The following is a 576,716-nucleotide window of genomic DNA, read 5'->3' on the forward strand; positions in this document are numbered from 1 at the left end:
TTCCAGCCACGTCTACGTGCATAATAGGATCATCTGGGAAGACGCTGACAGCAGAAACAGCTGATCAGTCATGTAAGGTACATAGGGGTTTGCTATGGCAGAACTGAAAAAGTGTTTCCATCTCCTGTTTTGCCATTTACTCTTTTTGTAAAAGCAACAAAACCACCGCAAGGGAGTGTAAAAACTTATTTGCAACTTTGAGGGAGTTTCTTTCAAATTTTGCCATCAGGTTTCTCTGATGCCATTCCTTATAATGCGTATTAGAAAGCTGATGCAAACACACCTCATAATACAAATTATAACAATAGAACTGGGAAACTTCTCATAGCATTTTTGCAAGGAATGGTCATTAAGTTGCAGAGGGGAAGTAATAGTCTTTTAACAATATTTTTATAACTCAGAGATTTAATCACGGTAACCAATGTGCTGAAGAATATTTTCAATATATTTCATTAGAGGGGTTGATAACTCAAAATGATAACAGAGCCAGAACCATTTGTCTCATTATCTGCTGAAGACATACTTTCTCTCATTGTTTTGCAGCCTGAATAAACTGCTGAATTGACCTGACAGTTTTTACTGTTTAATGTTGTCTCTTTAAATAGCTTTTTACATTCTGTCAGTATATATGTAGCTGAACTGAAACACTAAATTCCTTTAAATCAAGGCTTAGGACCCACCTGTTCAGAGCTGTCTTTGATTAGTAGTCTGCAAACAAATTCAGGTAAAAATGGCTCTAAACAAAATATCTTATCACACATTGACCTTCTCCCTATGATTGCCATGTGTATCTGCTTAATGATTATGATCTTGTTTGATGATTGGGATGTTTTGATGATTTGCTGTGTACTTAATTGAAGCTTGTAATGATTTCACTGCACATTTGTGCTGATGTTTTTATGACATAAAGCATCGCTAAAAGGTGCTACACACATAAATGTTTACCTGCTTCCCTTCTTTATTACATAACTGATACAGAAACTAACCTCTACAACGAAAAGATAACATGCCATGTTGAAAGATAATAGATTCAATAGTGAACTGTTGTATCTTTACAGAGTAAAATGGGAATGTTCAAGGTATGGTGGAACTTTGTCAGAAATATAAAATTACAGGATGATAAATGGTAATATTGCAAACAGCACCTTAAAATGGAACCTCAAACTCAGCCCTTAATTTTAGATTTATATTCACTGTGAAGAAAAAACTATTCAAATTAAGAATTATCTGTGTCATACACTCTTTCATCCCCTTTTATAAATCCTTTGAAAAGAGTTTAACTTGAAACTTTTAACTTTAAACTCCTTATAAGTGTCCCAATAATCCTGCAAGGATTATATATTATCATAAAGTTTTTTGGAAGTTTTCATTAATCATCTACAACTTCCTGTTTCTTAAGATGACTTAATGTTTATGTTTGCACTGCTCACATTTAGGATACTGGCAAATGGACGTATAATATCTCTAAAGCTCACTGTTAGACAAATGCCACAAAGAGTATTATTGGCTTTAGACGTCTCCAAATAAGTCAGAAACCATCCATATATTAAGAATTTGTGAGAGTTCATCCAAGGAAAAAAGAATAATAATTAACTACATTGCATCCATATGTGACATTTACTTACATCTGCTAGAATATGGTGCTTTGGTCAGATATGACAACAAACAAGTCCTTCAGCATCTAATACTATAGGTTGAACTTGCATAAATAATTAATTAATATATGCAACCATACTGTACCCCATGTTGGCTGATATGCATGGAGCAGGATCTTTGATGCTTTGGGCCCATTTTTCATCCAAATGTGGAATCTTCGCAGAAATTACCAACTAGAAATAAAATCAACCTTTTTGCATGACTATCTTAGGTCCTAGCTCTAAATCCAATTGTAGAGAACCCGGAAATGTAGAGAGGTAAAAAATAGTCAAAGATCCCTCCTATTATGGTATAAGCATTTTCAATTATAAACTAAAGGGATTTTGTCAAGAACCATGGCTTGGGATTTTTTCCCCTCACATTCACTGGAAAGTATGTTTTTTAATCAAAATTTTCTTCAATAACAAAATCACTTAAAGGCTTTAAACCAAATTGTAATTGGTGCTCTAAAAAGTTTTTACAAATTGATGATTTCAAACCGTCCAAGCAGCATGATGTCTCTGTTACTCACATGTTCACACACACACAGCTGTTTGCACCGCTCTAAGCGGATGCAGGCTTTGAAGCCAGCAGACCATGTACTCTCTTATTAAAAGCTTAGTGACCTCCATCTAAACATGCCCAAATCTGTATTATATTGCTGATGAGAAAACACTCATCCTTCACCGTGTGGCTGTCACCTCATTAACAGGAAGAGAACCCAATCAGCTCCTCTTGTCATTTCTAAAGCGCCATGTAGCTCTACTTGTCGAACATTGTGTTTTAAATGTCAGGGGACTCTGAAAATGAGTGCAGTGGGGCCTAACTTGAATTGTAAAAAAAAAAAAAAGGGAAAAGATTATAAATAAGAAAAACTAATATTGGTATTTCTATGCAGTGCTTCTCCACATTTATTCTTATTCGTTGCTTTTTTAACCTAAACCTTGATGTAGGCAACTATAAGATTGAGGCCTGAGAAGTTATTTTGTAATGTGTTATGAGATAAATATATGAAAACAAAATAAAGCAAATGGGAAATAAGTATTATTTTGGGGAAAAAAAATTACTTGTTTTGATAAAAGACGGCATTTATGTATTAACACCTTTACTAATATTTTAATGAAAAAATTAGAAGAGACTCAATTTCTATTATTGCATCATGTTTCCACTGGTGTTTTGACTGTTTATCTTTGAATTGTGAGGATTTTAGATTGCAAATCCTCCATGCTAGCAGTCTAATCTTAAGCTTCCTGCAGCAGATTCTAGCTCAGTTTCTGAGAGACTCTTAAGTGTTGATATTACTTCCAGTTGGAGGAAATTTAAAAGTAACAAATTGTCAATATTTCTGGATCTTGATAAGAGTCTTTAAAACCGTTTTGAATACAAGTCGGCACTCTAATTCTGTGTATTGTCCACAGCGAACACACAGTTTTGCATAGAGAAATGTATCCATTTTGGCTTCATGAATTTGTCACAAAGTCTCAACGGTCATGAATATCACTTATTTTTTTTATTGACTCAACCAGAAACAATCCCATAATATTTTTATCTCTAAAAAGTCACCAGGCTAAAAAAAATGGTTAAATACAAATCAGAAGGGAAGTATCCAACTGCATGCTCTGAGCTGTCATTATTTATATAACAAGAACTAAGAAGTAAAGAACTGTGCCTCTGTATTCGGCCTCGGATGTATTTTTTGTTAAATGTCAAACTATTTCTTCGGTGTGTTGCCTTAAGGTTAACAGCCTTTTTGCAAAAGCAGCCTTAAAAAGAAACAGGACTCTATAGATTTCCACTCAACCTTTAGCAAACTTGCTCCTAAAGGAGATTCTGATCCACTCTCTAAACTTTTTCCTTCTTTTAGACATTTAATCCACTTTCCTTTTATACATGCAAATGCATACATTAAACCCATCCTGTGCTTTCAGCTCACAGGATTCCCCTCATCTAAGTTTATGTATGGTTCAGAGGACTCATGTAATGGCTGCCCTCCCTAACATGCTTCTGTTATCTTTTCCTGTTGATCTATGTAACTTTCTGTCTCTTTCTCTCTTTGGTCTTATTTGGTTTTCATCAGGTTTTAATCTAAGCTGGAGCTTCAGTGTGTCATCTAGTACTCATTTAGTAGGGTCGATGTGTCACTATTGTATCTCCCTGCTGACCCTTATCAGATCAGACAAACATATATATATATATATTTTTTTTTTTATTTTATTTTTTTTTTTTTTTTATTTCTTACTTTCTGGTTCATGGTGAAACCTACCAAGTTCAAAATATGTTTCCAGTGAATATTTTACAAAAGTCCTGAGTTGTGCTCAAAATACAGATGAATGATTCAAACCCTAATCCTTTCTCATTCATTTGGTGAGCCTTTTGACAGTTTAGTAAGATGATGCTTGTTAACTTGGAAGGCCTGACAGATTCTTTTGCGACTTTATTCATTCTGGTGATGTGTGGTATCCTTCCTCTCTGTTCCTCCCTACGGTATCCAGTCATTAGTGCACGTTCAAAAATCATGATGCTTCCTAAAACTGTTTCTCCCTATTTTCTAGAGATGGGTAGATTAACATTATGGATTTTAAATGCAGTGATTACTGGATATAGTGAAATAATGTTGCTTTCCTTTATTTTAGATTGTAGATATTATAGCATAAGACCTGCTGCTTATTCCGTGGTATTCTGACCATACCAAAAGGGTATGTGATCGAGTTATGTGCGTCATTCTGTTATTAGTTTTTATCCATTTTTTTATGTATAGTATTCAGAAATCAAATATCAGCTGACTAAATAGTTCCTGTAAAGAGACCTACTGACCATCTTCTAACTGTAAAGGTCAAAATACAGTAGAAGCAACATGGTGATTACACATAAAAAAAAAAAAAATGATATCCTTCAAACAATACCAATTTTAAGCTTCAACCTTTTTGTTTTAGGTTGCTGTGGCATAATCCCAGACCTCCTAACAACACTAAGATAGTGGTTAAAAAAATTAGACAAGTAGCACATATAAAGTTCCTATGGGTTTCTCCTTTAAGTCTTGTTCCTGCATGATTTTTATTGTGCTGACTTCTGCAGAATCAACCAGTGCGCCTGCTCTGCTACTCTGAGGTGGTGATCAGTCAAGGTCAGCATTGTTGGTCCCCTACCTCTGCTGCATGACTAAACACCTAGACGCTCCATGTTTGGCTCATATTTGTCCCCTGTGTCTTCAAAATCCAATTATCCCTACCCTTGATGAATGACTGTATGACTTTGGGACTGGGGATCCTCCCCAAATTTAAATTCAGTGACACTAAAACTCTGTTTATGCGCATCATATTTCTTTCTTAAGAATATATTATAATACTTGAATTATAGTCAATGGCTCTGTCGAAGAGAATGTTAATGGGTAAAAGAGCAAAATGGGAAAAAAGGCAATTTTTAATTTCATTTTAACAGTCACTTTGTTTTAGATATTTTGTTTTCGTTCTTATTTCAATAATTTTGTAATGTTTGCTTCACTCACTAAATTAAATAATTGACTAGATCTGTTTAATCTTTTCCCCTCAAAAAAACGTTCAATACAAATATCTTCTCTATTTTAAAGTTTGGTATAACTCTCTTCTCTTTAAAGCTTCCCTGTTTGAGTTTAGTTGATCACTAATCATTGAATGATTCCTGTTTTAGAAAATGTCTGCTGAACAACAGATATGAAAGAAATCAAAAAGATGTATACCAATGAAATAAATGGTGTGTTGGCTGCAAATACACCTGTCAGATTCTCGGGCTTCTAGCAGCATATGACTCCAGTATATTTTGACTGAAAACTTCCATAAGGAAATTAATGTAGACATTGCAAATAAACCTTGTTTGATATAGAAAGATGTGAAAATTTTATTTGGGAGGGATGTCAAATATGGTCCTTGTCTACTGTCTATACTTGTAATCATCTATAACAAATATATTCTCTAAGACTTTTAATTACAAATTAAATTAATATCCAAGTTTAAAGAGTTTGAATCAATAATCCCAAACCATTTCATTAGTGAGATTACAATCTAATTATATCGTCAAACTTTGTGTATTATGCCCAAAAAATTGCATGAATTTGATAAAACTGCAGAGATTTTGTGTAAGCTTTTGGGGAAGTTAAACAACTTTTTGAGCAGAAAAAATGAGTACCTTGAATAATGCTGGGCAATTAATTGCATTTGCAGTAAATCGCAAATAAAAACAACAATTTTCAAAATGCTGAGGTGCTAATTTTTTATTACACTACATTTAACAAGATTAAGACACTAATTCTCTCCCTCCAGCCCTTTAGGTGGTGGTAAAACACTTTAAGTGGGTTTGTTGCCACACAGAAAAGTAGAGAGAGCTGCAGCTAGCCCACAGATCCATGCATGCAAGCTGAAGTAAGCTCTTTTTCACAGAATGATTACAGTAAAGTCCTGTATAAATGTAGCACTGTACAAATGATGTGAAAAAAAAGATCGGTCTTAGATTTTCCTAAGGAAAATGGAGACTAAATTATGTAGTCAATGCTGTTTATCTAGCTCATAATTATGCTAATGCTGCCAGGACATTTTCATAAAATTTGACTGACATTGGAGGCATGAAAAAAATAAGAACCCATTAAATGCATTGGCCACTTACTTACAGAATATTAAATATGCCCCAGTCATGCATAACAATGTGACCTCAGGCAGGTAGACGGGTAGAGTGGTGTCCGAATAAAAGGTTAATTTGACAATTATTGGCTTTATCTACCTAAAGATAAGTTTTTACTATAATGGAGTTCAATGCCCTTGTAATAGAAATATTTATTTCAGGTATAATAAACAAAACAAAATATATTTTGTGTTCTTCTGCCTCTTTTTGAAAAAAGATTGTTCTTTTTCAGTGGTTTTTCCTTTTGTTTATCCATTGTTATTGTTTTTTTATCGTTGTATTATGTTGAAATAAAAACTATGTAAAAAAAAAAAAAAACTTTTTTGACTTCTAACAACACTTTATTTTTTATTCAAACAATAGAATCAAGTATTGATGTAAAGCCAGTGTCAGTTTAAAATCACTATTAAGGTAAAACGAGTGTCAGCTAGAAATCATTTTATAAGGAGCTTGTTATATTTTAATTCTCCATCATCTGACACAGTACATAAAATTTTGTTAAAAGTCCACAGCTGAATAAAATCCTCCATGTTCTTGTGGCTTTATGGAAGTGAAACCCCAGCCTTATTCTGGCTTTAACGTTGCACTTCTACAGAGTCACGGCATCAAGGTGATGCCTGCAGTCTGTCTCTGCGGGACAGGTAAATGGTCATCTTTGCTTCACTGATTAAAAAATTCAGGCCTTTGGCTTGTTTTTTTCTATTCTAGCAAACTCCTATAAATAGAACATTTGTAAAAACCGTCCTAAAAGGACTAAATACACTAACTAAAAGGCTGAAAATTGTCTTTAGTCTTGTGCATTCAACAAAAAAAGAGAAACACTATTTCAGACAGACTGCAGAAAGGACACTAGTTTAAAACAACCTGATTAATAACGGATAAAAACGAGTTTGTGGCAATTGCACCATGTAATGTCCTCTACTGTACCAGTTGGTTTTTATTTGGAGGCTTGTATAAAGTCCTCCACTGGGGTGCTTTTCTCTCAAGTTTTCTGAAGGTGTCTTTGGTTGATAATTTTTGTGCAGCTATGATAAAACTGTAGGTCTGTGGGAAGAAAAAACAAATAATGAAAATGAGTCTGTAGAGGCCAACTGAACTTCAGCCCCAACAGTTTTCAATATTAGGGTATTCTAATGGAATATGAGGGAAGAATAGATTCCAACATATTTATCATGTAAACATTACAGGTGTTTTCAGATCAGCTTTACTTGAGTTTCTTGTCATTTAAAAAATAATATTTTTAAAAGCAGCAGATATTTTTGCAATTTGCTGGATTTCATTGTGGAACCTGAAGATAAGAGATACTGAAAGTAAGCTGGTAAAGAAGATCATTGGACATAGAGAACGACTGAAGGAGAGGCAAAGTTACAAAGTATGTCTAAAAAAATAAGACAAGCAGGAAATGAAGTAGTGAATACAAGAAGAAAAAAACTGACACAGAGAATGAAAAAACAAAAGAAGCAAAAAACAAATTGTTGGAAATGAAGGACACATTAGGTAAGCCAAACTGAATTAAAATGGGATCAAAGCATGTAAGGCAGAATAAAAAGGAAGGACACGAGGCAGGAAGGAAAGAAAGAACCAAGAAATGAAGAATCGGACCAAAATGATGAAAAGGAAGGAAGAACTAAAGAATGGCCAAAAGAAAGAAGGGGCACAAGGATATGAGGAGGAAGACAGGAAGGACACAAGGAATAAATGAAGGACACCAAAAAGGAAGGAATGTTTAGATATAGGGATGGTGGTAAGGTTGGGGAAAAAATGTCCATACTCTTCTTATATTTTCTTCTTTTACTTAACCTGGAAAATACTAACATTTATTTTATTTTATTATTTTTTTTTATAAAAAAAAAATACAAAAATTAATTTCTATACTTTTACAGCCTGTGTTGAAACCCCACTTACAGATTGTGGAGGTATTTGAGGTTTAAACCGGGAGACTAGAAATTTATTCTTTAAAAGCGTTGCAGAAGGCAATAGAGTTCATTGTTCTGAAGAAAAGATGTTATGGGCTGCAATCAAGACTTAAGAATTAAGTTTTTTAAATCATTTTCATAGCAGGATGTTTAAATTAAAACAACATAGCCAAACATGTAAAATCATAGAAAAAAAAAAAAAAAAGAGGAGGTTGTGACATAACAAACCACAAAGCTTAAACACCGCATTCTATAAGGCCACCCTTCTATAGTCTTGTCTCTAAAACTACATGCGTCAATTTTTTTTCTGCCTTTAATTGAAGCAAAGTCTCACAGATTGTTGAAACATGACAGTGCAGTAAATACTATCCTCTGAATGAGTTACTCAAGAGTGCCCTTATCTGTGGCCTTATCGGCAACAATTATTTTACTTCTCATAATTTTATTCCTCTCTCCACCTGTGGTTTGACTCTGTCACTATCTGGTAATCAATGTGTACGCAAGCCACATATTAGAGCTATAGTTCTTAAAAAATGTATAGTCATTTAAAACCTGTTTCTTGTTCTTATACTTGTAAGGGGTAAAAGTTTTATTGTTAAACAATTTCTGCCTTAAATTATCTCAATTTCTATAATAATATGACTTTGTCAATTCTCAGTCATCTAGGTCAAGGCACCACCAGCACGCTTAAATTGGAATTAATTTTTAATGTCAAACTGATTCTAAAAAAAAAAGCAGCTCGTACCACATTACACATATAGGTATAAATCTAGGTAATGGGTATGAAAATTAGATGAACTTTACAAAGTACCAGAAGCTGCTTTCAAAATGATATTTTGGTTTCTGGGTAGCCTTGACCGACTGGTTATAAGGAGGATTTTAAGATGCACTTTGAAATAGCCTAATTAGCTAAACCTTTTTTTTTTTTTTTTCTTTTTTCTTTTTCTTTTTTTTTTTTTACATTAATCAGTTATTACTGGTAGCTAACTGGTGACAAATTCAGAAACCTGTAATCCCCCTCTAAGTAGACCAAGAACATTCCCTCTTGGTCTGAGCAAATTACATTAGTACATTTTCTTGAAAAGTTGATATGAGTCATGTTCAGCATTAGTTGAAATTAGATGAAATAAGCTATTTATTTTTAAAAAGAAAGAGGCTGGATGAGAGAGCAATACTTCTTGGAGATAACAGGAAGGTCAGCAAAGATTTTCCACTTTATCTATATGCTTTAAGTTATGATAAATGCTGGATTTGTACATTTTAAGAACCTTTTAGAATATCCAAGATTAAGATAAAAGTCTGTTTAGTTATGGTCCTAGAAACTAATGTTTTTATACTGTTAGCCAAAATAATTGTGATGATTGCTACTTTTTGATGCTAAAGCCAGAGTCATGGGATCAACCTTTGCTTTAAATGCAAATAATATCATAGGTCATGTCAGAAAGGAAAGGAAGAAAGTATGTTCTTATGTCACATTGGAGAAACTACATTTAGATTTCAAAGATTTTCAAAGGAGGGAAATTATCTATTATCAGTTTATGCCTTGGTGGATCCAAGTCTTTTTTTGATATACCTCGAGGAAGGCATAACAGACTAAATATTTATACACGTCTACCATATTGTTCAAATATGTAGGCATATCTGCAGTATACCAAAAATTATTAAAACTGTCAAATATTTTTCTTTGTGAAGAATTTAGTTGGTGTGCTAGAAACCTGGGTGAAAATGTGTCTATAATTTGGCAATGGGAACAAACAGGAAAACTTGTTTGCATTTAGTTTGAGAATCTACTTCTCCAAGGACACTATACTGACTGATTTTTATTTCTAGAATCTTTAAATAATTGTGTTTGATAAAGCTGGGTGGTAAAACCTCAGGATGGTTGACTAAAAGAGATGGTAAGTAATGCAGGTCATTGTCACCTCTTCCTTCTCTGAAATGTTATTCTCCTTTCCTCGACCCAGTTATGTGAGTGCAGTCTGACATAATGACTTATCACCAATCATGTAGTGAGGGAGGATCTATGAGCACAGAAGGGTGAGAGAGAACAGGCATGAAATAATGATGAGCTGTAAATGATCTCAATCGTACATATAGGTTGCTTGTTTGTCTTTTTACCCCCCCTCCCACTTTATTATTTCTTTGTGTCTGCAGACTCAGGGGGGAGGGGATTGACTTGATTTGGTTTATGAAATGTAACACCTCTGTAAAGTCAGTGCAAGTGGAATTATAGAAGCTGTCTTTCCTCCTTATCTGATGTGAGAGCTCAGCTCATGCTTTGTCTTAACCCTCCTGTGAGTCTGTTTGCAGTTTCTGCCCTCCAGGCTTTGTGGGGCACATCTGTGTCTCCTCCTCTCCTTCTTCACCTTCATCGTTTTTCCACTTCTTTTCTTTCTTAACCCAATTTTCTAAAATGTTCTTTCTGTGTTCTACAGTTTGATTTATGAAGTACATGGCAATAGATTAAACTGAATTAATGGGCAACTTAAAATGAATATTTTATTTATGCAAGTTGACCAAAGTGATGCAGGTCGTCACTTTGTTGAATGATTTACCTCATGCTAGAATTGGTTTGTTTTTGTTTTGCTTTCAAAAGCTATTTTGATATCCATATTGTTCTTGTATAATGCCCTGTTGAAATCTGATGAGATATACTGTATTAAACCAATGACATTAAATCAGTCTAAATATTTGTCTGTACCAAATGACAGAAAAATAACGTAGGGGTTTTCTTTAATGTTCTTTACTTTTTTGGGATGTACAATATAAGTTCACAAAAGGTTTTTTTTATACTTCGGTAAAGTTTTTGACACTTTCCTGTTTGGACTGTTGGTCTAGTGGTTAGAGCAGTGCTATTGTGCTCTGTGAAGGTTGTAAGTACCCTGTTCACTTCCCACAGCCTGCACTTTGGGACCCTGAGCAAGACCTTTAACCCCACACTGCTCACCAGGGGTGCATAATGGCAGTCTACTGCTCCCCAAGGAGATGGGTTAAATGCAGAGGTAAATGTCTCCAGTATGAGATCAATAATTTTCAATTATTCTATTATTCTTATACTAACAGAACTGGTGTAACTGAATCAAGTTTCTTGGCAGCCTGGACTTCAAACACTAGTTTTTAAGCTTTAATTTTTGGCTATAAGACTCCTGCCTTTTATAAAATATAGAATAGAATAGAATAGAATAGAAGAAAATCCCGTTATTGTCCCACAATGGGTACATATTGGTGAGACAGCAGCAAAGCAGCAAACTCTTCACAAAGACTTTGTTGCTGCGTTAGCAATGTCTACGGAGAATTGACTAAATTCTTCTTTTTGGATTTAACCAAGTTAAAAGTTGGTTGACTCTTTCAGTTTTCATATTGTCCAGCTGTCTATTTTAAATTATTTTGAATTCCAAAAACTTTATTTAAAGTAATTAACTAATTAATTACTTAAATGGACCCATCAAACATAAAATATTAATTTACAAAAAAAAAAAAAAAAAAAAAAACATTCTTGACTATCCTTGTTGATGCCAAGGGTGGAGCCAGCCTCTAAAGCATGCAGAGCAGACAACTTTTATCGATTCAAAAGGTATTATGGCTTCAGGTTTATTAGCTGCATGGAAAGACTTGTTCAATTCACTGTGTGGTTGTCATATGATGACCGTTATATTACACACTCACATAATATCTGGGGTTGTAAAGTGGAATTGTTTGCAAAGCCAGCTTCTTCCTACCCACTGGCAGTGTCTGGACATTTTGGGGAGAACATCAATGTGTTTATAGATATGACAAGTGTGCCCCTGGCCGCTTAATAGCAGCACTTATTGGTTGCTGAACATTACAACCTCTGAGAAATGGCTCTTTAGAAACGTGTTAAAGAGACCTGTCGGTCTAAGATGGTGCTGGGTGAGATGGAGCTGTAATAATGATGAACGATGCACCTTAAACTGGTCTTTCAGTCTCTATTATAGCACCCACCCAACAGCGTCTGGGTACTTCAACATGCGAATGTCACTTGGCCCCTGTTGCTTGATGTGATGATATTCAGGGTGTCAGTTCACACTCATCCATGCATGAATTCATTTATTTGCAGAGGGTCTGTGTTAAAACATTAGCATAAGCTGGTGTTGGGCTGAAACTGACATTTGTCAAATTTCACATTGAGTCTGAAACTATTTTTTTGATTGAGAGGAGGGGGAAAAATATGCCCTTAAAAGCAGAAATATATTTCAAACTTTAATGATATGCATATGGGTTTAAACAAATGGACTGATTGAAAACTTTTCAGCTGATTTTGTTTCTTAACTATAAAACTTTGAATGTATTTCATCCCACAACATAAACCCGAACCAAGATTTGGATCTAAAAAATATAAAATAAACATTTATAACACATTTATAACACCCACATACATTTTCTTTAGTTTAATGGTTATAAAGGTGTATTACCTATATTATACAATGGTGAATGCATGTGGTTTAAAGTGGTTTATCAAGATCGAGATTTCCAAACCACTTCAGTCGTTCATACACATATTCACATGCTGATTGGTGGTAATGTATATGTTGTAGACAGCTGCAGACTGACAGAGGCAGGGCTGCCATACAATATGCACCACTGTGCCATCAGCATTTGAGTGCAGAGTCTCACCCAAAGACACAGCACCTGTGGAAAAAGCCTGTAGACAATCTATATAAATAAAATGTTTTAAATAACTATAGTGTGAAATGCAATCCAAAAACTGTGTAGTTTGAGCTGAACATAAAGTATCCTCCTTTAAATCTGGCTACTTGGAAAGCTTCATAAAAAAAACCCGGATAAGCTACGTTTTTAAGGTTTTGAAAAGGATTGTATAATTACGACTTGTTGGCTGATAGAGATAGGCAAAGAAAATCAAACCCAAATCTAAATATTACTCGATAGACCTATTTAAAAGATCAGAAGGTTCTAACATCATAGAGCTCACCCAGGAACTCAAATAAAAGTTTTAGCTGCTTGATCCAGGGCTTCTGTGTCCTCACTAAAATTAAAAGTGGAGCACATCACCAAAGTTCTTGCTTAGACTGGCAATAAGTGAAAACACATTCTATTTTGTTATTAAATGTTTAAACTCTGCTAATCTTCGCAAACTCATTTGATATGTGGTTGGGGCTTTTGTTGCTCAATGTGATTAATTGGAACAAACCCATGATTTCATATGAATCAGTAAAAATATTATCTTTTGATTTCTTAAGAAATATTGCTGGTGTTTTGAAAAAGTAACATGCAAAAATCTTTGCATAGAAATGTGTTTAGTTATTGTGTTTTTGTTGAATTGGTACAGGTTTGTGGAGAAACTGATCGATTCTCATGTTTTGTGTTTTATACCTTACCAGGCTCTTGTCATCCAATTGAAACCAATTTACAGGTATTATGCCAGTTCTCAATTTAATATCTAGAAAATAAGTAAAGCATAAAAAGGTAACACACTAATTACGGTAGGCTAGGCTTAAGGTTTTTTCTTTTCTGCCTTTTTGCTCTCAGTGTGTGGGGGACCATCTGACAGCGAAAAATTCCCAACCTGTCTTTACCATTTGGGCTTTGGTACACCTCTTATGTTCCTGAGAAATCTCAAGATTGCAGCGCTCTGACTGTCAGGCTCTTTTCTCCTTGATGGGAGTTGATGAAATTATAATTTCATCTCCCACCTACACACCTCAGCCTGATCCCCTTTTCTGGCAGGAATGCTGAGTCACATATTTCTTGTTTCATTTCAGATTTTTTTCACATTATACATTTTCATTTTGTCTTCTTCTTCCTCTGCTTATGAGGGGAATGTCTTAATTTCTTTAACTGATATTAGAATAATTCTCTTAAAATACTAGTTAAAAAATGTGTTTTAGCTGTTTTATTGCTGATGAAAATTCCCAGTCATCAAGGTCATAGTCATTCCAAAAGAGCTGTTTTATTATTTAACATGTCTTAAAAAGTTATTTTTTCCCCTGAGTCACTTTCCCAGGCCTTAGAGGACATGATTTGTAAACAGCTTAAAGGAATAGTACACCCAAAACATGATTAGCCTTAATTTTCTACTCACTCCCATGCTGAACAACACTCTGGAGTACTTTTTTGATATCTCAAATGCATGTGGAGATCTGGGAGGCTTCTTGCTGTCTGCTGATATTCAAATAATGGAGGTCTATGGCGCCTGAGGCAGAAAGGTCCATAAAAGTCCACAAAAAACGTGTCAATATTCCTCCATACTGCTCGTCCAATGTATTCCAAGTGTCCTGAGTGGGTAGCGTCCATAATTTACTCGAAACGAAGTCATTTACAATGTTTTTAGAGCATAAACAGTAGTGTATAGGATTTCCTAAAAGCGCGTTCACGAGTCTACGGAAACCGCGGCAGACCAAACCAGATGAAAGTGCGCATTCAGCGTCTGCTCTGCCGATAATGCAAGCGTAGAAGAAGAAATGTGCTGTTTACCTGTTCAAAGAAAGAAACAATGAAAGAAAAATGTCTGAGGACTTCAGTGTTGAGGAAGAGCATGAGTTCTTTGCCAAGCTGAATGCGCACTTTCATCTGGTTTGGTCTGCCGCGGTTTCCGTAGACTCGTATAGGATAGTCAAGCCTCTGTGGAGTTTAAAGATGCGAACTGCTTTGGGAAAAAATTGAAATAGAAATAGCTGTCAATAATTGATGCTATTAGCAACATTACATACTTTAAATCCAAATTTGTTACTAGACAGGAATAAACTTTGAGAGATTAACAGAGAAAGCCTTTCAAGAAACTGCAGCGACCCTTTTAAATGTTTCTGATTTATAGCTTAAATAAGGTGGAGAAAAGATGCTGTAGAGTGATAAAATTGTAGCTGGTGTAGCAGAAAAGACTCCCCTTCTGCAGAGGTTACTCATAGATTCAACTATGTAGGCTTACAAATACAGTAGCTTCCCAGTTCCTCTTTATTTTGAGAGAATAAAAACTTAAAGTTTGGAAATATTTTTGTTGTAAGGCAAGACATTTTATGGCTCTTGTGGTCTACCCTTCAGGCTATATACTGTATGCTCATGTTCCTAACAATACCTAGTCCTAGTGTTTCTCTTTAATGAAAGGCCAAACACAGCCTATTAAAGAAGTGGGCTGTTCCTGCAGATATGATCTGAGTCCCTTTAAGACTATAGGCTGTGAAGAGCTCTTACTGTATAGTTAGTCACAGTAAAACCTGTTTTAATAGCTATGTTATTGATGGAGACAAGGTTCCCTACCAAAAGACAGGGCCAAGTGTATTATCTATTAAAGAAGAGGTTGCTCATAGCACAAGCCCAGCTGATGCCTCACTGCAGGACGGCATCACAGCATGAGCACTGCAATTTAGAGATGAAATGGTACAAAGGTGCCACTGCCGAGAATGTATCTGACTGCTTGGATGCACTCATAGAGTGGGGGAAAGCATTGTGCCTCCAGTCCAATACGGTCAGTCCATTACTCTGCATTACACCTTTCAACTCATTCATTACACAAAACTTAGAGGCATCTAAAGCCCATACTAAATAGGTATGACAGGACTCATTATTTAACAAAATTACTTGTTTTACCTTTGAGATTTCTTTTTAATGTAAAGCAAGCAGTCTGAATGTTGAAATATGTCATGTTGTTACAGTGTCTTGGAATTCATGAAAGGAAATGTTTGTTATAGTGGAGATGAATATCTGCATTGCTATAGTTCCTGGTTTACTCTACATGTTGAGAACAATTGAGGTATAAACATGACTTGGCTAAGGCGTTTAACCTTTATTCAAGAAATTAATTATGTCTAAGGCTACAAGGCTTTAGGAAAGCTTGGAAATGCCTATAAATACATGTCTTTGTGATTTATAAAAACTTTTAAGTAATAAACAAACTATTCAGTGCTTTGGGTTTACAGTAGATGTTAATCACTCCTCCTCGTAAGGAAAAAAAAAATTAATTTGGTGGATGCATAAAACTTTAATTGGCCAGGGTCTTCTTTTTGTTACCAATGAAACAAACCTAGTTAGAATTTGCCAAATGACTTATGAAAATGTTATGCTGCCTTAAAGAAGTGTCATCAAACATCTTGCAGTTATTTGGAACCTGAATAAATATTGTATTCCAGTCAAGGCAGTTCTTTAAAAGAATGCATATTGTGTTCAGTAATACCATAATTTTTATATTTGTCATGTATTTTGCAGCCTTAATCCAAATCCAAGCAGACGGTAATTTGTTTCTGTTTTGGAGCTTACTCAGTCTCCCATTGGCAGTCTTTCAGTCGGAGAGCAGCTTAGCCACAGAAGAACACAAAATACATTTCTTAAAAATCTGCATAAAGATTTAGATCTGAGAGGTGAAAAGTTGAAGTAGTGAATTTAAATGTTTTCCCCAAAGTAACATTTTTGACAAAGCGAATGAGAGTTTATGCTTTTTCTTCAGCAGACAAGTTCAAAGGTTACTTTCCTGCAAACCTGTAAACAAGTCTTCCTTCAACCTCCACTCAGTCTACGTGTCTAACCTACAGTAACATTAAGTACTATAAGACTTTTGTGTAGGCATTTTCTTCTTTTATAACATTATAAAAGAAGAAAATGCAGCTAATATAAAAGTATTATATTAGCCTACATACTATATATACGCCAGTAATGTAACTCTTTTCTGTCGGAAGGGCTTATCACTGCTTTAGCTGGTTTTGTCTTATATTTCCTTCTAATGAAAACAGGCTTATGGAATCTCAGCCTCAACTCAGAGGCATGTAACTGAAAGCCAGTTAGACAAGGAGCTGAGCCTGAAGATTCACAGAAACAAGTCTCAGAACAATAACAAAAGCAGCCTTGCATTGATTTATCAATTTGGAATTGGTCTTACCTTTAACACTTGCTTGCACTGCCTGGCAAAATAAGTGACTTTTTAAGGTTAAGCTGATTAGAAGACCAACCAATCAACACACTTTATTTATCACAACTACACACAACACTCATGAAAGTTACTATAAAACAAATTCCAGGTAAATACATTATTGATGACATTTAATGATGCAGAATTATTACACGGGAGAGACTTGTGGTATGCCTTGCATAACATCTGGATATTTTTTGCCAGGCTCTCCCTGTTGTATTGAGAAATGTGTTTATGTCCTCTCATTTCCACTAGAGTAAAGTAAAGTGCCCTCAGGCAGAGTCTGAGAGAATGTTCTCACTCAGATATGCAGCGAGTGTGTTCATTATGAGAGGTCATGCATATCGGTTTTGGATTTCTTACATCTCAGTAGGTTTATATAGGTTACAGTGTATTTTATTATGTTTTTTTTAGGTGTCTTAATTTAGTAATGGTGTATTCCATATTTCTTACATTTTGATGTACACATATAAAGCATTTTTACTGACTGAGGTTTAGGGTTTTATGTAGTTCTATGTGTTTTTTTTTTTGTTTGTTTTTTTTTCTAAATTATTTCTAAAATGTTATATAAGGAGATTTTCATACGTTTATACAGGAATCTGTTTTAGGCATACTTGTTCGTCTTCCAGAGGCTTTTATTTTGTTTATGCCAATATCAAATTATATTGTATCAGTTGAAATTAAGAAATGTATTATGATAATAATTTTGGCCATACAGCCATACAGTGCAGCCGAAGTTACAATTAACAGTGTTGACTTTGTTCCAGGCATAAGGATGTTTCTTTGCAAATAGTGATAATGATAACTGATGTAAACGTTGCTCTATCTTAGGAATATGATGAAGCATGTTTGTGGTTTCCAATCTACTAAAGTCAAACTACATTTTATTTTTTCATGCTGGCACGAAATCTTGAATGTGGCAATGTTTGCTACAGTCTTCCTGCAGAGTATTTTTGCTTCAGCCCTTTTATTTCAACTCTCACTGAGGCTTTTATTGCCTTCCAAGTCTGACACGTTTTACTGTTATTAGCTGCAATGTTGCCAGAGAAATCAGAGGAGAGGAGATCAGAGCCATCTTGTTTTTGGGTGCTCATCTTTTGTTCTCTGTGCCTGATTTTGTAAAGGAGAGACTCAAACATTGAGGTTTGCAGTCCAAATCTGGCAGGAGGGGAAATGAGGAGACGTTATCTTTCCTCATACATTACAGATCAGTTTTGCAAGGTTACTTGCAACAACACAGCTTGTTTCTCGTCCCTTCTCCCCACAATGCTTCACAATCACCTTTTGGGTTGCATCTTTCCTTCATTCCTCCTTTCTTACACTTTCATTTACCTTCTTCTTCTATTTCTCAGTTTCACAGTAAAACAACCATAAGCTGAGATTATACAGTGTATTGCTGTTACTGCTAATTTATCTAGCCAACGATGAAACCCCACCTTGACTTACTGCAAATATTTGGATTAGATGAGACACAATAATAATGCAAGAGAAGGAGCTGCGGGGTGTTTTTGTATGGTTTCTGTTACTGAATGTTTTTTGATAAAGATTTTATAATGTCCATTTAGGTTGAGGAAATCGTATAATTGTCCAAATTAAAAGCAAAGAATGTGTTAAATTATCCAATATCTATGTTGTTTTTGATGTAAATGCTAATGACGGCAATGAATTGTCTCAGTACCACAGAGCGGAATGAATAGTTTGATACCTGTTTATGCCTCCTGAGATCTGTTCCTGTAACATTTTGCTGCAAATTGATTTTCTGTTTAAATGCCATTGCCAAAGGGAAAAACACAAACCTCATTTCTCAGTTTTAGCAACATGATTATGTAGTTTTAAGTGAGGTAGGACATTTTGTCTTAAACAATTAATCGAGTTAAATGAAAAAGGGAAGCTTTCAAGTAGGTGGACAGAAGTACATTTATATTGAGCAGCTGTAAAATAATAGGAACTCTATGAGGTAGAAAAACGACAATTTCCGAGCTATGATTTTTTGCAAAAGTTTTATAAAAAAAAAAAAAAAAAAGTATTTCTACAAGGGGCATATCCAAGTCACTTTTATCCTATAAAAGACTATACACTAACAGCAATACAAAATGGGGGATTTAAAAGAGTCTCTAATTTGATTGTATACATGCAATTCTGCTTTTTAAATTCCGAGTTATTTTTCTTAAAGGTATAGTGGAGGATGTTCTTTTTCCGAGTGCATCATCAAAACAAGTGGCCCTCCTAATTGTCAATCATTCTGGTGATATGTTTACATAAGGCCGTCCTACATGGCCATCCCCATTTTCACTTACCGGTGTTGCGTCTGACTTAGTGGAAAAACTGCAATTCTTCTTTTGGAAAGTAAGCTTGTATGAGTGATGCAAACAGCAACTTTTAAACAGAGCGTGGACGAGTAGATATGGGCTCCTGCATGCTCTCGCATACATTTAATAGGTTTGCAAAATGTTAGCAAAAATCCTCCATTATACCTTTAAGAAATATTGAAACATAAAAAATCAGACAGAGGCACTGTTGCATACTTTAATTGTATTTTTTAGAAGCACAGATCCAGAGAACACTGTAGCTCAAATTGTAGGTATAGGGGAGGATTTTCCTGATTTTTGGAGAAAAAAAAAACCGCCTCTCCACTTAAAAAAAAATGCACATATTTAACCATGTACCTGCTCCACGCCTAATAAACGTGTGCGAGAGCATGCACAAGCCCATTTCTCCTTGTTTTACCTGTCCTTTCAGTGTAAAGAATCTCCCCAAAAATACTCTGGTCTTGTTTCTCTCTTCTGAGGCCTTTCTCTACTTCTCATACACTTCATACTGTAGACACTTTTTCTCTTATGACCCTTGGCCATTTTCAAAGAACCGCGGTCAGAAATGTGAGCTTCAATGGATGGCTGAAATCGTAGCTCACCACAAATATACGCCTGAAAGTGTGCATATACAGAAACATGTCACCAGAATGACTGACTATTATGAGAACCACTTATTTTGATGATCCATCAGGAAAAAGAACATCATCCACTATACCTTTAACAACAACGACTGATTACTATGCTGAAGTAGATGATGTCCTCAGAACTTAAACCGGTGAAAATTTTTGTATGGTACTCTTTAAAACTTTCTATTGGAGTCCCAATTTCTCTCAACTAATTCATTTTGCTGGGATTACCTCAACTATTTATCTGATATTCTTGTACAGCACCCACAGAAATAAAATAAACATAGTAAAAATCTCATGTTGTATCTTATAACATTTAACATGATCTCGTAACATATGCATATGTGAATCTATTGTTTAAGCTGCTCACCTTGGATCATGTTTCAGGTGGTTTTTAAGGGGGCATAACTGTTTTGACTGGATCCATGCAAATAGGTCTACATGGCAATCATTTCCTTTATTAAACTTGTAATGCTTCATTTGTGGCCATTTTTAAAGTTATTTGGCAGTGTTCTTGCATAAAGCTTAGACTCTTTTGCTGCAGCTACAAACAACACTGAAGAACAAATTAACAACAGCTTTGAACAAAACTTCGGAAAACCAACACCTTAAATGGATGCCTTCTGTAATGACTAAGAATGACAAAGGATAAATTTGGGAGTTGGGATGTTATACATTTTAACCAGCTGAATTTAAATTTACAGCAAAACTACACAAATGAAAACGGTCTGTATGGTTTGTCGGAGGATTCGTTGCTGTTTAGCTTTTTTGAACTTCCTAATATGTTTGTTTTCATGACTCATTATTCATTGTACACCTACATTAGGCACTAACAGTGGATTATTTCAGATAACACAAGTCCTTAAAGTAATTTATAAAAAAGAGTGCCTCCAAGGTTTAGCTGAAAAAAAAATTAGCTCAGTGGTTGAGCTCTGCATGCTGTAAAAACAGCCATTACAGTTGGAGCTTTTTAAAATTTCTCTGTGTCATTCTCGAGTTATCAGAAAATATTTAATGTTTAGCATTTTTACATATCAATTTTTGATTAAGATGCTTTCCTCTGCAGGTCTCACTAATTCGTTATTTTGTCTAATTGTCATTTTTTGTAGGGCTTCCCAAACTTGGGTTTACAAGATGGTTTTTACTGACACCATGATGTGATCCCTGAGCAATGTAGATGGCTCAAATACATAATTAAATAAACATATGTAGCATTAAATAAGTAGATGTAATACTTATATATTTGTCTTCTACATTTAAATATTAAATACACCACTAAATTACAAAATTAAATAAGAAATGCCCCATTAAATAATTAAAATTACATTTAAATGTATGATTGAAATAATTGAATTTATTTAATAAGTTTAAAAAAGAAAAAAAACAATACTTCGCTCTGCATTTATAGATAAATATTGAGTAAAATAGCAATATTTACTTTTAGGAGTCCCCAGTCTGTATCACTAATATTTTTAGATTAATAGGAGGACATTTTTGGGAACCTCTGATATATTGCATGGTCAGTTAAAGTTTAGTCAGAATTAATATACAAGTGAGCATCTTGGTTCAGTCTCTTTTTTGCAGGAAAAATTCAAATTCAAAAGGCATTTATCATGCCTAAAAGATCTCTTGTTGGAATATTTCCCAGTTAGTTACCTTTTGTAGGCATGCAAGAAAATAATGCCATATATTCGTGTTGGCTAACAACAAATTTGGAGGTTAACATCCTAATTTGTAGATTCACATTTGGAGTTCAGGATTTAGAACACTTATTAACCTGAAATTAATCTCTTTACTCTTTCATTCTTTTAAATGTCAATTGTAATTTTTCTACCCTTTGTTCTGCATTTAGACTCGAAGAAAGGATACATTTATTCTTTTCTGAGAATTCAACAAAACATTTTTTTAATTCCTTATCTGCCAGATTAAAGAGATATTTGACTGTTTTTTATTAATTCAGTCTGAAATGCATTTGAACTATGTCTAACAAAAAAGATGCTCAAAAATCAGGGGAAGATGGCAATCTTGTGGGAACTCATCGAATACATTGAATTGGATGAAAATGAACCAAAAATGACCTCAAGGTACATTTTGTTCCACAAACTTCTGAACATCTATCTGGGATTGACACTAAGTTCAATTAAATAATGTTTAGATACAAGCTTAAGAAACATGTGATGTGCTTATGAGTACTACTATTTATGTAGTACTCATAACACAAAACTATGACTACTGTGTGTTGGAAATATTTAATTAAACTCAGACACTTTAAAATTGTGACTTTTTTCTGCAGGGCTAATTCATTCTAGGCTTATAGCATTTATTATTGTTATTGCATTTTTGCCTTTTGAAATGTCTTAAATTTATAATCAATTACTTTCAATTGGCAGCAAAGAAACTTTTAACTTTCCTCAAAGATACAACTCCTCCTCCTCCTGGTAAATATAGTCATAATTTGAATGAGAAATTTGCTTTACTCCATCTGTTGTATTATATTGTGTTCTTTGTGTTTTTTCTGAATCCAATATAAATTATTATTTTTAATAATAGTTTCCATTCTATTTTTATTAGCTATAAAAATCTAAACTAAAAAAGCTCAGCAGAAATTTGGACATTTCTAGGTTTTTCTCATTCTCTAGAAATTTCATGAGCAGGAAATACAAAAAAACAAACAAAAAACGAACAAAACCCAAACATATCAGTTAGTTTAATAGACAATGTGCTATATGGAACTGTGTTGTATTTATTAACTATGTGTAAACCATTGGCTAGTGCTGAAAAATCTTTCAACAATAAATATTGCTTGGGGACACACCTACACAATCACAAACCCACCGTTTGAGAATTATATAGTGACAGTGATATCTGCTGGCAGATACCTCCATGCCAAGGCAAGGTCGGTGCAGCTGGGTGTCCTGCTGTCGCGTCCTGGGCATGCAGAGTTCAAAAGCCTCTCAAACCGTGTCTTTCATTTGTTCATTCTAATCTATATCTACCTCTCTTTTGATTATTTTCTAACATTGCTGTATATATTACCTGATAATACCAAGCTTTTTTGTGTTTAACCAAAATATTACTTAAACTGATTTTGCACTCCATACCAGGCTACTGTAACTTCATTTCAATTTTAATCTGTTTTTATTACTGTAATGGAAGAATGACTCAAACTGGACCGGAGGGACTTACTGGCCTACTAATTGCTGCCTACGCACACATATATTGAGATACTTGTTTATCCAGACACAGGCATACATTTAAAAAGAGAGAAAAAATATCAGACTGACACACTAATGTATCAAACTGTTCTGACCTTAATCTGGGCTTCTGCTGGCTGCCTAATGACGGAACACTTTGTGCTGTGTATACAGCTATATGACAACTGTTTGAATGTGCCTGCTGTGATAAGCCCTGTGAGACTATGCATCACTTTTCTCACATGGAAATGTAGAACCTGGCACATTACCGTAGGTGTTTCTTAAAACTGATGCCGTTAGGATTCAGTGCACTTAGAGGTAAACTATTCAGAACGTCTGAAATCATTTTCTTTGATTCGCTCTTAGAATCTTATGAGACAAACTGTGCTGTGGTCTTCTGGGTTTTGTCTGATGGAAGATTAATTTCACTGCCACATTCATGAGAATAAAATAAGATTTATTTATAATGTATCCTGTTTGAAATAGATAATGTTCTGCAAAAAATGTCTCTTCACATCAGAAATTCAAAAAGTCGTACAGTGTATGCCCCCCGTAAAATGTGCAGGACAGAAGGTCCTAGAGAAGGAGTTTGAGAACCACCATCCAAAAGTCCCGATACACAGCAGCTCCCTCCCCCTCATTTTGGGGGATCCTGTGGTGCCAAGAGACCAGAAAAAGACTAACAGATCCTAGCAGTTTTGTTCGTGCTCCAGAATTCATGATTTTGTGAGGTGCTCAGAAAACAGAAAAAAAGGTAGCAGGCTAGTACTCTGTTTAAAAGCATAGCTGCAATAATGATTATGAAAATGGTTTAGGTCTGTATGATATCAGAAAGTCATAGATTAATGCTGCTGAATATGGAAATGAGTAAATAATTTGTGTTAATCAGGAATGTTGTCCTGCTGCCCCAGATAGCATTACAAAGACACAAAAAACCTTTTGACATTTGTGTTGAAATTTTTTCATCCCTAAAGATTGTGTTTTTGAAACGTTCACATTGCGTTGGCTGACATTTCAATGATGGTTTATTGCAATATATTGTCAGTTCCTAACTATACTAGTCCTGCAACTAACGATTATTTTAAAAATCGATGAATCGGCCGATTATTTTTTCGATTAATCGATTAATCGGACAAAAAATATTTTTTATATTAACCTCTTTATTCCAAAATAAACATTTTAGACAGAACAAACAAGCACACAAGTACAGGTTGCTCATCAACTGTACTGGTGCAATGTGAAAAATAAATGTTTGTGTTAAAACTACGCAAACTTACATGAGAAATGTGGCTGTACATCCACAAAATATAGGGTACTTTGTTTCATAAAGTGAAAAAAAAGACATTTTTGTTTTTTCAAAGCCCCTAAGGGGTTCAAACAATAGGTCCCCCATTTCAACAAATGAGGTTTTTTTTAGACTAGAAGACTTCTGCCTTTTAAGACAGGAAAGTATAGCAGTTAAAGTTGCTACTTGAGAAAATACTGAACCATAGAGATAAAAATAGTAGCCCTGTGATTCAAATTATAAATTGTAATTGGAATAAAAATGAGAGAACTAGGGGTGCTAAAAAACACATCCTCCAAAGACAGATATTTACATGGGAATGTGGCATATAATTAATTGACATATTACTGATCTTGCTGGATTTTATTCTGCTTTACTTCCATAAATTGCAGGATCTTCTTTACTTTATCTTTGCCAGAGGATTTAAACTTTAAAAGCCTTGCCTTCATAATTTGCAAGTAAATTTATTTATAAAGTAAATATAAACGCTGCTTAAGCTAATTCAAATTAAATTAAAAGTAAAATAAGTAGCCAACCTTATCACTGTCTGTAACCTAATAACACGGTAAGGAAAGCGTCAGATGAGCTAACTGAGAAACTAACGTTACGTTTCCCCACTTTATAACGAAACAAACAGGGTGGTTCCGTGCCATGTTAATTTGTTTTGACAAAAGTTGCATGTTATGACTTTTTTCACTTTACAAAGCACAGGCTATTTTAATTATTGTGATCAATTTGCGCCGTCAATCCCAGCGCATGCAGTCCTGCGGCTCTGACTGAAGCGCTGAGAGGGACTCATGCGGGAGCCGGAGAAAGGAGTTGGGATGGGGGAGGCGCCCCACGGCAGAGTAGGAACAATACATGCTTTCACGTAAGAGTCTCCAAAAGCCGCCAGTGACACTGTAAAAAGTCGCCAGATTTGTCGCTAGTCGCTTTCTTGAAAAATAGTCGCTGGAGGGGTCTGAAAAGTCGCTGAGTTGGCAACACTGCACCTGCGGCGCAAGCTCGCTCTGCCGTATTTTTTTTTCTTCCCCGTTTCAGTCAAGTGGATGTGATGACGGCGGCGGATGACGCATTAATCGCGCGACACAACTAATCGATGATGAAATTCGTTGTCAACGCTTTTAAAAGTCGATTTTTATCGATTTTATCGATTCGTTGTTGCTTTAAGTCCTCTGAACCGGCCGTTCTGTGAAAACTGCAAAAATACAGCTTAACATCCCTTGTATTTGGGACTTTATTGTGAACAAAGGTGACATGCCGGGCTTTCTGATTGATCAGAGATAGTATCTGGATTTCTTCCCCTCTGTGGTCAAAACAGTGAAAAGGTCACCCAACATCTTTGTAGAAAATTGCTTTATGCTTTTTAAAAATTGTTTCTAAACTTTTCATAAAGCATTTTAGGTGTATGCAGTCTTGGTGCATACACCTAAACAACAAAGAATGTATTCCTTTTTTGTCCATCTATGGACTTTTCATCTAGTTCTGTCCCTTTGGGATCAAATAAAATATTTTTGAATCGATTTAATATTTGCTAAAAAAAAAAAAAAAAGATAACCAAGCTTTAGAAATACAGATACATGCATTAATAGCCCTTCATTATATCTAAAGTTGGTGTCAGAATGTTCAAACAATCCAGATGTTTTTATTATGCTCTTATGTCATCAGACATGATAGAAATGTATTATTTTACATTTGCTGGAGTAAAGAAATAAATAAAATGTATTATGATGATTAGTTTTACTGTGCTGTGCTTTTTTTTTTATCTAATTTTTTTCAAGACAAATATCATTATGAAGTATCGCTACCAATATTTCTGGTTACTCTACATTACATGATTGATTTTATTGAAGAAACACACTTTTTTTTTTTTTTTTTTTACTAAAATGTGCCATACAGTAGAGACACATAGCTACAGATTATGTTATATACATAGATTGTGAAATGCCATGTGAAAAGATAAGGATTTAGATAACTTTTTCTTACACTCAAATTTTCTATTTTTTGATCATATTATATTTCATGATTTTTTTTTCTTTAGTCTTTGAAGTACCTGTATTTTACATAATATTATATCTTTGTCTAATTAGTCAATTTTTTAATTTTAAATTGGCTTTATGAATGTCACTTAGTATGTAAGTAGTTTTCGTATTGAATACTTTTACAGTTTATTTAGAAAATCCCTGCTTTGCCACTTTTTCTGCGTGAGTAAAAATATTAATAAACTCTCTACACCTCTGCTTGTGATTGACCACTGCACACTAATAAATAGTGGTAAATAATGCCTCTAAGTAAAATACTATCCAGAGACGTTAAATTAATATAACGCTATACATAACAGAAAACACAACAATAAAACATAGTAGTGGTTGCATTATGGTGAAGGGATGCTTTTCTTCAGCATGCAAGGGGAAGGTTGTCTTCCAAAGATCAAAGATTTATGGAGCTAATATAGTGTAACTAACTGGCCAGGGCTGCATTAGATTAGATCAAAGCATGTTCTTTTGTTAGGCTGCCCCAGTTAAATTCCAGTTTAATTCGATTGCAGGATTTGAATATTAATGTTTAAAGACACTTTATCTATATGACCTCTTTTGCTAAGAGGGTTTTTTCTCCAGTCTTTAGATGTTAAAAGCAGGTAGAAACTTAGCCAAGAAAAGGTTTTAAAAGCTATAAAAGGAGTTAGTGGACAAAGTACTGTCTCACTGGTGCCGAATACAAATGAACACCATTTATGAAAAAAAAGTGAAAACCATCTATCATGGTTTTTCTATTTCAACATAATGCTCTGCTGTGTGATAGTCTGTCAGATAGAATTTCAAACAGATTTTATAGTGTGTGGTTTTTATCCATGACCTCTAAAGCCCTGGTTTAGTTTCTCATAAGACTGCTTGATTTTGTATATTAAATAATAAGCAATCAGTACTAAGCCACACAACAGAGGCAAATGCAGGGGCTCATTATGTGGTATGGTGGGCTTCTATTCATCCCCTGCCCAATGCTGGCAAGAACAGAAGGTCCTGCACACTTTAACATCTCTCTGTCTCAAAGACACAAACGTGCGCACACACACACAAATCCAGGCATGCCTCTTAATAACCCCGCCATTCAGTGAATCTGCTCCCACGTCTGGGTTCTGGCTTCAGTCACAGTGAAAATTGAACCCTTCAGGTATCCTGTAGCTACTTGCCAAAGGGAACTGGGCACAGATGGTGCCTGAGAAGAAGTGTACCTATGTCTTGGAGATTGTCCTATTAGCTATGTATTTTTGATACTGAATTACTACGCTAACCGTTTAAAATTTTTGCTTTTCTTTATATTACTTGGATACTGTGTAGTCTCATTATGCTGAATTGTTTGCTGCTTTAAAAAGGTAGAACTGAACAAACTAAAGTATCACTTATTAATTAAGATTGTTAGGTTATCAACGTCTTACATCATGGGGAGCATGTATAGAACACTTAATGCAGGCTATTAAACCACTGGGGATAATACATTATTACTGCAATGTTCTACTGCTAATGTGCCCTGATATGACCATAATCATTCACTAACAATGATTAACCAAGCTTTGTTGGTCCTTGCAAGATGGAGCAGAAAGAGTGACTTCTTAGCCTGAGTGATTTAATCTCTCTATGCTTCATCCATGTGGATGCAGGCGGTTTTTAGAGAAGAAAAGCTGGTTGAATCGCTGCTCTAATCAATAAGCCTTTAGCTACCAAAGAAGCAGCTGTCGTCAACGTTTGTCCTGGAGACCTTGCTTTCACCCTGGCTGTCTGGTTTTCCCATCGTTGACTCTCACATCTCCTGCAGTTGTGTCATCGGCTCAGACAGGTGGACTTTTGCACACAGAGCCTGCTCAGAGCTTTGTTAAGTTTGTTCCTCCACAGATGCATTTTGCAAACATGGCAGTGAGTCGTGAAATGAGATTTCTCTGCTATCATTACTGGACCGAGAAAGAAAGTCACATCTCAGTCTGTGGGAATGCCTCAGTGCTTCTCCACTGCTTGCTGCTTCTCAGTACAGGGATGTCTAACCATCACTAAGACAGGTCGATAGGACTGAGCTCTGTAAGCTGCCTGCCGCCTCTACAGGAAATATTGTATGCTGTAATGAGATGTAGATATTAAGCTGTTAACGAGGATGGGTTTAGGATAAGCAGTGCTAGGACGTGATTAGTGTAATAATCATAAAGAAAAAGCTTTGTTTGCATTAATTTTACAGCAAGACAGTCTTTGATCTGGTTAAAAGGCTGCTAGGCAGCAAAAAGTCATCAGAGAGCACAATTCCCTCCGCTGTAATGTCTTCTGAACAGTGCCACCAGATTTCTGCTGATCTGCAATGAGTGGCATATTGAGCTGGACTGCATTTTAACATTAACTTCAGACTCAATGATCTTAGGTCGCTGGCTATAAGGTTGCTAAAGCCAGAGGGAAAACTGTCAGACAACATGTTTTTTTTTTCCATTTCGCCTTTCTGCCTTATCCTTGGAAAACAGTTTAGGTATGCATGTTCATTTGATGTTTTATTAAAGTTACATTAAATTGTTCATCCCATTTTAAGCATCTTAATTCTATGTGTTAATGTTTGTTGTGTTTAATCCTGTCATTTCTTATGCTTTATTTTGTTTACTATTTAACAAGGAATAAATACCACACTACAAATAATGAGTTGTATTCCAGACCTAGTATCTGATGGACTACTGTATATAGTACACAGACTGTTTCTTTGATATGAAAATACAGTTTTTGTGTCAAATATTGTAGATATGTGACCACTTCAGTTCAGTGTCTGTCTCAGTAAGACTAAAAAACTTTTACTGAAGGATTATGAAACAAAAACATAAAAAAAAAATTTCATGCCATGGATACAACCAATGCACAAAAAATGGAATAAACAGCCTTATCACTTAACAAACCTGTTATAAGTGTGTCTCCAAGGTACTGCGCTGATTGGAAAGTTCTTCTAACATATTTTTTTTTCATTCAATTCAATTCAATTCAGTTTATTTATATAGCGCCAAATTCACAACACATGTCATCTCAAGGCACTTTACAGTTCAACCAGATCATACAGTCAAATTGATACAAAGTTTTCTATCTAAGGAAAACCAGTTGATTGCATTGACTCATTGACTCAAATACAATCCCCCACACTAAGCATGCTTGTAGCGACAGTGGAGAGGAAAAACTCCCTTTTAACAGGAAGAAACCTCCAGCAGAACCAGGCTCAGTGTGAGCGGCCATCTGCCGAGGCCGACTGGGGTTCAAGGAGACAGAAGCAGAGATACAAAAAGCCGCTGTAAAAGGCGGCCCCGTCCAGGAAACACACAGCCAGGCAGACGAGCTCCAAGGCAGCTCCCATGCCAGAGGACGAAGAGAGCACATCCACTCAGTCACGGTCAGAGAAACAGGACCACACTGGAAAACAGGCCGATCTCCAACATCTATAAACAAGCCAAACAGGAACAGACGAGGCAAAGCTACTCTGAGGAAAAGCAGAGAGAGCAGAAGGTTAGAGATTGAACTAACAGATTCTGCAGAATAGGAGAACAGAGAGAGAATGAAGCAGAATGATGAAATAGGGGTCCCTATGTCCTCCAAAAGTCTAAGCCTATAGCAGCATAACTATAGAGATAGCTCAGGATAACCTGAGCCACTCTAACTATAAGCTTTATCAAAAAGGAAAGTTTTAAGCCTAGCCTTAAAAGTAGACAGGGTGTCTGCCTCACGGACTAAAACTGGTAGTTGGTTCCACAGGAGAGGAGCCTGATAACTAAAAGATCTGCCTCCCATTCTACTTTTAGAAATTCTAGGAACCACTAGTAAACCTGCAGATTGAGAGCGAAGTGCTCTGTTAGGAACATAAGGACCTATCATATCTCTGATATATCATTGAATATAATGGCAAATAAATCTAGACTTTATACACCCAGATTTGTGATTGATAAATTCCATTCCATTTTCTCCTGCTTTATGCGGGGCCAGGTTGCAGAAGCAGTAGTCTAAGCAGGGATGCCGAGACTTCCCGATCCACACACACCTCCCCCAGCTGCTCTGGGGGGATCCCAAGGCTACCCCAGGCCAGCTCAGAGACATAGTCCCTCCACTATGTCCTGGGCCTTCCATGAGGCCTCCTCCCAATAGGACATGCCTGGAACACCTCCCGAGGGAGGCGACCAAAAGGCATCCAGAACAGATGCCCAAGCCACCTCAGCTAGCTACTTTCGACATGGAGGAGCAACGACTCTATTCCGAGCTCTTCCCAAGTAACTGAGCTTCTCACCTGACATCAAAGGGTGGGCCCAGCCACCCTGCGAAGGAAACTCATTTAGGCCGCTTGTATTCATGATCTTGTCCTTTCGATCATTACCCAGATCTCATGACCATAGGTGAGGGTGGGAACATAGATCTACAGTATTGTTAAATCGAGATCTTTGCCTCTGACCGCAGCGACCGCATCACTGCCAACGGCACACAGATCCGTCTATCAATCTCACGCTCCATCCGTCCCTCACTCATGAACAACCGAGATACTTGAACTCCTCCACTTTAGACAAGGACTCCCCACTGACTTGAAGATGGCAGTCCACCTTTCTCAGGTAGAGAACCATGGCCTCAGATTTGGAGGTGCTGATCCTCATCTCAGCCGCTTCACACTTGGCTGCAAACCACCCCAGTGCACTCAAGTTCCTGGATGATGAGGCCAACAGGACAACATTACCTGAAAACAGCAGAGATGAGATCCTGTGCTTCCCAAACCGCAAGCCCTCCGGTCCCTGGCTGCGCCTAGATTTCTGTCCACAAATGTAATGAACACAACTGGTGACAAAGCGCAGCCCTGGTGGAGATCAAAATGCACCAGGAACAGGTCTAAGTTATTGTCAGCAATGCGAACCAAGCTCCTGCTGCGGTCATACAGAGAACAGGACACCCCTTAAAAGAGGGCCCTGGACCCCATTACTCCCTGTGCACCCCCCACAGGGCCCCCCGAGGGACACGGTCAAACGCCTTCTCCAGATCCCCAAAACACATGTCTATTGCTTGGGCAAACAAGCCTGAGCACCCGATGAAGGGTATAGAGCTGGTCCAGTGTGCTGCGACTGTTAATAAATTGTTTTCACTAACCCTGGATGTTGTTCAAACATTGATTCCAAAATTCTAGATGCAAAACCATCCCTTTTTTAACATTAATCATTTGCATTAAGGCTGCCTCTTCCTTTCTTGTTTTTCTTTTCAACGTTTTGCTTTTAAATCTTTATTTTTTTCACAAAGGTAGCCATTGTTTATTTTTAATATCCATTTTCAGAGAATGCCAAAGGGGAATGTTTGACATTGTTTGATATAGTTTTCTGAAGGACCCTATTGGACTTTTTTTTTTTTTTTAAACTAAAGTTACTCATCTTCCAATGTCAGAAGTAGATCTTTGATCTGTCCAATCACACCTTTGTTGTCTTTTTAGAGCAGGATGAAAGAAAAAAAAACAACATAAATTTTGGATATTTTAGCAGGGTTTCCCATATACGAATATATTTGCCAGAGGGCATGTTTTGAGATCAAAGGCCCAGCTGTCAGCCTTGAAGGCTTTACAGTGATGGCAGATGATGATGGATTGAATGACTCCCAAAATCTGATCAAAGGTTGAGCCTCAATATTCATGATTTGTTGTTTTTTTTTTTTTTATTTGAAGTTTATTAAAGCTCTCAGTCTGTTTTTGAGATGAATGTCTGTTTAAATCAGTAAAAAAGTAGAGTCAGTTTGTGAAATAGCAATCTCAATCAACTTGAAATTTTCAGTTTTTCTGAGTAATTGTTTAAATGCTTTGGAAATATTCATGTTTGCCGCAATATTGCTGTATGGGCCTGCTGTAAAGGTCAGAGAGAGCATTGTCCAGGTGGTGCCAGTTGCTTCCTGTTGTTCCTTGTGGAATAGCAGGATGTGGTGCCATGCCAGCCATGCTGTTTGCCTTGAACTGGTACATTCTCCTATAAACCCCCCAGTGTTTCTGCATGAGAAAGACAATCTATATTGGAAAAGTCTACGTCCCAAAGCAAGCAGCTTTGGAGCTTTTGGGGAAATTTTCAGTTGTGCAATTGAAATGTTTTCTTTCCTGGTTTTTAAATCCTTCATTAATTAATTACATTACATTATTGGCAACGTTTTGCTATCTTAAATGATACCTTAAAACCTAAAATAAAATTTGAAAGATTCCTTTAACGCTTAGTGAGAGGTTGCATTGCAACAAAATCTAAACATTCTAATCATCACTAAACATATGGACATAACAGTTATAAGAAATACATACAGAATGCACCACATTAAGCCAACTCACCCTTTCCAGTGTATTAAGCCCATTTCATTTTGTATTACAGGTTAAAATATTATTAAATATATTGTTATAGCCTCTTCGTTATTAGCATTTTTTAATGGAATTTGCTTCTTCACTATGAGTTTTAGTCTTAATGTGGAAGAGGAAATGCCACTTTGAGTTTTAATCAGGCAACGTTGTTTAATCTCTCTGTAATAACTGCAGTAGATTGCAGTCCGGATATAATACTGAGGTCAGAAATTGGCACAATTTGAGCCAAAAAATTAATATCAGGATTATTGGTCTGCATGTAAAATCTCCAATATAAGCAAGCTGACATAAACACCCCATTTCTGTTTAAAGTTTTTCTTAATAACCATTGGTTTAGTTGTTCTCATTCGCATTATTGTTGACTATTAATCTCAGTTTCACAAATATTACTTGATCAAACCTTTACTAGTATTATACACAACTAAATAAGTAAGAAAAGTGTGTGCTGATACTGTATCAGGTTAAAATTGATATCTGTCAATACTTAACACTTATATATATGTATTATATCAGATATTAAAACAAAACATACCATAGGTTACAGCTAGATTTGATTGGTTTGTCAGTTGGTACAAAATAAAACATAGCGATCAAAAGTATTTAAGCTATTCGGATATGGTGAAATGATGAGATAATTCTACTTAGCTTTTTGATTGAATCCATAAAGCACACATATAATCACTTCATTCCTTGTTTTAACCATTTTTTGAGGGGCAGCATAATGGGTTAATAGATATAAGAGCACAATGTCAGATAAATTATTCCTTTTTTTTCTCCAAAATTATTTTTTTGTTTCTTAAGTATTTTATAGAAAGATCAGGTAGTTTTTTCTCTTGATTTATTTGTTCTATTTTACGCTTTTGCTTTGAATGCTCTTTGAAGTATATCTTCCTGGCTTTTCCAGATAGCCTGCTCCTTTGTTTCCATCAGGAATAATGAGTCAATTTGTTTCAATGGGCTGTGTAAGAGCAGAATGTATCTCTGCGTTTGCTAATAAAGGTGCTTATTACTCCAAGACCAGCCAACTATCATTAATACCTGTCACACAACTACGTTACCAATTTACCTCCTAACCTTTTTTTCACCTATTTCTCTGTACTGTTCTGCCCAAAAAACGTTTCACAATCCTGGCTACCTTTTCTTCGTCCTCATTTGTATTTTTCCCAAATTTGCTTGGAGGGAGCTTTCAGAAAATGCTGGACTTCAGAGCCATAAATTGCTCTCCCTCCTGTGGTGTTTGGAACTGATCTACTTCAGTAACTGTCTTGGATTTTTCTTCCTCCATTCCTTTAACTTTCATCCTTTTTCTTCTTGTCCAGTGGTTGACATCAGCAAAAAGAGAAGAAAAGCCCCTGCAAGGATGGGGAGATTCATTATCTTCTCCTCCCGCTGTGCAAATTGGGCTGTCACTGTCTACGTCGTATCACTTGATAATTGCATAGTTCTTTAACTAATGTATATTCTAACCTTTTCATACTGAACTTTTTAATTTTCTATGTTTTTTGTTTTGTTTTTTTTTGCTTGAATCATCAATTCTGCAAAGATCTGTAATCTATTTTATTATCATAACTTATTCAAAGTTGACAAAAAAATGCGACTGCCCCATACATGTTTTGCTGCCTTCTTTAGTTTCACTTTGGTTTTTGTAGTCCTTTTATAGCTTACCCCGTATTTGAAGCTACATTCCATACGAACTGATTGCGCTCGCCTGCCAAAGTGAGGCTGGGTGATGTGTCTGGTTAAATGATGGGGAGGAGGCCTTTATAAAAACCCTTGGCCCACATTGGGGACAGAATGGGGGACAGAACGGAGGACAGCATTAATCTTCAGGGTTCAAGCCTATAGTTGTCACCCTGTGCAGGTTTGAAGGGGGTCGAGGAGAGCTAAGACTGACTAAAGACCTCCCTTCTGAACAAAGGCACCCTGTGTGTTTGAAGCAGAAAAGGCAAGGATTCCACTATTCAGCCCTACGCTTTACTTCTGATAACTCATCTGTTTTTGCAGAAGTAATTATTTTTAAAAATTTGAATTTTTTATTAAATAGTCATTTAAATAATAGTAGGGAAATGGTCAACAGGGACACAAAAGGATGTTTTCAATGTCAAGAGTTTATAGTTTATGTCAGTTTATATCAGCAACTTTTGCTTTACCACTCATGTTTAAGTGGCGGTCACAGCATGTTCAGAACAAAACAGATTAACAGTGACAATATCTGAGGATGTCCCGAACTCTGAAACATCAACATTTGATTCAGAATAAAAGATGGCATTTTTCATTGAACAGTTATTTAATCCCAAACTGTGAGAGAAAAAAAATAAAATTGACCAGCTTTTATCCATCAGCTCCAACAAGTGATTTGTTGTTGAAAAGCGGAATTTATTTTTTTTTAATTCTTAATGAATTCATCCATAGTTTTCACTTTTTTTTTTTAATACACCAAATGATAGTATGGGCTTTGAAGCATTACTTTTTGATTTTATAAACAATATCAGTTAAAGATATTTGTTATGCTTTACTGTGTAACCCGGGGTAATCTTCTAATTTCTGCAACTGGTGTTAAACCATAATCAAAATGTCATTGTCCAAAGAGCTTTAGTGTTAATATTAAGAGAACAAAACAATTTAAAGAATAGAATGATCTATTGTGTTCAGGGATTAAATGATTTGATAAAAATGAATCATGAGCTGACAAAATTATTCAAAGTACACTATTTTACTAATCAAATGGATTATTAGATTCAATTGTATTTAATTTAAATCTAATTCTATTAAGAATATTTGTTTACATAGTAAAAGTTCCATTCAACAATGGTAATTTTATCATATTATTTCTGTAAAATCAAAATGACATTGTTAGACGTCATTAAACAAGCAACATTGAGGCTTATGGGAAACCAAGTCTGGTTAAGAAGTGAATATTATATGTGTAAAAGCAGAATGAGGGATCAACTCCAGACTGTCAGTGAAAGGATTATTTTCCTTTTCCCTAAATCAAATTCCATTTCTGTTCCGCCTCCATTTGGTTTGGACGCTCCCTATGGCCTCTCAAACCTCCCACTAATGCAATTAAGATCTATAAGCTTTTCCCAGGAATAAAAGGGGCTGAAGACGGATTCCTCCATGCTTCACTGAAGTTGGGGTAATCTGTGTGTTTGTGAGGGAAGATGGATTGATGGAGGGGTGGAGCAAAGGAAGCTAATAACAGGCATCCCCCTGCCCCCTCTCCATGGAAACCATTTCTCACAAACTAACATAAAGAAAGCGTTTTAGTTGTGTTTTACCCCCCTGATAGACATTTAGCTGCCACGGAAATGCCTTTGTTGAAAACAGAATGAAGTCAGATTATTTGGGCCCAATAATAGCTTTTAGGCTTTCACTTTAAACCTTCTTAAAATCACAGAGCTGTCACTGGCGCACAATTAGTTTTACTTTTCTGAACTAAAGCTTCATTTGCTAAAGCAAATCTGTCACAACTGTTTTCATGCTGTTTCACTTTCTTCACTCCAGTTTCATTTTTATTCAAAGCCTTGTGTTCCGTCAGAGGCTCAGATGACTGATGCCTTGGTAATTGAAGGTGAATATAGAGGAAACGAGGTCTAATGAGCTACTTTCCCTCAGATCCAGAATTGCAGAGGAACCAGGTGGTGCTGTATCATCTGCTGTAGATACTCACCTGTTATATTTACACGAACCGTGACAAAGTAAAACAATTTTAAGCTTTTTAGGACTTTTTTTTTTCTTGAGAAATTGTTTGGATCCATTTTTTGTTGGGAGGTTTTAATAGAGGGGCTATTTCTCAGAGTTATTATATGATTCTTCATAACAGTTCAGCAGTAGTCTTGCTGTCTTTGTCTATCTCTGTGTGTCTGTCTGTCTGTCGATATTCATATCTATTAATTTACAATGTGCACGGCTTATGATAATGATTCCTTCTTGTTAATTTTTTGTAGTTTTTTTTTCTGCTCGATGAGCTGTCCCAGTTTTGTTAGAACCATAGCTGTTGGTTGTTGTTTTTCTCATTCTGCTATGGTGTGAGCAGTGTCTGAGTAATGTTGTGGGCTCCAACTGGGAGCATAATTTGCTTTTCATAGATGCAGTTTTATACAGATACAACCGAACAATCGCACACCATAAAGGTTAGTGATATCTGCAGTTCCTTACAAATGAGGAGGGGATTGTATGATTGCATTGGGCTTGGAATGTGTGTCGTTGTGGCTTAGAGGTATAGATCTTTATTTTTCTAGTATATTAAGAAGAAATAATATTATTAATGATATAGAATATTGCTAATACTAGACAAAGCTAACCTCGACTTCTCTTCTAGCTTCAGCAAATTCTAAACTGGAGAGTTTTGTTAGCTTAATATGTCAGCTTTTGCATAAAGTGTGACTATAATGTATACAGAATCATTTCTGATGAGTTTATCGCCACTCAGTTGCATCACTGAACGTTTTTCTGGTTCCAGTCACCAGACAACCTTCTATCTCTTCCGTCTTCTCTAATCTATAATGACATTGGTTGAAAAAAGCTTCTCCAAAGTCTGATTCTGCACAAATGCTTCTTTGTGATCGATATTCTTTAATTAGGTAAAAATTTAATTTAAATCTATAATTACTCAGAGTACTTCTTTTTTTAATTGAGCGTTTCTGTTGGAGATTTGGTGTTGATGTCTTTTTGTAGCATTTAACTGCATTTCAACGACGAAAGTAAAGTGCTGTTAATGACACATTTGATACAGATTTATCGTGTCTGAAACATGATCACTATGGTTAAAAAAAAAAGATAATGTCTATCTTAGCTTTAACTACGTTAAATGCAAGGTTCTAACACTGATATTGGTACAAACAATGTGTTCAAGCATCTGCTTATATTCCCCTTGAGTTTATTTTATTATGTTTGGACAAAGTATAAAGCTTGAAATAAATACTAAAGGTAAAAGTTGTCAACCAAATATATAATCAATGTCTGATAAAGAATAAGCTCAAAACCAAAATTATAAGACATAAGCATCAACAAACCCTGTTTCTGAATTGAAATTTGCTTTTTTTTTTCTTCCCTATATGACAATTGTTCAATAATTCAAACCTTTCCCTCCCCTCTTTTCTGCTCCTCTGCTTGTTTCTGTTTGATTTGAGGATGCTATGCTCATCTCCTGCTGGCAAGCTATAGTTCCACTGCCTCTGTTTAGAGTGTCTTTGGTAGTAGTGGGGAAAATGAGCTGTAGCATAGCAGTAATTGTTCCTCTGGAGGCCTAAAGAGGTGCTGCCTATCCCTCACTTTCATTCACCACACCTTTATGAAGGCCCAGTTGGCTCCTCTGGGCCCCTTATCTACCAGGCCTTTAAGGCCCTGGTCAGGCAATATCAAAGACATACACCACAAAAACAGTATTTAGTGTGCTGGGAGAGAAAGAAGCTGGACGGATGAGAAAAGGGAACAAAGAAACAAGAAGAGACCTGCAAAATGAAGCAGAGACAGGAGGAAGTTCCAAATTCCCATCAAAAGCTACACATCTATATGTGCAAAATGCATATACGTATGAATTCAGTAGCATCCTTTTGCATGAAAAGATCAGTGTAACTGTCACAGGAAAATAAAACTAGAACCCCTAATTATATTTCTTTTCACTGAATTTATATATGTGGATTCATTTTATTCATGTTTAAGAATAACATTAGTCAGTGTCTGGCTTTATTAACCACAATAGTTTAATGTTATGAAACAAATAATTTATTGCTTGAATAACATCAATAAAATGAACATTAGAGACTTTTCTGGAAATCATTTTGCCCTGTTATCATATATTTTTTTTTTTTTATGTTATTATTTCTTTGAACATTAATAATAAGCAGCAGTCTCTGAAAAAATTATACTCAATCATTATAGAAGAAAAATACTTTTTGTCTGTTGCATATGTTGTAATTTTGTCAGATCTTTAAATTGTAATTCAGACGTAATTTCAAGTATGTTGATGTTGAAATGTGGCTTATGTTTCTGATTGCAGGGATTTTTGTGTCTCTTTTCTTTGGTCTTTGAAAATACTCTCGGTTGTGACCTCCAATGCTTTTGTCCTTTCATCAGAACAGTTCACTTCATGATTTATTTCAAAGGTAATATTTTGCAGCCTTCTTCCTCTTCCATGAAAAGTAACAGCATAAAAAAGACCTTCATAACCCTCAACTGTTCCTGAAAGCATTTAAAAAGGATGGTGTGCACCTTAGAGGAAGTGGAGAGGCCATCTCTTTGCCTCGGCTTCCCTTCGTTGCTTAAAAACTGTGCAGCATTGTAAGTGGAGTCTTTAAAGCTTTGTTTACATGTTAGACAGGACTTAGCTGTCTCGTCCCCCTCACCCTCATTGCTTCCCTGCTTGAAAGAGGACTTCCTTGCATTTTGATTAAAGGCCTGTCTACTCAGACTGACTCTAAAGAATACTAATCAGAAAGTCCTCTGCCACATGCAGTCCTTTCTGTTGAATATATAAAATAAAATGAGACATCTCAAATTGAAAATTTTCAAAAATTGCAGATTAATTCGTCAAAAAGATATGAAAATGTGCAACCCATTTTATTAACACAGAATACTCACCTTTTGAAGAACTCCTTCAGCACAGTAATTTAAATATTACTTTTAAAACTAGGAATATGTGAAGTGATCAACCAATTATGTTATAAGAATGTGTTTTTTCTCAGAATCAAAACCATACAATATTCAAAAATATTTGTATCCTTACTGATATTTGAAATAATTAATTATCAAGATTTAAGTGGGTGAATACAGCAAAAGTGAGTTCCCTGGACTCCCATTGCATCAATGGATTTCCGTCCATTTCCATTTTGGTTTCTGTGGAACAAGAGATTAGCTTTATTCATGTGCAGCAAACATATGTCAGAGTAATATGATGGCATCGTTTCAATGGGGAGCAACAATTTAAGGGAAAATTTTCAGCACCTTTTTTTATCAATTCTATGAAGAATAAAGGTGGATTTAAAAAGCATAGGTGAGTTTTAACCAGTAGAGAAAAAGTTTACCTAATAAAGTGCCATTGAGAGTACAAGAAAGTTTGGTTAGTTGTTTTTTTTTAACCTTCCATCAGCTTAGCAGCTACCCAGGCCTTTGTGTGGTCAAACGCGTTCAAAAGGCCACTCTGGTGCTTGGCACAAGCTGTACAGAACACAGATATTCAGTCCTGTTCATACTGAAGCAGCAAAACCTGAGGGGTAGTCGCTTCCTTAAGTGGTGCTTTTCAGACAATATTATTTTGTAAAATGTGTCTGTATTTTTTCTTTAAAAAAATGTTCCACTGCATTCAGTAGAATGCACTATAAAAGTCATTTTGCTGGCTTTAATGTGTGTTTTAGACTATTGATGTTTTAGGGCTGAGGACATCAACAAAAGGAAAAGGATATATGAAGAAAAGTATAAAATAAGGACAGCTCTACTTGAAATATTAAAGGCATCTCTTGTAAATATGCAGCGTTTACCAGAGGCTCTGCAAACACTCTCTTGTTATCTCCCTTTCCCACACAGACACACCCCTCATCCTCACCTGTAGGAGCCTCAGGGGTGAGACTGATGAGGTCTAAATACCCCTCTGGCAGGGATGTCTTTGATGGTTGTTGTCCAGGCTACTTTGCGCAGGGCTCATGGCAAGCTTCCCTCTGGGTTGCCCAATCCAAAAAAACAGCTAGGGGATAGAAAGCTACAGTCTGAGCGGTGTGGGTGTATAAGCTATTTTGGATGCTCAGTTTGTGTGTAAAGAAACTGTAAGGTTTGAGTGTGTATGTGTTCTTATCGTGCTGTTAATCTAAAATGTGCCAGTTACTCTGGTGAAATGGGACAGGGGATGTGAGTTTTACTGGCAGTTCCCGCCAAACAGGCTGGGTTTTCATTTTGTTCACTGGAAGCCAAGTGTGAAAGTTTGATGAAGAGCAATTTGCATCTCTGGATGACTATGAAGAGGTCCGCTTTGTTCTGTGCCAACGTAAAAGCCATGCTTGCACACTGCTGGCCCCAAAAACCTGCCCACCCCATCACCAAGTGGCACCCACGCTTTGCTCCTCTGTTTCTGCCCTCCTGGCAGCACTCTATTTCCACTTTGGCCAGTGGCTAGTCTGGTATTGTGCTGTGAGGCCAAGAGCACCTGCTAGGAGTTTCTTCATTCAGCCCCCATTTGGTTTTGAAAGCAACCCAGAACCTCAGTGCAGAAGTTAGATTTATCGGTAAAGATATAGATGCCAGTTTAAAAGTATTTAAAAAATACTAAAAAATAATGTTCCACCACACTGGATAAATGCGCAAAAATGCTTAAGTTAACTTTCCTTTGATAGCATAAACATACATAAATTACCTCTGGGGGAATATTGTCTATTATGTTACCATCAAACAGTTGTCTGTTACCATCTTATATCCAAAAAAAGAGGAAAGAACAAAAAACTCTTAATGATCAGGGAAGGCATTAGATTTGGTCCCCAGGGAAAAGGACAGGGTATTTTGGACTTGAATGTGTGCGTGTATGTGTATGGTAATGGGCTTAGAAGCAAGTGTCTGTTTTTTATTTGTATTCTGGTGGCCAGGGGTATCCGTGGATACACCTAGGTAACTGGGAAGCATGCAGAAGGAAGAAGCTAGAGAGCAGTTATTTCTTCACCATGTCCCTGATACCCACGATGATTAAAAGAGCCTCCGTTTTAGGTAACTTTAGGTCAATTCTGCTGGGAGTATACTTGTTCATAGCTGCATCCTTTTGGCTTGGCATGTTGTACCGGTACATAAGGATTACTCAAAAATGCATATGCAATGTACAACTTAAATTGTGACATTTTTATATCGTTTTAAGGTCCTATATTGTTATTTCTTTGAAAATTTAAAATATTAACAATTAGGCCCCCAGAGCATGTTTTTTTTTTTTTTTTTTTTTTTTTTTTTTTTTTTTTGGGGGGGGGGGGGGGGGGAGCGGAATTCATTTTAGATTAGGCAGACAGCATTTACCTTGAATGTAATTCAGCCCTCCTCTTGACGAGCCGTTTGGCTTCCCCTGTACCTATCCTCCCAAAGGCCGCATCCCCATAACCCACAATCATGACAGCCAGTCTAAGTTTGTAAAGATAGCCTAGGAGCGTGGAATAATACATATGATCAAGGCTTGAACTTGACCAATTGGCTGCTACAAACCACTCAGAACAGCCTATTTCCCCTTATGACATCATAAAGGGAATACTTTTCAAACCAACCATTTTGAGCACACATTAGCTAAAAGGTGGAGAATAGGGTGAAAGTTTTTTTTTTAATTCCGTGAATCTCATACACAGATATCTGGACACAGTTATAAAAGGTTTATAAAGTGAATTTTCCATAACATCGGATTTTAAATCAAAGTTGTAAAGTGAAACTGTATTATAGTCTTTCGAAAGAAAAAATAATAATGTAGACCAATATTGAAAAGGAGTATTATGTCCTTTTTTAACAGCAAGTCAATTACCTCCTTATTAGGGAGAGTAAAAAAAACACAAAAGGGCCTTTTTAAAGGAGTTTTTTTGTTGGTTTTTAAAGTGTTTTATCCAATCATCATATGTGGAAGAAAAACATTTACAGTGCTGAATCAAGGGTCCTTCATATTTAGATTGTTTTCTTTGTGCTTTAGGTCTGGAAAGTTAGGTAGCTAATCAGGCAGGACTACCCATTATTTAACCAGGTATCTGTGCTGTGTAACCATGATCTTTCATTGCTCTTATATATTCTTTAGATTCTCAGAATTTGTAAGCCATTCACCCCCTCTTTCTTTAATCACTACAAAACAGGTTTCAGTTTTTATTCAATTAGAAGGAAAAAAATTGACAAACTGCAATAGATGCTCAATATATCATAGTGTTAATCCTGTAAGAGGATCTTTCATTATTAATTCTCACATCTGCATTTGGTATTACTGCCTACGTTTTGTTTAAACTTTGTGTGTACAGCCTTGAGGGAAAAAATTATTTTCAGAATTAAAGTGACCACTGAAAAGATGTAGATTATTGATCTAATTATGCTCCCCAGAAATTATAAACTTAAACTGATTCAATGTTTGAAAATGCCTAAGGATAAATAGCAAATAGAATACTAGGTTTTTGTATGCACATCCAAGGTGATGAATCCATACAATTATTTAATCTTAGGATCTGCCGATCAACCTTGTATGAAACTCAAAATAAGTAGATTTGTGAAACCCATGATATATTTCCTCTCCTTTAAGTGACAGCTCAATAAATGTATGATCTTTTTTATTTTTTTTTATGAAAATATTCTAGCAGAAAAATGAGGGTATGACCAAGGACAGGTAGAAGGCAGAAGAAAATGGTGAAAGGAGAAGAGAAAAAAAGGATATAAAGAAGCATGATATGACAAACAAAGAGATGACCGCGTGTGCCATCCTGTTTATTTTTCACACAGAGTAACACAAGACACAGAGAGGGGTGGAGTCAACCTCAGACAAAAAACAAGATGATAGCCGCCTTCTGCCATCACTTCTGGGGGCTCAAAGCAATGAAAAGCAGCACATTTGAACCTTTTATTCTATATCTTTTTTGAGTGTGAAATAAACAGCAATATAGAACCTTATTGGGATTTTGCAAGTAAATAAATACACAAACACAAACAGATGCTCTCAGTGACCTTTGTGCATCTCTTTGTTGCTTCCAAGCCAAAGGTATTTGGAATTTTAAATTGCTTTTCTTGTAAAAGATCAACATAGGGAATTTGTCCCTCTCTTTTGTCCCTGGATGCTCAGCAGGCTTCATTGGAATCCCCTCTTCCTTCCTCCCCTCCTTGTCCCCAGCCACTCCCTCTGGCAAGTGCTGATTTTTGATAATAAGCCCAGTAGTAACTGTCACGTGTCCCGACCAGCAGTGCACGGCATGTGTGCTGGTTAGGGACTTGAATGGCGATGGAGGAAGCACAGGGCTGTACAAGAAGGGAATTAGAAGACCAACAGTGAGCTCTGATTCATACAGCCAGCGGGAATGTTGTTTGCTGGTACAAGGCTTTCTTTTATGTTTTATAAAGGCGACGCTTGAAACATCGCCTATTTCCGCTTGTCAGTCACTAGAACAGTAATTACAATCAGATTTTTCAAATTTGAAGGTGCAGTGACACACTGAGCAGTTTGTATATTGCATGCAGAATTGTAACATGTTTGTATTTGTATATTTTAATGATTATTGATGAAGGCTGATAAATCATTTAGCACATCTTCATTCCCTCAAAGAGGAACAGTTTGCCATTTAACATGTAGAAGCTGTAGGTTGTCTTTATGTCTTCATGTTGTATTTTGTGTGCATCTTTCTTCACGGGTGTGCATTTAAATTTTCACAAAGGATTGTACAACCTGAGGTCATACATGGCTCTATGCGCCCCCTCCCCCAGGTTACACAAAGGTTTTATAGACCCAGTGGGACAGTTTGCATTATGAACTGCCTATATTTTTGTGTAAGTATCCTAAACCAGTATATGCGTCTTTACAAATATCTTCACATACTAAATAATAACAGAAAACACATTTTCTAAATTCAATTTGGGGATAAAAAAAAAAAAGCTGTTTAAATCAATCTGATATTGTGTAAAAAAAAGTGACTTCAATTAGTCTGATTTTATGAAAAGCTGAGTTCAATTTCAATAGCCACAAATATGCCTTATTACTATCAGTCAATCTGAAGGAGGGTCAAAACATCCTAAATTGGATCAATTCATGCCCACACCAAACCTAAGTTTCTGGAGTGGATCACACTAGTGAGAATCCAAGACCCAGACATGGACCACAGAACTTTACAATTGATGGACTTGCATAGATGTGTCATAACTTGGAGATTATGCATTGTTATGCCAGACCAGCTTACCAAAAGCAGGAAGAGAGGATCTGACATAAGAGCAGCCCATTTAAGTATAGTAAGAAGAAACTGGGAGAAAAAAAACATGACAGCATAAATCCAAAGACCGAGAGTCTAGATTATGGAACTGCATATAGGGAATATATGAAGATGCACAGCTACAGTGAAACATCAAAGTATGTAGCAACAGACAACACAATGAGACTGACGTTCTTCTTTGTGCTTGTTTTCCTTCTCGGTCAGTGTAACACTGGAGCATTACTACCCTAAAACAATCCATGTCAACTGGATGACATTGGTTGCCTTGTTCTGAAAATCTTTGTCTTCTACTGTTGTGAGAAAATTCAGGGCCGGTCCTTGGATTAGACCTGTGTGAATGCTCCCTTAAAGAACATCAAGGACACATGAAAAACAAAGTCATTGACATATTTTAGTCTGTAGATGACTTTAGTCCCGTAGTGAAAAACTTTTCCCTCCTTCACTTTGGAATTGCACTTCAATTCTGATCCTAAGTCTGATTAAGATGTCACATGACTTAAAACAGGCTGTTCATATTTGAAATCCCACTCATGTGGGTCATTCTGCCAAGGATACAATGATGTAATAAGCTCAGCGTTCATTTTCATTTCTTTCTTTTTTTATTTATAGGAAAATCTTGTTTTATATAGCTTTTTTCCTTCTTATTTATAGATGGCCCCTTTTTACCCTGGTTATCCTTATCTGAGTTTTTTTTGTTTTCTTGTTTTTAAAAGAAACTTCTATATTCTATATAACACAGACAAAAAACAAATGGGAATTGTTTAGAAAACAAATATTGTTTCACAGTAATGTTCGTCTGTTTTCGCTGTTCAGGAAAATTATTTGATTCCCTATTATTGACTTGGATGCTTTAGTCAATTTCAGCATCACAAATACCTTATAAGACAAAGAGGTAGCATTTTTTTTTTCCGTTTTGTTTTACCAGCCGGCAGTCAACCAATCCCGTCTTTTCAGTGGAGACAAAAGACTTGCAGAAAAGCTACTCTGACAAATCTGTATTGAATTTAAAGCCTGCACTGTAGATTTTATAGGGTTGAAAGAAGCTGGCTAGGAGGGTTCATATCTGATATCATTAAAGCGATGACCCTGCCTAGGAAGGAGACCGTCTGATGCTGGGTGAGACTGGACTACTGGGGTATGAGATGGGGGAGGGGATCATGTGGGTGTGTGCTTGGTGAGTGCAGGTATGGGTGTGAGTAACAGGGTGGCTATCAATGCCTGAGTGTTTAATAAATCAATGCAGGTCTAGTCTGAGAGTGCCCTGTCACATAAATGGTCTGTTGTTAGCGGGGATTTGTAGAGTGAGAGTGTTGTGGGTGTAGTGGTTGAACAGTACAGGAACAATGATATCTGACTGTGCATATTTCATTTCTAATAAGCGGTACACTAGCTGAAAGAAATTACCTCATCTCTACTCGCCTTTGAGTACAACTCGTCCTAGCTTCGTTTACTCCTCTTTCTTCTTGTGAAAAGAGTTCGTAAAATCCCAAATGTGAGTTCAAGAGCAGTTAAAAGATCCGGTCTGACAAACCATTTAAAACAACTAAAATGATGAAAAAAAAAAAAAAAGGGACTGGCTCTGCTTGTTTGTTCCTCACCACATGCTCCCTTGATGGGTCCTTTTGTGCTGTGACTTAATTAGCAGTCTCAGAAGCTACACCAGTGCAGCACACAGGGGTTCTGGTCTCAGATCTCTGCACTCATAGCGGTTTGTCTTAGAGAAAAGTTAAGTGTTACATCCAAGGAAATTTGAAAATTAAGATAGAAACTGAATGAAGAGAAAAAGGGAAGCAAAGACATCTCAGCTAAAAAGGAAATAAATGTATTTACTGTATCTGGAGGTTCACTATATACTGAATATGTTAAATATGTGATATTAAGGTTTTTGTTGAATTGAATTACTTTAATTTAGGGAGTCAGAGGTTTACAATTTTTGCAATTGAATAAATCCTTCCTTAAAAACAAAATCATTAACTTTGATTTTTTTTTCATGCTCAATCACATTATAGTCCCAAACTTTTGATTTTATGTGCTGGGACAATATAAAGTAGTGCATGATTGCTGAAGTGCAAGAAAAATTCGACAATTGTGGCTTACATTTCTTTTCATTCCTGTCTTTGATACCGGCAGGTTAAAGTGAAGCTAACTATCTGTCATATTAATCCTAAAAAAATTCTACCTTTTTGCGATTTAATCTGAGGTTTGTAGAGTTTAACACCAAACAATTCAACATTTGAAATTGGAAAGGAATGAGTACAGCAAGCCTGCACAGCAATTGAATATAGGATAATTCCTTTTTTCCAGTTGCATTGACTCTAACCTCCTTAAATGCCCAAAACCAGATATATTTATTTCATAGCTGAGATGCTTTTGGTGTGGCAGGGACGATATGGAATACTATTGAAAGAAAAGTATTTTGAAACTGCAAGTTAATCTTAATTAATCACAATTTCAGGCAGTGGTATTGCAATCTGTGTTTATTGCTGGCAGCTTTTCTATTTTTAATCATAGCCTTAGCCTTCAGGATGAAAAAAGCTGATTAGGTTTAATCACAATTTAGGTATTTTATATGCGAAATTTTAGTTAACTTTTAGACAATGAACTAGACTTGAAAAGAATTAGGCTGGTCTAGTGTGTATTTTCTATTTGTCAATACAAATCAGTTAAATGTATCATCTTAAAAAGGACATAAACATAATTTATTAAGATTGTTATCATGTTTGTAAATGCATTAAATTGACAAAAACGTTTTTTTTAATTATTTGACTAGTTCCCTCAGCTGATGAAATGTCAAAACATGCAAATGAAAACATCTTTTTTTACTTAGAACTACTGTACAAGCTGATACAGCACAAGAAATGCACATTTAATCAGTTGATCATCTCTTCCTACTTATCATTCTCCATTCATGCAGCTCTGCCTCACTCAGTTTACCTCTTACTGACTGCTTTATTTTCAGGAGGAACTCCCAATACATTAACCAATACAAAGAAATGTGTAAATAGATCCACGTATCCCCCCACGCACATGCAAGCACACACTCACACACCTTATCACAGGACAGCTCACCATAGGGAATAACACCAAACTCATGCTCTGCTCTTCTATTTATGTTACAGCTACTGGTGTTGTGCAGCATGTTAAACCCAACTACCATAATAGTCAACACACAAAACGTTATGAAACCTTAAAATCAGGGATGGCTTTAGCCAGGGACTAGTAATATGGGACTGGCCACCATATTCAAATGGGTTTTATCCTAGGCTACCAAATTATGTTTTATAACGAATCACATATAACCAAATCTCCTAAAGACATCATAATGTGTGAATAGAACACAAACAAGGAGATTCTTTGTTGAACAGTACTCTGGAAGTGCATCCACTAACCCCTGCATTTTGCACTATGACAAACAGAACTAAGGAACCAACCAAATTTTACCCTGAAGTAAAGATTTTTCTTTTTTTTTTTTTTTTCCAACTTTCTTTATTGAATTTTACAACTTGACACACAACAAACAATGAAAACACAGTAGTTTTCAAAGAAGTACAAGCTAATTTCTCCCAGAACCCAATCCACCCCAAACCCACCCTGTCCAGGTCCAAGCACAGGCCAGACTGCTGGGATCCAGTCCCTATAGCAGTTTCTAGCAACACAACTTACACACACATCCATCCACACATATTCGAAAGGAGACAGGAAAAGAGATTTAAAAAAAAAAAAAAAAAAAATTATAATACTGATACTAACTAAATAAATAAATATGTACTTAAGCGTGCAAATTATTAAGTTAAACAAGTATATAAATAAATTACAAATGAAAAAAATAAATAAATAAATAAATAAAAAAAAAATAAATAAAAAAATAAATAAATAAATAAATAAATAAATAAATTATAGGACGAAGAGTATATATCGGTTAAAAAGAAAAGAAATGGGTTGGATATCAATGAGAAGGCCTATAGATAATTTAATTCTCTTCTGAATCAGGTAGCAAGGTCATGTTACCCACAATAGATAGGAAAGGTCTCCAAGTCTCCATAAATTTACTGGAGGAACCCTTAAGTGAAAATCTGAGTTTTTCCAGCTTCAGGTTGTAAAGAACCTCTCTGACCCAATAGTCATGAGACGGGGGGACGTTTAGTTTCCAGGTAAAATAAGTCTTCGAGCCAAAAGGGAAGTGAAGGCTAGGGCTCGTTTCAAAGAACGCGAAAGGCCCGGGTCTGGAGGGATGCCAAATATAGCCGATAACGGATTGGGGAGAATTGTCTGATTATATGCTTGGCTTAGTGTTTTAAAAATGTTACCCCAATATCCGGTTAGCTTTGGGCACGCCCAAAACATGTGGGTATGGTTAGCTGGTGACTGTCCGCACCTATTGCAAATGTCGCTGACTGATGGGTAAATCTTTGCTAATTTTGAGTTTGTGTAATGCGCTTTATAGAATATTTTGCACTGTATTAAAACATGCCGGGCACAGATCGAGGACTTATGAATTAAATTCTTAGCAGCCTCCCACTGCTCCTCATCTATCCCAGTACCCAACTCCCCCTCCCATGCTGTTTTAACAAAGGCTGCAGGTCTTGAGGTGTTATTATTATTGATAGAATTATATACAAATGACCAAACCAGCGCATTCAGCTCGGCAAAGAACTCATGCTCTTCCTCAACACTGAAGTCCTCAGACATTTTTCTTTCGTTGTTTCTTTCTTTGCACAGGTAAACAGCACATTTCTTCTTCTACGCTTGCATTATTGGCAGAGCAGACGCTGAATGCGCACTTTCATCTGGCTTGGTCTGCCGGCTTCCGTAGCGTTGTGAGCGCGCATGTGCGCGCTTTCAGGAAATCCTATACACTACTGTTTATGCTCTAAAAACATTCTAAATGACTTCGTTTCGAGTAAATTCTGGATGCCACCCACTCAGGACACTTGGAATACATTGGACGAGCAGTATGGAGGAATATTGACACGTTTTTTGTGGACTTTTATGGACCATTCTGTCTCGGTCACCATAGACCTCCATTATTTGAATGTCAGCAGACAGCAAGAAGCCTCCCAGATCTCCAGATGCATTTGAGATATCAAAAAAGTACTCCAGGGTGTTGTTCAGCATGGGGGTGAGTAGAAAATGAAGGCTAATCATGTTTTGGGTGTACTATTCCTTTAAAGTATATCCAAAGGTCATTTGATGGTGTCCAACCAGTCAGGTCAAGTCTTTGTAGATTCTTTAGCTTATGACTGACAGATTATCAGAAATATAATTGACTTTTATTGTCAAAGAACCATCCAGCAACATTTCGTCTTAGCAATGAAAATTCATGCACTTTTCAGCATGCTGTAGTCATCAAAAAATCATTTTAATGCTCTCTCCAGGAAAAAAAACATTATCAGCTCTGTCCGTCATCGTCATCTTTACATAAAACAGCACTTATTGCATTTTTTTGTAATCATGCATCCCTAAAACGAACTGTGACTTGTCTGTCCACTTCGTACGTCAAGTCAACTAAGGCAAATGTTAAGCAAAGCATCAGCCAAAACATCCATGTTGACTCTGGAGGAGCTACAGTGCAACACAGCTCTGGAGGGAGCATTCATCAATATTCCTAAACCTCAAAGCAAAAAGCTTTTTCCTTTATAAAAGATCTGCCTAAAGATACAGCTCAATCTACAAAAAATTCTTTGGATCAGAAGATCTTTAATGTTGTTTGAGAAATTTGGACATTTTTAAATCCATGTTCACAGACCTCATTAGGGCTGCAACTAACGATTATTTTACAAATCGATTAATCTGTGAATAATTTTTTCATTAAATCAATTAATAATCAGATAGCAAAAGGTTCATTGAAGACAATTTTTTATTTTATTTTAAACCAGCTGAAAATAAAAAACATTTCCTCTTAAGGAGTTCTACATGGAGAATATTGACAGATGAAAATCCCCCTTTTTTTCAGTCTTAAATGCAAAATGTCTCTATACTCCAGTAAACAACTTATCAATCAATAAATTAGTTGACAATTATTTCAATAACTGATTAATCATGATGAATCTGAATAATTGTTTCAGGCCTCTCCTGCAAAACTGGTAAAGATAGTGTAACCCAAAAGATATTTTTTACCATAGTTAAACTGAAAAATGGCTTAACATTGGTATCATCTAAGGGTACAGGCTTAAAGACAAAAAAAATAAACTTTCAAGACTTTCCTTTTAAAAAGAATGAGAAATAAATAAATAAAATGAACTCTCCCTTTAAATTCCCAAATATTTAGTATTTTGCTTCAATCTTTTAAATAAAGTCAACATATTTTACAGAGACTTTTCTGGTTGTACCGGTAGTTAAAAAAATCATGTCCTCTTTCTCCTGTTTCACTCTACTTCAAACATAATGTATAGATATCCAACGTGGTATGAAAGAGGGAGAGATTATAAGGGGGCAAACATAGACCTCAACTTGGAAGGTCTTTGTTGTTTTGGTAGGATCTCAGAGGGAATGGATATGGGAATAACATTCTGCAAGATTGGCTAAGGAAATGGAACGCAATTTTTTTTACTGAGAAAAGAGACTAAAGCAAAACTAATAAAAACATAAAACAATCTTCCCATTTTGTCATCTAAATAGAGATGAAAATTTTTCTTTTAACGAAGGGGAAAAAATCTATGGTGGAATTATTTGAAGGTGGAATTTTGTGGGATATATTTGTTAGGTTAAGTTGTGACTAAGAAGAGGACTGCTCCTTGGCTTTACAGAGACATCAGGCTTTAGTTTCTTAATAAAACCCCTTAAACCTTCCCCCCTGACTTTTTGGTGAATGTCCTAATGTATATATAGTTATATGTGTATATATGTACACAGCAGGATGTTTAGTGTTGACTATTTCTGTCAAACCTGTTGCAGAAGAAGGAAATATCTGGTTAAGTGCTGGGAAATAGGCTGTCAGTTGAAAGTGCTAATATTTGATGAAGGTATCAGCCAATGCTAATAAGATTTATTTTTTTTTTTCATTTGAACAGAGATGAGGAAACAAGGCAAACAAAGATGATGCAAGTTTGTGTTTAAATTAAGCATTTATTGTTTGCTATTAGGTTCCTCTGTGGTAAAATGTGTATAAATGTTTAACAAAACAGTTAAGAGAGATTTAACCGCAAGCAGTTAACATATTATCTATTCATTCAGATTATCTCTGTGACCATTTAATCCTTCCTTCCTTCCTTCCTTCCTTCCTTCCTTCCTTCCTTCCTTCCTTCCTTCCTTCCTTCCTTCCTTCCTTCCTTCCTTCCTTCCTTCCTTCCTTCCTTCCTTCCTTCCTTCCTTCCTTCCTTCCTTCCTTCCTTCCTTCCTTCCTTCCTTCCTTCCGCTTATTATTGTTATTCCTTCCTGCTTAAAAAGTATTAAGTCTGATTTCTCTCAAATGGTTTCTATCTGATCATAAAATTGTGATTTGTTTAGGAAGAATGTTGCATAAGCTACAAAAATAAGCCAAATTATTCAGGTAAATATTTACTAGATTAATTGATTAATACATTGATTGATAACTTCAGCCCTTGTTAACGAGTTCATGAGAAACTGATCAAACCAAAATAACCAACCTATGTCCTCCTGGTAAATATGCTTGTTCTATAAGTTTCTAAAACTCTGCATTATAGAAACTGTTTTAATCTCAGAGGTGGAAAATCCAGGTCCAGAAAGTAATAAAGTCTTGTACCTTTGTCTTTTTAGTATTTGTTCAATGAATTTCCATGTGCTCCTTTACCCTTCATCAGGTGATTGTTGATGAAGTGATCAACAGGACTACAGGTGATTGCCAGCACAGTTCCATGCTTACCTTTAAATTGTGGCTGCAGGCATATAGACTTAAACCTCCCCGACTCTTTTGCTTATTACCATAATTGTGATACTTGTTTTGATATCTTCTGATTGTTTGAGTTTCACGCATGCATGCTGATTTATCAAGATAAAAGTCTCACAAATCTAAATAGAGATTAACTAAACTTTAGTATAGAAATGTTTCCTCATGTTATAAATGAGAAATTCAAGAATATGAACTCACTATGAAAAGTCCATCGATCCAGCCTCTTTGAAGTGAATTTTGACCTTTTTTTCCCACTTCTTTTATCTTGCCCCCCGCCGGTCTGTAGGGTAAATCTTTACCCAGTTATTACCCCAGGTGCTCCGGGTCCTGCCCGGTCTTACTTACTTCTGGTGAACAACATAAATTATTCTATTGTGTATTTTTGCTTTAAAAGTTATTGGCCTGGTTCTCTTGATTCTAAGAAGGGTATCATGAAAAGGTAACAAGCTTCTTTGAACCTGTAGGTGGTGTTTGATGCTCAGAGAGCAGCATAGTGTACTGTGTGTTTGATCTGACCACTGCCTGGATTGCAGGTCTGGGGGTTTACATCACATTGCCAGTCTTTGTAGTGCATGTATTACAGTCTACAAACAGACTCCTGCATGTATGCTAATTTACTCTGTTTGATAATTAAATGTAATTCATTTCCATGTCTTTTTATGATTAATTTAACTTTACAAATTTAGACTTTTACATATTACGCTAATTATAAAGGTATATTTGAAACAAATGTGCTTTCAAGGGTTTTAGAACCTTTAAGTTTTCATTTTTGTTGCACTTTTATTTTTAAAAAGTTAGTGAGGGAACAGCACACCTTATATGTATTTTTTCACTCTTTATTTGTTTTATTTAAGTTGTGATTAGAATTACTTTGATTTTGAAGGTAAAGTTCTTATTTATTAAGCAAAGTCTGAAATCAGTCTCTTCTTGCATTCTGTCATCATGTTGTTTTTTTTCTGAAAGAAATTACTTTTCTGCTCTTTACTTCATAGTGTCTTTGGCACCAACTAATTATTGGGAAATCGAACAAGCCTTTAATCTCATCAAAAGACCAACATTATTCTTGTCTACTTGAGTGTATCACATTTTATGTTCTCCACTCCCCCATGTTTGTGTGCTAACCCCAGCCCACTGATGAACAGTCTCTTTCCTTCTCCTGACACACTCTGTTTCTCAGCTCTTTAACCGATCACAACAATATAGAGGGCCATCTATTTCTTCTGCCGTCTCTCCACCATTCACAGCACACTTCTCTCTTGTTCGCTGTGTTTTCTCCTCATTCTTATTCATTTGCTCTTCTGACTTTCTTGCTTTTGAAGGGTTCTCTTCTCCATAGAGAACAGAATGAATTTCTATGTGTAGCAGTTGTCTTACATGCAGTGTTTTTACAGAAAGATTTTACACTTGATCTATAGGGACTACAGGTTGTGCCTTTTATATTTTATTGAAGGAAGCATGAATAAATGCTTTTTTATACATCTTATAGACTTTATAAACTTTGAGCTGTATAGTGCAACAACAACATACACTCATCGGCCACTTTATTAGGTACCCCATGCTAGTAACGGGTTGGACCCCCTTTTGCCTTCAGAACTGCCTCAATTCTTCGTGGCATAGATTCAACAAGGTGCTGGATTCTCAGGGATTTTGGTCCATATTGACATGATGGCATCACACAGTTGCCGCAGATTTGTCGGCTGCACATCCATGATGCGAATCTCCCGTTCCACCACGTCCCAAAGATGCTCTATTGGATTGAGATCTGGTGACTGTGGAGGCCATTTGAGTACAGTGAACTCATTGTCATGTTCAAGAAACCAGTTCCAGACGATTCCAGCTTGATGACATGGCGCATTATCCTGCTGAAAGTAGCCATCAGAAGTTGGGTACATTGTGGGCATAAAGGGATGGACATGGTCAGCAACAATACTCAGGTAGGCTGTGGCGTTGCAACGATGCTCAATTGGTACCAAGGGGCCCAAAGAGTGCCAAGAAAATATTCCCTACACCATGACACCACCACCACCAGCCTGAACCGTTGAAACAAGGCAGGATGGATCCATGCTTTCATGTTGTAGACGCCAAATTCTGACCCTACCATCCGAATGTTGCAACAGAAATCGAGACTCATCAGACCAGGCAACGTTTTTCCAATCTTCTATTGTCCAATTTCGATGAGCTTGTGCAAATTGTAGCCTCAGTTTCCTGTTCTTAGCTGAAAGGAGTGGCACCCGGTGTGGTCTTCTGCTGCTGTAGCCCATCTGCCTCAAAGTTCGACGTACTGTGCGTTCAGAGATGCTCTTCTGCCCACCTTGGTTGTAACGGGTGGTTATTTGAGTCACTGTTGCCCTTCTATCAGCTGGAACCAGTCTGGCCATTCTCCTCTGACCTCTGGCATCAACAAGGCATTTCCGCCCACAGAACTGCCGCTCACTGGATGTTTTTTCTTTTTCGGACCATTCTCTGTAAACCCTAGAGATGGTTGTGCGTGAAAATCCCAGTAGATCAGCAGTTTCTGAAATACTGAAGACCAGCCCTTCTGGCACCAACAATCATGCCACGTTCAAAGTCACTCAAATCACATATCTACCCCATACTGCTGCTCGGTTTGAACTGCAGGACATTGTCTTGACCATTTCTACATGCCTAAATGCACTGAGTTGCTGCCATGTGATTCACTGCTTAGAAATTAAGTGTTAACGAGCAGTTGGACAGGTGTACCTAATAAAGTGGCCAGTGGGTGTATATAACCTATGACTGAAAAAGGCAAGAGAATGTATTAATTTTTTTCTTCCAGGTTAACAAACCCTCCTGTAAGTCTTACATCTGAACCCCACTCTACCAGGGCCTGCAATGAATAAATATATATATATATATCAAAAGGACAATCTATGCATTCATATCAAGTCCAATACCAAAGCTGTCTCCAACGAGAATCAATGATGAAGTGATCTACAAAAAAAAGAAATTCCATTTGAGCTCTTCCTCCTGCTGTCTTGTTTTACCAACAGCTTTCCCATGTCAGCAGGTAACCTTGAATTAATATCTATATTTCAGACAATTTGAAATCTGATCTCTTTTAGGGCTCCTAAAATGCTACTGTCTTAATAAACAACAACAAAAGTTACCCTAACTATGCAGATGACACACAGCTATACCTTACTACGTCATCAGGTGACTTTGAATCCATTCTAGAGCTGGGTAAATGTAAAGAAGAAATCAATACATAATAATTTGTGTAGGAATAATTTTTGGACCAAAAGGACCAAAGGAAAAACATTCAAAAGTTACAGCCAAAAGCCTCCAATCAGGCTCCAATTCCAGGTATGGTGATTGACTCAGACTTAACCCTTCAGAGGCACTTAAAGGCAGTAACAAAGTCACCCCTCTATCACCTTAAACCTTCTTCAGGATCAAAGGACTAAAGTCTCAGCAGGGCTTAAAAACGTATTCATGGGTTCATTTTTACTAAAACTGATTACTGCAACAGTGTCTCTCTGTCCAGCTCCTCATTAAAAATAAGAAAGTAGAGCACATGACCCCAGTTTTAAAGTCCTTCCCCTGCCTCCCCGTATCTCAAAGAATAAACTTAAAAATACTTGTTATTCAATAAATCACTGGATGGCTTAGCATCAAAATACATCACAGACTTGTATTTGTATCAACCACCTGGACTTAGTTCTCAGGTCTTCTGGATATAATATACTCTGAATACCCAGAACCAGGACCAAACATGAAGAAGCAGCTTTTAGTTCTTTTGTTTTACTAATCTTCAATAACCTCCCAGAAAACCTTAAAAGCACTAAAACCTTGAGCTGCTTTAAATCAAGATAAAAAAACAGATTTCTTAAGACTAGCCTTTAAAAGTGTTATTCAGGCATACAGTAAGTTTTCAGTCCAAATTTCCTTTATTTTTTCAATCTTTTGTTTAAAGTGATCTTTTATTCATTATTTTCACTACAGTAGGTATTCTTTTTACTTTAATGCCACTGCAGTGAGCTTAGTGAAGTTTTATGTTGCAAGCAGTCATCACCTAAATCTGTAGATACTTCTGCCTTTATTAGGGAATCAATGTAATTTGTAGTGAAATGTATATATAAGCAGTAACCAATTCATGGCTTATCAATAGATGATATAATCTAGCTTGTGAAGCACTTTTATGTACATTTTCCAAAGTTTTTATATTGCATTAAAGCAATTGCATTTTCCATCTATGCACTTAAACATTTTTTTGGTTCATAAATGCTATACAGCTTAAGTATAAAAAAAAATCCCTATAAATCTATTTCATAGTTTGTTGATGACTTACGTTTTTCGATATTTTGCAGTCCAATCATTAGTTAATACGATATGAGGTTCACAATATTTACTCTGAACTACTAAAGATTATATTTTTGTTTAGTTGGTTTTACTTCTACAGTAAGCGGTTTTCATGTTAATAGTGGCAATTCCTCATGTTGGGCTCTGAAGTCAGTAGATCCTGATTACACGTGACACTGTTTTCCTTTAATTATTCATGTTTTGGACAGAGTTTCCATATTCCTGCTACTCTGTGTTTACTGGAATGGAAAATTAAATGATTTTAAGGGAACGGGATGACCTTTACCTGATCTCGTCTTTAACCGGTGTTCCTAAACATGGCAGTAATATGTAGTGGAGAGTCATAACAAGCTGCAAGCTTTGCACTATTAATATACTTGACATGAACATCAGTAAGTCAACTTAGTTGTTTATTGATCCCTGGGGTTTTCAGATGGACCGTTGCTTAATGTCAGCAGAACATAAACACAGTGGCTTGTATTTAAAAGATAGACAGGTGAAATGTGTCCTTAACATGCTAATCTACCTAATTCCTCCTCTCTCTAATGCATCAGTAAGGCTGCCAATATTTCAATTAGTTTTCAAAGTATGTCCCGTTTAAGTTGTAGCGATAAGTGTTTCAACATCAAAGTAGGACTTTTGTTACAATTGTTAAAAAATTTGTTATTATCATACTTCATTTTAAAAGTCATTATATGACTCAAGCAAAACATGTCATTTAATTTTTGACAAGATATTGTGGTAATTTGAAATTTCCACTTTGTCCATGTTTTATAACTATATGAGGTTTTCTGAGCACTAAAGAGTATTTCTATTTTCTGTATTCTACAGAATGTGAAATGAATAAATTATGTCCAAAATGCTTTGATTAAGATGCAGAGCTTTGATAAAATATTACAGATTTACATTATATTGAATTAAATGATCCCAAAAGGATGCTATGATCTGAATGAATTTTCAATTACTTAAGAGTAGGGATGCAGCTTTGACTGTTGAACAGATACGACATTGGCATGATTCAAAAAGACTTCCAAAACTCAATTTTTAGAGTAGAATTTTTAAACTAGGCTTGAGCAAATGATATTACTCAGACAGAGAGCAATAATCAACAGCTGGTATGATAACAGCTGACCCATTTATTATTAAGCAATGGCTTACAGAAACTTTAAACACACATATTTCTAGTACTTCTAGATGCCTACTAATATATTCTGATGTTTGTATTTGATATCAGACTGATTTCCAATGTCTACATTGGATTGAGACATCCCTACTGTAGAGTATATGTTTCTTCATTTCCAATAATGGTTATTAACTTTGACTGGAATCAGTGTGCTGGGCTTTCTTGTATTATGCATCATTCAGCGAAAGTTTCCAAAGTTATGTCTTAATGATCGCTTGTAGTGGAAAAATCATGTATAGGTAATTACTGTTTTTAGAACTCAATTATCTAGGTAGATTGATTTGTTTTTTCTTCTTCTTTTTTTTTCTTTTTAGAAAAAACAGCTTATGCTCAGCCTTATGCCGTGTTTTGATCAAAGACAGTGCTTAGAGGTAAAGAAAAAAATATATACTTTCTGAATTTGTACCTAAAGCTGCCTTTCCTTCTTTTAAATAAACCATTCAGTCCCTGTGAACCAGCATTCATACTATCAGGAAACAAAGTGAATGATCATAAGTTAAAAAAGGCGTTATGCAATAGTCACGAAGTGAACGGGACAATTGTGTGCAAAACATAAGTATGAGAAATACTTGAGTGAATTGCAAGTGAAGTGGGATGATGAGGCAGATTGAGCATTTGATGGTGCAATTTAAATGTGAGCAAAGTTATTGATGGCTCAATAATGTCGATAAAATCTTCCAGGAGCTACAACCGTGAGTCTGTTTCTCGCATAAATATTCATCACATTTCCCATCATGAGACAGGGGACTAAAATAAAACGTTGTGTCTCTGCTTTAGCTTAAAGGGTGGAAGGTAGGTTGGGTGTTTTTATATGTGCGTCCACACGTATAAGTGCCTAAAGTGCTTATACATCCTCTATTTTTCCGCAGTCACTCTCACATCTAATAAGCTAGATACAGACTGTTCCATATGGATGGCAACTGGATATGATGGTTCTCCGCCTATCAGAATTCAAATATAGGCAGCTGTTTGCTGGTACATCCACAACTTTTGAGAAGCATAGAAAGAAAGATTTGTACAGATATGCACAGACTAGCTATACCACTCTATTGTTATTCTTTAATTTTAGGATTAATGATCTTGTTATGCACATAATTTCCACAAGTGAGTCTCTCATATGAATCTCCTAACTCATCTAATGAAGAGAAATTTGTTTGTCTTTACTCTTGGTTAAAAAATAAAATTAAATTTTTTTTGTTGCTAAATAAAACGGTGCAATATTGATCTGTAGATGTTTGTTGTGAAAACAGGATTTTCTGCAGCATTTAAAAAGTTAAATGACCTTTTTAGACATTTTAAACAACAGTCGTGTAACTATTAGATTTACTGAACATCGTTTCAAAAATATATGACAGCAAAGTTACGTTTAATTGTTTGCAGTAATTACTATATTACATTTTTACCCATGATTATTCTAGATTGCCTAACTCGAGCAACCTTTTAAGGTGAAATAGCGTTTTACACAACATAATCATTTGATGCATGGCAAATCTTTTATTAAAACACAGAGGGAAAGAAAGTGTACCCAAACATACAAACCCCGGGTTTTAGCTAATAGTTAGTTTAGAAAAGTTGAAGCTCAACAAAGCAGAATGACATAGACATGATGTATGTTTTACCTTATGTGAAACATTTTTAGAAAGTTGCATGTATTTGGTAATTTTCTAGATTTATAGACATCTTTTTAGCCAAATGTAAAATTTGGCTGTGCTTGTTGTTCCCATAAACAAACCTTGTTGTATGTATCAGATGGATATATGGTTCTTTTTAATACATATTTTGAATATATATCTATTTGTGCTTTTTATAGTCATGGAAAACTTAACAGATCACCTCATCATTATTTTTCTTATTTTCTATATGTTGTTTATTTTAATTTTCAAGTAACATTTCTTTAGATCCAGAAATTGAGGAAAGCATGTGTGATCTCATACCATTTTGCATGATGGTATCTTCAACAAAGGTTAATTACTATTATACTTGGCAGACAAGTTTTCAGTGCCATTCGTTTTCAAATTAGGGAGGAAATTGAGCGGGATTTTATTTTCATCCTTTTGTCATGGGAAGAGGAAATGGATTTAAAGAGAGGGTTTTTGAAAACTGAGAGGATTATATTTAAAAGCTTCTATATTTTAATGAGTCTTTTGTGTGTCTAAACCTTATGTTGTACTTCTGTTTTTCACTTTGCACTTTTGCGTGACTCTGATGTTCTTAACCTGTTTTCAAAGATTAAAGTGACCCACAAATGCTGATATCATCTTAATTTGAGGGGAAATCCTATATTTTTTATTGATATTTCATTTGAGGTTTAATGTGATTTACCGTCCTAATGGTTTTTTTCTTTACTTCCACGAATGCTCCGCAAATCTCAGTTATCGGGGTGTAAGCAGAGATTTAGTGAAAGATGGAGATAAAAAAAAAAGCAGGTCGGAAGAGATGGGATTTATGCTAACATGCCGGTGAGACTGAAAGGGATTTATATGCGTCTTTGTGATGACTGATGCCATTACATGAGACCCTGCATTGACAGCACATTTCCTTCACATCCTTTGCTTCTGTACCCCTGTTTTCTCTGTCCTGCTCTTTCTATTTACTTTTGGCTGAAGCTCAGACTACTCTGTAAATCCGCTGGGAAATGCTGCTGATTTATTCTAGGCCTATAGCTTCTTCTGTTCTATCTCTTTAGTGTCGTCAACCCCCAGCACCCCTTCTTTTTTTCTCTTTCAAAAAATCAATAGTGTGCTCTGGTAAGCGTGTGCACATTTAATTTATTTCTTGCCCTACATTGTAAGTAAAACTTCATATACATATAGAAAGCATCTGCCCCACTGCTGCGATGGTGTCAGTTTTCCTTGCTTGTACTTCATTATTATTGCTCCCAGTTGTGTTGTTAGTCACACCAACACCATTGGACATCATACTATACACATGGACTTCAAGCTAATAAGGGTCCCCTCTGTCCCAACAATAGAATATACTGGCAGGGCTGCACCAAATCATTACGTCATTCATTATCAGTCAGCACTGAAATGTACTGTAAACAGGTGAAGGGATTCCAGGATTTAGAGTGCCTATAGTTTAGAGGAAATATCCAAGCTCACTATCAAGGTGTTAAAAAAAAAACACAAACAAAAAAACATGTGCACCATTGTGAAAGTGGTGAGGAATGGGATCAGAGAAAAAGCAGAATCAAATAAAAACCAGTTGAAAAACAGACACCAATATATACAAGTAAACAAGTTAAGGTCCGACCTACTCAGATTATATGTGGGGTTCCTCAAGGTTCAATATCAGGCCCAAAGCTATTAATTCTTTATATTATAAATATGATAATGGTGCAGCTTTGTAGCATACTTCAAAGATTTAATCATATATTTAAAATAGTATTATGAACATAAATGTAAAAAAAAAAAATGCTTATAATGACTGCTATGAGTCAACTTGTAAACAAGTAGTCTACTACAATTTTTTTTTATATTCATATATATATATTTTTTTTTTTGGAAATGTTGTTTTGGTCAGTAATATCACAAATACAACCAGTGACAAATGTTTAGGCTCATGCCTAAGCTTATATTTCCTATAATTCTTACAAAATTTGAATTATAAATTCACATAAACTACTCAAAGGAAAACAAAAGAGAAAATAAATGGAAATAAAAAGAATGAACGATAACACAAACAGTAGAGTATTCTTGTTTATCCTTTTTTTATATCAATCTAGCACAACTTTACTAAAGTTGAAAAGGTCGCACAGATTTATTGATTAACATGAAAGCTACTCTAGAACATATCCAACTATTCCACACAAAAAAAATGTATTTTCTGATTTAAAATTCAAACATGCTAAAAGGAAAACAATATAATGGGTTATTATGCAGGTTGGATTTAAACTGCAAGGAGAGACATGCAGAAGTTGCAGTTTGCCTACAAAATGCATTTTGGACATCTGGGTCTTTTCCAGTTGAAAACAAAGAAAGGCCCAAACTACAGGCATAGTTGGAAATCTTAGCATGAGTTTTTAACCAAAGAAATATTTCCGACTCACAGAGTCAGCTGGAAACACAAGACTTTGTCAAAGAATAGTTTCTCAAACCCCCACCCCCCCCCCACCCCATGTGAAAATTTTACACCAAAACAATATTTGCTCACAGTTTTTTATAAAGGAAGCTCATAAACTATATTTGAGTTTGGTTAAACTTGAAGTAACCTGCTTTTGCCACATGTGCAGTATAGAAATCTTGTTTAGTTTTTGTCCTGTTTATCTTGTTTAATATCTTGTTTAACATGTGCATTTACAATGACCAGTTACACATTAACTGCTGTTTACTTTTAAGAATGCCCAAATAAGACCCATAGCGTTATGCATTGTGTTGGTTTATAACAGCAAATATTTCTTCTCTTTCCACAGCAAAGAAGACATGTGCAACCACAGACTTTGCCTGTAAGAATGGACAGTGCCTGCCTGCAAGGTGGCGGTGCGATGGAGAATCAGAGTGTGCAGACGGATCAGATGAGGCCGATGAAATCTGCAGTAAGTTGCAAAGCCGACCAATTGCATGTTAAATAGAACATAACTACATATGTTGATAAGCAGTGCTATAAAAGTAAACACAAATCTAAAAACAGATGGAAGAAATCAGTCGGGGTCATTTAGCATCCACTCTCACATCTGTTAACGTATGTTTTGTGAGTATATGTGTATCCATGTGTTAAACAGAAATCCACGTTTTTTGTTTCTTAAACACATAAAACATCTACTTATCATCCTTAATTTTAGTCTCTCATGGTGTTAGTTGCAAATGTTATTGTTTAACTTTGGTTAACACTTTCATAATATTGAAGGATGTCCATTTCTTGCGTTTGCAGCATTCTATAACCTTTTATTTCTTGTACACTGCATCATCAACTTGCTTTTAACTTGACAGTCATACAGGTCTTTTTATGACCAAAGATATCAGAAAATTTTATAGATTTCTGCTTCTGTTGCATCATGTTAGCACACTGAACATGGAAATCGAAAAGAAGACATTTCTGAGCTGTGAATAAAAGCTTTTAAATGTCAGCTTTTAGGTAGGTTTGCTAAACTACTTTTACTGGGCAAAGGAGCATTGCACAAGTTTCAAAGTTGTTGTTTTTTTGCTTTTTGCCCATACATGCCCTAATAATTGCCTATGTATAGGCAATTATACCAGAGTTGTCTCTATAGGCTCAATTGGTCAGTTAATGACAGAGGGGTTCAGGTCGGGTTCTCTGAGAGTACAAATGGCTGTGATGCACTGTGTGTTCTTAAACACCTACTTTGTTGAGTCTGTACTGCAATTTATGCGTTAGCAAAATAACTTCAATATTTATAACATTTCTGTTGGCAGTCGCACCTGCAGCAGCCGTGTGGGATGCTTTTTCTCCTTTCCCATTTTGACACCTTTTTTTTTTCCCAACTTCTTACTGGTAGGGCAAACTTTAAAGAACAACTCTGGTGCACCATGCTCCTTTAAAGGATATTACAACTCAAGAAGTTCCAGATTATTGCAAAGTGTCAGTTAATTAACATTTTCCTTTAAAAAAAAGTGTAAAGTTTCAGTGAAATGGTGTTTAATATTTTTGGGGAAAACATGAACAGCATTTAGTATCTTTGACTATTCTTGCAAGACATCATAGACCATCGTCTCACTCCTCAGAAAAAGAAGTCTGGTGGGACACTGTTGTACTCCTTAGTACACGTCCAAACTTAGAATTGTAGTTGTACCTTAAACACATTTGCGATTGGAGTGTATATTTTTATTACACTCTGTTTTAACATTTTCCTTTCCCTACAAAGATATGTCCTGATAGGAGTCAGAAATCTGTCTCTCCTCTTTAGTCTTCAAAGCTACATCTCATAGTTCCATTATCCATAACTTATTCCCAAAGAGGTGATCAAAGGGTTGCTTTGAGGATCATTGATGATAAATCTGATTGGCATAGGCTAAGAACATGTGTGGGTTCGCACACGAGCACGTCTTTCATAAAAGCTCAGTGTGCACACTAGCATAAGTGTGGGTGAAACTGTAGTGTACACTTGTAGTTAGTATTCATTGCATGGTTAAAATCTAATTCATTTATCAGACTAGTAGACTTGTGGTTAGGTCTAATTATAACTAATCAAGGTCAACTTCTCTAACTTTTTCCAGACAGTTTGATCATCACAGATTCAGCACTGCATTCTACGTGCATTCATTGGTTAAAACATTTTATTCAATCTAATCATTCAAATTTCGGATACATAAGTTGCTCAGTTTTTCTCAGGATGAAAATTGTAATGAAATCTATTAAAATTTATATTGAAAGCTATGGAAAACACTGAAAACACTTAGTGAAAATATCGCAATGCATCGCAATATTTCAAGTATCATGATGCATCGTGATAGAATCGCATTGTGGCATGTGAATCGTGATTCGAATCAAATCATGACTTTTTTGCCAATACCCATCCCTAGGTGTCATATTACTACAGTACATCACTTTTAGTGATGTTTAAGTTTGCTCAAGTTAGATGGTGCTTTAATGTCAGAACAGACATACCTGATAAAGGGCCCCTCTTGATATCCATCCTATTTCCATCCAAGGATGAGGTTGGTATTCTACTCTCAACTGGCATAAGGTGGAAATGCCATGCCTGTGCATGGCAATCTTGATTCTGTCACTTTGTGTGCCGTTTGTCATCCACTTTCTGATCTAAGTTCAGTTTAAGTAATGCTTTTGATAGAATTGATTGCCCTGGGAGAGAAATCAATGGGCTGATCCCTGAGACTTTTGCTCGATTGCTGATTAACTATGGACCTCCAATGACGACTTTGAACTTCACATGTGCAGATGTAAACCCATCTACACACAAACATGCAAATCTCTCTCTAGCTGTCTGTAAACACACATAGGAACATCTGGGCCTGTAGGGAGTTCTGGAAATAATGATCAATAGGACAAGCAACTGTTGATGCAGGAAAAACTGATCTTTAAACTTTTTTTTTGCAATCACTTAAGGAATTTGGGTGGGCGTTTGTATAAAAAACAAATTTGTCACTGCTCAATATGCTAACAGAAATATTAGATCTGAACTGTTTCATATAAGAACTCATATTCAACATGTTTTCTTGATAATGGCCAAAATTAGATTTATGCTTGATTGTATAACCACTGGTTTTAAAACAAAACCATAATCTAATATGGCTGTGATGATGGATGGGGTTTTAGAATAGAATGGAATAGAACAGAATATAATAGAAAAGTGTTAGTGTATATATATATATATATATATATATATATATATATATATATATATATATATATATATATATATATATATATCAGTGACGTGCGGTGAGGTTCATAGCTGGTGAGGCACTGACGTCATCAGAATCAGATTTGCAAATAGATGCATAGATTGACAGCAGTTTACAGGTTATGTTTCACTTCTGCATCCTTACACATACAAACTGTAGCTCACAAAACACACATTTCCTTAAAAAACAAAACAAAATAAATGTTATTACTGTCTTACTTTTACTTATAAATGAATAGAAGTCCTCCGTATCTTCCTTCAGTTTTAAAAGTCTCTCTGTCTCAATGCAGATCACTGCCAGGGAAGAAAGCCTTCCTTGATCCGTCCTGTTCCTGCTGTATGTTTTCAGTCTCTTGAGCACCCCCTGCCATGAGGCAAGAGAACTGCCTGCCTCACCTCGAACCTGTTCTCTGACGTTTATAATCGCTCATTACACGAAACACGTTACACAAAAACAGTTGGTGACAAAAAGCTCTGTACATTATATACATAAGCTAAATTATTAGAAATAAGTTCACATATTACATTTGTTTAAACCATTTTATTGACGCCGTACAGCAACATGCTCTCTCCGCTTTGCAGCCAGCGCAGAGCCAGGGGTTGCGCAATCCAAGATGAGGCAGAGCTCGCTGCTGCCTCACCGGCATCGCTTCCAAGCATTTGAATGGGAAAATAAGAAAATTCAGCGATTTTGAACAAATAAAAATCGAAATTGGTGAAGCTACATAAAATATGAATATTTTTTAGTACAAACCACTGGATGAATATAACAATTTAAATTACTTTATGATTATATATTTTCTTTCTTTCCATGATGGCTGGTGAGGCACTGCCTCACCTGCCTCCCCTGACCGCACGTCACTGATATATATATATATATATATGAAATTCATAGTGAAATGGACAGTACCTAAGGTAAAAACTGTCAAGTTAAAAAAATATAATAATAAGATTAAATGAAAAAAGTAACAGAAAGACATTAATAGAAAGCAATTAAAGGACAGCTGAAAACTGTCCAAAAAGCAGGTAGAATTGAAATGTTATTTCCCATTCTTCATATTACTGCAATGATTTTCTAGTCAAATTTCGGATATATTCGGCCGTAAAACCTGATATTTACTCAGTAAAGGAACAAGAAGGAGGATGAGTAAACCAGACTCACAAGTGACACGACTGCCGCTGTGGGTAACTGCAGCCACCAGCCAAGCCGACATAGGAGCGCACAGAAACGCTTCACGGAGAGGGTGTTTACAGCACTGCACAGGTGATGCTGTTATGCTCTTTACTACATCAATTTTTAGTTGGCTTTAAGTAGATGTTGGTAATTTGCTGCATGCAGAAGAATCCTAAAAATGTCTACAACAACCTTTTGCTTTTTTATTTTTCAACTACTGAAACGGCCACAAATTTATGGATGAAAGCTGTGTGGGTGTTGAATGCAGCATAAATTGCTTTACATCTGTAGGACTGTCCTGGAAGATTCGGCCCCTGTATCACAGCGTATTATTTAGGGTGGGACCATTGGTTTGGGTTTTTAACGCTTCAAGACACATTAAGGTAAAAAAAAATAAAAATAAAAAAAGTTTAAAAACATTGACAGTGGTGACTTTTTAATCTACCTATAGTTAGAAAAGGGTATAATTAAATTAGTTTTATTGCTACTTCTAGATGCATAAAAGCTGGTGAATCTGAAACAGATCTAACATAGAATTTGTAAACCTTTGTTGATGTGGAGGATATTTTATATTCATGACATAAAGGCCTTGTATCATCTCAGTGAGTTATCTATTCCAGGTCTACTCAAGCATCTCACACTTGGAGGCATGCTGATAAAGGCTGTCTTGAAAAGTCTTTAAACCCATTATGAAAGAAAAAGGGAGGAAAGTATACTAGCGCAAATGAGAATTTTGATGAGTATAGAAGTCAAGTAATCTCAAGTCATTGTTCACGGTTGAGAAGCATCGTCGGATAAAATTGAGAGAACAACAGAATACGCATCCCCTTCGGCTCTGCCATTATGATATGAAAGGAGCTGCATTTTATTTGAGAAAACTGGGGATTTTAAAACATTTAGTTTTTTTGTTTTTTTTTTAATGCATCAAACTAAACTCTGTTTCAAGAACTTGAATTTAACATAATTTGCAATGGAAATGTTACACTCCAACTTGTAATTAAATAGTGTGAATATAATTTACATCTTGATGTGCCCTGATATGTTTTGCACATATTGATCATCTCATATTTTTAGTCTGCTTTACTCAAAACCTCAGGGTTTGTTTTGTTTTTTTTCTTCCAATCCAACTGATGAAATCCATTCATCTAAAGAAACAAACTGTCAAAGCGGCACCTCTCATCACAGCAAGACTTCTCACCCACTTGTGCAGGGCATGATTTATAGAGCACATATCCACTCATTTTCACTGCCTTCATCAAATTATTTTCCATATGGTAATCCTAGCTTTGCTGAGGAAAGATTTAAGAAAACTTTTAGATAAGAGGACAGTTGAAAAAGAGTGATTTAAAGAAGTTTATGCAGTTTGATTTCCCTCAAAGTCGTCTTGAAAGGTGGGCAGTTTACTTTTAATTAGTAAGACCTAGATAGGTGTGCAAAAAAGAAACTAATTTATAGAAAATATTTTATTTCTTCTACCTTTTTCCCTACTTTTATCATTTAAAGGAAAAAAACACAATGCAAAATTATTTTTCAATATATGTTTTACATAAAAAGTTGGATTTTTCTCATCATCCCTTGAATGCCAACAAGATTTTTTTAATTTAATTATTCTTTATTTTTTAATCAACCATAGAATTTAGGTTCAACTGGATCTATACATCTTTGCTATGTCATGTTTAAATCTGAAGCAAAGCTCTACAATAGATATTTCTCAACAAATTCTATTGGGCAGAAAATTTCATGAAACCACAAATGATGTTATGTATTCTAGTCTTTCTCTGATAAGACTAAGAGTTGGATTTACAGTAGTATTAGGGGTTTTCTAATTAAGTTTAAATGTCTAAAAATACGTTAAATTCGCAGGTAAATGCTTACTTCGTAAGTATTGAGAAAGGTATGAAAAGTGAAGGATATTTAAAAATGTGAAATCTTAAGATAGAGGCTGTTTGGGAAACAGGAAAGATGGAATCCTGGACTCTGTTAGTTGTTACTGCAGATGTTATTAGCAGCAGATACCAATAATGGGATGCTGGCTGTTGAATATGATAATCATGATATTTACCAAAGCAATTGCAGTGGGATTTGGATATAAGGCAAAGCTGTTATAGAGCTATTCTGCATTGCTCTATTACAGCTTTGTATAAGGCGTAACATTGAGATTACTGCAAAATGAATGCTTCCAGCATTTAGCCTTGTAAACAACAGGGGGTAGTTGCATTATGGCCATTATTGTTGCATTTGTGTAGGAGGGATATAGTTTTTGTCCAGCTTCTAATAAAGCACACGCTGCTGTTTTAGCAATACTGTTATTTCAGAGCTCTGCAGTAAGTAGCCTGGCTCAAGTAGTCTGAGAACATTTTAGCAATTGCAATTTTTTTACCCATAAAACTTTACATTTCCAGTTATGATAAAGCTTTTGTAATTTCAGTCAATAAGGGTTAACAGAAACTATTAAAATATATATAAAAAAGTGTATCAGTTTTCCTGCATAGAGGCCCACAACCATTGAATAGATTTTCATCTGATTCTGTTAGTAATGTTTGGATATCTACCAATGCCAACATCTACATAACTCACAAATACAATCCACATTGTGTTTGCAGTTTTGTACAAGATAAAATAATTAAACCAGACTAGTTATATTGTACAGCTGCATAGTTTTATCCGCTCAAGTCGTGTTGCTGGTATTAGGTCCAATCCTACTAATTGGTTTAATTGTTTCTATCTCTATTAATACCTTTCATGATGGCACAGTGATCAACTGAACTTAGGCTAAAGAGGAGAAGGAAGCTATGTTGGTTTGCACTTGAAAAATCAGATCACTAAACAGGAGCAGGATGTATTGAAGTGAATTCTTGATCAGAGAAGGTGGCTGCTTCCTGCTATGGTGGAAACACTTTCCTCTCAGTGTGGCTCTAGCACTTCCTTGGATCAGGTTACCACTGCAGAAGTGTTTATAAGGCTTTATATGTTCTACCTGAGATAGCCTTTGTGAATTGTTGCAAATGTAGCACTCTCACTCTTGATATACATTCACACAGACTATTTATATTTTATATATTTATTATGCCTAAATGACATTGACATGTTGCATCTTGTACAATGGCAGCAGAGTTTCCTCTTCTAGTTTTTGTTTAGTCGTGTAGAATTTTGTCCACAGAAAAAAAACTGTCTTTTTTGCAGCAACTTAGACAAACTGAGACATATAATAAAACACCTCGACGAGCGACGACTTGACCATCACCAAGTACCATTTTATGAGATTTAACAACAATCAAACATGCACACCATGTATTTATAAATAATAACTTAAGCCAGTTCACTAGTTATTTAGTGAAAAGTTTTCCAAGTAATTTCAGACAAACATGTATCACTCCTTATGTGAAAGAATGATCTCAGTCGCAGAGGAATATGGGGGAAGCATTTACAAATGTCTCTTGATGCTCAGCAGTCAACTTAGCCTATTATGGTGTTTGACTGCAAAGTCAGCTTTACTGTAACTTCAGTGCTGAAACTTGAACCTGCATCCCTCCCACTTCATCTCCTCTACTTCCTCTCCACCTGCTCCAGTCTAGTAGGTGTGGGTTTGCCCGGGTGTTCTGAGACTATAAGCAGGTCAGTGTATTGCAGCAGGGTGGCAGGAGGTTGTGCTAGTTTATTATTCTGGAATACGAGCTGGAAGGTTTCACTGAGTCGCATTGTCGTACGGCTTCAATTTCATGCTTGAGGCGGCCGCAGACTCGGCCATAATTTCCCTGGTGGCCTGTCTCTTGTTCTCCCTACCTGTATACCTCCTCCTTGCACTTTCATCCTGGAAGAAAGTCAGTGACCTTGGCATCATAGGACACCATAATAAATACAAATACAGACACAGAAATGTATACAAAAGACACAAGGTCCAATATCAATGGTGTCCAATATAAAGTTTCTAACCTCTTGCTGTGGGCTATGTTTATTAAAATGCCTTTGTAGCACATTGCTTATTTATTTTTACATAAGTCACACTACACAACTGGTAATATGTTATTATAACAGCATTACTTTGATGGGATATTCATATTTATCTACAGTAGATAGGTTGAATTGATATATAAAAATTGCTAAATGTATGTAATCCTCTAATGAAATAGAGATGGTTTCCTTGTGGCCTAGCTGTTTGGTCACTGCTCAGACTGTCTGCAGAAGTCATGGCATAAACTTTCTGTGTCCTCTTTTTTTCAGCTTAAGTGCCCAACTTAAATCTAAGTCCACTGGTTTCATAATCATAGAAAAAATATTTTGTTAAGTAAATGTCTTGGGCGATAACCATAGACTGTAAAAGGCAGCTAAATAATTCTGTAATATACGTAATACCATCATTACCATCCCTGAAAGATTCCTATCTCTTCTGGTGGATCTGCCTTATAAGGCCTTTTGAGGATTTGCGACACATTTTTGTTTAATGGTTTAAGGGTTGTTTGTTTTTCTGGCTATTTAATATTATGCTATATGCTCATTATTTTATGTTTGAATGTATAAATGTATAGATGTATATATAGACATGTTCAAATTTGTTTGCACCCCTTGCTCTTTTGATAACAATAATTACTTGAAATTTACAAAGTTAACAATTATTAAAAAATAAGATAAGACACTACTTTGCAATCATGATCTAACAGGATGATTAAAAAATACAGTACCAGCCATTCAAAATGGCCCTTCCCAACCAAACACCAGCCCACATCCCTCCAACTTCCAGCCACAGGAGTGATGCCCTCCTTCTCCTGGGCGTGCATATTTTTTTACTCTGACTCCACCCTTTCACTAATTTACAGGGTCTGGCCAGGAGGTGGGGCTTCTTTTTAGATCTTAATGTCCACAAATCATGGCAGAAAGAATATTTTTGTATAAATATTGATGTTTAAAAAGGAATTGTAGGGGACCAGACAAGGGCCAATCAAGGAAAGTGGGGACATTTTGAATGGCTACTACTGTATGAACCAGCCTTGGACAAAAAGTAGGGTACCCCTAGAAAACACTGAAAATAATGTGGATATGGGATATGGTAAATAAAGGTGTGTCCAATAATTAGTATCATAGGTTTTTATAATATTGTACTCAGTCAGTGGGCCTATATATAGGGCTACAGGTAGGTATTGTGCTGTTTGGTGACATGGTGTGTACCACACTCAACATGGACCAGAAGAAGTGAAGGAAATAGTTGTCGAGGAGGTCAGAAAGAAGATCAAAAGACAAGCATGTTAAAAGTGACGGCTATAGGGATATTGCCAAACAGATTGATGTTTTTGTGACCACAGTAGCTCATATGTTTTTTAATTGAAGGTCAGTTTTAGCCAACCTCTCTGGGTGTGGTCATAGGAGGAAAAAATTGATAACAGATCAAACAGATGGATTATCAAATGGTAATGTCACTACCAGATCCGTACTGGTAGCATGATTTGTACCATCAGCTCATTTGCACATATGCAATCAGAATACATCTGGGTTGCCATCAATTACTTTTGGTGAAAAAAGATAGAAATGTACTTTTTCTCTCTAATTCTAAAAAACTTTACTAAACTACTATGCATAAAAGGATAACAATGACTTTTCTTGGAGAATGAATGTGTTTAAATCTCTTCTATAATGTAATTCAGCTGTACCCGATCTGTCCTGGAAATGGGATACTACAAATTTTCTAGCAGATTTTTTTTCCCAGCTTTGGATTTTTAAATAATTGTAGGAAATTGGAGTTTTTTAATTGCATTGTGTTGTTTGTTTATATTATACTGTATAATGCATAATTTAAGAGCATTTTGCTGGTCTGCTCTAAGACTGTCAAAAAACGGCAGACAAGCAATATAACAGAGAGAGTGTGAAATGTAGGGCTTGATCTAACAATTATGTTGCAAATCAAATTATCCATTGATTTTTTTTTTGTTTGATCAATTAATAATCAGATAGCGAAAGGTAAATTAAAGAATACTTTTTATGAAATCAAACCACATAAAACTAAAACTTTTCCACTTGAGTAGTTCTGAATAGAGCATATTGATGGACAAAAAAGTTTTTTTTATCATAAATGCAAAATGTATACAATTTTTTTTTTTTTTACAATTTTGGTATAATTGCTGCTCAAGGTGGCTTTCTCGGTCAGCTAAAGACAAGTTTTAGAGTTCCTACACTCCAGCTAAAGATTTATTGATTACGAAATTAGTTGACGATTATTTAAATAATCGATTAATCGCGATTCATCTGATTAATTGATTCAGCCCTAATGAACTGAATCCAATTCTCTCAGAAGTCATTAATATTTTTTATGTATGTAGTAGTTTTACAATCTCCTATTAATTAAGGATAGAAATAAGTACTTTCAACACCGCAATTACATTATGTATAGTGACCTGAATGAATATCTGGTTAGGGACCCACCTTTTAAAGATACGAACGAGGTGGTAAGAGGTCCAGAAAGGAAACAGACATATTCCTGTCCAGCAGGAATTTCTCTCTCCAGGTGATTCTAAGGGATTCCAAGGTGTTGGCAGGCCTTAAGAGATAAATAGGTCTTCCAATAGTGGATCACAAATTTTATAAAACACGCAGAAACCTTTCCAAGTAGTTATGAACTGTGATATGCGTTACATGCCTTTTATTGTTCTGTGGACCATATATCCACATGCCCAAGGTAAAAAAAAAAGCCCAGAAGCAATAATGTTAGATTTTCCCAAACCAGTCAATACTAATCAATTTAGGGACCATGACCTGGGAGAAATAAATTATTGATGGTTGAAGTATAAGGTCAAATATTTACTTTAATATTTTAAACAAACAACTGTTCAGATTTTTTTTTGTTGGGTTTTGGTCCAGGCCTCAGTTTTTTAGCAAATGAATGTAGTTAGGTTGAAATTATTTGTTAAAAATCTTTTGCACAATTTACAGAGCATTTTTTGTGACAATCTGCACAAGCTCTCATTTTCATTTTATCCAGTAACTCCCAACAGATTCTGCAGTCTTGTTTTACTAGACGGGGTTTTTTTGTATCACCATATTCTTTTTCTTTTTTTTTTAGGTGACCATATCTGATCGAACCTATTAAAGTATACAATATATGCTAGTTTAGAGACTTTAAACAGACATCGATCCATTTTATGGTTTCTGCGTAAACCCTTTAGGCCTGTGTTTGAATAAAGTGCTTGTAAGGATGCAATTAAAAGTAAAATTTGCATGCAAAGAGAAGTGTGACATCTTTTTGTTCATGTTCTTTTCTACTAATCATCCGTTTACAGTTATATTGGGGGGGGGACTGGCAATTTCTTAAGGGAGTGCTAGTGTCACACTGTATTTCTTACCAAGTGGCACTGCCAGACAAGAAGTCTAGACATTGCTAATAGTTCAGAACTCATTCTGTCTGCACACAATATAAGGATTAGACTAAATTGCAAGAGGAGGGCAACTTCATAATTTTTTTGGCAGCATCTATGAAAAGAGGATGCATTTGCAAAATCATAAGACCCTTAAAACAGTTTTATTCTATTTATTTTTAGACACAATAATTTGAATGTCATGTTAACATTGTGCTTTGGAGGTTTTTGAAAATCGGAAGCTGTTTTTTGCTTTCTTGTAGGGCTTGATATTTTTGATGACTGCTTCGTTTGTGTTCTAGTAAACAAAGCTTCCATGTTTTGCTGCCGTTGAGTGCTTTTTGCTTCCTCACTGTGCTCTCAAAAAAAGGAGAAAGAAAAAAAAAATAGTTACCGTTCTCTGGTGGTTGGATATCACATTGCACTCTTGTTGCAGTTGATTCTTTTAAACTTTCTTGGTTACTTTTTCGTCTTTTGTTTTTATTTTACAACTCTTCACTTTATTTTCCTTTTTCCTTTTATTTGACTATGGCCTTTCTCTTAAAAGAAACTTAGCATCTCCTTAACTCAGGGCGCCTATAATCAGGGATCAGCCTTCTCATCATAGCCTATGATCAACTCTTAAATGTATTGGGGAGGATTTTCCAGAATTTGTTAGAAGACCAACCCTGTCCACATAAAAAAAAAATGCACATGCACAACCCTGTATCCGCTCCACAGAGGGAACGCCTATTAAACCTGTGAGAGCATGAACAAACCCATTTCTCCCCATTTTACTAGCGGTGATGTGAAACGGATTTCTCCAGATAGCGTGCCAAACTTTGCCTTTCGAGTAGAAACTTTGCAACCAAGGCATCAGTGGGAACCCCGACCCGTGCTTTCCGTGTACGCCATCCTGTGAAAGAATCTCCCAAAAAACATTCTGGTCTGGTTTCCTTCTTCTGATGCTTTTCTCTTCCTCTCATACACGTTGTAGACACTTTTACTCTTATGACTCTTGGCCATTTTCAAAGAACCGTGGTGAGAAAGGTGAGCTTCAATGACCGGCTAAAACCATAGCTCACCACACATATACACCTGAAAGCGTGCATGAGGAGAATCATATTACCAGAGTGATTGACAATTGATTGACAAGAACTACTTATTTTGATGATCAATACAGGAAAGAAAACCCTCCCCTATACCTTGATTAAAACATCCAGATTGCTTCTGTCTTAATAGTACATATTCCTACAGTATTTAAAGCTAAAAAACTAACAATTTAGACTAAACCCAAGTTACGTCTACTTCCTATGACTAACTTCTGTGTCAATGAAGGGTATGCTCCAGTTGGTGTGCACTATAAGGATCTGTGAACTAATGTGTTTGAACATAAACGTGCCACTTTTTTAAACTCCCCCCCCCCCCCAACATCTGCCCAAAAAACTTGCTCATGCATAAAAAAAGGCATGTAACTATTGTAACACTTACAGTTCTTTGAACACATTTCAACCCATGCATACACTAATTAGGCAACTGGATGTGGAAACCCACACATGCTCACAGCAACTCGGTCACCTATTTACTCATGTGAGGAAATCATGTCAATGAAGTACGCTTGGTAGAGCATGATTTTTCCTTTTAGGCTGAACTAACACAGTGAACTGTCACTGAACCTCCAGTGAGATATCATTCTGGTAGATTAACTTGTTTTATTTATGTCACTGAGCCTTGCGATGTGCTATATTTAGGGTTGAGAAGAGGGGAATGGGCATTATAGAATCTTTCAGGTGGAGAAAACAGGCTTTTTACATTTTTCTTTATTTACCGGTATTTTAAAATGGAAATGTCTGATTAGCCGTGTAACATAGTATATCCAAGGAGCACAAGCTTTCAAAAATCCTACATTCTAATGGATTCAAGGACAATCATTGTTATTGGTCCTTGATAATATACACCTCTGTGTTTAACCTGTAGCTACTCAGCAGTAGGGAGCTTGGAGGGCCCGCAGTAGGACCCAGAGTGGCCCACTGTGACGTTTGAACCGAGTATTTGCAGGTTTCTCAAAGCGCAAGCATACTGTTATATTAATTGTTGAATACTAATTGTTGAAAACAGACATTTTATCGTGGCATCTGGCGAGAATAGATCATAGAAAAAAATGTGCAGTGATTTAAAGCTCATAAATAACTGAAAAGGATCAAGTTAACTCATGCAGATATGTGGAAACATTAGATAATACATTTATATTTGCAAAACCAGCAATAGAAAACCACATTTCCCCATGTACTCTGCAGCTGTGCTTGGCATTCTGTTAGAATTCCCTTTTTCAAAAGAGTTACACGTTCACCAATGAATATATTTGATAAAGTGCTGAAGTGCATTGATTCATTGCTCTGTAAACCGGCCACTATCAAGTCCTTTATGACCATTTATTGACCTCTCAGTCTTTACTCTATTTTGCCCATCTTGAATGGACACCAAAAAAAACTGCTCGTAGAGTGTATAACTAAAATTGCAATTTTCATTTTCCTTTACACTACCAGAACAATATTTCGCTCCAAGGTTTCAAATTTTTTATTACCTTGAAAGCTTGCTTGTCCAGAGTCTATTGCTGCAGGACTTACTGTTGTTTGGGAAAGTGCTTACTTCTACTATGTTTCTAAACACATATATTTATATAAATAAAAAAAAAAAAATATATATATATATATATATGTATATATATATGTGTATATGTATATATATATATATATATATATATATATATATATATATATATATATATATATATATATATATATATATATATATATATATATGCATGGCGGTAACTCTGGTAAAATCTATATCTGACCTATACTGAACGCCTTTTTTTTTTTATAAGATGCAAAAATTTTAGATTATATTGCAAATACAATCGATTGCTGGGCACTAGTTTAGCGTGAGAGCCTTTTTAATTATGAAATGTATTTATTTATTTATTTGTTTATTCTTTGAAAAAGGACAGCTCTGTCCAATGTACCTGTAGGGAAAAAATCGCTTAAATTTGTTCATGTTGCAGATCTATATGTTTTAAATCTTGAAGTAGCCCTGTGTTCCTAGTGAGTTTGAATCTTGGCGTTCTGTTTTTGCTCCACATTTAAACAAATCTTTCTCCAGATTCAAGGAAAGATGTTTTAATTGCTCTGTAAATTGTTATTTAAAAAAGATTGTAACTGTTCACTTTGAACGCCTTTTGTGACTGAAACTGCAAATCCCAGAATATGTGACTCCCTCAGCTTTTCTTAATAGATTGTAGTATATTTTGCACTTCTCTGATTAGGGTGGAGTGTTACACTTTTCTATCAATTGTTTATTAACTAGAATAGCTACCTGAAAGTTCCCAGTATTAAATTTTTTTATCTGGTCCTGCTGAAATAAAAGGTCTTGTTTGACCAGAATCCAACCCAATAACCTGCGATTCATCTCATTAGCTTGTCCTGTTTAACATATTCACCGCTGTTTGACCGGCCAAACCCCTTCTTTATCCTAAATTGCTTTCCATGGACTTTTTTAACAGTTGCTACTAAAGTTTACAATCCTACTATAAGTCCGATAGAATCTGAATCTTAAGGTACTGCTAGTAATGCAAAACAATCAATTTAAAAAATCAGTAAACGCTAGTTTGCCAATCTCCAACCCATTAATTCACTATGATACTCTGTTTTAATTTATAATCATACATTGCAATACATTAGAGCTCAATTGAGTGTTAAAAAATAAAAATAATTAGGACGAGGCAAGACAATAATGCTTTGCACCTGATTAAAAATATTTAAATTTGTGTAAAAAAAAATTAGAAGGACTTTTTTCCCCGGAAACATTGAGACTATGTCGTATTATAGATGGTTATCAGCCTGTGCTTACCTCAGCAGAAAGTATATAACTTTTCTAATTTTCTAGATTATGACCTATGCAAGGCACTTTTTAAGATATAAAATTGAAAATCTGTAAATTATAATCCTATAACATTCACTTGGTCAGATATGAATATTACATGTTTTGAGAGTCATGTTTTGGAACAAACTAAAAATACTAAAATTATATGAAATGGCTTTCATAACAGTTGTAGGTGGACACTTAACACTAAACCACTTAATGATCAGTGCTGCTGTGTTCTGTCAACCAACATGTCATAGCATACTAGCTGATCTACTTCTATGTGAATTAAACTTTGCTAACTGATTGAGCTTCTAATAACTTTGTCTTTATTTTACGGTATTCACTCCTATAATGCTTCAAAATAGTGGGAGGTTAACTCTCAATGAAACACATTGATTTCACAAACATTTAAAACAATATCGAAGTAGTTTATCTAAAACCTCCATCTAATCCAAGCAGATCAAATGATGCTCTTACATTTCACAAACGCTTTAACTCTGTTTGAATCAAGGATTCTTTGAATTTCCCCTTCCTGTCTGCCACCATCTTTATAAAAGCTTCACAGATTTATCCAGGGTGCAGGAATAAGCATAAGCTTTTGTAAATATGGAGTGATGTCAAGCAGTAATATTAAGTTATGTTAATGTTACTAACATAGCCTAAATCTAAGAATAACAACTTACATCCCCTTTACTTATACCTGACTGAGCACATATGAAGGCTGAGTACATATCTGCTCACAGTCAAGCTAAGCTTCTGCCCTATTTTTATGGCACAACCATAAAAACGTATTGTTCTCAAGCAGCCACTTACCAATTTTTAGAGCCACCTCTAAACTGAAAATTCTTCTTAATTATCCCATTTCACACACGATCAGCTCTTATGAATCCCCTGTAAGTCATAATTAATTGATGATCTGTCAAACTCCAGCAAGCGATAACGGCATTTTCACTCCTTTGAAACATTTTAAAATATGCGGTTAAAACAGGCTCTTTCTTGTGTCAATATAATTCTATTTAGAATTTTCCAGATTTTTATTCTATATGTATATTTAAACTAGTTTTAACAATAGAAAGAAAAGTATTTTTCTTGTTACTAATGGACTGTGGATACTTCCTGATGACTCACATTCTCCTTTAAATTGTTTGCCAATTGAAATTCACAGCATTGAACAGTATTTGAGAATTCTTAATGTTTCACCAACACAGTGAGAAAGTTAGTAGGTATTTGCATAAAAAGACATTAAAGAAGGGAACCCCATCAATCACTGTAATGCTGTGAGCAACGCAGGAGGAAATTCCTTATATCTTTAGAAATAACAGTACAGTGAGTTCTCCACCTAAAAATCCCGTATGTAAAATGCATGGTTCATTTATGGGACATTGCTGCAAATGAATCGTATATTACCAATGATCTTTATTGGCGATGGAGGCTATCTGCTCTCCACATTCATCATCTGCCATGTTGTCACTTACCCTCCCTTCTGTTTTTGTTTTGATGTTGTGTTTTGGTGACTTAGAGCCGATTTGGGTTCATAGACAACCTCATGATTAATAAATTATCTTAGCATTAGCATCCAGGGCTTTAAACCCTCCTAATCAATCACATGGGAGTTTAGCTCGATGTTAGCCAAGCAGTGTGTTAGAGAATGCAGTTGTGTGCTTCATTCCCTCCCTTGTTTTGAAGGAAATTTAAGAAAGTAGTTAATCAAAGGTTCATTAGCATACAGCACCTTGCTCAGTCCACCCTTATACCCCGCTCATAATAGACACTTAGGCAGCCTGTGTGAGGGGAATATTAAGTGTGCTTCCATTTGCACTTGTTTTTGTTGAACAGAATGAAAATCCCTCATCCTAAAACAACTGTACAAAGTTTTTGTTTTCTTTTTACCTTAAATGATTCCATTAACAGTTTAGATTCAAGTTTATATAAAAGAGCATGTCATATAGAGGTTTTGGAAAATGGAAGGATAATAGATATTACGTTGTTTTTCAGTGTTGCATGGAAATATTTCTAACTATACAAGTTGGTCTTAAAACAAAAAAAAGCTTATAATTTTTATTTTCATTTTTTAGATTTTCTTTGAACATATCTGAGATTTGATTACTTTGAATGTTTCAGGTTTTTAGTTGAACATAAGAAATGCTGTTATTAATCAGCGATCAGATATCCTTCACTATGACTTTGATTCTTGTTCAGTCTTTAACATCTTGTCCCATGTTATCACTAGTTTTTACAAATAAAAACCTTTCTATATTTCTTTAAGCTTTAATGCTTCTGATATTATTTCTTTGGTTATTATCCCAGTTGCCTGACATAAGCAAAGTGACCCAGGGTCCTGGATTCAAACTGTACTGTTCTTTATATTAATACAGGCTCTTGAAGGAGTGACATTGGTACTTTCTTAATAAAAAAGCAAGCATTTTAATTAGTAATTTAGAATAATATAGAATAGAAAATCCCTTTATTGTCCCACAATGGGGAAATTGTGGCAATTTATTTTTATTACGATGAGATGTATTATTAATGCCCCCCACTATTAGTAGATTTAACAGAAAGATTAGATTATTATCCATTATAGACAAAATGTATAAAAAATTGTCTAATATTATAAGTCATCATTAATATTAGCAAATTCCTTTGTTGTTTATACTCCTCTATGTTCGGCTGTTTAATATACAGTTCTACTACAACCGTCCTTTCCAGACGCCAAGGGGCCTTAAATGGCTAGTCAGACAAATTGCATCCTTTTAACTCAGCTGTCAGTCAGATATACACTATATTGCCAAAAGTATTTGCTCACCCATCCAAATTATTGGAATCAGGTGTTCCAATCACTTCCATGGCCACAGGTGTATAAATTCAAGCACCTAGGCATGCAGACTGTTTTTACAAACATTTGTGAAAGAATGGGTCGCTCTCAGGAGCTCAGTGAATTCCAGCGTGGAACTGTGATAGGATGCCACCTGTGCAACAAATCCAGTCGTGAAATTTCCTCGCTCCTAAATATTCCACAGTCAACTGTCAGCTGTATTATTAGAAAATGGAAGTGTTTGGGAACGACAGCAACTCAGCCACGAAGTGGTAGGCCACGTAAACTGACGGAGCGGGGTCAGCGGATGCTGGAGCGCATAGTGCGAAGAGGTCGCCAACTTTCTGCAGAGTCAATCACTACAGACCTCCAAACTTCATGTGGCCTTCAGATTAGCTCAAGAACAGTGCGCAGAGAGCTTCATGGAATGGGTTTCCATGGTCGAGCAGCTGCATCCAAGCCATACATCACCAAGTGCAATGCAAAGCGTCGGATGCGGTGGTGTAAAGCACGCCGCCACTGGACTCTAGAGCAGTGGAGACGCGTTCTCTGGAGTGACGAATCGCGCTTCTCCATCTGGCAATCTGATGGACGGGTCTGGGTTTGGCGGTTGCCAGGAGAACGGTACTTGTCTGACTGCATTGTGCCAAGTGTAAAGTTTGGTGGAGGGGGGATTATGGTGTGGGGTTGTTTTTCAGGAGCTGGGCTTGGCCCCTTAGTTCCAGTGAAAGGAACTCTGAATGCTTCAGCATACCAAGACATTTTGGACAATTCCATGCTCCCAACTTTGTGGGAACAGTTTGGAGCTGGCCCCTTCCTCTTCCAACATGACTGTGCACCAGTGCACAAAGCAAGGTCCATAAAGACATGGATGACAGAGTCTGGTGTGGATGAACTTGACTGGCCTGCACAGAGTCCTGACCTCAACCCGATAGAACACCTTTGGGATGAATTAGAGCGGAGACTGAGAGCCAGGCCTTCTCGTCCAACATCAGTGTGCGACCTCACAAATGCGCTTCTGGAAGAATGGTCAAAAATTCCCATAAACACACTCCTAAACCTTGTGGACAGCCTTCCCAGAAGAGTTGAAGCTGTTCTAGCTGCAAAGGGTGGACCGACGTCATATTGAACCCTATGGATTAGGAACGGGATGTCACTTAAGCTCATATGTGAGTCAAGGCAGGTGAGCAAATACTTTTGGCAATATAGTGTATATAGCGGATTTCCCCATAGGGAAATTTTTTACTGGTGATGGCTTGTAAAAGACTAACACAGTATTGCATTAATGGTGTTTGGCTTCACTGTACTAAATAAACACTTATGATCAGACATAGAATAATTCTATAACAGTTTCAGTCAAGCAACTGATGGATTCTATGGAGCTTAAGGTTTAATAGAAACAGAGTAATAAGAAATTGAATGTGTTTAAAATCAAATTTTTTTGGAATATTAGGAAATGACATCCAAACAGTAAGAGGTGCTTTCCTTCTGCATGTGACCAGCAGCTTTTTAGGTCAAATGTAAATTGTGAGATTTAGTTTTGGGTGATTTAAACCATGAAAAAAATATATTTTTAAATTGTATTAGGTTTTTCTATGACCATATTTCATGATTGCTCTTATTGTAAGTGATTAGTCTCTTATGTCTGGTTCTCATTTTAATCACCTACTGATAACGATTATGTAAATTTGTGCAGATAGCTGTGCACAAATATACAGGGAACTACTTATACTTGGGTAAAAGTTTCTTTCCCTTACATTGTGGCAGGATTTTCTCTGCTTTTCTAAAAACTTTCATGTTCATATGTATTTTAATTATAAACTTTGTCTCTTCAAAGTTTGCAATGATAAAAAGTTAACATAAACATGAACAACGGTAACAGGACGCTAATTTAGATCTGTTTTGACTTGAAAACTGTTAAATTAAACTAAAATTTACAAAAGTTCATAAGGAGAAACCAAATGCTCCAAGGAGAGAAGCGTAGCAGTCAAATGAGGCATATTTTTTGATATTTGGCCACAATTGCAGAAAGATCCTTGAAGGAATCAAAGTCAGGCTTTGAAGCAAAAATTATACAAAAATTGAGTTGTTCGTTTAATGTTAGGTTGCTTTTCTCTGTTTAGTGGTTTCATTATATGGGTACGGTATTATTTATGAAAAGAATGGCTTTAACATGGATGTTTTCGCCAAGCAGGTAATGGCTAAAGGCCAAACTCAAGGCTTCAAAACAGCCATAACTAACTAGTGATTTTTTATTTTATTTACTCTCTGGTATAAGGTGGTCGCTTACTCTTTGGTCTTTAGATTTGTACCTTCTCAGTGGGGTGTTGCATTGCATTACCTGATGTATAAATTAATCCACATTCAAATTTATGCAGTCACTGTGATAAGCATAATCACTGTACTGTATGACATATATATTTATATGTACATTTTAGACAGGGATTGTTGACAATGTTTTATTTTTTAAAGGCCAGATGAAGCCGTTTTTAAGGAAGAAATGTTTTGAAATAAAAAAGCTCAAACAGGAATCTGTATTGATCATAAGTGGGAAAAGAAGAGGAAATTGGAAACTGTAAATAACATCAGCTAAATAAGAAATGAAGACTAGAAGTAAGCCCCCAAATCAAAATTGTTGAACTTAAAGGTCACACAGCTAAAGAAAAAAAAACAACGTATAGCAGCAAGGCCCAAATCTCTTGCTTCCATCATAACAAGTAACATATAAATAGTGTGAGATGGTAAAGTGCTGGTGAAAATCAAAATGAAAAAGAAGAAATATGAGATGAATTAAAAAAGAATGAGTCTGGAATGGGCAAATCCCAGAGGTACTATTGATCTGTGCCTGCAACACACAAACATAGCTGTGCTGCCAGGTCAAATATGTATAATTGATGGAGTTGGGCTTGACACAGGCATGTAATGTGATCTGGGGCTGGAGTCTCATTGGTATTAGAATAGTATGTGGGTGTGTTTTTATGTGTGGGGCAAGTGTGCACACTGGTTTAAGAGGAAAAGGACGGGGATTTGGTCTGGTGACTCAGTGTAAATTTGATGTATAAGAATGCTGTATTTTTCATTTTTACAAGTCCCCATGGAGGAACACCAAAAGGAACAATGGCCTGGCTGTAATGGTCTTTCATCTAAGGGGACTTTGTTCTGAGTCCAATACAAGATGTTGTTCAGGAGACTTGATGAAAGTCTGTGAAATGTACCTTCCCTCTTGACTTAATTTCACCTGCTTTAGAAAAGAGAATAAAGAAATGCAGAAATTTAGCCATCATGGCACTTTAATTTGTTCTACATTTATTATATCTCTATTTATTTTGGATAATTTTCAGGCTGAATTTCAGCAGAATATAAAAGAAAAAAAAATGCTTTGTGGTCGAGAAAGCTTTACCATTTTATTCACAGTCACATTTACACAGACGGCCGTGCTTGTTTTTCTGCTGTTTTCCAGTGTTTCTTTATAACGTTTGTATAAATGTGTGTGTATTTCTCCAGGTTTTTGTCTGCCCTGACAGCGTTCTTTGTTCCACTGTTGCTGTGTGTCTAGTTAAATAGCAGGCCTTTGAGAAGAAATCGATTTTGGCAACAAGATAACTAAGTTATCAAACTGTTTCATTGACTGACTGTTCTTTCTCTCCATTTCTTGTCCCATTTTTGCTATTCCATCTCCTTTCTTTCTTCCCATTTCCCCCCTCTCTTCTCTCATGTTTCCCTTTTCTGTCATTCCCTCTGCGTTTTCCTCGTTTGCTTTCCCGCCCCCTCTCACAACAGGCCGACAGACTTGTCCACCAGATAAGTTTGATTGTGGAGGAGTTGCCAGCAAATGTGTTTCGTTATCATGGCGATGTGACGGAGAGAGGGACTGTGAAAACGGGGCAGATGAGGAGGAGTGTGCTGCAGGTAAGCCTTTAGTTTGGTTATTTTGAATATAGGAAACCCCCCAAAAATGTTGAGCATTCTAAAATGCATATCACATTTCCAACTTTCAGAGTGTATATTAATATATTTAGAGTCAAGCAATATGTAAGTGAATTATTACAAATATTTACACACTCAACAATATTGTCACCTTTTAAATGTTTCAACAGGATGGGCATAAAAGATTGACTAAAATGCATCATTTAAATCACTATAATTATTCGAATCTGTTTTCCAGCATAAAGCTCCAATTTAATGAGAGATTTGCCAGATGTAAATACCTTGAGTAAAAATAGCCACATGTTCCAATATTTACAGGTATAATGGAAGATTAGTTGCTAATTTTTGAAAAGACCCATCCTCTCCTCTTAAAAAAAAAAAAGGAAATGCATATGCACAACGCTGTATCCACTCCAGGGGGTAAAGTGTAATAAATGTGTGCAAGAGCTTGCACAAGCCCATTTCTCCTCGTGCACGTTCTGTCTAAAAGTCGCTGTTTATAAGCTTACTTTCCAGAAGAAGTTTTGCAAGTATTCCACGACTCACCACCAGTAAGTGAAAACGTGTACGAGCACGTAGGACGGTAAACTTATCACCACACATCCTCCCCTTTACCCCCAAAGATACTTTAAATACCTTCTTTGATATTGTTAAATGCATTTCACTTATTTCAAGTTTTATTTATTTGTTACTAAATTTGACTGTAGTCTTCAGATGCTAATTCCAGAACACTTGATACATTTTATTTTATTATTTTTTTAGACTGCATAGAGGTACACAGAGAATATTAGCTGCATTAGCTGGATACAGTAGTAGCCATTCAACAGAGATGGGAAGTAAAGAAGTACAAATACTTCGTTACTGTACTCAAGTAGATTTTTCTGATATTTTTACTTTACTTTACTACTTATTTTTATGGCGACTTTTTACTTCTACTCCTTACATTTTTACACAAATATCTGTACTTTCTACTCCTTACATTTTTAAAAATTGTCTCGTTACTTTAGTTTTGAATCATTTCAATGGAGTTACCGTTATTATTTTTCACGTCATCGATACTGTGAAAACGGAGCCGTTTTCCCCCTCTGTTCCCAAAGTATAGCCGCCGCCGTCTATCACACACAGCGTCACATCCTTCTCTACATTTCCCAGCATGCACCACAGACCGGCCGTCATGGCGGCGGCAGTTCCAAACAATTCACCCGGTAATTTACACTAGTTCTGAAATTACAACGTCACCTTTCATTCAAAACTTTACTTACTCACCAGCGTAGCGAACTCTCAAGGTATCCACTGCGACAGCTTCAGTAAACATTCCGTATTCGGCAATAAAACTTCCCAGTCAGTATGCTGCATTTGACGCACCACTACAAGATGAATCGACAGATTCGGCGGTATTCATTGGCGGCAAATCATTGCAGCTTGGTGGCGGTGGCGTTAGCATAGTAGCATGGAGGACGAGATGATTGAAAATGAACACAACGGAGATCTGGTCCTATTGGCAGACATCCATTTAAAATGTAGGCAACGGCATGAAAAAAGTGGTTTCTACTTTTACTTTTATACTTTAAGTAAATTTACAAGCCTGTACTTTGTTGCTTTTACTTGAGTAAAGAAGTTTAATCAGTACTTCCACTTTTACCAGAGTATTTTTTAACACAAGTATCTGTACTTTTACTCAAGTATGGAAAGTGAGTACTTTTGCCATCTCTGCCATTCAACATTTCCCCACATTCCTTGATGGGCCCTTGGCTGGTCCCCTACAATTCCTTTTTAAACATCAATATTTGCACTAAAATATTCTTTCTGTGATGATTTGTGGACATGAAGATCTAAAGGGAAGCACCATCTCCTGGTCAGACCCTGTAATTCAGTGAAAGGGTGGAGTCAGAGTAAAAAAACAATTGCACGCCCAGGAGAAGGCCAGTGGCTGGAAGTTAGATGGGATTTTGCCAGGAGCTGCAGGGAAATGGGCTGCCATTCTGCTGGTGTTTGACTGGAAAGGGCCATTTTGAATGGCTGTTACTGCTATGCTTGGATATCTAGCCTGAAGCAAAGTGTAGTTTCCCAAAGGAAGAATTAAACGTTACATGAATATAAGGGATAAGCAACTCTCCTAGAGATTGTTTTTTTGAGCAGTGCGTTGCTAAACAAAAGTATAATTTCTTTCTTGTAAACAAGGAAAACCTGCTGGAATCAATATCCTGCCGGCTGTGCAGAGAAACAGGTCAGGGAGGCAGTTTATACAGGTGCTGGTCATAAAATTAGAATATCATGAAAAAGTAGATTGATTTCAGTAATTCCATTTAAAAAGTGAAACTTGTATATTATATTTATACATTACATACAAACTCATATATTTCAGATGTTTATTTTGTTTAATTTTGATGATTACAAATGACAACAAAGGAAAATCTCAAATTCATCATATCAGAAAATTAGAATATTACTGAAGACCAATAAAAACAAAGGATTTATAGAAATGTTGGCCAACTGAAAAGTATGAACATGAAAAGTATGAGCATGTACAGCACTCAGTATTTAGTTGGGCCTCCTTTGGCCTGTATTACTGCAGCAATGCGGCGTGGCATGGAGTCGATCAGTCTGTGGCACTGCTCAGGTGTTATGATAGCCCAGGTTGCTCTAATAGTGGCTTTTAGCTCTTCTGAATTGTTGGGTCTGGTGTATTGCATCTTCTTCTTCACAATACCCCATAGATTTTCTATGGGGTTAAGGTCAGGAGAGTTTGCTGGCCAATTAAGAACAGGGATACCATGGTCCTTCAACCAGGTACTGGTAGCTTTGGCACTGTGTGCAGGTGCCAAGTCCTGTTGGAAAATGAAATCTGCATCTCCAAAAAGTTGGTCAGCTGCAGGAAGCATGAAGTGCTCTAAAACTTCCTGGTATGTGGCTGCGTTGACCCTGGACCTCAGAAAACACAATGGACCAACACCAGCAGATGACATGGCACCCCAAACCATCACTGACTGTGGAAACTTTACACTGGACTTCAAGCAACGTGGATGAAGTGCCTCTCTTCTTTTCCTTCAGACTCTAGGACCTTGATTTCCAAAGGAAATGCAAAATTTACTTTCATCAGAGAACATGACTTTGGACCACTCACCAGCAGTCCAGTCCTGTTTCTCTTTAGCCCAGGCAAGACGCTTCTGACGCTGTCTGTGGTTCAAGAGTGGCTTGACACAAGGAATGCGACAGCAGAAACCCATGTCTTTCATACGTCTGTGTGTGGTGGTTCTTGAAGCACTCACTCCAGCTGCAGTCCACTCTTTGTGAATCTCCCCCACATTTTTGAATGGGTTTTGTTTCACAATCCTCTCCAGGGTGCGGTTATCTCTCTTGCTTGTACACTTTTTTCGACCACATCTTTTCCTTCCCTTCGCCTCTCTATTAATGTGCTTGGACACTGAGCTCTGTGAACAGCCAGCCTCTTTAGCGATGACCTTTTGTGTCTTGCCCTCCTTGTGCAAGGTGTCGATGGTCGTCTTTTGGACAACTGTCAAGTCAGCAGTCTTCCCCATGATTGTGTAGCCTATAGAACTAGACTGAAAGACCATTTAAAGGCTTTTGCAGGTGGTTTGAGTTAATTAGCTGATTAGAGTGTGGCACCAGGGGCCATCAATTTTGAACCTTTTCACAATATTCTAATTTTCTGATATGATGAATTTGAGATTTTCATTTGTTGTCATTTGTAATCATCAAAATGAAACAAAATAAACATCTGAAATATATGAGTTTGTATGTAATGTATGAATATAATATACAAGTTTCACTTTTTAAATGGAATTACTGAAATCAATCTACTTTTTCATGATATTCTAATTTTATGACCAGCACCTGTAGAGCTTTGCGGATCGTAAAGAATGATAGAAAGTTACATCCTCTTGAACTTTCTCTGGCATCTCATAATTAGCCCTTCTAGCATTTTTTTTAAACTGTGTTATTTAAAATCCTTGCTATACAAAGGTAGGTAGAATTTGTGGCAGCTCTAGTATGCCTCTGACTCATTAGGCATAGGGTGGCCACATACTCCTATTAGCTGTCTAGTTTGAGGGCAAGACTGCTTCATGGGTCGATAGGGTGATGTGTTGATATTGCATGGCTTGTGCAACTTGACAGCTGCAGATTGTAAAGGAATAATGAAGACAGATGTCAATTTTCAGATGGGATATACAGCTCAAATCTGAAGCATTTGCTTGGTCACCAACTGGATGGTTGCCCTGAGTTGTCCATCATTATTTTGAAATGGTTTATGCGGAAACTTTTATGAACAGAGGTTATGTTTTCCTCTCATTCTAAATTTCTGGTGTTAATTTTAAAAACTCACTGTCCATAAAGCATGGTTAAATTTTTCTTTAATTTGTTTAAAGCACAATATTTTATTATTTAGTATTAATACCATTATTTTTTGAATTCTTATTATAAATACCTCCGATTACACGGCATAGAAACTTCTATTTCTTTTACGGCCACTATTAAACTGCTAAAAGAACATGCAATATTGTGAGTAACAAGACAGAACGGTTGTGCAGTTTGTTTTGCAATCTTTGCACGGACAAAATAATTATTGCTTGTTCAATTTAGCGCTCCTTATTTGGAATCTTTGAAGATCAGGCCCGTTGAGCTTTTGTGATTTCCAAACCTGAAACAAACAGAAACATGGAAGTATATCATTTTTCAATAAATGGGTTGAATCACAGAAAATGTTCCTTAAACTCGATATAGGTATGCATATTTCTACAGGATGGATTTGTTTAGATCAATCTGCTCTTTCTGTTATAACTGTTAATTCTCCATTTGTAAAGACCAGCTGTTATCTTCATCTGACACATTGACATTTGTCTTAAAGATAATCAACCAAATACTTTGTGGAATTTTATAAACTCATAATGAATCATGAGAAGAAAAACTTGTGTAGTTGATGTGTGAGCAATCTTAGCAGCTTTAATCCTTACCGAGTAGTAGAAAATGTAAAAAAAAGAAATCTGATTATAATTGCTAACAGATCTAGAGAAAATGTCTAACCTTTCGTGAAATAATTGTAGCCAAGACTGCTTTTTATCTTCCTTTGTGGCCTTAAAATAAGAAGTGCAAGATTTTGGGCTCCTTCTAAGGTCCTTAATAATTTAGACCCCCCCTGGCTAGTATCAAAGCAGTTAAATGTGCTCTGGTTCTTTAATCTCCTGCTCCTCAACCTCTCAAAGCAATTGGTTGTTAAATTGAGGTGCTTTCGAGAATGTAAAGCTGTTTGTTCAGCAACTAGCAAGAGATTACATACAATAAACCGTTAGTTTGAATGTCTTCTTTCTATTAATTTCAGCTGACTTTGCCTCACCTGTCAGGTACACCGAATACCAGAATATTTGGATCTGTTGACAAAGGTTCTACATTTACCAGCTTTTTCTACATTCGACTTTTCTAACTCTGTTGGACCAGTTAATCAAATACAGCGAATACAGAAATAGACATTCAACCCAGACTGATGATGCTATTTTACATACCCGCTTTGTTTCTCTCATGTCCAATTTATTAAAAAAATAACAAAATTTCTATGTTAACTTTCTATTTTCTCTGCACCAGTGCTTGATTTCTTTTAATTATCTGACATGAAGGCCAAACATAGATCATATATTCTTTTTAATGCCTTTCATCTTTCTGACCTGTGTAAGCTTCTGTCTATTATTGTATGTGGTTAATAAAGCTGCTTAAAATTTCATGGGATTTTCAATGATAATTGATTTTGAGCCTCATGTGGTTTGACTGTGTCTGAGGTGTTATGGCAGGCCTGCTGGTTTAATAACCTGCCGACATCATCTTTTGATCTATCATTTAGAGATATAGGAATGAATATTAATATTAATGTGGCATCCGTAGAACGGCGTTTGTTAACTGAGATCTCTCATAAATGTTGACTCCAGTAGACGCACAGAACTAAATGGGGCTGTGGAGAGTTTTGGTTAATCAGCTGAAAGGCTAAATGGCCTGGGTAGGCCAAACCATATCTGCATATGTTCTTGTTAGAAAGAACAGAAATTGTCTTCAATGTGTTGCAAATGTATCATTATCAGAATATCCAGGTATGCAATAGGCATTACCTAAAGAAATGTTTGGTCTGTAACAAATGTCAGGTAATTTTTTAACAACCATGAATAAAGGAACTCAGTTTCTGTCATGTATTCACTGAAACTTGGTGAATGCAAAAGGTATTGTGGGGGTAAGGTGGTGAAGTCATTAAGACATGAAAACTATAGCTTGCTTCATTGATAAACACCAAATGAAGGGCAGAATATTTTTTTCTGGGAAAAAAACTAAAAAAAAATAATCTGTTGAGATGTATAAAACACATCTCAACAGCTTTATTTTACATTATTACAAAACTTATCGATTTGTTCTTATGTTGCACAGCAATAGTTGTACAGTATTTTTTTATGATTAGATCTGAATAATGTATTACTGAAACAGAGCACACTTTCTTTATACTATGACTTTAGGTGAACTTCATGCACAGCTTATTTGGTTGTGAACCTAAAAATTGTTTCTGTTTGAGTTTGGAGGGATTTGACATTGTTCTTTTTGCAAGTGGTATGTAGTCTGTAACAAAACATGTGTGACGATAGTTTATCCAGTTGGACAAAATTGAGTAGGTTAAGGTGGAGCATGAAAACAGAAATCCAGTAAAACTCTCAGGGACCGTCTGAGTGCAGAATTTATACATATATATATATAAATCTATTTAATACATGTATTTATATATATTTATATATATATATATATATATATATGCACAGTGTGAAGAGGAACCAACCTAGCATACATCACTGGATGTGTGATGTGTGTTGGATCTTTTTTTTATATATAATATACTTTAGCTAGTGCAGTTGTAAAATAGCCACTGGGGAATGATTGTGTTGAGGATTGAACCAATTAGCATCTTAAAATATTTTTTTAATTTTAGAGGCTTTAAAGCTCACTATCCATAGACTAAACTCTGAAGCAAGCACAAAGTTTAGTCATCCAAAGTTAGTTTAAATCTGGCTTATGAACACAGATTTCCAAGGCTTTCATCCAGCCATTAATCCTCACAACCGTTCACATTCACCTCTGATGTTCTCTCCTATGCTCCCTCCTTTAACAGCAATAGTTGGAGGACAGCTAATGTTGATTAGGGGTTCCTAATTGAGCATATCCAAATGTTGAATAAAACATGAATCCAGGAGGAGAGGTTCTTTAATAAATTTAGTTAGAGGAGGCCTCTTAAGAAAGTTTGTGTCTTTAATTTATGTTAATGTGAAATTGCCTTCGTTTAGGGACACAGTAGATATCTGTGTTAATCTGCTTCAGGGTGTGTGGGGGGGATTATTAATTTATATTTATGGTGGGGGTTTGTTTCAAAGGGGAGAAGATTTTTTTTTTTTTTATATATTTTTCTGTTTGTTTTTTAAGAGATACCGTAAAACATATTTTTGTCATATTGTTGTTGTTTTTTTTTTAAACTTTATAAAACCATCAAATGAAAAACCGTAAAAGTTTAGACTGTAGACATATTCTCTCTCAGCTATTAGAAACCTTTCTTATATTTCTACTGGATCTGTTAACTTTCTATTAATTTCATCCACTAGATCCTGGAAGTAATTTCTTCCACCCTCCAAATGTATTTGCAACCATAACAAAATTTTCCTTTTATTACAGTGGGATAGTTTAAAAAACGTTTAAGTCTTAAAAAACTAAACTCACTAAAGAAAATTTATTCAGATTATAATATCATGAAGTAAAATTTATATTTTTTCTTATTCACCAAATCATGTGCGTACAGGGTGTGGCCATTCACAATATTGTAATTAATTATATTAATTCAATTATATATTTTTCTCAATTGCCTTTATTTTTTAAACTGATCAGCTTTGTTTCATACATTTGGAAATAGAAAGAAGTGACTTTGTTCTTCTTTAAAATACAATTCTGCCCATGGGACAATATAACCCTGCCCCCAGACTATCACTCCTTTGACTGCAAATGAGCAAGTCCTGACTGGTAGCTGTTTGTCTTTAACTTATTCTGACTTGAACTATGTAGATCAAAAGAGATCTGGCTTATCTCATGATGTACTGTATGTCTTTCCTAATTGGAAGAGAAATATGACTTCGATATAATTCTAGGCATAATTCTTGCACTGCTTAAGATGGCTACAAGTTGGAGTAGCTATAATGGATATGGCGTTTAAAAGAAGTTTAATTAATCTGCTTGTGGATCAGAGTTCAACAAGCTCAGCATCTTTCTCTCCTGCTACAATTAAACAGACATCCAACCCTCCTTTGACCCAAGACTTTCCTCTTTTACCTTAAATGTTTGATCTTCCATCTCTGGCACTGACCCTCCTGCTTCTATGTGCTTTTTTTTCTCCAACCAAATCAGAAGATGTTGCTGCTCCCTTTCCCTCCCACCTGTCTTTCTGTGTCAAATAAAAAGGCAACTGGAGACCCTGAATCACATTAAGACACCAGGTCAAGGACCCTCCGGGCTCTGGGCCAGACACCAGAGAATGCTACGGAGCAGAGCTGCTTCGTGGGATTCTACAGCACCTCTTAGACCCAGAAAGCTTCCTTCCTTGTTCCAGTACCAGAGAAAACTCAGCCAACAGTCTTTAATGACCATAGACCCTTTGTCTTGACATCCCACGTCAAGAAGGTCCTACAAAGAGACTCGTTTGTTCATCTGAGCAGACAAACAGGCAGCTATCAGAGCCCCCTGCAGTTTGCTTATCCCCGTGGAGTTGGAGTTGATAATGCCATCATACACCTGCTTCACCAAACCCACTGTCATTTAGATAAGGCAGACAGGCACTGTGAGGATCACGTTCTTTGATTTCTCCAGTGCATTCAACACAATTAAGCCTTACTTATTTTGTCAGAAACTCCATAAGACCAAGCTGGAGGACATCAACAATTGCCTGGATCAAAGACTATCTGACAAACAGACCACAGGTTGTTAGACTGAAGAGCCAGATGTATAATCAACTAGTCAGCAGTACAGGAGCACATCGGACAGTACTTTAACCATTTCTTTTTATCTGTACACCTCTGACTTCCAGAACCAGAGTTGTGTCATCTTCAGAAATGCTCCAATGACTCTGCAGTCGTTTGGTCCAGATACGCCACTGTGAAGCCATCTACAAGGAGGGACAGAGCAGGCTGTACTTCTTAAGGAAAACTTAGGCCCTTCGGCGTTTGCAACAAGACACTGCATATCTTCTATAAGTGTGTTTTGGAGAGTTTGAACTTATTCTCCAATTATTGCTGGGGTAACAGAATCATAGCAAATGACTTAAAAAACCTCAACAGGCTGATAAAGAAGGTTCTGTTCTAGGAACTCCTCTGGTTAACCTGACAACAGCCAGATGCATGTCTCACTCCGCCTAGCTCCACTCACATACATCTGGGAACCCGCTCATTGAAAGTGATTTCCCCAACCGAATTTATGGTCTGTCCAATCAGGACGCAGGGTGGGTGTGTCCTGGAGTGGAGAAGCGACCGTGAGATTCCAACAACAATGGCGGCTCGCATTGAGGAAGCAAGCGTTAGCATTGATGCTGCTATTTCTTCTGTGTTGTCCAATCTATCTGATATTGTTTCATCAAAAGAACATCAGAGTACGGCTTTGAAGGCTTTTGTCGGTGGAAACGATGTTTTCGCCCTTCTCCCGACCGGATTTGGCAAGAGCTTGATCTACTAAATGGCTCCTCCTCTCACAGCGTCACGGGTTAGCTTCGGTATGAGTGGTTGAAATAGCACGTCAATAAAAATGACAGACAAGTGGCTTATCCAATCATATGCAAGGAGTTTTGATAAGGCCCAGCCTTCAGTAAAGGCAATTCCTATGGCGGGTTCCCAGATGTATGTGAGTGGAGCTGGGCGGAGCGAGACATGCATCTGGCTGTTGTCAGGTTATCCTCTGGTACCTCTGGAGATGATTTTACAAAAAATAAATCTTTAAAGTGAAGAACAATATGGACAACAGTGAGCATCATCTTCAGAAGATTGTTAAACAACAACATAGTGTCTTCAGTAAGAGGCTTCTACAGATCTGGGGCAAAACAGACCACTATATCCACAACAACTCGGAAAAAGTTGAAAAAAAAATTGAGTTACAACATTTAATCTCTCTTTGGGATCATTGAAGTATTTCTGAATTGAACTGAATCATTTACAAATCCAGGTTTCTTAGCTCCAGTGTGTTCTGTCTGCAAGAGTTACTGCTTGCTTTGCATTTTATGCACTCTGTTGAGAGCAACTAAAAGGGTCAACAGAAAGAGCGAATTGTCAGAGGAGCTTCATCCAGGCCCCGGGGGAACTTTTGATCTTTTCGTATCACCCTGTGCTGCTGACTTGCATTAGGGCGTTCTGTGGCTGAATCGATGCCCTCCAGGGATGTTTTAGCTGGTGTTTTATCACAGGATATAGAAGGGCAGAAGAAAAGGATTACATTATATCTGTGATCTTTGTGTGCATGTGTGTTGAAGGAGGAAATTCACAAACACGGAATACAATCTGATGCCAACTCAGGTTGTTGATTCTTCTTTAACATATAAGCAGTACAGCATATCTAATGAAACTCGCTTGTTTAAACTTTCATTTTAATTTCTGAAGAAAAAAATCAAAAAAGAAATTAATAGTAAAATTTTTGTTTTGTTTTTCTTGCTTTACCCACATTTCTATTAAAATATTTTACTCCAAAGAACTGCAGTTCTTGCCTGTTTCATCTTAGGTTTCTCCCCACCACCCCTTCTTTCATTTATAATCCTGCGCCTGCTCTCACTGTGTGCGTAGGTGTAATGTATTGGAGCCCCGCACACAAACCGGCTCTCTGGGAACCCAGACGCAGTTGCACTTTAGATGCAAGCAGGCTGGTTTCTAAAAAAGAGGGCTTTAATATTATTACCTTTCTCTATTTCAGGTGCATTGCCGTCCACTTCCATTCACTCAAATATACAGCACACATTTTTTAAAGTATCATCAGAGATGAAAGCAAATACTTCTTGTGCTGAAAAAAAACAACCAAGGTAGCACACAGCTTGGCTCCTGTCCAGCAGGGTAGCAATATACAGCAAAATATTAATAAATTCAGTTTATTTATAAAGCGGCAATTCACAACACATGTCATCTCAAGGCACTTTACAATTCAACTAGATCAAACAGTCCAATTGGAATCAAAGAGGAAAATCCTTTATTTCCCCCTTTTTTCAGCTTCATTGGCCAATATGTCCATATAATACAAAGTATTTTCTCCCCATTACTACCTTACTGCCCGTCAATAAACTTTAACTGGGAATAATTTAATTTAACCGGTATTTTCAACTCTGCAAGCTCCACCACATAATTACTAGTTTCACATTATTAAAGTTGCACAACAGTTGCCTAAGTATTTCAAGACAGAGCCACATGTCTGGGCATTTGTATGGGTACATTTTAAAGTTTGTAACTATGAGTCCTTGTTCTTTTTTCCCCCTCCAATTATTCTTTTATTTTTTGCTAACAATTACAATGTAAAGTCCAAAATAGGGCTACTTATGCTCTTCCCACAGCAGCAGTGCCTGCTATCTCTGTAGGCTGTAATCATGGAGCGTGCAGATATGTACCTGAATCCCACCAACCACCAGTTATCAATGTGCAGTGTGGTGTAGTATCAGCTCTTGTATGATCAGTGTAAAGGAGGGAACAATAATGGAAATGGCAAAAATTATCTTTCCTTATTCTGCATTGTTTAACAGCAATGCAGGACAACTTCATCCACAGCAGTGCTGGGGTTTCTTTCTGAGAGAGTGTGTCATCACAAATGTTCTCCAGTCTCACTTTGATGGGGTCTAAAACTTTCTTCTAAATTTAAAAGGTAACCCTATCACCAGTAAGGGCGTATACAGCCAGGAGACAAGGTGAGCGGAGTTGCGCTAATTGGGAGTGGGTATGGTCTGCACAGGTGGAAATAAAGAGCACTCAGCTCGCCAGTGGGGATGAGAGCAGAATGTAAACATCAGTAAACAGTCAGGCCAGAATCATAACAACCTCTCTTAGGGCATTTATTTCTTTGGTGAATTTCTACCAAGGGTTTCTCTGTAGGTATTGCATGTTTATTTATTGAGAGGATGAGGTGGCAAATAGAGGTTAAAGTCAACTAACCTTTCGAAATCCAACTAAGGAAATATAACCCCATTATAAGAAATTTAGGAACAAGTTAACAAGCTTTAAGAGTAGAGTCCTGCGATCGAACATCAAGGCTTTGATGTTTCAAAAGCCAATGTAGTGCTACCAGTTAATTATTAAATTTAAAAGGACTTTATCTAAGTTTATAAAAAAAAATATATTTAAATAACATTGTATTTGCAGATGCATCCAAACTACTGTTCCTCCACTGTTCAGCGGGTGTAACAAATGCATCCAATGCTGAATAGGTCCAATGTATCAAACAACCAAAGCGTTATATTAAAGATGGATTTTTGGATATTCAGATGTGACCAACATCCAGTTCGACTAAAACAGCAATGGCAACTCCACGTAAGATTAAAATGGTTAAAATCTTGCTAAATACAAGAACGAGTAAAAGAAGGCCGCAATTCTGTATTTTGAGCACAGGTGGCAGTATCATTAAATAACACTATAATCAGTGTTGTGCCTGAACGCGTTCATTGAATGAAAGTTCATGAACTCGTTCATATTTTGGGCGAACGTGAACTGAACGTACTGCATTACTGCCTGATGAACGTTATTGTGAACTCGTTCATTCTGGTGTCTGTGAACGGCACGCTCTCTCAGTTCAGCTCCGTTCAATAGGTTGGCAGATTTCTATAGAGTCCTCCAGGCGAAACCCCGGCTAAATCAAACCGTAAACAGGCCTTAATATGTAGCGGGAAAAACACCCAATCTGGCAACACCAGCTACGTAACCTTAAATTCCTACCTCCTACCTCAGCCTGGTCCCTCAGTTTGTGTTAGTAAAATCTTCTTGAGCGGAGATCTTCAACAGGGGATCCGCGACCCCTAGGGGGTCTACGGAGGTACTGCATGAGGGTCTGCATGGTTAGTTGATATTTTTATATTCCCCCCTGCAATTTTTTCCCCCACTAATTGAAATGTCTTTAAATACTCATTAACATGAAATCAACACACTGTAGTAAACAGATAAATGGAGACAAAAGATGTCTTTCAGTCATCAATGCACACATTCAGCGACACACAGGAGCTCTTTCAAGCTGGGCACCGTTTCCTTCACAACAACCAGGAATCAGAATCAGAAAAACTTTAATAATCCCAGGGAGAAATTTATTTCTTTACATTACTCCATCTGTAATAGAGTGACTATAGGACACAATTTCATACAATATATATAGTTAGGGGGTCCCCGCTCCATCTCGCCATCAGTTTGGGGGTCCTTGGTCTGGAAAAGAAGACCCCTGTTCTTGAGGGTTTTACTATCCATGTAACTTGTTTGTTAAACCTGCCTGGTATAATTTTCCAGGATTCCAGTATTCCTTTTTAGTATGTATTGAAATGGAATTTCAAATGGAAAAAATTATTAAAATAAAAAAAAACATTTGCACCTTAAAGACTACTTTCCTATTTTTCTTTTAATAATTACTCATAAAAAAGACCATTCAAGCAGCACATTTTTCCTGATGTTTTTGAGAATATACTGTAGGGGTGAAAGCTGCAGCTGCTACTAGTGTGAAGTGAATGGACAGCAACAAAGCGTTAAAGCAACAATGGGGAAATCTGTCCCCTCAATGCTAATGTAAACCCTGGTTGGATAAGGATTCAAAACTGGATATGAAGATGAAATCTGACGCACAGTTTAAGAGTTACAACTGATAAAATAATTGCTGTCTGTGGTTCTACAGTAGGCTATGTGTAATTGAGCAATATATGAAAAAAAAAAGAACTATGAACTAGTTCATTTTTTGGTTTTGAATTATGAACTATGAACTGAACTAGTTCATTTTAAAATGTGTGAACTGAACTTTGAACTAGTTCACTGACTATAATCCCTCTTTAGGGCAAAAACTGTGGCTTGTTGTAGTGAAATAAAAAGGGAGACCTTTTTGTTTTATTATTATTATTCATGCTCCCAGTGTTTATTTTGCGAAATAGGAGAATTCTGACACACACATTATGCATAGCACTATTTATTTACTTTGCTTCTGTATTTCTGCAATCCGGACTTTAGGTATGGAGGGTCAGTTATGTCCAGAATTACTAGTGATTTGTAAATGAGCAGACTCAGCATAAAATGTGACTTTTTTTGCAGCCAAATGGCAGTACAGTTTTTTATGGCATCTGTCCACGTTTGAGGATTTCTATTTGGTTTGTTAATTTCCTAAATGATGTTTATCAGTCATGGAATGGTATTTTGTTCCTTCTGACATTCTAAGAATATGAATTTCACTTTATAAGAAATTATACACATTATCGGCTGTCCTGCTATTGATAATGGTATATTGAAAAAGTTAAATATTTTTTTGTTTGCTATTTGTTTTTGTTTTTTTCCAGCTACATGAAATTTTCTCAGTTTGGGATAAAGCCTTTTTTTTAATCATTTATGTTGCTTTCAAATCCCTTTCTTTGAAAATGATTACAGATTGAAAGATTGTTTCAAACATGGTTTAAACCACTGAGCTGAAAGAAAAGAATCCCCTTCTCCCCGATCCAAAGACTTAATCAATTTAGATTTAACTCTTCCACTTTACTTTTTCTCTCATTTAGATTATCTTATAATCAACACATTTTGCACAGGCACTGGTCTGGCTGGTGAACTTAGCTTGACGTCTTCATTAGGTTCTAAAATGTTGTTACTTTCTTTGTAAATATAGAAACTCATTTTTTTTTAAGCTGTGCAGAAATTAAACATAACATTAAAATATAGAAACCACAAAAAATTCATGTATCAAGAGTTTGTTAAATATTAATCCCATAAATAATATTTGGAAAAAAAGATTTTAGAAGGGAAAGCAAAAACATTTCTGCAGCTGTGAGTGTTTTCAGAGAGGAAACAAATACTGATAAGAGTTCAAAAAATCCAATGAGAAGGGTGATGGTGGAGTCGCATCCTACATTTAACAGACTAAATCTTTAGATCATTGAAATGTTGCCCATAATACTTACTTTCCCTCTACTTCCATATCCTTGCTAGATAATCCATCACACTCCTTTACCCAAAAAACTAAACCACTGGGGTGGCTTGTAAAGCTTTTTATATTCAGGCCTAAACTGCTGTCAGATGGCATTTTGATTGAGCTGTCAAAAAATGCATGGCACAGTCCCCACAGTACTCTATTGTCATGCATGTGGTTAAAATGTGATTTTCCCTCAGGAAAACCAGTCTGGTAACAAAGGGTTTCAATCTCAATGAATTTGGTCGTGAATTTCTCTTTATCTTTGCTATTTCTCTTGGATTCCCCCGACTCTACTGCCATAGTACATCAAGACATTGTCATGATGCTTTTTACTCTAAATTTGACATTTATACATTACAGCCTAACCAGTGTGGGGGGAAAAATTATCTCTATTTGGAAATGTGCTGTTGAAATTATACAATTATGTTAGAAAGTCTACTTTACAGGAATAATTAATTTATTGAAGTTGCAGTGTTCCCATTATAGGCATACTGTTTACTATATATTGTGCTTGTTACTGTAAGATACCAACATTTAAGACCAGTATACCCAGACTGTGGAAAATCTGGATCTTAAAATAAATGCACTTTAAATTGGTTTTTGTTTTGTTGTCACAAAAAAGTAGCATATAACCCCATTATTATTTTCTCTCTGTGTAATGTTTTTCCATATTTTTATACGAGGGAAATACATCATTTGTGCTTTGAAAAATTAGGCATAAAATTACTTTGCTCTTTGAACAATGTTAAGATTAGGCATCAGTGTAGCTACATAAGTATTAAAAATAAAACTCATGGTAACAATATCAGGTGTACAGTTGCACAGGTTTTAAATCCAGATTCTCTGCCATTTCCTGTTCAGGTACAATAAAAGAACACCATTAAATCACCTTTAGTTACCTGACTGCAAAAATAATTGAGTTCTATGACAATGACCACTTTATTCTGTGCAGGATTTTGTATTATTTATCTTTCTAGTTTATGTGTGTCTAACTGTGATGTAAGGCTGAACAATTTTGCCAAAAATCAACACTGCAATTTTTTCATCCAATACTGCGATCGAGATTTTGTTGGATGTTCTGCTGCACTAACCACAAACAGCTTTACCTTTAAGGTTTTATTGTCTTCATGACTTTGAAAACTTGCTTCTCCAGATTCTGCTGTTGCAGGACTTCACCGTTTTACTGTGTGGAAAAGTTCTTACTATTCCCACCTGTGTGGCCCAAACCTCCTTTAAGCATATTACTGCTACCTGAAGGGCTGGAGTGAGAAAGTCTGTTTTACTTTTTTTAATTGCTTCTGCAATCTTGGAAATTGCATTTTGTTAAAATGTGATTAATTGTACCGACCCTACTGTGATGCTTTGCTTTGTTGATGTGTGCATTGGGAAGCCTCTGCATGCTTACATGTACTCACAGCTCATTGCCTGACATGTTAGACCATAATCTTATTGGATTTCTCTCACTACAGAAACCTTAAAACTACTGAATTGTAGAGTCCATATTTGTTTTTATTCTGTGTAGAAATGCATTAAATACATGACAATATAACTGAAAAGTTTATTTCTTTAATTCAGTTCACCACTTAAAAACAAATATGATTAATTAAACACAGACTGTTGTTTTCAAGCCTTTATTTTGTGAACTTAGTATGTAGTATAAATAAGCATTTTCCACTCATAGCTAATGAAACCACAACAATTAGAATTTGAATATTACATTATACCAATAAAAAAAAAAAATCAAAAATACTTTAATGTTGTCTTTTTTTCAAAAGGTACTTTTAATGAAACAGACTAGCCCTAACATAAAGCACATTCTAATTCACTGAATGGTTTAGAAGGGTGCATCGTTTGTCCTTGACGAATGTATGCATAACAATTGTGCTGTGTTGTTCATACTGGACATGAGTTCAATAATCTTCCTTCAAAGGGTGAGTGAGCATTTGCAATCTATTAGCTATCTATATGTGTCTCTGGGCAAGCATTGATAGAGAACTGTGATCCCAAATTAAACTGAAACACCTAAGAGGAAAGGTTAAAGTCCAGATGTAATCAGGTCAAGATTACTTACTATTTAATATTGGAATAAATTAAATTAGCCATGTCCTTCATTACTAGTCAGGAGCAGTGCTCTAAATCAATGTGTAAGTCCTCTGACATTTGTTTCTTTAACGGTATTACAGAAAAGGAATATGACTTTTGAACATTTTATTTTCTTTGAAATTATTTAACATGCACAAATTAATTATGAGGAATATAAACAGAATGAATGTTTTTATGTTCAGCTCAGATACATATTTAGCTCACCACAATCTCTCTAGTTGAAATGCTTTTTTCCCCCCATGTCTGTACTGCCTGTCAAATCATTTTACTGATCTGTGGATCAGGTCTCTTGTGATAGGAAATACACATTAGTACATCTGCTGATGAATCTTCCACCGGCTATATCCTCTGGGTACCTGCAGGCAAAACCTATTTATTGATCAAGGACAAAAGTAAAGAATTTAAGTACCACTGGGTTATTGACATTTCATTTTCACTTTGCATCGTTGCTGCAGAAAAATACCACCTGAAAGTTTGCATGCTATAGAACTTGCTGTTCCAATGTTTAAAACTAGGAGACTAGGCTATTTTGGGTATTTTCAATTAGTTTTCATTCCAGGTGGTAAAAGTAAAAGCAACCTTTTAGCTAAGAAGCTATTTCAAAGGCATTTTTAATGGTTTGTGTTTGGATTTAAAATGCATCAGTATTTCCTTTTGTGTACTTTTTATAGCTCGGATATTTCAACCATAGTTCCTTAAATTATTTTATGCCTCTATTTTTGGTTGTAAGTCGGCTCTATGCATAACTTCACTACTTCCGGAACTGAAGACAACTTTCTATTGGATGAACTGATGGTGTCTTACCTCACTAACCATGGCCAGATACACCTGGATTAATCAGTTCATCTGTAAGTCTGCCTCGGCAGATGGCCGACACACTGAGCCACGGTTGGTTCTTCCTAATAAAAGGGAGTTTTTCCTCTCCACTGTTGCTACATGCATGCTTAGTGTAAGGGATTGCCTTTGAGTCGATGTAGTCAACTGATTTTCCTTAGATAGAAAACTTTGAACCAGTCTGACTGTATGATCTGGTTGATTTGTCTCTGTAAAGTGCCTTAAGAAGGCATGTGTTGTGAATTTGTGCTATATAGATAAACGGAATTGCAATTGAACTGAATAACGGTAGACTTTAAGTTATGAAGTTTTACAAATAACATCTACTGAAAACAGATTAGTACTTACATCTTCGAGTGAACAAAATGTAACACTTTGCATCTAACTCATGAAATTGGACTGCTTAATAAACGTAATGAAATTTTGTTTTAATCCAGTCTTATATATGTGTATATGTATATATGTGTGTGTGTATATATATATATATATATATATATATATATATATATATATATATATATATATAATTAAATATAGGTGTGTGTATATATATATATATATATATTAAATATAGGTGTGTGTATATATATATATATATTTTATTTTTTTTATTTTTTTTATATATTTATATATTTATATATAAATTATATAATATATATATATATATATATATATATATATATATATATATAAATTTATATATTTTTAAATTTATGTTGTAAGAATGTTAGCAAAAGGGTTTTTTTGTAAGCATGTTACTTAATTGTATTTTTTTGTAATTTATTTAATTACTTTAAAATACCAACTTTGCACACAAGTGCCTGTCTAATTACATTGTTTTAAAATTTTTATCTGATATTAAAATACAACAATTAATCAATTCTTGACTGATTTTCTTTGCAATGAACAAACAGATTCTTGTCTCTTGTAATTATGTTTCCCAGTGAAAACCAAACTGTTAAGCTTCTTGTCCATGCTTTAGAATTTTATGGCAAAAACTGGAATAAACCCAATCTACTGCAATGAAAAGCTCCTTCAAACCTTAAAAAACATAATGATTTGACTTTAGTTTTTATATCAAGTCAGTGGTGGAATTAATTAAGTATGTTTATATTTGTCATACAAAAAGCCCCTTTTGATATTTGGGGGTGTTTTTGCACAAACTCCTGAGACGACGATGCTGATCTAAATGACATGATAATTAAATCCCTTTGACTTGTGCGGGGGTGATAAGCATGCTAGCTCTAATAGGTACCAAGAAATTGAATTGCCTGTTATCATAATGAGTCCCACAGTTGCCAGGTAAAGGATAAATAGTGCTATTATTAAAGAGGCTTTTGTAAAACTGGTCAGGGCTGTTTTAATGTGGGGGAAACAAAATGAATTTCTTGTAAGGAAAACTTAAGCAAAGTCTAAAATACTTAATCAGACAACAATGAATATTTGTTCTCAATCCATATTTCTTCGAAAAAATGCCAAAGCTCTACTGGATAAGGTAAGATTAGACTCATTGTATTGTAATGTTTTCACATTTCTTGTTTTGATGCAAATGCTCTTTTCCTGATGCTAAATCCAGTTGGCATTATTTTTCTGTTTTTTGATCAGATATACATACAGAGTCGGATTAAGATTTCTATTTTTAGAGTCAGAAGAGTTTTCCTTTATTTTGTTATATGTATTTAGCTGTTGTTTGATTATAATGGTTATTTAGTTGTTATTTCGTCTTGGATATTGAAATTGTTTCGTTATTACATTTTTCTTTTTGTTCTGTTAGAGTTTGGCTGAATATCTAACATGTCTTACTTTCAACCACACTCCTTCTTTAACTCACAAACGCAAAAGTTCAAAAGCTAAAAGGAGTCTTCCAATTGTACTCTGCTCATTAAAGATAGATTTTTAAGAGCAGCACCCGCTTTTATCCTTATCTTCAGAGAAGCATGGAAAGGCATGGTTCAGCATGTGTAGCATTCCTTATGATTCGAAGAATTTGAATAAAGCCAATCTATATGCTAACTCTCATATTTCCAGATTCATTCCCACAAACACTTCAGCACAAAAGAGTTGTGCACTAGAATTAAATTTGAAATAATAATTTTTTGTTAAATCTAAAGTTACTCCATTTGATGGTTTTAAAATATCTTCACAAATAAAAGCCTGTAAAGTGTAACACGTATTTATATTCAGTACCTTTCCCCTTTGGAAGAATCCAGTTCAAATAAATTCCTTCAGGAGTTACCTAATTGGTTAACAGTCACCATTATGTAGGGTTGGCAAACAATCCAGGGACAGAGGTGTGGAGAGGATTTTGGCTTTGCAAAAAATGTGATTTTATCAGTTAAGTAGGAACAAGTAGCAGGTACCAGTTACAATTTGCATATTTCTGGGGAAATTATGTATAACCGTATTGCAAATTTTGACCCCAAAAGATGGTGCATTTAATACTTCCATACAAGGTAATGGTGTTTTAACTGTCATGGAGGGAAATTACCATAGACTACACGCTTTAAGAGGGATTAAAATGGGAAAACAATGCACAATGAATGAATTACAATTTTGTGGAGTCTAATACAGAACTAAGACTGATTCTATAAGTATTGTTAGAATCAAGCTTTCAGTCCCTTTGGATACAACAAATGATGAACTCAGATTGATTGCTTAAGTTTCTTTTACTTAGTTTTTGTTTTTGGCTCTGCTGCTTCTACAAAGATTTAAAAGGAGGCTATTTTTAAATACGTAAGCTGGCTGCACAGATTAAGTTTTGAGCTGTACTTTCTTGCTTAAAAAACATCTTAAAATGCATTTCATGACAAGCATGCACTATTAAAAAAAACATTTGTACTTGACACTAATCGGTTACAGCCGCAGCTGGTGGAACAGAGCACTGCAGCTGTCCAAACCAGCCATCAACTGCCCAGAAAGTAATGTGTCTAAAGCAGTTTTTTTTTCAACCCTGGTCCTTAAGATGCATTCTCCTGCAAGTTTTAGGTGTTTCCCTGCTTCAAAACACCTGATTCAAGTAATTACAGTTCAACAAACCCTGTTAATCTGCTATCAACTGATATCGGGTGCGTGAAAACTGGGAGGGATCCAAGATAATTGGCAAGTATGCCTTGAGGGCCAGGTTTGAAAAATACTGCTCTACAGGGAAAAAAGCCCCAGGAAAGTACATTTACCCAGATAAATAAGTGTTGTAAAACGCTATGGAAAAGAGACTAATATATACAAACGAAATATTGTTGCTCCATGTTTCTCAAATTATTAGCAGGTTGTAATATTTTGCTAAATAGATATTAAATAATTGAATACATTCTACTTGATTATATAAAATTAGATATCACTGTTATTTATCTCCCTCTTCCATTCTGTTTTTTTTTTTTTAGATGAAAAGGCCTGCCCCTCCAAAGATTTCAAGTGCCGTAACGGAAAGTGCGTGGCCCCCATTTTTGTCTGTGATGGTGATGATGATTGTGGGGATGCCAGTGATGAGGAGAAGTGCTCAACTCCCAGCTGCGGTCAACACGAGTTTCGTTGTAATGACTCTGAATGCATCCCTGCCCTGTGGAGCTGTGACGGTGATCCAGACTGTAAAGACAAATCGGACGAATCCATGGAGCGCTGCAGCCGCAGGACGGAGCCTCAGAAACCTCGATGTCCAGTTGGGGAGTTTCAGTGCGGCAGTGGAGAGTGTGTACACATGCATTGGATGTGTGACGGAGATGCAGACTGCAAAGATAAATCAGATGAAGCAAACTGTCGTAAGTCAGCTGTGGCTGTATCAGTGTTTGCGTAGTTGGACTGATGTGTGGGTTGATAAATGAATGGGGAATACAGCCGGATGATAAAAGGATGCTGATGTTGTCGTTATAATTGCTATCAAAAAATCTCTCACAGACCAAATTTATTCTACTAACAACAATTGTCTGTGTTGCCACAGGATGATATAGTATTCCCCCAGGCACGCCAGCAGACAGCGCTGTTTTGGGTAGTTAGAAAAATGAATGAAATAGTCCAAGCACTGAAGGCTAACTTTATTAAATAAAAAGATTATATTGTTTATTTTAGAACAGCGCATACATCATTGTTCTATTTTCATGAAGATATTTTCTGATGCCAGTGAAGCATTTTGAAAAGTAATACATCGTCATGATGTTTCTAATTCCAGATTATGTTCTTCAAATGTAGTGTTAAAATGTAATTTATCTGCCCAGTGCACAGCCTCTCTTTGAAGGGAAATCCATTGTTGTATAGATGTGATATCAGTAGGAGTACATGACATGTTATGGAACAGTGCATGTGCGTCACTTTCCTTCACTGGATGGCTACACATCAAAGACTCACCTTCAATTAATCGTGAACAAAGACCGATGACAAATGTGCCACCAAATGACTGAAGGAATATCACTGCTAACTGTATCACAATGATCCCTGAGAGTGTTGCTATGCAACCATGTGATCCTCACAAACTGAAGAGGAGCGTCATGTTCAACTGTATGTGTTTTCTGAGTGTGTGTGTGTGTGTGTGTGTGTGTGTGTGTGTGTGTGTGTGTGTGTGTGTGTGTGTGTGTGTGTGTGTGTGTACGTGTGTGTGTACGTGTGTGAGTGGGAAGTGAGGGTCCTTCATCCAGCGAGACCCCATCTGGTCTCCTCTTCACACTCCCACACACCACTCAGTGAGATCACAGCGACTTCGTATGTAAGACATGATACCAGCACAGTGATGAATGCTTGCACAAAACTAAGACTAATCAGGAGTGCAGAAAGCAGCATTGCGGAAAGAACGTATCAGTTCTCACAGGTTGCTGATTTGCATGCACATTCAAATACTTAAGATAAACACATAAGTGGAATGGTGAAGAACTTATTGTCTTGCTTACACACCTAAGTTGTTAGATATTGTCTAATCATTTTTTTAAATATTCCATCAATACACCCCTTTGTCAGTTAAAGTGTAAAAATGTAAATACATATGATAAGGACTTCAATGCAAACGTGGGAAACGATAGTGACACCTGGAGGGGACCAATTGGAAGGAACTGACCCCACACTGGAAAAAACAAAAATCTAGATAAGTCATTTTTTCTTAAAATAAGTGCATTTGTTCTTGAATTGAGGAGGTAAAAGAGACATCTTGCCAATGGAACAAGACAATTTACACTTAAAATAAAAAAACACAGTTTCATTGTCTTATTTCAAGTGCATATTATCTAATTACCTTATGTTAAGAGTAACAATGCTCATTCCATTGGCAAAGTATCTCATTTACCTACTCAAATTAAGGGTAAATACACTTGATTTAACACATTTTTACTTATTTCTAGATTGTTTTTGCCGTGCAAGTTCTGAACATGAACGGTGTTTCATAACAAGACTTCTTTGCAACCCTCTGATTGTCCATAATTCACACCATTTTCAAGCATAACGTAAGCCGGAGGTCGATGATCGACTTTATAGTCATATCTTGGAACCTTCAGCCACAAGACTTGGACACTTGGGTGAGGAGAGGGGCAGAGCTGTCCATCGATCACCACCTGATGAATAAAAGCAGGATAAAAAAAAGTGTTACTATAGTTTGGCCTTAATAATAATAAAATGGCAGAAGAGATTGAGGACGGCATTGTTGCACAATGCCTCACAATCTGCTTCAGAGTTCAGTTTATCTAAAATAGTCCAGAGATTTTTGTTAAAACAAACATCTTGTTGGCCTAATCTTTGATACAGTAATTGGGTTTAGTACTTAGGTTTTCTCCTGATATCAAAAATTATAAATCTTTAGTCTTAATATATGTAAGATTCCTTGCACCATTTTACAAACTTGTTCATTACTGGTGACTGACTACAAGCAATGATCTGTATACTTCATAATACATCTGTCGTTATGGCTGCTCTAAAACATGTTTATAGAATAAACAGTAGAGGTGAAAGCACACAGCCTTATGGGGGGCCTAGTAGGAGTCTATCTAAAATCTGATAGGGTATTGTAAACGCTCTTCACTGTCTTTCTTGTCAACAAATGTCCAAACAATCATATTATAACTTGAAAAATACTGTTTGTGAAGCCCTCTGGTTAAAATCTACAGTCAATTTGTAGTGAGATTCTAGGGAGAACCCAATGATAAAAGTCGGACACGTGAAGGTTGGATTCTCCACTTATCTGCAAACTGCTAAGAATCAAAAAGATACTCAAAACATCTGGAGTTAGCATTGTTCCAGGTATTACAAAAAGGAGTTTTTAAGATCTGACAATGAAACATAGGACTTAGTTAGTTGACAAAGAATTTCATTACACAGCTTCATGCATTATGCAGTCCCTTGGTTTTGCTAATTTTACAAAACGAAGTCCTTACTTCTAATTTGTGGTTTAAAAAAAAATGTTTTAAATTATGTTTATTAAAACCAGATTAGCACATCACTGTATCTAACATATGCCTGAATGTTCTTTTTTTTGCTTTTTGTCACAAAAAAATGTAGTCTTTTTTAATCTTTCATGCCTTTAACTTAACTTAATTTAACTTTAACCTTCATATCTTTTCATATTTATTCAGCATATATTCAGTTTTGAATATGTAATAAAAATCCCCAAAAAATCTACTAAACCATGGTTCTAACAAAGTAATACATTCAAAACTGTAAAATAGATTGGACTGGTTTTGATTTATGATTTTAAGAAACAATCAACTTAAATCAAAAACTATCTTTGTATAATCATAAAGTTATGTTTTGTTAATTAGGAGGTTTTCATGTCTTTGCTCAGATGACGGTTGATGTGGTGTGGTTGTGTTGCGCGTGTATAAATCTGTTTTCCTGCTCTTACACAACACGAATGTGGGTGGATGGAGATTTATGTAAAACAAGATTTAATGGTTTGAAGTGTCTATGTAATGTACATCAGACTAGAGTAGTTTAGGCGGTGGCATTATTTCATTGTCAAACAGAGAGGTGGCCTTCATCACGTACCGTCTATTTGGCCCCTTCACCTCTCAGGGAATCTTTCTACTTGTCTTTTATTGGTTGCTCGATATTTTTGGGGGTTAGTTCAGAGACATTTTGTGACAAGTAATTGTCAGAAGGGTGAGGGGAGGTTAATGTAAATGAGGAATGGTCGGAAGCTGATATTCTGTGCTGCCAGCACTTCCACAGATGGCAATCTGTTATCATTACTATTCATCCTTAGGAATTATCATAATTAGCTGAGCTCAAATCTTAATGATTTGGCTAAGAGAATCAGCACATTTTGTGATGGAACCGGATTATCTCTTGCACTCTGTGCTTGCTTAAGATTAACATTTGGGTTTCGTGTTGAATTTTTATTTGAACGGTTTGAGTCAGTGTGCCTTGGTATTCACTGGATTGTAAACACACCTTTCTGTGATAATAAACTATGTCTATTCGCTTTATCTTTCTTAATGTGTACTCTTAAAGTCCAGCTTTTTGTCTGCTTTTTTTTACCCAGCTTTGTAATTACAGTCATTACAGGTGCCTACTTTCTATAGTCTCCACACTTATTGATCATGTCTGCCTCCATGCTTTTGCAGAGCTGGTCTAAAACACAGAACATAAATAATTTAAGAGCCAGTTGAAAAGATGAATGAGTTGAATAAAGGCTCTTTTTGTTGTTAGAGCAAGACCAAACGAATATCTGCGTTTGCACATTGAAACACCACCGTTCTCCGGGGGTTCACTGGATGTGGGTCTCTTCCATTCATGGCGCACATAGGTTTTTTTTCCTTTTATCTTTTAAAGGTATCTGTGTTCAGGTATTGGGAATATTGCTTCATTTTAGATTGGAAAACCCTCAAAGTTGACATTTAAAAGAAACATATGCAACACGTAACTGAACACCTTCAACAAGCCAGCCATGTTTTTTTCTGCAGTAAAGATGTTAAGACTCAGCTAATTGCTCTTTGTGCTCTTGTTTTGTGTTCATGCACCTCAGCCCTCCTAACATGTCGACCTGATGAGTTCCAGTGTGGTGACGGCTCCTGCATTCATGGCACCAAACAATGCAATAAAGTCCATGATTGCCCAGACTACAGCGACGAGGCTGGCTGTGTAAACGGTAACTTATCACATGCGCACACTCTTCCCAGTTAGATAAATGTTTGATTTAAATCCAGTTTCTGCTATAAAACTGAATACAGCCTCTCGCCAAACAAGAATACAATCTATGGTTTCATGCAAAATTCTTCATAATGTATTCAGTTGTTTGATTTAACTTTACTTACCATAAACATTTTTTCATTTAATGCTTTAATATTTTTAATGAGCTCCGTCGGGATATGCTGCATAAGCATCTCAGGTGGCTTTGCTGCTTGATTCTGCTGCTTGATAATCTTGAAGTAATAACATTTAGGAGTGTAGAAAAATAATATCTGATATTTAGTATTTACTGAGAAGGTACCCAGGATACATCTTAAGACTAAGAAATGTGCTAAAGCGATACCGTAAATATCTTACTAATCCACTTAAAACTGTTTAGTTATTTTATGGGTAACAGGAAGCAAATGATCATGTGAATTTCTCTAGTTGAGGAATTAAAAGCATATAAATCTTTAATGCTCTGAAAATAAAACTTTTTCCCAGCTTGCCGGATTATACTGCAAACCTTACTGTATTTGTTTTGGGACTTTATAATAACTTGAAGTAATGCATAATAGGGGTGGAACGGTTCACAAAATCCACGGTTCGGTTCGATTCACGGTTTCGTGGTCACGGTTTTCGGTTCAGTTTGATTCGGTATATGTTGATTGTTACACCGAAATCCCATAAAAATTTATGAAATTAATGAAAAAATCCCCCAAAAAATAATGGATTGTAATTATTTTAAATGATCCGCGGAAACCCTGGATCATTTCCGTATGTTTTGCTGCTTTGAATTTAATCATCTGGCGCATGCTCTCTAACCTGACAACAGCCAGATGCATGTCTCGCTCATGTCTCGCTCAGCCACATGCATCTGGCTGTTGTCAGGTTACATGCTCTCTACCATCTCCAAGGAACTCGGGGGGGGGGGGGGGGGGGGGGGGGGGGGGGGGGGGGGGGGGGGCAGACGAAGCCACAGCGGGGGCTGTAGGCTTTGCTTTGAGCAGCCGGTCAAAGCAGGGCGGAGCGGGGGTTGCTGACGGAGTATGAGGGATTTCGGGGTTAGCATGACATGTTGCTGTTAGCATAAACAAAACGTGTTGCACAATGCTTGCACATTGTTGCACTTTTATCCACAACTTTCTTTCCGCCGTCATCGTAGGTCACTCTAAATGCAAAGCGGTCCCATACAGCAGACCTATAAAGTGCTGCTGGCGCGTCTTCCAACTCCTGTTCTTTACCACTCGCCATACCCACACAATTCTCCACAACAACTGATTTTTTTTCCTGCTACACCCAGCTAAGCTGCGTCGCTTTTTCTTCTTCTTATTTACTACTGGTGGTTGGCTTTGGTCGCAGTACCGCCACCTTCTGCTCGGGAGTGTAAACGCTTCGCCTATGAGAAAAAGGAGCAGCGCATGAACCGAACGAAACACACGAGAATCGAACCGAGACAGTCGAACCGAACGGTTCGGACGGTTTTCATAAATCGTCCCATCCCTAATGCATAAATGTGATGTGGAAGATGAGTGAAATTTTATTCAAATTTTATTTATTTTTATTCAGTAAAATCAGATGCAGCCAATTTCCTTCAGAAGCCAAACATTTAGCAAATGGAGTCAAACTGTTAGTCATTCTTAGTCTAAATGAAGCGGTTCCGTGACCAATTTAGATGTTTGTTTTTTGGGGGGTAAAAAAGTGTCAACACCCAGAAATACAGCAGTTTTTATTTGTTTTTCCACAAACTTCTTCCCATCACAACAACACCACAACACTATATTAATAGTCAGGACTTAAATGACCACACAAAAAAAGAGAGAATTGTTGCACAATAAAATGACAGAGGCAAAGTCCACACTTAAATCCAGTCTATTGAAGAGACTTGAGATTGATATTTATAGATGCAACCCATAAAATCTGTGTCAAGGGTTATGAATACTTTTGGAAGCTGTCAAAATGAAAATGCTGTACATTTTTGTGTTTTGTCATTTCCTTCTCTATACAAATGAGGAACATTTTAATAAGAAATATTAAACCAAACAAGACAAATAAAATCAAGAAAAGAGTTTTCAAATTTTGGCTATCTATCTCAAATTTAGAAACTAGAATAGAATAGAATAGAATAGAATTCAACTCTATTGTCATTACACTGTCACAAATACAAAACAACGAAATGTAGTTTGCATCTATCTGTGAAGAGCTGTACAGGATATAATGTGTATTTATATGTGCACAGAGACTGTGTATGTGTTAGCTATACACTACTGTATGCTGTCTGCAGCAAAATTAAACCTGTAGGACACTTCAACTTCTATTCCCCCCTACGAATTGCAATTTCATTCATGTATTGTAAAATATACCACACACAGAAGTTTAAAATGTAATATATATTCATGGACATTAGACATCTAGTAATCCACATTGTAATCTGCATCAAACAGTGTGGTAGTACAGAACCTGCAAACCAAAAACAACTTTTTTTTTTTGTTCTACAGTTACAAGGTGTGACGGGCCAAAAAAGTTCCGCTGTAAGAATGGGGAATGCATTGACAGCAGCAAGGTCTGTGATAACGTTAAGGACTGCAAAGACTGGTCTGATGAACCAGTGAAGGAGTGTGGTAAGATCAGTTCATTTCCAGGCTTAAAAGCCCTTCCCATCTCAGATGAGCCAGTATATACCTCAGATATACCTGTAGTATATGAGCAGAATAAATAGTGTAGGTGGTCGCTTGTCATAGAGAAGGAGATTCGTTTGATCAATGAAAGGGTAAATTAAGAAGCTTGTCAGCTGTATGTTGTGATCAAAAAACTGAGGTACCCTGCTTTCTCTTCATACAATCTTAGGCTGATAAATGTAACTGTGTAACATTATCCATAATGAGTTCCATAGTTTGTCACTACTTAAAGTAGAACTATCCAATCCTGACCTTCAGTCACCTACCTACTATTACACGAAAGGCAGATACACTATATTGCCAAAAGTATTTGCTCACCTGCCTTGACTCACATATGAGCTTAAGTGACATCCCGTTCCTAATCCATAGGGTTCAATATGACGTCGGTCCACCCTTTGCAGCTAGAACAGCTTCAACTCTTCTGGGAAGGCTGTCCACAAGGTTTAGGAGTGTGTTTATGGGAATTTTTGACCATTCTTCCAGAAGCGCATTTGTGAGGTCGCACACTGATGTTGGACGAGAAGGCCTGGCTCTCAGTCTCCGCTCTAATTCATCCCAAAGGTGTTCTATCGGGTTGAGGTCAGGACTCTGTGCAGGCCAGTCAAGTTCATCCACACCAGACTCTGTCATCCATGTCTTTATGGACCTTGCTTTGTGCACTGGTGCACAGTCATGTTGGAAGAGGAAGGGGCCAGCTCCAAACTGTTCCCACAAAGTTGGGAGCATGGAATTGTCCAAAATGTCTTGGTATGCTGAAGCATTCAGAGTTCCTTTCACTGGAACTAAGGGGCCAAGCCCAGCTCCTGAAAAACAACCCCACACCATAATCCCCCCTCCACCAAACTTTACACTTGGCACAATGCAGTCAGACAAGTACCGTTCTCCTGGCAACCGCCAAACCCAGACCCGTCCATCAGATTGCCAGATGGAGAAGCGCGATTCGTCACTCCAGAGAACGCGTCTCCACTGCTCTAGAGTCCAGTGGCGGCGTGCTTTACACCACCGCATCCGACGCTTTGCATTGCACTTGGTGATGTATGGCTTGGATGCAGCTGCTCGACCATGGAAACCCATTCCATGAAGCTCTCTGCGCACTGTTCTTGAGCTAATCTGAAGGCCACATGAAGTTTGGAGGTCTGTAGTGATTGACTCTGCAGAAAGTTGGCGACCTCTTCGCACTATGCGCGTCAGCATCCGCTGACCCCGCTCCGTCAGTTTACGTGGCCTACCACTTCGTGGCTGAGTTGCTGTCGTTCCCAAACACTTCCATTTTCTTTTAATACAGCTGACAGTTGACTGTGGAATATTTAGGAGCGAGGAAATTTCACGACTGGATTTGTTGCACAGGTGGCATCCTATCACAGTTCCACGCTGGAATTCACTGAGCTCCTGAGAGCGACCCATTCTTTCACAAATGTTTGTAAAAACAGTCTGCATGCCTAGGTGCTTGAATTTATACACCTGTGGCCATGGAAGTGATTGGAACACCTGATTCCAATAATTTGGATGGGTGAGCAAATACTTTTGGCAATATAGTGTATGTCATTTCCTCCTTTAAAATCAGGAAGGTTAGATGGTAAATAAATAATCCAATGTTAAGGATTTTACAGTATTTTCACCTGCAGTTACGTAGGTCACATCAGCCAGAGTTGTCTGGAATGCATAATAACGAACCTAATATTTTTAAGGAAACTTCTTTTTTTATATAGAGCAAGATGTGTTCTCTGAGGTGAAGTACATTATTGTTTCACTGTATGCAGGTAAAAACAATGTATAGATAGATAAATGTCGCCTAGCGAAACAAGGTCAGGAACTGGAGAACCAGAGCACCTTGATGAAAAATGGCTTACTCCAAGAAAGAAATGGTTGAGCTGCGAGAAAAGGCCTCTGCTAGAATGCTACTACTTCAGTAACCCTAGTCAGAGGGGCCTAATGCAAAGGATGTGGGAGAAATGGTCACACTCACAGCAAAACTACTCATAGCTCAGTGTTCCAACATCCATAAAAAACCCACATAAACTGCACTCACAACATGAGATTGACAAGGTACAAAACTGCTGTTCTGGCGAAGGGGGAACCAGAACCCCAGGTCAGAGGGTAGTTAACACCAACCCCCGACTAGAGATTGGGTACAATGCCCAAATAAGCACAACCACGCTGAATGAAGCAGTGACTGCCCTGAAAAATAAGATCATGGCAAAAATATCCACCTGGCAGAAACTGAATCAAGTACCATTAGAATGTCTACTAGAAGACTTGAATGCAGCTCTGCAAGTAATTTCTACATCAAACATCACTGACACCAATGAGCTGCTGTACTACACAGCAGCAGTGATCCTAGAGATGCTTGGTTGTAAGAACAACCATGTGTTGAAATACCTACCATGGAGAAGAAGGCTGGAGGCTAATATCAAGGCAATATGGAGAGGAGTCAATTGACGGAGGCCCTAAAAGTTGCAATGAAAAAGCAAGTACAGCCAGATGCCCATACCTGTAGCTCTGGAAACTGCCAAACAAAGGCTCCAAGCCTGGGCCAGCCACCTAAAGAGAGACGATGAAGCCAGACGGGTAAACCGGCTGTTTGCAACTCAACCAGTAAAAGTGTACGCTCAATGGCAGGGGAGCAATAGAAGAACAGCCCCACCAAGGTTGGAAACTGAACAGTACTGGAAAGACATATGGGAGAAGGAGGCAGCACACAACAGTGATTCACAGTGGTTGGTGGCTGAGAGAGGACCTCAGCAACCTCCCTGAACAGAATCCAGTCACCAGTACTGTGGCAGACATCCAAGAAAGAGTCTCTGGTATGAAAAAGTGGACAGCACCAGGTCCGGACATGATACACGCCTGCTGGCTTAAGAAACTCATGGCATTCCATCAACACTTGTCAGCACAAATGAACCAGCTGCTGAGAGAAGGAAACCACCCTGGATTGCTAACCGAAGGGTGCAAAATCCGGATCCTGAAGGATCCATCAAGGGGTACAGTCTAATCCAACTATCGGCCAATGACCAGCCTTTCCACAATGTGGAAGCTCTTGACTAAGAGAGGGAAGATAGTCCACACAGGGGGTGTCTCACTCCCAGAAGGAACAATAGCAGACATTGAGGACAGTTACTAGTACCTCGGAATCCCACAAGCAAATGGCAACCTCGAAGAGGTGACCATGAAAGAAGCTATGGCCAAATACCTCCAACGAGTAAGGCAGGTCCTAACAAACCAACTGAATGGCAAAATAAAGTCATGGGCAATAGATAGCTATGCTCTACCAGTAATCAGATACCCTGCAGAAATTATAAGCTTGCCAAAGGATGAGATATAGGACACAAAAGTTAAGAAATGTCCTAACCATGCATGCAGGGAACCACCCCAAATCCAGCAACCTGACACTGTACGCTAGCCGTAAGAAAGGAGGCCGATTACTATTGAGGGTGAGAGCCACTATCAACGATGAAACATCCAAGATCCATAAATTCATCAAGGACAAGGCTCCAACAGAGGACATGCTCAGTGAATGTCTCGGACAATGGGAAATGGGAAGAAGATGAGTATCTAGAGGTTCCGTCATAGGAGAATAAGCCCCAACACGCGATGTACCACCAAATCATTACCGAACTGCGGATATCAGGAAATCCTACCAATGGCTAGACAAAGCCGGACTGAAGGACAGCACAGAGGCACTCATCATGGCTGCACAGGAGCAGGCCCTGTGCACCAGATCAATAGAGGTCCAGATCGACCACACCAGACAAGACCCTAGGTGCAGATTGGCAGAGAGGCCCCGGAGACAATCCAGCACATAAATGCAGGGTGTAAGATGCTGGCAGGGAAATCTTACATGGAGTGGTCATTGGGGCAGTTTGGGCAGTGACACCAAAATTTGAGGAGTGGTTACAGCAGATCCCTGGAAGTGCACCAGACATCTCGGTCAAGAAAAGTGCAGTTCTAGGAACAGCAAAGGTACTGTGCAGAACCTTCAAGCTCCCAGGCCTTGTAGAGGTCCTGAGCTTGGAAGAAAAAAGGGAAACAGCCTGCAGTGGTGAGGAAGAGTTTATATATATATATATATATTGATAAGCTATTGAATTTATTGTGGAAGTTACACTACTACTTTCTCTCTTCTGTTATTTTTTTTGCAACAATCTTCTCCTTTACCTCTTCTAACTTCTTTACTTGTATGGGAGAGCTAATCATAGCCCCCTGGCATGGCACAAGTATTGCAACTCCTATTACAGCTTTGTCAGCTTCAGGCACTTTCCCATCAACACTTAAGCTTTTTTGTTGCAGATACCTTATTGGGCTTCACTTGGTTGTAGCCTTAGGCATTGTTGGCCCCTCCCCTCCTCCTAAACAATATTCCAAAATTGATTTAAATATTTCCAGTTTGCTTTATAATCACTTTTTATTTAAATTAATATGTAAAACAAATCTTATATTGATAGAGCTTTTAACAAGAAACATGTCACATTGGAAAAAACTGACACTTTGTGTGGTTAACAGCATTGTGAATATCTGCCTTAACTTAAATGGAAAGAAATGTTAAATTGCAGGTTTGTAGTCATTCTTGACTACTCCTCTCATTCTGTCTCTGTCTTACTCAGTCTTTGTTCCAAAGCGGTACCTGTAACCTTAAGCCTAAATCTTTAATTTAAATCTGTAATGAAGTACCAGCTTCAGCTCACTGCAGTGATCTCTCTTGACTCCCTGGAGGGTGATTGAAAGACAAAGGGATACAAGAGGTGATGCAGAAACATAAAACAGATTGGAAGAACAACAGGGAGAATCCAATCAGTTCTTCTAATTGTTAAAAAGAGGGGGAATTGGACAGATAGAGATGTGACAATAAGGAGAAAGTGCTTGTGTAACAGTTGGTCATTAAACCGAAATGGTACCTGCTGAAGAATGTGTTCCTTACGAGTAGAAACTGTTCCTGTAAGCTATGAACAAGCTGATTTTCATAGCACTTGTGTATGTGTATTTTGTAATGCTTCAAGCTAACTGTCTTTTTCAATGGGGATTTTGATGTATACAGGCACAATTGACAGGGTAAAATTATCTTGATTGGCAGATTGATAAAAACTATCCTTACACACTATCTTGGGTGTTTTGTCTTTCAGTCCAGAGCTTTCTTTGTGTGCTTTGAAGGCTAAGTTATTCTGACCAATAAATCTGCTGGAGTTATTTCATCAATATTCAGCTCCTCTTCACTCTATTCCTCCACTCACATGCCTGTCGCTTCCTCCATCCCTTCCTCCCCGCCACCCCTGTCTTTCCAGGCCTCAATGAGTGTGCTGACAACAATGGCGGCTGCTCCCACATCTGCAGGGACCGAAGAATTGGTTATGACTGTGACTGCCCCTCTGGATACAAGCTCCTGGACAAAAAGACTTGTGGAGGTAAGGAAAATAGTTTATGCAAAAATGCTGCTGCTTTAATGGAGAGAAACTGGCTATGTCCCTGTGCTTATCCATGCAAAATATCATCAAAACCTTCTTTATCCTTTTTTCTGCAAAAAAAATTCCCTGTTTATTCAAATTGCTCTGACTACTACGATCCGGTGCTGATTTGCAGTGTAAAAACTCAGGCACCAAAAATGATGTGTCCTATTCTGCAAATTATGTTTATTGGCAAATACACAAATTAGCAGCTGGAACAAATCGACTAGCAATTTGAATAACTTAGTATACCTATTATAATTGGTGTTTTCTCCAAATTTACCCAAAAAAAAGTTTTAATGACATGCTCCAGACTTGGGATTGATCAAGCTCCATTATAAGCATCTTTGATACTTAGGAGAGATTACCAGCGATGTCAAAAGGAATAGATACTTGTGTGAAAATGTAATGAGTAGAAGTCAGAAGTAGGAAGAAAAATAAGTAATGAAGTAAAGTATAGATACCTTAAAAGTGTATTTAAGTAATATTTGTACTAATTGCCACCTCTGATAATTATCTGCTAAACATGGGGTTGACACCAGCTACTGGCAGTTGTTTAAAGAGTCTTAATACACCTCCTTTTGGAGGATATTCTTTGGTTTGTCTGCTTCAAATCCCACCAGAGACATATTAAAAGGCTTTCTGCTGATTTTGAGTGCCAACTTTATTATCTTTCAAATGTTCTTGTTAAAACAAGCCTTGGTTGACTTTACAATAATCTTCGGGTCCTCCTGTTTAAGGACTCGGCTTCCTCATGGAATACATGATATTTTCCTCAACAATTTGACCTAATCCAGCTTTTCCTAAACAGGCTGAGGGTTTTTATTGCAAGATGAATCCCAGAGAACTGTGGAGCTTCCACTATGCTTCACTAAAGGCATATCTCTTTTGTCTCACTCTATATATATGTGTAAATATATGCTAAAGATCATCTTGTCTTGGGAAATTGTTGTGCTGACATAAGTGAAGACACTAATGAGATTTGTTGGATTATCATTTGCACCTGCATGAAAAGAGCACAACCATAATGCACGAACTACAATAGTTATTGAGCACCTAAATCAAATAAAAATTTTCACATAGCATTGTCCTCAAGCAGAATAGAGGGATGGAAGGGAAGGAGGAAGCTCAAAGCATCAGGAGGCACAGATGGGCAGGACTATCAGCTCTGGGAGGTTTCCTGTACAAGCAGAGATGCAACTCATTTATTTTGGGGATTTTTTTTAGCCTAGAAAAAAAATATCCTAATCTTTTGAAAAACTTTGCTGCCATTCGCAACAAGAAAGGACTCTCCTTTGTTAGAAATGTTTCCTTCATGTAGTAGTGTTCTTATAGACCATATTTAGAAAAATTGACAAAAACATGTCAATTTTCACTTGTTTATCTCTACTTGATGATCAGCAGGTCCTTTAAAGAGTGAAAAGGGTATGCACTTTGATAGATTTTTTTAGTTAAATGTTAATTAGATTATGGTTAAAAACCTACACCTTAAGGCATTTATATAAGTGAGAGCAAACTTTTAATGCCTGCAGTTTCCTGTGAATTTAATACTCCGACTGCTATCAGAAAAACAGAAGGATGGGTTTTTTTTTTTGGTGTCTTAGTATTGAAGAAAAGAGCTGAATGGACAACTCAGACTTTGAACAAACTTTAAGACAGAATAATGCCGGAAAAAAAAAAAAATCTCATTGTAATTTCATTACATATTCTAAAAAAAGAAGTGCTATCATATAAACTTAATACATTGTCCATATTTATTTTATACCTACTGTATATATGAAATATTACGATAGACGAAGCCAGAATCCATTACCTGTAGAATGAAAGAAATTCTTTTTTTTATGTAAAGATTCTCTCCAAAAAATATTTTTCATCCCAGAGAGCTAGACTCATGTTTCTATAATCAGATCAAATATTTTTTGCCTTTGTATATTTTAAGTTAATTTACAATTCTGCTTATATTCTTCTTTCATAGACATAGATGAGTGTGAGAACCCAGATGCCTGCAGTCAGATCTGCATTAACTACAAAGGAGATTATAAATGTGAGTGCTATGAAGGCTATGAGATGGACCCTGCGTCAAAGACTTGCAAAGCTGTGGGTAAGTCATGTCTCACATGCACACTTTCTCACACACATTTGCTCAGGAGAAGACATACACAAAACCACAGATAGATGTTCTCACCAAAATCCATCATGATCCCATATATACTTGAGCAAATTCAGACATGGAGACTCGCTCTTGTATAAACACCAATTACTCATCCATTCCAGCACCCCTAACTACAATGTGACATCCTACACTATTCTCACTCAGCAGGACTCTGAAAAGAGAGGCTTGTTTCGTATGCAGGGCCTGCACAGCAATCTGTTCAAAGATAAATAATTGCCATCTTTTTCTTTAGTCCACTATAATGGTGACTTTTCAGCCAGCTGCCTCAGCTTTCCCCGGGGTGTGAGGAGGGCTGTTGTGTGGGTAAGGGTTGTGCACTCACTGCAGGACACAGGCAGGGTCTGTAACCCTTATTTGCTGGCAAGAGATCTCTGGGCTGTGTTATGAATAAAAAGCATAACCCTGCGCTGTTAGCTGGTCCAGATAATGAAAAGCTTGTATCGCTTTATCACAAAGTGAAGATCCACATGGAGTTTTTTCTTATAGTGGAATTCAGAACCTCTTTTGCATCAGATAAAATAGTTGTTTTAGTGTGTTATATGTATTGGTTATAAATGTTTACAGTAATATAAAGCAACTACAGAACATTAGCAAATATATTCTGTTGTTATCTTTTTTGGAAACGATGTGGTCTGTTTTTGCATTTATACCAGCTAAGCAAGATTGTTATGTACAATGTTTTATGTAAGAATATAAAAAACATATTTTTCAGCTTTTGCCTGTATGGTAAGCCTCACACGGTCATCTACATGCTTCAAATGTTTACTGCTGTAGTATGCACTTTGTATTTTGCCTTTGATATGAGTCTCCCAGACTGGTTTTCTTGGAACTCAAGACATCTAGAATTAGCCTGCTAGCCTCTTCCCAGAGGGCAGCAGGGAGAACAGTCCATGGTAGGGGTGTGCGGGGTCGCTGATGATGTTACGGGCTCAGGACACGCACCGCTGGGATGAAATGTCCTTAAAGGAACGAAGATGAGTACTGACGATCCTCTCTGCTGTCCTCACCACCTTTAACACATTATTAAGCGCTTTTGTGCCCCCTTGACCAGTGAGGTGGTAATTGCAGACCAGGTGAGGTTTTCTGTGATGTGCACCCCCAGGAATTTGGTGCTGCTGACCACCTCTAAAGCTGAGCTGTTGATGTGCAGTGGAGCATGGTTAGGCTGGTTCTTCCTGAAGTCAACGATGATCTCCTTCGTCTTCTCCACGTTCAGGATTTAGCTGTTAACTTTGCACCAGTCCACCAGCTGCTCCACCTCCCCTCTTTAGTCCTGCTCATTGTCTCTGATGAGGCCCACCAACGTGGTGTCGTTTGCAAACTTCACAATGTGATTGGTGGTGAACCTGGGGACGAAGTCGTGTGACATCAGAGTGAACAGCAGGGGGCTCAGGACGCAGCGCTGAGGGGAGCCTGTGATTGGGGTGATGACATGAGAGGTGGTCTTTCCAACCTTGGAGTGCTGTTTTATGCCGCAGACGGGGTTCACCCGGGACAGGTCGCCAGTCTGATGAAGGAAAACACAGAGACATATAACCATGGAAATACACACTCCTAAGGACAATTTAGAGATGCCAATTAACCTAACAGTGAGGTTTTTGGAATGTGGGAGGAAGCCGGAGTACCCGGAGAGAACCTACGCATGCACAGGGTGAACGTGCAAACTCCATACAGAAAGACGCTACGCCTGGAATTTGACTAGAGCCTTATTTGCTGCAAGGCAACAGTGCAGCAAACTTTGCCACTGTGCATTTCAGAACTTGAGCAATGACTTTCAAATCAAACAGGATCAGATTTGTGGCAGATTTTCCGGCCTGCTCACTTAGTTTTTGGACCAATCCGTTTTTCTTTCAGAACCAAAAATACAAAGATATAACAACAGCTTTACTGCAATGTGTACACAATCATTATTTTTATTAGTAGCATATATGACCTACTGCATGTAAGAGAGCTGTTTCAAAACAGAGTTCTACTACTGTAGTGTTCTAAATAAAGAAAAAAATATCAACTGGTTACCCAGCAACTACTTGTTACCCAGTTGATATTTGGAACGATTTTCAAAATGATATTCTGGGTGTTTGGTTTTGTTGGCACTGCTTTTACAACAATCTCCTTATGTATTCCTCACTAGCTTTGCTCCAGATCCTGCATTTTCCATAATGGACAGTTTGAAAGCTCAAAATGATTAAACACAACAACTTTCCTTTATTGAATTAGAACCGTTCCATTCTCTGCTAAATGTCTTAGCTTTCCTATCTCTCACAAAGTCTTAATTAACTAGAATCATGTCCTTGTATGTCATAGTTAATACAGTCTTCTTTTAAATAGCTTTGATAGGCTTTCTCTGAGTTAATTTTCAAACATCTTACTGATGTAAGGCTGATGTGGGTTATCTCTTATTAAATTAATTTAAGCCTGTTTAAAAATGTCAAAAAGAGAAAATGTCAAAGTGCCCATCCTCTGGAGTAAATCTGCCCTGACAGTAAAGGCAACCACTACCAACCCTGTTAGGATAGATCTCTGAACAAAACAACTATGACCATGTTTATATTCTGAATATTATTTTATACCTAGTCTTCTTATTTCCATGCCTTGTGAAAATTGGCTCTTACCTACAGTTTTATGATGCCTGCCGGAGGCTCTTGGTTTGCTTGAATTTTGTTAACACTTTGCAGTTAAACAAGCCTTCTGTCACTGCCTTCTCCTCCAAAAAGACTGTCAAAGGCCAAAATGTCCAACAAAGGCCATGGGTGTTAACAGGTGGTTTTTGGATTTGCATGCACTTCAGACTTAATTTATTTATTGTAAAAGCATAGACAAAATAATAACTAAAAATGTCTTGCAACTTAGTCAAAATGAAAAATAATGTCAATATAATGTTTGAAGCAATAAAAAAATGGTAAAAAAAAATATTTACAAAACCTTTTGTCCGCACCACACTTTTCCCGAACAACTGACCCCCACCCAGGTGTGTTGTTAATTTAATTGGCCGGTGTGTTCTCAAATTAATGTGAAGCTCTAACAATTAAAGGTATAGAGGACGATCTTTTATTTCTGGGTGGATCATCTAAATAAGTGGTTCTCCTAATTGTCATTCATTCTGGTGATATGTTTACAAAAGGCGGCCCTACAAGCTCATCCCCAGTTAGCAGTGTTGTATTTTGATAGCCATCTTAGATTAAGTCTTAGTCTTAGTCTTCAGGATGAAAACTTTTATTAGTCTTAGTCACATTTTAGTTAAGTTCTCATTATTGTCATGAGCAAATTCAGGCGTATATCTGTGGTGAGCTAAGGTTTCAGACCGTCATTGAAGCTCACCGTTCTCAATGCGGTTCTTTGAAAATGGCAGAAGCTCGTAAGAGAAAAAGTGTCTCCGAAGAGTATGAGAAGAAAAGAAAGGCCTCAGAAGAGGCAGATATATCCCATAATGCTTAGTGCAGCAAGCTCTCCCCGCAAGGCATTGTGGGATTTGCTGTCACAGGGGCCATAGCTTCCATTGGCTGTCGCTACCCAACAGTGGCGACTAATAACAAAGATGGTGCAGGCACCACGCAGTGAACCAATGGAGAAATCGATCATCTGTCCGAACGGTCAGTTAACTAATTTCGCTATAAAGTCCACAGTATATTACCTGCTCTATGTAGTGATTGAGGGATTTAGGGGTTTGGGAAGACAGAACACCAACTTTTAAACAGAGCATGCATGAGGAGACGTGGGCTCGTGCATGCTCTTGTAGATGCATTTTTTTTTTAAGTGGAGACAGCGGGTCTTTTAAAAAAATTCGAGAAAATCCATCACAATACCTTTAACAATATAATCTGAACAATTCCAAAAATAAAAAAATTTATTACAAATGTTTGCTAAATTAGCTAAAATGTATTCTAACTACCCGAAGAAGCTAAATTGGTAGAAATTACTACAAAAATTTAGCATAAATGGCCACAACATCTCCCTTGTCTTCCTGCTAAGAATAAGTCATACTCTCTAAAAGAAACACACCTAGTCAGTTTAAGACATTTTAATCTAATTAACATGTTTTGTTTCATCCAGGGTTGCTTTGTGCAGGCAGGCCTTAAGAAAAATGAAAGAAATCTTTTTACAGCAAATTACTAACTTTTCAACAGGAAATGAGGGCGAAGGCATGTTATCTGTAATTATTGTCTTAGGTTAAGTCATTATAGGTTGAGTTGGTCTGGTAATGAGAGTGCTTAAAGCTGAAAACATATCCTCACTTTGAAGCTAAGTGGCATAAAACCCTCACTGATTGCTCAGTGTCTCTCTGTGTGAATCTTTATTACCGTCAGACAGCAGTTGTTAGAGTCAAAGCGGTCTGGTGGCAAAAAGAAGAGAAAAGATGGACAGATGAAAAAATACATTTGGTGTATAATGTTGTCCTCAATAAACAAAGCATGATAAAGTGCGACATGAAGAGTGAGCGTCTTTAATATGACTGAATTAATGTTGATTGTTATTCATGTTAATTCCTGTTCAAAGCAAAGCACAGAGGCGGGGCAGTAAATAAAGAGATGCCTGCTTTGTGAAGCTGATGTAATGAGGATTTAATGAAACTGCATTTGGCCGTCAAATTATTCCTAGACACTCTTCCTCAGAAATCAGCATATATATAGCCTTTAGTTTTCATACACACTGTCATTTTAAAGAGACGGATGCTAATTTGTACACGGATTCAAATCCCCTGTGATGGAACTGTATTACACTCTATGATTTAGTAAAACATGGGCCGATTTCCACTATATTTCTATTTAGAAGGCATGAATCATTATTTAAACAATTCAAAAACAAATAAATCTACAACTCTGTGTGTGTTTTTCATGTAAATTTTCTATTCCCAGCATGCAGTTTATGGCTCCCAAGATTAATTTCACACTAGCTGTAAGTCTAGCAATACTAATTAAAAGTAAAATCTCAGGTCAGAGCCATTATGTGCTTTCTTCTCTAAGCTGGTATTTGTGTATGTGTGTTTGGGAACATTAATTTTGCTGTGTAGCAGCACCCGTTAAGCCCCCTGAGCAAAGTTTTATTTCCCCCTTAGTGCATTCAATGTTTCCCCATAAACTTTGAGTGTAAAGCCTCTGAAACTCTCATCAACTTTGGTCTGTGGGTTTTTTGTGTGTCTGAACAACAGAATGAGAAAGGATAAAGGAAGGTAAACAGGAACGCTAATTTTTTGTTTGAACACTTGTTGAGAATTGATACAGATATGAAAACAAAACAACAGGGATTCAATTCTTTCTTTTATTCTTCTATTTTTCATCCTAACGATCTAAGGGTTTACTCATGAGTAATGGATAAAAGATTCTAACAGAGCAGGGGAATTACACTACAAAAGCTTAATTAACGGCGCAATAAAAAGCAGAACAGGTAGTTGCAATGTTGCAGAAAACAATCCACAAACCGTCTGTGGACCAAACAGGTCTACTTGTTCTATCCTTTGTCTGTGGTGTACTGGGAGCTTAACCACAGTGCCAAGAGCAGTGTGAGCCACACTTGACAGTTTGAGAACACACTTTTCAAATTGAGTTTAAAGCTGTGGTCAGGTTATCCCCATGGTGAGTCATGGGAACAAAGACACAAAGCAGTGTTGTTATAACTCTGCTCACATTTCTTCATGCAGTTCTTGATTTTCAGTCATTTAAAAAAAAGAATTTCAAAATTAATTTAAAGTTTTTAACTTATATAAATATCTATATGCATATTGTCCCACAATATTTATTTATACTCTGTCAAAGGTTCTAACTTTTTAAGGCTTAAAGGATGTTTATATTTTCAAATATGAGGGGTTTTTTTTATCTCACAACACATTCTTGCCCAATGCTAAAGCCTGCATGAGTAAATATGAGCGAACAACAATCACTAAGCACATTATGTGACAGAGTGATAAAATTAAAACTAGACAGTCAAAACATGCATCACAGGGAGGCATTTCTGCACCATTAGCAAAAAAAAAAAAAAAAAAAAAAAAAAAAAAACACTAACAAACAGCCCATAGTGGCCAGTTTCTGCTAGATTCTCTCAAAGTGTGCCCAGCTTCTCATTCTGTTCATGCTTAACTGCAGAACTTTTGGTTCTGTGGAGAATGGAGACTGTGGCTGTTGCCTGATGTTTTCTGTTCTGATGTAACTGATGGGGGGGTAAAAACTGATCAGTTACTGATCAGTTACTGTTACTGATGCATGTTTTGACTGTCTAGTTTTAATTTTGATCAGTTACTGATCAGTTTTTAGTTACTTATAACTCTTTTTTTTTACCAACAGTTCTCAAGAATCCAACAATTTGAGATTCTGTTTTTCAAGTTTTAAATGTTTAAGCATTAAAATATAATCTACTAAGCTTCATATCAATGCTTGAGATGTATATTAAAGTAATGCCCACAATTTTAATTGAATTAGATAACATGTGTGCACATATAGTTTGAGAATAAAGCTGATTCTGAGACAGGATTTATTAGAACAGCTCAAAAAGAGGGACTTTTGGTGTGTTATACTGCTCTCTTTTAACCTGTGAGAAAGCTTTTTTTTTTTTTTACTATATATTTCAAAAATGCATAGAAAGGTATTTTATTTTTAGGAGCATGTATTGATAAACTACATAAATATTTGTCTTAATAATTGATAATGATTTTGCATTACTTTTTTCACTACCGAGATAAGAGTTTTTTTTACATTCTCCAAGCACGGCATAAAATGTATATTTCTTACTTTCTTTCATTCTAAACTTTTGTTCTCCTACAAGTACCTGTGTGTTGATTTGTCTCCCAACTTATTCCACGTCTACTCTCCCAATTGCATCCTCTTACTCATCAAACCTCCATAACGACACATTCATCCATCAATTTTACTTGTTCTTGTCTGTTTCTTGCTCTGTCTCTATCCCTGTCCATCTCCCAGCAGGTGAAATTGATGGTTACCAACCCAGTAGTTGGAGGAAAATGATTGCACTCAAACACTAGTAGAAAGGTTCTCGCTGTGAGTTAGTGCATGGTAAACCGTGGAACAAAACTAAAGCTTGGTTTAATGTTTTTTTTGCTCATCAGTTAGCCTGTTGTATAATTTATTTTGAGATTTAAGTGGCACTTTTCCTTTTCTGAACAAGTGGGAGCATCAAGTGGGTTGCAAAAGAGGAGTTGGGGTAAAATGTGTTGGTAAATGAGGTTAAAAAAGGAAAGTAAGAACAGAACAAAGTAATCCAACCAAATTAAAGAAATTTTACAGACTCTACATTATTGATAAAAGCTTTAAGCACACTGTTAGTAGCATATACTATTGATCACATCTACAGTGGAAATCAAACCATACTTGCTTGAACAAAAGCTAGACTTTATTTTGTAAACAATTTCTGTATACTAAATATGATGTCCTTGAAAGTGGACTCATATTGTTTTTATAATCCTTTTATGTACACCTGCTTTTCAGTCTGCTATAAAATGTGCCTTAGAGGACATAATGCACCAGCTAACAACTTGCATTATGTGTACCTAAAGAAGAGGGCCCACTAACACACTTTTGACACATGGTTGTGCCAAAAATAAAATCATGCGTCATATCTGTTCTGTTGGTCTACTTTAGTCTGAGGCACATTTAGCCTTTTTGTTTCACAGCAGCAGGGCAACTACAGTAAATAGAGAGTACATGGGACAGGATTGAATTATCTGCTTTGCATGTAGCCAAATCAATACTAAGTGGGGAACAAGAAATATTATCTAATGGATTTCTTCAGAAAGTTACAGTGTGGATTGATCATAGAAAGGTGTCTTGTCTTATTATTTAAATGTTTAGCAGTGACTACATAATGGAGAATATTTTTCAATGTACATGTCATGTACCCCATGTCTTCTCTATAGGAAAGAGTCCCTACCTGATGTTTACAAATCGCCATGAAATCCGTCGCATCGACCTGCTGAAGAGTGAATATACACAGGTCGTTCCCACCCTGAAGAATGCTGTGGCCCTGGATGTTGATGTGTCAACTAACAAGATGTTCTGGTGTGATCTGTTTCACCGCAAAATATACAGGTACATGCAAAAATAAACACACTGTTCTGATAAAGTGTGGCGTTTTAGGGGCAGTCACCAAGGGCTGCATTGAAATGGGGCGCACAGCAGCAGATTTTTCATTTTTTCAGGTTTTTCATCACAATGTTTTTTTTTCTTTGTCTTGCCTTATCAAGGCTGCACTTTAAAAAATGAAATTGTCTAGAGAGCTGTTCTTAACGAAATTTCTTTTTGTTTACACTTGTGTATAAAAAATGACAAAATAAATCTGTCTAAGTCTAGATTTACAAGTGCAGAGAATTGTGTCTGTTTGCTTTCAAAAATGGAGGAAGTTGCCCGAAGAATGACTGTGTTGTCGGTCAAATGGGGCCACATACAGTAGGCCTCTCTTTCTTTAGTAATGCTCTTTCAGCACCTTCTTTGCCTATTGTAAAATAGAAAAGAGTACATCTTCACAAAGAGAGACCATTTCTTTCGGGTCTGTACCCTGGAAGCCACCATGACGAGATGAAGATATGTGGCATAAACAGTGAAACATTATGGCTTATGTTTAGGATAGCTTTGGCTACAGCTGTAGAGATCTCCACTTCAAATAAGGAGAGGCAATGGACATTTGTTTAAGGGGTAAAGTTTTAAATCATGATTAGAAGAGATAATAAAGAGTAAGGTTTTGTTCGTGAGGTGTGGTGACAGCCAATGTTGCCCACAGCCACTGTAACAGGGACATGTCAGAATGAATGCGGCTCAGCAGTTTGTTTCACTATTCTCGATCATGATTTTCTAATAATAATCTATATAGTTAAACAGAAGAACAACTTATGTAAAAGGTTAATGAGAGCACAAAAGACACCCTTTCCCATTTGGATAACTTCTCTCTGCATACTTCACCTGGTCTGCCTTATCATGCCCTCTCATTCATCCATCTTGTCTAGTTCAGCCTGTCAAACCTTCTGTTGGCGAAGCAGACACACCTGCAGGCTTGTGTCATCTGTCCGATAATGGAAGGTGGAGCGGTTTGTCCTTCCTCACACTCATGCCCACACTTTCCCACACATACACACATACTTGGAGATCATAGTTGCTCTGTTTGTGTGGTTGTATTACTATGTGGAGGTTTAATGGCTGGCAGGTAGATCTAGGGGTCTTCTATCATCTCAGCTGAGCCATATGCTTCCTTTAATTTCACCGCATCAATAATCACCATCATTACTCATCTGCATACACACATACACATTCTTCCTCATCAACTCTGTGATACACTCAAGGGCTTGTGACAGAGGAAGGACAAATGAACTCGTTCTTAACAGAGGACTCTATTTTCCAAGCAGTAAATAAGCTCCAGCATCGTAGCTCCTTCTCAGCTAATAGAGTTGTGCAGTTTAACGTGGCCTTATTCTAGCTGGTTTTTTATTCTTCTTTTTCAAATCAATCATTTTGCATTTTATGTTTGAGAGATCTAACCCAGTGGTGGCTGGTGGAGTTTTCTCGAGCGGGGGTGGGGGGGTAAATTCAAAAAAGACCTTTACCAAAAAACAATCAAATATATACTGAGTTATCACACCAGTATATTTATATGAATGACAACAACAAAAAAACATTTTAAAAACACTTTATAAAAGCAAGACATAATTTCATGAACAGGATTACTTTTTGTACATAAATTGTGCCTTTCTGAGGCTTTATGAAGGCAAATCTGTGTTTTGCATGGTCCAATATGGTTCACCAACCTAGAAAAGTAATGTACCAGTTTAATAATAGAGATGATATTAGTAAGCTTTTTATGTTTTTATATATAAGAAATATTCATTTTCTGAGAATGTGTTTAAGAACAACTATGCAAATGAAGAAACACCTAGGAAAAAGTACACTAATATATTATTCTCCATGTGAATACCAGATTGTTCATCCTTCTCTAAAAAGTGCTTTAAATCAGTCCTTCCTGTCTTTATTCAAACTTGGTCAGATTCTGATGCTTGAAAAAGGAGCAGAAAGCAGAATAAAGCGTTAGCCTCGCTACATGCAGTTAGCAAAGGCCTGTAGCTAAACCAGGTCCTGGAAAAAGACCAAGTGTACCTACTCCATCTGTCTTTGGACTGATTAATTTTGATATTCGGCTGATCAGGTCGAAACGGTTTCCTTTGCAATATATTTGTATTACAGAGGAGCTACTGCGCATGTACAACTTTTAATGAGTCGAAAAACGAAATGACGTTACTCGTCATTAAAGATGTAATATTTATCTTGCGCATTTAAAATATATATATCAATATATTTTGAAGTATTTTAATTTTAAAATTTCAATTTGTTTTTTTTTTCAATGTCTTAATCAAGATCATCGGACTGGTAGGGTGGCTCCCTTGCTCCCTCTATTGGCCAGTCGCCACTAATGTACCCACCATCCCTTGTTTTGCATCTTGATGGTTTCCTGCTTGTCCAGTTAACCTGGATCAGTGTTACTGCAGAATAACTCATTTTATCTCAGCTTTGTTATCATATTGCCTTCTGGAAAAATTATACTAGTTCAAAAGCTAATTGTAGCATTTTTAAATTTGCTTTTGGAATGGTTCTTATGAAGTCTGGAATTTGGTTGGAAAAATAAATGCCAGGTCCACAAATAATGGAAAAAGAAAATATTACCTATATTATAGGTGCAAGTATGATTCCTACTTAACTTTATGCCCTTTTCTTGGCCTAAAAGTTCCCAGTCAATTTATCTGTCAGTCCATTTGCCTATATGGCCATTCCTTATCCATCTGCAGTATTTATCAAATTTGTATTTGCTTCCTGATTTTGGTGTTTGCAGAGTCTTTATTTTAATCTAAAAATGTTTTACATTTCTTATGATTAATCATACTTTATTATTCATACTACTTACTTTAGAAGTATTAGTCTTAGAAAAATGCGTCCGTCCAATCAAACACTCAGACATGTATGTTTCACATGACAAAGGGTCGCTACATACTCCTCAAGAAGCAAGAATACACTGAATAATACACACTGAGCCTGGTTCTGCTGGAGGTTTCTTCCTATTAAAAACAAGTTTTTCCACTCCACTGTTTCTACAAGCATGCTTAGTGTGAGGGATTGCTTTCAAGTCAATGAGTCGATGCAATCAACTGGTTTTCCTTACAGTACATAGAAAACTTGAATCAATTTGACTGAAAGATCTGGATGAATTGTCTCTGTAAAGTGCCTTGAGATGACATGTGAAGTGGCGCTGTATAAATAAACTTAATTGAACTGAACTAAACAAGAACAAAAAAGCAGCTCAGCAGCCAAACTCACAGAAAGTCCAATTCCCTGTAACTTTTCACCTGCACCCAGAAGAGTTGTTTTTCAAATTGATGAGGAGTTGGGCGGCAAAATGCTTTATGTCAATTATAACAGGTGTTATACAAATGTTCAGACCACTGCCTTCTATGGCTATTAAATTTCAGATCACTGTACGGATTTCTGCACCTTAAATTAAAGGAGGAATTTCCAGATCCAAAAACAAAAAAAAGAACATCATCTCTTTTCTCCTACTAGCAACAATTGTTATTGGACAACAATAAAGTTCTGCTTAGATGTTCCTTCGATAACAAGCAAGAAAGAAAAATTCTTTCTTGTGAAGTACAGTATGTAGCGGCTTTTAGCTAAAAGGACTTTCCACCTGTTGAAAAAACAACTGATGTTTAAAATTTTAAAAGAAAGGGAACAGATTTAAGCAGTAGCATTAACGCCAAACATTTGTCTGCGATCGTGAATTCTAATGTTCTGATATAAAAATTTAATGCAGAATTACTGGAGAGTTTTTGGTTTTGTGTTTTGCTCCATATTTTTACAGCTCCAGTGCCTGCCCAGATTTAATACTTCACCCTATGGTACACTAGAATAATATGCAATTTAATGCATGCAGCCCTGGACTTCAGTGCTGAAGAGCTCCTTAAGCATGCAATAAGAGAGTTGCAGAAATAAGCAAGCAGATACCATGCTGTGCATAATAATATAGCAGAAAGCAGTGAATTGTATTTGGCTAACAAACAAGGGTTGAATGTGATACTTTTCATGTCTATATAATGATAAAAAAAAGAAAAGAAAAACATTAAACAATCTAAGTAGAGCAGAACAGAAAGGAAAAAAAAAAGTCAGATGCAATCAGAAGCTTCACTGTTTCCATGACAATGTCATATTTTAATAAAGCTGCCCTTTGATAATATATGAAAATAGATTGATCCTGTAGTTTTATTTACCGTAGTTTTTCTATTGCTTTTTTTGTTTTAATTTTATCACATTATCCTTCAAATAGGAAGGTTTAGCAGGACCTAGGAATACACATTTACATACATATTTATTTGGTACGTTTATTCTATTAAATTAACTTTCCTGCAGTAAACTTCCTATTTAATTTCACAGAGAAACTTTGGCCAGTCTTTTCCATCCATTTATTACACCTGCTTAGCATGCAGGCTCACAGTGGTGTTGGTGCGCACCTCCAGCAGATTTTGGGCATGAGGCAGACAAACCCTGGAACAGGCTGCCAGTCTATTAACAGAGCAGCACAGAGACAAGCAGAATAAACAGACATGCATGCACAAACTCAGACCTAATTTAAAGTCATTAGTTTTGAAATGTGAGAAGAAGCCTGAGTGGCAAGAGAAAAAAAAACACACACACACTGGACCCCAGGGTGGGATTTATTATGAGGATTGTTTTGTAACAAAGAAACATTGTCAACAACTGTTATATCCATAATTGTTTATTATATGTTAAGTTCTGACAGTTGTTTCTGTTTCTGAGTCCAAAGTCTTGGCCAAACAATTCAACAAATTCTAAGATTTTTCTTATTCTTCTGTTCTAAATATGTTCCAAAAACTGAAAAGAAATTCAGAAACAAGCAATGGTAATATTTTAAACCATTAGGGTAATGCTATAAACCAGTGGGGGTGTTGCCGTAATGGTTAGAGCAGTGTGCTTGTGCTCTGAGAAGGTTGCAAGTACCTGGTTCAATCCCCACAGCCTCCACTCTGGGTACCCGAGCAAGGCCTGTAAGCCCACACTGCTTCCCGGGAGCTGCACAATGGCAGCCCACTGCTGGCCAATTATTATTATTAGAAAAATTTCTAAAATACATATTCTAATGATTGTTTAGGTTTCAACAAAGCCTTTATTTCATCATTCCAGTGTCAGTGTATGCGTATTTCTCTATCACTGTGATGCGTTTTTTTTTTTTCCATAGTGATTAGCATTCTGTGGGTCAATGTCTTGTTAACTTCTCCCACTAATAGAGATGTTGCAAACAATTGTATGGCCAATTAAAGATGCAATCTGCTCTGAGTTCTTTGCGTAATTTATTGCCAGCTTATTCTGCTGCGCAGCTCTTTGTAATTATTTATGGCCTCGCCTTGTTTTATAGTGTATAAAGCCCAAATGTCCAAATGGGTCCTTGTTTCCTGTCATTGGAATAGAATTGAAATTGTTATATAAAAAAAAAAAAAGTGAAAAAGTCACACTTTGGTATTCTTCAAACTAAAGATTGTCATATCTATAGTTCACATCTAATATTGACCGTAATTGTACAGTTTTGGCATCTGGAAGGATGTAATCCTCATCCATATTGAACACTTAACTTTAAAAAAGAAAATGTCCTCAGGAAGAGACTCTGTTTGGAATTATGTTAAACATGCTTTAGCAAAGAATTTAAAAAAAGAAAGCACTTAGATTATCCGTCATACTGGCACAGGAGCATCCCCACCGCCCGTATACAAAAATGAGTTGGCAAACAGTAACACAGTCAATTAAGTAGACAATCTGCTTCCAGATCCTACTCTCATCCATCTTTGCACCATTTTGCTCACCAGCTTTTCTTACGGTAAAGACGCTTGTCCAAACAACTTCTTCATATGCTTGATTTAAAATGACTTGCTTACATATTTCTATTTCTCTTTTATAAAAGAAAAACAACAGAAAACAACTATTGTTATATTTTCTAATGATGGAAGGAAACTAATCCACTATTCCTGCTTTGAAAAGAGCTGAATTTGTAGGGCTGTTTTTTTCAAAATAAAAAACACAGTAGTCTGTGTGTACTCATAGCAAATACATAAAATGGCAATCATAAAAAGAAAATAATAATGATAATTAACATTAAATGGAAGATATTGGTTTGTTTTGTAACAATGTGCATTTATTTTATTCTCTGCTCATAGTTTGATGCATATGCTCAGTCTGAGTTAAACAGGAATAAGTGTTTCTAATCAACTGGATTAAGGTCTGAGCTTTGACACGGCTGCTCTAACTCATGAGTATGCTGTGATCTATGCTGTGGCTGTTTGGCTGGGCTTCTTGTCCTGCTGAGCATCTTTATCTGCATCTAGTAGGTTTGTTGTTGGTTTTTTAAGCCTGCTTTGTATTAGGCTCTATGCATCCTACCTTAACTTTGACTTCCTCACAACTTTTCCCTTGGTCTCTCTGCTGTTTCTTCAGCTACACAAGCTGTTTATTTACCAATATTTTAAAAAGACACCTCCAGTGTCTCCACGAAATAGCAGTATTTATATTGACATCAAATTAAACACAGGGAGACTAACATATTAGATGGCATGTTGGATTGATAATCTAAATATATCAGCATAAAGGGATTAGGGGGGACAAATGCTTTTACAAAGTGTTGTATATACTGATATACACTGTAAATTTTATTTAATCTGTTTTTGTCTTCTCCCTACAGTGCATACATCAACAAGGCCAGTGACTCTTCACAGCAGGTAACGTTGGTGGACTCTCTCCACTCTCCAGAGGGCCTGGCTGTGGATTGGGTCCACAAAAACATCTATTGGACAGACTCGGGCAACAAGACCATCTCTGTTGCAACGGGAGATGGCAGGAAGAGGAAAGTGCTTATAGCCACTGAGCTCAGTGAGCCAAGGGCCATAGTAGTGGATCCACACCATGGGTGAGAGGAAACTTTTAGAGTTTAGAGACATTTGGACAGGATTTAAGTGAAATGCCCTGAATGAAAAACTGTGACCAAAAGCCCATAGCTCTGATTATTCCCTGCAAACTGTGGACACTGGTTTAACAATAAAAAAGGAAACTAAAGAAACTTCGATTTTCAAGTTGGCCTGGAACATTAAACCTTAGCAAAGCAGTTCTATTTTTAAAGCTGATCCATATGGTGTGTCAGGTAGTTTTAGAATTATATATTTAAATAGAGAATGAGACTTTTTTTCTTCTTTTTAACCAATTTCGCTTCGAATCCAATATCTTGAGCTCCCAAAAGAAATATTTATATGACTATGAAAATCTTGGCTAGCATGAAATGCATGCAAAAGAAACTAAAATTTCTAATTTTCCATTGATAAAAGTTAAAAATGTTCTAAACTTTAGCTCTGAAACTTGAAGGCTTCAAGCACAGTTTAAGCTTTAAACTCGTAACTTTAATAAATGCTGGATCGATAAAATAGAGCTGAACACTCTAAGAAAAGCGGCGGTCTTTGCCCACAACTTCAAAGTCAAAACTATAGATGTGTACATTGCTCAGAAGAATATGCAAAAGTAGAAACCAGTTGTGAATACTACATTTTTTTCTCCTCGATGTAAAAAAAAAAAAAAAATGAAGAGTCAGCCTAGGCCACATTAATAAGAGATGAGAGAACACAAAGTGCTAGTATGTTTTCACATGCCTCTTATACTGTATGGACACGATTTGATCATGTAAAAAAGACCATAACATACATGATTTTATAACTTTTTTCATGTTTAATAGTGATTATTTTTCCTGATATTTTACCACTAAATAATTTAACTTATGCCATCATTCTCTCATTAAAATGGATCAAAATGATTTTAGTTGATCAGTCAAGATAAGGATAAAAAACACACACTGCAGCTTTTAATGGTAAATTATAAATAGACATTAGCAGTCGGATAAGACAAGAAACCAGAAAGTGTTTTTTTCCTGATATATAAAATAGAGGACATTATATAAATTACTCAGACTGTATGACAACAAACTAACACTAAAAGTGAGTTAGTAGTAGAATTTTCAGATTTTTGCTAGCTTTGCTCTGTGTGACAATGATCTCCTATTTTCTCCAAATGTCTGCGTAAGAGTTGAGGTTTCACCCAAAGGAAAACAAAAAAGACAGGACTGCCTAAGGTTTCACCCAAAGGAAAACAAAAAAGACAGGACTGCCTAAGATTTTGTTAAAGACTAAGTTTGGTCTGATATAACCCAACAAGAAATGTTGGACATTTTCCCAAAGTGCAAATTCAGGTCAAAGGTAACGCAGAAAAATCACCAAAGCATAACTTGTAGCAGCAAGTTGTGTGCTGAAAAGAAAGTGGAATATATTTTTTCAATTTATATGTGCATAAGGGGAGTGTTGGCCTTGTGGGATGGAGCAGTGCAGTTGTGCTCTGATAAGGTTGCAAATAACCAGTTCGCTCCCCAAAGCCTCCACTCTGGGTTCCTGACCAAGACCCTTAACCCCCGATTGCTCCCCAAGACGATGGGTCAGAATGCAGGCAACGGATTTCCCCATTGTGGGACAATGAAGGGATTTACATTTACATAAGAGAGACTGACAGTTTAATGTTTGATTTATCTATCCTAAGGGCAATTATATGTTGTAACTTACAGAGTTTTCTTAAGTGAGTTGTTTTATATGCAATCCGTTAATGTGTTCCTTAGATGTGGATCCGTTGTATTTACCTTGGCAATGTATCTTTTCACAGTTTTATGTACTGGTCAGACTGGGGAGATCAAGCCAAAATAGAGAAGGCTGGAATGAATGGAGTTGATCGACAAATTCTGGTGTCTGACCACATTGAGTGGCCCAATGGAATCACTCTAGGTAAGAGACGTGTTCATGCATTCCATTCAGGTAAAACAAGGTGCCCTGAAAACACAGAAAATAATAGTCACTTGAATGCAGAGAAACAAGCATGCAGAGTTACGATAGGTCTAGAGTTGCTCCAACCCAAATAGCTCCCATAGTTATATTTCAGTCTCTATCTGTCTCTCATCAATCAAGCCAGCGAGTGGTCTCTGATTTAATAAGCCAGACACTCTGAGCTGTCAGTACCCACCATCATCCTTTGCAACTCCCTTGGCAGCAAGAGCAAATTTCTCCCAGCTGCCCTTGCCTGGGGAGAAATAAAAGCATACACTCACCTCGATCAGTGGAATCCGGATGTCGCTGCTATATTCATGAAAACAAATTATTTTTAGAAGAAGGCATATCAGAGCGTGGACTCGAGTTGCATTAGTCTCTTGGGGGAATAGGTACATTATTTCACCTTGGTCATTTATTCCATGCACAGCAAACGACTGAGTCAGAAAAGGAGATTGGTGTTTAGTAGTTAAAAAGTGTAGTTTTTTTTAGCTTTCTCTGAAAACTTTTTAGACAGCCAATCTTTGCTTTCATCAGAACTCTATTTCAGAGGCATGTAATCTGTAGACTGTCAAATTATCCTTAACATCACTTTAATGTCAAAAGAAAGAGCAAAGGAGGCCTGCTGGGGCTGTGCTCATGCTCCTGTAACTTGGAGAATTACTGAAACTAAACTAAAATGCCAGAAAAGATCTGCAAGACTAATGAATTTGCTCAAGGGCAAGTATCCCCCACTCTCCACCCCTCCAGCTGTTATATTTAAATCGCATCTGTGTTTTTTCTGCATCGGGCCTCAGCTGTCATGTCAGAGAAGATTGATGGTGCAGCTAGTGAGCCATTACATTTATATACCTCTCACCCTGCACCTTTCTCTGCTAAATGACCTTTTTCCTCTCTCTTCCTCCATTCATTCCTTACTTCTACTTTTGCCCCTCTCTTAATCTCTTTCTGCATCTTTTCAGATTTGTCCAACAGACGTCTCTACTGGGTGGACTCCAAGCTACACCTACTGTCAAGTGTGGATCTGAATGGAGACAACCGCAAAGTGCTGCTATCCTCCCATCACCACCTTGGGCACCCATTCGCCCTCACTGTGTTTGAGGTACAAGAAGAAGTTGGTCTGAATTTTCACAAACCAGTCAGTGGAAGATTATTGCTTTGGTTTGGTTTCCTCAGCCACATACATTTGGCTTCAAAATCAGCAGAGATTTTGATCAGAGCATTTTTGATTCCCTTTATTTTCCCGGATCATACAGAATAATTCATTTTTGTACAATGTTTCTAAACCTAAAGACTCCTGTATCCTCTCTTCTTTACTGTTACATTCCACTCGCCTTGCTGATTGGCTATACTGTACCATTTATGCCATATTATCTTTATTGAAGGTTGATTTGTTGAAAGATTGTGTCTTTGTTTGGGTATTTAGATTACCGATATACCATTGCCAATTTGTGTGATGGAGGACAATTGTTTGATTTTCTGGTATTTGATAATATCTGTGATGCCTTGGACTCTAGTTATGTTCCCTCGGACTTTAGGGGAGAAAGACACACACAGTTATAGAGTCTAAAATATAATTTTATCCCTTGAGAACTGAAATAATTTGAAAAAAAAAAGTAAAAGCTTTTTGTATATGTTCATTATATCGTCTTCAGGAAATACCATTTGATTGAGGTTCTGAAACATTTCCCCTTAAAAAAAAAACGCAAATGCAAAAAAAATATTTATATGGGCAGATAATTCTCATAGCAGTGTGTTTATAGGAATTGTTGGGTGTGAAAATATATGAAGCAAGTGCTTTAGCTATTTTTTAAGACCTTTCTCTTTACTGAACTTAGTCTTCAATTATTTTTCACAGAAAATTATGCTGCATAAAAGATGGATTCATGTTTTTAGGATTTTTAGTCATATTTACTGGGATGAGCAGGTGTAGTTCTATGAATATATGTATTTTAAGTTTATCCACTACATAATCCAAAAAACTCTACATGGTAGACCTCACTAAAATTGATTAAAAAAAAACATGAGACATGATCATTAAATAATCCATATTTTTATCTTTAGAAACAATTTATTTTTTTAATGGGTATGATAAACATTTTTTATGCAGGATTTTGTTTATAAAATAAAGCAAAAAGAAACATACTATAGAATAATTTTTAATCTAATTCCTTTCATGTCACCATCATTTTCTGGGTCTGTCAAACTAGAGCTGCTGGAAGAGTAAAGTAATTTAAACTAGAATTAGCTAAAAAGAAACTGTTAATTCGCTCCATAATGAGTGCAAAGTCGAAATGAGTTTAGAAATCAATAAAACTAATATGTTGTTTTTATTCTGATGAATATAAGCTACTCTAATTTCATTTGGCAAAGATCGATGTGTGGTCGAACAACCCAAAGACAGAAATGAGAGGTTGAAGGTGAAACAGAGAAGAGACAAAATGTTAGAAGTGTTTTCTCCATTCTTCTCTGTGCTGCACATGCTGTGATGATGAGAAGCCGAGCAAAAGGGAGGACATCCATCATGTCTGGTTCAGAGGATGTGTATGAATGTTGTGCTATGTGTGTAAGTGTGAAAAGAACCTGTGTTTTAGATTGCAGTGAAAGTTCACCCTCTGAGATTAATAGCCCTCAGTTGTTCAGCTCTGTGTTCTGTATGGGTTGTGATACAGAACAAATTAAAAATCCTTTATCCATAAAGGAAGTTGTTCTGCTCCCACTAACTTGATCATGAGACATTTGTTTCTGTAGAGCAGTATGTATGAAGCTGAAAACAAAAAAAAAAGAAAAAAAATGTAATTCAGTTAATATATCTCTGGATACGATGAAGATTTTGCTGAACAAACAAGATATTAGAGTATTCATAAAGTTGGAGGACAAAGAAGAGCGCCTGCAGACTACTGGACATACAACATATAAGAGTCTAGAGGGGTGGTTCTGTGTTAGAAGATGCTCAGTAAGGAAAAATATGTTCATTGTCTTTGATGAATGACCTCATTCGCAATTTTTTTTAATCAAGAAAGTTTCTTCTGTCGTAAATGAATTGGAAAGTTGATGTACACAGAGCATATTTAATATGATAGTAATGATAGTAATGTTTCTAAAAAAAAATGTTTGTAGTTGTGTAAAGTTATCTTGTGAATTTCACTGTGTTTCCAAAACTAAAAAAGTATTTCTTGTCATTAATATGGTAAAATCAACCATGCGTTATGTTCTAAAGATATTTTCCTTAACAGAGTTAGATTTAAAGTGAATTATTCTAAGCTAATTAGAGTTTTGATTTATAAGACCTTTACTTTGCTTGTAAAAGGACAGAACCGGAAGTTAGACTTTTTTGAAAATATATATTCAATTCAGTTTATTCATACAGCCGTATTTACAACACATTATCTCTGGGCACTTTGCAGAGACGATTCAACCAGATCCTACTGTCAGACTGGTTTTTTCTAAGAAAAACCAGCTGGTTAGATCAACTCTTCAGCAATCCCTCACATCAAGCATGCTTGTAGCGACAGTAGTGGACTGGGGTTCAAAGAGACAGAAGCAGACATACAGAAAGAAGCAGAGATATCCAAAGGTAACTGTGAACCAGTCGACAAGCAGCCCTGTAAAGGAAATAAACAGCCAGGCAGATGAGCTCCAATCCAGCTCCAATATCAAAGGATGAAAGAGATCACATACAGTTAGTCACAGTCTGAAAAACAGGACTACATTGAAAAACAGGCAGATGTCTAACATCTATAAACAAAGGTGCTTATAGACACCAGGATGGTGTCACAGCCAAATACAAACAGACCAGATGAAGCTTCAGTAATGAGAAAAAGCAGAGAGAGCCTAACATTAGAGGTTGAACTAACCAATGCTGCAGAATATTTAATCATCAAAATTTAAAATGACACAGCTAACCTAACAACTGAATCACATATATGCAAATTTGTCATGATGAAAGAAAATAACCTTTATGTATTATCTTGTAAACATGTTAGCCTTTGCCTATCTATTTTATAAAACTTGTACAATATATAGTCTGAAGTTAGTTACTCTGTTAAAAAAGCTATCTAAATTGCTGATTCAAAATGTGGTACTCCAAACAAGACACATTTAAAGCCAAAAACTCATGGCCCTGCAGTGGTGATGTGGAATTTGACTTGCTAAATGTGGCATTAAGAGAAAAGATCCTAGTTTAAATGCAAATGGGAAAGATGACATTTTGAATTGAGTTTCACTAATCAGTTGCATTGTTATTGAAACAAATAAGACATTTATTAAACCAGGTGGATAAACGCTGCATTATTTTAAATTCTATGGAAAATAGTAAATAACGTTACATATAAGTTTAACATTTTATTACTGCTACAAATGAATATTATTAAATATTTAAATAAAGCCTTATTGCAGTTGTTATTTTTTAATGTGAGCAAATGACAAAGTGTAACTAATTGTTATAAAGGTTATATTGTTCATGACTTTTTATATTAATTAGTATAGAGCCATGTAAATAATGTAACCTTTCATAAAGTGGCTTCTGACCAAATATTAAAAAGGACAAACAGAGAATAGTTTTGTAAAAGTATTAGTACTCTACATCATTCCAGTTCACAGAGAAAGATACACAAACACACAAATCTGCACAGACAGTGTCCACCCCCTGGCTTTATTGCGGCTCCTGAGGAAACATTGATTGCGAAAGCTTTCTCTGAGTAATGTTGTCTATTCCTTTTGGTCGACTATTATTGCAGTTCTTTTTCACCCATTTCTGTTTTGCTTGTGGGCATGGAAGAAAGAGAGAATGAAATGGGTTCTTGAAATAAAAAGATAATGAAATTTGATGTGTTAGGAAAGATGGAGTATGTGCCCCCAGCTTTAGACAAGAATATATGATTTTAACCAGGCTTTATCAGTATGGTATATTTGGCATAGGCTTACATCTAATGCGACTCTTGGGGTTTGAAGTCTTAAATAAGATACCAGAATTGTTGCTGGCTGTAAGAAGCTGAGAATAAAGCAGTTCCTCCTTCCCCCACCTGTTGCTGGGCAGTGGAGGTCAGAGGCTTAGAGAGGTAATTTTTTTTCTTGCTTGTAAGCAGAGAAATTTGCCTATTTGGAAATGTTAAAAAGAAAATAAAGGTTTTGATGGAGCATAGGCCCCAAATAAGTAGCTAATTTCAGTTTTTGTTATGCATCCTAATCTATTAAGTACAACAGAACAAATAAAAGGGGCAATTGTTGACAGAATAGGCATCTAAAGTTATATAGTCTCATGTCTATACAAAAAAGACCAAAAAGTAATGTTTGTAAGATGAATTTATCTATAACAAATGTCTGTCCCAATTTGTGCTTTAATGTATTCTATCCATCCATCCATTTTCTGACACGCTTAATCCCAAGTGGGGTTGTGAGGGGTGCTGGTGCTGGTGCCTATCTCCAGCTGTTTACGGGTGAGAGGCGGGGTACAACCTGGACAGGTCGCCAGTCCATCGCAGGGCAACACAGAGACAAACAGCACAAACAACCATTCATAGACACACTCACACCTAAGGAGAATTTAGAGAATCCAATTAACCTAACAGTCATGTTTTTGACTGTGGACTGCGGGAGAAAGCCAGAGTACCTGGAAAGAACCCACGGATGCTCAGCGAGAACATGCAAAGGCCCTGAAAGACCCCAGGCCGGGAATCTAACCCTTTTCCGCCTGTCCCTTCATCCGTCCCTCCATCCTTCTGTGGTGTCTAGCATTTTTAATTAGAATGGAATGTTAACATAGCATTTCTTAGACTGGTATCGGTATTAGTAAGGATGTGTATTCACATCCACAGCTTTAGCTCCCTCTGCAGTAAACAAAAACATCCATACTATATTTCGAGTGCTGTGCGATTTTTATGCTTCTTGGAATCCAATTTTTGTTTCTTTTTTTTTTGTCCTTTTGCATACATATTTTACATTTCTTCATTATTTTCACAACTCCACTGGGAGTTTCACACTCGCCTGTCTCCGTTGCTTTGCGTTGCTTACCAATTACGTCTATGCACAACGTTACACACCATGTTGTTATGGTAAACATAAACAAAAGGCTTTATTAAATAACAAATTGATGGAAAACAAAGTATAACGTGCATAAATAACAAGTGATACACCAGCAGGACAGAAGTTATTTTAAAGAACAACTTTGTATTCTCTTGGAGTGAGCTACTACCATATTTTGCCACTTCAACACTACAGATAGGGTTATAACCAGTTGAATTTTACAGTGTGGACAAATCTCTCATAATGAACCTCTTTAAGTCTGGCTTAAACTACATTTTAGGCTTATTGACTATTAGTCCACTGTATTTGTCTAAGTCAAAATGTGATTTCTGAGACAGAAGCCTGTTTTCTATTAATCATTTCATATGTGAAGTAGGAGCCAGGGCTTTGATGTGATGCAACAACATTTGCTCAGGAGAGTCTCCTTTGCACATTCGGGTATAAGTTCGACAAATGAAAGGGTCACCTTGATCATACAATTCAAAACCACACTCATTTGGCTTGCATACTACTGCATACTACATGCTACTTGAAGGCCTCAAGGTCAGAAAAATGACATTTGAAATGACTGATGGAAGAGAATCTGATAAAGAATAAAGGTTGAGGCTGACAGTTTGTGAAAGGTATCCATAGAGAGTAAGAGATGAGATTAGAGATGGAATAAAATATCTGAGAATGGTTTTATCAGCATTGCTGATATTTATCTTTCATTGTTTCAGCATCAATGTCATAAGAGTAAAGGTTATCTCTATCCAAGTGCAGAAGATTGAGTCAAGCAAAGCTTGTGCAGAGATCAAAAAGGGAATGGTGGAGAAAAGGTTAAATCTACTGATAATCCAGCACAAACAAAAAGAAGAGAAATCCGCTGTGTTTGAAACGCAAACAAGGATACACTTTGACACACCTCACCAATCTTTGCTGAACCCCTGCTGTTCCTCTCCTCAGCTATCAGGAAAAAACGGATAGCTTATTTTTGTAGCTGTTTTCTCTCTCCCATGTGCACCGTTTTAAATTTCTATACATGCTGTTTAAAAGCTTTCTTTTTGGTGCTTTTACTTGACTTTGTTGTTCTGGTCTTGCACCATTTATATATTTTCTTCTGAAAAAATGGCAGAACAGTTTTTAGATGCATCTCCCTTGTTTGTTGATGCTTTAATGTTTTTCTTTTAGAGGTTTCTGATAAATTATTTAAAGTTATTACAGAAAAAGGAAATCATTGCCTTCACCTCACATGTCACGGCGTTGCCTTTTTAGTCTAGGCTAAACATTATTGTGCCTAATAATCCATCCATTTTCTTCCATTTATCCTTTAGGGTTTCAGGCTGTCTATGGCCAATGGGTGCACCCTGCATAGGTTGCCAGTCTATTGCAGGGTTTTTTCATTCATCGAGCATAAAAAATGCAGTCTACCATTTTGAAAGCATGAACCTTTTTATGTTTTGTTTTGTTGGGGTTTTTTTTGTTTGTTTGTTTTTTTTCACCTTTTGTCTTGTCCCAATCAAATATTGTTTTAAATGTATCACAGTGAAGGAGCTGGATATGCTATGGCATTTTTTATTTTATTTTTTCTGTTTGTCGGTTATTTATTTATTAAGTGTTTCTTTTTTCCCCACTTGCATTTCCCTGTTACTTTGTGTTTGTCCATTAGATATATTTCCAACGCAATACACCAGTGGTTTTGATTAGGACAAGACAAAAGGTGAAAAAAAACAAAAAAAACAATTGAGTTCAGAGGTCCTCTAATTAAATAGGGTAAATCCAATTTCCTGCTATCTAATCTCAAACTAGCAGTTCTACTAAGGTCTTAGATTTTTGTTTTGTTTTGTGGGTTTTTACAAAAGAGGTTTAGAATAACTGGAGAGGTTTTAAAGATTTAGTGAGATAATTCCTTAACAGGACTACTCCTAGTTAGAGATTCAACAAATCTGTTACTTGTAATAGAATAGCAGAAAAACAAGAACAGACATAAAACATCCCATTTAAGGTTGGCAATCATAAGACATAAAGCAGGCATAGTTAGTCAAGTGAGACAAACATTTTACTTTTTTGTTTGACCAGCAAGGCAGTAACCATAAGGATTGAAATTGAATAGTTAAAGTCTAAGCAGTCTCATGTTAAAATTCTACAGACCTATATCTTATTCAGAATCTATGGTCATTCTTAAAAAAAAAAATCACCCAAATTGTGTTTTTTTCTGTTTTTTTCTAAGTTTCTCTAAGTTAACAGATGTTTGGAGAAGAATTGGTACTTACAAGAACAATTGGGAAAGTAGGGCTAATCATTAAATAAGCTGCAATGGGCAAAAGAAATGTTGTAAAATGTGGTTAATACTGAGGAACCTAATGACCAATGAATAACGTGTGTCTGGAAGACGCTAAGGCCAGAAAGGTAAAGAGGCAATAACTGTAAATAATGGGGAGCTAAAAATCTTTGATAACTATACATTTCATATTCAAATATGTTTTTACTCAAAATTACTGAAGTGTACAGCATTTTTAAAACGCCAATAATCATAAAATAGGTTGAGGTAACAACTGTTTTTGAAAGCTGAAAAACTTTAAAAAAATAATCATGTATAAAGTGCATGGATTTAAATGTTTTGTCAGACCATTTAAAGCAGAATAACCTCATCACACTTCGGAGCAATATTTTGACTGATCAGAGTCCATAAAATGGTTTATTTGTGTGTAGATGAAGTTGAACAGTTAGTTGTTGTTGAAAATATTTGCTGCCATCAAAATAGATTATTTTATTTTTTTTAGGGGGCTTTCATCAGTTAAAAGCAATAAACATTAAAATGAACAGTAATTACTAGTGTTGCGCCAATGCCATTTTTGGCCTTGATACCGATACCCGATACCTGGCTGTGCAGTATCGGCTGATACCATACCGATACCATCTGTTTGAAATTCATGTGTGTCTATATATGAAGAATTGCATTTTACTTGGCTGTATAATAATTGCCATCATGGCTTTGTCAAGTTACAGCCTACATCTGTTAAGCAGGAAAAAGACTAATACAAAGTGAATCCAGTAGAACTTTTTATTGCCTACCTGAAATGGGTGACAATAGTTCAATAAACATTTGGCTCTCAAAATGGTATCGGCGCCCTATTTGTCAGTACTCTCCAGTACCGATACCACCATTTTAGTGCAGTATCGGGGCCCTCCCTGATACTGGTATCGGTATTTGTGCAACCCTACTAATTACTACATTAAATACAATTTTGCGACTCATGAATCTATTTATTTTATTTTTCACTGGACAACCTGAAGAAGATTTTTTTAGGACGTTTTGAGTAACTGAGACCCCCAAGATGTATTGAGAACTGTTTTAGGAATGGAGCAGCCTGCTGTACTTTTCTTTTTAACAGTCATCTCTTTTAACACAGGATCGAATATACTGGACAGACTTAGAGGATGAAGCCATTTACAGCGCCAACCGGCTGACGGGACACGATGTGACAAAGGTAGCAGAGGATCTTAACAATCCGCTGGACCTTGTTGTCTTCCATGAGCAGAGGCAGCCCAAAGGTAAACAGAAAAAATAAAAAATCATCCACAAGTTCTTTTTATATGGTATGTATCTTTTAAAGAGACAGGACACACAGCACAGTTCATTGAGGACGAGAAGCAATGCGAGTCGGTGTGTGTGTTAATTCACTGACTGGCAGCAAAACAAATCAGTGATGGTCAAATGACAAAAGGCTGTTTGATCTCAGAAAACCTTATTATCTGCACTATAGATGTTAAGATTAACTTATTAAAACTCTTTGAAAGAAAGAACAAAAAGCTTTGTCGATCAGATTCATGGTTGTGTTAAAAATGTTAAATGATGTGTTAAGAATTAGCATTTCTGAAGTGTTTTGGGTGCATGTGTTTGTAAAGCAGTGCATTTTCAGACAGTGAGTCTGTTTTCATGATTAGTTTTTTCTCCTCATTAAGCCCTCAAAGCAGTGTGTTTGCCAATTGAGGACTAATTTCATCCTTTTATTAATATATCAAACAATATTCCAGAAATGAACATGATCACTTTCTAAATGCCAACAAAATAAACAAATGAAACTGAACTAAGCAAGCTTGAAGGGAGTTAAAAGAAAATTAACACTGCAGCCCTGGTAACTTTGATATATATATATATATATATATATATATATATATATATATATATATATATATATATATATATATATATATATATATATATATATATATATATATATATATATATATATATATATATATATATATATATATATATATATATACAGAGAGAGAGAGAGAGAGAGAGTGACCTTGACTGTATCAGTATCAGCGTTTTCTTTTCTCATGTGAATATATCATTTTCCCTAACTACTTCCTTTGATATATTTTTCTAATAGGCTTCCCCTTTATAACTGGTATTTTTCTGGAAGGTCTCCTTGTTATTTAATGAACTGCAGCGTGTTTACAAGGATGTAATTGGTCGGTTGTTATAGTCTTAATTTTTCTTATTCCATTTAATTTTATTTACGAGAAACATTTGAACAATGTTTATCTTCGAAGACAAAAAAATCAAATAAAACATAGAGCATAACCAATTCAGTCAAGTTCCTTTGTTTTTAAAGACGACAAAAGACACTTCAGAGAACTGTCAAATTCAAACAACGGCTACTAGAGCTACTTATTTTAATTAAATATCTGCTGTCTAAAAAAAACAAACACTTTTCAAAAACAGCTTTTTTTTTGCTTGTTTGTTCTTGTATTTTTTCTTAACACAGGCGTAGATTTTTTTCATTTATTTCACAGAAAATAGAGGAAGAAAATCTACTGACATGGAGGACAGGGTGAGAAGATCCAGGGTTCATTTTAGTGGCATCCCTAGAAATGATGACAAAAAATCCCTTCAACTCCTTGTGACAGAAGTATTATATAACAATAAAGCTGTGTTCTTTGGAGATTTGGTTTAGGCTCTGTTACTGTGCACGTCTCTTTGTGCACAAGAAAGAAAAAAATTATGTCCAGGCTTGTGACGGTTCCCGGCGTTTTAAGTTTGCTGTTTTTTGTAGTTTTTTTTTTGCTCAGACTGTAGATATTAGAAAATTTAATTTTTTTCTTTAAAATGCTAAATTAATTTCTTATCTTGATGTACAAATGAAGACACCCATTATGGGTTATAGGTTGGCTCTGCAATCTTTACCATGTAAAGAGACGTGAGCCTCTTTCACATTATTTTATCCCAAGGAAAACAGAAACTCATAGACAATGATCAAAATACCCTGACACTTATAAACTCAAAAGCTGTTTTACATGAAAGACCTCTTAATTTGAATGAGTGTCACTGATTTCTCTATAAATGCAGTTAGGTATTAATGTGGTATGTTTTCTCACTGAAAGCTTGCCAATATTTGTGAAAATCGCTCAACCTTGTATCCTTTCAGTATTGATCCTGAAAACTGAGCATAAATATGCTTCCTATGTGTCAAAACTTGAGCAGTGAGTGGCACTGATCTTGATTATTCCCTAAGAACTCCAGATCTATATAACAAGAAAGAAACAGGAAATTAAAGGTTAAAACAAGTGCAACCTGACCTATTTCAGGTGCTTTACCACACAACCAGCAAATCAAAAAAAATGTCCATGAGTCTGCATTGAGGTCTAAAAGACTCCATTTAAATATTGTATGGTTGTGTAGAATATTTAAAACGGTCTTTGAGCTTTTGCCTGCAAATGAGCACTTTCACAGTGCCCTTTATAACTAATATGAATATTTGAACTCTTTTCATATTTTGTTACCTTAAAGCCACAAACCTTAGAACATTTTATTTTTTTTCTGTGATTGCTTAAAAAAACAGGACAGAATTGTGAATTGGAAAAAAATATATATTTATTGCTTCTCAATGGCAAAGTAGGCTGCTCAGTGGAATATTGGTAGCACTGCTGCCTTGCAACAAGAAGGTTTTGGGTTCGATTCCCGGCTCGGGGTCTTTCTGTATGGATTTCGGATGATCTCCCTGAGCATGCATGGGTTCTCTCAGGGCACTCTGGCTTCTCTAAATTCTCCTTAGGTGTGAGTGTGTCTATGAATGGTTGTTTGTCCTGTTTGTCTCTGTGTTGCCCTGCGATGGACTGGCGACCTGTCCAGGGTGTACCTCGCCCGCAGACAGCTGGCGATAGACACCAGCACCCCTTGCGACTCCAATTGGGACAAGCGTGTCAGATGAATGATGGAATATATTTATTTTATTTTTTTAGCATGTCATCAAATCTTAGATTACAACCAGAACTACAACAACTGGTTTATATTATAATATATTGATGTGTTAGAAGTTGAAGTCCACTTTTAATAATATGAGTCAAGAATTTACACACTTTTGGCAGATGCTCTATATTCATACTGAGACTGAAATATTATAAGAATTAACAAAAAAAAAATAATTGCAGCAGAAAAAACAGAGTCCAGAGGTATTAATTGTTTTTCAATGCTCTGATTAATTATGCTGATTAACTGCTGTGTAAATAAAGGAATTATGGACGCAGATCTCCCACTGTTAAAGATATCTTAAAGCTTTGTTCAGAGTTAAACTTTTAAATATGTGTATCATCTATGGCTCATATGTTTTTCATTGTTGGATCATCTAAATGTTTAGATGTATGAAGGCTTCTGGAATTCTTGACCTTCCATCCAGTGAAGCACAATAACAAACTTATATATGTTGTAACATTAATTTCAAGTTGGTTATAATATTTTATTATACTTTTTTTTTTGTCTCCTAAGCCCCTGACACCTGCAATATGGGAACTTTACCAAACGGGGGCTGTGAGTATCTCTGTTTAAAGGCTCCTCAGATCACAGACCACTCTCCAAAGTACACCTGCGCCTGTCCCGATGGTATGGAGCTCGGTCCAGACATGAGACGCTGTGTTGTAGGTATGTCCCCTCAACCCAATGAATCATACCGTCCAGAGACCCGCGTAATAGAAGGAACTGTACAAGATAATGTCACTGGAGACGGGCACTGCTGTAATAACATATCACATATGGTGATGGAGTGTCTTTTTAAACAGCTATTAAGCTGCTAAGGAGGGTTCTCATACACACAACGATAACTTTAAAGCAAAGTCTTAATTGCATCTATAAAAGCATGTTCATCTTTTGCATGTAAGGTTCTCTTAGGGTTTTATTTATGTCATTTCAGTGATAGCTGAAAGTAAAGTCCCAGCTGTTAAATGGAAAGCAGCTGGTTTAACAGTTAAACTTTTATGTTTACTGACATAAAAATATCTTAATGACAAGTTGGCCTATTCAAACGCAGTTTGCCTTATGCTGCCTCTATGCTGTGTGATGCACCCAAAGTGTTTGCGTTGATTGTAATGAAATTAAATGCAGTCGTCTCCAAAAAAGAGGAAACTATTCCAGTAAATGGGTCAGAGATTCTTCTTGTGTGTCCCCAAGACAACTCCATTATTTCACTGACCCTATTTCGCAGCTCGGTTCGTCCACTGACTCTATGGAGTCGCAACATTTGTGGGGTTGTTATCCTTAATAGAGCCGCTCTGTTTTCACACAGCACACTTTAGCAGGTGAGGCACAGGCAGCTGACTCAGGGAAAAGGGAGAATGAGATGATTATGATGTATGTGGGCCATCATTCAGTGTTGCTCTGGGAGGGGACGGGGGGATGGTTGAGCACTGAATGCACACGGACTGGAAGCTTTAGATTTCTTTTTAAAATACAAGAACTGCTGCTGAGCTGTCACTTTTTATGGAGTAAAACTAAATTTCAACACCTCTTCTCGGCTGCTTTAAATGTCTACAGCTTGAAGCAGTAAAATTACCTAAAAGTACCAAACACATTAGAGCATATGCAGAAAAGGTGATCAGACAAAGGCATTATGACTTTAGATTAAATGATGCAGCTTTTGTTGTTTGTTAGTTTTTGGGACCAGTGGGGGGGGGGGGGGGGGGGGGGGGAATCTTTCAAAGTCTGGTTTTCTCAAAGCTCATAACATCTAACATAAATCTAAATGTAATCGAATCTGCAGCTCTAAGCATAGCTGGAAAGAAAGAGTCTGTGGAGACATTAAAAAATCTATTAAAAGCCAAAACTTTCTCCAACTTGGTGTAAGAAATGTTTAACTGTTTATTTATTTTGACAACCAAATGTAGCAGCCAGTAAGAGAAATCTGCTTCTATGACTGACTGCTAACTTACCAAGTAGTAAAATATATTTATTTGCTTTACATTACAAGCTTAAACATCCTTTGCTTAAATAATCGGCACCTGCTAAAGCAAATATTTGTTTAAGCAGTTCTAAAGCTGTAGAAACAGCTAAATTATGATATAATGGCTTTTGTAAGGATCTACAGTAATAGTATATGACATTTTAAATTGAGCTGTACTTGTTGAGTTTTTTTTTTTTTTTTTTGCAGCACCATAATGGAAAACCAGGAAAACAAGCAAAATGTCAGTATTAGAAATGTGGATCTCCACATACCTTATCTTTGGCTAAAAGTTGGTGCAAAATGTATTTATCAGGTTTAGAACAAAATTGGGCAAGTATGCTGGGTAAGGCTGCTAAAAGTGTCATTATACATAATAAAATTAGTCTTGTGCTGACATGGGCTGAAATGACATTCTGAGAGTAAAAAGATGGTTCTCCAATATATATATAAGCCAGCTTAGGATCTCCGAATGCTTAGGTAAAGAAAAATAATCTTTTGGAAGTATTCTGTGGTTTAAAGAGTCTAAAATTAAAATATTTGACCCTAAAGTTCTTTGTTACCTGCTAGCTTGAATTTTAAGTCTGAAGTACAAAGGATAATATTTACATAAAGGTTTCTTCATAAAAGGCTCAGTTGCCTCATGAGCCTTTTAATTTTAGTTTTACTAGCCCTATAAATATAGCAAAGGCCAGCAATACATACTTTATTTTCAGTAAAATTAAATCAAGACCAATTACTAATTATTACACTGTTAGAGATAGATGTGGTTAAATATTAACTGTGTTCTTTATGTATGCTTTATGTTAGATGGTTTGGAGACTATGTTGTTAAATGTTAATTTTGGGTGCAGGAATCTGCAGATTTCGGCTTTGAGGAGAGCCAAGCATAGCTGGAATGCTGAGTAAGCTTTCTATTCTATCATAGATAAGCAAGATATGTAGATACTATAGGAGCGACAGGGCATTGCTTGGGGCCCACTCTTTGTCTGCTCTCTTTGAGAGCAAACATGGAGGTTTAGTCACGCAGTTCTAAGGTAAAATTATTCTCTGCTTATGTGCTTAGTATCAATGATTTTGTTATAAATGACAACAATGAGTTCTATTAATATGTAGAGATGTGTTTCCCCTTTATGCATTACTCTGAGAACTTCCCCTCGCCAATGAAAGAATCTTGTTCAAGCAACACTTGCACTTTATAAATTTAAAATAATTAAAGTAAAAGAAAATAGGCTGAATAGCATGCAATACTGGTTCCCTTACAAACAGATACTCTCAGAATATTGATGTTTTTGTATCTTTTCATATGTGTCTTGGTGTTTCAAAAGAACTGTTTAATTTATTATTATTTTTTATTTTTAATTAAAAAAGAGAATCCAAATCCTTTCGCAGTCTAAAGTAAAAAGTACTCCTTATTGTCTTTTGTTTTGTTTTATTTCCAGTTCGAATCAGGACAACCACCACTGCTGCCCCAACCACCACCACAACAACTACAACAACAACAACCACTACCACCCCAGCTACCAGCACCACCACCACAACTCCCACAACCATTGAAACTTCCACCTCTGCTGCCCCCCCACCAAGGTCCACAGTCAGGCATTACATGACAGCAACAACTTCTCAGACCCCCAGTAACAGCAGGAGTACAGAGCCATCCGTGACACAAGCTGCCACAAGCACAGAAACAACCAGTTTGAGCAGCAACATTCAGACGTCCCCACACACACCCTTACTAGGACCAGTGGCCCCAGACAGCATTCAAAGAGAGACCAATGCTAACCTTTCCCACAGAGGTATGTATGATGGTGAGCTGGACTGTGTTTGAAGTGAAGGCACAGTGTGTGTGTGTGAAGCCACGCTATTATTACCACCTGCCATTATGGCAGCAGGAAGCTAAAAACCAATATTCCCATCAGCCGCCTTCCCTTCTCCTTCATCTCTCCTTCTGACCATCTGTCTATCTGCTGTGTGACCTCTTCTTGTTCTCTTTTTTCTCACTTATTCACAGCAAATCCCTCTCAAGTAAATGCCTTAGCCTTTTTATTCCTATTCCCTTGTCACCAGTCTGACAAAGGTGTCAGAGCTAACAAACGATAGTTGGCTGGAATTTAAACAGTCACTGCTCATCACTCTTCCTTACTTTGTGACTCTTCCTCTTTCTGTTTCTGTCTTTCTATTGTGAAGACTTGACATGTTTTTCATACGGACAACAGAGAGCATTAACTGGATTTGGAGACAACAGGTTTAAACACCATTATTAAGTGTTTACAAAGTAATGCAGATATAATACTTGAATTTGGATGCAGAAACTAAACATTGCAAAGTTAAAGTGAGGGTCTACTGTGCTGTAGATCATGTGTCATCATGTCTGACTTCACATCATAAGGTTTTCTCAGTGTCAAGTTTTCAAAAGACCTATTTCTTGTTCTCAAGTTCTGTATTCTTCGACTGTAGAAGCAAACGATTTGTATTCAGACGGGATTTCAATGGAGCATGACATCTTAAAATAAACTAGAATACCTTTCAGCACATTTCTGCGAGGCAGACAAAAATTTATTTAAGAATTTTGATTGGGGATATTTTTCTGAAAAAAAAGAAAGATAGATATAGATATGTATGGATAAATGGAGAGATGGATATATATATATGCTTATTAGCAATACTTGCACACACTAAAGGACATTGATGTGGAAGAAAACATCACATTTATGTGGGATGTTTGGAGCATCATTTATATTGATTTCTAATTGATAACCTTATCTATTCAGAGGATTGTTACTCATCCACATCAGTTCCAAAACCAAATCCAAACCGAAATTTATACAACTAAATCTGTTTGGTTGTTTTAAAATGGATAATTAAAGTGGATAATTTTGTTTTAATACAGTAACCTTTCCAGACAGCAGTGGACAGATGAACCTCAGTTCTACAGTCAAAAAAAAAAAAAAATATGAGGCAAAAAAAAATTTTAAACTGTCTGTGCCTCTTAACATAAACATATAGCACTCTGTTGTACGTATTGCATTGTCTCCAGCAGTACCGGGCTACTGCTGATTTATTGGTCAAGTAAAAAAAAATCCATAGCAATAAAACGGCAACCTTTTAAAATGGCACATACATCTAAGCCTAAGTTTTTCATACCATTGATAGATTAGGCTTTAAAGCAGTCTTTTCATTTTACTAACATGTTTCTTCATTGCTAAAGTATTAATGTATTGGAGATGTGATGTGAATCCTATAGAGGTGTTGGAGGAATCTAAGGAATAGAGTCCTTCAAAGCATAAAGATCTCAAGCTCCTTACCATCAAGGCAACTTGCAAAAGTAAATAATGAAAATAATTTTAGATTTCAATCAGCCAGCAGAATGACTCCTTTTTATATACAGTATGCCACCACTGCAAAAGTCAAGGACAGTACAGTCAAGGTGTTGTTGCTGCTGGCACACTGTTTCTTATCTTGTCAAATAACAAATTATATCTAAAAACAGGTGTTATTGGCTGAAATGAAACATAACATTTATTGTATGCACCACAAACCTTGTGTGAACTCATATAAGGTCATAAATACTCCATTTTGGTAGCAGAACATGCACTTTATTGATCATTACATTTCCAGCTTTAACAGTATAAAGCATTTTCTTTAGTTAAAGTTGCTGCCATTTATTTACCCTCTGCAATTCAGCTACAAGATGTCACAAAATTCTTCAACTAGATTAGATAATAATATTAGTGTTGCATGAAGTCAAAGAGAGTCATTATTATGAGAGAAAAAAAATCAGTTTTCCATGAATAGCTTTTCACAGATTTTAACTTTTTTTTTAACTTATGCTTCAAGTTTAACAAGCAGTTCATAAATCTCACTTTTCTCTGATTCAAATAAAAAACTGAAAGTTACTTGTAGACACTTTCAGGTGTGGCCAAGGAGAAAAGGATCTTGGCTATAACTGAAAAGAGATTGAGCACTTAGAAAAAATGCACTAAAAATAAGGTCTGTATATGTCATAAAGGCTGCCTGTGGCCTTTAGCAAAAGGATAAAACATAAAGGGAACAAGGACATCAATGGATTTTAATAAAGTATCTTATTTTCTATGTCTTTTTTAAACTCTTGATTACTTGATATTCTGAGCTGAATATTTAACTAAAAGCACAGATTGTCCATAAATGATATTAATGAATAAACCAAATTGAAAAGGAAAGAGACCACAGATATATAAAACATTGGTTGGTGTGACTGAAAGAAAAAAAACATACAGCTACAAAGATAAGAACTGATGGGATGGAAAAAAGTTAAGGGTGGAAGTGATTTCCTAGGAATTAGAAAGTAAGCCAGCTGCATCACTTTAGGGGCTTTGTTTTCAAGAGGCCCAAAGACGCAAGGCAGTGTTTGTCTCCAAGTCTCTGAAGCTGTCAGCTTTCTCTCTGCTCCACAAATGCAACACATAAGACACGCACTAAAAAAAAATGGGGCACGAAAAACATGTGTCTGGAAACCCATGAGTTACAATTTTCAAGTCGGTGAGCACTGTCAAGTCTGTCTGCATCAGCTGGTTTACATGTACCACTCTGGGACAGGTGTGGTAAAGCCAGAGATTAAGGAAAAGACATCATAAAAGTCTTAGATTTGAACCCTCCACCTTTATCTTGTAATAGGTCATCTTTTAGCTAGATTTGTTACCTAATGAAAACGAAAACAGGTATTAGTTGTTTTATTAAAGGTATAGTGGATTTTCATGATAAACCTTTTTTATTCCACCTAAAAAAAAAGAAATGCACACGCACACCCCTGTACCCGCTCCCGAGAGTAAACGTCTATTAAACACACGCGAGAGCATGCACGAGCCCATTTCTTCTTGTGCTTGCTCTGTTTAAAAGTTGCTGTTTGCATCGTTCATACAAGCTTACTTTCCAAAAGAAGATTTGCAATTTTTCCACTTTGTCAGACTCACCACCGCTAATTGAAAATGAGGACGAGCACGTAGGACGTCCTTATTTAAACATATCACCAGAATGATTGACAATTAGGAGGACCACTTATTTTGATGATCCACCTGGAAAATAAACATCCTCCACTATACCTTAAAGTCCTGTCCTTAAAGAGGCTTTACGGAGTTTTCCAATTATACAGCCACTTGTGGCCAAAAAATAGACCTGCAGCACTCTACTGCTAATTCTCGTAGCTGTCACTTGTCCTTAACTTAACCTTACCTGGAGTTGCCATTGGTGCCTGAGTTTAGCTGGATGCAGGTCACTTCTGAGCATCCACAAAATTCCTTTGCAATATATTGCTTTGATTGTTTGCTAGGTCAGACCTATTTACAATGACGTCACATCCACAAAAACGCAGTAACTTCTGACCCGAAGTAAATTAAGGAAAATAGACTAGAGGCTTTAAAAGGCAACGGCACTAAACTACTAAGGTATCGATCTGAACAAATTATGTTTTTGTTGTAAAGGGTCATATAAAAAGGCTAGTTTGAAGACATTATTCAGTAAAAACGTACATAATGTGAAAACTTTTGTAAAAGCTCAATTGTTAAATCTAACCACCTGTTATTGTTCTCATCTCCAAATGGCTCTTATCGATCTGTTTTTTAAAGAAACTTTATACAGTACACTGGATTTTTCTTCTATATATTTTAATGTGTAAACATATCAATAGGAAGTTTTATTTGTTATTTACTGTCCATCATTTATAGTCTCAATTGTAGTGAAGCATTACTCTTTCCGTTACTGCCTGCTACCCAGGCCTCCGCCTACTATAACAGCTTGTTTATTTAATAAGATTTTTTCAATCCATCTTATGGAAATTTAGATCCATTGGACATCGTCATACTTTAGCAAAAGACTAGATCCTATCCTCTGACTCAGAATTTGCTGGTATTGGAGTGCTGTCTAGAATAGTCTATTCAAATGTTTAAATATGTGACTTTTTTTATTTATGTATTAATTGCATTAGATAAAGTAATGTTTTTCATATGTAAGCTGTCGTTGGTGCCTTTTTTTATGCACAGAACGTCATGGCTTCTTTCTAGAATGAGCCAATCAGTATGCTGAGCAAGCAATGTGATCTGTTCTGCTAATCTTCCTCACTTGACTTTACTCTAGCCATCTGATCACACTTTGGCAAAACGTGAGCCTGCTGTTAATAGTCAGATTTAGAGAGGGGTTAGTACCTAAGCTCCTGTAAGAACCATATGGGTTAAGAGCTGATGGTAAGTGGAGACTCAAAAGCATGTTTAGAATTTGGCATCAACTATTCATATATCAAAGTTTTAAAAAGTTACTTTCAAAACTGGTGTTTATACATCCTTTTCATTCATGCATGTTCAAGTGCTTTTATTGAGATGTCGGAGAACGTGCCTGAAATGAACAGATGTTTTTGTATAGAGGACAGCCTGCCCTCCTCTGATGTAAACTATCTTTCTTTAACTGCTTTTCATAAGGCCAGTTTGACATGGTCCAATAGAACCATAGGTCTAGTGAGAACAGCTCTGAGCTTCCACAGTGGGTCGCCTGCCATATTAAAATGAAACATCCAAGAGGATTCTGAGATCCTTATGCTAAAGTAGTTATTCAGACAGTTAATATTAAATTCCCAATTAATTGTATCATTTTTATTTTTAAGAGATTATTGACCGTGTCTAACTGAAAATGTAAATCTCTCTTTTATTCAGTGCAATTTTTGAAAAGCTTTAGATGCAGTGGAGGGCGGTGCAACTGGTACTTAGGCCTGCACTGGCCACCCTTCAACTTAACCTTAACTAACGTAAGAACATGTTATGTTGGTAATACAAAGGGTTTTTTGCATATTTTCAACAAGGGGTTAATATCACCACTTTTATATTTATATAGTATTCAAATATGAAATGTAACAAGCGTGGGTATAACAGAGAGGAAGATTAGTGTGAGGGTGAATACAGAGAACAATAAGGCAAGAAGCCCAGTTAGGGCAAAGGCAATCCTCTACTCTATAACCACAGCTCCACCACATTTTCAGCACCAGGAGCTGTTCGGGTTTAATATTATGCATGTAACTACCAAATAAAATAGAGCATAAAGCATGAAAATAAAATATATATCACACTGACCAGAGAGGCTGATTATTTATAAAAACAATCCATCCTTCTGTCTTTGTGCAGGAAGTATCAGTATCACGATGAAGTATCTGCAATTGAGGCCCAAAAAAACTTTTAATAAAAGTTTTGCTCTAACTGACCAATCAGAGGACAGAAAATGCTGACGTTTGCAGTGGGCCCGCTACATTTAATTGATTGAAGAAAACATTCCTCACTAATATTATGAAGGTGTCAACAGCCAGCACTACTGATTCTGAAGGCCCTGGGCAAATTTGATTGACATAGCAAGGAATTAAGTCTGAAATCTGATTGCACAAAAAAATATAGCAGCCACATAAATGTAATAGAAGCAGCACAGCCAAGAGAAGTGCTACAAAATTAAGAGAATGGATTGTTTGGAATGAATGAATACAGTTTGATAGAAGGAAATTAAAGTTTAGGTTTTGAATGTTGGTAAGTGTTCCGTATTGATTTTAGGCCAGCAGTAAAGGCTTTGAAGGCCCTGACCGACTGTTTAGATGTGAGATAGATATGAGTAAAGTTAGAGCTTGTTAACATTTATGAAAAATAGACATTTCTAGTATAATGATGTGCTTGATTTAAAATGATTAGGAATTCAGTTTAGGCACTATGATATGGTCTAGGTCTCCCATTATCTCTTTTTATTGGTTGCTTAGCCCTGAGCTGATGGCTTCTTCCTCAGAAAAAACATTTTGCAGGAATTATAAAAAGTCTGAATTTTAGGCCTTTAAAGATGTGCCTTCATTTTCAAAGTATTGCTTTAACATTGTATTGCTTAATCTATCATTATTTAATTTATAAATAATTATTTTAATTCTTGATTTTATGAAAGATTTGCTTAGATTGGTTTTAGGGATTTTCACTTTAAGTTTGATTATCCTTGACTCTTAAATCTCTTTAATACCTACTTGGGTTACTTTTGATGTTATAGAGGTAATTTTATTACTTTATTAAGCCACTTGGCTGTAATTACAGCCTGAAGTCTTTTTAAATAACATGCCACAAGTTTAGCTCTCCTAACTTTAGGTAGTTTTGCCAATTTTTTTCCCTGCAGTACATTTTAAATTCAGTCATTTAGGATGGGAGATAGGAGATAGGAGATCCATGTACGGCCATTTTCAGAATTTTCCTTAAACGATAAAAGCGATTCACATCTGGACTTTGGTTTAGCCACTTCAGGACATTTACTGAGAAGTTTTGAAGCCAGTGTTGGCTTTTATTGTTTGGATGACCGTTCTTAGTCGCACCAGTCTTAGTCGAGACTACTCTAGAACAGATTTTCATGCAGTATACTTTTGTACATCTCTGTATTCACTGTAGGGATAGTTATGATTTCCTAAAGGAGAGGCTTTCATCCGACCAATGTACAATACAACCCTGATTTGTGGATTGTTGCAGAGATGGTTGTGCTTCTGGAAGGATCTTCTCTGTCCACAGAGGGACACTGAAGCTGTGACAGAGTGACCATGGGGTTATTGGTCCCTTCTCTAAGGTCCATCTCGCTAAGACAGTCAGTTTAGACAGCCCGCATGCTCTTGGCAGGAAGGAGGCCATTTTACTCGATGAGACCTTTAAAGCAGTAGAAATATTTCTCTATCCTTCACCAGATTTGTGCCTCAAGAAAAATCTGTCTCTGAGGTTTACAGAAAACTAATTTGACTTCATGCTCAGGGTATACGCTCTGAAATGCACTATCAGACCTTATATAGATAGATTTGGCTTTTCTAACCATTGTTGGTCAACTGAATTTACCACCGATTAACTCCATTGACGTTGCAGAAACATCTCAATGAGGATCAGCTGAGAAATTATGCTCCCTTAAAAAGGGTTTAATAAGTATATGCTTAAGGTCATCTGAAGCTTCCTAACATGGCTGAAAGCTGTTATAAATGACTTGGTTCTCTTCATTTATTTTGTAGCTGCATTCATAAACTTTCTGGTGCATTGCTTTTTCGCACTGCTTTAACGTTTTTCTTGTATTAAAAAAAAAACAAACTCATTGCATTTTTATTGTATCCTGGCATGAAACATCCACACTTTATTTGCACTTACTGTTTAAACAACAAAAACAGTCCAAAGATGGGCTGCCTGCTTTGTTATCATACAAATATGCTTTTCTTGCAGAATACCCTTCTGTCTAAATAAACTATAATTATTCTTTAAGAAATGGTTGTGGATGGGTGTTGAGCAACACCTCCTGCTGATCTTTCTTTTTTTATTCTTCTCCCATATCCAGCTGCAAGTGATCACTACCTCATAGGGAACAACATCACAGTTGCTGTTTTGGGAATAGTCATTCCGATTGGTAAGTATTCTCTACTTTTCCATGTCTTTGTACTCTGCCTGCCTGCTTCTCCCTCCTTGCTCGTACACCGCTGCTTGTATTAAAAGTTCTGTGAATTGTTTGTGCATTTGGCTTTCTGTGTTTCTGGCGACGTGCATGATCATGTATGTTTAATAGGGGTGTGCAGTTCGCGCGTTTCTGGTCTATTAGTGATTACTGATCTTTATGTACAAAGCCAATTCCGATTTTGACCGATTTTTTAAAGAAATTACGCTGTCAGCTGTTATAAGATCAAAACACATCTTTGATATTTCAATCTTAACTTACTGGGAAACATTCAACAGTACCTGTGAAACAAGAAAAAAACTTCAGTTGTGAATCAAAGTTTATAGAACTGACAGTGGTGGATTTTCAGACTTTCATTGGTCAAGTATCAGCTAATCCCAAATCTTCCAAATTAAAGAAAATCAAAATAGATCAATGAGCTGGTGGACTGATCTGTGCACCCCACATGTTTATGCGCAAATGACATGAAAGGTACTCATAAAATCTTAAAAATGTACAAAAATTTTGTAATAGTTTTATAATAGCAATCTAACACTTATTCAGCACTGAAAAGCATTTTTTTAAATAAGAAATCATATTTTCAAAAGCAAACCAAACTGAGCTTAAACCTAACAGATTCCCATCTATAAAAATCATTTATAAGGCAGTAAGATAATCAGTCAGTGATTGGCTAAGCCTGATTAATACACAGTTTGTTATCATAAACCACCACGAGCTTTGATGTTATCCAACAATAAAAAAAATCCCTTTTAGAGTGGTAAGGCCATGAGTCACTGAGTGGCTAGGCCTTTGTAATGTAAACATTATGCCAAATTAATTAAAAATTGAAAAGCAGTGAATGTTTTGTCATTACACTGGTCCTGTTGTTTAAACATTAGATTTAACTTCCTCTGTAATCATATTTCATGGCTCTGTATGAATTAGGGCTCTGAAAAATGAAATGCGGTTACTTCAGTCTGTTCTGAATGATAAAAATTACTTTACATTTTTAATTTTTAGTAGATTTAATTAGTTAAATGCTTTAGCTACCCAATTAAAAAAAATGTTTTTGAACAACCAGAAATTCATTACTGTTATACATGCATCACATTGCGATAGATGTGTTAAAAGCATTGAAATATGCAGACCTTTAAATGTTGAAGTGGCATAATAATTTTAAAATCCGGTTTCTGACTTTAACTATCGGAGACTTCAGGTTTTGATCTTTATAGTTATAAAAATTTATAAAGAGATTTGCCTTGATTAAAAAAATATATTTTAAAATATGGGCGATGAATATCTGGTTTATATGATTTATTTTTTCCACATCTTTTCCAGTGGTGCCAACAGATTTGATCAATTCTGTATACTATAAAGGCAACGTTTGACTGGACTGTCTTAGATTTAGGTACATTAAATTAATTCGGAGCAGCAGATCTGTAAAATTATTCTTTTTTTTTTTTAAGTAAAATTAAAACCCTACTTTATGTACATTTTTTATGTTCAATTGCTAACCAGTCATATAATGACCTTTTAGTGCCACAACATGCTATTAATTGATGGCTCTAATTTGGAAAATTTGCTTAAATCCCAGAAGCTCTTATATTTCTTTTATCCATTTTTTATCTTCATTTTATCCTCAACAAGAGAGATGTGAGCTAATTAGAAAAACAACCCCTTAGAGACTTTGACCCTTTCAACCTCATCCTTCATACTGTCCCTCTGCCAGTCTTTGCTGCTACTGGGCTAAATCCCTCGACATAATTTTGGGGAATTTTTGAAACATTAATTATTGTTGGAACTCCACAAGGGCTGGGATTTTTGGAGCTCTTCTCCAGTAATGCACCACCCACTGTTCCACAAGAGGGGTGCGTCTCAGCCCCGATTAACAGTATTTAGCGCAAGTTGGGCTGTTACAGTGCCTCTCAAATTAGAAGGAAATATTCTGCAAAAAAAAAAAAGACTATTTTTTTTTTTTTAACCAGTGAGCATTTAAGAAAGAACAAAGATAGATTTAGTCACACAGGGATCTTAAGTCTATTTAGTACTACAAAAGGGCAATTAGATGGGGCTTCCATAGGGGATGAAGGCACATCTTTTGGTATGAACACACATATACGCAAACACTACTTTTTTTTTTTTTTCTCACACTGGATTGCCCGTTACTTTCTCATACATAGTGTTCACACACACACTGGTTCTGCAGGGCAGTTGAGCATTAATGCCAATATGGTAATGAATAGAAAGAGACGGCACTTATCTCAAATCCTCCAAAGCCCCCCCTCCCCTTCCTCTCGTCCCCTCTCCATTCTCCTCTAATAACCCTGTCCAAAAAAACACCACAGCCAGACTGTCTGCAGATACGTTTTCATTTTTCAGTCAAGGCGAACACAAAATTATAAATCATATCCAAAATGGAGCAGCAGGATAATGTGCTGATGACAGCTAAGCAACCTTGCAGCACTTTTTATAAGAAAAAACAAACAAAAGCTAGATCAATTGCCTAGGGACCTGAATGCTAAATGATTTTATATTACAAACCTTATGTTAGCCTCTGTTTGCATGCTGTGGATGGGCTTTTATAGTATGCATAATGCTGAATAGAAGCAGTCTCTGAGGTATAATGTGCATGTTGATTTATTTGTGTGTGTTTTTGATCTTTCTGTGAGATGAGGAGTAATGTACAGCATTGGATCCAAATCTTCTCTCTTTATAATTTGCTTCAAGGTCATTTTGATGGGATTGTTAAAGTCATTTTAAATTTTCTTCTTTGGTCATGTTGCATTTTTCACTCATTTTCTGTCTGTTTAGCCTAATGTCATAAGAATTATCTCTTTTTATTTAAAACTTGATTTATTTAATTATGATTAATCAACAATTGACACACAAATCATGTTTAAAAAACACTAGTATTCACTACTATAATGTAAAATATTTGTCTCACACCCCTTTCAACTTTTGCAGGTTTTGTCCACACAAGCCCAAACTTCACAAACTTAACAAACACAAACTACACAAACTTTGGCCATTTATTTTAAGCTTTATGTAATACCAACAAAGAAGTGCTTTAATGACGCATGAAAGAAACATGATGTGTACTTTTCAAAACTATTTTTCACATAGAAATCTTAAAATTCATATATGCATTTGTATTCAGTCCAAACTAATAAATCAAATCCAGAGCAGCCACTCAGAAGTCACTTATTTTTTAATGTTTATTTTGGTGTGAAACCTAATCTCAGTATAAATATAGCATCATAAATCAGCATCGTATCAAAGAATGCACTAGACAGGTGAGGGTTAAACACATGGAGAATGTGATCCTGAGAATATTACAGCGCACATTTTGCCATTTATCATCCAAAAATAGACATTATTGCACAACTGCAGACTTAAAACTGCATTAATAAAAAAAAAAAAAAAAACTCATGATGTTGTATTTGGTGGATGGTATATTTTCTGTATTTGCTATATATATTTTCTTTACATTGAAATTTTTATTGAAATATGTTTTCCATATGTTAAACAGGCTAAGTGCAAACGTACTTAGACCCATCCATCTACCTCAAATATTAGGCTGGTAATGACAGTGTTATTAGAGTAGGAACCAAGAAGCCCTCTGGAGGGGCTGTGATGATTCACTGCTTAGGTGGAGACGTTTGTCAGGAGAACAGCTATTAATCCTACACAAATCTCACCTTTAGAGTGGAATGGAAAGAACAACATCATGGTTTAAAGATATACGTTTTGGTTTGCTGTAGCCATGTAAGAGACCTAAAAACAGAGAGAGGGGGTTTGGTCAGATGACACCAAAGTTGTACATCCAATAGAAAAATTCCACTTCTGGTAAAAAGAAAAACAAATATAAAAACAAACAACCTAACAAGACACCTCTGCACAGTGGAAAAAAAAGCAGTTTGTAGTTTCTGCAGCAGCATGGAAGCTGGTCACATACAAATGCATACAGGCTCTATTTTGATTGATTTTATTTCTTCCAATTCGGAAAAAAGACACTATTTGGAGTTAGTGTCACAGTTTCGAACATAAAAATTTATAAACTGTACAAGAGTTTTTGGTTACTATAATACAAAATGCAATGTAAAAAAAAAATAAAAAATCATAATACATAGGAAGTTATTGAAGGCACTGTAGTATTTAAACAGATATTTAGTTAAGTTATTTACAAAGAGCTGTAATGTAAAAGTCCCAGGCACATCACATTACCAGCAGAAGAACAACTGATCCAGTCAGCTTTTAGTGACCTATATTTCCTATTTCTGATGTTTTTCATAATTTTTTTTTTATTATTCTTAATTATAATTTGGCTTAAACTCTTTCTTTATGTGTCAATTTCTAAGCAAACAATATAAATTCCTGTTTTGGTCAAAATTGGACAGAAAATGTATGAAAACGCAACTCAAGTCCACAGGATCTCTGGTGGCATAATATGAAGAAATTAGAGGTGGTTTTAGATATGTTTGCTCTGTTCTGTAGGGTAATGAGTCTGGAGGCTCATAGTCTTTGCTCAGATTTTTCAAATTGTTAATTTTTGGTCAGTGCTATTTTTAGAAAATATTCATTCTTTGCATTTTTTCTAGTCTTCAAACCTTATCTAATTGTTGATCAAATGTTACATTGAATACCATTTATGAAAAAATATATATAAATAGATAATGTGATGCTTAGTTTTGGGATAAACTCCCTTCTAAGAATAAATTTTAAAGAAAATAAAGAAAGCTATGAGCCTTCAGCTAAGAAATGGAAATGCTGCAAGCTGTATTGTGTGTGTTAGTGCCTAAAGTGCCGCTCCGTGTCCCCTGGGCTGTGTTAACGCTCCCGCCGTTTGTTGTTGTTGTGTGTGTGTTAAACACATGCAGTCCCTATCCTTGCCACAGTGGTCATCGGATTGATCTGCACCGGCGGCTACCTGATATGGCGCAACTGGCGACGCAAAAACACCAAGAGCATGAACTTCGACAACCCCGTGTACCGCAAAACAACAGAGGACGATGACGACGAAATCCACATTGGGCGGCAAAGCGATTCCATTGGCCACGTCTACCCGCCAGTGAGTGGCAGCCACAGCCAGCCGTTCATAGCGCTTCCACTAGGTGGCGGCGTCACAGACAGCAACTCTCATTGGTACTCTGGTGCACCGATGCTTTCCAGTGCCAAATGAGGGTTAAACAAGTGGAAAAATGGATTTCTGAAATGTTTTTGGCAAGTGGGATGATGCACAAGGTTTCCAAGTGGGGAAAAAGAGCAGGCTCGCACATGCACACTTCCAGATGCTCACATACCATTTTAAATCACTGAGAGCACCAATTAGACATACCTAAGTCATCTATTTAGCATTTTTTTCTTCTCATTAAGCAACAATTACAATTAAATAAGATTCCCAAGAACATCCCTCATCTCATTGTTTTTATGTTATGGTTCATCAACCTGGTTATCAAATGTCTTTTCTGTCAAAACTCATCTTTAAACAGAAGGAACTGTTGCCTGCAGGGGTTTCTAGGGTAGGGCAGTAGATTCTTTTTATTTTATTTTTCGCAGATTAACCATATTTTTTTCCACATATGGTCAATGAAAAATTATTTTAACATGAAAAATACCAAAATTAAAATACTATCCAAACAGTGGGAATCCAGAGCTTAAATATTGTTTATATTTAGCTAAATATTATTGGAACATTATTATTATGATAGAGTTAATCAAATTCCAGTTACTTTGAAAGCTGGATAAAGGACCTCAAAGCCTTTTCAACTGTTCAAGTCTTGATTAAATTAATTCTTAAAGCATAAAGGAAGACAAAATCAGGGCAAAAGACAGGCTAAAACAAAACTGATTGTACTTTCCCAGTAACAATTATCACGGTCCAAAAGCTAGCCCGCTGCTTTCTTCCTCATTCAGATATACTCCGTAGTCATCCAGCTAACAATTGACAGATGCATCTTGATAATTATCATTAAAATGTTACAGTATCTGTTTTTATTAAAAAGTAAAATGTGTGTTTTTATTCATCACACATGATTTTAGTTCCTCTTTTCCTCTGTGATCAAAGAACTAGATCAGTTAAAAGGCTTTATAATGCAGACGAGTCACGGCTATGTTAAAAAGGAGGCTCTGACATGACAGTTGTCTTGTGGATATTCTTTAACAGCCTCCCTAAATAGAGTAAACTAAAAACAAATCTACCTGACTGTGCAGAGCAGTCAATTTGTAGTAATATAATTAAAATTGAGAGAAACATTATTGTTGTATAAAATTGCACAAAATTGCAACGCGATGACCGCAGCCTTAAGAGGGTTTTGAAACAAGCTCTGTCAGAAGTTCAGGTGTGATTTAAAAAATACTGCTGGAATCATTATTCATCATTACAAAAAAGTAAAAAAAGAACATTCCACTGGACTTTGTTTCCAAGTTTGAGGACGTTTCGCTTCCCATCCAGGAAGCTTTTTCAATTCAAATGTCAGAAATAGCGTTGAGTTCAAGGTTTTATTCAGTAGCCCAACAAAACGTTTTTTTTTTTTTTTTTAATATGCAAATTGAAATGGAGGAAACGGGTCCACCCCTTTGTAATGGGAGTCGTTTGGCTTCTTTTGTTAGCCTGCAATGCCCCATACCCGTCTATGTCTCTGAAAGGGATGTTTTTAAAGGGAATTGTTGGCCTGGCTGAATAAGCAAGGGTTTTTGTTCCCCTGTAAAGGGAGTGGGGGTTGCGATGATAGTGGGAACGGAACAATTCAATTGCTGCATTGTAGGTTTTTGAAAGCTTAAATCTGAGACCACTCCCTCTGTTTACAGTTGTTTTTTCTTTCTTAACATAGATGGCTTCCTTCCCGCCCCTCTCAAACCACCTATCTTCTTTGTTCAAAATGTCAACATTCTCCTCTTCAAAAGAATGTCCTTTGTTCATAAGGTGTAGATGTACCACAGAGTCTTGTCCCGAGGAGGTCGCTGCTCTTTGTTTTTCATTCCATTAATTCTGTTTCAATTTGCATGTTTTCTGAACAAAAACACCTTTTTTTGGGGCTACTGTAAAAAACCTTGAACTCAACGCTATTTCTGACATACTGAATTGAAAAAGCTACCTGGATGGGAAGCGAAATGTCTTCACACTTGGAAACAAAGTCCAGTGGATTGTTTATTTAAATTTTTTTGGAATGACTATGACCTGGATGACTCAGAGTCTTCACCAGCATTATTTCTCATCATTTACCTTCACAATGTAGTCAGCTGAATGCTTAACTAGAGATATTAGAAGAATCCTACCTTTGTTAAGGAGAAAAACGTTGGAACAATCAAAGTCTCAGAATCTGTAGGTAAAGTGGAGAGGCACAGCATCCAAAGTGATTAAAGTCCACTATAACTTTCCACAGCCAGAAATGATTTAAGGAGTCGTGTCATTTGCCGATGCTGCTCCACTATGTGTTATCAAGTCTAAAGTGAACTAAGCTGCTAATCTTAGAGCACTTTGTGATTTCCTCTGCTGACAAGCTTAATAGAGATATTTATTTACTTTTCCAGCGTGACCTGGCATAGTCCCAAAGGCCAATAGCACCAATAGCTCTTCAAATAATATGATATAATGTACTTGGCTGGCCAGCAAAGAGGTTTTACCTGAATCCCATAGACAGTCTATGTAGTATTCTAGACAAGAGATTGAGAAACACAAAAACTGACAATATAGACCAACTGAAGTTTCCTTACAAATCAAACTGGGCTTCAGTAATTTATGCATATATAGGTGCTTTTATTACACTCTAATCTTCAAATAAACTGAATGTTGTGATTTAATTGCTTTCATACCATGGTCTTTAAAAAAAAAAAACCAACATCAACACTAAGAACATGTCACTCTGAGTGTAATGAGTCTATATGATACAAGGCTAACTATTTAAAATCAATTACTGACACTAAAGACTTTAATTTATAAGGATACACCTATGGGAGAACCACAGGTTTGTTGAAAAATGCATAATCATGACACTAAGGATGTTTGTTTTATATAGTGTGCCCTGGTTTATCTGGATACTGCCATTAAGGGCGGCCAAAACGAAATTATTGAGGGGTAAGGAAGTGATGTTCTTGATCGGTTGGCATGGTAACACTGATTTCTTTGTAGTGCTCTGTAGTAGAAGAGGGGAAAATAGAAAGAATTGTGGGTATCCCTGGCACGATGACTCTCTAGAAGCACACACACAGACAGACATAGAACAGATGCACGATTAAGATTCAAGGTCGAACAAAGAGCAACATTCATTGAAAAGGAGGAGAGAGGCGACTGCCCATCTTAATGGTTTTTAAATTATTATTTAGAAATACCTGTATTGTATTTCATTTTTACTCTAGAGATTTTTCCTTGTGTCTCATCAAGTTCTATTGCCTGTGCTGTTGGAGGTTGGTCCGGCTGCTAAAATATGGGCCAGACATTTGCAGCTGTAAGCAAGAATCCTGCATTCCTCATCTACTGTACAAGCATGCAGGGAAGGAAGGGGGGTCAGACCATTAGGGAAGGTTGGGGAGGGGAAGTATAATTCTGAGAAGAAAGACCAGAAGAGAGATAAAGGTTGCATTTTTCTTTAGGTTTCCTCATAGATTCACTTTTGTCGCTTTGTTCATCCCCTCCTTCAGCCTGCCTTGGTAACCATCTTTTTATCTACTGTTTACAGCGTGTGGCACTCAGTGTGGAGGACGATGGCTATCCCTAATGAGGGGGGATGCAGCCTGCTTACCAACACACACCCCCCTCAGTGCCCTCCTGTTCCTTCTCTGAGCACAGCCTCCGCACCACTACAATGAGGCCAGTACAACGCAGAGGAGAATAAAATGGAGTCACCATTTTGCCTCCTCCTTTACAAGTAGCAGGGATGACCTATGCATTTCTTCTCCTCCCTACTCGCTATCACTAGCTAACACTACATTCATTAGTGTCAGCTTTGTTGCCTCTGCTTCACTCCTCTTTTCCCTCTTCTGATGCTTCCTAACAGTAGTGGTGTAAAGAAATGCTGCTAGATGATATTTCTCCCCACTAACCTGACTTGAAAATTGTACAGTAAGAAGGCTAATGTTGGCCACTACAGAAGTATATGGGGGGCGCTCATGTTTTGATTGTTTTCATTTATTTATACCTTTTAAATATGTAACCAGCATCTGTCGTTGCGTAGTCGTAAATGCAATTTGATTGATCAAGTTTAAAGACGTACTGTAAAAGGCAAGGATGTTGCATTTGCTCTGGTTGGCTTAACATTAGCAATAGCATAGCTTATTTGTTTGAAGGGAGGATGCCATCTATTATTTGCTACTGACATGTGGTAATGCTAAATATAGTCAAGTGGATAGTAAAGAGAAAAAAGGTTGGAGCTGCTCAGATATTTGGCAGTGACTTTTAGGTGAAAGAGTGGCAAGGTTAATTTATTTCACTATTATTTGTCAAGGAATGACCTGATTGGTGCTTGCAGACTGTTGTACTTCAAAATAAAAAGCAGGAGGACAGAAAAGGCAATGAATTGTGGGTAACCCATCTCTTTGTATGGGAGGTATGCACAGAGTCAATAACGAGCTTAGTCAGTTTGATTAAAAGTGATAGGTTAGGGTTTACGAATCTCTTGGTTCATTGTTTTTTTTTTTATGTGATGGCAAATTTTTCCACCTCCTGTGACTGTTTTAGATATACGTATGGAGCTGCTACTCTAAAGGATTTATGCACGAGACATTATTAATATTTTAGGATTTTAAAAGACTGTAATTATTTTCTATATTTTCATTTCAGAGTGCCATAACTGTAGGAGCATTATAATTTGATCTGTTTTAAGGTTAGTATTTCTTTGTCTTTTGGTATTTGTCTTCCAATTAGCTCCCAATCGATTGCTTTTTTTACCTTTATTTAACTTGGTTCAAACAATGCAATATACCAGTTAAAGCTTGGCTATATTGAGCCTCTCCCTGTGACCAGACGACCCTGGTTTCCTCGGTGTAGCTGCCGCACCTTCATGTCGATGCAGGTAGATGAGATGATGCAGAAAAAAAAAATCCCAAATATAAACAGCATCACTCACTGCTCTCATTGAATGTTCACTATGGTTCTGTGAGCAGATCAGTAAAATATCAGGCTCTGCTGATTCTGGCACACTGATTTGATTTTAGAGATGAGTGGAGAAGGAATGTAAGAGCCATCGTAAAGAGGTTATCTTCCATTTGCCTGCCTCAGATGCACTTCCAGCCCATTGAATCAGACAGTTTATGCCCCCTGAAAACAGTTGTAATTGTTCATTTTATGTTCCAGTTGTAAATAACCATAGGAGATTATTAAATGGCAATTTGGCACTTACAAGAATCAGCTTGTTTATATGGGACATCATTCATTTTTTTTTACTATCTAACCATTAAAGATTTCTCTACCATATTTATTGTTAATACAATCTAACCTTTTTGTTTTAGATATGTAGGACCAGAATGTCTTTCCCTGTTAACCTGCAAAAAAATTACTCTCAGTCTTCCTTTGCTTACTTACAATATTTTGGATATAGTTCGATTTTTAGATGTAATGCAAACAGTTTATATTCAGGGATTTAAATAATTTTGTTTCTCTTTTTTTGTAGAGCTGTTTGAGTTTTAAGTCACTGATAATCCCGGCTGAGGGTGACATGAAAACAAACTACATGGAGATGCTTTCTTTAAATCTTAATAGGTGCTGTAGTTACCTGAATTTCTAGCAGTGCTGCTTTGTGTTTTTCCAACACTAACTTCCTTAGAATGGCTATGCATATTCCTGTCCAGTTATAGACATGCTTCTGGTTGAAGTTCGAGCTGCTCTTTTTGACAGAACTTTTTGAATTTATTTGAATTGGTTGGCTTCCTCACGCAGACTTAACTTCCATGCTTCCTTTACATGTTTTCAGCATTATTAGGGCTTTCAGACCCATTTCAGGCATCAAAAGTTAGCAGGTCTTATCCATTTCAAAATCAACTATATGTAATATTGTACCAACTATCATGCATGGTGGTGATTTCATGTTGCTGAGTCTATTGCTAGTACTGGTGCAGAATGGTCAAAACTTAAAATCTGGGTGTTCTGGTGTGGCAATGATCTCAAATAAATACAGATATACCAAATATACCAGTATATCTTCAGGGGCCATTTATTATGGGTTCTGCCAAGAAGAGCAACTCAATTCAATGCAGAACTGTTATTACCGATGCTACAAAAGGTTGTGGTCATCTATGATTGATTCAAGGACATTTCTAACAAGAACTGTAAACTAAAAGGAATGTAGAGTTAGAATTAGTACATGCTCCTATTCTAGTGCTAAAAGGAGAACAGTGACTGCAAGAAGGCATGAGCCACAGGTGAGAAATCCTTGTCATTTTTAATACTGAATCAGTTTCAGACTCTGTTGACTGCACCCTAAGCTGAGTCAGCTCTGAGTCTAGCTCCTTCCTTTTTTCGCCTTTGTTCGCCTCAGGAATAATGAAGTTCCATGCTGAGAAGTTGCAGTTATGAGGTTAAATTGCTTATTTATTTAGCTGCCTGAGCGTGACATTGTGGGAAAGTTATTATTGCTACAGTGTAAAAGACAGATTGACCGCTCTACTTTGTGGTCACCTCCAGTCGAGCCAATTGCACTGAAGGACGCAGTGAAATACCAGACTCCTGCCTTCGCTGTTCATATTATCAGAGGGGGGAGAAAGGGAAAGATGACCTTGTGCCACAAAGCCATACCATATATACAAACAGGGACCATCAAGAAAATTTGGTGCTTAAATGGCAGCATTATTTCTAATTTCGCTGTTAGTTCACCCATAAAGAGCAGCCTATGGTTATAACATTTCATTCTGGCTTGTGCCTTTGCGCTTTCGGAGGTCATTTAGTTGCTGTAAACCAGGTACTGTGTTGTGTGACTTCTTTAGTTTGGGTTAGTAGTTTTTGTGTGTAACGTTCTGCGTTTTTTAGTGTAACCACACCTTTCATCTGCTTTGAGAACCTGAAATATGCAGTTTAAGTAGCTGTTTGGTGTAACTCCGGTTGATTTGGATCCTTTCTGCTAAAATGTGAAAAACATCTCATAATTCACTCAAGAAATTAATATTTCTACTGTTGAAGCAGGTGAAACAGCAAATTCATATTTGCTGCTGCAGATAGTTTCTAGATGACAGGGTATCCAAAAATAAAAGCAAGGTTATGAATCAATATTGAATACATTCTTGGAAAAAAATAGTATTAAATTTTAATTTCATCTTGTGAATTTGTATTTAATAATTTAATAATTTATCTATTTAACAACTTGTAATGCATATGCCTTCCCTTTTTTTTTCAGCTACAATTCCACCGAATTGATTTAGTCTGTTATTAGCTAATCACACTAACTACTAACTACCCTGATGACTAATATTAAGTTTTGCACAGAGTCTATAAACTTATCTTAACATGTTCTCCTTTCTTAAAATTTCTAAGGTATATCATCCACTAGAGTGCTTGTTAAGATCGCTCCTCTTTTTACCTGTTCATGCTCTTTTACATCTCATGCATTGGCAACAGTCTCTTTCCTTATCATGCAAGCAACTTTCACCAGGAAAATGTTGTTTTTTTTGTTTCTTTTATACATCTTCATCTCAAACATTCTTTCACCATCAAGAGCTCTCAGTTTTTTGTCAACAGAATACACTGGAAGATTAAAAAGCACTGGAAGAAATAACTCAGTTCCCCAGAAATAACCTGGAAAAAAGCCTCAGAGCTGAAAATAAAACTTCCTCCCTGAATAAGAACCTGCAGACCAATACAATCAGCCAGAAGAGGAGTCTCCGCCTCCAGCTACAATTTTGAACTGTGGAAGGAAACTGACTCCACTCTGCTGGCTTTTAGCTCTCGTTGACCTTGTTGTTGACTTTTCTTTAATCCACAGCTTCCTCTTTTTATGACGTGGGTTTGTTTTTGGACTGTGAATCCTCAGTGTTTGCCAATTCATTCCCACTGTTCCTAGTTGATCAACTTGATGTTACTTGAAGGGAAGTGTTTTGTTCACCATGTTTTTTCTACCAGCTAGTATTCAATGAAGGATGTTTTTTTTTTGGGGGGGTTTATCTGTTTTCATTTTGATATAAAACATTATAGACACATGTTGTCTGGACAGTCTGTGGTTGAAGACATTCTCCAGCTTTTGTAAGAAATACTCGCCTGTATTTTCTCTAAAAATTGTCATTGCCTGCAAGGAAATGTAAAAGAAAATTCAGCGTCCATTCCACACGACAGGCATTTTATAAAAGCTGTTTGTTGCACAAAACTTTTCAAGAAGCCTTCTGCACTGTGTAAAGAGGTTGCATACTTAGAAGAGGGAGAGGAAATAATGGGGTTGTGGGTGGGGTGGTGCTGGGATCTGGCAGTTACAGACCAATGGTTTTGAATCATGAAATGTAAATAAAACCTTTTCATAAAGCAAAAAAACAAACAAACATCTTTTTTGATAATATTTGAAATGTATCTGTAAAAAGGTGTATATAGACTTCTGGGGTTAAAAAGGAGTGTAGACTATATATAAATTTATTTGTACACATGAACACTGGGTTTCTTTAATGTTTGATTGTAACTAGAAATTAATAATCTGCCAAAGTGTTTTTACTTTTTTTTCTCTTGTATGTTCCATTTGTTTTATTTTGTTTTAGGTTTTAACAGCACAGCAGACTGTAGTATTTAATTCCTTATAATTTAATTTTGATGTGTTTGAGGGTTTTTTTAATGAGGGAGGGGGGTATTTTAATTTATTGGTGCCTTGTTTTGTGCTCCTGTATACTTTCACTCTGTTTCTCCGTGTTGTGTGTATGTGGGAGATCCAGGGGGGATTAACTTGGGGGTTGGGGGGTGTGGGGGGGTAATCTTTAGCATCTTCTCTACTTACATCTCTGTACTTTATGCCAAAATGGTCACATTCACGTTTCTATGAAATCAAGCTGTTGATAAATCACTATATATTGATATATTAAATTTATAAAAACTGTCTGAACCTTCTGAGTTGATTTCTTTTTACTTAATACAACTTCTGCTTTTTTTACCCAATATGCAAAACTAAATGGTAAATGGTATGTACTTACATAGCGCCTTTATTCAAGTCAGGAGACTTGACCAAAGAGTTTTACACTACATTCATTCACGCACACACTCACACACTGATAATGGCAAGCTACATTGTAGCCACAGCTGCCCTGGGGCTCACTGACAGAAGCTGGGCTGCCATACACTGGCGCCACCGGGCCCTCTGACCACCATCAGTAGACAATGCAGGTGAAGTGTCTTGCCCAAGGACACAACGACACTGAAAGTCGGAGTCGGGGCTTGAACCGTCAATCCTTCGATTTCAGGTACTGAGGGAATGCTGAAGATGTGATCAGGTGTTGGAAATGATAATTAAGTGAATGATTGATGGATTGATTTTAAACGATCTCACAGCAGAGAAATTTACTTGTTACATTGGCTGAAATATTCAAAAAGCCGAAGAAAGTGCAAAAGGAAGAATAGGGAAAAATGATAGATTCCTTACTTTAAAATAGTCTTTACTGGGATATGCAACATGCAATAAAATACATTCCAAAGTATACAAGAAAAAAAATATGTAATGCTATATTTAAATTAACTTTCTGTCTTTTGTAATTCAGCAAGACTAAGAGATAACTGTGCCAGCCAGATGCAGTCAGACTCACAGGTGAGATAAACTGAGAACTTAAACAATCTCAGGAGACCAAATAAGCAATACAACCAGCTCTATCTTCTGATTTTCTGTTAGCCTTGGAAGCTACACTGACATCTTCAAGGGTGTTCATTTATTGAAGCCAAGTTTTTTTTCAATATCTATACTTTTCTATTATATATCTGAGGACTTTTTATATTTACTCACTACATTTAAACACAAATACTCTATAATTCCACCTCCTTACATTCTCTAAACGTCCTTATTTCTTCTAGACATGTTGAATACATCACACATAACAGCTCCAACACTGATAGGGATACGGATGAAGACGGGGCTTGGAAGCATGACGGAGAAACACGAGACAATCCCCATTCATATCCCATTTATTAGATTTTTAATTTCCACATTATGGTTGGTGTTTCATTTTAATTTTATATATTCTATTTGCAACTTTAATTATGGAATACTAGAGCTCTAAAAGTATGAATCTGCTTGTGCAGGAGTTTTGCACAGTTTAATCAACATTATTGTGTCTGAATTTAAATTTGGGACAAAACCAGAGCAAGTCGGTATTTTGGTGTCTTATCTTTCAATACAGTCAGCAAAGAGGAAAATTAACCAATATTCTGTGCATAGAAGATTTTAGAAGTTACTTTGTACCTCAGAAACCAAAACTTCATTTTAATTTTGTATTTAGGTACATGTAGAACATGTACTTTAATACTACTACTTAAGTAAAGGAGTTCAATCTAGTTTAGTTTTTGCATGGATATCTGTACTTTATTTAAAGAACGAGATGTTTTTGACAGCATGTCTCAAAACACACTTAGCACATATAAAATGATGGCAGGTGTGTATAGTGTATGCAGTGCTGTCAGTTTTTCATTAACGCATCCCTGGAAGAAAAGTGTCTGTTTATTTTAAATAGTTTTTAAGCTGTAATTCAGACATTCTGATTGTAGGATTAAGTATTAGCCATCTTAGCCCCACTAATGTTGTCTAATTTGGTAGAATATCCTTAAAGGCACAACTTACGGTAATATTAACAATTCAACTAACTGAAAGGCCCTTGCACAAAGAGAAGCAGTCATGAGGCAACTTTGGTGAGGCAGCAAAAACAGGTGGAAGAGTGTCAAATGGCCTAATCTGGCCTAACCTCATATTGGGGAAGGGAGCAAAGATGTGAACTCCTTAAAAGGAGTCAGAACCAACATTGAAGGTTTTAGATTCTGGTATCTTTATGTCTTAGAATGGCTCAGTACATGTTTAGATACAAAATGGAATTAAGAATCTGTAGCAAGATGTAAGAATATCAAACATTTTTTTATTTAAAGATTATATGTAAGAAAACCTTGAAAGCACAGGAAAATACTGTAAAACAATGTCACCAGATAATTACAGGTAACTTGTATAATGAAAGATTAGCTTTAAATTCTTCTAAAAATCCCCAAAACAGCAATGAAACTACCTGATGGTGTTACAGTGCATCTAAATACAATAAAATTTGCAAAAGCCTGTCAGATTAAGTGATAAAAGGCAGTTTTGTCTCATTAATAAAACACCCTCTTATTAGCCCTGCCATTTAAATTCAGCTGTGATAAATAATGAGCTGTGGGCCATATGCACCATCTGCCCATCATTACCTTTAAACCTTTTATTGTTTTTATTCATCTCTGTATTAATGGAGGCTTTGACAACTGATTTATGAACTTGTAGTACATCTGCCATTATTTGGTTGTATGTCATGGACCTCATATAAATCAGATTTCCCAATGTAAGCTTTGCATCAGTGCATGTCCTTTAGCGAACCGACTCCCTCCTTCGAGGTGTACTTCACACCATCTTTTTAGTGATTTATTTCAGATGTTTCACCGTTGTTGGACTTCAGGTAACCTTTGAAGAATGCAGAAAGTTTACTGTAGGAGGCACAAAATCAAATTTGACTGTTCATTTCATTATTTATGCTTTACAAAAGCATCCAACAGCTATTGGCTATTGCTCTTAACCCTACATGCCATAAAAACTTCACCAGTAAGACTTCTTGATATTTAAAAAATAAAATTCAGAAATAATTTGTTTATGTACAGTATTTGTAATATGTTCAATTTTCGCTTTTGATAATTAGCTCTTAATTGGGTTTACATTAAATAATTTATGTGAAATTTTATTTGTAAAGGTGGTCAAAGCTAAACCTTCCTATATTTTTCCTCCATTAGTTTTTTTTTTTTTGATTAAATTAAATCGTATTTAAACAACCTATGCTTATTCTCAAATTGGCTACAGTAGGTTGCTTGACCTTTTCCAGAATAGGACAACTGTAATGGAAGCAAAGGTTAGCAGAAGCTCAGTAACTCTGACTTATTCATGCACTAAGAAGTAAGGAGTGGAGCCCCAGGTGAGTGCTAAGGAGTTACTGTTCTCTGCTGGCTTGATGGATGAGGCACCAAGCGAAGCCGTATCAGTGTTTGGGTGCTCTGTGACCTACAAGTTGTTCCAGGGCTGCTGTTTCTCCTTACAAAAGATGGAACCCCAGCTGAGTTCTAAACTCTCAATTTAAACTTAGTATTAAAAGGCTGACATTCATTGACCTTTTTCAGGAAAACATCCCCAAACCATTACACTCCCATGGATGGCATAGGGTTCAATAACTATAGGCAGACGGACAGACACTCACTAGAAGCTACAAGAAAACAGAATCATACAATTCCCACCATGATTTTCTTTATGTAGGTTTAACCTTTCTGTCTGTCTCATATTAGCTGACACATTGCATTACGTTAGTAGGTTTGGCCAGTTTATAAACTGTACCACATTTCAGGCGCAGGACAATTCAAAGTGCTGTAGATTAAAAGAGAAGCACGCTATAAACAGAATAAAAATGAATATTTAGAATAAGATGATTGTATATATATATATATATATATATATATATATATATATATATATATATATATATATATATATATATACACTATATTGCCAAAAGTATTTGCTCACCTGCCTTGACTCACATATGAGCTTAAGTGACATCCCGTTCCTAATCCATAGGGTTCAATATGACGTCGGTCCACCCTTTGCAGCTAGAACAGCTTCAACTCTTCTGGGAAGGCTGTCCACAAGGTTTAGGAGTGTGTTTATGGGAATTTTTGACCATTCTTCCAGAAGCGCATTTGTGAGGTCGCACACTGATGTTGGACGAGAAGGCCTGGCTCTCAGTCTCCGCTCTAATTCATCCCAAAGGTGTTCTATCGGGTTGAGGTCAGGACTCTGTGCAGGCCAGTCAAGTTCATCCACACCAGACTCTGTCATTCATGTCTTTATGGACCTTGCTTTGTGCACTGGTGCACAGTCATGTTGGAAGAGGAAGGGGCCAGCTCCAAACTGTTCCCACAAAGTTGGGAGCATGGAATTGTCCAAAATGTCTTGGTATGCTGAAGCATTCAGAGTTCCTTTCACTGGAACTAAGGGGCCAAGCCCAGCTCCTGAAAAACAACCCCACACCATAATCCCCCCTCCACCAAACTTTACACTTGGCACAATGCAGTCAGACAAGTACCGTTCTCCTGGCAACCGCCAAACCCAGACCCGTCCATCAGATTGCCAGATGGAGAAGCGCGATTCGTCACTCCAGAGAACGCGTCTCCACTGCTCTAGAGTCCAGTGGCGGCGTGCTTTACACCACCGCATCCGACGCTTTGCATTGCACTTGGTGATGTATGGCTTGGATGCAGCTGCTCGACCATGGAAACCCATTCCATGAAGCTCTCTGCGCACTGTTCTTGAGCTAATCTGAAGGCCACATGAAGTTTGGAGGTCTGTAGTGATTGACTCTGCAGAAAGTTGGCGACCTCTTCGCACTATGCGCGTCAGCATCCGCTGACCCCGCTCCGTCAGTTTACATGGCCTACCACTTCGTGGCTGAGTTGCTGTCGTTCCCAAACACTTCCATTTTCTTATAATACAGCTGACAGTTGACTGTGGAATATTTAGGAGCGAGGAAATTTCACGACTGGATTTGTTGCACAGGTGGCATCCTATCACAGTTCCACGCTGGGATTCACTGAGCTCCTGAGAGCGACCCATTCTTTCACAAATGTTTGTAAAAACAGTCTGCATGCCTAGGTGCTTGAATTTATACACCTGTGGCCATGGAAGTGATTGGAACACCTGATTCCAATAATTTGGATGGGTGAGCAAATACTTTTGGCAATATAGTGTATATATATATATATATTTATATATATATATATATTTATATATATATATATATATTTATATATATATTTATATATTTATCTAGTGAAAAGATAAGTTAAAAAGAAACTTGTTTACACATGACAGTCAGAGGCCACTCTAAATGAATTTTCAGCTCTTTTATATTTTTCTGGCAATTTATTTCAGATCAGTGGAGCATGAGGACTTCTCGTTTGGTTCTGGTTCTGCGTATGTAAAGTGCAGTTGAGCCCAAAGACTTTAGAGATGTGGGCGATTGATCCACTTATAGCAAGTCTATTATATATTTCGGTGATTTATAGGCTGTAAGAAGTATGTTCTCTGTGACATACAGGGAGCAAGTGTAAAGATTTTAGAATTGGGTCGATCAGCTTCACTTTCTAAGGTCTGGCAGCAGCATTCTGGACCAGCTGAATCTGTCTGATAGACTTTTTAGGCAGGTGAAGACACCATTATAACTACCTCTGTTAAAGTTTAACTAATGAATGACTTTTAAAGGATGTTGCTCCTTTAATCCTGGAGGTTCAGGTCTGAGTCCATCACTGCTCCAAGATTTAGAGCCTGATTGGTGGTTTCTGGCTGGATTAACTGAAGCTATCTGCCAACATTGGAACATTTTTACTAAAACATTTTACTTTAAGTAGGAAAATATTGTCTATTAAAGTACTTGTAAATAATATTGTACTTTAATGAGTATATTTGATGTTATTAATCTTTTAATCATGATTTTTATTTTATTTTAGTCATTGTTCATGTCCAGGCAGCATTTATGTACACTTTAAATACAAAAACATATTAGATCTTCTGAAGGCTTCACCAGTTTAAGAGAAATTCCTAGAACTCAGGAATGCCTATAAACACATGGGAAGTTTTTTTTTGCAATTTTCTGCCTTCTATTAAAGTGAGGCAGGAGATGTAATATCATTTCAGATTGATGCTGACTGCTCACTAAAGATGGATTTATTGGAGGTGTATGATGGCTGAACAGTTTGCTGCATCACTCAAAAAATCTTAGACCTTTTTGAACCTTTAGCCAGATTCAGATTAATGGGTGGCCATGATATAACTGTGATTTATATTTTATTTCAGTTTTCCAGGATCAGCGCAGCATTTCAATGTTTGTGTTTATGCTCTTTAGGCACATATGTATATCCAATTTTTATTTGATCTATTTTTGTTTGTTTTTAAAAAAAAATGCTCTGAATGGTACCACCTTTCCTCTGCAGTTCACATGCTGCTGCACCTGCTGGCTTCACCTCTCATCAAGCAAGTCTTACCACTCTGCCATTCTGTGTTTTGATCACCACATTTTTTTTGTTTAGTGCTCGGCCCTCTTGTTTTGAAATGTGAATAAACTTTAACTTCTCAATTCTCTCTGTTTTCATTTTCTCATTTCTTTTTCTCAAATTTAAGGATATTTTTTGTGTATGAGAAGCAGGTTAATGGTGTCTTTTGGGAGAGATTTTAAAAAATTACAGCTGAGGTGTTCCACATTCATTACCACACATCTTTGCTTTTAGTTTTCTATCAAGCACATATTTTCATCCCCTCTCTTTCCCTTTGGTCAATTGAATTTTTCTGGCTCCTCTCTGCATGGCCCCTTGCTTTTATTAGACCATTTGTTGCATTAGTTGATGTTTGTACTTGGTCAAAGCTACACCTAACAATTCTGTTCTCATAAAGTTTTCACTATAAAGTCTCCCCCTGTTTAAAAATTCAGCAAGCACACGGTCACCCCTCTGCACCTCACGCCTTCCTCTCACGGATGACAGTTCCTATTATCTCTTGGATAATAAGTTGCAGAGATTAGCCATGGGGCCAGACAGGGGGAGCAGCGATAGGGTTCTGAGTTTGTGTGTTTGCGTGTGCATATTTGATGCAATTTGGGTGCTTCTGCTTGGATTTGTGGACTCCTTTGTGAATGTGTGTGCAGCTTTTCATGTTTGTCTGTGTTTGCCTGCGTTAATGGATTTCTCCCCAGCTGCATGCGCATGTGTGTCTGCCTTTCTGTCTAGCCACATGCCAGCACATGTGTTGGTGTCTAAATGACAGCAAGAGACTGTGTACCTGCAGTGGGACTCACAAGAGGAGGAGTTGATGGGCTAAGTGCCATTAACAGATAATTACAGCTAAAAAGTCTGCATGCTAACGAGGAATCTCATCATCACAATGCTGGCAAACCAAGAGGGCACAAAAAAAGCCTCTGCAATTCAGACCTTGAGCTCTTGTGTTTTTAGTGCATATTGGTTTATAGTCCATATTCTTTTTGATGCATTCATTTTCCCTTTACTTTTTCAACCAATAGTTGTTTTTTCTATTTGTGTGCAAGAGCATTACAGCTCCTATTCATATTTTAAAATATAAACATCTGCAGATTACCACTGCTAAGGTGCAACAACACAAGTGCAAACAATATATCAGTTTAATTGTCTGGTAGAGGCTCAGTGTGAGTTGAGTTTAAGGGCATGCACTCCAGCACACAGGGATGCCTCTAATGGGTTTATCTCTGATCTAAGTCAACATGAACTTCTGTGAAAAAAATGCAGCTGTTTTTTCTTGCAGATCTTATATCCACATATTTGCTTGAAATTAATTAAACCCAGGTACCCGTTGGGAGCGGTGAGGTTGTTTGGAGCCGGATATTCCACGGATTCGATTTGCAATCTGTGTGTTGAGCCTTATTTTGCACTCCCCTGGCTTTCAAACAAGAGCTGATGAGAGTGAGGTATCATCTTTACTCATTATCTTCTCTTTTACCAGGCTGTCCATGGGAATACTAAATGTTTGCTTGTGTATGATTTGAAAAAGATTGCCTCATGTCTATTTTTGAACCAAAGATTCACAAAATCAACACATGCAATCTCATTTCAGCAAAGTGCAAGTCTGCTTTGGAGAAAAATGCTAGTGTTAAAATCATTTTCAATATTTTGTAATAAATAAATTCCATCCTAGCATGGTGCTTGAAGTGATACAGTATATGTAAAAGCTTTGAGACAGAATGCATTTGATGGCAGTTGGAGCTGACTTTGGTTGCACAACCAGTAATTAGCCTTACGGTGCAATTAGCTTTTCACATAAATGTAGGACCGTGTTTTGGGATTTTTATTTTAAAAAAAATTGTCAAATTGATACCTGCCAAAGACCATATTTGAATTATTTTGGATGAATTCTGTCCCACTCATCTTTGCTAAATGTGCAATTTTGGGCCCTTTGACAAGATCAATCAGACATTATTTAAGCTTCTTCAGCCATTTACATGTTGACATACTGGAGTGTTTTTAATCATTGTCCTTCACTCATATAACCTGAGTGAGCTTAAGCTGGGGGTCAAAAACGTATACTATTTTCTTTGATGTTGTTTACAGTGCTGCTGTAGCAATTACATAAAACTCTTTGAGGTCCTGAAGCATTAAAGAAGCACCACCATGCTGGGCTGTCATTTCTGCAGTCCTTTTGTTGGTTTTAGATCAGATATAAAATGAATCACACCTTCCAAAATATTCCACTTTCGTTCATTTAAATTATTCATTTTCAGAGCATCTTGAAATTAAGGATCGTGACTCTTTAAAAAAGGTAAAAAAAAAAAATATCCACTGGTCTTTGTTTCCTACTTGGAAAGTTTTTTTTAACCTTTTTTGGTATTACTATGACCTGGATAACTGAGAATCTTCACCAGCATACATAATGATGACGTTTTTATGCAAATAATCTCTTTTTACTTTTAGGCCATAGTTTTTGTCCTGAAACTCTTGCATTGATGTATTGTCTCCCTCTGACCATAATTCAGGCTAGTACTGTCTGCAATGTTTTAGATGCTTTGACATCCAGGTTAATCACTTTGGCTAAAAAATGATAAAGAGACAGCTAATTTTTGGATATATAGATACACTAACGAATACCTGTTTCAAAATCTAAAATTTAAAATGGCACAGTGGTTATTTAAAAAAGATAAAGAGAAATCTGTTACATTACATATTAAATATAAGATGTTTTCAAACAGGTCAGGTGATGTTTGTGGTTTTTAACAAGTTTTATTAGCTGTACTGGAGTCAAAAAGTATAGGCTGACGACCCCTGCCCTGGTTGAATCATTTATGTGCTCTTGGATTTACTTTTGTTAACCTGCGACTTCTGGAAATTATCACCCCACACTGCCTGCTTTCCCCAGTTATTGTTCTCACTTTGGTTTGCTGGCATCCAAAAGTCTTAGAAATGGCTGTATAACTCTTTCCAGATTAATAAAAGACACATTTTATTTGTATTACTTTTTTTTTTTTTTACAACTTTTTCTATTTCTAATTATTATTACTTTTAGTCTTACAATCAAATCAAATCAAATAGTCATACAATCAAAGAAGTTTACATCAACTTATAAGTCGGCTCAGTCAGTAATCAAATCTGAATCTAGCTTTTTAAATGGAGGAATTACAATTTCCCGGAGGACCACGTTGTTTTGGTAGCCAATTTATCTTAATCATAATATACTCAGGTTATTTATCCAGCACAATAATTTTTTAATGATTTAAAACATTTTAGTGGAATGATAAAAATGCAAAAACATATGTTTAAAGAATAACTATTTTTTTTATTAAAGACAAAAAAAATTTATTTTTATTTATTTATACTCTTCTTAATGAAAGAAACACCTAGTTTTGACTTTACAGCAATCAAATGCTTCTTAAAACTGCAGACAAACTGCTATTTGCATGCTTTGGCTGGTACTTTAGGGATCATCTTTAGTGATGAATTCAGAAGGCCTCCTTTTAGGCAACCTAGCTCCCTCCCAGATCCCAGAAAAGATTCAAGTCAGCACTCTGTCTGGAGCTCTTCTGTGCAATGTTGGAAACTTTTAACAAATTCCTTCTTTCAGACCAAGTAAGATTGTAACACCATTAACACATCTCCTCCTTTACAGAAAGAAGTAGACATTATTCGGCAGCTTAAGCCAAGATATGCATAATTAAGCAGAATTAGTGTAAACAAGGTAATGCAATAAGCATAATAATCGTGATGCACTTCAACAAAAATATTATTAATAGGATTTTTTTTTTTATTCTATTCTATATTTATAATTTACCTTGGTGCTTTAACTTCCTCAGCAACCATTTACCTATGGGTTTGCTTAAAAAGATTCAGGGCCCACATGCACTGCCAGAGTGTCTCTGCATATGTAAAATAAAACCAATTGATTATTTTTTGTTTTGTTTTTTAGCACTCAAACGTAAACAAATCTTGCAAAAATGGCAAGGCATAAGAATCAAACTGATAAGACATTCAGGAAGTATGAATGGAAAACCCGAATAACAATGTTTGAAATATTAAGAGAATATTAAGATTTCCCTTTTTGTCATGATCTTAGCACTATTGATTGGTCTGATTACTCATTTCACTTACCTGCTTATCTCCTACCAGTACTTATTACCACTCTTTTGTCCCACCTGCTTCAGCCTTTATTTAACCAGCCTTCAGACCAGTCATCAGTGCCAGATTATTTTCGAGCCATCAATAAGATTTATTCTAGCGTACCTGTATTCTGATTGCTCATCCTGACTTGTTCTGCCTCTCGAGCCTGCCTGTCTTAATCTGATCAATTTGCCTGACCTGTCCGCTGACTCCTGCCCAATCTCTGTCTGCCCCTGTACCGAACCTGGAACTGTTACCCTCAGCACCTCTTTGGATCTCTGACCTCCTGGCTCTGTCAACTGAGCATGTCATCAACATTGGCATTCGCTTCAAAAATCCTAACCCTCTGGATTATCCTGCTTTTCTTCGTCTACTTGGTTCCAATCTCCTGCTTGTCCTCAAACCACCAATGCTTCAGTGTCTGGGACTCCCTCTGCGATGACAGCCGTGTTGTGTTGGCAGTCGACCAGCACGAACTAACCTCACCCTCTGGGTTCGGACTGAACTTTAAGACCAGGTTAGTAACTCACCTACTCGTCATCGTCTTCCGACAGAAAGACATGGTCACTAACCTGTTGTCTTTTCTTGCAGAGGTTCCTGCCTTAAACACTGATTTATCAGCATTGAAAATAAATAACCACCAGCATACACAAAATTTCAAATTTTTCTGTTTGTAATGAGAATCTTACTATCACTTCTCTAAAGCCAAAGCACCATTCAGTACCAGTGAGTGCAGATGTTTCTCGTGACATCTGGCTTGACACTTTCTGGATTTGTCTTAAAACCTCAAGTAGCTTTTGGTTGGTGCCTTATTATATAATACTTGTCATATTAGGGCATTTTATTTTCATGCAACTCTCAAGTAAATTCCCAACATTCTGAGTAAAAAAATATAATAATAAAGTTATAATCAGTTATGTATGGTTTATCTATTAGCTAAATTTTTTATCAGGTATGTTAATCAGGACTTCATCAATGTGCGGATGCTTGTTTCATTATACTGTAGAAGAATTGTCACCTATAAACGGCACAACTCCTTCATGGAAGGCTTAATCACAAATGAAATTGGAAAGAGAGATTACCCAATCAACAAATAATGATCCAATTAATTATTTTATAATTTTATTTATTTAACAACAAATATTCAACATGGACTATCTCTTTAAAGGTGATTTTTATAAATATTTCTTATTGGATTATTTCATGGAGCTATCAGTGGTGAAAAGGCCTGGTGCCCGCTCTGACACCATTTTTTCTTGGTTGATAGTGATAGGAAAAATTGACTCCCCTAGTTGATATATATGAAAGTAATACTCTTTGTGTAGTTCTGCTAAATTTAGATAGTTTTTGAACATTGTATGCTGCATGAAAGGTGTAAAAATCCACAATTAAGGGTTGTGTGTATTTTTCACATTGTGGGGACCCAGTGCTCTAGTGGGGACTGATGTCTGGTCCCCATGGGAACAATAGCTGCTTTAGAGTTAGTTGTTTGGTACTAAGGTGTAAATAGAGTTCATGATGGGTTAGTGTTTGTTATGAATGTTTAGCTTTAGGGTAAGGATCATACTTTATCAATCCCCGAAGGGAAATCTGTTATAAATTAAATTCACCTATGAAGGAATGACCGTCAATCGAAAGTCCCCACCGGAATAGTGAACTCGCTAAGAGGTTTTAATGTTTTTATTTTTTTAAAATAATGTTGGTAAATTTTACATTATATATTTTTTTAAGTCTCTTACTTTCCTCTGGTTAAACGCTATATGTTTTTCTTTCTGGCTTATGTTACCGTGTATTACCCCCATATGTCCTCTTAATTTAGAAAGTTGTAAAATTTCTCATCTCTTTTGACCCAATAAAGTCAAAAGATCATCAAAAAATTGCAAAGTGTGTGCGAACCAGTAATCAAAGCAAAAGGTGGCTACTTAGAAGAACCAATATAAGACATGTTTTCAGTTGTTTATTTTTCTTTTTTGTTAAGTATATAATTCCACATGTGTTAATTCATAGTTTTGATGCCTTTAGTGTTAATTTTCAATTTTCATAGTCATGAAAATAAACAATATATATATATAGATATCTATAGATATCTATAGATATCTATATATATATATATATATATATATATATATATATATATATATATATATATATATATATATAATCTTTTTTATGATGTGAGTTTTAACACTTAACAACTGAGCTTAGGAATCCTCACTTTTTATGGAAATTTTCAACCCACTCTAGGAACCAAACAGTGATATAACGCCATCTGCTGGCCACCTGATTTCATTACACTAGTTATGTGGACAGTAGCTGTAGTTTATACAATTTTAAATATCTGGGGAAAATTATGAAGTGATTCGGACAAATTTCCCTTTGAGAACACCTTAGGATGATTTAAAACCAATTATAAAGCTAATATTATATATAGGTTATACATAAATAAATCTATCTTTATATAAATATGTAGATTATAAAATGTCATAATGGACCAGAATATAAAATTCACCATCAAGAACGGAGTGTTCTGCCTGAACATATTGAGAATTTTTAAGCCTGTATCACAATTTAACAGTTCTGTTTAGAACATTAAAAACCTTCCTTTTATATATGTGAAGTCGGAGATAAGAGAAAATGATAACTGGTGTACTTAAATTGGGAAATGTTGTTCATACTGTAGATGTATGATCAATGATAATAGTATACATTTTATTTGGACATTTGCAAATAAATATCAGATCATCTGTGAGAGAAAATAAGCAAAAGTATTACCAGTTTATCAAGACTGTTCATAGAAATGATCTGCATCAATCGTTAATTCAACAAAAATGACAATCATTTAATATGTCACTCTTGTGAAAAAAAAGATAATTTTCACAACCCCCCTCTGCTTTCCCCCCTTGGCCTGAGCAGAATTAAATTTGGAAACTGACCTTCATTTGAGTGTGACAGAACCTTCAGCCCCATTGATTTCATTTGTATTCCCTGAATCAATCATTTTTATTTCTATAGCACAGTTTGCTTTATATTTAACTAGTGTGCCAATATTGAAATTAATATTTCTTTTTTTTTTTCACAGAAATATTTATATATTGGTGTATTTGATGATCTGAAGCATTGAAGTGTAAAAAAAAGAAGAAGAAAGAAACTGTAGCAGTGGAAAATACGGGATTCACAGCACTGTAAAACAGGAGGTTGAAACAACAACATTAGCCATGCATCAAAAATAATGGTCCAACAATGACAGAAAAAAAGGATAATTCATTTTTTCATTTTTGATTTATTTAGAATTTATTTTTCAGTTCTCTTCACTGTTAGATACAAGCTTTTTCCACATAGAATATTACAGAAAAGTAAATATTTCTGATTTTTGATCTCTCTTATTTAGGGACTCTATATTCAAACAAGGGAGAGATTACTCGCATTGCTCAATTGTGCAGAAGATTACTGTTTCCCTGCAAATTTCCTAATTGGCATGAAGGGCACACGATAATCCACAACCTTATCAAGTCACACATGTTATCACAAACATCCAACCAGCAAAAAGTGAAACAATCACGACCAATTTTCCCTCAGCACTATTACTGGATTATTTCTCTCCATGCATATATCATTTCATTTCATATATAAGGTAAAAATATAGCTTTTGGAATAAATACCTTTTATAATTGTAAGACTGTCAGACAATACTTGTTATATACTTTTCATAATACTTTGTTTACATGTACTTGGCTGGATTCACAGAAGAATACACATGTTTAACTCCATGTTGAGCAAAGTTATTTCATGTAATTGTCAGCCAGATATTAAATCGTTCAACATCTGGGTAACGCTGGATTAAACAGATTTCCATAAAGATGTGTAGGCACAGATGACCAAACACTTTGCTCAGCACAGGTTTGACAATCCTTCAACTTTGAGTGAAAGGAACCCAAGTCTCCTTTTTTTATCTGTAACTGTAGCGCAGAGATTAATTAATGCTACATAGAAATGTGTGCTATTGTTTAAACCATCTGTAAAAAGATTATTTTACGTATTTTCTATAGTTTTCTTCAAATATGTATATAAACATTTTTATAATACGGTAAGAGTCCCAATTAGGCTCCTCATCTCGATTTAGCTTATGTGGAATTGATGGTGACTGAAATCACAGCAGAATAGAATAGAATATAATTTTGGTGATGTATCAGTAAAGCAAATAAGGTCATTGTTGTGGAAAATTAATAAAAATGGGATGAAGTTAGAGATAAGTAAACCCTTAATATTTATAACAAAACAGTTAGTTGAAATTGTCCTAGGAATCCTCCAGAGTTTGATTATTTGCCTGAAGTTGTTCCCCAAAACAAAGGCGCTGATTTTGTCCTGCAGATTAGATCGTTACATTTATTGGCACTCTGGGTAAAAGTATGCAAAAATCCTTCAAATAAAAGGATCTTTAAACACATTAATATATTCTGACACAAAAATGAAAAACAAAAATGAAAAAAAAAAGTGTTTATGTATTTGTACTTTTATTGAGTTGGTGGGATATGGGGGGGGACGGCGATCCTGCTTTAGGGAAATATTGTTTTATAACTAAATGGTAGAGATGCCCTTTTATGGATCTGTCACCAACCTTTCGTTTATAAACCCTTGGGGATACCTCCCCTCCCCCCCAAAACAAGGTTAAGCAAGTCTAATAAAAAATCAATGTATGGATATGAATTCTTTGTGCCACAATTGTTACTTCTCCTAACTTTAACCATTTTATATAATCATTGAGCCTAAGGCTTTCTCTAGATAATTACTGTTTAAATTTCTTAAGATTGGCTCGAACCCTTAACTAGAAATCAATCCCTTTCTGTTTTCCTTGGCTATAAATATGTGACACAGGTGTGACAACTATTGAGCACCATCCACATACCAACCAGATGTCTGGAGGTGATGTCAGCAAAAAAAAAATATATATATATATATTTGTTACCTTTCAAAATGTGACGTGAGATGTTTGCTATAGTCTCCTGTGGCAGCAGGACCAATGTGCTTAGCTCAGATAAAAAAAAAAAAAATCATCTTATTTTGCAACAATTACACCATGATGGTCAGACATGAAAAAGTGGATGAATGTATGAAAAGGTAGCCCATATCCACTGTTAAATATAGATGAGGGACATATAATGCCATGTCAACTCTTTGGAACACCGAGACTTTACAGTAGCTGTCAAGGACTGGTGGCCTCTAATGGAAAACTGCAAATAAGTTACACTGCAAAAACGTAAAAATCTATTAAAATATGCGTATTTACCGTTAATTTGAGTTTGCGTTTGTTTGTTTTTTCCTATTTTAAATTGTCTTATTCCATTCGCAAAGTGTTTCACTTACCTGCTCAATAAAAAAAATGCACTTATTTTAAGAAAATTTACTTACTTAGATTTACATTTTTGCAGTGTAGCATGAGATCTTTATAGCAATGATCTTGAAGATTCGACGTTGTTTATCAGGTCCTAAATCCACCTTTACACATGTCCTGCTTAGATTACTACTCAAAGATCCCTCTTATTTTATGAAATGTGACAAGAAAGGAAGTGCCCTCCAGTTTGCAAAGGGGAAATGTTCCTGGTTTTATCAATCAGAGGTTCCAAGAGTGATATGATACTAAAAAGCTGTAAAATTATGCCACTGCAATTACAATAGGATTTATTTATAGGCTTTTCACGCATTTTTACTAGTGTTGCACCGATACCGATACCAGTATGGGACGGGGCCCCGATACTGCCCTAAAATGGTGGTATCGGCGAGTACCAACAGAACCGATACCATTTTTAGAGCCATAAGTTTATTCAACTATTGTCACCCACTCCTGGTAGGCAATAAAAAGATCTACTGGATTCACTTTGTATTAGAATTTTTCCTGCTTCACAAAGGTAGGCAACACCTTGACAAAGCCATGATGGCAATTATTTTACATTATCATGGTATCGGCCGATACTGCACAGCCAGGTATCGGGTATCGGTATCGGGGCCAAAAAATGGCATCGGCACAACACTAATTTTTACCAGGAATTTATAACTAACAAGGAGAATGAACTAATTTATCATACCGAAAGCATTAACTGAGGTAAAAAAAAACAATTTTAAATCAGTGTATTGTTTTAATATTTGCTGAATTGTTACTTTGTTATCCCCTTTGATTGTGTAAACATTCCAGAATATTTGGCATCTTCTGTGGTCATTGGAGAAGGAATGTTTCATTGTAAACGTTTCATTAGACCACACTCCAGCATTGAAAAAGCCTCATCAGAAAAAAAACAAAAAAACATTTATACATGGAAAATAAAACCTCGGCTCTAGAATGATAACAAGTATCCAATTAAGGCTATATCATTGTCCCATCGCCTTAACGATTTATGAATAACAATATATTATTTTTTATTGCTTCTTATTGCAAACAAAACTCCCTGCTGAGGATTTTAATTTGTCAGATTAGATTTCTCTAAGTTATCGATACAACCTCATCAACTAAATTTTCTACTAGATGAGTCCTGCATCCCCTCACCATCACAGGGAAAAAATAAAAGACTCTCTCTCTATAGATATTTCTACACATACCCCAAGAGCTTGTGACTTTGCAAACATCTGATGTTAGTTTTGTCATCCGTGCATGATTAGTAAATGTTGCTACATTTTGTTTTTCATTTGATCGCATCACAACCAGGTCAACATTCATTGTGCAATCAGTATGTTCGGCATACATGATTAAATTCCAAATCAAACAAATCCAATCAAACAAACAAACCATAATGATTTTATATATATATATATATATATATATATATATATATATATATATATATATACAGTAGCAGCAATTAGAAATGGCCCTTCCCAGTCGAACGGCAGCCAAATGGCAGCCCACTTCCCTGCAAAATCCAGCAAAATCCCCCCAATTTCCAGCCACAAAGTGACCCCCTCCTTCTCCTGGGCGTGCATATTTTTTTACTCAGACTCCCCTTTTTTACTAAATTACTAGGTCTGACCAGGAGATGAGGCTTCTCCGTAGATCGTAATGTCCAGAAATCATGAGAGAAAGAATTTTTTAGTACAAAGATTGATTTTTAACAAGGAATTGTAGGGGACCAGCCAAGGGCAAAGGAAAGTGGGGAAATTTTGAATGGCTACTACTGTACGTATATATACAGTACAGTGAGGAACACATGTATTTGAGTACTCCCACTTAGAAATCATGAAGGGCTTTGAAATTGTCAACGTAGGTGCATGTGTGAGCTGCGTAGGTGTGAGCTGGCCTGGTCTCGCCTAGGGGTCGCCCCAGAGCAGCTGGGGCAGGTGTGTGGATCGGGAAGTCTGGGCATCTCTGCTTAGACTGCTACCTCCACCACCCAGCCCCTGCCCCCGAAAACAGATGGAAGGATGGATGCTGCATGTGCAATGCAAGAGACATAATCCAAAAGCAGAATACAAAAATCACAATTTATGATTTTTTTTAAATTAATTTGTAAGATATGGCAGCAAATAAGTATTTGAGCACCTGTCTATCAGCTAGAATTCTGACCCTTAAAAAGTCAAAAAGTCAAAAAGTCCACCTCCTTTCTATTCATCATTCTAAATTAGATGCACCTGTTTGAGGTCGTTAGCTGCATAAAGACACCTGTCCACCCCGTACAATCAATAAAAATCCTACTACTAACATGGTAATATTTACAGAAATACTTTGGTAAATCTTCTTCTGTGCATGTGTGGATCTTGTGTGGTTGCGTCAGTCATTCTGTGTGTCTGTGGATCTTGTTCTTTATGAGTGTGGATATTCTTGTGCATGTGTGGATCTTGTCCTGTGCATACTGAAAATTGAGACCGATCTAGCTCCATAAAAAACTACAGGAAACGTTTGACCTCTATAATTGCAAATGACTACTGTACCAAATATTAATATTGATTTTTTTTCAGGTGATCAAATACTTATTTGCAGCTTACAATACAATATACAAATAAATAGATAAAAAAAATCATATATTTAATTTTGTTTTTTTTTCTTTAGAATATGTCTCAGACATTGGACATGCACGCTAAGATGACAATTTCAGATCCATCAATGATTTCGAAGTGGGAGAACTTGCAAAAGGGCAGGGTGTTCAAATACTTATTTTCCTCACTACTGTATATATACATGTATATATATATATATATATATATATTTTTTTTTATTAATTTTTTAATTTTTAATATTTTTAATAATTTGAATTTGATATACATATATTTATATATATACACTCACTCACACACACAGGTACTCACTGTGCTGTTTGGTGACAAGGTGTGAATCACACTCAACATGGACAAGAGAAGGAAAATGAAAGTAGTGGTCGAAGAGATTAGAAATAAATAACACAATGATAGACAACGATGTTAACAGTAAAGGCTAGGACCATTTCCAAGCAGCTCTTTGGACAATAATTTTACATATACTTTTACATATTATTCAGAAATGTAAGATTCATGAGACTTTAGTCAACCTCCCTTGACGTGGCCACAGGAGGAAAATCTATGTGCAACAAAATCTTCAGTTGAGAATATAAAATGTTTTGTGCAGGCCTGTTTCATGATTTTTTTTTTTTATTCTATTCAGTATCATAGAATTTATTATATATTACTAAAATTTTATATATATTCTATATATATTGTACATTACTTTTGTCAGATTAAAATTATTTCTGCGACTATTGTGGGTATTTCTTTTATTTAAGGTGGGGTACCAACAATTTTGTCCAAGGGAACATTTATTAGAAACAGACACGCACACACACACACACACACACACACATATATATATATATATATATATATGTGTGTGTGTGTGTGTGTGTAATACTATATTTAAAACAGCCAGTATGGAGAGTAACTGTGTTAGCATGCAGCTCAGTACAATCTCTTGACTTTCTCAGCCTTAATATATTGTTATAAAAATACTAAATATCATTTTTGACTATACCATTTTTCTTCAATAGTTCACAAATAATTAGCACTAATGAACCACATGGAAAAACATGAGCACTGTGGAGAAGTGGTTCAATATTCAATGTTACTTCTTTTATAACTCCTGGTTATATAGTCTCCTCTTGAGTTCGGTGGATGCATATATACTGTACACATACACAGTAAAAAAGGTGCAGTAGAAAATACAGTCTTTGTTTGTATGATCATAATATGTTAGAATAACACTCTGTATATTATATGCTCTCAGTAATGGCTTATGTCCAACTATGAAAACAACAATGTCAATGGCGTTAAAGAAAATAGAAGCAATGTTATATTTAATATTTTTGGAAGGTAGATCATGTGCTTAGTATTTTGCTTTCAGAATAAGTTTATATTAAGATGCAGCAGTTCAGAGGTTTCCCCCTGATTTTTTTTTCCCACCCTGTTCCCTGCTTAATCTGCTCTTGGCTGCAATTGTCACTACAGCAAATCTTCATATCAATTTAATTCAACTCCCTGTTAATCAACTGATTGGCAAAAAAAACAACCCATATGCCATTATAGGAGAGACTTGAAAGAAAAGCTCCATTCCCATCCCAGAGATCAAAAAGGCAGCTCCATGCTTGTCTTATGCAGCGTCAAAAACAGTTTTTAGCTTTCTTTCCCCCCTTCTGTTGGTGAGCAGATGATCATGGAAATAGAGGCAGTTGTTGACCTGGAATGGTTTGGAAAACTGTAGAATTCAGAGGAGGTCCGCAGCAGATCTGGGCTCAGACGCATGAGATTTTAGAAGATCCATGATGTCTTGATGAGCGGCTGCTTCTGCCACCGACAAGGCAGTGTGGCCATTCTGGGGAAGAGAGTAAAGAAGCTGTGTTGATTCACAATTAAATGTTGCAGTGGCTTCACTAATCCACACAGTGGTGGTGTTGGGCTAGTTTAGACGCAGCCGCTCCAAGAATAATTCACCTGCCCTAATTAAAGCTGGAGTGCAGTCTCATGTAAACCTTGTATTTGTATCTTTCCTAAAAGTCTTCAAGCTACTGAAAAGACCTGATGAACAAAACCAAAATAAAAAATAACCTTGTACACACAAATCATGTATCAAACAACTGCAACAAAACTGATACAGCTATACTGAGATCATTTAAATATAAAAAGTAAAAAAAAAAAAAACAATGATGAGCTTAATTTTAACTCTAACATGATGATTACTGACATAATCTACAAATTACTAATCTGAAAAATAAATACCAACACATTCTTTAAGAAATCCGTATTAATATAGTTAAGTGTAAGTATAAATACTTTGTTTATATATTTATTTATTTGCTAATGAGAACCTTTTTTATCCAAATTCATGTTTATATGTAAACAATATATCTCGGATTTAGAATAGAACGCTGACAATAAAAATAAAAAAAACTAGTAGTACTAGTTTAGTAACTAGAAAAACATATGTGTCTTTAATCAAACAGTTTTCAGAAATGGAGGATTTAGCGATAATTGAAGAAGAAGGTAAGAGTAACTGCATTTAGTGTAAACAAGTAAAAAGGTTTTGAATTAGCACTGAGAATATTTTTATTGTTGTGAGTTTATATAAAATAGATTGCCCGAAATCAAATCTACTAGTTTCCGTTTACATACAGGCTCTTAAAGCACTGCTGCATGGCTGACTGTAACACGAGGCTAGAAAAGTAGAATCTCCAGACTGACACGTCCCATCCCTTTAAGAGGAATTGGGTTGTTAAAGGTTTTTCAGACTTTGCACAATATTTATTTTAATCATTTATTCCTGGCCAATGGTCCATTTTAATATAAAAAGCATGCATCTGCATAAAGAATCCATTGGAAGTGGAGGGCTGAAAAAGTAGGTCCAATGCTCCTTGTGGTGACTAAAAGTAATAGCATCCATACTCATAAAATGTTGCAATTAAAGATATAGAGGATCTTTTATCATCTAAATAAGTGGTCCTCCTAATTGCCCATCATTCTGGTGATGTTTACGTAAGGCCGTCCTACGTGCTCGCCTTGTTAGCTAGAGGGCAGGTCTTTTCATAAAAACTTCCACAATACCTTTTTTTAGAAGGTACACACAATACCTTTATTTTAAAGACATCCTGCTAAAAAATATTATTAACTTATTTTTTTGCAATTACTAACTGACAATTAGACAGTGTTTTACTTTTCATGTGGAAATATTGCAAACGTCTGCATCACAACTAATTGGATATGGGGTGGGTGGAGAGTGGGAAAGAAATGGTTTTATGAAAAGTTACAACTAAAACTATAAGCATATTAAGATCATTAAATATATTTTCATTAGTGAAGATCCTACCGCACTATTTAAAGCAGCTGAGACCAAAGTGTTCCCTCAGAAGCTGAATAATCTGCATTTTAAAACTCTAATAAGGCAATACATCAGATGTAGTTGAGGTGTTTATGAGCTATTTATTGCTTTTTGAACAATACTGCTGTACCTTACAGTTGGTTAGTAGTTTTCAACATTAATGTAACTGAGAATCTTGCATTATTATGGTTATTTGCTAACCATCATCAGCCACTGTTAATTAACGAGTAATTAGTTAGATACAAGGAAAACATCTGTATCACATCTGTTGAAAAGTTGAGTATGAGGTTTCCAATCCTTTTTTTGTAATTAAGAGAAATAACAACCACTCAACAATAAATAAAACAACTGCGGTTAACGTTTTAAACCTGTTTTTTAGTTTTGCACAAAAAAAGCAACTAATCTTTCCTAATTTCTGCTTATGTACAAGCTTTCAGTAGTAGTTTGGCACAGATAGTCAAAAAATGGGCATTTACGAAACACATAGTCCTTTGCTTTGACTGCTGCAAAATTATTAGATTTATTCATTGTTTCTTGAAGTTAGGCAGTGATGTGCTATTATAGTAAGCACTGTGTAACTATGGGTATTGCTTCAAAACTGACAGTTCAAAAGCTTTATGATAAAAGTTTCCCCTGCAATGACTCAAATGCTACCAGTGTTCATAGCTTGTGTTAAGTGTCTGAAATATAAAAGCACAGAAATAAGAAAACTTCTGCTGCAAAAATTTGCTTTGTATTCTCCAGTCCGAACTCCCCAGTCAAAACACAGTAATATTTTTGCGTGCATGTTATCAAGCATTCAAACCATGCTGCTCTAGCAATTTAGTATAAATGAGACAGCTTATTACGAGCCTGTGACCTTGTGGTTAACGGTCTCTGTAACCTGCTGCTGGGAGTACAAATCTCTCCAAACACAAGCATTCAAAAACCCATCTTTTTACACCGGGAGAGGTGTTGTGTACTTGACACCGAGACATCAATCAAAACTAATAGAGCGGTAAATTTCCACAGATGACACCACAGACAATGTTCAGTAGTAATATTTGTAACTTCCTACATCTATCAAGCAGTGATTCAAAGCAAGTTTTTCCTCTAATCAAAGGCCTGGTATAATAAATGTGAGCAGATGAAGCAGCATGCTGAGTGAAAAGTCACCCACAGGGGAAATTGTAGCTTCATTCCAGGGTGAATATTTTCCATCTCATTTTTTGTTTTCTGTAACAAAACAGATTGATTTAAATGCTTGTAGTGTAATTGAAAATAGTGCAGCTCATTTCCTCATATTGGAGAACAGGTTCACTTCAGCTGCTAAAAATAACATTTGTCCTCCCATTATATTATGCAGAAAAGCACTGACTAATGATACAAATAGTATTTGGATTGTGAGAGGTTTTAAATGTAGACCTTTGTGTATTTCTGTTCCTCTATACCAGGGATCTCCTTAGACATGTGGTAATGACTCTTTGTGGATTTCCTAAAAGCGCGCGCCTGCGAGTTCACGACGCTACGGAAACCGCGGCAGACCAAACCAGATGAAAGTGCGCATTCAGCTCGGCAAAGAACTCATGCTCTTCCTCAACACTGAAGTCCTCAGACATTTTTCTTTCGTTGTTTCTTTCTTTGCACAGGTAAACAGCACATTTCTTCTTCTATGCTTGCATTATCGGCAGAGCAGACGCTGAATGCGCACTTTCATCTGGTTTGGTCTGCCGCGGTCTCCGTAGCGTCGTGAACGCGCAGGCGCGCGCTTTTAGGAAATCTTATACACTACTGTTTATGCTCTAAAAACATTCTAAATGACTTTGTTTCGAGTAAATTATTGACGCTAGCCACTCAGGACACTTGGAATACATTGGAAGAGCAGTATGGAGGAATATTGACACGTTTTTTGTGGACTTTTATGGACCTTTCTGCCTTGGGCGCCATAGACCTCAATTATTTGAATGTCAGCAGACAGCAAGAAGCCTCCCAGATCTCCAGATGCATTTGAGATATCAAAAAAGTACTCCAGGGTGTTGTTCAGCATGGAGGTGAGTAGAAAATGAAGGCTAATCATGTTTTGGGTGTACTATTCCTTTAAGAAAATAATCCCTGTAGAAATAAATACAAACATTTAAAATACTTTTCTCACTAAAATGATTTAAAATGATGATGGTTGATATACTTCTTCTAGCATCTAATATTAACAGTTAGAAAAGTTTGTGCTTTGGCTTTCCCAATCCTGCAGGTTCCATGACAAACAGAGGTTAAAAGTTCAGAAGGATGGAACCGAACTAATTTGCTGTAATCTGTTTCATCCACTCTTATCTGCTTAAAGTCTGGCCTCATCCCCGGCCGAAAGGAACATGCCTCTCCATGTCAGTGAAAACATTGTTTCCTGTTAAAAGGATTCTTGCATGTCTGTGCTTCTTCTTAGTGAAATTTTCATCCCTTTACTGATGTTAGATAACTGAGCCTTTTTCACTGAAGGGTGTCCCTCCCAGAGATTGCTGTCTTTAGTAAAACCAGGTAATGTGTACTGTTCATATCATGTGTTTGATGAGAGCAGAAAAATCAGATTGTTGTGTTTCTAACCTGGTGCTTGCAGATCAGGAACCTTCAGGCAGAATATTGCATGTTTTTATAGACAGAAAGTATAAAGTTGGGTCGGTTGTTTGCTTTGGGTATGTTCAGTAACTTCACGTTCACTTCCCACATGCAATACACCGGTTTAGATACTCTTCAAAACGGACAGTAATTATTGTTATGAGAGATAAAAATAAAACCACTTTTTTTTTTATCTTATTAGTAATAATGGGATCTGACAGCTGTTCTGAGAAATTTGCTATTTCAGGAGCAAATCAGATTTTAATCCACCTTTCAAAGCTGTTTTATAGTGGAATTTTTACAGCATATTTCACAGCTTTCAGAAATAAGAGCGTACCTTATCTGTTAGCCCAGTATCACATCGACCTGTCTCCAGCAGCAAACATGCAATGTGCGTGTGTCCATGCTCAGAGGCACACATCAGGGCTGTAGATCCCTCGCTGTCCTGTGCATTTACATCTGCGCCGCAACTCAGAAGCAGCTTCACCATGGCAACGCGGCCATGGCTCACTGCAAGCATGAGTGCGGTCTGGCCAGCCTGGAGAAAGAGAGAAGGAGGCAGATTAGAATTAGAAGTTAGCAGAGGGCAGATATGAAAATAAGATATGGAGGAGGGAATGAAGTCTGAGAATGTGGGCGAAGGTGAGGAGGGGATGAAAACTATAAGAGACAGTGGTTGCTTTATGAATATCCAGTTCAGTTGATGAGAAAAACACCTACAGTATCATGAAGATGTCATGATCTCGGCGCTGATGGTTTGGTTTTTTCCTTTGCTCCTTGCTTTCCTGTCTAATTGGTTCTGCGGCTGATTATTGCCGATCATTTCCACCTGGTTCCTCTACTATTTAAGTTGTGTGTTTGCCTCCCATCAGCGCCGGGTTATTCTTGTGTTTTTGAGATACGTTCCCCAGCAGTCTGTAGTCTGCCTGTTTCCCTGATATTGACCAGTTTCTGCCCTGAGGATTTCGAGTTTTTTTGCCTTGCCCCTGTCTGCTCTGTTTGTCCTGTCTGATCCTGGATTCTACCGGCTTCTGAACCTGGAACTGTCGTCTGACTTCGGCCTTGGATTTCCCCTCTGGACTCTGTTGCTGCTCGGCGTCTGCTGCGCGCTCTCTAGGAACTCTGGGGGCGTCTCCCGCCGCACCTGCGGTCAAACCTCAGCAAACGGACTGAACTTTGAATCAGGTCAGTGACTTTGCTCCAAATCGTGTTAAGCTCCATATCCAGTCACTGATCTGTATTCTCCCATTTCTGCAGAGAGCCGCCCCGCAGCAGACGAGCAGCCCCGCGCACCTGTTTTTGCTAAATAAACGCTTTGAACTTTCCCACTGCCTGTCTCGCCTCGAATTCTGGGTCCTACATTCTGAGATCATTACAGAAGAATTTTGTAAAAAATATAAATATCAGTTATCAACCCATTTTCTTCTCCAGTGTATCCTGGCATGGCCTAAGAACGGCTGCTGCCTACCTCTTGCAGTCCTTGAGCAAGAGGCATGGCAGAACCTTCAGAGGTTGCCAGTCTATCACATGGAAACCCTGAGATACACCAGACAAACTAATGTTGTGATTTGTTTTCAAGTGTTCCTATGCTTTGAAGGAAGTGTGGGTAACATAGGGAAACCTAGTCCAGGATTTGAACTAACTTCATCATGCAAGGCTAGAGTGTTTACAAACGCACCCAAACGTAGCCTTAAATATCACTTATTTTATTTCAAAGTATTGTTTAAACCTTTGCTCTAAATTCACCATGTGCAGCAAACACTGCTGTTCTGTGCAGATGTTAATAATTGTTGATTATTCCTGCACAGCAGACTGATGACACCTCCACTAAATAGCTTTCCCCTCTCAATCTTTTATGTGATCAAATGGGATTAGAGGACATAGGAGAGTGATAAGTCTTATAATAAGTCTTATGAAAACCTTTTTTTTTGAGTTGCACTAAAAAAATTAACTGCTATATATTCCTAGAAAGCTTCCTATGTTAAAAAAACAAAAAAACTTCTGCCTCTGAGGAATATAATTTAATTTCCTGCATGGGTTCTTGAAATATACTGTTGTTTGCAACAATGAAATGAAGACATATAGAGAGCATTGAGTTTTTGCTGTTACTGTTTCATGGAAAAGTGGTTCTGAGCACTACCTGAAACTTTCCCTTCTCTTAGGTGTGGTGGCAAATCTACTTCAAGCTTATTACATGGCTGAAGCATCAGACTTTCAAATATAAAGCCTTAAATGGCCAAGCTCCACTTTATATCCAGGATCTGATCATTATATATGTTCCCAACAGAGAACTATGCTATCAAATTACAGGTTGAATAGTGGTTTCTAGAATTTCTAAAAGTAGAATGGGAGGCAGATCTTTTAGTTATCAGGCTGCTCTCCTGTGGAACCAACTACCAGTTTTAGTTGGTGAGGCAGACACCCTGTCTACTCAGGTTATCCTGAACTGTCTCTATAATTACAGTAGTAGCCATTCAAAATGTCCTCATTTTCGAATATGGGCCATTGGTTGGTCCTTGGCAAGTCCCATACAATTCCTTTTTAAATATCAATCTTTGTATCAAAATATTCTTTCTGTCCTGATTTGTGGATACTAAGATCTAAAGAGAAGCGTTATCTCCTGGTATCGACCCAGGTATTTGGCTGGCGTTTGACTGGGAAGGGCCATTTCGAATGGCTAGTACTGTATGATGCTATAGGCTTAGGCTGCTTGAGGACATAGGGACCACTTTTCATCATTGTACTTAATGTTATCTCTATTCTCCCATTCTGGAGTAATTGTTAGTTCAATCTCTAATATTATGCTCTCTCTGCTTTTTCTTCAAGTAGCTTCATCTGGTCTGTTCCTGTTTGGCTGTGACACCATCCTGGAAAGAAATATTAGCTGTGCTGCTGCCATCAACACCATTGTTTACAGATGTTCAAGCTCGGCCTGTTTTTCCATGTAGTCCTGTTTCTCGAACTGTGACTGTACAGTATGTGCTCTCTTTCATCCTCTGACATGGGAGCTGGCCCGGAGCTCATCTGCCTGGCTGTGTCTTTCCTGGCCTGTGGATCTGGTTGACAGTTGCCTTTTGTATATCTGGTTCTTTCTGTATGTCTGCTTCTGTCTCCTTGAACCCCAGTCAGCCTCAACAGATGGCCATTCTCACTGAGCCTGGTTCTGCTGGAGGTTTTTCCTGTTAAAAAGGAATTTTTCCTCTTCACTGTTGCTACAAGCATGCTTGGTGTGAGGGATTGCTTTCGAGTCAGTGAGTCAATAAAATTTCCTTAGATAGAAAGCTTTGAACCAATCTGACTATGACTATGATCCTGGTGAAGTGTCTCTGTAAAGTGCTTTCAGATGACATATGTTGTGAATTGGCGCCATATAAATAGACGGAATTGAATTGAAGGGCTGGAGTGAGAAAGTCTTACTCCTGTTAAGTGTAATATCACTAAAATTAAATGCCTCTGCATTTTAAAATTTGTGCTCTGTTGATCCGGGGTGATAACGAGGTTAAGGCAATTAATTGTGCAGCTCTAATATGTATAGATGATAAATGCATAAGCTTACCTGTCTGGAGCGTGCATTAACATCACCAAGTTTTAGCAGCTGCTCAGCTACCTCGAGATCATCGGGGCTCTCAGCAGCCGTCAGGGCAGCCAGCATCACTGGAGTATAGCCTGCCTTATTCACATTGTCTGTTTCACAAAGACCTAGAAGAATGCAAGAACAATTAGATTGAATTTAGCTTTCTTTGCAAGCGTGTCAGGTTCAACTTACCTGTGTCCAGCAAGAGCTTGACCACAGGAAAATTAGAATGCGACACACTGTAGTGCAGAGCCATATTCCCATTGCCGTCAGTCAAATTAACAACATATGGCAGGAGAGTGGGGGTGGTTAGTCCCACTTGTCTCAGGTATAATCTGACTGTATCTGCCTGGGAGTCTCTCTGACTGGAGACCCTGAACCACTCCTGATAGAGCACCACTAGCACTTGACGCTGTGGAGAGAAATAAAAATCTTTGGATTATGAAGAAAAAAGTAAATTTTTTTTAGATATGTTTTATAATTTGATTAAAAAAAGAGTAAAATCAATAGCAAACTCTGTAGGTAATCCCCTACCATTTCTTTATCTGGAGACGAAACTTCTTCCATGCGATCCTTTACATACATGCAAGCGTCAATGAATCCTTTGTTAACTTTTTCCCTACAAAAACACATGACACATTAAATAATAGCTTTAATCAGTAGGCACGTAAAACATCTGTTCTTTCCTGCTGTTTTCTAACCAGCCTGTTCCCCTAGTTTTCAGTGTAGAAATAGGATAACGCCAGTTTGCATTAATTGCTTAGTAATTCTAGTTGACCAATACTAAGCTGTTGGCTCATTATATAAAATCCAAACTAAATGCATTTAAAGTTTCAGATGCAGCATGAAAACATGGAAAAGGAAACTGGGTCTGAATAGTTTTAGAATATTCAATACTACATTATATTATACATTCAATATATAGTATATGAATAACTGTATTATTTATATCTGTAAATAAACTTGCGGGTGGAAATATTTAGTAAAACTTTGCTTGACAGGCAGAAGGATCCAGAGCTCTTGTCACAGTCTCACCTCTCAGCTTCTTCCTCCTGGAGAAGCTCGTGGCCACATTTTAAATCCAGCAGGCCACTCTCAACGTCTTTATCTACATCAGCTCCTCTTTCAGCAGCAGGAGCAGCAGCACCAGACTCTGCATCAGCCCCCTGGACTTCTCCTACTTCCTCAGACTCCTTGTCTGCATCCTTCTCCACCACAACTTCTGATTTTTCCTTCTCCTCCACCTCTACTTTTGACTTCTCCTCTGACTTCTCATCTCCACTGGAGTCCTCGCTTGATGTTGTCTCGTAGCTAGAAGAGAAAAATATAAATGTTTACCAACACGTTTGTTTTTAAAAAGATGAGTGATAATTAAAATATTATTTTAAAAAGAATAAAATATTTTACTGCATATGTAAATACCAGACATAATAGGTGTGGAAATAAGACTGATATTTAGGCAGCCACATCAGAGATAATTCAAAGTTACCTTCAGCCTAAATACTAATCAAGTATCCATCAACAGAAGCTTGTTTGCCTTTGTAGTCTGGACCTCAACATCGTACTGCACCCCCCAGTTTAATTAACTACATGCATAATTATCCATAGGAATGTTTGTGCACACTCATACGCAACCTAAGACAAAAACTACCTTGTTCCTTGAGGCAAGGCTCTACATTTAAAGCTTTGGTGGACGCCGGAGGAGTGTGTATGCCTGTGATCCCTAAGGTGAATCATGAAGGCACCACTGTAAGGCCAGTGATCAGATAAGTCTTACCATGAATACCATTGATTCATGATTATTTGAACATGCATGCACAGCAGTCGTTGGACCACAGCATTCCCCTGATTCCTGAAGAGCTCAAGACGGCAGAGATAGGGTAGATGATCTGAATAGATGGAATGCAGACAGCAGCCCACTTCCTGGTTTGGGGAGGAGTCTCAAGATTGTTTTGTTTGTTTGGCTAAATGCCAATGACACTGGCATGGAGGGAATTTAGTTTAATGTGAAGGAAGGGATGAAGGAAGGAAGGAAGGAAGGAAGGAAGGAAGGAAGGAAGGAAGGAAGGAAGGAAGGAAGGAAGGAAGGAAGGAAGGAAGGAAGGAAGGAAGGAAGGAAGGAAGGAAGGAAGGAAGGAAGGAAGGAAGGAAGGAAGGAAGGAAAGAAAGAAAGAAAGAAAGAAAGGAAGGAAGGAAGGAAGGAAGGAAGGAAGGAAGGAAGGAAGGAAGGAAGGAAGGAAGGAAGGAAGGAAGGAAGGAAGGAAGGAAGGAAGGAAGGAAGGAAGGAAGGAAGGAAGGAAGGACGTTTTTTACTTTTATTTTCACATGGTGCTGCATGGTGGTGCAGTTTCTAGTGCTCAGGGTCTTACTGCGTGGAATTTGCATGCATGAATGGGTTCTCTCCAGGTACTCCGGTTTCGTCCCACAGGCAAAAAAACATGACTGTTAGGTTAATTCGCTTCTTTAGGTGTGTTTGTGTGTCCATGGTTGTGCGTCTATGTGTTGCCCTGCAACAGCCTGGCGACCTGTCCCGGTTGTACCCGATCTTTCACCAATACACTGCCAGAGATAAGCAGGCCCCACCCCAAAACTGACGGGAAAAGAAAGAAAAGAGGAATACTTTAACATTTTAATTTTATGTCAGAGATTATATTTTTTCCCCAAATGTTTTTCATATTAAATTTTACAAAATGTATTATGTTCCAATGGTGTTTTCCAGATCACATTCACTTATGGGGTCAGATTGTAAGTATGTAAGTAAGTAAAACGAAAAACAAAAATTAATATGAAAACTACATTTCAAAACTTCAAAATAATAAACTATGAGAAGAGGGAACAATTAGAGTCAAAACAAATTATTTTTTTTATATTTTTCAAAGTTTCATATCTGAAACGTATTTCCCTGAAATTTCAATTAATAAAAGGTGTTTTTATTTTTTCAAACTTCCATTTACAAATAGTGTTCTTTGCTTTCTCAATTATTCGAACAAACTTCACTCCATACACCTGTTAAATGTTATTTACAGGTGCTGGTCATAAAATTAGAATATCATGAAAAAGTAGATTGATTTCAGTAATTCCATTTAAAAAGTGAAACTTGTATATTATATTCATACATTACATACAAACTAATATATTTCAGATGTTTATTTTGTTTAATTTTGATGATTACAAATGACAACAAATGAAAATCTCAAATTCATCATATCAGAAAATTAGAATATTACTGAAGACCAATAAAAACAAAGGATTTATAGAAATGTTGGCCAACTGAAAAGTATGAACATGAAAAGTATGAGCATGTACAGCACTCAGTATTTAGTTGGGCCTCCTTTGGCCTGTATTACTGCAGCAATGCGGCGTGGCATGGAGTCGATCAGTCTGTGGCACTGCTCAGGTGTTATGATAGCCCAGGTTGCTCTAATAGTGGCTTTTAGCTCTTCTGAATTGTTGGGTCTGGTGTATTGCATCTTCTTCTTCACAATACCCCATAGATTTTCTATGGGGTTAAGGTCAGGAGAGTTTGCTGGCCAATTAAGAACAGGGATACCATGGTCCTTCAACCAGGTACTGGTAGCTTTGGCACTGTGTGCAGGTGCCAAGTCCTGTTGGAAAATGAAATCTGCATCTCCAAAAAGTTGGTCAGCTGCAGGAAGCATGAAGTGCTCTAAAACTTCCTGGTATGTGGCTGCGTTGACCCTGGACCTCAGAAAACACAATGGACCAACACCAGCAGATGACATGGCACCCCAAACCATCACTGACTGTGGAAACTTTACACTGGACTTCAAGCAACGTGGATGAAGTGCCTCTCTTCTTTTCCTCCAGACTCTGGGACCTTGATTTCCAAAGGAAATGCAAAATTTACTTTCATCAGAGAACATGACTTTGGACCACTCACCAGCAGTCCAGTCCTGTTTCTCTTTAGCCCAGGCAAGACGCTTCTGACGCTGTCTGTGGTTCAAGAGTGGCTTGACACAAGGAATGCGACAGCAGAAACCCATGTCTTTCATACGTCTGTGTGTGGTGGTTCTTGAAGCACTCACTCCAGCTGCAGTCCACTCTTTGTGAATCTCCCCCACATTTTTGAATGGGTTTTGTTTCACAATCCTCTCCAGGGTGCGGTTATCTCTCTTGCTTGTACACTTTTTTCGACCACATCTTTTCCTTCCCTTCGCCTCTCTATTAATGTGCTTGGACACTGAGCTCTGTGAACAGCCAGCCTCTTTAGCGATGACCTTTTGTGTCTTGCCCTCCTTGTGCAAGGTGTCGATGGTCGTCTTTTGGACAACTGTCAAGTCAGCAGTCTTCCCCATGATTGTGTAGCCTATAGAACTAGACTGAAAGACCATTTAAAGGCTTTTGCAGGTGGTTTGAGTTAATTAGCTGATTAGAGTGTGGCACCAGGGGCCATCAATTTTGAACCTTTTCACAATATTCTAATTTTCTGATATGATGAATTTGAGATTTTCATTTGTTGTCATTTGTAATCATCAAAATTAAACAAAATAAACATCTGAAATATATGAGTTTGTATGTAATGTATGAATATAATATACAAGTTTCACTTTTTAAATGGAATTACTGAAATCAATCTACTTTTTCATGATATTCTAATTTTATGACCAGAACCTGTATATATTTCTAACCCTTTTATAGAATAGAATAGAAAATCCCTTTATTGTCCCACAATGGGCAAATTTACAGCAGCAGAAAGATTACTGAAAATGGTCACACAAATGAGGACCTTAGAAAAATGTATAAGAATAACATAATAGGGAAGAGTTAAAATATAAAAAATACAATTCTGTAAAGTGTTTTAACAATATAAAACTGGAGAATTAATAACCAATATGCAGCTATGGACATTTTTACAGTAATGGATATTTGAAAATAGCAGCAACATCAGAGATGTGCAGAATGACAGCAGCAGGTTATTTAACTGACTAAGGTTTCTATCATTACATTTGATTTGATTTGTTCCTGCTCCCGGTGGTTGGAACCTTTATTCCACTCTGGATTCTTGTGAGTGTAGTCTTTGTTCACTTTAACTTTTTTTAAAATAAATAAATAAACAAACAGTTTTGAAAACCTCGGTATTCATTCTTTTCCTGCTTTGTGTGTCAACTTTCACGGTTGCTAAGCAACAGAGCATACAGCGGTAAAACCCGCCGAAGGGTGGACCTGTTCGAATTTACAGCCAAAACTCTTCAGGTCTCCTTATTTTTAAGGACTTCGAAGGATCCAGTCTAGGTAGACCGCGTCCTTGGAGGATGCAGCCCAGGTTTTCGAACAGAGCCCCTGATTGAGAACAGGGCTGCCCGCACTGACGCGGCTCAGGGATTACGTCACACGGAGCGTCGTGCGCAGTGAAATCAGGACATTTCCTCACTTTCTAAAAAAAACCCGGGCACCCGGGACAGGACGTGAAATACGGATATGTCCCGGGAAATACGGACGTTTTGTCACCCTACACAAACCGCGCAGTACTGTTGCAAAAGTCAACAGTCAGCCAGGCAACCTCCCATGTCTTTTGATTGGGGGCCCCGCTAGGTGCATAGGTTCAGCTCAGAGGGCATGAAAAATGCTGCTGCTCTCTGGAGAGCACCTCCGGGACAGGCTACTGTGCCGTGCAGAGGACCAGCGGTGGAGCTCCAGTGAAGAGTCATTTGGTCAGACAGTGCGTTCTTCCAGGTCAAATGACCAGGCCAACAACGGTGCATCTTCTTCCAACTTACATAGACGTTTTTCTACTCACAAAGCACTTAATTATATACACCTACCTTATTGCTTTTTAATACAAATAACTCACCAGTTGTTAGAACTGATGAAAACTTCTTTCTAAAGTTCAAACAAACTTTTCTGTTGGTTTCAGAAAGAAATGGGTCAAAATTTTCAGAAAGTGATAATTTTCCTAATTTTTCCCACACAAATAGCTCAGAGGTTTGGAGAAAGTAGTCCGAAAGAAACCGAAAACATCCAGTGAGTAAGAATTGTCAGGCAGGTTCATGACCACACAAACTAAAAGTAGTTCAATGATAGTTCACATGTTACAACCAAACTAGGCCAACTACTCTCTCTGAATATGCAAGATGCTGATCCTTGAGGCAGTTAGTAAATCTGATCAAAATGGTTTGTTCAATACAACAGGTCCACTACATTTCCAGGGCCTCATTACACATTAGCAAGGTCAAAGAAGGACTCTTTTTGATATTGTGGAAAGCATGAATGCATTTTGCTTGATGCATAATGACAAAATATGGTAAATTAGAATTAAGGAGCGTTTCTGACACATTGTTGAATCTACACCGGAAATTATTAGTGTAGATATAAAGACGAATGGGAGTCCTGCAGACTATTGAAAAGATATACCTAATTCAGTGACTAATAAGTGTATATTCCAAGCAGATCCACACTTTTTACAAAAGACTTTACCAACAGACACAAATTCACCTGGTCTCATCAGGAAATATACCTGGAAAGCATACATCAAAAACGAGAGGGATCTAAAATGACTATAACACCCATTGGTGGCTGCTGTCCTTACACTATCCCGGAGGGGGAGCTCATCCACCATCCAGACGCTCATATTACCAATTTGTATGAGAAAGCCAATTCATTTATTCAGCACCCATAGCTCAGGACCATATCTGATGGTTGGAATGTAAAGCAGTCTTTTAACTCAACTTCATCTCCATTTAAACAGAGGAGAGAGCATATCCATCACTAATCTCCTTATCTGCCAACAAATCTCTTAAGTTCCGCTTTGCAGTCATCCATTGCAGGTAAAGGCTTACCAGGCCACAAGATAGTAGTCCACTTAAAAACAGATTGCTCTCAAGATGAAATCCTCTTTCTGGTCTTTCTGATTTAAAACTGTGAGCATATATTTAGTGAAAGCCAATCTTTCATTCATGCTGTCTCATCCTAAACTTAAAACTGTCCATGTAATGTCTGAGAGTGACATTTTTATGAAGCCAATAGAGGCACTTTAAAGCTGCCTAGAGTGAAAATCTCCTGACTATGCCTAAGTAGTATTTTGGATTCACACCCATTTGTACAATGTCCCACAGACCTACAAATTAAAATATACACCAGGCCTTACTGTAGCATGCAGAAACAAATGCATCAGAAGTTGGATGGTAATAAAGGGATTTTTACCCTCCATTCACCCCAACAAACTTCAGATTTTTCTTGGCTCCCTTGCTTCCCTGCTTGTCAGCAACACCTTCTTTCTTCATAATCGATTTGAGACCTGGTGAAGAGAAAAGAGGAAAGAAAAAACAAGAAGTGAGAAAAGTATGTTTCTTTAAATCTAACTCCTGTCTTCAAACACTGAACTGCAAATGATTTTTAAACTATTTCTTTCTTAAAATTCAGCTTGTTGTTTTATGGTAAATAGAAGCAACACAACGACTTTGCTAGTGTTTTTCTATGCAAAGTAAAATGCCTTTTTTATTTCCAGTGAGTTTCAAAATTATGTTGTTAATAAACCTCTAACCAATAGCGTTGATTTTACAGTATGTCTCACTACAACCACAAACTTCAACTTATTCTACTGGGATTTTAGAACCTAGACCAACATTAAGTAATGCCTTATTTTAATGTGTAATAAACAAAATGAGTAGTTCCTTTTTTGTTTGTTTGTAATTTTAACAACTGAACTTTAAAAAATGTGTATCTGTTTTAAGAACGCTTTTTATTACCTATAAATCCAGTACTACAGGTACCTTAAGAAGTTTCCTAATCATTAAACAGAGTCTATCAGGGTGTACAGAGTGTGATCTCAGTATCAGTGCAGCTATTGTGTTAAGGCCTCAAAAGATGTCTATAAAGCTTCCTAAAAACAAAGAAAGCATTATTTATAGAGGTAGCCGTGAGGCAGTGGTATCTCTAGAGGTCTTCACAGGTCAACAGCTTTGTCATGCACTCCACATATCTGGCCTTTACAGAAAAAGAAGCTTTGGTGAAATGAGAAGAGAGTCAACCCGTTGGAATTCATACAGAATACCATGGTACTTGGAAACAAATTTGAATACTCCACCATAAATACCTTTTTTTAAATTGCATTTAAATGACAGGTCCTGATCAGAAATAACAGCAAGATTTTTTCATCTATTATCTGAGGTCAGTTTAATCCTATCCAAATGAAGTGACGGACTAACCAGCCTTTTTTTCAAAGACTCTGGTCCAAAGACTATAACCTCTGTTTTGTCTGCATTCAGGAGAAGAGAGAGTCATCCAGGTTTTTATATCTTCAAGACATGCCTGTAATCTATGTAATGGGTTAGCTCCATCTGGATGTATAGACAGATACAGCTGAGTATTATCAGCATAAAAGTGGAAATTAATCCCATTCCGTCTAATAATTCTACCGATTGGGAGCATATACATATAGTAAAGAGAGTTGGTCCTAGCACTAATCCCTGTGGTACTCCACAGTTAACTCTTGAGCATGAGGAAGATTTGTCATTAACTTAAACAAACTAGAATTGGTCAGATAGATAAGATTTAAAACAGCCTCGTGCTTTTCTTTTAATTCCTACAAAATATTCAAGTCAAGAATATTATGATCAACTGTATCGAATGCAGCACTGGATCAAAGCAGTCTAAACCCGGTTCAGATTCTATGGCTACCTCAGATGCTGCCTCACCTAACAGAGACAAACCATGTGCGGAAAGAGTGCTAATGTGATCTTATTTTTAATAGGATCAATCGTATTTATAAAAAATCCCATAAAAACATTACTGCTAAGAGCAGGTGGAATGAACGGTTCAACTAAGCTATGGCTCTCGATGAATTTGTCAACTGTATTAAGATTATTCTTATTCTCTTCTATTAATAAGGAGAAATATGCTGCTCTTGCTTTATGAAGGGTCCTCTTATATAGCAGTAAACAATTTTCCAGACAAGGTAAGATTCCCATAGGCATGTGGAGCGGGATTTTCTCTCCAGTTTCCTAGCATTTTGCTTCAGAGTGTGAAGCTATGCATTAAACCAGGGAGCAAATTTTAATATTTTAGGTTTTTCTTTTTCAAAGGAGCTGCGTTGTCTAAGGCAGTATGCAGAGAATTAGCAACCCCATCAACAAAATCATCAACCTGGGAAGGGGAATAAACTTAACTTTTTCCCACTGCAGCACTGCTTATTGACACAGAGGAGAAAGTGAAACAGATCATTTAAAATTTATAACTGCGCTATCTGATAATGATCTGCTAAAGTGAAACCTTCTTTTGGGGGAGGAGAACTCTATTAAAATAATCCCGAAAGTTAGGTTTGACCTTCAGGTTAACCTGAAGGTCAAACCTAAAGGTTAAATTTTAATGGATTGTTCCTTGGCATCAGGTGCAACTCTGGTAAAATTTCAATAAAACCCATCCATAACCTTTAATGTTATCCTGTAGACAGAAAGACAAACACACAAACTCTCCTGAGGTAACTTAGGTATAGTTGAGGAGTTTCTTTTTCCGGGTGGATCATCAAAATTACTGGTCTTCCTAATTGTCAATGATTCTGGTGATATACACACACACATATACAGTGTATATATATATATATATATATATATATATATATATATATATATATATATCTATATATAATTAAAATTATCTCCATTTTAACGGCGATAATTTTTTTAACGTGAGATTAACGCTATGTGGTTTTATGGTACAATTTTCCAAGTACATCCCGCTGCAGCCTGCGGGAAGGCGGGGCTATTTTCCCCCAGTCTATGCATTTTCCATAGGCTTCGAGAGCGGAGCTCCTCAAGGGAAAAAGACGCTCATACACTGGGTATCGCTAGTGCCTTTTCTTTAAGCCCCACCACCAACAAACAAGTTGAGTGTCTGGTGCCTAGTAGCAACCTGAAATACGCTGAGAAAACAGATTACTGAGGTGAAATGGAATCTGCTATGGCACTCTTGCTGTCTGTGTACGCCACAGGTCGGTATCGTGTGTGTGTGTGTGTGTGTGTGTGGGTGGGTGTGTGTGTGTGTGTGGGTGGGTGTGTGTGTGTTCTCATTTTTGTTAAGAGGCTGAAAAGTAACTTTCTAGAGCATAGACTACCTCCATCTAGTGATGTCGGTCTATTGATTTTGATGTATTGATTGAAAATTGTTCATTATTATCTTGGTTAATTAACATCTAATGTTAACTGTACTACATTTTATAGCAGTAGGGTAAAATGCTTGTCTTTGTTCAAAAGACTGTATTGACTGTAAAGACTGTCTTCTACATCAGCCTGTTTTCAGGGCCTTTTTTTTTGCCTACATATTTGTTATTTTTTGCTACATGCCTCCCCATCTTCTTGCCATATGTTTCTATGGCATAAATCAGTGTCTGTGACCTGTTTTCATTTTAAAAAAAAGAACATTGGCACAAACCTAGCCTGTATGTATTTTTTGTATGTCATCGAGAGTATTTAAATGATTTTCAATCAGAAAAAAAATTTGCGAATAAAAATCGATTAATCGCGAGTTAACTCAGGCATTGATGCGATTAATCGCGATTAAAAAAATTCAATCGATTGACAGCACTAATATATATATATATATATATATATATAATATATATATATATATATATATATAATATACACTGTATATGTGTGTGTGTGGACGCACTGTATATACTTCAAACACCTTTTCCTCCTTTTGGGATTTTCTTTTTGACTATTGAGCCAATGTGACCAGTGAATTTCTCCACTGTGAGATCCATAAAATCAATTTTCACCTACCAGTGGTGAGTCTGACATAGTGAAAAAATTGTCAAATTCTTTTGGAAAGTAAGCTTATATGAGCGATGCAAACAACAACTGTTAAACAGAGCGTGCACGAGGAGAAATGGGCTTGTGTATGCTTTTGCACGCATCTAATAGCCGTTACCTCTCGGGAGCGGGTACAGGGTTATGCATGTGCTATTTTTTTATTGCAAAAATCCTCGACTATACCTTCAACTATTATGCGCTATTTTGTTAGTATATCATAAAATTCTATTAAAATGTTTTTTAAAAAGTTTGGATACTTTAGACATTGGAAACCATTTGTCAGCAGACCAGAGGAAAGCAAGAGGTCTGTTCATGTAGCCATTCAAACTAATGAAACCAGCACAGTGTGACATCGGAAATATCATTATACAGTGACTTAAGAGATTACTTGGTGATGACAGGTAGAAAGAAGTTATTTGGTTGAATTAAATTGAGTCACCTAATAAAATAACACAGCAACATGCTTTACAAGTATTTGCCAAGGCAATTTGCTCAACTCAGCATTATTCACATCACTGACAAGATACAAACTTGACATTGTCAGGCCTTCTTATGTATGTAGTAACTTTGAAATAATTGATTCTGAATTGACTTTTCTGCTGACTCCATTTGGCTCTGGGCCTAGTATGGCTGTCTTAGTTGTTTCTGACAGCTGTTATCGTGCCGTGGATCCATAATGTTTTGTCCAAGTACAAGGATGTGGCTATCAGCCAAAAACCACCAACTGAACAGATCCAAGAGGAATGGTGCTTTTAGATCAAGTGTCTCTCAGAGGAGAGAGCAGCACAGAGCGGAGAGCTGAGTGCATATTTGAAATTTGAATACATCCTCATAACATGAATAAATGTAAGCTTACTCTTCATAAACACCATCATTTTCATATCACCTGAATTTAGCTAAGATTATTTATGTAAATTTAATCAAACTTATTTGTGAACATTATAAAAACTTAATTTGAGAGTCAGACCTGAGGCTAAGCTTCTAGTATATCAGAGAGGTTCAAATTATGGACAAACACAAAGAGAAACAAATCCTGAAATACCACATATAAATCCAGGCGTATGTGCTTTGTTTGAACACATTGCTGTACACAGTCCTTCTAACAATGAACTGCGTGTTAACAGTTTTAAAAATTGGTTCTGTGCTCCAGCTTCATGCAGGATCCCCAACAGTTGAGACATAAAGGAAAAAAGAGAGGAACCATCTGTTCAATGAATGAGTGAGGGCCTCCGCTTAAGAGTCCACTTATCTGTTAAAAAGCATGGACTCACATTCTGCCATAAATGAGGATTTCTACAGTATATTCTCTCTGTAATCAAAACAAGTATATGATGTCTTATAGTAGTTTAATGAACCATGCTATACAAGCAGGGTTTAGTAAGTTGTTCTTTTCCTGTTCCTAGTAATGGTAACCCGTGGTTACTATAGTTAAGTATAACAGCACATACGAGACATGACACATGGAAATAAAAATGTGCTTGCACTACAGCTATTAATAAACACAGCACAGTACTGTGCTTATGATAAACAACTAGACCGTTTTTGCCAAGCATCAGTGACAAAAAATGCTTTGCAAAAATATGCTATTGCAAAATAATTCATACCCCATTGAAGGTTTTTAATTAACTACAGTAGGCCTACATTCCAACTACGAATGTTTGCATATTTTAACTGGATTTTACATGATAGAGCGACATAAAGTAGCATATAGCAATGAGGTTGGCTTTCTGGATTTTCATGGTGGTTATTAGTAACTTTGGCTGAATGGATAAACCACTAACCAACTAATGTTTTTTTTGCATAGAGACATAACAACATATGCAGGCTCTAGCCACTTTCTTTAATTTCCATTAATTAATTCCATAAAATTTTTTGTCATCGCATTGTTTTTTTTAAGTTGGTGAATGAAGTGAGTAATCAGAGAAGCTACCGGGGCTGCGACAACTTTAACATATTCCATAGGTGTCTGTCTTTTTCAGGTGATTTATTTGACAAAACAATATTGTTTTTCATATCATGAAGTAACAGGAGATAAAAATAGCAGCTAAAGAATGCAATCAAGTACGAGTAGCAATACTTTATAATAATATTACTTAATTAAAGTAATCAACAGGGTGTGTTAAATGTAACAATTTATTATCCATAGCTAGACTAACATCAATGCTTTTTTTTATTCTTCTGAGCTGTGGATTTATGCACCTTCTCCGGAATAATTGGTGTTGTGAATAATTCACAAAAAATTAAAAAATACCTACACCAAATAAAATATCATTTTCTTTTGTGGTTTTTCAGTATGGTTGATTAATTCATTGTCTGCTTACAAAATTCAGGAAACCGAAATTTAGGTTTCAGAAGAACCTTTATAATTCAAGCATCATTCCTAACTGCTACCCAAACTAAGCAATTACGACCTAATGAATATGATGCACCATTATCATTCTGTTAATAACTGATCAAGCCTTGATCTGACAGCCTCTCTCCTGAGTGGAGTGTTTCTAATTATGTGAACAGACCAGTGGGGTCTCCAGTTACTTGTGAAATGAACATGTCATAAAAACTCAGTCTTGTAGTCAGTTTGATTATTAGAATCTAATTTTAAATGACATATCTGGTTTTCATGCAAGGTGAGGACTTCTACGCTGGTACAACAGCAATCTAAAAAGCATTCTGACAATGTCCCGCTGCTCATTCAGCCTTTGATAGAATGAAATGAAACTCTGTGTACATATCAATATTAAGAATCCTGTTTCTGATATGAGATTATAAGCAATGTCTTGTAATTATGCAACAGAGCTAATGGAACTCCATGTGTTTGTGAATAGGCGATAGGTGATATGTGACAGGAACATTTTCAGCTTATTGCAAGATAGTTAAGCAGCTTTGTTCTTTTTGATGCACTGCATGCCTACCTTGCTCTTGCTGTTTGCTGGTTGCAGCTGTTTTCTGGCCTGGGGAGTAGAAGGCAGAGAGGACGCTGAGGGAGCTGACCAGCTGGCTCTGAATGGAACTCATTTTGGAAGCACCAGTCTTCCCTGTTGGTTTCCCAGTTGTTGCAGTGGGGGTCCCTTTGCCTGCAGCTTTGGCTGGGGCTCCCTTCCCTGCTTCTGCCTTTTTGGTTGCAGTCGGTGTCTGTGCGCTGGGGCTGTCCTGTTGGCTTGATGTCTGTTGCACTCCTGAGCTACTCCCCAGCTGTGCCCACTGCTCCCCAAGAAGACCTGTTATTCGGGTTACGACTTGTCCCAAAGCAGCAGGGGATGTTGGTGACTCACCAGAGCCTCTGCGAGCTGACTGAGACTCACCAGATTCCCGACGCAAGGCCTTTGCCTCACCTGAACTACGATGCTGAGCCGCTTCGCTTGATCCTCTTCGAAGTGATTGTGTCCCACTGGCATCTTTTTGAGATGATGGAGCCTCAGTGGAGCTTCTCCTCAAACTCTGGGCATGAGATTGGGCATCACCTGACCCTTGGCGTGTTTGCCGAGCCTTGGTTTCACCTGATACTCGACTTTGAGGGTGGGATACACTTGACCCTCTCTGTGGCGCTTGCTGCTCCTTTGAGTCCCGACGAGATGACACTTGAGACTTAGCGTGGGGTTGATTGGTCTTGGTCTTTATTTGGACTTTATTAGGACCTGAAGAGGAGCTTTGCGATTCCTCTTGAAGCTTTGTAATTAATTGCTTATCTATTAACTCATCAGGCAGCTTCTTTGCTTGACTATTGTCTTGCATTTGAGGCACAGGCGGTGTTTGATCATTTTCCTGTGGTTCAGAGGGCTTTGCTGAAATCTCAGCCTCTGGGCAGGGTACAGTCTGAACTTTTGTAGCATTTGTTTCAGCCTCAGTGGATCCCCTAATAGTGAGCATGGGTGCATGTTGAGGTTGAGTTGATGATGACTGGTTTTGCTCTACCGAGGACTTGCGGCCCCTCTGTGGTCTAACAGGTGCTACTGCCTTTGCAGCTGAATTTCCAGCTACTACCACATCACTATCTGAAACAACATTTTCTTTGCCTGATGCAAACAAAACTTCTCTGTCTTCATCTTCTTTTTTATCTGTTGTCTCCATCTCAGTCTTTTTTGGCTCTTTTATTTCTACCCTATTAGACACTTCAATGTCTTTGATTTTTGAGTCATCTTGTAAGAGACTCACCTCAGTATTGGTATTATCTTTTACAGAGACCTGACTGGGACACCCTTTATTCCTCTCCCCAGTCTCTGTAGTTAAAGTTGCTGCAGCAACACCCTCAATGTCTGAAACAGATTTTGTTGTATAAACTTCCACAGCAACATTTTTACTTTCTATTTGGACTCCATTCATTTGTTCACTTTCTGGAGTGCTCCTGATGAGTTGACTGATATCATCTCTGACACTGATTTTATGTTTAACCATATGACCCTCTGCTTCTGCACTTTGGGACAAAATTGTGTATTTCTGTCTTTCTATCTCTGTTTCAGTTTGTTGGTCGTTTCTCTGAGCTTTCTCCGTCTCTGTGACCCTGTCCATAGTGTCCACCCTTTCAGTTTCTGTTCCTTGATCTACGCTACTAGCCCTTGGTCTTTGCGGATAGTCTGTCACTGGTTCTTGTTCTGTCTCTGTAACTTGGTTTACCCTTTCAGCTGCAGGCGTCTCTGTCATTTGATCTTGAGTATTGATGCTCTCAGTTATTGTACCCCTCTCCATGCTGTTGGCTCTGGGTCGAAGTTGTATCTCCTCTGTTCCCTCTGCCTCCATTTCTGTTTGCTGATAACTTGGGTCAAGTCTGCTGGTCTTTGTTCCTCGATATATACTTCTAGCCCGTGGTTTTGGTACAGTTACTTCAACCAGAATTCTGTCCATATCTGTTCCCTGGTTTATCGTAACAGGAGGTTCTGTCGCTGTTTCTTGGTGGCTGAGATCAATTTTCTCCGTTGCTGTAGCTGCATCTATGCTTTCTCTTCTTGGTCGGGCAGATGCTTGTGTTGTACATATTTCCACTCTCATTCCTTCACTTAGCTGCAATATTCTCTCCTCTTTTGCTTTGTTTTCCTCCATTTGTTCCTTCAAAAGAGAATTAGTCCTCTCCAGCTCCTGGCTAGCCTGAGTAAGTTTTGCCTCTAGTATAATTAGCTTCTCCTCCAGCTTTAGCATTCCATTTTGGTCTTCTTTAGATACATTACTATCTCTGAAATTATCACCTTCTTTTGCAATAACCTTAGTGTCAAGTGACAGTCTTTCCACAGAATTATCAATTAAGCTCACCGGTATCTCCTTTTGCTTATCTACTTTCTCTGATGGTTGACTTTGTTTTTCACTTGTGGAAGGATCCGTCTGCTTGGGTAGCTCTTTCGTTCTTTTTGTCTCTCTGTGTCTCTCTTCCACATTAACTGGCACATGATCACAAGCTACACCTTCAGATATTTGAATTGCCAAAGATAAATTGAGACCTTCTGGAGGTCTTTGTTTTGGGGTTTGACTTTCTCCTACTTTGTCATGTGTTTGTGCCTTTGAAGAGGGATCCTGAACTTGGGACTGTGTCTGTATCTGAAGCAACAGCTGCTCCCGCTCTGCCCTTAGGGAACATATTTGAGCCTTTAGTTCTGGGATAGTTTTGACCTGTTCCTCCAACTCTCTGACTCTTTTTAGTGCCACTGTTATCTGCTGGTGAAGACCTGCCCGATCCTGTGGAAGGCATCGTCTTTCCAGTACATCTGGAGAGGCACGGAACATGTTCTCTGTTGATCCATTTTCTGGTGTTCCTGTCGTACAATCAGGGCTACTTGAATCTGAACCCTTTCTCTGCTGGAGAGTGACGGGCATTGATGAGGCTCTGAGGAGGTTTGGTCGACTTTGAATCACAGCTGTTTTATTTGCAGTACCTTCAAAGCCTGTGCTTGGTTCATCTCTGGATTTATTTGAAACATTTGCAGTTCCTTGGCCGGCTGTCCCTCTGCTGCTATGGCTGGATACTGCCCCTTCACTTTGCCTAAAGTCAAATATTTGTTGGACCTCTGCCACTCGTGATTTGGGTCTTGGCCCCAAGGTAGATGTTCCAGACCATGCCCCTTCCTTAGGTGGAGGCCTGACTCCATGTCCTGGGAGGCTAAAATTTCTGGGAAGAGTGCTGAATTTAGCTGGGCCTTTCACTCTCCTCTGGATGTGGACTCTTTTGATGGTGTTGCCTTTTTCAATATCGTCCACATACTTAAGGAAGTCCAGATCCAGATGGAAACCATAGGGAGTCTCCACTGAATAGGGTAGTTGCTTCCTCTGTACACCACCCTCGCTGGCCTTGGTCTGAATGCCATTGGCTGTTAAGATTTAACAAGGATATTAATTAATTTTGTTAAACAAAAACTAAAATGATAAATATTTCAAAGTAATGTGCAATTATTTAGCACATTGGACATAAATGAGATTATTATCAACATAACAATTCTTTATCATCATCTCGCAAAGACAAGCTGTGCTGTGTTACTTGCATGAAGTAATTGAGCCAAAACAAACAAGGCAGCATCTAAAATGCTGTTCCAATTTTATAATAAATTCATTTTCAAGGGGTGTGTTTTTCAGCTCAAGGAAATTACCCCTTAACAACCCCTTACATACAAAATATAATTTAGCAGATACTTTTAGCTTTCATTTCTTATAGTCTGTGCAATGAACAAAAATAGAGTCCTACAAGACAAAGTGGTGTTACAACTGGGGAATAGATCTGGGGTGTGAAGTGTAAGAAACAGGGACATTGTCTGTTTAATTACAGGCTTAGTTGCACTCACCACTTTTCTTGTCCATCATTAGAGGCAGAGTTCTCAGTCATGTACTTGTTTTTGGCTCGATTGGAGCTGGCAGCCTGCATAAGACAGAACAAATGTCATGTGAGAAATTTAGTGAATAGTCAGATTCATCCTAAAAAAACAAAAAAGAGAATTACATATTAATTGTAATAAAGTTACATCCATATTTGTACTTAGAAATGGAAAATTACAACTCTGCACAATTGAATGCTTAAAGTCAATATAAAAAAACAAGAATCGGTTTCAAACTAACGTACAGTAGGTCAAGTGGGGGGCAAACACAGACCTTAAGATAAGCCAACAAAATCAAATCGACAAGTTAACAGCTGTTTTGCACAGGCTTTGCACGAGTTATAAGTGTCATTAAATATATTCATCATTGTTTAAAAGTGAAGGTAACATTAAATATGGTACAATAAAACATTGCATTTATCTCCCAACCCCATAATCCTGATTTGCTTTATCTTTCTTATTTTATTTTTTTTTATTAATGGCATATTGGAGAAATTTAGCTCTGCATTTAACCCATCCCTTTGGGGAGCAGTGGGCTGCCATCGTTGGGAGCAATCTGGGGTTTAAGATCTTGCTCAGAGAACCAGAGTGGCATAGTCTGTGGGAGTGGGTTTCAAACTCACAACCTCAGGACCTCTTTTCCCTGTCCACTTGGCCACCACTTCCCCAGTACTGTTAAGTACTTTTAATACCAGTTGAAGTTTACACTGAGATATCGCAAATCCATTACCTTTTCTTTTAAGAATATACAGTGTTATCCATATATCATATTTACAGATTAATAGGCAGTTGGGTTTTCTGCTTTCTCAGCTTTCTACTCCAAACATAATTCAATTTTGAAATTATGAGTGAAAGAAGTTTATATGACCAGCATAACAACATCAAATACTGAGCCATTTCGTTTATTAGCCTAATTAAATCTAAAAAGACCATTTCTTGGCAGACTCACTCAAGGGACCATTTGGTGTCACTTTATACCATTTGCTTCAGATGGTAGAGCCAAGAAACCAAGCTCTAGATTAAAGAGAAGATGAGAAACAGAGAGAAAATCAGAAGGTGTACAAAAAAGAAAAAAGGAAGCCATACTTCCTTTCTTTTATTGAGCTAAATATTAATTAAATTTTTATATAAGGAAGGCCCTTTAATCAAGCATTGCCGAGAAATGAGGCACATTATATGTTTTTACAAAAATTGGCAGAAATATTAGGTGATTTACTGTATCTCCTGAAAATAGCCCTAGCTCTCGTCTTCAGGTTATCAGTTCTATGATCAGAATTGATTTATATATAAAACATGTTTTAGGACATGAAAAAGATTTCAATCTCATTTTGATTTCTACTGTTTATTTCTCTTTGTTTGTTGTTTTTTCTTCTGTTTTGTTTTCTACCTCCGGGTTTCTTAATGAAATCCTAGACCACCTATTTAAGATTATTATAATGATGTTTCTGTTCTTTATTACTGTCTTTTTTATGATGGCATTTTATAGATAGAGATATTTTACACTCAAAGGAATATTTCTTTACAAACAGGGGAACATTTATGATTTGATAAATGAGTGAAAACATTAACCTTTCCATTTAGTTCATAAGAACTGTATATTACACCAACTTGACTGACAAACACAAACAGTTTACCAGGTGGTTATCATTTTAAGTGGTTATCATTTTTATTTATGTTTTTAGTTTGATATATTTATAAATGCAAAATGTAATATTAAACACATATTAAATAAGCTGTAAGAAACCACAGTGTTTTGTGTTCACTTAAAGGGGCTGGCATACTTTAGGTTGGATATTTGACCTTTGTTCTTTTTAAAACTTATATAGCTAATTGATACAGGTTTGGGAACAATGACACAACTTTTAAGCATACATTGCAAAAAAAAGAAAAAAAGAAATAATAAACAAACTTGTTTTTTTGACATTATTTCTTATATTTTGTCTTTTAACCAAGGTTCGCAGATAAAATTTATCTCATTCTAGAAACATTATGGTTAACCTTTTCTTAAGATATTTCAGCTTATATTAAGCTTCATTTTGCAGTTACAAGGCATGACAATGGTTTGGTTGATGTTCGAGAATTGGAATAAGACAATTTCTCTTATTTGAAAAGTAAAAATATTTAAGCAACTTCAAAGAGCTATGAAGTTGATGGGAGTCAAGTAGAACCCCTCACTTTAGACTATCTTCAATGAAACAATAACCAGACAGGCCCAGGAAATCATTTCTGACCCCATTCATATTCTCTCTTCAGAGTATCAGTATCTTTCTTCAGGTCAACGTCTTGGAGTCCCTACCTGTGGACTGAACCGCTAAAGAACTAATTTGTTCCACTTTCTATTAAAGAAATAAAGTATCAAACAGTAAACATTGAAATAGGCAATGGTAATCAGAATCTTACACTAAACTGAAATGCTTCTTTTATGTATTCATTTATCTTATATTCTTTAAGACCGCTTTTATCCATTTTCTAATGTATTATTATTGCGAATGTAATGTAACATTCTTTTTCTATTTATTTATTTTTCTTAAAATTGATTTTCTATAGTAGTGTTTTTATGACACTTATTTTGGACTATGTAGCAGCACGAGATTATTTTTTGTTGTTGTTTTTGTTGTTTTTTTTCAGTGTAGTCTATAAATATTCAATGATGCTTGGTTAAGGGAAATTCTATGAGAATAAACAGGTCAGGATAGTTTTCAAGTTAAGGTATCCAACTGTGTTCAAGTTTATATTTGACTCGCTCACTCATTTTCATTGTTCTAATGGAAAGACAATTTGGTGGAACATTGAAGAAAAAAAAACAATAAATACTAAGTAGCTATTACTCTTCCTTGTTATAATATAGAAGATGGTTAGCCACCTCTTCAAAAATTATTATATTCAAGTTCTGAAAGTTTAAATGACCTACATACACCCTGAGCTTAAATGCTTAATGATCAGAATAAAGAAATGTTATGCTGTTATTACACAATGGCCAAAAGGGATGTTCTTAGGATTTAAGCAGAGAGTTAAAAAGAACAATGCTTTCTTTCAAGCATGGTAGTAAAAGCATCATAAAGCCTCTTTCCCACTGAAAATACAGAGTTAAAGCGTCTTTTTTCAAATATGGTATCTGCTATCAATCAGCATTTCCCATTGGTAAAAATAGCTTGGGCCTCATCTCCCGCTGGCAGGCTGCATGGCCTCTTTCCCCCTGCTGTTGCATGCCTAGTGACACTATCACGCTGAGTTAGCATTGATGATGTCACAGGTCCGACAGAAACCAGGAAAGTAAACAATGGAGAGCAACATGTTAGGAAGCCAGGGTGTATTATTTGTGCTGTATTATTTCACTCTGTTATCTTTTAAAACCAGTGCTGCGCAATGTTTATCGAATGTAAACAGAGTTGTTTCGGCTTGTTAGATAAGATGTGACTGGACCAGCGTGTTGACGAATTGCGCTCAATGCCATCATGTAAATTAGTGGGTGAACCCGTGTCTGGTGTTCCCACAGGATGCCGATGATAGCCGAGGAGATTTTAACATGGGTCACTTGCCAGGTGATTTGTCCCGGGTAGACATGTGTCAGTAAGCTGTTCCCACTGCCACTAAAAGCTGAATGTTCCTGGGTTTAAACAGGTTTTCAGTCAGTGGGGTAGGGGTATGAGACTCTGTCTTGCTGTCAGTAGTAATGGTACATTGTATAAATTTCACAGGACAATGAATGGTTGGCCTAGTGGTTAGGGCATATAGCTTGGTTCAAGCCCCACTCCGAGGGACTGCATCTCTGGCTCCCTAAGCAAGACCCTTACTGCCCACACTGCTCCCCAGGTGGCGCATAATGGCAGCCATGTGCTCCCTAAGGGGATGGGTTAAACGCAGAGAGTGGATTTTGTTCCTTTGTAATTGTGACAATGAAATGCCAATAAAGTTGAATTCTATAAGAAGCAGAAACTAAAGTATTTCAGCTTCAAATCAAATGCAGGCAAGTTGAGACCTGGACACATTTATTTGATACAAAGCATAAATAAAAATATATTTTTCAAAGCAAACTACAGTATTCTGCCTTTTCTCATTAGTACACAAATTTCCAATCATGCCAAATGCTTTTTGTATATTCGAAATAGCACTGGTGTCTTTCCAAGTTTTTATCTATACACTTTAGTGTGTATACATGTATGTTTGAACAGTACATCACAAAGATATCAACATCTGTTTGAAGGGAAGTGCACGGTCCGTGTCGCAGAGAAAGCTGTGCTATGCAATGCCAATAGGTAACATGCTGCAAGGCAAGCATTCTATGAGATGGGGATGTAATCAATCAAGATGACAACCAGCACGACTTGGGACCTTAACAGGAAATGTGACAAGCACTATTTGGTCCTGGGCCCATCTTTGTAGATTGAGCCTTATTAATAAAAAAATAAAAAATACTGGTAACCTAAGGCTGAACTGCTGTCTCTGTTATGGACCAACACATAAACACATAGACAAGGACAAACACACAGATCAAGGGACTGACAGGAGGAGATATCCTCTGATTGCTACCATGGCAACCATTTTATAATCCACTTCTCAGTTCTGATTTCAGGGGGAAAAGAGCAGGGGTTCCTGGTGATGTTTAATGGGACCATGGTCAAATTGCTGTCCTTTAGGCTTAATTAAAGAGCCAAAGAATGCTGTGGTAACTAATTCCTGAGTGCAGCAGTACAGGGTGAGGCTAGTGATAATTATACAAAGTAGGCAGGCAGCAAAACCTTCTTTAATTAGATCATTACTCTAAAAAGAAACTGAGTCTCAAGGATAGACATAATGAAACTTAAAGAGAGGTGAAAGCTAAACAGAGAGAGAGAGGAGGATCTAATTGAGAAAAAGGAACAATATCAAAGATGAGTATGACAACATGAGATGAACAAAAATAAAAATGACCCATCCCAATCAAACTTGCTTTCTTTGACTATTTATCTATTGCATTAAAACAATTCTTGGGGATTCCATTTATTTAAAGACTCAAAGTCATCAAAAACTTTTTTTTATGTATTTAAATCTTTTCTAAACATCCTAAAATTCTGAAATACTCAATTTTGAAATACTCACAAAAAGAAGCACATTTTAAAACATATGTAGGCCTCGGCAGAGTAAATTCAAAATGAAATTTACTTTGATTACATGGCACGAGCTGCTGAATGAGAATAGCGATGACCCAAAGGGTAGCCTGTTGGGAGCTGGAGAAGTACCACCTTCCTCCAGCAGAGTCCGCCGTGGATCCTCCTGAGCCGAGCCTCCTGCACAGCTGTGGCTCATTCCATCATCAGAGGATCCACAGTATTTAAGCTGTCTTCAGACCTTGCCTCAACGCCGCAGTGTTGATCCAGTTGGTTAGCACCTAAGCCTAGTATCTCTGAGAACCTTTGTTGACTCTTGAATCCAGACAGGATTCTAACCTTTGTCTCTGTTTTCCAGGAAACCTGTTTTTCTCCTGTGAAGCTCTGGAAGAGCTTAACCTGCCGAGCCTGCCCTCTGAGCCAAACCTGAAGTCCCTCTCTGGATTCCCATGCAGCTCTGGATTAAGAGCTGGAAACTCAAAAGCCAAGGTCAGCTCACTTTCAAGAAGTAAGACGCTGAAGCAGCTAACGGACTCTACTGAACAAACTATCTCCGGACCCAAAAGTTTCCCTCTCAAGGCTTTAACCAAGAACCCTCAAGGTACGAATCAGAAACAGTCTGAATCAAACTCCTTTGAGCAAACGCTAACTGAACTGTCTTCCACGCAGACTCCAGTGAACCAGTTCCCCAGGCCTGAACCAGAACCGATGATTAACTCTGTGCTTGTGACGATAAACTTTGTTAAACCTTTTACTTCAGTTTCCGTCTCCGTGGTGTTCTGCATTATTGGGTCTCACTAGTGAACCCATCATGACATAGCCTTTGCCAATTTTAACAAAAGTGTCAAGTTTGAAGCGATATCAGATAAAGTTCATGTTTATTGCTTGAGGTGTTTGCATTGATCTTGCCATCTAGAGGGTTAAAAAGCTTTCAAAATGGATGGTGTCAATGTTCCTTCTTAGCTACACGCTTGCACAACTACTCACTGCTCGCAGCTTCTCATGATACAAAAATATAAGCAGGGGTCATTCAGCTCATTCTCAGATATGGTGGCTGCAACCCTTAGATGTGAGGAGCTTAAGGAAATCTCACAGCTAGTGGCTGTTTCTGGTACATTTCATCCAGTGCTGATTGTGAAAGATTTAGTTTAACGAATAATATCAAAACAGCATCCAGAAAGCATATTAAAGTGGTACTGGAACAACCATTGAAGAAATGATAATGACAGACATGAAAAATAGATCACATTTAAGTCAGATTTGTCCATATTGTAGTGACATTAAACTATTTTAGTTCTTAAAATGAATCATTAAATACTTATTTTAATATACAATTTATGTCAGTGGAAATTGTAAATTGAAATATTTTACAGAGAGAGTTATAGGAATTTATACTGTATTGCAAGCTTCAACACACATTTCATTGTGAAAAATGTGAATGTTTTAATCTGATGTCTGAAAGGTGTAGAGTAATGTCTCATTTCCTCAAGAGCCGTACTCTGGTCACAGCAGTACTCTCACATATAGTATACACACAAACACAAAAACAGGTCTCTTTTTCAGTTTAAGTGGGCCATAACACTTAAATTAAAGTAAACTAACGGAAATTGCTGTTTTAATCTCTTATTCTTTTAATAAGCCTTGTAACTTCCCATGGTTGTGGGTTTATAACAAGTTTTGTGGCTCACAGTGGTCCTCAGTAAACTCAAGGGGCTTTATTTATACTCAAACATATGAAAAAATTAAAGAGCTTAAGTTGATGTAAAGAAGCGAAACCAATAATTCCTTATTTTAGACAGAAAAAAGAAAAAACTAATGTGAAAAGGAATATGTTATAATGTCACATCCTATCTCTCAGTATGGTTCTCCAGTTTCTTGTTTACAAGCGGGTTGGCTATATGTACATGTCCATGTGAAAAACTGCCAGTCAGGGCTTAGTCTTTCCCTGACCATGAAATGCCACTGCCAGCGTAGCTTAGGAGCAAAATGGCAGAGAGCATGTCAAGCAGATCAAACCATCCACCTGAACAGGATTATTTGCAACAATGGAGATTTTTTGCTAACAGCATTATAAAGTTACATGTTTCTCTGTAAGATGATTTAATTCAATTAAGTTATTTATTTATATAGCGCAAATTCACAGCACTTGTCATTTCAAGGTTCTTTACACAGACAATAAAGTCAGATTCGTTCAAAGTTTCTATCAAGTAAACGCTGATTGTATCAGGTCACTGACTTGCAGGACATGCTCCTCCTGGATGAGCTTGCGGCGCAATACTGGCTTGTATTTTTTTTTTTTTGTTGTTGTCTCTTCTTCAACCCCTTACATGTACATGTTGCTGCTGTGATGCTCATTTCCTGTATATCTATGCTTTGCATGTATGCACATATGAGGCGAGTCCATGGTGGTGTAAAACTGGCCTTAGTGTCAACTAGATTTTTCTTGAACCCCTAATGAATGTCTGAGAATGAAAGTTTTGTTCAAATGGTTGTAATTGGAAAAAGAAGACTATGGTTAGGCACATATTGCTAAGAAGCCAAACATTAGTAGTGTTATATTTATGTATCTGAGCATGTAAGTATAATTTGGGGCTTTATGGTTTAAAGTAAATTCCCCTTTGTAAACCAAGTATACTCCATTTTATACTGTCAAAATTTAATTAAATTTTTTAAACTATTTAATAATTTGACTCTCAAAACTTCATCCATCCCTTTTATCCTGCTTATTCTGTTAGGGTCGCAGTGAGAACGTGTCTGTCTCTGGCCGTCTTTAGGGAAGAGGCGGGGTACACCTGGGACTGGTCCCCAGTCCAATGCATTTAAAACTACATACAAAAGGCAAAACTTTTGGTAAAAAATGGAAATCTGTGTTCAGAAGAAAGCCGCAGGTTAATCATGTTGCATTTAGTGAGCATCAGCAAAGTAATATAGAGGATTACTGTGAAGTGATGATTGATACAGTGATAATTCTCTAACCACTCAACCATCAAGGTTAGGCTAGTAATTAAATTTCTCGAGTCCTTCTGCTGACACTGATGATGCAGAATCCACACAGGATTACAGCCATAATGACTGTGAGCTGAAAGCTCATAAAAGGCATGCTAATGCAAATTGAAAGTATTTGCAGCAGGCGACACAAAGCTATAATGAAGCCACAGTTATTTGTGTGCCTTGTGTGTGTAAGCTTGTGTCAGCACCCATGCATCACTCTCTTTGTTTGTGCTGGTTTTTTGTATGCTCTCGTATTATTTGAAGTTCACGTTTAGCAGTCCATGTCTCCTGCTCATACAGTGACGTCTCCGAGGTACACTGCAATCTGTCAGCACCAATGACTTAACTGTGGCAGCTGGAGGTGAGACGACATTGCCAGACAAGAGAAAAGTTGGTAGTGTAAATAATGACAGATATGGGCACTTTTTTAATATATATAACACCAGTGTGAAACCACAACCATACCAATATAGTTGGGGTTTAGATGTATATGTAAAAATATTAATTATTTATATAGTTTATCAGGAAAAAATGTGATTTAGGGGAAAATAGTAAAAAATGATTTTGTGTATTGATTAGTATTAAGTTGAAATTCCTTCAATTTTTTTTCTGTCTGAGTCTAATAAAGGAAAAAAGGTCGGACTGAATATGTCAAAGATGTTGTGGGACGATTCAGTATGTTTTTTGTATGAATACTAAGTGTGGACAGGCTTACAGAGTGGTTAGCGGTTGAACAGAAGTGTTTATTTAATGTACGCCTGAAATAACCAGAATTCAACTGTTTCAAATTGCAGCTTGTGTCACAAACAATCATTACCTTATGTGGTGAACATGCAGACTAGGTTAGCAACAAATCACTTTAAAATCCATGGGAAGGATGCTGATCTGTCAAGCCTTCAAGGTACTGCTCTTAGTTCTGAAAAACAGTCTGCTTCCTCCTAACAGAGCCAATATAAATCTTCACCTTATGAACTCAAATTGGAAACTAGAGACTTATGTATAATTGTTTTAGTCTAAGGTAGCCTTTTTCTTTTGGCTTTTGGGCCAATTCTCACTGCTTTCACAGGGATTTTTAACTTTATTGTGCTTGCTTTGCTTCAATATTATCTAAATTTTATATGACTAACTCATAATGAAAATGTTTATAAATGTTATGAACTAAAAGACTGAAAAAGATTAAGATTAAGTAGAAGTAACAAAGATACCCAGCATTTAAAAGTGGTCAGAAATATAGATTTTTACGAATTGTGGAAGTGAGGATGGATAAAATAGGTTTACAGTGACTTTAATCGTTGATAAATGACACATTCAGAGCCTCCTCCGAGATTCACATATGCGCACCCAACAAGCACACATTTAAACACATAAAATTACTGCTGACCCAACCCAGCAAGAAGCATTAATTGAATGTCATGGGTCATTACATCGGAGTGCCTGTGTACTTGAGATTGAATTAGTCCGGTAAACTGACACAGGGCAGGATTGGAGAGAGGACAGACTGGCAGGAAATAAGATTGCAGAGAGCAAGCAGAGGACAAGAGGTGGGCTGATGAATGGAAGAAGAAAGTCGTGAAAAAGAAGCAGAGCAGGGAGTGTCAGCTGTACTCGTATCTTGGACATTCAGAGCTCCTCCAGATGCCCTCCCTATTATCTGGCCCTTTCTGAAACATGTTGCAAATGCATATGAATGCATTTCCTGAGGAAGCGTCGTAAACATGCCGCAGCTGCAGCCCTAAACTGAGTATTCATCAAAGGCTATGAAAAAAGGCTATTAAGATCTACAAGCATGTGCAAATGAAAAAGAAACCAGCAAGCCAAGCAACCCTAGCAGTTTCAGACCGTTATCGCTGTCTGACATTAGATTTGCTATCTCTCTTCACATTTGTACAGTCCTGAGAAAGTAGACAGGAGGACTGTCCAGCCCAATCACTAACTAAACATTCTCTAGCATTGCACTAATACTGATAAAAACACTGCATACATGTAAGATAGCAATTACATCTGCTAAGGGTCTGTTAGATGCATACTTTTCAGACTAATTTTAAGATTTTTACTCGTGAAAAGAACCAGAATGAGAGATAACATCTTACATCCCATAATTGAAATATGATTCTATATAACATATAATCTTAAAGCATGATAATAAAGTTCACAACTTAGAGTGCACAACATAATTATTTCCTTGGGCTCCAAAAATACCTCAAACCTCTAATGAACTTATTTCAGTGTCACAGTTTATTTGATGATCTATGATGTTTACTCACTGATATTCAGGCCTTTCTCTTTGGTGTGCAGAAAATATAATTTTATCCACAGTCACTGACTGCGTTAATATGGCTCTCCTTTGCTAAATCACAATTACCGCAGATGAAAGGTATAATTCAAAAGCTGCACTTGATGCCAGGATAGCAGGGAACATGTCTACATGATCTTTTTACCAAAGCAAATGATCCAAAAGGTCTTCATTTGGCATCCTCAATTCAGTGTTAGCTGCCTTGTTGCATGTCTAGTCTATATTATAATTATTGTTATTATTATTATTGGTCTAAGAATAAAGGTAAGTAAAGATGTGTAGTTGTAGATTTATATGTATGTTCATGAGCAAAATAAAACCGACTCTAGCCCAGAACCCAAGCTTTTACTTGATGTCAATCTATGAGCAATCACAGAACCACCATGAAGAGGTGGATAACAATTTTGCACAACAAAAGAGCACAGAAAAAAGATGCTTCTTTACAAAAACTAGAGAAAATGGAGCAATGGCGTGAACACAAAAAATGGGACATTGCCTGATATCAAATATCTCGGAGTGTTTGTTTCTGCAGGAACCAATCAATCTCTCTGCTCTACGAGTGCTATTCGATCGGATCTGGTTCATCCCACTCCAGTCCAAGATTAGACCATGTTTATGTAGAGCACATTTCCAACACAGTTTGACAACAATCATACTTTTTTTTTTTAAACTGTTTTTCTTAATGCTCCAAACTCCAAGGTAATTACATTGTTATTTTTTTTGTTTGCTTAAGCCAGAATGATTTATTAATGTCCAAACTGACAGAGGCTGAATTCACCAGAAGACAGATTGCTCCCTTTGTATGTATATGTAAAAAAAAAAAACATCTGTTCCTGAATTCCACAGAGGAAATGACAGAGGGATATTCTGTTCATACGCTTCATTAAACAACTTCAATATTATCCCTCCGGATAGTGAATGGACTACTTTTTTATTATAGGACAAATGTGGTATGGGTCTCTCTGGATAGCTTAATTAAAAAGTTTGTGGAACAAAAAGAGAACATTTTATCTTGTACAAAATGTATGAATTCAAATAAGTAATTTTAATAAAATTTAATCTACTTTTATGGGTGTATTTTAAGGCAGCCCCATAAACCTTATTGGAAGACATAATACTACATGCTCATTATGGCTGCTTCCTTTCATAGATGTTAATGAGGGTGATTCAGCTAATTAACACTGAGCCATCTGACTATGTCAACTACTGCAGATGTTTAAAAGAGCTGAAAATTAGGTGTAAGGAAAAATAACACAAAGAAATGAGAAAGCAAAAAGGAAACAGGTCTATGGGAAAAGAGCAAAAATATATCAGTCTGTGGGAAAACAAAAAAAGATGGGAACAGATAGTAGAAATAAAATGTACAAATGGCAAGAAAATATTCATAACAGAAAGAAAAAGAAACCTTTCCATCAATTGAACGGTGTACAGGTTACAAAGCCAGAAAGGGGAAATATGGTAGCATCCTATTACAGATAAAATTAGGTTGCATAAAAGTACAGTGCCACTAAATTTTTTAAGAGGAAACTAACTATAAATAATTGTTTCTATCAAGAATAAAAATTGAAAGATAATCAGTGACATAATTTATTTGAATTATTCAGAAAACACTTCATGGTTTTAAACACCACTAGTAGACTGTTCTGCCTTTCTTCATGTGAAATGCTCGCATATATTTTACAGGAGATTATGTTGGACAGAATTTAGGACTTTGACCTGGCTGCTCTTAAACATTAACTTTAATATTTAACCAATCCTTACAGAGTCACATTATTTGTTAAAAAGCTTGTATAGATTAATGGATTTTCTCATATAATTTAGTTAATGCAAGATGTATTTCTGTTTAATTGCATATCAAGCCTTGATAGTACATGTTGAGTATTCAGAGATGTTATTTTTTCTTTTTACTTTGGTTGTAGCAAGTAGTTATTTGACGTACTATTGCCTTTGGATCTTATTAAACCAACATGTTGATTCTCTCCTGATCTCTGAACAAGGCATTTTTCGTGCATGCAGTAGCTGCTTTCTGGCATTGAGTTGTTGCCATATGATTTTCTTGGTTGTCTGTCTTGACAAGCAATTAAGAAAGACAGACTGCCACTTTGGGTTGCTGAGCAAGACCCTTAACCCCACACTGCTCCCCGGGCGCCGCACAATGGTATGCCCATAAAAAAAATTCCTTTTTGGAGCTGTTACAAGGTGACATACAGAGAGAAGATATTTATTTTATAATAAAATGTAACGTATTTAACCTGGATTAACAAATTTTCCTCTTTGGAAAAACAACACCTTCATATTGATAAGTGCAGCAATTTTTTATCAAGCTATTGTTGCCCTTTAAAAAAGAGAATTGCTAAAAGCTATGATGGTAGTGATTAAATGTGAGCATCGACTAATGCAAAGCGACTCATCAGCCTCAAACATCAACCACCTCTAAAACTGATCCATCAGAAAAAAACATTTGGGAAGATGCCACTACTGTAACTGCCATAAAGCGCTAGAATAATTTATCCACATGAACAAAATTTCTATGGTTTTATGTCTCTACAACGGTAGGGGGACTATTCTTCCGTGCTGTTTTGGCATATTACCTCTCAGTTTCTATTCGCACCTAAATAGTAGCTAAGGAACCACACAATTACCAAAAACCACAGCGTAGCTACAGGGGAATGACTTATACTCTAACTAATAAGAGTTTCTAGCTACAGTACCAAATGCTGCTTCAGTTGTCACAATGGGCCTTTGACATGTACAGAATAAACATCTAGATTTCCAAGTGCCAAATGACCAGCCTAAACATCATGTAATAATGTGACAGGAAGTGGTAAGGTGATGGCATAGTAAGGAAAGCTTAGCGTAAAAGTGACACAACACTAAACAATACCCTATTATAGCCATATTTAGCAGATGTGCAACATTAATTAAGACAAAGATAAATAGCATGACTAGTAACTGATACCATTTAGAACACATACAATACAGAAGTCATGCCAACAAAAATGCCAAATAGAAATATATTTTAACAAATAAAAAATTTATAAATACACATTACAAACACCAATATCAGTTTCTGGATTAATGATTATCAATCATTATAAGTATTGTCAGTTCTAGATTCTGTTTGGACTGAACCAAAACTGATGATAAAACCACAATAAAACAACTTAACCAATATTAAAAATGCAAACCAAGTCTCTTTATTGTTAATCCTCTAAATTAAAATGACAAATATGCTAACGTGTGCATGGGAGTTAAAATCATATATATCAAAAAAAGTATGAAAGCAACATCTCTACCTAATCCCCTATCAGATGAATACAAAATATTCATTTCTCTACGTTTTAATTTTTCTCTGGGAGTCAACGGAAAAAATGCAAGTGAAAATCATCACTGCAAACTAATCCAGGAAGACATGTCTTCCTAATCAATGACTCAATGCAATCAACTAGTTTTCCTTAATATGACATGTTGTGAATTGTCTCCCGATAAATAAATTCTATTGAAATGAATTCACTTGCTGCAGCATTTTTCCTATACAATAAAAAAAAAATGGTGTGAATGAAAATCGTTCTGGAATATCCATGCCTGCATGCATTTTAGCAAGCGAGTTTGCACCTGACTATCATATTTGCTACATATAGACACAGAGGGTGCATCATCAATCCAAGGTTTAATACATCGCATTATGAGTCTGTAGCACTCTGCCTAATCTCCTCCCAGCATTTTGCAAAACCTGATGATCTGCAGTTTTGTAAAGGCTGGCACTGAGTTAAGTTTGCCCGCTATTTTTCCCATTTTACAGCCAAAATTTCAGAGATCACGAAGGTACTACATCAGAATTTCCTGCACTATCAAGTTTGCATGTTTTTACATATGTAAATCTTTTGTTGATCAATGCCTAAGAATAGATGTCTGCTTATGCTGTATGTTAAGAAAATACAGCATAAGCATCCTTAGATAAACAGACAGTAGCAGAAGAATGACTGTATTTAATTTTGAAGCAAGGCTTTTATCCATACAAATTCTGATTAATATGACTATTAAGACAAACCTCTTAACAGATTTATCATGCGAAAAAAAGCACTTTTTACAGTCGGCAGTGCAAGCTGCATAGTTGAGCTCAAATCAACACATAAATCTTCATTCTTTTGATCCTCACCCTCCAGCGTTTTTTCCTCCACTGGCACACAGAGACAAACAGACATGTAAAATAGCACAAATCATACCCACTGCTGATAAAAGCAAATGACTAATTGCCACTTTTAATAGCTTAATGGTTATATCACTGAACTGGGTGTAAAATGCTGTGCTGTATGCTGTTGGCAAATCGAGTTTTTCCCGCGTTATGTCAGCTGCCAAAGCTGTGTGGGGAGCGTTAATTTTGCAGCCACAAATGCACATGCATACAGATAAGTACAAACTCCCTGTTCCTGAGTTTTACACATTCAAGGCAACCAAAAATGACATGTCATACCATGCATAAGCAGAGTGGAAACAGATTAGGAAAGTGTAAACAATAAACCACTCAAATTGTGAGAATCGTGAGGTACAGAACCGAAGATTATGCCATACAACCTAAGATGGGGACAAGCTAATTAATCAAGGAAGGACAATTAGATGCAGGAAGTTACATTTGTAGAGCTGAAATTGCTTCTCACCTGCCACGCAGTTCTAATCACACTCTGCTCTGTTTGAATGAAGGCTACTGGCCCTGTCTTCAAAGAAAGAAGGGAAAAAAACAGAGGGGTGAAAGGGTGGGGAAGGGTTGACGTGATGGCAGATAGTGCAGACGAGAGAAGGAGAGTGAGAAAGTACTGAGGGTGGAGAAACTACCAGCTGTCTTACTACAACAGCTTTCCCAGCAGCAGTATACCTACTGATGCCAATGAGACACACAGAAACCTGGTAAACAAATGTCCCTTCTTGATGGTGAAATAACTGCAGGAACGATTAGAGCTGTGATAGTAATTTCCTTATGTTGGCATGATAACAAGGGATACACCAAAGAACAGACTGAAATCTTTCTGTCTACAGCCACTTCAAATCTTTGCAAACTATCCTGCGTTCAGAGCCATAAAGCACTTGCCTTTCTGCAGAGTTTCCCCGTGAGTGTCAACTTTATTTTATGCTTGACTAACACTATGCATCAGGCAACTTCTTTAGTCGTATGTCAGCAGGTGAGACAGAACTCTATGACAAAAAAAAACAACCCTCAAAAGCCTCATATCAGTTTTAAAGCTCAGATCCATACATTCCTATGAAATCTACCAAGTCAACACATCAGACACATTTGGCTGGCTCAATAACAGAAGGCAGTCTAATAAGTAAACCAGCTCAATTTACTCTGTAAAGTAAATAGGGTCAATTATTAAGTACCTTTTAAATAGTCGACCTGCCTTGGCAAATAGAACCAAACTCTTATCTTTTTGGTGCTGTAATTATTCATCCCCACAGTACTAAAAAAAGCACCCAGCATCAAGCAGTCAGCAGAGCCAATCCACATCTTTATCAAACATGTCGAGTAAGCAGGCAGGTATGAGAAGTACCTAACTTATTAATGGGGTTACTAGATAGAATTTTTATCTTGATTCAAAACTGGCAGAATAGACAGGAATGATTCCTATTAAATTACAATATCCTTGAAAAGTTAACTAAGGCTATGTTCACACTGAAGGCCTTAACGCTCAATTCTGATTTTTTAGTGAAATAAATTTTTTTTTGTGTATGTTACTATTCACATTTTCAAATGTATATGCGACCTGTAGGTGATCTCCTGTGTGAGTTGCATTCATATCATGCAAGTGTCCCACATGCGCAGTAGAGGACGCAATGACGTCACAAGTGAGTGTGCACTGTGTTTATGGAGCATAGGTGGAAGTTCAACCGAAGAAAATCATTGCTTTCCTACATCCACCTGCGACACAGCCAATCTGCTTTGAACCACACCTCCAAGAAAGCTAATCAGCATTCAAAGTTCTTCTTAAAAAGCCTCCGATACGCACCTGTCTGCTCCTGTGCGCAGGCGGCGGATGCGCTGTGTGACTTCATCCAGATGACACCGTTTCAACCCATCCCCTACTCCACCTTCATAGCTAAAGCTTCATCAGAGTGTCATTCCTCCCGGACTCTTACTGCGTTACTGTCTCATCTTAGACAGTCCGGCAGAAGACCACCATGTTGAGCCTGGTTCTGCCAGATGTTTCTTCCTAACGGGGAGTTTTTCCTCTCCACTTTCGCTTCATGCTTGTTCATCATGGACAGGTTCTCTCAACCTGTGGGGGGGGAATAACCGCCCTGTTCATTGCTCCTGTTCATGCATATCTATCAAAATTAAGTGCTATGTTTCCTGCCGAGGTCTTACCGCAAAAGACAATGTAATTGTATCAATAAATTTCTCCTAATTGTCTTTTCTCTTCGTGTGAGTTTTTCAGATTGAAATGGCAGTAAACATAGATGGTAGTGCTGGAGCGCATCTAATGATCTTTTCCAACCTTAAAAACTCAATCTTTTCAAGATGGTTAACAAAAAAAAAAGACTGCTCTCCTCAATATAGTCCACCACGGTTGTATTATCTTTCCCACTTCTGCGTAGCAAGACGCAGAATAGTGGCCTTTGTTGAGTATTAATGACGTTCAGGTCGGATGAATGCGACCAGGCTGTTCAGAAACACGTCACATTTGAAAAGATCAGATTCGTATCGGATTAAGGACCAGATAGCCAAGTGGCCTGGGTCGCATTGGAAAAAATTGGATCTGTATTTTTCAGGCTGCCATGAAAAGATCAGATACAGGTCGCATATCCATCCATCCATCCATTATCAATAAAGAAAATCGGATTTGGTTCACTTCAGGCTGCTGTGTAAACGTAGCATTATTGACATTTTACATAGATTTATGGGGCTATATACTTAATATTGTTATTCATGTATATTTTAATTAACATAATTTTTAGGCAAAACAATCATCAAACAAATGAGAAGTATGTTGGTAAAAAATGTTTTGTTACAGTCTACGCAATCATAAGATAGACTACAGACTTTCTATCAGTCCTAGCATGCAGTTGCTAACCCTCCAAAAGCCACTGAGGGTCAGGTTGTAATAGAAGCTGGTTATGACATTAATCAAAAGGTTGGTGGAAGGAAAAAGTGTGGCAGAAAAGGTACACAAAGAACTATGATAATCGGATCCTTGAGAAAATAATATGAATCAAAGCCCGTTCGTAATATTGGGGCCAGATAAGAGCAGTCAAGAGATTTTAGGTGTAAATTAGCTCTAATCTGGTACAGCAAATCAAATGCCTACATTTATACTTAAATTGTACATGATCCTTTTTGTCAAAGAATGCTGCTCTTCCTATGTTTGGTGGCGCCTTAACCAGACAATATCAGAAATAATTGAGAAAGCCAAAGCATTCCTTTAAATTTAAGTCAATATTGCAGTTCATTTGAAAATGTTTTCAAAATGTGTGGGGAGAGTAGAGAGGCATGGATTTATGTTGGATGAGGTCCAGTGTGAAATTTCCACAGTCATTTTTGATTTGGAAAATCATGTTTTCCGCTGTTGTTGGTCCCTCTTTTAAATAATTTCCACTCTGAGTGAGAACTTAACAAGGAATTTGACCTCACTTTTCTCTTCAATGTTCTGGAGATGCTGATCTCAAATGCCAATAGCACCAATATCTGCTATGATGACCATTTTCCATCTGTGGATGGCAACAAACATGCCTGATTCAAACACTTAAGATCAGAGAAACCAGTCAAGATTTCAGTCAAGCCAAAAGCCCACTGTGATAAAATCCCGGGTGTCACAAACTTCCAACAGGGAAGCAGGCTGATTGCTTCCCTGTCATGCTGCATTGATGCAGTAATTCATGCAAAAAATTGAATAAAAAGAATTAAATGCATGAACTGTGCAGTATTTGCACATTGGTTAGATTAGGCAAACATTTCTAGGTTAAAAATAACTTCTCATTGGTCCCTTATAAAATACTAGTTTTCTGGGAAACTGCTTTTTACAATTAAGGTCCCTAAGATGACAATTGTTGTAGATTGGCATGAATTAAAAAATGAATAAACTTCTCAGAATACAACTCACACATTTTGTTATGTGTAAAAGATAGAGTAGAGTTTATTAAAAAACAATAACAAAAAAAACAAAAAAAATCTAATCAAAGCCACACAATAATCAGAGGAATTGTTTACAGATTCTGAGGCTGAATTCTCTCGTCTGTGTAAATCTCCAACACTGCATAAAATAAGTCTACATCCTTTTATCTAAATCAGTGGGTTGAAAGAGGGTGTCATGTGGCCTTTGGGGTTTAAGCTACTCTTAAGCAGATCACATGAGCCCTCTTGTCAGGCGGGATCAGATCCCACCTCAGAACCTCAGGACCTCTACAGTCCTGCCGCTTTTTGGTCTTTTATGGAAATGTCAAGTTGAGACACAGTTTGCCTGTATCATATCATTGTTCTTTAAAGAAATACATACATATTAGATAAGTAAACGGCAATGAAAATAAGAATCATATGGGTAGAAACAAGTGTATGGAAACAGATTAAAATCAGCTTTAATTAAAGATTGCTCAATTAAAAGTTATTGTCCATAACATAAAGTTAGTTTAAACTTTTTAAAATATCTCTGGGTAGAAAATGAGCAGCCGGTAAATTTGCATCAACTGAGCAAGAGTGAATAAAAACAAAGAGAAAGGAAGAGAATTAAGAAATGATACTGATTCAAAATTAAGCCTTTACAGAAACATCTGAATATTGATGATTGTTTATGTAAGTATGATGTTTTTAAAATAAAAGCAAAGTTGTTTATCTTCCTTCAATCAGCTAAACCTACACTCCAAAAAAAAAATATATATATATATATACACTATATTGCCAAAAGTATTTGCTCACCTGCCTTGACTCACATATGAGCTTAAGTGACATCCCGTTCCTAATCCATAGGGTTCAATATGACGTCGGTCCACCCTTTGCAGCTAGAACAGCTTCAACTCTTCTGGGAAGGCTGTCCACAAGGTTTAGGAGTGTGTTTATGGGAATTTTTGACCATTCTTCCAGAAGCGCATTTGTGAGGTCGCACACTGATGTTGGACGAGAAGGCCTGGCTCTCAGTCTCCGCTCTAATTCATCCCAAAGGTGTTCTATCGGGTTGAGGTCAGGACTCTGTGCAGGCCAGTCAAGTTCATCCACACCAGACTCTGTCATCCATGTCTTTATGGACCTTGCTTTGTGCACTGGTGCACAGTCATGTTGGAAGAGGAAGGGGCCAGCTCCAAACTGTTCCCACAAAGTTGGGAGCATGGAATTGTCCAAAATGTCTTGGTATGCTGAAGCATTCAGAGTTCCTTTCACTGGAACTAAGGGGCCAAGCCCAGCTCCTGAAAAACAACCTCACACCATAATCCCCCCTCCACCAAACTTTACACTTGGCACAATGCAGTCAGACAAGTACCGTTCTCCTGGCAACCGCCAAACCCAGACCCGTCCATCAGATTGCCAGATGGAGAAGCGCGATTCGTCACTCCAGAGAACGCGTCTCCACTGCTCTAGAGTCCAGTGGCGGCGTGCTTTACACCACCGCATCCGACGCTTTGCATTGCACTTGGTGATGTATGGCTTGGATGCAGCTGCTCGACCATGGAAACCCATTCCATGAAGCTCTCTGCGCACTGTTCTTGAGCTAATCTGAAGGCCACATGAAGTTTGGAGGTCTGTAGGGATTGACTCTGCAGAAAGTTGGCGACCTCTTCGCACTATGCGCGTCAGCATCCGCTGACCCCGCTCCGTCAGTTTACGTGGCCTACCACTTCGTGGCTGAGTTGCTGTCGTTCCCAAACACTTCCATTTTCTTATAATACAGCTGACAGTTGACTGTGGAATATTTAGGAGCGAGGAAATTTCACGACTGGATTTGTTGCACAGGTGGCATCCTATCACAGTTCCACGCTGGAATTCACTGAGCTCCTGAGAGCGACCCATTCTTTCACAAATGTTTGTAAAAACAGTCTGCATGCCTAGGTGCTTGAATTTATACACCTGTGGCCATGGAAGTGATTGGAACACCTGATTCCAATAATTTGGATGGGTGAGCAAATACTTTTGGCAATATAGTGTATATATATAGCATTAATGCGTATTTAGTCCACATGAAAACAAAAGTAAGTAGGACCACTTTTTCCTGCAAAATAGCTCAAATGCAGTCAGGCTGGATTAAGAGTAGCTTACATGTGAGCAGAAGTTTTCAAGTTTTTCTTAAGATGCTTAATTGGGTTTTGGTCTGAACCTTGACTCAAACATTCTTCACATTCTAACTTATGCTTTATTCTAAACCCTCCATTACGGCTCTGGCATTTTTTTTCTCAAAAGAGGAATGAGCCTTAAAATGGTTTCTTCCAGGATTGCAAAATATTTATTATCATTCATCTTTCAATTAATTCTGACCACCTTTTCTATTCCCTGTTTAAGAAAAACATCTCCTCAGGTTAATGCCACAGTATTTCTTTCACCTGCCACATGCCTCCTGTCAGGTAATAGGCATGTATTGGTAGTTTTTTAGTTGTCCCATATTCCTTCCATTTTTAGATGATAGATTTAACAAGCAGCTGGAATGTTGAAATACACGAAGCAAAAAGGTCCTGGATTTGAAACCTGGCCTGAATCTGTCTGCATGCAGTTTTCTTGTTCTCCCTATGTGTTTGGACTGTTTGTGCTTCAGCCTCCTTCCACGTTCAAAGAATGGTTGGTTAATTGGTCTCTCTAAATTGTCCTTAAGTATAAGAGTGTATATGCATCATTGTTTTTTCCTGTGTTGCTCTGTGATGGACAAGGAACCTTTTGGTGAGTTCCAAGAACCTTTTCTGGCACTTGATTGAAAAAAAATGAAGATATCAGCGAAAAGGGTGCAGAACACAAATCAGCGCAACAATTCTCAGATTTTTATTTAATGAAAAATTAGAAAAACATTATTTATTTCCTTTTGGTTTACTACCGAATGCTACTTTGTAAATATCAGGAATGAAATTCTACTAAAAAGTGAAAGGTTTTAGAATGCAGAACCAGAAGGGAAAGAGAAAATGTATGCTTGGAAGGAGAGAACATGTAAACTGAAGTCAGAAAAGCTCTGACTCCGATCTGGTCCTATTTTGCTTGAAGGCATTAGTGCTATTACTGTGCTCATTTCTATTTACATGCAGGACAATGGTTTTTTAATCTGTTTGCTTTTAAAAGGCATTTTTGGATGATTTGAGTTGTCAAATATTAGAGTTATTTTGATCTGCAATGGGAATCTTTTTCAAAACATTGGTTGTCTTAAGGAGTTCAAATTTGCATTTGTTTGAGCCTCCTACATTACCTGTTGCTACAATTTATCTATTAACACCCCTTTCTAACACTCAATCCTAAAAAAAATATGCAGCACACTTAAAGTCTCCCTCGTGATGTAAAAACTCAGGCAAAACTGACTCACGAGGTGAAAAGATTTTTTTTGGCAAGCCATCATTAAGAAAAAGTAGTTTTACTGACACTACATCCGTCTGTCTTTCTGCTTTGGCAAGAACAGTTCTGAAATGTTAAAATGCTGTAACAAGTTGTGTTGTGCCAAGTCTGGCACCCAAAACCTATGTGTCGCCGTGAAAGGCTGTTTTAAAGTGTGAACATAAAAAATTGCAGCACTCCCACGTTGGCAGTCATTACTGAAGCTTTTCTTTATGCATAAGTTTGACCCAAAGCTAAAACTAATTTTCATCAGACTGTTGTGACAACAGTAGCTATTCAACTTAATTACCTAAAATTGTTTTGAGTTCTTGCAACGTTTCTTTTGCAAGAGATTTGAAAAATCGTGAAATAACTACTCATGTGGCAATGGAAGGTATTATGCATGTTTTACTGGGAACAAGTACATTTGTTTGCTTTAAGGAGAACTTTTTTGCTAGAGTCGGTCCTTTGAATTTAAGGCAAGCAAGTCAAGGTACAATTCTAAAGAGGGATTTTTTTTTTCTCTTAATCATAAAATCCTTAAAGACATAAATTTAAATTGAATATATGAAATATATTTCTTTCAGTAAAAGGTTATATTTCATCCAGCCTTGTAGTTATTTTAAGGACCACATTTTGGTTTGAAGCTATTAATAATTATCCCTTGTGTGCATGACAGCATACTGTAGTAGGAAGCAGGAGCTTAACCTGCAACCTGAGGGTCGGTGGTTCAAAACCAAGCTCCGTCCGTCTCAGCTTTTGTGTCCTTAGTGTGCCTCAAGGCATCTGTTTCTACAATGTAGGTTGCTACTATCTGTGTGTGAATGAGCGAACGAATAAATTAAACCCCCAAAACAACAGATGTTATTTAGACGTTTTTTTTGTCTAAATCTGGTCGGTGTGTCATAGTCTTGATTTAATCCAGCAATTGTTGTTGAAAAGACGTTGCAAACCCATCTTTTCAATTATCTGAAAATTTCGGCTTTTCCTCTTTCACTTTCAAACCAAATATAGATGTCGTTTGGACATAAATGATGTCGTCTTTCCAATGTTTTTTCAACCAATTTTAGGTCGGTGGGAAAGAGCCTTGAAGTTCCCTGACTTGAAAAGGTGATAGCTTAGCTTTACAAAAGCGTTTATAATTTCCCAGACCTTCAGTAAAACTTTGCTTGTCTTTACTAGCATCTGTATTTTGTTATGTATTATTATTTGTTATGCTGAAGCATCAGAACCAAACCACAGTCCTTTCTCCATCCTTTAATGTCCTTTGTTCAGAGATCTTTTCATGAGCACATCAACATAACTTTCATTATTTTACACCAAAGAAAAGTGTTTAGACGTGCAATGCTTCCAAAACAGTAACAATGAAATTATTAATAGAGGCAATGCTTTACACCATTAGTCAAGTATGCTGTCTCAAGTTATCTTATGGAGTAGTACGTGTTTATAATGTACATTGAATCTACGCGTAATTAAAGCCATGCATCATTGCTTAAGTACACACAATGTGAAGCTCGAGACCATATATAGACTCAAGCTGACCCTGCAACGACAGCCAACAATATCATACCCCATGAAGCCAAACAAAAAGAATGTGAGCTGCATTTTTTCCTCCTTCCTCCTTTTTTTCCACAAGAGCACATACATTTCATAAAGTGCTGCTGGCAAACGCTAACCGGCTCCACAAAGCATCTTGTCTGACGTTCAGGCCTGGTGCAGGGTGAAAGGGTTTACTTTCTGCATCACAAAAATGAGTCAAAGCAACAGTCAAGCTAAACACTTTTCTAAAGGGTGTCAAAAATAATTTAGGACTCACATGACACATCACTCCTGACATTTTGACAGTTGACTGAGCTCAGAATCAGATTTTTTTTCAGGCAACAACAGTGCAAGACATTGTAACAGACATTTTTTTTTTTTTTTTAAAGCAGTGTTATACAGATTTGGATGAACCATGTATAAGCACAAGCCAGGACATATGATGAGGAAATATACATCTACATGTATTATATTCTATTTGATGGATTGGAGCTTTGTGTGAATGCCAAACAAAAGGTAATGCATACATTTAAAGATGACATAGATGGATGGATGGATGGATGGATGGATGGATGGATGGATGGATGGATGGATGGATGGATGGATGGATGGATGGATGGATGGATGGATGGATGGATGGATGGATGGATGGATGGATGGATGGATGGATGGATGGTGTTCCATATAAAAGTCAGATAAAGTACACTGAAGTTTAGGTTGTTCAGGCTCAAAATGTTCATACATTCATAGCAAATAATATCAAAGAAAATATCAATGACAAATACATATCTTAGAACAATCACCATAACAGAGGGAACAAGTCAAAAGCAAGAGTTTCCATGGTGTGTTTATACTGCTGGTCTGTGACTGTTAAACATCCTGAGGAAGACTAGTTACTGATAAGGCTTGCAGGCAGGGAAACAACTGTTTAACTGTTGAAACAGCCCCCCCCCTCAGAGCTAACCACAGCACACGCCTTTCTGTGCAAGTTCTTAATTATTGTGACTTCATAGAAAAAAGACAAATCAGCATTAGTCCAATCCCGGGCAACTGAAACTGGAATTTGTAGCCAGCACCTTCCTTTTAGTGTTCATTTACAACCCAGTTGATCACTGTGATAAATGTACCATTCAAGAATTAAAAGCATGTATTGCAATCATTCCTTGGTTAAATGGTGTCAGCCAGAGTTTATCTCAACACTAAACACTGTGAAGTGTTAGGCAAAGTAGACAAAAAGCAATTTGGAAATAACAGAAACATTTGCAGCAAATTTTTTGGAAAGTTTACTACTAAAATGAAGATATTCTATTTTAAGGATTGAGTAATTGTGGAGGGCATCATTCTGTGGATAGGAACCGTGATAACTTGATTTGTTTTCCCTCAGGAGATATTTTAGAAGGGTCAGCACAGCCCATAGTATACATTACCATGTGTGACTGCAGCCCTGACACAGCCTAGTTGAAAAAGAGAATTGCTATGCCATGGCATTTGGGCCAAGCAATCATGCACATAGCAGCTTAAGTGCTTTTTACAGTCACATAAAGGTAAACAATTGGGCTATTATAGAAGAGATTGCAATTCTGATACACCAAGACATTCCTACTAACATCTATTGCCATAAATGCAAGAATAATAAAACTGTAAAACCGCCACCCTGTTTTATTTCTTTACGCCACCTGGCAAAAATATTTGTAACCATTCCACTTTCTCATATTTTGTCACATTTACTGTGGCCCCAATATTTTAAGTATTTTCTTTATATTTGAAGTGATAGACCTACACAAAGTAATGACAGTAGAAGAAAACTGATGTTATGGCTGTCTTTAGTCTGATACCTTTCAATAAAATCTAATTGTCTAATATCTCAATCTTTTAACATATTACTGTGTGCCTTTCAAACTGAAGATGGAAAAAGTCTGATGATAAGAGGCATGTTTGTCACTCTAAAACAGGCCTCCCCAAAGTTGTCCCCAGCCAATGTCCTGCAGGTTTTAGAGATTTCCAACATTCAGCACAGCTAATTTCCATTGATAGCTGATTAACAGGCTGTTGCTGAACTGTCATTATCAGAAATTGCTGCGTTGAAGCAGAGAAACCCCTAAAACCTGCAGGACAGCGACCCACGAGGGGAAACTTTGGGCAGGCCAGCTCTAAAATGACAATTTCACAGTGTGGTAGCAGCTCTGAATGAACTGCAGGCATCTACAACCTGGTTTAAGTTCACAACAAGCCATGTAGAGAATGGTACACTGAACAGATAAGAGCAAAATTTATAATTTTGACCTATATCCAAAATGATTTTTTGTTGTGACAAAATTACACTGCACATCACAATTAACAAACATTTCCCATGATGACATAAAGTAGTAGCAAGCTGCATCATTTTTTGTGGAATGTTTACTTTTGCAGGGTAAAGTAGGCTTGGCAGTGTGTAAATATTAACAGGGCTAAACACATTAAAATACATTTTAGTAGGGCTAAGGCTAAATCCTTAGGTTAGAGCTTACTTATGGTAAAAATTAACAATGTGTTATTTTTTTTCTGTCTTCAATGTTATCTACGTATACAATTTTGTCTTTGTCACATAAAACTCTAATTGTAATACACACATATTTAACTTCTGACAGAACAAAATGTGAAACCATTAAATAGGTATGACTACTTAAGGCTCACCCAAAAATCTGAAAGTAGAATGGGAGGTCAATCTTTTAGTTATCAGGCTCCTCTCCTGTGGAATAAACTGCCAGTTTTGGTCTGTTAGGCAGACAAACTGTTTACTTTTAAGGCTAGCCTTAAAACTTACCTTTTTGAGAAAGCTTATAGTTTAAATAGCTCAGGCCATCCAGAGCTACAGTATATCCATAGTTATGCTGCTATAGGCTTAGACTGCTGGAGGACATAGGGACCCCTTTTCATCCTTCTGTTTTAATATCTCTATTCTCCCATTCTGCACTATTTGTTTGTTCAACCCAAAACTTCATGTTCTCTCTGCTTTTCTTGTTACAGTAGCTTCATCAGGTCTGTCTCTGTTTGGCTTTTACACCGTTCAGAATAGAAAAGAAATATCAGCTGTGCTGCTGCCTTTAACACCTTAGACTATAGATGGTAGAGTTTGGCCTGTTTGTCTGTGCTCAGTCCTGTTTCTCTTATGTACATAGAAATGAGATCAACTTTTACTCTGACTAACTATGTGCTCTCTTTCATCTCTTTGACATGAAAACTGTCCCATAAATTATCTGCTTAACCAGTTTTGTTTTTTTCTCAGACTGAGCCCCCTGTGGACCTCAGTTACTACTGACTTGAATGCAATTTTATAGTAACAAAAAACTCGTAAATTATAACAAAAATGTGAGAGTGATACAAATAGCGAAAGGTAAAATAACCTTTTTATAAAATAGAAATGTTAAATGTCTCTTCCCAGAGACATTTTCTCTGACAGGGCTGATCGGTGCTAAACTATGTGAGAAACCACAGGCACACCATGAACTCTAAATCACTACAACCAAACATTTACGTATGAACATAGATAGGGCCTTTTTGAAATGTTGTTATTGATCTTGTGAAGGAACTGTGCCAGGTTTTACATTTCTGTCTTTCTGATGGAATTTTATTGTGTTGTTGGCAGTCATTTAAGCCAAAATCCAATAAAGCCAGAGCAAAAAGCATTCAAAAGTCAGATTACAAACGGGCTATATAGCATTAACAAGACAGAAGAATAACAGCCATTTGCGTAAAAAATTACTCAATTAGATGTTAATGTGTAAAGGGTGAATAAATAACTATAATAAACATTCAGGTACCAAATATTTAACATTTTAACTTTAAATTGAAACATGGTTGTATAAACCATCCAAACCAAAGACACAAAAGAGAATATATGGATTATTTACATACATAATATCAGTCCATAGACTAATGAAATTGTCTTGGCTTTTTAAGACGAAATAAACAAAAATTTATAATTTTTCTTAATATTTGTGTGTCATGTAAATACATTTTATTATTTCATTCAGTATGTATGAGGTCAGGCACAGGGATACTTAAGACCGGGGTCTAACATTTTCAACAATCATAAACATACAGCCAGAGTTATAACTTAATAGCTTTAATCAAAGAATATCCGTGCATTGGAATAGCCCAAAGTAAAACACAGACTGAAATGAGAATCTGATGTAAAACTGTAAAAAAATGCTGATTATAGATGATTTACTGTCAAACTGAGCTTCACCTACATTATGAATATAGTGTCAAATCCAAAAATGTCTGCATTTTTAACTGTTCACATAGTTTTAACTTAAAGGTATAGTGGAGGATTTTTGAAAATTTGTGAAAAGACCCGCCCTCTCCACTTTGAAAAAAATGCACATGCACAACCCTGTACCCGCTCCCGAGTTGGAATGCCTATGAAATGCTTGCAAGAGCGTGCCCAGACCTATTTCTCTTCGAGGATATGTGTGTACGCAATGGTAAGACGGTCGCTCAGATGGATTTCGTATCACCCATATTTATATATAAAAGTTTTCTTGCAAGTAAGACTACTGGTACATTAAAAAATCATGACTTGCTTGTATGTGTGTGTGAGTGCTCCAGTGGAAATGTGGACATCTTTGGAGAGTAAATAAAGATCTGTGGCCACCATATAACTACCAACGATAAAAATTACAAAATAAATAAAATTATGTTCCCTGGAAAGTTATAATATAGAGGTAGATAACTTTTACTAGCAGTGATGTGAAATTGATTTCTCCAAACAGCATGCAAGACTTTACCCGTCCAGTAGAAACTTTGCAACCATACACTTCATAGACACTTTTTCTCTTACAATCTTCTGACATTTTTAAAGAACCGCTTTAAAAAAGGTGTGCTTCAATGACTGGAGGAACCCAAGCGCCTGAAAGTGCGCATGCGCAGAAAAAGATAGCTAACTGGGGACGAGCACCTAGGACGGTCTTATGTCAACATATCACCAGAAAGATTGACAACTAGGAGAACCACTTATTTTGTTGATCCATCTGGAAAAAGAAAAGCCTCCACTATACCTTTAAGAAGAATGACGGAAAATGCAAGTAGACAATTAAGACCCCCCCCCCCCCCCCCCCCCCCCCCCCCCAGTTTATTTTTAGTCTTGGAAATACAAACACTTCTACAAACAAGTTCTCTCAATTTGCCTTTATATTGTCTCTAAGATTTATTTGCTGGTCTCTGCAGCTCTGCTAAAGTTTGCTCACGTTTCCTAGGGTGTGGAGAACTCTGTTTAGCATGTGTTGTGATTCTATATTAGTCAAAACATTTATAAAAAAAAAACAACCAAATAGAGAAATTGGATTTTAGTTTTTGATATATTAAATTATTAGAAGATTAGTAATTTTAAGAGAAACATACATTGAGCTTACTCTGTACCACTAAGGACTTGCAGTTTTATTTAGAAAGCTATCTCTACTCTCTCAACAAAATGCAGCATGTCTATCCTCATGGGAAGCTTCAAGGGGTCACAGCCTTGTCTGAACAATTCCCAGGGATTTTCTCTAGTGTAGGTAGAAAAATAGTAGGGTGTTTTGCACACTGGGTGATAAATGTTTTGATGCTTATTTTTTTTTCTGGTTTTTCCTCATGCTGTAAGAGGAAACGTTTGATACGACAACACTCTATCAAAATCCTAAAAGAAATCAGACTAGAGGCTTTAAAGATATGATGACAAACATTGGTTTAAACAGATAATCTCATTTTAAAGTCTGCAAGAGCCCAGCTTATCAGACCAAACGGGACCGTTTTGGTATTTCAATGTTTTTCTTTGATTTAGTAATGGAAAACCAAATAGAACTTTTCAAACAACTATGAAACACTCTAAATTTGGAAAACCAACTGCACATATTGCGGAAGACAACATATTTTATGTGATGTGATTAGAAATAAATTATTTGTATAAATAAGCTGCGACTGAATTAATAATTGATCTTGATCCAGACAAGACTCAGTTATGTTTGAAAAATATATTTTGTGCAAAAATAAGACATCTGCAGCCTTTCTACTCTACTTTTTTTTTTCTTATATCCTAATATTCTGACCAACGTCTAATAGGGACAATACTTTAGATGTTTATATTTATAAATCCATGCCAGTAGGAGCTGTTGATCATCCACCATGTTTTTCCATGTAAATCTGTCTGCGCAGTTACAAATTTTTCCAAGGGCCGTGGGTGGTAAGCTTTTACAATTTGGCTGTGGACCTTCCAGACACATTAAGCTTAAACCAGGCCTTACAAGCAAAGAAGAATGTCAACTTACTTTTAATCTTATTTTTTCTTTTTAAAGATTTTTTTTATAAGAGAGGTGGCTGTAGTGGAGAAGGAAGGGTTTTACTCCTGGGCTTACTGAATTTTCTACAACATCATACAAACAGCCCTCTCTGCATGTTAAACCCACTCTCTTATCTTTCAGTACACTCTCCAGGGCTCCATTTTACAAAAAAAGAAAAGACTAAGAGTCAAAATAATCTGGAATATGAGGTGAAACTAAAGTGAAGGCATTGTAGAGCAAAAGCTCCTCCTGGCTAAAGAGCAGTAGGTCAGGGTTAACCCTTTTTCCTGCATGTTTTTCAGTGATTTTCTCCTTCATATATGAGTTAAACCACACTAAGATTCTGCAGCAAGCTCCAGGCAGATGGACTAGATGATGAGCATAATCAGCAGTATGGCCTTCATTCATAAGAAATGAGGCTTTTCTCTGATTAATGAGGTAAAAGTGAATATATTAATTTTTCATTTTTCAATCACAGCATCCTTAACATGTAGGAAGATCTGTTAGTTTGTTCTTTTAGAGAGAAAAGAGGCAAAGCAGTGTAATGAATGAGTGTTTATGAAAGCTTTAGGCTGACAAAATGTCACAACAGCATCACCTAATGATTTGGTTTAACCTGTGCAAGTTTTTCCTTTATGCCTAATCCATAAAAGCAGGGCAATGAACAAAAGAGGGAAATAATAGGATAGTGTAATTTTAGTCTTTCTGCTTGTTGATTTAAGAATTGGGCATATTCTCTGAAAGGAAAGACATCCTGGGTTTGGTTACTTATGTTGTCATACTGTTCCTGTGATATAAAGTTCTACTTATGACAGCCTAGACCAGAACTGTTAGAATTTTTTTCCTTCTATAGCCCCATTTACACTACACTTTTGAAACCGCGCAGAGAGTAATGCACCATAACATAGATATTTAAATTTAAATGAAATGCAACTGAATTGGACCATGCCAGACACAATCAAACCGCACTAAATCTAGTATTAGTTTAACAGTAAGGCCCGGCACAGTTGATCTGTGGCTTGGTTCTTTGATAACAAAGAGCGCTTGAGCAGACCGCGTCATCACCTATTTACAGTCAGCTGACTCATTTCTCGGGTTTTCCAGTGTGTCTGGCTTTGCAATTCACAGATCTCTTCTCCTGTTCACAACACAAACTTCTTCTCAGCTTATTAACAATAAAGGGATCAAAAGAGCGTGGTGCGACCTGAGATGATGCTGAGACCGAGGCTCTCTTTGAAATTTGGGCGGATGATGCTATCCAGGCACATAAGTTCATTTTTGTTTGCGCAATTCCCGCCTTGAGAGCTGTAGTATCTTGGACCACTGATAGGAGGAGCGGAACCGTGCTAGCGTGATGTGTAAATGGTCGTAAGAACCAAGCTTGGCAGGGTTAACTGATTGAAGTTTAGTCAGAACTTGGCACGGATCGCTTTTAGAGGGGTAGTAAATGGGGCATAGCAGTCCAGAGTTCAAGTACCTTCTTTCCCCCACCTGTTGCCAGACACCGCAGTTGGCTAAATTACAGTATAACTAAAAAATATACACATAGAAAGATGATTATAAAATGAATAAATGTGATTATTGTAGTAGTAGAAGGAATAGTTGTACGTTTACCGCTAATTAGATTTTATTTGTTATTTTTGCATCAAATCTTTGTATAAATACAAGAAAATAATTATTTGTTATTCAGGGTAATCAAACCGTGGGAATCTCAAAGGGGTCATGTATATAATGGATGTTGAAGAACACTGAAATAATATGTTACCTCTGAAAAGGAGAGTAAACAGAGGCTTTAATGAAAGAAAAGTGAAGGAAGCTTATTTTCAAAAGGACAAGAATCAACATAATAGAGTGGGCAGGGAGAAGAAAAACAGCCTAGGTGAAAATGTTCATTATTAAACACTTGCATCAACAGCTAAACAATCTTCCTGATCCAGCTGAGACATATCATTAGCTTAGATGTCAGCCTGTGATTTAAAAAAAAAAAGAATTTCAAAGGGGCTTTTGAATGTGTTCTTCATCAGTTTCTTTGAGAAGCGTGCTGCCTTCCATCGCGGTTACTCTTTCTGATCAAACTGCAGCCACTTTAATTAAGCAAAACTGAAGTGTTTCCATCAGTTCCTGCCTAGTAATATAAAATCAAGCTTACAAACAAGACTAAGAACGAATAAAATGGCAAACAGAAAATAAAACCTGCATGCCTCATCTTTTATAGCAGATGTAAACGCCAAAAAGCTTGATATACTATGTGCATGCAATAAACATATTATTTTTATTTTAAAAATAGATTGATGACATACATAGTTATGCATTTCAGTCATATAAATCAGTTCATTTTGGCCTTGGGAGAATCACTGTTGCTTTAGTGCTTTCTTGATAGCAGGTGCATCTATTCCTGTTACAAAACCATCATTGAAGTCTGGCTTTTGATGATTTATACATCCAAACATATACTTCCTAAACTTTAAATGACTTGTGCAAATTCGGTGTTAACTATTGGGGATAGCTCAACACTTTGCACAGTCAAACTAAACCAGATTATTGAAAATTAGGATCTCCTAAGGATTCAAATGTCCAGATTTCTATCTTTAAAGGGTGATGGGGACAGGTTTGTTCCACATGCGTGAGCAAAGCACTACTAGACTAAATTTTAGGAAAAAAGAGGAACAGCCTTTATTAAAAAAAAAAAAAAGCTGCTTTGTTTTCCATATTCCAGCAATTTCTATAACAGTAATAAATAAACAATTACATAAATCAGAGATCCTTGACAAATAATCTGAGGTGACACATTTTTTATTTTATTTTATATGGCATGATTCCTTTATTAGCAAATGCAGATGGTCAGCTCATTTTCTCTCCCTAATTGCTAATAAAAGCCTGTTAGTAACTTTTACACAAACACTTAGCAATTTTGCAAGCTACTTTACTTTAAATACGTATTAAACATCTTCTAATATTCTTTCTACATTTAAAAATACACTGTAACTGGGTGTTATTTAAATAACTACAGGTTTCCTTAAAGGATTCATTCTTGCATTTTCAACAACTGTAAAATACTGAAAGTTGTTTTTTTAAGATCAATTCAACACCACTGCTTAGGCCTAACCTGAATCAAAAATCTCAAAGGTTTAGCATCTTTTTCAGACACAGAGTAGGAGCACATGTCCATAATACGATCCAACAAGCTTTGATGATTAAGTTGGACCTGTGAATTGCAACATTTTAAAACCTCAGAATTTTAGTATGGAGACTATGAAGTAGGCGTTATCAACAGTATCAGAAATCTAACAACCGCCTGCTCATATTTGCGTAAATAATCATGCATTAATTTGGATTTTAACTTAAGGTGCTTTATTAGACAAAGCAAGACTATTCTAGAGACTACAATGTAATGGTCTTTTACTGCTTTCCATTGCAAGGTTAAGTCCCATCATTCACTCAACAGAAGATAAATATATAAAAAAAATTCTGTAAGTATCTCATTTCAATTTCAGAATGGAGTCAGTTCAATTAAATCAATTGGGAACTTATATTTATAACTCTGATCTTTAATATTCCATTCTGTGTTGTTGATCTGTTTTACATTCTGTCATGTTTAGCTCCTCCATTAAGCATTACCGCATAGATCTGCAATGTTGCATGTGTAATTTTCTTCTTTTTATCCAGTTATAAGATAACACAATCTTAGCACATTGGTTTTCTTTTTTAGACTTCACCTGCAGTAAAATGATCTGCATACATCCCACTAAGGGAGGTTTAATCAGCATTAATGAATTCAATCTTCTTTCAGCATTTTCAGAGTCTTTAACGGAATCAAACCTGAGGTAAAAAAGGATGCTTGTTCAAAAAGTCATGAGTTAGAAGATAGGACTGGAGGAACTGGTTAAATAAATCTCTCTGTAACCATATAGAGAAAGAAATATCACCTCTGAACCATACTTGGTCTTGTCTAATACTGCTGTCTTCTCTATACTGACACACAATTCCTCTGTGCCTTCCTGGCGCCCTGTTGCATCATCTTTTTGTTTTCTTTCTGTTTCTCTTGTTCCTTGAAATGAAAAATAAAAAAAATCTAGATTTTTTTTTTTTTTGCGTTTACCCAAATAGGTAAACAACTAATAACCCACTAACATTTATTAAGGGAGCCCATATGTGCAAGAACTCAGCCAAAAATAGGCCTTGCATGATACTGAACACTTATTATATTCACTAGCTGTAGTAATTATGTATTTTAAATTTCATACGGGATACCTCCTGTTTGAAAATAATAATCATGTCATAAAACTTAAGTAAAATGCATTAATGTCTATTTAAAAAGAAGCAACACTTTAAGAAGCTGTTTGTTTTATTTTATTTTATATTGCACCATAATTGTGAGATTAAACTAATATCAATAGGGGGAATTTCCCCACTAATTCTATAGCCATAAGACTTTCGATACAGGAACATAAGATGCAGGGGCCCCCTTGGCAGGATGCCTGATTATCTCAGTCCATACGGTCCCAAAACACAGAACCTGCAGAGCATGAGTAAAATCGCCTCATGGGTTACAGCAGGGAGGTGGTGGTGCAGCATATGTACAGCATTTTGTGTTGCATTATCAAGCGTTTAGCTGTATTATTCTGTGTGTATCTGTACTGTTGACTGGTGCAGTGCTATGAAATTAAGTGTAACCTTAAGGGATGCATTAATACAAAAAATCTATTGTAAATCCAAATTTATATTAGAAAGTAAACTTAAGAAATAAAAAAGTATTAAGGACCCAGTGGGAAATTACGAAAGCCCATAAAACCTATTAACTGGTTATGCCACCCTCCTGCCAACAAGCTTTTGCCGTAACATGCAAAATATTATTGTTATGGTGAGGTTTAGTCCATTTATTTTTTCAGATTTGTTTGTTTGTGTATGTGTGTGTGTATGTGCGTGTCTGTCTGTCTGTGTACAGGATAACTTGAAAAGTTATGACATATTTCCTCAATCAATCAATTAGGCAATTAATCCTCTGTAATTGCCTAGTTTATGCTCTGAACAAAATAGAAGTTGACGCCGCTCCACCATGAAGCATTGCACCAATAATCCTAGAACAGTTGTGTGAAAAATAAGGAAATACTGATTTATATGGGTGCAATACTATTCTTCCTGTGTTCATTATAAATCTGTTTCACTTAGCATCCATCTAGTGCAAAATCTGATTGAGCCCATATGTCTCATTGGGTTCATGCTTGGTAGTTTTAACGTGAATTTGCTATTGCTGTTTGTTCTGACACAGTTGGGTTTTTTATTATTGCAGAGGGATAATAGAAGCAACATTTGTAAATTTTTCAGCAGCTTTGAAAAAGTGACACTTAGTTTCGTAAAAATTAGTACAACCTTAGCAAAAGGTTTCCAATTTGTTTAATCATGAACAAAAAGGGCAGCTCTTGACAGCTTAGAACAGATTTCCCTTAGAATATATTCTGTGCACTAATCTTAACTCGATTCTTCCTAGACTGATGTCAAGAGGACCCTGTAAAATTCATCTATGTGTGTTAAACATAAGTAAAAGGATGTTACTGGAAACAAAGAGGAAAGCCATTAATTCCAAGGGCAGCTTTTATCCAGCTCTGACCCAAAAAAGACACAGATAACTGGACTGAAAGAGGAATGAAGAAGTATTCCCTGAGTACGGTAAGGATATCAAATAAAATCCTTCCCCTACTCCCCTCCTTTTCACTCTTTGCTCTACAAAGGAACTAAGATGGAGAGGAAGAAAGGTTTACCAAGGTCACTTTTGTTCTCTCTGTACCTCACTTTCTTATGTATATAATCAATTTCACACACATTAATGAACAATCTCTGAGGTCTTGTGCTTCAAAAAACTCACTGCAAAGGAAATGTGCTCCAATCCTAAGAACCACATAAACCTAAGAACCACTCATTTGATTTAGCTCAAGTAGAGGTGAAACATTTCAAACATCAATCATGCCAGCAACAATTTAATAGACATGCATCCGAAAATAAATCCCCATTAGAATGTAGCTCGAAATCAATATTTAATACAGCACCCTAAACTGGAGAGGAGAAAAATGACTAGAGTCAGAAGTTTAAAAATCAATCTTTTTGAAATGCTTACTGTCTGACAAAAGGACAAATACTTACCTGCACTGTATAGAATAAGAAAATATTCTTACTCTCCGACCTTTGATAACATACTGTACTGGAGTTGTTCATTTTTAGGTCTGTAGGTTTACAAAAGAAAATATCATACTTCCTAAATATCAGAAGAAATAGATAATATTCAGAGTTATTACTTCCCAAAAATTCAAAAGTTTACATAAGCTACTGACTGGTTAAGAGCAACTAAAAATGACACTTTCCAGCACCTACAAGTCTAACAGAAAAAGCTTTATACTCTCTTTATGACTGTTAATCTAGACTGAACACAATAGGTGTCTGAAAAACCCTGCTCTTAGAGTCTGCTTTTTGTCTCCAAAGCTTCTAAAATTACCAGCTTCTTGAAATGATATTCTCTCTGGTAAGATCCAGTCATTTAGGTTCAGTGCAAATCAAATGGATTTGCTGCATAAAAAGCAATTTAAACACACATCAGGGGCCAAATATACAACTTCAGTATTTATTTAATTTAAAAAATAGACTTGCATAAGTTACCCCTTTTTTCACCTCTCATGGATTCCTGATGTGTTATCTTTACCCGGGGTTTACCTGTGTTACCAACTGTCATCCTGTCTGTTGTTAGGAGACAAACAGAATTCGGGCAAAGACGCAGCAGCTTCCTTGAGGTAAAGCTGTGCTTGACAGGCTGAGACATTTGTAAATCAAGCAGAAATGGCCCTGTGGCTCAGGGAAAAAAATACTGACTGGATGCTCAACAGAAGAAAAGCTCTCTGTTGAGGAAGGTTACAAATGCAACAATGTTGTAAGACCATTTCAATGATTGTTGTGACTGTCTATCTCCAATATGTATCCAATGCTGCACGGCTACATCATAGCTAGTAGCTGAACAATTCTGTTGTACGGCAGTATGTTAATGTTAATGCCCTTCATGACATGGTAATGTTTTTCAGTCTCCATATATTGCTTATGCACTCATACTGCAGCGAAATGTCAATTTATTAATAAGAAAATGTTTTGGTTTTGTATTTCTGAGAACTACTTCAATGTTGATGCAAGCATTGCATCTGTTGGTTCTAAGAAATGTGCTGGATACCTCTTTGCACAACCTGTTGAGTTAGAGCCTTGTTAATTTACCCTAAACCCTTAACCCCTTAATACCCAGTGTTGCATAGACGCAGAAATCCCTTTGTTTCCCCCCCAAGCCAGTTATTATACCCTCATCGTGGACCTATGGAGCCTTTGGCATGATCTTGTTTCCATCACAACTAGTACGTTATCTTTGACCCAATGTTTTTATTAAAGGTATAGAGGACGATCTTTTATTTCCGAATCATCTAAAAAAGTGGTCCTCCTAATTGTCAATCATTCTGGGGATATGTTTACGTAAGGACGTTCTACGTGCTCGTCCCGTTAGCCATCTTTTCCTGTGTATGCACACTTTCAGCCGCACGTGTGTGGTGAGCTATGGTTTCAACCAGTCAATGAAGCTCACCTTTCTCACCGCAGTTTTTAAAAAATGGTTGAGGATTAAAGGGAAAAAGTGTCTACGAAGTGGCCTAAGAAGAGGCCTAAGAAGAGGCAGATACATCCCGGAATGCTTCCCGCACAGCAGTTTCCCACCAAAGCTCAAGGGGGAGCCTATTCGAGAACTCGGGAGAACTTCATGTCTTTCTCTCAGTCTTTTCCACCTTTGTAAACACTCCTTTGGATCCCGCTCAAGGAACTGGCTGATCTCTCTCCAGGAGTTGGCAGAGACCTTAGCATCTTTATATAATTTGTCTGAGGCATCGTACAAGTGGTGGTACTCCCGAACCTCCCGATTAACCTTTGGTCGTAGTTGTCTATTTTAGTTATTCCTCGGTTTTTAAAAATGGTGTGCCCTGGCACCGAATCGAGAAGGACGGCCACACAGACAGCCGGAAAGGTATACCAAGGACAATTCGCAGCTGCTTTTTGTCTGCGCAATTCCACTTGAGGTCTGCACGGGTTTGCGACCGTCTGACGCCTAGGCAGAGACAGATTTTATGGTTGCAGAGGCTTTGCGTCAGAAGCATAAATTGGCCCTAATAATCAAGATGGCGAATGTGGAGGAGGAGTTGGGTGACCAACGGAGCTCAAAGGGGTGATCATCTGTCCGAACAGTCGGTTAACTGAGTTGGCTATAAAGTCCACTATATAGCCCCTTCTATATGTGGACACAGAAAGCTTGTATGAGCTATGAGATCAGCACATTTTAAACGGGGCGTGCACAAGGAGAAATGGGCTTGTGCATGCTCTCGCCCACCCCTTTATTTTTTTAAGTAGAGAGGGCGAATCTTTGAAAAAATACTCCACAATACCTTTAATGTTAGACATAATAAAACATAATATAACATTTCTGATTCATGATTTTTTCTATAAGCCATAATCTTTAAAATAAGCAGAAATTAATGATTGAAACACATCAGAGAACCTATATAAGATGTTCACTTTGAACCTCAAAAATCAATCTAATTTAGGATGATATTCAAATTTTCTGAGATCTTCTAATAAGCACATGGGCACATATTGAATTATTCTAACCCACTGAATACTGACTTGAAGTGTACTCATTTTAAAATGGCGACTTTGGTTAGGCAGTACAAGGCACTGACTTGTTCTCAGACTTGAGGCAGAAACACCCCTCAGAGGCAGCTCGGCCTTTTTTAAAGACAGGCAAGAGTATGTGAATAATGGCTAATTAAAAAAATACAGCAAGATTAGGGGCTGGATGAAAATGCATAATACATTTAATCTATGCTCTTTTAAATGGCTAATGTCCACAGAGTGGGTTACAGACAAAAGCAAAGTGTATTTGCAGAATCCATGATACTGCAAGGTAGAAACTAGATTTCCATATATAGTGAAAGGGCAATTTTTACAATTTAAATTAGCGAGTCTTGGCACTTTGAAAGAAAACAAATTGCTTTCCAAGAAGAGACAGTAATAGGTGGCTCCAAAATTGGAAAAGAACAGACTGATCTGAGGGATTTCTGGCTGTGTTTGGGCAACCCTCTGAGCTGGCAGGGAGGTTAGTTTTGCTGGTGCAAAGGCTTTCTGATTCAACTGGCAATTGCTCAGTATAAAAGATTAAGAAAAATAGAAAAATGAAAAAATAAATGCTCTTTTTTCAACTAAAATAAATCATTTATAATTTGGCGTAATGAGTCTAAGAATACAAGAGAATTATTAAGAATGGGTGAAAAAAAAAGCCAATATCAACTAAACAATAAACATTATCAGTAACTTGCATATACATTGTTTGGATTATTTTTTATTTCTGCACAAGCTTTCCTTCCCAATGTAATGAGAAACAAATATTACTAAATTTATTAAAGGATAGCTATAATGCTTCCATTTAAACAAGTCAAGATTAGTTTGTGGTCGATACAAACATGTTCATTACATTTAATCTTTTGCAGAACAAAAAACTAATTTCGGGAGTCAAAAAATGACTTGCTTTACAATTAATCCGGGTTAAGAATTAAACAGGCTTTTGTAAAGTCCATATACCTAAAGGCACATTTAATTTTCTGGGGAATACAAATGTCTTTATATATATGTGTATATATATATACCGTATATATATATATATATATATATATATATATATATATATATATATATATATATATATATATATCATAATTTACTTTTCTTTTGAGACTTCTCAACTAGAGAGCGTAACGTTATAAATGATTGGATGTATTAATTTAAGAATAACATGACTCTTTGAAAAAAAAATGTAGAAATGTTCTGAACTTTTACCAAAAGCCATCAACACATATTCCTTTTAAACAATCAAAAATGATGAAAGGAAAGACATTTTTAATACAGCTACTTTGTGAGGCCCATTGAAAGTGAAATAAAAGAACACTGTGACACATTGATTCCCCATGCAGCACGTGTATCCCTTTATGCAGCTGAATATCACATGTGGGTCCTACCCAGCTCACACTTAGGGAGAATTGTTGGTACTTTGAACAAATTGCTCTTCATGTACAGCTCCAGAAATCAATCAAAGTGAGTCAGCAGTTTCCAGCATGTCCGATGATGTGCAGGAGGTAATGGATTAGTTTCCATCTAAGAACCTGCAGCTGTGAGTTTAATAGAAAGCTTCCACCAAGGGAGGTTTCTCTCAAATCAAATGCCACCTTCAACTCTGATCTGCTTGGTCAGTTTCTTCCTGCCCTTCTTACACAGGGCCTAATCCCTACTGTTGAAATGTTTTTTCCAACACAGCTTCCTCAAATATGAGCAGAATCACTGTTTATTGTTGAGTATCGGTCTGCATACATGTTCTTATAAAAAAATTGCAAAAGTGACAGTTTCAGCAAGTTCATTTGGTCAATGCTGTTAGTTTCAAAAACACTCCAATCTGTGCAGTCAAAGCAGGTAATTTCCTAACAGTCTAAACTGCAGGCTTAGCAGTTACTTAATTAGGTCTAACTGAGATGAAGCAACTTTTAAAAACCAAACTAGACATTCAAAATTAACAATACTGAACTTCACCTTTTCCACCTCTTAAGCCCCAAACAACATATGCATAAAGACTTCAAAGGACTTCTGAGGGAGCCTACAGCTACTGTCCTTAAACTTCATTCCCACATGTTTTTTTCTGTCACACATAGAATTCATTCTAGTCAATAGGGTAACTGTGTGATGAAAGATTCAGTTGGATGCTGCTGGATTCCTAAAAATCCATTTGAATATGAGCAGAGCGCATACATCTCAGAACAACTAACTGAGCCAGACACAAGGTCAGACACAGGAGGAGTAAAATAGATTCAGTGACTTTCAAAATAAGATTTGGTTCATTTCAAAACAAAAGAGGCATAAAGGCATCATACATGCAGTGGTGGAAAATAACAAAGTACATTTACTTGATTACTGTACTTAAGTACTTTTTTAAGTATCTTTACTCAACTTAGGGACCTACTTATAACTTTCCCTCCACTACAACTTTCTTCTTCACTACCTTTCAAAGAAGCTGCTAATTACTTGTTCATTTCTAAATGTAATTTCAACATGGAAGATAGCAGCACTTAGGACTGAATTTCGGCAGCACAGTTTTAGAGATTAGCATGACATTCCACAGATGTGAGAAACTCAGGGCAGATATTACTTGTAGTTTATATATTTTATTAAGGCATTAGTTGTTTCCTTGTGACCAAATTGTTCAGTAGTATGAGTTGTAGTTCCTTTGTGGTAAAGGATTCAACCTTAAACCTCTATTCCATAAGTGTGAGGAGACTCAAGACTGTTCTGTTTTTGCTTTGTTTTTAAATAAGAAATAATTATCAAAATAGCTATCCTTAATTTTTTATAATATTTTGATGCTAAAGTTCTTTACAAGTGTTGCAGAATTTGTGGCAGAGGTTCTACACATCAATATATCAGGTGGTTTCTGAAAGTTACTTTGAAAATTAAACTGAAATTACAGTCATGTACTAATATTTGGAAATTTATTAACTATTTTTGAATACTTAACTACTTTTTAATCCATGTACCTTTGAATAAGTAATTTTCAAAAGTAAAAACTTCAATACTTTAACTTGAGTAGATGTTTGAGCAAGTACCTTTTACTTGTAATTGAGTAAGATTTAACTAAGAGTATCAATACTTTTACTCAAGTACTACTTTAAAGCACTTCATCCACCACTGCAGATATGCGTCCAAAGTGAACTACTGCATGGCCCGATTTGTGATGAATAACGAGGTGAACATAGAACATAGTTAGTGTGAAAGATGTGATTAATAAGGATTCTGCAGCACTGCCTGATGTGATGAAATATTTACAGACAGCTTCCAGTTCACGAGGGCAGAACCCATTTCTTTAAGTTCAGACCGTTTTGGCTTTAAAAGTCCTCTTCCTGTGTGACTGTATTACAGGGTTATTTGATATCAAGGATAACAAAGCAATGTAGTTAAATTTACGAGAAGAGAGGATAAATAACTTTACTGATCAGCTCATTTTGTTTAAAATAAAATAGTGGTGAGATTCCTAAGTTTTGTTACTTCTTGCTATTCCATTTTTAAAAATGTGCCAAACACTATTTATGCCTGTTATTCTGTTCAATCAAACATTAGAATAACAACTATCATTTTCACTACAATTATTATGAATTATTATTAGTAATAGTAGTAATTCATGTCTACTTATGCTGTTTCCCTCTAAGATGTTCAAAGTTATCTAAACAAGTTAATAAAAAAAAAAAAAAAAAAAAAAAAAGCAGCTCATGAATCCAAAAAACAATTTAGTTATCCACTCACAAATAATTGGAAAGAAAACACAGAAATGTGTCAGGAAATAATTTCTCAAGATGTCAGTTGGCTCCAGTCATAAAAAAATATATATATATACCAAAATGAAATCATCATTAAGGCTTAATGACAACTGGAAGTGTTTGCATCAAGTCAGATTTAAGTACACAAGATTCAATTTCAATTTTATCAGTTTAATATTTTGGGGAAGAATGCAAAGGCTTTGCGGTAAAGAGTAATCTTTGAAGAAAAAGAAAAAAGATTGGTTGAAAAAGGCAAAATGAATGTCCTCCATTACAAAGTTGTAATAATCATAAAATCTAGAGTGTCATTTTATTTTACTTTGATCCTACTGGGTTTTAGAGCACATTTAATAGCATTCATTTAATTAACTTTACACTCAAATTAGACTGGGGATCTGTGTCAGCCAATAATGTAAAATATAAAAGTATATAGCATTCAAATGGACATTTTAAATGGCTTTAGCTTTATTATATAACATAAACAGAAATATATTATATAACATATACATAGTGTCATCAGCAGGCTTTAGTATCTTCATATGATAAAATGTAAAACCATGACCTTTCAGGGCATTTAATAAGGATCTATTTGAAAAAAAGAACTCTCTCACTTCAACCCATATTATGTCTCTCCATTATTTTCATGATTGATTTTCTTTCTGCCCCCTATGTGGCCCCTCTTTAGTTTTCAAGGATAGGATGTGACTATTAAACCTTATCTTATGTTAAGATAACTTTGAGAAGAAGGAATTAGAAATATCTTTAGATCTTTAGGTGAGGAACATTGATAAGGAGGGATCTCTGATGAGTAACAGTATCTTACCTGTTTCAGACTAATTTAAACAAATATTTTCTTATTAAAGATTAAAATCATAAACGTTGCTGCTTGTTTATCCAAATAGCCTGAGATCTCAAAAGGAAATACATGCACCACAGCCCTGAGGGTTTTCTACACACATACTGCAGGGTATTTTCTCATGACTTCTTAGCACAGATTAATTTTAATGCATGAAATCTGGTCCAATTGGTGAAAACCAAGTTAGGATTTTCAGCTAATATTGTGGAAACTGTACATCAAGTTTTAGCAGATTGTGAAAATACCTTCAAACATTAAAGCTGGTAATTGTTTAAAAAATAACACAACCTCTACTGAAAGTGCTAAAAAAAATGAAGGCTTTGTTGTTGTTGTTGTTTTTTTTTAGAGTAGTTTTTAAATATCAACCTGCCTCTTCTTAACTCTTTCTAAACTCCAGTACTGATTGTGGATGACACGCCTGCGGAATGTAGCCATAAGATGAAAAGGCTTATGAGGTATGAAAGCTAAAACAGCATGATGAGGCGGTGAAAAGCAAAAGATTTTGAGCTGTTAAATGCTTTAAACCTCAGCAACAAATGCAGTCTGGCAGCTACTGTATCTTAGAATGAAATGACTCATTTCTGCCTAAGATAATTACATTATTTTTCAGACTACCTATTACAACACAGCAAAAGGTCAGGATGGTTCTCTATATACACAGTCACACCAAAAACAAATCTATCTTGCTCAACCATTCTATAAATATTCATAACCATTTAATCCCATAATCTGATTTAAAGGAAATATATGAGAGATTTGCAACTAGGTCAGTGTTAGCAAGATTCAAAGTGATGGCAAAATGTCAATATTTATACACCTGAGCAGAGACTGACACGGGAGTGGATTTTCACTCCTGTCCCGTCCCACTCCCACAGAAAAAAATTGTGTCCTGTCCCGATCCCGGGCCAGAGTAGAAATCTAAATCCTGTCCCATCCCACTCCTGGTCAAATTACTCCCACTCCCATCCCGTTCCCATTCAGAATGACTCCCGCTCCTGCACCACTCCCATTCTTGTTGTTTTCAGTAAGATTTCTGCCAATACATTGAATCTGAATTTCTATGAAGGGTCAGTTAAGTTCCTGTTTCTAACTGTAGTAACTGTTGGTCCCTCCATTATTGTTTTTGAGCGCGGATGAAAAACTCAGAGCGGAAGCACTGTTGGTTTTTGGGTCGTGTAGTTTTTTTGACTCGCATTATAGTGTAGGCTTCAAGGAAAAAAGTACAAAATGGCGGCGCCAGGACTGGATTTTTTTTTCTTTCTATTTTATTTTATTTTTTGGCATCGTTCCTAGTTTTTTTTTTGTTACTATTGGTTTGCTCCCGCTCCCGTCTGCTCCCGTTAATGTTTAATCCTGTACCGTCCCAATCACGTGATCATTACTAATACTGACTCCCATCCCACGGGAATCCCGTGACCCGTGGGATTCCCGAAAAAATGTCAGTCTCTACACCTGAGCAGAGAACCTGTTTAGTAAATAAATAGAAATCTTATATGTGATTTGGGATGCAAACTATTTATTCAATTTGTTAATGTTGAATCATGACAGATGGCTTTTCAAGGTGTTTTTGTGCCACATAACAGGAATGAGCCTTGAGTAAGTAGAAAAATGCCAAAATCAAAGGGAATTTTTATCTGTATTTGATCTTATTTGCCCAAAGACCATAGGCAAAATAAGACAGAGATCAATTACAAACAAAAAATGAAAAAAGAACGCTGAACTAATGATTCTTTGTCATCAAAAAATGTATTTGGGTAGAAATACAGTATTATGTCTCAACTTATTACGTTTGTTGTACTGCAAGGTTGTCTTTTCAAGATGTAACTTCCAATAAATGTTTCTCTCTCTGTAACCATTCCTGTTATGCAGTTGTATTACTTTCTCAAGGCAGCCTTAAAAAAAAGCATATTTCACTCTAGGTCAAACTCAACAGCAAGGGGATGAAGAATGAAGCAAAAGTTAAAACATGAAAAAACATCAACCTGAGGAATACTCCTAATAAAGTCATTTAAATTTCTAATTTATTTATTGCTACATTATTTAGGCATTTTTAGTAAGAAATAAAATGAAAAAAAAAACATCACTGGTTTTTTTTTTTTAAAGGGGCATAACATGTATTAAGGTCTTGTAGTACAGTTCTTGTTCCCCATGCAATCATTAAAAGGAGGAAATAAAGGTCATTGGGTAGAATGTCCTAAAATGCAGTAAATCTTATGCAGTAATAATAATACTGCTCAATCCTGTTTGGGGCGATTATGACACTGTATCACCCAGTGTGTTTTTAGGATGGTTTATCTGTGGTAAAAAGGAAAAAAGTTATTTGGCTCAAATCTGTTAGTCATTGTTCCATGTAAGGTTTGCAAGGTAACAATCATAACAACATAATCTATTTTATCAGGCTGTTGCAGCTTTCCTTGTAGCCTCTACGAGTTAATGTCTCGCTCACTCTCAGCATACAGCTTGACGTCATCCATGTACAAGAGGCGGTTGATAGCGACATCATTTCTGAGTCAGTATCCATAGCCAGACTTGTTGATTATTTGGCTGAGGAAGTTCAGGCCTATGAAGAGCAACGGGAGGAGTAGGGCATCTCCTTGGTATATTCCACATTTGATGGAGATTTTTGCAAGCAGCTTGAAGTAGGCCTCCATTGTGGTTCCCCTCAGCCCCATTGAGTTTCCAATAGAGTATGCGATGGACACAGGAACATTTTTCATCACACTGGGTGACCTTATGTGAGACTGTGTTGCATTTTTCACTTCTGTCTCTATGTCCCACTAACTGAGACAATGACCTGCATTTGAAAAATTCTGGAAAGTCAAAAGAAATATTCAAACAGGCACTTTTCTAAAATGTAAAGACAGTAATAGTCGCAGAGCTGCGCCAGCTCTCATTTAAAATGCAGCGGAGCATCCAATATGATGACCAACTCATGCATGATGCTCCCAATATACAGGTGCTGGTCATAAAATTAGAATATCATGAAAAAGTAGATTGATTTCAGTAATTCCATTTAAAAAGTGAAACTTGTATATTATATTCATACATTACATACAAACTCATATATTTCAGATGTTTATTTTGTTTAATTTTGATGATTACAAATGACAACAAATGAAAATCTCAAATTCATCATATCAGAAAATTAGAATATTACTGAAGACCAATAAAAACAAAGGATTTATAGAAATGTTGGCCAACTGAAAAGTATGAACATGAAAAGTATGAGCATGTACAGCACTCGGTATTTAGTTGGGCCTCCTTTGGCCTGTATTACTGCAGCAATGCGGCGTGGCATGGAGTCGATCAGTCTGTGGCACTGCTCAGGTGTTATGATAGCCCAGGTTGCTCTAATAGTGGCTTTTAGCTCTTCTGAATTGTTGGGTCTGGTGTATTGCATCTTCTTCTTCACAATACCCCATAGATTTTCTATGGGGTTAAGGTCAGGAGAGTTTGCTGGCCAATTAAGAACAGGGATACCATGGTCCTTCAACCAGGTACTGGTAGCTTTGGCACTGTGTGCAGGTGCCAAGTCCTGTTGGAAAATGAAATCTGCATCTCCAAAAAGTTGGTCAGCTGCAGGAAGCATGAAGTGCTCTAAAACTTCCTGGTATGTGGCTGCGTTGACCCTGGACCTCAGAAAACACAATGGACCAACACCAGCAGATGACATGGCACCCCAAACCATCACTGACTGTGGAAACTTTACACTGGACTTCAAGCAACGTGGATGAAGTGCCTCTCTTCTTTTCCTCCAGACTCTGGGACCTTGATTTCCAAAGGAAATGCAAAATTTACTTTCATCAGAGAACATGACTTTGGACCACTCACCAGCAGTCCAGTCCTGTTTCTCTTTAGCCCAGGCAAGACGCTTCTGACGCTGTCTGTGGTTCAAGAGTGGCTTGACACAAGGAATGCGACAGCAGAAACCCATGTCTTTCATACGTCTGTGTGTGGTGGTTCTTGAAGCACTCACTCCAGCTGCAGTCCACTCTTTGTGAATCTACCCCACATTTTTGAATGGGTTTTGTTTCACAATCCTCTCCAGGGTGCGGTTATCTCTCTTGCTTGTACACTTTTTTCGACCACATCTTTTCCTTCCCTTCGCCTCTCTATTAATGTGCTTGGACACTGAGCTCTGTGAACAGCCAGCCTCTTTAGCGATGACCTTTTGTGTCTTGCCCTCCTTGTGCAAGGTGTCGATGGTCGTCTTTTGGACAACTGTCAAGTCAGCAGTCTTCCCCATGATTGTGTAGCCTATAGAACTAGACTGAAAGACCATTTAAAGGCTTTTGCAGGTGGTTTGAGTTAATTAGCTGATTAGAGTGTGGCACCAGGGGCCATCAATTTTGAACCTTTTCACAATATTCTAATTTTCTGATATGATGAATTTGAGATTTTCATTTGTTGTCATTTGTAATCATCAAAATTAAACAAAATAAACATCTGAAATATATGAGTTTGTATGTAATGTATGAATATAATATACAAGTTTCACTTTTTAAATGGAATTACTGAAATCAATCTACTTTTTCATGATATTCTAATTTTATGACCAGCACCTGTAAATCAGAACAGGCACAGGATTTTAAAACAAGATATAATGGAAACTAGGAAAAGATGATGCACAACCAGTTGTGCACTGGGTGAGGCCAGAATAAAGTCAATATAAGAGAGTGTGATGTGAAGTTATGTTGTAACTCCATAGGGAGGGGAGCGTGATGTAAAGCAACACTTTAAAAGTAAAGAAAAACGCAGCTAAAAAAGCCACACATATCCCGCATTTTGTTCCTCTAAAGCAGGGGTGTCAAAGTGGTTCCAGAAAGGACCGTGTGGCTGCAGGTTTTCTTTCCAACCAAGCAATAGCACACCAGACTCCAGTCATCTCATCAAGTCATCATGTTCAGATTGGACTCACTTGATGAGATGACTGGAGTCTAGTGTGCTGTTGCTTGGTTGGAAAGAAAACCTGCAGCCACACGGTCCTTTCTGGAACCACTTTGACACCCGTGCTCTAAAGTATCCTATTTTTCCCATATTAGGTTTTTTTTTTTTTTGATGATTATGATTCACTTGATCTGTTTTCTGAACTCCTGATGTCCTACCATGGGTAAAGTACACTGTTAACTGAAATTTTTTATATATATTTTTATATATTTTTTTTTTATAATTTTCTATATACACATGGTGTGTTTCCAAATGAGGAGAAACTGGCTGGTAACCTTTAATTCAGGGATTTCACTTTTTATTTTTATTTTTTAATGGATGTTTTTTTTATTGTGTCTCTCTTCCTTTGTAACTCATGACATTCCCATCAAATTTTTGATGTCCAACCAAAAAAGTAAAAGGGTCTACCTCAATTGGACATACTCAAGCAGAATTGCAGAGCATCCTGATGTCTAACCAGCCTCATGCTCTTCAGCGAGTTTGCTACAACCTTATACAACTTCATTTTCCATTGGATTGGACACTAAATCATGTCTGGTTTGTTTTGGCCTTTAGCTATCTTTGCCTTGGGCTGGCTGTGATTCCTTACCTACGAAATTTGATCAATGTCTTGTACTTTATAACCTTCGTTAAACCAATATTAAGTGTAAAAATAGTCAGTTTCTCCATCTTCAGATAAACTGATGTTTTATGTGTTGTACATAAAATATTTTTCTAAAAAATCTTCTGCAACATGTTATATTGCAAATTGGACTGTTTACTACTATGGGATTTCTTTCCAAATAACTTCCTTCAATAGCTAAAGAAAATCATAATACAAGATCCAAACAGGCATTAAGAAACAGTCAGGATGCATGTGATCAGAGATGCTCTTTGTTTTTGTAATTGTGCTCCTATAGTAAAAATAGTGGGTGTTGCGTGGTGGCCACACATGTAACATCAGGAGGCATGATTATCAAACAGGATTACACTTTAATCAATCTAAAGCACTAGTCCCTGTCTGCCACAGTACTAATCGCATCAAAGGAGGGCTCTTTCTGCCCGTCAGCTTATCCCTTTCCATTCACCACAACGTTAAACACCACAGAAAGCTTCATGTCAAGTGTCAACTGGGCTTCAGAGATGTCAGGCATCCACTCAGCTGCTCTGCTTCCCATTTTCTATCAGTTCAACTTCAGGTTGCTGTAGGATGTTTTTTTCTCATTGACAAAGCAAATTAGAAAAAGCAATACATTTAAATGTGACCAGGATAAGAAGGGTATTTATACTGTTGGCGGCTGCTGGAGTGATTAGCATTTCCATTAAACTAAAAGGATGGAGATGTTCTAAATAATGCTGAGTTCAATGATCAATTAGCAGTTAAACTGAATAACATCCCACCAATATAATATGAAAGGTGCCAAATATTTACTAATACTTGTTTTAAATAATTTGTGATAAATCAAGTTATTTTGAAATGATCGGTTTTGCATTTCTGGATGGATTACATGACAAAAAAAAGAATAAGTAGGTTGGCGAAGCAATAAAATAACAACAAGAGCATGCAAAATGGGTACCCATTACTCACATCCAGCATTATGCATGCAGCTTCTTACCCACACACATACAGACACAAACATATTCTTTGTGAGAAACTAAAATGCACTGTCACGCTTTCACAGTAATATACTTATGCTGGTTATTTTGGAGACCTTCATGCAAATGTTCCAAAAATATTACACATCTAAATCATGTGTCAAATTTAGCTCAATTTAAATGCATTAGAGCTGTCTTTTGTTTTTTTGTTTTTTCCATTTTTGCACAATTTACAAAACGATTAAAAACTTTAAACAGTGAGAAGAGCACGAAAGCAGTGACTTGAGAAGTATTCACAATTTTTTATATATATTTATGGCAGTAAATTATGCAAATTAACTAGGATATTTCCATTTGGCCTTACTTATAAGAAAATGCAGTCAAATTCATTCAATTACCTATATAAGGAACCCCAGCCATTAACATAGCGAAACAAGTAGTAATTAAAACTTAATTATCCAAATAGATAAACCAACTGTAAACAAAAATCTTATATCCTGACACAAATTATTCATTGAGTTTAGGTCTAGACCAGTGGTTCCCAAAGATTTGGATTACAATAAAATTTCCACGCCCCCCCCAACCAACCGCGCCCCCCCCCCCCCCCCCCCCCCCCCCACACACACACACACACACCACCCCAAAAAAAAAAAAGAATAAACTGGGCACACACATCGTTCAACCAGATATAATAAATCTAAACACATATTTTGTTTTCAAACTCCACTGAAGTTTATTTCACACTTCAGGTTTGCAACAAAACAAACTACACACCATCTTTACAGTGGAACACTTTTGTGTAACTGTATTTTTTTCATAGTTCTATAATGTAGATTAGAAGAGGATTATTTGTTGTCTGTGTTATTTTAAACATATTTCTTTTTTTTTATTTGTAACAATATTTAACTTTGCTATAATCTATACATTAAAAAAGCCTCTGTGCAAAATGGAGTGAAAACATTGAACAGCTCCCTGAGAGTTTTTTCTTTGTACTTTCATCCTCCCATCTTTTCAGTGGCTGTAGTGAGCCTGCTTTTTGCTGTAGATCTTCTCAAATCTGGGTTGCAGTGTCACAACTGTCCATTATGCTCAGTCAAGCAAGCGCTGTTTTTTTTTTTTTTTTTTTTTTTTTCTTCATTCATCCATACCGCTTCCCGCGCCCCCCCTGCAATGGCATTGCGCCCCCCCAAGGGGGCGCGCCCCACACTTTGGGAACCACTGGTCTAGACTTTGGTCCAGTCAACTTCATTATGTTGGAGCTAAACAATGCTAATGATGTTTTCTAAATGGGAAGTATCACTCTGGTTTCTAGGGTAATCCAATTTACGAACATTTTTTTCTGTTACCTCAACCCTACCTAATAATCTTGGCACTGTTGTGTCATTTTGCATTATATCTCACTTAGGCCCCGTCCACACGAAGACGAACCCTGGCCTAAACGCACAAATTTTTCACCAAACCAGCCTCTCATCCACACGAAGCCGGCGTTTCGGGGGTCTGTAAACGATAATTTTTTTATTCACCCTTTAGAGTGGGAAGATTCTGAAACGCCGTTTTCGCGTTTCCATCTTTACACCCTAACCGCATTTTTTTTTTTACACGCATGCGTCATAGCGTCGCCTCTAAACACGCAAGCGCGACACATCACAACAACAATGGCGCCGTTGCTGCTAATGCTACTCACCCTGCTGTCGGGCTGGTCGGGCTTACAACAGAATCTTCTTCTTCTGGAATATCTCCAGGAAGAACAGAGCAATATCGACCACATATTTCAGCACCTGAATTTGACTTAACCACGAAAATAGACCCGCAGGGCAACCATGTATAAATATTAGTGCGCATGCCCTACATTTCGTCGCTTATTTTTGCTTTGGCACCACAGCGCCACTTACAGGCCTGGCATACATTTTGCAGCGTTTTCATGCATTCGTGTGGACGCTCACATTTATTTTACGTCTCCGTCTTTACGGCAAACGTTTTGGAAAATATCAGCGTTTCGTGTTCGTTTTGACTTCGTGTGGACAGGGCCTTAGTCACATAGCTCAATCTAAGCCAACCACATGGCTTTATTATCTGGCAATCAGACGCTGTGGGGCAGATGGACTCCTCGTCGATGCTGGGAGACATGGACAAGGAGTTTTCTGCAGGAGTCAAGTACCACTACAACTATTCAAATGGAGCTTGTCTGAAAACTTCAAGGCTAGGTTTCCTTTCTGATGCTGAACTGACTTAAACATTGAGACTCTGACCTTATAGCACAAACTTAAAATCTTGATCTTATTCTGCATTCACACTGAAAGCGCTTTGAGAAGCAGAAGCAGCTGGTTTACATGCAAAGTCTATGGTTGAGGCGCATCAAGAGGTCCTGCGGCACATTTCAAGCAGCTGGAGCAGCACATCTTGAAGCATTTCGAGCAGCTGGAGCAGGGCCTCATGAGCATTTACCCAGGAGGTTTCACTCCTCTTCTTCAGGTCAGGCTGGTAGAAGGCTTTAATTGCAATTTTATAATTTCACCGTTCTTCTTGAGCTTCTTTCTTTGCTCAGAGTCCAACTCGAACTTCTGATCCAAGCTGGTTTAATTTATAGTTGTACTGTCTAAAGTAATCATACTGTACTTCCTTTGAACACATATTGACATACTTGTTACTCTTGCCCATTTCTCTTTCCACTAACAGTGAACAGCTGTCCTATTTCTACAGAACAAAGTTATGCTTTTTTCTAAGAAATGTGGAAAACTGTTATCCCTTATTTTCTGCTTCAAAAAGGCAGTTTTATAGAATAGAAATCAGCCTCATTGTCCCTCAGTGGAAAAATCAGGTGTACCAGCATTAAAGTGACAGGCAGATGGAAACATGGAGATTCCCACAAAGGCATAAGTATTAAAACAGAACATAAGAAAATTAGATTGCACTGGGTAAATGTATGGAATAAGAGACAATAAAATGTGCAGAGAAGTTTGTGTATATATATAAAAAATGACAATCAAACTGGACCACATGCAATGCAGACAAAATATTTAGAGTCTGCAAATATATTTTAAAAAATCAATCTAAAAATTCAAGAGGTATCAATTCATTGTAAGGCATGCACTTAGTGCTTAGGATAACTGCGTGTCTGCATATTTGTATATGATGGAAAATCCACCATAGGGTCTTTCATCTTTTCTCTCAGATTTATTCTCTCACTGCTCTAATGAAAATAAGAAGGTGGGGGGTCAGGGAGGATGTAAAAGGGGGATAAAAGTCACGAAGGGAAAAATATATACGCAGAAAGGAAGACCCACAAGCTTACAAGCATTCAAGTTAAAAATAACATAAGGACCAGGGGAGACAGAGAGGTATGTTTATATTTTAGCAGGCCTCTCTGTGGGTTATTTATGATTGCATGGTGGAAAGAGGGTGGCTGAGGATGAGAATTGTGTTTATTGTCAATAAATTAAATGTGTGATCGCAGTCAGACACACTGTATATACACTGATGTAATTCGTAAAAGATATAAGCTTGCCATAAATCTCCTGGCAGATATAAGATAAAGGAGCTCAAAATGGCCTGTGTGTTTTCACAATCCACAAACCGCCAAGAACCAGTCAGATAAGCTTGTAAAATTGTAAAATCGCTCAGATAAAGACAAATCAAGGCCGCAATGAACAGATCGACTGTCCATCTGCTTCCTTCTGGTGACAAATTGTGTTTGTCATAGAGGGTGGTTATTTTTCTCTTTCTGTATTAAGACAAAGTCAGTGCCTCTCTCCCAATTCCAATGGTTAGGGATCAATCTGGGGCTCTGGGTTGTGGCCAAACTGCCTCATTGGATGGGGAAAATTGAAGAGGCTTAGTCAGAAGCAGACAATGCACAATGCTTCCGTCGTGACACAGAAAAACAAAGTGATGGTGGGTCACTACAGGCTTGTGTATCTGCCATTTGTACCGGCTGGCAAAGCATGTGTTGAATTTAGATATCTGCTGGGAAACGGCACGACCACACAGCAGGGTAAAATTGTTAGAACTAGGGCCTCATAGTGAGGAAGATGGTGATTTTAGAGATTTTCTTCAGTCATTTTTTTCTTTAGTAGATAAAATGAGTGGGATTGTGTCACCAATGCACTTTATGAATCACAATAAGTTGTTTTTACATAAAATGCACCTGCAGGACATCTGGGTCATTTCAATATAAAGCTGAAGCTTTCTGTTTGACCTATTTGTTTTTGAATAATATAAAGTTTAATAGAGGTTCAGTCAGCACAACTAAAAGGCTTCTACTAATTAGATTATTATCTTGCTTATAAAAATTTTTTAATTAAAGGTCATGGCTACAAGTTTTTTCTTTTAAAACGGTACAAATTTTAAAAAGAAAAAACCCAAAGAACATTGGGAGTGGTGCAGAATAAAAGTATTAATTTCAAACAAAACAAAAACATATGTCATACAAATATATAAATTTTGAAGGGTCCAAAATATTTAAATATGTGCTGTTGGTTACGATGCCAACGTTGACACAAAAGGTTTCCGCAGCAATAGGAATAGTAGGTTGAAGTGATGGAGCTCACTTTAGATCCAAGTAGCTCCATGATAGAACTGGGAAATGGTTTCTTCCTGCTGTTACATTTCTTAGATTTATGCTAAAGAAAAAAAAAGAAGCGAAACAACTCCTAACACAACGGTCTCGATCCAATAACGTTTCTAAAAGGATTTTGTATCATTCACTAATTTTCCTATTTGTGAATTTTGTATTACACATTTATTAAAATAGACACAGTTATAAATGCACATATTTTAAACAAGTATTTTACAATGTCAGATTATCATGTTGAGTGATTTAAGTTCAAAACCCACATCATCAACTAATTTGTTGCTGAGACACAACCTTTTTAACAATAGTTTGTTAATTACATCATATTCTAAGCCTTAGGGTAACTGATATAGTTTACTTCTTATAATGCATGGTTTCTCCATTATAAGTTGATATCGTACAATCCTCAGTACTACGAAGTTAAGCTGCCTGCAATCTAAACTAAGCTAAGTTATTCTGCTGAGTAGGCTGCCAGTGGTTGTTCTCTTTTTGGATCCAAGTCAGAAACGTATCCTAGGATTAATGGTTAACCTAATTACTACTGGCACACAAACCTGGCTAATTTTAACAAAATGCAAATGTGTAATGCACACCCAGTAATAGTAGAAAACGGAAAACCAAATTTATTTTCAGGCTTGGATTCGGGTTTGAGTAGAATTATTATTTTTTGCCAAGAAATAATTGCAGTGCTGTAAAAAAAGACAAAGCTGAATCAGTGTTCTGTTGCCACTTAAATTCACTTTTCAAATGCCAAAAATATCTGCTGATCTGGCTTTCTCACTCCTCTTTCAACCATCACTGCCATCATCTCATCTCCAACCCTCTCACAACCGTCTCCATTCAAAGCCCCGGCCTTTCAGCTCTTGTATGAAAAAAAATGCTGGAATTTTCAAGAAGCCTTTGCTGATTGACAGAAATATCTGATTGGAGTCAAAATTCCCAAAGACGTATACTTTTGGAAATATGCGGCTCTTAGAATCCTGCACTGACATCCTGTCTTTTCCTTCACTCATGCCATCCCTCACAGCTGCCATAGAAGATGAGATCTGATAAGAGAGTTTATGTCAACCAGCTCGCATCTTCCCTTTTGCTATATGGATTCTTGTTTTATATTTTAGCACATTCCTCCTTGACTATTTTCATCTATATTTCTGAACTCCTCCAAAACTATTGTCCTTCCCATTGAATTTTATTTAAGGTGATTTTTTACAAGTATGTTTTAGTGTTTTAGCAGAACTGCACACAGTAAACAGGCTAGATGGTTCGGTCTTTCTTGGAAAATGTTTTCTATCAGCAGGATAAAAGGCATGAAGTGTCGATTTGAAATCAGGGGCTAGCTCTAATCTGATTGGCTGACATGGAGAGCAGTCTGTAGCAATTTGTTACTGGGGAGAAAAGAGATATAGTGGTACCTTGTCAGCAACTTTTCAATCTAAAGGAGTTTATTACACTCTGGTATGGGCTGCTTGTTGCTTGTCAGAACTGACCTTTTAATCTAATTAGGACAGTTCCTCTGTCTGGATATACAGTTATAATCTTCATTTTGTACATGGCAAAGATTTGGAAATGGAATGAGAGTGAGAGCGGTGTCCTTCAGCTAAGAACGAAGTGAAATAACTTCATAAGGCTGGAGCCATGGATGTCTAATCATCTGCTAATGTGTATGATGTAAAATATGATGACGTGGCAGACTTGAAGGGCCCAATTCAATTCAGTTTATTTATATAGCGCCAATTCACAACACATGTCATCTCAAGGCACTTTACAGTTCACCAGATCATAGAGTCATATTGACTCAAAGTTCTATCTAAGGAAAACCAGTTGATTACATCGACTCATTGACTCGAAGGCAATCCCTCACACTAAGTATGCTTGTAGCGACAGTGGAGAGGAAAAACTCCCTTTTAACAGGAAGAAACCTCTAGCAGAACCAGGCTCAGTGTGAGCGGCCATCTGCCGAGGCCGACTGGGGTTCAAGGAGACAGAAGCAGAGATACAAAAAGCAGCTGTAAAAGGCGGCCTGGTCGAGGAAAAATACAGCCAGGCAGACAAGCTCAGAGCCAACTCCCATGTCAACTCCTGAGAGGTGAGCCTGGAGGTGAGCAGCTGCCTTCTTTACATTCTAAGCAATTTCTCTGATTAAGATTACAATTTCTATCAGAATCTGCTGTCATGTCTCCTGGTTATTTAATACATATAAGTTATGAAGTGTTATTTAAAGAGTTTGTCCCGAGTGATCTCTTTTCAGGGAAAAGACAGAGCCTATGTTTAACATGATCCTCCGTTCATACAGGCAAATTAATAAAAATGATATCTATGCTCTTTAAAACTCACATCTACTTGACAAATTATTGTAAATCCCTGACTAATAAATAAGTTAATTTAATTTAATATATTTTTTATTGATGCATATAATTGCAAGATTTTTTTTTCCCTAAAGGATAAATAAAGAGTGAAGATGTACACATTGATATTGTTTTATAGTATTACAAATTAGGGCAGTGTTTTTTAAAAAAACAGTGCCTTACCAAAAAGTATCTTGGTAAGGCACTGTTACAATTATGTAAACACAGCCTAAGTGAGCTTAAAAATATAACAGTTTGGGAATCAATTTTGTGAACGTTTACTTAAAGCTTAGCTGCAGCTTTAAACCTTGCTGTGGAGCAATTCTGACCCATTCATTCATCTATTCTCACTACGCTCTTGGGTCAGTGGCACAAAATGCCTTAGAAGTTCAAACGTCCCCATCATCACTCTGGACATGTGAAGAATATGACTTAGAAAAGGAAATTTGCACTGTCTGAGGCGGACGTGTTTGAAAAGGCAAGGAAATTTCCCAGTGATTCTGCCGAGGTAAAGGTGGTTAAAAAAAATCTGTGGGAAAAAAATATTTTTTGTACTTTTGTTATTAAATAATGTATAATTTATTGAAATTTCTTAAGTTTAAAAATAATGGGTTTTAACAGGGTTGGTACACATTAAATGCTGTGGTTGTATTATTTGACATAATATCTATGTTCTGGTTATCAGCCTTGGTTTCCTAATTTTTCGGTGTTGGCTAGTAATTTTAAATTCGAAGAATAGTTTTTTTGTTTAAAAAAAATCCTGAATCCTTAAATGAATGGATTAAAGGATTCTAATTGTGGAAAATTGACTCTACAATGCAACACTACAACGGCAAAACGGCAATAACTTGTGCAATATATAATGTGCAATTAGTATTTAATACCTTGTGCAATAACCTGTTTTTTTATATTTAATACCCAGTGCAATGGCTATATATATAAATACCCATCAAACCCTTTGTTTCTGTTTCAATTATTTATTTACAACAAAACTACTGAAAGAGACAGCTTTCATTAAGTCAACTTTATTGTATTTTCCAGTTATCTTAAAGCCACAGTTGTTATGCTTGACTGTGAAAGGCTCAGGTTTTGATAAAAAGAATTAACGCTTTGACTATAGCAACAATAGTGGATTATTCAGTGTTGAAATTGATATATCTAGGTGAGCTGGGATTTTGTTTTTGTTGCCAAACTGTGTCTCCAGTCAAAAGAACAGTAACAGCTCATCTCAGTCTCAGTGGAAATTGAAAATAAGGCACTTTAAACTCTTGTTCCCTGGCTATTTTTACACTGCCACTGAACCATCAGTGAGCTGAAGCAGTAATGACTCACACTTAAGCACCAGCAATCCTTAATAAGACCTTTTTCCCAAACTACTCAAAAGCTGCAGCCCATTTGCATCACATGAAATTAAATCCAGTCCTTTCTCATTTGGATTCCCTGCCTGGTATAAATAATGTCTTTACTAGAGGTTTCCCACAGCTAAATCCTTATAAATATATCTTTATTGATTCAGTTTTACCACTGGGGTATTTGGATATGCTAACTTGAAACACAGTAACTACTTGAGCCTGATTGACAATCAGTGGAAGCCCCCTAATGATACAGTTCTGATTAGTGATTCATCATGAGTATGGGAGTTCAACTTCTGCAATCTATCTATCCTGATTGCGCAGTAACACCTGCACCTTCCACTTTATCACTTATGACTGCAGAGCCATTTTTCTAAGTCCCTTAACCAGAATACCATGTATTTAAAGAAGTGGAAACTGGTGTCACCACTCTTCTTGAAGAGAGGGAAAACTATAGAAGATTAAACCATTCCAGACTGTTTGCCAATGTATGCTCTTTTTAACCACACACTTCAGCAGGTCTGCACATCTTAATTTCTGACATATATTCGTTTTGCTGTACTTGAGCCATCTGTATGTTCTTCCATTTAAGTTTGAAGACTTTTTATTCACCATATCCCAGCTGCCTTTAACTCATTTATTTTTTTATATGCACGAGCCTTTCATTCCTAGCACCACATTTGGTTCTAAATACTTCTAATATATAATACTTTTTTAAATTTCTCAGATTGCTATTTATTCTGCATAGACACCTGGGAGGTTAAACATTGTAATATAGCATCAGATTTTGTTGAAACAGTGTTATATATCTGATTCACAAATATTGGATGGTTTAAAAATGGCTTGATATACATTTAAAAGGGAAATGTTTTCCACAAAGTAGAACACTGGCTAAACATAAAGGTGGCTGCATGATCCCAGGTGGAAAACAGGTTTTAGCTGCTCCAGTAAGAAGTGTTGAGATGTTGAAATGCACAAACACAGTCACTCACAGGTGGAGCAGCAGCAAGAGTTCAAGGCTCATTAAATCAAAGTCTGGATCTGTCCCACTGAGGCCTAACCTACTGCAACTCACACAGGATGGCGCTTTAAAACAGCTACAGCTGAAAACAAAGTGCAGAACACACCTAAAAAAAATAAAACCATATAAAGTAATAAAATACAGCATAAAAATTATACAATAAAACAAAAATAAGAATTTGTTTAAGCTATTTATAAAATGTCACAACAACTAAGTCCTGTCAGTTTTAAAAGCCAGTAAATAAAAGTACTTCTTGAGAAATGTTTTAAAATTCGACAGGAAAAGTTCACTAAATTGCAACAACAGACTATTCAATAAACAAGGAGCAGCGATAGAGAAAGCTCTGGCCTCTCTGAGCTTCCTCTTAAACCTTGGTTCCTGCAAAAGCTGCTGTTCTGCTGACTTGAGGGACCGAGGAGGCAAATACGAGTGAAGAAACACAGAGAGGTAAGATGGGGTAAGGTTATTTAGGCACCTAAAAACAAAGATATAAAATCAATACTAAAATCAACATGCAGCCAGTGGAGTGGCAGGAGTGATAGTAAAATCTATAAATAGATGAAAATGTTGCTTTATGCCTTTTTTCTGTCATTTTAATTAACATGTTGTCACCTTTGGTGAAAATGCACATTTATTCGAAGTGAACACAAAACTCTCAATGTTCATTGCAAAATCTTGGAACTGACAAAAGTAGTTATATAAAAATTTACTCAAAAGTACCCAAATAATATCCAACCTTGATTTTGATGTATGGATTACAGGATCCTCTTGAAAAACAATCAAATTAAAAAGACCAGTGTCAGTTTGCAGCATCGTCATTTGAGTAAAGACATACCAAGAGTGGAATTTGCCACAGCAAATATTTGCAAGCAACAGAGCTTCTGATAGAATGTCTTTTGGACAGATTAGACAAAACTAAAGCCTTGGGCAAGGCACATCATGCCTTTGTACACAAACACAAAAATGAAGCATACCCAAAAAAAGATAATCTCCAAAAACACACAGCTAAAAAAAATAATGGCTAAGGGTAAAACATTGGACTATTCTGAAGTGGCCTTCTGTGAGATCTTATCTAAATCTTACTTAACATCTGTGGAGGGAGCTGAAACTTTTAAACATTAAACTTTAGACAAATGATGTGGTTTGCTAACAAAGACTGAGGCAAAACACCTGTGAATCTGTAGGTGGATTGAAACAATGTATATCATCTGATTAGGTGGTGAAGCAAAACATTAAATCATAGGTACCATCATTTTGGGTAAAAAAGAGAATGTGAAATAAATCTCAAAATTGGTATGAGACACCATAACATTCTGAAAAAGACATCTACTATTAGCCGTTATAACTAGTGATGTGCTCGCCCAGTCCTGTCAACAAAAGCATGTGGTTTTAATGGAAAATGAGCGTGAATCTGTCATAAAACCATATTTTGTAGCGGATTTCTTCAGATTGGAGCTCAAATTAAAGCTGAGTAAGTTACCAAATTTATGATAGACAATCATATGTTCTCTCTCTACACATATTGTGTTGACATGTATAACATACTGTTGGTAACAGAGTTTTGATTTCTCTTTGTTGGTTTTTCTTATTTGCCTGCTGCTTTTACCTTCATCCATTAGAGGCTGGTGAATAGAGGCTGCACCTGAAGGGGCAAACCCATTTGCTCTGTCTGTGCACCTGTTACTCATCACCTAACCATCCTAGAGCTTAAGAGGACGCAGACAGCCAGCAACTCATTGCCTGAGTGTTTGCCAGTTATGGTGCTTCCTCGTGGCGCTGTGGATCCTCCTTGTGAGGACCTTGTTCGGCTTTTCCTGGATTCTCTCTCCTTGTGATGCGTGGTTTGTTACATACTGGTTCCCTGAGTCCCTCCATAAACTCCTCAGTTTGATCATAAGCAGTTCCTGAATTCTCCAGCTGGCAGTCGGATCGCTCCTCTTTCCTCCTCTAAGCCTGAGTAAACCTGTCCAACCCAGCCTCCACATCATCAACCTAAACTCACTCAGTCGAAACCTCTCTCTGGAATCTGGACACCCACAAAGGCACTAAGACCACAACCCACATCCCCCTCCCTTCAAGCCTATGTGCAGACGACTCCGTGTGCTCTCCCTTCAAGGACCTATACCATTAACTGAAATATTTCAACTGTTAAACGTCATTTATCTGATACCTGTTCTCCTGTTGTTCTGCATGTGGGTTATGAAACTAGAAAACCATCATGACACATACTGTGCTATAAAGATGCTGTTCATTGTTTATAACTGCTCAAGTTACCTCGTTATGGCAATTATTGTCTGTGGGTTTCTGGCCTTGATGGCAAAATCTCTAAACCAACGATAGCTGTCCTCGGCCCTCAAGTGCCGACGTCCTGCAGCTTTTGCATGCGTAGTTTTCAACACACCTGTAACAAATTAATGCTTAATGACCAGACCTCTGCTAAATTTACTGACATGCCAAGGAGATAATTTAGCCTTTTGTTTCCGGTGGGTTAGAGCAGGGATGCATGCAAACACTGCACAACAATGGGACAGGAGGACCAGCATTGCCTACCCCTGCTCTTAACAATAGGCTATTAAAAGAGGATTTAAGTGGCCCCTACCTTTAGAGGTGCGCTTGACACCTGGCTGACTCAGCTATTGCCTAGGGGCAAGACTAAGGGCTCACTTGCTTTTTTAAAATGAACAATCTATGCAGTCCATACGGCTCACTTTAGTCGGGTATCTGAAATAACTAGACTGAAGACGGACACCTCCTCAACTCCTCCTTTGGGAGTTAGGCTGTAAGTCGCTGCAGGCAGAAACAGTAGCAAACAGGAGAGTGAGGGAGAGAATAAGAAAGAAGAAGCTCTGGCATGATGTAAATTATTAGTCATTTGTGAAGGAGCAAGTAAAAACAATCACTAGAGGCCAAAAGTCACATTTTTTAAACAGGTAAAAAAAAAAAAATTGTATTTTAAACTCTACTACTTTATATGGCATACATTTTTATATTCCTTTTTTTATTTTTCAATAAGGATTTCAATATTATTCAAATTAAACTGTATAAGCAATGTGTTTTTTTTGTAAATTATTTAACTTTAAATAAAACCTGTTGTGATGCTGATGACTCTTCTGGAGCCGACCCTCGATGCATAGTAATGGCTCCTATCTGTCACGTCGTTGTCAAGTGATGTCCTATCTAGTATGATTCTAACTTTAATCGGACAACGTCTTTACATTTGATAAATGCAGACACGTCTGCTTTAGAGACATCAAAGTCTTATTTTTGTTTGACATAAAGAAAAATGTTTTTAAGGGAGGACCTAAATCTTACATTTGAAAAGAAACCACCATAATGTCTTGGAAGCTTGCAAAACAAATGAAAGGGCAAAATGAAAAGAAAAAAAATACTTGGGGAAAAAAATCAATAATCTTACAATTACAGAGACAGGGAAGACAGAAATAGAAGAACATATCTGCTCAGACAATCATAAATAACCTTTATATAAATGCCAACACATACTCCAAGATAAGGAGAAAAGGCTGTAGAGTGAGGATGCCGAAGAAACTGATTTGGACTCTGTCAGAATTTCTCAGCTCAAAAATGTGAAAAAATAAAAATACTGTCTCTCAAACACAGAAATTCGCATAACTATACTGTACAAAAGATTTCAAACAGACAGGTCTACATCACCTTTTCCACACAGCTGCCACTGCAGAATTTTTTCACCTTTTGCAACAGATCAGCAGTCAGTGAATTTCTAATGAGTTAATCTCTTTGCATGGGATTCTTCACTTAGCAACACTAAATTCCATTTTATAGATTACCACAGCTCTTGAAACAGGCTAAAAAAACTGTAAAAGAAAACATAACAATATAAAGTCAACAGAGGCAAGAACAAAATCCCTACTTATGTATTTAAAAGAAAGATGAATACTTTTAAAAATCAACTCCCAATTTATCACAGGTAAAATACCATAAATACCATTAAGCCTTTAACACTCTTTAAAAGTTGATGTGTTATTATGTTGTATTACCTAATGGGGGAGTTTTGGCCTAGTGGTTAGAGCAGTGCGCTTGTGCTTTGAGAAGTTTGCAAGTACTCGGTTCAATCCCTACAGCGTGCACACTGGGTCCCTGAGCAAGACACTAAAACCCACACGGCTACCTGGGCACTGCACAATGGCAGCCCACTGCTCCCCAAGGGGATGGGTTGAATGTAGAGGTTAACTTCTTCAATGTGAGATTAATTAAGTCCAATTATTATCATTATTAAAAAGGTTGTGTTCTGTAATATTAACATAGATGAACAAGGTAAAGAAAAAACATAGGACTCAATATGATACTTCAGTCTGTTCAGCTGAGGACTTTGTGCTGTTCAAACGTTTGATCAACTCTCCAAACGCTCACATACTTGTGGTTTAACCGTAGCCTCTCCTTCTCATTCATGCTATCTACAAGAGCAGTGTGAGACACAGCAAAAATGTACCAAAAACTCTGAGTTTTGGTATTTGTGTATTTCAGATAAGAAGTTCACATTGTAAAAACATTGTAGATAAGTCTGGGCTCAGTACCTCATAACCCCCCGTAAATAGAGAATACAACCAGCACAGTGGAGGCCACGTGGTGAATGGAATAACCTTTCAATTTAGGAAAACATGTAATCAAGAACTGCGGGAAGGTGAATCAGTGAAACTGAAACACTGTAAACTTGAAATCTTTGCTTGAGATAAGGAGTCTCTCAGTGCTTTCCAGCTGAATTTGGAAACAAAAGTTGTCAGTCCCTTTTCGCTTACGACTTAAACACCTGGAGCTTCACCTGCAGTAAAGCTTCCATACACATTTTCCCAGCTAAGTTCACATTTATAGGGCCCTACATTCCTGGGGTTTTGGTCCCGTTTCAGACCCAGTACTTTCTTTATTCAACCAGCAGTGACAGTAACCAATGAAGGACAATGTACAAATGCTGTCATACTTTACACTTGTCACAAAATATGATTTAAGGTGTTTTTAAGCAACAAGGTACACCTCTACACATCATGTGGGTGGTTAGTTTGTCAAGATAAAGCCTATTTTTAAATCTGTGTTGAAGCAGCAAAGCCCCGAGTCTTCAGGGCAGGCTGGTGTGAGCTGCTTACTAAGCAAGGATGTAGAGTGGGAGCTCTGGCTAAAGGCAGACATAATGCTGGCAAGTCACTTGATAATTTGCCGTTAATTATTTTAACAAAAAGTCACTTTTTGTCACTGCTGCACTTTATAAAATGGAAATGTTCACTTACTGTCTGAAAGCTGTACTAAACAAAATTTCGTTTTTTATACACTCTGTGTATAAGAAATATCAATAAAAGTTGTCTAAGTCTAACTTTGACATATTTTTAAGCAAGAAAGAAATCTCAGAACTGTATCTGTGTAGTTAGATTTTTTCAAGAAACAACGTACTTTAAAGGAAAAATCCCATCATATTCAGAATTTAAACTTCTTAAAGTACTTTAAATATGAAATTATTACATACTGTTCAATAAATGATAAGTGTTTTTAATTAAGAGCCATTTAATTTCAATGTACTTTACTGGAGACATCCATGTTTGTCAAAGACGTTACTGACACCTACCGGTTTGTGACATCACGGTGCGGTATCAGCTGTCAAGCAAGTCCCAGTGCTGTATCTGGTGTTTGTCACAACTTGTTATTATCCAAGTCATCTTGAAAACATTCTTCTTCGAAATTTTGGCCACATTTTACTTTATTTTTCTCTGGCCAGAAGTGCAATGGTAAATCCTCCCTCTTTAGGTTGGCAATCCAACGACGAACCCGTCCTTGGAGGATCATAAATCGGAAAAGTGAAATAACTAATTTTTTTGTCACTTTTACCCAATGTATTACAATATCCAACTGCCATTCACGTGGGAATTGTCAGTTTAACTATAGCTCTTCTGAATTTCAATGGTGAAGTCCTCTCGAAATCTTAAATAATTGTTGTTGATTGCAGATATGTCTAGAAGTTCCCTTTGATTTTACTTGTAAAGCGGGGAGAATAGCGCTAGGCACAGTGACATCCAGTGTTGGGAAAGTTCTCTTTCTACGTGAACTAGTTCAAAGTTCAGTTCACACATTTTAAAATGAACTAGTTCAGTTCATAGTTCACAATTCCAAAAAACGAACTAGTTCATAGTTCTTTTTTTTTCATATATTGCTCAATTACACCATAGCCTACTGTAGAACCACAGACAGCAATTATTTTATCAGTTGTAACTCTGAAACTGTGCGTCAGATTTCATCTTCATATCCAGTTTTGAATCCTTATCCAACCAGGGTTTACATTAGCATTGAGGGGACAGCATTTCCCCATTGTTGCTTTAACGCTTTGTTGCTGTCCATTCACTTCACACTAGTAGCAGCTGCAGCTTTCACCCCTACAGTATATTCTCAAAAACATCAGGAAAAATGTGCTGCTTGAATGGTCTTTTTTATGAGTAATTATTAAAAGAAAAATAGGAAAGTAGTCTTTAAGGTGCAAATGTTTTTTTTTTTTATTTTAATAATTTTTTCCATTTGAAATTCCATTTCAATACATACTAAAAAGGAATCCTGGAAAATTATACCAGGCAGGTTTAACAAACAAGTTACATGGATAGTAAAACCCTCAAGAACAGGGGTCTTCTTTTCCAGACCAAGGACCCCCAAACTGATGGCGAGATGGAGCGGGGACCCCCTAACTATATATATTGTATGAAATTGTGTCCTATAGTCACTCTATTACAGATGGAGTAATGTAAAGAAATTAATTTCTCCCTGGGATTATTAAAGTTTTTCTGATTCTGATTCCTGGTTGATGGGACAGGTGTTGTGAAGGAAACGGTGCCCAGCTTGAAAGAGCTCCTGTGTGTCGCTGAATGTGAGCATTGATGACTGAAAGACATCTTCTGCCTCCATTTATCTGTTTACTACAGTGTGTTGATTTCATGTTGAGTATTTAAAGACATTTCAATTAGTGGGGGAAAAAATGCAGGGGGGGAATATAAAAATATCAACTAACCATGCAGACCCTCATGCAGTACCTCCGTAGACCCCCTAGGGGTCGCGGATCCCCCGTTGAAGACCGCTCAAGAAGATTTTACTAACACAAACTGAGGGACCAGGCTGAGGTAGGAATTTAAGGTTACTGAAGTGCGGATTTTTTTACTGAAAGCCGGCGGGCAAACTTGTTGCCATCATCCTCACCGACCACCTGGTCATAAAACTGTTTTAAGTCGTCTCCTTGCTGCTGTGGCTTCCACGCTGCATTTTGTTTTGATGACGCACGCGGCTGTAGGCTACGACGCTGGTAGCTGCTGTTGCCAGATTGGGTGTTTTTCCCGCTACATATTAAGGCCTGTTTACGGTGTGATTTAGCCGGGGTTTCGCCTGGAGGGCTCTATAGAAATCTGGCAACCTATTGAACGGAGTTGAACTGGGAGAGCCTGCCGTTCACAGACACCAGAATGAACGAGTTCACAATAACGTTCACCAGGCAATAATGCAGTACGTTCAGTTCACGTTCGCCCAAAATATGAACGAGTTCATGAACTTTCGTTCAATGAACGCGTTCAGGCACAACACTGGTGACATCACTGTTGGAAGATGTCAGGAGTGAAGTGTTACTATATTTGGGCTGAAGGTGTACTTCCAGAAAAGTTAAAAAAAACAATCCACTGGACTTTGTTTACAAATCTGAAGAGGTTTCACTTCCCATCCAGGAATCTTTTTCAATTCAAAATGTCAGAAACAGAAATGTCACTAACTTCACCTGAGATTCACTTTCTTTATGTGAAGGCAGATTAACCCACCTTTCTGGGAGAAAACCACAGTCTCTGTCTTTGTGCTGCTAATTTGCATTCAAGGAGCATCAGATCTAACTGAAAACAGCTCAGCGGAGCTCCTGAGCCTCTTGCTCTGACTGCTTCTCAAGCACACATCATTCACATAAACAAAGATGATCCCCATGTTAAATGTCTCCCTTGCGGAAACAATGCAATGTTCTGCAATTTTCTCCCATTTTAAACTGATCTGACTTATAAAATGCAGAAAATGTCACTCACAGTTATTTATATGTCAGCCTGAACACCTAAATTTGGCTAATCATATATCAACGGTCATCTGTCAATCAAATTTTTTTGGTCATAGCATCTTGATTTATATGTCGCAGCTAATATATGCGACGGTGGAAATAAGAATCTTCGCAGAGTAGTGGTGAACGTTACAAGTGTACAGCTGGAGAGTAAATTGTTGGCTGTTTCTCAATTCAAAAGAGCACGAGTATGGAGTTGTGTTGCTAAGTCACTAATTTAGCGTTACTTGGTCCTAATGAAATTTCCCACTGGGAACCTACTAGCACTAAGTTGCTAACTGGTTAGCAACGATCCTTCAAGAAATCAGACACAATCAAACTTGCTTGTCAACCTTCCGCCACAACAATCCTGCCCTGTTGATGAACGACCAATCACATTCACTTTATTCCTTCGTCTTGCACCACTCGGGAGAATTTGGAACTGTAACGTTTGGAACAGACACTTCCCTACAACTTTAAGTACAGACTACAGAATCTTGGTGCAAACCTGGTTAGGCTCTGCATTATTCAACTTTTAATTCCACAGCCTTTAACACGGCAACCAAAGAAGAGAGGGTTTTACTTTAATAATCCCCAATGGGAAAAATAATATTACTGTTTTTTATTAATATGCTTTTTGATGTGCTTATACAAAAAGACACATGTACAAAGCAAACTTGGGATTTGGTCTGATCAATTTAACTGACACAATTCTTATATAACAAAAGATATACAGTATAAAATATACACTGATGTTGTTATAATTCTATATCTGACTTTGAAGGTTAGTAAGACGACAATAATTACAAAGATGAAGACTTACTTCACTTTGGAGTTTCTTTTTCTATTAAGAGAAGTGCCAATACATTGTACATTTCTCCAACAGAAGGAATTAAAGCGATAGATCTCCTTATAACACCAGTGGTCTCTTGGCTGTTGATACTGTTAAGGCATGTTACAGGCAGCTGCATTTGGATTACTTAACCTGTTTTTCTCAATGCTAGGGGTATAAATATGCATTTGCTTGGACTTGGTTTCAAGTGAGAAAAAAAAATATGCAGGATGATCTCTGTGTCATATTGCTGTTAAAAAACACTGACAATGACCAATGATCTAATACAGGGGTCTCAAAGCCTACTGTCCTGTAGGCTTTGGATCCATCCACGCTAAAACACAGCTGAATCAAATAAATAGCTCATTACCAGGCCTTTGCCAAATTTGATCGAATGCTGGAGTGTTCATTTTAGTCATTGGAATTTTTCTCCCATGTCACCATATCTGAATGGGAGACTATAAAGGTTATAAATAGCAGCCTTTAGTGATTATGTAGCCAGGGATCCTCTTTAATTTATTCTAATGACAAATGGAAAAATGTAATCAGGCGTAAAACACTTCTAAGAAAACGAAAAAGAAATGCGCTACATTCACTGTCAATATTGTGGAGAGGGGTACACAGAGTTGGGTATCTGGACCACACAGGATCCTTGTTTTTCCATTCAAAATTAATGAAATTTAAGGGCCTGGTTCTTTATCACAGAGATGGGAGTTAAGATTTACCATGGAACATAAACTACAAAATGCACTTAGTGAAAACCATGATAGAGTTTCTGTATGTCTGTATGTGGAGTTAAACTAGACTAGAAGACTTTTTAATTTCGTGATAATAAAGACATATATTCAGTATCTGTTTATCATTGTCATTTATAATTACTGCTCTTATTAAGTTTTTTTGTTGATGGTTGATTGTTGCAGTTATTAATTGGCAGTTGGCCAAGTTGTTGCAGTTGTTGCAGTTGGCATTGTTGTCGTAATTAAACTTATAAAAATGTTTATTCAGAAGAAGGGTATTTTCTTTGTTACTGATGATTTAATTATAAATTATATTTTTTATTATTATACTTTTCTATATTTTTGTGATATAGAAGCATATAAGGATGTGTATAGATTTAGATATGGAATAGCGGACTTGTAGCAAGCGGTTGAATTAAATAAGCATTTGCTTCTTTCCCCTCCCTTTGTACATGGACTTATTTTCTTATATTCTGTTCATCTTTGTTTTCTTGTTTTATACATTTCAACATAATCAATCAGCAACATAGTAGAGTTTTACTCTATATTTGAACATTCTGCTAGTGTACTGTTGAAAATGATGTAAACATTGAGTATGAGACTGCCCAGCCAAAAAGGTGGCACCCAAAAATTTTTGCAGAGAAAAATACATACCTTTATATCCCTAGAAATCATGTCAATTGAAAGTGGACAGCAGGACAGTTAAGGCTGGGCATGAACTGTTTAAAAGAACCACAGTGTTAGGTGAAGGACTAGTGTCACGATGACATCCCATTAATTCAGTCCAGTGACTGAGAAAGGTATGGTTCAGGGAGTCAAAGGCAAGTCACTAAAGAGCTCATCTCCATTTGTTTAGCCCAGGTAGGAGATACATAGTAAATACATTCTACATTTCAAGGAAATAGGTGAAAGTTATTGTTGTGTAGAGCTTTAGAATAGGATAGTATAGTGACCCTTTAACAGGCCCTAATACACTAAAAATCCTTCAATAAGGTTAAAGTCGGAATTCAAAAATAAGATATGCGTATACAATTTGATGAAAGTAAAAAATACACCTCAAAGCAAAAGATAAGTATGAGGTAAGTAGTGAGAAAGTAGAGCCCTGATTGGATAACATGCCAAAATACTGTACATCACTTTCAGTGAGGCTAAACCTCTTAGGGGGGTCTATGGAGGAGGGGCGGGTCATGAAGCCGGTTGCTCGATGCTGATTGGCAAACATACTAAAGGATTTTTGACTGACAGTGGCCAGACAGAGGTGAGAGAGAAAATTAATAATTCATTCAGAACAGTCATCTGGTGCAGAACTCTTGCCATGGTTTCTGGAGTTTATTATTTCAGAGAGCTTCATACAAGCTATTTTACCTGTTGTAGTGATGTGTTTTAAGTGTTTCAACATTTGTTATTGCAATACATGAGATTGGATTTAATTAATACCATTGAGCCTCTCCTGTTTCAGAGAGCAGCAGCCGCTACTGTCCACCTCAGTCCTCAAGCATCTAATCGCATCATCTTAAATGCTAAAATTTATATTTCAATAAGTTCTGATACAAACTCCTGCATAAATGTGTACTCCACAGGTCTCAGGGAGTGGTAATTTCCAACAACATTGAAACAGGAAGTTCCTGCCTCCTGCATCCAACAAATTAGAACTCAGTATTTGACGACAAAAGGTTCCACTAAGGAAGTCCCGTGTTACCCTCAGCACTCTGGGCTTCTCTAAGGACAGACTCTGTTTTTTCCTGCCTGTCAATGCCAGGAACCCATTAAGGAGCAGTGCTGGGGAAACAATACAGGGATGGACCTGTGCTATTGTTTCTCATTGCTGGGCCTTGAGAAATGTCTGGCCTTTTCCGTTATTTCTGGCAAGAACCAAGCTGTCAACTGGGCTAAGAAATCCTTTCAATAATAAATCATCTGGCCAAACCAGGAGTATATATTTACTTTGAAAAACATAGATTTCTTTGTAGGTGATTCATTTAGAACAAAAACATATAAGTGTGTTATCTGCTTAGGCAATTCTAGTTCTAAAGGTAGAAGAGAAAAACATATTAGGTCCAATTCAAGTCTTGATTTTACTACAACTTATACAGACATGGGTATTAAAGGACTCCTTATCCATGAGCTTCAGAAGAAAAAGTATAGAACATAATAATGCTATAAATAATGCTCTGATCTATCCATTTCAGCATAAATATGCATTCCAGATCTAGTATGACTAGATCAGCCAGCCCTACTTTGGTTATATTATAAACCTTTTTAGGAAGATACTATACCAACAGTCCATTCAATAAGCTGTGAAACTAATTAATTCCTGTTGTACAAATATAAGAAGATATCAGTATCATTTTATATATGTATAATATGAATTACTAGTTTTCTTTGAAAATCAAACCAAGCAAATGTCCTCCACCCAAAGTGAAAACAAGGAACAAGGGAAAGTCTTACAGCATTGTTCCTATGATCTCCATGCCTCTCCGCCCAACAGACTGACCCTTGTTCAGCAAATGTCACCCACTCAAACATCTACAAAGGAAGCTCAGCAAAAACACACATATTTTATCACAGCAACAAGGCAGACAAATCATTTTTATATTAACACAAAACTATCAGACTTTTTTGACTCAGAGACATCAAAGAAGCTATAAATCTATATTAATATTCATGATTTCAAACAGCTGAAGTCAGTACCTCATATCCCAAACACAAAAAAACACAAGAAAAGGATAAACGATGATCAGTTTATTTCAGTTAAATGACTGTGTGACATTTTAAAATAAACATTTTCATCAGTGCATTAAAGGCTGTGCAATCTGATGCATCTCAGGTGGAAATAATTACCTAATAATAACATCTAAATACACAATCTCCTCATCAGCACAATCAGCCACAGCTTGCATTTTCAATATGTTCAACTCCATATACTTGCATATCTCAGTTTAGGTGCTAATATGATTAATACTAAGCTAAATAACTTCAAGAAATCCATCCAAAACACACAGATTGATTCAGTTTGAAGCATGCTGTGCAGATCTAAGACATTCCTTTAGAAACAAAATGTGCTTTCAGTGCAAATGCAAAAATCTGCCCACGCTAGCAGTGACTTCAGAGCTGATTGGCTTATGTCCAAATGTGAGCAGCTGGAACCGTAACAAACTCATGAATTGTCTGTGGCCAAAATGCTGAGTCCACAACCAATGGGTGAATAGAAATGTACTTTATTCTGGGTTCTTTTAGCCTGATTGTATTGTCTCCTTCGTGCTTGGTCTGGCCATGTCCCATGAGGAGGAACCCGACCACCAGGCGTTTGCAGACAGACCTCAATCTGGCACGTGAGTGAGGTGGCAGCTGTACCATGTAACCTCTTGCCTGAAACGGCTAGAATGAGGATTAGCTCCTTTAAGTTCGAGGTCATGGTTCTCAACCAGAAATAATTGGCTTGCACCTTCAGATTGGAGGAGAGTTCCTGTCTCTAGTGGAGATGTTTAATTATCTTTGGTTCCTGTTCACGAATCAGGGGAGGATGGAACGAGAGATCAAAAGACGGATCGGTGAGGAAATGCAATGTCAATATAATGTTGATGCTGCATCGGTTCTGTTGGTGAAGAGAGTTGAGTGAAGAGGTAAAGCTCTTGATTTACAGGTTGCTCTATGTCCCTACCTTCACTGATTATCAAGAAATCTGGATCATGACTGAAAGAACAAGATCCCTGATACAAGCAACTGAAATGAGCTTTCTATGTAGGGTGGGTGGGCACTCCCTTAGATAGGGGAAGAAACTCCCCTCATCCAAGAGAGGCTCAGAGTAGAGTCACTTCTCCTCCACATCGAAAGGAGTCAGTTGAGGTGGCATCTTTATCGGATGCCCCCTGGATGCTTCCCTTAGGTTATGTAACGATAACACATTTGATTTATCAGCACTTTTAATAAAACAAATATACTTTACAAGGTTATTGAAAGCTTTAAAATCCCGTGGAGGATCTTGAAGTGGATATGCTGCCTTATGGAGCCAATTAAGGTATTTTAGGAGGGGTGTTGCACAATTATTTTAATGTAGTTTACACTTTAATGTTTAAAGGAGTCTTTTATCTCTCTCTTACTTTTTTCAGACATCCTGACTGTGAGTCTAATAACCAAACACGCAAACACACGCACGCACATGGCACCAATTGAAAGATTCCTACACCTGATATTACAACCGTTCTAGATTACTTGACCCAAGAGACGAAAAAATGCCTAATTTACAGTAGCAGACTCCCTCACCAACTCTTTTGCAGACCCACCTTTTTCTACAAGACCTTTCACAGACCCGATACAGTGGTGCATCAGATGTTTGTAAAATGAGATTCTCAGGAGTGACAGCGGTGACAGCCAGTCACACAAGAAAAGACAGATGACCAATCAGGAGCTTGTGAGTCAGGATTATTGTGAGGGGTATAAATAAGCATGCCATTTTTTAATAAAATGTAAACTGGCAAAAAGAATACTACTAAAATGACCAAATTACACTACTGCTACTAAAACTAATGTGTATTTTTTTAAACTAACTATCCTTAACAATGGTTTATTATTGGTTGGAGAAATTAGTTTCTGAAGAAAATTCTTTTTCTAATTAAAACTGTTTAAATCTCAATCTAAAATCAATAAATAAACGGAATGAATCTGTCAAGGTAAAGAATGACTTTGGATCAACCACATGCAACCTACTACTTGGAGTGTCATATAGATGTTTTTCAGTTTTAAGTTAATGCTCAGTGATTTAATTTCTCCCTTGCTTCTAAAGAGCCACATAGGACCGGCTGTGCAACATCAACTAGTTAGGATCAGTGTTACAGGTAGTGGAAAGCTGTAGTTTTCTGATCTGCTGACACTGATAGGAGCAAACACACCTCGAGGTTTGGAATATCAGCATTGTAAGAGAAAGAGCTGCGAAAGCATGCATAGATGATCACTATGTGTCAGCAGAGAATGAGATTAGTAGTGCCTTCCCCAGGCGTTCTCTCAGCTGCTGTGTGTGTATGCTCCGACTCCTGGCTCTTATGGTTCTGTGTGTATTCTCAGCGAGGGTTTTTTGGCTTATTTGACTGACATGTACAGAGAGTTTAGGGATTCCCGTCCCTCCCACTGCTGAGCTAAGAAGCCTTAAAGCTTCTTATCTCATGACTATGCCACTTGTTTGATGAAAGTGCATCTTTTTGAAACCGTGAAAAGCATGAAGATAAAACAATTAAGAAAAACGACTTTAAGCAAGCTTACATGTTGAAAACATATGCATTTGTCTAATAGATTCTTTAAAATGAATTATAAGTCCTTAACAGAAAAGCACACAAAAGCAAACACGCTGCTTCTCGCTCTATTTTCTTCTGTTTTCTTTTTTTTTTAGCAAGACATCAACTTAATTTATCCCTCAGGGCAATCAATTTAGCAGACATTTGCAGATAAACACACTCTGGCTGTGTGGGCTAAAAGAGGAATTTACAGGTTCAGTGGAGCCTTAGGAGAAGTGAGTGGACGTGGAAGTCTGTGGGATATGAAGCACATGGGGAGTACTGGGAATCCAGCCAGACGAACACAGAGCACAGCCTGGCATCCATTGGCACAGACCAACTTCAAACACTCATCTGGCATTTTTTTTTTGCCATCTCAACCCTTGACTTGAAGCACTTGACACAGCAGATGTACACAATACTTTGCATTTACATTTTTTCCTTTGTTTTTTGCTGGGGTCTTTTTTTAGCAAGTCAGGCTGGAATAATTACTATTTTGAAAGTCACAAAACCACACTAAAAAGAAAAAAAACTGCACGCAGTGGGAGAGTTAAGGGCTGTAAAGCTCTGCGGGCCAGTTGTTAAGCGTTCTGCACAGAAACAGCCATTCTAAAATGCTCACTGGAGATCGTACAGATTCTGAGAATGTGTTTGCCTGAGCATGCTCGTCTGCTCAAGCGCTTCAAAACACTTTCCATCAGATTAAGCCGTTAAGCCTTTTCTATAGTAGGGATATACCTATGGCGTTGGTCTTTAATGGCCTAGTTTCCAGAGAACAATCATAATGGCATCATTTATCATTCATGTAATTTAGTTATCCTACAAATTTTTGAGGGGTTAAAAAGGTAGTTTATAATGGTAGAAGTCCAGGATGCTACTTTTAATCTGGTAAACATCATGTTTAGTCAAAGCCACTCCTGGCAGACAGGTTACAGAAGATCAGAAAGATCTTACAGCACGGTAAGGAGCAGGACAAAACATGTTAAATAAAATACAGACTCGAATATTAAACCATGGCAGGATAAAAGGCTGTTATCAAGAAGAGGGAAAAAAATGGGACAAAAGTTCATGCAAAAACTGGATTTTCTCTCTAAAATTAATGAGAAGACATAACGGGAAGAAGTCAGGAAAAGATTGCTGTAACGGCTGCACTTAAAGGTATAGAGGAGGATGGTCTTTTTCCGGGTTGATCATCAAAATAAGTGGTCCTCCTAATTTTCAATCATCCTGGTGATATGTTTACGTAAGGCTTTCTTATGTGCTCATCCCCATTTTCACCTACTGGTGGTGGGTCTGACATAGTGGAAAATTCTTCTTTTAAACAGAACGTGCACAAGGAGAAATGGGCTTGTGCATTCTCTTGCACACGTTTAATAAGCATTCCTTCTGAGCGGGTACAGGATTGTGAATGTGCATTTGTTGGAGAGGGCAGGTCTTTTCAAAAATTTGTGAAAATCCTCAGTTATACCTTAAAGGAGCTGTAGGATCTTCATTTTATCATCTTACAAAATTTTACAGATTCTCTGTCTTGATTAAGGGGAAGGGTTGGAAAAAATGAAGGTGTCTGAATTCTCCAACATTTCGGGGAACATTTCATGGTCTGATGAAACCAAACAAGAAATCCTGGACCAGCAATCCAAAGGTATTTTTTTTTAAACAGAAGCAAAAGAATACATTAAACAAATAACCTATACATAAGCATGGTATTGGTGGAATCATGCTGTTAAATTGCCTATCTTCAAATAGAAAAGATGGCTTCTTTTCAAAGTTCGTACAATTTTGAAAAGATCATATAGCTTTTGAGAACAAAGGATCTATGCAAGTGCTGAAGTTTAAAAGGCATTCAGTTTATAAGCATCATAGTTAGGATGTTGCAACCATGTCCAACTGAAAATATAACAGAAATTTTGTCAGATAACCTCAATAAGGCTGTGGGAACTTTGATCACATTCATAGTCCGTAAATGCTAAAACATAATATTGTTTCCATTGGATTTCAACCAAACAACACTGAATGTTTCCACTGGATCAAAATCTGCAGAAAAAGTACTATTCCAGGGGTATCCACATTTATGCAGTCTTTTTTTACTGCAAAAACACTTCCTGTTAATCAGCTCTTAGCCTAAAAATGCCATCACTCTGTGTGAAATGTTGCACAGATGAAAATACAGATTAAACAGTCAAAACATCATTAACACAGACATGTTTTCCAGTATTCTGTGCCAGATTTTCACGTTTCCAATAAAACTTGGCAGTCAGAGTTTCTTATCTGACTTAATTGCTGCAACCAAATGTAAGATGAGTTAAAAACCTTGCTAAGAAATCTACTGGGATTTTTACAGCATAACTTTGCCCTGAAGGGATTCAAGTTCAACTGAGATATGATGTGGAGGACATCAGATCTGTTTTATGTTGGCCAAAGGTTATCATTGCCAAACTTACTGCAATCCATCATTCTTTATGCCTTACTTGAGCTACATGGCTGAAATCACAATACTATTTGCACCAAGTAGAACATTTTTTAGGTATATAAATCAAATCATATAAGAGAAAGTACAATTGTTTAAAGCTTTGCTATGATTAATATCCAGTTCACCCGTGTCAAAGACCTTGACCTCACATTGCACTTTTGTAAACAAATCAGTGGGAATAAGCCTTTCAAGAAAGCCTGTTTTCATTTCCTAGAAGGTTTGTGTTTCTGCTTTATCAGACACTGTCGATTTGCAAATCACACATCATGACATGGTTACACTGACTGCCAGTGGCAGCCACCAGTGAGAGTCTGTATGACTCACCTCTCTGCACCTCCGAGAAAAACACACTGACACAAACATAAATAAACTCAGGGAGCCGGACGTCCAACCATCTGGGTCAGCCCCATTTCGCATGTCTTGTATGTTACTCTTGTTTAAGACAAATGGACAATATGGCACCTATGGAACACCCCAACATTTAATGTGTAACCACAGTCTGCCAACCAACTGGAGCCACTGGTCTGTGGCAAACAAGCAGAGCGGTGACTGAGACTAACTGTGAATACATGCAGGCACAGGAGAGAGGAGAGGCAAGGAGGGGTTAGACACAGAGAGAGGGAGAGCAAACCCAGCAAAGACATCCCCACTGAGTGGTCACAGAAACCATCAGCAGGAGCTGCACATACGATTGTTCTGAACAACAAATCATCCCCTAAATCCTTTCTTTTTGGTCTATTGCAACTCTAACTACATGTGCAGAGTCAAATTATGACTTTAAAAGACAGGACAGAAAGGACTTCTTTACATCGGAAAATGTGTCGTAGGAGAGAACATTAAATCTATATAGAAATATGCATTAAATAATCCAAAACTTGGTGAGAAAAAAGCTAGCAAAGCAGCCATGGCAGCAAATATGACCCAAACAAAACCAACACAGAAAACATTACAGATAACTGCTCAGAGTGCATTCCTCTTACCTCAAAGGTCAGTGTCCTGTCCGTAACAAAACTGCAATTTAGTCGTAGCTTCAGTCTTTCCAGAATAGTTTAGATGTATGTGAATGCTTCTTTCAACCAAGCACAAAACGTGCTTCAGTGCTCTGTGCCAGCGCTTTTTGTCCACCTTTGTAGGTTTAAGAAAATGCACACTAGATGGTAATGAATAGTAGTGAGTGAAAGGACAGCACTACGCTGGAAGGCAGGCAGTCTGCAAGAAACAGGAGAGCTGGGAGAGTAGAGAGCAGACTGAGTAGGATGCAAGAGCTATTCTTCCCAACATCAGAGTGGCCGGGATGGAAACACCCACCTCCTCAGCATGCATCAAACAGGGAGCCTGCTCTAAAGTATGCAGACATGGAGAATTCCTTTTTGTAGCAACAAAGCTGATCATAAGTTTTTTTTTTTTTAATCAAAAGTTTCAACAATACTTTTTCCTTTAATGATTTAACAAACAAATATGTAGAAATGAAAAATACATCTTTAAAAAACTGCAATAACCTGTTTGAATGAACACTCACTCTTATTGCTCTTCTTTGCCATCAACAAAAAGGGTTCTGAGGGTTATTAGGTGATATAAGATGTTATTAGAATATTAGTGTTTGTTTAGTTTGAAGAGATATTACCAAGGAAATTGATCTAACTTTATAAAGGTATCAGTCAGAAAAATAGGTAGGAAAAACGATCACAGACGCACAAACAGAGAGAAAGAAAGAGGTGCAGGAATGTGTTTCATGTACTGCATGTGCTAAATCTAAGTCAATAGAAAGAAGCATTTTGTTCAAAAAAAAAAAATCTATCTGGAAATCTTCTGAAACTTGTTTTTTGGAGAAGGCATTATGATTCTATGTAGATTAAGTTTAATGTTAAGCCAAAATTTAGAAAGACAGGTTTTAAATAAAAGCAACTACGCATATAACCAGAAGCACATCACACTCACAGTAAAACATGGTGTTGGCAGCATCATTATCTGGTGTTACTTTTATCCAGTTGGATTTTTTTGTTTGTTTTTGTAATATGTACTGTAAATATTATATAATTTTGTTTAAATGATTAAAAAACAGTTCAATTTGGCCCAAAGGTTTGGGTATTGGACAGAAAGAGGGATGAAGAGGGATTTCAAATTAGGTTTTTTTATTGTTTTTTTTTTTTGTTTGTTTGTTTTTTCTAAGCACAGTGAATCCGGGTAAAAATATTAGGTTTTGAAATAGGTGAGTGTCCTGAAACAAAATATTAAAATGCAATCAGAAGCAACTTCAGCAAATTATTATTTCATAACTGAATATTAACCATGTTGCTGCTTTTTTTCCCCTTACAATTTACTTCTAAACCAGTTAGATTGTATTTAAGTAGAGTTTTTATAGAAATATAATGGATTAGGGTAAGAAAAAAAAGATTTGAAATAATTTTGAACAAATCTTTTCTGTTTGAAGATCTTATGTATGCAGAAATGAAGCTATGATTTCTGTTAGCATATGTTAAAAATAGATTAAATCTTTCTCTTTGGCTGAGCATGTTGTCGACTAGGGTTTCTTTCAGTAGAAAAGCAAAAAAACACAAAAGGAAGGGCTTACTGTGTGTGTTTCTATGAAATGGCTGCAAATATGTGATTAAACCAGCTGTTTCCCACCTTGAAGTAAAGGAAATCCTGCAGGTCAAAGAAGGAGAGCAATTCTCAAACACAAACCCTTTCATTTGTTCGTTTCAGATGCAACCAGATAATGAGATGCGAACACCTTTTTGTTTTTTGTTAAAGCATGTTCATCTGCTGCAGACAACTCTGCAGCTGTAAGAAGGGATTCACTTTGAGGGATGACATGCTCTTCATTCTTGGAGTGCACCATTGCCTGTCAGTCAACATCTCTTCATTTCCCCGTCTCACCGTGACAGAGATGGAGCATGAGCATGGGGCGTGTTTTTTTTGCTTTTTTTGTTTGTTTGTCTGCTTTTTTGGGGGGGCTTTAAAACCTCAACCCCACCTACCTTCTATGTTGTGAGGGCTCCATCCCTCCTGGGAAAAAGCCTGCTTTAATAAAGGCCAAGAGGATTGCACAGTGCATGAAAAGTGGTTTTCGTTAAAAGAGTGTAATAGGATAAAATAAACAAATTTATTGTATTTACATCACCTGAAAAGAAACTACATGCATTCTTGCATCAATAAATAGAATACTTTCAATATTCAAAGGTCAAATTGGCCAAATATCAACTACTGTTTTGATGTATGATGTAAAATCTCAGGGCATGGGGTGTAGGTGGCGGGATTTGTCTTTTCATTTAATGATATTAAGGGGTGATGAGAGAAAGGCACTGCAATAATGCTTCTTTATTATGCAGTCTCACGTTAGGATTTAGACGGGCTCTTATATGTGGAAAATTACCACCCCATCAGTTACATTAGCCAGATCCCGGCACGGCCCAATGCTTAGGAAAACTGAAATCCTCCCTCCCTGAGCTCCCATAAAATGCCCTTAAAATGATGTTTTTAGGTTTTCAGTAGGAACAATTGCCAAAACAAAACTATTGATGCCTAATATGTAAGATGGTGTTTTTTTACTGGACAACAGCCTTCTGAAGTCCACCACTCCAGGTTTATAATATCTAATTCAGTTAAATAACAGAAGCCCAGCTTTGGGGGTGTATCTTTATTGCATTTCTAGATCAAGTCTGAATTCTATCCTCAATCTTCTTTTGGAAATGGCTCAAGCCATAGAACATTAACAGGAATTTAAGTTCTGCCAGCATTTGAAGGGAGCTGGAAGGCAGAAGCGTAGCCGGAAAATTTTTATGAGGGGGGCCAAGCAATGACCAATGTACACTGAGGGGTGGTCGAAAGCGGATAGGCACCAGAATCTCAGGGTCAATCTACACCAGGAAAATTAATGGGCACAACATCGATATTTTCTAAATAAAGACAAACTATACTTTCCTACAACCTTTGCTGACAAATAGATGCATAAATATTTAAACATCTGTGCTTTCTAGATAAAAGGTATAGTGGATACAATTCTTTAAGGTTTGAGTTCTGGGGCAAACATCTTACAACTTACCTACTTTTATCAATAATCATTCTGCATTAAATCAATATTTACAAGTACTAACATCTTCATAAATTGATTATTTAATACGTTTTATTAAAAATAGTTACTTATCAATAATTTTACTGAAGACTCTTAGATGACTAGGGCTAGGTAAAAAAATCGATTTAATCGATTTTGGATCAATTCCTTTACATTTTCGCAAAATCGATGTGTAGGGAATGAGATCGATTAGTTTTATAGTGACGCGCGTGAGGTTCACATTCAAATGCCGATCCAAGTAACACACCGCTCATCAAGCTGTCCCAACTGAAGTCTGATGTCTGGAGCCATTTTGGATTTAAAACAGCTAAAGATAATGTGCTGGATATGAGACATTAAGGTGACTCCCCTCTCTATTGATAATGAATGGCTCCTCACATCTCATGCTACAGACTGCCAAGATTACTTCAAGCCAGACAACTGCAAATATATTCAATTGGTGGACTGAAGACATTAACAAAGGGGTGCTGACCAGCACACACCCTCTAATTGTTACAGACAAAGCTGCAAATATGGTTTTTGCAGTGAAGATAATCCAGCTCATCCATGTCTGCTGTGTCCCCGCTGTGTCACGTCTGCTCACTCGTGTGAGGCTTCACTTTTTCACTTTTCACAAAAAAGTTTGCGCTTTTGAGACAGTTTTGTTCACATCTCATGTTTAAACTGTCCGATTTACAAGTTTGCACTTTGTGTTTAATATGACAGGAAAAAAATAAATACATGAGTATTTTGAAACACAGTTGAACCACTTTCATTATTGTAAAATCAGATCGAATCGAAATGAATCGATTAAGAACTGTATGAATCAAAATCGAATCTATTCAGGACTTTGACGAAAATACCCAGCCCTATAGATGACCTGCAGAGACACATAATTTCCTCTTCACCCCATAAAACACAAAATCTACCTTTAAAAAGAGCAAGAATTCTGTACTTATCATCTTTAATGTTAATATATTAAGGTGCATAATTAACCACAGTGTTTTTGTTGTCAAGTAATTGTTAATATATGAAAACATAAAATGTTTTGAAAATTCCACTTGAGAGTTTTACTGCTGCCACCATCTGTATTAGAGGGGGAAAATAGTAGGGGTGGCCAATGTTTGGCTAAGGGCCACCCCTGGCCCCCCATCTAGCTCCACCCCTGCTGGAAGGATCCCAAATATGATTTAGTAGCCTAATTTATTTTGTTTAATTAAGTTGAAATAAAAATAATAATAATTAGAAGTGTTATTTCGGATAAATTTCATTTAAATTATTCCAGTCTAGAGATATCTGGACATAGAATGAGTGATTTGTTGCAACAGAGGATATATATCCTATCCTAGATTATTAGAGTGAGGATACCTTTGGGAATACCAGCCAATCCCACAGGAAGTCCTAGACTGCGACACTACCTCCGTCCATCACTGTATCTGCATCCCTGCTGCAACAACATCTGATAACCAAGGGGTTTGTTGAAGCTCAGTAGCTCAGCCTCACTGATGCATGTTTGCTGCTGACCAAGCATCGACTCTGCAGCAGCAGAAACGGACCGTCCAGCTCACGCATCTCCATATAAAACAAAACATATAGTTTGATTCCCAGCGTGTTATACCGCACCTGTCGTTCCACATTTCTGAGCAACACTCTGGTCCCACTATACTCCCCGCATCGTAAAAAAAAAAAACGCACGCCAGCACCAACAATCTGCAAACGCTTTTACATCACAGTGCAACTGCTATGATACTACTGAGGTGAGATGAGACTGAATAGACTGAAATCACAGACTATTTATCATTTACCCCAGAAAGCGATGCACAAACAAACTGTATCTTACCGTTAAAATCCTGAAGGAGTATCCTGGTGACTGTCAGAGGAGGAGATGGTCCAGCGAAGATGGTGATGATCCTATTGGACAGCTCTGCGTTACATTCCCGGGATAATGCCGCCCCCTGTTGGTCAAAATTATGTACGACCGTCAAAAAAATTCACTGCGACGGGACAATTTTCTATTAGGAAACAGGGGCGGAGCTAGAGGGGGGGCCAAGGGGCCAATACAAAATTTATTCAACATTTTGTATACACGAGTGTAAACAAAAATAAATTTTGTTTAAAAACAGCTCTAGACAATTTCATTTTTAAAGCACAGCCTCCAAAACAGTAATAAATACATTAAAAAATAGTAATATAAACATATGACTGTATATTTACAGTTCTAATATTCTTTTTTTTTTTATAAAATAACCCATAAAATGTGCCACCCCTGTGGCCACCCCTACCATCCACCCCCCCCCCCCCCCCCCCCATAATACTGACAATGACAGTAATACTCTTAATATTCAAAACATTTTTAATTTTTCATAAATTAAAAACACAGTGGTTAATTATGCACATCAATATACTAACATTAAAGATGACAAGCACAGAATTCATGCTCTTTTCAGAACTAGAATTTTGTATTATATGGGGTAAAGAGAAAATGCAAGTCAGTCTTCAGTTAAATATAGATAAATAACTATTCTAATAAAAACTTAGTAAATAAACAATTTTGTAGATATTAGTACTTTTAAATATCAATTTTATGCAGAATGATTATTGATAAAAGTAGGTAAGTAATGACAATGGAAAAGATGTTCGACCCAGAACTTAAACCTGAAAAAACTTTATCCACTATACCTTTTATCTAGATGGATGTTTAAATATATGCATCTATTTGTTAGCAAAGGCTGCAGGAAAGTATAGTTTGTCTTTATTTGGAAAATACAGACAGGTTGGAAGAATTAGGTCTTCAAAATAAAAGCCGTAGCTACTATAGCTGATGTTTTGCTCAGATCTCACGTGAGCTTTATTTTTCTTTTAATCCTTGTGGCTGTCACATAGAGATAACTATCTTTAACCCCAGCTAAAAATACAAAACTAAAGGTTTAGTTTGAGGTTAACGTAATGCAACATACCCTTTATGCTTTTGATGTGAATAATAAAATGAAATAAGGACTGCTTGGACAACCTAGTACATTAAACTCATTATGTCAAAGCTGTTCTTAAAAACAATATCTTTAAGGCCTCTTGAAAAGATTTTAACTCGTGTTTACTGTAGGATGCTGATCATCTGTGTCAAGACATCCATCCATTTTCTATCACGCTTATCCCATGTGGGGTCAAGGGGTGCTGAGGCCTATATCCAACTGTCCAGGGGCAAGAGGCGCGGTACATCCTGGACAGGTCACCAGTCCATTGCAGGGCAACACAGAGACAAAAAGGACAGACAACCATTCACACACATACCTAAGGACAATTAAGAGAAACCAATTAACCTAACAGTCAAGTTTTTGGACTGTGGGAGGCACAGTTTGCTGGAGTACCAGGAGAGAACCCATGCATGCTCAGGGAGAACATGCAAACGCCATGCAGAAAGAGCCGGGCTGGGAAGAGAACTCTGATCTTCTTGAATCTGTGGATCTTCCACTGAACCAGGCGAGTCCGATCTGCAGAGTGAATTAACCTGTGCAGATTGGACTCGCCTGGTTCAGTGGCTGGGCAGAACAAATACATGACATGGAGATGACTTGTTGACTCCAGATCCACCATCTCTGCCATTGGCCATCTTCTATATTTATTTTATTGGAGCGCTAGCTTATTTTGCTGCTGAGAGGAAGACAAGATAATAGAATAACATTGTTACTTCAACTGAACATTAGAATGAAAATTTGACCTCTGCATTTAACCTTTAAGTCAATTTGACATCAGTGGCAGCTGGTGCTGCTTTGGGAGGATCGTGGTTCAAAGTCTTGCTCAGTGAGCCAGTCTGAGGCAAATGCTGTGCTCTCTAGCCACTAGGCCACTACTCCCCCCCATGGTGGAGTGTGGATAAGTTTATCCTAAGGATCAGCGCTGTCTCTCTTGATGCCTCCTTGACTCAATGCAGATGATGAAAGACAGAATGACACTCACAAAAATAAAGTAACTGTTGGATAATGTCTCCCACCCCATGCTTTAGACTGTTACAGCACAGGAGAGGTCCTTTAGTTAAAACACTGCTGCACACTAGATACTCAGAAGTGTTATCACAGATCCTTCCCTTCCACATTCACATTATCACAATAATTCCTCCATTTCAATGTTTTTTGTATTTCTACTGTTAAATGCATTTTTTAAAATAGTATTTTGCAGTTTTTATTCACAATCATACGTTCACATTTTGTACACTTTCAAATCAGTCCACTAAACTGCAAATTTCATTTAACCCAAGTATGCAATTTTAAGCAGACCATTTTAATAGACAATTATTTATTTTGATTTTGAATAAATTTTCCCTTATTTAGATTGTACCAACATACAGACATAAAGGATTATCTTCTTTTCTTCCATCATATTCTACAAAAGATGTGTTCACGTGTGTTTAAAAACAAAACAAAAAACAAACAAACAAACAAACAAACAAAACTGTTGGCTACCGCAAAAAATAAATAAATAAATAAATAAATGTAACCGACAAAATATAGGAAAGTTCACCAAAATGTAATTGTCCGCGTTATTTGCCAGATTAAAACTCTTCATTACGCTGTAACAATAATAAATAGACAGCTTTTATTTTGACAGGAACTTCCGATTTCCATTATTTTCCCCTCTGGTAAAAAAAAAACTACAAACATGGCGTCCTCGCGGTGGATGTACTTAGGAGTCTATAGCTAAGCCTGCGTATAAGACTGTATATGTTCCATGTTATCCAATTCCCCAAATAATCTGTACGTTAATGTGATTCGTGAGTTTGTATGGTTCACTATTATTTTACTCTCAAACCTATATTTGACATTTTTGTCGGATATTTCTTGATTCTCCTCCGGCGGAAAACAGGTAAGCGTGTCTTCGAGCAGGAAAAAGCGCCAACTTCTCTTTGCACCGTCTGAATTGTCAAACAGCGGAGTATATGATTTGTATGACTTTATATTTGGGAAGATATATTAAACCTGAAGGTGGAATGACTTATTTAGGTAAGTCATAAATGTGTCTTGTCGTTGTAATTTAAGTAGTTTATTGTATTGAATCAAACATTTGAAGGCAGCGTGCTGCCCGTTTACTCCTCCCACTGCTTCACTACACCGTTCCATGGCGACCCACTTTACCGTGTTGTGCTCACATTGTTTTAAATAACTTTATTTTTTTTAATGAATACCGCTTATGTGCTGTAACTATCTGGCTCAATTGAATACACAAAGGTTTGCTGTTTAGGGTCGTTTTACCGGCATGTTTAAATCAGCGTTAGCTAGCTTATACGTTATAAATGCCAAAAGTCAACATGTAGTTTTATACTAAATGTCTAATCGTGTTCGTGTGAAATGATAAACTTGAGCAGGTCGGTTCATTATTGCGTTTTCAAAAACAAAAACTTAAGTGCGTAGTTACGTTCGTTCCTGTCGAGCTCTGATGGCGCCGACTGAAATTAACTTCTGTCATTTTCTTTTTCGCCAGCGGGCGTCGCTGTTGGATCCCATTAAGATACCGAGGAGAAAGGAAAAATGTCAGGTCTACTGACGGAGAACACCGGAGCAGGGCAGGCGAGTCCAGTAAAGAGGAACAAACTCTCATTAAAGTTCTTCCAGAAGAAAGAAACGAAACGAGCTCTGGATTTCTCTGAAGCTCAAACAGAAGAACAAGCGGATTCAGTGGCAAGGTGGGTCTGAGGCCAATGCTGGTTTTATTGTTCACACAAACAATATACTGAATGATCAAAGTAGGATTGGGGTCACAAATCACACGTTTAATCAGTACTGAATAGGTGTAAGGTGTGTCAAGTAAATGCAATATTTTGTTATTCAGGATTCCTACTTTTGATCCAAAAGCAGAGTTGAAACATGAAAAGTATATTTTCTTTTATCGCTTTTGCTTATTGACACATATAGCTAATAAGTAAAAAAGAACTATCAAAAAAGGTTTAGTTTTCTGAATTTGATGCTTAACCTCTTTCTCCATATTTCACACCCAGTGCAATAACTAGATATTCTGCAATTTCCATCTGGGATTATTAAAGTTTGTCTGATTCTGATATAAATATCCATCTACATAAATACCCATATAAACACCCAGTGCAATAATTACATATAAATATCCATCTACATACATACCCCTATAAACACCCAGTGCAATAATTACATATAAATATCCATCTCTGTAACTACCCATATAAACACCCAGTGCAATAACTAAATATAAATATCCATCTCCGTAAATACACATATAAACACCCAGTGCAATAACTAAATATAAATATCCATCTCTGTAACTACCCATATAAACACCCTGTGCAATAACTAAATATAAATATCCAGCTACTTGAATAGTTATGTACATACCCTGCCTAAATAACCCTGTATTATAATCCTGCTACAAAAAAAAATAAAAATACTTGTCATATGTGGACGCGCTGTATATGTATCGCATGCAGCTTTTTCTTCCTTTGGCACCTTCTTCTTATCCTTTGACTATTTGATGTAACGAGTAAATTTCTCCACTGTGGGATATAAAGTCAATCAATTTTTTTGCAATTCAGAGCAGAAGACATTTAAAATCGAGGCTTTCTCAAAGCTGGATGTCATATATTTTTAAACATAATACAAGCAGCTTATATAAATGATGAATGATATAAAAAAACAAAGGGTTCATAAGCATTAAACTGTACGTTAAGCTGAAACAGTGAAAAATTATGATTTAGAGAAAGATAGCCAATTAAGCAGTGTCTGTTTTTGTTTTAATATGAAGATAGATTTAACAATTTCAACTATCCAGGATTCAGATGATCTTTAATACTCACTCAATTAGCTTTTTCTGTATTTTGACAAACTCCAGCAACCTGGGAGGAGATTAATTAAAAACAGTTGTTTCCCTTCAGGAAACTATTTTACTTTGTATTTTTGAAACAGTTTCTATTTACCGTAAATTCTCTAATATTGGCCTGTATTCCAATAGCGGCCGGGTCTCTAATAATGGCCGGTCTCGCTGTCAGAGGAGGTAAATAATGGCCGGTCTCTAATACAGGCCGGGGCTATAAACGTTTTTTCTGGGCATACCTCAACATTATACTTGTGGTAGTAACATACAAGTACCACAGCCCTGCGCAGCTGGACGACAGGCCGACTGCTGCCCGTCTGCGCGAGGAAGAGAACAGACATGAGGAGGAGCGCGAGTGATGAGGAGATTAAAGGGAGAGATGAAGAGGAGGAGGAAACTGAGGAGGAGAATTAAACAGAATTGGAGGATTTTTTTTTTTTTTTTTTACTTCAAACCAAGCGAGACATGGTAACTGTACTTTTTCAATAAATGAACCTAGTGTTTTATAGGTTCAAATAGACACAAAATCTCATTTTTATTCATTCCACTGGTAGTCTGTTTTGCTCAAATAGCAATAGAGGCCTGTCTCTAATACTGGCCTCTATCCAATAAAGGCCTGGACCGCGATGCACTTGAGTGAAATAAAGGCCCGGGCCTATATTAGAGAATTTACGGTAACTTCACAGTGATGTTTCCATTGCAGATTCTTGAATGTCTATGGATGTGCAGCACAAGCAGGTTTGAAACTAAAGTAGCGAGCAACTTATTTTTCAAATCGATGAATCTGTCGATAATTTTTTAGATTAATAATTGGATAGCGAAATGTTCCTTAAAGAAGGCTTTTTGAACAATTAAACCAAGGAAAACTTTTTTTCACTTGAGGATTGCTGGACAGAGCAGATTGACAGAGGAAAACAATTTATATCTTAAATGCAAAATGTTTACATTTTATTTTTATACAATTTTGGTAAACACTTACTGCTCTAAGTGGGTCACTCTGTGTACTAAAAGCATATTTTACAGTCTCTTTACTAGGGGTGTGGGAAATAATCGTTTTGGCGATATATCATGATATTCGGCTGCCCAATATAATATCGATTTTTCACTTCTTAGTATCGATTTTCAAAAAAAAAAATGGTTACATAAAACATTGATGGGAAAAAGGGCTACCTCTGCACCACCACTCTGGCAGAAAGCGCTGTGGAGCCCTTTAACTGTGCGTGCAGCACCAAATCTGTATTTGAGGCAGTCACAGTGGAAGAAAACCCCAAACAACATGGATAATAATACCTTATCAATATTTTCTGATGAAAATATACAGCACTTGCTTTTTTATCTCATCATTTGATTTTGATAGCTGGGGAAAATATGTCAATATATAGTAGGGGTGGGTATTGCCAAAGAAGTCACGATTCGATTCGAATCACGATTCATAGGCCACGATGCGATTCTATCACGATGCATCACGATACTTGAAATAATGTGATGCATTGCAATATTTTCTCCTCTATGTTTTGTTTTTGAATGACTCGGCGCAGTATACCGCGGCCGGAAATGCTTGTGACACAAGGCAGCGTGCGTCAACACATCCGCAGCGACATCTACTGGACGGGAAGTTGTATTACACATGTTTTTGGCTGATGTTCGCCAACCATTCATGCAATTTTATTTATTAATTTTTTTTAAATTAATAATCGATACTTGGCATCAAGAATCGATGCAGTAGATCACGAAAATTACAATCACGATGCATCATCATGACGATTATTTTGCACACCCCTTATATATAGTAATACAAAAAAGTCCTTTGCAATAATTCACACATATGTTTCATGATGATGATAATAGTTTTAATGTGTTGTGTCTCTCCAGATTTCATCCACATTTTTAGTTATTTATTTTGCTAGAGAACAGATTGCTTCTTAATCCTACAGATTTATTTTTGCAGTTATTTCTTTCTGCTTCTCTAGTGATAAGCTCTTCTCTAGAACAGCTCCACAAAATGTGTTACCCTAAACATCATGATCAAATAACTGAGGTTTCATTTGGGTAAATATTTTTGGATTACCGTTTGGGCACCTTTGGTTTGGAGGAAAATATTCAAAAGAATAATATTTGAATACATAAAATAAAAACAAAAACGCCTAATCTTTTGTTTATTGTTAAAATTATTTAATTTCCCTTTGGGATTATTAAAGTGTTTTTGAATTCAAAAAGCTTAGTATTTGTAAAACTGTTATTTTGCAGCATTTTTGTTTTGTTTTCCTGGACTTTTAAACTAACTGGAGTTCAGAGATATCGAACAGCATTTAGCAGGTTTCAAACTTTGCTGGCTTTATTGTAAAATAAATAAGTTTAGTGTTGGACAGTGCAGTCCAAATGTCCTCACCTCTGATTCTTTCTGTCCACTGTTCTGTATGTTCTTGAGGTGTCTAATCTACAGCAATGGGGGACACATTAAACATGGAGGACAGGAGCCCCTTAGGGATTTTGGGACTTATTAGGAAGCCATTATTTGACAAAATCTCCTGTTAAAATGTGTAGGAAAGAAAAAATTAAGGAAAAAAAAATAGCAATTTGAGTCTCAAGAAATCTGAACAATTGAAATAAAAATGTGAAGGAAGCCATCATAGATATTTTAAATATAGATATTTAATCAATTCATAGAAACATATTTATGAGGAGGTTTGTTAGTAAAATACCAGGGCATCACTTCCCTGTGCTACATGTTCCAGCTCAATCTAGAGAATTTGAAGGCTTTTCCAGGCCAAAGAACCTGTACTCATATTCCCTCCAGATTACCATATGGATCCTTTCTATTATATAACATTATGGACGTAATAGACCAGCAAATCCTCTTTAATTGGAGACCCACAGATGTTTGTCATATCACATCAACAGGTTTTTCTTTGTAACTGAGGACCAGCTTGCTCTGATAGCGAAGCTCGTTAACCTGTTTTCACTCATTCTAACTCTTCTATCCAAGATCTCGTATCTCATGACCATGAGACCTAGAATGTAGGCGCATTAGTAAATGAACAACTTTGCATTTTGATTCGACTTTTTTCTTGACAAGATTGAAGCAGGAACCACATTACTGTAACAAGAGGCCCTAATTTGGTCATTTATCTCTTGCCCCAACCTTTTGGTCACCTGTAAATAACAAACAGGAAACTAAAACTCCACTTAAGTCAATCTTTAGATAAACTGGTGTTTATAATGAAGGAAAAAGCCCTGAATTAGTCAAATATGTTGAAGGAATGGATACTTATGATACCCTTTGCCCAGAAAGATGTGGAAATTGGAGGTAATGACATAGAGATTATATTAACAATGTTCTATTGAAGACATTTTTGTTCACTTTTACTTGCAATATAGAAAAGCTAAACTAGAACAGTTTAAGAACTAAACAAGCTGTTTCCTGTTTTGTTTCTCTTGTTCTGCAGCTGTGAGCAGGTGGTCTATGGCCCCGCCCCCTGTCCATCTTCACCGGGACTCGCTATCGCTATCCCACATGAGAAGAAAGAGAACTTGGTGCCTTTTGTTGGTCTTAACAACCTTGGCAACACCTGCTACTTAAACAGCATCTTGCAGGTGGGTGATTAAGTTAAACACGGAGTTTGTTTTCCAAAATGTTCTGGACACCATCAAATTTTCTGATATTCATTGTGTGTCTCGGTCTTTCTCTCTTTGAAACAGCATTTTTCACATAGAAGCACAAAAAATAACCCATCTAAAGGGAAATAGATTACATTTCTTCCCGTTCACTGGAAAAGAGAAGGCTGTTTAGAACTAAAGACCAAACACTGTTTTGTTTTTTCTCTTTAGATAGAGCAGCTTTGGGTTTGAGATAAGCGTTCACTAAGCAATCTGTTGTCCTCCTGAATGACGCAGTGTGTACCAAGATTGCCTCATTGTGGCTTATCTGTTGAGGCAGTGTTTGGACTTGAAGAGACATCAAGCAGTAGAGGTTTTATCATCCAGTTGTGTCATCTCCTCTCTTAACACCTGTTCTGCCTGTAGCTCTAGTGTCATACTTCACCTGTTGCTTTAAATTGGTTAGATATCTGTTTTCTGTATTTCTCTTGTTTACAAATACCAATAGGATCTACATTTCAGAGTTCATGTTTAGAGAAATATTGATTGATTCATAAAAACCTGTTAAAACAGGTTTCCTTTCATTTTTTATTTTTTTTTTCCTGGTCCATTAGAAAGGCTGCCAGCGTGTTTCTGTCATCCTATCACGGCTTGTCATCACTTGTCCAAGTGCTGGTTGTATCCTGCACATCTAATCTGTTACCCTCCCGTTATTCCTCTGTTTCAAACAGCAAGGTATCTCAGCTCCTCACTGGAGGTACTTCAGTTAATCAAGTAGGGTATTTGTAATCTGAGAAGTTTATTTTGATTTGTGTGAAGAGGCATTATGCAGCATTTTCTAAGAGTAATTGGTAATACATCAGTTAACTTCTTAAGTTTAAGAATGTGATCCGTCTCAGCCGCTACTGCTGCTATTGGCTAAAAACTCAACATGAAAGGCAGGTACCCCATTGTACTGAATTTCCACCCTCTTTGCGAACATTTTCTACGATCGGTACGTGTAAAAGTAAGAATGAATTACACGTGTCAGTCTGGCTTATGCCACGTTACATTTGTTGTCTCTTCAAGTTCAAACTAAAGAAAAAGTCCTGGTTTGAAAATAGAAAAAAGAAGCTTCTTGTAAAACTTAATGGCTTCTTGAACCCAGGCCATGCAGAAGCCTTCCACACCTCTTTCACTCATCTGGAAGGGAAGATTCTTCCACTGCTGTCATCCTTCTTTCTGACTTTGTGAGGCAGTTTAAAAATAGAGAAAACAAAGACTGGAGATACATCAACATGTTGAGCCAGCTGGCAAAACAAAGGCCTGCTCCCAAGAGGCATGCAGCTAGCTAGCTGGCTGCTAAGCAAGCTAAAAGCATCAGAACCAAATGTTTGTTCAAGGGATATGCGTCAACTATTTGGTTTTCCAAAATTTAACATTTAAATTTAATCTGTGAATTTATTCCTGGGAAGAATGTGCTGCTAAAACATCAGTTGTTTTTCATCTGCAGGTTCTATATTACTGTCCTGGGTTCAGAGAAGGTGTTAAGAAGTTGTATGACCTTTCCAAAAGCAGAGAGAGAGCGAAGGATGAAAATGATAAAGATGAAAAGGTTTGCTTCATTTTTGTTTTTAAAAACTGTCTTCCGGATATAAAAAAAAAGTGTTTTGATTTGTTTATGTAAAGTTTCAGCCCAAATAAACAAATACAGCTTTTGTGCTTTGGAGGCAAAGCTTTCCTCAAACAAACCTTTTGGATTTTATTTCTTCAGCCTCAGCGTCAGCAGTCAGAGTGTGCTGGGACCCTGCCAGCTAACATCGAGCTCCTCGGAAGCTTCAACAGCCTCATAACGTCAATCGAGCAGCTGCAGTCCAGCTTCCTGCTCAACCCTGAAGGCTTCAGCGACGGAGAGCTGGCCACCCCGCCTCGTAAAATACTTCACACCATTAGGTACATTTAATCTGGTGCTGGTAGGATTCAAAAACATTAATTACCACAGACAGCTGGATTTCAGGCAGTTGGCTGAATTATGAGATAGTGAAAGATTTTTGGTCTGATATACCTAAAGAGTTCAATAAAAAAATCAGGAATGAGTTCACTCTGTTTTTTTATGGTGTTAATTATAAACACTGATTACAGTATCTGCTCTGGTTTACGTCGCAGGCAGCTGAACCCTATGTATGAAGGCTATCTCCAGCATGATGCTCAGGAGGTCCTGCAGTGCATTCTGGGATATATTCAGGAGGCCTGCGACACCATCAGAAAGGAGCAGGAGCTGGAAACGAAGGACGACGGAGATGTGAAAACACAGAACATTAGTCCATTGGATTTCAGTTGCTCTGGGACACAGTCAAAAGCCTCTGCAGATGAGGACGGACAAGTCAGCGGGAAGAGGAAGAGTGACACAGAGGTGGGAAATGCTAAGAAGAAGCCGAAGTCTGCCAAGTCCAAGAAGTCTGAGTCTGCAGAGGAAGACCTCAGTAGAAACAAACACTTCACTCGCTCCAAGAGGAAGTCCTCCAGTGAGACTCTCATGGACAGCACTCAGAGTAAAGATGGAGAGGAGGAAAAGGCGAAAAACCCGAATGAGGAGGAAGGGAACGAAGGAGGGAAGGTTGACAAAGCAGCAACTAAGGAGACGCGTGGAAAAAGGAAGATTAAAGCCACACTAGGTTGGCTGAGATCGTCAGGGAAGCAGCCAAGTATTTTTTCTAAGTTCTGCAGCGTTGGGAAGATCAGCTCCACAGCGGTAAAAAATCTGATCAAATCAGAGCAGGAAAACGGGCCATCAGAAGAGCCAAAGGAGAGGAGCGCTCCCCAATCTGCTTCTGGAACTTCTGCTGAAGGGAAAACGGAGAAACGTCAAGGTATGGGAAACCAAATGAGACATGACTATAGACTACACTACAGGGAGGATTGGGAGACAGTGTATTGAGTCTAAATGAAAACTAATGTTTGCTGCTAAAACCGATAACTCTCAAGGTCAATAAAAGGGCTGAAATGGTTAACGTTTATTGTTGCATGATTTGACAGAACTTTTTGTTTGTTCTAGACGCCCTGGGCTTGATGGAGAAGCTGTTCCAGGGCCGACTGGTGCTGCGAACTCGCTGTCTAGAGTGTGAGAGCTTCACAGAGCGGAGAGAGGACTTCCAGGACATCAGCGTTCCCGTGCTTGATGACCAACCCAGCAGCCCAGAAGACCTCTCTGAAGGTGAGCCCATCTACAGACCTGTGTCTTCTGAACTGATGACAGAATTCATGGTCCTTAAAGCAGCCTCAGGCCATCATCTTGCTGAAATGCTTTTATAAATTCTGATTGACCTATTAGATGTTCTTAATTCTTTCCATTTTACTTCTGTCCCAATCCCATCTCCACTTTTTACAAGCCATAGCTTCTTGGATGCTGATTTGCTTCATCCAGTCGAAGTCCAGACCAAATACAGCCGCCTGCATAGAACCTAGTGTCCGTTCTAACAAATATTAGATTGAAAAAAACCTTTGTGAATGGGAATTGCACACATTGATTTAATTTAATTTATAAAGATGACTGATTACAAATGTCACACAAGTCTTAATTTAAACGAAAACAAATATTTAAATCAAACGAAATATTAAAAATGGAAAGCAAATGGAGGAAGCAGCAATGCATGCAAACCACAAGACCTCAAAGCAGATGTATGTCTGTCTCTACTCATAAACTAGCTCTTTGTGTGATCCCGCTAGGTGGCAACTTATTTTTAGAATTTTATTGTTATAAGGCTTGTTTCACCGCTTGTTTTTGGTTGCGCTTTGAATTCAGGTCAAATTCCAGATGGGATGGTGGAAATAAAAGAAAGATTTTAAAATATTTCTGTCTTTTATTTGTTTGCTTTAATGAAAATAAATAAAGAAAAAATCACAGTATCTGATTTGATTTGGAATAATCAGAGTTTATTTTTAATCAGCGGCTTCAAGCCCTCCAAGAAATCTGTCATAGTGGCAAATAGTTTCATCACATGTATGCATGGTGTGGATCTCGTTAGTTTTGGTGTAGAGATTGCTGGTTATATTTCCTGCACCGACTTTAACCCTTACCCTTAAAATATGGTTTTCATAGAAAGTATGGTTCTGGTATTTTAAATGAAAGTCAAGCCCTTTTCTTTTTTGTTTCAGTCTCTCCTGACCCTAAACCTGAGATGAAGACTCTGACGTGGGCCATCTCTCAGTTTGCCTCGGTGGAGCGCATCGTAGGGGAAGATAAATACTTCTGTGAAACCTGCCATCATTACACAGAGGCTGAGAGGAGTCTGCTGTTTGATAAAACCCCTGAAGTCATCACTATTCACCTGAAGCGCTTCTCCACCAGCAGCCTAGAGTGAGTCCACAAGCTGATTTAAAATGGCGGTCAGCAGAAATGGCTTTTGTTTGCTTTTTGGTCCATTATTGATTCCGTTTTCATCACAGGTTGGATCCATACGCAGGCCTGTCTAAAGTGAACACCCCCTTACAGACACCGCTGACGCTGTCTCTGAAGGAGTGGTGTACGAAGCCCTCTGCAGCCATGCAGCAGCAGTACGACCTGTTTGCTGTGGTCATGCACAGCGGCGTCACCATCAGCAGCGGCCACTACACCACCTACATCCGCATGTCCGATCTGAAAGAAGCAAAGGTCTGGCAACAGGACGATAAAGAGAGAGAAATGGAGGAGGAGGTGAAGGAAAATAAAGGGGGTGTACTGAAAGAGGAAAATCTGGCCTATGATGATGAAGTGTCAGTCAGCCTAAGCACCAGAGGGCAGACTCGAGCAGGTTTGGCTAACACTAAATCGGGGAGCAAAAACCTTTCAGAAGGTAGTGTTGGACTCCTTGGAGGACAGAGGAGTTTGTCCAATTGCGAGCTGGAAAACGGGAGAAAAGCAGGCAGTTCTGGAGCCGCAGAGGGATCGAAACGTAGGAGGACTTTAAACAGCTCCAGCCAGAATATGGACGGATTAAAAAAGGAAGCAGAGGAGGCAGCAGTGGCTCCCTCTGGAGGCAGGGAGGCTACAGAGCAGCAGGCTTTGAGCGGCCTGCTGCAGTATGAGGGGAAATGGCTGCTGTTTGATGACTCAGAGGTGCGTTTATTTGACGAGGAGGACTTTCTGCGAGCCTGCTCCCCCGAGACGTGTTCCTCATCGACACCATACCTTCTGTTCTACAAAAGGATTCCTGAGCCCAGTCAATAAAACTAACACAGTATAGATGTAGAATAAAGTATGTCTAATTTTTGGTGCCAAAAACATTTATTGCCAATTATGCATAATCAAGTTTTTCTACTGTTAAAAATGTGTACCTGCTACTCTCCTCCAGGACCAAGGCTCTTTTAATGCACTCTAAGCTGGGGGTTACTTTCTAAAACCCAATAAAGACACTCTTTTTATTTTTTTGTACACATCAGGGATGACTAAGCCTTTTTGTATATTCTTGCTTGTTTATATTGGATCATTTTTGACACTGACTTTCATTGTTATTTCTTTGGTTTCTGTCCCTGATGATTATTAGAACTGAGAAAGCTATTTTCAGTAAAACTGTCAATAAAATCAAGACAAGAAGTTTATTTTTTTCCTTTATTACAAAATTTAAAAAAAAGTTTTCTGCATTTGGAATTATTCTGGAAGATCTAGGATAAATTGGACTTCTGGGAAGCCTTCATGGGTCCCTCCTACCTCAGCACTTATTGTTGTAATAACCATACCCACTTATCACCGACTTTTTTTAACCTATGCAGGAAAAAGTAATGCAAAGGAAATCAAATCCAGCTTTGATGTGTTTAGTCACACAGACAAGGACTTTAAACTTAATTTCATCTCGCAAATAAAGACATTCTAAGTGTAAATACGTAGAAGAAAATTATTTTGTATACATATGCAGTTGTGTGTGTATTTATCTATACATGGGCTTTTTTTTTTTTTTCAAAACACAGCTGCATTGTATATGCATGACATGAATCTTGGTTTGCTTCTAGGGCAAGAATCTGGCAGCTGCTTTTTATAAAATTCTACACAGCTTCCAGAATTTTCTAGGTCTGCAAATGTTAGCTACTCTTTTCCTCTTGGTAAAGCTGGACAAGTCACGGAAGGCTTCTGTAGCGTAGCAGTTATGAGAGGTTCTCGGTTCGAACCTGGGTGGACACACCCTTTTGTAAAGGAAAGGTCCATGTTTACACTTTTTAACTTTGTCCTTAAACCTTTTACGGTGTTAAATAACACCTTAAAAAGTTTGTTTTAAATGACCAAAAAATATGAACAGCTTTTTCCAAAATTGTAATCTTGCTCAGACCAGATAGCTGCCATTGATATACCATCAGGCTTGCTTCGTCAGTCAGCAGCCCAGAATAACAGTTAAAAGCATTTTATACATCATACCCTGCCACATCGTTACATCATTCACATTTGTAAATGAAGAGACTTCACTGGCTCCAGCCATATCAAGATAATACTGTGTTCTCATGTCAAGGACAATCCGAATGCACAATGACAGAGCTTTGTTAAGAATAATCCACTGCTCCCATTTTAATTCCCAAATCTTTATGTAAATAATGAAATCAAATGTTTATCCTGACAGAATTGCTGTCCTACTTGGATAAACATTAGGGTTGACACTTAACAGGCAGGTATTATTAGGGTTTAACAATCACATACAGGAATAACAATGAACACAGCCCTACTTGTGGATGAGCCAAATCAATGCCGTCCAGAAATGCTAGAGAAGATGACCGGCACATCCTGCGTAAGCTCTTTTAAAAGTGTGGCAGCGAGTGTGCTCTGCTGAATCTTCTTCCTAACAGTTTCTGTGTGTAAAAAATCATTCAAGGTCCTGAGAAAATTTGATTCCTGCTAACTAAATATGATCCAAGAGCTAAAAAACTTTCAGAAAACTTTTCTGCCCTGCAGTACTGTTAGATAACACTAGATGGCAGTACACACCCAGTAGATCATCAACAAATTGGGTCCATTAAAACAACCTCGGTGCTCCTTGAACAAGACATTAAATATTTTGCAGTATATTTTTTTAGTTTGTGGAATTTAAACTGACAAGATTGCATGATAAGGTCTCTATATCCCATTTTTTCAGAGTATATATATATATATTTTTTTACAACATAAAAGAAGCTCTAAATAGTCAAATCAGAAAGCACCTGCTTTAAATAACTTTAGATTGGAATATTTATAAGGACCACCATTTTTAACTTTACCAATGTTTTCCCTTGTATAATGTCACTTTTTTGCTTAAAGTTTTACTAGTAATTGCGTAAATCATATAGCCAATAAATACAATTTCATGTGAAGTTAAGACTTTTAGGGATTTAATATATCTAATATATATAAATGGTTCATTGTATGGAGTGATATATGGTTGAGATTTTGGTTCATTCAAGCTAAGGGGGTTAGGGTTATTACATGACATGACAGAAGTTATTACAAACAATGACTTGATAACACCCTCGATGAGTAACCTAACCTAAATAAAGTTAATTAAACTGTTACACTTGGCTAATTGAAATAGGTTCTATTACACAAACAGTCAAAAAATAACAACTCACACAATCTGAACATTAAAATATTTATTTAGTAAAATATTTAAAGTAAAACAAAACTACATAAAATTATACAAGTATGTTTTAAGTACCGAAGTTTAAAATATTGTTGCTTTAACATAAAATAATAAAGCGTCATGATAAATACTGGTACGACTTTTTCCATGTTTTTTTGTTTTCTGCTCCTCCACATATTCCAATACATAAACTTTCAAGTCATCAATGCATTGCTACGCCATAATAATAAAAAAAGTGCACAAATGAAATTAAATACAGTTTTTTTTTTTTTTGGGAGACATCGTACAGAATTAAATAAACCTCAACTTTTAAAGTGGTACCTTTTTCTGTGGACACTTTTGGCTGTAAAAAGGGGAGGGGTTTGGCACTTATCCAGGGCTCAGAGCACGATTCACTGGTTTACAGCTTGACGCTTCTGTTGGTATCAAGTGTTTAGATGATTTATTTAAGGTAGCTAAGGGAAAAACATCCCTACAGAAACATACAGCAAAATCCTCGTTGACTTTGCTGGTTGCGTTTAACCGTTTGTCTAGAAACAAATTAAGACACTGGAATGATGTACCGAGCTGCAACTCCTTCCCGTTCTCCCTCACCCTTTTCAAAACACCACCTTTAGACACTCCTATTTACACTTCAAAATAAATTAATTTAGTAACTTCTCTTCCATGACTGAGTGCATTCTCTTCATCTTCAAATATCAAGCTTGCGAAGACTGAGTCTGCTGAAGGAATCTCTGCAAAATAAAAACAATCAGATGTTTTCATTCAAGGCACAAATAATTAAACTTTTATAGTCTTTTCCAGGGTAACAGACAAAAATGGAGGCAGAGTGGCTTAATTTCAAAGGTTTGGGACGATTCAGTGGTTTGCAATAGTAATCATATCCCTTGAACCTTTCAATTAACTGTTCCAAAATATCAGGCATTTTATTTGACAGAGCAGCACAACTATCATGAGGAAACAGAACCCGTGGCTCTTAGATTCCTTTTGCAGTTGAGCTTAGCCCTGGATAAAAACTTTGAAGAATTGACCTTTGCTGCATTTTTACAGAAAGAGACATCTTTGCAGTTTCTTTGCTGCTCTTCTTGTCTAGCTATTTCCACCAGTGTTGGGTACTACTTTGTTATTCTATTACATTAAATGCCAATGAAATGACATTAAATGGATTTTGGATGTAATATGGCAGTTTCACAGGATATAAATGCTTTGGCATTCAGGTATCTACTTTTGAAATCATAAAACATTATATTAATGGTGATATTTAGGGTCACAGGTTGATTTTATTATTATTAGCCCCTTAAAGGTATAGTGGAGGATTTTTGCGAATTTTTGAAAAGACCCGCCCTCTCCACTTTAAAAAAAGAAATGCACATGCACAAACCTGTATCCGCTCCTGAGAGAGAACGCCTATTAAACTCGTGTGAGAGCGGCACAAGCCCATTTCTCCTCGTGCACGCTCTCTTTAAAAGTTGCTGTTCTTATCGCTCATACGAGCTTACTTTCTAAAAGGAGATTTGCATTTTTTCCACTATGTCAGACTCACCACCGGTAGGTGAAAATGTGGACGAGCACGTATGGCCTTATGTAAACATATTACCAGAATGATTGACAATTAGGAGGACCCCATCCCAATCCATAGCAATAAAAGCATTATTCATATTTGTATCTGTTGCCAATATGCAGTATAACTATTTTCATTTCATACTCTGGACTGTGCTGCAGATTTGCTCCTTTTTATCTGAGAAACTACTAACTACTATCTCTAAATGACAACACAAAACACAACATGTAGTTTTTGAACTACCTTATCAAGCTGTCCGTTTGCTGCATGATTATTACAAAAACAAAACACTGGTTTTAATGGACACCCAAAAAGAAGAAGGAGACGCAGACAGACGGCATGTTTTCTCTCACCTGTGCGAATTGACCTGCAGGACTGGTTTATAAAGCTGGGGGATCTTCCTGTTGATGAGGGGCTGCAGCGCCTCCTTCAGTCTGTGGTAGTTCCTCTCTAGCTCCCTTTGGTACTCCTTCTGGTCCGGACCAATCAGGCTCTTGTTCTTTCGGAGGGCGTCTTCGCACCTTTGGAAGGACAAATGTTGGTTAGTAGCCTGGAAACATCGCAGTGTCTCTGATGGATAAAAGGTAATCTCTGTAAGATGAAGCAGATTTGAGGGAATGAAGAAGTAATGATGCAAACCTCACTGTTGAGTTTTCCAATAATTCAAAGACTTGACGTACCTCTTAGTGAAATCCTTAAAGCACAGGCGGAGCTTGTTGTGATGTCGATATAGTTTTGGGTCAATTGGGATTTCTGACAGGAACACCTGAGCCACCTCCAAAGGACCCTAAAAACATTCCAAATGAGCATTAACCAACTAAAATCTAATCAAATAGCCACAGAGGTATTTTTTTTTTTTTTTGCTCATGTCTAACCTGGTTAACAGTTGTGCCAACAGATCCCTGCAGGACCATCTGCAGCATTTTGGCATCGGCTGGGTCCTGATGGGTGGCAAAGGCCAACTCTTGCGTCTTCTTCTGCATATCTTCTATTGCCACCTCTATGGGTGTGGAAATGATCTAGACGTAGAAAACAGACTCACTGCAGCAACAGAAACAGCAGCACTCGTTTCCCCCAACATATTGTTAATTTGTGCAGCACAAATAATACTACATTTGTTTCAACAACAGTGGCACAGTGGGTAGCACTGCTGCCTTGCAGCAAGATGATCTGGGTTTGATTCCTGGCCCGATTCTTTCTGCATGGAGTTTACAATGCATGGTTTTTTTCTGGGTACTCCTGCTTCCTTCCACAGTCCCGAAACATGACCTGTTAGGTTGATTGGCTTCTCTTAATTCTCCTTAGGCGTGTGTTGGTGTGTAAATGGTGTGTGTGTATATATAAAACAGCAAAATCCATCATTTTTACCATTGACAGGCTGCAGCCATGTCTCAACTTTCTGGTATCCCAGCCACTTTTGTTGAAATTTGTTTTTTCCCATTTTCTAGATGGAAGCCTCGAGCTTATTATCTGAACATATGGCTTTACAATTAACTGGAAGCAGTTCCGCACAAACACGCAGAACCAGTTATATCTGATATATATGACGAAATTGTTTTAAATGCCAAGATTATCACATTTAATGAATTTTAATTCGTTTAATTTTATGACTTTTAATGCTTTTTAATAACCCACGGAAACCTTGAAAACAGATCATTTCAGAGCTGATAGAACCATCTGTAAATTCGTCTCCTACCTCCTCCTTGTGGATGATGTTGATCCTCGTCTTGATGTATGGAAAGGCGTGCGATGTGGTGAGGATGGTCTTGCGTTTGAACTGCTCATGCAGGTCCCCATGAGCCCGGCCGTCCAGGGTGAAGGGAGTGCAGTACACAAAACGTCTCAAGTTGTAGTTCTTATCGAAGTAAGTGATGCGGTCTTTCATTTCGTACGTGTCGAAGTATGGCTCCACGTATGTGATCTGGATAAAGGCCTGCCAAGGTAACAAATACCCACAAATTAAGAGGTGGGTATTATGCCAGTAGATTTAAAATAAAATTGAGGGTTCAATCAGTACATACTTTATTGGGGTCAAGTTTGCATTTATCTACTGGGTTGGAGTCCTTGATGACTTCGACTTGTTCCTCTCCAAATCGCTCCCCATAGAAGTTCTAACAGGAAACAGGGCGGGGTCTTTACACTTCTAGCTTTATAATGAGGAGAATGGGCAATTTAAAAAATGGAAGGCACTGAAGTGGCGCTTACCTCGAGTCTGTGAGAGATTTCAGCCAGCTTGGTGATGGCTGGCTCTTTATAGACAAACTCCTGCTCATCCAAGTCCCCAAACTTTGAACCATAAAAACCCACTCTGAAGTACGTACCAAACATCCTCTTCCCATCCTGGGATTAGAAAATAAAACAAAGGTTAAAAACGTCTACATAATTTGGAACAGGTGAAGAAATAATCCTCTAGGTATAAACACGAGGGTTAATATTTACCAAATATAGTAAAAACACAAAGTTCCCAAACGTTGAGTTCTGCTGTGGCTGAGACTCATCTTTGGAAAAGGTTAACACTCCTTTCTAATTTTCAAAAAGTCTAATCCAGATTATATCCTAATTGCAGGCACAAGCTTCTCTGTGAGCTTATCTCACAATGGATAACACTAACGGCCTGATCTTCAGAGAACCCAAATTAGGAGCAATAAATTGTGCAGGAAGAAAAAAATTTATATGAATTTTTAGGACGTGTTGTGCAAAGATATTGTGTGCAAATTATAAGAAATGGAGCCGGTTCATTTCTGCCCCATTCCAATGAGAAAATGACATGTGCTGCTGGCAGACTGAATGAGAAAAGAAAGATTAAGTTTATTTACTCAGCGGCGTTGGAGGTCCTAATAACAAACATTTTAGAGTATTGATAAATGCTCTTTATAATGCACTCTACATTGTGCTACAAAGTAAAACACAATTTAAACCTTAAGCAGCGTTTGGCCGCTGTCACAGTCTAAAACAGGTGCTAAAGCTGTGCATCGCCTCAACTTCCTGTTCTTGGAGGGCGGAGCTTAAGTGATTGCACCAAATAATGCCGCTAATGTCCAGAACAGGGAACCATTATTAGCAACACAAAGTTTGGAACAGGTATGATGATTCATCAGAGTTTATATTCTATAAGGGTCATTCAGTGGGTCACTTCAAAGGGTTTTTTGCTACTATTGCTGTTTCAGACTAATTCCGTTCACATGTACCCTGACAGTCTGTCACTGTACCAATGCTGCCTCAGTGGTAACGATGAAAGCAGAAATCACGGCGTGGGACTGGAGTTGTGACAGGCAGCCCGGGCCACAGGCGGCTAATCTGAATCTAGCTAATCTGAATCGTTCAATTCCATTTCTAGAGCGAGATCATCTGTGGTAGCAGCACTAGACATCTTCCAGGCATGTGAGTAAAACTAGCAGCAGTTCAGCGGACAGGAAGAATGAACGGTAGCCAGCGCGCACGGATGACGTCATACACGCGCCTCTTCGTTTTTAAAAGATATAAATATAACAAAAAAATATAACTGTGGATGTCTGGGAGACAGTGATTCACCTACATGTTATGAATGCTGGTTAACCATAAATGATAAATCATGAACAGTTTAGTTTGTGTCTTCAAGTCGTTTGCCCATAAGAAGACGTTAACGGAATATCAGAACAGCTCCAAATGACACAAAACTCATATTGGTGAATAGAACATGATGTAATAACGTAAAATCAAGGGGCCAATGTAAAAAAACAGCATTTCCCTTTAAATTAAAGACTTTTTGTCCTGATCAGCTGGTTTGGTAAAGGAGCCGGACTAAAGTGCTTCAAGAAACTCTTCTCATCCCTCAATATATCAGGCTTCTGAACAACTATCTTCACATTAACAGTGGCATCTCACACAGCCATGCAAAAGTATTCCCACCCCTTAAACTTCTTCATGTTGTCACATCTTATTAGGATTTTTGAATGAAACAGTAGATAGAAGAAAATACATATACAATTTTCCACTGCTTCCGATAATAAAACTCTGAGACTCTTGGCTGCTATTGTCTTTGACCCTCTTTACTAATAAAATCTAAAACCAAGAAAACAACCAATGTTTAATCTCAGTATAAATCCAGTCATTCTATGAAGGCCTCAAATAACATCAGAGGTGTAGGAGTCACACACCAAATGTCTAAAGAGGGAGCTCCGGTTAGTAAGACCAGAACTGAACCTTTAGACCAATATATGATATTATTTTGCCCATCCCTATGCTCAGACACATAGTTAGAAGCATAGGGTGGGAGGAGTTTTATACAGTAGAGGCATTTAAGCCACTCAAAGTTGATGGGAAATGGATGGTGCTAACTAAATTGTGTGGATCTGACCTGGATTTGGGAATATCGAGAACATTTTGGAAATCTAAGTTTGGATTCAAGTATCTGCAATTCCTCAGGCTAATAAACAGATTAGTAACAGTTTGTAATGCTAACCACACAAGTCATTCGGACAGTCAACTCAACGACTTAGTTTTAAATCAGTAAATTCTTTAAGGGGAAAGTGTGAAACAAATTTCTTTTTATTAAAAAATGTCAAATATTGTTTTTATGACTACACAGTCTGCAAAAGTCTAACACATCAAAAATGAAAATTAAATCTGGGAGAAGCCCTAAAACCTCAGAAGGCTGTTCATTGGATTTTGATAGAGAACAAATATGATTAAATTGACAAGGGGGAAAAAAGGAGGGGGGGAATCAAAACCTTAGTTTTTTGTTGTCATCACATAATGAGATATACTGAGAAATACTGAGAAAAAAACTAAAAATGTCAACAACTATTTAACATGAAAGCCCTAAAATGCACAGCCTGTTATGTTCACTGATGGTTAACCCACCAAAGACCTTCGGTTACAACAAATTCTGTTCTGCACAGACAAAAAAACTTTACAAAAGAGAAAATACCAAAAAAACAACCAGGATTAAGTTTAACAGTGTCTTTGTTTGTGTGTGTTTAAGGTTGGAGCTGAAAATATCCTTTGCAGGGTTCAAATCTAATCCCCCGGAAGGTTTTTGAAACATTTAAAAATATCCCAATACTGTCAATACCCTTAAAACTAATGCACTTACCACAAGACACAATTAAGTAAAGTGGGAGGGAAGGGTCAGCAACCGGGCAAATCAAAAAGGAGAAAAAAGAACAAATTTTAATCAGGATGGGGTTGCCCCAAAGAATCAACAAAAACAACATAAACCAGCACACAAGATCAAAAGTATCTGCAATGATTTTCTAATGTTCCAGACCATGCAAAGGAAGACAAAAGAGGGAGTAGAAGTCGGAAATAAAGAACCATTACCCTTAAACACACCATGCCCCCTTCGTGCAACTCCAAAAGCAAAAAGAATGTGAACCCAATCATGCAATAAAACCATGAAAACTCACTCAGAGGTTAATACTGTTAACACAATGAAAGGATGGATGGAAAAATTATTGAATAATAATAAAAATCAGGGGTCGATTAAGCTTACAGAATTAAAAGAAAAAAAAAGTCCAGATAATTGTAAATTAAAATAAATCGAAAAAAAAATCAAGGATAACTGTTAGTTGAACCTTTATGACAAAAAAAACAAAAAAATTGGCAGCTTTGATAATCTGATTCCAGCTTCAACCCAAAGTTTCTAGCACCCTTGTTTGAAAAGCCTGATTAATGCAAGAATGACCCTTCATGTATAAACAGCATACTGAAATCGATCCCTGCGTGTGAAGATGAGGAGGGATGAAGAGTGACAGCGGGGCGGTGTCAGTTCATGAGTGAGTGCTGACTGACACCAGCAGCTAGGAGATGAGGGTGGATTAGGTGCGGCCTGTGCTGTTGATGCATTCATGTAGACTTTTTAGTCATTAGTGTCATCTCGTGGCTGTCATGCACAGCCATTCAGCACTTTCGCATTTAGAAAAATAAAAACAAGCTCCTTCTGGGACAAGAAGATCAGGGAAGAGACAAGAAGACAGGTGAGGGCTTTGGTGAATATTTACAGCAACATTCCCAGCAGGGCAGACAGTTGGGAATGTCTGCGGCTGTTAATGGGCTGAATGAATGAAGTAAAGCAAGAGCAACAGAACGCTCGCAGTTGGCAAATAAAAAGATGAGAATAAATAAAAATACAAACAAAAAGAGAGATAAACATGAGCAGGGCCAAGCAGGAACTATTTAACCACCTACCTCCCAGCCAGTACTCTGTGTAACAAAGAGAATACAGGATATGTGAAGACCAGACATTAACAACCACCCCAAACCAGAGCTGCTACTCCAGGTTCAGAGAGTTAACAAAAAAGCCTGTCCAGATATTAGCTCCAAACCTTTTGCATTTCCGGCTCTACTGCAGGAATTGCGGTTTCAAACTGCAGTATTCAGGGGCTGAAGTCCTGCAACTTTTAGATGTCTCTGCTTTAACAAACCTCATGCTAATATGAGATTTTTAGCAGAGCTTGACCTCGTGGTAGAGCATTTGATGAAGGTTTGTGGGACACATCTAAAGGTGGCAGGACATCGACCATTGAGGATTTGAGTTTGAGCCCAAATCACCTGTTTAGGCAATTAGGTTTTGTTTTACTTTCTGAAGCCTGATTTACCCATCTCTGGATGGTACATACATGCACAGGATGATGTTACCAAGAGAATAGCTCCACTTGGAAACTATTCCGGATTGGAGAACAATTATCATATCTAACAGGGAATTATTAAAAATAAATTAAGCTTTGGTCGACGTTTAAACTTCAGTAATGCAAAGCTGTACATCAGATGACTACATACATGCCCATATAAGAATCTAATATTCTTAATATGAGAAAGACCACTGTTGGACTTGCCACTGACACCTCATGCATCCTTTTTTTTTAAAGAATAACAAAAGAAAACATAAAGGGAGCCCAAAATATATATAAAAAACAACAAGAAACAAACATACTGGAAATAAAATGGTAAATAATATCGTGCAATATTGTGTCTGTGTGAAAGCTTGTTTCACTGCTTGGTTTAAAATGGTGATGAACGCAGAAAATAACCTTCATTCTGTGAAATCCTCAAAGAAATGTTTTGAAACTCTCCAGTGTTTTATCAATGTGACATATAACAAAAGTGCACAATTTCAGAAGTGGACTGTTTGATTCTGTATGTCAACTTTAAAAACATGCAACGTGAAGATCATTAAAAACAGAAATCTATACATGAGAAGCACAAGAATGTCGGGACTAATATGGATCATCCAAAGTAGATACCTATTTTTTTTATTATCTAAGTGAACATTTAACCCAACAAAGTAAAAATCTTCCAAATGTGAGTCTTTTCATGTGATGTGCATTTACCTGATGGACAATTTTGCTAAAGGCCTCCTGTAGTTTACCATGGATGGTGGCTAGCTTCTTAGCGTCTCTGTTTGCTTCATGGATTGGGATTAGTACCTTGTACACTTCATTCACCGCCTCATACATTCCAGCCTGTTGAACAAAGCAACTTCAGAACAGGATCATTCACTGAAATCAACAATCTCATTATTTGTTATCAAATTAGGAGAAATAACCATGACTGGACACCTGTGTGTGTTTTAATTGCACAAAACTAAAAGCTTTGAGCATTTTGTGTTAGTTTCTCCACAGAAAGGAGTCTGAGGACAATGTCTCTTTCTTTAGCTACATCTCTTTCCTGACATGATGTGTAGGGAGTAACAACCTTACATTAAAACGTAATAAGTAAATGTGTTAGGTTTTAATTTAAAAAGTAATTACTTTTTATGTATCTGTAACGATAGTAAGTTACTTTTCGCACACCCTCTGCAGCAGGGAGAGCTTTGTAGTGGCAGCAGGGAGTGGAGAAATGCATACGTGACGCAGATAGGCTGAGGCGCTGCAAGCTGCCGCGTGTTGGCAAGCGTTGAACAGAGTAAGAGGAGAGATGATGGTGCAGAGCCACTCGTTCAATGAGAGCGCTTGTAAAGAAACAAGCTCTGAAATCATTTGCTCAATAATAGGAACAAAAACTTTATAACAGTAGGTTAGAAGGATCTCTGATCCAGAAAAGCTCTAGTTATTGTTTTTTTAATTATTCATTTTACTCATTAGCTAATACCAAAGTTCTTAGATTTCAAAACTGAACTTCCAGTAAATTTCCGATAACAGGAAAATTATTCCAAATTCTTTGACATTTTCGATCATAATAAGTACCTGGTTATTTTACCTGTGCAGTAACTGAGTTACCGTAACAAACTTTTGGAAAAGTAACTAGTAACTATGACTAGTTACTCTTCAGTACATTTCCCATCACTGCTAACCACTACTAGTAACTATAATAATTCCCTTTGTGATTCCAGGTCCAATGTATCCGTGTTTCCTTGCTGGGTTCGCATCCTGTTCTATTAACCTTCCTTTGTGTGATAGATTACATTTATTCTGGATCTTTATAATAACTTTACTACAATTTTGTAACATTGTTGAATTTCACTGTATGGAACTGAAATTATTTTATTTAAATCTGGACAAAATTGGCTTCTAAATAACTGAAGATGAATTGGGAAATGTACGTAGTGAGAAATAGCTTGATATGACATTTATTGTGATTAACTTTGTGTAAAATTAACAAAATTTAACAGAAAACCAGAATACTTCCCAAAGCAATTATGGAAATGTCACAAAAATCACCCATTGCTGTCGATTTAGCCTTTAGCGCTATAGTGAGCTGCCAAATTAAGAATTGGCCAGAAACAAAGACATCTGCTCTAAACTCTTGGACTGAACCACATGCAGACAAGCATTAGTCTCTCACCATGGAAAAAGAGGCAGCTGCCTGTTCCAAGAGGCCAACTAGACCAATTTCTGTGAAATATTTTCCCGAGCAGATACCCTCTTCATCTGGTGACACCACATCATCTGAGACAGCTGATTCCTCCAGCACATTTGAAGAAATGTTCTGAAAATCATAGAATAAATATTCAAATATGTGATTTCCAAATTTGATTTCATTTCTTCCAGAACTTTCCTTACCTGGAAGGTGACACAGCCTACAGGAAGGTACTTGCGGTCCTCCAGCATGCTCAGGTATTCTGCTACCAAAGCAGCGCTGTGCACCAAACACTGAGCAGCCTCAGCGTGGTTATTCCTTTCGGAGTGTTTGCCGGCCATGTTCTGAAGCCAGGTCAGACGCAGGTCTGGAGATGTCTGGTATCCCTTTGCAATCCTAAAGGTCAGAGCAGAAGAAACTAACCAGTCAGAAAACCAGAGTTTATAATGCTGATAGTTTAAAGAGAGAAGTAATTCCCTGGTTAGTCATATGTTCATTACCTATACATGAGATCTACCAGCATCTCAGGATCTTCTTGGTGTTCCTTCATCTTCACCGTGTCAGACAGGATCATGTGCAGATTAAACACGAGATCTTGGACCTAGTAGGAGGAAAAAAAACAGCTTATTGAAATAGGATTCCGTTTATCAAGGCTGAGTGATTAAAATAGTCCAATTATTACCTGATCAGGGAAAGTGGTCTCTCTGAGTTCTAGGTCTTCCTCTGCATAGGTGAGGATGGTTTTCAATGAGCGACGGAGAAACTCCTCATTGAAGTTCTGCGACGTTCCCACCAGCGACGACAGAGACATGGTCACTTGCATTTTCACCCTTGCAAAATTCTAAAAAAAAAAAAGACAAAAGATGGAAAATTAAGGAATAAAGCAATCAACCAGCTTTGAACAGAAGGTAACAGATGGATTAAAAAAATCCACGTTAGGTTGAGAATATTGATTAATGTGAATGTGAGGTTTTAAGTCATGTTTGCTTTAATAACTTTTGATTTCATTAATGTAAATCCCAGAAAATTCAAACCATTGCAAGAGATAGCTTTACTAAAAATGTTTCAGTCTTAGTTATGTCACGTTATTAACTACATTTAGAGAGGTTTTAACCACTAAATGCAGTAAAACTAATGAATGAATGAACTAAAACTGCTGTGATCCAGCTAATACACACTATATGATCTCAGCAGCCTTATGCTTCTCAGATTTACTTACGTTACCAATCTCGAAGTTTTGCCTCATGAGGAGGTAGAGTGAGGCGCTGGCGTGGGACCTGATGGTACTTATGCTACTGCTGCAGCTTCTTAAGAGTCGCAAACAAAGATCGGCACACTGCTCTGTTTCCTCCTCAAACAGCAACTCTGGAAACTATGAAAGCAGAGCTCAACACTAGTTCACTCTGGAACAAACATACACATAAAATTGTAGTGGTCTAAAAATCCAACCTTGGAAACCAGGGCCCTTTGTGTGGCAAAGCAGTGCTGCAGGTAGAGGGCGCTCTGGTTGCAGGCCATGCTGTGAAGCAGCACCTTAAGCACCCCACCCAGGATACTCTCCTTAGATTCTGTCACTGAGGCTGTCTGCAAAATAAATGGAGGAGGAAACTGTTTTAGAGGATTGTTCTCTTAAGTCCTTCACAAAAAAACAAAACTAATTTGAGTATTTGTTGTTCTTTTTGCTTGCTCACCTGCACAATGATCTCCAAAGTATCAAGAATGATTAAGTTGGCCTCTGTTGCAAGGTTCCCATCTATAAGTGCTTCATGTTCCAGCTCTGCTCGTGTCCTAGAATCATGAAAAAACAAGAAGGAATAAACCTGCACATTGCACTGCCTAATTATGATGGTAATGTGGCCTTGATTAATGCAAGACAGCACTTCCAACCTATCTCACTGGATTGAAAACAGCTTTCCAGACTCCAACTGAATTCTCAGGCAGTTTTTTTTTTTAGCAATTTAAACAAAGTTACCTATATTCTCACTGTAGATATTTCTTTTCAGGTATAACTATAAACTAAAAACTGATGGCTAAAAGCAGGCAGGTTATGCAGTCTGGAATTGTAGACATCTTTTTCCACCTCACTAAAAGATACTTAATAGAAAGTTCGTGGAGCTTTAACTTTATAACTTATATCTCAATTACTAGTAAATTAAAAAATACTTTGAGAAAATCCAGGCCTGCACTGAGAATAACACAATGATGGAATATCAAGCATTTAGGTTATAAAATTAAGCCATTACCCAGGTGTTCTGGTGTTAAATGTTGGTATTTTAATAATTAATGTTAACTTTCAGAAGAACTGTTGTTCAAATATAAATGCCTCGCCCCTTGCTTTAAAACTGACAATGTAAACTAAAAGGTTCATGTCCTGCACAGTTAGAAAGATGGATTCTGTTCAGATGTTCTGTCCCATTAGCTGCTGCTAATATGTAGAAGCTTCCAGCATGTAGCTTCAGCGAAAACAAGTTGAAGGAATGAACCTGTGTCTCAGTGCCTTGTGTCAGTAAATAAGTTTAACCAAACCAACTCAGATCAGGACTGGATTAAAAAACCAACACCAACAAAGCAGTGCATTATAAATGGGTGCAAACAAAACCAGACTTCATGGGCCGAATTTTAAAATAGCATTTCGGATAATTTTTGCTTACAGACTAAGAGTTTTATTTGAAATGTAGACAAATAAAAACAGCTTACGTGAGCCAAGGCAACATAAGAGAAACAAACAAGATAATAAGCTGGCAAAGGCCAGGACACAAATGCTGAGCAGTGATATAATCAATACGCTAACTGGAGCAGAAATTCATCATGACCTTTAGATTTGGGGAAAGAACAAGAAGTAGTTCATGTTGGGAATCAATTTAATTCAGACTGGGTGGCTCATGAAATGGGGAGCTGAATAAGTCCACTTTAAACCTGTAAGACCTGAACTTAGATCAATAGATGGTGAACACCTAGAAGTGCTAAATGATAGATGCATTAAACTATATCACACTAGAATGGTTTTTGCTTTAAGTCATGACACAGAATCCATAAAAAATTAAATTCAATGTTTGTTCTTTGTTGTACTTTGTAGCAGCAGCAATCAGAGCCACATAATACTGACCCCTCCCCAAACAAGAAGCATTCTGGTTAAAAAGCCAAACACATCCACAGCAACTATCAACCCAAAAGCATAGGGTGTTACCAGGACATAGGGGGTGGAAGGAGAAGGGATTCAGGGGTGAGGACCAGGACTGGGCTTTGCTTATGCCATCATGCTCATGTGATAACTTCAAATGTTAAAATTGAGAAAAAAATAAATGATAAACCCTGATGATACTCCTGTAACAGCAGCTACCCTGTGCATCAAAAATAACTGAATATATCCGAAAATGATTTACCAACTGGTTCAAAGTTCAGTTTGCCTGTTTTAATTGAAACAAATGTTTAGTTTTCCAATTTCACTGGCTCACTTCTCACATGCATGACCAAACACCTTTAATGAGGCTCTAAAGCAGGGGGCAACCCAAAGCAGCACACAGATGGAGAGCATACAATACCTGACTGATCTGTGACTCCTACATAAACACACAGCAACATGGGAGAACAAATGGAAATTAAGAGAAAAACAGGTTGATGGAGACTTTTATAAAGATGCAAAATGAAATCCAAAAAAATAAATGGAGTTTATTATTATTAATTTTTTTTTTGCAATGAAGTTTAATATTATTTTAAATAAAACATGAAAAAGTTGTAAATTAGAATCATTTTTTTACTCTGAAAAATAATGAAAAAATAATCCTGAGACCTTTAGTTGGTCTAATGGAGTTCTGAAACTGAAACTTTGCATATAAAACAATTTTAATTCCTGCCACATTTAAAGGTATCCCAAAAATGTTAGCTACAGGTTTCTAACAGTGGACTTTAGATATTATTATAATCTTCTTTATCAAGATTTTTTTATTTATTTATTTTTTTTGCACAGTTGCAGAAACATGTTTTCAATAAATAAAGAAAGTCATTTTGACTGTTCTTATGGGGGAAGCTTAGGATGTAAGTATATTCTTATAGCAATTCCCTAGCATATAAGGGCTATCACACATACACCCTTTTGACTGCTATGGTCTGATCCCATTCACCTTTTATTGAAGGGCTAAGAGAAGAGGAGCCATTTCTTATTTGCACCCCTGCAGACTGGGGGTGTTATCAGTAAAGAAATGTTTCTAGGTCATTTAAAAATAAAGTATGAATTTTTTTGAACATTATGTGCTTATATTAGAAAGGATATTTAAAAAGATGCTGAAGCTATAAAAGATCTAACCTATTTGGAGCAATGCTGCATAGTTTTATCAAAGGGCACCAAAGGTAGTGGGAGCACTTTTAAGTCTGCAATGTTATGGATACTTAACAGAATAGCAGATCAAACGGAAATAAATGAAAAAATTACATTTAAAATTCATTAATAATAGTATCTGGAATCTGAACCAATAAAAAAACACGTCATGAGAAAGCATTTATCTATATTTTAGGGTTAGCTGTGAAGAAAAAAGGATTCAATTTATTGCAACCAAATCTGGATTTATTTTAAACCCTGGTCCCATAACATATTATATCTTCAGTTTAATGCATGCAACTCTTGGGATATAACAATACAAACGTTGAATGAGTAAAGCTTTGTTAAGATCTAGCATATTTAAACTTAAACGACAGATGTGCAAAACCACGGCCTAAAGATTAGACTTTTCATTACAGAACTGACCACGGCTGAAACAAAGTTCAGATCTTCTGGTTCTAAATTTCAGGTTTTCTGGAAAACAAAACAACAATGAGAAAAAAAAAACTGTCTTCTGAAAGAACATACTTGTCCATCCTTTCACTGTTTTGTCTCCAGTGGGTCATGTCCTTCCTCCATCTGAGGTTTTCCTGACTGCCAAAAGCACTGCCAGATGGACTCCGCTCTGAATGATGGAGAAACATTATTTACTTTATTCAGTGCTGCTGAAAAAGGTTGTCTTTACACTGGGAAACATGACTCCTTTTAGCCGTAGCTTTATCTCATGTGTTATGAAAAGATACACATGCCTGTGTTTGTAAAGCGGCAAGTTGAGAGGTCTGTTAATTTCCATTAGTGGTAAACACTATTTTTTTTTACTTTTTTTGACATGTGTTGCAAACCAGCTCTATATAAATAAACTCAACTGAATTGGATTTCTAGTTATTTTCTTCCTGTATACATGTTGTTTTGGATGCAGGTCAAACTGACGTGTGTATGTAGCATGAGTGTGCAGCCTCACCCAGCTGCCCCCGGCTGCGGCGCACCATTTCCTGCCTCGCGCCAATGCTGCCCAGTATGGCCTCCTCAAGCTTGGCCTTCATGTCTTTGGACTTCTTAAAAGTCAAGCTGTTCATGCGCTCAAACGCCTTTTTTCCCTGCATGGTGAACACAACATGGGCCTTGTTTCCATGGATAACATGGTGAGTGAAAGGATAGAGAACACACAGTGGGAGAAGTTACTCGCAGAAAAGCATCCAGCAAGCAGAGCATGTTAGTAGCATTGAAGCAAAAGAGCTAACAGCAAAGTGATGGCAGAGCAGGAAGTTTTTCTAAAGCCAAACAAAAAAATAATAAAATGAAAAGCTGTAGCACAGAAAGCAAAGTATCCGCAGATATTTTTTTTTACCACCCCAAAGACAAAAGACAATGACATATTCACTGGAAAAAAAAAACGATCTAGAAATAAATAAAAAATTCTTAAATTAAGTGTATTTACCCTTAATTTGAGTAGGTAAATGAGGTGGTTTGCCAATGGAATGAGTATTTTTACTCTTAAAATAAGATGATTAGATAACATGCACTTGAAATAAGACAATTCAATTGTGTTTTCTTATTTTGAATCTAAATTGTCTTGTTCCATTGGCAAAATGTCTCAGTTACCTCCTCAATTCAAGAACAAATGCACTTATTTTAAGAAAAAATGACATCTAGATTTAAAAACATTTTCCAGCGTTTGCTTGTTATAAAAATGTACAAAGACTCTTCTGATATGAATATACACAGACATTTTACATTCTTTTGTCTCTCTTTGTAAAAATGCAGCAGATCGCATTCAATGAATTAAACTTTCATAGAAGTAGAATAAACTTATACTAAAATAGTCAAAGAATTTATTTAGTTAAACTGAAAAAAAAACCATGCTAATATATAGTAACTTTAACATAATTACATAATTACATAATTACAAGTTGGGTCATAAATCGTCCATAACATTAAATGCCATTTATATACTGATTTTCGGTGAGGGAAGGATGCAGGAAAGGTTCTGTTATATGTTACCATCCTAAACATAAAGCAGGTGGCGTTTCAGAAACACTTTTGAGCTCTGAGAAAATCTGCTAACATTTGAGTTTTTTACATCTAGCTAGATGCTAAAGCACTTTAAAAGTTTTGAATACATTATTGTAAAAACTTTAGAAATGAAACCAAACACTAAAAATGAATACGATGGAACATATTCCTGTGTTTAAGATATAAAAACATCACTTTGACCAAACCAAATTTAATGGTTGTTGGTTCTGTTTCTATTACCTTTATATCAGAGGTTTAAAGATGTTTTAGATATACAGTATTTATAATCGGACCAATAGTTTGGGTAAAGAGTCCATTATAGTTCTATTTTGTGAGTCCAAGTCAAAAAGTTTGGAAACCTCTGTTCTAGAGCTCTTTCAAACAACGAGGTATTGAAGAACTTTTGAGAAAATCTGGAAATTGGTATCTTCCGCTCTGTCACAAGCAAAATGATATAAGAAACATGGCCCAATGAACATTGAACTGGAGCAGTGTGGGTCTAACAGTCAAACATCCATCTCTCTGTATGCCCTAAACCTTTTGAAATGTTAGATTAAAAGCTGAAATAATAAAGTCATAATGGGCATCAACAACAACTACAGGGCATGATTATACCACAGACAATTCATTTATTTTGAGGCGGTTGAGGCATTTTTAGTTTATCCACGTCTGTAAAACTCATCAGTGATGCTACCTTATATTCAAAGCAGGACACGCAGAGGTAGAGGAGATCCAGCAGACGGTTGAGCTGAGACACAGACAGGTCAGTAAACCATTTCTGCAGCACCAGCTCATCAGCGTTCTTCAAAACCCAAAGCAGACAGATCAGCAGACTGCGACTCGACTCGGCAGAGAAGCTCCCATGCTGGCGACCCGTCTGGAATGAATTCCCAGATCAAATTGGATGGAAAAAAACAATAAGAGATGGAGTCTTTAATTAACATGCACTGAAAGACACGACTCGTTATCTCACGTAGCAAACAGAAAACTACCTGCGTGTTTAGCAAAAAGCTACTTGGTCGGGACATTGGAGATGCAGTTGAGGTACCAGCTATCGCCATGGCAACAGTCTGACTAATCATACTGTTACCCTCTCCTTCTGTCTCTTCTCCTCCAATACCCACAGCTGTACCTTGGGGACATCCGGGACGCCCCCACTGATTATGGGATTCTTTAATGAAAAAAAAAAACAGTTACGTATTATAAAACATATTTATGAGAAAAACATTAACATTAACATCAAAATAGCAGTAAAATTAGCTAAATGATTCATTTAATAGTAAACAACCAGCTTAAGTTAGCTTTAAAAAGTACATTTTCACTGCAAAGTACACAAGTTTAAAAATAGCAAAAGACATCAGATAAGAAATAATGGCGGTTACAGATTAGCTTGAACATGTTACAGGTCACCATCCTTTGAAGCTCAACTGATAACCTTAAAGGGTGCAAGGTAAAGTTGCTATATGAAGTCCAAAAGAAGCAGTTGAAATACTTATGTTGGAAATTCTTTCCATATTTGCTATTACCGTATTTTCACGACTATAAGGCGCACTTAAACGTCTTTTTTTTCCCTCAAAATGTGCGGTGCGCCCTGTGTGTGTTGTAACTGCGACTTTTGAGACCACCCCATTGAGGAGATGATGAAAGAGTGGCTGAATGTAAGAAGACCAGGTGTTTTTTTTTTCCACTCATCACCATCGCTGTTAATCTGACTCCATGCGTGCCCATCTCACAGCTGATGTGAAAAACATGGGGAAACAAATTAACGCTGTGCTCGCTGTTCAACCGCTCGACATCGGTGTGAACCGGACCCAGCAGGTGCAGCAGAAGCAGCGAGTTTACATGCAAAGTCAATGGTTGACGCGCATATAGGTGCAGCAAAAGGTCCCGCAGCCTTTAAGCATCTGACGCACCGCCAACGCGCTGCTGCTGCTCGAGATGGAAAAATTGAAGTTTTGCTGCTGGACGCGCCGCATCAACCAATCAGAGAAGCAGATCTGGGAGCTGACAGCGAGACAGACACAGCGCTCTGATGACATATGATATTAACGCAAAGAAAAGGGCTGGATGGATGAGGAGATGATGAAAGCGTGGCTGAGGGAGGTGTATGTGAGGAGAACAGGTGTTTTTTTCCACGCATCACCATCGCAGTTAATCTGTGACTCCATGCGTGCCCATCTCACAGCTGATGAGAAAAACATGGTGAATCAAATAAACGCTGTGCTCGCCGTTATCCCGGGGGGTCTGACAAAGGAACTTCAACCGCTCGACATCTGTGTGAAGCGGCCGTTCAAAGTAAGGCTGCGAGCGATGGATGACCAACAGAGACCACAGTTTCAGGATAAGTGGAAGGCAGCGCCGGGCAAGTTACGCCACCGTTTGCGGATGGATTGTAGATGGACTAACGTGTCTGCTGGCTCTGTTGTTCAAGCTTTCGCAAAAGCCGGCATTATTTCTGAGGAGCCGCCCGGCACGGAAAGTGACTCTGACAGCGAAGATGGGAAACTGGCATGTCTGATTTAGCGCAGCTGTTTAATTCAGAAACAGAGGATGATGACTTTGATGGGTTTGATTACTACTCTGTAATAAATACATTAATAAAGCACAATCATACTCAGTTTTGCTCCCGCTCTATTTTTCTCCCTGAAAACTTAATTCAACAGCAGCCTCTGGGCCGGGTCTCCTCCTCTTCAGCGCGGTGGCTGGCAGGTGTTTTTTCATCTAAATAATCTAAATCTTGCAGCTATATTTGCTGTGATCAGTGGGAATAAAGTAGTTTTCATATGTTTTTAAGTGAGAAAGTCCACCTGAAAACTTCATATTGCAGTCAGTTCATCCAGATTATCTATTTCTGTCGGAGGCGCTCAGACCCCCACATACCAGCGGTGCGCCGACAGGAGAAATCCTTTCAACAGCAGCCTCTAGGCTGGGCAGCCTCCAGGTTCACCGCGGCTGCTGTTAATTTAGTTAATTTAGGAGTGATCACAGCGCTGTGTCATCTGCGATGTGTTTGTCTCACGGCCAGCATCCAGGTTTGATTAATAGTTTGTAATAAATACATGAATAAAGCACAGTCATACTCAGTTTTGCCCCCGCTGTATTTTTAAATACGCAGTAGAGGTATTTAAAGGTAGTAGAGGACATGTACCTGTATATAAAAAACGCGCCCTATAGTCCGGTGCGCCTTATGTGTGTGTTAAATACAGAAATGGGACACATAACTGAGAGTGCGCCTTTTAGTACGGTGCGCCTTATGGTCGTGAAAATACGGTAGTCACATTAGATTCCAACCCGCTTCATTAAGTTGGATAAAAGGTAGAGTGAAATGATTCAAATTTTCCTTATGGACAGCTTTTTACTCATCTAACTACTATAAATTCCAACTTTATTCTCTCTTCTTAATAGGAGAATATTCCTAGTTTTGTTAGGATAAAGTAAAATCCTACATCAACATGGTAACTGAATGCAGAAGACATACCAGCACACCTCTTAAGTTCAAATTGCACTTTTTGCTACATGTCCAAACTGGCATTAAGGTTTCACTGATGACGTTATAGGGGTTCCAAATAAACGACTTGTTTCTTAACATCTAACCCAATTGACACCTTAGCCCTAAACCTAACCGTTAGGAAAATAGCACATAAGGACATGTTCACACTTGGCAACAACTGGTCCTCAGTTTGATGTTAAAATTGGGAAAATGGTCCTCACTCTGAGGGCTAGACAGGTACCACCCCCCCCCCCCCCACACACACACACACACACACCACAGCCTCAGGTTGTGTGTGTGTTCCTAAACCAACCGTGGCATCATCGGTTAAATTGATTTTAAAAATAAGTTCCTCAACTTTACCTGTGAAGTCATGAAGCTGCGGCAGGGTCTCCATAACAATCCCAATAAGAGGCAGGTAGAGCATGGCGACCCGAGCCTTGACCTCCGGGTCAGCGTAACGAGGGTCAGAGTCATGGCTCGACAAGAGGTTGTGAACAACGCTCACCACCTTCTTATGTAGACCAAACATTCTGCAGTCAAACGGTTATAAAAGCAGGATAAGAAAATACAGTATTTCCATCTTCATTCTAATCAGAATCTGTTTATTTACTTTTGAATCATCCTGCAAAACAAACTTACCCTTCATTATCTGGGTCCAGTAATACAGACAGCTCAGACAGCACAAGCCCAGCAAGATAATGCTGCTCTCTGAATGGGATGGAAAGCTCAAACATGTTGGCTATTTTTTGGTCCTGGACGTGAGTGGAAAACCCAGAGCTCTGTTTTTAAATAAAAGATAACATTATTGTATGATTTAAGACCATTTTGACTACAACTAAAACAACAGAAGTTTGTGAAATATCTAGTAATTGTTATGTGATGACTTCTGACTGACCTGTGAGGTTGCTGAGGATACTGATGGAGAAGGCGAAGCAGGTGGAGTTAGCAGACTGCAGGGCAGATTCAGGGTGACGTAGTGTTCATGACTGCAAACTATTCGTAGAAAATCAAGCCGTAAAGACTCCAAAGTTGGGTTCTGCAATGCGTAAAGCTTTGTCGACACCTAAGCATAGAAAGAAGAAATCCAGTGTGTAAGCTTTGCTGTACAGGAAAATGTATTATTTTAGACAAAAATAGTTGAAACATGTGCAGCGAAAAAATGCCAGTCCTCCTGCCGGTCCGCTCCGGCACCTTTGTCAGCTGCTTGCCTAAATGGATCTTCCCGCCATCACTTCCCGGGAGGTTTTCTTTCTGAATGAGTGTTAAGTGTTGCAGCACACAGAAGTAATTGCACCATTGCAGACGTATAACCTTCCTCGGTCTGCCCCACAGTTAAACCACATCCTCGCCTCCGAACATCTTCCAGCTGGAGCCCAGCTGAAGCTGCTGCCCGCTCCCGTTACCTTTTCCCCCTTTTTCTTTCTTGTTAACCTGAATCCGTTCTCCTGAGTGTGCTCTGCATGTGGGCAAAAGCCCTAAAAACCATAACATAATTTACGCATCTTTTAGAACATTCACAGAAAAGGCAATTCTAGTTTTTTTTTTTTTTTTATCTTTCTTAAAATGTCATATTCTGAATTAGTACAACTTAAGCAGGGTCCTTATACATCAGTATTTCATGACAGCTTTCATATCAGACTTATATAAGTTTCTTAATTCCCATTTCAGATTTATTGGTCTTTTTTTGCTTTCCCTTAAAAAAAATATTTAAGTTTACTAATTTTTTACTATTTCTACTATTCTCAGGCTTTAACTTGAAAAAGAGAAAAAGAAAAGAAAGTTTGATTGATGGAAGAATGAATTGATAAAGGAAAATTAAAAGAATAACTATAAAGATCATAGAACAGATAAAAAGACAGATAGACAATTCCTGAATGTATAGATGTATTGAATGGACGGACAGTAGAAAAAAGGCACCTGTTTCCAATATGTCTTGATTAATGTGAAGACAAAGCCTCGGTCCATGACTGACAGCAGATCATTGAGGAAGAAAGCCAGACTTGTGTTAATCCTCTCCACCAACTCCAGATCCTGACAGGTATAACAAAATAGATTTTAATTAAATGCATAAAAGTTTTTTGAATACAAATGAAAGCTAAAGACACATAAGAGGTGTTATTAAATTTGATTTCAAGAGGCAAAAACAAAAAAGTAGAAAATAATATTTTTCTTTATTTTTATTTTTTTAAACATACTCCAAAGTCGATAGCTGAGATGTTAAGAAACTTAAATTGGTCTTTATTTACCTTCTGGAAACGAGAAACGATGTCTCCTGCAATCGTGCTGACCAGCGCTGTAATGTCATCCATAAAGCGCTCAGGAAATCGGTTTTTCCTTGGTGACTCCAAGCGCTCAGTGAAGTAAAGATGGTGGATAATGCTCTTTACCTGCAGCGAAGGTTTTAAATTAGATAAAAAATATGAAGTTATCATGTTTTTGAAAAGATAATAAAAAAATAAGCAGCAGATGATAAAAATGTGCAAAACACCTCCTACCATTAGCTCAAAGAAAAACCAGGCCTGTTGCAGAGCTCCCTCCCGAACACTTCCACTGCTCACCACCCACTGTAGGGCCAATTCCTCGTGAAAAAGCTGGGTAGCAAATTTTAAACTTAAAGATCGCAAAATGGAGAGATGTGTAGAAAGAGGGACACAACAAGCACTAGAGCAAGAGGAAAACAGGTGAGGTGACTAAAAGTATTAATAATAAAAGTATATATTAAAGTATATGTTAAAATACATTTAAAATAAAAATTTAAAATGTATGCAAAAAACAACTGTTTGTACATTTTGTAAAGACCCAGATTAACGCTTAATAGGAAAACTACATTCTGACTGTAGAATAAATTGCAAAGAAATAATCCAGAGTGACCCTGAGTATTAACCTGTAATAAAAGCAGAATTATGTTTAGTGCTCCAGTGCAGAAAACGGGTTTTAAACCGTAACATTAAACAACCAAAGAATAATGACTGTGTGGTTTACACATAGGATTTGGTCTGTTTAGTTTATAATTATTTAAATCATTTTGAAACCTGAAAATACATTTATGCCATTTTTCCCCCATTGTAACATAAATAACTAAAATAGATATTTTCTTCTTTAAAAGGCTGTAACTAAACTTCCATTATTAAATAATATTTAACATTAACTTCATTCAGCATAGTCTAGCAAATGCACTAACTTTTGCCTAGAAAGTCTTCCCTAAATTTGTTAAGTAAATCAGATCTAACAATAGCTAGTCTGCTGGTCAGGATTGTAAAAATATTAAGGATTAAATGCAAGCTTAAGCAGAAAAAACAACATTTTTAAGCAAAAAAGGGTTTTAGAATAGAAATGTTCTATTCCTATATTGGAGGAAAAAATAAATCAGTGCTGAGATTTTCCTGTGATTGGGAAGACTTTCCAGACAAAGTGACCTCACAGTCAGCCTTAGCCAAACTGAAAAATAAGAAATGAGAATACAATCAGAATCTCTGAGAAAGAGGCAAAAATTGTGATATACAGCATTCAACAAACCAACACAAAAACCAAATACAACATCAACCAATACAGAAGCACACAGAATCCACAGACAGAACGGGTGAGGAGGCGAAGAAGAGGAGTGCGGGGTCGGCTCCTCCCCCAGTGCAAGTGGCTCTACCTTTTTAGTGGGTAACCGTCCTGTTAAAGTTTGCAAGAAACTGGCGCTCTCAGTGTGCGAAGACATGCGATTGCCACAGCGCTCCATGGCCTATGAGTGGGATGAATGGAACGGTGACAGCAAGGTTAGTGGAGGAGCAACAAAAGTGTGGGGCTATTCCTCAGCACGTGGGCCACAGGGACCGTGTGCTAAAGGCACGGATTCCCCACATATACATGCACAAAAACACACTTTTGTGATTGTGTTGCTTTTCATACATGAGGACACAAAACAAAACACAAGATGGGACCACAACAGCTAAATGTTGTGCCACTAAGCTAGCAGAATATCGGCTTGAATACCCTACGGTGGAAATGCAAAATGGCTGCAAACAAGGCAGACTTTTTAAGTGTTGCATTGTCATGATGCACCATTCTGCATCCCTACAGGGATTTACAGGAATAAAAACATAAAAAAGACAAACACGTCCTACAACAGTTAGAGAAGTTTTTTTGTAACAGTGCTTTACAAAAGTATTCATACTCCTTACACATTTTATATTATAACCACAAAATTAAATTTGTAAACTAAAGTTTATTTTCTTAGTGGCCAAAAAACACAAAGTAGCACATAGTTGTAAAGTGGAAGCAAAAGAATAATTGACTATCATAATATTTTCGGGTTAAAAAATCAGGAATGTGTTGCATGTTCACTAAATGGATGTAATTCTGATTGAAATGAATTGTTTTATCAATTTGCTACAAGATGGATTCATGTTTATCACTGTTAAAAGACATAACTTTCAACCAAAAAAGATAATTTAAACTAAAATTTCAGGACTCCGGTACGCCTAGGATTGCAACTCTATCATTGAAGACGTCTGATTCTAAGCGTTCCACCACAGCTTTGGCCGCATGTTTGGGGCTACTGTCAGTTTCAACCTCTAAAAGGTTTTCTTCCAGGACTGCTCCATATGTATATGTATACTCCAAATTTAGCACTTAGATCCCCGAAATAAATTCAGCTTTTAATCCCAAGGAACAAATTCAGGGTTGTTCTTTCTAAATTGTTACACCTTGACTTTGGAAAGAGATATCATTGTTTTGGACATTGTGTTAAATGTTTTCACACAGCATTCTGCTGGAGTCTTGGTTTCATATAAAGAGACGACTACATATTCCCTGGCTCCTCTATATAGCTTTAGACAATTACAAAACTGATTTGTTATGGCCCTCTGATAGTATATCACACAGTTGGGAGTTATTAAATAACCAACTCGGATAGGATTATTAACGCTTCTACAAAGAGTGAAGATGGGCCTGTTGAATGTTTTTTTTCCCCCCATAAATGCCTTTCCTTCATAGTGTTTGTGGCTACATTAACCAGCCAACATCAATAAGCAGTTTTCTCTTTTTTTCTGAGTTTGAGATTATGGTTTATAAAGATGCCCAAAGCTTGACATATTGTGCTTTAATCTTATTTCAATAACTCCCCTTTAAAATAGTCCAATGCTTTGTACTGAACTGTTAGCCAGGTCTCCTGTTCTTTGCCAGGCTGTTTGTTCATTATTTGTTTCTGAAAGACCCCCAAAGGCCTTAAAAGAACAGATGAATTTATACTGGAATAACAATTTTGGTGACTTCTACAGGCAGCTGCTTGCACTAGGTTTTATTTTAGGATACGTGAGTAAAGGAGGATGAATATAGATGGATACCAGGAGTTATGTTTCCACTTTGCAATTATGCATGTTTTATTCCATCTATAACATCTGAATTAACTATAATGATATTTGTGGTTGTGCAAAATAAGATTATAAAAAAGTTAGAGGGGTATGATTAGTTTTCTAAGGCACTGAGTATTTATATTTTTTAAACAATCAATGCCACCTTGGTAGCTGCATGTGTGTTTTTAAGTAACAATGCTTATGTCGTGAATAGTCAAAATGAAACATGGCACAATATCAAATAAAAATGTGTGGCAAGGAGCTCACATGGGTTGATCCACATTCACACTCACAAGTACACACATCTTAAGAGATAGAGCGAACAGAAAATGTGAAGAGACATGCAAGTGACCTAGCTGAGCGAATGAGAAGGAAAAGACGACAGAACAGGAAAAACTAAAAAAGCTTGCATGAAAAATGAAATAAATGACAGCACTAGTCTTTTTTATTCTTCCCCACCAAAGAGTAATGTTTATGAAATCTTTACACTTGGCACATTATGTCTGTTTAATAATGAGCACTATCAATAATTCTACCGAAATCTACAATCTAGTCAAAAGTGGTATTTAGGTGTCTGGATCACGAATGACTTTCATGCAAGTCGAAGAAGAAAAAGGGAGACATTAGATGAGAAAAGCATAGAGTGTTGACATTCTGAAACCTTTTTCATTATGGCAGCAACACGAGTCTTCAGTGATCCATTTTTACAGGTTTCACAATAAATGTAACATTGCTATCAGTACGTTGAAAAATTTAAAATGGGTAGTTTATCAAGTCCCCCCCACCTGAATTAGCCAGTCAGAGATTACACGTACAACAAGTTTAATACAGGTTAAAACTGATTTATAATAGTTATGTGGATAAATAAGCAGCATTCAGCACAAGAGCATTCTGCTCTTTTTAATTTCACTGATTCTGATTCCTGATTGATTCATAATTTAGCAATATTTTTACAGTAAATCGCTCAAAAATAACACTAATATGTAAAACGTTAAAGCCAATTTTTCATGTGTAACCATCACCACAAATTATGTTACTTAAGTATTGATGTAAAAACTCTTTTTCAACGTAAGTTTTCATTTATAATTTTTCTGGCATCGAAGGAGCCTCCCTAATGTGCATCGGGAGGTTATTCCATAAAAGAGGAACAGCGATAGAGAAGGCTCTTGCCCCTCTGAGCCTCCTTGTCTTTAAATTATTATCTTACTGCGTAACAGAATTTTACATTGCTATTAAAAAAAGAAAAACAATACCTCTCAAAGTATGTAATTTATCCAATCAATTTCTTCCAGCCCCCCTAGGGTGCATGCTGTCATTTTGTAAGTACTGTTTTAGACAATATCCTAAGGAATTAATTAGAGCACTCAAACATATTTGTATGCATTTCTTTCCCATATCCCAACTGAAAAAATGAGGAAACTCTGTATTTTTAAGACTTTGTAAGGCCCCTGCAGTAATAACAAACCGCTACTACCAAATAATTTTTATATAGCCAGTGAGGAGCTAACCGGGATGATTTTATAGCTAAGATGATCTATATTGCTATTATCTGTTAATGTAGTGATCGTCTTAAAGGTTGCCATTTGTTTAAAAGTCCCATGCATACCTAGCTGGATCACTAAGAAACTCATGTTACTGCCTTTTCTGAACAAGGCTTAGGATGAAGAGAGGTCATGGAGGCGACTGTGACTCCCATGAGTCAAATCATGGAAGGATTGTGATCTAAGGTTTAGGAGAATGCTGTAATACTCAGAAGGTTTGGTCTTTTAAGGACATTTTTAACATTTTATAAGGCTTTGGATTGGAGTTCCAAAAGTACCACACTTTCCTAAATAAATAGATCGTGGAATAATTTATTGAGTTAGTTAAAGTTGAAATGTTAGAAGAAATACATTTTGGCTACAGTAAACAAATAAAGATATAACACTTAATGTGTTCATTTTGAAATTCATTAACTAAACATAACAGTATTTATGTAGCATTAAGGCAATAAACCAATAACCAGAAGCATTGCAGTAGAATCTGATCAATTTCAATAGAAAAAAAAACATCCAATAGAATTTAGCTTAACTATGAATCAGAACTACAAAGCATTCTGGGTAATGTAGGTACAGTAAAGGACAGCCTCTCAAGCTTTCACAGCCAAGCTAAGTAAGGTTGGTGGCAGGGCTGTCCTATTTTTAAAGGCTATGTTGAATAGGGTTACCATTTAAGTGTACCTTTTTTTTCTGTTCAAATAAGTTTAAAAAAGTTCATTAGTGATACCCACTGATATGAACGTCTATTGAGACAAACTTTTCAGAAAGAGTCGTAAATCTACATTAATTGTAGTAATATTCTCTTTTTTAACATCCTTTTTTAAACTTTAAATGGGAAATAAACAAAATCTGGACAGAATTGAATAAATCAATAAATACAATGCATTTTTTTTTCTTTTATTACCGTATTTTCACGACTATAAGGCGCACTTAAACGTCTTTTTTTTCCCTCAAAATGTGCGGTGCGCCCTATGGTGCGGTGCGCCCTATGTGTGTTGTAACTGCGACTTTTGAGACCACCTCATTGAGGAGATGATGAAAGAGTGGCTGAATGTAAGGAGACCAGGTGTTTTTTTTCCACTCATCACCATCGCTGTTAATATGTAACTCCATGCGTGCCCATCTCACAGCTGATGTGAAAAACATGGGGAAACAAATTAACGCTGCTCGACATCGGTGTGAACCGGACCCAGCAGGTGCAGCAGAAGCAGCGAGTTTACATGCAAAGTCAATGGTTGACGCGCATATAGGTGCAGCAAAAGGTCCCGCAGCGCATTTTGGTGCAGCACGTCGGGAGCGTTTAAGCATCTGAAGCGCCGCGCTTCTGCTGCTCGAGATGGAAAAATTGAAGTTTTGCTGCTGGACGCGCCGCATCAACCAATCAGAGAAGCTGATCTGGGAGCTGCCAGCGAGACAGACAGCGCTCTGATGACATATGATATTAACGCAAATGGAAAAGGCTGGATGGATGCGTGGCTGAGGCAGGTGTATGTGAGAAGACTAGGTGGTTTTTTCCACGCATCATCATCGCTGCGTGCCCATCTCACAGCCGATGTGAAAAAAAGGTGAATCAAATGAACGCTGTGCTCGCCGTTATCCCGGGGGTCTGACAAAGGAGCTTCAACCGCTCGACATCGGTGTGAAGCAGCCGTTCAAAGTAAGGCTGCGAGCGGCGTGGGAGCGATGGATGACCGACGGAGAGCACAGTTTCAGGATAAGAAGGCAGCGCCGGGCAGATTACGCCACAGTTTGCGGATGGATTGTAGATGCTTGGACTAAAGTGTCTGCTGGCTCTGTTGTTCAAGCTTTCGCAAAAGCCGGCATTATTTCTGAGGAGCCGCGCTGCACGGAAAGTGACTGACAGCGAAGAAGGGGAAACTGGCATGTCTGATTTAGCGCAGCTGTTTTATTCAGAAACAGAGGATGATGACTTTGATGGGTTTGATTAATACTTTGTAATAAATACATGAATAAAGCACAATCATACTCAGTTTTGCTCCCGCTGTATTTTTCTCCCTGAAAACTTAATTCAACAGCATCCCCGGTCTCCTCCTCTTCATCGCGGTGGCTGGCAGGTGTTTTTTCATCTAAATAATCTAAATCTTGCAGCTATATTTGCTGTGATCAGTGGGAATAAAGTAGTTTTAATATGTTTTTAAGTGAGAAAGTCCACCTGAAAACTTAATAATTGCAGTCAGTTCATCCAGATTATCTATTTCTGTCGGAGGCGCTCAGACCCCCACATACCAGCGGTGCGCCGACAGGAGAAATCCTTTCGTTCACCGCGGCTGCTGGCAGGTGTTTTTCATCTAAATAATCTAAATCTTGCAGCTATATTTGCTGTGATCAGTGGGAATAAAGTAGTTTTAATATGTTTTTAAGTGAGAAAGTCCACCTGAAAACTTAATAATTGCAGTCAGTTCATCCAGATTATCTATTTCTGTCGGAGGCGCTCAGACCCCCACATACCAGCGGTGCGCTGACAGCAGAAATCTCTTCATCAGCAGCCTGTAGGCTGGGCAGCCTGGGGTTCACCGCGGCTGCTGGCAGGTGTTTTTCATCTAAATAATTTTAGCTGCAGGCACCAGGATACCGGCAATAAAAGCGAACATATTCCGTCAGCAGGTTTCAGGATTTTAAGTTAATTTAGGAGTGACCACAGCGCTGTGTCATCTGCGATGTCTCTGTCTCACGGCCAGCTGCCAGGTTTGATTAATACTTTGTAATAAATACATGAATAAAGCACAGTCATACTCAGTTTTGCCCCCGCTGTATTTTTAAATACGCAGTAGAGGTATTTAAAGGTAGTAGAGGACTTGTACCTGTGTATAAAAAACGCGCCCTATAGTCCGGTGCGCCTTATGTGTGTGTTAAATACAGAAATGGGACACATAACTGAGAGTGCGCCTTTTAGTCCGGTGCGCCTTATGGTCGTGAAAATACGGTAAGTGAAAGCAAATCTTTTGGGCTATCGTCTACCTCTAGCACAACTATTTCCAGAGCCATATTGGCAAACAGAACGCAAGCAACATTTTTTTTCTATATATTTTCTTCTTGGATAAATGTATAGTGTTTTCTTGAACAAGAAAAAGACGAGGTCAAACATTAACAACTCATATTCAACTTTCTTAAAGAAACCTAGTAGGCTGCATAATAATCTTCTGGTTAAAAATGAGTTTTTTTCCCCCCACTGCTGCTGCATGCATGCTCAGTGTGAGGGGTTGCTGTAGAGTCAATGACACAATGCAAGCGAATATCTAAGGTCACCACATGCTCATCTAGGAAGAGTTCGACCTGCAAAGACTATGACTCCATGGAAACCACTGGTTTTCCTTAGATAAAAACCTTTTACCAGTCTGTTTGATCAGATTGAATATCCTCTGTAAAGTGCCCTGAGTTTACATATGTTGTGAATTGGCCCTATATAAATAACTGATCTGTTTCCGATCATTAAGTGATTTATTTATTTATTGATTTATGGTACTTTTGGACCTTAAAACATTTTAATTTTTTCTTACATTTAGTAAATAGTGGTTGACTTTGTCAGAAAAAATGGCTTAAGAACACTTAATTTGCTAGTACTTTAATGACAATTATTAGCAACAGAGTAACCACTACAAAATGCACATTAACACTTCTTTGTGAGTATAAGAAATGATGTTAGACCAAAACTTCAAGTATACCAGTATTCATTCAGTGTGAATAAGGTTGTTCTTGCAGTGAGGTAAAGTGAAGGACGGGGCATTCATAAAACCACCTGCATGGTTTCTGGAGCGGACCCAGGGCTGGATCCCCAGGGGGCACTACAGCCCATGGTGTGCACCCACGAGTTGGAGCGGTCTAAGCCCTATGGGTGCCAAGGTCAAAGGACACAAGGCAGGCAGGAAGCAAGGAAACAAGCGAGCAGCACGGGGGGGAAGGAGGAGGGAAGGAATAATGACAAGTTAAAGCGGTTTAGAATCATGACTTCTGGAAGATCCCAAAGGCCTCCCAAAAAGGTTAGCTTTCAATAAGTTAAGATTCAAATCATCACCACAGAGCAGCAAGGTTGAAAACTTCTTCATATCCCTTTCAATATGCGTGTACAAAAAAGAGGCTTTGTTAAATATAAACAGAAAGTGGGGCATTCATCAGTAAAGGGCTGCATCCATCATATTAAGGTTAGAACAATGAAATGCGTAAAAAAAACACATTCAGTCATTCACTCACTGCTCATGGATTATCTGAGTTAAATAAAAAATGTTTTACGTGGGAAATACCAAATCATACAAGTTGAATGACAACAGATAAATAACATGAAATAAAAGACAAAAAAATCCAATAAAATGAATGGAACCACAGCTTTGAATTTATGTCACTGATAGCATTAACTGATTCGAGGTCTTGTGGGAAGAGATAAACAGAGATAGAAGATGTCCAATTTTATTTTTACGCATTGGTAATATATTTCACATGTTAATAAAATCCACACTGGGTCAAAAGACACATGGATGCCTCTGTGTTATGTATTTTAAGAAGCACAGATCCTTTTCACCTACTTTACTGAAATCAGACTACTTTACAAATCAATGAGTTTCTAGATAAAAAAAAATAAAAAAATAAAATTAACTATGGTATCTAGGATCAATCAGCCGAGTGGACAAGCCAAATAGGTCATTAGTTTAAGAATCCAAAAACATATCTATGCTGCTGAAATTGTCCAAACTGGTGGCAAAATGACACTTTTAGTGAGGGGGGCCTTTATGATCCATTTACATCTTTCGAACTTGAGAGATGAAAGATCTAAAAAATAAATTTTGACTCTCTTACCTTGCTTCCAATTATAGAGCGAACCTCGTCATCAGGAGATGTGGGCGTACCGGAAATGTCAGGGTTACTGTTGCTCAGGCTGCGGGAGCGACTGAGGTTAAGGCTGGCTGGTCTGACCGCCGAGCGAGCCATGGTGGCATAGTGAACTGAACCTCCCAACCCTCCAGGACCTGGGACATGGCACAAAGACAAAGACGTCATAAGTCAACCGGTATAGAAAGTGCTTTATACTTCATACTTTTCTTTACTTCAATTTACATTGATCTCAGTCATTTCTCAATAAAATATGTTTTTAAATTAAATAAAAAACTTTTACAATTAATTTAAGGCACATTTTTCTATGGCAGATATGAATCAGAGACAATAAAGAGAATAATGAGAAAGTGATTGTATTATTTCTTTCTCTAAGCCGATCCTGACCTAAAAAGCACAATCAACCTAACATGCGGATAATACGTGAGGATGAAAAAACAAGAGACCGCTGATATCTATGTTCAAAATCCTGCATCTTATACCTTAAAGCAATAGATCATAGCTACCTGTTAAAGATGAAGTGGAGGCTGTGTTGGGCGCGAAGAGGACAAAATAAAGGTGGAAGTAAAAGAAAAAGGTCATAAGATAAAAAAAAATTAAAAAAAAAAAGAAATGGAAGAGAAATTAATACATGCATTAAGAAAAATCAATATGGTTGATGAAAAAAAGGTTAGAAAAAAAAAAGATTGGGAATAAGTAAAGTTAGTTTTAAAAGTGTTGACTGTTACCTGGTGATGGTGAGTTGGGATCAGTGCTGGGTAAGCGGAAGACATAGTGGATGTAAGAGGACAGCAAGCTGTTGCGACCGTGCATGTCCTGGCTGGTGTCCAGATACTTGTGAAGCCGGTTCACAACAGATGCCATCACCTCAAAGGATGCCTGACCTAGATTCACTGAAACAGACAAAGATAAAAGTTTTTACTGTAAAACTGAATGTACGGGAATAGAATAATATATCAAATTACCGTATTTTCACGACCATAAGGCGCAGCGTACTAAAAGGCGCACTCTCAGTTATGTGTCCCATTTCTGTATTTAACACACATATAAGGCGCACCGGACTATAGGGCGCGTTTTTTATATACAGGTACATGTCCTCTACTACCTTTAAATACCTCTACTGCGTATTTAAAAATACAGCGGGGGCAAAACTGAGTATGACTGTGCTTTATTCATGTATTTATTACAAAGTATTAATCAAACCTGGCAGCTGACCGTGAGACAGACACATCGCAGATGACACAGCGCTGTGGTCACTCCTAAATTAACTTAAAATCCTGAAACCTGCCAATGGAATATGTTCGCTTTTATTACCGGTATCCTGGTGCCTGCAGCTAAAATTATTTAGATGAAAAACACCTGCAAGCAGCCGCGGTGAACGAAAGGATTTCTACTGTCGGTGCACCGCTGGTATGTGGGGGTCTGAGCGCCTCCGACAGAAATAGATAATCTGGATGAACTGACTGCAATTATTAAGTTTTCAGGTGGCCTTTCTCACTTAAAAACATATTAAAACTACTTTATTCCCACTGATCACAGCAAATATAGCTGCAAGATTTAGATTATTTAGATGAAAAAACACCTGCCAGCCACCGCGGTGAAGAGGAGGAGACCGGGGCTGCTGTTGAATTAAGTTTTCAGGTAGAAAAATAGAGCGGGAGCAAACCTGAGTATGATTGTGCTTTATTCATGTATTCATTACAAAGTATTAATCAAACCCATCAAAGTCATCATCCTCTGTTATCCTCAGCATTCCTCTGAATAAAACAGCTGCGCTAAATCAGACATGCCAGTTTCCCCTTCTTCGCTGTCAGAGTCACTTTCCGTGCAGCGCAGCTCCTCAGAAATAATGCCGGCTTTTGCGAAAGCTTGAACAACAGAGCCAGCAGACACTTTAGTCCATCTACAATCCATCCGCAAACGGTGGCGTAACTTGCACGGCGCTGCCTTCCACTTATCCTGAAACTGTGGTCTCAGTCTGTCATCCATCGCTCCCACGCCGCTCGCAGCCTTACTTTGAACGGCCGCTCCACACCAATGTCAAGCGGTTGAAGTTCCTTTGTCAGACCCCCGAGATAACGGCGAGCACAGCGTTCATTTGATTCATCTTTTTTTCACATCGGCTGTGAGATGGGCACGCAGCGATGGTGATGCGTGGAAAAAAGCACCTGGTCTTCTCACATACACCTGCCTTTCATCATCTCCTCATTCATCCAGCCTTTTTCATTTGCGTTAATATCATATGTCATCAGAGCGCTGTCTGTCTGCTGTCAGCTCCCAGATCAGCTTCTCTGATTGGTTGATGCGGCGCGTCCAGCAGCAAAACTTCAATTTTTCCATCTGAGCAGCAGCAGCGCGTTGGCGGTGCGTCAGATGCTTAAACGCTCCCGACGTGCTGTACCAAAACGCGCTGCAGGACCTTTTGCTGCACCTATATGCGCGTCAACCATTGACTTTGCATGTAAACTCGCTGCTTCTGCTGCACCTGCTGGGTCCGGTTCACACCGATGTCGAGCGGTTGAACAGCGAGCACAGCGTTAATTTGTTTCCCCATGTTTTTCACATCAGCTGTGAGATGGGCACGCATGGAGTTACATATTAACAGCGATGGTGAGGGGTGGAAAAAAAACACCTGGTCTCCTTACATTCAGCCACTCTTTCATCATCTCCTCAATGAGGTGGTCTCAAAAGTCGCAGTTACAACACACATAAGGCGCACCGCACCATAGGGCGCACCGCACATTTTGAGGAAATAAAAAGACGTTTAAGTGCGCCTTATAGTCGTGAAAATACGGTAATTATTTTCCACCTCTTTCAGTGCTCTTTCTTTTTTAGACAGAGTAATCCAGAATCATACCAATCTGTCCAGCGATGACTGGCGGTCGAACTACGAGCAACACCAACTTGTCAAGTAGAAGGTGAAGGAATCGAACCACCGGCTCCAGCTGTGCTGAGTTTAGCGCGGCGATGCTGGACTTCAGCTCAGTCTCAAGATTGTTTTCCATGATGCGCATATCTCCAATCCTGACCGGAAACACATGCTCATCCAGGGCGTGCACCAAGGCGAAAAACTTATCCAGGTACTGGTCCTAGAAAAATGAAGAGGGACATGCATGAGGAACACATTTCTTATGTATTGGCAGGACTCTGTACAAAAATAATGAAGAAAAGAATACTGGTAAAACAAATGCGTTAAAAAAACTCACAAACTGCATTTGTTTTGTTTGGCCAACCTAGATTAGTGCCCTTTAACCTGAGTAGTAATCTTTTTCCAACCAATGCATAAATTAAAGCTATACCAGAATGTGCTTCCCACAACACTCTATGGCAGGGGTGGGCCATTCCAGTTCCTGAGGGCCAGTATCCTGCAGCTTTTAGATGTGCCTTTGGTTGAACACACCTGAATCAAGCAATTAGATGAGTGAGAGGGTTCTGGAGGAACTGGCTCCATACTGAGGGAGTAAGTCAGCCATTTGATTCAAGTGTGTTGGACCAAGATTAGATCTAAAATTTGCAGGACACCGACCCCCAGGAACAGGACTTGCCCACCCCTGCTCTTTGGTGTGGAAGTTGTCAGGTCAAAAATGAAGTCACAGGTGACACAGATAATATCTAAAACTTATAGTAAAACAAACCGTTTTTATGGAGCTCACAGAGCTATTCATTTAGAAAAGTTGAGCTCCAACTAGGCATTAATGTCTTTAAGGCATGCCAGTAGTGGTGAAAGGGAAAAGGGCCTTTTTCTTTTTAATAGGAACATATATCTGACTATCATCAGCATAAAAAAATGATGAGATGCAATGCCGTCTTATTATGGATCCCAGGGGCAGCAAGTATAAGGAAAAAATAAGGCATCCTAACACTGAGCCCTGTGGAACCCCATAAAGAAAAGGAGTGTAGCTAGATTCGTAGTTCCCAAGGCTCATGCTCAGACTTCTATAGGAAAGATAAGAACCGTGTCTTTTATGCTGTCACATAAAATAAGAATAACACACAAAAAAAGAACCTAGGGCAAGATTGATTAGAGTAATAAGTGAGCCACAAAGCCAAGAATGCACAGTTCTGTTCTAACAGACAAAAACAGCGATCATTTCTTATTACAACTGAAGCCTAAAGATGACGGTAATTTCTAAATAACTACTTAAGAAAATTGTCGAGGCAAAATATTAAATTGGTCCAAAGGACAGATTAGTAACAGCCTCTTATGCTACATCATCTTATGATCACACATCATCATAACAAATTAATTTAGGGTTAAACTGCAAACACTGATAAAAAAATAAAAGTGTTCTTAAAATAAGTGCATCTGCCCTTAAACTGAGCAGGTAAATAGGCTGATCTCTCAAAGGAATGAGAATTTCTGCTCTTAAATCTCGAAACATAAATCATCTTATTTCATTTGTAAATTGTCTTAACTCATTACATCGAGGGAAAATACAGTTCCCACAGTCAAATATAAATGTTCACAATTTTTTTCAAATCTATATTAGCCCCTTGATTCTGTTGTAACAACATAAGCAATGTAATTGTGCTGTTAGTTGAACTTAGATATTAGCAATCAGGGACGGATCTTAATGGTGGCCATGGCCCCCCTTTAAGTAATAACATCATGTAGAATGTCCTGCTTTGACATAAGCATATTAACCAAAAAGTGACAACAAATACAGCATTCAATTCTATACAACAATATATTACAATTAAAGAGGACCAATATAGAATTCAGACTCTTCTATGAATTAGTTTTTATGTTTTATGGGGTACAGTTTTTTTCTGCAGTCATTTAGGAGTGTTCTTTTTAACTGAAGATAAAGATCAATGCATTCAGTGTATATATTATGTAGAACCATACATTTATTTAAACAGCACCAATGTACAAATAGGTTTGTAGCATTATTAGCAAGGACCTCATTAAATTTGGCTCCATCTTCAGGGAGCATATCTCTAACAACTTTGAAAGTATAGATGTAGGTTAAATGTGAACAGTATAGGTTGACCCTTAACCGTTGTCGGTACTCATTAGTCTTCGGCCACCCCCCCAGTGCAAATTGGTCCCTGTTAAATGTCCTAGAGCCGCCACTGCACAATTCTGGTTAAGAGGACTAGCGTTTAGGAGTACACAATGTAGGGAGAGCAGTTATCATGGATGTGGGGGCATCCGTGTTAAGGTAGATAAATCTATGATTTATCATTCTATCATATGACAGTGCATCAGATTTTTCTACTCCAATATTAAGTTGACAAAAATATATCTATTTCAATTTCATGTAGTAGAATCAATTTAGGTGTAAAAAGAAATTAAAATAAAAAGTGAGAAAGCTGTAAAGAACATTTAAGATAGGTGTTAATGATATTAATTTGGTGTAATTTCCATTAAAACCTCTCTGTCATAGTCAGGAGCATTTTCACTCTACCCATGGATTCTATCAAGTGAAACAGGGATAGTTTTTTTTACCTTTAGCTGTTTTTTCCCCAAAAAATCCAAACATCAGATAGTAGAATTTTTTTACTTTAACATTTTAAGTTCTTAAAGACAAATTGGAATTGGGGAAAGCTTGTATTGACAGAGATTTACTAAATTCCCGGTGTCTCCCCCAAAAAATCAATTAAATGTGTATCCGTGAAACAGAAAAATCATAATAATGATAAGAAGATGGAACCTGCTGATTGCCTTGTGTGTAATTTGGCAAGCTGATTTATTGAGTAAAAGGTGCAAACGAAATATTACAGCAAGAACATTTGGGAACCTAAAATATACCAAATATGTTCCAAGTGCTTTGATTTATGAGCAGATCAGCTGCAGTGAGCCCAATCCAAGCATCTGAACGGCAGCTGATCCAGAGTAGTAGCCTTAGTAATTTGTTGGCAAGGAAAGACTCACCTGCTTTTAAGTAATGTTGGGAAGGTCTTATTGTGTAAAACGGAAAAAAAGGTTTACGTTTCTCTTCAATGAGAAACGTAAACCTTGACATTTGCTAAAGTTATACCAACTAACATAGAGAGCACAAGGTCTTTATTCAGAGCGGATCATTTTAAAGTGGTTGATAACCAAAACACACGCACTCATCCATACAAGAGGAATAAAGAACCATACGAAAAGTCAGAGGTTAAGACAGGTAATCTGAAAAATGTGTTAATCTGCAAGATATTGAGAATCATCTGTGCAAATGTATTTTACCTGTGTGTGGATAGTGGAAACAGCCACCAGCTCCACATTAAATACACCTCGATGGTTGTCTACCCATTTCATTCCTGGAAGAGGGACCTGAAATAAGACAGAAAAAATGAGGGCTTGCTTTGGCAAGAGGAAGAAAAAACAGAAATAAAAAGGGTGAAAGTGTGAAATTTGTTCTTTTTGTAAGGATAATACTTTATCTAAAGCCCAATCAGAAGGTGCAGAAAAGAAAAGAAACTGCACAGAATCACAACTTCCTGATTGACCTTTTAAAAGGGTTTAACATTTTTAATTTTTACAAGTTTTAAACAACTTTTTTTTTTACAGATTGACAGATATTCACAAAAAACTCTTTAGAGAGTAGTTGGGAATTAAGAGGATCAACTTTGACCTTTAAAAAGAAGTTAGATGTCAACTAATAGGACATTGATAAGCATCTGACTGGCTATAGAATGTTTATATATAAAATAACAGAACACTCTAACAGCAGAGCTTACATCTGGAGAGAGAACTGAGTATGACTGTGGTGGTTTCTCAAGGGATACAGGCAAGCAAAAGTGTCCCGTTCTCAGGCGACCATTCTGTAACATTGGGATCCACTGGAGAAAGAAAAGGTTTAAATCATTAGGCGTAAACTTGGATCCTTGCAAGAGATGGCAGATAGATCCAAACAAAATGAGCATATTGATCTGTCTTTTAAAGTACATGATTGTGGTTTGACCTACCGTGTACCCCACAGGGGTCTCTAGTGGTGTGTTCTGCTTCTGCTGGCAGCTAACATGGTAAAACGTGAAGAGAATGTGGTGGTGGTCTGACAGCGAAGCAGGCAACTTTATCTTTATCTCATCATGGAAGTCAGGGGATCTGCAGTCATATATGACAAACATTTAACTGGAACATACCTTTAAAAATCAGAAAGATTTTTATTTTTTCCTTGTTGAAGAGCTAAGTGTGAAGCTCTGCTTTTCCAGGTTCTTTCTTAGTTTTTCATCCTCAGCCCTGAGTAATAGCCAAGGTGTCTGTCTCTACTACTTCTATTATTAAAAAGTAAATTAAGATAACGCTTTAAAACCTCAAAAATAACCCAAAGAATTTAAATGTTTTAAGATCACAAAATATTTATGTCAGCCTCTTCATCTGTGCTATATTCTCCTCAACTTGTAAACTCTATCCCAGGCAAAGTGGAAATATTTACTGCTTTTATTTCTTCCAACAGCCTGTTTGATTAAAGGAGAAGTTCGGTTTTTTACACTTTAAGCCCATTTTCTGTAGTGTCCAGGATGAAATCGAATGATCGACACCAAAAGTTTGACAATTGATCCTGTCTCTGCTTTTTGGCTCATTTAGAATCAACCCCTGGCTGCTTTAGAATGGCTTTCATAGAGCATGTCCGATAATGTCCTTAAAACAACCTTAAACGTTCTTTTTTTAAAATATGCTACTCACTGGGTCGTCAGCGCTGTTCAATGACGTTCCAAAAAAAGTTTCGTGAAGAAAAAAACGTTCCTGTAGTGTTTTATTTAGCATTTTGTAAATCCCATTGAGTTCTGTAGGAATAGTCAATATTCCGCTGCCACCGGAAACGGAAATGGGGCCTGTTTACACAGTTGTAGTCTTTTCGCTTCACTCTGTGTACTCCGACGTCGAGAATCAAGAATCCACCTTTCGTATTCCATTTTCAGAGTTTTTTAAAGTGTTTAACAGAGACGTTAGCACCTCGACGTCGGAGTACACAGAGTGAAGCGAAAAGACTACAACTGTGTAAACAGGCCCCATTTCCGTTTCCGGTGGCAGGGGAATATTGACTATTCCTACAGAACTCAATGGGATTTACAAAATGCTAAATAAAACACTACAGGAACGTTTTTTCTTTACGAAACTTTTTTTGGAACGTCATTGAACAGCGCTGATGACCCGGTGAGTAGCATATTTAAAAAAAAGAACGTTTAAGGTTGTTTTAAGGACATTATCTGACATGCTCTATGCAAGCCATTCTAAAGCAGCCAGGGGGTGATTCTAAATGAGCCAAAAAGCAGAGACAGGAGCAATTGTCAAACTTTTGGTGTCGATCATTCGATTTCATCCTGGACACTACAGAAAATGGGCTTAAAGTGTAAAAAACCGAACTTCTCCTTTAAGTCTAGCTGTAAATCAGCACTGGTTTCACCATTACAACACAATCTCAGTAGTAACACCTTTTTGTTTTTTACAAACCCTTATCTTGCCTGGTGCATGGAAGTAAAAATAATCAGCAAGAGCTGAACACAAGCAGTGTCCCATAATTTCCGATTTCATTTCCATTCAAACTAACAACAATTTCTTCTGGAAACTATTTAGAAAGCAGCAGCTGCGCTCTACCCAATGTGATCAACTCAATTAAATTAGTTTTCCCCTTTTTCTAAATTCTCTATTCTGGCGGAGGAACTGAGAAAAAAACAAGCAAAATGTTTTACCTCTCCACAGTTCTTTGCTGCCTGCTTCCTTAAATGGAAACTTTCATGGCAAGAACTGTGCTGCACAATTTTACATATCTGAAAACAATTGGCTCAGTTTTCAGACACTGTTTTTAAGACCATATCTCAGGTGGTTTAAAAATAATGTTTTAAACCTTAAAGCCGTAGGGAAACAGCTGTTCCAACTGTTGCATTTCCGAATTCTCACCAGTGGTGCACGACTTTACACGAAGGAATCTAGTGAATGTGATTGGTCGTTTATCAAGGGGGTGGGGTTGTTGTGGCGGAAATATGCAAGCTTGATTGTAGCCAGTTTCTCAGAAGCATCTTGCTGACAAGTTAGCACCTAAGTGCTAGTAGGTTCCGAATGGGAAATTTTTTTGGGACTTACCGGTAGTAGCACTAAATTGGTGACTTAGCAACGACACTGTCAAGGAGTGCTATGGACAGCCGAAACATGCAAGAGGAGGAGAGTTCTGTGTCGGAGGTCGTGGATGAGTCTCCTCAGTCATACATTTTTTATTTAGAGGAGAAAAGTGAGGACGAAGATTTTTCAAACAGGACGCCAGGGTGGCAGAAGCTTGGTTTGGTGTAGAAGGCTTACAGCCGTACATGTACACAGACGTCCATCCCCGTGAACACTGGGACGTAACTCAATGGTAAAGTAAATGATTCTTATTTTAACCGTTGCGTAAATTAGCTGCAACATATGACTCAAGATACTATGACCGAAAAATTTGATTGATAGATGACCATTGATATGTGATTAACTAAATTTAGGTGTACAGGCTGACGTATAACTAACTGGTCTGCATAAGATAACAAAATTATAAGACAGATTTTAAGACAGGATTTTTTTTTTTTAAATAGAAATGTTCTAAATTTTGGGACAATATCGTCTGATATGGAGCAGATTTATATACATGTTTGAGCCAGAAAGATTTTACATTTTAATACGATTTCCCTAGGACCTTAAGTAATCTTTCTTTTAGTAATCTAAATGTCAATGTTACAAAATTGTACCTCAAGGCTGTATATTAGATCCACTCTTAACAATTTACACAAATGTGTGTCCGTAATTCTGTTTCTTATCATTAACACCTCATCATAGAAGCTCCTTTCATAATTCTTTTTCTGGCTCTAATGTTCATAAACAGACTGATTAACACAGCTAATTAAGGTAAGACTGGGACCAGATATTGCATAAAGACATCTGGAAAAACACAGAACAACAGAAGCTGATGAATATCCAGAAGTCACAGAGTAAGCACAGACTTGCACAAATAATTGCAAAGAAAGACTAGATAAATGACTAGTTCTGTCATTTATATCTAAGGCATATTTTGTAAAGTCCTACAATAAATCTTCTAAGGTGACCAAGTAGAAGGTAGTTAGATTACATAAGAAATTAACCTCAGGTGAATTTTTTTGAGGTCCCAAAAGAGGACACTTTCTGTGCTCCCAAGGTCAGAAACAATCAACAAGCATGTCAACACTACTAAAACTGACTGACAGGGGAAATGTTAAAAAACTGTTTAAAAGAGGTCATAGCTCGACTCCCAATTCTCATGGACAAAATTTCTAAAGTTTAGTAACAGGAGAGGAATTTTATTTTGGTAAAAATATATTTCATTTGCTTTGGAAGGAGACTAGATTAGTGGGCAAAATGTATATGTAACAAATACAACCTCAAACCAAGTTGTCTTTTAAAAAGAACTGTATGGCTAAATTGAATAATTTTGTTAGTCTAGTGTTAAAACTGTAGTCATAGTAGAACTTAAAAAAAGGCTTAACAGACACAAAATAAGCTCGTTAAAACAGCTTTAGCTTATAAAGAGGAGAGTGTAATATATAAATCCTCTTAATTAGACTTTATTTAAGAAGCTCATCTTCTAATTAAATGACTTCACAAGGTAAATGAAAAGATTGTGAATCTTACTGTGACACACTCACCTGTTATGGTACACAACTGCAGTGTAGGCATCTTTATAAAAATCTGCACAACTTGACTTCCCGAATATGACCTAAAGGATGAAAACCAATAACGTTACTGTGTGCATTAAGCCTAGGGGTTTTCCTTAAAAAGGAAAAATTACTGACTAAAAAACACCTCATTTACTGCTATAAATGAAGGTCAAAGCTTCCAAAAATAGTGTGAAGCTAATTTGAATGGCATTAGTATTATTTTAGGTAGTGGCTTACAGGCATTGCATTGCTTGGATCCTCTCCATTCATAAATTGCACTTTGACTGTGATGTTGCGAGCAGAGCCTTGGCGGTTGGCAAAGTTGAGGCTCTGAGGGTTTACATACAGCAGATTCCTGAAAGGAAAAATCAGCCAATTATAACATATTAAACACAAGTTTTCAACTGTCATGATAGAACAAGGGAAAGGCATAGTGAAGAAAAATACCTTTCAGGACAGGGATAGAATTATTAGATCATATCGTTGTTCTTAACAGTGGGATCGAAATCAACCTATTATTCAAATTTCTGAAAACATATCCATTACAACAAACAAACAGCCTTGAGTTAGGTCATCAGCGACAAAGACAATTTTCTTCTAAAAATGACATCAGCCCATGTGCATGAAGTCAAATACTCTCAAGTAAATGTAGTATTTTTAGGCAGCCTGGCCAATCAGGCTGACTTGCATGTGACACAAATGAGTCTGGTTAGCTCTAGGGCAACAACTAACGATTATTTTGCAAATTGATTAAACTATCGATTACTTTTTCGATTAATCGATTAATAATCGGATAGCCAAAGGTTCCTTAAAGAACAGTTTTTACAAAACCAAACCAGGTGAAACTAAAACTTTTCCACTTCAAGAGGCTGGAGAGAGAATATTGATGGGTGAAAAATACTTCTTTTTATTTTAAATGCAAAACTTTTATATAGTTTTTACAATTTTGTAAAATTACTGCTCAAAGTGGGTTGCTCTGTCAGCTAAAGGCAGGTTTTAGAGGCTATATACTCTGGTTAACGATTAATCGCTTACTAAATTAGTAGATGATTATTTCAGTAATCAATCCCGATTAATCCGATTAATTGTTTCAGCCCTAGTTGGCTAAGTACTCTGATCTAAACAGACTGGATTAATCATGATGTACCAGTCATCCTCTTATTAATATGAGAGTACTGGCCAGTTAAAATGTCAATGTACAGTAGCGGATTAATCCTCAGGAAAAGTATCAAATATCTAAATTTCTACGAAACCTTTTAAAATGTCACAGCGGAGTCTGTTTATTTTCAAGAATGTTAACTGCTCTTATTTTTCCTTGAACATCCAGCTCCTTAACAAAGAAAAAAAAAAACAGAAAAACGTAGGTTGTAGAAAATAGAAAACTTATTTTACTTGACTGCCAGAAAAATGAAAGCTGCATTTGTGTCATGAAGGCTAGTTATAACTCAGTAGGGGAGGGAATTAGAGGAAAATGTAAAGTGGCTTGGGGTTTGTTGGCTAACCACAATGACGTACCGATCCCGGGGGAGTCGACCTACAGAGACAACAGCTGTAACTACAACGCCATAATGAGTGTGGGAATCTGTCTCATAATTTCAATTTGACTGATTCTTCTCTAACTTTTTTATTCTGGTATCAGAGCAACAGCCCTGGCTGCTCTGAAGTAGGTTGTTGAACTCCTGCACAACGTAATTCCACTGTGTCAAAGTTAAAACATCAATGAATACAAATAGAATCAACTGTGATTGGTCCATTCATCTCTTCAGATTCAGCTTGAGTTAATAAGTACACATAGGAAAGCAAACTTTGCTTTGTTAGTATTACCAAAAAAAAGAAAAACCTTTCAATGTGCAACAGACACAAGTATGTGAAAAGTATGCCATGTCCAGACATACAGGCTCAGTTAGCTCAACTCAGACTTAAATTTTCTAGTCTTGTGTTGGAATAAACCCAAAAGAACAGTGGAAAATCATAAACAGCTGAAACAGATCTGAGATGATAAAACAGATTCCTCGAACATTTATTGAGCTTTTGGCTGAATTTCACTCCTGCTTTCCTTTCATGATATAGGTTTTTAATCAATTCTTCTTTAAAGAGAAAAAGGTTATCCAGCCTAGAATAAGTCACAAATAACATAAGAGCTGATCAGGATGCCTGTGTGGAGATGTAAGGTGTATTGTCAATGCCAAAGTATTCATTGATGAATCATTGCCTTGTGCTCTACTACACCAATCAGAGGGGCAGGGAGGCATGGTGTGGCATGAACACTTAAAAAAACAAAAACAAAAAAAAAACAACTAACCGTTTTCTGACCTACTAGCATTGTAGGTCACTAGGAATGGGCAACCACAGTGTATAAGCTCTAAATATACACACACACACACACACACACACACACACACACACACACACACACACACACACACACACACACACAAACACACATATATCTTTATATTTTATGTTTATTGATCTCACATTGGAGACATTATTTACCTCTGCATTTACCCCATCCCCTTGGGAAGCAGTGGGCTGCCATTGTGGGGCGCCCAGGGAGCAATCAAGGGATCTTTATCCCTGTCTTGCTCAGTAACCAGAAAAATAACTAAAGAGAATCTAAACTCAGAGAATCAGATGTATATTCTTCTCCTCTTCCCTCCCAAAAAAACAAAACAAGTGGTAGAGTAGCAAAACTGATGGGTAGGTAGTCTGGCAGGGCTGATTCAGCACAACGCTAAATCAAACCAAGGAGAATTAATTACAAACAGCGTTATCAATCTGAGCAAAGTGTGTGCAGGGTCCTACTGCTTGAGATTGATTAGGCAGACGATCCATCAAAAACACAGATAGCCATTGTTGGTTTTCTGCTGATCAGCTATAGTACTGCATCACAGATGGAGAGCAGGGTAGGGTGTGGTGCACAGAGGGGATTGGGGTTAACCGGTTAGAAGAGAGGGGGGCCACATGTCATTTGCACACTACTGTGATTTGTTTGTTTGGGAGAGGGAGGGCTCGAGGGGGATTTAGGAGGAGGTGGGAGACAAAGCTAAAAACATAGTAGGGCTTAATGATCAGCTAATCCCTCCCCACCCTGTCTCTACTGTGAGTATATAACACAGCGCAGCCTGCTGCTCTATAATCATTTAAACAGTAAAGGCGACGGAGAAAAGTGTACTGTTAAAAGGAGGGCACAGTAACAGCGAAAGCAACATTATAACAGCTACGACACTTCAGGACCGGAGGACAAAAACATGATGAAGCTGTTTTGCCTGTTGCTGCTGTTTGCCGGTTCTATTGCTGCAGTCCATCTGGACACCTCAGACAGGAGTGAGTACCCCACGCTGCCCTCCGCGGTTCTCACCACAGAGGCCAGCCCAACAGAAGCAAAGTCCCGCTTTGCAATGCTGGATGATGTTCGTCTTTTGGCAAACGGTCTCCTCCAACTTGGCCAAAGTTTGCGAGAGTTTGTCCATAAGACAAAAGCCCAAATAAACGACATCTTTCAAAAGCTGAACATTTTCGACCGCTCCTTTTACCAGCTGTCAGTGGTCACCTCAGAAATCAAAGAAGAAGAGGAACAACTCAAGAAGACCACTAACATCTTGAAAGCCAACAATGAAGAGATTAGAAACCTATCTTTGGAAATAAACACTAAGATCAACAACATCCTACAGGAGCGCACACAGCTGCAGAGCAAAGTGGGCAGCTTGGAGGAGAGGCTGAAGGGATTGTCGGAGAGCATGATCCCCCCAGACCAGCTCAGCGAAATCATAACTCTAAAGGTGAGTAGAGAAAATGAAATGCCATGAAATGCTGAATTAAACACATTTTCCTGAAACTGGCATAGAATAAACTGTAATCTAATAAATAAGGAATTGTTATGAATTGTGTATTTAACAGTTATTTCAGTAAATTATGGGTACAATGAAACCAGTTTCTCATTGCCGTTTTAGATTTGTCATGCAATTTACAAAATGCAATGGGCAATCTGCAGAGTGTTCCACTGTGTCATTTTTTTTGCTTATACCATTTACAGTCAATACCAATAGGTTTTGGTTTATTTGGTACCTAAAATACAGAGAATAAACATGGAAACTTCAGAAAGTGAACACTTAAGAATATTTGAAAATTCCAAAAAGTAGAAACTAAAGCATAAGAATGTGAAAATTATGCATGAACACATTATTTTCCAGGAGGTAATTGAAGCACAAGACAAAACAATTACCAACCTTCTAAAAGCAGTGAAGGAGCAGCATGATCAGCTGGACCATCAGAAAATCAAGATAAAAAATCTTGAGGAAAAGGTATTTGTTGTATATAACAGCGATCTATACACACATTATATTTCAAAAAAGCAATGTAAACAAATTACTCAACAATGGTTTGAAGTGTTAATAATTATTATGTTCATGTTTTCTCTGCAGCTAAACTTCAATAGCTTTCAGCATACTGTTGAAAAGGCGAAGGATTCAGACCAATCAGTCCCTGACCAGTTTGAATATCTGCAAATAAACTCCACTGGTATGGAAAGAATGATATTTGTTTAAGATGCGTCATTATTTTCATTTTGGTTCAATAATGTAAAATCTTATTTTTAGACCTTCCAGTGGATTGCAGTGCATTGTTTACCAGAGGAGAGACAAAGAGTGGAATCTATACGATCAAACCGAACCAATCAGAGCCTTTTTATGTTTACTGTGAAATGAGTTCAGGTAAGTAAGACAGAGCAGTTTTTTGTCTTCTCTTTGTCTCGGTGTTCTGGTCACTTCACTGAAAGCACTGACTTTCCAAAATGTGTGTTTCTTCCAACATTGTCTGTTTTTGGCTCAACAGATCAGGGTTTCACCGTAATCCAGCACAGGACTGACAGTGCAGTGGATTTTGATCAAACATGGGAGATGTATGAAAAAGGCTTTGGAGACATGCAGAGTGAGTACTCTTTGGGTGACAACAAATCTGACAGAAATAAACCTCTAAATTTGCTTTCACGGTATACAATATAAATTTGAAAAGGTTGACAGATTCCAAGGAACCAAAATAAAAATTAAATTCTAAAAATGACGGAAAAACGTATTTACTGTGATATATTTGAAGCAAATAAAGTTCCTCTTTTAAAGGATCTTAAGAAAAGTGTGTACTTCTTTCATTGTGACAGCTAAAACTTTAACTCCTCACGTCCAGTGAGTGGCGCACTCACAAGTGTGACTATTTCGGGCAAAAAGAGACAACAGAACATTATCATGATAAATTGTAAGAAGTGTTAGGAAAGAAGGAGGGAAATGATACAACATCTTAGAAAAGAAAGACTGCCTTTTTAATGTGATACAAATTCTTAGAATGCACTAAAGACATAAGTGCTATAAAAAAAATTATGTTTTATTATCTCAGATCAATCAATGTGATTGAGAAGATATGTTATAATTGTGCAGTTTTGATTTTGTTTGGAGTTCATATATTTATTTCTTTACACATATTTTTTTGTGCGTTTTAAAATGGCATGTACTTATATAGCGCCTTTATTCAAGTTAGGAGACTTGACCAAAGCGCTTTACACTACATTCATTCACCCATTCACACACACACTCACACACTGATGGTGGCAAGCTACATTGTAGCCACAGCTGCCCTGGGGCTCACTGACAGAAGCGAGGCTGCCGTACACTGGCGCCACCGGGCCCTCTGACCACCATCAGTAGACAATGCAGGTGAAGTGTCTTGCCCAAGGACACAACGACAATGAAAGTCGGAGTCGGGGCTTGAACCGTCAACCCTTCGATTACAGGGCAAACTCCTCCATCCAACGCCACTGTCGCCCTTTTAACTTTGTTAGTTTCATTAAGACGTAGCCATTTTGGTGGAGGTATGTGCACCATTTTTCTTGTTTACCAACCACCATTAAAATTTTAGTAAAATAAAGAAGTGTCACGTTCTAACTCGCCTGCTCACTTTCTGTACTGTTTGTCAGGTTTGCTAATGCTAAGCAAATATTTAGCACCCTTCTTCAGTTAGAAAGCAGCAACCTCAATATTGCTTCCAAGTGACATTGCTTCAACCAAAGTTCAAAAGCCTAGCAGATGATAACCCATTTTGCCTCTTTTTATTTATTTATTTGTTTTGTATATATCTGAGAAAAATAAAACCAAAAAGAATCTATTTCTCAGCTCTGTCAGGTAGCCACAATGATTAGAAATACCTGAGCTTTGCTTCAAATACTGTTGCAGAATCATTTCACGTCTACATTGACATCATAACCAGGTGTTAACATTTCTATGTTTTGAACCTGTCAAATTTGCAAAACCATTATTCATAAACTATGATGTGTTTCTGTAGACGTAATACTTTTATTCAGAACCTTTGTAGATGTTTTGTGGGTGTAATATGTTTTTAAAGTTGTTTTGATAAAAAAGTGGTAGCTATGATTACAGAAAATCAGCAATATCATCATTGTTAACTTCCTGCGGGATCTAAGCTATCTGATTTGTTTTGTAGTTCTCTTTGTGGCATTTAAATCAGTCATCCAGTGTTTCAAAGCAATTTCTATTTCTGAATAACTAAACAGGATACATTTGTTGACTGCTTTTCCCACAGAGGACTTCTGGCTGGGCCTAAAGAAAATACACACCATCAGCCAGCTGGGAAATTATATCCTCCGAATTGATGTGGAGGACTGGAAGGAGGAAAAACACTGGGCCGAGTATAGCTTTTCACTGGCAGGTCCTTCTGAGGACTACACCCTTCATGTCAGCCACGTGGAAGGTGACCTACCTGATGCAATGACCAACCTGACTGGCTCGAGATTCTCCACAAAAGACAAGAGCAATGACGGCATCTGCAGCACTGACTGTGCACGCAATTGTACAGGTAATGTATTTCCATCCTAACTCTTGAAAACTATCAAAAGCATTGCATGAAGAAACAGCAGAGTTTGTCTTAACACAAATGCTGTTGAATGCATTTGCAGGTGGATGGTGGCTGAGTGCATGCAGCGAAACCAACCTAAATGGAAAGTATTTCTCTTTGAGGGCAAAAGGACGGTCTGTGAGAAGGAGGGGTATTCAGTGGAGGCCTGGAACCGGGCCTTTATATTCTCTCAAGATGAGCAAAATCAGCTTACGGCCTTTTCTAGCAACAGATGACGTAAACTAACCTCCCATCCCTCACATTTTCATATTCTTTCACTGTTCTAGGTCCTGACATAAATACCAAGATTCAAATATACAACAGAAAAAGCAATAAGATTGCTTTTATTTTTACTCAAAACAGAATATTTTTGCCCTATTAAACTTTTGCATGATGATATGTCATAAGTCAGACTTACAGATGTGATGCAATTGGTGCAATCATGACATGTAGGTTGTTAACCTATTGGATCTGATTCACCAAGGACACTAGAACAGTTATTACACAACATCTGCAATCAGTGGACCTATTGATTCCCATTGCAGCCTGATTCTATACCAAATAGCAGAAGGCTACATTGGGATGAACACTTCTGAATGAATTACAACTTTAAAACTCAAACCATAAAATCAAAATGTAGATTAACTGAAATGATTGAAGTGTATTTCATTTTTGTGGTGTGAAACTGTATTGCATGTTGTTAGAGGTAATAGAGAGAATTATCAGTCTTTTCACATAATGCTTGCAGCTAATTACATCTAAGCTTGAATATAAATGTTATTTACAATGCTTACTCCTTTAGTTTTCTTTACAGGTAGAGCTTGTAGATTTTTTTTATTCCTTTTTTTTTTTACCACCACAACCTCTGATTTCAAACCGGCTTCACAGGCATGGTAAAGTTTCATCAGCGATCTAATGATAATTCAAACTTTGTTAGTGCACTGATTATCTTCATCGATGTCTGGTCAGTTTTTTTTTATTATTCTGTATAGTATTTAAGCCATGTTCATGCTATAATGATTAATGCTGGCATTGTTAGATAACATTGGGTGTTTGTGTCTCCACTGTTATTGAGTCATATTGACTTTTGTCTTTGGTGTAGCACAAATTTCTGTTTATTTAAATGTGTGTCATACTAACTGTCATCCTGGCAAAACTCTTTGTATGCTATCCAATAATACTCTATTTATGAAAAAATGAATAAATAAAATCAGGTTGTTAAAATACAAAATATTGCATTGATCTCAGTATTGAAACAAACACACAAGGAAAACAAGACCAAATAAACAAGAATATAAGGTAAATATAGACTCATAATATTGTATTTTAATCATTCAATGGTTTAAACTATTGATTACAGTGTATAACTGCATACAAATTAAATGTGCATTTTTGCTGAGAGTTATGCAATGTCTCTGGATTGAAATCAAGTGAATAATCTGCAAAAAAAGATATGCTGTTTTTTTTCCTACCTGGACCTAGTAAGAATTAAGCTCCAGACCAAATGAGCTCTAAAACTTGTGGTGTTATAAAAGGAGCTACTTTTGTTGAGGATCAACTTGTCAAAAACTCAAAACAATGTTAAAATCATTGCTACGTCTTTTAAAAATCACAGTAAATCAGCAATGCTTTGTTTTGTTTTTACACATACGTCAACCATTTTTTACAGAATTTTGATCATTAAAAACAGTTTGAACAATTTCAGTGGATTTGAAGCATATTTTTTTTGTCCAAAAAAAGCCCAAATATATGTGGATCAATGAACTATAATCATTCTCCACTGGATTGTGACCTAATTACCTGCAAATCAACAATGCTTCTGGTGGCGGGGCCCTGTGGGCTGCTGCCGGGCAACATTTATTTTACCGAGTCACCTTGACAAAAGAAGTCCTTATTCAGGTTAACAACGTGCATGAAGCAAACAGATCGAAGCGCTGTCACAGTGCATGTACCTCCATCAAACAAGTTTGAGGAAAAAACAATTACCATCTGTATTTTCAACCACTTCTAACAATTTAAAAGAAAGAAGTTGAACCACTTAATAGTGTCTCATTTGAGATAAAGTCATAGAATGAGAGCAGATTTAAATACCCTCCTGAATCTCATGAGAAAGGTTTATCTAAATAAAAACTGTGAGACTATTTTTTTGTACCTGTATGTGGTGTTTGGCACATAGACATCCCTGGCAGGAAATTCCAGGATTTCTCTGGTGGGGCGCACCCTGCTGTCTGGGTAAGGTTTAACCTGAAGAAGGTCAGGAGTCAGACAATAATGGGGGTTCTCTGGAGCTGGAGAGATGTCCAACTTCAGCTGGGCTATGATGGTGTAAGGTGGGAAAGAAAAAAGAAAAGAAATAAAAATAAAACAGCTTTTTTTATTTTTTTTATTTCATCACTCAGCATTAAAGAGGTTAATCATTCAAGTGTCATAAGAACCTGTGATGGGTCTGAGTCTCCTCAGCACTGAAGAAGGTCTTCTCATGTCAGCCAGAAACTTGAACAAATCTTCATCACTGAGCCTATCCCCTTCCTATCATGAACAGAAACAGATGCATTTAAACCAAAAAATAAAATAAAGTAAAATGAAAATAACTGGAACACCACAATAAAAGCATGTACCTGTTTAAAGAAGTTGGTAATGGTAAGGGTTGCGGGCCTAAATCCTGTCAGACTGCATGATTCATCTCCGCTGGTGGTCCTCTCTAAGGAACGCCTTCCCATGATGCTTGAGTTCCTCCGTTCTGACCACGAACCTTTTCGCTCTTTAAACAGTCAACAACAAAAATAAAATTAAAAATTACATATTTTCTTAACTTTGCCATGTCTAATCTGCCTGGCAACAAAAAACAGTAAGCAGCTTCAAAGGAACAAGGAACATGACCAAAGGCTAAACAAACAACTCAAAGTGACATTCCGGAGATCAATACATGTGCATGCTTTGTTTGTAGGCTTTTTTGAAATTGTTTTTTTTCCTTTTTTTTTTTGTTGGAAGTGTTTAAGATTAAGGTTTTATTGGCTGAACATGCATTGATAGGTCCAAGAGGTCCATGTATCCCTGCCAGCTCTAGGGACGCTCTCTGTACCCAGATAAGTACATGCAATCAATGTTTTAGTTAACTTGCCAAATATAAGGTCTATGTTTCAATTTATGTAAATGTTTAAAGGGAGGTCAGACCTGATAAGCTCATCTCCAACTCCGTGTCTCTCTCCAGGCTGCCAGCACTGTTTACGATGTTCATCAGGTGGATGGCGGTCCAAGCAAAAGGCATCCTGTAGCGGCCCAGACGCTGACAGAATTGTTCTGACTGACTTCGAAGCTTCTCCAACTTCTCTTTGTTCTATGGAAAATCAGGATCAAATTAAACAGAGTTGATATTTATCAACTATAGAACCATAGATGTGTCCCTTCAGACACATCACTTTAGCATTTATAACTGAAGTCAGCCTTTATTTGCATCTTCTGATTAAATATCTTTTTTTTTTCTCCTGTTCTCTCCCAGCATTGACATTGAAAAACTTCCTACAAAATACACATTATTTGGCACACTTTTATTAAAGCTCTAATTTTTTTTTAAAGAATCTGAAAAGACATTTCTCCTATTTATCATTTTAAAAAGTGTATTACTGTATGCATTGATTATATAGGTGCAGGAACAAAACTCCCAGAAATAGTAACCTGTTCAAACAAATGAATCATCTAAACTGTACACCCTCAGATATTAACCTTATAAGAATTTACTAGAGATGAAATAGCATATTTTTAAGATTCAAGTCCCGCTGATCATACCTTTGCAGTATCCGATTCCTTGAAGACCATGTAAGGCTCAGCACATTCTCCAATGTCACCCTGCTGTAGTACCTTTTCCAGCTGTTAATAAAAACAGTGATGTTAGTACCCAAGTTAACAAGCAACAAAATCATTTTTTGTTTTTTTCTTCTAACATGGACCATCTTTTAATACTAAATATGTACCTTTTAAAATTACACTGTGATTTCAATGTAAAGCAGGACACGATATAATGCAAATTTAAACCACCAATTTTTCTGTGAGAAATTTCAGACAAATGCATTGGCACGCCTGGTAAAGGCTTAGTGGAAAAAACTTGAACCTAAATTATGCTTTAAAGAAGGAGCAAAAACCTAAACTGAACAGTTTAGATAAAATGTCTCCTTTTTAGGGCAATCATGCAGCAAGCTTCTGGGAGAAAATGCTACAAGCCTGCTTTAGCTCTTTGTGGAACCTAATACAAAAATAAAAAACATAAAATAAATAATAATGGAAATAAATATAATTTTCACTTCTATATTTTTTTTTCTGAGAATATCTTCACTAAGGCAATAACTGAACTAAAGTCAACTTGGCGATTAAAGCAACTTCAGATTCTGCTGACATCCACATTTCTTAACCATTCCTTCTGAAAATTTCCCTTGATGGGGCAAAGTTTTGCTGTTTTTCTATAGGTTTTAGATCTGGTAACTAAGATGGCCATGGTAGAATGTAGATTTCGAGTCTGGAAAAAAAAAATCCTTCTTTAGGTTTCCGAACAACCGGTACCCAGCTTTCCTGTGAAGAATCATAAGACTTTTACTCAAAATCTCCAAACTGTATATCTTTATGAGCCCAGGATGTCATGAAATCTAAGATGCCAGAGCCTTTAAAAGCATAAACGGCCCACATCACCAGAGACTACACAAAATTCAACAGTAGCATTACATATTCACCCTTTCTTTTATCCCTGTCCATCTGTTTAGCACTCCACCTGCTTGTAGTTGTGATGTCAGAACAATGAAGGAGAGGGATCCCTCTCAAACAGACAGATCTCTAGTATATATTTACAAATGGCTATTACAGAGCCTTTATGACCCCACAAATGCGGAATTTTATAAACCTCAGAATAAACTTTTTCTGCGATCATAACAAACATGTATTTCTAAAGCTTTTTACAAGAATGGCTATCAATCTGTCCACAAACAGTGCAGCATTCTTAGTTATGCCAAACTACCACATTTCTTCAGTTCGTTTGGTACAAACTACATCCAGATGCATAAAAATCTATTATCAAATATATATATTTTGAGTTATATTATGACCTCAAACTAAGATCTTGTGGTATTTTGAAAATATTGTGTACCACCTGTGTTAAGACCAACCTAACATAGTTGTTTTTTTTACCTTGATTACTAGGAAGATATCCTGGGAGGGGTAGGTGATGGAGAAAATGGCAGAGCGTGCCAGAGTGGAGATGGCTGCTGTTTGAATGTGCGGACGTAACATTCCTTTCGTCTGCTCTGAATTTAAGTCGAAGAAAAAGTTTTCGGAAATCTGAAGGAAACAGAAAATAGACATCTAAGTCAGCATCATTTGAATATATCAGACAAAAATGCATTCACATGGCATCAAAACCCCTACTATAAACTTGAAATGTCCCTTTTTCTTAGAGTAACTGCAACTTGATTTCTTGCGCACAGTTGCTGACAAACACGGTAACGTTTTTTAGAGAAAGATGAGCCTCCAGATAATCAATGGAGCCCAGAAGGAAGGAGAGATATATGAGAAAGAGAGCTGCATCTCAAGGCCACTGCTACCCTCTAGTGTTTGTTACTGTAGGCAACATAATTCCAGGGTATGATTTCACCACTGTAGATTCTTGAAACTATAACAGAACACAGCAGAAAATTTTACAGTCCACTCATCAGATTTCTTTTAGCCACCGAACAATTTTAATGGTTTCCAGAAGTGACCACACAACTCAGGGCCGGGAAAGGAACTGAGGAAAGCATAACAGCTTACCTTTCTCTTTTCCTTGACATCGTATAAGGCCAGACTAGCAAATATGGGCTCAATTTCTATCTCAAACCTTCAAAAGAGGAGAGTAAAAACAAGTGAGTCAGCAAATAGGAGCAGTTAAATACAACTATAGAGTTTTTCTTTTTTCCTGAAAAAGCTTCTCCACCACTTACTTCAAGGACAAGCACTTGACGAGTAGCCTTTGGCCAAAGTGCTCTTTGGGTACTTCAGGCACACAGTGGCGCTCAATAGGCTCCTCCTACACATTCACATCAACAGGCAAAGACAAAAAATCATTTACTGACATTCAGCAGCCATTTGAAGAACAAAAAATATAAAAACACAGATTTTACTTTGGATTGTCTCAATCCCTTTTGAGGTGACAAATGGGACTAAGAGACTTATGCTACGTTCACACCACACGGCGCTTTTGGCAGCAAAAATGCCCCTGCTGCCTAATTTTCAAGCTTGTACACATTAAGGTCAGAAGCACCTACAGAGCATATTTGATGCTACTGAAGCGCATCCAGTAAAGTGTGTCCAGATGTGTCTGATGCTTCTTCTGCTCCTGTGTTCAATGGCAGAGAGCGACTTTGCTATATTTGCCATGATCAGTGGGTAAAAAGTAATGTTAATATATTTTTAAGCGAGAAAGTCCACCTAAAAACATTGCCTGTGCAGTCAGTTCATCAAGATTACGATCCTGCCTTTAAATATCATTTCGCTGTCGGAGCCGCTCAGATTTGTGTGTACCGGCAGTGTGTTGTCACTGGGAATCCAGGAGTAGCTGGGAGTTTCCACAACTGTTTGTGCAGCTGGAGGTAGATGTTTGCGTTTTCCAAGTATGTGGTACAAACTGCAAGCACCAGAATAATAAAAGCACATTTTGCTGGAAGTTTTTTCGACATTTAAAGTTAATTTAGGCTGTAAATAACCATAACCTTTTTCTTTTTGCAACAAATGGAGTTGAGTTTTGTTTCATTGGTTTTCTACACATTTTTTCTATCACAATGTCAACAACTTCCGGTTTGAGCTAAGTGCTTTTATTTTGTTAAGCTTTTGTGCTTCCGGTCCCGCGCAATGTAGTGTCAGTTAGCTTGTTCTCTCATAAGTACGGCATTAAGTTAAACACGGACCTACGGTATCGCAAAATATAGTCCTGGCAGCCCCTCCGAAGAGGCAAAAGCTCTTATGGTGGGTATATGTGGATTTAAAGACTACAGTTTATGGAAAATGACTCTAAAGGAATTAAAATCCATAAAACCCATCAGTAAAGTCTCATCCTAGATTGGGGGCGGCATGCTACATAGGCATTAATAACTTTTTGAGATGAGTTATCATAGCACTCTGCATCAGCAGTGCTCTTTCTGTCTCCCTGCCAGCTCCCAGATCAAGTAAATTTTTTTAAACTCCAGCAATTGCTGCTTGTGAAGTACGTCACTTGACTCAGATGCTCAGAAGCTCATGAGATGCTGCTCTAGACGCACTGGAGGACCTTTTGATCCGCCTTGATGTGTGTCAACCATTGACTTTGCTTGTAAACCAGCTGCTTATGCTGCTTCTATCACATGCTGTGTGAACGTAGCATAAAGGTAAACGTAAGAATCAGAAACCTTTATGTTGTTACCTCATCCAGAGCAGGGTGTAAAGCAAATAGCTCCCGATGGCGGTTGGCCTTGCGCTGGTCCTCATTGTGCCGATCAATCTCCTCATTGGGAGCCCGGTCGAGGAGGTGTGGGAGCAGAGCATCAGGGAGGGAATTCTTCAAGTCAAAGATGCTGCATGCCCAGCTGCCACGTGGCGTGTCATCTATAGACATCGATCGCCGCTTCAGATCATCCTAAAAAAAACAACCATTGGAAAAAATTTTCACATCGACAAACCACAATTGAGGGAACAACTACAAATGAAAGCTGCATCTCTAATAGTCACTTAAAAATCTGATTATTTAAATTATTTCCAACTGAAAACATGGAACAGCTTTAGGAGACAAAAGCAGGTAACTATAAAAAAAAAAAAACTAATTAAAGGACAGCTTGTAAAGTTAATTGCATCTTAGAGCTTCAAAGATGAAGGGCAGCTATAAAGCTGTACCTGGTCGTCCTGATAGCTGCCGCTCTCTGGCATCTCATCAGCCTCAAACACTTGTTTTGGCAAACCTCTCTGACGCTCCTTCTGTTTGTCCAGAGTGTTGGGGTTAAAGCCTGTGCCTAGTTTATGATATCTAGGAGAGGAAACAGCCATTTTCATACGGTAAACCTCCACCATATCTTGCGAATAAACAGCTCAAATGTATTAAGGGAAGTCTTACTTCCTATTAACAATGGCCCAGTCTTCTGTGTATGATCTGACACAGTCTCTGACATGAGTGTCAGTGTCCCTGCAAACAGACCAAACATTATGTCAGTATCAGAGTTAAATATTCAATGTAGGGCTGAAACAATCAGATTAACCATGATGAAGCAATTATTGAAATAATCTTCAAGTAATTTAGAAAAGTTTTCATTTCACTTGGTTTGATTCTGTTAAAAGTCTTCTTTAAGGAACGTTTTACTATCCGATTATTAAGCGATTATTCGGGGGGGGAAAAGCAACAACTTAATCGATTAGCAAAATAATTGTTAGTTGCAGCCCTCATTTAATGCATAAACCCCAAACAAATCTAAATATGACAGAACCTTTTATGACATGTTTTCATGCGTTGTCAATCTAGAATAGGTATTTACTCCACTTAATTCCCTTAGAAAGTATAATAAAATACTGCAGCATTTTCTACTGACAATGTGCAATATTGCAACAACAAAACACTAATATCTTTGAAAGACATAGTGCATTTAAGCACTGCATGGTAAAAATATGGATGCACCATTTATACTTTAACAGATCTATTTGTATACATTTAAAATGGCTTTTAGTGATGCTAAAGCTAGCAGGCAGGTGGCACTATCCTGAGCATGGAAGAAGCATGAAACGTTATTGTTGCAAAAACCTTCCAGGAACTTAAAACCTGAAAACATTTTTTTTATCTCGAGCACAGATAGACAGCTGCATAGATAAGCTATTATAACAGAGTATATGCTGGTAGGGTTAGTGAGCATTTGACTGCTAATGTGTTTCTACATAATCAGGATTTTATCAAAGAGAAACGCAAACCTCAGAGTTGGTCAAGGTTGCTGCAATTGAAAAGATCATTTTAAGATGTAATTTCAAGCTTTTTCAGGACTCTGACAAATTACAGGAGAACCAGCCTTATTTTTATTTTCTTATAAGGAATTTGACCAATAAAAAGCAGTTCATCTAATAAAATGTTCAATTTAGATGTGTATAAATAGGCTGAAAGCAAATTCAAATGTCATAATTATTTTGTGACTTAACAGACCATGGCGCAATTTATTATTTTCGTTCCTATAGATGCCCTCACAGTTGACTGACAAGTAAAACTAGCTTTTCTCCATTTATGCTCTACAGTATTATTCAGTTCATGAGAAATTTTGAGTGTGTAGATGTGGCATGCTGCGCTCTCAGTCACATAACTACTTTCTAGAGTTTCCACCACAGCAGGAGAACGAAAGTTACTACCGTAACTACGGTTCTATGAATCCCGGATGACCGCCAGAGGCGGTGCTTCAAGCACTGGAATGATCATTCATGCGCATGCGCAGGTCGAGTATTAATGACAACAAAGTCAGCTGTGACCTGCCGGGGACCCACGTGACTCTATATAGTCACGTGGCACCCGGCAATCAATCCCTCAATCTTCTCGCGAAAGCAGAGATTCCGAGGGACCAAGCACTCTGGCGGTCATCCGGGATTCATAGAACCGTAGTTACGGTAGTAACTTTCGTTCTATTTCATCCCTACTGACCGCCAGAGGCGGTGCTTCAAGCACTGGATGACTCATATCAACAAGGTCACGAGGAATCAGCAACATTCAAGGAACGACGACTACACCACCCACCTAATGTGATGTAGAGGCATGCTGCTCGAGGATTCCCTGAAGCGGATGGGGCGCAGCCACATTCACCCTGTAGAACCGAGTAAAGGTACTAGGTGATTTCCAGGAGGCCGCACGGCATATAACATCCAATGGCACCCCAGTCATAGCAGCAAACGATGTCGACATGCCCCTTGTAGAGTGGCATTTCACTCCCGCCGGCAGTGGCCGGTCCTGCAAGGCATAAGCCTTGGAGATCAAATCCACAACCCAGTGTGCAAGTCGCTGCTTAGAAAGTGCCTGACCCTTCCGTGAGCCAGCGTAGCAAACAAAAAGGCTATTTGACTTTCGGAAGGATGCTGTGGCATTGATGTATGTCTCAAGGGCACGAACAGGACACAGCGGTTCAGAGGGACTTCCGGAGTCAAACCGGGCAAGATGGAGAGGCTGGGTGCTGCCTGCTGGCAGTGATACCTTAGGAATAAATGCTACGTCAGCCCACAGTGTAACGCCTGAGCCATCAGGATTCCACCGGCAGCAGGGTTCGGCTATCGAGAGAGCCTGTAACTCCCCTACACGTTTTGCGGAAACCATAGCTAAAAGGAACGCAGTCTTCAGTGAGAGCCATTTGAGGTCCGCCGACGCCAGGGGCTCAAATGGGAGGGACCGAAGAGCCTCAAGCACAAGAGAAAGGTCCCACGCCGGTGCCACAGGGCGGTTGGGTGGGTGCAAACGCCGAGCACCTCTTAAAAACAGTACAACATCCTTGTCTCAGCCCACAGAACAACCATTCAGCCCAACATGCCAACAGGAAATGGCAGCCACATACACCTTTAAGGTAGATGGAGACCGTCCTTGATCCAGCAATGCCTGCAGGAAGGTCAGTATGTCAGAAACTGAACACTGCACCGGGTCCTGCCCTCTATCACGGCACCAGGTCGCAAAGACCGTCCACTTGTTAGCATAGACAGCTCGCGTGGACGGCGCCCATGCATTAGCCATTGTATGCCCTATGGACCCAGTGTATCTTGAGAAGGTGGACCCCGGCCTTGCAGGGGCCAAATCCAGAGCTGGAGCCGGTCCGGTTCGGGGTGCAAGATCTGACCCCCCATCTGGGAAAGAAGATCTCTCCTGGAGGGGAGACGCATTGGCGAGCCGGAGCTGAGCTCGCACAGTAGAGGAAACCAAGTCCTCGCTGGCCAGTAGGGGGCCACCAGCAGGACCCTGTGCCCCTCCTGACGTACCCTGAGGAGAGTCTGAAAAAGTAGGCTGAATGGCGGAAAGGCATAAAGGAGGGTCCGGGGCCAGTCGTGTGCCAGAGCATCGTGGCCCAGAGGGCTGCTGTTGTCCAACGAGAACCAAAGGGGACAGTGAAATGCGTCCCTTGAGGCAAAGAGGTCCACGTCCGCCCTGCCAAAGACCTTCCAGATGCACTCCACCACCTCTTGGTGAAGCTTCCACTCCCCTGGAAGCGGCTTCTGACGGGATAGAAAATCCGCTGGCACGTTCTCCGGCCCTGGGATGTAGGCTGCTCTGAGGCTGGCTATGCGTGGAGCTGCCCAGGTCAGAAGCCGTCGAGTCAAGCACAACAGTTTCCTTGACCTCGTTCCCCCCTGGTGGTTGATGTGAAAGACCACTGTGGTGTTGTCTGACCTCACCAGCACGTGCTTCCCCCGCAAGCCTGGAAGAAAGCTCTGAAGAGCCAGAAGTACAGCCTGTAACTCCAGGACATTGATGTGTTCCCTGCCCTGCCGCTGGGACCATGTCCCCTGTGCCATTTGACCCCGCCAGGTTGCACCCCAGCCCGTGGAGGATGCATCTGTAAACACAACTTCCCGACGACACGGGAGGGAACCGAGCGGGACCCCTGTGGTCATAAACAACCTCACCCTCCATTGGGACAGAGACTGAAGACACTGAGGCCCCACCCGAAGTCTTCGGAGACGATGAGTGTTCCGTGTGGGATCCAGATTCAAGCTGTTCAACCACATCTGGAGGGGCCGCAATGACAGCAGCCCCAAGGGCACTACGGCGGACGCAGCTGTAAGCATGCCCAAGAGTCGAAGATACCGCACAAGAGGCAGCGCCATGCCGCGCCTGAATTCCGGGAGCACGCTCAATATACTGTCCACCCGCTGGGGGGACGGGCAAGCAGTCATTGAGATGGAATCCATGGCAATGCCCAGGAAGACAGTCTCCTGTGAGGGAGTCAGACTGCTTTTCTCCATGTTCACCTGCAAGCCCAAGCATCCCACATGATGGAGCACTAACCGAGTATCTCGAACCGCCTGGTCCCACGTCGCAGCACAAATGAGCCAGTCGTCCAGATATGGGAGGATCCTCAATCCCTGTGCCTGCAGAGGAGAGAGGGCCGCTGCAACACATCGGGTGAACACCCTGGGGGACAGTGAAAGTCCGAACGGGAGGACCCTGAACTGGAAATGTCTCCCTTGAAAAGCAAAACGAAGAAACCGCCAATGGGGCGGAGCGATCGGAACGTGAAAATAAGCATCCCTGAGATCTATGGAAGTGAACCAATCGCCCGGGGAAATCGCCTGCAACACTTCCTTGGTGGTCAGCATATGAAAGGGCATGGCCTTCAAGTACACATTCAGGCCTCTGAGGTCCAAGACTGGACGCAGGCCCCCGGTCTTCTTCGGAACCAGAAAATACGTGGAATAAAAGCCCCCTGGATCCAGCAGGGGGTCCACAGGCACTATAGCACCCTTGGCCAGCAAGGTGCAGATTTCCTGGTTCAGTGCCTGTGCCTTCACCGGGTCGTGGATCACAGTCATCCTGACCCGGCCAGGGATAGGTGGCCGGCGGCGGAATTAAAGAAGGTACCCGCGGGACAGGGTGGACAACACCCACAAGTCCGGGGTGTGGGCAGCCCAGAAGCTGAGCTGTCCCGGGGAAAAATAACCGACCGCCGGCCCTAAGGCATCATCTGCGGTTCCCCCGGCCCTTCGAAGGCCCGGGAGGACGCCGGCCAGACTGCGCGGCTCGAAAGGGATGAAAGGACCTTGTCCCAGCCTGGTCTCGAGCTCTGTTCCTCCGATCTAGAGCAGGTCTCTGGACCGATCTCTGACCTGGTAATAGACCCTGGGGCTCAGTGGGAGAAGGAGAAGGCACTAAGGACCTCCGTGAAGGACCTGCAGCTGCCCAGGTGCTTACTGGCTGCCGATCACGTCTGTGAAGCCCTGCCAGCTGTTGCCTCGTTCTAGAGGCCTGAGCCGTACGGTCCAAGGCGTCCAGTGCCGCAGAACCAAAAAGCTCCCCCGGGACCACAGGCAGGGCCCGGAGGGTCCTCCTACAAGGCTCAGTTAGTGGTGACTGCGCCAACCAGACCTGGCGGCGAGCATGAACCAGTGTGGAGAGTGTGCGTCCAAGTTCCCTCGTCATAAGAGCAAAGGCCTGCAGAGATGCATCAACCAGGCCTTGCGTGGCATGATCCAGCGGAACAGATTCCAAGGAGGAAGACAGGGCCAGCATAAGACGGGAGAGAGAGTTCCCAATCCGGCCCATGCGGGCCCCAGAGTCATAGGCCTTGCAGAGAAGGTCGTCGGTAATACGGCACTGAGGACGCGGACAACGGGCATTGGGCCGCAAGGCCTCATCAGGCGGGATTATAAGAGAGGCAATGCCCGGTTCCACCGCTGGCATCTGCCCTAAGCCAACCTTGGGTGCCTCCTGCATAGCTGCCAGGACCCTGCCATCCGTCGTCAGACGTGAAAACGCCTTGGTGTCTGACCAGCAAGCATGCAGTTCCCGCACATACTCCGCCGAGGGAGGAACCACAAAGGCAGTCTCTGACCTACTGCGCCTAAAGAAGGCGCTGGAGGCCGCAGGCTGGGCCTGAGGAACACTAATTTGTAAACGGGCAAGAGCCGTTCGAATAGCGGATGTCACAGACTCCCCCGTATCCTCCTGGGAGGCAATGGAGTCCGACCCAGAGGCCCCGGAGCCCAGCTCCGGAAGGTCCTCACAGAAATAGGTGCCAGAGGCCGCCACAGAAACAGCATCGTCGTCATTGACTGACGTTTCATCCTGCTCGGTAGGGAGAGCCGTGCCACGATCACCAGCTCAGCAGTGAGATGATCCACTCTCGTGGACAACCTCCCTGCATCGGTCCGTCTAGCACGCTTTGTCGGTACCGAAGGTGCAGCCCCAGTAGAACGTTTGCACACCGCTTTCTCCATCGGCAAACGAGCACGCGGCGAAGCGCCCGCCCAGTCGGTAGGCTGCTCCAGTGCAGCCAACCGATCCAGTCTGACCGACCGGGGCATGACGCGACAGTTGGGGCAAGCGTCATCTGACAGCGCCTCCCGGAGATGTTCCACACCGAGGCAGGAGGGACACAAGTCATGCCCGTCATCGGGCTGAAGTGGAGCCAGACAGGTCGAGCAACATAAACTATCCAGCATCATACTGCTGAAAGGCGTGATCAGCCCACTACCAAGGACAAGTCAACACGAGCAGGAAACGCTACTGGCGACTCGATTATTAACTAAAGATGAACTCAGCACGAGCAGAGACGCCACTGGTGAGTTTAGATAAACAAACTATAGAAGAACCCAACGCGAGCAGAAACGCTACTGGTGGGCTTAGGCAAACAAACTGAAAACAACTCAGCGCGAGCAGAAACGCCACTGGTGAGTGTAGATAAACAAACTATAGAAGAACCCAACGCGAGCAGAAACGCTACTGGTGGGCTTAGGCAAACAAACTGAAAACAACTCAGCGCGAGCAGAAACGCTACTGGTGAGTGTAGATAAACAAACTATAGAAGAACCCAACGCGAGCAGAAACGCTACTGGTGGGCTTAGGCAAACAAACTGAAAACAACTCAGCGCGAGCAGAAACGCTACCGTGAGTCAAAAGAGCCACAAAATTAACGTGGCAAATCAAAGCGAACAGTAAACTACTGCTGAGAAAGAACGAAAACTTACCAGTCACCGCAGATCTGGTAAGGTAAAAGCAGCTTGTGCAGCCCCTGGAGGGCGAGACTTACCCGCAGCTCCGACCAAACCCGGTCACGGGGCTACCAGCAACAAGCAGCCAGGAAACTAGTGGTATACACAGAAGCAAGCAGCTTCACACGACCACACTCCTGTACTCAACACACCTGCGCGCGAGAAGAACAAAAGGGATTGATTGCCGGGTGCCACGTGACTATATAGAGTCACGTGGGTCCCCGGCAGGTCACAGCTGACTTTGTTGTCATTAATACTCGACCTGCGCATGCGCATGAATGATCATTCCAGTGCTTGAAGCACCGCCTCTGGCGGTCAGTAGGGATGAAATAGAAAAGAGGTTACGGTTGATGAACACTGATTACATAAGATCAGGCAAAAAATGACCTCAAACCCTTTTACAGACTTTACATAACAGTTAGTAAATCAAATTTTTGTCTAGTGAGACAAAAAGGGTCAAATTAGACTCTGATTAGCGAAAGAAAAAATGATAATAAATATTGTAGAAGCTTTTTAACAGGAGGAAGCTCCCTTCTGCCTTGGAAATTGTGCCTTTTTTCCTAAAAAAGTTAAAGTGCTCCATTTAAGATGACACCATTGCAGCAGTAAAATGTGCTGCTTTTTCTCTTCTCCCATGTTTGTGCCTATCAATGGTTTCATTTTTAACTTACCATCAGAGGGATGAAACATCTGCAATATTTCTGGAATTTGCATTACGCTCCTTTATGGTAAAAGGTCTGTACTTATGTTGTGCTTTTCAAGTCACTAAACTAATATCAAATGAGCCAAGCACTCCAATCGCTACTGGAACTACGGTAAATGTTTTTGGGAACTATCTTAGAAAAGAGCTTTAATATTGGATGAAAATGTATTTAAGATTAAAGAAATAAAATTACAGTTTAAATATTATTTTCATAAATGTCAAAATACAAATTTCCCTTCGTACCTAATAGATGTAGAGTATAATAAAGTAACATGTGCTGTAAGCGCAAAAAAACAGATTTTCAACAAAAAAAGGATGATTTTAATAAAATGAAAGCATGCTCTATCAGTTAAGTATAACACTTTCAAAAAATGAATGCTATTAAAAAGAGTCGCCAATCAAGAACAGACAAGTTTGGATTACTTCTGCTAATGATGCTAAAAGTTGTTATCAGCAAATCATAGAATTTCAGATTTAAAAAAAAATATATAAATATTATTTAAAAAAAATCAAATTATGGGATTTCTCCATCACTTTCTTGATCAGATCCACCTTGAATAAAATTAACATTAACATGACGGTTTAACTCGATAAATGTTTCTGAAATGGGTTTTAATTTACCCTTCTTCTGGGACAGCCGGCACAACGGTGCGACATTCCCTGGGTGTGTAGATGACCTCGATGTCATCAGGGGGAAACTCGATTAGATCTCTGAGGGGACCTGACTCCACGATGGGAGGGTGTGTGATGAGATACTCTTCAAAGTCCACTGGCTCTACTGCCTCTGTAAGGGGAACCTGTTGGATGGAGAGAATTAGCCATAATAGTCAAGTTTAGTAGGGAGAAAGTAGCTAAAGTAAAAGTACTTTTAGCTTATAGATTAGCTAGCTCCACTATTATGTCTGGGGTAGGCAATGAAAGGACAGAGCAAAACTTTCAGCATGTAACAGGAAGGCTAAACAGAGCAAATCTAAAAAGCATTGTTGTACAAAGTGTAACTTTAACTTCTTTCTAATATGGAAAATATTCACAGCACTTTCAGCATTTCAGAATCAATGTCAGATTCTAACGTCATAGGGAATATGCTCATAGACTCAACCTTTAAAAATGTTAGCTACACTAACGATAAAAATGTCCAGCATGAAGTCATTTTGGCTTTTACTAATAAGATTTTTTTTCAATATCTACTCGTTTTCACAAACAGAGCAAAACATTACAACTGCTTCTATTACAAAGTAAAGATTACTGCCCATTATTGAAGGTGAGGAAGCAGTAATTAAGAAAGTAGCCATTAAAAAGATAGAAGAATTGGCTATATATAGTAAATGCAGGTCAAAATTAACACAGGTATATCTAATATAAGTAAAAAGATGATAAATGTTCGACCATAGGGAGAGGGTAGAAAGTTTATGTGCAATAATCTCCCACAAAAATCCTATCTTTTTATTTTATGGCCGTAAAGCCAATAGTAACCTGAAGCCACTTTCACACTTAGAACCTCACACCGAAATTTACCAGCTCAATACCTAGCACTATACGTTAATCAGTAGTAGTGACGTGTTGCCTAGCAACAGTCCTGCTTCATGCTACATGTTGTTAACCTCTACAACAACAGCATCACTAACAAACTGGCTTGCAATATTTTATCAAGTATCTTTAAGAAACAAGAAGGCTAATTTTAAACATAGCTGAAAAGTGATCCAAAAAAAAAAAAAAAATAAAGCAAATAAAGAAACTCCTCTCTGTCTATGTGGAGATTAGAAATAGTTCACCAGGATAACCGCTGCTCTTCAGGACTGATAAATATACTGAGCAAAATATTTATTCATCAATATACCTAAAAGTCTACAGAGGAAGTACTGTTGGGTAAATGACCACCACAGGAGGAGTGGGAGAGGTCAATCTAGCCAACCTCATGTCAGTCAATCTTCAGGAGTTTTCATAACTCTACTAACAGTAAGAACCACCTACCACAAAGTGATCGCTTGTTATTGCTAATCAGCTGTTTGAAAGATGTAATTTCAAGCAGAAAATCTTCTTTAGAGGTTGGTTTGATCAATTAAAGCTATATCCCTTTCACCTGCAGGTGATATTGGGTACATCCATTCCACCATTACTGGGTTAAGTCTGGACAGAGCTGACCCGGTAATTTACTGGGAATACTTGGAATGTGTGAAAGGTGCCGATTCCTGTTAGCCCCAGGAATGTGTGACGTTGTTATCAATTAGCACAAGACTTTCAACAAATAGGCTGTCAGAGCAGAGTAAAACAGCATCAAAGTTACTGTACCTGCAAAGTCATTCAAGGATCACTCCTAATCAAGTCTGGCAGATTAAAAAATATCTTTTATATCACATATGTCAAAGAAAATGACCATTCACACTACATTTAATCTACTGTTTGAGCAGAAAGTGACGCAGCTGGGAACAAACTGTGGACTTGATTCCCTGTGAGCTGGGTGGAAACAGCATCAGACTACTCACTGTGTTGCATGTTGTTGTCCCAACATTAAGGTTTTTGAAGAGTTGAGGGGACCCTCCATACTGACCAGCTATCTGCTTCCTGACCTCTGCTGCCACAGTCCTGGAAAGAAGAAGAGGGTTAAGATGATTGACAACAAAAACATGCATTTATGATTACTAAACTCAAAGCTCTATGATTGACTTTAATAATTAATAACCAATTACAGCTCAGGGTGGTGCTGGCTATTATTCATGAATATGGGTTTTGTTACAATCCAATACAATACAACTGGTTTATCAACAAATAAAGGTGGGATCAGGTTTTGGTAATATTTAGTGATAATACTTATGAAGGATCTTCATAACCAAAAAACCCAAAATAAAAATGAGCACCATGTATTCCCCCAAAAAATCCAACTAAGGTGTTTTTCTTTATATTTCAAACTGCATTTAGAGTTTATGCAGTATTAACGCCACAAAGGACTGTTCTGAATGGGACAGTTTTATTGCCATTATAATGGAAATGTCAATGTAACCACACTTTCCATCGGTCTAGAAGAAAGCTACGTATTAACCACACCATGATACTTATCTGTGCTTTAGGCTTTTAAAGTGCCCTTTTTAAAAACAGTTTCTAGCAGCCTGTGTTGACACTAATCCAAAAGGGAAATGGAGAGACACAGACTGAGAAATAAATGCTGCAAAGGACCCAAATTTAGGAATCCAAGCTAAGACAGCTCCACAGAAGGGACGCCTACTCTCTCTCTACACCTTGCTCCAGCTAATGACCTTTGGAAGCAACACAAAGACTGAACAGAGAACAGGAAACCATCTATGTTTTATCTTTTTTTTTTGGCTTTCAAACTCTGTCATAAAGCAGTGGTGGCTCAAAAAATCCTGACAGTCTAGGAAATCTCCCTGTTAAGGTAAGTAGTCTAAATTCCCCCGATCTAAACAAAGAACCGGCTGTTTCATGCTAACTATGCCAACTGCACTTATTGCTAAGATAACAAATGAAAGACGGTTTACATAAGCAGGAATATGCGCTGAAGGCTAAAAGCAGAAACTTCCTAAACACATCATGCTTTGTACAACTCTAACATGTATCGAAATGATTGTTTAGAATAATTTTGTTCCTAAGATTTAAAACTGTAAAAACGAGTTGTGTGTGCTTGATTTATTTTGACATAGTTTAGGGCAAAATACATTTATTGAGATAAAATAATGTAACATGAACTGACTGTGTTATCTTATACCAATAGATTTTCTACACTTTTTGGTTTAAGTATTACCTTAGCAAAGTTACAAGCCTGTGGCTGTTATATTACAGGCCACCAGAGCAAATTAAGGATTATATCATAGCTCTATTTCTTTGAGGTTTTCTCTTCTGTCTGATTTTTCAGCATGATGCTCCCAACATAATTGTAACCTGCATAAAATAAGAACCCGTATTTTATTTTGGCGGGTCAAATTGATAGCACCCTTTAAGTTCCGGGTCACAGGTGACTCAGATCTGAATAGCTGTTGCTGCTGTCGCTGTGGCTAGCTGCTCGTCTCGGCGTCTTCTAAACTAATAGAAGAATACGGCTGGATCAAGGCTTACTAAGACGGCCGAAGGATTTAACTGAGTGTTTTCTGTCGACCGCTCGACGGTGAGTCGTTTAATTTACGTATTTTGTTTTTCTTTAGAAATAGAAATGCGGTGGCGACACGCCCACTAAATTTGTGCATTTAAAGATTGAAAAGTATATTTATTGATTTAAGGGTCATTTTCTTTTGTTAATTTTGTGGCCGAATGGATTATATGTTGTTAAAATATTAAATAGGCCTTTTGATTTTTGTAGATTCATCCTTTTAGGACGGTTTCAGTTACTTTTTATTAAATTTTGCTAACAGCCTACAGAACTCTGGGCTTAGACATATTTTTTTTTTTTGTGAGGAATAAGAGGAAAAAAACAATTTTTTTGAAATGATATGGAAGTCTGACTGCGTCAATTAAACTTAGATGGAATTTAAAAAGTGCACTTTACTTTGATCTGTACCGGTAACTTTACTTTGATCTGTACCGGTAACTTTACTTTGATCTGTACCGGTAACTTTACTTTGATTTGTACTAGTAACTTTAATCTGATCGCGATCTTTAATTTAAATTCATGAGAACCACTTATTGAAATGAAGTTATTTATTTATGTTGTAATTGTTGAATGTTTATTTATTTTGAATAACATTTTAACAATGTTTAAATATGATAGCTAATTTTTATTTTTATTTATGACCTTGTTTAGGTCAGGTTTTTTTTCACCCCCTGTGTCACGTCAAGATGGCGAGCTACCGGATCACCGCAGCTTCGCGGTAGGATTTACATGAACCAAGTTACTTTCTCATTCTGAACTTATTTGCTTTGGGTTATGGACAAGAAAAACCCTACAACAATCAGACATTGATTGATGAACCGTTGAATCACTCTAGATTCATGAATGGACTAAAAAGGAAACTCTTGGGTGACATAAGGATTTATTGTTTTGTTGATGAGTTTGTTTGTTTTTGTTTCTTGTCGTATTTTTGGTTATATCATAAAAGAAGTCACTGTTGTTATAAATATTATTAATATTGCATACCTTTATATATATATATTTGAAAAAGACTCAAACTTGAATATAATAATTGAAACATACTTCGGTCTAATGGTATTTTGTTCACACCCACGGGCTCCATAGGCGAACCTATCTGAGTGCCTATTATAACTGGCTGCAGTCAGGCGCCTAGCCTTAAATAAGCGTTACACGTGGCGAGCTAGCCAGGAGCTTGTGTGTGTGAACATTTTTTTTTTTTGGGCTATTTCTCATTTTGAACATTTATTTCAGTTGTAGGAATAGGAAATTCTAAGTAAAATATTCAACTTTTTCAAAAGGTAAAATAAAGAATACTTAATTAAAAAAAAAAACATGATGGATATTGTTGAGCAATCTGGTATAAATGTATCACAGTCTGTGATGATTACTGGTGCTACCGATACCAAGGTTGATGAGGAAATACTTAATTGCTTAAGTAGATACGGTAAACTTAACCGCACTTTATATGTAACTGATTCCTCAAGCACGTTTTTTAAAAACCTGATCGTTGAGTTTGCAGATTTAGCTGCTTTTTCCGCACTACAACCGCTTCTACCTTATACTTACACCTCTCAAACAAATACTGACCGAGTGTTTCGTGTCACCGCTTTGGCATTCGAGTATGCAGCCACTGGTCTCCTGCGTGACAGGCAGGGATACTCACCACTATATGAAGAGCGCCTGATGAAAGTTCTCAACAAACTTAAGGATTTTGGGTTGAAGCTGTCAGTTGAGAAGTGTGTGTTTTTCCAAACATCTGTGAAGTATCTGGGGCATGTTGTGTCCCAGAATGGTGTTGAGACAGATCCAGATAAGATCAAAACACTTACCTCCTGGCCAGTGCCCAAAAACCTAAAAGAGCTGAGGTCTTTTCTCGGTTTCTCTGGATATTACCGCCGTTTCGTCCAAGGATATTCAGCCATAGTTAAGCCATTGCATGACCTGACTGCTGGTTATCCGCCATCTCAGAAGAAACTGAAGCCAACGGTAAGGCCAGAGAATTACCTGAACCCCAAGGCACCATTTGGAGGACGATGGACTCCAGTGTGTGAAAAGGCTTTTGAAACCATAATCGAAAGATTAGTCTCTGCCCCTGTATTGGCATTTGCTGATCCACAAAAACCCTACATACTCCACACCGATGCCAGTTCTACCGGTCTTGGTGCGGTGTTGTATCAGGAGCAGGGCGAAAAGAACAGAGTTGTGGCATATGCCAGCAGAGGTCTCTCGCGGAGTGAATCCAAGTATCCAGCTCACAAATTGGAATTTCTCGCTCTGAAATTGGCAGTGACAGAGAAATTCAATGATTATCTTTATGGTGCTCAGTTCACAGTTGTCACAGACAGCAATCCACTGACTTACCTGTTATCCTCAGCAAAACTTGATGCTACCGGTTACAGATGGCTTTCAGCTTTGTCAACATTCACATTCAAGATCATCTACAGAGCCGGAAAGCAGAACATGGATGCTGATGGATTGTCTCGACGACCTCATGGTGAGCTGTCTGATGATCCTACCTCCCGGAAGGAACATGAACGAGTCCTGAAGTTCGTTCAGCATCACCTCAACGAACCAGATTATGTTTCCATTGATCAGCACACCATCGAAGCAGTTTGTGCCCGTCACCTGGTGTATAGCCCAGGTGCACATCTTGACCACGCTCTGCTGTTGTCTATGACCACTCATGTCAACAGCCTACCTGACAGCTTTACTGACGATGAACAGTTCAGCTCCCCTTCACTTCCTCGATTCTCAGCAGATGACATTGCAGCTAAGCAGCGTGACGACCCTGTTATCCGCCATGTCATAGCTCAGCTGGAACGAGGAGAATCACCATCACCATCGGTGAAGGAAGAACTTCCTGAACTGCCCCTTCTACTCCGAGAAGTAAATAAAATGGAGCTCCAAAACAACCTTCTCGTTAGGAGGAGACAAGTGGGAAGTGAAACAAAGTACCAACTAGTATTACCTGAGGGGTATCGAGCTGTTGTGCTGCACCAACTGCATAACCAAATGGGTCATATGGGAATTGACAGAACTATAGACTTAGTCCGTTCCCGTTTCTACTGGCCTAGGATGTTTATTGATGTTGTCAATAAAATCAGAACCTGTGAAAGATGTGTGAGACGCAAATCATTACCAGAACGAGCTGCACCTTTGGTCAACATCAAAACCACTCACCCCTTGGAGTTGATGTGTATGGATTTCCTCTCTGTAGAACCGGATCGCAGAATCAAAGACATCCTTGTTATAACAGACCACTTTACAAAGTATGCCATTGCTGTGCCTACTCCAAACCAAAAAGCTAAGACCGTTGCTAAGTGTTTGTGGGATAATTTCCTTATGCATTATGGCATTCCGGAAAAGCTGCACAGTGATCAGGGCCCAGATTTTGAATCAAGAACCATCCGAGAACTCTGTAAAATGGCCAACATTCACAAAATAAGGACCACACCATATCATCCAAGAGGAAATCCTGTGGAACGTTTTAACAGAACGCTTCTGGACATGCTGGGAACATTATCTGAAAAAGAAAAAACTCATTGGACGGATTTTGTAAAACCACTAGTGCATGCTTACAACTGCACAAAAAACGATGTCACAGGATACTCACCATACGAGCTGATGTTCGGACGCCAACCCCGCCTACCGGTGGATTTAGCTTTTGGACTGCCATTAAATGAGGATGGATTTTGTTCCCACACACAGTATGTGCAAAAGTTAAAGTCCCACCTGGAGGAAAGTTACAAACTGGCCAGTAAGAACTCAGCTAAAGTGATGCAGCGTAACAAAACCCGATTTGACCAGAAAGTTACTGCATCAGAACTAAATGTTGGAGACAGAGTCCTAGTAAGGAACGTGCGACTAAGGGGGAAGCACAAACTCGCAGATAAGTGGGAGTCGTCTGTGTATATTGTTGTGAAGAAAGCCGGCAATCTTCCTGTGTACACAGTCAGACCGGAAGGCCAGAACAAGCCACTAAGAACCCTGCATCGAGACCTTTTATTGCCATGTGGATACTTACCTTTTCCTGAGGAAGAAATGCCTACCAGAGCTAAAAGGAAATCTCCTGTGTTTTCTCCAGTATCTCCTGATGATGAAGAGGGTCCATCAGAGGAAGAACTAGTCGATCCACCTTTGCACATTCCATCATCTTTTGAACCTGTCAGATTTACGCTTGATATTGACCTGCCTCCTGTCGAGCAGTCTGTCCCAGGAACTGAACAGCTTGTTCCCATCACACAATCTCCAGTGCCTGTAACTGAAGAGGACAGTGATGCTGAGGATGATGAACCCAAACCTGTGGAAGGGGAACTTATGACTGTTAAAGAGGAACAACTAGCAGTAGAGAGTGAGGAACCTGAAATTGACTCTGAACAACTCAATCCTGCTGAAGTCTCCAGAGCTGAAGGAAGACTCTCTCCAGATCCTGATACTCCAGAGTCTGACAATGCAGAACATGACACACAAGAAACTGATATATTTGACATTCCCAGCCATACTGAAGAACCTCACTCACCAGTGGATTCAGTATCTCTGGACAGTGAAGACCAACCTCTGAGACGTTCTAGCCGCACAAGAAATCCACCTGATCGATTACAGTACACTAAACCTGGCAAACCATTACGGAAAAGCATTCAGGCTTTGCTTCACGGTTTGAGCTCTGCTTTCTCCTTCGCCCTTCAAGAAGATGAAGAAGAACAGTTCATTGCTCCGTACTCCAGTCAGCCTCCCATTTGCTGCCAGCCTGGTGCATGTACGAGGACGTACATGGGATCAGGAGGGGAGGGTGTAACCTGCATAAAATAAGAACCCGTATTTTATTTTGGCGGGTCAAATTGATAGCACCCTTTAAGTTCCGGGTCACAGGTGACTCAGATCTGAATAGCTGTTGCTGCTGTCGCTGTGGCTAGCTGCTCGTCTCGGCGTCTTCTAAACTAATAGAAGAATACGGCTGGATCAAGGCTTACTAAGACGGCCGAAGGATTTAACTGAGTGTTTTCTGTCGACCGCTCGACGGTGAGTCGTTTAATTTACGTATTTTGTTTTTCTTTAGAAATAGAAATGCGGTGGCGACACGCCCACTAAATTTGTGCATTTAAAGATTGAAAAGTATATTTATTGATTTAAGGGTCATTTTCTTTTGTTAATTTTGTGGCCGAATGGATTATATGTTGTTAAAATATTAAATAGGCCTTTTGATTTTTGTAGATTCATCCTTTTAGGACGGTTTCAGTTACTTTTTATTAAATTTTGCTAACAGCCTACAGAACTCTGGGCTTAGACATATTTTTTTTTTTTGTGAGGAATAAGAGGAAAAAAACAATTTTTTTGAAATGATATGGAAGTCAATTAAGTTTAATTGACTGCGTCAATTAAACTTAGATGGAATTTAAAAAGTGCACTTTACTTTGATCTGTACCGGTAACTTTACTTTGATCTGTACCGGTAACTTTACTTTGATCTGTACCGGTAACTTTACTTTGATTTGTACTAGTAACTTTAATCTGATCGCGATCTTTAATTTAAATTCATGAGAACCACTTATTGAAATGAAGTTATTTATTTATGTTGTAATTGTTGAATGTTTATTTATTTTGAATAACATTTTAACAATGTTTAAATATGATAGCTAATTTGTATTTTTATTTATGACCTTGTTTAGGTCAGGTTTTTTTTCACCCCCTGTGTCACGTCAAGATGGCGAGCTACCGGATCACCGCAGCTTCGCGGTAGGATTTACATGAACCAAGTTACTTTCTCATTCTGAACTTATTTGCTTTGGGTTATGGACAAGAAAAACCCTACAACAATCAGACATTGATTGATGAACCGTTGAATCACTCTAGATTCATGAATGGACTAAAAAGGAAACTCTTGGGTGACATAAGGATTTATTGTTTTGTTGATGAGTTTGTTTGTTTTTGTTTCTTGTCGTATTTTTGGTTATATCATAAAAGAAGTCACTGTTGTTATAAATATTATTAATATTGCATACCTTTATATATATATATTTGAAAAAGACTCAAACTTGAATATAATAATTGAAACATACTTCGGTCTAATGGTATTTTGTTCACACCCACGGGCTCCATAGGCGAACCTATCTGAGTGCCTATTATAACTGGCTGCAGTCAGGCGCCTAGCCTTAAATAAGCGTTACATAATCATATAGTAAACAGCTAGGTAATTCACAAAGAGTTTGTGCTGTTCAACAGCTGCTGCTGCTTCAAACTGGTCCTTTTAAATAAAGATAACCATCAAACACACCCAGAGATTTTTACAATAAACAAGATAACATCACAAGCTTCCCAAAATGTCAAAAACGAATTATAAATACAGGCAAGGGATAACAATATTCTTAACACAAGAATAACCTGGATTTGTCCATTGATCTGTTTCATACATAAGGCCCAGCAGTTTCTATTCTAACGGAAATATCCCAGTACAAAATAAAGTGTTCTTTAAACCTTTTCCTCCAATTAGTGAAAACTTGGGACTCAAAATCCAGATTTAACACAGAAGATCACAGAAAATGAGCGCCATGTTGCAACATGGCGGTCTAGCAGGACTTTGATGATGTTCTGTAGCTGAGATCCGGTGGCCTATGCAGTAAAGTGCTGTCAGAGCTAAAGAAAAGCAGAACGGACAAACACATTCCGTAGTCCTCCCCTTTTGGCCCTGCTCACTGCACACAGGGGACCAAGTTTATTCGGTAAACACTGCGTTTGTGGCCTCAGACTTTACCAACACCTAGAAATAGAGTATGAACTCACTGTAAATGAGGGTCACAAAACAAGATATTCAACAGCTTTCAACTTCAACGAAGTGCATAGTTTGCTTCTTAGCAACACGTTATCAAACTTTTATAAAAGCATCAACATGACTTTGGCAGACGATCTGTTTTTCCTCCAGAGATAAACAAGTCCGCCTCTTTAAACTGTCTCCACTTATCTTAAACCGTTAAAAAGGTAAACAAAGGTTTTTATACCAGCTTTAATCAATAAATTCAGACACATTTGTTCAATCTGATGCATAATATCCAATGACTAGTTTTTATTGTTGTTGTTTTTATTTCTATTATAAAGCTGGATATGTTTGGTATAGAAAATATGATTCCAATCTTAAACCTGTTTACATTCAGACAAGTTTTGTCTTGCTTTATCTGGAAAATGACATGCAATGACAAAGGACAAGAAACTAAAGGGGGAAAAACAGGTATAAACTCAGTTGGTAGACATTACATCAGAGGGTTTTAGTTACATGAAAAAAGAAACACCTGCATACTGATCTACAATGGATCTACACTGAAAAGTGTTCATACTCCCTAATGCAATTTACTATGCTAGAACCACAAATCTCAATATATTTTGGGGAATTTATGTAAAAGATCAACATAGAGTAGAATATAAATGTGAGGTTGAAGGAAATATAATTGGCTTCTAAAGTTGTTTTATACAATTTAAAAAGATGTAAAAATGTAACATATTTTTGTTTCAGCCTCCTTTTTCTCCAATACCCCTAAATACCAGTATTACCCACCCAAGAAGATAATATCAGACAAAAAATAAAAAATAAAGACAATTCAGGCATCCTATACAGCACACAGACTATCCACTCTCTTGCCCAACACATCCCGTTACACTCATATAACACAGCGATCGGGATCAGCTCTGGCACCGCTACAAATCCAGCTTACTTCATGCACCTATAACACAAATAAACATTTTTTCCATATTGTAGGATTGACTATTTAACCTTGGAGGTAGCCTGGTAATATCCTGCAGGATCAGGCTGGAGGTGAGCGGCTGATTCTGCTGTTCTGTAACCTAAACTGTTACAGAAAGGTTTTTGATTATAACATTTTATAGCTTAAATAAAACATGCCACACAGGCAGCAGTCTATAAATAGAAACATGTATGGAAATCCAAACGTACCACGTATTAAATGCATTAAAACCTGACATTTCTCAACCTGAATACAAATCCAACAAAAACAACTACCTCCAGGGGTCATATATTCAGTCAAGGGTTATTACTGTGTAATTAAATCTGACCATATCTACTAATGTTCCACGAAAGCCTAAGAGCTGGGTGAACATCCTTTAACAAGGTGAACCTGGAAGACCAAGGCATACAAAAGCCAGTTCCAGTCTAAAATTAAAGAGCAGAAAGCAATCCCAAACTTCTTTTCAAGGGACCTTAATCAAAACCAAACAAAAGGCTCATGGTAACAGGAAGAGCAGCAGAGATCCACAGGTTGTGTAGAAATATTGTTGATTTAACTACGGGACATGAGATGCAGAAATGTCCTTGCATGGCAGAGTAGCATAAAGCAAACCCTAAGAAGTCTTCTTTAAAATGTACAAGAAGCTATGTAGCTGACAAAGGAAACATGTAAAACAAGGTGCAAATCTGATTGTTTGAGCTTTTTACCAAAGGTTATGGCTGGAGGAAAACTAATACTGCACTTTTGTCAACCCCACGATTTCCACCGTGTCGTATGGTGGTGGAAGAATTATGCTGTGGGGATCTCAGCAAGGACAAGGAAGCTGGTAAAATGGGAAGATGGTTAAACCAAAATGCAGGGGGAAACAGGAGAAATATATGTTAGAGGCTTCTTATAAAGACTTAAAAATATTGATCATATTGATGAACTTTATTGATCTTACAGTGGAGAAATTTATTCCAAAGAAGTCCCCCTTGTACAATACCAGCCTACTGCTATACAGGCTTAAACACATAGTCAGAGCTACAGTGACACGGTTGTAACAAAGCCCACCCATATGTTAAGATGACTCAGTCCCAGCTGTAAATCAGCTAAAGTTGTGTCAAGAGTTTCAGGTTGCTTTTCACAGGCACATTGATCCAACCTGTCAAAGCCTGAGGGATTTGCAAAAAAATATAAAGATGTTAGCAAGTCAGTGACAATAAAAAAATTTTGAGGGTTAGATGTCGTGATGATTTATGTCTCTGTTTATCCAAAAAATGTTCATTTTCTGTGTTTTGTAACCTTTCCCAACAGATATGGTAAAAAACCTTTGTAATATATAGTTAAGGTTCAACAAATAAAATTAATATGTAAAAATTATTATAATTAAATTATTTTTTGAATTACTCAGCATGTATTATTAAAATATAATTAGATGTATTATGTCTATAACTAAAATAAAATTTTGACCACTGGATATATCATAAAAAAAAAGTCATTTTAACCAACAATGTTGTGGTAATAGTTTTTTTTTATTAATCTGTTATTAGCAAATTAATAACAATTACTGACAGATTTACCTTACCTATAATGCTAATATATAATTAATATACTAACACAAAATACAACTGATCGTATTTGATTGTTTTTAAATACTAAGAATGATCACAAACGGAGATCCAGCTCAATTTTCAGACAAGATGAAATGGTGGCATTTGACAGCTTGCACAAAGCCCTTTGTTAAGGAGATTACATTGATCTGTCTGAGGAGCGAAGAGCAGATTATCCCAATGCTCGGCTGCTCTTCAGAAAGCCATTTATGTCAAATCAAAGTCACACGTTTGAGATCTACAGCTCTACAAAGTTCAGCCTCATCTCTGAGTGTCAGCATTACAGTAGCTTCCCATCGTTAGCTACTGTACACCACAGAGCTAACTACCCACAACTAACGGTTCATTTTAGTTCAAAGCTTTTTGAGGTTACGACAGCGATAGCATACAATTTTCTATGCAAGAATATATCCGTACATGCGTATTTTATTAGCATTCACTATAATATTAAAAGTTGTAGCTAGCGGCGTTGCCGTGTGTCTGTCTGTCTGGGTGGGTCTGAGCATCTTCTGCCGCTGCAGCTAACGAGCGGTTAGCTCGGAGGAGCCAGGCTCGCTGGGCCTCCTTTAGCAGGGTTTCCCCGCAGCGGTGGTCTGAGGGAGACCCATATGGAAGCGGAAAAACGAGGGCGTTCATTTAAAGAGCTGAAATTAGACTGTATGGTATTTTTTACCTGCTGATTTTTTGGGCGAATGCGCGGCGTTCAGCCATGGCAGTGGCCGCTGTTGTGCTTTCACAGAATTCCCAGGCAGGCACTCTGTTCTTCACTCAAAAACCCACGGCCAACAGGGACAACGGGAGAATGGGATCACTCCCGTAAAAACTGGAGCACTGCGCACAGGAACACACCCAAGAATGAGCTTTCGCGTTTTTCTCGTTGGTTGTGGTTTTCTTTTAGCTGTAGTCAGAATTTTAGCTACATAACACGTTACTAACATATTTTTTTTCTGGAGAAAATGCAGTTAAAAAGCGAATAAAACATTTTATTTTATTATTATTATTATTATTTTTTCAATTTTTGTATCTGGAACAGTGACTGACCTGATAATAAATTATAATAGCAACAAATACAATTTAACTTATTATTGTGATAAGAAAAATAATAAAAAAACGATTATAATGAGAAAAAGGAATTGAGAAGTTTTTTTAAAAAGCTAATATTTACAAGAAATAAACTAAATCTTTAGTGAAAGCGCAGAACGATTTCTATAGTAAAAACTGTAAATATACATAAAATGTATAATGGTGTAGGTGAGTTTACAAAAATTTATTAAGGAAACATTTTACTAAATGAGAGATAAAACAGTCTGATACTTCCAATAATAAATTAAACCAGCATACTCCTAATAAATAAATAAATCAAGAGGTGCTGTTCCGCTATCCAGGCATCCTGTCCTTGCATAGAAAATCATTGAATAAAGTCAATGCAGCAGGTGTAACCTTATTTTTAATTTGTTCAGAAATAGTTAATTGACCTAGGTATATACATGTCTGTGCTGCCACACCCAAGCTGCAAAGTCAACTCAGGATGTTTGCATATTCAAATATAATGTGTAAAAAGACACAAGTTGCATGTCCACAAAGCCAAGACATTTTTTAAATTAGTGCCTCTCTCATTTATTTTTTTAAATGGAAATGCTATACATCCAGAAAAGAGTTCTGGGCCATTTGGTTTAATTGAGATTTTTTTGGGGCTTCTGATGGAACAGACTAAATGGTTCAGAATAAAACCTTATATCTGAACATCTAGTTATTTTGAATTTGAGCACAATGCAGACATTCATGTTTTCCTTTAAATTAAGTTTATGTTTTATTAAATAGGCACTTTTATATATTTCTGGGTGACTTAAACTATTTGGTTCATGAAAGTTATGAAAAGTGGTTTTATAAATTATTTATGGTGTTTATGATTTGTTGTTTTGGTCACTAATCGATAAAGCCACATTAATTGTGTGTCTCTCCTTTATATGAGGTTTGGCAAAGGATTAACTTGGCCTCCTCTACATTTTAAAGTTTTCAATAATAAAAAAGAGCCGATTGATTGAAGTAGAGCATGGTGTATGGTTGTTGGTGCCTATTTTTAGCCACTTGAGGATCTAGTGGTATTATTTCATCCATAAAGTGCTAGCCTTTTATGGTCAGTGAACTTCTTCTCGTGGGTTGTGAATTATTTCAAATACAAAAAATGACTAAAAGTTTGTTTTTGTACTTTTCTCTCTCCAGTACTCATATTTGCACCAGTGGAGATTGCATTTAAATCAAATCACTCAAGTAAACTGATGGTAATATATATTAATACTCTCCACAACATCATTTAAAACTTTGTGATGTTTTATTTTTATTTAAAAATGTGGGACTAGTAGCATCGTGGCATATATTAATATTTGTGCACATAATGTAATTTATCCTCTTGTCAGTGAGCTATAGGCATGTGGTCGTACAGTAGGTATATATATATATATATATATATATATATATATATATATATATATATATATATATATATTTATTATTTTTTATAAGACTCAACTATCATGATTGAATATCTACATATTTACAAAAATTTGGGTACTAAATTGGTTACATTTTAACTGAAAAATACCCCCAATCCACTTAACCGGATATGAGTCGGGTTTTGTTTTAAAAGAAATTTAAGAAAGAAATAAAACCATTTAGAAAAAAAAAAAGCGATTAAGCTCCGCGCGTTTGGGCTATCTTGGTATACAAATCAAACAAACCCCCGCCCTCTTCTCGACTGAAAAATCGCGAGATCACATGACTGCTCCACATTACTTCCTCAAAGCGTAAACATTAGTTACTCGCAGAAGAGCGTAAAGTTGTTCAGCAGGTTAAGAAGGCAGTGTTCCATGTGTTATGATACCATGCTATGTTTAAACTTGGAGAGAAATGGAGCGCGTCCGTGACGGGAAAACGGCATTGTATTGATGACGTGTTGAGGTAGCGATTCGTGCACTGCAAGCTGTCAATGTCTGTAGTTCTTCAAAGTAACGCGCTGTAGTGGCTAAATGTGTGAATATTTTCTCTTGCATTAAGGTCAGGGTGGTGTTGCTGTGTGGGAATGGGTGCTTTCTCTAGCTGCTTCAAATGGAGAGTAAAGGGAGCGACGAGGTGGAAAAACTGAAGACAAAGTTTATGTCAGTTTGGAACAACGTGAAGTACAGTAAGTGATTTGATGCTGACTGCCTCCCATTGTGAAGCACTATTTTATATAAAGCGTTTTCTTTATAAGTTACTGAATCTGAAGCTAACATAACTTCAAATTATACTAATCATTAGTTAATAAACATTGAGGCACCTTTGTGTTGCTGAGTCTGAGATTTGATTTTTAATAGCTTTAAACTTCCATTGAAGTATTACCTAAGATTTTCAATAAACCGAAAGTTTATATATTACATTTTTACTATATTAAATAAAGTGAATATTTTACTTAGGGCTGAAACAATTAATCAGATGAATCGATTACTGAAATAATTATCAACTAATTTAGTAATCAATTAATCGTTAACTGGAGTATAGAGACTGTAAAATTATATATATTTTATATACAAATTATATATATATATATATATATATATATATATATATATATATATATATATATATATATATATGTGTATATATATATATATATGTGTATATGTAGAAATTGTAAAAAAAAAAAAAAAACATACAAACATTTTGCATTTAAGATAAAAAATGTTTTTGTCAATCAATAAGCTCTACCCAGAGTTTTATTTTCACCTGGTTTAATTTCGTATAAAAAAAATCTTCTTTAAAGAACTTTTCGCTATCCGATTATTAATCAATGCATCGAAAAAAATAGACCCCACAGATTAATCGATTAGCAAAACAATCGTTAGTTGCAGCCCTAATTTTACCTCAAAATAACAGACTGAAAAATGTATAGTATGCTCTCAAATAGGTACCTTGACAACAATTTTTTTGGAGGTGATATTTAAAGTGATGTTTTCATCTGATGCTTTGGTTTAATTTTGATATATCAATAATAATAAAAAACACACAAAGAAAAATTTGTTTACTTTCCCATGTTCACAGCTTTTAAAATAATCATCAAGATAGAATAACTTTTTTTTTTTTTTTATCATTGTGTCACTGGAAATCCAACATTGATATCCTGTGTGATTTTTCTACATGGGACTCTTCAGAAATCAAACACAGCTGAAGGAAACTAAATATATCCTCCTAATGTTTAACCTTTTCTAGACCAGAATAAGTTTGAAAAAGTGCACAAAATACAGAAAACTATTGATCATCAAACAAACCCCCACTTGAAATCTAAAGAAACAGGTTCTGACATCTATTTGGGAGCAAAAAAAAAAAAGAGTTTAAATATTTGGTTGGTTTGTTGAACTGTTTGTGTTGTTGTGTTAAACCTCTTATGAATCAATACTTTGCAGAACCACTTGTTGCATGTACTAGTCTGTCTCTACCAACTTTGGATATTAAGAGTTATCCTGCCCAAATTTATTTGGAAAATAGCTTAAGATTGGTTAGACTGGATGGAGAAAGTCCCTCTTTACACATTTTCTGATTCTGCCAATAATTATCATAGTTTAGGTCTCAAATGGCTGCCCTTCAAAAGAAGGGTGATCACACTGGATTCTATTAAGGGGTCACAAATGTGACAAAATTTCTAAATGTTTCAAGTTATTATTTTTGAGAAGCATATGTAGCAAATAGTACAGGAAAGGGATAATTTCAGCTGGGCTTTTGTTGCAGCTTCACCATGAATGGAAGACATTTCATAAAAGAGGTACCTAAATATAACTCTGTGTGGCTGCTGCTGTTGAGTCACTGCTGACAATATATTTTTTCATCATATTGTTAAGATTGTTTGCTAAGGTTAATTGTAACTTTTCTTGCCCTGCTACTCTTCACATAAAACTCTATAATAAAGTTATTTTGGGGGTTCAAAGTCAGATGGAAAAACGGGTATCATGAGACTGAGCCACACAATAAAGGGCAGTTGAGTAAATACAATATTTTAGAGTCTTTTTCAGGGTAAGTCAACCGTGCTTTGATATGCTGTCCATGTATTTATTTTCTTTTTAGGTTGGGCTCTCAAATCCAAAACTTCATTCAGTAGAAACTCCCCAGTGTTTCTTTTGGGGAAGTGTTATCATTTTAAAGCAGAAGGTAAGATACACAATATCATCAAAGCGATATCATGATTTCTATGAGGTACAAACTAACAAATAAACTGCATTTCCTAACTTCAATTGAAACATAGCTTTAATCATAGAAAAAAAAGCCCTTAAACTAAATGTGAAAATTTGCAGGAAATGAATAAAAGTTCAGCTCCTCCCGGCCACTAGGTGGCGTATTTGTATTTGCCTGCGTTTGTTGCCAGGTTTTTCATTAAATCCCTGCCCAGAGGGAAAGTCGAAAAACTCAGCTCACTCAATAGCTGGACCAACGTTCATCTTTGTTTCACTTTTTTTCATTTTTTTTTTTAACCTTAAATCTAAAATTTGTGACACTAAGGAGAAGCCATTCCTCAGTTCTGTCAGAGAGCAACTAGGATCTGGCAAAATCTCATGTGACTTTAGCTACTAATCCTTTTTGGTGCAGAATCCATTCATGTAAAGTTTACCATCCTAACCAAAAGTAAACATTTATATATTTTGCAGCCTTTATGGTGCGTTCAGACCAGTGCGGTGTCCGCCGTGATTACTGCGATTCCCAGCAGACGTCAGTGCTGCGCTGTTTCCTGATATTAAGTTTTGCATAAAGTAACATGTCATTCCTGTGCTGGCATGAGATATAACAGTGGGCATGTTTACCTTATTTAGTGGCTTGATTAATTGTTTAATATTTAGTAAATCACCGGCCTCCTAGGCCTTTCTATTTGGACCCGCCGTTACCCCTTGACAACCCCATGTCATTCTGTCGGCATTTTACAATAAAAGCAAAGGTAGAAACTTAAAATCACAGACTAACGCTAAATTGTTCCTTTTGAGTCTTCTTCAGGAGGCCATAATTTTTTGGAAAAGCCCCAAAAGCTCTGGAAAAAAAAAAAGTCATCCAGGTTCATCCAGAGCTGCATCTGGAAAACGTTTGGAATCTGCAGGGCTTCCTTGTAAATCTACCCCCTCAGAAAGCACCATGCTGGGCAGGGTGCAGTGACAGACTGGGCTCTGTGCTGGAGGGGAAATGAGGAAGGGCGCTGCTTCTAGGACTAAATTGAAATGGCTTTTTTTTTTTTTTTATGGCCACCTAAAGACCTCTTCAGAGCATTCCTTATTTCTACCCTTTTTAACAATATTTTCTCTGTATTCCATTTATGTAAAAAAGCTTAACCTACAACCAGTCCCTGATTGGCTGCCGTGTCGCGGTTTCATAGAAAAGTTCAGCTCTTTCAACTTCGATCTTCCCTCCTCTCTCTCTAAGCGGTGCTGCTGTTTGATACCTCTGCTCTAGTAGCATGAGGTTAGAGCGGAGCAGTGGCAATCTCACTTCGTGGAGTTCATAGGGTTTGTATAGGGATTGTATTTATAGGTATTCTATGTGAATCTACCGAACTAGCCGTGTCACCACGTCCATACGGAAAGAATCATTAAAATTTATAGAACAATTATTTATATACTATAGATGTCTATTTAGTAACACTGATCATTTTATTCTCCAGCACTTTAGGCTTTCTGTTGATGTATTATTTTTGAAAAATTGTTTTTTGATGAAAAAGCTCTAGTTGTGACCTTTTGAATTTATTCTATTAAAAAGGAAGAGAATAAATGTAACAAGGTCTGCTTAAAACATAAAAACGATCTTTTTATGATTTTTTTTCTTCCCCCAGATGAAGACTGTCCCTCTAAAGACTGCCATGAAGGCTCTGATGAGGACTTTGTTATGGGGAACGTTGAGGCTTTCAGAAGGGACTTTGCATCTCGTGTATGGCTGACGTACCGGGAAGATTTCCCTCCACTGCCAGGCAGCACGCTGACCTCGGACTGTGGCTGGGGCTGCATGCTCAGGGCTGGACAGATGATGCTGGCCCAAGCTCTAGTTCTGCACTTGTTAGGCAGAGGTAAGCAGAGGAATTCAATTTTATCATTTTTTAAAGCAACACAATTTAGCTTGTATTGGTTGCTTTCACTGTTTTAGGTGATAAACTAGCGAATGTATGACATTATGACACAGTCACTGTAAAGATGTGATTTTTAAGCCATGTATTAGCATGCCTTTCTATTGTATAGTGGATCCCAAAGCTTTCTTGGGTGGGTCTTTGATTTAAAATTATGTCTTCTCAGCCCCTTCATATCAATCTTGACAGTTAAACAAAAAGTTCTACTACACTACAGTAAAATATAATGCGATAAAATAAACAAAATCTCACAGATAAACTCCTTTGAAGTGTAAATATTTCAAGTTTAGATTTTGTTTTACTATGTAACAAAATTGGTCATTTATTTAGTTAACTTCTGCAATGACACTAAGCCCCTCTAGGGGGAGCTCTCCCCCGACTTGGAAAGCACTCCTTTAGTAAATTAAATTTTACTTGTTTGACACCTCTGTTTTTTTTCTATTAAATAATATTTTTTTTTTTAATTAGGAAAGCACACTGATTGATGTCTACATTTACATTCTCATCTGTTTCAACCAACAGTTAATTTGATTAATTTTTGTGACACAAAAATAACCAAGAAGCTAAATTGTGTTCTTCAAAATATACAGAACAATGTGAAGCAACTGCCTGCTATTCATGTTTTCTGTAGTGTAAACAGAAACAGGACTTGTTATAGTAGTGTCAACCTCATACTGAAAGCTGGAGCTAGGATAAACACATTTCACCTCTTAAAGCTAATTTTTAGGCCCCATTGTTTTTAGTTGAGGTAGAATACATTAGGTGTTTTTGTAAACTACCTGAAGGGTTAAGCAAATTGCAATTTTAGCCCTTACAGGATGACCTATTTTTATAGGCACCATAATTAAGTCTTTAAATTTAAGTGAGAGAGTTGGAATAGAAAACTCTGAATCTCTTTGTAAAATGTCTTTGCAAATAACACTTTGATGCATTTACATTTTTACACTATAGTGAAAAATAAAAACTCTTTCTGCAGGCCATTTACCATTTGTATAATAACTTTTTATATACTTTGTTTTTAAAATAAATGTTTCTATTGTTTTTTCCATTTTTGCATGCTTCCTACTCATCATACTAAATTTCCTTATCAGTTAAAGATGAGCAGATTGAAAGCAAAATTAGGTTTTACTCCAAACCAACTTTCAGTTGGTTTGGAGTAAAACTTTTAGTTCAAAGTTTTATAGCTGATAGCACCACAATTTACAATGAAAAATAATCAATAATGAAATAATAAAGGCACTCTGATTCAACCTGAACTACCAGAAACAATTTGACCACAAACCTATTTTAACCTGCATATTAAGGCATGGTTGTTTACATTTTATATATCACAGAGCTGCTGTTATAAGCTTCTCCAAGGAATATTCTGTGTCTCAAAGGGATAATTTAACCCATCTAAAAATTGGGTGTCAATGAATATAGAAATTGAATAGCGGGATAAAGGGTGAAAGGGATTTAATCCTAGTTCATGTTAAATCAGTCTAACTGGGAAACCACTTGTGTAAAATACTTTGTCCACATGATTTCTTAAGTCTCAGGCTAATGGGGTAATTTAAAAACTTTTTCAAGATCGTCAAAAATCTGTCACCAGTGAAATATTTCCCTATAAAGACACAAAAGTCCACTTTAGGAAATTTATGGATTAATTTTGAATTTGATTCACTTTGAAACAAGGTCATTTTCTTACTGCTTTTGACTTTATTCTAGGTTTATTTTTTATTACTTTGGCTTCTTCCATCCACTCTGCCTCCAGAGTCCGTTCCCACCCTGTTTGTAAGGCTAAGATAGTGTAAAAATGAAATACACACTCAAACTGATAATTGAGCCAAGTTATGGCTGTTTCTGAAATGAACTGAATTAAGACCCGTATGAGTTTGTATTTAAAACCCTCTAAAACTGAGGTTAGTAGTGTGTAATGATTAGGTTTATTGGTGCCTGTAGAATGAATATTTATGACTATGAAATTAGAACAAATGCTTAAATGGAAATGAAAGTGAGATTTCCCTCTATTTTTGATCCATCTAATCCATGCTGTCATGTTAAGATGTTTTTTGTTTTTCCCACTAATGTGAGGTTTAGGTGTAGCTCCTCTAAATGCCAGCTTTTATACTGCCTGCCTGCTTTATCAGTTAGGATCATGAAAGTTTTACCCCCAGACTATTTTTACTGTATAAAGATGGGACTCTATAATAAAAAATATACCCACCGTTTAAAGTGCATTTATTTAAGGTGCAGGTTAGTATTTTTCCTTTTTTTTTTTTTTTTTTACATAATAAAATTAAACTGATAAGGCTTAGTATAGATTTTTGGCAAAACAAAATGCAATTTGTATTTTTAAAAATAATATGAGCGCCTCCGGTATTTTCCTTCTTTTTACTTGAACTAATTATTTTAACCCAGTAACCAGCTACCTTTTGGAGTCATCTGACCCAACCCTATATATTTTTCTGCAGACTGGACTTGGTCGGAGGCGCTGACACTGCAGCCTTTAGATGCAGAGACACGCACCACCACAGCTGCCAAGCGTCTCGTCGCCACCCTGGAGGCTTCACTGCAAGGGACTCCAAAGAGTTCTGAGAGCGGACCCACTTTTGTGCCTCAAGCCCAGGCATCTGGATCGGCAGAGGAAGCAGATGCACATTTAAAGGAGATGTACCACCGAAACCTGGTGTCCTGGTTTGGGGAGGGCTCCTCAGCTCCGCTGGGGCTGCACAGACTGGTTCACTTAGGATTGACGATGGGAAAACAGGCAGGGGACTGGTACGGTCCGGCTGTGGTGGCACACATCTTTAAGTAAGGATTCAATAAATTCGATCGTGATTAAGCAGTTATTTTATTTCAGTAACAAAATCTACAAAGTCAAACACATTATACAGACATATTTCACCCTTTATGATATTTCAAACCCTTTATATTATCTGGTAAAAGCTGATAAAAATGACATTAAGATGATAATATTACATTATACCAATAAAAAGCGTTTGTGTTTTTTAAATTAATGTTGAATACTTGCCTAAAAGTTTAAATTTTTTTTGCTTTATATTACTAGATGTAAATCTTTTCGTTATTTATGTTTTAGACAAAGAAGCCTCAATTTAAAACATATTTTCTAGAATTTCTTTCTCCCCAATATTTGTTTGTATTGGTATTTTAACCAGTACTATAAGTGACGTATTTGGGCATCTTTAAAGTACTCCTTAAAATTTAAAAGAACTATTCCTACTATTTCTTTTTGGAAGTTGTAATGTAGTATACATTATTCTTGGTTGTTTTTCTTCCCATAAAATAAATCTCGATATAAATTTATCCCAATTTACAGAACTGGTTTTGAAGAATATTTACTGGGAAGGACAAAATTAAATCCAACAAATATGGTGGTATTTTCACTGTTATACTTATTCTTTAAGTTTAATCCGTAAAGGATAGGTCCACCTTTTTTCAATGTCTGTCAGCATATTAACTTCTATGCATTCATAATTGTTTTGGTATAATTTTCTTTTTTTTGTTTTCATATATTCACTCCGAACTAATTAAGGAATTTTGATTCCCACTTTTTTACCATTCCTTCCGATCTTCATTTGTTTATATTTATTTTATAGTCAGAACACAGAACAAATCTTTCATATTGGAAAGCATAATTCAAATTCAAACACTGTACGAAGCACAGGCTATAATTTTCTATAAGTAGCTTTTAAATGGCTTCCATTTTAGAAGTGCAAAAATGTTCTATTTTAACATTCATACAGTTTAATTGACTTTTGATTAAATGTTGTAAAAATCTTGAGTTTTCTCCAGCAATATGATGCATGGCATAAGAGTATAAAACCATTTTTTAAATTTAAATATTTCAATTGAAACCTAAAATAAAAAAATGCATTTTATAAATCTAACTGTTGAATAATATTTTCATTAGAAAATAAAATCAAGACTTAAGAGAGACCGTTACATCAGCCGGCTGATATTTTTGATTAGCATTTTCTTTTCTTGTATCGGTATCGGCTGATTGTGTGCATGTGTTCACCGATTCAGTAGTGCATTTAGAAGTCGTACCTTGAAATCAAGTAAGACACATTCTTTGGCATTCCTTTCATTTGCTGTTGATTGTCAGTTATCTCTGCCAAGGAGGTTATGATTTTAGGAGAATCTGTCTGTCTACAGAATAACAAAAGTTATGGACGTATTTTAATGATTTTTTCAGAGATGTTCGTCATGCCAAGGAACAATTTTGGTGATGATCCACATTATATTCTAGATACAGGAATGTTTTAAAATATTCTCTAATATTGTGAAATAGGGATATTTGGTAGAACAAGCAGTACCCATCTTAACCAGAGGGTGGCAGCAGTGAGTATTGACAGCCTCTGCATCAGATTCAAGAAGTCCTGGCGTACTTTACTAAAGACAAAAGCCAGAAAAAGACCAGGAAAAGGGAATATTGTAGCCTGACGTAGTCCGACTCAATTCTAGTCAGAATATGAGTCTGATACTGCTCCATAGAGCTGTGATTATGGGGCGTGTTTTGAACGAACCAGGAAAAAAAATGCCTCTGCACTCAATTGGATAGACCTACAACCAATAAGAGCAACGGAGTGCGTGACAGTGTTGTGCCTGAACGCGTTCATTGAACGAAAGTTCATGAACTCGTTCATATTTTGGGCGAACGTGAACTGAACGTACTGCATTATTGCCTGATGAACGTTTTTGTGAACTCGTTCATTCTGGCGTCTGTGAACGACACGCTCTATCAGTTCAACTCCGTTCAATAGGTTGCCAGATTTCTATAAAGCCCTCCAGGCGAAACCCCGGCTAAATCACACCGTAAACAGGCCTTAATATGTAGCGGGAAAAACACCCAATCTGGCAACAGCAGCTTTCAGCGTCGTAGCCTACAACCGCGTGCGTCATCAAAACAAAATGCAGCGTTGAAGCCATAGCAGCATGTAGGCTACCGTGGAGGCGACAAAGCAGCAGTATGATCACTTAAAACAGGTTTATGACCAGGTGGTCGGTGAGCTTTCAGTAAAAAAATCCGCACTTCAGTAACCTTAAATTCCTACCTCAGCCTGGTCCCTCAGTTTGTGTTAGTAAAATCTTCTTGAGTGGAGGTCTTCAACAGGGGATCCGCGACCCCTAGGGGGTCTACGGAGGTACTGCATGAGGGTCTGCATGGTTAGTTGATATTTTTATATTCCCCCCCCCTGCATTTTTTTCCCCCACTAATTGAAATGTCTTAAAATACACATTAACATGAAATCAACACACTGTAGTAAACAGATAAATGGAGGCAGAAGATGTCTTTCAGTCATCAATGCTCACATTCAGCGACACACAGGAGCTCTTTCAAGCTGGGCACCGTTTCCTTCACAACACCTGTCCCATCAACCAGGAATCAGAATCAGAAAAACTTTAATAATCCCAGGGAGAAATTAATTTCTTTACATTACTCCATCTGTAATAGAGTGACTATAGGACACAATTTCATACAATATATATAAATAGGGGGTCCCTGCTCCATCTCGCCATCAGTTTGGGGGTCCTTGGTCTGGAAAAGAAGACCCCTGTTCTTGAGGGTTTTACTATCCATGTAACTTGTTTGTTAAACCTGCCTGGTATAATTTTCCAGTATTCCTTTTTAGTATGTATTGAAATGGAATTTCAAATGGAAAAAATTATAAAAAAAAAAAAAAAAACATTTGCACCTTAAAGACTACTTTCCTATTTTTCTTTTAATAATTACTCATAAAAAAGACCATTCAAGCAGCACATTTTTCCTGATGTTTTTGAGAATATACTGTAGGGGTGAAAGCTGCAGCTGCTACTAGTGTGAAGTGAATGGACAGCAACAAAGCGTTAAAGCAACAATGGGGAAATGCTGTCCCCTCAATGCTAATGTAAACCCTGGTTGGATAAGGATTCAAAACTGGATATGAAGATGAAATCTGACGCACAGTTTCAGAGTTACAACTGATAAAATAATTGCTGTCTGTGGTTCTACAGTAGGCTATGGTGTAATTGAGCAATATATGAAAAAAAAAAAAAAGAACTATGAACTAGTTCGTTTTTTGGAATTGTGAACTATGAACTGAACTAGTTCATTTTAAAATGTGTGAACTGAACTTTGAACTAGTTCACGTAGAAAGAGAACTTTCCCAACACTGGTGCGTGACGTATCTTAAGCGAGGCATAGTTGTTGTCCACAAAAATCAAAGCGTGCAGTTTCACGCCTAGAATAAGAAGATGAGACTTGATCGCGTTTCTCTGTTCCTCTTTTAAAATTAATTTGCTGTCGATATCTTCTAGAACAGACCTAATATCAGAATCTACTCACCCAAACTCTCCAGCGGCAGCCATTGTTGTTGTCACCCAAGCGCGCTTTGGTCACGTGGTTGATAAAGTTACTCTTGATCATCTGTCCATCATCGTATAAAGCCCGCCCTGACAATTTGATTGGATCGCCTGACAGTGGGCTTTAATACTCGCGCTACTATGGAGCAGAGCCAGACCGAACTTCCCCGACCTCAAACCTTGTGGGCGGGACTAAGTTCGGACTGGCACCCAGGCTAGGAATATTGCTCTGTTTTTTGTTTTTTTGCTTTGTTGTTGTTTTTTTTTTTTTTTTTTTTGCTTTGTTTTTTTTTTTTTTTAAGCAGGATCAAGTGAAAACATATGAGCAGGTTTTTTTTGGAAATTGTTTACCAGAGGTCAACCTCATGCCAAGGAAAAAGTCATTTAAATTTTGTACATTGGTACTGCCAGATTGTGATTAGCGATAGGTGTAGATCACTATTTTGGGCAAAATTTGCTGCCTGGTGGAAATTTGTGTTCTCTGAATGCTTTTCTAGCATCAAGTGTTATGTGATAATAAATATTTATATTTGTTTAAATTGAGACTTATGTAACATTTGTTATAATTGTCATTTTCAATCATGTAAGTGGAGGAATAAAATATGATACTGGTCATAAAAAAAAAAAAAAAACATTAGCATTTGATCTTAACCAATATACATTTGTCCGACAACAAATCCGGCTCCTTTTTTTTTTACGTTTCATAAATCCAGAACCAGGTGTATTGTTTTCAAAAATGTATCAAAATCTTCCCAAATCCAAATTAATATTCCCTTTTCTTTAAGTTAAACGTATGTTATAGCATAACCTTTTAAACAAGCCTTTTTACCTGCAGTTTCTCTTGTTTCTTACTCTGTTCTTTCTCCTTTTCCTGTCTTTTTGTTTTAGGAAAGCTGTCAAGGAAGCAACGGACCCTGGCTTGGCGGGTATAACTGCCTACGTTTCCCAGGACTGCACAGGTATAAAAGATGATCCTGCTGTTGATTGTGCAGGAAACTGGGCATGACGCCCAAGTCGCCTGCTCTTTTATGCCTCCATCCTTCTCCTTCTGTAAGCCTCCAGAAGCTAAAAGCGGGGGACAGGAGTCTGTGTCTGTTCCCAAAAACAATCACATCCATTTCAGATCTATAACATGCCGTCCAGACCTCCTCCTAACCTCGATATCTCATCCCATGATTTATGTTTGTCTTTTCAATAGCAGAAGAGGGCAGTTTGTTGGCGTGTCTGTAGCTTCTAGTGTAAGTGTGTATAGTTAATCGCACTGGGGAAAAATTAAAGTTTTTTCATTCATTTAAGTCAGTCAGCATTTATAAATTGGTTATACTATTTAATAACTGTAAGAAAATGCTTCAGTAAAAAGGGCATTTCAGGATTTTCTTTTTGTTTTTACCTTTATAAATGATCCAATCCAACTTTACTTATATGGCACTTTAAAACAGACAACAGGATCAGAGCGCTGCACATAAGAAGGAATTCTAACACCATTCAACGCACTGGAATTAATACAAGCAATATGCTAAAAAAGGAAATAAAAAACAAAAAATAAAGGAGGAAATATAAAATCAACCAACAGCAACATCCTTTGAGTATTAAACACCAGAGACTGCCTGGGGGAATATGCAGCGGCAAATCATTCCAGAATGTGTGTATTAATTAAATTAATACACATGTTTCTATTGTTTAAGGATGATACACGTTTTATCACTACACAGCGACTAATTTTTTTTTTTTCTGTCTAGTGTACAGTTTTGATGTCATGGACTGCCACAAAGCACCAAGAGCAGGAGAAACCTCTGACGCGACACCAGAGAAGCCTCCACCATCACTGCCCACACTGCCGGAGGACCGGGCCGTCATCATCCTCGTCCCTGTGAGGCTGGGTGGAGAAAGGACAAACCCAGAATATTTTGACTTTGTAAAGGTGAGACATACTTTTGTTTCTGTACTTTATTTTGATTTGGGATTTTTTTTCAAGATCCCTGAGACTTCTCAAGTTAAATACAATAATAATAATAATGATAATGTATTTTATGTATAAAACCCTTTGCATTTGATCATTAGATTGTATGTTTTTTATAATTTTGTTTTATTTCATTGATGACAAACCACTGTGGCTGATATTGAATCTCCTGTTTGTACAGCTCTGACCATTTGACACCATTTCAGGACAATTTTAAGTTGCCACCTTTAGCATAATATAGTGTTATAGCGGTTTGTTTGGAGGATGAGCCGATGTTTTCCAATATAATGCTGCAGCTCGGTTTGCATGTGTGCGGTTGAAGTGATGTGATATCTGCTTTTCTAACACAGTGGTATATATGGATATGAGACAAAAACACAACTGCATTGTGATTTTACCAGTTCATTATAAAAATGTATGTCATTCTTAAATTTTTAGAGATGACAAAGATTTTTTTCAGTTTGCTTCAATCTAATGGGATTGTTAATTGCTTTATGTTTTACTATGGATGAGTGTATCGTTACTCCACTAATTAGTAGCAGAGGTGATCTAACAGCTCATCAATGTGAAACAGGACTTTTTTTTTTTTTACTAAATAAATGTATCATAGGGAGCAAATCCTGAGAAACTGGAGGCAGTGGAGTTGGCAAGACTTAAAACTAAAATCAGAAAAAAGATAATTTTGATTAAATGTTAACTGCATTCAACATCCAAATCACAGGTCTGAAAGGAATAACAATTGCAAATTACAAAAAGGAAAAAAAAGACAAATTCTGTCATTTTTTACTTGAACATTATCCGAAATTTGAATATTTCCATCGTTTTCTGAAGAATGTGTTATAAAAAAAAAAAAAAAAATTCTTCCCCAATACTTGCATAGAAAAAAAAAAGGTGCAAAGCTCTTAGATTACAGTACAGTACGTTAATGCAATGAAACTTTCCTTTTCAGACTCTGGTTCAAAGTCTATTCTCCCTCTTTAGAACCCATATACTTTCTGACCGAATGATAAGGGATCTTAGTTTTTATTTTATTAGCAACTATGATTGTGATCTGTTAAGATTTCAAGTTTTTAATTGGTTTCTGTAACGTCATACTATCTGTTATTTTAAACCTTTTAAATCTCGTAAGAATCTACACGCTGAACTTTAATCCAAACTTTTAAGAAAAGCTTCAAACTTTTTGAAATCAAAAATGTTCCACTGATTGATAGAAGCAAGTTGAATGTTTAAAAAGATGAGCTGATGTATTCTTTAGTAGGCTAATGAACAATGTCTTTCAAAATTCTGTTTTAAATACATCCTCTAAAGCCTTTTGGGCTTTCTGTGACTCTGATGTCAAAATTAGTTAACTTGGAGTCTAGTTCACTTGGGAACAACTTCAAAATAGAAAAAGAAGTGTTGTTGCTTGCATCAGTTGTTAGCTCTTAGGTGCATTTATTCAGCAGAAATAACAATGATAAAAGTTATTTATATTTAATCATATTAATTTTGGACTCTTAATATATTAAGTTTCTATTATTAGTCTGATCCAGTCCAACTGAAGAGAAGCTATTTGTTGTTAGCTGCCAACCCACAGGTTGTTTTATAAATTTAGTTTCTGTTGTTCAAGTAAAAGATGATGCAGGAGCTTATCTTATCCACGGCTGCATCGTGTAGCAGTGGGTAGTGCTGCTGCCTTGCAGTAAGAGGGTTCTGGGTTCGATTCCAGGCCCGGGATCTTTCTGCATGGAGTTTGCATGTCCTCCTGTAGGCTTCCTCCTACAGTCCAAACACTTGACTTAATTAGCTTCTCTAAATTGTACTTGGGTATGAGTGTGTGTGCATGGTTGTGTGTATTTGTGTTTCTCTGTGTTACCCTGTGACAGACTGGCGATATGTCCAGGGTGTGCAACCTGTCCACCGCAACCCTGACAAGGATTAAGCAGAAGAAAATGGATGGATACTTGCCTTTTATTACGTAAAAAAACAAACAATGTCATTTCAGCTCTGACACACTTTGTGTTTCTCTGCTTATAGAGCATACTGAGTCTGGAGTACTGCATAGGAATCATTGGTGGGAAGCCCAAGCAGGCCTGCTACTTTGTTGGATTTCAAGGTTAGTACCAGTATAATGGAAAACCAAGGAATACTTATTCCTATAGAGGTTGGTGTGAATAACAATTTATTTTTTGCATAATATACCCTTTGTATGTGTAGAGACAAAGTAAGTTAATGAATTCATGTTTGTATGAGGAAAACGAAGAGGAGTGGAGATGAAACCGAGTGAAGCGGCGCTTACTTTATTCTCTCTGACCCATCAAAACCTCGTCCATTTATCACAAGTAAACCTCCCAAGTTGTAAACCATAATTGATTTCCATAGGCGGCATGCATTAAATTTCATCCGGGGCGCCCAAAGTGAGCCACTCTTCATCACCTTCAGCAGCTAGGAGAAACCTTCAGTTGTACATCTTGGCAGTCAATATTTACGCATTTACATTTTACCCATATGAAATACAGCGTTGGATGATGTCTAAATGACAAGCAATACATTCTCCCTGCCAGGGCTCAGCTCAGCACTGCATTCATCATATGCAAAACGGTCGAATATAATTGCGTGTTTGTAAAAGTAATTCGCCCACACAAAAATTAAACGACAACCTCTTTTCTCGAGGGTATAAAAAATGTGCTTGTACAAACTCATCTGATTATGCAGAATTTAATCCACCCTGGTGGATATTAAAAAGCAACAACCTTCTTGAAAGCATATTTAGCTCACACAACCCCAACAGTAGGTCCGGCGGGTGACTTTGAGCTGCTCTGCATAGATATTGAGAAAAGGCCTGTTTTTTTTTTCTCTCCTTCTCTTTAATAATCTGATGTTTTTGAATAACTTGTCTTTTGTTTTGTCCTTGCAGATGACAGCTTGATTTACATGGACCCTCATTACTGTCAGTCTTTTGTGAATGTCAGCACCAGCGATTTCCCTCTCCAGGTAACGTAAAATTACACAGTTGAGCTGACTTAGGGATCCAGTAAATGTGGGTTTAATAGTTTCTGTTAGCACTTAAGGGTGTGAATATTAAAGCAGCGCTCAGTCCAATCATAGTCTGTATTTCCTGATTTATTTGCTGCTCAGACAAGCAAAGCTGCCACCTTAGAGAAATACTGCAAACGCATTCGCTAGCAGACTTAATATCTCAAGATATATAAGCACTGTACCGATGTATCCCTATAAATTCAAAGCATTACAAATCGAACCTTTCTTTTATTTTATTTGAAGAAAGGGGACTCATGTTACAGATTTATCAAGGTATGAAACAATTATTTGGATTAATAGATTATTGAAATGATAATCCATTAATTTAGAAATCGATTAATTGTTAATGGGAGTATAGATGCTGAGTTTGAATTCAGCAGCTTCATCCTGGCTGATTATATAATAGCACGGCGCCAAGATCTGTTCTGATTGGAAGACTCCTCGTTATGTGGCAGACAAATTGATCCTTCTTTGTACCCGTTTTGAAGGACGGGTCCGGTGTATATCCTACGTAGCCTTGGGTATTCCGTGATTCATTGCGAGTCCAAGCAAGCTGGCTGCTCTGTGCTCTTAGGAAAAAGAGAAATGTTGACAAAAAATTATGAATATTGTTAGTGCAGTTTAATAAAATACAAGTATGTGAATAGTTCAGTCTGAAATTAATGAAAATAGTTGTTTTAAATGGTTATTGAGTCAAATGTTTTGGATAATGTTTGGTTTATTGAAATGTTTTTATTTTTCACTGTGTGAATGGGTTTGGCTGACATTTAAGGACCGATTCTAATATATCTGCTGTGTAGAGGCCTATAAATCTGATGTTAGTGACGACGGTACTGCTGTTAAAGCTCCTCAAAAATTTATTTAGCATCCAAAACAGTAGTGAGAAGTTGCATCCTTCTTTGTCTGCTTTATTTGTCAACTGTCAGCCGGAGAAGGCTGGACCTGTTTGAATCCATAGCCGAACTCTTCCCTACTCCTTGTTTTCATGGACCTGGAAGGATCCAATCTAGATAGACCAGGTCCTTGGAGGATCCAGCCTCTGAATTCGAACACACACACTGACTCCAAAGCATGCTGACAGAGCAATTTACTTAGAGCAGTAATTATACCCCAAAAAAAGAAATCTACAAATGTTTTGCAATTGAGATAAAAAAAAAAATAAAAAAAAAATTCATCTGTTTTAGTTTCACCTGGTTTAATTCTATAAAAAAACTTCTTTAATGGACCTTTTGCTATTTGATTATTAACAAAAAAAACAATCGATTAGTCGGAACCCCAGACTTATCAGACCCAGAGCGATACATTTAAAGTGTTTATTTCTGCTGATTATGGCTTTAGCTTATAAGATGCAGAACCATCAGAAAAGTTTTTATATTGTTTAAAATAATTTAAAAGGTTTCTTTGAAGAGAAATGGTGGCCTTCTGAAATGATATCCAGTAGCAGCTTGACAAAAGCTACTGCTATACTCATCCTGGCATGGAGATGATGAGTTTGTGGCTCCACTGAGGTGTTCAGACAACTTAGGATGTTTTAACTTTGGCCTTCTGCTCTTCTACATTGTTTGGCCTGTTGCTGATCATCTTCAGCTAACAACGCTCCAAAGACTCTCTAAGACAATCTTCCAGACTATAAATCTCTAAAACCAGTATACCAACAGACTTTCCATACCATCATTGACTGGAAACTAGACAGTGTACACTTAAGGAAATTAGTGCCTCTCCACTTTCCTCCAGACTGGAGGGCATCGGTTCCCTCAATAAAATGCAAAACCAAAGTCTAACTTAAAAGATGACTTTGGAGCACTTCTGAAAATCTATTCCTCTTTCTACTTGGCTAATGTGAGATTGATCTAACCTTGTCATTAGATCAGGATTGGCTTAACTCGAGTGATGTGGGAGTTGTAGCCCATTTCCTGTGTGTAATATCTCTGAAGCACTGACTTTCGCTGTGGTTCATTCCATCTAAATTTCCTTATTATCTTCAATTCTTACTCTTAGGGATGCAGTGGTTATGCCTGTTGCCTATTCTTTTTTACCACACCTTTTGCTGCTGAGCAGCCAGCTCCTTTAGTGGATTCCTTTTGTGGGACTAATACCACTTCAGTTGTTTTTCCCATGTTTATATTGACCATACAATGTTTGCTTTTTCATTTTCCTTTATTGTTTCATTCATATTCTGCGATGTTGGATGTTTTTTTTTAATAAGTATTGAGCTATAATCATAAAATGGTGCATAAATAAATATGAAATATATCCCTCTGGGAGAATGATTTACTATTCAGTGAAATTCCATTCAGTAAATATTGGTTGAATAGTGGAAGAACTAAGAATAAATGATAAAAATTGCCTTTTACTTATTGTTAACTTTGTACTAGAGTAAATAATTGCTGTTTCATGTTGATGAGTATCCCAGGACTTAAATATATATTGTTATTTATTGTTTTTGTTTTATTTTCAGTCCTTTCATTGCCCCTCTCCAAAAAAGATTCCTTTCAGCAAACTGGATCCCAGCTGCACTATTGGTTTCTACTCTAGAAGTTCTCAAGAATATGAGAGAATCAAGGTGGAGCTGTCCAAGGTAAGGACCTGAAAACCTATATATCATTTAACGGTTGAAGGGATTCTCTTGCTAATTTTCCAGGTTTGGTTTATTTTGAATCACCTATACAGTAATTTCCCCATGTGGCACATATTTGTTCAGCCTCGCATTATTTGACCAGTAGGTGGCAGCATTTAGCCACGGATCTAACTTAACTGTTATCCGGTCAATACAGCTGTTTTCAAAGCACCCTCTCTACTTATGTCTCTCAGTTTGACCTTAACCTACACATTTTTTCTATGCAATGGATACAATTAAAATTTAGAATTCATCCTAAAAACTGAAACTATATCTAAAAGTTGTTTCCCTGTTTTTGTCCCAGTTGCTGCAGCCCTCACTGAAGGAGAAATACCCAGCGTTCACTTTCGTGGAAGGTCGCAGCGCAGATTACGACCTGTCGGCCGGCCTGAACACGGAGAGGCGGGAATGGCCTTTCATTCGGGACACGCGCAGAACCGTCACCACAGCTGGAGACTTTGTGCTGCTTTGAAAGCCCGGTTTGATGGTTCAACGAATCTTCTCTCATAACGATTCTAATTGCTTAAATTCATGGCATCATGCAGTGCATTCATGACAGTGTTAGGATTCAGTAGTTTACTGACTCAGTTTTCACATCCCAGAAACATTAATCCTAAACAAAACAGATTTGGTCTGGCAATAAGAGCACTGGATTATTTGTGGAAAGTTATTTAACATTATGTGTTGATCTACTGAATCTAAATTCATAATATTAAGTATCTATTTTGTCGTCAACATATTCATGGGGGCTCAGAAAATTAACTCTACAGTTCATTATTATTATATAAATATGTTTTTCTTGTTGTTATAAATGAGACCCAATATGTTTATTTTGTTATTTGTTTTTGATGAAGGGTACTTTTAAAGAGATATTTGTATAAATATCACTAGGTCACAAACTTTCAAAACCAACAGTTTTACACAGTAGTGCCAGAAATAAGGGCTACAACATATATTTTTTAGACTTTCTATGATAAGCATCACTTCTATAAATAGTAAATCATAATGTACTAAACTAAAACAGTGGCACAGCTTGACTTGACGTCCTTAATTTGTTTTAATTTAACAAACAAAAACACTAAATTGTATCCAATGGCACTATCTTATTGGTCAAAGTCTAATGTGTGTTTGGTTGCAGACTATTTTTTTTTTTTTTTAAGAAAAATGTTCCAAAAGTTAAAACTTCCAATGAGAGTGAATAACCTGTACTCAGATTACAATATGGCCGCCTTACATTTAAAGCTCATACATTGCAATAGTGAAAAAAAATGGTTAACTAAGATGTGAATCTCATTAATAATTTTAAACTCAAAGCTTTGTAAAGTATGAAAAAAAAAACTTATTAGTATCTGATAATGCCATTACAAATTAATATGATGGCTAAGAAAAACACCTGATTTTAACACTGAAAATTTGAATATTTCAGGTTTATTAAACATGATTGTTGGGTTTGGTTTCATAACTTAATCCAATTTTCCAAACGGGCCAGGGCAATAACTGCTTAAATAACGTTTTTGTTATCATCTAGCAATAAACGCATAAAATATGCTTTATCGTGATCATTTTTCTAAGATGGCTTATTTGTGAAACCGACCCAGGCTTTAGAAACCACTGATCTAGATCACTGACCATATATTTTGCCTTAGATCAACTCCTTAAACATTACAGTTTTCCTTGTCTGAAGTAAAAAAGTTTTCTGCCCCTCATTTAAATGTTTAAATCCATGGCAGCCATGTTGGAGTTTTGCCTTTAGGATGTTTGGAATGTTTTCTACATCGCACTTAAAGATATAAACTTCTCATTAAAAATTACTTGTTGTGACATAATACAAAAATATTGCATTTAGCGCCACTGGTTTACATTCAGTACGAATTGTTTTTCAATTTTTTGGCCAAGGAAAACAAATTGGACAAATCCAAGCTGCATCACTGTTTTAGAATATGTTAGCGTGGAGGTAATTGTTAAAACTTGGTATTTACTAAATAAGGATGAACAAATATGTTTGCACCACAGTTTAAGAACCACCTAGAGCATTTAAAGCTTAGGAGCTACTAAAAGATCAAGAGTAACTTTTAAGGTTTCCTTGGACAGAAGGTTTCCTTAAACTAGATTATCCTCCGAAACAAATGAAGAAAAAAGCTGCACTCATTGAAGGCGGCTCTACACAATTCAACACAAAGTTAAATTGAATTACATTAGAGCCATTTCTTTCTTTTTAGCCATCATAAATCAAAGGCTTGTATCACACTGTACAGCACAAAGCACAATGTCCTGTGATCTCTTCCTAAATGGAATATTGTTGGCTTCTATTTATGAACAGCAGCATGAAACAAACACTTGAGTTAGAGTCGGGAAAATGTAATATAGACTGAGACACATTTAGTGTATGAAATTTATTATTTCTGTTTTACCTGCATTTAGAAGCACTGCTGTATATATATATTAATGTTGCAACGGTTCCTTAAAGCATTTCCACTCATTTTTTCTTAATTCAGTCATTAAATAATTGAAGTTCATTTATTGTGCAATAACTACAAATTAATCTACAGCTAACACGAAGTACTCAGTACCTCAGTGTATCTTTTGTTACGTGATAAACACTAAAGAATATTCTGAGGGTTTTTCTTTTCTTCATAAATAAACACTTTTGTTTGATAAATTGACTTCATAAATCACCAATAAGTTTGTTAAACACTTTGAGCCAGAGAGCTAAATAAAGTATTCTACTTGAATTAGTTTGCTTTCTTTCTGGTTGTTCTTGTTGGGGAATTCAAAGCCTCTCTGAATACAAGTAAAAAGAAAATGTAAAGTTTGCATCATTTTCAGGCATGCATGCAAGCCTGGTCGACGTGTTGAAATACATTCAATGCCTTTTCTCTCCCAGTCAAATGTGGAAGATTAAAACTAATCGTACGTGCTAACCATCTCTACAGCCCATTAACCAGGAACCGGAAAAAATGTGACCCGGTGACACTGGCAGCATTTGTGTTCCTCTGTGGAGGAAAAAAAAATATCCTTGTGTGCAAAGTCCTGATAATCTGTCTGGTGCTGTTTTCCTGTACAATGCAAATTCTTGTCTTATGATGAGCTTTTCTATTAAAAGGAGGGAAACGTCCCTTCTATGGAGGGGGAGATAGGGCAAGGGTGAGGATAGAGGGACCAACAGCTAAAGACTTCCTCGTTTGTTCTCACTCCAACACATAAAGACATGGTTTAGATCCGCCGCATTATCATTACTCCTTTTTTCTATTTTTTGACCTAGCAACAGACTTTGCAGATGGAGCAGGAACATTAAATATGCAAAACCAAAGCATCTACAGAGACATTCCTCTGCTTGGGAGATTGAAAGTGTTTTGTGGACAGGAGGGGACATAACACTGGGGATTTTTGTCCAAAATATGAAGGACCGTTTGTTCTCCAGGCCGCGGGGTGAACTGAGCATTGACTTTGTTCGCCGTGTATTTACAGAGATTTATGAATATTTGATTAATGAGTCACAGGAGCAAGAGTAATGCAATAAACAAGTGGTGGTTGAATAAAACAAGTCAACTGCAAGTATGTACTCTAATACGGTTCAAATTCCTAAGAGTCTAGTTTGGAGTGAGTCGAATTGCTGACAGAGGTCCACATGAGCCTTTGTCTGTTTCCAAGATGAATCTGTGAATAGGAAGATAAATGTTCTAGTTTGAGAGACTTTTACATTTTCTTTTTTTTTTTTCTTAAACAAAGCTTGGGTTAAAATGCATAACTTTATCATCATCAACATTGGCATTAGCAATCATTTTGCCTCTCTTCATACAGAACCTCCAAAGGTTCATTTTAGGTTAGTTTTTCTAAACAGCCACACCTGCATCTCAAAACACGCCTTGCAAGATAAACAGTTAATTCCTAATCTGATCATTCATTCAGAAGGAACAGTCTAACTTTTATTAGAGATTCACAGATTCAATATTAATATCTGTATCAATCAATGGGCCTCATACGTAAAGACAGACTTATTCTGTCTATTTGTAGAAACATCCAGAATTCAATTGAAGTTTAAGAATTTAATAGTCAGTTTGAACCTGTTTGAATTTGTTTTTAGAATGGAATTTACCCTCTTTACAGTGTTTTTTGTTTTGTTTTTGTGACTTCTGACCTTATTCTAATCTAAAGTTGCCTTTCACATATACATGTGTAAATTTTTTCCTATCATATTTGCTTGTATAAAGGTGTTTGTGACTGACTCTTAAGAAAAATTAACATTAATATGATAACATTAAATTAAAAAGAGCTCTGGTATCGAAAAATTTTCTGGATCTGCAGCAGTTTAAATTTAGGTATCCAAATCTGTTCTGAAGTTTAAAAAGTCAATTCATGCATCCTTAAATTTTATTAATGTTTATGCAAAATTAAAAAAGAAGGCAGACATGAAAGTTTATCCAATTGTATTGAGTCTTTCGGTTTGTAGCAGACACCTATATAGATGAAGCATATGAGGACTGTGGATAAGAATAACTTTCTACAGTGAAAAGGATCTTCAGCAGAACCTGGAACCATTCAGGAAAGGGACACAACTGAAAAACAGAAGCTGTGGGCCACAGAGCTGGGATGTAACTAGTTACAATTAATCCATTACATTACATTTAAGTAACGTTTTGAGGAAAAGGTGTTTTAAGGGATAATTTTTCTGCATCATGCTTTTTAATTTTATCTGAGTAAAAAGATAATGCGAAATCCTTTTTCTGACTCTGGTAAAATGTCTGGCTACTCTATGCATCATGAGTAGCTTTACTTAATGAAGAACAGGCTTGTTTTAAATAAAAAGCACCAGTGAAACGTACATGTCCAGTTAATGATGGTATTGCGCTGATACCGATACCAGTATCGGGCGGGCCTCCTATACAGCACTAAAATGGTATCGGCGAGTACCAACAAATAGGGCACCGATGCCATTTGAGAGCCAAAGTTTATTCATATATAGTCATTCTAGGTAGGCAATAAAAAGTTCTACTGGATTCACCTTGTATTAGTCTTTTTCCTTTTCCTTTTTCCAGATGGTCTCAGTATGGTATCGGTGTCGGTGACAAAAAAAAGGCAAAACACTAGTTAATGAGTGAGACTTTTTTTGTACTCAGCCTCTTTGTTTTAATATTACTTTCTATTTTATTTATTTATTTTATTCATTAATTGATTATAATAAAACAATATATTGATCCTGCCGTGTCACTTGTTTAATTGGAAATACAGCAAACATTTAGCTGCATCATGTTACACAAACTAACACACACAGTATCCTCCATCTGAAATTATTGTTTCCCTTCTGAATTTTATATTTTTTTTTTATCTCATTTTCCAAATATGCTGATTCATCTTTAGTTAATATACATCATTTTCAAAACATATCAGATGTGAGGATAATACCAAGTTTTTGAGTAGCCTTTTTCCCATTTACTCGAGTAATTTATTGGATGGATAATTTTTACTTTTAGTCAAGTAAAAATATTCTGAACTAGTGGCATTGTTAATTTAGTAAAAGTTTTGGGTACTCTACCCACCACTGCTGGAGCAGGTAAGTTTCTATGGGACACACAATAAAAAGAGTAAAAGCAAAGTGTAGCTTCATCCATGACTTAATCAAAAAAGAAGAATCAAAGGAAAGTGAAGGGGTTGAACAAAGAGTACTTTCTATGTTATCTATTTGCCTGTTTAAAGGTATAGCGGAGGATGTTCTCTTTCCAGGTGGATCATCAAAATAAGTGGTCCTCCTAACTGTCAATCATTCTGGTGATATGTTTACGTAAGGCCGTCCTACATCCTCGTCTCCTTTTTCACCTACCGGTGACGTGTCTGACCTAGTGGAAAAATGTGAAATCTTTTGGAAGGTAAGCTTGTATGAGCTATGCAAACAGCAACTTTTAAAGAGATCGTGTACGAGGAGAAATAGGCTCCTGCATACTCACGCGTTTAATAGGTGTTCCCTCTCGGGAGAGGGTTCAGGGTAGTGCATGTGCATTTTTTTTTTAAGTGGAGAGGGCGGGTCTTTTCAAAAATTTGCGAAAATCCTTCACTATAACTTTAAAGAAAAATGCTATATCCAGGAAAGGCAAGCAGCTTAGTACAGAAGCTTTTAGCAATGTTCACTATCTAAGGAGATAACTCTGGCAAGTTGAGCTTTAAATTAAAGGGGAGACCTGGGAGCGATTAAGGCTATTTGTAATACCATTTTGGTTATGTGTGTGTTTTGTGTTTACCCCTGTAAGATAATAATATTGATGAATCTAGAGTGAAATACAAACACTGTCAAACAAAAAGTATACATGTCCCTCTTGTCTACTAAATTCAATTTCAATTCAGTTTATTTATATAGCGCCAAATTCACAACACATGTCATCTCAAGGCACTTTACAGTTCAACCAGATCATACAGTCAAATTGATACAAAGTTTTCTATCTAAGGAAACCAGTTGATTGCATTGACTCAAATACAATCCCTCACACAGAGTATACTTGTAGCGACAGTGGAGAGGAAAAACTCCCTTTTAACAGGAAGAAACCTCCAGCAGAACCAGGCTCAGTGTGAGCGGCCATCTGCCGAGGCATGTATACTAGGCATGTAAAAATCTTTACTGTGTGTGTGTGATGTGGGGATCAAAAAACTTAGAACACTATTAAAGGTCATAGTTACTACTTTTATCAAAGCAAATATTTAATTTTTTTACTAAGAAAATGTATAAATAACTGTTTAATCAATTCGGATTGGTTCGAAATGCATACATATTTACTTCCGTTACGATGTTTAAGTTGACTAGAAAGGGTTCTACACCAATAGGAATAGAAGGTTGGAGCAAAAGGAGATGAAAAACACAGATATTGCAAAAACCTAGTAGCTCTGTAAGCTACAAGGCTACAGTAAAATGGCTTCTTCTCAGGGTTATATTTCTCAGATTCAAATAAAATACCAAAAAAAGAAGAACAAGGGTGAAGATTGGTCAACCTTTACATTATTTTAGGCTTATCGAAGCAAAGCCCAGAAGCCCCTCTTTGTGGAGGCTTTCGCCTTTGAACACGTTGGTTAAATGTTTGCTAATGCCAACCAAAGTTATGACACTCAACTTTGTAGAGGGTAAAAAGAAACTCACAAATATAGTACTGAAAGATTGTCTGTCACTCTCAGATCCTACCATTAACATAAGCAGAGCTGAAAAACAGTACACAGTAGGAGTGGATGAGCATGAGTCTATCAAAGACAAAAAGTGATGTCTTTTTCCATTTCCCGTTTCTAAGGAGCGTGTAAATCTATATGGATGAATGTGTAGTTTACACATGTACAGCTTGTGCATTAGACATTCTAAATCTTAGGTGTCACACTCCCTCTCTGACTTCACACCAGGTGCAGGGGTGCTAGATTTATACCCAGTAGCCCTTGCCCACCCTTGTGGAATGCCATGCATCTTCAAACAGGTACTTCACTTTGAAATCTCATCTCGGCGTGATCTCTAGGCGGCTAAATATACCCGGCTCTCGGATCCTGCAGCCGTCGGAGCGTAAATACTGCCTGCGCTGCATCAGACGGCGTTCAGAGTCTTAAGTCTGCCCGTGCAACTGTCCACTTGTCTCCACCCGTCTTCTGCAACGCCCTCCAGCTCCACCCCCCAAAACAGAAGCTGCTGGAGAAGTGCTGAGGCACTGCATGCCTAACACATCTCCTCTGGGCAGAAGCCAGACAAATGTCATGATGCTGTGATTAATCAGCGCCACTCAAGACAGCTTTAAGGGCGTTCTACCCCGTGAACATGACCTACAGCACACAGGTCAAAGGTCTCTCACCTTTTTTTCCCTCTCTGGTTAAAAATGTGCTTTGTGGCATAACCAGAGCTGAATATCTGGATCATTTTGCACCAGCAAGAAAAACTGTGTATGGTGTCTGGGGGTAACTGTTTGTGTTTTAAAATTAGATAACTCTGGAAGGAGGGAAGGAAAACGTGTGGGTTTCTTTTCTGGCTGAACTGATGAGTCATAGAAATGTTAATTAATAAACAGATAACTGATCATTACAATATGATTTTATAGTTATTAAAAACACATTTTAATATTGCAAAGGTAAAATGTGTGAAAAGAAATAGAGCTTAGCTAATATAACAAAAATGAAAAACACCAGTTTTTTGCAGTATAAATGAAGCTCTCCGAATTTCAACATTTCATTTTCCCTTCACTTCTCCTTTCATTTTTTTGTTTTTTCTTATTTTTACATTTGCATGTTGGGTTATCTGTTTCTCCGGTGCTAATTTCAGCACATCCTCAGAGTGCTGATGCAAATAATTATCATATAATTAATACAACTTAAGATAATCTTTGAAATTTGTCATACCTAAACTTTGTTTAAATTAAATGATTTGTTTCATCAAGTTATTATTATTATTATTATTATTATTATTATTATTATTATTATTATTATTATTATTATTATATAGATATCATATATGCATGTTTTAAATATAAATCTTATGTACATACATAAGGCGGTAGAGTACATTATGTACTCTACCGCCTTAACCTAAAATATAGATCTCTGATATGGATTAAAAATAAATAGTGATAGATTTAAAACCTCTGAAGTGTTTCTGAATATAGTTAAGAAAATAAATTAGTTGATTTAGTAATTAGAATCAAAATGTAACGGGTTTCCAAAACCTGAAGATAAAAATAAAGAAAGCTGTCCAATTTTATTTTCATCCTTATGTCTGACTTAATTTACACCATCTTCTAAAATAGAACTACTTTTATATGTGAGTTTGCTTCAGGTCCTTCCTTTGTTATAGCAGAGGAGGACTCCCTGTGGTGGAGGCCAAAAACAAAGCTTCACACCTACTGCTGGCTAACCTTGCCTGGCTGTGACAACAAGAAGGGCAGTGGAGTTAACATTTAGATAACGGATGTGTGTACCACTTTCCATTTCCATTCCTGGTGACAGAGAATCCTGGGAACACATTATGGGTTGCATGCTAGAGGAGGCTGTGCAATCCCATGTTTTCCGCATCTCAGGGGTGATGTGGAGGAACGTCGAAATTCCTCATTCTGCTGTTTTCTGAGGCATGCCCAGCCCTCTGTCAGCTTTTACTAACCGGATGCATCCGAAGCAGGCGCCGAGGCTGAAGGCGAGGGATATTGCCTGCTGTGTAGCTGTCGACTTGTTTCTTATTGCATGCCAGTGTTGAGCAGGGTTGTGAGCGTGTTGTGTGTATGTGTGAATGCTGATGTTGGAGGTTAGGAGGTTGTCAGCCTGTCTTGGTGTCTAAAATGAGTGTGGCGGGACATGCTATGAATTTAGGAGAGTGTTTCATCCTCAACAAACCCCCTGGACCCCTCCTATCTGACTGTTGGATGGTACCCTGCATTAGTCTCTGCCATGTATTGGCAAGCTTTGCCCAGTTATTATTCCTTAACATACCCCTGGTTAATGACATATAGAGGCATGTGAGTGGGATTATGTGTCAGGGACAGACAACCATAAATCAAGAGGAAAAAAACGGGAGCTTCTGTTGCAATTTTTTTCTTTCAGGTTTTATCAGATTTTTTTCTTTGTGCATATGGCTGGGTGTCTGTGAGTGTGTGATCTCTTCCATCCCGTTAAATTTGTGTCTTTCTGAGCTACTTTGCAATCTCATCTCCATCTAAGATTCCTGCAGGCCCCGTGCTTCATTACTACACAGTTGCAATAAAACCCACAGTAATTAAAGGGGATCTGGTTGTAATTGCCTCAGTGAATCAACCTAATCAGCACCTGTGCTCACAGTCATCGTAATAGTCCAATCTAACCTTTTAATACCTCAGAAATTAGAACTGTAAAAAATTATACACATGATAATCATTCTGTATTTTGAAACTCTTGAGTGCAAAATGAGTTGACTATTGGCCAAGATAAATATTAAAAGCTTCAGCCTCCTGTGTGAGCATGTCTGTGCTCAACGAAGGCAAGATTCTGGGCGTGAATGGGTCTTTTGTGAAGGATCCACTTTAATGCCACACAGAGATAATTGAACACCTGGTCAAAAAAATTACATTAGAAAGAATAATTAAGTTTAAGTGTTACGTGAATACAAAAAAAGTGATCATTTTTGAAAAATTATAAAAATGGAAATCTTAAAAAAAAACGTTTGCAGCAAAGCTGCAATGAACAATAATTTTCTGTTAAGCCTTTTTTCTGAAGCACCTTCCTGTTTTAAACGGCTAGACCACGAGCTGAGGATCACAGAAACTAATACGCCACCACTCTTGCAAAAACATATTGGCAGTGTTTTCAAAGTAATTATTAGTCACAGCATGTATTTGATGATTAAGTCAACTTATGTGCTGTTTAAAACAGATTTTGGCATGCTGTTGTTTTAGCCTCATCTAGTCTAGCTAAGTTATAAGTTCCAACTTTGCATCTCTGGAAACACAATTAAAGTTTTCTAGATTTTATATATTAACTTGATGAAACCTGAAAAAAAAAATCAACTTCATAATATAAGGAAACTTAATCTGTTTGTCATTAGCATAATGTGACTGACATGTGGTATGAAGTGTTGTTTTATTACATAACCTGATCTGGGGAAATATAGTAAAAGAAACAAGATAGCTCCTAAAAAATAGACTCTAGGAACCTCAAATATAAACTTTGTTTGCTCAGACTTATAATGACACATAACTGACCCAGCTTTTTACGTATATTCTAATTTAACAGTACCCAACAATCCTACCATTACCTGTCTGTCTTAACAAGCAATGCAGCATAGACAATACAAAAGGTTTCATAAGAGAAGAATCCCATCCTGTATTATTTTTTTTTTGATTAGACCCTTGAATTTTTCCAGCTTTGATAAAATCCTCAACATTTAAGAAGGTTGTACCATTAGAAAAAAAAAAAGCACTTTGTCCCATTTACGTTCAAATACAGACATGACTGCTCCAGCGACTGTGGGATGATCACAAACACATTTATCAGCTGGACGACTGCAGTTTAAGCTTTTTTACCAAATAATTTTTGTCTTGACGGAGTTACTAAAGTCTTTTGACCAGTTCTGAGAAATGGATTTACCAATGGCCCTTTTCCACAGCAAGATTAAAAGCTATGAGATTTATTTAACTCAGGTGAAAAGAATCATGGGAAATTCATTTGCCTGATGTTCCCATTACTCACAAAAGCCCCGGGACATGTACTTACATCACCCTGAAAAAAAAAGGCCCCAAACCTTCCACCCAGCGGCTGGCTTTGATAAAAACATTTATAATTATTTATCTAATTAATATTAAAACTTTTAATTTTTTTCATAAAATGATTTTTTTATGTTGCTTCAACAAATAAATGATAGCAGCTGAACAGTTTTAGAGTAACACAGTTTATCAATTTCCTCCGTTATTAAGTTGCACAAGATCCATAAGCAGGAAAATGTAAATTATTTGAAATATAATTTTATCTGCCTTATTTTTCTCATATTATTATCAGATAAACCTTATATTAGATATCTGCAGGTACAAACAGAAAACGATTTTGCTTCAAAAACATGAGGAGAATAGAATAGAATAGAACACATTTCAAATTAGGTCTGCAATCTTGATGAACTGACTGAACAAAGTAAGTTTTGAGGTCTACTTTCTTGCTTAAAAATATCTTCAAACCAACTTTCTGTGAAAAGTGAATTAGAGAAAAACTACCAACTGCCTTGCAGAGATGATAGCAGTGATTAGGAAGGAAACCCAACTCCAAAACCCGGCCGAGGCTGCAGCTGCTGCTTTGCTAACTCCAAAAGCACATTTTTAAACTAGACTAAACATTTGATTATCTGACAACATAAATAAGTTTTACAGTCTAAGCATTCACTTAAAAACATCTTAAAACATCTTTTTGTAACAAAAGAAACTTTTAACGACAATATTTGCACACTTACCTTCTCCATTTGAAGTTTCACAAGACCTACCTCTGACAAAGGACAAAAGCTTTTAGGATTTAAAACCCTGCAAAGGTGAAATTACTTGAGTAAATTGCTTATTGAAATGCTACATGGCCCCCCCTATAGGATCCATCTGAAGAGTCCAAAATCCCTTCTCTACTTCTAAGTGGCAGCTAGAGTTTACAATGCCATCCATCAATGACGGATCCACTGAAAAATAATTAAATGTATTTTCTCTCATTACTTTGTTTTAGTAAGTGAACAAGTCACAGCTACTTTACAACTATATAAATTAAAATGGAAATAGCATTTTAACAAGGGGTATTATTTTAAGAAAATACCTCAGTTTTGATAGTATAAGATTCATAGGTTACATAATGGTTTCACCTCCGAAGAGGATCTTCTTTTACATGTTTTCTGCATCCTCTCTATGTTGCTTTTTGCAAAATGCAAATAGGATGTCTTAGAACTTTTGAAATGACTATGTGGTTTAACTTCTACAGTACCTATTATAACACATAAAAGTATTAGACTAGCATTGCTCTGCTACCAAGAAGTGAATCATTCTGTATACACTGTTCAACAAGAAGAAGGAAAAAAATCAGGGATAACGACACAGCTAAAATCATGAATAAATTAGCATGCCCATTACTCTCACCCCACTGGGCCTATGGCCTCATTGAAATATAGGTCTTTTCAACACATATACCTAATATACTAAAAAAGAACATTTAAAATGATTCAGTGGCTTACGTGAACACATTAATTTTCAGTACTAAAAATATATTTTTAAGCAGGTTTTGAGCCCTTCTTCTTCCTTGTGTGGAATGCATAATGGATTCCCGTGTAATCCATTATGGCTGCTGAGGAAACGGGAGATAAAGAGTCATCGGCGGCACCCACCCGGGGTTGTTCTTCTTTAAATGAAGTTTTAATAAAGAACGACACCGAGGCTGTGCAAGGTCAATTATCAGGCTTTGCCCATCCACCGAAGCCCCCCTCAGATCCTTGTGCTTAGTGCACCATAATAGCTGTCCGTCATAGCCTGCTGATCTACATGTAAAAATGTCAAACAACCAGACGAAGGCTGAACCTATCTATCCCAGACCTCTGTCAGAGTGCGTTTACTGTTGACTATTTTTCGTCCTGAGTGGCACATAAGGTCGCCACTGTCACAGACTGGCAAATCAGGACAGCTGACTGTGGTCGATGTTCATTTGTCAGCGCCCTGGTTGAGGGGGATATCTCTTTATGCATCAAGAATACATTAAAAGTCACTGGGGGCAAAAGTGGAGATATTAATTTTTTGTGTCTCGCTGCTCATTCAGCGTTGAAAGTTGAAAGGTTCCCCCTCCAACCCCTTTCAAGCTGTGAGGTGGATTTAATGTACATGGTGCTTATGAATATACTTATGTATTCATTTGAGCAATAATCGCCGGGCAGGGCCCCACACAGAAAAACAAACTGCCTAGCTTCCGGCAGCCATTTTAATTAAATGCCATGGATTGTCAAATTTATTGATCTCCCTCCCCTTCCCTGACACAACCCTGAAGGATGTCTTGTGCCATTTCCATATCTTTAGTGGGTTTTCCTGCTAATGTGAGATGAGGGATGAAAGGAGATGGAGGTCTGCTCGGCTAAATTAGGCCTGGCTTGCACAGCTTGGAGCGAAGGAAGGGAGGCGAGGTGAAAATGGATGTAGATAGGCTAAAGTGGGGTTGCACATGTCCTGAGGCGATAGCCTGCAAGCTGCAGCGAGGCCTCACTCTCACTCTGGCTCGCTCAGAGCAGATCTGTGTGCAGATGGGTGTCTGACAGGCCTACAGCTGTTCTCCTAATTGTTCATTAAGTGTTCTATTGATTCCCTTATTTCAAATACATGTGTCTTTCAGCCGCTGCTCTCCATGTGATGTGGCAGACACGCATGCCGCACACATTCGAACATGCACACCGACACGCGCAATCCTGGCTTGGCCAAGATGACAGGGCTGGCTGATGCCGAAAATGTGAACTGCCACTTTTAATCCAGGATTCCTCTCTCAGTGGGGTCCGGCAGGGCCTGGGAAGCAGAACCTCATTCAACGTATCAGGCTTTTATTTTCCAAACTTTTAGCATCAATCAATTAAAGTGCTGGCAGCATTGTAGAAAAAATTTTTAATTCCTTGTTAAGCAGCGGCAGCATCAGATTGCACCTGGCTGATAAGGGAGTTTTCCTGAGTCTATTAGGTCCTGGTACTCTTTCCTGATTACTCTGGGTGATCGCAAGCTTTATTTAGGTAAAAAATGATCAAGCAAGTAGCAGGAGAGGAAAGGATGCAAGGAGAGACAAAAGGAGTCAAGAAGTTCAAGAGGAAAAAAGCTGCAAAACAGAATATAAAGTCAAGAAGACATTCACGTTTGAGCATTTTTATCAGCTGTGCTGCAATCTTCAGCTCTCATTCTGATTCTCATCCTTCCTGCTTGCTGTGTTCCTAAAAACTAAAAGCTATGCTGAGATAAGCAATGGTCCCAAATCCTATTAGCTTAAAAAGTAGTATCTATGCAGTTCTTAATTGATCTAATATAGGATGCTACTAAAAGCTAACAGACACTCACCATTGGAATTAATTTCAATTCATTTTGGGTCTTAAAGGATGGATTTTAGCTATTGTTTGCAGAAGGAATGGTTATGGAACAAACAGCCATCTAGTTCTCTATATCTTCTCATCATTTCGGGTTTGCAAAAAGGATTGTCCAGTAAACTTTGAACAGGAAGCTTTGTTCTCTAGTCTGAAAAAAAAAAAAAAAGAAAGACACAGGACAAAGCAACTATGGATTCCTGTGGGACTATTAACCAAGACCAATTAACTGTCATGTAACATGTCGTCAGACTTGGGGAAGAAGTCTGAGAATCCATACAAGTAGGTTGAGAACATGCAAATTCCTTACATTAAGAGGAATTAAACACTTCTTAATTAAAGTAAATTTTAAACACAATAACTGGACATCCCAGTTTTAATTATTTGGAATATTATTATATCAAAAGATGTTGAAAATACACACAGAGGCCTTAAAGATAAACACATGCTTCCATGTATAATTGTTGTAATTTAACCTAGAAAGAATATCAGACTGTGACCGAATGAGTGATTAACAGCCCTTTCTGGCCCTTGGAGGCTGCTGAGGATGAAATGCGATCAGGGTTGAGAACCTCTGACCTGATTTCTTTCCTTCATGCTTTGTATTTCTGTATATGTACAGAAGATATTTTGTCGTGGCCGCAATTAGACAGTTTAATGCCTCTTGATAGGACAGAGTGTTTTATATTATTTTTATTATTTATTAATTAATTTTATCTTTTTTTATTTTTATAATTTATTATGTAATTTTATTCTATTCTATTCTATTTTATATGTTTTTATCTTTGTTATCGGGCAGGTAAATCTATCTATCTATCTATCTATCTATCTATCTATCTATCTATCTATCTATCTATCTATCTATCTATCTATCTATCTATCTATCTATCTATCTATCTATCTATCTATCTATCTATCTATCTATCTATCTATCTATCTATCTATCTATCTATCTATCTATCTATCTATCTATCTATCTATCTATCTATCTATCTATCTATCTATCTATCTATCTATCTATCTATCTATCTATCTATCTATCTATCTATCTATCTATCTATCTATCTATCTATCTATCTATCTATCTATCTATCTATCTATCTATCTATCTATCTATTTTAGTTTTTAAAACTCAAAGTTTCTCTCAGATGATGATATCCCTGGTCCTCCTAATTTATTTCTAAATATGTCATAGTCAGGGCTGGATTTAGGAAATTTCTGGCCCTGTGCAAAGGCAAGCAGGCGGGAATTGAGAAGACAACGCATAAAACAGACCGATTATACAGATTTTTTTAATTTTAGTTTAATAGAATAGACATATATTATTTGTTCTCCATTTAGTCCCTCTCTTCTTGTCCTTTTTCTTGCTGTTTTCCTCTATGATTTGTACTCAGCTGACTTTTCATTCTTTCTCAAAAGGAATGAATGATTTTCTCTGATCAGTAAGCTCACTTAGCTGATTGCTCCTTCCTGTGTTTCCAAAAAGGTGACGACAAAAGTAAATAACACAGTCCTTCTTTTCACTGTAGACAAGCCATGATCTGCTTATCTGTTCTTCATTTTTCATTCGTATGAAATAATAGAGGCATGAATCATGACAGCAGACAAGATAAGGGATAGCAGGAGGCGGGTATATAAATCTACCAGCTCTGGAGAGCAGAGTTAGATTCTTTTATATGTTGTTGCTAAAGTCTCCAGTACCAGAAAAAAGTCGCTAGATTTGTAACTACACACTTTTTTTTTTAAATAAAAGGGCTAGAGGGGAGTGAAAAGTCACTAAATATGGCGACAAAAGTGCTAAGTTGGCTAAGTTGAGACAGACCTAATATTATAAATGTTCTGATGGCAAAATGATTTGTATCAAAAACATAATTAATGTGCACAAATAAGGAATAGTTTTATGAACCATACATGTAAACAGAGTTTTATGGGGCCCCCAGGAACTTGGGGCCCTAGGCAACTGCCTAGTATTGCCTAAGGGTAAATCTCCCTCCTGGTCAGAGTTGCACTTCTTTTTGAGGAATTAATGTGTAATTTGACCATTTCTTGATTGGCAAAAAAATGAACAATAAATCAAAACCTGTATAGCCAATTACTGCTTTAAAATTTATTTACCAGCTTGTTGCATGGCTCAAATAAAACTGGCCATGCCAATGATTTTCACATACATCTAAGAAAATAATAACACTAACTAAACTTTAAATTAATGGATTATAGTTTTTTGTTTTCTGTTTGGGATGTTTGGGAGGCAATCTGCTGCAATGCTTTGGGGTTTTATAGAAAGATTAGTATTATGCACACTGGTTGGATTTAAAGGGAAAAAATCACCAGAAAAACTGTGATTTTTCTTTCACACATTGCTCTTGGCTTAACAATTTGGCTGTCAATTTGGACTTAGCGCTTCAGTGGGTCAACTCATATACTCCCAGCCTGGGTGGTCTTCTCCATTTCCAGAGCAAGGAAATTCCATTGGCATTCCTGCGTTGAGTAGAGCAATAATGTTCTCTGTAAAACACAATCAGTCACCTCCCTCCTCGGCTTTTGTATAAGGTGCAAGGACCCCCCAATCAATACTGGCTGGCTGGGTGACTTATCACTGCTGGTTGGACCCAGAAGTGTGGAGAGTTCAGGCCAGCAGACAGTGGGATGCATCCTGATGCAGACATGAACTACTGGTGGCTACATCAATGTCCAATTTTGAATGAGCTAGCTGTGCAACAGATGTGCTACTTTTGTAATTACAACAAATTAAAGAGTTTTAATAGCATTTTGAAACAAAATAGTTCTTAGTCATAAAGCAGTCAAAAGAAAAAAAAAATCCAATACTTTTTTGTCTTAAAAAGTTTGTATTAGATATAGATAGATAGATAGATAGATAGATAGATAGATAGATAGATAGATAGATAGATAGATAGATAGATATACATATAGCAAATATATGATAAAATAATAACTTTAGAACTAGGAAGTATTAAATTATTATGAAATGTGGATGTTTTCTTTGAAACCCTGAGAAAAACACTACAGGTAACACAACTCTTTACCTACCCGTTGCATGATGTCACTGTATCACGCCAATTTTGAAAGCTAAACCTGTCAAGGCCAAAAAATTGATTTTCAGAAAAGATCTAAAAAAGAACAGCAGCTGCCTTAATAAGATTAGCTGCTAAAATAGTTTCTTCATCTTTGAGTCAGCATATCTACATCACATCACCTCTACCTAATTTTAAAAAAATTCAAGGTGGACATACGTAGATATTCTCCCTTTGCTTGTTTCAGGTCATGGAGATGGTGCTACTCAGACAACAGAAGTCATAGAGGATTACTCACATCCATGAGTCAAGCAAAATATTATTTTCTGTTTAATTTTGGTGACAGAATACCATTATAATGTAATTAAAAGCTAAGAAAAAGTTGATTTTGCATGATATACAGTAGTCCCTAATCAAGTACGGTTTAATGAATTAATTCTGCAATATCATAAAACTGCTATACTTCTTGAATTCAAGAGTTAGATTTTTTTTATGATGAAGAGAAAGATAAAACATATAAAATAGGACAAATAACATCTACCTATCTATCATCTATTTTTCTATCTGTCTGTCTGTCTATATATTTATATATGTACATATATTAAGTATTTCATATAGAACTAGATTTAATAGTTATTTTGAGTATTTTCCCCCTAAATGTAAAAAAAGTAAGAAATGTCAGGAAAAATGTGCTAAATAACAGAAATGTGATGTTAAACTTTATTTTTAATTTTTCTATTATTTTTATCAATTTTTTAAAATCATTTTTATTTGTGTCAAATAAGAACAAAGTGCTAGACTTATACTATTTCTAAATCCTTGAACGTTCCCTCCCCAACATAGATTGGTAGTGGAACGAACAATCCTGTTGTTGGGATACTCTCATTCTGGAAAGATTTGATCAGAGAAGATGAGACAAGATGAAGCTAACTGCAACACCATCTCAAATTTAAATCAACAACAGGGCGGCAGACACCAAATATAAAATCATAACTACAGTTTAGATAAAGGCTGATCCATGTGTTAGAATAGTCCAGTCAAAGTCCAGACCTGAATTTAAATAAGGAGCTGTAGCAAGACTGCTGTTAAGTAATGCTCTTTCTGATCTGTCTGAATGACCTATAATTATCAGAAATAACTTTCTGCTATAACTGCAGCAAAAGGTGGTTCTACTGTTGTATTGATCAGAAGGAGCTGATTACCCATGACACTTTTCAAATTTTTATTTCTGAACAATGTTAAACCCTACATAATCGAACTTTAGCTTCCAAATTCTGCATTATTTTGGGCTGATCTATCATATGCAGTCTAAATGAAACATATTTAAGATGGTGGTTGAGATAAAGCAATATGTATATGTGTGTTTTTTCCTACCTGCCCTGAAACATAATCTTGTTATTACCTCTGAGCTAATTTGTAAACATTTCGAAATGACCAGCTGCCTAAAGACTCTGTGGAATTGTCTAAAACATTTCAACCCCTTAATTGTAAAAAGTTAATAGCCCTCTACTAAATATGCATCTGAGTTAATTAAATCTTGCCATGCATGGTGAACACATGTTCAAATGGTTGAGTCAATGATGGGCAAATGCCTGCCTACCTTTTTCCACTTTTAGCCAGCCGTGCTTTCATTTTAATAAAAAAAAAATATTATTTCACATTTAATCTTAGGAGTGTTTGATTTATAGTGTAAGGATCATTTTTTTGCAAACAATATGGACAATAAAGGTCATCTTAATTATAAAAAATAAGAGGCACTTTACCTTTAAGGTTTAAGACGCTTCCAGACTCAAGATGAACAACTGAATTTTAAGTTGGCTAACTGTTTACTAACATTTCATCTTCTATGGGTCATCTAGTAAATAAATGGCCTGGAGGGATGCTGTTTAGAATTTTCTTTAACTTTGCTGATGTTTGCTGCTAAGAGAGCATGTTAATGGTCTCTAATTGGGTAAGTGAAAAGAACATGTTGACATTTGCCATGTGCTCACAGTCCAGGATTTTGCTCCAGTCATTACGCTATTTCAACCATTATATATCTGGGGGTATTAATGAGACTGACACAAGTGATGTTGCAGGTTTAAGACAGTGAAATGGTCTGTAAACAGACAGAATTGATTCCAAGGCTGAAGCAATTGTCACCAGCCGGCAATCAGATGAACAGACTCCCTCCTCCTTTTTCCTTTCAGCTCTGCTCTCTGCCCATTTTCCTCCTCCTCCTTCTTGTCTTCTGCCCGGCACATCCAGTTTGCTCCAGCAGCCTTGTCCGGCCTTCCAAATAGCCTCCGACAGCATTCAGCAGAATCTGTCAAGGCCATCAAAAAGGTACCCAAACACAGCATGAAATGCAGGCTGCTTACAAAAATGAGGCTTGATCAGAATCAATACAGTTTACCCCTCTTGCCTAACACCAGAGCACATCCATCCACCAACACAGAATCAGTCATACTGTTACCATGAGCTCAGGATAGCTTAACAAACACATTGCTTCAGAATGGCTTAGATAGGTCTTAAAGCAGAGATAGACATTTATAATTTGTTTATAGAGATAGAGGTTGCTTATTCTTTACACAAATACATTGAAACATAGGACGGTAAGAGGAAAGTTTAGAAAAAAAAAAAATCCCCTTGAATAATACAATTATTCCGGGCCTCCGTGCAGGAAATTGGGATTTCTCCAGAAGCTCTGGTCATCTTTTGGGGAAAACGTGCTTACCAGTCTCATGGATAAAAGGATCAGCTCCAGTCAGTGAAAAATTTGTATTTAATGTAATTTTAAGAAATTTAACTAGAATTTTTCTCTTGCCTGAAGGTAAAATAGATGCCTTAAAGTGGCCCGAATCCCAAAATTAAATCTAGTTGGAGCTAAAGATTTGAACAAAGACAAGACTTGTTACTAAAAACCTGTGATAAATCAAGATGGCAGTAAAGACATGTGAAAGGCTCAGAAGTTATAAGGAAGACTTGACTGCTGCAATACTAATGTATATTTTTTATTGCTATGGAGAGAGGCAGAAATGCTTTTTTATTTTCCAAATTTTTAATAAAGCATTGATGAATTTTTAAGAGAAAACTATAATTTCCTATATATATATATATATATATATATAAAAAAAAAAAAAAATAATAATAAAAAAAAAAAATATATATATATATATATATATATATATATATATATATATATATATATATATATATATATATATATATATATATATATATATATATATATATATATATATATATATATATATATATATATATATATATATATATATATATATAATGTTTGGAGCTAAATGCAAATTGTTAGCAATTTGTTAGAAGTGTAAACTGCACATCCAAAAGTGACTGAATCACATTGAGGTGAGTTCTCTTTTCTGGTGGGGTTAGGCTTTACTTTACTTTACCATCGCCCACGTCGTAATCAACACTCTCTTAGGGAGACTGTATAAACCCCTTGGGTTTTCTTGTCTTTCTTGCACCCTGTTGATTTTATTTATTTTTTTATTGTGTGCAAAAAAAATAATATACCGTAACTAAAAAGCAAAAGCAAAACCCACAATAGGTAAAAAAAACATAAAAGTGTATGTGAGCAACGACGGTGAGTCAAACAAACATGAGGCTCTTATAAATATTTCAGGGTTTTGCAAGTACTGTTCAGATTGTGTGACCCTGAAAGTGGCTTGAGGATTCAAACAATGCTCTGACGAAGGCTCAAAGCGAGCTCCAGGTTAAAACTGGGATGTTTGGTTTCTGCAACTGTTTCAAACTGTGAATTAATTTAGTTCTTTTGATATTACCAGAATTATACAGGTGCTGGTCATAAAATTAGAATATCATGAAAAAGTAGATTGATTTCAGTAATTCCATTTAAAAAGTGAAACTTGTATATTATATTCATACATTACATACAAACTCATATATTTCAGATGTTTATTTTGTTTAATTTTGATGATTACAAATGACAACAAATGAAAATCTCAAATTCATCATATCAGAAAATTAGAATATTACTGAAGACCAATAAAAACAAAGGATTTATAGAAATGTTGGCCAACTGAAAAGTATGAACATGAAAAGTATGAGCATGTACAGCACTCAGTATTTAGTTGGGCCTCCTTTGGCCTGTATTACTGCAGCAATGCGGCGTGGCATGGAGTCGATCAGTCTGTGGCACTGCTCAGGTGTTATGATAGCCCAGGTTGCTCTAATAGTGGCTTTTAGCTCTTCTGAATTGTTGGGTCTGGTGTATTGCATCTTCTTCTTCACAATACCCCATAGATTTTCTATGGGGTTAAGGTCAGGAGAGTTTGCTGGCCAATTAAGAACAGGGATACCATGGTCCTTCAACCAGGTACTGGTAGCTTTGGCACTGTGTGCAGGTGCCAAGTCCTGTTGGAAAATGAAATCTGCATCTCAAAAAAGTTGGTCAGCTGCAGGAAGCATGAAGTGCTCTAAAACTTCCTGGTATGTGGCTGCATTGAACCTGGACATCAGAAAACACAATGGACCAACACCAGCAGATGACATGGCACCCCAAACCATCACTGACTGTGGAAACTTTACACTGGACTTCAAGCAACGTGGATGAAGTGCCTCTCTTCTTTTCCTCCAGACTCTGGGACCTTGATTTCCAAAGGAAATGCAAAATTTACTTTCATCAGAGAACATGACTTTGGACCACTCACCAGCAGTCCAGTCCTGTTTCTCTTTAGCCCAGGCAAGACGCTTCTGACGCTGTCTGTGGTTCAAGAGTGGCTTGACACAAGGAATGCGACAGCAGAAACCCATGTCTTTCATACGTCTGTGTGTGGTGGTTCTTGAAGCACTCACTCCAGCTGCAGTCCACTCTTTGTGAATCTCCCCCACATTTTTGAATGGGTTTTGTTTCACAATCCTCTCCAGGATGCGGTTATCTCTCTTGCTTGTACACTTTTTTCGACCACATCTTTTCCTTCCCTTCGCCTCTCTATTAATGTGCTTGGACACTGAGCTCTGTGAACAGCCAGCCTCTTTAGCGATGACCTTTTGTGTCTTGCCCTCCTTGTGCAAGGTGTCGATGGTCGTCTTTTGGACAACTGTCAAGTCAGCAGTCTTCCCCATGATTGTGTAGCCTATAGAACTAGACTGAAAGACCATTAAAAGGCTTTTGCAGGTGGTTTGAGTTAATTAGCTGATTAGAGTGTGGCACCAGGGGCCATCAATTTTGAACCTTTTCACAATATTCTAATTTTCTGATATGATGAATTTGAGATTTTCATTTGTTGTCATTTGTAATCATCAAAATTAAACAAAATAAACATCTGAAATATATGAGTTTGTATGTAATGTATGAATATAATATACAAGTTTCACTTTTTAAATGGAATTACTGAAATCAATCTACTTTTTCATGATATTCTAATTTTATGACCAGCACCTGTATATGGTTGAACAAAGAAAGTTTGTGGGTTCTGTAGATGTAGCTCTTGCTTGAGCGGGTCAAAAAGTGACTATGAGAACGATAATAATCAGGAAAACAGAAGAAATAGACTTGATAGGAATGGAGCCAACAACGAGAAGAATGGACTGTGCAACCTGGTAGATAGAAAGGTTACTAAAAGGACTACCCTCTGAACTTCACCTGTAGTTTTCCTCTGCATTGATGCAGAAAAAGATTTTAAAAGACTTTATAATTTCTATCAAATCATTCTATGTCTCTTAAGCAACCGAGAGAGTATCTCCCCATTGTTAAAGGGCACCAGCCCTATAAGAAGAGAGCCACTCATCAGCAAGTCAATGTGTTTTTTTTTAATTTTTATTATTATACATTTTTATCATGCATGTCTCAAAATATCACAACTAATGTAAGCTTTCAAGTCAGTTTTTTATGTTCAACATGTTTTTCTAAGAGTGATACCTAAGATGCAGACAACAGAGAGGAGCCGAACATTGCATGTCAGGTTCATTTATCTTCGGTCATCCATACAGAGCAGAAAACCAACTATAAAAATCCATAGACTTTTGCTAATATTCAGTAATTAAACTATATTTTCCTTCTATAACCTTGATTTACTTTCTATTCTAAAATCTGCTAAAATTTGCGTGCAATTATTTAAGTATCACTTGAACAATCATAAAGTAGAAAGAGAAAGCCTAATGCTTAGATTTTAAGCATATATTCATTTACCATGCAGCAAGAGCATGTGGATTATTTCTCAATAGTGCAGCAATAGACATGAATATCAAATAAGACCATGATACAAAGATCTTAACACTAATATTAGGAAACAAATTCTTATCTGCCATCTGATGGTTGGGTCAGCAGCATGTGCTGCTTAATAAATCTGCTGCCTTCATACAGAGAAAATTTCACTTTTTCACTTTTTTTGTGATGGGATTTGGATACGAAGCAGAGGCTAATAAAAGATTGGCCTGTCATAATGAATCAAGAGACACTGTGTCAAGTAGGCAGTGTGAGTCCATTCTCTCACATATCCATCTACTGAACAAGCCTCCCTGTGCCTGTGCGGCTGAAAAAAAAGACCAGTTGACACCCTATTTGGCTGTCTCTCCACTGAAATTAACATTAAGCCTGGGAGAAAGTAAGACAGTGTTTGGCACAGCATGGCTTCATTTTCTCCCGGAGTGAACACCAGGGCCCAAAGGGACACCAAGACAGATTTGCATGCCACTTGCTATTCTCTGCTACCTGCTGCAAATTTATTATTGTGGCAAGTTGCTTCCCCAACAGCAACTTAGAGGACTTTTCAAATCTAAATGGTATCTGCAGGCGATCAGGAGACATATAGAAATCCCTAGAGCGCGCACACACACAAAGATAGGGGAAAAAACTGCATCAAAAAGTAATCATGGAGATCAGAATACAGCTGTCAGCCGTGCCAAACGGAGAGTGATGCCTCTGATGAAGTGTTGGACTATTTAGGAAACAAAGAAACTTTTGCACAAAAGTTTGATGCTTCAGATTAAGTCAAGTAGTTGAACTATAATTGTGACTCAGAAGGCTAAGACATTCCCTGCTGTTTTAAAAAAAAAGTGTTGAAGGGTTAATTTGCAGTGTTAAAAACACAAGATCTACATCATGAAATTAGGATTTTGTATCTTAGTGGAACATAGCATGATATATACATTTAATGTGAGGGGATGATGATACAATAAGCAGTATTTAAAAGTTTTCATTTACCAAATTCTTAATGGTTTGTGTTTAGATTCATCCCCCGTTACTCTGCTGCTCTTAAATACAACAAAGTTCATTCATACGCTTTTAGATGTCATCTGATTAGGTGCTGAAGGAGAGCAGCTACTTTTAAATGTTTCAACTGGGGCTTCTGATGAAGATGCTTTTCTTTGGCAGGGTTAGGAAAGATGGTCAGTTGGTGGATGGGGCTAAATACAGAGGAAGCCTTAACCAGAGACTGGGATAGAGCAGCCCTTTGCATACTTCCAAAGCCAAAAGGGAACAGTTTAAAGCAATATCTATTTGTTGGCATGATCCAGTAGAGGTCCAGGCTTTAAATCGAATCCAGTATCTATAGCGAGACATAGACATTTATGTAGATGCTCTTTATCCATTTTTAACTTGCAAAAAAGACAGTGTTAAATACCGTATTAGTTTTTCATTGAGAAAAACCTGCAAACACTTATTAATGCAGAATGTAACGTGTTTCTGGTAGATGTTGACTCAAGGGACACTAATAACTCTAAAAATGCCTCAGTATCCAGTGATGTTATGTTTTTAAACTTTTTTTTATTTCTCGTTCTAAATGTATTTTAGCTAAAAAAAAAAGGTGTGACCTATGTCGAGGATTTATTAGTCTTCCATGTGGTCATCTCAGACTCAAGCCTTTTGCCGCATGTCATTCTCTCTAATCCCGTTTCTTATCTACCTATTTCAATAATAACAAAATAAAGGTAGGTAGAGCCTAAACATGTTTCTTTAAATTAAACAATCAATCAATAGATTACTAGGCTATAATTAAAAGCTTTCAATTTGTAACCCACCTCTGAATTACTGCAAGTATGTATTACTAAATTAGGACCTAATAGAGCTGAATTTATTTCATTCAGCCACAATGAAAACACTGACACAAGAGAGCTGATTATATCAACTTCACTTTGGTGGAAGATTGGTCACGATAGAAATGTAACAACAAGTTTTGGTATACAAAAATAAAGTGACACCTTTAAAATCCCAAATTCTTTGTTTGTTGCTATTGCTTTGTTTAATGGAGTGCACTCCTATATCATGCTTCTGGGTTCAAACCGGTATCAATGCTGATTGAGTGGTACAACCCTACAACAGTAGATAGTTCATCTGCTTTTAATAATCATTGATGGCTCACCATCAGCAGGATAATTCTCTGCAGATCTTGACCATACAACAAAAGACATAACCTGGATTAGCAAGACACACTTACCTCTCTGATTCAAGTCATGACTTTGGGTTTCAGTTAGATCTCTCCATTCTTTTTCGCTTTACTATGCTAGAGGCCAAACCAAGTAATACAATTGAGAACACTTTTAGTTCAAAATAACACTTTTTAGGCACACTCTCCCAGTATCTGTCAGAAATAAAACTAATCATTCAACCTCAACAGAACATTCTGTTACTTAATTCTTATCAAACAAAATAGAATGCTTCAACTAATTAGTCAGCATTTAGAAAAGAGTAAATGCATTCCACATTGTGTGAAAATTGCACATTTAGCAAAATAAACTAACTCCACTTACTGCAACATTGCTTAATCTCTAAATTCCTTACTGATTTGCATATATTCCACAAGAGAATGATGTTACAGTACAATTCCACAAATCCAAGGCTTGTCCATTACCTGCAATTTAGCATGAGCTAGTAAGCTTAATTCTATCTCTATTGTCCCGTTCATTCTCTGACAGGGGAGCTAGCTCAAAACTCGTCTGCCTGACTGTGTGTTTCCTGGATGAGCCGCATGTGGAGTTGGTTAACAGTTGCCTTTTGTATCTCTGCTTCTTTTTCTATGTCTGCTTCTGTCTCCTTGAACCCCAGGCGGCCTCGGCAGATGGCCTGGTTCTTCTGGAGGTTTCTTGCTGTTAAAAGGGAGTTTTCCTCTCCACTGTCACTTAAAGCATGCGTGATGTGAGTGAATCCTGAAAAATAAATCAGTCAATCAGCTGGTTTTTCATGGATAGAAAACTGACACCTGGTTGAATTTTCTCTTTTAAAATGCCTTGAGATGCTCTATGATATGAATTAGTGCTATATAAATAAACCAAATTGAATTGAGTTTTCATTTAGCAGGTAGTGATTAGCATCGCCAATACCACCAAAAACTAGTTCTTACCACAATGGTAGCTTGTTTCCCAATTCTAACATTAGCTAATAGCTGAAAATTTTACTTAGTGTTCATGTACAGACCATTTTTCTTGATATAAACATAAAATAAGTGATGAAACAAATGATAAGTTATAAAAAAAAAAAATTACAATTGAAGATGCTTGCAAAGAAAAAACCTTGTAAGGTAAGTATAATTTCATTATTAACCAGGTTTAGCTTTCAGGTTGCAAGAAAACTAATCTTCCCTGTCGTCCCAACTCAAATAGTCTGTCCCACAAATCACAACAGATTCTGTCTGAACATTTACTCAGGTTAAAACCATATTCTTAGAAATAAAGAAATAGGAAGTAATTCCATCCATCACATTTTTTAATGAACCTGCAGCACATCTTCCTCTTTTATATGTTATAATGACAAAAGAAAACCATAGTGATCAAAATTGACAGTCAAACCTCAAACGTCACTTGGCAAGAAGTAACAGCTACTGTAGATGCATCTATTGGTAAGACGGACCTGAACTTACACCCAGAACATCAACACTGCAAGCTTCTGTCGACCTGTACTGAATGATCGAAGGTCATGAGACAACCGGATGAAGAAATATGGCTGAAGTCAAGGTCAGTGGCGCCAATTACCTTTCCTGTCCCCTACAAATGAGTATCATTCACCTGATTATCTATTATCATGTTATTGGACGTAAATTTAACAAGCTGTTGAGAGGACTGGAAAATCAATACCTTTTAAATGCTGTTTATGCGTGATTAACGGTTAATATCCTCACAAATTATTTAATATAATAAGGTCATTTGTCTTTCACATAAGCCTGGAACCCTGCAAAGAATAATAGAATAATAAATGAGGACACTACTGAAGAGGAGATTTCTGATGCCTTCTCCAGCTCCCCTTTATTACCCATATCCTCTTAACAGCTACAAAGCTGCACTATGGTTATTTTATGCAAGTCATAAAATTAGGCTGAGATGGAATTAGCAGACTCGGGGCTCTTTATAGGTCAAGCCGGTAGTTTATGAGCCCACGACTCCCTAGCACTATTGTCAGGAGGCTAGTTAGAGGGGTCTTTAAGCATGATTTAATATGTCCCTGCCTTGGAAAATAGTTAAATAGCTAATTAAATGGAGGAGTTAATTTACATATTAATTGACCTTCCAGTAATATTTATATTGATGCCTACATGAGAATTCCTTGTCTTCATTGCCTTTCATCATAGTTAGTTTGAGCAAATATGGTGTAACTTTTTTTGTTTAAACTCAAGTTTCTTTTTATTGTCGCCAGAGAGTAGCTGTGTACTCCACGTTGGAGCCAGCTGGGGTTTTGTGCATGGAAGGCTCCTTTTGTTGGCTGATAATGAAGGAAGCCCCATAAACAACGATGGGAAGTGCTCTGGGGAGGGCAGTGGAGGAGCTGGAGGACAGTGCCTGTGTCAAAACTGCTCTTAATTATATCTCTAATCACCAGCCAGCCTGCCAACAGAAAAGGACCCGGGGGCTCGACATTAGCCCAACCTGTTTAGAATTAGCACAACATTTCACCTGCTATGCTTTCCCAAATAGGCACTGATGCAAAGACACATACATGTGCACGAACTCTGCTCCGCCAAGATGTCTCTTTGGAGGCATAAATCTGTTTGTTTGCTATTCTCCACTCTCGCTATTATGTTCCAGAAGAGATTTGTGCCGCATTTTCTCTAATAATAATCTTTCTCTCTGATACCGCCCCTGCATGTTGCATTGTCATGTTGATGTCCACACGGCCATCCAGGGGTAATGATGACATGGATCAACGATGATAGATTGGAAGCACATTGTTTGTTTTCGACAGGGGGCGCGTCCATTCTGCTCGCCGTGTTGTTAGCATGGTTAGTGTGTCTTCCAGCCTATTATTCGCTTGATCATTTGTCACCAGCCTGTCTTCACTTTGTCTCACACATTCTTTCTGGATAATGACCCCTCAAATGAATCTGCATACGAGTCCTGCATTCAACAATACCGCTCATGTATTGCTTTTACAAACTTCTAATTTTGCAACTTGGAATAGTGTAGAAGTTGTGACCGAAATATTTGCACCATCAGTATTTTCAATATGTGCAAAAAGTCACATATTTGTATCACTTAAGGTGTAAGAAAACGTGTTCATGCATGTAATCTATCTTTCATTTATAAGCTTCTTGTTGGTTGATATCCTGCTGATTTTAAAAATATGGCAGCCAGCCGAACTCCCTGATCCAGCGCTGAAACCAGCAGCTGCCCAGCAGACCCATGCAGCCATTGGCGACACCTTAGGGCCATCGGCGCCCATTATTCATAGCGGCTAAATACCCTGTCAAAGGGTGCTGTGGCAGCAAATTGAATATTGTTATGATCCATAAAATTTTCTCATCAGTCCACCGTGAATGCTCCTCTTGTTAACATGTTGATGTGAAATCGAACAGCTTGCAAGACAATCCTAGCATTAAGCTACTGGCAGAAAAAAAGAGAACCTGTAAAGCAAAAGAAAATGTACTTCATTCCCTTTTGATCAACATTACCCAAGTGGTATTAGGCAATGTAATTTCATTTTGTTTGGGTATATATATATATATATATATATATATATATCCAAACTGGCTGGGGAGAGGGAAGTCTGGGCCTCCCTTCTTAAGCTGCTGCCCCCGTGACCCGACCCCGGATAAGCGGAAGAAGATGGATGGATGGGATGGATGGGATATATATATTTATATAATAATGGCTAAAGATACCAAGGAAGTAGAAGATTAAAAATCAACATCAAAATATCACATATCTGTAATTTCAAAAATAATCTATTTTAGTGTCACATCCTTGATTTTTGTAATTGCATTTAAATATAATTTAAAAAAGACTATAGTTTCCTTTTTGCAATTCATTTATTTTTATTTAATTAACATACATTTTATTTAATAAACATAGATTCAAAGTATGTTCAACAAAATAAATCCAAAACCCATCCCTTCTGTCCTCCACTCTAAATAAAATCTGCGGTAAAGTATTGTTAAAGATACATTTATGTGAATAAGAGCAAACATTTAACACGGAAGCACAACTATTGTATCACAATTACATAATTTGCTCATCTTTTTTATCTCTTCTTCTAATACACAATGTTAATAATCTAGCCACGAAATCGGGAATGAACTATTAAAAGGTCACGAGGAGCGTTGTGTCTTTTTGCATTGCATCATAAACAAAAGTTTAATTTCATTTAAAGAAATTGATGATGCGAAAACACATAATTTAAGGTTTAAGGAATCAAGAGCAATAGGCTGGATGACAGACGAATACGACTGAATGACACTGAGAAAAGGTGACTTTATTTTTATACTTCACTGAACATTATTTGGAGTCTGTAAAATCTTTGACATTTGTTTAACAATTAAATATTTATTATATTTGAAATGTTTCCTTTCTATTTTCTAGAATTGACCTGTTTATTTAAATACGCATTTCAAAGTCTAAAAACATATTTTTCACATGTGGATATCTGTAAAACAAAAACAAAAAACAACGAAGAAAATGATCCCAGTTGACAAAAAAACAGAAACATTTAAATCAAGGTAATCATGCATTCATAAATTTAAAAGATTTTACCAAATCCTCCCAAATTATAGTGTAGTTTCAGAAGAATTCACTGAAATATACAACATTCTTGGTTAAAGTGGTAAAGCAGCAATCGGGAAAAATACAAAAACCACTAATTAAAAAACTTGTGTTTTGTTCCTCATATTATTCTGTGCAGGTTAGAATCTAGCTTACCTTCTTCTAAAGGCATATATAATCTGCAGCAGCAGCTCTTTATATTCTCACTGAAACATACTGGTAGTTTTTTAAAGGCCAGCAGTTAACTGGAAGTCAGTTTTTGAGCCTGGAAAATCAGCTGCGCTATAACTATAATCTACCCAGGCTCTCCTCCGACTCAAAGCTTTCGCCAGAGTGCAGCATTTCCAACTGAATAACTCTATAAAATGGACACCTGCCACAAGACCCTGCATGCATCACCAGTGCCAGAGTGCCAAGCGCAATCGCCCAGCAGTCACGGCCAGTTGCCTGCTGATATATCAGATGTGATCCCAGAGAAAGGGTTGAGTGCCCCCCACCAAATGTTAAAGTTATTTGTTCTTGTCATTAAACTAAACTTTATTGTGACCCTCTCTCGCTGTTATTGCACTACTAGCAAATCTGCTGGACTGAACTTTATCATTGCAGATGTCTATGAATCTCAGGGGCTCCACCACTCCAGATCACCGAACTATAATTCCTTCTTGACCTTTTCTGTCTGGAGGCCAGACAGTATAGAGGAAAATAGAAGTAAAGGAAGAAAATTATTTAACAAATTTCCAACAGTTTGGTAGTCTAATATCAAAAGAGAAATTTATAAAAAAAAAAAAATATATAAAAAAACCCATTCAAGATATTTGCATTTTTTAAATGAATATTCACATATTTGTTTAGATAATCATCTATACTGTAGATCACACGTACCAAATTTAAGGCCTGTGGGCCAAATCTGCCCTGTCACAGCAATCTCAATGGTAAATTGTGTCATAAAATAAAGGGATAGGTTCTTTGAATGTTTACAAAGTGGCTAAAACTACTAAATACATGGGAGTAAAGCTGTAATGTCAGAGCAGTGTGCTCTTTGTAGTTGAGATGAGGAAATCAAAAGTTTCATTTATACAGGTGAAAACATCCCTTTTAAAGATTTGATAATGCTGATTTGCCCTGATATAGAAATAATTTAAGACCCCACATCAATCAATCAATCAAAAAAAAAAAAAAAATAGGAAACCAGAAAACTTTTACAAACCTGGTATATACTGGATAGTTTAGCCAGTTTAGAAACATAGATTAATTCTACTTATGTATAAAAAACTCATAGAGTCAATGAAAACTCGCTCAGAGTAGACATGTAAACAAAAACTGGAAGATAAACATTTTGGAAGAGAGAGTTTTATACAAAGGACACCTTAGGAGTTATTGTTATTATTTAAAAAAATCTATCTATCTATCTATCTATCTATCTATCTATCTATCTATCTATCTATCTATCTATCTATCTATCTATCTATCTATCTATCTATCTATCTATCTATCTATCTATCTATCTATCTATCTATCTATCTATCTATCTATCTATCTATCTATCTATCTATCTATCTATCTATCTATCTATCTATCTATCTATCTATCTATCTATCTATCTATCTATCTATCTATCTATCTATCTATCTATCTATCTATCTATCTATCTATCTATCTATCTATCTATCTATCTATCATCTATCTATCTATCTATCTATCTATCTATCTATCTATCTATCTATCTATCTATCTATCTATCTATCTATCTATCTATCTATCTATCTATCTATCTATCTATCTATCTATCTATCTATCTATCTATCTATCTATCTATCTATCTATCTATCTATCTATCTATCTATCTATCTATCTATCTATCTATCTATCTATCTATCTATCTATATGATGTTCCATTCTTTTGTTTTTTGGAAAAAAAGAGTAGTCTATGTTATTGGACTGAATCTATATTTTTGCCTTTATTCTAAGCTGGAAATATTATCAATCCTCTTTGGTATCTCTGCAAAAAGCTAGTATCCATCCCATTAATCAGTTGGCCCAGGGAAAGTCATTATTATTCTTTTTATTATGGAGCTTTACATAAAACCCTCAGTTTGAACATTTAAGGCTCATAGTGGGAAATGGAAGGCACAGATGCAGATACCATTGTAATGAAAAGAGTTGTGATCCATGCGTGTTTGCTTTGCCTCAGTGTTCTTTATCGCCAACTATAAAGGCCTTCCCTCACTAGCTTTACACCATCTCAAGAATGTTTCATTTGTTATCTATTTTTCTAAGGTTTCCACCTTCACTGACCCTTAATGTGTTGCTCGGGGGGAAAAAAAGAGGAATTTTACAGAATATTAGAAGGAAATATATTATGCAAAAGTGTATGTGGATCATTAAGAGGCTCAAACTGTTATACAAACATTAGTGTTTGAGAGGGACAATGCAGGGTGGCGGTTTTTACAGCTAGTGTGATTCTGAGGGTTCCTGAAAGAGACAATGCGGTCATAGAAAATATAAACTGCTGATAAATGATGGGACATAAAACTGCAGCCCATGTCCTGTCAAGCTCTGGTGGCTTCCAAATTTAAACTGCCTTAATTTTCGCCTCCTGTGAATAGTGCTAACATCCTCTTTCTCCTCTAGCTTGAAGAAAGGGATATTTTTGCTGAACTTTAATGAGATAGTGTTATGCTTGATTTGTGCCGTTTTGCATTTTTCGACATAAATGTGTTGAACCTATGACACTATCTATGTCAAAACAATGATTCTAAGTAGAGGGGGACATTTGTGTTTAGGGAAAATTTGCCAAAAAGGGTTTTTAGATTTATTTCCTAATATTTTATGCCTGAAAATAATACAAATGGTTATTTTCATTTGTTTAACCTTTATTTTACCATGAAAGAAAGAAGATTTGGAATCTCTTTTGCAGTAAAAAAAGGTCCACCCCTTCTGACGACCCCCATGTCAGTGGGGTGGACCTGTTCGTCCTTTTTAATTTGCATGTTTTCAAAACAAAAACAAGGTTTTGTGGGCTTCTGTATAAAACCTTGAACTCAAAGCTATTCCTGACATTTTTTATTGAAAAAGCCTCTTGGATGGGAAGCGGAACCTCTTCAAACTTGGAAACAAAGTCCAGTGGATTGTCTTTTAACTTTTTGTTGGTTCTCATAACAAAGAACCATAACAGTAACTATATAGTAACTATATAGTAAACCAGTGTAGGCAGGAATAATAACTACCAATTTTGGATTTCCTTTGTGGCATCACATGCAAAGTGTCAGCAATGGCTTTGGTCTGAAAAATTTAATTATTTTTGTGACATTTACAACAGTTTAACAAAAGCTTGGAACGTCAGAGGAGCATTAGAGAAACTGCTTTATCAAAGGTTCATTTGAGCGAAATCATAGAATGGCCAGCTGGAAAGGACAGGAGAACAATGAGTTTTTAAAAGCAAAAGGTCAAAATCCAAGGTGCTTCACTTTAACTGGTCTTGAAAATTCCTGGTTATCCCAATAAGGTTAAAAGCACAAGTTTTCGCTCTTTGAGATGAAGGTACATAACTTGTCCACGGAACATAAATATGTCTGCTGGTTGACGAAGATGAATGGATGACGACATGCATGCCTTAATAAAATGGTCTTTAAGGCCTCATCCAGATCTTCTTACCAAGGAAGCATTATATTAAAGCCAGGCAGGAAGCTGGGCTTGGTAAACGTAATGGATTGGCAAGGAAGTTTAAAAGCACCAAGGGAGCAGGCTATTATGCAAAAGAGGGCTCGCTCAAGTAATCTGAGCCTTGTCTCTCTGCTGCCAAAGACAAAGAACACATGCAGAGGCTTTGATTGCTTTGTAAGGAGGTCTCTGCGTAGCGATGATGGATTCTGGTATTTTGACTGTTAATATGTTTGAATGAAAATTATTTATACATTTTGGTGAGGCTGAGCGCCTCTCCTTGTGATTACTGCATTTGAAAATGAGATCGGAGGAGCAAGAAATTTCCATGTCACAGAGGCCTGATGTATTCTCAGATTATAGGCTGATTGCAGCTCAGATGAGCATCGGGTGGAATCATTTGCCGCGCCTGTGACAACTCACCATTCCTGACAAGGCCTTTTAGTTTCCACGGTTATTGATGCATTCTGCACAAATGCAGCCCGTTGAATGTGCTCTGCTGCTGGAATATAGGTATGAAAGAGAAGCGTGTTGTTGTATGTGTGTGTGTGTGTTCATGAGTGAATGAATAGAATGAAAGCAGGGTGTTTAATGAAGTCAGTGGCAGGTAGATGGGCAGCAAGGAAAGCATCCTAAATGTTCTTTATCCAGCAGCCTACATAGGAGCTGATCAAAAGTAAGTTGAGGGGTATCTGCCTACACGGTGGTAATACCTGAGCAGACATTAATCAGATATGATATGGAGAACTGGAGTCCTGACAAAAGGGATTTATAATATGCAAATAATAAGGAGGTCAATGAAAGTTTTATGTGTGTGAAAGAGAGCAGAATTGTTTTCTACTCATATAAAAGCAGTTTTCCATTTAGTAATACTTAATACTGATGTAAATAAGTCTTTTTTTTTTACTGCAAGTGCTGGTTGTCACTGTGATAAAATGTAGATTTTCTTTGTGTTTATCTTGGCTTTGCCTTTTCTTTGTGGAGTTTTGATGCTGCAGGGAAAATTCAATTTTGAAGTCAGTCTCACCTGGTTGGACCACACCCCCTCTGAAACCAATCATCATGCAAAACTGTCTTCATTAAGACAAAAGCCCAACTTCCCTTCAGCGCACCAGCTGAACTTTTGTCCACCTCCACCCCATCTCCAACCTCAGACCCTCTCATCCTTTGGCTTAGTCCACCTTGCATATCCGGGCCCTGTAGGGGAACACTACTATAATCCTTTCCTTAGTTTATGCATACAAGCTCATGTCGACTCACAGCATCATGCCTTTTGCTGGGGTCTGAGTGCCAAAGAACTAATTAATTAATGTCAAATGAAATCTTTCTAATCCTCTTTTATTCGTTTTTGTCTCTCCAGGTTGAAATGCATTCACCAATGCATTTTAGCTGTCCTTCTTAGTCCAAAACTAAACATGTAAACATGATGGGAAAGTAAAAAATAACTCAAAATGGGAATGAAAGCATACATTATTAAACTCTGTTTGGACTTTTCCAGAATCTTTAGGTTTGAGGTTGCTATTTATTACTCTAACAGTAAATATAAGGAAGTTTCAGTGTTTTGTTATTTATAGTAACCAGATCCTGATTTACAGGAAATATCAGAGTTAAAAAATAGGAATGTTCTCCTGTTCTCCTGTAGTTTTATGCAGAAGAAGGGCTTAGAGAAACTTAATTTTTTTAAACAGTTTTGTATTTACTGAAGGGACAAACAGCACCTTAACTGACTGATTAATTAGTTGACATACTGATCTAATAAAAATCCATACAGAATGACACAAAATTATTAAATTGTACCATTTATACAATCATTAATTTGTCCCCACTAAACTGTTAACCTGTATGCCCCCAAACTAAATTAATAAACATGCTTAAATTCATTGTGTCATTTCAAGGAAGGAATTTTTTTTTAAGTTTATCTTTATCAGGGATTTTCATAAATTTGGAATGTATTTCTTTCCTGCTTTAATGTTCATTCATGTATTGATCTATATATTTAGCATATAAAATTAAATGTACAGCAAAAGTGTACATCTTCTATAATCAAATAGCCTATTACGCCCAATAAACATATACAGTAAGACCTGTTTAGATTCTGATACCGGGGCTCAGCAACATCTATACACATATCGTTGAAGCTTCTCTGATTCATCCAGTTTAGAGTAGCAAAAATATAAAAAAACATAAAACTAAAATTGATTTCAATGCATAATATACAATAGCCAATAGCAGATAGTAAATGGCACCACAATATTGCCATACACGAACACAGATTTTTTTTAGAGGAATCAGCTGATATATGTATAAATATATTTTTTCAAAGAATTCCAGGAAGTATGGTAACTTTTGTGGCTACACCTGAAAAAGCCATAGCTCTTAAACCTTTTGATTCTTTTTTTTTTTCTTTTTTACACAAGGGCAAAAAAAGAAAGTCTATAATTTTCTGTCAAATCTTTCATCACAAGAAAGTTAAAGTTCATGGTAAAAAATGTGAGAAAATGTTTAATCTTTTCAAAAAACACTGTGTTTATGACATCTGCTGCATTGTATGTTCCATGAACAGTATTTTGCTTTCCTCTGTATACTTGATACTGCAAACCCATTCAAATTCACAGGGTTATAACATTAGCACAACAACAACAGCTTACAAGAAGAATCATTTAATTTGGAGTATTTTGTATTCTGCATCTTGTTATGAACTGTTAATATTTGTGGTGAAGCTTGTCTTGTACTCCAGCCTATTTTACCTATAGGTACAAATAGAGACACTTTTCTGTATGTCTTATAAAAGAAACATATTGTGAACAGCAGCTGTAATGTACGTGTTAAAATAGTTTAAATGGATTTACATGGTCCTATTCCCTGCTTCTCTGATTAATGATCCACCATGTTTTAGCTTGCAAGAAGACGAGCTCTACTTTCCAGTGTTCTCATGGGGTCCTGTAACAGGACAATGTTTTATACTTAAAAACGTTATCCCTGTCCCTGCATTTTCATGTACTGTTTGTTTTCTAAAATACACTGAGGCCTTCACGAAACGCCGTCTCAACTGCTTCATTCATACATGCATGGGCTCTACTAATAAGATTTATAACTTATAAAGACAATTTCTACTTAACAGTACTGGAACCAAGCAGGCTGACAGAAAATGGGTCATGTTTTTCATATTTGCTTATTGGCAAAATACTTTAAATGTTTGTAATTAACTTTATCTGGATTCAAGAAAATTACTATATTTTTAAAAAGAAGTATAAAAAAATGTGTTTTAATTTAGATAAGGTACTTACAAGGGTAAATTCTGTTCTTTTATTGACTGGTTAACCTACTAAGAGCAAAACTGAAATCCTAACATGGTTACATATATCCCCTGGTTGAACTTTTCAACAATATTCTGGATTAAATTTGGGCTACTAGTTTTAGAATAAAAGAATCATCTATTTCAATATTCATATTTTGAATTGTTAAAATCTTTCTGTAGGAAAAGTGCTTTAGAATCAATAGTGGAACGGTGTCACATCTGAATAAAATGCAAATGTGACAGTCCAATTTGTGTCTTTTAAGTAAAGAAACAAATGGGACTCTCCACAAAGACAGATGCGCACACACTTGAATGTCCATGTTCAGTCAGCGCCCCAGGCTTGCTTGGGTTCAGTTGTCCCATCTCCGTCTCTCGTTTTTTGTGGCCTGATTTGAATACAAGCCTTGTTTTATGGAGGAAAGTAATTGGAAGTTGGTGATTTACTGCAGTGTATACAGGGATTGCATCCAACAAAATATCTGGGAGCAGGGAATAATCACTTTGCAGCCTGCTGCTGCATTTATCTGGACACAGGTATATTTTCACCACTAGGTGTTGACAGTGTTGACTATTAGCCAGCAAATAAATTATTCAGTTCTTACAAGAGTGGAAAAAATGGGGAAAATCTCCTTTCCAGGGCTTGCAATAGGACAAAGAGGTGTGCGGTAGCATAAAAAAAAAAGAGGCAGTCATTTTTTCTTCAATTACAAAAGGCAAATATTTATTATTTATAAGTACTTGCCTTGTATGGGCTTAAATGTTATTTATGAACTTGTTGCATAGTGATTTTCAATGTAACTCATTATTTTTCGCTGGAGGCTGTTGTAAAGGAGCAAGGATATATTTAATGACACTCTGCTAGTCGGTGCAATTACACTGTAATCATTATGTAAAATGTCCTATTAATTAAACCAATTTCTGCTGGGGGAACATTTTTTTTCCGCAGGGCCTGCGCCTCATCTTTCAGCCGCCATGCGTCCTGTTTTTCACCAGGTCATTATGTTGCAGCTTTTCTGTGTGCATATCTTTTTGCTGTCCCCATGATATCTAAACAGTTTCTGATTAATAAAGAAAATCTTCCGCTTATGTATGAAATAAAACAAGTTCCTTTCACGGTTTACACCATTTGTAATTTATAATGCTTCAAATTGATAAATCATAAAAATACACAGGGAATATATCCATGCACCATGCAGTAAATGTGAATGCAAATGAGAATCTGAGTGGAGGCTTTACCTGCTATAATTTATTTCACATTATGTCATCTTGCTTTAAGGATGAGATGTTAAATGAGTGCATTAGGAATAAAATCCTGATGCTTTTTAAAAAACAGCAGCAACCAAATCAGAATTCCAAATTTGTCATCTTAAGGAAAATGTTGCTGCAAGCAGACTCAGCAGGAAAAAGCGGCTGATCCATCTGGCTCTTTATCTGCTGCTCTGGCAGTCCAAATGTTGCCTTTGTGACCAGGGGTCAACGGCACTTCCAATGCTCTTCAGACACAATCTGTTTTCTTTACTTCTTGGCACAAAGGAAACGATTAAGAAAACAATTCGATAGTGCGCAAGAACACACAAGAACATCTACATTGCAAATGGAGAGAGTGGGATGTTTGCTATTCAGAAAGCATAATTTGAAATAGGTCCTTTCTTTGCAAGAGTGCTTATACAAGAGTTCAGTCTGGAATACAATATATCTGCAATTAAATCCCACGAAACAGAACCGATTTTATGCCTATGGAGCATAAGCAACAGCAAATGATTTCAGTTTAGTGGATTTAATTAAAAATTCTGGTCATAAAATCAAATAACAAGTACTTCATTATACATATAGGAAAAAAAGCAGAAAGTGACAACTTTGATGATTTGATTGTAGTTCTTTAGTGGACCTACGCTGTGTAAAAGGACATAACCTGTTACTTAAATATATGGTTACTTAACTATATTTTTGGTGATTGGCAGTGTTGCACAATGTAGACTTTTATTTATTTTTTTATTTGAGTATACGCATGACACATATGGAGAAAAATAATATGCTATGTCAGAGTCTGGAAAATTTACCAGATGGCCTAACATTTCAGATCATCTCCTGTCATGAAGATGACCATTGAAGCGTCTCAACTATGCTTTCAAACTAACAAAGCTGCAAGACACAAAGACCCGTATCTTATCAGGATGGACGACTAAAGCTCTCTTGGAGAGCGTGACTAAAGTGCTCAAAAACTGAGCAGCTTATAAAGACAAGCTGTAAAAGTCAAGGCACCTGCTGCGAAAGACAAAAAGGATGATTGTAAGCATGAGGATTAAAAGAAAATAACGTGGTGTGATTAAAAAGCTCTTGTTATCCTGGCAGGAGATTCTAAAGAGGTTGAAATAAATTTCAAGTTTTTTTTTTAACTAGAGCCAAACAACACTTACAGTACTTCAAGTGTTAGTACAAATTTGATCCTTGTTTTTTTTTTTTTTTAGTATTTTTTGAGTTTTTCAGTTGAAGTTTTTCATCTGATTGGCAAATTTACATAATCATACTGACCTCCCAAGGGCTGAGAGGGTAATAATATTATCTTGCAGCAAGAAGGTTCTGGGTTCAATTCCCGGTCCAGGGTCTTTCTGCATGGAATTTGCATGTTCTGCATGGGGTTTGCATGTTCTCCCTGTGCATGTGTGGGTTCTTTCTGGTGACTGTTAGGTTAATTGGCTTCCCTAAATTGTCCTTGGATGTGAGTGTGTGTGTAAATGGTTGTTTGTCTTTGTGTTTCTCTTCGTTGCCCTGCGACAGACTGGCAACCTGTCCAGAGTGTAAATCCTTAGTCCAGAGGCACACTTTCAACTGGATTCAAACCTAAAACTTTTAGACGGCAGGACAACTGCTCTTTCCTCTTATTTGATTTTCCTTTACATGCATCTCTGAGCAGCTGAGATGACATCTGCAGCCAGTGTGACCCTGAATATGATTAACATTACAAAAAGGAATAAAAGGAGGGTTTCAGATAATTTCACCATGTCTAGCTAGTTAGCAAAGTTAAGCAAATGAATTAATTTTATTCTTTATAAGCCAGACTTATTTTTTTTTTTTTTGCATTGAAGGCTACATATAACACAAACGAAGAAAAATAATATGGTATGTGCCAGTCTTAAGCTCTGAGGTTAATTGTACTTGACGGCCTTACCTGGCAACTTATTATTTCTATTTATGAAATTGTTACAGGCAAAAATCAAAGCTTGTCCTTCATTTAAACTAACAACTTAGAATAAGACAGAGACCTGAACCTGAGACAACAAAGCTTTATTTTTATCATTTTTCTTTTTAGGTTTTCCAGCTATATCTGAGATCTTTGGCCTGTTGATGATTCATTTAGTGTCAAAGCATAGGAACAAAATCCTTTGGTATACAGATAAGACTTAATTGCCATTAAGTGTCCTCTATCTTTTGCATTTGGAAAGCAAGCCAGATGCACATCGCATCCAATACCCTGTTTGACATTTGGATTCAGGTGTTTATGTTGACAGGCTAATTTTTATTTTCACAAAAAGTGGCTAAATTCTTTAAATTTCAATTACAATGCGACTCTGCAATTCTAAGTCCTGCTACCCCACCCCGTCTATCTTTAAAGAAAGAGAAGGCTTACATCTGGAAACCTTCCAAAACAAGCTATATGTCTTATAGTTTTTGCTTAACTGAACTTTTAAATAGTTTATGATTTATTATGATAAGGCCTATGCAATGACAGTTTGTTTTTGACATTGGAAGGTTTACACTGCAAACATGTTCTGAAAATGGGTAAAAATTTCTAAAATAAGTGTATTTACCCTTACTTTGAGTAGAATGAATAAGATGATCTGCCAATGGAATTATCGTTTTTACCCTCGGAATAAGATAGTTGTTATGTTATGTTATGTTATGTTATGAACTTGAAATAAGAGACTGTAGTTGTTTTTTTCTTATTTTAAATGTAAATTTTCCTTTTTCATTGGCAAAGTGTCTCACTTACCTGCTCGATAAAAAAATGCACTTATTTTAAGAAAAAATAACTTACTAGATTAAATTTTTTTTTTTTTATAATGAGGAATATTATTCATGTGGAAGGGGTATTAAAACCAATCCTAGACTTCACAGGCAGCAAAGGTCGCATCTGTATTTTTATTGTTACTGCTTTGCTTCTTGATATTGTGTTAATGAAACATTTCTGTGCTCCAGGCCAACAAAAGGCCAAAGGTCATGAATTTTAGAAGTAACCATGCTTGCTGACAGTCTAATATTATCTTCTTTGCTTGTGTGGATGTTATAAAATCAAAGAGGCTGTGCTGTTTTTATACCGGAGTCATAAATAATCATAATTCTTAATGTTATCTCTTGATTATAGTAACACAAAAACATGCCCCTGAGACAAACATTTAGATCTGTACAGTTATATAGAAGGAATAAATAGTTCATCATTTCACATACATTATTTTTATGTTTTCCAATCTCTGAAGCTTCTGCAGGTAACAATAATAATCACATAAGCAGGAGTTGGCGCAATGATTTGTTTCCCAGGTTCAAATTTATATATTTATATTGCTTTTTTTGTGGCTCATAGATAGATAGCATGGTTGTATTTTAATCCATTACACTGCAGCGGGTTGTCAAATTAGACCGCTTCATTAATACACTATCCACAAGTGAGAGAATGAAAGTAGAGAAAAAAGGAAGGAGGAGGAAGAGGAAGAGGAGGGGGGGTGCACATCAGGGAGAGATTATTATTATTCCCTCGCTCAGAAATGAGAGCAAATTATAAGAACATACACCTTCTTCATCTGTTTGGATAAGTGGGGGTCCTGCGCCTGATGGATGACTCTGTTTACAAACGAGGGTGATAATGTTAAGCAGAGGAGCAGCACATGCATTTCCCACCAATGAAGCTTTGCCTGGTCACACACAGCCACATACACACAAACACAACACGCACACACAATGAAGAAGCAGACTGATGAAAAGAGTCCCTCGACTACCGGATTAGGCAATCTTCCAAGCCGGCAGCAGATTGATAGAGTCACTGCTCCCAGATGCAATTGCATTGGGGAGGAATAAAGTTTGACCTGCTGGTATCATCTGTGCTTACCAACTTGGTATGAATCTCTAAGGAAGGATGACCCGGGGCTCAGTGGTTGCACTTAAGCAATTCACAGAACCTCCACTCCAAGAAAATTAAGTGATTTTCTAAAAGTATAATATTGTAATTTTCATCCTAATATTATTATAGCAGTTTCCCTACAGATCCCCGATATAGAGATACTTTTTTAAGCTAATTCTGTCAAGTAGTCTTTAGCATCTCTATGTTATATTGCTCTATAGGTATATAGTTTTTTTTTTCAATGAAGAGCTTAAAGATCAATAAAATGTTGTATCTGTTAGTGATGATTACAAAGAAGTTGATTCTTACTGTAAATTTTAGATGCAAACAAGGTGAAAATGAAAACGACAAGCAAATACAAAAAGTAGAAACTGCAGACAAAAAGTGAGACTACCAAGCAAAAAAAAACCTAAAAACACATAACATGCAAAGAACGAATGCAGCAATCACATAAAATAGAGAGCAGCAAAGTGCTAATGAGCTGCATCTGCATAAACATGCAGCAAATACATAAATGATGCACACAAACAAACAAACAAAACACATGCAATGGAAAAATACGATTTAAGTGGGACAATCAACGGCAAGGTAAGAAAAGCTGCAAAGTCGCTCCATATGGCAGATGTGCTCCACACGACCAGGGGTAGACTGTCATCAACTCCTATGGAACCAGACCCTTAGTAATACATTAACAATATGAAAAAAAGAGGTGAAGTACTTTAAAAAGACTGAAAGAAAACATTTTTCTCCTTCCACCAAATCTACTCAGAGTGAGCATCTCAGTAATGTTTTTGCAAAGAGTCTAGTCCATTGGTATTAAGTTGGTGTAATGTCTAATATATGGTCCCATATAAATTGATTGTCTCCCCCTACTGGTCAGGAGCGCCTCTGTGGTGTTGAATTTCTTTGGATCTTTACTAACTTGCAGTTATTTTTGCTTCTTGCTCCCTCAGACATAGTCAACAAGATTGCATAAACAATTAATCACCATTGCTGACAATCAAATCAGTAGTCCATATTACATAGACTGTTTTTGCTCAGCTCACCTTATTTAAAATTTACATAATATGTTTTCTTTCAAGGATGGAAGAAAAAAAATGTTTAGTATGTAATATTTTGCTTTTCTTCATCAGGTGTTATTTACACATATTTAGGGGGTCTTCTGCAAGGATACTTGCTGCCGTTTTTCTACTGTAAGCCTTTTACATTTTTGTCCGAGTTTGCATGTGCATTCTGAGCCCATGTCTCAACCGAATTCTTGCAAAAATAGGCTCTTGAACTCAAACCTAAACTTCTACCAAAGTATGATTGCTGCTGATTTTGGTTTCATCTAAGATATCCCTGCTTTAAGCGCCACTATTATAAATTAACTTTAAAGGACATCCTCCAAAGCCTTACTTACTCAAATATGTGCTGCCAGGAAGGCATACATGTCCAGAACATTTAAAGTAAACAAAGACTGACTGAAACAAAACAGATGTGAAATCATTATCATATTAGAATATTTATGCACACTTGTGTTCATTCACTTTTAATGGATTTACATTTTTTTACAACCTGTATTATAAAAAAAATCATGATTCATTTTTATTTGCCATTACAAAAATCATTATTAATTGTTAAGTGAATTAAGTGGCTTTGGTGAAGCCTTATCCAGACTGAAGAACACAGATTGTAATTCAGTCTGGTACAGTGTTGTTGTTAGGGATGCATCACTCTCAGTGCCTCTCTGCTAGCATGACAGCAAGATGGTGACCGCAGCAATGAAACGTATAATGATGCCCTCTCTGATGTTGTAAGATTGATCTAACTTTAAAACCCGAACAACAGACGGCTTCAGTGTCATTTCTTTTAAAAAAATGACATAGGCTACGTTCACACAGCAGCCTGAAATGACCCAAATCAGATTCTTTTGCCCACATGCGACCTGTATCTGACGTTTTTATTGCAGTCTGAACAACACAGATACAATTTTTTCCAGTACGACCCAAGCCACTCGGCTATGCAGTCCTGAATCCGATACGAATCTGATCTTTTCAAATGTGTCGTATTCATCCGACCTGAACGTTATTAATACTAGGTCACTATTCTGCCTCCTGCTATGCAGAAGCGGGAAGAAAAACAATCACCATGGTGGAAAATATTGAGGATAGCAGTCCTTTTTTTTACCATCTTGAAAAGATTGTGTTTTTATAGTTGGGAAAGATCATCAGATGAGCTCTAGCACTACCATCCATGTTTACTTCTGTAAACACGGAGCATGCTTGCTTGTAACATCATTGCGTCCTCTACTGCACATGCGGGACACTTAAGCTGTATGAATGCAGTTCACACAGGAGATCCCATACAAGTCGCATATATGTGGGAATGTGAACAGCAACACACAAAAAAGTCGGATTTCACAAAAAAATTGGAATTCAGCATTAATACGTGCAATGTGAATGTAGCCGTAGTTGTTATTCTCAGCTTGAAATGTTTCGTAGACTACAAAAACAGAGCGCATCACTTTGAGTTTTTGCATCACACCTGTATTTATCTGATTGGTTTTAACCTCATGACTTTGACCCTGTTAGCCCTGCCCTTGAAATTGAGATTTACCAGCTAAGCTCTTTTCCAGACTGATCCACAGGTATGCAACGTACTGTGGCTGTTTCCGAACATCCGCCCTAACCCCTAAATCCCTCAATCACTATATAGTGCCCTATATAGTGATTAGGGCGGATATTCGGACACAATCTATGGGTGTGTTCGATTTCAGAGGCTGCATCCTCCAAGGATACGTCTGCCTGGACTGTCAAGAATTTCCTATTTATAGTCCCCACACTACACAGATGTTGGATTCTGTGCTTAAATTTCAGCCAAACCCATTTGCACAGGGACAGATAAAACCTTTCAATAAATCAAACATTATCAAACACATATCTGACTCATAGCCATTTAAAAAATATTTTCATTTATTTTAGGCGTAACTATTCACATACTTGTATTATGCTAAACTTCACTTACATTATTCACCACTGTTTGGTGCCGTTTACCTTTTCCCTGTGAGCATGGTGCAGCCAGCTTGAATGGACTTGCAATGAATCATGGGATACCCGACCTGTTCAAAAAGAAGGATGCATTCGTCGGCCGCATAATGAGGGGTCTTCAAATTCAAACAGGCTTCGTCGCTGCACTACGGCATAATCAGCCGACAAATTGGACTTCAGGGGACACATCCACTGAATTTGAACTCAGCGTGTTTCACTCTGGCTGACCAGGGTAACATCACAGGCTAAGGGCTGGTTATACTCCCTGTAGCAGTGTGTCACAGTGAGTTTGCCGGAGATATTTTAGATTTATGCTCAATTTTGAAGCGTGGTCTGTGCTCACAAACGAGCTGTGGGTCGAGATACGGCCAAGGCAATGAGGAAGTGGGGGGTCGGGGTGGGGTGGTGTTTGTCCAACAACGGAGGGTCAGGATGACAAAAAAGAGCAGGGATCCAGGTGGAAAAAGGGTCCCAGCATTCTCACGCACCTCGCTCTTCTAGCTAGTCGTTTTATGCAATGGCGGTCATACAAACAAAACAAGCTGGTAAGGTACCAAACAGGAAATACGGATAGTGTAGAGCGGATGTAGATTTGACCAATCAGAGGCCTCCTGTTTGCAGCAAGGTCTGCGTTCACCTACAATTTGAGAGAGGTGCAGCAGAGTTTCTGCGGAGGGAGCGAGGACATACCTGCGTTCACTGCGACACACACGCAGACGACCTCGTTTTGAATAAATCAGCCTTAAGCCAGTAGACAGAAATGTTTTACCTGATGGGGGTGCCAAACAGACCATTTTATTCACAAAAGCGATATTTCAGTAAATGTGCAGAAAATTGTGAAATGCCTAGGGTATGTAATTAGCTCTGTGGCACATCCATTTATTCAGTTTATTAGCAAAAATATATACATTTAGGAATAAAAAGTTGTTTTAAATGCATCCCTTTCTCAGTTGAGGTAAAGGATCCCCAGCATGGCGATTTCACTACCATGTTTGCATTGTGTGTCCAGGGTTGTGTGTAGAGTTTGTTTTCTGCCACACAAAGGGGCTAAAAAATAAATGTAGGCTAAAAAATACTTTTTGGCCTTATTTTGCCAGAACACCTTGTTCCAAGTGTTTGCTGTCCCCTCTAAATCCTTCGTGAAAAACTGCGACTTTAGCTCTTCAGTTTCAGAATGCTCAAATTTGCTAATTCAGAACATCTTGATTTTACAACCATATCAAGGCCAATAACTGTTTTGTGCTCTGTTGTTATAATCTACATTACAATCGGTCTTAAAGCATGTATGTATATTTTTTTTGTTTCACCATATGTCACTCAGAATTTCAACAATTTGTATGATTTTTCCTTACAATTTCATTAAAAAAGTAAACTGGTTAAGTTTCTTGTGCCACAGATTCATCCCACAGCGCAGTTTGTGACACACTGATAAATAAATGGTGTGATGGGTTCATCAGAATCCAGGATCAGGCAGGAGAGAGTGAGGGTGGAGAGAGGTTAAATGTCTGCATTAGAATGTGTTTGTGCCTCAAGCATGTTTGAGACTATTTCTTAGGCTTTCCCCTATAACTCCACAGACCCCTAGCATGTCATCTTTCTCTGGCATGTCATGGAAAATAGACTGATGAATCACTTTCTGATGTCACTGCGGTAGACTGGTGACAATCAGCGAAATGATAGTGTCTGCCTGCCTACACATATCTGTAATTGATAGCCCAAACCCCAAACACTCGCCTCTCTCCACTAGCTGTGATGAAACATCGGATTGAAATCATTCCCGATGAGGTGGGGTCTGGCCCATTTGTTATTTACTTCCCGCTCGCTTCAAAACAGCCCCCACCTCCTTCTAAAACCCCTTACCACCACCATGTCAACCCCCACCCCTCTCTCACCCCTGCTGGCAGGATTTTTGCCACTAGAACACATTATGGTAATCAGACAGAATGTGTGCACAGGAATCAATCAGCAGACAAGCCCACCACAGGAATTATGACACAGCAAAGTCTGTTTGTAACTTTTGATTGATGGTCAGATCTCCACTGTTTGTCTGGATGGATGGGGAAGCAGGACAACCTGGCGGACCGCAGAGATCAACAGAGGTGGAGTTGGTACTCTTTGAACATCTGAGTGAGGACTGCTTTTAGTGAAAAGGTGCTTTTCAGAAATGGCAAGGTTTAGCCTATTTTCTTTTTGAAATATGTTAAAACTGCTAGAAGGTGATGGATGCCATCTCAGATAACTCTCATCAGCATTACTGCCACCTCGGCAATTCTTCCTGCCAGCCCTCTGCTTGCCTGATTTATAAAGTTGTTATGGCAATTCACTCTAATGTTATTTCCAGCCATATAAATACATATATCTCAGGTAGATAATATGAGACCTGTAATGGAAGAGCATCATGGCTGCTCTGGGTATCCTTTAGGCATGAAACTATGGGTTGCTCTGACAGACAGCATACGTTAGCATTAATCCTCAAGGTAAATGATAGAAAACCATTTAATCATCAGAGAAGCTTTGGTTGTAACCTTTAAAATCAGATTAGTTTTTTGGTTTTAACCCTCTCATTGCAACCCTACATAGCTTGTTTAGTATTTGAGGTGATTATTTCCTTTCAAATAAATTAAGAAAGTAGAAAGAAACGATAACATGAAAGTAAACAGACCGGGGTGGTAATGAATATTCATGCACCCAAATGTTGTTGGTGAAAGAACATTAGTTCCAGCTACCTTTAAGTCTACAGTTACCCTTAATTGCCTTTTTTAATACTCAATACATTTTTTTTTTGTTTATTGAAAAAGCTTATAATAATCTATCCCTGTATAATGTGAAAAAAAAAAATAAAAGGAATGCAATTATTATACCATGCCTGTTTATATTTGGACTCCGTAATAATAAATTAATTACATGTAAACTAGCAGAAAGATTATCCAGTTAGACATTTAAACATTTTTAAGTAATGTTTTGGTAATTTAACATCTACTTGTTGTTAATATGTAAATATTTTTTTTAAATGAAAATGAAGGCAATGCCATTCTTTGGAAAGAATAGGTTTTTTGCTAACTAAATAGGGACAATGTATAAGAGAATGAAATGCAAACAAGTGTGTTATTTATCAGTAATTAGCTCTCTGTATACAGCCATATATTATTAAATAATCTTATTGACTAAATGATGATGCAAAACATGGATTCAGACTGACACTAACACTAGTATTTACAGAATATGAGGAAGGACAAAATGGCCACAAAATAACTATTTGAAAGCAACATATTTAGCATAATTAACTTTAGAGAACATATGTTAGAATTTAGTATAATTTCTTTGACAAATTCCTATAATTTCCCTGTCCATGGTCTTTATGCAATCTATTGACAGTGTTGTTACAAGCATTTAAAAAATTAATCCATTCTTCTTTTCCTACCCCTGCAGACATTCTGGTTTGCCAATCAAAGGGGCAAATTGTTTTAAGAATCTCCATTATACCCTTTTCTAATGTTGCCATTAGCAATCAGCTCACTAGGAAAACAGGTTGGCGGGAGTTAGAGAAAAATCATTTGAACCTTTTGCCCCGTCATGGATCCTCTGTCACAGAGGGGGGTCAGGGGTGCTGGTCAGGGTGACGGCTTCAATCAATACTCAGGAGCTTGTCGGGGATCCAGCAATGAGGTGCGAATTTGGAGGGAGTCACTAGTGGGAGTGGAGTCGATTGCCCTCACTTATAAGCCAGATTTAAGGTAAAGTCTATAGAAGGAAGAGGAGACAAAGTGTGCATGTATGAATATTTGTGTGTGTCAGGTTAAAATCAGGGGTGGCAAGGTTGGAGAGATAGTTGCTGACTGTGCCAACTCAGGCTAGAAGTCCACACTTACATACAAACTAATGACAGCCTGAATGGATGTATTGAGAGGTGTGACAGGCTTGTCAGGGTACGTCCCTTCCTGTCCTCTGCTGCTAACCTGGTCCCCCCCTTTAGCCATTCAGAGGGCATCACACACAGTGGGCTGATGCATGAAATATTGAGTTATTGATACAATGTCTGTGTGTGACAGTGTGTGTGTGTCATCATACAGTTGAAAGAGTCATTGATACCATGCCTATTTAACATAGAAGTCTTGCGGGTTTTTATGTGCATAATGTCAACCTTATGAGGTGTCACTTTGTGTGATAGTTATAGATGTCACAGACTTAGTTTTTGAAAAAAAAAAGAAACCTTTATGCAAGTGTAGCATGGTACACCTCTTGAACTTTTCAGTTACAAACGTGCGTTCTCAGCAACTTCAAATTTCCAGCTAGATTTTTTTATGAGGATTAAAGGTGGGTCATTGTGCACACCTGTCTGCAAACAGCCTTCTGACTGAGGGGCATTTAAAAAGCCGTTTAGGGACAGGAGCTTATGATAAGCATTTTTGTTGGTTCAAACTTGATTTATCTCCTAATCAAAACTCTTTGCTTATCTACTTATTTCATCTTGACTTAATTTCTTGTGTTTCCTGTGCTTTTCAGGTTGCAACCTGTCATCATGTTTCAGTCTCTATTTAACCAGCCTTCTAACCAGTCATCAGTACCAGATTATTCGAGTCGTTGTTGATTGTTCTCTAGTGTTCCTCAGTGTTTACTGATTGCCTGATCCTGACCTGTTCTGCATCTGAACCCCTGAGCCTGCCAATCCCCATTCTGCTCTGTTTACCTGACCTGTTCTCTGACTCCTGCTGGATTTCTGCCTGTCTGTGACCGGAACTTGGAACTGTTTCTGTACTTCTTTGGACCTCTGATCTCTTGGCTCTGACTCCCGAGCACTTCTTCAACACTGGCTTTAGCTTCGCCCTCTAGATTATCCTGCCTTCCTTCAGCTGCTTGGTTTTGATCTCCTGCCTGTTCTCTAACTTCTGGGCCTTCAGCGTCTGGGACTCTCTGGGTAGAGCCCACCATGCCTTGCTGGCAGCCGAACAGCTGGAACCAACCTCATCCTATGGGCACGGACTGAACTTTAAGACCAGGTTATTGACTCACATGTTCATTATCATCCTCCACCAGATAGACATGGTATCTAGCCTGTGTTCTCCTCCTGCAGTGGCCCCTGTCTTAGATGCCGACCCTGTTCTCTGCAGTGCTGTCTTAAATAAAACTTTTGTGAAACCTTCACCGTCTTTCCGCCTCGAATACTGGGTCCTCCTATTCTGAACCTGACAACAACCTTTGGTCTGTTCCCAAACCTGGATATCTCCAGCAAATCTTCCCTAAAACATAATTTTCCAGAGAACTAATCCACTGTTATCCTGTGTTTCTCTGCCCTATCTGGCCTTCCCCTACCTATCCACTCTCCAACACTGTTCTCTGTCTTTATCTCAGGTCCTCAGTTGCTCTGCTTAATAGAAATTCTCCCTGGAATATTAATTCTTGCTGCAACACCTTTTACTGCAGTCCACCAGGGTTCCCCTACACAGTACCATCTCTCCTAACAATGAAACAGTTCACCCTTTAATGGCCATCTTGGTTATTTGACTCTTCATGTCCAATGCACACCGTTTAAGCACAAATTACATGAACCTTCCTAATGTACTCTTTTCTTATTTCACATTGTGAATAAACTTTTATTTGGATATATTGTGACTACAAAGGTTGATTCTGCTTATGGGTTTGTCCTAGATAAATGTCTGTATGAGAGCTATATTTTTTTCCTTTTTATTTAAATCAGCAAAGATATACAGAAGAGAAATGTTGACCTCCACGGGTATGGTTCTTCCATTGGTTTAATTTCCAGCTGCCTGAAGGTGCCTAGATTCTCTGTTCGTGCAGAAGTAATAATACTATGTGAATCTCCAGCCATAACAGCCTTCAGAAAGCAAAACAGGCTCTTTATTTAATAGGTGTGTTTCAAAATGTGGCTATCCACCCTAGTACAAAGGCAAAAGACCTTGTAAAGAGGTTGATTGGAGCTAGTAAGAGAGTGTCATTATACAGTAAAATGAGTGCTTTACACGCCTGATGTAGTAATATTAATATCATGGGTGGGGACCTTGATCTCATGAATCCGCCACCTCATATTTGCTCCATAGTTTAATTTTTTTTATATATTATAACTATTTCTAGATACTCTTCCTACATGAACAGAAATCTCAAAAATAAAGAACTACCTGAACATTGGCCTGTTAGATTGTTAATGGCCTACAGCATAATTTCAATTTACATATGTTATGACCCATCTACGGTATGCCTGGTAGCATTAGAAGTAAGATTAAGACTAGATGTTCAAGTTTTTAAATAAAGTGATTTAATTGTTTAGTTTTGGTTTAAAATAAGAAGAGTAAACATTTAAAACAATCAAAGGTCAAACCTTGTGTTTGCAAAATAGTCAGAAAATAAAAGCTTAAGATATTTACTACTGAGCTGAAAACCAGCCCTAAAAACAACACAAATACACATGTTTTACTAACAACACAAAACAATTTTTACAGAGGAGAGAAAAAAATGAATTTTTGTGGAGCGAGGACAGAGGAGCAACTAGTAGTGAGTACAAAATCTATAAATAATTCAATAACTTCTATAATCATGGATTGCTAAAGAGAACGGCAATACCAAAGTTTTCCCTTTGGTTTGTCTCTCTTTTATCTTTTCAGCATTTTTGGTATTATTTATTTCTTGGTCTAGTTTACTTGTAGTCCGTCCATCCATTTTCTTCTGCTTACTAGGGGGAGGGTCAGTGAGGCAGCAGTCTAAGCAAATATGCCCAGATTTCCCAATCCACACACACTTCCTCTAGCTGCTCTGGGGGTGACCCCGGGGCGACACAGGGCCAGCTCAGAGACATAGTACCTTGAGCGTGTCCTGGGCCTTCCACGAGGCCTCCTCCAATGGGACATGTCTGGAACACCTCCCGAGGGGTGATGCCCAAGCCACCTCAGCTGGCTCCTTTCGACGTGGAGGAGCAATGACTCTACTCCGAGCTCATCCTGGGTAACTGAGCTGAGTAGTAGTCATTAGTGTTATTTCCCTTCAGCTTCATTTTAGTTATTTTCTATTTACAGTTAGATTCTGTTTAACCTGGTTATTATTTGTTGCCGCCTGGTGTCCCATTCCTTTCCCCTTAGCTCCTTTCTAGTTAAATCTGTCCACACTTTCTCCCTATCAGCTCATTATCTGTTCTGTCTATCTATTGAGTTCCCTGCCTGTTATGCCTGGATTTATAATGTTGTACTATCTATCTCACCATTAAAACAGCAAAAAACCATCTCTGCCTTCTGTTTAAACACAGACAGTTTAAAACTCTGTTTTAAAACCAGGCAGTCATTTGGAGCACTGAGTGGTTAGTTTGCACATTTTACAACAAAATGAAAATTTGTCTTTTCTCAGAAGGTTAGGAACAGACTTGATCCTACTTTTCTCATGGCACATGCTTTTTCCAGGAGGCTTCAAACATTAAGCGCCAATCGGGATGAGTTCCATCTGATCCCACAGCGTAGCTGATAGGCAGGAAGCTGCAGCTGCGCCAGTACCTAGAAATGAACAGAATAAACACAAAAAAGGTCAACAACAGACCAGGCTACTGGCCATAACAATGCATAAAAGAAATAGATGCATTAATATTTCTGTTTATAAGGTCTTGATTTATTACAGTTTTTCTCGATTGTTTACACACAAATATTGGTACTTGAAACACAATGACCACAAAATGTAACTCATGCACCAACCCCCTGAACCAATTCTGCTAAACTAAAGCACAATTCCTGCTTTACACTCAAATTGCAGTTCTAAAACACACTTTTTCCAAAACTCTACACACAATTGTCATGAAGAAAATCTTTTGTTTTCACAAGGAACACACTGTTATTCAAAACTCTAAAGTTAATTTCCCTACTATGCACACTGACTCCTCACATGGGCAAACACCTAACACACATGTTTCCACTCAGCAATCAGAGCTTTAGCATAGAAGGGCAACAGGTGAGCTCTTCTGTTTTGGAGCAATGGAGGCCAATGTTGTAAACAGAGGCAGAGCCAGAGCCAGAGGAGTGAGAGTAAGAGGAGGACGATGGGGAGGACGAGGACGAGGAAGGCCAAGGACAATCATTTCTGATGAGATCCGAGCAACTTTGGTTGACCATGTGGTCAACCATGGCCTAACAATGAGGGAGGCTGGGCAAAGAGTACAGCCAAATTTGAGCAGGTACACTGTAGCATCCATCATCCGGACTTTCCGCAATGAGAATAGGTAAGAAATCTACTCTCACTACAAAACTGCAGTACTGCATATCAATACAGTACTCAATGAGTACAGTAGTACAGTATTACCTGTGGACTGTTCTGTAGGACATTGTGTTTCGAGTATTTGGGAAATGTATTCCTACACAGTATTTACAGTATTGCACTCTTTGTATTGCAGAACTGAAAGATTACCAACAAGAGGTGGACGGGGCCGTCTTCTGTCTCCTGAACAGGAAACAGAGATCATGAACATGGTTCTTGAAAATAATGCCATTACCTTACGGCAAATACAAAGAAAAATAATAGAAAACAATGAGATATTTCAAAATATTGATAGGGTAAGTTTATAAACGCTGGACCGTGTCTTGCACAGAAATAAACTGAGGATGAAGCAGGTCTACAGGGTGCCATTTGAGCGCAATTCAGAAAGGGTCAAAGAATTGCGATATAACTATGTGCAAGTACGTCCTATACAGTACATTCCCACCTTTGATGCATACTGTCAACATTGTATAAATCATACATATTTCTTTCTATTATATTGTAATCATAATGATTGTGCTTCACAATAGAGACCGCTCCATGTCTACTTCTGATATTGTCATGTGTGTTTCAGAGAGTCCTTGAGCTGGAGGTGGATGCAGTGGAGCACCAGTTCTTCTTCATTGATGAGGTTGGATTCAACCTCACAAAAAGACGAAGGAGGGGAAGGAATATAATCGGCCAGCGTGCCATTGTTGAAGTCCCTGGCCAGCGCGGAGGGAACATCACAATGTGTGCAGCGATGACCGACCATGGCATCATCCATCACCATGCTACCCTTGGCCCCTACAACACTGCCCATCTGATCACATTCCTGGACACCCTACACAACACACTCATTCCACCAGATCAGATAGACGGCCCAGAGCAGCTCAGGTACGTTGTCATTTGGGACAACGTAAGCTTCCACCGGGCTGCTCTGGTTCATAACTGGTTCACTGACCACCCACGCTTTTCAGTTGTTTATCTCCCTCCATATTCTCCATTCCTCAATCCTATTGAGGAATTTTTTTCTGCCTGGAGATGGAAAGTGTACGACCTAAATTCAGAAACGCGTATACCCCTTTTCCAAGCTATGGAAGACGCATGTGGAGATATAGCAGTTGATGCTTTTCATGGCTGGATTCGCCATGCTAGGCGATATTTCCCCCGCTGCTTGGCCAGGGAAAACATTGCTTGTGATGTAGATGAGGTGCTGTGGCCAGACCGAAACAGAAGAGAGGATTCAGCATAGTTTATTTTGTTTTGTTTTTTTATTATTACTGTAACTGTATACAGTAAAATCTTCTGCACTGTATGTGCAACTTTGTGTCAGTTGGGATGTACACTGTGTACATTGTTTTGTGGGGAAAATAAAACAGTTTGTTACAGTATATTTGTGTGTTCTGAGTATAAAAACAATACTCTAAAATATTTTACAACGCACTTATGTATTTAATGTCTGTAGTAAGTGTAACACTGAACAAAAAGTCATTATGATGAATGGAGAATGGTGTTTTACACTGAGCACATCAGTGTTTAAATGCTTTTTTTAATTGTCTGTTCATATGATAGTTTGTGTGTGTCATCTGAACACAAAATGGCCTTTTGTGAAGAGATAAAACTGTTTTGAATGTAAAGTTTCATTTTGCAGGAGAATTGAAGGGTTTTGCCCATTGTGTGTGTGTTTGTTGGATTTGTGTGTAGAGTTCTGAGAATACGAGGCATGTTTTCAGAAATGTGTGTAAACAATCCAGAAAAACTGTAATTAATGCGGTTCATAAATCGGGGAATCTAATCAAAACATAAATTAGATATATAGTAATGTTTTAAAGTTGCCACTCATTTAAATTACCTATTTAAAGCGGCAACAGTAACTTTTAAATTAATTTGCTTCCTGTGCTAAAGAAAATGAATGTTAGATGCAGACCAGATTACCCATTGAAATCTCTGGCTTTCTTGTAGCTAGAATTATTTTTATTTTAATGGAAGATATATAACATTAATTCAGGATGTCTTCAGCACATAGCCATGAACTGGAAATATTCGTTATTCAACTGCAAATAATTAAAAAAATTTATTGTTTAAAGGTATAGTGGAGGATTTCCGCCCTCTCCACATAAAGTGGAATAGGCGTTGCCAAGAGGGTTCCCGAGAGGGAACTCCTACTAAATGCGTGCGAGAGAATCCACAAGCCCATTTCTCCTCGTGCACGCTATGTTTAAAAAGTTGCTGTTTGCATAGTTGTAAACAGCAACTCAAACTCGAACAATGGACATAGAGAAGAAAGAGATCTGTCTGTAGGTGAATTCAGACAAGTGAGGGAACCGAAGTTAGGATTTTAAAAATGTCCATTTACATAATGTTTTATTTATTTGCAAAAATAATGTAACAAACTTGAATCTATATTTTTGCTACTTGTTACTTTTTTCTTTACATGTGTTTTCTGTTAGCATTATTCATCATTATTTATTCGCAGCAGGTTTTGTGTTTGCAACATGTTTCCACTTTGTTGTTCTCTATTTTCTCTGATTGCATCTTTTTCACCTTTGCAGCATTTTCCGTTGCATGGGTATTTTTGTTATTTTCACTTTTATTTCCATCCATCCATCCATTTTCTTTACACGCTTGTCCTAAGTGGGGTCGCGAGGGGTGCTGGTGCCTATCTCCAGCAGTCAAGGGGGGAGAGGCGGGGTACACCCTGGACAGGTCGCCAGTCCATCGCAGGGCCACTTTTATTTTTAATAGTCTAATTTGTAAATGTTCAGGAACTTTTGAATTTGCCATAAAATCAAGTTATTACATGATTTTTGCACATTTCAGGCACTGCAGAAAGTGGTTGGAGAGCACTACAGCTTTGACACTGAGTGAGAAAGATGTGTTGGTCTGGTAGGAGCTTGTGTACTTTCCAAAATAAATGACATTATGAGGAAAGACATTTAAGTAGAAATCTTAAAGGAAGATCTAAAGACACCTGTCATGAGGGCAAAGATGAAGCAGATGACTGGTACTAAGGTGGCTTACTATTTTCAATTTTACTGGGTATCTGGAGGAATGATGTAAACTTTTGAAAAAATTGTTGAAGGATGCCCAAAATATCTGACCCATTTTATACCAGGTTATTTTAACTAAGGAAATATTTATTGATACTGTATCTGAATATGAAGAAAACTAACATTTTAAAAAGAAACCACTCACGCTATTTTTGCATTTAGCAATTGAAGCTGGGCTAGGATTGGTAAAGTGTAGTCTGATTTAATATGTGACAGAAAGAAAAGCCTTTTTGACATATAAAAGCGTAAACATCTGGTTTCAGGGCTAATTTACCTATATTCTGTGCTAAACTTTTAGATAGTTCATGTTTATTTTTTCAAGAAAATATCATTTTTTTTATCGCAATCTTTAACATAATTACAATCTGATGCTATGACTTTATTTTTTTCTTAATGTTTTAGCTCGGTTTACTTTTCTCACAAATACATTTTATCCAAATGATAATGGCTTGTGAGTGATTGGCTTTAAAGGTACGCCAAGCTCAGTAAGTTGTAAGTTAAACTTGATTCCCTCCCCCGTTTTTTGTTTTTTTTACCTTAATATCCGTGCAAAATCATGTTCGAATGCATTTAACTTAAAATAAAAAGGGAGACAAAAATGTTTAAACATTCTTAACCGGAGAAGTGACCTAAATTTAAATTCTGCTTCAGGTCCAACATAACCTTCAGCTAGTTCTATATTTAAATCTGATTCAAACCTGTCCGGAAAGCTTAAGAATTCAACTTCAAAGAAAGTTGGTTTCAGTGCTAATTCATTTGTTGGTTGGGATTTTGATTACAAGTTAAAACGTTTAGTTATTACTGTAGCTGTGTTTTCAGCAACATTTTAAATGTGCATTTAGAAGTACTGCATTGGAAAACTTTGATATAAACTTTAAAATGAGGAATTTCCTTATTTCTTCAAAAATGCTTTAATGCTTGCGTGAAGATTTTTTTGGGAGTTTTCAAAAAAGACTTAATGTGCTAAACTTAAGATGGAAACACAGTTAAAGAATAAGTTCAGACATAGTGAACGTTTTCCCCACAAGACTGATCAGCATTCTCCGCTGTCTGCATCTTTGATATTCCCATCAGAATTATGTTTTCTCCTCTACATCTCTGGTCAGCATGTAATGTTGCCAATAATACCTGACATGGTATAACAATTGCAACTTGCCTGATAGCAACACATTCCAAAGAAACACATTTTGGAGGTCTTTGCTAGTTTGCAACCTTTGCTCAATGTTTACTGCAATAGATTGTAATATTAACTTCTCAGGAAATAACTCTTTGTGAAGCCATTTGGATTTGCTCAAAACCAGTACATTGAAAAAAAGCAACATTTATTTTTATTTTTTTAAGATGGAACTGCAATGAACATTTTTTTGCAACATCTTAAAAGTTTCCTTTAATTTGCATGATTACTTGATGGCAACATAGCAACTGACATTAAAGTCCTTCAAAGTGGCAGATTCATCTGAAGCTACCGTAGTTGAAAATAGCACCCATCTGATCTGATCCACACAGCTAAAACGGTAGAAAAAATGGAAGTTTGCACCAAAGACATTCAAGGACTTTGAAGATTTATGTCACGAAAGGCAGCCTGTGAGCAGATGTGTTAACATTATAGGCTGATTTTATATGTACACAATTGATGACATTTGGGTGATAACATTTGCGTGCAGGCAAAGGAAAATGATGAAAAGAGGAATAAAAGAGATGCCAGTGGGTAATAGAAAAATCCAGAAGAGTGATGTCAGGTATGGATGTGTGATATAAAGACATTTTTTAGGGGGCTATTCGGGATGGAGAAAAGTAATAACCTCCATTTGTTCCCCCTTGTCCCTCAGCTTATGAAAAACGCCTTTACAACTTGCTTTAGCTTAACTGGGTTTTCAGGGGGATTTTCGAAGTTTGGCAACTTGTCACTAGAATTGGATCAGGTGGAAATATGATGCTCAGGTCATGGCTTTTTCTGGAACTTCGATATGTTGCTGCGTGGCAAGGGGGATTTGGGCTATAAATAAAGCTCAGGGTGGTCTCTGAGCTATCAGTTATTGTTTTGTGCTACCACTGTCAGGAAAAAAAACAACAATTTTCTTCTTTAAAAAATGTTTGAAAATATAATTATTTTTGATTGATTGCATTTTCTGTGAGAAAGAAAAAAACTCCACAATACCTTCCTTTTCTATTAGATGCCCTCGAAGCCTTTGCAAACTTCGATCAGCTCAGCTACCCACCTCTTCATCACTATCAATTGTCTTTGAATAGCTTCGATCATCACCTCAATTATCTGTTGTCCAGCCCACCTGATGGGTTTTTTTTTTCAACTATAACTTCTCTGTGGATGGGCAGGGAATAATGACAGCTGAGGCCAACGCTATGACAGCCGGGTGGAATACAAACCGGCCAAATGGATGTACATGTGTCTCCCCACCACACACATGCTGGCACAGACACACTTAGAAAAGATACAATAAAACATGAAGAAACTCAGGCACACCATCACAGACATAGTGGACGCTCAAACTGTCCACAGACGATGTAAACACACATCCATACAATCCCACATCCCACTGCAGAAAAGCCATTTACTGACCAAGCGGTGAGATGTCAAGCTCCAGAGTGAATCTAAGAACGTGCCTGATGTGTTCTCTCTCTGCACTCTCGCTCTTTCTGTCTCCCTCGCTCTTTTCGAGGCTGAGAGAAACTCATTTATCCTGCAAATCCAAATACACAAGCAGAGTGGGGAAATGTATTCATACCACAGGTGATCTTATTATAGGAGCAGTAAACTGAGCAATGAGAACATCATCCACTGCAAAATGACACCTAAACACACATCAACATAGGAGGGTAAAAAAAGCAATATCATCTGCATAATCAGAGAGAAGCAGTCAGAAAGTGTCGTGGAAAATGGAATGCATCCAAAAGTTCAGTGCCAGTACATTCCTTTGTTTGTGTGCAGTAGTGATTCAATTTAAAAAGAGTGCCGGATCTGCATGCTAGGTAGACCTTGGCTATTAATAAAGCAATATTTGCAACATATATACAATGCAAAACACACTCAGCTCTAGTGTTGGGTACAGATAGGATCCATAGAAAATGAAATCTGAACAGAAACAGTGTGATACATGGTAATAAACTGACAAAGCAGGAAATCTACAACTGTTCCTACAATGTTACACCTATTTTCATAGATTATTTGTGATGCCTATCTGTGCATAATTTATCCTATGCATTATAACAGATCAAAGCTAACGGAATATAGTGTATAAGTGTATTTTTTGCACATATGCTGTATGTCTGACTAACTTTTAACCTGTTCTTTCAGCATTCAATTCTATGTTGCAACCAAGACTTAAAGAATTGAATCATTGGTAATTCTCTAAGTTTCTACATCTCATTTTTTTATTTTTATTTTCTCGGGATTTTCATGTTCTATGCCTTTAGGTTTGAGTTGCAGACCATTACCCCTCTGCTGTGATAGGCTTTAGATCTAGTAATTGATATAAACAAAGCAATATAGAAAAAAAAAAACTTTAGCTGTAGAATCTTTTTATCTCATTGCATTTGAGCATTGCATCTAAAATAGAAACTGGTTTAAAGATAAAGGGAAAAGAGTTTGTAAATGATCATGCTTCAGACATGCTTAAACATTGAAGAGATGCAAAAAGGCATTTAAATGGCCACTTGGCTCTTAAAAATGACCTATTAGGCTTTTTCTAGATCCAAACATTCTTCCCATTATGCTAACCTGCCACATCCAACTGGAATTTATTGTAAAACCAGAAAAGCACTCAGAGAGCACAGACCTCTGCTCAGTAATAGGTGATGGTGATCCGGATCATCACCAATAATGTACAGTATCCTCTGTAGTCAGTCACAATATGCACATTCTCTAAAAATGTCAGCAAAATTCCCCATCCCCTTTTTAGTTATTTTAAAAACAGACAATTCAACACAGATGAAAACATAACCTCCTTGGTTCGGGGTAGCAATAAGGCTGACTTAGTGAAGCAAATGTATACATGTCTGGTGACGCTGCTGTCTGCAGAGCCGTCGTCTTCTTCTCCATCTTTCTTCTGGGCTGCACACAAGAATATAGATAGATCTGACCTCAGGGAAAAGCCACACACCTTCTTCTGCTTGGTTTTCAGTATTTCTGTAATGTGTATTTGGTATTTGGGTTTTGAGTTTTTGTGTTCGCCTGATTTATATTTGTATTTGTTGTTTGCTGTGTTTCACATGTCTGCTTTTATAATGTTTCTTTTTCCATTTCCCCTAGATTCCTGTATTCTCCTTATGCCAATTTTCTACTCAGTCTCTTTCAGCTATAAGTAGGTTCTGTAAAGCCACAATCTGTTCGTATTCATTTGCCAGTCCTTCCTGCAGTATTACCTCTTCCCGGTACAGTACTTAAAATTGAATGACTCACTCTATTCGTTTTTGGATTGACCTGTTGGCTTCCTGCCACTTGCCACTCCTGTTCATCCTTCTGATCTTATGCATTTTCTATTTGGACATTGAACTTTCCTGTTATTCTGCATCTGACCTGATAATTCAACTGATAAATTCACCTTTCTCTCTAATGTTTGATTTCCACCGATAACTGATTGTCTGCATTTGGGTTAGCTTCTTAAAACAACCATGACAATCTCTCCAATATCGAACTCTATCAAGCATTTCTGGGGGGTTTAATCAGTGCTACAATTCTCCTCCAGCTTTTCTAAGGTAATGTTTTGAACACGCACAGAGAGGATGTCTGTTGTTATGTTAATGATGGATCAGAGTTTTCTCATTGAGAAAAACAGCAGCATCTGTTGAGCTTTGCCTAACAGCAGTCAGCTGCACCTCACCATCTTTACTTAGTTGTTGAAATATTCACAGCTAGATGCAAATAAGGGATTATTGGTCTGGATGTGAAGCGTTTTGTTAAAGCTGGTTTTCTTATTGAAGTTCGAACCCCAACATATTTATCCCATAGCTATCCCAGTTAATAGTCACTTTTATTTAAAGAAAGATGTACATGATGCTGGGCAAATATCTAAGTGTAACTATTCAGATAAACATGAGAATTAATGGTTTCAGAAAAATAAAGTCAACATTTAGTGTTTTCATATAAACTGATATCATACTGGAATACATATATAGATGCTGATACATGAATATAACTTTTGTAGTTGGCCTGTAACTGTAAATTTTTATGCAATGCCTCAGTAAAATCCAACTAGAAACCTAAACCATTAGCATTTTCCTCTTTGTTCCCATCTATAAACATTTTTGTTGTCCTGAAGGGTCATCTCTGTATTCTTCCATCTCTTCCTTCTGTTGTAATGAATGAGTGTAATTACCAGGCCTGATTGGTTGGAAGGTCATTGGGAATCCTGTAATATTTCACTTATGTTAAGCTTGTGTTTGTGATGAATGTACCCAACCTTTCTGCATCCCACCTTAGATTACTTTAGGCACAGAAAACGCATCCACAAATTAAGCTGTTCATTGAACACTGTTCCTGACTGGCCATGAGTACGTTTATACAGATAAACAAATGGAAAGAGGTGGTGTGGTGCCTTTTAATTCCTGGTCCACTGCGAAGGGGGGATTTGTGGGTCCATATATTTTAGCTGATATTGGTGCCTGAAAAAGTGGATGATGTTTTAGGGTGATGTTTACTTATGAAATTAAGTAATGAATTCAAATTAAAGACAGTCATGAAATTATAATATTCAAAGAAAACAAATTGTCAGAGGTATATTAGAACAAATTAAATTAATAGTGAGTAACTATATAATTCATATTCAAATATACAACTCTAAAAATTATTACCCCAAAACGTGATTTATTAAATACTTTCAGATGTCCTAAACTAGCCTCATATAATCAACCCAGTCAATACTTTTTACAAATGAAAAGCATCCAAGTATCTGATAAAAAAAAACCCTCCTCTTGATGCCCTTTATACTTTTTCTGATTTAATGCCAGTCCATGTATTTAGTGCAAGTATATTCAAACCACAGCTTTTTTCTACATAGCGCTTGCGACATTCTGTTATCAGACACGGACTTTGTTTTATTGATACCTCAACTCTCATCGTTTGTTAAAAAAGATTTTTACACCTTTTAAAATAATACTGATTGTGCAAGACTGTATTGGATGCTACAGGTAGTTATCTTGCTGATAGACCAAAGAAACTAAAGTCACTTGCTGCCATCATGGTACTCCCCACTTTCACAGAGTCGTGCCAAAAAAAAAAAAAAGACTGTTATGTAATTACCATAACAATGTAATCAATGCTTGTGTATTACGTGTACATCATCAGTTTGACACATCATCGGATGGAGTGTGTGTGTGCATGTGTAATATTCTTAATATCTGACTCCAGTATTATTTTGCTCCATTAACACACACATTTTTTTTGTGATGTATTTGTTTATGTTACAGTACATGGTTTATAGACTTCATGGACTTCATACTGACTACAATGTTATGTGCCTATTTTCTAGCATACATTCCAGTAATCTACTAATGCTATGAAACAGCAAGTGAGTGTAAAAGTGATCAATTCATCTTTATTTTAAAAGTCTTAAGCCCCGGTGAAAATAAGAACATCATTGTTGTTCAATGCTGTAGTGCACGTATTGTTTACATTACAACCAGTCAAAATAGGGAGTACCAATATGGCGGCTGGTGACTTCACAGCACCTTGTTCTACCAATGTCCTATCAGCAATCCAGTGAATAAATAGAGATCAGTGGGTCTGCCACTCCAATTTCTAACCTTGATTACCATTAGCAAACATTTCACTTAGCTGTACAGAAGGAAAGTAAAGCCTCTGTGGTGGTTCTTAACCCCTTTGGTTCCAACAAAGCTCCAGAGCTTAACGGATGTTCAGCCTTATCTTACGTCTGCTTCTGTGGATGTACTGGGTGTATGTTTTGTTAAAGACAGTTGTAGCTATGACCTTTAACAAGTTTTCTTGGTATTTTCTTTTAATTTTCTGAACTTTTCTTCTCATCTCTTTGGCTGATAATCTGAGTGCTAGGTTGTGGTTTCTCCTTTGTCGGATGAATTAGTGGTCTGTCAGAGGTGCTTCTGCTGCAAGGTGTTGGCAGCTGCCCCATTCACTCCACGGCCTATCAGCCTCTCATCAAGCTGTCCATGAAGGAGGTAGAGAAGGACAGAGGGATCATTGGAAAGAAAGAGAGAGCAGTTAAGCCATAAGTTGGAGCAATGTGGTGATGAACAAGAGAGAGATACAAGTTCTTGATTGGATAAGTGCAGCAGCATGGTTGACTAAAAGAGGTCTGAAGGAGGAGGGAATACTCCACTCAGGAGACCTGTGGCTGAAAGCCAGAGGTGGATGGATGCAGAGGCCATGTTCTCCTTGTCTTCAACTCTTTCCATTTTCTTGCTCTCCCCCTGTTTCTCTTGCAATTGCCTTCCTGGTTGACTCCCGGGCTTTCTCTTCTCTTTCTCTCTCTTTTCTTCCACAATCAGCCCACTGACAGGCGGACTGGGGCCATGATGGACGATGCCCTCTCCGAGTCCGACAACATTTTCTCTCAGTCCCCAAAGCAAGATCGGGCAGTATCAGACATAGACCGGCGCTGGCCCCTTTCACTGTTTGTGAGGTCCAATTGCTGTGTTCAGTCACCCCTCTCATGACCCCCATATCAGCTGTGCAGGGTTTGTGCAAACTGAAGCTGACCACACGGCCCTACCTTCTCAAAAAATCTGCACAGTGGCCATGCCACAGTGAGCGGGCAACATTTAAACACATTTCAACTCTGAGACTATTGTTTCTACCTGCTTGTCACAAGGGGCTAAACACATTTACAAGTTCAACAGTAGGACTGAAATAGACTTTTACTTTAAAGATGGTGATGGATTTTGTGATCGACTGCATATATTTTGTGTTAGTGTATCGGATGCTTTTGGCATGAATTCAAATGAATTAACTTTTATATATGTATTTTTAATCCATGGTAATTAAACCAAGCACAAGGTCTTTTCAGTGGGACTTCTTGCTTGGGTTCAGAAAATAAAGTTAATTTTAGAAATGTCCTCTTTAATTAAATCATACTGGAAATATCAAAGAAATAAAATATAACTACATGTTTTTATATAAAAAAAAGGTGTGAAACTATTGTGATATTTTAAGGTGTACAACTGTTTTATTTGTTTTTCATTCAGAAGAATATGTTTTTTTTATTTGTAATTCAAAGATGAAATACTGGTCTCTCTTCTCATAACAATATTCAAATAGCTGATATCTGTTTTACATTAGTGTATTATATGCATCTGTCTCTATAATAAATTAATTTGAATCAAAAGAACTTTAAGCAATTTGTAATTTAATGTATTTGTCAATTTGGGTAGGTACATGCACAAAAACATACATGCTTAGGAAGGAATTAGACCTTATTGTAACTAATGAAACAACAAAAAAAAAAGAATAATTACATAACTGATTAAATAACTGTGGTAATCCCAGTTTTATCCCAGTTATTTCATGGCTTAATAATCATATTTTTATCTTTTCCTGGTATTGAAATTGATATAGTAATATTTGAATATTCAAATGTAACAAAAATGAGAAAACAAACAAAGGAAAAATCATCTGTTCGGTTTAACTGCTTTCATGGAATAAAAACAAACTATTATTCAAATTATATTGAAGACACAGTTGCTGCAAATTTGAGTTTGTAATTTTTGCTACAAAGCCACAAAGGACACACATTTTCAGATATTCAAAAATAAAAAGAATAAAAGATGTACTTTCAAATGTATTAGCCCACCATCAGACAAAAATTCCTGTGACATCTTTCTATTGTTTCGTTTATGAGGCTTTTAAAATGCCTCTAAGTATTTTAAACATTTAAAAAATGTATTTGTAAATAAAAATAAAACATTAATGGATTGAAAATGTTAATGTCCTCTGCCTACAAGGTTTTGGGTAGATTAAAAAAGAGAATCACCACAACTTAATTCAATCTCATTAATTTGATAATGCTTAATCAATGAGCCCAGCAGTGTCAAAAGGTCTAGTTCAAAAATTGATTTCTGTCTTTCAATTCTTCCTCGACAATAAGCTGGGGAGGAGGCAACCGATCATTAATGTTCTGAACATGCTTTAATCTGTGTTTTCTGAAGCATATTTATATTGCAAAAATGTGTTGTGGTTGTTAGGGGACGGACTTGTTATCGCTGAAATAAATAGCTGACCCCCCCAGATAAACACACTCTCATTTTGTTGGTACACCCCCAGCTACCCACAAACTTCTCCAATTCTCAGCCCTGCCCAATTCCCAGCTTTAATCCAATTTGTTCAGTCCCCACTGTCTTCTGCAGGTTTAAAATTAAAGGCCTGCTCCCACAAAAACACCTCACATTTCCAAGGTATTGGCTCGCCTGCAAGACTAGAAACTTCATTTATTCTGGCTAACTTCTCAATTATCTTCCCAGTAGTGGAGACGTGTAAAAAGTACAAAAATCAATAGGGATTCCATTCCCCTCGTATTGGAAAGGGGAAAATTAATGAGATAGGACACTCTCTTAATCAGAAATAAATGTTTTAATTCAGATAATGACATAGTTTTCCCTAGCAGAAGGATGACAAATGCCGAGGTGCTAGGAGCCCCACCAAGAAGCTGTTTCAATTTTATTGTAAATATAAAAGGTATTGATCTCAGAGATGTACAAACCCTATTGCTTACAAAAGCCATTCAGGGGGACTGGGAAAACTATTAAGCGCTGGGTCAGAAATCAATAGACAACACTACGAGGTGGCTGTGCCTGCCCTCTCCGGCAGATCTCTGGAAAGCCAAATGGCACAGTTAGTGACAGACAGCCAGGCGGTGGAGCAATGTTAAGGATGATAGGGTCAGCTGGTTAATGTGGTGAGGGCCCTGACAGGTCGGCGGCCCACCTCAGAGCTGGAAGCCCGACAAGCTGCCATTTAAAGAGACACTGACTCATCAACCTGTCGCTACAGTTAGTGTTTCACCATGGTGGGCCTCTGTTGACAGGAGCCCTCCTGCTCTTTCTCTCTTTTTCACTTAGTTTCTCGCTCTTTTGTTTGCTTTGTCTTTGTTCATCTTTCACAGCTACTCTTTTCCTGTCCTCTAATTCTGTCGCCCTCTTTCCATTACCATTTCACTAGCATGCTGTAATTGTGTCTGCCTTCCTCTGTTCTTTGCATCTACTTTAGATCAGGGGAGGAGCAGTTGTTCTGTATGCACATCTGATGTCGGAATGAACCACTAAATAAGAAAAAGCTGTTTGTTCTAGGTTAGATGCATAAAGTCAATATGCTGACGGTACAGAGAGCTGCTGCATCAGAGCAGATACAGACAACTGCAATACATGGTGGAGACATAAACTCAGAGGAATTCTGAGTATTTTTGCAAGATGTTAGAATGTTAACTTTTGGACATCCAGGGTTTGATTTCTTTGCATTTGAGGGCTAGATGGGTTGTCAACATCATTTAATCTTTTCATGCCAATTACGCATTAAGAAAATTGTTTTTTAATTTGTTAATGTCTTCTAAACATATTTGATGTTGGGCCGCCTTCACATCTATCATGTCAGAATTTTTAGTCGAGAGACTCTACTAAACAGACATTTCAGGCCATTTCTGTCCCGTTTTTGTAGTTAAACAAATTTATGTGTCCTTTGGCAGAAATTTCTAGGCTGCTCATTCTTCAACTACTGGGATGGATGAATAGATATATGGATTGACAACAAAACATTTTCATCATTCTCATGTGTTTAAAGATTAAATCTTTAGGTGCATTTTAGCCTAAAGGAATACAGTATGTGTTTCTTTAGGTTATGAATTTGACATCCCTTTATAGGTAGTTTCTGTAAGTTACCGTTTTTGCATACTGCAAGTGATCAAATACAAATGATCAATTAAAAAATGAAATCCCCCCTCCCTCAGTGAGGTCTAGAAAAAAAAAAAAATATATTTAGCCATTCAGCAAAGATACCGCTACAAGGCTGTACATGTTTTTTTGGCATTTCACTAATTAGGTGAGCCCTTGAATGATTTATTACCTACTGTAAATGAAGTTCAAAAAGAAGTTAACAAGTTAAAAAAGAAAGTTAAAAAAGCTAAGTGAAAAAGTTGAAAAAGCTAATTCAAAAGTTAAAAAGTAAAGTTAAAAAGATAATAAGCGAGTTAAAAAAGGAAAAAATGTAAGTGCTTGTATAAGCATTAATACTCTAAGCCTTGTTATTACATTGACCTTTATTGCCATCAAAATATACATATTGTTGGGATCTGGAGATCTGCCACCTGTCTCCAGCAGAGAGCGCTATGGGTACATAAGCAGCGACCAGACCTGTCTTCAGTGCCAGAGTGTTGCCAAGTTATGGTTAGCAGAACCTGAGCCAAGCCCGCTAGTCTGATTCTTCGTGCCTCTGAACATTTCTGTGTTCTAACCTGTTGCTGTGCTCTTTGTTTCCTAGACCTGTCCGCCTGCCCTCACGAGCCAAACCTGAAGACTCACTTCTGGTTCTGTGTTCTGTTCTCAGGAGAGAACCCTGGCAAACCCTCAAGGTCTGCAAAACAAACTCTGGTCTGAAGACAAACGCTGCTGCTATCAAGCCTCTGCTGGATCCACAAGCTCTGGACCCAATTGGTTCCCCCTCTCTTCGCATCAGTCTGAATACCTCCAGGTATTGATCCAGCTTCAAACTCAGTCAAGAGACTCCAGACATCTGGCTAACCAAACTTTCCCTTCTCTACAGAGAACCCTCAAGAAGCCTGTCCCGGGTTTATACCAGAACCGTGTTTATATGTTTGTGCAACTCTGAATAAACCTTTGAACTTTTTACCCCTGTGTCCGTGGTGTGTTCTGCATGTGGGTTAAGTCTGTTAAGCCCATTATGACACATATTGTTTGAATGTTACAAAAGTAATATGATCTTGCACTCCAATAACACTCTTGGCTATATATTTTAATTTTCAAAGTATTTCAATGAGTGCCCTATAAAGGGTTAAAAAGATAGATTAACTCAAAACTGTCTGATAAACCAACCGATGTTATGCTGAAAATGTATTTTTTTGTAGAAAACCAGCAGTAAAAGAAGATTACCCTGCTTTGATATGCACTTCTATATACTCAACTTTTCTTTTAATACTTATCCAGACCTAGGGAATAATGTATGTAAATGTTTTCATTATCAGACTATATTGTAAATGACTGAAATAATGTTTTTCTATGTTTCCCAGCGTGAAAAAAATGCTCCAACCAACTAAAACCCCTGAAAGTCTTTTATTGATAAATCTAAGTGAATTCGACAGGTGGACTCTGGCAGACCAGCAGGCAGAGGTTATGTCACAGCCGAGAGGTGACGGTGTGAGGGATAGATTTCTGTTGCCTTATGAGCGAGAAAAGGAAAAAGTTTGGTTTTCTGTGCAGTAATTATGGGGAAAAATGGTGACTGACCAACAAGTCAGGTCAGATGACTTAACCCAAGATCTATGGACTCTATTGGACGATAGAAGGTCAGAAATCCTTGGCAATTATTCCCCTGCTTCACAGCCAGAAAACAGTATTTTAATTTCTTTTGTAGATCAGAACCTGCTAACTGACAAATGTTACACAAAATATAGAAGCATGACAAGAATAAAAAAAAAAGAGAAAAAGTCAGACTAAACAATTGAAGAACATATGACATCTTTGCCCGCTGAATCACTGGGAGACCACAGTACAGCTATCCTAAGAAACATTGTAAATTGATAAATCATTGAAAGACGCAGAGGGACTGTATCTGCAGGAAGATGCTAAGCAGGCTTAACTGGGATCAGTCTGTGAGTATTGCCATCTTCAGCAAGCGACGTGTGCTACATCCGCCAGACAGACAGATAGATAAATAAATCTTGGTGTATGCTTCTGTATACAAATGAGTGAGCCGGTTACAGAGCCTAAGGTAGCGACTGAGAGTCCAAAAGGAAAAAAAAAAGGGGGGGAGAAGAGGTATGGAAAGGGATGTCAGAGAAAATCCCACTTATCTCCTCCTACGTTGAGTACGACGATGATGAGATTTAGGAAGGGTCAACAGCACCTATCAGTAGGTGAAGTGTTTAGTAGGAGTGTTTCTCCCCCCCATTCCGTTTTGAGTGTCATTCCGTGTCATTCTCATCTCCCCAAGCTGATGATGAGGGGGCTGAGGGAGCCCAAGGTGCTGGCTGCCTCCCCAGTTGGGGGTCATTTGACCTTCCTGTGTAATTCCTGCCTAATGCCCCTCGTACGAACAAAGCCTGCATCCATGGCACACTATGACCTCACTTGACCCCCGCAGCCCAACACAATGCAATTGGCCGTGTCATTATATCAGGGTCGCTCTGTCCCATCTCTCCCTACATACAACGCACGACTGTATAAATTGATTTCCAGCTGCCAGTGGAGCACCTTTGCATCTCTTCCCGCCAGAGAAGGGGGGGGAAATGAGAAAAAAATGACAAGGCAGAAAAGGTCATCTGATATCTTAGATGATATCCAGAGAAAAAAAAGGCTCTAAACAGTCAGGGAAAAAAATATTTATCCACAGCTCCATTTAAATTTCCATTTAATGCCTGCACCGGTAGAAAAATGGTGTTTATTCATGGAGGCTTTAGCAGACTGCAACTACAAACCAATGCAAGTAATACCTGGATACCAGGAATACATTTGAATAAAATTAAGCGTACTGTGTGTATTTCATTCATGGGCATTAATAGTGCTGAATTGAATTGCTTATTTAACCTATCAACTAAATTTTGTAACATCAGATCATTTCAAGCCAAAGATAAGAGTTCATAGTAGTTAGTACAAAATAAGTTTCCAAGTACAAACCTTTAATATTTTGGTTTTATTTTACAGCAGAACAAACTCCCCATTTTTCATGCCACTGATGTATACGGTGACTGCAAGTAGTCCATAACTCAAGCTGAAGAGCACGACCACTTTACCCACTTTGTTGTCTCACCAAGAAGGGACCTTGCACGGAATGGCACGGCGCAGCATGGAGCTAGGGGGAGAGACAATTTATGATCCAGTGACAACAGCAGAGAGGGTGATTTATAGTTTAATTTGCTGTGGTAATGGACAGAAGATAATAACATGTAAAATATTAATCAATGTGTAGCAACAGCAGACATCATTTGCTAAGCTTGTTATCTGCTGGTCTGCCCCTCACAGTGAGCAATTAAATTGACATGGAGAAAACAAGAAGTTGAATCTGCATACAAGGGCCGAGCCCCGTAGGGCCAGAGGGGATGATCCGGGTCTGAGTCCAGATCTATGGTGGGACATGGGTATAAGACCAAGGGTCCCTTTTCTGTGTTCTGTATTACATATTGGTCTGCTAAGGTAAAAGGTTGATGGTCCGCTTCTGTTATCTGGACTCCACTAGATTTTAAACAACAACAAAAAGTGACTAAATGTTCATTGCTTTAATTACAGTAATCGTAGGCATGAATTCAGGTGTTTAAGCTGTTGATCTGCCCTTTTGCCAAGTTATGTTGATTATACCAGAAATTCTTTGGATCAAAAAAACGGAAATGGATCATCAAATTTGAATTTATTATGGATCTAATGTGCAGACTGAAACTTCTAAGCATCGCTGAACCTTGCAGTTGGGCAAAGGGAGAAGCGTGAGGCCTGTGAAAGAAAAGTGTTATGGTTGGAGAAGAGAAAGAGTGTCTTATAACAGGACAATTCCAAACCAGGCAGGGACGACACAGTTTACCATTATCAAAGAAATCCAGCACTTTTAAAAGCTGCTGCTTTCTATTGATAATGTGACTATTTCCAGCTTCCTAAAGTGTGTATGGTAGTATAATTTAAATGAACCTCTGAGTTGAATTTAAGTGAATATGTTTGTTTCTGTGAGCCGTGGGATTGTCCACCCCTGTAAATTAGCATGTTAAAATGGTATTAATCCAGGTGGCTACAAGTAAAACATCTGTTACTACGATGGAGTATTAGGGCTATACTGAGACATTTATTTTTTTATTAAAAAGTGAAGTTGTAGTATTACAAGAATAGAGATAGAGATAAAAATAATTAAATTATGAGAAAAAAATGTAACTCATAATATTACAAAAATAAAGTCATAGTAAATGGTCAATTCTATGTTATTGAAGTTGTAACATTATGAGATTAAAGTTGTAATTTAATATTACCAGAACAATTTTGTAATATTAGAATAATATTAGAATAAAGAATAAAAATTAGCCTACTTTAATCTAAATGCAGAGCAGTGTTCCTTATGAGTTAAATGCTCTGCTCAGGCTTTACTTTGGATGAGCTTTGATTATTATCAAAGCTTATTAAAAGAACTTTATTGGCATCCTTACATATAATGTTTAAATTTACCATTGGGTATTATGATATAACATGTACAAAGCTAGCACGTATAATTGATCCTTCTAAAAAAAAAAAAGCATAAACTGTGCAATTAGCAGTAGGAATGCAAACAACATCTTGAATCCGTTGGGGGCAGTGATATAAACTCTAACAGCTGCCGGGAGGTAGGATTTGTGATAACACTACATAAGGGCCCTTTAAGTGCAGTTTTTTTTTTTTTTTTTTTACTTTTAGAGCTATTCAGATATGTAACTCCAGATGCATGGGGTGGGAGAGATTCTCCAACATTTATGTTATGTTTTCCAGAGTATTTCTGTCTCCCATCATGCTGATGTGGCATACTCAACTTCTTCCTCTTAACTGCAGATGTGCAGCAAAGAATATGACTGATGCCACCATAGAGCACTCATATTTGGTATAATTTGTTTTCCAAATATTATTAGGGTTGTTTGCATAAAACTGAATCTACAAATTTGATTATGTAGCTGGGTAGATTAGTGTGTATTAAACTTCTGATCAGTAACGCAAGTGATTAAAGGAACAGTATACTTATAGTCATACAGTATTTTCTTGATTTTGTACCCTTTGTCATAAAAAAGGTATATTCTAGTAACAAAAAAAAGCTTTTTGCTGATCTTTGCATTATTATTTTTATTTTTCCCTCAAAAGGAAAGCAGTGGAATGAGCTCAGTAAGCAATTAGCAGGTTATCAGAAATCAGGCTGCAGCCAGTTGACCTTTTGTTTTCCGGTTTCTTGTGAGACGGCCACATACCTGAAAAATTAGCTCTGTGAGGTGCATGGTCCAGAGTCTTGAGCACTTTGAGCGATGTCTACACAATTAACGTGCCGGGGTTAAGCCCCGGTGATAAAGTGTGTGTATGATTAGGGCTGTTAAGGAGATTCATCTCACCTTGTTTGAGATAATAGTAAAATTCCCTCTCAAACAGGAGATAAGGGTTTTTTAATTTCTTACATTATGCTACATAGCTACTTGAAAAACCCTACATAGTGAAGTAATGCTTTTAAATAATAAAAAAACTAAAAATGAGAAAAAAATGTTGGCCATTTGCAAAAGTAAAAAGGATAAATACCATAAAGTTAATTCACCAATAAAATCCAAAGCATTGTTTAAAAAATATAAATCACAATTTTAATTGTTTTGAAACAATATGTAATTTTTTATGTATTGTTTCTAATGTAGACAAATATAAACCTTTCAGATTAAGAGTAGTATGTCTTTGATAGGTTTTGTTCAAATCAAAAGAAAACATTTTTCTGTTTTTTCCCTCAACAACAATTCCCTCTTGTATCTGTGTGTGTCCATGTGGTGGGGGTGGCAGACAAGCTTTGGTTTTAGATGTATGTAAGGTCATCGTCAGAGATGAGCCCCTGGACCACAGGAGCACCTTAACAAGAAACCCCTCTCAAAAATTCAATTACAGCACACAGAAATTAATAAATCCTTCTTTTTTTTTCTGTAGGTAGGAACAAAAATTTGTCAACCTGTCCATTTTCCCCGCATCTCCCCCTGACCCTGGTCAATTACATTGCTTGTAAATAGTTTTTATACATGTTCAAATAATTGCTCATCCTAATGTGCAGTGATCTGTATTCGTCATGCTCTGTGGCGCCGAGCCCATCACTCGACTCCGCCACCCGGAGCCATTTTGCTGCCGTGGCTGTAAGTGAAATTGAAATTGAAGTTATAATTGATATCGGGGCCCATCACCATAATGGGTTCATCATAGCGCCATCTAAAATATTAATTTTCTAATTATGGATAAATGATCAGACAAGCTGAGCCGGCACTGGCTGCGGAGCCCCTGGGAGCTGGAGCGATGCGGATGGGAGGACAGGGCCTTGTAAAACCCACAAATCTTCTCTAATCCTCTCCCGCACAGCGCCTCGGCTCCATTCCCCCCATAATGGATAAATAATAGTTAAGAATCAGGCTGTTAAGCTCAATTTTCTCCCAATGTGCTCTCTCTTTCCTTCTTTCTTCCTTTTTATTCTCTCCCTTTTTATGTTTGTATGAGCAGCCAGTGCATTGTTCGAGTGCGTTGACTAATCCTTATTTTCACATTTTCCCACTCTACCTTGTGTCTTTCAAGATCCTTCAACCAAACTCTACCACACACACATACATTTATACACACAAGCTGGCACCCAGTCAGTGGGGGGGGGGGGGGGGGGGGGGGGGCTTGCAACACACTTAAATTACAATCACTTACTAAACCAATGAGGCTACTTAAATTTACATCTATTTACACAGAGGAAACCAAAGGTTTTGCTCGACACAAAGAGTTTCAGTTTCAGCAATTATAACCATAAAAAAAAAAAACTCAATTTAATGACATAGCCACTAAATTTTACATTTCATATTTATTCACAAACGCGGACTGAGCCGTTAAAATGAACCTTTTTAGTTGGTAGGTGAGAGGTGCTGGGAAATGTCCCCTTTTATGTGGATATTTAGAAAAGGACAGCACGCGAACATCTAGGAATTAAATATGCTTTGGCAGAACGTAAATTTCCGTTTTATGTGGCGATACTTTCTGCTAATTGTTTCCCTGCACCTTGATCCCATAATTAGGCCTTTACTGATTACCTAATTACCCAGCAGCAGAAGGGCAGGTTGACGGCAACATTTCAGCCATCGTTCAAAGGCTCATTATCCCTCTGAAAGTCACTCTCCCTACCTCTACCCCCTCCATCCCTACCTCATCTCTTCTTCTCTCATTTCTCCTCTCCTTATCCTCTCCCTGCATCACAATGCCCGCCACTTCTACAAAGCAGCGAGGGTAGCAGGGAGGAGGTACACATTGTGGACAACGATGCTCTGCCACCCTTCAGCATTTGTCAAGCTGTCTGATACAATGGCAAGTTTTCCACATGGCAACTGCTCTTGTGACAGGCAAGTTTATATTGCAATGGGAAGCTGAATGTTGAGTGGAGCTGTGCAGGGATGAGATGAGGGAGGAAAACGGTCAGGTAACATGTAAAAAAAAGTGGGACTGGGGGGTGTAGAAGGTAGGGAGAGAGAGCTAAAGGGGGAATGAAAGAGGTAATTTATAGGTGGTGGGTTTGATTTGCACTGCCGCTCTTGTCTCATGGCAAGATATATTTCAGCGATGGCTTGGAGGATGGAGGTGGGAGGGGAGGTCTCTGCTCAGGCTCTTCCACAGCCTCAGGCCCCTCGTGGGCTTGCTCAGGTGCAGAGAGCTATTCTCATTACGCTGCACAGTGGGGCCTCCAGACATGGCACTGCTAAGAGCCCCGGGGACAACCCCATACCTTGCTGCTCTTCCATCCTTCGTTCAATCCTGTCCCTGTTTCCCTGTACTACCCCGAACCTCTCTGTCTTCACCGGGGCATCCCTTCCCAGCAGGGTGGGACAAAAAAACCAAGCATAGGGGATTTTTCTGTCACCAAAGCCATTGGAGTCAATGCAGGACAACATGGTTAATCGCTAATCCAATTTTGAGGACATTGTGTGTCGGCAAAGGATTTTCTGTGCTCTTGTCACACTTCATTAGGGACCATTAAAGGCCATCTTAGTTTTTTGTCAGCGGGTTAATGTTCTCTGTGACACTTTAAACACCTTTAGGGCAGTTAGAGGAGACAGTAGAGGGGGCTAGAGAGATGTTTGGAGCTGAAAAAACATGCCTTTCCTTAAATCACACAGTTTCATTCATTTGGAAGAAATTTGTGTAGCCTTTGTTTGCTCATAAACTTACCTTATTTTAAGCTTCCGTCTTTGAAAAGGTTTTAGTTAATCTCAAAAATATAATTTACTATGATGATGCAAGGAGACATTTCTAACTTTATACACACAGTTTGATAAATATTTAAAATATCCTTTTTCAATCAGACCGCTGCTCAATCAACTAACAGTCAATAAATCAGGCAGTAATAACTTTAGCAGAATGGCCATGTTCCAACTGCAACTGTTGCAAATTAAAATCAGCATCTTCATAAAGTTTATCAACAGAGGAGAGCATGACTTGCTCTAAATGCTCTTGCTAGATAGCTGTGCTGACTTTGGATGTGAAAGAACATCATGGATCAACACCAGCAGATAACCTGCCTGCCAAATCACCCTTGGCTGTGTAAACATCTCACAGGACCTGAAGCATTTTGGATTTGGGGTATGTCTTCTCTTCCTACAGGTGAATGAATGTTGATTTCCAAATGCAAGTTTCTTTACTCCAGCAAGATTCCACACCTTGTGCATCTTCCTTGATCTCATTGAAGGACGTAACTTCACAGTCCTCTCAAGGCTGCAGCAAGGCCAGTTTCTTCTATGCATTTTTCTAACAGATTTTTTTTTTCTCAAATTCTATCTGACACCCTGAATCTAATGTTATGACAATGATTATGGAAAACCCTCATGTTAGAGGGTGTTCTCAAAGCTTTCTGGATTACTAAGTCAGCAGTATTTTACATAAATATATTGAACACAACATTATTTTTATTTAAATACATTTGTTCATTTTCGGTAATATGTAACATGTTCAACAAAAAAAAAAAAAATCATCGAATGTGCAGAAGGCTTGAAAATAGATCAGTCTGTGTGTAATTATTTAATTTGCTAAGATATGCCGAGAAATAAAGTAATTAAAAGAGTATTTCTATATGTAAGGCTTCATTTTCTTTCCATGAAGCAGTTTTACTCTCTTTAAAATATATTTTTTAATTAGGATAAAAAAAAAAAAAAATTCCTAATCTTTCTATATCTTTGTCTTACTCCTGTTTGTGCTATCAGCCTGCAGCTCAGACTGGTACCACGACACAGGCTGTTTATCCTCTGTGACTATATCATGGAGTTTAATTGGCATGAAAAGAGCCACACAAGGCTTTGGCTTACAAGGCAGGCCGTCCTATTATCCCCAAGGACATCTCATTTAGGGGGATTCATGTAAAGAGCCCGAGTGCCGACTTGCATGGTTTAGCATCTTTGACAGGAACATGTCCTCCTGAAAGCTGCTTTAGTGATGCTTATTCAAAGAGCAGCCAGGCGTGCAGAGAGGGGAGGATATATATTTACAGAGGTGTACCAAAAGCTGTTTTTTTTTTTTTTTTTTTTTTTACAGGAAGGATTAACTTCAGCAAAAGTCTGAAGTTTCAAAATCTAAGCACATTATGATCAAATTAATGCAAAGAAATAAAACAAATAAAAATACTGTGAATGATAAAAATGGTTCCTCCAGCTATATATCCATATGAATATTGACCTTAAAACAAATAATCTTTATAGAAAGAGCCACAAGAGCTGCTTAATATATTGAATAACAATTTTCACAGCAAAATAAAATGATCTCAGGTGTTATTAAAACATAAGGAAGCTAAGTTTCTTCGGTGTTTGCAGCAAGATGCTACATATCTTCTCTCTCTCTGTTGTGGGGAGTAAAATCTCTCATCTGTTGGGTTAACAGCATCAGAACAAAATAACTTAAATAAAGCTCAACATGCTGATAAAGAAGTCAGGCTTTGTTCTAAAAACTCCTGGAGATAATTTCACTAAAGAAGAATTCTTCATAAAGTGAAGAACATTAGCGACAGTAAGCATCCTCTTCATCAGACTGCTAAAAAACAACAGAGTCTCTTAAGTAAGAGGCTTCTTCAGATCAAGTGCAAGACATCCGCTAGAGAAGATCCTTCCTACCTACAGCTATCAACACCTACAACACATATGAGTTACTGCAACATTTAATTTCCCTTTGGGATTAATAAAGTATCTTTGAATTGAATTGAATATATTCCCAGTTATTCAATCAAACAAACACATACTCAGAATTTTTTTAAATTATCACTAAGGAGTAAGTAATAAAAAACCAAGAGATATTAAGGCAAAGAGTAAAACTCTCAACTCAAAAAAAAGGAAGCTCAACATCCAGATCAAGCGTCCATTGAATACAGTCTTTTTGGTCAAAGTGAGAAGCATTGTCTAGAGAGCTGTTAGTAAGGAAGGAGGTAGGAACAGGAAGTTGGATGCTTCCCCCTACATCCCTATCCTATGCATAGGAGCTATACAGACTCCCACAATCCTTTGCGTCACAGAACCAATAGACACAACCCACTTCATAGAATTTAACAAAAATATATTATTTCTTTACTGAATTCTATGTGACACCTGCAAATGTACACACTCTGATATGTTTTGGCTTTTATAGTAGAAAGATTCAACCTTTCTCTCTATGTGTACAACTTTCTTTTTATCAAGCTATTTTTAGAATGCTGTAGTCTTAATATGACTGACATCATACATTTGCATAATGTTGACCCTGCAACAGTGAAGGAATATGATACACTAACAGAAGCTATGAGCTACAATATGCAGTATTCGGACTGAAGGGATGATGACTGGAAAGGAACAGCTGAGGATGATTTACTGAATGTGGAACAGCTGTGGATAAATGTTAAATGAGAGAGCTGAGAGAAGAAACAAGTCAGACAAACAATGATTGAGCCCCACTTATCTTTACTGTAAATAACTGTAAAATTCAACATCACAGAATGCAGAGGCACTTGGGAACCATTGAAACTGAAAAGACGAAACAGGAAATATAGGGAACACTGTGATGGAAGTAACCAGATTAGCAGAAGGAGACGGAAATGGAAGCAGAACCTAAATAAGCACATAAGAATCTAAGAAGAATCATAACATGAACACAAAGGGCCTCAGCTAATGAAGTGTATCCACTGAACTGTTCTCTAGGAGAAATACTGTTCAATAGAATAAACATTAAGTCATTATGTATAATGCTAAAACTTTTATGTTCAGGTAAGTTTTCTTTTTGCAGATAAGTGTATTTAAATTGGATTTAATCAAATCAATTATCAAATTAAATAATCAGCAATAAAATATAAACCATTTATTATTTAACTCAACTTAAGAAAACATATTTATCCAAATGTTTGCTTGTTTCTGTTTCCATTTTTTACCAGCTTACTATTATGTTCTCCTTTATATCTCAAAACTTCAACTGGATGTCTTTTAGGTGTTTTTGTGTCCACTTCCACTGCAGCTACTCTCACTATATAATAGTCTTGCTCTAGCATCCTGCCTCATTACCATGTGTAAATAAAGATGAATGGCTAGCAATATTCTCACAAATTTGTTTCCCATTACAAAGGGGTCAGCAGTAATTGTGGCTGGCGCCAAGCTCCCTCGAGTGTGAGTACAGTTACATTCATATTACAGTTAATGAACAAGCAGATAACAAATTGTCCTGTAACACCTCCACCCCCTCCTGGAGCCCCACTGGACATTCATCTCAGTGGTCAACTTTGCTGGCAGCAGTGAAAGTAAAAGAGATCCCATCTGGGTTGATTTCTCCCTCTCTTCTGTATCTATTGCTCTATTATTCCTCAGTGGGCCACACAGTCTATTTAGCCTATCCAGGCCTCAGGCGCTGTCTCTTTGTGTGTTGTACTCAATGTGATAAATGTGAGAACCTGCATGTGTGTAAACCACAATTTGAACGTAAAATAATTTAATCTGTAGCCCAGTGTTATTTGGATGCATTTAATGAAGTTGGTGTGTCAGTCTCTTGTCTCATTTGCAACCATAAATAATATGTAAGTTGAGTGGGTGCATTTAGAACTTTAGAAATTAATTAATTTATAGTTACCCGGATGACATATATGCATTATATATTATTGTTATTAAACAAAAATTTTGTTTTCTTAGTTATTTTTTTAAGCTGTTGCTTGTTCTGCTAATCAGCCTGCTTGTAGATATTTATTGATCGGGTTCTAATGTTTGTGGTAGATTTCTAATCTTTAGATTCCATATATGTTTAAGCTTTGTTATTAATTCTACCTAATGCCATGTATAAATAAAAACATCCAATATATGTTTCTCTAACCTTTCTGCAATAAATATGAGAAATAGCTGGTGTAAAAGGTAGTCTTTCAATCTTATGTTTAAAAAGAATATAATTTATGGATCACATTGTAAGTATTTTTAGCTTTTTAAAATGTAAATTAATGTGATTAAAATAATTGGCTGGGCCAGCCATAAAGACAAATAACAGTATCTACTGTCCTTATGAGATAAAACAGATGCAAATTTAGCATGATGGTGAGAGTTTAAATAAAGTATGAAACTCTAGGAAATAAGGATGAAGAGAGCAGATTTGTTGCAGCGTGTCATGATTCTGCAAATGCTTGGTTCTGTTTAAGTTTTCTTTTTTAGTTTTCTCTTATACTTTGATCCATATTTTTTTGTGTTTTCTAGTTTATCAGTTTCATTTCGATTTTGTGTTTTTTCTGGTTGTATTTGAGTTCTTATGTATTTCTTGTTTACCCTCTGTTGCCCTCTTGTGCCAGTCTCTTTGTAGATTCCACACCTGCTCCAAATCAGTTGATTACCCCAGTCTTTGTTCTGTTTGACATATATACTCCTCTTTAGTTAATGTTTGCTGGTTCTTCGGTTTTTTTTCGGTGCTCCTCGTTTGGATTTTCCCTGATGTCTCCTGGATTTAGGTGTTTCTTTATTTTTCTTGTGTAGTTTTGCGTCCGTTGCCCCTTTGGATTATCAAACCTGCAAGAAACCATCTGCTTCCGTCTCTGCATTTGTTTCCTCAAAAAGAAAATTTCCACACAACCTGAGACAGCCTTCCTGTTATATGCAGCATATCCTGCTCTCTTTCTCTCACACTTTGTATGTTTTTTGTATGTATTTTGTATGTATGTTTCCTTTTCAAATAGTCTTTTATATGTTCATGCTTCCTTTGACCTAATTTTAAACATCTAACTGATATTCTTGGCCATTTCTACAGAGTAAAAGCATTTGAACCTAAAGGTATTGTCAGCTTGGCATTTTCTTCCATTTTTCCAATCAGTGCAATATGGCTTTTATGTTGCTTTTGACTAAATCTTATATTACATTCTGACTTGCACCTGGATACAACTAATGCCTTAACATCTCATGGTCATCTGCTTAACTGCTTTTCTTCTAGACAGAGCTACTTTTAGAGCTACAGTACAATAGTTTACTGTTACCTTTTCTAACATAGAAGGTATTTATGGATCAGTGCTATTGTATGTCTGCTTCTGTCTCCTTGAACCCCCAGTCGGTGTCTGCAAGAGGATGCTTGCACTGAGCCTGGTTTTGCTGGTGGTTATTTTCCCTTTTAAAAGGGAATTTTTCTCTCCACTATCACTACATGTATGCTTGTTGGGAGGGATTGCTGAAGAGTTAACGCCTAAATGGAAGTAAATATCTACTGTTGCCACATGCTGATCCAGGAAGTGAATGTCTGGCAAAGTAAATGACTGAATGCAGTCAGCTGGTTTTACTTAGATTGGAAACTTTTAATCAGTCTGATGTATGATCTGATTTAATTCTGTAAATTGCAAAAAGATGACATGTGTTGGCAGTTGGCACTGTATAAAAAAAACTGGATTGAATTCAGTATAGAACATAACTGAAAAATATATCATATTGCTTGATACACAATGTGTATACTTGCAGCCACAATTAGATATGGAGTTTATCTGTACATCTGCATAAACACCTGGATCTAAATAACACAGTATTTAGATTTATCAGACCTACAAGGAAAACCAGATTTTCTTTTGCAAAAAATGGGATAGATTTATAGAGATGATGGTAAGTGAAAAAAAAACACAACAAAGTTTATTCCTTGTACTCTGCAGGAAAGTAGCATCTTCTGGTCACAAAGTTTCCCTAACAACTATTTATTTTAACACGTTTCAGCAACGGGGCCAAAACAAGGGTTGTTTGAGTGTACTTTTAGAACCACATGTTGAATAAGTAAGCAAATATTTTCCATGTCACTTTTTATAGTCTCTCATATTTCTGCTCAGTAATGAATCATATGAAATTGTGTGTTCATTCCAGCAAAGATGTGATTAACTGACTATGACTTACTACTGGATCTTCTGCCAGGGGCTTCCCACTGTATTTTAATCACAGCCAGCAACGCGAGCGCTCATAAACCTGAAATAAACTTGGTAATCTTCCATATTTAATAAATACAAATCTACTGTCAACACCCTGAATCTAATACCCTAATGACACTCATCACATGAGTGGATAAACAAACATTAATAGCCAGAAAAACAGAGGAGTACCATTAGATGTTTTGTTTTTTTGTTTTACTAAAAAAGCATTATGATTGGTAATTGCTGTCAATTGAAACCCTGTGAATGAGAGGCTATATCTGTTTTTGTATGCTCCTTCAAGCCTCCATGAGCCATTAGAGAGGCTGAGGATGAATGAATGAGCCCCGCACCTAGAGAGAGTTCAGCAAAGGTTTCTTCAGCTCCCACCTTATTGATTTCTGCAGGAAATATAGAACTCTGGGCACGAAGGATGGAGAGGGAGGACCACACTGATATTAAGTCGTTTTCCCATCCTCTCCAAAAATCTTTAATCAAAGTTTAAGTGAAATACTAACATGCCACCTGACGTGACCTTTCAGTCCCGTTATGAATCACCTGTTTTTGAGTCAAGGGGGCTAAAAGAGGTTAGAAACATTTCCTAATCACAAATCGCTGTTAGAAAAAGAACAAGTTCAGCGGCAAAGTTAAATAGCCACCGAAGGGCTTGTTTGCTGTTGACCTTTGACAAATGCTAGACAACAAATCTATGTTTAAAGCACTTGCCTGACTGGATTCCTTTATAGCCCTAAGTGACTCCTGGGAAGGGCAAAGCCTTAAAAAGTGACTGCAGCCAAAGCAAAGAAAGTCCTGCTGCACCAAACAATGGAAAATACAACATGGTTCCTGAACAAATATGGCATCTAGGAAGGATGATTTACGCACATGTAAGGGATGCATGTCTACAAAGAGTAGGCCAATAGGATGATTTGTGAGCGTATGAGTGTCTGGCATGTAATGACAAATATACAATCAATATACCGACCTTAATTTGCCCAAAGCATAACTGTGATGTAGTACACAGTGATTCGCTTAAAAGAAGTGTAAAAAGAGGGTGTGTGTGCTCTGCGAGGGCACGGAGGCCATGCCCTTTTGAACTCTGGCGCTCACAGTGAACGTGGCAGCCGTAAAAGGAGCAACCAGCCCTGTTTGGTCATTGAATAGATTCCTTATGGCTGATGGGTAATAATGTCACGCCTCAAGAGATTTTTTGAAAAGAACTGGCAAATGATAGCTACCAATGTGTTCTGCAACACTGGCAACATTATGGCAGCAGCGGAGAAAATATAATAGCTTAAATATGCTATGAATAACAAAGGCTGTCGATAGCAACCTCCTGAAAAAAATGCTGACCAGATATAGCTTTGTGTGTAATCTTATGTGTGTATGGGTGTGTTTGGCCTGACGTAGTGGGGTACAGTATGTTGCGTGTCCTTTGATACAGAACTTTAATGTAAAAGGAAGTCTTATTGGTTATTACATTTTTTTTCAACTAAATGATGTTTCAGTTTAAAAATGCAAGTCTAAACAATTATAAAGCATAGGTGAGAACCAGCTTATGGCTTAAGGGCAGTCTTAAATGTTCAATTTGTTAGGACGAATAAATACACGTTTTTCTGAACAGTCTGGATGAAGTGTTTTAAGGCTTTCTTTCATGCTTAATAAAATAATTTCCTTGTGTTTGTTTTTTATCTTCCTTCCTTCGTTAAAATAGGGGTTAATGGCAATAAATAAGTTATATATAAGTAAACATTAGTAATATATAAGTAAATAATTGCTTTTAATATAGCAGAGACAAAACTCTGGAACTGAGTTTCCACCAGAGGTGACTGTAAATAAAGATGGTTTTTAGAGATAATTAAGGAATGTTGTACTTTTCTATATTGTCATAAATTAAAAAGTTAATTTAAAATCCTATTTTTATTGGGGGGTGGGGGGGGTGGGAGTGGGAATAAAAAGGGGCTTTAAACTGAGGTTTGCTTGTAACTGAGTAACTCAAGGCACAGTTTATGCTGGACACTGCTGAGTTCATCATAAAGCCTGTAAATGAGTCCATCTTGTTAGGCTCGGCCCCTGGGCTGTTCGCAGCCACGGGCAGAATGGTTCTTACAATGAAGCCATTCGGTTAAGGCTTAGCCCTTAAAACAACACGCCACTCAATGATCCCAACGATCTTCCAAGGAAACAATGCCAGAGCACATCAGTCAGGTCTGCGTAGGAGGCACAGTGGCGAGGGGACAATGACACCCCCTGTGCTGCCGTTCCGTAGGGAATGTCTTCCCAAAGGAATGTCTTTTTGCAGTGTCTGAACTGGAAGGGGACAGCTTTATCAAAGCTGAAGAGGGGGAGTGGGGGAGTAAGGCATCAAAATTGAAATCTGTTATAATATTTTTGTTTCTAAAAAGTGGGCTTTAGTTCATGGTTAACGGCAAAAAAAGTAGTATGGTTAATATAGAAAATAGAATATAAAACAAAAAGATTTCATATCGGAATACAATTACTTTTTTCATGTCTAAAAGAGTCTAACAAGGTAGGAGATTAGATGCAGTACTCAGTCTTCTGTCATTGCAGATGAGAAGTTTTACCCCCCCCCCCTTCCCCCCAAGCCATAAATACCATAAGGCCTACAGCATATCACCCAGTGGCAGGCCAATCTCTGTTCATTACAGCTCCACGCTAACTCAGCACTTAATTTAAAACTCGCATTCCACTAATTAACACACACTGCTGGGTACAGACAAGACGCTATAGAGCCTGGCCTGTTAAATCTTATTCTTTAGGTTTGTAATTTACCCTTTAAGCTTTTTTTCTCAAAGAACCTTGGAGTATATCAATCTAGACCCAAGTCGGAATATTTTGCTTGCTTGTAATGACTCGTAACGAGTAGAAGGAAACATTGCTCCATCAGAATATGAAGAAACAGTTTGTCCAGTAAATTGGATCTGTTAAACGTATATTAATTTATAACATAAAACAATCACTTTGAGACAGAATTAACTATATTAGAGTAAAAAAAAAAGGGCAAGTATTTAAATAGAAGAAATCACAAACTGATTCTTCTTCTCATTTTTAAATCTTAACAGAAGCGTACACATTATATGGCTGCGGATGCTTTAAAAGCTAAATGATTCCATTAGAAGCACGCTCTGCAATCTACATGATAAATGTACGAGGCAAGTTTTAAATTTAGTTTTTATAATGTCTTTGGTTTTTTGAGACAAAAGAAAAAACAGTCATTTATCTGATCTCATTTTGCTGCCTCTCTTGTTGTTATTAAAGGAGTCCTTTTTGCAGCCTAAAGTAAATGATTCTGCCTCTATCACAGGCGCTTACGCGCATCAGATGATGCGCCTGCTGATAGCTTTGTAATGGACTTTTCCTGTTCATTAACTGAGTTATAGCACTTGGATTTTATGCTTTGTGGTTCTAAATTGAATAATACATCTCCAATGTTTAAAGTAATACTAATATTTTTTAAATCAATGTTAGTAAAATTTTATGTACACAGTTGTATTTGTTGATGGCCAGCCTCCTGCAAATAAAGATTGGATTTATGACGGCCACTGTCATCTGTTTCCCTCTCTCTCTGTAGTATTATCACAAGAGAAATGCTGATCATAAAAAAAATTTAATTAAAATTTTAATTAACACAGGTAATCAATAGGGTGTAACGTAACATCTCGCATATTTTCGGTGGCATGAAGGAAAATGTAATCAAACAAATTCAGAGGGACCAAATATGCTGATTTTATAGGCCAATAAGTCCAAGGTAAGTGTGGCAGCCCTTGTGGAAAATGTCACTGTCTTATATTTAACCACATAGTGTTTATTGATGGACAGGAGTCAAAACAGCAGCTTTATATGAGAGTTCCTTTAATCTGCACAGTTCCTTTAATCTGATTAAAAATAAGCCAAACATTCCTTATATAATCGTATTAGCCCCTTAATATGAGCAGGCGAATAAGATGATCTCCTAGTGGAATTGGTATTTTTGCCCTTAAAAAAGATAAGTAGATATAATAGAATAATATAGAAAATCTCTTTATTTGTCCCACAATGGGGAAATCATGGTGTTATAGCAGCAAAAGATAATAGCAAAAGTTGTCCCACAAATGTGGACCTTAAAAAGTGTATAAAAAAATAACAGAATAAGTGAGTTTTTTTTTAGAGTTTTTACAAATATAAATACTATGCATCTGGAGAATAAATAATCAATATACAGGTGTGGACATTTTTACAGTAATAGAGTACTGTGCATGTTATTTAATGCACTTCATGCAATAAGATAAATTAGTTGCTTTTTTTTTTGTTTTAAACATAAATCACTTTAATCCATTGGTCATTTTATCTTAAGTACCTTTTCCGTTCAAAACAAGGGGGAAAACTCTTATTTTAAGTAAAAAATACTTAGGTAAGTTTTCAGTTGTAATGAAAATTGAAGTGTTGCAATAGGACCTTTAACAAAAGAATAATTAGCAGGCCTAACCCTAAGTCTGACCCCAGTCCCTGGTTTTGGCTTTTCCAGGTTAAACAAGAACAGAAAAATTAATTATGAAACACAGACTTAAATGAAAGTTAAATGTATTCAAGATAAAAATAGATATAGACACATTTTCAGAAAAAGTTACAAGTACTTCCAAAACACTGTGTTCACTATTTGTAAGCAATTGCTTCTTAAATTAAAAAGGCAGATTCGCCATCATCAAATTCATTATTTGCTTTGCTTCCTAAGAGATGAAAACATTAACTCTTTTTAAAGTTATTTTTATGAAAGAGGCCATTACAGTTTAGCAGCTTAGTTTTCCACACCACAGACCTTTGAAGATTGGTTTGCCTGGCCGCAAATAGTGAGATGATAGTAAAGGTCAGATGAAATCAGAGCATGGAAATATAATTTAGCATCCGTCTTAAGGATTTGGATATTTTCTCTAAACAACAGCTACAGTAAAATGGTTGACTTTCACCCTGCAACAGTTTTGGTTAAATTCCACATCCCGGTTCTCATAAGTAAAATTTCTGGCTACTCTATGCATTTTGAGTAACTTTAAATAACGAAAACAAGCTGAAAACAAATATGCACCATTGAGAGAGAGAGACACTTTCTTTTTGTACTGAAGGCTGATTGGTTAGATGTTATTTCGACTAAGTCTGCTCCTGTCATTTGAATGTTGGGTGAAAATGCAGTAAACAATTCTTACATTCTGTAACTATTGTTTTTGTAGGTTTAATAACTTCAAATATATATTTTAAAGAGTGTTTATTCAAACTACATTTCTTATTGTGTAATCACTGTGTTTTATGTTTATTTCATTTAAAATACAAAATGCATCTTATTCTTTGAAATACCAGAATTTGCATATCACTTTATATTGTGTTCTATTTTATATCAGTTTGTAAAATGTTAAAATCATTTGTTATGATCATCTTACTTGAGTAATTTCTTTAAAGGCTATTTCTACTTTTACTTTAGTAAATATATGACGAAATAGTGCTACTCTTAGTTGAGTGTAATTTTTGGGAACTCTACTCAACTCTGCAGCCTGCAGTGAAATCTATGCAGTTCCATATAGAATCGTCTGCATGCATTTGTCAACTATCTGGTAAATTAGCAATATACAATGCAATGTAAAGAACCAGAACAGGACTTAAAAGGAAACCTCGCAATGCAATCAATTCTGAAACTTTGAAAATGTCATCTGATATTGTTAATAATAACCTATCTTTCTTTTTTAATTAGAATAAAAGCAACACGTTTTTGTTTTTTTGTTTTTTGCAGTGAACCTTGTGTAGGTCTGTGATTCCTTAATATAATAGAGAGGTCTTCATTACTGAGACTATTTTTATGTAAATAACTTGTAGCACTTTAAGGCACCTTTGGGCTTCATTAAAAGCACCAAAACAAGCACTTTATTAAGAACTGTACTTTAAGCATTGATCTGCACATAAAGAGTTATTTGCATGCAAGAATCTTTGACTATTTATTGGATATTTATTGAGCAATTAAATAGTTAGCATGTAGCCTATTGTTCCCAGCTCTGCACAGCTGCTCCTCATTATGAACTGGGGTGTTGTCTGTGGAAAAGAGAATATTGTTCAGAGTAAGTAAGGGTTACTTTTTGGAAAACGGTAGCAAATATTAGTGTAAAATCTGTTAAAAGTGAGTGCAGGTGAATCGTTGTAGTGCTAAGAAAGTGACTCTCCTTTCTTTTCTGTGTCCTTTCCAGACTTTTTTTGACAAGTGCTTCCCTGGGGGTCCAGACACCATTTAGTGGTTCTGGGAGAGACCATGGAAAAGTATGGGGGGGTTTGTGCACATAGTTATTGTGGGATTTTTATGGTGTTTAAGTCTAGGTTAAACAGAAAACAGAAAAAATATCTATAACATAGTAAAGTGGAAATGTGTTAACATACATTTGATGAAATGTGTGTTTTAAATGGAAGTTAAAGAATGCTCAATTTCATGAGAATGGTTTAGTCCTTCATCAGCTGTCCCTATTTAAGGCTGAGATGGTGTGTTTGAAGGGAGGCTTTTTGCTGTGAAGCTGAATGATGTTGCATCTGAATAAAACCTGCTGCTACTTCCACGTTACTCTGCACCATAATATCATTTCTCACTAGTAATCCAGACGGAAAAGCCGCCTGTTAATAAGTATTTACTTTAATAGTTTTCAGTTAAGATTAATTAAACTTGTTTAATTGTTTGGGTGGATTATGAAGCATATACTTATGAAGGAACTGTATTAACTGTTTTGCCACCGATTTTTCCATTTGTGTTGCTTTCAATGGTAATGTTGCAAAATCGATCAAAATATCCATACTTCAGAAATGAATTTCCTTTTCCGTTTTTCAGGTGAAGCGAATATACCAATTTTTTAAAGGATCAAAATACTAATTGGTTACTAGCATAGAGGTTGCCCCCCCCCCCCCCCCCCCACCTCAAAGTGCTTAACTTTAATTTGGAGAAACATATTCAATATAAGGCTTGATCAAAACCCCCTTGATCTGTGTTTGAGTAATAAAACAGAGCCTTGTATTTGTTATTTTAATTATGTATTTTCAGAATTAGCCTCCTCTCCTTTCTTTGATTTAAGGTGTCATAATTCTCAAGGGAAAACACATTTTCCACTTCTCTGTCCCCAGTGTCAAATCCTGTAACCGATTTTCCAACAAACAGATTTTTTTTTACTGTTCACATCTAATAAATATTTAGGATTGCCTCAGTGAAACGATGCAAACACAAATGAAATGTATTTAATGGGCATCCTGTCCATTGAAGGAGTTTCAATAGGGCACCGCTGAAGTGTGAAATAGCTACAACGGGCAACGTAACACTCACATGGTGTCTCTTGTGCTCCGTGTCACGCTCCCAAACACACACAACACACAAGGTGTTGGGGGAGAAAAAGCACCCAATATTTTCTGTCTGGGGGATCGTGCATACCACCAACCTTCAAATAATTTACTGCTGTGTGTCTACAGAGTGTCTGAAGTAAAAGTGCCACTAAATCTCAGCCCTCAAAGTCAAACGTCAGGTAAACCACAGAGAAATAATGTTTATTTTCCTTCAGCCCTGGCCCTGTTTTTAACCATGCTGTCATTGCTCCGGTGACTTGTACTGTATATCTCAAAAATACCTCCCTAATCCAAAGAACTGCCCCTCAATAAGTTCAAATATATATGACTTGTGAATCCTGCCTAATAACATTAATACATTTGGCAGCCATGGTAACCTCATAGTTTAAATTATATGATTGATTAATGCCCAGATACAAATTCCTAGATATGTTTTTCCCAGATAAAAAAAAGTGTGTACCCATAAAATTATATAATGAGGTAAAAGTTATCTGTTTGTCTTGTAATCAGGTTTTTTTTTTTTTAAGGAAGACAGTCTTGCATCATTAGGCAAAGATATTGGTCGATGCTGGGTTACTAAAAGCCCCAAAAAATAATCAATTCAGTTTAAATTCAGTTTATTTAAATAACTAGATTTGTTTCTCATTGTTTCCTTAGTTTTAAATCATAGTTTAGGTCTTATGTCTGTCCTCAATGGCAGCTTCATGAGGTACACCATGTCAGTTTCTTAACACAAATATCAAAACAGAAAAGATTAGGATAGAAGCTTAAGTCTGACCTAAACCTAAGAATTAAAGGTATTGTGAAGGATTTTTTTTAAAAGACCCACACTCCCTTAAAAAAAAAATCCATGATGCTTTGCGAGGAGAGCTCTCTGCGCAAAGCCTTATGGGATATATCTGCCTCTTCTGAGGCCTTTTTTTTCTTCTCATACACTTCTTTGACACTTTTTCTCTTACGAGACACGGCCATTTTCAAAGAACCTTGGTGAGAAAGGCTCACTTCAGTGCCAGAAAAAGATAGCTAACTGGGCGAGCACGTAGAATGGCCTTACATTAAAATATCATCAGAATGATTGTCAATTAGGAGGACCACTTATTTAGATTACCCACTCAGAAATAAAAGATTGTCCTCTATACCTTTAAGAGAAAAGAAGTGAATGTAAATGTGAAGATTAAATAAAATTGTTTAGGAGGACAGTTTCTCCTTTGACTATTTGAGCTAATGTAATGAGTAAATTTCTCCACTGTAAGATCATTAAAGTCAATCAATCAAACAAGTTAGCCAACTTCATTAACACAATTTGGGTTTGCTAGTACTAATCCAAAATTATTTAAACTCTATGACCCACTGTAGTATTGTTTCTGACTGTGTACTTCCCTTAATGATCGCACCACATCTACCCTTTGAAGCTTACTTCTTTGTAATTTTGTGTTTTTGTAGTTGTTTTCTAGCAGTGTTGTTTTTGTGTTGCTCTCTGTTGCCCCCTTGTGCCTATCTCCTTTCCCCTTGGCTCCCTTCTAGTTACTGCTATCTACACCTGCTCCATATGAGCTCATTAGCCCATTCTTTGTTCTGTTTCCCATAAATACACCACCCCGGCAGTTCCTCATATTTGGTTTCTTGTTGCTTTGTTGTCACTTGGCTCCCTGTGCGTGTTTCTCCCTGGCATTTCCTGTTTTTTTTTTTTTTTTTTTTTTTTTTTGCTTTTCTGTATTTTGATTTTGGACTTTTGCCTCTGTTGCCTCTGGAACTTTCATTAAATTTGCAAACTTATCCCTACCTTCTCATCTCTGAATTTGGGTCCTCAAAACCCTCCATCACAAAACTCAAATAATCTCAAGCTGATTTCTTAAACATTTGCAAAAACATAAAAAATTCAAAAATTTAAGAGGCAGAGCAGAGGTAAAGGTGAAATAACTTTAGGAGCCAGTACCCTGCTGCTGACATAAATACATGTTTCCCCTTCCAAAGATTCTCAAAGAGGTATTTTCTAATAACAAATCATTTCTTTCACAGTATGCTTTTTAATCTGGCTGTGCCTGACAGGGCCCATCCTTTCCGCTGAAGCCAAAGACCACTTATAGGCCAGCCCAATGAGGCCCCGTAGCCCTGTGGTCTGACTGTGGTGATTTGTCAGGTCCCTCATATGCACCTGTGCTGGTCACACCAATAAATTTATCCAAAGGTAAATGGAGATAGCCCATGTTGGCTGCAAGGTCCACGCTCTGATTACAGACCCTTTCCTCCAGTTGCATTGATAGATGTTGCTTGTGTTTATCTGTTTACAATGCTACTAAATCTGTGAATGTAATACAGGGAGAAGGGGTATGACTCTGAGCGAGAGAGCGGTAACAAAACAAGCATGGTTTGATTTATGCTAGGCTATGCAGAGGGATAGAGAAACAGCACAGATGAAGGGTCTGGGATGAAAAAGCTTGGTGGGGCAAAGGTTGTTGTTTTGCATCAGGGTTGGAAGGGCAAAAGGATGAATCTCATGCATTTCTTACTCCCTGTTGATGTCCACCATGCCAGAAGAATAACTAACATGTTAAAAGTGAAAAGTGGGGGAGCCTTTCAGGACCACGAGGCGTGCTGAAATATATACTTTCATGACAACAACAGAGAACCATTTGGGTATTCAGGGTGAGTTTGTATATTGTACCCTTAATCCTACATAGTCTGTCTAGTCTCTGCCACCTTTTTAAAATTATTATTCTTATTTTTTTCTTTATCATTGATTTAGTTTTTTGTTGATAAGTTTTTAGCTTTTTTTCCAGCAACACCACCTGACTTATATCCTGAGGTAACCCACCCACCTGGTTTTAACGTATTGATTTACCCTTATTTTGAGTGGGTCAATGATGTGATTTGCCAATGGAATGAGTATGTACTGTATACTCTTAAAATAGATATGCACTTGAAATAAGACAATGCAATTGTTTTTATTTTTATTTTAAATGTAGATTATCTTGTTCCATTGGCAAAGTCCCACTTACCTCCTCAATTCAAGAAAAAGTGAATTTATTTTAAGAGAAAATTACTTACTTAGATTTACATTTTTTGCAGTGTAGTCATAATTTTGCTAAGAAGACATCAGCAATTGCAATCACATTTTGTGATTATCGTCAGCAGCTATCCTTACTCATTCTTCTCGACCAGCCAGACTACTTTAAACCAGCAGGTCCATTTCACAGCTTAGTGTCCTCTGCTATACACATCCATAAACCATAACAATCCCCCTACTGCCCCAACCTCTTGGAAAGCTTACGTATGGTTTCTCATTGTTTCCTCAGCCTATTGAGCTAAAGATAACTGTGTGATGTTAGAGAGCTGAGTGATTATACATCAGTAAAATCACAGGGGGTATATATCACTGCCATGGGGACACACCCACTGGAATGAATTGGGTCAAATGAGAGCAGTGCATCAGGCAGGGCTCACTGACAGTTACTAATGCACCTCCTATGTCCACTAATAGGAGTCTACAAATTGGTAAAGGTTTGTAAACTTTGGCTGTTTGAGGCAGAAGCATTCATTGTTTGGAGGTAGCCTTGTTGCTGTGGTGGTAGACTGTGACTAAATCAACACTATAGAGGTGTGCTTGACTGAAGAGGGTGGACTTAAACAAGTAATATGGAAGTTTCTCTTAATAAGTGTTGAAGCACCTGTAAGACAGGTGAAAAGGCTAAAGCCTGAAAACAGAAATTATGTTAAGCTCTTTGAATAAACCCACTGACAATGTCAGTGTCTGTTTTGGAAAAGTTTCCCTGACTTGAAATATTGATTTGGTGGAGATTGATAACACGTTAATCAGTATACAGTAATGCTGCCAAATGTAAAATCAACATTTGCTATGAACGGATATTGCTGCAAAATGTTGCTATGTCTGTTCTATTGGGTTTTGATTTCTGTTGCAATATTAACCATATAATTTTCAACCATTTTATTTAACCTTTTTTAGGAAAGGTAACGTGTTATATGAGGAATCAGTCTCATCATCAAAATTTCTTAATTTATTTGCGGTTATCCTAAGGCATTCCCTAGTCCATACCAAATTTTGGATCAGCCAAGGGATCCCATCCATTGGGACGTACCTGGAAACCCCCTGAAAGGAATTATTACCCAGCAGCCATCCTTACAGCATGAGCAAACCTCATCTCCTCACTCCTTCTGAGCATTTCAAAGATAGTGCTTCTCATCCTTGTTTTAAAGAATGTGTGACACCACACTATGGGGGAAGATTCTTTTAGATGCTAACATTGACATTGTTATTTTGGTCATGATCCGAAGTAAAGTTTATAAATTAGAATAGACTACTGGATGCATAGTTTAGCTTATGCTCTGTTTCTCTATCTACCAGGACAGACCAAAGCGGCATCAGTATAGCTGCATCCTGGCATCAATCATCAGCAAGATGCAAACATATTTGAGCTACTTTGAGCCAACTCACAGAAAACAAATTATTATCATTTTTAAAGTAACTCTCTTTATAGTTGCTTCACTCGCAGGTATTAACCACAACATATTACTTCTCTAGCAATAAAAAAAAAAACCTTTTAAATGTTTATTCTGATACTATTCACCACTCATCTCTGCATAAATTCATATTGAATAAACTTATCAATATACATATATGGACTGCTAGAGACTGAAAAATGTATATTAAACTCACCTCTGTGATATAGTCAAACAAGCGCTTTATGTTCTGTGTAGAGTAGACCTTGAAAAGGGCGTACATCAAAGTGCAAGATCATCAAAAATGTCCTGACACTGTCTTATGTTTTTCATATAAAGTTAAAAATCAAGATCGTGCTCCAGAGTTTATCATAATATTTCATCACCCTAAGATGTGTTGAAATGTAAATTTGTCTATTAGCATAACTGAGTGCATTAGGATAAAGGAAGGCCGCTAAGAATCACACCTGTCTGCTGCAGTTTGCACTGAGGCGAAGGGAGGCACAACAGGCATGCACTGTCTGAACATGGCAGTGCACCTGGACAAAAACACACATACATAAAATACCATCACGCAGAGGTGAGGTTTTGAACATTGTGCAGCTGTTTCCTCTGCAGCCAGATGCTGCAACATATTTGAGTATTTAATCTTAATAGACCTGTATTGGTTGGATCACAGTAGCACATTACACACTGGCTGGAAGAATTACATTACAGCTCTGGCTTTAAATGTGGAGTTATGTAATTTTTTTCCTTAAAGATTAAAGCAAACTGTAAAAAAACAAGAAGAGTTTATCAGAAGGCAGAACAGTGGCTCACAACTTAAGGTTAACAACTTCAAGCTTTTGATGGGTATCAAAATAAAAAAGTATTAAAACACTAGTTTTGTTGTACATCACATATTGCATTATTAGTGAAATCTAGATGAACATTTCTACCTGAATCCTCCTTATTTGATCTCTTTCTGTTAAGAAAAGTGCCAATAACGTGAGACTTGGCCCATGACTTAGCTTATTTGCAGTGAACTCTGAACTCTTCGTGTGTGTGTAGGTCTTTGAGAGGCTATTTGACCTCAGATGTGTTCAACACCTGTGTCTACTGAGCTTCAGATGTTCAAAAGACCTGCAGCTGCATAGCACTTTACCTGCTTCCTCTCTCAGCTTTGTCATAAACAGTTTTCACACTTACAGACACATGCATACACCAAGACATGGACATATATAAAAGGCTTCACTTCATGCACAATAAATAAATAATGTCTTTTCTTCTCTCAAGCACATACCTTCACGGCCTCTCTTGCACACTTACCTTCTTGCTCTCTGCAGGATTATGACATGTTATTAATTGCTACCATTACTGGCGACATCTTGCCCAAATGCGTTGCCTTCCTCTGGGGGTGTGAGGCCCAGCATTGATGCACTGAAATAGAATAAGGCAGCAGGAAAAAAAGAAACAGACACAAAAAAGAAAAGGACACACTAAAATAATGACCGAGTGATGGAAAAAAAGGAGAAAAGGGGGTAATGCTTCACACGGTGCAATGCAACACTCTGCCCAAAAGGGATTGTGGGACCCTGAATAATTTATCAGAAAACATTTTTCTTGTTCCTTTCCACAGACCAACAAATCCTCCCTGAGCTCTCTTTACACGGAGATCGAAATAATGCTCTCTGTGTGTGAGTGTGAGTGAATCTGCACAGTGTAGTAGTTAAATGTTCTGATTCAGATTGCAACTTTGGTTGAGGTACAACTGCACAGATGTTGAAAAGGAGCACCATGATCCAAATGACCCTGGTAGTAATGCCAATCTGGCTCATCTGTTTTTTTCATGATGCCAAATTGTTGTCGAAGAGAGAGTATGATGATCACAGAGTCACCCTGTCATCAGATTTTCTATAAGGAATAAGGATATTTCATAAATAAAGATGTCATTAAAGTACTAATTATTTGTATGTTTTTAACAGAAATCTATAAATCTCACAATCTGACATATCTACAGCTCATTTACACAGACTAAAGCTGATTAAAACTTTGCAGGAGAATATTATTGTCAACAGCAACCTGGCATCAGCTCACCTAGCCCATTCATCTGTAGCAGCAGAGAAAACAGTTACATGAACTGTCACACCCAACTCTACTGTTAATTTAAGGTAATTAGTGAGCGAGCGATTCCCAATACATCATGGTGGAACTGGCAGACTCCACAATATTTCACAGCCAATCTGTTACCTCTGCAGCCCCGCCTCACCCCCTCCTGTTCGCCTGTTGTTTGCAGAAACAAGAAACAAAACAACATAAAAGCAAGGAATCTAACGAGACTCACAGCCTGACAAAGACAAGCATTTGTTGAGAGGAAAAGGTGATATAAGACTACAAAAAATAACCCTTGAAAAAATGGCTTTTTGCTCCTGGATTGTTTTTACGGTTACTTGAGACTTATTATCTATTTATTTGTAAGGCTGAAGTTTTAAATTTACTTGATTAATCAGAAAAAAAGAGTATTTAAAAAACAACATACTTTCTTTGTAACCTAAAAAATAACAAGTATTTTATTGAGTAAATATCACCTAACCCATAACATTATGTATAAAAATCTTACATAACGCCTCTTCTTCTGGCTCTGTTCATCCGCAGCTCAGTGCAAACCAGGTTGCTTTTTTAAAGCTGCGACTTACAAATTTTACAAAAGCATTAGAGGAAAACTCGAATGTCACCCTATAATTCAGAAAGGAATTCAACAAATATGTTGTAGATTTCATTCAGAACATGATCTGTAGATGAACATGAGGGCATTCATGAGAGGAAGAAGATGTTTGAAGGTGCAAAAAGGTGGCAAAATAACAACTGCGTGCTCCTGGGCATCCAGTTCATTTCTGACAAAACAAACAGATCTCACATGTGTACGAAACATACCAGTCCTCAGTCACAAAGTCTTTCAACTCCGCTAGTTCAAAGATTATCTGGAAGGTAGGCGCATTTGGTTTACTTTTTATGTCTGAAAGTGTTTGTTTTCTGTCTGTTTATTCTATAATGACAATTTGAGAGAGCCTGTAGGTTTGCATAAGCATGCAAAAACTGTTGATCAAGAGTGTCATGGCGATATTTACAACTATTTCTTGTTCAGACATATGGGCACTACTGCTTCAGCTGATATATTCTACTTAGCCTGAACTCTTTATACAATGGAGATAAACCTTCATGCGTAATATTACAAAACTTGATGGCTCTGCTAAGTATTTAGATTGTATGCAGGCATTTTAGAATAGAATAGAATAGAATAGAAAATCCCTTTGCTGACCCACAATGGGGAAATTGTGGTGTTACAGCAGCAAAAAAGTGATCACACAAATGTGGACCTTAGAAGAGTTTATAAAAATAAATAAACAAATAAAATACTGTACTGTTAAGTGTTTTAACAACATAAATACTGTGCATTTTATTAGGAATTTTATATATATTTTTCATTACTCTTTTAAAGATTGCATTCGGGTATAGATTCAGATGTTTTCAGTTTTTTTAAGTTTATCTGAACTTTTGATTGGAAGGATGCTGGTTCCCCTAAAGCATCTTCCAAATGAATTGACTGTGATTTACAACTTCCTGCTCCCAAAAATTAAATTAGGGTGAAACAATAGCACTTTTAAAAAAAAATAAAAAATAATAGAAAAATCAAAGACATGGCTTTGGCATGTTCTTTTTTTAACCTTTTTTAAAGTAATAAAAGAGGGAAGACATGTCCATGGATGATGAGTGCAGCTTCTTCCAAATAAGGAAATTACCTCATGAAAATAGCTATTCTTCTAAATCTGGTTATGTAACACTATAACCAGAATAATTATTGAAAACTTTAAAGAAAGCATAGAGAAAAATGGCTAGAAGAGAACCCAAATCCACATTGCCTCCAAGCAGTAAAAATGATGAGTATAAGATGGATAAATGTGGGAAATGCAGTCCAGCCTGAGTAAAATTCTGCTGAATGATCTGTGCTTCTGCACACTTCTGTATATGGCAACGAAGCTGTCATTGAGCTGTTAGTAATTAGAAGTTAATCATACTCCTGAATCAATAAACACCATTGACTGGCTCACTCCTAATACATACTGCTCTCTTGTTAAGTAAATGTTTTGTCACTAAAGTGTTTCTAATTTGTATATGTATAAAGAATGATATTATTATGTCTAGATTTCTTTATCTGAAAAAAAAGACAAAAATCTCCTTTCTCCTGTTCAACTCTTTGTTCTTTGAAATATTTATATTCTCATTTATTTATATCTGGCTTTCTGTTTGCTCTCCATTTTTTGTTTATTTCAGGTCTTCAGATGAATCTGTTTGGCGGTGCGGTGTTGGGGGGGTTCTTTATTGTCATTGTGGTGAGATGCCTTCAAAGGACTCTGCTGATTTTGTTGGTGAATGGTGGTGTGTTTTTGTGTACCTAGCTGTGTGGTTAAAAAAGACAAACAGGAAGAACGACATAAACACTCAGCCTGTCTTGTAACTTCAGAGGAAAATGTGGGGCACTTTTAAGGCAAGTTTCCAAAAGATAATATTATTCTTATTTTACTTGACACTGGCCATCACTAAGTTTTGATAGAGCAGGAACAACAAAAGTTGCTGTGTTTGGATACAATCAATATGATTGTTTTTGGGTTTGGCTTTTTCCAATTTTCTAGGTAGAGCCTAAAAAAGTTTATAACACAAGACATGATGATTTGAGTGCCCCAGCCTTTTTCTACTTCAAACACCGACCACAGTCATTTTCCTGTGACTCTTAACTTTTCCCTTAAAGTCAGTCATAGCCTTCTGTGCGACCTTGGGACAGCTAGTGGGCCCCTCAGAGCCTTGGTGTCAAAGCTGATTTTGGTTCCAGTTTGCACTGCAGTGCAAAACCATTTAGGTTCAATCTATTCAGCTTTTTCACATGTTGCCTCTTTACAGCCACAAAGTTCAGTGTATTTCATCAGCATTTTTATGTTTTAGAGAACTTTGTGTTTGACCAGTTCTGCTGCTCATAAAGGAGGGGAAATCAAATGTAATGCTACCAGTATGTTTAATGGTGGGGATAGTTTGTTCAAGGTAATGTACAGATTTGGCACACATAACATTTAGGTTCACACAACCCCAGACATCTCTAATAGCCACTAACGGCTTTCTTCTTGACAGCTCCTGGTGTTAAAGGTTGCAACAGTTTCCTCTATCTGGACTTTTAAATCTTTGCAGCTCATCCAGAGTTACCTTAAACCTATTGGGGAATAAATAAAGTAAGATGTGGAGAGAAAAGTATCTGGCATGTCTTGATAGGTTTGCAGCTGTGCATGACTGTTTCATAATTTCGATTTTAATATGATGGATTTAACAGTGACCTACGAGGTGCTTAAATCTTGGGATATTATCTTCTTTTCAACTAATTTTGTTTATGTAGCGGCAATTCCCAACACATTTCACCTCAGTGCACTTGACTGAATAAACTCAATGAAATCACAAAGACAAATTCTGAAATAAGTCTTATATGTCTTAAAGAAGATTGCATCGAGACATTTACTCTTATAGCGACAGTGAATAGGACATTTGCAATTTTGTCCTTGACTATACAGCAATTCCTCAGTCTGAGCATGCATGTGGTAACAGTGGAAAGGATAACTCCTCTTTTACAGCAGATCAGTGTAAACAACCATCCACCATAACAAAGGGGCATTTTGAGAGGACAGATTGACAAGCAAAAAAAAAAGAATCACTAATCCTTTCATAACCAATCTGTGAAATGAATACTTCCTTTGTTAGAGAAAAGCTAAACGTTAATGACTAAGTAAGTGGCTTCCAATTTTTTTTAACAACTGACTGTTGTTTATTGTTTCCTTTTACTCCACAGGTATGAACTTTTCTGCTGGTCCGTCACATAACCTGCATTCAATGCTTGTTACCAGTCTTTGTTGCCAACCGGAGTTACAAAATTAAGAAAATATACAAATACAGCATAAGGGGCCATTATATGCAACAGAACAAATCTGTCTAAAGCCCCCTTAGGTGTCAAAACAGCTCCTTAGTAAGACCAGTGACTGAGGGGAAGATCAAGGGTTTTCATCAACAGCATCTTTGTGAACAAAAAAAGGGATGTCATTGGGGTCTGGAATAATTTAAAAGTGATTTGTCTTTCCTTTGCTATCCATAGTGCATTATTTCTACTTCTCTGTCTGCATTGTCTGTATATGTGAAAAGGCACAAAATGTTCCTTGTGAAGACAAGTAAAATTCAGGTATTTTTGGTTGTTCTGCTGTCTTTCACATTTTTTGTCTCTTTGGCTGCACAGTCGGGGCTTATGCGCCTGGCAGATGAGCAGAGCCTCTAGTCGGCAGGAGCCGCAGCAGCCGTGAGCATTTATCAAAGCTGTGCTCCGTAATGACCACTCAGCAGTGGGGAAATTGAGCTGACCCTGAGGCCAAAGCTGTTAGAGGGGACTGGTGGGAAGGCCAGAGGGGTCAGGCCATCCTTGTCCCACCCACTTAGTGGGCAGTTAGCGCTGAACCATTAGTTTACTGTTTGGAGGCCTCACAGCAATCCTCTGCACCGTATAGTTACACATAGTGTGAACAACAGCTCTTCTTTCAAATCAAAAAATCCTTCAATGTTTACCTGACACAAGTTGTAAAAAGAGAAAAGAGTCAAAGAAACCACAGAGATAAACTTTGTTAGCTGCTGGCAAATGCTTAGACTTGGAGCCATCAGAAACCATCTATTGTTTTGTGTGTCATGAAAGAAAGTCAAGACATTATATGTGGAGTAAGTGGACGTATGGTTAAAAGTTTTTTAAAAACAGCCAGATTAGACTTTTTTTTTAGATGTATGCAGGATTTTATTCATTTTTGGCTGAACTGTTTTAGTTTTCAAAATAAGTTTTAGTCTTCTTTATAATAAACCCCGACCTCTTAGGGGCCCCATCACTGACAAGTCCACCGCAATCGTGCACTAGGTAGTCTCTGCAGATGTAATGGTGCTAAAAATTCGTCTTAAACTCACTCGATACTGCAACGACTGACCGGACCTTATTTATACCCCAACACACGGCAGATTTCAACATGATGATGAGCTGTTTAAACACAATACCAATAGAAAAGCAGACAGTGGTACTTTTAATTACTATGTTAATAACTGTGTATTGTTCATTAGACGGTTGGCAAAAAAATACACTCATATAATATGTTTTAAACTGAAATAAAGATCTGAAAAGAAAAATGTTTTTGAATATTTTATATTTTACAATACGTCTTGGAATTATGGGTAATTCAGAGTGTAGATTCAAAGCATTAATGTGTTAGCGACAAAGGATACCAAAAAGAGGTACTTAGAGGTGTTGTACTTCATATGGGGCCCACCCAGATAGTGTTGCTTACGGGCCTATTGTTGTGTTGTTACTTTTTACTCCATACATAACTGCTGTTCTTTGGGTTTTTTATTTTCAGATAAGCAACATATTATTTAATAAAGTTTACCAATAAAGTTTACCAGTAACTCCCAATCTATTCTTTCATCTGTTGAAGCAGGTCATACCATCTTTTCAATACATTTTTAAGCATAAAAAATTTTAACAAAATTAGACATGCTGAAGAAGGTCTGCAGTCAGATAAATCATTTTTGGCACTTTTAAAACATTTTTTTCCTTTAACAAATTTTCTTGGACAACTATTTGTAGAAAGCTGCTGTTACAGATGTACAGTAGACATCAACCGTTTGCTCACTTAAACATTCCCAGACTGATAGGTAGAAAAAGCTGCTTCTCTGGGATCACTGCTGATATCTTGCCACTTTGGCATTGTGTGACCACACAACTATACGCTCCAGAGCAGTAAACTGTTAAACCGTTTTTATAGAGGTGGTCAGACCTGTTTATGATCGCCTTTAAGGCCATTGGGTTTCAGGACCTGGATGCAATTCTCTCTACTAAATCCCACAGAACTAATCTCCTCTTCTTTAATAACCTCTTCCCAATCAGACTGTACATATTATGACAGAACTCGGATTATAAATAGTGTTCCAGTTATTTAAAACAGATTCTGAATCAACTGACAAAAAATCACAAAGACAACTTAACCATGCATTATGAAACATAACAGTCCAAATGATTTCTGTCTATAATATTCACTTTTTTTTTTATTTTTTAAATATCCTTAATTTGCTGCCTGACAACATTTGGAATAATTACAGGGAGAAACTAATAAACACAATAAATCCATACATATACAAAGCAAAGTGTGATCACATTTACTTGAACATTTGACCTTTGTTGGTCTTTTCCCAGACACTGTGGAGATATGATAATTGCTGGAGCTTGTTAACATTGGAAAGTCACATTGAGACAGATTACTGACGATAGTTAGCGTTATTTAACTCAGCTATGGCTTCAGGCACTCGCTGATAAAAGTCCATGGACCGCTACAGGGCAAAGAAAATCCACAGGGGAGCTGCACACATAGGCAATCAATATGGACACAGATGGGAAGAGCTAGGAGTGCAGGGGGGAAAAAAGGGGCTTGAATAGTCATTCTCGCTTGAGAGACGCTCCCTTGAAAGCCATGAAATAAAAATCTGAACTTTAAAATTGATAAGGATTGATTTCGCTGACATGAGATCATAACATACACCCCTTTGGAGACCGGCGGCATGAAGGCTTACAGATGCAGAGAACATAAAGGAGAATGAAAAGGACGTAAATCTGACTGCAGCAAAGCAATTAGCCTTTTACCGTGGAAAAGATATGGAGAATCTTTACTGTTTCATCAAACAGTATTAGGCATGTTCCAGGCCTAGAGGGATCTTTCGGAAGACAAATGTTAGAATAAACTTGTTTGGACAGATGGATTGGGGGGAATTCTTTACAAAGTTCACTATTTTTCCTCACAAATCCATACAGATCACGGGTAAATGTTTACTTCATTATGCTGCTTCTATTAACTGTCACACAGTGTTTGAGCAACAATTACAGACACAAGCTCATTCAGGCACTCACTCCAAACACCATTTTTAATAATGTTTTCAAAGACAAAGTGGTGTCAGATATGTTTTGGGAAAGATTTTCTCAGTAGCTGAATTCAAGATAAAGAGTCAGTGAGAAAAAAGGAGAATTACATCCATATAACAAAGGAATATCCTCAGGATTTAATGGCAAAGCATTTGTTAGCCCTGTTATCTTATTGCAAAATAGAAACCAAGATTGTTTGTAATGTCATTCCACAGAAAAACAAAGGATCAATCTCCAATCTAAATGAATCCCTACTCAAATCAACACAGTGAAGTGCAAAAGATCCGGAGAAAAAGGCAGAAATAACTCGTCTCTAATTTCAACTCAGATGAGTGATTAGGATGAATGAACATGGAGGTCTTCATCAAAGCTAACATTGTAGGCTAACATTGTACTGTATGCCGGTGAACAGATGGTGAGTCATAAATCCTCACACAGGCTCTGTGACACATATTAGCATGTAGTTAGTGGCGCGCAGCTTGGCAGCCATTTAGGTAATATCTCTATCAGATCACTTTGGAAATGGTGATGGAGTGAGTTTGGGAGATTTTAATGATTTTTGTGACTGTATGGCGCTTTGTTACGCAGAGCATTGGCTCTGCATGTGTTGACAAATATGCTTATCATTTCTTTGTGCACGACACCAACACCTTGTGTGACATCGCTTTCATTAAGTGAACTGCACACAATACAGATTAGACCGAGTGAGGCCTTTGAGCTATTTCTCATTTTCGTGTACTTTGGTCTCAATTTGCCTCTTTGGCCTGCCATACAGACAATTACTTTGGGATATATTATTTTACTTCATATCTGTACATTCCTGGCATAGTTAAACTCAAACTTATTTATACCTGTTATGGATCTAGAATTGGAGGTTTGCTTCTCATAAGATGATTAATTTTCCAAAGATAATATAACATTAAAATAATTTGACACTGCACAAAATATAACATGATTATACCCCTCTCAAGAATCTGAGCAAGAAAAAAAAAAGTGATTTGCATTATGGCAGTCAAATAATCCTAACAATCACTGACATTTTATCTTAATAATTGGTTTGCTTGGGGTGTTAATCATTTAAAAAAATTATGAGCTGTGGTTTTAACCCAGGTGCTAGGTTGGTGTTGAATGGAAGATGTTGGTTGATTTTAACTAAATAATGGATAGTAAAGTGTTTCTGAAAGGTGACTGACAGAAGACTTGATTAATCAACTTGCACAAAACATCATCCTGTTCATTTTTTTAATCAACTTTATCCATCCATCCATCCATCCATCCATCCATCCATCCATCCATCCATCCATCCATCCATCCATCCATCCATCCATCCATCCATCCATCCATCCATCCATCCATCCATCCATCCATCCATCCTGGCATGTAATATTTTATATAAAATGTTGCTATTTACTGTAAATTAATTTGTTGATAATAGTATAAAAGCAGGCAGATTAAGAAATTATCCTCTTGTTTTGATTGGAGCTGTTTGGTGGCGGTTATTAGCATTGCTTCCTCCTATCAAAAATAATCTTAGATTGAAATTTAAACTTTAATATTTTCTTTGAGGAATATTCCTGATAATTTTTTGCGTTACCCTACAGTCCAAAGTCCATGCATGCTTGATTAATTTCATACTCTAAATTATCCTTATGTTAACATGTGGATTGTCATTTGTCCTGTGTATCTCTGTATTGTCCTATGTTAGACTGGCAGATTGTCCAGGGTATACCCTTTGCCGGAAATAGGAACAGATTCAACTGTGACCTTAAAACATTTTTTGTTTTTGTTTTTTGAATAAAGATAAGAGCAACATTACACTTGGTAAAACTTGCACAAAACAATAACTTCAAAAGTAGGCAAAAACCATTAACAATACTGACCTCATATAAAAGAGAAGGGCAGCAGATGCAGAAAGATATTCTAAGAATTGAAAGTTCTCTTGTTGACTACAGGCCTCAAATCTCCTCTAACAATCCCATCACCCCCTAAAGATGGTTCTCCTTTTTCCTTTTCCTCACTGCCAGGGAAGCTTTTTTTCCTCTTGTTGCTAGGCAAAACATTTGCAGGCTACTGTAGATCCCTCTGGATAGGATGGCTGCCTGATATGATGGAAAATTATGTTTGTAGTTATCACAAATAAAGCGATAAATATAACTTGGTAAATGTGTAAAGACGGGATTGGATTCCGATTAATTTAAAATAGCTATTATATTGAAACAAAACATTGCTACCCTGTGTCATCCGACAAATGTCTTACAGATATTGGTTCAATTCCTTTTTATTAATGTTTTATTTTATAAAACATTTTTCTGTGGTAGCACATGCATCCCTTCACATTTATTTAGTTCCACACAAACATGATTTTGTTTTTCCATAAGCCTGAAATATTTCTAGTGCCTTTCTTATTTAGATGTCACATAACCTAGACGCCTGGAGCTCCAGTGTCATTTGGTTTATGGTGAGACACTGTTCCTTTGGTTTATTCTTGGTTTATGAGTTTGACATTACATTGGAGTAATTTGCTTTCTAATATTAGAAAAACCAATTTTTTATTAATTTTATTAAATGGTCTAATGCTTATAAAAAAGGGTTTGCTGCTAAATGAGAGGAAACACTGTAAACATCAAACATAAAGGGTAAGCGACTCTGCTGCATGGATTGGATTGCTCTGCAAGCTGATGGTGAAAGGGCAGCCGCAGTGAGAAAGAGCCAGAGAAAGTGAAAACTATGTGAGGACGCCTCTGAGTGTGTGAGTGCTTGCACGAGTGTGCCCATGAGCGTGTATATGTGGGGTTAATTGTGGTTCAGGCGTGAGGAACAGCTGAGAGAACTCATATATGGCACCAGAGAACTAGCATGGTGACAGGCAACTTGACAACACAACCTGTTTTATGGTGGCAAGTGTCCGTGTGTGTGGCTCGGGGAGAAAGTGACTGACTTAGGCCAGAGAAGAGTGTGAGAAAGAAGAGTGTGCTTAAGAAGGGCAGGTGAGCTGTAAAGCACCACTATGCCCACCCAGCGTGTTCACGCGACACCTTCAAGAATAGCAAAGAGTCTTGTAAGCAATTTCTGCACAGGAGTTGCTGATGGAGTGGATTATGTTACTATGCATACAATATTATCTATCAGCGTCAGTTTGCGTCTAACTCTCATAAATTATATAGAGGAAGAAAAATGTATCCTTGAATTTTGCCTGGAAAGTTAATATGAGGAAAAAGTCCATGTGGTAAACGGAAGAAGGTAGCAAAACATGTGCTGGATGAGCATGCATGTGGATTACTACGAGGTTCAGATCATCAAAGCAGGTCTCCTCAGCTAGGTTTTCAGCACGCAGCTAAAGGTTAGACTTATGTGTTGCTACTTACAGTAACACATCGGGGTACTTTACACAGGATCAGTACCACTACTCCAGTCATCTGTCATTCACCCTAAATCAGTGTGGTGGTGAAACCCAAAAGCCACCAAATGTATTTTTTTCTTTATATCCCTTAAAATAATCTAATGCATACTATATGCAATGCATATTATTTCCACATTTATATGAAGAACTGAGCAATTTTCCAAAGTTAATAAGCTGAACTGACAGGTAGGGAAATAAAAAGAGAAGCAAAAAAAACAAAAAAAAAACAGTTGTACAGTTGCACAGATATTTAATCTAGAGCAATGTTAGGAATATTTTTATTGATGTTTGAATCAGTTAAACCCTAATAATACCTGCCTGTTATGCGTCAGAACTAAACTGTTTTCCCAAGTGGTTTATGTAATTAGGACAGTGCCTCTGTCGGGATGAAAAGTTATCTTCATAATGTACGTGGCAAAGAGTTAGGGATAAATGAGAGCAGTATCCTTGATCTAAGAACATATTGTAATATATTGATATGGCTGGAGCCATGGATGTCTCCTCATTTACAAATATGGATGATGTAATGATGATGTGGCGGACTGGAGTTGTAAAAAATTATTCTTTACCTGTGATTTGGGGCCGACTTTAACTGAAGCGAGCCCGTTGGTAAGCCCTGCCTCCTGTAAACCTAAACAACTTCTCTGGACTGAGTCACATTGTATGTCAAGGTCTGTTGTCATGTCTCATGATTATTTAATACATTTACATTATGCAATGTTATTTAGAGAGTTTATCCTGGGGGATCTCTTCTCAGGAAAGAATCGGGGAGAGAAAACTTGAAGGTGTAAACACAGAACCTTCCTTTACAGTTATTTTTATCTTTTTTCATGTTTTGTTTTCAATGATCACAAACCTTTCTTAAAGTATTAGTATTATATCAAACAGCTCTGGATCCAATGTTTTACTGTATAACTGACTTATATATATATATATATATATATATATATATATATATATATATATATATATATATATATATATATATATATATATATATATATATATATACAGGTGCTGGTCATAAAATTAGAATATCATGAAAAAGTAGATTGATTTCAGTAATTCCATTTAAAAAGTGAAACTTGTATATTATATTCATACATTACATACAAACTCATATATTTCAGATGTTTATTTTGTTTAATTTTGATGATTACAAATGACAACAAATGAAAATCTCAAATTCATCATATCAGAAAATTAGAATATTGTGAAAAGGTTCAAAATTGATGGCCCCTGGTGCCACACTCTAATCAGCTAATTAACTCAAACCACCTGCAAAAGCCTTTAAATGGTCTTTCAGTCTAGTTCTATAGGCTACACAATCATGGGGAAGACTGCTGACTTGACAGTTGTCCAAAAGACGACCATCGACACCTTGCACAAGGAGGGCAAGACACAAAAGGTCATCGCTAAAGAGGCTGGCTGTTCACAGAGCTCAGTGTCCAAGCACATTAATAGAGAGGCGAAGGGAAGGAAAAGATGTGGTCGAAAAAAGTGTACAAGCAAGAGAGATAACCGCACCCTGGAGAGGATTGTGAAACAAAACCCATTCAAAAATGTGGGGGAGATTCACAAAGAGTGGACTGCAGCTGGAGTGAGTGCTTCAAGAACCACCACACACAGACGTATGAAAGACATGGGTTTCTGCTGTCGCATTCCTTGTGTCAAGCCACTCTTGAACCACAGACAGCGTCAGAAGCGTCTTGCCTGGGCTAAAGAGAAACAGGACTGGACTGCTGGTGAGTGGTCCAAAGTCATGTTCTCTGATGAAAGTAAATTTTGCATTTCCTTTGGAAATCAAGGTCCCAGAGTCTGGAGGAAAAGAAGAGAGGCACTTCATCCACGTTGCTTGAAGTCCAGTGTAAAGTTTCCCCAGTCAGTGATGGTTTGGGGTGCCATGTCATCTGCTGGTGTTGGTCCATTGTGTTTTCTGAGGTCCAGGGTCAACGCAGCCACATACCAGGAAGTTTTAGAGCACTTCATGCTTCCTGCAGCTGACCAACTTTTTGGAGATGCAGATTTCATTTTCCAACAGGACTTGGCACCTGCACACAGTGCCAAAGCTACCAGTACCTGGTTGAAGGACCATGGTATCCCTGTTCTTAATTGGCCAGCAAACTCTCCTGACCTTAACCCCATAGAAAATCTATGGGGTATTGTGAAGAAGAAGATGCAATACACCAGACCCAACAATTCAGAAGAGCTAAAAGCCACTATTAGAGCAACCTGGGCTATCATAACACCTGAGCAGTGCCACAGACTGATCGACTCCATGCCACGCCGCATTGCTGCAGTAATACAGGCCAAAGGAGGCCCAACTAAATACTGAGTGCTGTACATGCTCATACTTTTCATGTTCATACTTTTCAGTTGGCCAACATTTCTATAAATCCTTTGTTTTTATTGGTCTTCAGTAATATTCTAATTTTCTGATATGATGAATTTGAGATTTTCATTTGTTGTCATTTGTAATCATCAAAATTAAACAAAATAAACATCTGAAATATATGAGTTTGTATGTAATGTATGAATATAATATACAAGTTTCACTTTTTAAATGGAATTACTGAAATCAATCTACTTTTTCATGATATTCTAATTTTATGACCAGCACCTGTATATATATATATATTATATACACACACAACATTGTACAGCAACAATACATGCAAATAAGCAGGTACTTTGGTATCATTTAGTTAAGAGTAATCATGACGGATCTATGTTGAGAAAAACTCTATGTGCTTGTTCTAGAGCCAAACGTTTTTCTATAAGAGGAGTTAAGGGACAATGAAAATAAATTTCTAACATTTCTACTTTTAATAGAGTATTAATTGTTGATTTTCTAAAAATAATACAATTTAAAATTATCGTTAATGTGTGTAAAAAAAATATGTTTGGTTTGAATCATTCTATGAAATTTAAAAACCATATTATTAAAACCTACATGTCAATTATAGACATCTAATTTAGTAATGGCCTTATAAAAAATGTACAACAACATTAATCAGAGAAAATTTTTCGAAAATTTCAGCTTCAAATATGAGTGTGCATTTCTGGTGTGTGTTTTGACCAAAAATAGATCCTGGTGACCCATCATAGGGTCACCAGCCGTGGTTTAAAAGACGCTGACCATCAGTGACTTTGAGACCATTTTAAGCTCTAATTCATGCAGCTAAAAACAACAATGTGCCGAGGATGCAAATCAGAGTTTCAAAGTAGGTCGTATAAACCTGCGTTTTCACAGCTGGACTTCAAATTTAGAGTTTATTAACATTTTCAATTTATACTACTAGGAGAAATTTGTTATCAGGGCCTTACAAGAGTCAGTTTTTTAGTGAATGGATCTTAAAAATGTATTTAAGCAAACAACACAGACCCTACTGATTAGGAACATGGAATTTTATAAGATCGTGTATTTTACACTGTAAACATTTTCTTAAGACTGTCAAGTTTATTAACATTTTCAATTTATACTACTAGGAGAAATTTGTTATCAGGGCCTTACAAGAGTCATTTTTTTAGTGAATGGATCTTAAAAATGTATTTAAGCAAACAACACAGACCCTACTGATTAGGAACATGGAATTTTATAAGATCGTGTATTTTACACTGTAAACATTTTCTTAAGACTGTCAAATCCCTCTGGGATATTTTTGACATCCTGTATTCTTGTAATATTATGAAAGAAAAGCATAAAATTACAAAAAGGAAAATGATTAGTAGCAGAAATAAGGAATACTTTAGGATTTTACAACTGTGATGAGAAATTATTTTGTTTATTTTAAAGTTTACACTGACAGCTCACAGAAAGTGCAGACTGACAGTAAGCAACTGTCACAGACGGGACTCAAAGCAACATGGTTGTGGTATGCATCTCAGCATGGTGAGCCACCAGGACGCCAGACCATGGTCTTTGAAGCTGCTGTGGGTTCCCTGAGGCCAAAGGAGCAGTAGCTGTGGGGGTATCAAATGTGTTAGAGCTGCCTCACTAATAAGATAAGTGAGCTAAAGCTAGCACTAGAGGTTTGCCACTCATCTCAATCTGTCGTGTTTAACAGTCTCACAGGACTTACTCTCAAATTTAAATGCAAGATGACTGTTGATGTAGTGAAGGAGGAAGCAGTTGGTGTAAGTGCAGTGAGAGTGTTTTTTAGTGGGGGGTGAGCATGGGGGAAAGCAATCTAAGACGCTGGCAAAGTCTAATGGAACATAAGTTGACACTAGAAAAATACAGCTGCCAATAAATCTCTGACAACAGTCGTGGATTCCCGTTTCACTGCGTGATTTATCAGTTGTTCTTTTTAGACCTGCCATGTAGAATCCATGCAAATAGCTCTGCAGAGCATTTGTGATAAAAAAAAAAATTATAGTACACACACAATGAGATTTTTTCTTTTTCAAGCTCGATCTTTTCACGTCTGCTTTTTTTTAAACTTATGTTCTGTTTTCCATTTCTAATAAGCGCTTTGCTCACAAAGTAAAAAAAAAGAAATTGTCTCAACCAATCAATGACTCATTTTAGGGTGTATATATTTAACCAGTGATGCACCTAACAGCTGCAGTGAAAATGCCAAGTGCCTGCTTGAAAACTAGGCTTAATTGGAATTTGTGTGCTTTAAGGTGAGAGCTATTACTCTCATTCAGTCTGTATTGATCTGGAGTTCAGGTGCTGATGAGTTCCTCCCAGTGTTTGCCCACTAAGGAAGGAGCTGCTGAGACGAAATCTGCTTTCTTTGACAAATTTCATTTCAAAATTCCTGTCATGTGCCTTAATTGTTCATTTTCTATAGATGTAATATTTTGCAGATATTAAATAAAAGTATGTTTTTCTGAATAATCTATATCAGTTAATATCAAGCTATTTTTAAAACAGAATTTAGTCTGAGAATAAATTAAGTCTGACATCGATCAGAGAGCTGATGCATCATTACTTCCATTGAACTGTTCAGTTACATCTTTTTATGGCAAAAACAACATCTTGATAAAGAAACAATAGGTTTCGGACACAAACAATAAAAAAAAAAAAAACATTACTCCACCTTAGCTTAAAATCAAATTTCCTATAGTCAAGAAAGTCTGACAATCTTGAAATTTGAAATGGTAATTAAATAGTTTTGTTTTCTAAAATGTAGATACTTTTGTGGAATTTGAACATTTTGTTTGCTATATGTGCCAAATGACCAAAAGATAATGCTGCATAGTAATAAAAAAAGCAATGTTAATTCAATTTTCTTTATTTATAATCTAATCTGCAAGTTGTGAGCTTCTTCAAATGAGGCACATGCAGTGGGTAAATCATGATACAGTTTTAAGCACATTCCCTTTTGTCTCAGAAATTTTTTTAGACCCACGGTAAAAATCTTTTGAAAAAAGGTTAAAAACAAACGAATCAAGCTGTAAGATTTTCAAAGTAAAATATTTGGTATAGTGGAACCTTTAATTTGAACTTTATTCCATTCGAGGTTCCATGAAAAGAACTGAGTCTATTCGTGACAGATGAAAGAGCAAAACGCATCAATTTTTCATAAACCAGATGAGCCAGACAAGAAATCAGATTTGAGGAGAGTAAATCCAGCACATTTCAAAATAAGAGGCAAAGCAGAAACGCTTCTTACAAGCATGAAGTGTGGACTGCTGCATGGCGACTCTTTTTTCAGTGGATGACGGACAAGACATGGTATGTGATAGTGTGAAGCTGGCTTTAGGTGTTTCTTGATTTCCACACACCTGTCTTTAATGGCTGCTGAGAAAATAATGCAAGTATATTATTCAGATGTGTTGAATAAGAGTATATCATAAGTATTAAAGAACAGCGAGTCCTAAGGACCACAAATTTAAAAAAATCACTGTTTAATTAGTAGACTTAGATTTAGACTCAACTTTATTTATGGGATTACTCCTTCAGATGAATTCTGGTTCAGTAGCTTATATAGAGTACAACGAGTTAAAGCAAGATGCCATTAAAGATAAATAAGAATGTATATAGTACAAAAGAGCAAAAAAAGTAGTAATATTCTGGAATATGTTTCCTTTAGATAAAAAAAAACATCTGCACTAAAGAGAGCTAAGGGAAGACTACAGAGTAGTGGACTTGGATTATTGCACTTGCACTGCAGAAATGTGCAGATTTTATAAATAAGTAAAAAAAATACACAGTAGTTGGCATGTGTTGTTGCGCAGTGAGAGAGAAGAATATTGCACATGAGTGACAATAGGTAATGTTTTGCATAAAATTTCCAAGGAGGGGGGTGCTGATCCTTGTCCCTCTTCTGAACACCTCCTCCTTCCGCCACGTGAGGAGTTGTACAGCTGGATGGCTTGGGGAACAAAGGAGATCAGCAGTCTGTTGGTCCTACATTTGGGGAGGAGCAGACGAAAAAGAATGTAAGTAGTAAAACTTATAAAAACCTTGTCTATTACAGGAATGAACAAGGGCTAGCAAGACAGACAGAATAAGGGGCATTGAATGAACTGGTCTGTTTTTTCTGATAGTGAGCACAGAGACACAGCAAGTTTAAATAACAAGAAAAAGGGGTGAAGAGTCAATGGAAGGAGGACTGAATGGGCTTACTGCTTCAACTAAGAGTCTAATATTCTTGAATAAAGCTCTGTAGATGCAACAAAAGACACAAAGCAAATGTCTAAAAAATACCATGAAACCCCTAATAAACAAAAACAGTTGAAAAAGCAAAAAACTAAAGAATGCAATTTCAATAGGAAAGGAAATATGCAAGGGGAAAATCTAAAGCGCCAAGGAATTGTAGATCAAAAACGGAAAAATGATTAAATCATGACATTCCAAATAGTTGGATGACAGGTAGAGAAAAATATTCAAAACACTCACTCTTGGAGAACTTCAGTAACAAACCGACATGTTGCAATCTCGAACAATAATTTATCAAAGGCGACTTGTTTTTTTTAATGATTTCTCTTACTGTGTGCTATCTTCAGAGATGGCAAAAGTACTCACTTTCCGTACTTGAGTAAAAGTACAGATACTTGTGTTAAAAAATACTCTGGTAAAAGTGGAAGTACCGATTAAACTTCTTTACTCAAGTAAAAGTAACAAAGTACAGGCTTGTAAATTTACTTAAAGTATAAAAGTAAAAGTAGAAACCACTTTTTTCATGCCGTTGCCTACATTTTAAATGGATGTCTGCCAATAGGACTAGATCTCCGTTGTGTTCATTTTCAATCATCTCGTCATCCATGCTACTATGCTAACGCCACCGCCACCAAGCTGCAATGATTTGCCGCCAATGAATACCCCCGAATCTGTCGATTCATCTTGTAGTGGTGCGTCAAATGCAACGTAGATTCCCATCCAATTAGATTGAATTTGGTATTGATGACGTGAAAAATAATAACGGTAACTCCATTGAAATGATTCAAAACTAAAGTAACGAGTCAATTTTTTTAAATGTAAGGAGTAGAAAGTACAGATATTTGTGTAAAAATGTAAGGAGTAAAAATAAAAAGTCGCCATAAAAATAAGTAGTAAAGTAAAGTAAAAATATCAGAAAAATCTACTTGAGTACAGTAACAAAGTATTTGTACTTCGTTACTTCCCATCTCTGGCTATCTTGCTGTGTCTTCTACTATGAAAACCTAAAAGGTTCTCCACCTGTAGAGGCTGGCACTTCATCAATTACAAACATGATCAGTGTCTGCAGAAAACGGAGCTCTGTTTTTTTCATTCACCACCGTAGTGTAGCTGCCACAAGACGAGACAGAGGGGCTCAAGAGAGACAGGGACAGCAGTTTGTAGAGACAGGAACATGCTTGTGTAAGAGTCTACCCTCTAAATCTTGACCCAACCCGTCTTCCCTTAAATATCCTGTCGCCTTCGGTGTTTCTTTCTTGCTGCTCTTTGGTATCTTGACTCCGTGCCCTCCGCAAAACCTTAAGAACCTAATCGTCTCAAATTCAGCCCACAGAAATAATTAAGGGGTTGCATGCCGCCAGAAATAAGAGTGTGTGTGTATTTTTGAAGAGGGGAGTGGACATATGTTTGGAGTCTTCAGATGCCGGGATGCTTCCAGCTTGGTTCAACTTGTTAGGAAAACTAAGTATTGGCTTACACTTCCGATGACATGACGGCGGTATCAGTGGTCAGGGTGTTTTACTTTTCAGCCGCCTCTCAGCTGACCCCTCCTGAGGGGATGTGCATGTTTACAGAGGTGCTCTCACAAACATTTGCCCAGCTCAGCACAACACGCCGGAGGCAGTGGCAAGAAGATGTGTAAACAGTTTTCTTTCATTTTTTTGTTAGGAAAGCCAAAAAAATGCAGGTTAACTAATTCACAACAGTAAGCTACACACTTTATAGACAAGCTTTTTGAGGCAATGATGAGATGATTAAATTCTACTCTCCTTTGCGTTGTAAACACCAATCAATCAGCTTCAAGTTTTAGCAGATGCAACAGTTTGATATAAACGCTGTACAATAAATCCAGTTTTACCTTTTGCAATAGTAGCATGCATGTAGAGAATTGGAACATCTTTCTAAATGAGCTATAAAATCATATAGATTCTTGAAGGTTTATTTATCAATTTTTTTTTTTTTCGTATTTACATCCTTAACTCAAGTTTAAGATATAAACTACCACTTCTTATGACGGTCCAAAACACCATAGTGCATATCTGATAAAAGGATGAAAAATGTCCGTTGTTGTTAGCATTTTTATAAAAATACAGATCTGAACTGTACAGCAGATAGTTTGCATTTACCTACCCTCAGTGTTTGGAATCAGTTTTAGGATATCAGGGTATCTCCCCTGAAGCATTTGTGGGAATCGCTTTTCAAATGTTTTGGCCCAATTTTCTAAAATATATTTATTTATGGACTTTGAGTGAATCATTCTAATATACAAGTTGGTCTAAACATTTAAATCAGTAGATTGCATTTATTTATTGACGTATTGAAGTTACTCCTCCTTGATGAGCATGTGGCGACAGAGGACAATCACCAGCATTGTGTAATTGTCTTTTGCAGCAATACCTTACGCTGAGCATGCATGTAGGGGGCAGTGGAGAGGAATTCTCCCCTTTAACAGAAAAAAACCTAAAGCCGAACCAGGCTCAGTGAGAACAACTTCTAGTGCAAGGATTTCTTTAGCAGCACAGAAAATCAGAAGCATAGGATCTAGGAGTCCTTTTTATGGTAAAGACAAGTAGACGGCTAGTTGCAACTGTTGCTGAAGTGATTGCATCTTGGAGAGAGAATGGCTAAGAGAAAATAGCCAGTATTCAAGTCTAGAAGATAGAAATAAAACCTACACACAGTCTGTCAGTGTAAAAGTTCCAATAGCTTTGTCAATGATAGAGAAAGAGTTGATCACTGTATGAACCAAGTGGATCATCTATAGGAGAGCATGAAGTCGTCTTTAGCAGCAGCACGGTTAATATCCTCCTTCAGGATGGTGCCAAAGATTAACAGAATGCCAGGGAATATGCAGCTACTGTCTTTAGAGGGAAAAAAAGCAACAACCACAAAACAGAGGTTGTTATTGTTCAAGGTGAGGTCATGTGAACCATAGAGAGGTCAAAGGTAAGAGAAAGAGGGCGAAAGAGAAAGAAATTAAGAGGGATGTGGAGTTGGCGAAGGGGACTAAGCCAAGGAGACCAAGCCGACCAGGCTGAATTCTCCCCTGGGTGAGCCGAGCTGTTTCACTGTTGTAAGCCACTCATCCACTGTTGAACAAATGTATGTATTGAAATTTTATTGTGTATACACGCGTGTATACAGAATGAAAAATAGGTCTATGTCTAAAAATATTTCAGATATGTGGTTCTAATGTGAAACATAAACAGTTCAAAGAGTTTGGCAACTTTTACTACAATCTGCATTTCTGTGAATATTTTGGAAGAAAAAAAATTCAGTTCTTAAATAATTTCGGTAAATAATTCGTACAAATTGAGACTTATCAAGAGTAATTTTAGCCTTTTTCTTGTATTACGTTCAAGTAATTTGCTGATTTAGTTATTGAAGCTATAGATATTAGCCTCTTACATTAAAGCATAGGTGTCAAAGTCGTTCCAGAAAGGGACGTGTGGCTGCTGGTTTTCTTTCCACCCAAGCAGTAGCACACCAGACTCCATTCATCTCATCAAGGTGAGTCTAGTCTTAACCTGATGACTTGATGGGATGAATAGAGTCTGGCGTGCTACTGCTTGGGTGGAAAGAAAACCAGCAGCCACACGGCCCTTTCTGGAATGACTTTGACACCCCTGCATTAAAGGATAGATTATAAGACTTCAGACTGCAAGAAAAGTGCCTTTAAACAACCATAAAACTGGCTTTATCAGAGGCAGCAGAACTTTGCTCGGTTTTTTTGAAGATGTTTCCACATCTATCCTGTTCTGTTGAGTTGCACCAGAGCAATCTGTAGTTAGAATACTGGTGTTTTTAATGGAGGTCAGCATGGAGGTCAGTCCTCCTAAGCATATTCCATGTCAGATGCAAATTGAGAGTGCCTTTATCTTTAAAATATGATAATCAGTGAATATAAAAATTTGCTTTAAGCAACAAAGATACAACATAATCTGGAGCAAGTATACAAACACCAAACAAATGTTAATAAGTGTACAGCAAATTTGAGATAATTGGATTAAAGCAAAGATTAGATGGTAGTAAGAAACCTTTCTAATGTCCATCTTAGATCCTTGTTCACTGAAATAAAAAAACATTAGAAAAGTGAAAGATGTACAGTGAATGGATAAACAGACACATTACAGACGGAAGAAACAAATGTACTTGCAGTTCATAAGCATGCAGACAGGCTAGCAGGCGTCCTTTTGTTGGAGGGAAAATGGGAAGTGTGAAGGACGTGACGAGGGAGATAAGTGTCCTCCAGGGCCCTGAGGTTACCCTAATGGTGTCATACATCACCACTCACAAAGCCATGCAGAGCAAAGTTGTCAATGCATGAATGCTACACTATTACTATCAGCCATTTTAATCATGGCAGCTGTCACTGCGCTAATCAACACCATAATTTCACCCTGAAAATCACTCAGAAACACGTCTCTCATGTTGCTGCGTACTACGAACTGTATACAACGCAGGCAGTAAGTTATCCAGAGGGGCCTTTCAGCTGGATGTTGTCCACTACTCTGCAACTTTGTAGCGCATCATTGGCCTTGTTTAATGGAAGCTTGGCTTCTCCTAAAGAGTTGTTGTGACAATGCTAAATGCCGCCTTTATGAACGTGCTAAAATGGTTTACTTTACTGTCAGTAGCAACCCCATCCACAAAACACACACAACCAGAATGTATAATGATGTCACATAAAAATACACTGAAAGATACAAGGTTGTTGTTGTGGAACATGTTTCTTAATGTGATTTGTAAAAATCATGTTTGCGTTCAGTCACCTTTTGGCTAAAAGTCTCCTTTAGCTAAAAGTGTTTCCTGAAGTAAGTTGAAATAGGGTAAAGCACAGCAATGTTACCTAAAAATATCAGCATTTATTATTTGTGTTGGGGTTTTTTTTGTTTGTTTTTTTATCAAATAAACAGGTTTTGTTAAAATAAGTTTGATAAATGTTTTTTTAGCTATAAACGTTTTTTGTTAAAACTGATAAAATGGTTTTAAAATAGTTTATTTTTGACAGTGAATTGTAATAGGTGCTCTAATTTCACTAGCTTGCATTAAACTTTATAAACTAGTTTACTATTCATACTTACAAAAAAAAAAAAAGTTTTCCAAAAATTTTTCTCCCTTAAAATGTGTTTCTTTTAGTGCCTAAATTTCCATTTTTGTTTTTTTCCCCCCTGATTTCAGTTTCTATTTCCACATTTCATAAAGGTATGGTGAAGGATCTTTTTCCGGGGGGATCATCAAAATAAGTGGTCCTCCTAATTGTCAATCGTTCTGGTGATATGTCAGGCCGTCCTAAGTGCTCGTCTCCATTTTCACTTACCCGTGGTGAGTGTGACATAGCGGAAAAATTGCAAATCTTCTTTTGGAAAGTAAGTGCTCTGCTTTTAGTAATGAACAGAACCTTAAAGTGATGTATATAATGTTTTTTGTAGTATTTAATTATCCACATTCATCCAAATTAGCTGTAGGAGCACTTTGTATAAGTTGTTTTTTTAGCCAGCTTCTTGTTGTGCACGCCCTAAAGATATATTTAAAGATTAAAAAGTGACATAAGTTTGATTTCTTTAGACATCTCCTGTGTGATGCCAGTCCTTCTACATCTAATAAATGAATTTCTGCTTAAACTTCATTGCATAAATGCAAAATGCCATATTTGAACATGGGTGTAAAACTAGCAGTACTCGGTGTCCTTGTGAAATCTGTAATGACTAATAAGATACATTATCGTAAATCACCTGCTCATTAGGTGTGATGTGTTCAACAGAGATGCAGCGACGGCACACGTGCAAATGTGCCAGGTTGAACAGTAATCTACGCATAATTTGCTTATTTTGATAATTTGTTCGTTTTACCTTCAAGACCTTTGGTACTTTCATATTTTTTTAAATCTAAAATGCGACGATCACAGTTTTTGGACAAGTTCATAATTATTTTACACAGCAAATGATTGTCAGCATATGAAAATGTCCAGTGTAGCCAAGGCGCTCCTTTTACCCCGCAGTTGTCTTGCCCTCCCCTTTCTACTACACAACTATTAGAGCCTCATTTTAAAGCAGAATAATAGACCTTCTCACAGGGTTATCTGGTCCACCTTTTAATCATAAATGAGCCCCCTTCCCCTCCTTCCTCCCCATCTTCATCCCCACCCCCAACCCCTCTGAGGGTGGGGGCAAATGCTGTCTCAGCGTTTTTCCCACTTTCTCCCCTGACTCCTCCACTCTTTTCCAGCTCAGTCTTTTCCAGCCCATCGCTGATCAGAAGCATCAGTTCCACAGGCTTGGCTCCTCCATTGCCACTTAGGAGCTACAGGAAGGTTTAGGTTTAAGGTTGATAAGAAGTAAGTGGAAGGTCATGACAATGACAGGGGCCCTTAAAATGCCTTTTGAAAGTTTTCAGCGGGGGGGATCTTAAGGCTGGTGAAGTTGTGAAACTCACCTACAACATTAGCTTTATCCAGTACCGTATAGCCCTTTATCTAAAGAGGCTATTATCTCTCTACCTTTAGCAGCTGCTCAAGAAAAAAAATCATATATATATATACCGGTATATATATATATATATATATATATATATATATATATATATATATATATATATATATATATATATATATTGTTCTTCATTGCTATTCACACATGAACCAGCACCTCAGTGCCTCCTTGCCTTCAGTCACTGTCTGTCCTGCAGGGGGTAAACGTCAAACTCTCCAAATTAGATGAAACATTATGGGAAATATTATGAGGCAGCCTGCTGCTGCGATGGCTAGGGGCCTTTGGTTAATTGAGTTGTTACCAGTGCTGCATACTAATCAGGACCTACACATGGCAGACAAGTCTTTCAGTACACTTTATTTTTAATCTTTATTGTTTAAAATCAGCAGCCAAGACAGAAATAAAAAAGTTCCACCAACCTCAATATTTTGTTAAATGGATTTTCTGTTGGAGAGTAAGACAAAGTGTTATTGTGAAGTCGAAGCACATGAAAATTTGACATGCTTGGAATGCATTTGTATCTATCCTACTGAGTTGATACGTTCTAGAAGAACATTTTGGAGGGCTTAAAGAAGTAAGGCTTAAACCGCGCAGTGGAGCAGCAGCCTACCCTTTCTGGATGGCTAAGTTTCACTGAGCTATAAAACATGGGGACACCAACTGTTTGCTGTATAATTTAATGCTCATCAAATCTTGCCAATAACCCACACTTAACTTTGGTGCTTATGTCCACTGAAATAGCACTGATCAATGGACTTAAGTTTTATTTTCAAAATCAGTGACTGGATTCTGAGTTAAAGCGCGGTGATCTGTAACAGGAGATCTCAAGTGGAGGTTTTATAAGGGGATAGAGCTGTATATACAACACACCATCCATCTAATTTGCCCTTACATAGAATTAGGTTAAGTCATCATGCTTGTGACTTCAGTATCACATAACAACACAACATATGACACTGATTACTGAATTATTTTCCACTTCCTCATACTAGCTGCTATTGTCATTTTACACACCTGCTTAGTTCTGCCTAGTTCTCATTACCTGCTTATCTGATCCACCTGCACTGGTTTTATTTAACCTGCCTTCAGACCCCTCATCAGTGCCAGATTATTTTCGAGCCTTTGGTGAGAGTTCTCTGATGTTCCTATGTGTTCTGATTACCTTATCTTGACCTGTTCTGCCTTTTGACCTTTTTGCCTGCCTTTTCCCATTCTGAGCTGTTTGCCTGACCTGTCTTCTGACTCCTGGCGGATCTCTGCCTGTCTGTTAACCGAACCTGGAACTGTTACCCGACTCCGTTCTGGATTCTCCTTCGGCACCTCACTGGATCTCTGACCTTCCAACTCTGAAAACCACCACTTCACTGACAATGGCTTTGGCTTTACCTCTTTTGATATTTCTGCCTATCTTCATCTGGTCGGATCTGATCTCCTATCTGTCCTCCAACCTTTTCTCCTCCTGCAGATGTTCCTGCCTTAGACGCCGACCCTGTTCACTTCGGTTCAGTTATGAGAAATCTAACCATTTGTCCGCCTTGAATACTGGATTCTACTTTTCTGCGCCTTGATAGCTATTATAAATCAGTTAAATAAAAGTCCACACTGAAGTGATCATCAGAATTTTTACTGTTTTTGATGACACAAAAGCATACCAAGAATATCAGATCAGTTGTATTATATGATTTAGCATTTTTCATAATTACTCTTTTTGTAGCTTCTAACTGCAGGGGATCTTATACTGTGTACATGCAAAATGAACCACTCAGAATCTGTTGTTTGCTTTTTTTCCTAAACTTAATAATCACTTGAAAAGTTGTTGTTTAAAACCAAACCTGACAGAGACATTTGTTGGTTATATTAAGCCGTGTTTGGACTTTGGAAATTTTTTAATTGTGTAATTTACCTTGAAAAAATAAAAATGAACAACGATTTTTCTCTTTTTTGCTATTGTCTCTCCCTTCAAGTATGACATCCACAAATCTCTTGTCTACTTTATATGTTCATAATGAAAAACAGCTTTTTTTTCTACGAGGTTAGTTAAAACTATATAAAGGATTTTTGATCCTTGTGTCAACCAGATTAAGAAGTAATATTAAGTCATTAATGTCAAAATATATATATATATACCAGAGTTTATAGATTAGCACTAAGAGAAGCCTATTAGTAATGTGTTTCATCTTTAATTTGGGTCATTGCCAGTAAGTAATAATCTTATGCAAATATCTTCCACTGGGGAATTTTATGATGATTACTATATGCAGATTCAGCCTAATCTTTTCAACTGCGCCAGAAATGAAACAAAAAGTGGAGACATCCTTAAATTGTCCATGGCTATGTAAGGGAGCCATTGTTCATATTCGATTTAATATAATCGAAAACATTATTTACTTCTAACAACAAAAATCTACTTTCCTGTTTCCTTACAAACATTATTGGATCGACCCCTGAAATGTCCAGCTCAAAACCTAAATGAGACATTTGAAGAAGAAACAGAATTTATATTCTGTAGCTATTATTAGTATTATAGTTATCTATTTTCATTTACAAATAAAACATAGATCCAAATTAAAATGTTTAATTTGTCTTCAAAATCAATCTTCACAGTTACATGGTGATATTATGCAACCTGGATCATCCAGAGACAGCTTGAAGGAGGAGATGAGGTGGGGAGAGGTCGAAGCTAAGCAGAAGAACAGGGGAGTCTATGGCTGTGTTCGAACATCTGCCCTTACCCCTAAATCCCTCAATCACGACATGGAGCGGGGCCTATATAGTGGACTTTATAGTGAATTCAGTAACTGACCATTCGGACAGATGATCACTGCTTTTCGCTCCCTGGTGGTTACATGACTGCGCCTCCCCACATGGTGCCCACGCAATCTTTGTTATTGGTCACCACTGCCGGGTATCGACAGCCTTATTTCAACCGTTGCGTATATTAGCTGCAACATATGAATCAAGATGCTATGACCGAAAAATTTTGATTGACAGTTGACCGTTGATATGATTGGCCAAATTTAGGTGTACAAGCTGACGTATATAACTAACTGGCCTGCACAAGATAATGGAAAAATTAACACAGATTTTAAGACAGGATTTATTTATTTATTTTTTTTAGAAATTTTCTAACTTTTGGGACAATATGGTCTGATAAAGAGTACATTTATATACATGTTTAAGCCAGAATGATTTAAAATTTAAACATGACTTCCCTACCACTTTAAATGCAGCCTTTCATGGTAATCTCTGGTTCTATTGGATACATTTTTAGTTATCTGAAATTAACTGAGTTCTCCCAAATGTCCTGATGGTGATCCAAAAAACGTCATGCGGCTACTTAATCAGTGTTGGATCAGTGTCCTTCGTTGGCAGAGTGCATCAATTCAGAGGGGACATCGATCACCGCCGCCGCTTGTCACATTGACCAGCTCATTAGCTGAAGTTAATCTACACTGAAAGAGCACTGAGCCCTGTGTGTCAGCTCTATACGAAGTAGGCTCAAGGATCAGAATAAGTTGGATGCAACACTACAATGTTTTCATTCTTTTAACAAAAGCAGTATGCAGTGTTTAAGGTACACTCTGTTGTATTTTGCTACTGTAACATAACTAAAGTTATAATTAAGTCTTTATAAATGAAAACAATTTAGGATTATTTTTTGTCGTGCACTGAATATTTTTTTTATTCTTATAGTTATTTAAACAGCATAAACACGTTTTAAACCCAATGCACTTACTGTACTAATAAAACATTTGCTTGATTAAAAATTTAAAGGTTTAATGTTTCTTAACAAAAAATTCTCTTATTCTACTTAAAATAGAGCCTGAGCAAAATAATATTATTTTATTTTGAAGAGTTGTATTTACTTAGTCTAGTCTTGTAATAATTTAATTTATTTGTTTCTTCTTAAAAGAAAAAAAAGCTTTCACTCTATTTTCATGGTATAACTTGCATTTTTTATTTTCATTTTCTTCAGAAGTTGTGTGTGTGTTTGTAATGGCCCCTCTAGGTTAAAACAATGCTTCCTCCCACTGATGTAAACATCCACTCTCCAGAGCAAACCAGAGAGCCCCAGCTGAGTGCTCGCCTTGTCAAGCCGGCCTACTCTCAGATGAGGACCACATTGTGACCATTGTCTGGCTAAGTGGTGGTTTCTGACAGAAGAAATAGAGGGAAACTTGTGTAAACAAGCTATAGCTTTAGCATCTAAATGTCACTGCATGCGTTGTCTCTATTGGTATCATTCATTCTCACCTGGGTAAACTTTGGTACTCACTTCTTCCAAGTAAGCTCCTAAATAAGAGTAGATAGTTTCCACAAAACCAGACAGGAAGTAAATGACTCCGAAATAATCCATATTTATAGTATACCCGTGGAAGGCGGTACTAGGACCAATATCAGCTGTAAGTGTAAAAATATTTGAAATTTTATTTCCAAATGTTACATTTGAAATGTACTTCCTGCTAATAAAGTGTTTTTTAATCCCGTTTGTAATTGACAGCATACAACCGCTGCATCTCTGTTTGCAATCATCAAATGTTATCACAATACCAGAATAGAGGGAGTGTGACGTCATGTGGGAACTATCTATAAACAGTTTACTGTACTTTTTCCATAACAGACCAAAGACTGTTTTATCACTTCATTTGTCTTTGCGTCATACAATTAAATCAGACATGGTTTTTTCGGATAACACCATACATTTAACATGATAAACTTCCATGAGAAACCAAATAATTTTAGTGTAGGTGATGGCCTTGAAAACACCCTACATTGTACGGTTGATGTTCATGTGAAATTCTTCAGATTTACCTATGTAAATTTTCCATGTAAAGCCTCTTGGATTACATGCAATGCATAGGCAAAACTGATGAATTGTATATGATGTGAAATTAAAGCTTGTGAGTTTGAGTGTTAGCACTTTAAATTATCAAGTGGGATTTCCATGATTAAATTTGAGGTGAATTTGAAACTCAGAAAATGTTTTCAATGATATTTAATCTATGAAATTACATGGAATGCACATGTTAAACTCTCGGAATAACAAAAACATGTGAATTAATTTGTAAAAATCCAAGGTTTAAAAGGTGGTGTATATCTAAAGGCCATACACTGCATGTGATACACATGTTAAACTCTTGTTAGTTAGTATGGTACCATCCAAATTTTTATATCAAATCCTGTGGATTACATGCAAAGCAAAACCTAAAGCCAACAAATGGCCTTTGATGGGTATTTGAAGCAACTGTAATCAGGATTTTTATTGGTTTCTTATAAATAACCTAAAATTGAAATTTCTACCAGTTATTAAAGGAATGCCTTCCATGTGGTTTTATGATGCTACCAAATTAAGACGTTATTGCTTTACTTAAAGATAAATGTGTATACCATCACATCTTCAGGACAAAAGAGATAGTATTGATAGATTTTGCATATACTGTAATTATAACTCTAGATATTGTAAAGATGTTTCTGTGTGGCTGTGCACACACAAATTTTCATCTTTTCTGATAATTTTTTACTTTTTAAAGGATAGATATATATATGCAATTTCTTGTTATTTTAAGGACCTTTATAATGCTTTTTTATGTGTAAATCTCCATAGTCCACATTCAAATACTCAGAATGTAACATGTGTATTACATATTATTAGCATCCCCCCCATTCCTTTTGGAACAAGGGGGGAATGCTAATAAAAAAGAAGGTCCATTCCTACCGAGTTGACCCCCTGCTGCAGCTGCAGAATGTAAGATTTGCCCCTCACCCCTCCTTTACCTCAACCTCATGACTCCCTAAGACGTGCTAGGTGGTAACAAAGCACGATAACAGGGTAGCTTTTGTTTTTCATTTGGAAAACAGGAAGTTTCTACCCTGGGGGCTTAAGTGAAGATGGGCACCAGCAGAGGTGGTTGCCATCTTAAAAGCCCTTCTAGACATGTGACCCCTGATCCAGCCTCATAGAAGGTCAGGCAAAACTTATTTTCCAGATAAATAAACTGGCTTCTATAAGAAGATGACCTGTGATTGATAATCTATTTTTATTTTTTCAGTCACTTTTTTACATTTTGTCACACAACAACAAAAAGCTACAATGTGTTTATCATGATTGACAGCCTAACATAAAGTGCATACACATTTCAAGTGAACAAATGGGAGTTTCAAGCAGTGTAATACTAAATGCTAAAAAGTGTTAGACACATTTTATTCTCACTTTTATTTTTATTTAGTTTTCTTTACAGCTTTCAGACAGTGAATGAGCAGCAACTGAGTAGTAAAATTAATATTTTCATTTCATAAAGTGCAGCAGTGATCAAAAACCATGGTGCAACAAACACAGTGATATTGAAGTTTAGAGCATTTCAAGGCAAATATATATGGTGCAAATATGCAGTATTTTGGTTTGGTATTAGCAGTGTGATGCAGAGTCTGTGACTTGATTTAGAGTTTTTTCAACAGTTCAACAGTCTGATGGCAGTGGGGAAGAAGCGGTTACAGAATCTGCTGGACCTGCATTGAATGCTGCGAAGCCTCTTCCCAGAGGGCAGCAGGGAGAACATTCAATGGTGGGGGTGTGAGGGGTTATTGATGATGTGCTCACCACTCTCCTCACCTTCTTCCAGTCTGAGGTGCTTCAGCCTGCCCAGCACACAGTGAGACACCTGGTCAAGACGCTCTCTATGGTGCTTCTGTAGAAGGTCGTGAGGAGGGGTTGGGGAAGTAGCTCTTCTCATCCTCCATAGGAAGTACAAGCGCTTCTGTGTCCTTTTGACCAGTGAGGTGGTGTTCATGTCCAGATGAGGTTGTCTGCGATGTGCACCCCCAGCAATTTGCAGCAGCTGACCACCTCTACAGCTGAGCTGTTGATAAGCAGTGGAACATGGTTAGGCCGGTTCTTCCTGAAGTTGACGATGGTCTCCTTTGTTGACTTCAGGACCCCCTTCTGCAGCTGCAGATGTGTTGAACATGTCATTAGGTACAGTTCAAGCCACCATTTAGAAAGGAAAACTCTACGACACAGCTACAAATACGGTTTATATGGTTTACAAATCCATCTAAATTTATAGGACAGACAAGAAGAGCAAAAGACAGAGAGGCAGCCACTAGGCCAACGGAGACCAACAGCTCAGATAGCAGTTGTTTGATGATAGGCACTTCCGAAATGATTTACTTACAAATGTATACAACTTAACAACATATGTTAATATAGGTTCCATGTATATAACATAATTTTTGTAAGGTTTTGTAAAAAGCGGGGAACTCCCAAGAAGCTCCATTAGCTTAGACAGACCCCGAACACAGAACATATTTACAAAACAATACAATACAGTTAAAGCATACCTCCCTCCCTCACCAACGTCTAATCAAATTAATATTATTTCTAAAACTTTCCAAATCAACTAAAAATCCATCCATCACAAAAGATATAATTTGATATTCCAAGTTTATATATAGACTGAATACAATGCAATATTACGCTAAGGATACAGTTATGATAAAAACCTTTTTGTATGAGAATTATTCACATATCAAGTCACATAATCTAACTGGATGTTTGCATATAAAACAAGAAACAAGGAGGTTTTCATTTGGAACATTAGAGGCTTTTTAGAGCTCTGTAGTTTCACAAAAACACTTAAACTATCCCTGATGATCCTTTCTCATTTAAGCAGAATCCAACCATCATGTAAACCAAGAGAGGAAAGCAAAAAGGGACATGAATGTTTTCCACCCAGTAATGAAAGCCAAATTCACCAGGGCACTCAGATGCAATACACAGAATGTAGCCATTAAAAAGCAATCTGGGTGTCTGGTGCGTAAACAAATAGCTATGATTATTCCAACCTGCCTTCCTCTGACAACATTAAAACATCCTTCAATTAGGTTGCCATGAAAGATTACCAAAATCTAAACAGATCTCTCTGTCACGTACTACCACTCCCACTTTGTTCTCCACAAATTTGCACACCTTTCACTCATCATGATGTGTCAACTGTTTGCTGGACAGGGAGCAAAGATGTCCAGCACTTTGACCTGAACTAAAATGGCAAGGCGAAGACACACAAGCCTTATTGTTTGATGACTGGATCAATGAAAAACACCTTGGGGTCTTTTGGTGAACTTTGGCCAAACAGCTGGGTGAACTGGGCTTGTGACACAAAAGCAGGATTCAAAATTCCATCCATCCATTTTCAGACACGCTTAATCCCAAGTGGGGTCGCGAGGGGTGCTGGTGCCTATCTCCACTTGTCTACGGGAGAGAGGCGAGGTACACTCTGGACAGGTCAGGATTTAAAAATTTTTATAGGAAAAGAAGAGCAAGACTGCAGGTTGCCAGCTTTTTTAAATTTATATCAAATTGGGTTTATTAATTTTGTTATTTAGGCTTGCAAGTTTGGTGTTTTATGGACTCATAGGGAAATTAATATCCCCATGGTTGCCAACTTAGTTGGGGAAAATCTAAACAAAAATTTTGCTGCCTACCTAGGATTTAAGAATGACACTGACAACCAGATGCTGCAAGTGACACAACCTAAATAATAGTAATTGTTTCTACAGCTAATTTGCCTGTAGTTTATAGGTTTGTGCTTAGAAAATCGATCAATGGAAAACTTTACACAGTGTTGATTTCTCATTGATACTAGGGAGGTTTAACCTCCCTTGTAGATTTTGTTAAATTATTGGTAAAATATGCATAAAGACATCATAAATGTAGCCATTAAACTGCATTAAAGATGAACTAAAATGCACCTGATTTCATGAGTGTGTTACACATTAATAAGCTATTGCTCTCAGAAGCGAACTTCCCACTGGTCTGGAGCATCAGGACGCTGCCTGTCAGACTATGAGAAATCCCTGTTGCGGTTTGAGCCTCTGCCTACTGAGGTAAGTAGCGAGAAATAGAGCTCTGATTGGATAATTCGCCAAAATACGTCTCTTCCAGTGAGGCTAAATCTCTTAGGGGATCTATGGGGAAGGGGCAGGTCGTGAAGCTGGCTGCTCGATGCTGAGTGGCAGACATACTTAAGGATTTTTGATTGACAGTGGCCAGACAGCGAGGAGGTTTTCCTTTATGAGTTGAAAGGGGAAAGTAATCATTCAGTCAGATCAGTCATCTTGTGCTTAAGGCCTTCCCTACGACGATCAGCAAAGTTCCAAAGTTTGGGAGCCACAAAGCCTAAAAGGACTCTCCCCTCGGCTCATGAAACAAGTTCCAGGGACTTGAAACAGCAGCAGGTCACCTGACCTAAAACTTATGCTGGGTATGTGATTTTGTAAGCAGGTCTGATAGAAAAGAAGAAGTCTGTTTGTCTAGAAATAAAAAATAAAAAGTAAAATCTTAAGATAAAAAAATCTAAGAATCTAAGAAAACATCCTAAAACTTTAGGCAGACAGTACAGGGAGGTTTATATGGATTAATTTGCCTACGCCTTCTTTTACCAGTGACCAGCATTTTGGACCAACTTCAGATAATGAAAAATAGAGTTATAATAGAATTATTCATTCCAATATATAGAAAAACATTCAATTGAAAAAGCTAAACTAGGCCACTGCACTGGCCTTTCAACCATAGGTGTGCTAACACAATCTAGAAAGATTTCAAATAAGAGAAAAAGTATAAATGTAATCTGTTGATTTTTTGTTTTATTAATTGTCGCATAGAAAAAAGTTACTTCAATCTGAAAAACTCAAACAAAGAGAAAAAACAATTAGATGAAATGCATTGATACAATTACTTGGTCTTTGGGGCTCAGACCTAGGCAGGAAACAGCGCTGAATTTTGATTGATATGCAGGAACAGGAGCAAAGAATAGGGCTGTTTCCTCCCCAGGCCTGAAACTGGTGGTGGAGTGAAAATAGATGAAGTTGGTCAGTCTGTAGACTGCTGGTTAGCGAGACGGTCTGCTGAGCTTTATGGGGAGATCCAGTGGACTGCGTGGGCTGATACTAGAGCTTCACTCAGGGACCTGAAAGATGGAAGTCCAGTTTGGATAACACAGATTGAGATAACCTGTCCATGATGAGCAAGCATGAAGCGACAGTGGAGAGCAAGAACTACCCGTCGGGAAGAAACCTCTGGCAGAACCAGGCTCAACATGGCGGTCTTCCGGTTGAAATGAGATGCGGAATATAGTAAGAGTCCAGGATTAATGAAACTCTGATGAGGTTTTTGCTACAATGGTGGAGAAGGGGCTGGAGGTGGGTTGAAACGGGGTCATCTGAATGAAGTGCCACAGCGCAACCACCGCCTGCGCACTAGGAGCAGACAAGTTGCGGATTGGAGGCCTTTTAAGATGAACTTTGGATACCGATTGACTTTCGTGGAAGTGTGGTTTAAAGCTGATTTACATCCACCTTCTTTACATTCTAAGCAATTTCTCTGATCTGAGTAAGATTATAATTTCTATCAGAATCTATTGTCATGTCTCCTGGTTATTTAATACATATAAGTTATGAAGTGGTATTTAAAGAGTTTAAAGAGCATCAAGGTGCATACATAGAGGCTATCTTTAACATTTCTATTCCTTACATTTTTAAAACAAACGTTATTCGTTACTGTTGGCTTTGGTTTAATGTTTATAAATATTTATTTCACGTCATGTGTGCCATCCAATGCAGATCATTGGGGCCATCCAAATCTAGTGAAAACTAGTGTAATTGGATGAGTACTATAAAGCAAACACTCATTGGTTAGCTAAAGGAAATTATCAGAAGCAAGCAGGTGTTCTTCAAACTGCAAACGTGAATTGTCTATGCCATGCTAAAATGTTGGATTCAGAAAAAGATGAAATGTCTGAAAGGTTGGACACAAGCGAGAGCGTATCGGGGGATGAGACAGAGAGCAGCAAGACTTCTCTCATCCTTTTCTCTCTCTCAAATAATTTTTTTGAAATAGTCGAAAAATGTAGCTTTTAATTCATATAGTGGCATCTGGCTGGGTTTTTTTTTAGGTTACTTTATATTTTTATACTTTGAGTAGGTTTTGGAGCACATACTTTTTCAATTTTACTTAAGTAAAGAGGCCAAGTTTATACTTACCAGAGTGTTTTTAAAATGCAGTATCTATACTTCTACTTAAGTAACAAATGTGTGTACTTTTGACGACACTGCTGAGCGGTTACAAACATATCATAGGATGGTCGGGTTTTTTCTTTTACTTCATGTAAATCTTATATATGAGATAAAATAATTACAGCTAAAATGTTGCAACTGAAAGAAAGACATTAAATCTCTTTTAGTGCCTCATCCTAAGCATACCAGCACTGAAATATTTTGACAATTGAGGCTTTTCATTCTCTTATTTTTAAGCCCTAATTGAATCTTAAACTTATCTAATTCTTTAAGTCTATTCATGCACTTTGCGAAACATGTGACAAGTCCATAAGTGATAACCGGCGTCACTTCAAACCACACTTCTCAGCTTCCTCAACATCACAGACTAGACTCACATTAACCCAATTGATTATCATCAACTAATCAAGACATGTGGTTGAATTTAAGCTTAAATCTAATCTATGGGGTATTTTCTCAAGAAATTAGTCTGTTAAAGTAAAAAGCACATCTTAAAGTGACACAAATTCAGGTGGCAGCACTTCCAAGTTAGAGTATTTTAGCTAATTTCTTTTGCACACTGTTCCAGATTTGGAAACATCCAACCAGCTTTTGTAGGCAATGCATGCAAATACTGGCATCAGGTAATGTGAAGGAAAGGATATCAAACATTCAGTTGTGCAAAAATATTTTTGGACAATTAAAGATTTCCTAAAATAAAATAAAAAATAAAAAAAATGAAAAAATAAACTTTAAATAAAAGGTACAGTGGATGTTATAATATTTAGGGGTTCTATTCTATCCAATGTTTGATTTGTGTTATGTGAACTGAATACCACTGAAAGATATATTTTTAACAAGATTTATAACTCTACTAAGCTGCACAACACCTGCATCAAATTAATCCCCCCCTCCACTGTCACCTACAGTACATAAAAAAAAAAAAAAAAATGTTTTCTTCTATTTTTCCTTTTTCGGACCTTTTTTTTCATTCCATAAAAAGTGTCTGATTAAAAATTTGATTTACGCTGGGAAGTTGTTAAACCATTGCTGTCCTTGATATCTGAAGTAAAAAACCATTTATAGTCTGAGGTTCAGTTGCCAACTTTGGGTTGTTTGTTTCTGAACAAATGTGTTGTGAATCCATCCATCCATCCATCCATCCATCCATCCATCCATCCATCCATCCATCCATCCATCCATCCATCCATCCATCCATCAATCCATCCATCAATCCATCCATCAACACATTTAGTACGATATGACACTAAAAATCAGGGTTTAATCCTAAATTCCTTAGACATTTATCGATCATGAGCCATTGTCTTTGACTTTTGTCAAAAGAAGTCCACCTGCAACAGTCTGTGTTTCACCAGATCTGAAAAAGTCTGTGGCTAAACATACTATTGTTGTATTAGGGTCTCAAGAAGATGAGAGTCAGATGAAAATCAATTTCTAACCCTTATTTGTTAAGAAGATAATCAAGTAAAAGCATGACACCCACTATATATGCCCACACATTAAAACTGTAATGGCAGGGAGATAGAATAATTGAGTCATGTCTTTTTTTATGGAATATAGTCATATCTACCTTGTGATTTACATTATGTTCGTGTGTTGTTTATGTTGTTTCTTCAGGGTTTGAATGTCTTGCACTTAGACTTTAGAAGGTGAGTAAAGAGCATTTTACTTTATTCTTTAGTGGTTCATGGCTTATAATTTGTAAGATCTGATATAAAAATGTGTAACCAATACAGATTAATACTTTTCTCTCAAATTATTTTTTAAAAAATCCCAAATTTTCATTAAATTATTCTCATCCTCTCATTATTATGTTCCGTAAAATAGAATAATTTAGTCTTATTTAGCTGTAATGAAACTTTACGCAGCTTTACTGCCATACCTACTATGAAACTGTCATTAAATTAAACAAAAACAGCAGAGAAAATTGAGCAATCAGCTTGGATATTTGGTCATATGAGCAGCAACATATTAGCTTCATCCACAACAAAAGGAAATATAGCGGCATATATATGGCTTAATTCGATCATAAGCCAGCCGAAAGGGGGGTATTTCAGGACATCAATGAAACCCATGTGCTTTTCATTTCGGAGCATTCTCGCAGACAAATACTTACAGAATGAAGTCAATGTATATGTTTTGCGGGTTACTGAGACACACAATGCAACACGAAAAAATAGCTGGTATAAATGTATCCTACTTTAAAGATTTGTGTCACAGCTGAGAGACACCGGACCACACAGATACTTCTGAGAATTCAGATCAAACAAGTTCTCATCTGCTCACACAGCTGGCTGGATAAATAGCTAGGTAGCCAAACTTCAGATTGTGCTCATTATATCATTAGCTAATCTGCTCCATCTCAGCATCTCATTTATAAATCAAATAAAGCTGATAATGCTGCATATTAGAATTTATTCCATACCCATTAAACTTCCCGACTTTACATGATAACCAGAAAGCATTTCATTATGGATAAGGAGATAAATCATTGCCTTTCCCTGTAAAAATTGGAAAGGTTTGTCATTGTATTCAGCCCCTTTTGTTCTGATAACTCTAAATAAACCCATTAAAACTAGAAAAATTCAGATAACTCCCAATATGTAGAAGAAAAAATAAACTATGTGTAATTAAGTCCATGGAAGACTTGATCTGTTTTGTGAGGGCCTCGGAGGTCTGACATCAATAATGAACAAATGACATCATAGAGATTAAGGGGAAAATCTTGAAGGTTAGAAATTAAGTCCCTGGTCTATTTAAAACAAGGTTGAGTTGAAGGTGTAGTGGAGGATGTTCTTTTTCTGAGTGGATCATCAAAATAATTGGTCCTCCACCTAACTGCCAATCATTGTGGTGATCTATTTCTGCGCATGCGCACTTTCAGGCATATATGTTTGACGAGCTACGGTTTCAGACTATCATTGAAGCTCGACTTTCTCACAATGGTTCTTGGAAAATGGAGCAAGGGTTGAGACAAAAAAAAAGCATCAATGAAGTGTATGAGAAGAAGAGAAAGGCCTCAGAAGAGAAACAAGACCAGAGTGTTTTGGGAGAGGAGAGGGCGGTTCTTTTCAAAAATTCAGAAAAATCCTCCCATATGTCTTTAAAGACCATTATAAAAATAACATTGAATACCAAGTAGAGTTTTTTTTTTTTTTTTTGAAAGTCAAAGCTGTATGACAAAAGTACAGCACTAAACTACCAAGACATGACCGTTCGCCTAAAGTGAGACTCCCAGCAGGGAAATCGAATTATTTTGATTTTTTTTTTTTTTTGATCTTGGGGAGCAGTGAGCTGCCATTGTGAGGCGCCCGGGGAGCAGTGTGAGGTTAAGGGTCTTGCTCAGGGACCCAGAGTGGCAGTCTGTGGGAGTGGGGGATCGAACTCACAATCTCAGGATTGAAAGCCCTATGTCCTAACCCCTAGGCTTTTTTTAGACAGAGGCCAAGATGTACCAGTACCCCATGTAGAACTGGTCCTCGCCTCTGTCATGGCACCTGTTCTGAAGACATAATACTCAGTTCATAATCAGTTTTATTAGATGATACATATCCGTACAGAAACCTTACACTTTTTCTTGCACAGTGAATAAAAAATTAAGCTTTTTTTGAAATAGAAACATATTTTCATCTGCTAGAACAGAGGTTTGCAAACTGCAGCTCCAGAGCCCCAACTATTGTGGCTTAAGCCCTGAAGACACAAAACACAATCCACCAGAAAAATTGTGATGAAAGAGGCTAGTGTAAATGGGAATGATCACACCAGACATTTTTTTGATTTTCTGCAAAGGGGTTTTCTTAGACTAAGATATACACCACGTCTGTGGTAGTCAGACTATGCAGCAATATCACTGCAACATCATGACAGGAAAAGAAGGGTAATTTCAAAGTAAAACACATCCAATTTGGGGAAATGCAAAATAAAATATCTTAATTAGAAGAAAAACTTTCAGGTTTGGAGTTGCATAGCGCAAATATAGCAGGCAGGGCAGACAATCATTTCAACATTTTAATAAACAGAATACTTTACTCCTGATAGCAACTCAGGAGAACAGAAAACTGATAGTAATATAGTGATCCTATTAGAGACCACCTCACAATATAATTCCTCCCTCTTCATGAAAAACTTTGACAAACTTTCCAGATGGTTCTCTGAGAATTACCCAGCACCTATAAACCATCACACAACCTTTTTTTTGTTTTGTTTTTTGCTGTTTTTAAATGTAATTCATATTATATTTTGTATATATTAAATGGTAAATGGTAAATGGCATGTACTTATATAGCGCCTTTATTCAAGTTAGGAGACTTGACCAAAGCGCTTTACACTACATTCATTCACCAATTCACACACACACTCACACACTGATCAAAGATCAAAATGTTTTTATTTTTTTTACTTTTATTATGGTTTCCCAGTCAAATTTGGTACACTGTTTCTATTCATGGGACACAGAAACAGAAGGGAGAAAAAAAAAATTCTCTCAATCCGTGTGACATGGGAAAAAAATTATATTTGCGACTAAAAAGTTGGATGCAACAGGTGTGACCCAGGCTTTACTGAATATGCTAAACCATGAACTGTTGCCTGTTTTTTTCTTGCCAAATTTTGCACTTAATGTGTGATAATTGGCATTGGGAGAATGGACACTATTTTGTCTGTTTGGATAACGCATATGGTTTGTTAGGTCCAATATACATACAAACTCACGTAAAAATAGCCAAATTGATAAAGTGATGAGAAACGTGATTTATTAGCCACCCTTATTTTCTGTACAAAATATAATATTTTATTTTAATTTAGGCTTTTGTTAGTGAAAAACTGTCAAGGCTTTTTTATTCAATTTTTGTTAGAGGCCTAAAATTGCTGATAGTAAAATTCTTCTGATAATTTACACGGTACTTTCCCTTACTATCTACTACGTCTTGATCTTAAATTCTTTGTATGCCTGCCCTTATCTCTATACTATTACTCCTGTCACCTCTTACAAAATCTGACTGATTGTCTTCCTTTATCCTTCATAATATATCCTCATTGGCAAAAGTGTCTGCACATCACTAGTTAAACTCTTAAAAATTAACACATAAATTCAGCTATGCAACACCAGACTCACAGCGTAGACTGCTGAGATTCACTGCAAATGCTAAAATTCAAATGATTTAAAATCAGCTGATTAACACCTCTGCGTCAATGGCCTACTTTAGATACCAAATCACAAAGCTGCTCATGAGCTATACATTAATTGGCAAAATGGGCGCTGTGCCAAAATGGCTTGACAGAGTAACCAAACATTTCCTGGTGGATGAGAGCTTCTAAATGTGTTGTGACAGCCAGAAGCGTTTCTTGCAAAACACCAAGCACACAGAAGACAACAGAGAAGCACACATTTACAAAGTGTACTTTACACAGTGACAAATGTGTATAGACACCTGTGGTGCACAGACATGCACACCTGTTCAGACGCTCTCAAGTCTCCCATTCCTCAGCCATTCATTTCTTCTTTTGTGTAAGCAAATCACATGGAAAGGCAATGAAAAATGTGCACTGCTAAAATCTGTGTTGCATTCAGCTAATTGTATTTGAAGAAACATTTTTGCAGAACATCACAAAAAAACATATCTATTAAGAAGATGTATTAGCAATTAAATTTTTCTGAGTTTTAATTCACTGCTTTTCTCTCTGTCTCAATTTTATATTTTAATCTTTATGTGGTTAGAGATGCTGTTTTAGCCACTTGGAAATTTACATTATTATACAAAATTAGTTCAAAGGTCAGCAAACAGCAATTGTTTCAAATCTTGCACATATCTGCATTCTTTATGTAAAATAAACTTCTCTATCTCTATAACTCGCTGAACTTGTTTCAAGGAAATATGGATTTACAGTAATGGGATAACTAAGCAGGATGCTTCAGTGCTACTGAAGCATCCGCCTACAGCGGGCAAAAGGCTCATTTTGATTGGCAGCTGGGATACTCCCTATCTATTAAGGCATTCAAGAAGAGCGGGAAATGGGATGTTTTAGGCGTACAATAAGTAAGTGTCAACACAGAGAGGACAGTGTTGTGAAGAAGACAGCTACAGGAAGCTGAACATTTGCATTAAGCTGCTCTTTTGGCTCCTGAGACCTTGACCTTTTCTAAGGTCAGAAGCTTCTCACGTCCCAGCTGCAATGAATAGATCTTAAATTTAGTTGGATGAGAACATGTCTCTTCTTCAGGTACAGTACTTTGTAAAAAAAACAAACTGAACCTTTTCTTTTAAATGAGTAACTACGCTGCCTTTAACTTGAAACTTTGAATTAAAATCCAGTGGGAACACTTATCCTCAGATGCCTAATTCTAATTATTAAAGAGTTTATGTGTGTAAAATGTGCCTCAGTCTATACACTGCATTTAAAGACCTTGGGTTTAGAGAAGAAATCATGAATCAAAGGGACCAAAGAATACACCAAAGATTATAGAACAACCAAAAACCTACAAAGGTTACATGGTTGTCTATTTAAATTAAGAGGTTGGGGAAAAAAGATTATTGAGCAGAAAAAAGGCTCTTAAGAACTTTGGAGGGGCAACACTGGTCTGTAGCTTAGAGAATGTGATACACTCCACAAATCTACTGAGCCCCTGATGTCTATTATAAAAGAAGTCTCTTTCTTTTATAATACAGATTAAGACTTATGTGAAAAAAAATTACAATAAAGTTTGTCTAAGTCTAAATATGTGTTATAAAAGAAAGAGACTTCTAATGCCTCACGAGCTCTTGTTAACAGAGCTACAAAAGAAAACATTTGCATGTATTAGAAAGTAAACTCAGAATTGGTGGCAAGAATTTCATCAATATTAACAAGCAGAGTAAAATAATAATAAAAAAAAAGGGCAGTTTCTAAGTATCCAAATATAATAACAATACCCCAGCTGTATCTGCAGCAAAAGTTTGTTCTATGAAGTAATAACAGTGGAGCTAGATATATATGTGCAACATCATTTCAGGTTGGTATTTTCAAAACATTTTGAAAATATGCTTAAAAATTTTCCACTATTTTGTATCTATCACTTTGAGTTCCACCTAAAATACATTGAAATTCATAGTTGCAACAATAATTATCGATTGTGCAAAGGTCTTAAAGGTGGGAACACTTTTTAAAGACATCCATTTAAAAAATCCTTGTGTGGTACAGTAAGACCAAACCCATCCAATCTGCAGTGCCCTGACCCCTGTTACACCAACACATCTGGGATGAAGGGACAGATCTTAAGTCAAACCTCCATAATCCTCCTATGGCTGAAAGACACCAAATCCCTAGAGCTATGCTCTAAATGTTATGGAAAATGTACTCAAGAAGAAGGGGAGATTAATTTTCACATATATATGGAATGTCTGTGAGGAGTCTAGATCTTTTTAACAAAAAATATTGCATTTTATATACAAAGATCTCATATTTTCAGGGGGAGCAAACCTTTCATTGCTTTTATTTTATTTCCTGTTTATCTCTACTGGCTCTCTGAGCAATCCATCATCCCATTTGGTTCTAAGTCTGCTTTAAACACAAGACTAAAGGAACAAAGCATCAATGTCCTTTTAACTACCTTTAAGGCAAACTGGTAATTCTTTGATTTATAGTGACTGTATTACTAACAGGCCTTATTCCTTCACGGTTGCCTTTCCTGAGCAGCCCTGAAGTACAAACAGGCGCAGTCTCTAAAGAAAGTTTCACCGACATGACCAGCATTTTGGAAAAGACTTGATCAACACATAAGTGGGCTGAATATTTGCAATAACAGTGCTAATCTATGCAAAACATTCCCTTGCCTTGTTGCAACGTTGAATGCCTGAGCGGCCATGCAAAGGCGTATGGTAAAATACACTTCGTAAAAATGGGACAAAGACAGACTTCTCTTCCGGCCTACAAAGGATTCCAAGTTTGCCATCCTGCCCAGCTGCCTATAATAGACAACACAGACTCTTTTGTCAGGGTGAGTCAATCTGTGTGGGTGTGAATGCATTAGCCCTTCACAACAGAATCCTGCCCTGGACTCCCCCGCTTTTGCTTTTAAATATTCTGTGATGGGATCCCGCGGTCACATTTAGATCACTTCCGGATGATGGGTTGCTATAACAGAGAATGAATGGCAAGTATTGATGTGCAGAATAATTATACTTGGACCTGCATGTTGGGGATCACGTAACCCTCAATGGGCAGTATGACAAACATGTTTTTCGGGACTCGGTGACAAAGAGTGTGTTTTGATCTAACTGAGCAACCCTGATGCGGGTCATGTGATGAGGTTATCGTTGCTGTGCGTGGGCCTTCAGTAGCTCTGTTTGTCCATTTCTGCACTTTGCTGGTTACCATCTGACTAACAGATTTCTGCATGGGTGCCTGTGTATATGTATGTGTGGGTGATGATACTGGCATGCAAAGTCTCATTTTTAACAGTATACAGTCTGTGTGCATGTCTGTTTTTATCACTGAAGCCCGCGGAAAGAAATGGACCACAGCAGCAGACTCACACAGCGTCAGTCCTCTCTGAAGTCATCCTTTCCAACAGTAAGCAGAGCACTGGTCATTGTCACTCACACACATACATACCATGTGTTATCATGGAGTTCTTTTTTGTAGAAAACATAATTAAATCATTTTTGAATGGCCAACTGAATCATATGTACTGGTATATCTTGCAGATGCTCTAGAAAAACAGTGCTAGAAAAATCAACCAGCAGAACTTGTGTTTCATTAATCAATTTAAAAGGACAGTCAGTTTAATTTTCATTATTATTTTGGTGTAAGTCAAGGTTTTCTATGTTTGGAACAGTTGAAACACAACAGACACTTTTAGCCTGTAAAAAAAAGAAAACTTTTAGTAAACTTGAAGCATTGGATTTATTTTCTTAAAAAGTATGCATTTGAAAATGGTGATGTGATTTCAAAGACATAAGGTATTACCCCTAATTTAACTTAAATCATTCAGATGTATGGCGCATAGAGAAGGATTGTACTGCACACCCTGCAGAATACTAGATGCGATACACTGTCATATAAAGGTACCCTTGAACCATTTAATGAACCCTTTTTTTCCTCCAAGTTTGGGTTCTCCACCACAGGCCTAGGAGCTTGAGGGTTCTGCGCAGCATCTTTGCTGTTCCTAGAACTGTGCTCATCTGGACTGAGATGTCTGATGCATTTCCAGGGATCTGCTGTAACCACTCTTCAAGTTTGGGGGTCACTGCCCGAGTGCCCCAATGACCATGGGTACCACTGATGCCTTGACCTTCCAGGTTTTCTCCAGCTGTTCTCTAAGCCCCTGGTATTTTATATCCCTATATATATATATATATATATATATATATATATATATATATATATATATATATATATATATATATATATATATAAACTGTTTTCTCACCCCTCGTGGGGTGGTATGTGTCATCCTCAAGCTCGGGTCCTGGAGTTTGAGGGTTCTGCGCATATATATATATATATATATATATATATATATATATATATATATATATATATATATATATATATATATATATATATATATATATATATGGACTGGCGACCGGTCCAGGGTGTACCTCGCCTCTTGCCCATTGACAGCTGGAGATAGGCACCAGCACCACTGTAGATTTCATTTACAAAAAAAATGAAATCTGTATTTTATAAAAATACATAAATTGGTATTTAATTTCAGTTTTTTTAATTTTTTGCTGGTTGAATTACTAGTGTCAGTTTATCAGTTTATTCAATGGGAGGGTATGTAAACTTTCAAGCACAACTGAATTATTTAGTGCAGATATCATGAAATTATATCTTGAACCACAATCATGCTGTTTTCTCATATGACTTGGACTTCTTTTTAATAGTATCCAGTCTTCCTTCTACAGTTCATATGTAATTTGGGTGTCTTGCCCATTCCAAGATACCTGTAGGAGTTTGTTTATTTAGGTTTATATATTGTGACGTTAACCTGTTAGAAAGGCAGAAGCCTCTTTGATACACTGCAAGCCTACGTTTGTATTACAGTTGATTGATGTTTGGGTTTTTAAATGTGGAGACAAAATGTCTGAGTATGCTCCTTTCAGAAGCTGTTATGCTCCATAGAAAGGGGGAACTGTTTGTCCAAATAAAATAAAAAATTTCCATTTTGATAAGCAAAATTCTGCCTCAGCCATAAAAAACCCACAGCAGCAACTGTTCATCTTTTCTCCAGTCTGTCTTCTAAACAATTGCCACTCTTAAAATTTTAACTCCATTTCTATTTTCTTTGTAGGACATTTTATCTAAATACGTCACATTATTCATTGAATGAAAAGCTAAACACACATGTTTAGTTGAGGTTATGGTGAGAATTTTACACAAAGCCATGTCTGCTGTTCCCAATTTCTCTTCTTATATGACAGTTTTCTCCAGGCACTCCTGCAGTTCAAAAACACTCATCATTTTAATTGGAAAATCTATAAAAGCCTTTTTGTTTGAACGTGTACTTCCTCACACACTGTTATGTGTCTCTATGTGAAGAACACAGTGGATTGGCAACCAATCTAAAACCCTTTCTAATTGTTGATTGCTGTAATAAGGTTATGTGATCCCAAACAGGACATAATACCAACAGTGGATAGAGTAAGAGAAGAAAGCACTTTAAACACCTACTGTGGCAAGGTGTGCAAGGTTTTTTTTTGCTGTTTTATTTAGCTGGTTATAGGTCCTCTGTATTTTGAGAGCAGATAAGCTCCATCTTCTTACAGTTGTAATTGCAAAGATGAAATTGTTGGATCCCCCACCACCATCCACTCATTCAAATGCAGAGATTCATCTCCTGGCCTCCCTTATTTATACACACACAGATTGGCGCTTAACACAAGTACATTGCATACACACAGCTTGGCCCATTAGCTATGACATGTGACGTTTCGACGGGGCAAATGAAGCTCAACAATTGATGTCAGAGCCTTACAAATTAAACAAATGGGGGACCGCCATGGTGTATTAGGCACCTCAAACCCCCTGATGAACACAGACGAAGCACACGCCAGCAGGACAACATTGTAGCGCTCTCCAGTCCTCCCCTAAACAAGGCTTTGAAACGTGACTGACAATGTGCCACACACTCACAGAGACACACCCCCCCCCCACACACACACACACACACATAGTCATGTGCAAAATTACTAACCATGCATTGATTGCCAATTGAGGCCTTTGACAACCAAATAAACAGCACCGATTCTGGAGATCAATGTGATTGATATGTCATTCTGTTGTTGATGTAGCATCTGCCTGCAGTGTATGCACACAGAGGCCTGTGGGTCAAAGTAAAGATGTCAATGAGTGTGTATTAGGTGATCTGCAGCATCTTTTCTATTACATCAGAATAACATTTCCTAGAGAAAAATCCTTTTTCTCAAATTTTTTTCTCCCTCATAAAATGGTGTTTGAAAAGATAAACTTGAGGTTTAATCAGATTGAAAAGCCATTGAGTATTTAAGTTTATTGCTCTAAAAAACTATTAACTTTTAAGATTATATCGGAGAATAACGTCAAGGAAAAAAAAGGAGGTTAGACCTTTACAGGCACTCAGTGAAATACTTTGAAAATCAAAATTTCAAGCCAATAGTGTTATTGGAATCCAAGACAAGACCTTATTACTTCTGTAACATTAAAAAAATATGGATATTTTGATGGCAATAATGAATCTCAACATAATAACAAGAAATGCCAACTTCCCGAATATATTAAGAAAAATAACAAAAGTACTTCTATGAGAGTAAAAGAAACATTTTTTTTTTTTTTTGGTACAACATAACCTTGGAGGAATTAATGCTCATAATGGCACTCATTTTTTAATATATGAATCTAATTGTTAACTAGGCTTGTTAACTTTTTAACTTTTCACATTTTTTTATTAACTTTTTTTTTGCACTGTGGGAGGAAGCCGGAATACCTGGAGAGAATCCAGTGATGCACAAGGAGAACATGCAAACTCCATGCAGAAAGACCCCAGGCCAGGAATTGAACCCGAAACTTCTTGCTGCACTGCACCACTGAGCACTTACATTTTTAACTTTTTTTCTTAACTTGACAAATTTATTTTTCAACTTTACAGTAGGTAATATAACATACATAAGATGTACAGCCATGTACATAGTAGGTTCAATAATTCAATTAAGACTTTAATATAATATCATGGTAGTGTCATTTATTTTCAACCAGGAATGTGTTTATAATTGAAATATTTTAAAATGAAATGGAATCACTTGAGCATGAATAAAACATAAATATATTACTATTTGCATTCTAATGAAAAATGGCATGCAACTTTATCAACAGCTTACTGTTTACAAAATGAGCATGGCCTTTCATAAGGTATCCTTCACAGCAGGTATTTCTCTAAAGTCTCCATGGCCTCCTCTGAAAACAGGTGAACAACAACTTATCTGGAAAACTGGCCAGTGGATTTTGAAAAGATAGGCGCAAAAGATTTATGTTTTGGGTTTTTTATATTTTCTTATTTTGTTTGTTTCTTTATTACTCTCCAAAATATAACTGAATTGCAGTAAAGGTATTTATTAACTACAGATTTTATACAGTAAGTGATAGACACGTATAATTAACCTAATTTAACTACCACCACTTAATTCATTATAGTTGATTTTTTTTAGGAATACAAACTTTTAGTTTTTTCTGTGAAGCAGTATGATGAGAAAGGGATTTCTTTGTTTCTCTTTATAGAACTTATAGTAGGGACACAGTAAGACACAAGAGGTTAGGCTACTCCCTTTCAGTTATCTTTACTAATGTGTACTAATGTAAATACGTTCATATTAATTTAATCAGAATTAGCATTATAATGAGCTGAGCTGATCAGACTCAAAGAAGCTTTTAAAAAGTACACCTTTAAGCCGATTAAACATATTGAATTCTTTCTTCTTTTCTTCATTAAATGACATTTTAATTATACAATCTATAAAAAAACTGTTGTGTATTTTTTTTGCAGCCTTTTGGCCATTGGGGATTATTATCTCAGTGGGACTATCCTACTGAATAAAGATAAATATTTTTTTTTTTTTTTTTACGATTTAAATACAGGTTTACACATATTTAAATGTCAACAATTTAAACACCAGATTTAAACACATTTGGAGTCACACAAAATTAAAGTGGAAAAACCCTACAGGCTGATCCAACTGTAATGTCCTTGAGGCTAGGTATTGTATGCGCCTCCACATGCCTGTATTGCCTCCCCATAAGACCTGGCCATTCACCTGATGAGTTGGTGGATGGTCTCCTGAGTTATCTCTTCCCAAACCTGGACTAAAGCTTCTGTCAACTCCTGGATAGTCTGTGGTGCAATGTGACGTCGGAGGATAGACGGTGACATGATGTCCCTGATGTGCTCAATCAGATTCAGGTCTGGAGAACAGATGGGCCGGTCCGTATCTGCAGTGCCTTCGAATATCAGGAACTGCTGACACACTCCAGCCTCATGAGATCTAGTATTTTCCTGCATTAGGAGGAAACCAGGGCCAACAGCACCAGCATATGGTCTCACAGGGGGTCTGAGGATCTCATCTTGGTACCTAAACACAGTAGTGCTACCTCTGGTTAGCACATGAAGGGTTGTGCAGCCCCCCAAAGAAATGCCACTCCACACACTTACTGACAAACACCCATAGCTCTGGAAAAAGATTCTAAAATTTCCGTTTTTCCTTACAAAGAGAAAAGTATGAAGAGAAGTATGCTATTGCCTAAAATAATGTTTTCAACAGAAACAAAACAGAATAAATCCTCTCTCTTCTTCTGTATTCTGCCAAGTAACCCAAAGGAAAAACATTTAAAAAGACATTTTAGATATGTCAAAGTAGACTGGATTTGTTATTCCTCCTTTTGCATAAAGTATGAGTAAAATACAAAAACAACTGTAATTGCCTGTACAAAATGATTCAAACAAAGAGCCCTAATGAAATCTAAGATCTACTTTTACAAAGAATATAATACAACTTAAAATTATTAATATATATGGATGAAATTGCATCTTAAAGCAAAATGGACCTGGCAGAACTTCAATGCATTGCAAGAAACCAAACAAATAATTGCCAAAAAGGGTGCCAGTTCCATTCACACTGCCATTTTTTAAATTTCAATCATTGCTCAAAAGATTACTCATTAATATATGTTTGTGACAACACTCAGAAAGAAATAAGGGTGTATTTACTTCTTGGAGTGTCACAACTGTAAGCAGAACACTGTAACTATACCTAAAGCATCTGACAGGTCACTAAGGAAAGAAGGGGTAGTAATAAAGGCATTTAAATGGGCTCAACCCTAAAAAAGGTGACTTTCTATTAAAATAACAGAAACACTAAAAACATAGCTATAACAGCTCCTTCAGAACATTACCATGACAGCTGAACAATTATTTCCTGACAAAAAGTACTACCTATATATTACTACAATAGCAACATCTAAGCAAGCCTCTTGTACAACAACTGACTGGATCTAATAGATTTATTGCAAATGTCCTGCTATAAGGTCTTATTTTCAAGGCTTTTGCTAAACAAAATAATTTGAATATAAATTTGAATGAAGAAGTAGAGATTGCTCTAATGATCTCTAGGAGTTGGTCATTATCTTATGGCATAATGATTTGTGTGTTTACTGTGCAAATTGTTAATAATATCACATGTTAATCTATGTATTTGCCAGAGAATTTTTTTAATCCATGCACAAACACATTGTCCATCGATAGACCTTCTGAGGGGTGAAACATCCTGGGAGCAATGGGGATGAGTCATGATCAGCAGCTCCACGATTCACAGCACCTGCACACACTACGTGCCAGATGCAATCACATCCAATCAAACTCAATCCCACACACACACACACACACATCAACCAAACACATAGTTAAAAGCTAGGGGTGCAGGGGTGCAGAGAAAAGTCAAATAATGCCCCTCTAACTCACCAGTAACATATAATGGTTTACAACAGACACCTGTAAAGACGACGAAGCATCCACAGAAACACACAAGCTTGCAAACACAATCATACATGTACACAGGTGTGGCAGGTCCATTTTGTTTTCACTAACCCCCATAGCCTTTGTACAATCCCCAGCAAATAGGACTGATGTTACCCGGCAGATATAGGTGTTCACTTTCTTGTTTGGCTTTGTAAAAACATGCTGTAATGGCAGTGAGAAATTGTGTTGGGAATAAATGCATCGCCTCTATTTGGGCTGGATGGCTCATCATAAGCCATCAGCCTGTATATGTGTTTGTGTGGATGTGTGTGTGTCTCTGTGTAAAGGAGGAGAGGAGAGAGATGAAATACCTAAAAGGGGTTAAGTGCCAGGGTTAGCCATCCAAGGAGCATTAAATGAAGGCTCTCACTTTGATGGACACCGGCACCGGGATCCCTGATGTCCCAAAATATTAGGTTTCTCTTCTAATAATGTTGGAAATATTGCCTACTGTCATGATTAATCTAGCCGGCTGCTGGAGCTGATTGCAGGTGACGCGGTCACAGCACAGTGCCTGTGTTAGTTTCCACACACCGTCAGCTTCACTCCACACAGAGCCTCAGCCAGGAGCGAGGCTGATAGCAGCCTTTGCAGCTGCCGCTAATGCAATGTGACAGCAGAGAAGGAAACCTTTATTTTAATTCAAACAACAAAAGCCAAACAGCCAAACTTATCTGCGTGCCCAACATTTTACCCTTAACGCAATCAATTCTTTTCTTTGCTCTTCTTTTTTCTCCATTATTTTCTTAAATGGGTGAGGTAAATCTTTTGGAAGCAAGCATTTGCTCAAACTTTATCTGGCAAAAGATGAGAGAGAGAGAAGAAGAAAAGAGCATTTCAGTGGAGGTATTTGCAGACAAGGGGGAAGACACAAAAACATTTGTCAAATCAAAAGCCTGTATTATTACACATACTTGGGTCAGCTTCACATGTCACTTAGTAATCTCATTGTCAAGACACTAAACAAGACCCCCTTTATGCGACAAGCTTGAAAAACAACGTTAGCCCTCCTCATAATCGAATCTGTGGATCCCAACAGGCCAGCAGGCCCTGCCACTAGGAATTCTTTGCATTGGCCATGGTCAGGATGTGCCGTTGGGCCCTAACAATGGCAACATTGATTTTAGCGCCATGAGAATTTTGGTTGAGCTGTAAAAACTGGGACTGGGGGGAAACACCGATCTTTGCCTTTCCCAGGAGGGTGTGTGTGGTGCTGAGGGGGGAAGGTGAGTCACTCTCGGGCTCCAGGGCTCTGACCCACTGAACCTCTGGCTTAATTCAATCAGTCCAGCATCATTAGACCACCATTATCAGACAATATCTCCCAGGCTAAGCAGGATAGTTATCTCCTGCCAGTGTTGGAGAAAGAAAGAGTATTTCCTGTCCTCTTTCCGCTTCATTTTTGAGAGGCTGTGAAATTAAATCGGAGGCAAATTGTTTTGCCACAATTGCACCTTGTATTCATGCATCCTCTTGGGAGCGGACAAGATGTTTTTCTGGTGGAATTGATGTTACATTGATGCCTTGTTGCAATGGGCCCAGGCAGTTGCAAAGGCACGACCTTCCTGTTTTGCAGCGCAGTAACTTACTATGTTGATACAAATTACCCCACTTTTCTTTCTACCGATTTAGCTGCTACTTAGTGGGCAGGGGTCAAACTGAGCTCTTTCATATGGGGGCATCTTTTGAAGTGGCTGCAGACTACTGTGAGACTTAAGCCCAGAGAGGAGGGACTGGGAAGGGGGGAAAGCCTTGAACAATGGGACCTCCTCAGAAAAGCCTCCAAATCTCTGTGGCTAACTTCAAACAGAGCCCCCGGTGTTAACGCCTGTGTTGTGGCTGGAGCTGAACACGCTGTTTCCTTGGATATAAATGTTTTATTAGAAGGCACACCTCCTCAAGATCACCCTGCTGGAGTCAGAAGTAGGAGGAACAAGGGACTACTGTGAGGCCTTTTGACTCACATCAAACATCTGAGTCTTTTCCATTCATCTTACTCATCCAACAATTCAACGTATGGACGTTTTTTAAACTCATTTAAGAAGATTTCTTTTAAATGGATAATATTTAGCTCTTAGGACCATTTTTTCAATAAAATTTCATTATATCTACTTCAACTGTGCCATTTTTAACTTTACCATTTACTATGATTTTTAACAGTTTGTCAAACTTACTGTTCTGAATTTACAGCCCATAAATGGGACCTTTGTGGGTAATTCAAAAAAGAAGTTTAAATTAAGAAATGTCCTAATAATTTAACATTTTTTGTTTTTCAACAGCCATGTAAGGAGTACAGGAAACACATGGTTGAAGGGATATGGTCACAAGGAAGCAAAGCTGAATGGTAAATATGGCAGTATCATGCTGTGGGGATACTTATATTCTTTTGCAATAAGGAAAACTGATCACGTCTAGAGGAATTAAACGTTCCATTATCTTTATGTTAAAAGTTCCAGAAAGTGTTTTGGCAGAAATTCCCCTTGCAGCATAACAAATGAAGGCATAACTACTCATAGATCAAAGACAATTTTTAATAACTTGTTTTTATACTGATATTCACTAAAAATCTTTACAACATAATGCCTTAAAGCTGAGAAGAAATTATGCAAATGATGCATTGTCACCTGTAATTGATTGAATTCAGTTTTTTTTATTTATTTTAGTTATAGAAATTTTCATAACACAATGAATCTCTTTTTCTTTAAGACCCAATATGCACAATTTTCTTTCATCTTAAACCAAAATCAAGAACATTTAGGAGTCTATTTGACCATTGAAAAAAATGTGGAAAAAGTTAAACTGGTGCAATTTTTTTTATTTTTTATGACATTAAAATGGTTTGACTTCTAATTATCTGCGGTACTTAAAACATTTGCTGTCTTTTTTGTCAAACAATCCTATCCTGTCGTAACTTTTGCACACACTCAGACAAATAACCAAATATTATTTTTAAAATCAATTAATAATCACTAATCCATTGGTATCCTGTTGCAGACTTCTGTGTTATATAAGAAGAAGATGAATGTGGTAGCTGAGCCTTTTGAGATCCAGATGGTACCTTCCCAACAATAACATTTGGGCCTCCGCTTGAAAAATTATATTTTACATGTGTGCAACGCTTATGTATCATCACCTTCCTTGTAGTCATCATCATCCTGATAATGAGAAAACACAATAAAATGCAAATTTCAAAAATATATTTACATCAATATTTTAATTGCTTTACTGGAAATCTGACAGAAATTGTGATGAATAATAGATTGTTTTATATTAAAAATCATTATTTTAGGTAACAGAACTGCCTTTACTATGTTATGAACACTGTGTACATGCTGTTTTCTGCACAAATATGATTTGCAGTGAAAGGAATTTGAGACATTTGGTTTCTTTTTTTTAAACATTTTTATTGGCTTTGATCCTCCAAACAACGTTTCTCTGTGTCTTGCTTTTGCTATTTCTCAGTTGACGTTAGGCATCTTGTCTGCCAAGCTTTGATAATATTAATCAGAACCTTGGACAGCCCCTGTTACACATTGGATTTTTGGGCTTATCAAATTAAATCACATGATAATGCAGCCATTCTAAAATCAGACAAATTACTGCATCCCTAACATAACACACCTACTCATAGCGAGTCTTCTCTTTAGCAAAACCCTTTACAAATTTTCTCTCCATTCATAAGGCCCTTATCTGTGCCCCCATTATACATTCTGGACCGAGTGACACAGAGCGAGGAAGAGGTTTAATTTGTTGACTATTCCTGCCGATCTCCTTTAAACTGCTTTTAATTGATAATGGCAAAGGAGAGTGGTGAACTTTAAATAGACATTCTAATTATCGGCTTTAAGACGCAGGGGCTTTTTGGGAAATGTTATGGCATTTGGAATGGGATTAATGGTCGAGAGAGACGCTGGCCTCCCCGCAGCTAAATGACATTAAAGAGAGAGATGAGTGGTGGTGCTGAAGGGAGAAAACCCACTAGTCACAGGAGCCAGGGCGCCCACTGCCTTAGGCTGGAACACCGTGGGGTAACGTGCAGGAGGGAGGAGAAGGGAAATGGGCCTACCACATTATCGGCACTCCACGGATTGAGATGTTCCTGCACAGTTAGGCCTATTGTTCACTAATGTGGTACTCTTATGCCGATAAAGAAAGGGCATTGTGATTTAGTATTTTCTATATGGAGGCATATTTTGTTCTTCAGACCAAAGCATATAAATGATTAGTTGGAGAAGTGCATCGTTTAAAAAGCAGTTCCTGGTATTGACATACTTTTAAAATGATTCTCTCAATTTCTTCAGTAAATTAAGTATTTTTGATCAAATATATGTTTATGAGTGAGTAAAAGTTCAGTACCAGCAAAACATGAAACACAAACCTTTTAACTTGCTTCAAAGTTGGCATGAGGTTGAACTCAACTGAGATGTCCCATTGTCTGCATAATAAGATTTCTACTGGAACTCCAGCCAAACATCTCTCATTCATCTTTACAGTGTTTGATATTTGGAATTTCTGCCCTTTGCTGATTTGTTTCCTGGCAATATCTCATGCAGGCCAAATTTGTGGAATTTCTTGCTCAATGTTGGCACTTATATGTGGATTCTGCCATGAAATAAGGGAGTTCATTGAGTCTTGATTCTGCATCAGAGCTTCAGAGTTGGGGGCTCAAATAAATTTGAAGTAGTCTTAAAATATCTTTGTTAGCTTAAAAGCACATGGCCACATTATATAATGACCAAATACATAAAGTGCAGTAAAAAATATTTTACCCCTTGCAGATTTATTTCTTTTAAGTCATCAAACCTGTTATAATATATATAGATAACCTGAATACAAAAATATTATTTTCAAATGATAGTCTTTGTTAATGAAAAAACAGCTATCTAAAAGAAACCATGCAGTTTTTGATCTCCTCACTCGTTCAATCATAAACTAATTGGATAACTAGGTTTATTGGTCAAATTCAACATCTAAACCCTGGCCTTTTTATTTCAACCCAGTTCTATGGTGACATTTCTTGAACAGAACGCGTCAGACAACGATGCAGGTTATTCAGATAGCAAAAACAACCAATCATGCCTGTTTCTAAAGAAATTCAGGAAAAGATTATAGCACAAATTTTGTCACTTGTGTCGGTCTGGGAAGGGTTAGAAACACATCCCTAAGTCAATAAATCTCCAACAAACTGCAGTCAGAGATTGTGAGACAAAGTCAAATATGATGATGGAAGTGTGATAGTCTGGGATTTAAGTGCTGTTTCTCCCACTGTCTCCTTGTTTTTTTTTTTGGAGGGGGGGGGGGTTGTTTTTTCTATTCCAAATCTCTTTAAGTAGCTTACCTAAATCCAACATCATTTCCCACCTTTTTCTTGGTATATAAGCCCTATGGTTCTCATTATCCATTTTTGCTTCCTCCCGTTACTTAACCAACCTCCTTGTTGGGCTTTTGCCTTTTTTCCTTGTCAGTTTTACTTTTGGCATGTCATTAAATTACTCTGCTCTCTGCCACAGTTAGACTCTATGCTTGATCTGTTATCAATCATAAACAAGACAGTCTGATCCCAGGAAAAACAGAACGGCTGTTCGACCAGAAAGATCTCGATTTCTCTGCCCAAGAAAGAGACAGGGAAAACAGAAACACCAGTATAGAAATGTAATTCTGTTCCTTGTAAACTGATTGCTATTTAGTCTTTGTGATGAAATGGACTGCATAAAAAGTATAACTTACAAAAATATTAAAACTACAACGAAAAGTAAAGATTGAAGTTGGCCCCAAATGCAAAGAAATTAGTGCCTGATTAGACCTTGTGTTAAAATTATACAACTAGAAATCTTATAGACATGTGATAAGATTGGAATTAAATAATATTATTTTGACATTAAACCATTCATTTGAGAAATTGGCCACTAAGATTTCATAAGAAAAAAACAAGTTGTAAGCTAACCCTTCTTAAGAAAGGAGTTAATGAAGACCTCAAACAGTGTAATAGGCATAACTAATCTTGCCAGTGTGGAACTCACTGGGTCTTGGTGGTATTACTGTGTGTTTCAGACAGATATCCCAGTCCCCTGTGGTGTTAGACTGGACGCCCTGGCTCTGAAAGATCTGCAGACTGGCAAGCATGTCTGATAGATCAGCTGAGGACTTGATTGTTGGGGACTGAGCCTGAGCCTCAGGGCCAAAAGATTATAAAAGGATGAGCAGTAAAAAGGCAGTAAAGTGACACTGCCTTACATAAAACACATTCTTGTGTAGCAGTTAACTAGCTATGTTCACCTGTTTTAGTACACATAAATAATCAATATCCTGGGAAATAAATGTGTCTGTTAGCAATCTGAATCATGAATAGAAAGGATCAAGAAAATTATATAACCATTTCATAGATTACAAATACTTATTTTAGAAAGGGTTCTACCTGAGAAGATAAATAATTTAGATATATGAGCTAGATCTGAAAGATTTCTAAATTCTTAGATTATTGGTATGTTGACAATACTCAGTATTGTATTGTGATTATGACAATTTTTTGGATGCATTCATGAGCCAGAGGAGTCTATAGTCATTTAGCCGGAGATGTGGATGAACTGCATTACAGGTTGCAGATATGCAGCCCTTTTTACTCCCCTTCAGGAGATAACCTTTATTGAAACCTATCCCAAACTCTCCAAGCTTATGTATGGTACAATCCTGAGAATAAACTCTTGTTCAACTTTAACTGGCAAAAAGTCTAATGCTGGCTAATACAAGAGGTTAGTTCCTGGAATTGACTAAATAGTCAATACTTTAAAGTCACTACTTATTTTCTATTTTCACTTACAAGAAGTTAGAAACTAATTGGACTGCTGACTGCCATATAGCCATATAGGTACAAATGCAGGACTGAGCAAGGCTTTGCACCTAAAGGTTGTAAGAAAGTATTTAGAGCACTGGACCCTGCCTAAAGGTTTGACTAGTTAATTGACAGTTACAATATGCTACTTTCTTAAACACTGGAAGAAACGCGACAGTGGCGTTGGATGTAGGAGTTTGCCCTGAAATCGAAGGATTGACGGTTCAAGCCCTGACTCCGACTTTCAGTGTCGTTGTGTCCTTGGACAAGACACTTCACCTGCATTGTCTACTGATGGTGGTCAGAGGGCCCGGTGGCGCCAGTGTACGGCAGCCCCGCTTCTGTCAGTGTGCCCCAGGGCAGCTGTGGCTACAATGTAGCTTGCAACCATCAGTGTGTGAGTGTGTGTGTGAATGGGTGAATGAATGTAGTGTAAAGCGCTTTGGTCAAGTCTCCTAACTTGAATAAAGGCGCTTTAAAAGTACATGCCATTTACCATTTCTTGATTTTTGTTTTTTTACGAAGTGTGCCCCACAAACAAGTACAGCAATGTTTAATAAAAGTGCATAAAATGCTGGAATAGAGAGGATAGTCCAGAATGTGCTGGTTTCAAAACTGACCCAGTACGGAGAACGAGATGTGTCAATTACTGCTGGTACTGTTATACCCCTTTCCGACTGGCCAAGAACCCCTTTAAACCCGGAAACAATCAGCTATTAGTGGCAGTGGAAACAGCTCACTGACGCGTGTCTGTATGGGTCAAATGACTCTGCAAGAGACCCGTGTTAAAATCGCCTCGGCTCTGATCGGCATGCTGTGGGAATACCAAACCCTGGTTAACCCGCTAAATTATGTAATACTATTGAGTGCATCAAACAGACGTCAATAAACCACACCAAGTGGTCTGATTTAACAAGCCGAAACAAGTCTGTTTACTTTCGAAAAACATGGAGCAACACTGGTAAGAGAGATTCAGACAGATAAAAGAGCGAAACAATAAAGTACACTTGCTACATCCTGGCTTCCTTACATATTTCTCTACATTGTTTACTTTCCTGATGTCTGTTGCACTGGTTATATCATCAATTCTAACTCAGCATGATGGTGTTAACAGGCACGCAGCAATGGGGAGACGGAGGCCATGCAGCTTGCCAACTAGAGGTTCGCCCCAACTTTTTATGCCAAAGGGAAGAGAGCCAAAGGCTGATTGTTTGCGGGTCGACCAAAGTTACTCTCTAAGACTCTCACAGTAGAGCTGGTACTGACCAGTATGGTTCTGTTAAAAGTAAATGGTATATGGCCTTTACTTTTATAGCACTTTTTCAAGTCAGGAGATTTGACCAACATGCTTTGCACTACATTCAGTCATTCACCCATTCACTCACTCACTGATGATGGCAAACTAAATTGTAGCCACAGCTGCCCTGGGGCTCCCTGACAGAAGCAAGGCCGCTGTACACAGGCACCACTGGGCCCTCTGACCTCCATCAGTAGGCAATGCAAGTGGATGGTCCAAGGAGTTGTCCAAGGAAAATGACACTGAAAGCCAGAGCCAGGGTTTGTACTGTCAACTGTTTGATTTCAGAGCAAACTCCTGCATCCAACGCCACTGTCTGATCATCGACGAACAGTGATATTTTATGTTCCAACGCTCCCTCATCTTTTATTTCCTGGATTTGTGTATTCGTCTTAATGCTTTATCAGTTCAATACTAACTGCAAATAGTAATGGGCTCAAACAATCGCCCTGTCACACTTCCCCCCTTGAGATCAAAACAATCTAAGCAATGCCCATTAACTCAAATTTAGGATTTTGGACCTTTGTAAATTACTTTCACCCATTCCCGAAATTTTTGTGAGAATCCAAAGGCCAGGAATGTCTGATATAGAAGACTCAATCAGAATCTTTTTGGGCATCCAAACTAATCTAATGAGTTCATTTTTTATCTATTAAAAACAGAAGGTGGTCAACATGCACAGTTCTTATGATGCAACGTATGCAAAGATTAAACTCTAAAGGCAACTACCTCATAAAATGTGGCTCTGAATTTGATTATGTTTGCTATTAGATTAAAGAAATAGTCAAACAATTGAAAACATACATAGCTTGAAAATGATTTTAGCAACATATCATTGTTCAAATATCCCAGGATGATATGAAAATATAAAGAAAAGTGTTACTTATACAGTAGGTCAAACAGAAATTAGATTTTTTTTATCATAGATATAAAATGAAAGGTTTGATTTTAACAAAATGGAGTTGTATAGTTTGATCTGGGTATAACTTGGAGATGCTTGTCTTGTAAAGTAACTTTAGATGACATCTAAACTGACACAACATAAATATACAGAATTGCAAACTTTTCAGATATTGTTACTCATTTTATCTAAAGACTTTCCGTGTGGTTTTTGATCCTCTATTACAGACCTTACCAGTAGAGGCTCTTTCATAGTGGACTTTTTTCAAGGGTCCAGACTTGGCATGTGGACCTCTCTTTGGCTGGCCCCAGGCTAGAGGATAAGACCTGGGGAGAGTTGAGATGAGGCTGTCACACTTCCTACAGATCCATCATTATCACTAATCCAGTCACAGCACTGGGATCAGCACCAGGCCCATTCATCTAGAACCATCATTAAAGAGCTAAATGAGAGCTGCCTCTGCTAATGAGGTAATGAGAATTTCTCTGTGTGTGTTTGGGTGTGTGTGCGTGGGGTAGGGGCAGACAGGCAGGACAGACAGTAACAGAGAAACAGCAAGGGCAGTGGTGGATTCAAATCAGTAAAAAAAAAAAAATGATGGAGAAAGTAGTCAGATAGTGAACAGATGACAGTACAGGACAAGCACAATCTGAACCTCCTTTTGCATGAATCTCTCTGCCATTCCATGAGAGAAATCTTATCATCGAGCCACCTCACCCAGCTCTGTTTACTGTTCTCTAAACAAATGCCAGTGTTGTACTTGTTTGTGATCACTCTTTAATTCGACACAGCCTTGAGTGCCTGGACGCAGCTGTTTTCTTCTGTTAATTGCAATACCGCTAGGATAAACATCACTGTCCTCTCAGTTTTACTCCAGTCCAAAACAAAGCGTGGCTAAGGCCGTGTGAAGTGGGGATATCGGCCTTTGCTGTGTCACATAAATCAATTATTTATGCGTATGAAGCTTCAAAATGTTTATCTTGCTCCATGTTATACAGGGCCAAGGGTTTGGAAAACAAATGAATGTCTATATCAAAGGAGCACGAAGGTAAACAGCAGACGCTTAAGACAATGGGAAACCATCCAGCAGAGGTGGAATCATTTTGAGAAAAGCTTCTCAAATACCTGCAAAAGCACATTTAAGCATTTCATGTGCTCAAAGGAAGTTTGGATATTAAAATTACTCAAAAGGAGGTGAAAACCCATATGATTAATTGTTTGCCTCATGAAGGACATTGTATTTTCTGATAAATTTATATCAGACAAGGCTGAAACCTAAACAGGACCTGTTTAAAATATGAAAAAAAATGAAGATATTGCAAGATTATTGCTAAATAGGATAAACTATAAGTTTATTAATATTTATAAATCTCTCTCTCTCTCTCTCTCTCTATATATATATATATATATATATATATATATATATACAGTATATACCGGTATATATAGGTTTTAAACTTTTCCCACATTAAAACCAACTGTCTCTTTTCAATGTTGCTTACATTGCAATTATAAAAAGGTCTTCAACCCTTTCATCTAGATTGGTTCAAAATACAAAATGAGTTTTTCAGGGTCAGAATCAGCTGTAATAGCCAGGTTTATGTGCAGAAACAAAGAATTTGAAATTGTTTTCCCATCACTCGCATCATATTCAACAGTAATAACAATAAGTCAATTTTGCAAACAGCAGGGCCATAGTCACAAAACATTACTTGTTTGAATGTATGCGTCAGTAGCTGCTATCCTCAAAAAAGGTTTTTCTATAAAATTCCTTCTTGCATAGTATTTAATTTTTTTGTGTGTTTCATGCTTCATGCTGTTTTTGTTTTCTTTTTGCTTAATTTGTTACAAAAAAATCCCAAATAAATGCCTATTTAATAAAAGTCAATGGGCGTAAGGTTTTGCACATGTGCATGATGGGTAAACAAGGCAGTAATGGCGCAAAACAAGTCAGCAACTCCAAGTTGAGGTGTAAAAGAAAGAACAAAAAAATATTTAATTCCAAGAGGAATAAGACTTGAATAATGCTTGAAATACAGTATAAACGTTGGTGTTCACTAAAAACTAAAATGGAAGTTTTCTGTCACTGCTATTAGAATCCAGAAAACACCCAAGATTAGATAAAACTCTGGTCTCATCACAAATTCACTTAGTGGGAAATAGCAATTTCATAGGTGTTTTTTTGCCTAAAATCCAATAAAAAAGATTTTATCCAATTGCATTTTTATTTATTTCATTGAAATATATAATATCTTGAACCCTTTTCTCTGCCTACATTAAGTATGAACATTACTGGTTCTGGGGCTCTGGGGAGGATTCCCTAGAACATCAAGTTCCTGTAGATGGGGTCACCCACACTGAACTGTCACTTTGCAGAGAGGCATTGCAGGACATTTGTGTCAATCTACCATCTGATGTTCTGCGAGTTAGCCCTTTAAACTCACCTTACGGATGCAAACAAAAAGGAAATTTTCCTCTGGGAAAACGTGTTAATTATTTTCTCAGGAATATCCTGCACATGCAGAACAGCTGCCTTAAACATGTTCACATCAGAACCTGTCTCATCTAAAAAGCAGCTGGATGGGCTTTCATTTGGGCAAAATAATCTATTAGCCCGAGCCTAAGTCTCCTTAGATATCCAGACTACACAAAAAATTATCTTGACTTATCGCATAGTGATAAATTATTAAAATCAAAAATGTATTTCTGTTTTTTTCTTTTTACGTATTTTGTTAAAAGGGCAAATAAGGAATTCAAACCAAAAAAAAAAGTAATTTTCTGTTTTGTTTTATTCTTGGATCAGGCTTTAAAGGGTTAATTGAATCTCCATCCATTACTCATTTTTTACTAATTCCGATTATCAACTTTAAGACTGTCCTCCAAGCTGAAAGTTCAGCTGAAGAATCCACTTCATTCATCTTTAAACATGTAGATTTTTTTTTTTTTATTGCTTTTTATGTGTCTACTTGTGTCCCTTCATTTTGGTGACCTGTACAACAAGCTTGGGACATTTTCAAGCAAATGACGCCTGCAAAAGGATTACCCCCCTATAACAATGGAGACAATGGTATCTTCAACAGCTACAGAAAACCAAACAATGGCATAGATGTTTAGATAAACACAATATGATTAATAAAAGCCTATATGGTTTTAGGTCAACAAAGTCAACATCAATGCCAACAATAGATGGAGTGGAAGAGATTAGAAATCAATTTAATAAGATGAAATATGTAGCAGGAATATTTTCTGAATTACAGAAGACCCTTTCCATTCTAAACCAAGGAATATTAATAACAAAGCTGGAAAGGAATGGCATCAGGGTTATGAGTTGGATCAAAAGCTATTTAACAGAGAGAAGATAGTTTGTGAAGGTACAGTATTTTGGAATTTCTTTTGCGGTCCAAAGTTGTCCAATCTATATATATTCAATATATTTAGGGTCTTTAAGTGATTAAAATCTTATATAGATTATACTAAAATATTTATTTCTAGTCACAGTGTAATTTATACATACTATAAAAGCCGAACTACAGTAGGATCTGATCCAGTAGTTTCAGATCCTACTGGATCTGAAACTTTTTTCAAACTTTAATAAAAACAAGGGAAAACTTAAATATGTGAACACGTTTGGTGGTGTTACTATAGATACTGTCTCAGCGATTAAATACTTGGGAATTATTATAGCCAACAAATGTAAACAGATGTCACTCATCAGACATATATAAAATAAAGTTTCAAAAAGTATATCAATCCTTAATAGGGTTAAATACTTGT

At 37.2% G+C, this 576,716-nt stretch overlaps 7 protein-coding genes and 1 long non-coding RNA gene across 34 annotated transcripts; 6 read left to right on the plus strand and 2 right to left on the minus strand.

Moving 5' to 3' along the window:
* The first annotated feature begins 31,104 nt into the window (after positions 1 to 31,104).
* On the plus strand, positions 31,105 to 174,259 carry lrp8 (low density lipoprotein receptor-related protein 8, apolipoprotein e receptor). The gene is made up of 18 exons (XM_038278392.1): positions 31,105 to 31,267; positions 62,515 to 62,637; positions 84,434 to 84,562; positions 106,072 to 106,446; positions 110,625 to 110,747; positions 113,266 to 113,388; positions 118,722 to 118,841; positions 120,856 to 120,981; positions 128,915 to 129,086; positions 135,775 to 135,999; positions 137,784 to 137,902; positions 138,904 to 139,043; positions 147,358 to 147,499; positions 150,723 to 150,875; positions 153,608 to 153,961; positions 161,502 to 161,570; positions 166,472 to 166,662; positions 170,270 to 174,259. The coding sequence occupies exons 1-18, from the start codon at positions 31,105 to 31,107 to the stop codon at positions 170,306 to 170,308; spliced, it is 2,886 nt and encodes a 961-aa protein (XP_038134320.1). The 3' UTR covers positions 170,309 to 174,259.
* A 19,908-nt stretch (positions 174,260 to 194,167) lies between these two features.
* kank4 (KN motif and ankyrin repeat domains 4) lies at positions 194,168 to 303,091 on the minus strand. 3 transcript variants are annotated; one of them, XM_038278335.1, is made up of 10 exons: positions 302,986 to 303,091; positions 220,918 to 220,991; positions 217,072 to 220,449; positions 210,555 to 210,648; positions 204,429 to 204,704; positions 203,928 to 204,012; positions 203,586 to 203,805; positions 203,376 to 203,518; positions 200,157 to 200,357; positions 194,168 to 195,733 (listed from the first exon to the last, which is right to left on the minus strand). In XM_038278335.1, the coding sequence occupies exons 2-10, from the start codon at positions 220,934 to 220,936 to the stop codon at positions 195,626 to 195,628; spliced, it is 4,524 nt and encodes a 1,507-aa protein (XP_038134263.1). In that variant the 5' UTR covers positions 220,937 to 220,991; positions 302,986 to 303,091; the 3' UTR covers positions 194,168 to 195,625. The 3 variants fall into 3 exon arrangements, with proteins under 3 accessions (XP_038134263.1, XP_038134262.1, XP_038134264.1); XM_038278334.1 differs by lacking the exon at positions 302,986 to 303,091 and adding an exon at positions 298,072 to 298,343; XM_038278336.1 differs by lacking the exon at positions 302,986 to 303,091 and adding an exon at positions 235,977 to 236,058.
* Positions 303,092 to 305,811: 2,720 nt separating this feature from the next.
* Positions 305,812 to 317,405, plus strand: usp1 (ubiquitin specific peptidase 1). 2 transcript variants are annotated; one of them, XM_038278338.1, is made up of 9 exons: positions 305,812 to 306,139; positions 306,618 to 306,819; positions 311,420 to 311,567; positions 313,063 to 313,164; positions 313,324 to 313,502; positions 313,716 to 314,419; positions 314,605 to 314,763; positions 315,705 to 315,906; positions 315,996 to 317,405. In XM_038278338.1, exons 2-9 carry the CDS (start codon positions 306,665 to 306,667, stop codon positions 316,753 to 316,755), a joined length of 2,409 nt encoding a protein of 802 aa, XP_038134266.1. In that variant the 5' UTR covers positions 305,812 to 306,139; positions 306,618 to 306,664; the 3' UTR covers positions 316,756 to 317,405. The 2 variants fall into 2 exon arrangements, with proteins under 2 accessions (XP_038134266.1, XP_038134267.1); XM_038278339.1 differs by lacking the exon at positions 305,812 to 306,139 and adding an exon at positions 306,252 to 306,501.
* A 2,057-nt stretch (positions 317,406 to 319,462) lies between these two features.
* On the minus strand, positions 319,463 to 398,100 carry dock7 (dedicator of cytokinesis 7). Of its 23 annotated transcripts, XM_038278348.1 has the most exons (53): positions 397,962 to 398,100; positions 386,376 to 386,475; positions 384,514 to 384,689; positions 376,594 to 376,662; positions 376,377 to 376,506; positions 375,910 to 376,122; positions 374,456 to 374,541; positions 374,286 to 374,352; positions 373,668 to 373,817; positions 372,282 to 372,362; positions 371,670 to 371,832; positions 371,114 to 371,256; positions 370,931 to 371,024; positions 370,648 to 370,810; positions 361,833 to 361,950; positions 361,584 to 361,654; positions 357,903 to 358,041; positions 357,675 to 357,776; positions 357,181 to 357,267; positions 353,863 to 354,094; positions 351,734 to 351,898; positions 351,512 to 351,532; positions 350,973 to 351,142; positions 349,921 to 350,010; positions 342,924 to 343,013; positions 341,779 to 341,874; positions 341,530 to 341,670; positions 341,201 to 341,314; positions 340,179 to 340,346; positions 339,923 to 340,062; positions 339,644 to 339,813; positions 336,783 to 336,961; positions 336,485 to 336,667; positions 334,739 to 334,898; positions 334,306 to 334,402; positions 333,005 to 333,022; positions 331,154 to 331,250; positions 330,912 to 331,046; positions 330,682 to 330,834; positions 330,145 to 330,303; positions 329,963 to 330,063; positions 329,666 to 329,858; positions 329,448 to 329,591; positions 327,995 to 328,126; positions 326,853 to 326,867; positions 322,890 to 323,024; positions 322,706 to 322,795; positions 322,381 to 322,617; positions 321,560 to 321,703; positions 321,365 to 321,471; positions 321,038 to 321,205; positions 320,928 to 320,947; positions 319,463 to 319,857 (listed from the first exon to the last, which is right to left on the minus strand). In XM_038278348.1, the coding sequence occupies exons 1-52, from the start codon at positions 397,997 to 397,999 to the stop codon at positions 320,932 to 320,934; spliced, it is 6,450 nt and encodes a 2,149-aa protein (XP_038134276.1). In that variant the 5' UTR covers positions 398,000 to 398,100; the 3' UTR covers positions 319,463 to 319,857; positions 320,928 to 320,931. The 23 variants fall into 23 exon arrangements, with proteins under 23 accessions (XP_038134276.1, XP_038134274.1, XP_038134269.1 ...); XM_038278346.1 differs by lacking the exon at positions 320,928 to 320,947 and having other exon boundaries at positions 334,739 to 334,874; XM_038278341.1 differs by lacking the exon at positions 320,928 to 320,947 and having other exon boundaries at positions 322,890 to 323,015.
* angptl3 (angiopoietin-like 3) lies at positions 364,710 to 369,741 on the plus strand. Its single transcript, XM_038278364.1, has 7 exons — positions 364,710 to 365,377; positions 365,789 to 365,899; positions 366,020 to 366,116; positions 366,194 to 366,307; positions 366,429 to 366,524; positions 368,184 to 368,456; positions 368,557 to 369,741. The coding sequence occupies exons 1-7, from the start codon at positions 364,847 to 364,849 to the stop codon at positions 368,739 to 368,741; spliced, it is 1,407 nt and encodes a 468-aa protein (XP_038134292.1). The 5' UTR covers positions 364,710 to 364,846; the 3' UTR covers positions 368,742 to 369,741.
* A 1,954-nt stretch (positions 398,101 to 400,054) lies between the features above and the next one.
* On the plus strand, positions 400,055 to 420,035 carry atg4c (autophagy related 4C, cysteine peptidase). 2 transcript variants are annotated; one of them, XM_038278366.1, is made up of 11 exons: positions 400,055 to 400,256; positions 400,304 to 400,469; positions 402,383 to 402,466; positions 404,127 to 404,357; positions 406,868 to 407,207; positions 411,648 to 411,718; positions 412,499 to 412,680; positions 414,736 to 414,814; positions 415,616 to 415,692; positions 418,196 to 418,315; positions 418,659 to 420,035. In XM_038278366.1, exons 2-11 carry the CDS (start codon positions 400,394 to 400,396, stop codon positions 418,824 to 418,826), a joined length of 1,428 nt encoding a protein of 475 aa, XP_038134294.1. In that variant the 5' UTR covers positions 400,055 to 400,256; positions 400,304 to 400,393; the 3' UTR covers positions 418,827 to 420,035. The 2 variants fall into 2 exon arrangements, with proteins under 2 accessions (XP_038134294.1, XP_038134293.1); XM_038278365.1 differs by having other exon boundaries at positions 400,055 to 400,246; positions 400,343 to 400,469.
* Positions 420,036 to 472,529: 52,494 nt separating this feature from the next.
* LOC119778906 (insertion element IS630 uncharacterized 39 kDa protein-like) lies at positions 472,530 to 473,442 on the plus strand. Its single transcript, XM_038278332.1, has 2 exons — positions 472,530 to 472,627; positions 472,783 to 473,442. Exons 1-2 carry the CDS (start codon positions 472,553 to 472,555, stop codon positions 473,440 to 473,442), a joined length of 735 nt encoding a protein of 244 aa, XP_038134260.1. The 5' UTR covers positions 472,530 to 472,552.
* A 57,585-nt stretch (positions 473,443 to 531,027) lies between these two features.
* LOC119778935 lies at positions 531,028 to 539,737 on the plus strand. Its single transcript, XR_005280149.1, has 3 exons — positions 531,028 to 531,109; positions 536,535 to 536,654; positions 539,039 to 539,737. It is a non-coding gene; the product is annotated as an uncharacterized LOC119778935 (long non-coding RNA).
* Positions 539,738 to 576,716: the final 36,979 nt, after the last annotated feature.

Source organism: Cyprinodon tularosa, unplaced genomic scaffold (assembly GCF_016077235.1).
Source record: "Cyprinodon tularosa strain WSP-4 unplaced genomic scaffold, ASM1607723v1 ctg140, whole genome shotgun sequence".
Classification (NCBI taxonomy): Eukaryota; Metazoa; Chordata; class Actinopteri; order Cyprinodontiformes; family Cyprinodontidae; genus Cyprinodon; species Cyprinodon tularosa.

Coding starts and splice junctions, on each gene's coding strand:
- usp1 (XM_038278338.1), top strand. CDS start 306,665: ATGTCAGGTCTACTGACGGAGAACACCGGAGCAGGGCAGGCGAGTCCA. Junction 306,820..311,419: donor CAAGCGGATTCAGTGGCAAG/GTGGGTCTGAGG, acceptor CTTGTTCTGCAG/CTGTGAGCAGGTGGTCTATG. Junction 314,420..314,604: donor GAAAACGGAGAAACGTCAAG/GTATGGGAAACC, acceptor TGTTTGTTCTAG/ACGCCCTGGGCTTGATGGAG.
- LOC119778906 (XM_038278332.1), top strand. CDS start 472,553: ATGAAGCAGGTCTACAGGGTGCCATTTGAGCGCAATTCAGAAAGGGTC. Junction 472,628..472,782: donor TGCGATATAACTATGTGCAA/GTACGTCCTATA, acceptor TGTGTGTTTCAG/AGAGTCCTTGAGCTGGAGGT.
- dock7 (XM_038278340.1), bottom strand. CDS start 397,999: ATGGCTGAACGCCGCGCATTCGCCCAAAAAATCAGCAG. Junction 370,811..370,930: donor GAGACTCAGACCCATCACAG/GTTCTTATGACA, acceptor ACACCATCATAG/CCCAGCTGAAGTTGGACATC. Junction 351,533..351,733: donor TCCCAACTCACCATCACCAG/GTAACAGTCAAC, acceptor CGCCCAACACAG/CCTCCACTTCATCTTTAACA.
- angptl3 (XM_038278364.1), top strand. CDS start 364,847: ATGATGAAGCTGTTTTGCCTGTTGCTGCTGTTTGCCGGTTCTATTGCT. Junction 365,900..366,019: donor TAAAAAATCTTGAGGAAAAG/GTATTTGTTGTA, acceptor TTTTCTCTGCAG/CTAAACTTCAATAGCTTTCA. Junction 366,525..368,183: donor AGGCTTTGGAGACATGCAGA/GTGAGTACTCTT, acceptor CTTTTCCCACAG/AGGACTTCTGGCTGGGCCTA.
- kank4 (XM_038278335.1), bottom strand. Junction 203,806..203,927: donor CGTCTCCAGATAAAGAAATG/GTAGGGGATTAC, acceptor TTCTCTCCACAG/CGTCAAGTGCTAGTGGTGCT. Junction 203,519..203,585: donor CAAGCTCTTGCTGGACACAG/GTAAGTTGAACC, acceptor GCATTCTTCTAG/GTCTTTGTGAAACAGACAAT.
- atg4c (XM_038278366.1), top strand. CDS start 400,394: ATGGAGAGTAAAGGGAGCGACGAGGTGGAAAAACTGAAGACAAAGTTT. Junction 400,470..402,382: donor TTGGAACAACGTGAAGTACA/GTAAGTGATTTG, acceptor TTTTCTTTTTAG/GTTGGGCTCTCAAATCCAAA. Junction 404,358..406,867: donor TCTGCACTTGTTAGGCAGAG/GTAAGCAGAGGA, acceptor ATTTTTCTGCAG/ACTGGACTTGGTCGGAGGCG.
- lrp8 (XM_038278392.1), top strand. CDS start 31,105: ATGGCCTCAGATTTGGAGGTGCTGATCCTCATCTCAGCCGCTTCACAC. Junction 129,087..135,774: donor TTTCACCGCAAAATATACAG/GTACATGCAAAA, acceptor TTCTCCCTACAG/TGCATACATCAACAAGGCCA. Junction 153,962..161,501: donor TGCTAACCTTTCCCACAGAG/GTATGTATGATG, acceptor TCCCATATCCAG/CTGCAAGTGATCACTACCTC.